Below are 565796 nucleotides of genomic sequence, written 5' to 3'. Positions count from 1 at the left end.
AATAAAATGCTGGTTTTTCCATAACGACAAGGGTAAAAAAAAAAAACCCAACTCATTAGGCTTTCCCTAAGAAGAACCAAAAGTGCTTCTTATAACTTGAGCTCCATTCATGACTTGTCTACTAAGGTCTGGCAGTATCAGACAGACCGCAGCTGAGCAAGGGAGATGCCTCCGTCGGTTCCTTTTTTAATTTCCTCACCAAATTATGGACTCAGAGCATAACCAAAGACCTCATCCATTCAGCCCTGGTGGATTTGGGGAATTGGAGTTCGATGGTAAAACTTAGGTGGGGTGCCCGCAGTAGGGAAAGGGAGAAGGGGAAAGGAAAAAGGCATGACGTGCTATACCTCAGCCAGCAGCTGCCTTCCTTTTCAGCTGAAGTCCAGCCGGCAGATTCTAGTTCCATCTCCCTTGTGCCTCCCCAAGTCATATGGCGTGGGCGGCCCTGGATTACACCCAGCCCGCTGAGATATTAGTCTCAGGCTGCTGATGGGTTGATTTGATGTGTATCCAACCCAGCTAAGCCCAGCGTCCACGGAACGTCAGCTGGGCCTGCCCAATTCCCCGGACAGCAAGATGACGGAGATAGGAGACAGTCAATCTTTACTGGTGGATCAGTGTGTAAAAGACAGGTGTCCCTTTATAAAAAGATTTTCAAGAGGATATATAAGAAACAGTTGCTTGTGAAATATACTTTTGTAAATAATATTTAATTTTTTAAATAATATATTTGGTGCTGTTTTCTCAGATCCCCTGAGAGCACTTTTTATTTTCATTTTTAAATTCTCTAGTTTCCTCTGAATTTCTTGAAGTATATCTTAAGGGAAACAGTGATCACCAATATACTCTTGCAAAAGAAAAGGAAAAAAAAAGATCTCCATCACTTTAGTCTGGACAGAGGCAATAAATGAAGCAATGCCTCTGTATTTCTTCCCAATGGAACAGACTCTGCAGTACATTACCAGGTTGAAAATTGAAATATTTTCTTGCACTGCTGTTGGCCAGAAAAGAAAATAAATAAAATCAAATAAATTTAGTAACAACTTAGAGCGATTCCTCTTGTTGGAAGAATTTCCAACAGATTGGAGTCTTGTTTTTAATTGTTTGTGTAAGTGTGTGTGTGTGTGTGTGCGCGCACGCGCGCTTGTGTGTTTGTAAAGCACTTTGCATTGTGCCTCCAGTTTTCATTTTTTTTGGGGGGACACTATACCTACAGTTTACACCTTGGGCACATTGGGAAGATTTTTCTTCTCTTTCTCTCTGCTGGTTTTGTTTCTGAGCGGACCAACAGCACAACCCTCGAGGAGTTTGTTTTCCCGAGCACGGAGCTGTTGCATGTTTGCGCCTTTGTCTTTGTGTGCTCAGCTTTTACAGACTGTAAAGGAAATCTGTTGTTTGTGAAGACCCAGCAGAGTCACAGCTGTGTTCCTCACTGAGATGTGAGGGTACTCATCATGGACCCAGGGCTCCAGTTCTTGTGGAAGCCACATCATGTTAAACATTAAACTGGTTTGGGTTGAAAAGAATGTCAATAAAATAATACACATATTTTGTAGGTAAATAGCTTTTTTTTTTTTTTTAAAGTCACATGGCCTCAGGTTCAGGAAGAGGCTGGGAAATCAAATATTGAACACAATCAACTTAGATATTTTTTTTTAAAAATGAGTCTGCCTCAAATGAGAATACATGCTAGTGGTCTAGGTCGAGGAAAGAGATATATTAATATTTAATATTTAAAATTAAGATAACGTCATGAAATCAGCCAGCAGTGAAAGATAAAGCCAAGAAGAAACAAGCCGTTCTCATATTATCAAATTCTACCTGCCCGTATGTTTTTGTATAACATTTGGGTGAAAGTGAGAGTCAGTTCCCTTTTCCAACCTGCAGAGACTATCTTTCAGTACAGACTCTGCCTATTTATGCTTGTGTTTACAAACTGTTGGGTTTTATTTTTCTTTTATCTTTTTTTTTTTTTTAGTGGCATTTTCAGGTCACTCTGCTTCAATAACAAAGAAAATTATTTTCAAGTAATTTGTCTTCACCATTTCCTGTATTTGTACATAGTGATTCAGTATTAGAGAAAAGTGCATTGTTTCTGTCATATTTCCAATCTGTGTTGGTGCTCATTTGAGAAAATAAAGTTTTCAAATATGAATTCTTTGCAGGGCTCCTCTGTCTTAATTGACCCAGCATGTTTTATCTCAACATTTAACACTTAAAAGTAACTGAAAGGTCAGAAGGAGGTCGTCTGTCTAAGCCCATTCACAGATCCTGTCAACTGAGGCCCTGGGGGGTTATTTTCCCTAAGGACACTTGTCTGGTTAATGAATAAAAATCAGGTCTCCTGCTTATCTATATAAACACTTTTCCTGGTTTTGGAGATCAGAAATGCAGGAGTGACCTTTATCATTTCTGTCTACTAAGCCCCATGTTAGTCTCTGCAACCTTTTCTGTTTACACCAATTTTCTTTGGAGATAGAATTGCATTAGGCGAAGGGGGAGAAAAAACAGATGAATCAATAAAATAATGTCAAAAAGAGGCAACATTACCTCTGAATGGTTGACTAACAATGGGAAATAAGCATAGTTACAATATATGGAAAATCAAGCCTTCTCACTCATTGAACCAATAGTAACTGCTACTGCTACTGCTAAGTCGCTTCAGTCGTGTCCGACTCTGTGCGACCCCATAGACGGCAGCCCACCAGGCTCCGCCATCCCTGGGATTCTCCAGGCAAGAATACTGGAGTGTAAAAAAAAAAAAAAAAAAAGAATACTGGAGTGGGTTGCCATTTCCTTCTCCAGTGCATGAAAGGGAAAAGTGAAAGTGAAGTCGCTCAGTCATGTCTGACTCCTAGCGACCCCATGGGTCTGCAGCCTACCAGGCTCCTCCACCCATGGAATTTTCCAGGCAAGAGTACTGGAGTGGGGTGCCATTGCCTTCTCTGAACCTATAGTAAACATCTATTCAATTCTAGGGGGCTTCCCTGTTGGGTCAGATGGTAAAGAGTCATATTAATGATTTCTGCCAAGCTGAGATATTAGCAAGGTCAAGTAGAAGGAAAGTTACTTTGGAGTTGGACAGATGGGGATTTGAATTCTGACTGTGTGCTTATAGCTTCCCTGATGGCTGACTCAGTGAAGAATCTGCCTGCAATGCAGGAGGCCCAGGTTCAATCCCTAGGTCCGGAAGATCCCCTGGAGAAGGAAATGGCAACCCATTCCAGTATTCTTGCCTGGAAAATCCCATGGACAGAGGAGCCTTGCAGGCTACAGTCCATGGGATCACAAAGAGTCAGACACGACTGAGCGACTTCACTTTCACATTCAGTTCTAGGGACTGTGTGAGGCAATTCAACCATCCTAATATTGCAGCTGTTTATTTCCCAAATACCTTTCCCTCTAGTCTTGTCTATATGCACACACAGCCTTGCATAGTCAGTCATTATAAGTACAGTTTTAAGAAGGCTATTTTTACCTAAACATCATCAGTTTATGCTATATTTTAAAGCATTTTTTCAGAAGGTTGCATTCAGAAGGAACTTACAGAGTTCCCACCTTGTACAAGCAACCTAAACAGCAAAGAGGATATTAAAGCCATACAAGTATATGTGTTTTATGTTTTCATGTTGGTAATAATATTTTAAAAGCCTATTCCCTGTTAAAATAGGAGATACTTTCTCTACTTTCCTGGAGTTTATACTTACCCATTCTGGCCCCAGCTACAGTTGACTTTTATTTGTCCTTCAATGCATTATCTCCTTCCTGTGACCTCTTTTGCTTCAGTGGCTATGCCTGTTACCATTTCATTTGTGTTTGCCTTTGGCAGCCACAGAGGGAGAGAAAAGATAACATGTGCAGGAGAGGACCAGAGTCAAACCACGGCAGCTGTCCAGGAGATCAGTCTGGAAGAAGGGATTGTTGTTTAGTCGCTAAGTCATGTCCAACTCTTTGCAACCCCATGGACTGTAGCCCACCAGGCTCCTCTGTCCATGGGATTTCCCAGGCAAGAACACTGGAGTGGGTTGCCGTTTCCTTCTCCGGGTGATCCTAACCCAGGGATCTGAACCTGTGTCTCCTGCATTGACAGGATTGTTTACCGCTGAGTCACCAGGGACGCCTCCCGAAGAAATGGAGGGGAAAGCAGGGATATTCATGGAGTGCTTGGTTTGCATGAGAGCCTGTGTTGGACTCTTTGTTTACATGACCTCACATAGGATGTTCACAAGGAAGTGCTTCCTCATATCATCCTAGGGGTTCGTGGGAGAGCAGGGCAGATGATCATTCTCATTTTGTAGATGAAGAAACTGAGCTTTGCTTATGACAGGGTGAGGAATTATAGCCCATCTGACCTCAAGCCTTATGCTCTTGGTTCCCTACACCGTGTCCCAAATGTTATCCTCTGTCTTCTCCAGCCCTCATTCTAGCGTGGTTCACGGGACACTTCCCCAGTCTGCCCACCATGACTGTTTAATAAATAAGGATTGAGGAATGCAAATTAGAAAAGCAGTGCAAACAAAGCCACAAAGCTCAATTCTACCTGAAAGGTATTGTGTATTCCATAGCTGAATATAAGCTGAGCTTTGTTGTTTCTTTAATACTCAGTAGTGAATTACATATGTAATCCTTGGCCCTTTGATTAATAGGAGGTCCTTAATAACTGCTTGGTGAACACTGAATTAATGTGGAGAATTAACAGGGTTTTGTTTTGTTTTGTTTTTTAATCTCTTTAACATGTTAGTTTCCCTAAGAGAAGAATGGAGAAGAGGTTAGCATTAAATGTTCTATAAATTGTTACACCATGAGCAATCAGTTTATTAACTTGCATTTATTTATTCAGCAAGCACTTTGGGGGCATCTGTTATGTACCTAGTCTGGTCAGGAAACTAACCCCAGGGAGGAGAAGAGCAGGAGTACCAATTGTGTTGAGTCAGAACAAAGGATTATGCATGGCTTTCCCTACCTTTGGCCAAATACCTAGCCACAGGGACCACGACCCTCAGGCAGCTGTTTCCTGCAGGAGCAATTGCTCATAAATCCTTTAATCTGAACCCAATAAATGGCTCGTGTCCTAGAGCAGGGCACAGGGCAAGCACTGGAATTAGAGCACCTGGTTTCAAATACTGGTTTCCCTTCATAAAGAAAGGAATCTATGGAAAGTGTTAGGCCAGCGCCAGGGAGGAGTCAATGATACTAAAATGACTTGTCATCACAGACTGCTCAAGTCCGTGTTGAATTCGAAGTGGGAAAAAAGGACTACTGTATTTTGCTCTTTATGTATATTTTTTGTTTAATTTCACAACAATCGCATGAAGCTTCCCCGTTTTACAGAGGGAAAAACTGAGGTCCAGTGAGCATAAATATATACATGGAAGACCTCTGAACTGTTGTTCTGATTCTGAAGTCCACACCATATCTGGTCCAGCCTGCCGTTCAGGAAAAAGGAATAGCTACCATATCGGAAACTCTCTGGCAGATCTGACTAAGCACACACCCAAAATGTCATGCTATTTTGTTCTCTTATATTTTATTCTTTTTTCATGAAATGGAAACCCTGGCTTTTCTGTTAGAAGCCAAGAGCTTAGAACTGAGGAAGCATAATTTGATAAAACTTTATTTTACAGGATTTCATGACTGTTGATTTCAGTACTATGACTTCTTATTTCTTTCGAGGGAAATAAAGTATTACTTTCAGTTCAGACTGAAAGATAGAAACCCCAAAACCTACCCATCTGGACGTGACTAAAGTGTCCTAAGACATGACATTTCTTTGGAGCCATAGGGGGCGATGCTCCAGGCTAGTTTGAACAAGCCAAAGATTAAAAGTTAATGTTGTATGAAGATTCTTTTAATTCCCAAGTGATGTGGGATCATTTTAATGAGAGACAGGATAGCTAGAGAAGCTGAATTTTTCAAGGCATGAGCAAATTATTTGAAAACTATGACCGAACTGTTGAGTTATATTTATTTTGAATTAAAATCATGTTAATGATTTCTCCCAAGCTGAGATATTAGCAAGATCAAGTAGAAAGAAGGTTACTTTGGAGTTGGACAGATAGGGGTTTGAAGCCTGACTGCATGCTTATAGCTTCCCTGATGGCTCACTTGATGAAGAATTTGCCTGCAATGCAGGAGGCCCAGGTTCTATCCCTGGGTCGGGAAGACACCCTGGAGAAGGAAATGGCAACCCACTTCAGTATTCTTATCTGGAAAATTGCATGGACAGAGGAGCCTGGCAGGCTACAGTCCATGGGGTCTCAAGAGTTGGACACGCACTGATCACTTCGAGGAAGTCACTGAAATTCTCAGGACTAGTTTCCATCATTTGTAAATTGGGGCTGCCAGAAGCCCTGCCTAAGTTATTATAGGGATCAGTAACAGCCATAAGGTGCTCAGCACTTTGCCCAGACCAAGTAGGCCTTAGCAGGTGTCACTTGTCCTTTATTTGCTGAGTAATTGAAACTCACTGTGATGGGCACCACTAGCACATAGGATTTTTTTTTTTTTTTGGCCCTGATATTATCTCAGCATTCAAGATCATCATTCCTCAATCAGGGTTTGAACCCATGCACGCTGCATTGCAAGAGTCTTAACCATTGGACTGCATGGGAAGTCCCCGCACATAAGATACTTAAGGTTCAACAGTCATCCTTCCAACCCATCTCTACCAAGGAGGCTGGCACTCAGGGAGGTTAAGTAACCTACACTTGATCACGGGCCTGGTATGTAGCCAGAACTGGAATTGCAACCCAGAACTCCTAGGCAATCAGACTAGGAGTCCCTGCACCACACTACTTTTACTTTGAGAGGAGAGTGTGTTACCTTTAAAAAAGAAAGGGTGTCAGCTAGGAAAGCATCCTTGAATTTTAGGATCCTGTTTGAAATGTACTCAACTTTGGTCATCTTCCATACAGCAAAATTCGCTCGTTATCCTTACACCAGAGACTGATGTGCAGTCAGCTTATCGGGGAAGCAAGATGTTCTCAGACGAGCTCACCTCCCCAGTCTCCCTGGGACTGCCTGCCTCTGATTCTGAGCCACTTTTCCAGAACACAGCCACTGACTGAGCAGTTGAATCAGGAATGTTTTATTTATGACTTTAATAATGGAGTCTCTTGGGAAAACTTTGGTTTCCCATTCCCAGAAGCAAAAAATCATCTACAGAATGTTCTTGAAAGTTTTTGCTGTTTACATTTTCTTTTTCCTACCACAGTCTTTGAGCCACCTTAATAGAGTTTCAAACATCACAAAAGAAGGATAATTTGAGCTGATGTTCATTTGGCTGGTATGTTCTGTACCAAACCAGCACAGTGTCAGGAATGGAGGGTATAGGTTGATAATGTGGCTGCTGATAGAATCCTACGTTGAACATGGTGTTTATTACCAAAACTGCCACTAGTCCAGCAGGGGCTTGTTTTAACTTTGTCTGGTTCCCAGAGCCTTATTTCCACACCCATTGGACGAACAGTACCCACATCTCCTGGAGGCACTCAGGCTTGAAGTTGTTTCCATGGTGATGAGACATGCCTAGGGCTCAGGTTTCATTCTGTTCTTATTTCTCAATGATATTATGAAGAAATAGTACCAGAGAGAATGTTAACCACATGAGGGAGAGAAGTTGCAAAAAGGAAGCATCACTGACCTTCTGGGGCCCTGGCTATAGGAGGGAACTCTGGAAGTTTCTGTTTAACCAGGGCGACTTAGGGAGTCATCTCGGGAAGATCCCCTGGAGTAGGAAACGGCACCCCACTCCAGTAATCTTGCTTAGAAAATTCCATGGACAGAGGAGCCTGGCAGGCTACAGTCCATGTGATCGCAAAGAGTTGGACACTGAGTGAGCACAGGCACACCGCTTGCAAAGAAAAGGTTATAGTTATCACTGAGATAACTGGTTTGGACCTGTTGTGTCCTATACATCAGATATTTCATCTTGCCTTGGATAGAGCTAGATTTAGCCTGAGGGAGACTTAACTGAAAAGGCAGATAAGGCAGGCAGAACTCAACGTGAGAAAGCCTGTAAAGATCTTTTCTGCCTGTGGGCATGAGACTACCAGGCAGTTGGGGATTAAAAAGCAGGCTTTCAGGCTCTGATTAGCTGTGTGACCTTGGATTGGTTACCTTTTGAGGCTCAATTGACTTATCTGTAAAAGAAGGTTGTTGTAAGGACTAAGTGAGATAATGTATCTCAAGTGCCTGGCACCCCTAAAGCTAAAGAAATGTTGGTTGGATAGGTGGTTTAGTCCCTAAGTCATGTCTAACTTTTGCTACCCCTTGGAGTGTAGCCCACCAGGCTCCTCTGTCCATGGAATTTTCCAGGCAAGAATATTGGAGTGGGTTGCCATTTCCTTCTCCAGGGGATCTTCCTGAGCCAGGGATCGAACTCAGGTCTCCTGCAGTGCAGGTGGATTCTTTACCGACTGAGCCACCAGGGAAGCTGGTATAATGTTGGTTATTGTTGCTTGAATAGTAGTAAAGGCAGAGCATGGATGTGTGTTACTCAAAGTGGAAAAATGCGTGTGGACCAATGGCCAAATGACAAGGATTATTGGTAAGCTGGTTTACAATTTTCCTTTTTCTTTGCATGCACCTTCTGAACATATTTTACTTTTCTCCATTTCTGTGTATTTGGCAATTATTAATTTCTGTATATTTGGGCAATTATCCCGAGGACAGTAATTTACCCATTCTTTCAATAAGTCTTTTTGAGCCAGGCTTAAGGATAATTCCCCTGCCCTCGAGGGAGTTTTCTCAATCTCTTTAGGGAGTGCTTGTGTTACAAGGAGGAGAAGGGGTTGCCCAGTGAAAAAAAGGTCAGAGTTACCACAGCAATTACTGGTTTGGACTAAAAAGTAGAGTTCTAGAAAGGCTTCCCAGAGGCCCCCTTGCTGCCTGTCTCCCACTGAGTCCTTGTAGCACTTAACTCAGGCCTCTTCTATGGTTCTTACCAGATTTGTTGTCTGACTCCTTCCGTAGGACTTCCTCCTGGGCAGGGACCCAGGTTCTCTCTCTTTTTTTCTTTTTTGGCCTGCTCAGCATGTGGGATCTTCGTTTCCTGACCAGGGATTGAACCCACGCCCCCTACATTGGAAGTGTGGAGTCTTAACAACTGGACCGCCAGGGAAGTCCCGAACTCTTTATAGCCAACTAGTGAACGTTTGATTAACAAATAATCGTGGGGAGTTCCCTGGTTGTCTAGTGGTTAGAATTCCAGGCTTTCACTGCTGTGGCTTGGGTTCAATCACTGGTTGGGGAACTGAGATACCGCAAGCTGCGTGGCCAAAAAAAAAAATGTGTGGATGTAAGGGATGGTCAGTTAACAAAAGAATTATTCCTTTCAACCCTAACCCAAAAGGAAATGTGGTATTTATTGAATGCATGTGGATAAAGGAAAGATTGCTCTAGCTTTTGCCTTCATTCCATTTGAAACAATAAGGGAAATGAGATAAGTTGGTTTATTTTTTATTTATTTTTGGCCATGCCACATGGCTTGTGGGATCTTAGCTGTCTGACCAGGGACTGAACCCGGGTGCTCGGAAGGGGAATTGCCAAATCCTGACCACTGGACCACCAGAGAAGTCCCCAAGAAAAATTTGATGGGTAAGGTAACTGAAGTGGGCATATTTTATATCTCTTGGTGGGAGTGAAGCCTGTCATATGGTTTCATGCAGTCTAACCGAGTACAAGTGTAACAAGAAGGGAAGGGGGCAGGGCACAACTTTTGAAAGAACCACATAGCCCAAGGACACAACATAAACCAATTAGAATCAAATGGGTCCAAGATGGCAGACAAGTCGATTTTAATTAGACCTTGATCCTGAATCAGCAAGCTAAATGACACACCCAGAGGCGCCATGACAGTTCCAAGTGAAATGAAAGGCGCTCAGTCATGTCTGACTCTTTACGACCACATGGACTGCAGCCTGCCAGGCTCCTCTGTCCATGAAATTCTCCAGGCAAGAATCCTGGAATGGGTTGCCATTTCCTTCTCCAGTGATAGTTCCAAGGCACTGTCAAAAGACCAAGGAGTAGGCAGTGGCCCAATTCATGGAAATCTCTACCCCTTCCCCAAAATGGGTTTCCCTGGTGGCTCAGACAATAAAGAATCCACCTGCAAAGTGGGAGACCTGGTTCGATTCCTGGTTTGGGAAGAGCCCCTGGAGAAGGAACAGCTACCCACTCTAGTATTCTGGCCTGGAGAATTCCATGGACAGAGGAGCCAGACAGGCTACATACAGTCCATGGGGTCACAAAGAGTCGAACATGACTGAATGACTTACACTTTCCCCAAAATGGTTGGACTAATCCTCCCACTCATCAGCATATGAATTTCAGCAGCTCAGTCATTCAGTCGTGTCTGACTCTTTGCGACCCCATGGACTGCAGCACGCCAGGCTTCCCTGTCCATCACCAACTCCTGGAGCTTGCTCAAACTCATGTCCATCGAGTCAGTGATGCCATCCAACCATCTCACCCTCTGTTGTCCCCTTCTCCTCTCGCCTTCAATCTTTCCCAGCATCAGAGTCTTTTCCAATGAGTCAGTTTTTTGCGTTAGGTGGCCAAAGTATTGGAGTTTCAGCTTCAGCATCAATCCTTCCAGTGAATATTTAGGACTGATTTCCTTTAGGATGAACTGGTTGGATCTCCTTGCAGTCCAAGGGACTCTCAAGAGTCTTCTCCAACACCACAGTTCAAAAGCATCAATTCTTTGGCGCTCAGCTTTCTTCACAGTCCAACTCTCACATCCATACGTGACTACTGGAGAAACCATAGCTTTGACTAGACAGAACTTTATTGGTAAAGTAATGTCTCTGTCTTTTAACATGTTGTCTAGGTTGGTCATAGCTTTTCTTCCAAGGAGCAAGCGTCTTTTAATTTCATGGATGCAGTCACCATCTGCAATGACTTTGGAGCCCCCCAAAATAAAGTTTCTCAGTATTTCCATTGTTTCCCCATCTATTTGCCATGAAGTGATGGGACTGGATGCCATGATCTTAGTTTTTTGAATGCTGAGTTTTAAGCCAGCTTTTTCACTCTCCTCTTTCACTTTCATCAAGAGGCTCTTTAGTTCTTCTTTGCTTTCTGCCATAAGGGCAGTGTCATCTGTGTATCTGAGGTTATTTTTTGATATTTGTCCTGCAATCTTGATTCCAACTTGTGTTTCATCCAGCCCAGCATTTCGCATGATGTACTCTGCGTATAAGTTAAATAAGCAGGCTGACAATATACAGCCTTGACGTACTCCTTTCCCAATTTGTAACCAGTCTGTTGTTCCTTGTCCGGTTCTAACTGTTGCTTCTTGGCCTGAATACAGATTTCTCAGGAGGCAGGTCAGGTGGTCTGGTATTCCCATCTCTTGAAGAATTTTCCACAGTTCATTGTGATCCACACAGTCAAAGGCTTTGGCGTAGTCAATTAAGCAGAAGTAGTTGTTTTTCTGGAACTCTCTTCTTTTTCAATGATCCGATGGATGTTGGCAATTTGATCTTTGGTTCCTCTGCCTTTTCTAAATCCAGCTTGAACATCTGGAAGTTCACAATTCACATACTGTTGAAGCCTCGCTTGGATAATTTTGAGCATTACTTTGCTAGCATGTGAGATAAGTGCAATTGTGCAGTAGTTTGAACGTTCTTTGGCATTGCCTTTCTTTGGGATTGGAATAAAAACTGACCTTTTCCAGTCCTTTGGTCACTGCTTATGGCCACATGAAATTCCAGCCTATAAAGACTAACCACGTCCCATTTCATAGCCACACTGGCCCTCAGCGATGTCCCACACTCTGCCTGAATCTGAATCTGCTTCTCTCTGAATCTGAATAAATCCACTTCTTACCTATCTCTGTCTCTCACTGTATTCTTTCTGCAATGAGACATCAAGAAACTGAGCTTCATTAGGTCCATACCGTGTACCGTGGGCTTTGGCTGGGCTCGAGTCCCAGCCACGTAGGTTCAAGTCCAAGCAGGGTTTTGGCTGGGTTTGAGTTCCCACCACATGGGTTCATGTCCCAATCTGAGGTAAACGGTTTCACAAGTGGTAGGAGAATGGGGTGGCTGGCAGTCACTCATGTAATAGCAAGAAGGAGGCTATCTCCACGAGGAGTAAGCTCGACAGAGAACTGGGCAATGTCTTGGGGGAACAGAATCTCTTGGCCCCATTTATCCTTGCCTCTTCCTCTCTCTTCCCTAATCTCTCAGGATCTAGGGAACTCCTTTCAAGTGAAGGATAGAAGTGGGGAAATCTTGCTTTTATTCATAGTGTTTTCTCCCTCATGATTTGTTCTTGCCTAAAGTCCTCTTTTCTTACCCTTGGTGACCTAGGATTTTGAAACTCAAAAGCTGAAGAAAAACAAATATTTTTTCAAATCAGATATAATTTGGGACTTCCCTGGCAGTACAGTGGCTAAGACTCTGTACTTCAGTGCAGGGGCACAGGTTCGATTCCTGGTTGGGGAACTAAGATCCCACATGGCACATAGTATGGCCCCCCCCAAAAAAAAATCAGATATAATTCATTTCTATCATCTCAAAAATTCCTTCACACCCTTCCTTTCTATAATGAACCCACTTCTCCCATCCCTAGCCCCTTGACAACAACTGATCTGATTTCTGTTCATATAGTATTTTCTTTTCCAGAAAGCCATATAATAAATAGCTTTCTGAATCTGGTTTCTTTCATAATGCTTCAATGTGATGCTTTAGAGGTTCATCCACAATGTTGAATGGATCAGTAAGTCTTTTGTTTTTACTGCTTAATAGTATTTCATTGTATGGACATACCACAGTATGTTCACTAGTTGATAAACATTTGTGTTGTTTCCAGTTTCTGGCTATTGTTGGAGAAACTGCTGTTAACATTTGTGGACAGGTTTTGGTATGTATTTTGTATATACTTTCACTTCTCTTGGGTTTCTTAGATATGAGATTGCTAGATCATATGGCAATTGGATGTTTTAAATTTAGAAGAAACTATCAAACTTTTTCCAAAGAGTCTGTGCCATTTTGCATTCCCACCAGCAGTGCATGAGTGTTCTGGTTGCTCCACATCGCCGCCAGCACTCAGAATTGTCTGTTTGTTTTTCAATTTAGTCCTTCTGACAGATGTAGATGCTCACTATTTTTTTCTTTCCGATTTCTACTGACACATTTCTCCTTTGAGATAAATGTCCAGAAAATCCTATCTGACAAATAAAGCCAAGAGGAAATTTAAGAGTAACTTTACATAATACGCAAAAATATATCTTGCTTCATAAGAAAACCTAAAGGTAAGAATGAAAACCTGAAGAAGTGAGGAGCAATGTTGGGAAGTGGGACCTAGGTATGTGGTCTCATAACCTTTCCAGTATAGTTCTTTTTTGTCATCCATTTAGACAGGACACAGTGCTGTTGTTGGTTAGTGGCAAAGTCGTGTCTGACTCTTTGCGACCCCATGAACTGTTCTCCAGGCTTCCCTGTCCTTCACCATCTCCCAGAGCCTGCTCAAACTCATGTCTATTGAGTCAATGATGCCATCCAACTACCTTATCCTCTCTTGCCTCCTCCTCCTGCCCTCAATCTTTCAGAGCATCAGGGTGTTTTCCAATGAGTCTGCTTTTTGCATCAGGTGGCCAAAGTATTGGAGCTTCAGCATCAGTCCTTCCAGTGAATATTCAGGGTTGATTGCCTTTAGGATTGACTGGTTTGATCTCCTTGCTGTCCAAGGGACTCAGATAGGGCACATACTTTGGCCAAATTTTCTGACTAATCCATTTGGAAAAATCTACTTTTGCTCTCAGCATTGGTTATACAACCAACCACTTTTTGTTAACTCCTGTTTTCCAACTTAGTCTCCTTTAAACTGGAAATGTCAGCGCTCACAGAGGCAGGTGAGACAATAGCATTGGTAAAATAGCCACATGTAAAATTATTATAAAAGATTGCCCATTCAAAGGAATACCTCACCCTTGACCCAAAATTATGTTATTTTTCAGTTCTTAAGTAGGTGGTTTGACATAAAGAGTTTTTGAATTCTTTTGAAGACTCATCTTGTACTTTTCCTTGTCACTCCTCATTCACTTCATCGACACAGACATTTGCAGGAAAATCTTGCAATTTATTTCTTGGCCATTTAGTTCCAGGCTCCACTGAGACTATTATGACCTCTAAAAGAGGCTGCTTGAATCAAGATCCAGAAAACTCAGGTGTGAAGTAGAGACTACAACCCCCTCCTTATGCATGAGATTGGAAAGGAAGGCATTTCTTCCAGCTGTATTTGGGACACACACGGGGGCTTTGTTTACCCGGGGTTGCTTCAAACACTTCCATGCAGCCAACTAAAGGAACAAAGCACCCCACATCCTACCCTGACAGTCTATGTCCTGCTTCCTTTCCTCCAAGGAGAAATTGCTGCTTGTAGCCGTACTTCCCTGCACCAGTCACCTCTCTTTTACCAAATGCAAGGGAGAGCAAGCAGGTAGAGGGGTCAGCATTTTGAAGAATTCAGGTAATCTGCTGACTGGTTGACAAGGCTTACTTTTCGTTTCTAGGGAATAAGTTGTGATTTATAAGCAAAAGGCTACTCCTGTCTTCAGCCATCATCTGCACCCATTTTCCCCAAGGCCTTGTATCCAGGGTGACCCAGTAGTTTGGCAAACGAAGAGTGTGCTGAAATTGACTGTTCATATTTGAGAGCCAGACTCCAGACTTTTGGTTCAAAATGTGATGGTGACACAATGGGGTCAAGAGAAGCTGTCAGGAAAATAGCTCCTAAGAATAGCTCATAAGTATTGAGCCCTAGCTCTGCGCCAACCACCAAATGCTCCACATGTTCTTTTTATTTTTGCCATGCTACATGGCTTATGGGATTTTAGTTCCCCAACCAGGGATCAAACCTGAGGCCCAGGTAGTGAGGCGCCGAGTCCTAACCACTGGACAGCCAGGGAATTGCCACGTTTGTTTCCTTACTAGACCTCACATGAACCCTATGATGGATCCTATTATTAACTCAGTTTTACAGTAAAGAAAACTGAAGCTCAGTGAGAGAGTGACTTTTACCTAAGGGCCAATGCTAGCAGATAGTAGTGTGTGTGTGTGTGTGTGTGTGTGTGTGTGTGTTAGTCACTCAGTCATGTGCAACTCTTTGTGACCCCATGGACGGTAACCTGCCAGGCTCCTCTGTCCATGGCATTCTCCAGGCAAGAATACTGGAGTGGGTTGCCATGTCCTTCTCCAGAGCAGATAGTAGAGTTTTAAAAGTATTAATAGATGATGTGAGTCTTCATTCTTAACAACTACTGTATTCCCAGGGGACTTCCCTGGTGGTCCAGTGGCTAAGACTCCATGTTCCCAATTCAGAAGGCCTAGGTTCAATCCCTGTTCAAGGAACAAGATCCCACGTACTGCAACTAAGAGTTTACACACCACAACTAGTAGATCCTGTGTGCCACAACTAAGACCCAGTTCAGCATAAATACATAAATTTTTTTAAAAAAGAACAAAACAAACCAAAAAAAAAAAGCTGCTACATCCTATCTCAGCTAGAGCTCCATTGCAGCAAAAATCCACAGGTAGATAAGTCTGACAATGGGAAAATGTGAAGATCAAAATTGCCCAGATTTTGAAATCTACTTCGAAAATCAATTCACTTCAATAAGTCATTCATTTATTCATATAACAAAAATGTATGAGCATGTACAGATGCTGAGCATACAATAGTTATAACTATGGTTCCTGCCCTCATGTATCTTACATTCTTAAGGAGAAACAGTTTGTAAAGGGAAAATTACAGTAAAAATTTATGTATTTTATTAGACCTATGAAGGTTCAATGCCAAGGAGAAGGAAGAGGTGCCTAGACCTGATTGTGAGTGTGAGAAAAGGCTTCCTGGAGAAGACATTTTAGCAGCTGAGTCTCAAAGAATAGGAGCTTGAAGATCCCCTGGAGGCAAGGGAGGAAGATCCCCTGCATGGCAGCCCACTCAGTATTCATTCTTGCCTAGAGAATCCCCATGGACAGAGGAGCCTGGCGGGCTACAGTCCATGAGGTCACAAAGAGATGGACACAACTGAGCAACTAAACACAGCACAGATGATGCTAGTAGTAAAGAACCTGCCTACCAATGCCAATGCAGGAGACATAAGAGACTCAAGCTTGATCCCTGGGTCAAGCAACTCTCCTGGAGAAGGAAATGGCAACCCACTCCAGTATTCTTGCCTGGAAAATCCCATGGACAGAGGAACCTAGCAGACAATAGTCAATAGAGTCACAAAGAGTTGGACATGACTGAAGCAACTTAGCAGGCAGGCTCAAAGAGTAAAGAGGAATCAGGCAATAAATAGGGTGTGTGTTTGTGTATATGCGCAGCTGCTTGTGTATATGGGGTGGGGTGTTGCACAGAGGAGAAAAGGAAGAAGCATAGTATTCATACTTGAAAGCACATGTTTGGTGTACCTGGAACAGGGGATTCAATGGAAACAGCAGGAGAGGAGGATAAGGAGGTTGGGACCAGGTCTTTGAAAGGCCTTATAAGGGCCTTCAACTCACAGGCAATAAGAAATCATTAAAGGATTTTGAGCAGAAGTGTGACATGGTCAGATGTGTGTCAAGGGAATTCCTTGGCAGTCTAGTGGTTAGGACTCTGAGCTTTCACCATGGTGGGAAAGGTGAGTGGTGCAGTCAAAGGAGAAAAAAAAAAGGTATCAGATTCCAACATGGTCAGTTATGGAAGAAGACATGGAAACAGAAAATCTAGGAGGATGGAACTATTTCAAAGATGAGAAAAGATAAAATGCTTAACCTGGGGCAGTGCCCAAAGAGATAGGGAGGAAAAGACAAACAAGGAGATTAAGAAGGCAGAATCTCTGGGACTGAGGATTGCTTCACCATGAGGTATTGCAGTGGTTAATTGCATGTGGCTCCAGATTGCATTGATTCCATACATTTCATAGCTGTGTGACTCAATCAAGGTACTCAAACCATCCATCTGCCTCGGTCTCCTCATCAATAACATGAGGACACAATAGTACTTACAGCAAAGGATTGTCATAAAAGTCAAATGAGATCCATGCGTCAAAAACAGTAAGTGCTGACTTCACTGGCAGTGCAGTGGTTAAGACTTCACCTGCTAATGCAGGGGACAGGGTTCAGTCCCTGGTCCGTGAAGATTCCATGTGCTTCAGAGCAACTAAGCCCGTGGGTCACAACTACAGAACCTACAAGCCAAGAGCCTGTGCTCCACAATGAGAGAAGACATCACAATGAGAAGCCCGTGCGCCACAACTAGAGAGTAGCCCACGCTCACTGGATCTAGAGAAAGCCTTCACAGCGCAATGAAGACCAGCTCAGCCAAAAATAAATCTTAAAAAAAAGAAGAGTAAGTGCTCAACAAGTTTTCTGTTTACGTAATTTTAGTGTGACAGGGAAGATATCTATGCTAGATTCCAGGTTCCTGACCAGAGTCACTGTGTCAATGTGGACTACGTGCAGGCTACTTTCCCGGAAAAGGTTGTAATCTAATAGAGCACTTGGGCTTCCCTTGTGGCTCAGATGGTAAAGAATCTGCCTGCAATAGCGAGAGACTTGGATTCGATCCCTAGGTTGGGAAGATCCCCTGGAGGAGGGCATGGCAACCCACTCCAATATTCTTGCCTGGAGAATCCCCATGGACACAGTCCCATGGGGTCGCAAAGAGTTGGACACGACTGAGCGACTAAGCAAAGCAAAAGAGCACTTACTGAAAAAACACTGTGAAGCTGATCCTAACGGGCCACAACTAAGATTTGATATACTTGTTGAGCCATGGAAGTAATAAGTGACACTCCTGAGTAGCTCCAGGATCTGGGCTGCCTGATGCAAGCAAGATTTTCTGCCTTTGTTCTTAGAAGATATCTTTCAAGTATCAGAAGTATTTCATGTGATTCTAATGTTCTTAAAGTAATCCCAGATCATAGAAAAAAGTACTAGGAAATACTCCCTGAAAAAGATTATTTCTTCAAATTTCTAGATTTTTTTTTTAGTTTAACAAAGCATTCTAGAACTTTCTGTGCCCCCCCCCCAAATGAATTCTATCTCTGCATTCCTGGGAATGACTTTAGTGGGAATTCATGCTTGGTCCCTCAATTTTTTGGTTTTAGGAATAGATCCTTCCAGTTTGAATTTCTTTTACTTTCAGAGGGACACTTTGGTACAAATGATTTTCAGCATATGGTGTTGTTTTCTACCCATCCATCCATTTATAAATCCTTGGATCCATTCATCCACCAACGAACCCATCCATCTACCCATGCAGAGTCTTTGTGTGGTACACTGGTGGAGAGAGGAGCCAGACCCACCACTATAAAGCTTTACCACTTAGTACCTATGAGACCTTGAGCCTGTCATGTAACCTCTCTGAACCCAACTCCTTGTTTGTAAAATGAGGATTCAAATAAGTATCTCCTCACATTTCTCTTGTAAGGATTAAATTAGAGTGATTATAGAGCATGGAGCACAGCACTGGGCATTGACTACATACTCAATATTGGCATGTGGTTGTATTTGTTGTTGTTGTTCAGTCACTAAGTCATGTCCAACTCTTTGCAACCCCATGAACTGCAGCACACCAGGCTTCCTTGTCCTTCACAATCTCCCTGAGTTTGCTCAAACTCATGTCCATTGAGTCGGTGATGCCATCCAACCATCTCATCCTCTGTCACTCCCTTCTCCTCCTGCCTTCAATCTTTCCCAGCATCAGGGTCTTTCCCATTGAGTCGGCTGGCCAAAGTATTGGAGCATCAGTCCTTCCAATGAATATTCAGGGTTGATTTCCTTTAGGATTGACTGGTTTGATTTTGCAGTCCAAGGGACTCTCAGTTTGAAAGTATCCATTCTTCAGTGCTCAGCCTTCTTTATGGTCCAACTCTCACATCCATACATGACTACTGGAAAAACTATAGCTTTGACTAGACAGACATTTGTCAGCAAAGTGATATCTCTGCTTTTTAATACACTGTCTAGGTTTGTTATAGTTTTTCTTCCAAGGAGTGAGTGTCTTTTAATGTTGTGGCTGCAGTCACCATCTGCATTGATTTTGGAGCCCAAGAATATGAAATATGACACTGTTTCCATTTTTCCCCATCTATTTGCCATGAAGCGACAGTTATTCTACAAACCAGACACTGTGCCAGTCACTGAGCACACAGCTGTGAACAAGACTTTGGGCCCCTGTCTTCACGGAATATATAGTCTGGAAGAGGAGAAAGACATGGAATTAGTAATCTCTCCCAAATAATCCCATCTCATTAAACAGCTACCATTCTCCCAGTTTATCAGGTTCAAAATCAAAGGGTCATTGCTGATTCCTTTCTTACTACTGCCCCCTTTCCCCCTCCCCCCGCACCCAGTCCCCATATCTAATCCACAGGTAAGTCCTATTAGCTCTGCCCTCAAAAGATATTTCAAATCTGGCCAGTTTTCACCATCTTCTCTTGTCTGGACTCCAGCAATGAGCTCTTTAACTGGTCTCCTTACTTTCACTCATGCACCTTATAGCACATTTCCGAGAAGAGCCACAAGGATCTTTTCAAAGTGTAAATCAGGTGTTGCAGGTCCTCTGCTTAAAATCCTGAAGTTAGAATAAAATTCAACCTTCAAAGCCTTACTCGCTCACGCCCCTGCAGTTTCACTAACCACAGCCACACAGACAATCTTTCTGTGCCTTGAACGCATGAAGCTCTTACCCATCCTCCCATATGTGCCTCCTCCTCACCCACTGGGTCTCTGCTCAGATGTCTTCTCTTCAGAGAGGAGGTCTCTGGCCCCCCTACTGCATTGGCCCCACCCCATTACCCACTTCCACCCCCACTCCACCCCCATCACTCTAACCCATTACCTTGTTTTATTTTCTTGATATCACTTTTTTTCTCTATCTCTCTCCCTCCTTTTAAATTTAATTTTAGTTTTTGACGCACACGTGGGATCTTAGTTCCCTGACCACGGAAGGGTTTGAACCCTTCTGTGTCTCCTGCAGTGGAGCACAGAGTCTAAACCACTGAGCCACTAGGGAAGTCCTTCCATCCCACTTTTTAAAATCTCTACATATAACTGGCCTCCACGAGGGGCAAGACTTTGCCTTCTTGCCTCCATATCCATGTGCCTTGAATAAGATGCGGCCATAGTATCTGCTCCAAAAATATTTTTTGAATTAAAGATTGAAGGGCTGAGTGCATAATAAAGTCTGTGTGATCACAAGAACAGTACGGCTAGGGCAGCGGAGTAATGCCTGCTCAACTGTGTATTGGAAAAGACTTCCATCTGTCTGAAATTGAAATTCAGTCCTGCCTGGTAGCAAGAACTTGGATTAGAATTTTCTCAGAATTCCTTCCAATCCAAGATTCTGGGATCCATGCCTTTTACCGTGTCCTGAAGTGTCCTCTTTTCACCTGGGTTTTAGTATACTCAGATTAAAGAGCTGCTGTGGCCGAATGGTTGGTGAAACGGAGACCTGGCCGCCACTCTTAAGAGAGCAATCAGTCACCTTCCTCAAAGAGGCACTGCCAGACTTTCCTGAGGTTATTTTATAGCTGAAATCATAACAAAGGCTCCCATTTGCAGTGTACCTGCTACATTCCATCCACCTTGCCTCCCTCTTGGCTCATTCTTACACCCACTCTGCCGAGTAAGCATTTCCCTCCTCCTCGTCTTACATATAAAGAACCCGAAGCCCAGAGAGGATAATTGCCCAAGGTCACAGAGCCGGTTAAAGTGGAGAGCTGGGTTCAAACACACGTCTGTCTGGCTCTGATGTCTGGGCTGGCTCCCCAGCATTCTAGAGGGCCAACTCCTTAATGTAGGTGATAGATGGCACTGATGTCAACCTAGCTAATGCTAATTTAGGAAAACAACCCTGAGATAAAGAGTTAGAGCAAGAAGAGTCTGTAATGAGCCTGCTGGCCTAGCAGGAATGATGAGTTTTTATCTATTGCAGGTCAGAGCTATTTGGCTTCTGGAACTTCGAGGGCAGGCCTGTGGGGACCTTGGAGAAAACAGTTTTCAAAGACAAAGAGCCCATGATGGGCTCCTCTGCCCTGTGCCTAGGGGGCACAGCATCCTCCCCCTGATGAGCCCCTGCTGGGTGATAGGAACAAGAAGAGTTTGTAAGGAGACAAGTGACGTCAGAAAGGCCCTGGACAGAGGACAGACGGATGCTGGGGATGGGATTCAGGAGAGGGAAGAGAAGTAGACGTGCCCACGGCAGGAGATTGGAAAGGGGAGTTTGGGAGCCCCCTTCCTTCTCCCAGGATGGTCTTCAATGAATCCCTGGCTGAGGTCCCCTTTTGTTCTGCTTAGAGTGTTTCACTGGGAGAGAAGGGAACTTGGCTGAACACTAAGGCAGGGGTGGGTGGTGGGTGGGTGTGACCTTCATAGACAATTTCCAATGAAATCCCATCAAGTTCGTAACTTCCCCAGAATGGCCTCCCCTGACCTTCTCATCTAAGGTCATGAATCAGTCACCCCTCACCCCTACCAGCTCTCTTTCTCTCTTGTCTCTCTTTTGTTTCTTGGGGGGGGGGGGGGTTGTTGTTTGTTTGTTTGTTTTTTTAATGGACCCTGCAAGGATCTTAGTTCCCTGACCAGAGACTGAACCTGGGCTCTTGGCAGTGAAAGCTTGGAGTCCTAACCACCTGGCTGCCAGGAAATTCCCCCTCTATCACTCTCTATTATCGCCACATACTGTTCTCCACTGCACAGCCCACTCGCAGTGCCCACCAGCCCTGCTCTAGGACGTGATTTCTCCTGGTTCTGTTCTTCACTTCATATCCTGTACTTGATGGGAGTATGTGACATGTTGCTCCGATGCTATTCAATTAGCGTTTGTCTTTATACTGGTGCCCTTGCTTACTGCATATGTCCTTACAGCAGCAGTTTAGGGGGCTCTGCAGGGCTGGAGAAACCATGCATTCAAGAGGCCTATGTGCAGTTCATAACAGACCAGTACGTGCCTTATGAAGGTAGTCAGGAGACAGATCTGTAGGTTTGCTTCTCCACAGTCTGATACCATGAGCTAACAGGAACAAGGTTTAGGGGGTCTCGCACAGAGTCGGACACGACTGAAGCGACTTAGCAGCAGCAGCAGCAGTATGATAATGGGTTTCCCAGGTGGCTAAGTGGGTAAAAAAACTGCCTACAATGCAGGAAACGCCAGAGATATGGGTTCGATTCCTGGGTTGGGAAGATCCCCTGGAGGAGGGCATGACAACTCACTCCAGGATTCTTGCCTGGAAAATCCCCACGGACAGAGGAGCCTAGCGGGCTGCAGTCCATGGGGTCTCAAAGAGTCGGACACGACTGAAGCGACTGAGCACAGCGCATCCTTCTCTATTACTGTACCTGAGCACGTCTCTCACCAGCATGTCTTACGATTTGAATGATGTACTTATTAATTTTCACATCCTGTGTCTGATTCACCCCCTAGGGCAGAGACCATCATTGTTTTATTAACCATGTGTGTTCAGAAACCAGAACAGGGCTGGTGGGAAGGCAATGTCCAAAAGTATTTGTTGCATGACCAAAGGTGTTAATGATGTCTGGGTGGCTGATCCTCAAATGGAATGGTTTCGGTGGCATGAAAATAGATTACAGTGTGCTCATCCCCTCAACATCTGTGTATAGATAAAATCATGTTAGGGTTCATACCAAGAATAGGTCCAAAGGAGAAATAAAGACTGCTCCCCAAGAGGTGTCTGGGAAGTCCTGCCCTCTGCCTACTGAGGTGCAGGGAATCCTGGGCTCTTCTATGAAAATGAAAGTCAACTTAGCTCCCATCTCTCCTCCCCACACCAGCCCCCACTCAGTGCCCGGTTGGGGGGGCAGGTCATGCTGGGGCTTGCCCCACTTTGTGCTGTCAGGAGCTCTGGCTGGCTCCCATCAGATATACGCCGGCTGTTGGCAAGCAGGAAGCAAGCAAGCTGCAGTAGGAACAAAGTCTGTCACCCTCCCAGAACTTGAAGTAGTTGCTGAGGGAAGTCAGCTGGTCCTGGGTTAAGGAGACCATTATTTGCCATCTCCTAAGCGGGTGTTTGAGGGTCAGATTATTTCTCAGCAGGTTGAAAACCAAGGCAGGCATGATATTTTATTTCTCCTTTGGCCTTGCCAATAGCAGGGTTCACCCATGAGGTTTGGTTGACCTGGTTCTTTTAAGGGACCCTTGAAATGTAGCTAAGGGTACAGTCAACCCATTCTTCCTGATGTCATCCTTCCCTTATCAACTATGAGACCTCCAATAAATATCCTGAGGGATGATAAATGGAGCTGGGAGACTCCTCACTATGGCCTCATCAAGATGCATCACAGTCCAGATTGGGCCTTTCTTTGGGACTTCTGAATGGTATGAATCTAGAGAAGGGAAAAAAGTTTTACTTGTTCTTAAGAGATTTCATAGCAGAGATGGTCTTGATGCTGGTCATTTTCCCCACTGGTTTGAGGGACTTGGATGACCCTGATTTGCCCTCACATTTCCATTCCTTTTTATTTTCTGGAAAGAAAAGTAAGACCACTGGATAAGACTCCATGCTTCCAATGCAGGGAGCCCAGGTTCAATCCCTAGTTGGGGAACTAGGTAACACACGCCCCAGCTGAAATCCTGCTGCAGCAACTGAGACTTGGTGCAGTCAAAAATAAATAAATAAATAAAAAATAGAATGGAAATGAAACTATTAAAAATATAAAAGAAGAAGAAGGAAAAAAAAAAATTAAGACTGCTTATTGACCACCTACTATATTCCAGGCACTGTACTAGGCAAATTTTCCAAAGTTGTCTCATTTCATTTGTATAAAACCATTTCAGGATAGATTATTTTTTTTTTTATATATAAATGAGAAGATGGAGGCTCAGAAAAAGAGAGTAAAGATAGCCCCTCAGCTGAGGGACTGAGTCAGAATATGAAGTCAGGTTGCCTTGCTCCTAAATTTGTGTGTTCTTCCCCTCCAGGGCCCAAGAAGAACAGGAATGCTGGAATAAATTACACGGTAACCCAAATACATTACTTATCAGCATGAATCTAACACTAAAGATTGTTAAGCATGTCTGCATTTACTGCAGAGAGACAGAGGAGGGGGAGGAACAGGGCATGAAAATATTTTTTTTGCTGGGATTCAATCTGTTCTCAGCACCCTGTCCCATACAGACAACCTGAACCTCTCTGAGTACGCTACCTTGCTTCTGTAGTGTCAGAAGTGATGACTTGGTAGGGACTAATGCTAACTTAGCTTCCCGGGTGGCTCAGTTGGTAAAGAAGCCACCTTTGGATTTGGGAGACCCAGGTTTGATCCCTGGGTAAGAAAGGTCCCCTGGAGAAGGAAATGGCACCCCTCTCCAGTATTCTTGCCTGGGAAATCCCGTGGACAGAGAAGCCGGGTGGGCTTCAGTCCATGGGGTTGCAAGAGTCAGACATGACTGAGCGATTAAAACAAACCACAATGCTAACTTGGTCCAAAGTTAGCTTTCCAGCTACTCTTGATAGAGTAGCTACTGCTACTGCATCATTGAATAAGAACCACACTTTTTCAGTCCCGCCCAGGAATATCTGTGGGAATAAAGACTTCAATAAAATGCAAGGTAGCCTGGATTATTGTCTCTTGCCCTAAACCAGAGGCAGTTCAGCAAGACGGAAACCCCAAAGCAGTGTCTTGTCTCTGGGACCAGTGACTCGGTCACCTGGGCCTCTGTCCTTCTGTAGAAGGCGACGCCTCGCCTCTACCTTCTGGGATGGAACCTGAACCCTCCTGGCCCTCGGCAGTCCAGCTCCAGGACGTCTGCTGCTTCCTTATTCGAGATGTCTTATTAAACTGTAATCACACTGCGAGAGGAGCCAGCCAAAGCAGTGGCTATTAATAGGGAGGCGAGGAAAGCTGACTAAGGAGGAAGCGGACTTAGACTGGAGGGGAGAGCCTGGCCACCTTGGCCCACAGTCCTCGGCCACAGGTCAGCGAGAGCGAGAGAGAGGCCTGAGCTCTTTCATTCCTGGGCCGCAGTGAGAGCTATCTGGCTTTCTCAACTTTGGAAATAGAAAACTGAAGTGGTCCCGATCAAAAGGATATCCAGTCGTCTTTCCCAGGTCCTTGGGGAGCCTTGGAGCCCCGAGAACACATAGCTTAAATAGCTATGTCATCAGTCAGTGCGACTTGGAAAGGTGCTGGGGCTGTATTTCTGTGGTCTCCCTCAACTGACAAGCCGGTGCTGCCCCAGCTGCTTGACCGGCAGAGACGTCTGAGTAGGGAGATTCTATTTCTGGCTGCTTGATAAGGCTTGGGGAAGTGGGTGTTAAACAGAAAGGTGCAAGGGGAGAATGAAGAGAATGAAGGGCAATGGTGCAAAAGGGCCTAATAACGCGGAAGAAAGTTTTCGGTAATTTCTGTCGATGGAATGCCTTTTTCAGGGAGTTAAGATTTTTGACATTTAGTAGAATTTGTCAACCTCTGGATGCTGGAAACAGGATAGATTCCAGAATCTGGCCATGGGCACTTGCTCGGCGGTACAGATTCTAAGCTTCCATAGCAGGGAACACGGGTTCTATCCTTGGTCAGGGAACTAAAACTCCTGCATGCCACATGGCACAGCCAAAGAAACCAAAAAACAAAAAACCAATCTAGCCATGGCATGCCATGGATGCTGGGTTCGGCATATCCCTCTCTCTGAACCAGGCACTCAATGCTCACATGTTCTGTGTATGCTGCTGCATTTAGTCTGCACCAACCCCCATAGGGGGCTATTATCACCCCTCTTCTCAGAGGGAAAAAATGAGATTCAGAAAGGTAAGTGACTTGGTCACACAGTGGACGACAAAGATAGTACTAAAACTTGGGTCTGTCTGAGGCCAGGGGGAGAGCCAGGCTTCCTGACTTTGTGCCCAAAGCATACCCCCATCTTTTCAGCTTCTTCTACCTTGACCCTGCCATCCCCCCTACCCCTGTAGCTACCCAAGTACTGACACTGAGGTCAAGGTGGTAAAGGTCTCTATGTGTGTTGCTGGGAGGTGCTGAGAAGTGGGGGACTAACACGTTATAATCTTATCACCTTTCTTTTAGTTGGTTAGGCATGCCTAGGCATGTTTCAAATAGAAGATTTGTTTTGGTTCCTGGATCTCTGAAGAAGGAGGTTCAGATGGAGATAGGATGTGGGAGATTTCTTTCCCTTCCTTCCTAAACAAATTTATTAAGCACCTATTGAGCTCAGCTCTGGGTACTTTCAAATTATAGGACAATTGAATGACATCATGGATCTGGTGTTTTTCTCTGCTGTTTTTCACGTATCCTAGAAACTACCCATATATGTAAATCTCTTGAGAGTTACAAAGGTGTCATAATCTACACACTTACGTGCATCTACCAAATATCTTTTCACAGAAAAGAGAGAAGTGACTTTCCTTCCACTGATTGTCATATAGACTACTTCCTGAACCTGAAGGAAATTCCAGGATTTCAAACACCAGGCCCTAAGCTCTTGCAAATACATGAGGGAAGAGTTTCAGCCCCCAGCTGTCGGGGGCCCCAAATACAGAGGTGGGACCAGACCAAGCTTGATAATTTCCAAGCTCTCGGGCAGTAGATCATCTGAGCTATTGTTTTGGGGTCTTATATACTCTTTTTTTTTTTTAATTTTTGGCTGTGCTGGGTATTTGTTGCTGCACTGGCTTTTCTCTAGTCGCAGCGCACAGGTTTCTCTTTACGGTGGCTTTTCTTGTCGCAGAGCATGGGCTTTAGGGCACGCGGGCTTCAGAAGCTGCAGCACGTGGGCTCAGCAGTTGTGGCTCCTGGGCTCTAGAGCTCGGGCTCAATAGCTGCGGTGCACGATTTGTTGCTCCTTGGCATGGAGGATTCCTGGATCAGGGATCAAACCCACGTCTCCTGCATTGACAAGCAGATTCTTTCCCACAGAGCCACCAGGGAAGCCTTATAGACTCTTTCCTCTTTTGGAAAGGCAAATAAGTAGCCTACCAGCCATAATAGTCAGCAAGATGTTGTCAGCACCCAGGTTCAGAGAGCCGCCTCCTCTCACTGTAGTCAAAGTTAATTAATTCCCACTGTACCTTGAACTAGGTCACCTGCAGGTCTGTGCTGGGGCCTGACCTGGCTGCTAGGGGAGGAAGAGAATTTCTAATCTGGCTCTTGCTGTCCCCGGCAGGAGGGGTGGAGAAGGGGGTACGTTTCACCTTTGCGTGGGCTCGTCTCTCCTCTTCTTCTCCGGGGAGGTGACCGTTTTCAGATCTGTGGGTGGGGAGGAAAATCTTCTCTTCCAAAAATAATGTCTTTCTGCAGCGGGGTTTAAAGCTGGACCAAGCTGCTAGAGCTATTTTTACCCAGTTTGCAGTTCAGGGTGTAAATAGCAACGGCGGCTGTTTTTTTCCCACAATAGGGTCGACCTCCTGGAGGCGAAGGCATTCTGGTTTGCAGCGAGGAAACAATACAGGTTGTCCTTGGGCCCAGGGGCTGATCCTTGACCACCGGGTCAGGATAGAAACCGGGGTGGCATCTCCATGGTTCTGTAAACACCAGGCCCGGGGATAACTCCTGGGCCAAGGCTGATTTAAAGAAGCTCGAGGTGGAGTCAGGTGGGAGAGTCTTAGACCGAGCGGCTGAGGGTTCCGGGAGCTTGTGCACCTCCGAGCTCCCTCTTGCTCGACGTCTTGCCTTAGCAAACACTTCCTCCCAGGTTACTGCCGTTGGAGGGTTTCTTGCCCCAAGCCCACCAGATCAGGAACTGAGGAGAGATAAAAAAAAAAAAAAAAAAAAATCCACTGGAGGCTGCCCAGATGACGGAATGTCTCTAAAAATATATGCCTCCTAGTTCTCAAGAGATTGGCAGCCCCGCGGTCTTCAGCATTGAAAAGTGTCATTTAGAGGGTTGGCTCCCTCCGAAGCTGAGAAACTCACCAAGGCTTTGAGTTATGTCTCCAGTTGGCTTGGGTGTGATAGGTGGGGAGTTCAGCTTCCCAGAAGACCCTCGTTGGTATTACTGATGAGTGAGATAAATCAACAAAGCTTGAGATGTGTCCATCACAGTTGGCGATTCTCTATTGCTTTCCTTTGAAGGAACAAGTAAACTTCAGTGGCTTTCCTTTGAGGCCAACTTATTTACCCAAATCTTTCCCTGGGGTCTTTCGTCTGAAATTAGACAGGAGTTATGAGCCAGCTCTTCGTTATGAATTACACAGTAGTTCCTTGTGGAACTGCCCATTCCTTTCCTCTAGGTACACACTGATCAGAGAATTTCTCAAATATCTACCACATACTCAGAACTGGGCCTTTAGGCACATGGCTCAAGTCTCAGGTTCTTCCTGGAGATGACGTGTGGGGTAAGAAAAGGATTAAGGAACAGGTAAGCAGCTGAGTAATCCCCAAATGTGCTTTTTTGGCAATGGTTTTTCTGTGCAGCTCCTTGAAATTGATTCTGGTCAGCTGTTAATTGCAAAAACTCACTGCCAATTATTGATAGCTAAAATGACATCGGAGAGCTTTTCATGGTAAAAATAGGGGCAGACAATAGATGAGAAAAGAGCTTTGCATTTGAGGAGAGAGGTTGGGAACATACTGTTTCAATCTGGGTTTCCACTGTCAGCCTGGGTTCTCTCCTAGGACTGGCCAGTGAAGCCTATTTCCTGATCTCCAGCAAGAAGTCTGCCCGGGAGCCTCTCAGGATGAGATCAAAGCTTTGTCTTAGCAGCCAGACCAGAGGACATCCATGCTGGGTTCAGGGCATTCTGGTACTCACTGTGCTCAGAGTCACATTAAAGAGCCAACCCCACAGTTTTTAGTGAAACCTGATGAATTTGACATGTATGATTAGCTAATGTGGGGAGTTATTATTGTCCAGTTGATGTGGTAATTTGTCTACCAAACTTCAAAATTATAAACAATGGTTTTCTGGGGAAAGCCTCTTGAAGTGTGAATGGTAAATGTTTACTGTAAAAAACAAACACAAAAACCCCCAAAAAAACCTGGATCTGGAAGGAGTGCCCTGGTGAATAAAATGAAAACCATGTGCAGACAGTCACATTGCTAAACTGACTAATTATTTCGAAAAATGCTTCCAGCTACAGCCTTGACGTTGGGCAAATTGGAAACACTGTACCAGACTTCCTGTCTAATACTTCCCTAGATTTCCTGGAATCCAATTTGAAGCGCCGTTTCCCCTACACCACCAAGGAGTTAAACCTTGGCTCTGCTCTCCGGTGACTAATAGGCACCGTGTGGCTCTGAGCTCAGCGAGAAAGAGACTGACAGTCGATGTGGGAAGCGTGTGAGATTTCAGTGCTCTTGCGACACCTTTCCTGGGCATGGTGTGCAGGCCCAAGGATGATTGCCATCTAGTGTCCTCAACTGTGTCCTTTTATCATCAATTCTTGGTTCTTCCTCTGAACTTTGCAAGATTTTAAGTGAAGATCTCCAGCTCCTTTGGGGGCCTGATATTGTGGTGGTGTGTGAGTTAATTCCATATTTTAAACAGCAAACAAATTCCATCACTTTGAAAAAGAACCCATTTTGATTGAAAACAAAGCGGAATCAACTGACCTGATCAGATCACACTTGATGTGTGCTGGGGGTGGGGGGACATCGTCTTTCCACGCTTGCTGTTTGCTTCCTGGTGAAAGAAGCCTAATTAACACAACACTCACTCCCTCTTGCTTACCTGGGAAGGAAGAGTGGTTTAATAGGACTGTTGAGTTTCCCAGGAAAGTCTGTGCCTCTCTTCCTTTCCTCTTGAGAGTTCACACTGCTGCACGGTGGGAAAGGCAGGCCCGTTCTGGCCCACCTGTCCATCGCTGAGTGGCCGGATCTGTCAGATTCTGAGTTTGAGTACTGGGTAGCTCATGCTCATTCAGTTCAGTTCAGTTGCTCAGTCATGTCCAACTCTTTGCGACCCCATGGATTGCAACACGCCAGGCCTCCCTGACCATCACCAACTCCCGGAGTTTACTCCAACTCATGTCTATTGAGTCAGTGATGCCCTCCAACCATCTCATCCTCTGTCGTCTCCTTCTCCTTGCACTTTCAATCTTTGCCAGCATCAGGGTCTTTTCAAATGAGTCAGTTCTTCACATCAGGTGGCCGAAGTATTGGAGTTTCAGCTTCAGCATCAGTCCTTCCAACGAATGTTCAGGACTGATTTCCCTTAGGATTGACTGGTTGGATCTCCTTGCAGTCCAAGGGACTCTCAAGAGTCTTCTCCAGCACCACGGTTCAAAAGCATCAATTCTTCAGTGCTCAGCTTTCTATGCTCAACTCAGTTGGACTATAAAGTCCAATTCTCACATCCATACATGACTACTGGAAAAACCATAGCTTTGACTAGACGGACCTTTGTTGGCAAAGTAATGTCTCTGCTTTTTAATATGTCATCTAGGTTGGTCATAACTTTTCTTCCAAGGAGTAAGCATCTTTTTATTTCATGGCTGCAGTCACCATCTGCAATGATTTTGGAGCCCAAAAGGGTAGTCTGTCACTGTTTCCACTGTTCTCCCATCTATTTGCCATGAAATGATGGGACCAGATGCCATGATCTTAAGTTTTCTGAATGTTGAGTTTTAAGTCAACTTTTTCACTCTCCTTTTTCACTTTCATCAAGAGGCTGTTTAGTTCTTCTTTTCTGCCATAAGGGTGGTATCATCTGCGTATCTGAGGTTATTGATATTTCTCCCGGCAATCTTGATTCCAGCTTGTGCTTCATCCAGTCCAGCATTTCTCATGATGTACTCTGCATATAAGTTAAATAAGAAGGGTGACAATATACAGCCTTGACGTACTCCTTTCCTGATTTGTAACTAGTCTGTTGTTCCATGTCCAGTTCTAGCTGTTGCTTCTTGACCTGCATACAGATTTCACAAGAGGCAGGTCAGGTGGTCTGGTATTCCCATCTCTTGAAGAATTTTCCACAGTTTGTTGTGATTCACACAGTCAAAGGCTTTGGCATAGTCGATAAAGCAGAAGTAGATGTTTTTCTGGAACTCTTTTGCTTTTCTGATGCTCGTTGTCCTGACAATATAAGGCTTCCCTGGTGGCTGAGATGGTAAAGAATCTGCCTGCAATGCAGGAGATCTGAGTTGAATCCCTGATTCAGGAAAATTCCTTGGAGAAGGGAATGGCAACCCACTCCAGCATTCTTGCCTGGAGAATTCCATGGACAGAGGAGCCTGGTGGGCTACAGTCCATGGGGTTGCAAAGAGTAGGACAGGACTGAGTGACTAACATTTTTTTCTGAATATCAGCTGTACTAGTGATAAAGGGCATTGTTGGTCCTTGTCTAGCTTCAGTTCGGTTCAGTTACTCAGTTGTGTCCAACTCTTTGTGACCCCACGGACTGCAGCGTGCCAGGCCTCCCTGTCCATCACCTACTCCCGGAGTTTACTCAAACTCATGTCCATTGAGTCAGTAATGCCATCCAAACATCTCATCCTCTGTCATCCCCCTCTTCTCTCGCCTTCAATCTTTCCCAGCATCAGGGTCTTTTCCAAGGAGTCAGCTCTTCGCATCAGGTGGCCAAAGTATTGGAGTTTCAGCTTCACCATCAGTCCTTCCAATGAATATTCAGGACTGATTTCCTTTAGGATTGACTGGTTGGATCTCCTTGCAGTCCCAAGGACTCTCAAGAGTCTTCTCCAACACCACAGTTGAAAAGGATCAATTCTTCGGCGCTCAACTTTCTTTCTTCCTTGTCTAGCTTACTGCTGTCTTATCTCTGATTTAGTTTAAAATTTTCAGAGAAAAGGGGCTGACTGCTACTTGGGAGCCTCCTCAAAGACCTCAACATTGACTGGAGACCTCCTGGTGGTTAGAAAAAGCTTTGTGTTGCGGTGAGATCCTAGATCCACATCACTACTTCCCTACACATCACCGAATTTCTTAGCTGTCAAATGAGTAAAGGAGAGTTTACAGGTGTTCCTTGGAGTTGAAATGTATCCATTCAGAATTTGTTCATCGAATGCCTACTATGTACCAAGGGCAATCAAGATGGACCATCTGTTGTCACACAGTTTATAATCTAGCTAGCGTGTATCGGAAAATTTAATGTTCCAAGTAAAATAAAACAACCTCAAAAAAGCTTAAGCAATAAAGAAAATTTATTGGCTCACTGGGGAGGCAGGCACAATTTGATCCAGGAGTCAAACAACAGGGGTCCATTGCTTGGTTCTGCTTTCCCTGGGTGAGATCCATTCATTTGTGGCCACACGATACAACCCTTCCCCTCTCCTGGCAGCTTCCACAATGGCTGCAGCGGAAATAAGACATACCATTTACCATTTGGGCTAAGAAGAGTCCAAGTCCCCAAATTCCCTACACACTCTGGAGGTCCACTCTGATGAGACCATTCTAGGTCATGTGCATGCATGCTAAGTCATTTCAGTTGTGTCAAACTCTTTACAACCCTGTGGACCATAGCCCACCAGGCTCCTCTGTCCATGGGGTTCTCCAGGAAAGAATACTAGAGTGGGTTGCCATGCCCTCCTCCAGGAGATCTTCCCAACCCAGGGATCAAACCCTGGTCTCTTACATCTCCTGCGTTGGCAGGCGGGTTCTTTACCACTAGTGCCAACTGGGGAGCAGGCCGTTTCTAAAGCAATGACTGGGGCTCAGTGCAACGGATGCTCTGTTGTACCAATGGGCTTAAACTCACTGAAATTCAGGGACCCTCAGCGTGGCCGGGCACCCAGGGTGAAGAACTGTGGGGTGTGGGGCATGGTGGGTGTCCAGGCAGCTAGGAGCAGAGCACCCCCCACAGTCATAGTGAGTGTGGCTTTGGAGGCTCCCGGAGGCAAGGTCTCAGGAGCCCCTTGGGCCACTGGAGGGGTGGGAGGGCCCACCTACAGATGGGATGGACCCAGGACCTTCCTGGAGGCAGTGTGGGAGGGGACGGCCCTAGGAAGAGCTTTAGACTTTGTGCCCTCCCTTCCTACAGCTGTGGGTGTAAAGATAAAAAGAAAACTAAAAAAGAAAAAGAAAGAAAAATTGGGAGACAGACCTCTTAGGAAGAGAGGAGAGGCAGCAACCAATAACTGTCCATAATAGAAGGAAAAGACAATAAATAATCTGCTCCAAGGGAACACTTCAGCTCACAGAAAACACAGATATCCCCTTTTCACCTGGCCAGTTGAGCACAAGCCTCAGAATCAGAGATCTGGATTCCCAGTTCTGTGCAGGGCTCCTTTGCACAGCAGGCTCTCAAGTCACGGAGGTTAGTAAACTGTGCTTCTTGATCTGGCCCCTCAGAAACTGCCCCTCCCATTGGATTCTTCTGCTCTATGATCCCTTTTTTCTTTCTGGAAAGGAGGCTAAGGTGCTTGAGAGGACCAAGGTGAGAGCCACACAGCGCCTGTCACTAAATAAACCCAAGCTAAGTTGGCCTGTGTTTGCTATTGCTTCTGATTTATGGACATTCGGGCACAGCAGTTAGGGGCTAAACATTAACCATACTGGGGCAGACTAGCACCGCGGGAGACATGAGCCCTGTAGACACACGGGCCTTCAGTGTTGTTTGTCAGTGTGCGTGTACGTGCATGCTAAGTCACTTCAGTCGTGCCCGACTCTTTGCGACCCTATGGACTGTAGCTAGCCAGGCTCCTCGGTCCATGGGATTCTCCAGGCAAGAATACTAGAGTGGGTTGCCATACCCTCCTCCAGGGGATCTTCCTGACCCAGGGATCGAACCCGCTTCTCATGTCTTCTGCATCAGCAGGCTTGTTCTTTCTTTACCATTACCACCACCTGGGAAGCACATTTGTCAATGTACAAGGTTCAAAAGATCTGTGTAAAAGAATATGTAACCCAAATGAGGTGAAAACAGACAGAAATGCCGTCAGACATGCAGGGTAGGAAGATTACTAAGTACCCAGCTACTTCTCAGGAGGTCACAGTATTTGCCAAGTAACTCAAGAGTACCAGCAGGGCTGAGCAATCCTTCACCTCTTCATTCAACAAATATTTAATGGGTACTTTCTATACAAGAAGTTACAGTAAGAACACATAATCAAGGCTGCCACTTCAATCTTTTTTTTTGGAAAAAAGAAGGAATCTCCATTTGTACATAGGTAAATTATTATAAGAAACCAGATTACTATGCGCTGCATAAAATGAACTAAAGACCTACTTTTATACCAGAGACAGATCGCAGTAAAACTAATTTCATTTGGGGTCAGATGTTGGAGACGGAGGGGGCCGTCGCCAGATTTAAGTGAATCTTGGTTTAAGATAGAAACAAATAAATAGGGTTACGTTGAAAGATTGTAATCAATGAAAGTCTTTTTTGGTCTCCCAAATGAATGTGAGTCAGTCCTTTGAACACTAAACAGCAACAGTTTATTTGCACCTTTCTTATCGTTCTTATTCTGAATCTGTCACAGTCACTTATTTATTCATTCAGTTATTTGGTCAGTCTCTCACTGAAGATTTATGGAAGGCTTGTTATGCACCAAGAACAGTGTCGAAGACCAGGATACAAAATAGAGTGAGACATGGTCCCTACCTTCTAGGAGCTCAGGGAAGAGGCATATAAAAAAATAATTATAACATGAAAGGTGCCATAACAGAAACATGTACCGAGTGCTTGGAGGTGAAATCTTTACAAAGGAGGTGACATTTGATCTTGAAGATAGCAGGAGTTTTCTAGGTTGAAATTGCAGATTATCTGGAAAGTCCATTAAGGAAGGAGCCAGCATGGTGTGTGAGGAAATGGTGAATAGTTTGGTATGGACAGATCTTGAAGTGTGTAGGGAGAACGTCAGAAGAGGAGGTTAAAAAGGTAGGTGAGGGTAAGAGATAAGTCACCAGAGCGTCATACATAGATCTTGCTGTGGACATTGGTCTTTATTTTTACAGATAAAAGGAATTGTTGAAGGACTTTACGTAAAAGAAGGACAATATTAGGTTTGGGCTTTAAAAAGACGTTCTGTCAGCAGTCTGAAAGAAGAGTTATTGTGGGGAGGGATTGGAGGCAAAGAAATCAACAGAGAGGTATTTCAACACCTAAATCAACAGGCGGTAAATCAACAAGGAGGTGAGAAGGGACAAGGTCTTGATAGCAGAAACAAAGAAAACAGGATGGGTTCAAGGAAGAAGTGAGAGACTGATGCAATCAATGAGACCTAATAATTGATTGATGGGAGATGATGTGGGAAAAGAAGAAGTTAAGGATGACTTAAGAAGTTAAGAGCCAGTAGCCAGGACAGCTGAGGGAATGAGGGTTCCATTAAATACAGTAGGTAAAAGAAGAAGAACAGGTTGGGAAGAAAAATGACACACTGCCTTTAAGATGCCCACATGACATTCAGATGAGCAAGCCCCATGGGCTGTTAGAAATATCTGTCCAGAGTTGAGCCTAGAGATGGATTAAGGTTTAAATGGGTGCTGAGGCTATGGAATTAGATGGCACAGATCAGACCACTGACCAGCAAAATTTTTGACATTAGTAGCTTGACTGTCCCCCAAGCCCCTAACATAGTGCTTTGCATAAAGCAAGCAGTATCTACGTAAAAATCTACAGAAACATACAAAGACATACCAGTTTGGAAATTGCTAGTAATAGCTAGATAGCCCAGAGACCTCAAGTTTGAAGTCACTGCAATTTTGAAGACTTATTTTAGGGTCAAATGGGCAATAAGAAGAGTATAACTAACAAACTATTATGTATAAAGTAAATAAGCGACAAGGATATACTGTACAGCATAGGGAAATAGAGCCATTATTTTGTAATAACTTTAAGTGGAGTATAATCTATAAAAATGTTGAATCACTGTGTTGTACACCTGAAACTAATATAATATTGTAAATCAACTGTATTTCAATTTAAAAAAGAGTACAACTAGCATACTAATATTCAAAGAGATTCTAGCCTTTCCCCAAATTCCATTAAAAGTTCTATTATCACCTTGGGTAGTATATCTTGGCATTTGGTCTTGCAGAGAAGATACAGGGTTAATACTACAAAATGAAGAAGCTGGGGAAGTATAATTTATCAGAATAGGGGAGTTTGGTAGCAGTTGCTGCAACACAGAAATTGGTGTCAATGTATTTGACCTTCAGCAAAGTCATTCTGAGGGCAGCTTCATGGTGTTTGAGGAACTAAGCAATGTCTTCATCAAATGTCACACAATGTTACAGTTCTGCATTTGCTCATTCTTTCAACAAACACTGTTTGAGTACTTTGTATGCTCTAGACACCGTGTTAGGGACAAAAGACAGCTTCCCATCTCTCAAAGAGCTCACAGTCCCGTGGAGTTGGCGGTAGGAGGATGTAGAGAAGGGAATACAATTCAAATATACTGTGAAGTGCTCTGATAGCACTGTATGCAATTAAAGACAGAGAAGGACTACCTCACTCAGAGGGTGGGAAATGAGGGTGGCAACATGGTTAGAGAAATTTTTCCAGAAGAGACAACACCTGGGCTAGGTGATAAGGTTCCAGATCAAGGGGAGATCAACTGTAAAGGCAAGTGAAAGTCGCTCAGTCATGTCTGACTCTTAGTGACCCCATAGACTATACAGTCCATGGAATTCTCCAGGTCAAAATACTGGAGTGGGTAGCCTTTCCCTTCTCCAGGGGATCTTCCCTTCCCAGGAATCGAACCGGGGGCTCCTGCGTTGCAGGCAGATTCTTTACCACCTGAGCTATCAGGGAAATAAAGGCAAGGAAGAACAGAATTCATTATAGTTGGACATAGACTACTACATGGAGGCAATGGTAAGGGATGAGCTAGGAGAGGTGAACAAGGACTTCATTAGGCCACTAGAAGCCCTTCTAAGGAGTCTGAACTTATAGCTTGAAGGCAACAGAGCCACCAAAGGATTCTTACAGAGGACTTTTCTTTTTCCTTGTAGAGGACTTTAAAGCAAGTCTTCTGCTTTGACATTTTTCTTACTTCTCTTTCTGTCCTCACCCCCTTCCTCTCTTCTCTCCTCCTTTCCTCCTCTCTCCCTTGCTTCCTCCCTCCCGCCCTTCTGTCCTTCTTCCTTCCTTCAGTCCTCCCCACAAGCGTGCTTTTGGACATCGTGGCTGATCTGGCCTGTACCTAAAGGATAAGGGCACGATTTATGATCTGTCCATGCTCAGGCTAGAGAAAAAGGAGTTGGAGGTGCCTGAGCCTTTGTTGGCAAACAGACTGAGAGGATTCCAGAAATAATTCTTATCAGAGAGACTGTTACCTCCAAGGTGTAGACAGGAATCTTCACTGAAGAGAGGTCTACACTCTTGCTGCTTAAATGAGACTCCTGGCCTAGCAGAATCAGCATCTCCTGGGAGCTGGTTAGACAAATAGAATTTCAAGCTCCACCCCAAACCTGAGTCAGAATCTGCATTATTAACCAGATGCCCGGGTGATTCCCATGTACATGCAAGTTTGAAAAGCCCTGATTTAAAGATAGAAAAACTGCTTAACTGGTAAAGCCTGTTGCCATGTTGCAATCTTAAGTTTTTTGCATGGCTAATTGATATGTAACCCATTTATCAGCTCCTATGAGTCTGATTTATGTCCAAAAGTAAACTCAGTCAGGGGTTAAACTGTTTGTACTTTACTAAACATTTCCAAGAAATCTTCTTAGAGCCAGTGAGATTGAGATCCGTTGAGATGGAGGGCTCGCTCTCTGGCTGATGGGTGAAAGGTTCATTGTTTTTGTGCCAATGGGACAAAATATACATAATATACATTTACTGTTTTAACAATTTTTAAGTGTACAATTCAGTAGCAGTAAGTCCATTCACATTGTTGCACAACCATCACCCCCATCTATCTCTAGAACATTTTCATCTTTCTAAACTGAAACTCTGTATCCACTAAACAATAACTCCCATGACAAGGCCACTGGGGAAATGAGGGTTCCATTAACCACAGCAGGTAATAGAAGAACAGGTTTGAGAGGAAAGATAAGACATGCTGCCTTCAAGATACGCACATGACCTTCAGATGGGCAAGTCCCATGGGCTGTTAGAAACATCTGTCTGCTGCTGCTACTGCTGCTAAGTCGCTTCAGTCATGTCCGACTCTGTGCGACCCCATAGACGGCAGCCCACTAGGCTCCCCCGTTCCTGGGATTCTCCAGGCAAGAACACTGGAGTGGGTTGCCATTTCCTTCTCCAGTGCATGAAAGTGAAAAGTGAAAGTGAAATCGCTCAGTCGTGTCCGACTCTTAGCGACCCCTTGGACTGCAGCCTACCAGGCTCCTCCATCCATGGGATTTTCCAGGCAAAGGTACTGGAGTGGGGTGCCATTGCCTTCTCCGAACATCTGTCTAGAATTGAGCATAGAGAGGGACTAAGGCTTGGGTAGGTGCTGAGGCCAGGAAATTAGATTCATATGAGTGGAATCATCCAGTATTTTGCTTTTGTGATTGGCTTTTTCGCTTAGCATAGTGTCGTCAAGGTTCATCCATGTTGTAGCTTGTATCAGAATTTCCTTCATTTTGGGAACTTCCCTGGTTAAGAATCCACCTTCCAAAACAGTGGTTGTGGGTTTGATCCCTGGTCAGAGAACTAAGATCCCACATGCCCGTGGGGCAACTTAAGTCTGCAACTAGAGAGCTGCTCACAGAAACTAAGACCTGATGCAGTCAAGTAAAAGAATTTTAAAAAATAATAATAAAAAAAAGAATTCTCTCTTTTTTTAAGGCTAAGTAATATTCCATTCTGTGTATATATCGTATTTTGTTTCCCATTTATCCATCAGTGAACATTTGGGTTTCTTCCATGTTTTAGCTCTGATGAATAATGTGGCTATGAACGTGGGTGTAGAAAGATTCATTCTTGAGACCAGCATTCATGCCAGGCATGCAGCTCCCTATTTTCCCAGCTTATCCACATCATTTCCTAGTAGTGTGCCACAAGGAACATGATAAAATTCACAGCTAATGGATGTGCTAAGTGAATTTTCTTTAATATGTCAAGCCTCGAGTCAACTCCTCATTAAGGAAAGGGAATTTGCTGTTGTTTGGAGCGAAACGTCTATTTCATTTAGCATCTCTGTCTGGGAGCAATGGCCTCCTGGATATAAACGGAGAGCCAGAGCCAAGAAAGATATTAATTCGTAAAGCTCAAGTATTGATTTGGTGACACCATTCTCTTCCCCAATGCTATTCCTATCAACCCAAATTATCTCTGTGAGTATAGGAAGCATTTTTTCCCCAGTGTGCTGGGCAGCTGGTGACAAGTGCTTTGCTGATAGGCTCTGACAGAGATGAACAGTCAGCCGCTCCTGGGCGATCCAGGCCCGCCCTGCCAGAGCATGTCTGGGCAGAGGAGTCTGCAGCCCTGAAGCCAAGAGGCAGACACCCACCCGACAGACTCAGCTCCATTGTGATTTCAGGGAACTGTAACGGGGCTCAGAAAGGTGAAGGGCCCTTGAGCTTATGGTGGAACTATTCTAAAGAATTATTTAAAGGGTCTCAAGAATTATTTAATTATCTAAAGAATTATTTAAAGCTAATCTCCTTATAAGCTTCCCTGGTGGCTCAGTGGTGAAGAATTTACCTGCCAATGCAGGAGACTCGGATTCGATCCCTGGGTTGGGAGAAGGAAATGGTAAACCCATTCCACTATTCTTGCCTAGGAAATCCCATGGACAGAGGAGCCTGACAGACTACATACAGTCCATGGGATTGCAAAAGAGTCAGACACGACTTAGCGACTAAACAATGACAACATTATCTCCTCATACTGATCACATTTCTCTTCTGGAGTCTCCAGTTTACTTGTGCCTCTTCAGAAAGTTGGAGATACGGGCGGGAGAGAGGGCAGGTTCTCCTTACATGGTTTCCTATAGGCATCCAGTGGAGGCACTCTGATACCCTCCATTTCACCCCCATTGTTTAATTCTTGGGCTTCCCTTGTGGCTCAGCTGGTAAAGAATCCACCTGCAATGCAGGAGACCTGGGTTCAATCCTTGGATTGGAAAGATCCCCTGGAGAAGGGAAAGGCTACCCACTCCAGTATTTTGGCCTGGAGAATTCCATGGACTGTGTATACTCCATGGGGTCGCAAAAAGTTGTTTAATTCTTGGAACAATTCTGGTTTATTGGATACTCTGTGTGTGACAAGAAGAGGGTTACAATCATACCAGCTCATTCAGAAAATAAACGCTGAAACTCTGGATTTCATCTTCGGTGCTATCACTTTTGCTTTGCAAAGTAAATCTAGATGTTAAGGCAGGGAAACCACTAAGTTCCCCATTTTCCTGTTAATTCCTGGCCTTCGAGGATGATTAACTTTATCTAGAAACTGTAAACACACTGGGCTAATCGTTTATGAGATCTGATTAAGAGCTTTACAGGGAAGATTTGCACCACATTAGAGGCTCCAGCAATTTGGGAGAGTGTACATGTAAGGAATTTCTTTTTACCCGATTATAAAAGGAGAGTTAGAAATCACAGCCAACAATCCAAGAAAGGGGTGAGGACCTGTTGCCTTTTTGAATCCGAAGGAAAAAATGTTTGCCTGTTGGTGAGAACCCTTGAAGAATTCCCATGAAAACTGTTGATTAAACCAAAATTTGTAACATAAGATAAGATTAGCTGTGTGTGCAGCCACAGCAACATGTGACATGCTGGAAGGATCCAGGGAGTCAGGAGACATGCATAAGATAATACAGTATCTGGAGGCCACTGCCTAAAATTTACAATTTGCCTCTGACCTGTCCTCTAGAAGGTCTTTCCCTGTCCTTTTCCTCTCCATTCATACATACTTATCAAAATTTCACCACTCTGGGGAAGACTGCCCAGGGCGACCGCTCTCACCTGTAATCACTCTTTTTGTTGCTTAGTCTTTAAATCATGTCCGACTCTGTGACTCCATGCACTATAGCCCACCAAGCTCCTCTGTCCATGAGATTTCACAGGCAAGAATACTGGAGTGGGTAGCTATTTCCTTCTCCAGGAGATCCTCCTGACCCAGGGATCGAACCCGAGCTTTGTACATTGCAGGCAGATTATCTACCACTGACCCACCTGGGAAAATAATCATTGTCTTGCACCCTCTCAAAATGTGTCCTGTGTGTCTTAGGGCAGCCCATATGGTGTTAATAACACATTTCTAAATGGTCATTTTCATGACTTTTTCACATGTGTGGTTTGAACTCTTAAACCCATCTATAAGCTCCTTGAGGTAGTGACTATTAGGGTAGAGGGAGGTGTTGGTGGTTTTGGTCTTTCTTCTGCTGATGCTGCTGCTGCTAAGTCGCTTCAGTCATGTCCGGCTCTGTGCGATCCCATAGACGGCAGCCCACCAGGCTCCGCCATCCCTGGGATTCTCCAGGCAAGAATACTGGAGTGGGTTGCCATTTCCTTCTCCAGTGCATGAAAGGGAAAAGTGAAAGTGAAGCTGCTCAGTCGTGTCTGACTCTTGGCGACCCCATGGACTGCAGCCTACCAGGCTCCTCCGTCCATGAGATTTTCCAGGCAAGAGTACTGGAGTGGGTTGCCATTGCCTTCTCCAGTCTTTCTTCTAGAGTGCCCTAAAGCTGCACTTTTCACCCTTGAATGCTCATGGGAATCAACAGGGGATCTTGCTAAAATGGAGATGTTAATTCAGCAGGAATGGATTGGACCTGATATTCTCTACTTTCAAACATTCTTCCAGGTGTTGCTTCTGGTTGGAAGACCACAGTTTGAGTGGCAAGGCCCTATAACATCCAGGAAGGTGTTTCAAAATAAACAAGTTCAACTTTCTATTAGGCGCAGTTCTGGGAAAATTCCTTTTCTGAGGCCTGACCCCTTCAAGCAAAAGTTACCTCCCAATAAGGCCTTATCCTTTGATCACTAGGCTGTTCTCTAAACCAATTAGAGCCTGAGGACATGCTTTTATTAGAGTGCAGTTTGGATTTGTGTTTAAATTCTAGGAATATGGGTAGTTTTACTGAAGTAATTTGAGAGCATTGACGAGCATTGGGTGTGCATGGCCCAGCTCTGCCATGCTAGGTCACTCTTTTTTCCATTTAAGAAAAATCCCTTTTAAAGAAAATATTGACTCAGTTAGTTTGGCTGCACTAGGTCTTATTGCAGCAGACTGACTCTTCGGTTGCCGGATGCAAACTCTTAGTTGTGGCTTGCGGGATCTAGTTCCCTGACCAGGGATTGAACCTGGGCCCCCTTCCCTGGAAGTGTGACATCTTAGCCACTGGACCACCAGGGAAGTCCCTAGGCCACTTTTTTTTTTCCAAGATTTTTTTTTTTTACGTGGATCATGTTTTAATGTCTTTATTAAATTTGTTACAACATTGTTTCTGTTTAATGTTTTGGTTTTTTGGCATGTGGGATCTTAGCTACCCCATCAGGAATCAAACCCGCACTGTCTGCATTGGAAAGTAAAGTGTTAACCACTGGACTGGCAGGGAAGTCTCCCTAGGCCACTCTTGATAAGAGTCACAGTTACACTATCTGGTCCCATGAAAGGGAGCACATGCCAGCCCGCCCAGAGTGCTGAGAGCTGCAACTCCCCTTCTGGAACAGGGGCCCTCACTTTTCTCCCCGATGGCTTAGGTAAGCAGAAGCAGGAACAAAGCTCACTTGTGTTTACCTGTATCCAGTAAGTCTCTGTTTCCTATGTAAAGTCTTGCTCTGTTAAAGGCAAAATGCCCCTTTTCATTTCACCTTTGAAATGGGGAAAATCAGTCTTTATTTCTAAGCAGACCTCAATAAATGCTTTTTAACCAGAGGCACAGATCAGAAGGATAAGCTGACACCACTGAAACTGCAAAGACAGCTAGGACAAGTCAAACCTCTTGAGACCTCGATTTACTTGTCATAAAATCAAGATGTTGGTCTGGAAGATTCTTGCTGCTGCTGCTGCTGCTAAGTTGCTTCAGTGTCCAACTCTTTGCGGCACTATGGACTGTAGCCTGCCAGGCTCCTCTGTCCATGGGATTCTCCAGGCACAAAGACTGGAGTGGGTTGCTGTGCCCTCCTCCAGGGGATCTTCCGGACTTAGGGATCGAACCTGCATTCCTGCATCTCTTATGTCTCCTGCATTGGCAGGCAGGTTCTTTACCACTAGCACCACCTGGGAAGCCAGGAAGAATCTTACCATTCCTTAAAGTGTGTGATTCTAATCAACGTATCAGGGAAAGGCACAGAAGGAGACAAGAATTCCACATCTGGCTCCTTGAGGGCACAGCATGACTGGGCGACTCTTGGCTCTTAACCTCTGCCTGATCTCAGCCCAAAGGCTTGTCCTGATATGGTGCTAAGTTGTCCCAACCTAGACAACTGGGTGTCTCACATCTGCCAGCCTGTTGTGGGAAGACTGGAAAGATATGCCCTGTGCTGCCACCTAACGGTTCCTCTGCTATCAAGGTGATACTTCACCGTTTGTTTCAGTTCAGTTCAGTCGCTCAGTCGTGTCCGACTCTTTGCGACCCCATGGACTGCAGCACATCAGGCCTCTCTGTCCATCACCAACTCCCGGAGCTTACTCAAACTCATGTCCATCGAGCCGGTGATGTCATCCAACCATCTCATCCTCTGTCGTCCCCTTCTCCTCCTGCCTTCAAGTATCAGGAAAGTAAACCATTTGTTTACTGTAGGCTTTAGGCCCTTACAATCCTTCATCTATGAGAATGTAACAAGAAAGAATAAAAATAGAGTACTTCCAGGTGCCACCTCATTAAGGGAATCAAGGAGTATGACTGTAAGAACTGTAAGGGCTTTTTAAGCTTTGTAATTTCCTCCTTATTGTTATTTCCTGTCTGTTTCCCTGTACTGATTAGCAGTAAAACTCTAAAAACAAAAAAGGGCCAAGGTGTTTGTTTTCAAGGGTAGTGAGAAAGCAGGGAACTGGGGAGACTGAGCTCCAGGGTTTGAAGTAAACAGCTCCAGGAGATGGAGGGGGTGGATGGAGCCCAAGAGCTGAACGGAAAGCCGGTTGAGTCTTCAGGCTGGTTTGAAAAAGGAAAAGGAGGGGTGGGAGAATGAAGCTGGAATGAAGGTAATGGTCTTAAGAGCATTGCTGTTCTTTCCTGTTTTGTCTTCAGATGTACAGTCTGTTTTGAAGCCAGGAAAATGAAGTAAATGTATAGCTAGTGTTGTAATTCAGGGAACTTTGTAGCAAATGATACTCCTCTGGAGTAAGGATACTAGACACAAATGTTGCAGAAGGGCCAGGTAGATAAAGTACCTGGATAGGGGCAGCCTGGGGTCAGGCTATAAAGAGTAGTGGGGATTGTGGTAATTGGAGGGCACTTACCCCATCTAAGAAGGTAACAGCTACTCAGCCACAAGTGGTTATGGCCCTAACCAAAATGTGTACCTGTATTGCCTGATCTTTTAAATTTTAAAGAGAAGCTGGAAATTTGAATTATTATGTGAAGTCCACTTATTTTAAATGTTGGCAGCTAATGCCACTTTGAAAAACAAATAGCAGCATTGTATGGGCCAAATAAAATATGTTGGTGAGACATATTTACCCCAAAGACCAACTCGTTGAAAAGTTGGACCCAGAGAAATTTGCATTCTGGAATCTCAAAGCACTAACATGATCCTGGCAAGGCATGTGGTCTTTTGTCAACAATAGCAAACTACCATCAAACAAGCAAATACCAGATAAATTGGGGAAGTGTAAAATGCTTTGTTTTTAGACTTTGTTCATCTGTTAATTTTTAAGATCCAGCTGGAAAGTCTTAAATGTATTCATTCAATAAATCAAGAAGCATTTGTTGAGCACTTAATATGTGCTAAGTAATTATAAATAAAACTTTTTCTGTAAGGGGCCAGAGAATAAATATTTTAGACTTTGAGGGCTATATGGTCTCCCACAAAATTATTCAACTCTGCCAGTTACAGTTGCAAAGCAGCCTTAGATTGTATATAAACAAATGGGTGTGGTTGTTCTTAAAAAAAAAACAAACTTTATTTACAACAGGCAGCAGTTGGCCTATAGTCCATAGTTTGCCAATCCTTGATCTAGAATATCTGAGAACTTGTAGCCGAATGCAACGGTTTTCTTTCTTTTCTTTTCCTTAAAATCTTTTGGTTGCTCCATGTGGCATCTTAGCTCCCTGACCAGGGATCAAACCTGCGTCCCCTGCATTGCAGCGCAAAGTCTTAACCACTGGACCACCAAGGAAGTCTCAACAGTTTTCTTTAAGGAGTCTGACATGCTTATGCTTTACTTTCTAAGACCAGGGTTTAGGGTGTTATCACTATGATTTTAAAGATATTTTTGTGAGATGCCCCACGAAGCTCTCTATTATCATTTAGTAGAATGCAAATGATCATAACTATTCTATAAACATAAACAAAGTGAAGTTGCTCAGACGTGTCTGACTCTTTGCGATCCCATGGACTGTAGCCTACCAGGCTCCCCAGTCCATGGAATTTTCCAGGCAAGAGTACTGGAGTGGGTTGCCATTTCTTTCTCCAGGGATCTTCCCGGTCCAGGGATTGAACCTAAGTCTCCTACGTTGCAGGCAGATGCTTTACCGTCTGAGCCACAAGGGAAACCCAAGAATTCTGGAGTGGGTAGCCTATCCTTTCTCCAGGGGATCTTCCCAACCCAGGAGTCAAACTGGGGTCTCCTGCATGGCAGGCCGATTCTTTACCAACTAAGCTATCAGGGAAGCCCAGTAAACATAAACAAGTTCCTATAAACATTGGAAATAATTCTAGCTACCGAGGTTAGTTTGGCAAGGCTACCTGCATATGAATTTAATGTAGGAAAATTTTTTCACAAAGAGAACTATTTATATAGGAGACCATCAACTGAGGCAGTTATCTCAATAGAGTGATTAAATGGTTTTTTGTTGGCATTTGAATCTGTTGTAAAGAGACAATGTAAAACTGAACACACCTGTTTGTTTCCTGAGTCCTAGGCTTTACTACTTGGAACTTTCATAAGTGTGTTCTAAAGAGGACAAACGAAGCAATATCACTTTCATCTTTTTATTCTCAATGAGAGAATAGTACGTAGAAGATGCTTAAAATTTTTTTGCTTGATGAATAGGAGGCATTATGTCCATGTTAATTTCTTCTGATATATGTTTGAAAGTGATTAGTCACTCAGTTGTGTCTGACTCTTTCATGTTTATGAACTGTCAACTAAAGATGCCTAGCTATTTGTATGGCTGTAGATACTGGGTATTTGTTGTGTGTGTGTGCGTACTAAGTCACTTCAGTCATGTCCAACTCTTTGTGACCCTATGTACTGTAGCCTGTCTGACTTCTTTGTTCATGGGATTCTTCAGGCGAGAATATTGTAGTGGGTTGCCATGCCCTTCTCCAGGGGATCTTCCTGACCCAGGGATCAAACCCATGTCTCTGATGTCTCCTGCATTGGCAGGTGGGTACTTTACCATTAGCGCCACTTGGGAAGCCCGTGTATTGGTTACTTAAGCTCTTTAAAGCCTCTTTCTCCTTTACTTTCTTCTTCTATAGACTCCCTTGCTGGTAAGGGGGCCACATGTCCCAATTCTGACCAACAAGATATAAACCCAAGTACCTGCTGGTGGCTTCAAAGACTATTTCCTAACAGGCACTGATTCAGTCTGACCTCATATCCTTTCTCTTTTCTTCCTAACCCAGAAAATAGACACAATACCTTAGCAGTTCTGCAGCATTTCAAAACCATGAGGATGAAAGCAAGAGACAGAATGCTGGAGTGTAAAGAAAAAGGAAGGTCTGATGGTACCACCGAGCAGCTGGTACTAGCCATTTGTTGCTGCTGTTGTTTTGGCTGCACTGAACAGGGTTTGGGGTCTTAGTTTCCCTGCAATGGAAGCTTGGGGTTCTAAACACTGGACCACCAGGGAAGCCCCAGTTTCACTAGCCCATAACTTACCACCTTTGGGTTTCTTATTACATGAGAAAAGAAAATTCCCTGGGAGGCAAAGCCATTATTACCTGGTTTTCTATTTCTTGCAGTCCAACCCAATCCTATCTATTTGGGGCTATTTAGAGGTTGCTTCTATTCTCACACTTCATCACCATTGCTCAGGAAATGAAATTTCTGGCATCCAATGTAGTCATATCAATTCTCCAACTCCTCCTATGCCGCTTTAAAGAGTTGGGCTAAGGACATTAAAAATTGTGTTACAAACCCAAATAATATGTAAAGATCAAAATTCATTGGTTTTCTTCGGAAGTCCTATTATAATACATCAACATCAACTTCAAAGAAAATGTTCTACAATACGGCTTCTAAGAAAATCAAAGGTACTGTTGACAGATTCTTTTTGAGCTAATTAGGTAGCAAATATTTTATGTTAACAAACTATCCCAAAAGTAGTTAAAAATATATGAGTATATTCTAAACATTTTAAAGTTTCATGGCCCCTAAAGCTATCAGATATTGTGGCATATACATTAGGTTATTATAAAGATATTTCAAATTTTGTTTTTTAAAAGCTCCCAATTGCCCAATTTTGGACAATTTCAGCACCAAAAAAAAAAAAAAAGGTGATATAGATTGTAACACATTAACAGAAGAGTAAAAAGAAAATTGTGAGTCCACAGTGATTCACAAACATGTCAGCTAATAAATGTAGATAAATGATAGAATGAGAGTTGCAATTGCCAGTATTGGCTCAGGGTAGGATCATTAATGAATGCTAAAGCCTTTGAGTGAAGGAATGTTGGGGAACAAGATAATCATATGATTTCAAAGTAGCATCCTCTAGATTAATTAATAATTCCAAAAGGAAAATGTATCTTCACCGTGGAAAGATTGGTCAAACACCACCTTAACCAAGAGCTAAAACTTGACATTACCAATGACAAGACAATAGACAGCCTTCTTATCTTGTGCACTAAGAGATACACAATACCCTCTACGCAGAATTCTTTCTGGAAAGTTTAACCTGAATCTAAATGTAAAGTAGCAATTAGGCAAATCCAGAATTCAGAAAAACCTGCAAGACAACTGGCTAGGATTCTTAAAAACATTCAACTTCATGGAAAACCCAAAAGGTGGAGACTTTTCTAGACTAAGAGAAATTAAGGCGATAAGGACCAGTTGCAGTGTGTAGGGCCTCCCCGGTGGCTCAGTGGTAAAGAATCCACCTGTAATGCAAGAGACGTAGGAGATGTGGGTTCGGTGGAGGAGAGCGTGGCAACCCACTCCACTGTTCTTACCTGGGAAATCCCACGGGCAGAGGAGCCTGGTGGGTTACAGTCCATGGGGTCACAAAGAATCTGACATGACTTAGCAGCTGAGCACGCACAGCAAACTTTGCTTAGATTCTGGATCGAAGGGGTAAATTTTGACTATATAAGAAATTTCAAAGACCATTGGAGAAATCTGAATATAGATAGAATATTAAAGTACATTATTGAATTAATGTTAATTTTTTTATGTGTGATAGTAGGGGTACTATGGTTATTTGGTAGAATGTTCTTTTTCTGAGAGAAACATATTGAGATTTTTTTTTTTTTTTTTTATAAATTTATTTATTTTAGTTGGGGGCTAATTACTTTACAATATTGTAATAGTTTTTGCCATACATTGACATGAATCAGCCATGGGTTTACATGTGTTCCCCTTCCTGGACCCCCCACCCACCTCCCTCCCCATCCCATCCTTCTGGATCATCCCATTGCCCCGGCCCTGAGCCCTTGTCACATGCATCGAACATGGAATGGTGTTCTGTTTCACATATGATAATATACATGTTTCAATAGAAACATATTGAGATTTTTAAGGATGAAGTGTCACAATAGCTGTATCCTACTTTTTAACAAAATATGGTGTGTGTGTGTGTGTTTCTGCGTGCAGAGGCAAATGTGGAAAAATGTTAGTAACTGGTAAATCTATGTAAAGGATTTGGACTTCCCAGGTGGCACTAGTGTTAAAGAACCGTCCTACCAATGCTGGAGACGTAAGAGACGCAGGTTTGATCCCTGAGTCGGGAAGATTCCCCTGGAGTGGGTGTGGCTACCTATCATTCTCTTGCCTAGAGAATCCCATGGACAGAGGAGCTTGACGGGCTACAGTCCATAGAGTTAGACAGAGTTGAACACAACACTACTGAAGTGACTTAGCATGCATGCATGTAAAGAATTTAGGAAGTTTATTGAACCGTTTTTTCTTTCGACTTAATTGGAAACTTAAAACTTTTCCAAAAAAAAAAAGAGAGGGAGGGAGAGAGAGGACTTCCCTGGAAGTCCAGTGGTTAAGACTCTGTGCTCCCAGTGCAGGGGGCCCAGGTTCCGTCCCTGGTCAGGAAACTAGAAAAACCCTACATGCTGCAACGAAGATTGAAGAGCCCTGTGATGCAACTAAGACCTGCCACAGCCAAATAAGTAAGTATCTCTTTTTTAAGAGACTTAAATAAGTGAAAGGAGAATAGAGATTGATTTAATTGATATTGAGATAATGTCCGAGTTTTCTATACTATCTTAGGATATGCTGGTTTCCTTCCACTTGAAGGATACTGGACACCTTTATCACTTAGAGCCATTTCAGTTGTATCACAGGCAAACTAGGCTGAATCCTTCTAGGGTGACCAACTGTTCTAGGTTGCTCAAGACTAAGGTATTTCCCGAGATATGAGATAATCAAGGCTAAAATAGGGACAGTCCTCGGCTAACTGAAATGGTTGGCCACCCCAACCGTTCTGCGACTTGTCACCCACGTGGCCTTGAGCAAATGATTTAGCTTCCCAGAGTCTTGGCTTCCTCATCTGTAAAAAGTAGATTATCCACATGCTACAGCATGGATGCACCTTGAAAACATTATACCGAGTGAGAGAAACTAGAGATAGACGCCACATATTCTATGATTTCATTTATGTGAAATTTCCCAAACAGGCAAATCCATAGAGTCAGACAGCAGATGAATGGTTGCCAGGGTCTGGAGGAGAAGGATATGGGGAATGACTACTAAGGAATATAAGATTTTGGAGGGGGAGGTGATAAAAATGTTCTAGAATTAGATATTAGTGGTGGCACAACTTTGTGAATATACTAAAAACCACTGACTTGTACATTTTAAGAGTGCAAATTTTATGGCATGTTAATTACATCTCAATAAAGCTGCTTTTAAAAAGAAGAATACAGAAACATAGAATTACCATATAACTCAGCAATTCTGCTCCTAAGAATAGGAAAATAGATAAGCAGATTAGGTTGCCTAGGGCTGGGAGAGATGGAGGAAAATGGGGAGTGACCGCTAAAGGATATGGGGTTTCTTTTTGGAGTCATGAAAATGTTCTAAAATTGATTGTGGTGATGGTTGCATATCCCTATCAATATACCAAAGACTACTGAATTGTACTTCCATGGGTGAATCAAATTTATGGTACGTGAATTACATTACAACAGGACTGTTCACAGGTACATTTTTTTTGGCCACGCTCTGCAGTTGGTGAGACCTTGCTTCCCCCCCCGGGTACTTATCCTGGGCTACAGCAATGAAAGCACTGAGTTCTAACCACTGGACTGCCAGGGAATTCCCAAACAGGTGATATATTAAGAATATTTCAGGCTAGGGCTTCCTTGGTGGTCCAGTGGTTAAGAATCTCTCTGCCAATACGAGAGACACAGGTTCGATCCCCGATCCAGGAAGATCCCACACGCCTCGGGGCAACTGAGATCGCAGGCCGCAAGCACTGCAGCCCAAGTGTGCCTGTACTCCACAACAAGAGAAGCCTCTGCATTGAGAAGCCCGAGCCCCGCAACTAGAGAGGCCCACACGCTGCAACAGAGGTACAGTACAGCCAAAAATAAATACTTTCAAAAAACGATTTAGACTAAAAAAAAAGAGAGATTGAAATACGTGTGTGAGATCTAAATGAGTCTTTGCTCTCATAGCATCTCATGCCCTCCTCACCAAACATACAGTGTCAAATCATCACTGAGTATGCCTTTGTCTTGTCCCCTGAACCCACAGTCCCTGTATAATAGCAACTTTCTATTTCACCCGGGGCCAGCTTCCGGAGTGGGCAACTTCTGAGTCACATGAGACCTCCTACTCAGAAGGGCCTTATACTTGATTGAATGCTCTGCTGTCACCATCCTGAAATTCTTAATAAGTTTTGAACAAGGTGCAGGCATCCCTCATTTTCATTTTGCACTAGGCCCTGCACATTTTGTAGCTGTCTTCAATCCGGCTTTGTAAGCCCAGCACTTAGCATGGTGCTCCATGGGGGTTCAATAAAGGTTAATTCTTCTTCCCCCTCCCAGTACCCTGAGACATCCTTTGGAAATTGCATTGACCTTCAGTACAGATTCACCCTGAGCTCTCCCTCTGTGCCAGGAACAGTGTCAGCATCTGAGGATACAGTGAGGAGCCAAAGCAGGTAGCCAAGACCTCCCCTACCCCCTTCGCAGCATGGGAGCTGCTCAGAAGGATGTTCACACAGGCTGAGAAGCCCACCTAACCATAGCTAGTAAAAAAAACATTTAGTAAGCGGAAGCTTGTTACATCAGGAATTCGCTTGCCTACTGCTCTCTGCTGACTCCCCGTGAAGCTATAGCCCATCATAATCTCTGTCCAAGGAGTCTGTATGATGACCTTAAAAAGATCCAGCGACTATCTTTCTATCAGCATTGCTCTCAAACAGCAATGACAGCGTCAGACTCATCTGTACTTTTAGCCAGAGGAAAACACATCACCTTGGAATCTTGATTTTGTGAATTCTGCTTTGTTGCAGGAAACAGAAACGTCTGATAAATTAGGATGGGACTTCAGTTCTTTTCCAGGGTGTGAATAACAAGTCAGTGTTGCCTTTTTCAGTATGTTTGTGGTCTATCACGTTGACACCTCATGTTACAGAAATCTCTCAGCACATTTTAATTCAGTTCCATCTCCATGTACAAAACACTAGGCAAGGCACTGCTGATAGAAAGATAGTCGCTGGATCTTTTTAAGGTCATCATACAGACTCCTTGGACAGAGATTATGGTGGGCTATAGCTTCACGGGGAGTCAGCAGAGAGCAGTAGGCAAGCGAATTCCTGATGTAACAAGCTTCCGCTTACTAAATGTTTTTTTTACTAGCTTTGAGTCCCAGAGACAATTCCTTAGTCTTTCTAAACTTTAGTTTTTTAATCATTTAATATGATCCTGGTGTCAAAGGGCTGTTGTGAAGATTATATGAGATAATGCACGCACAGTGACCGGCTTTTAGGAGGAAAGCCACAATAAAAACAAAACCTAAAACATCTTGTAAAATGCAGCTATTTCGCATCGTAATGGCTAAATGGTACTGTTCCTGGCACATAGCCTTGAGTCATAAAATACCTCTGCCCACACCTTCAATTTTTCCAGTTAGAGGTGAAGGTAAACAACTTCAGCCAACATCACCCAACACTGTGGAGTCAGTGAGTTCTCTTCCTCTCTTTCAGTCTTGGTAGTCACCCCCACATCCTCAGGCACGCAGTATCTTTTGTTGGGGAGGCTGAGCAATGGGGCTGGAATTCCTGCAGCTGCTGGTGGGACCACTGGAGGGAGAAGGGTTTGACCTGTTCTGGAATCTTTAGCTCTTTTGGAACCTGGAGCCCATTCCTCCCTAGCACAATCTGCTCACTGTACACCTAAATAAAGACTTGGGATCCCTCCCCACCCCTCATTACCGCCCCCCATCTGGCCCCCACCTCCCATCATTGGCCAGTCATTAGAAGTGGCTGCCCCCAGGGACAGGGGCACGATCCTGGACAAGACAGGTGGGCAATTCTTGGAGAGACATTCTTCTGAGAGCTGTTAGTCAACTCTCCCAGCAGGTAGGAAATTGAGTGCTCAGTGATGAAAGAAGGAATCTAGGTAGGCAGTGCATGCTAAGTCACTACAGTCATGTCTGACTCTTTGTGACCCCATGGACTGTAGCCCGCCATGCTCCTCTGTCCGTGGGATTCTCCAGGCACGAATACTGGAGTGGGTTGCCAAGCCCTCCTCCATGGGATCTTTCCGACCCAGGGATCAAACCCACATCTCCTGTGTCACCTGCATTAGAAGGCAGGTTCTTTACCACTGAGTCACCAAGTAGGCAGTGTACCAGAGAATCCATTCTAATAACTAAGTGATAGGAATTTCTGTTCAACACTTAAGTCATTGCTACGTGTTCTTAAATGGGGGTTGGTTGGGGGAGGATAGAGAATCGGGAGATAGGCTATCTGCCAAATTTCATAGTTGATTATCTGGGAAGATTCATTGAAAACTGTGCATGTTATGGCTTTATGTATTTTTAACCTTTCTAAATAGATCAAGAAAAAGTAAAATAATAAAATAAAATATCCATTTATAAGACTGCATTCTTTTAAAATCTTTATTCTTGAGTAGACATAATGGTTACATAGTTGAAAAACCCCCAAACACTAGGACTCTGGAAATAGACCAGACTGGGTTTAAATCCCAGCTCCTTGAGGCGACCTCTGTTTAGCGACCTTTGTAATGAAGATAGTATACCTACTTTGCTGGATTCATGAGAGAATACAATTTGTATTTATTTAGCAAGTTGTAAAGCTTTAATGTAGGTTGATATCATAGACAGCATTGGTGGCTACTTAACACAGGGGAGCCAGAGATTTCTTGAGGAGATGACTTTATGCTGAGGTCTGAATGACAAAAAAGCAGCAGGCAAGTGACGATCAGCAGAAAGAGCATTCTAAGAGAGAGAGCGCTCAGCTAGTGCAAAGGCCCTGAAGACCTGAGGCTGGAACAGGGTTGGCTTGTTCAGAGAAGCGAATGGCCAAGTGGCTGGAGCATGACGAGGTGGAGACTGAGGAGCAGACCCTGTAATCCAAGGTTGATTTACCATGAGGTCAATGACATTTTGCAGCATTACAATAAATTAGAGAGAAGTTACAGACCTCTGATGTGGATATGAAAGGCATCTTCTTTTGAAACTTTTACATTTAGTTATCAAAAGACTGAAAAAAAAAATCCAGAGTGAAAATTAGTAGAATATGAAGATAATTCAATAGTAAATACTCTGAGAAGTGAAGTAGAAAGCAACAAAAAGGAGAGATTCTACAGAAAGTACTGTGTATTAGGAGAAAGAGACAAAACTTGAATAGAAGTTATAAATACACTTCTAAATTGTCTGATAATCCAGTTGATGAAAACGAGGGTATCGTAAGAACCAAAGATTTTCAGTTCTTGCTGAGTTGATGTGAAATACTGATGTCAATGCAAGTGACATAATTCTCAGAATTTACCATTAAAATGAGGATTTCAACACCAAACAGGTTAAACAGTTATTGTCAAGTTGAAGAATGTGCGTGCATGCTAGGTTGCTTCAGTCGTGTCTGACTCTTGTGCGACCCTATGGACTGTAGCCTGCCAGGCTCTTCTGTTCATGGGATTCTCCAGGCAATGTTGCCATGCCCTCTTCTAGGGGATCTTCCTGACCCAGGGATTGAACCTGCGTCTCTTATGTCTCCTGCATTTGCAGGTGGGCTCTTTACCACTGGTGCCACCTGGGAAGCCCCAAATCAAAGGATACTTACGATTAATTTTTAAAAAGAAAACGTAAAATGCCCTGAAATCTTACAGTTCATCTGCTAAATTTGACATCAATCCTAAAATTTACATAATAATGAGTGTGAAACTGAAAGAAGGTCTTCTAAACGATGATAAAAAACAAATTTTGAGCAATTATGCTGGAGGAGGAATGAATTATCTTTCTACCTTTTCTTTAGGAAATGAAATATCAGATGATATTAAAATGTGTTGTCTTTTGAAGCGACAAAGAATTAGTAGCCCCAAAATGTAGAAAAAAGTATTATAGTTGTGTTAATCAGTTAATTATAAAAATATTATATTCTGTTATTTTTGTGAACTCAGTGATATTTATAATACTTGTAAGCCTTTGCATTGATTAGTTTGAAATTTATTGTAGCTTCCATTTAGATTCTAAATAACTGTTCATTTCCAATTTAATTTTTTGGAAAAGAAATCCAACTTTTTGGATGGATTAGGTGAAATGGATTAGCAAAGACATTTATGTTTAGATAAGTTGTTTATTATCTGGCAAGAACAATTAGAATATACAATAGTGTTCATTAATTTGTGATAATGAAGCAGAGCTGAAACTAATTTTTATAAGATTCATAATAACATACATATTTTTCAGTAACTGTGAATCAGTGCACATATTGATCATGTGCTTTCAATTTAATATTTTATTTGTGATTTTGTATTTTTTCTTAAAGAGTCTACCCCCCCAAACCCAAATAAATTGTATAAGTTTCTTTTTTTAATTTTAAATTTATTTTTTAATTGAAGGATAATTGCTTTACAGAATTGTGTTGGTTTCTGCTGTAGAAGTTTCAAGCTGCACAAAACCTAGATCTGCCCGTGGGTATAAAATGAGGGCTGGCTTTGCTGGCTGAGGGACGGATCTGGATTTCCTTCTAGGTATGATAGGAAGCTGTTAAAAGAATTCTTGGTTACACACGTGACATGAACTGACTGATATTTTAGAAAGATTGCTCTGGCTGCTGGGTTCTGTGCAATTAACATGGGGTTAGTGGGGACGTGAAGAAGAGGGGCTGTGTGCAAACTAATGGTGATGAGGTGTGGGGAGTGGTCACAGCTGTGCAACAGCCAGAGCCTGGAGAGAAAAAGTCAGGACAGGGCTTTGGGGCATGAGGTGATAAGCCTCAAATGGAAGAAGGTAAAATAGCCCTGGGTTGATTCAGAAATATTGAGGAAGAGATTGGATTTCTTATAGGGTAGGGGCATGAGTTAATGGAATTGTGATCTGAGAAAGCTGGAGGGCTTAGGGACAGGGGAGTAAATGGCTGGTAGGGAGAGAATAACAAGATAAAGAAGGAATGAAACCCAAGACACCAAAGGTGAAGGGAGGAGGGAGAGATTAGTTGGACAGAAACAAAGGATAATAATAATAACAATATTAATAATAGCCAACAGTTCCATAGTGCTGTGTGCCAAGTACGGTGCTTTGCCTGCATTAACCCATTATTTTATTTTTCAATTTTTTGGCCATACCAAAAAATACGGCTTGTGGGATCTCAGTTCCCCAACCAGGGACTGAACCCCAGGTCCCGTCAGTGAAAGCCCCAAGTCCCAACCTCTGGACCGCCAGAAAATTACCTACATTAACCTATTATTTTAGAAAGATGGGCTACAACTGGATCATGATATGTTCTAAGTGCCAGGCCAGGGAATATGGACACATTCTATTTTATTGACAGTTGGGAGTCACTAAAGGTTTTTGAGCAGTTATTATAAGAAAATAAGACAGAAAAATAAAGATTGTTTGAATAGGGGAGCCTAAAGAACTCATGAAAATTTGAGCCTAAAGTACCCTTGAAATTTTGAATTCATAATTGTGGGAATAGCCACAGATTTCTTTTTCTGGAGGAGAATATCCATAACTTCAGTCCAATCTCAAAGATGTCTGAGACTTCAAATAAAGGCTGGGAACCACTGACTTAGCAGCTTTGAGCCCAAATATCCAGCAGGATGGCAGTAGCATTGAGGAAAAAGAGGTCTCAAGAAAAAGAAGTGAAGAGGCAGGGTTGACTGGAAGACAATAGAGATGATCCCTTCCCCCTGAGACCTATTGCGTCCTCGATGCTGTAGGCAAACCTTCCAGAGGGCACCAGGTATGGAGAACACAGGCACCAGAGACTCAGCGAGGCCCCAGACACAGGCAGGGAGCGACCCCCGTCACAAGCTGGAGTTGGAATGACATTGTCAAGGAAAACAGAAAAGGAGACCAAGGACAGATCTTCGACCCTGTTTAATCTGTCTGCTCTGCCTTTCCCTGAGTGCTTTCTGACAGATTATTTTTTTCTATACAGGAAATTCACAGTTTGAACTTTAGTTCCTAAAATACATCAAATCACACTTTGGCTTTGGGTGGGGGGAGGAGGGGATGCACATAATGACTACTTAAGTGGTTCGCTTCTCATCCGAGGAAATTATCTTTTCAAAATGATCACGGTGCTCCTGACCCTGTTCCACACAGTGTGGGTATTTTTGAGCTAAGTTAGGAAGCATGTAGGATAATTGTTAGCACTCAGAGGGCCTAGTTCTAGCCCAGTGTTGAAATCTCTGGAACCCACAGAATTCCTCCTCTCTATGGAGGGAAAGGAAAAATCCCTGTTACTTTTCCCCTGCTCATTACAGAAAAGCTACTTAAAATATTTGCTGCTGCTGCTACTTATTTGCTTAGTCATGTTGGACTCTCTGCAGCCCCAGACTGTAGCCCTGCCAGGCTCCTCTGTCCATGGGATTTTCCAGGCAAGAATACTGGAGCAGGTTGCCATTTCATACTCCAGGGGATCTTCCCAACCCAGGGATCAAACCCGAGTCTCTTGTGTCTACTGAATTTGCGGGTGGATTCTTTACCACTAGCACCATCTGGGAAGCCCACTTAAAATATCTAAGTAGATTTCAAATTGATAGCCCTGTTCTGGGTCAATGGTTATAACTCAGTTATACTACTGTGTAGAAATATCCCAGAGAATACCAGCATTTTCACAAGAGTTTCAGTAATCTTATGCGGGTACTTAATGTCAAGAAAAAATGAGAAGTTCTAATCTGTCATACCCTGAAACTACTTAGTCATCAACATGGAACTTTGTGGAAGCAGTAAAATGTCTGTAAATGGCCATCATGGTACCCATAGTTAACATATTGAATGCTTACATTTTCAGGCTCTGCAGAACTTTTTATGGGCCGTAATCCAGCCTTGTGGGACCAGACTGTCAACACAAGGTTGTTGCTGTTCAGTCACCAAGTCGTGTCCGACTCTTTGTGACCCCATGGTCTGCGGCATGCTAGGCTTCTCTGTCCTCCCACTATTATCTGTAGTTTGCCCAAATTCATGTCCATTGAGTCAGTGATGCTACCTAACCATCTCACCCTCTGCCACCCCCTTCTCCTTTTGCTTTCCGTCTTTCCCAGCATTAAGGTCTTTTCCAGTGAGTCAGCTCTTTGCATCAGGTAGCCACAGTATTAGAGTTTCAGCTTCAGTTTTAGTCCTTCCAATGAATATTCAGGGTTGATTTACTTTGGGATTGACTGGTTTGATCTCCTTGCAGTCCAAGGGGCCCTCAAGAGTCTTCTCCAGCACCACAGTTCAAGAGCTCAGCCTTCTTTATGGTCCAACTCTCACATCCATACATGACTACTGGAAAAACCATAGCTTTGTCTATATGCACCTTTGTTGGCAAACTGATGTCTCTGCTTTTTAATACACTGTCTAGGTTTGACCCTGATGCTGGGAAAGATTGAAGGCAGGAGGAGAAGGGGACGACAGAGGATAAGATGGTTGGATGGCATCACAGACTCGATAGACATGAGTTTGAGCAAGCTCCGGGAGTTGGTGATGGACAGGGAAGCCTGGCATGCTGCAGCCCATGGGGTCACAAAGAGTCAGACACGACTGAGGGACTGAACTGAACTGAACTGACCAGGTTTGTTATAGCTTTTCTTCCAAGGAGCAAGCGTCTTTTAATTCGCGGCTGCAGTCGCCATCCACAGTGATTTTGGATCCATACAAGGGGGCAGTAGTAGACACACGTAGATCTGCCAAGCTGCATGGTAACTCTGTTTACCTGTACATTCTCCCACCTGGCTCTGAATCCTGCCTGTCTGGATCCAAATGTCCTCACTTCCATGAACCTCAAACGTTGCTGGTGGTCCAGTGGTTAAGACTCCATGCTCCCACAGCAGGGGACTCGGGTATGATCCCTGGTCTGGGAACTAAAGTCCTGCATGCTGAGCAGTGCTGCCAAAAAAAAAACAATAACAAAAAAAGATTGCTCGCTTCCCTCAGCATGCAGCTGGATGTGGCCCCAGTAACTGCAGAGGTCAGGGCCCAGCTAAAGAAGTGGGGACCTAGATTAGCACATGCCCTGAGGTGAGGCCTGTTCTAAGAGGAATATGCTCAACTTTGAGGAAGTCTCCTCAGGCAAACACAAAGTGTTAGTCTCTTAGTCATGTCCCACTGTTTGCGACCCCATAGACTGTAGCCCACCAGGCTCTTCTGTTCATGGGATTTCCCAGGCAAGAATACTGTAGTGGATTACCATTTCCATCTCCAAGCAAACAGAAGAAGTGCTGGCAGATAGGACTGCCAGAGATGTCAAGAGTCTGCTCACCGGTGAGAGATGTCTGCTCACCGGTGAGAGCTGGAGATGGAACTAGATTTACTGAAAGGGAGCATGTAGACAGGCAAAGCTAAGTGTTGTAGGGCAAATGGCACACCCCAGAACAGCAAGGGCTTGTTGACAGGTAATCTGTTAGTGAAGAAATTCAAGAAGGGCCATTATTTAAGAACCAGTACAGGTGTCATGGGTCATGGGATGGCCTTCCCCCACCCATCTCCCCTTTTATGGGTTGAGTTGTTTCCTCAAAATTCATATCTCGAAGTCCAAAGCTCCAGTATCTCAGAATGTGATCTTATTTGGAAATAGGGTCCTTGGAGATGGAGTTAGTTAATTGAGGTCATTAAGGTGGGCTTCCTTGATGGCTCAGTGGGTAAAGAATCCACCTACAATTTAGGAGATACAGGAGACACTGGTTCGATCCCTCCCTGGAGGAGGAAAATAGCAACCCACTCCAGTATTCTTGTCTGAAAAAAATCCCATAAACAGAGGAGCCTGGTGGGCTACAGTTCATAGGATCGCAGAGTTGGACATGACTGAGCAGCTATGTATGCACTTGCAAGGTGGGCCCTAATTCAATGTGACTGGCATCCTTTTAAAAAGGGATAGCTTGACACAGAGACACACACACACAAAGAAGTTCATGTGAAGATGAAGACAGATCAGGGTGATGTTCCTACAAGCCAAGGAATGCCAAAGATCACCAGCAAAGCACCAGAAGCTAGCAGGGAACAGAATGTTCCTCTCAGCTCTCCGAAGGGACCGATGCTGCCAGCACCTTGGTCTCAGACTTCTAGCTTCCAGAAGTGTGAGACAATAAATAGATGTTGCTGAAACCACACGGTTTGTGTTACTTTATTACAGCAGCCCTAGGAGATGAATATACTTCCTTTCTCTAAAATTATAAACCGGTTCCATTCTGCTTCCTGGTTTCCTGAACCAAAGCCTCAGAGGAGGTGGAGCTGAAGAGAATGTTTCAAACAAAATGTCTCCCACAGAGCCTGCAAGGTCTGCAGAGCTCATCGCAAGGCAGCGGGCAGAATGGCACAGAGTCCTCCAGCCCTGCCTTGCAGTTTAGAGACACTCTATCTTATGTACGCTGTGGCCTGAGAAACGGGTTCCCCAGTGAAGAGTTGGGTGCTCACTCTCTAGAGGGATTAAAATATTCAACCCCTAAGTCATGGTTTTATTTACCTGGATCCTGAAACTCTTTGTTCTCGGCCTCTCTCTCCCTCATCATCATCAGGCTGTTACCAACCTGTCTTTTAGTATGAAGGCAGCAGGTTTCCATGGTTACCTACAAGCACACAGCAAGGTGTCGTTCCTAGAGGGCTCCAGGATTAGGCAAATAACAAAGGGCCGCTGGCACAATGAAAATAACCTGGATCCAGTGATCCTCCTGGGTTATGGGAAGCGGAGCAACTGGTTCTCAGGAACAAATCAAAAGCCTGATCGTTAGAGCTGGGCATCATAGCACTGCTGTCTGGCAAATTCTGAGTCCCACCTCCTGTGAAGGCAGTGCCACACCAAGCACTTCATGAGCCTTATCTCCTTATGATCCTTGTTTACCAAGGTAAAGAGTCACTGCAATGCAGGACACCCAGATTTGATCCCTGGGTTAGAAAGATCCCCTGGAGAAGGGAATGGCTACCCACTCCAGTATTCTTGCCTGGAGAATTTCATGGAAAGAGGAGCTTGGCAGGCTACAGTCCATGAGGTTGCAAAGAGTCGGGCACGACTGAGCGACTAACACCTTCACCCTCACTTTCTGTTTTATCGAAGGAACTAAACTTATGGGACTTGTTGAAGATCACACAGCTGGTAGTTACAGAGCAAGGATCTGAACCCCAGTGCTGACTATCTCCATCTTTCCCTTCAGACCCACTTTCTGCTCTTCTGCACTCCAGAGGCCGATCTGCATCAGTTGCAGCAACAGCCCCCCCGGCTCTGATTAGGTCTGTTTTAGCTGGGGTCCCCAACCTCTGGGATCTAATGCCTGATGATCTGAGGTGGAGCTGATGTAATAATAATAGAAATTAAGTGCACAATAAATGTAATGGGCTTGAATCATCCTGAAACCATCCCCCCTCCCCCAACTCATGGAAAAATTGTCCTTCATGAAACCAGTTCCTGGTGCCAAAAAGGATGGGGACTGCTATACAGGACAGCCCCACAGATAAGGGGGAAGTAGGGAGAAGTAGTTTCATGTGGCTGTGTTGTCTCTGCAGAATCCTCTCCTCCTATTTTCTCTCCTTGGGACTTTGAGTCTGGGACAGCTATTCCAGGCTACTGCCCAATGCCCTGTGGTTACCCACGCTCACCCTTTTGTAGGGAATCGCTTGTAATACATCCTTCCTTACTGCCGTCTTTTTAGGGAGGCCATGACTGGTCTGCCACATCTGTGTGTTGCTGAAGGCTTTGCCTTTAATTCTGTCCCATTATTCCCCTCATTCCCAGCCAGTGGAGTTGAGTCCTTGAGAGCTGGGTCGGTGCTCTTTGTGCTGTGCTTAGTCGCTCAGTGGTGTCTGACTCTTTGTGACCCCATGGACTGCAACCCTCCCGTCTCCTCTGTTCATGGGGATTCTCCAGGCAAGAATACTCGAGTGGGTTGCCATGTCCTCCTCCAAGGGATCTTCCCACCTCAGGGATCGAACCCAGGTCTCCTGCATTGCAGGTGGATTTTTTTCCATCTGAGCCACAAAGGAAGCCCTTTAAACCCCTGCAGTCTAAGGGCAGAATTGGTCTCTGAGACTCAGGGTTGTGGGAAAGAGGTGCTGAAACTGACATGGGTCCCCTGTGGTTAGAGGTGTGGGGAGAGGGCCACAGCCCAGCCTACAGAGTTAAGCAGGGTCTGATACTCATCTGGAAGGACTTTCAGTTCCCACATGATCCATCCTGTCCTGGCAACTCCCCAGTGTTTAGTTACTGCAATGAGATTAGCTAACAGAACATTTCGAGTGAACAGTCCCCACAAGACTGTCCTCACTTTAGGTGTTAGCTGCAAATACGTGGATTCCCAGGACCTCTCTCCCTTCAGACTAGCTGGCTACAAAATCAGAGGTTCCTTAGATCACGTCAACTTGTATAATTTGCTAGAACAACTCACAGAACTCAGGAAGTGCTGTCCTTATGGTTTTATATAGATATAGATATAGATGATATAGATATAGATATAGATAATGTGCTGAGCCTTCATTGCTGTGTGGGCTTTTCTGTAGTTGTGGAGAGCTGGGACTACTCTAGTTTCAGTGTGTGGGCTTCTCATTGCGGTGGCTTCTCTTGCTGCAGAGCACAGCTCTAGGGCACACGGGCCTCGCTAGTTGCAGCTCCCGGGCTCTAGAGTTCAGGCTCAACAGTTGTGGCTCATGGGCTTAGTTGCTCTGAGGCTTGTGGGATCTTCCTGGATCAGGGATTGAACCTGTGTCTCCTGCATCAGGCAGGGGGAGTCTTTACCACTGAGCCACCTGGTAAACCCAATTACAGTTTTATTGAAATCAGTCAAGGGAAGAGATGGAGGGCAGAGTCAGGAGGGGTCCAAAGGTCACTGGTCATCCTCTCTGCATGGGGGGATGGAGTCCTGAAGTCCTGACCATGATGTGACAATAAGCTAATAGACTTGCCAAAAAGGAAAGCTTACTCAAGCCATTGATGTCCGGAGTTTTTATTAGGGCTTGGTCAGATGTTCCCTACATGGCTGACTTCTAGACTCCAGACTCTTCTGGAGTTCAGAATTGATATGGTGTGACCCAAAGCCCTCATCATAAATCGCAATATTAGACTATCCAATGACCAAAGCCCCAGGCAAACAAAAACACTCCTGTCAGGCAGGACACTCCAGGGGCCTAGAGATTACCTCTCTATTGTTGTTGTTCAGTTGCTCCATCTTTCTAACTCTTTGTGACCCCATGGACTGCAGCACACCAGGCTTCCCACCTCCCTATAGCTAAAGACAAAGGACTGGACCTCTCTTAGGTAAGTTTGGTTTTTTATTACATGGTTACTTTGTTCTTTTAGTATCCATCAGACCCCCTTGACGAGTTAGGTCTATCCTGGCCAGCCCAACCCAGGGTTATCACCATTCACGTGTCTGTTGAAGTTTGGAATGAGTCTAAGGAGCTATTTGATGCAATCTGTAGTGAGCTTAGCAGATCTTACCCAGTGAGAGGTTCATCCACTGCAACCATCACCCCTGCCACTGTGTTAACAGATTCCAGGTCTGAATCCACTTGACAAAAAAGTTTGCCAAAAAATCTACTTTACAAAAAAAGTTCCTTTTTGTGTCACTGGACGTTATACTATTCACAACCTCCTTCTCTATGCTCTTGCAGAAGACAACTGTTGCCAGGTGGAGAATCGGGGTGGCCCCACTCTACCAGTCTTGGTGAACATCTTCCCTGTTCTACCTTTATTCTATCACTTACCACAGGATGCTTTCAAATTGTGGTGCTGGAGAAGACTCTTGAGAGTCCCTTGGACAGCAAGGAGATCAAACCAGTGAATCCTAAAGGAACTCAACCCTGAATATTTACTAGAAGAACTGATGCTGTTCAGCTACCTGATGTGAAGAGTCGACTAGAAAAGCCCCTGATGCAGGAAAAGGTGGAAGACAAAAGTATAAGGGGGCAGCAGAGTATGAGATGGTTGGTTAGCATCAGCTACTCAATGGACATGAATTTGAGCAAACACTGGGAGACAGTGGAGAACACAGGAGCCCGGCGTGCTGCAGTCCACTGGAGAACTGAACTTAGCAACTGAAGACCAACAACCACATTGTATGTCCGCTTTCCCCCCTAGTCTTAGGCCTCTTGAAGGCAGGGTAATGTCTTATTTCTCTTCTGCCTCCAGTGTCTACCACATGCTAGTCTCTCACAGTCACCCTGTAAATGAATCCCAGATCCCCTGCATAGGAACACCATTTAGTGTTTTTAGATAAGAGTTAGGAGAGATGCCTCTGATGGCACGTCTGCCTGCTTTTTAACAATAATAGCTCATATTTACCTGGAAGACTTACCCTATTTATAAATATTATCTCTTTTAACTTTTTTTTTAAAGGCTCAAGCTCCCCAAAGGCAAAGCAGTTTTACTTTTTAAAAAATAATTCTATTTATCTGTTTTTGGCTATGCTGGGTCTTCGTTGCTGCTCAAGCTTTCTCTAGTTGCAATGATTGGGGGCTACTCCTCATTGTGGTGTGTGGGCTTATCTTTGCAGTTGCTTCTCTTGTTGCAAAACAAAGGCTCTAGGACACAGGCTCAATAGTTGTGGCACACAGGCTTAGTTACTCCTTGGCTTGTGGGATCTTCCCCGACCAGGGACTGAACCTGTGTCTCCTGCATCAGCAGGTGGATTCTTTACCACTGAGCCACCAGGGAGCTCTCTTTTAAGTTTTTTGTGTGTGTGTGCTCAGCTGCTCAGTCATGTCTGACTCTTTGCAACACCATGGACTGTAGCCCACCAGGCTCTTTTGTCCATGGGATTCTGCAGGCAAGAATATTGGCTTGCCATGCCCTCCTCCAAGGGATCTTCCTGACCCAGGGATCGAACCCAAGTCTCTGGCATCTCTTGCGTTGGCAGGTGAATTGTTTACCACTGAGCCACCTGGAAAGCCTCTTTTAACCTCTGCACTTGTGGAATAGGTACTAATACTATCCTCGTGAACAGGAGGAATTGAGGCAAACAGAGTAACTTCCCCAAGGTCATCTAATCCCCAAGAGGCCCAGCAGTGATAGAACTGGGTCTGCTGGATTCCAGAGCTCCAAGCCCTTAACCACTACTCCAAGATGGATTGGGGCAGTTCAGAGAGATCAGTTCAATTGGTAGGCCATTTCCAGAAGAGGATTCAGCTTGAAATCAGGTTTAGAATTAGGAATGAGATGATAAGATAAAGTGACTTGAAATAAGCTGTGAAGGACATGGAAGATAGTGATTATGATTGAGAATGTACTGGAAGTAAAGAAAAAATATTGATTTTTTAAAGAAAGCCCCTATAAGTGGATGAAAGAGATCATTGTTAAACCCACAGGCAAAATATAAACTGAAACATTTCCGTGTGTGTTTTTTTCTGACCTTAGAGTAAGCTTTACTTTGCAGCTCTCTTTTTTTCTATATTTTTCATATTGCATGGACAATATATCCTTTTTTAAGGTTAATTTCTATATTTATACATGCAATGTGTTTGTGTGTATTTATGTGTGAGTGTGCGCTCAGTTGTGTCCGACTCTTTTCCACCCCATGAACTGTAGCCCACCAGGCAAAAATACTGAAGTGGGTTGCCATGCCCTTTTCCAGGGGATCTTCCTGACACAGGGATTGAACCTGTGTCTACTGCCTGGCAGGCAGATTCTTTACCACTGAGCCACGTGGGAAACCCAAGCATATCAATCAGTTCAGTTCAGTTCAGTCACTCAGTCGTGTCCGACTCTTTGGACCCCATGGACTGCAGCACTCCAGGCCTCTCTGTCCATCATCAACTCCCAGAATTTACTCAAACTCATGTCCATTGAGTCAGTGATGTCATCCAACCATCTCGTCCTCTGTCGTCCCCTTCTCCTCCCACCTTCAATCTTTCCCAGCATCAGGGTCTTTTCCAATGAGTCAGGTCTTCAAATCAGGTGGCCAAAGTATTGGAGTTTCAGCTTCAGCATCAGTCCTTCAATGAACATTCAGGGCTGATTTCCTTTAGGATGAACTGGTTGGATCTCCTTGCAGTCTCAGGGACTCTCAAGAGTCTTCTCCAACACCACAGTTCAAAAACATCAATTCTTCGGCGCTCAGCTTTCTTTATAGTCCAACTCTCACATCCAAACATGACTACTGGAAAAACCATAATCTTGACTAGATGGACCTTTGTTGGCAAAGTAATTTGCTCTGTTTCTTAATATGCTGTCTAGGTTGGTCATAACTTCTTCCAAGGAATAAGCATCTTTTAATTTCATGGCTGCAGTCACCATCTGCAGTGATTTTGGAGCCCCCAAAAATAAAGTCAGCCACTGTTTCCATTGTTTCCCCATCTATTTGCCATGAAGTGATGGGATTGGATGCTATGATCTTAGTTTTCTGAATGTTGAGCTGTAAGCCAACTTTTTCCACACTCCTCTTTTACTTTCATCAAGAGGCTCTTTAGTTCTTCTTCACTTTCTGCCTTAAGGCTGGTGTCATCTGCATACTTTTTGTTATATCCAAGTCAATGTTTAGGAAGTTCCCTGGTGGTCTAGAATTAGGATTTGGTATTTTCACTGCCATGGCCTGGGTTCAATCTTTGGTGAGGGAACTGAGATTCCATAAAGCTGAGTGGCAAGGCCAATAAAAGAGAAATGAACTAAAAGTCAGTGTTTACATTATTATGACCAAGCAAATGTTGTTGACAGACAAGTCAAGTAGTATAGACAACCATACCTCCTTTTTCATACAATTCCATTTTTTCTTTGTTAAAAACTGTTTTTTTTCATTTGCCTATTTATCTATAAACTCATCCAAATTACCCTAAGCATTTTGATACCCCCATCATCCTCATGAGGCTTCCCAGGTGACCCTAGTGATAAAGAACCTGCCTGCCAATGCAGGTGACATAAGAGACATAGGTTCAATCCCTTGGTCAGGAAGATCCCCTGGAGGAGGGCAAGGCAACCCACTCCAGTATTCTTCCCTGATGAATCCTATGGAGGGAGGAGCCTGGTGGGCTACAGTCCACGAGGTTGCAAAGAGTCGGACATGACTGAAGTGACTGAGCATGCATGCACGCACGCACACACATCATCTATATGTAATCAACTATGTGTCTCAAATATTCATACATGCTGATTCTATAATTTTCCAGATCTCTCCCAAAATCTTCCTTTGTGTGCTTGACTAGGCAGAATGTTCTCTGGGGCTGTACACCGCTGCTGATTTTAAAATTCCTAGATTTTATTTTTATATGTCATTATAATGTAAAAACAAAACAAAAAGCCACTGATGCATATACACTATACCTTCTAAAGGTTTTTTTTGTTACATAATAAATCTCTATTTGAATTTTATAAAGTAATCTACTAACTATTTTAAATCCTGGAAAACATAGGGAGTGAACCAAGCATTGTTCTGCCATTCTGCTTTTCCTATGCTAAATGAATCCTTGGGTAACCGAATGCAGATAAGGAAAAATTCCTCTTTATGGAGCTCTTCCAGATAATAAGTGAAGAAAGAGTCTTTGAAATAAAATACCACGTTTTGTATTTTTAAAATTCATTTTTATTGGAATATAGTTGCTTTACAATGTTGTGTTAGTTTCTACTGTACAACAAAGTGAATCAGCTCTATGTATACATATATCCCTTCCTTTTTGGGTTTTCTTCCCATTTAGGTCATCACAGAGCACTGAGTAGAGTTCCCTGAGCTGTACAGTGGATTCTCGTTAGTTATCTATTTTATGAAGTGAAGTGTTAGTCTCTCAGTCGGGTCCACCTCTTTGTGAACCCTATGGACTGTAGATTGCCAGGCTCCTCTGTCCTTGGAATTCTCCAGGCAAGAATACTGGGGTGGGTAGCCATTCCCTTCTCCAGGGGATCTTCCCAATCCAGGGATCGAACTCTCATCTCCTGCATTGTCAGGTGAATTCTTTACCACTGAGCCATCAGGGAAGCCCCTATGTATTTATACATCGTATCAATAGTGTATGTATGTCAGTCCCAGTCTTCCAGTTCATCCCACTCTCTTCTTCCCTTGGTCTCCATACATTTATTCTCTATTTCTGCTCTTCAAATAGGATCATCTATACCATTTTTCTAGATTACACATAGGTACATCAGTACACAATATTTGTTTTTCTCTTTCTGACTTCACTCTGTATGGCAATCTCTAGGTCCATCCATGTCTTTATAAATGACCTGATTTCATTTCTTTTTATGGCTGAGTAATATTTTATTGTATAAATGGACCCCATCTTCTTTATTCATTCCTCTGTCGATGGACATCTAGATTTCTTCCATGTCTTGGCTGTTGTAAACAGTGCTGCAGTGAACATTGGGGTGCACATATCTTTTTGAGTTATGTTTTTCTCTGGGTGTATGCCCAGTAGTGGGATTTCTGGGTTAAACGGTAGTTCTTCATGGCAAATAAAAGTGGAAAAGGTGGAAGGAGTGACAGATTTCCTCTTCTTAGGCTCTGAATTGTTGAAAATTAAATGTTAAAATCACTGGATTGTTAATGCAACCCTGAAATTAGAAGACGATTGCTTCTTGGCTGGAAAGTTATGACAAACCCTGATAGTGTGCTAAAAAGCAAAGACATTACTTCACTGACAAAGGTCCATGTAGTCAAGGCTATGGTCTTTCCAGTAGTCATGTACAGATGTGAGAGCTGGACCATAAAGAAGACTGAGTGCTGAAGAATTGATGCTTTTGAGCTGTGGTGTTGGAGAAGACTCTTGAGAGTCCCTTGGACTGCAAGGAGATCAAACCAGTCAATCTTAGAGGAAATCAACCCTGAATACTTTTTGGAAGGACTGATGCTGAAGCTCCAATACTTTGACCAGCTGATGCAAAGATCTGACTCATTGGAAAAGACCCTGATGTTTGGAGAGATTGAAAGCAGAAGAAGAGGGCGACAGAGAATGAGATAGTTGGATGGCATCACTGATTCAATGGACATGAGTTTGGGCAAACTCTGGGAGATGGTGAGGCACAGGGAGTCCTGGCATGCTGCAGTCCATGAGGTCGTGAAGAGTCAGACACAACTTGATGACTGAACAACAGCGGCATTTTTCTAGTTGCAGTGAGCAGGAGCTACTCTCTAATTGGGATGTGTAGGCTTCTCATTGCAGTAGCTTCTCTTGTTGTGGAGCACAGGCTCTAGGTGCCCAGGCTCAGGGCACAGGCTTAGCTGCCCTGTGGTGGGTGGAAGCTTCCCAGACCATGGACCTTAACCACTGGACCACCAGAAAAGCTCCTGCTTGCTTTTACATGTTTAAAATTCTCTATAATAAAAAGTGTAAAAAATGTAACCTAGAGATAGTTATGCCCCAAACCAAATGAGAAGTCTCATAAAAGGTAAGCTCAAGTTTACCCTTTTTCTAACGTGGCTGTGGTGATTTTAAAGACATAGCCTCAAAATTCTTTGATACTTTTCCCATTAAGTGGTGGCCTCCATGTCTCTGCCTTTTGAATCTAGATGAATTTATGACTGTTTTGCCCCATAAAATCCAGAGGAAGTGATGATATGCGACTTTTGAGGTTGGGTCATAAAAGGTGCTGCAGCTTCCTCCTGTTTCTCTTGGAACATGGCTCCGCCGGAAGTCAGCCATCAATGAAGTAGTCTGAAAACCCTGAGACCACCTTGCTGGAGAGGTCATGGGTAAATGGTTCAGGAGACAGACCTAACTGAGCTCCCAGACAACTGCCTGCAGCAACTGCCAGCCACGTGAGTAAGCTATCTTTCATGTCCGACCCAATCAGGTCTCCAGATGACTTCAGTCCCAGCCAAAAGCTAACTGCATGCAGGTGAGAGAGCCTAAGATAAAAGTGCCCCATAGAGCTCTTGTCGGCTTCCTGACTCACAGAGTCACAAGCAAAAGCAAATGGTTATTGTTTTACATCACTAAATTTAAGGGGTAATTTGTTTTGTAGCAACTGTAACTGAAACTCTAATCAGGTAGAAGAACCAAAATTCAGGATACATAAAGCAATAAAACTGCCTTTCATTTCTTGAAAACTGAAGTACTGTGTCTGATTTTAATGACTTATGGAAAGTTTTTGCTTATGATTGAGGTATAAGAAGCAACTTAAGTCACTTCTAATAATCCTTCTAGTTCTAATATTTTCTAATCAATAACAAAAAATGAAATTTTTTACATTATACATCCAATTTTTCACTTATATGCAAACTAACTTTCATTTAAACAGCATCATTTATTTAAAATGTCAACAAATATTTGACTCAAGCATTATTGCTAAGTGCTGGGCACTGTTCTTACATCATCTAAGGAAATTTGGCTTTTTTTTAAAATTGAGATAGAGTTGACATATTATTATGTTAGTTTCATGGGTAAAGCAACATGATTTGGTTATACATATATGTGTATATATCTATATTCTTTTCTTTTCCAATTCTTCTGCAATATAGGATATTAAAAGACATTGCAAATAGTTCCTTGTGCTGTACAATAAATCCTTGTTGTTTACCTATTTTATTTTAGATTTATTTTTTGTGCATTCATTTTTTAAAAGATTTTTTGATGTGGAGCATTTTTAAATTCTTTATTAAATTTTTAAAATATTATTTCTGTTTTATGTTTTCCTTTTTGACCATGAGACATGTGGGATCTTAGCTTTCTGACCAGGGATCAAACTCTCATACCCTGCATTGGAAGATGAAGTCTTAACCACACTAAGGAAGTCCCTCTATTTTTATATGATACTGTGTATCTGTTAATCCCATACTCTTAATTTACCCACCCACCCCACTTCCTAAGGGAACTTGTTGATTCAAATTTAGGTATAACTGAATCACTTTGCTGTATACTGGAAACTAACACAACATTGTAAATCAACTATACTTCAGTAAAAAATTTTAAAACACACACACATAGAACAAATTTAGGCATGGCATAAGTAGAGACACTGCCTCACATACCAATTGCCCTTTCCCCCAACTTCCTTCATGTTTTTGCAGGTTTATGAGAGTCAGCACCGAAACACTCTTTTCATGGTTTTTTAATATTTTCTGAAGAAAAGGCCTTTTGATTCAGAAGGTACCATACACAATACTGAACTCTGTTCATTTGGGTATATAAATACCAAGGAAATTGGCTTGGGTACATAAATATCGAGGAAGTTGGCATTAAATTCTAGGTAGCTGCATGGCAAAATTGCTATAAAAATAAATAACATTATTATTTTATGCAACACTGTTTAGTAATCTTAGGGTACATTTCTGGACCAACATTTAGAATTTGGGCTTTTTTCTTAGGCTGGAAATGAGAAGAGCTAAATGAAATGACAAATTAATATCTTCTTTGCTTAGGCAAAATAATGAGAATATGAGAAATTAATTTGAATTTTAAAGAAATGTCCAAGGTGTACCTGGGCTCCAGTTCAAAAATTTTGTTTGCTTACTGTGGTTTCATTATAAAATAACCCACTAATTTCACAATGTTAATTCAGTGTGCATATGTGTGTATGTATATATATGTATGTGTGTGTTTGTATATATCTATCTGTAAATTTTTTTTCATTACAAACACATCTATAATACTTAAGTGAATCCGTATGGTTAATTTGCTCTGTTTTCTGCAAGATAAATTAAAAGTCAAATTAATTCTAAATAAATTAGTGCTGTACTTAGGAGTAGGTTAGGAGTTGGAGATTTAACTTCATCTCCTTCTGGAGTTGATAGTATTGTTGTTATATCCTAAATTTATATCTCCTGCCTAGACTTTCCCTTGACTGAACCCCAGGTTTATATATTCAGCAACCTGCTTGATATTTCAATTTAGTTACAAGCTACATAAACTAATTTTAACTACCTAGGGAAAAGGAAATTTTATGGAAAGCTGTGAGGAGGTAACAGAAGAGATTGAGAAGGCTGAAGAAGACAGGAAGGAGGCTGGCAATTCCAGAATGTCTTGGTAGAAGGAACTGCTCAACTATCTCCCCCTAAGGTTTCTTCCATCTCTGGGTCACTACAGACAAGATTAAAAGTCCTGAAGAGGGTTTGGTTGGCCCCACCTTGAGGCATCTGACAGCTCTTTGGTTGATCCAGTGTGATCAGATTTGCAAAGATGTAAAATTTACCAAGACTCATAGTTGGTAAAGAAGTTCTCATATGCAGGTGTTGCAAGTGAGTTGCCTTGTCTTTTTCTGGAGGCTGATAGTACCCTCAGATATATATATATACACATATATTCTTAAGGACACACTCTTCAATCAAGACAGTTCACAAGGTAGACTTTTTCTAAGAGAAAAAAATTATGATGTTCCGTATTTGTTTACATAGATACATGTCCATTATGTACTGTTATATGAAAAAAAGGAAGTCATAAATAGTATGTACAGTATGACATTATTTTTGTAAAAATAAATACATACATATATGCACGTTAAAAAGTTTTAAATTGAGATATAATTGAAACATAATATTAAGTGTTTCAGGCATACAGCATATATATATATATTTTTTTAATTTAAATAAACATAGAACACACAACCAAGTATGTTTTCACTTCGATATCAGAAAAGACAATAAACTTATTTTAAAACAGGGCATTACTAAGTAAAAGTAGAGACAGTATTACTTAAATGTGCTTGCAGGTGAGTTGGAAAAACACTGTTGTGTTTCTTCTTGATTCTCCCACTATTACCACACAATACACCTGACACCAAATGTGTGGGTTTTCTACACATCAAGCAACTTCCAACACCATTTGAGTGTGCTACAATCCAGTTCAGTTCTGACGTCATCTACCTGGAGTTACCTTAACCCATTTGATCCACAGGTTAAGGGCTCAATCGCACAAGACAGTTTCCACTGCAGATGCTAATCTCAAGTGTCAGATAATCACCTGTACTTCTGACTGACTGGCTATAAATCAGTGTTCCTCTGCTCCCCTCCTTGGGTTCAGTAATTTTCAAGAATAGAACTTCTCAGGTGGTCCAGTGGTGAAGAATCTGCCTGCCAATACAGGGGGCACTGGTTCAATCCTTGGTTGGGGAAGTGAAATCCCACATGTCTTGCAGCAACTAAACCTATGCACCACAACTCCTGAGCCCTCTCTAGAGCCTGTGCCCCACAACAAGAGAAGCCACGGCAATGAAAAGCCCACACACGGCAACTAAAGACTAGCTCCCACTCGCCACAACTAGAGAAAGTCCACGCGCAGCCACAAAGAACCCATGCGCCACAACGAACACCCAGCACAGCCAAAAAAGAGCAAGAATGGTCACAGAACTCAGGAAAACACTTATGTATACAGGTTTATTATAAAGAATACAATAAAAGATATGAAGGAACACCAGCTGTAGAGATACACAGGATGCAGTCTGGAAGTGTCCCAAGTGTAGGAGCTTCTGTTCCTGGTGAACTGGGTAAAGCAAACTCATGTAGATGTGCTTACCAACCCAGAAGCTCTCAGATCCCAGTATGATTGGGATGTTTATGCTTCTTTTCACAGCATGGTCTTTCTGGGGGGCCAACCTCCATCCAGGAGCCCACCAAGAGTCACCTCATTAGAACAAAAAATGTCCCTCTCAACCAGGACATTTTAAAGGATTTGGAAGATTGGTGTCAAATTCTCCTATCACTAAGGAAATTAAAAAGATCTTAGGAGCTCTGTCCCAGGAATCAGGAGCAGAGACCAATATATATATATATATATATATGTTTCTTCTTATTGTTTCACAGTTGATTATTTCTATAAAATGATATCTTGGACATTTCTGGTGGTATTGTGGACAAGAATCCTCCTGCCACTGCAGGAGACATAAGTTCGATCACTGGTCGGGGAAGATTTCACATGTTACGGAGCAATGAAGCTCATCCACCACAACTACTGAGCCCTGAGAACCATGACTACTGAGACTGCATGCTGCAAACACTGAAGCCTGAGTGTCCTAGAGCCCGTGGTCCACATCAAGAGAGGCCACTGCAACAAGAAGCCTGTGCACCTCAATGAAGAGTAGCCCCCACTTGCCACAAGTGGAGAAAGCCTGCATGCAGAAACAAAGAACCAGTGCAACCAAATCAATAAATAATTTTAAAAAGTGATATCTCACATTTCTATTCTTAATACACCCTTCACGGTTTTTTAATTGTCATGATACTACCTTACTGAAAATAGTAGCATCAGTGATAATAATAATGAACATTCATGGAGTGCCAGGCACTATGTTAAAATCTTTCTATGCATTGTCTTCCCCTTCATGGAAAACAACCTTGTCATGATGAAGGGGCTTGCATAACTCAATGAAGCCATGAGCCATGCCATGAAGGGTCACTCAAGATGGACGGGTCATAATCTTTCAAGCTAGGCTTTAGCAGTACCTGAAGAGTTCTAACAAAACATGGTCCACTGGAGAAGCAAATGGCAACCCACTCCAGTATTCTTCTTTGGAGAACCCCATGGACAGTATGAAAAGGCAAAAAGATATGACACCAGAAGATGAGCCCCCCAGATTGGAAGGTGTCCAATAAAATACTCGGGAAGAGTAGAGAGCAATTATTAATAGCTCTAGTATGTCAGCAAATTTGGAAAACTCAACTCAGTGGCCACAGAGTTGAAAAAGGTCAGTATTCATTCCAAATCTCAAAGAACGGCAATGCCAAAGAATGTTCAAACTACTAGAGAATTGCACTCATTTTACATGCTAGCAAGATTATGTTCAAAAATCTTTCAAGCTACGCTTTAGCAGTACCTGAACTGAGAACTTCCAGAGTCCAAGCTGGGTTTAGAAAAGGCAGAGGAACCAGAGATCAAATTGCCAACATTCATTGGATCATGGAGACAGCAAGGGAATTCAGGAAAAACATCTACTTCTGCTTCACTGACTATGCTAAAGCCTTTTTACTGCATGAATCACAACAAACTGTGGAAAATTCTTAAAGAAATAGGAATACCAGACCACCTGACCTGTCCCCTGAGAAACCTTTATGGGGGTCAAGAAGCAACAGTTAGAACCTTACATGGAACAACGGACTAGAAAAGAGTATGATAAGGCTGTATATTGTCATTCTACTTATTTCGCTTATATGCAGAGTACATCATGCGAAATGCCAGGCTGATGAATCACAAACTGCAATCAAGATTCCTGGGAGAAATATTGGTAACCTCAGAAATGCAGGTAATACCACTCTAATGGCAGAAAGTGAAGAACTAAAGAGCCTCTTGATGAGGGTCAAAGAGGAGAATGAAAAAGCTGGGTTAAAACTCAGCATTCCAAAAACTAAAATCATGGCATCCAGTCCCATCATTTTATGGCAAACAGAAGGGGAAAAAGGAAGCAGTGACAGACTGTATTTGCTTGAGCTCCAAAATCACTGCAAATGGTGACTGCAGTCATGAAGTTAAAAGATGCTTGCTCCTTGGAAGGAAAGCTATGACAAACCTAGACAGTGTGTTAAAGAGCAGAGACATCACTTTACCAACAAAGGTCCGTCTAGTCAAAGCTATGGTTTTTCCAGTAGTCATGTATGGATGTCAGAGTTGGTCCATAAAGAAGGCTGAGCACTGAGTTTATGCTTTTGAATTGTGGTGCTGGAGAAGACTCCTGAGAGTCCCTTGGACTGCAAAGAGATCGAACTCATCAATCCTAAAGGAAATCAACCCTGAATATTCATTGAAAGGACTGTTGCTGAAGTTGAGGCTCCAACACTTTGGCCACCTGATGTGTAGAGCGACTTATTGGAAAAGACCCTGATGCGGGGAAAGATTGAAGGCGAAAGGAGAAGAGGGCAGCAGAGGATGAGATGATTAGACAGCATCAGTTACTCAATGGACATGAATTTGAGCAAACTCATGGAGACAGTAGAAGACAGGAGGACCTGGCATGGTATGGTCCATGGGATTGCAAACAGTCAGACAGGACTTAGCGACAGAACAACAACAAATGCATTGCCTTATTCAAAACTCACCACAGCCTTATGAGGTTGATATTATTAGTGGCCCCATTTCACAAATGAGGAAACAAAGACTTTCAATCAAGTCAGTGGAAAGTCCCAGACTGCCACCCAAGTATATTTAAGTCAGCCCCGTGCTTTTAATCTCTAAGCTATGATTAGGAAATTAAGTCTAAGCAAGATCATTTATTTATTTATACCATTGCCTTGTTTCAGAAAGGATTTCAGGCATCTAGTTAAGTAATTTGTCCAAGATTACCCAGACAGTAAGTGGCAGAGCCAGGAATCAAATCTCTTTCTCTCATAAACTGTATAAACTGGGATAACACAGATGTAGACCCACATCATATATTTCCTCATAGCCATGAGAAGGGGAAGTGGGACATTTTCTTTGGCTTTCATTTTCATTCTGGTTGAATCTGTTCTCAACCTTAGAGTTCCTTGCTGTATCTTTTGAGAAAGGATGAACACAAGAAAGGGATTCAGGGATAACAGGTCTGGGCAGTAAGTACATGGGCTGCCCTAGGTGAGCAAATGAAAAGGCCTCAGACGTTGTGAGAAATGTGCCTGGTACATGGCAGGCAACATAGCTTAATAAATAAACAAAGTTCAGGCGGAAGGGGAAGAAAGAGCAAAGAGAGGGTGAAGTGAACAGACAAAGGAAGAACTGGGAAGCCAAGTATTAGAGGAAGTAGAGGGAAGGCAAAGGGGATAGGGAAGGGAACATGTACCTGTTCAAGAGTGAGAATAAAAATAATAATTGAATTTTGTGTACAAGGTTTTGCAGAAAAGTATGAAAGGCAAATACCACCAAAATGGCTGTCAGAAAAAGAAAAAAAAAAAAAACCACCACATATCTTAAAGTATTTCAAATTAAGGACAGTCCCTTCAAGTCTGAGTAACAGTTTCATCAATCCCTCTCAGTCCTTTCTTCTTGAATGTAGCATTGTCCCTTTTTAGCCAAATACTTAATCCATCTATTTGGGCCCCAAAGACCCAATCCAAACCAGATTGTGAGGAAAAAATGGTCTTTTCTTGGGCATTCCCTGGCAGTCCAGTGGTTGGGATTCAGCACTTTCACAGCTGGGGCCTGGGTTTAATCCTGCTCAGGGAACTAAGACCCCACAGGCTTCATGGCAAAAATAAAAAGTCTTTTCTTGGCAATCATTTGAAAAAACAAATAGGATGAAACATGCACTCATATTTTGGTATGTGCCTAAAAAGTGGAATATTAATTTGCTCTCAGTTTGAATTGTTAAAAAAACGTTGCAGAACTTGTTCTTAATCTTTCTTTCTTTTTTTTAAATGGAGCAGCCTGTCTCAATTTAGTATCCTTAACCAAATATGCTTTAGTCTCAGGGCAAGAACTGGCTATAAAGAAAATATAACTCTTTTAAGAACAGCTCTTTAGCCCTGGCTGTCCACTGAAAGCTAACTATGGAGGCAAGATGCATTTGAAATTCTTCTCATTAAGAACCATGATGTTTTACTTAAGTTGGACTTGGTCACTCTGGATAATGTGAAACAGAAGTCACTTATTGAGAGGCAAGGACAGGAAGAGGAAATGGCTGACCGGTAACTAGAGTTCTCCAAAGGTGATAGATACATTTATTAATCTCCTGGGACCTATATTGAGCTAGCAACTTGATCTGACTAGCATGTGTGTTGAGTAATGTTTAAATCATTAGCGTGCATACATACGAACTTAACATCACAGGAATTTATTTCCTCCCCCTGCCCTTCTCTCTAGACATTTCCTTTTCTTCCTAAACTATGCAAACAACATTCAAAAACAGCAACCCAATTCAGACTTGTTGGGTAGACTCTCATGGAATATTGATCATGAGAACTTCTCTTTTTTTTCCACCAGACATGGACAAAGAGTTCTCTGTTGTAAGTAAATTAATCCGGGGCAAAGAAATTTCCACATCCTGTGTTTAGTTTGGAATTATTCCTTCTTTCTTCAATGGTGGCTTAATGTATATATTTTATTTTTAAATATAAGTAATTAAATATATATATTTTTTGAAAGAAGGTTTATTCAGGGAGAACACACATATAGACAGAGGGTGGGCCATCTCAGAAGGTGAGGGAAGCATGCATTATATATTTTTAAATTGGGGTATAGTTGCTTTACAATGTTGTGTTAGTTTCTGCTGTACAACAACATGAATCAGCTGTAAGTATACATATATCTCCTCCCTCTTGAGCCTCCTTCCACTACCCTGTATTATATATTTTTTAATGTAAGCAAGTTATTCTTGTTTTAAGGATTAAAAAAAAAACACCTAAAATAATTGAAGGAGCTGCAAATTTAACAAAGTAAACAGAAAAATCATGAGGTTCTCAAACTGTATGTGATAGAAAATGTTTCATAATAGCCAGTGGCTAAAGCCTGACCTAAATTAAATTTAATCCTTCATTGATTACTTTGTAAAACCTCAGGTCTAATACAAACAATAGCCCTGACACACTAATGCAACAGAGGCACAAATATATTAGAGTTAATGCCCAGTAAAATGATATGGGATGTAAAAGATCTGTGCTCTGATACTATTTTTAAAAATTGTGATGTTCTCAGCTCTGAGAACCCCTGAAAGAAAAATGACTCATTTCGTTAATGCACTTTTGTAAGCGAAGTGGATTTTGAATTTAATGGTGACATTTAGTCATTATAAAGCAGACAATTTCATGAAGAGTAATTTGATATTGATATTTATAACAGCATCATTGTCGATTAAATTTGTAAAGAGTAAAAGTGAATCATAAGTCCTCGATGAGTAAAGAAAGAGAAGTGGAAACTGTAATGGGGTTGTCAGCTGTTAAGAGAGAAGAAAACCAAAGGAAGGTTGTAGTTTTTGTAGTTGTTCATTTTCAATTCCATTGATCTTCAGGTGTGCATCGTGATAGAACCAAAGGCCCCAAGAACTAGGTAAATGTATAAAAATTCAGATTACTTGATGGCCAAATCTTCTTGTGGATTTCATTGTCGCTCTTATTTTTCTCTTTGACTTACTCATCTAACAGACTAGTTTCTCTTCTGCAAAGGTTTTCTCAAGATTTTGTTTTGTAGCAATTTTTGGTTGGTAATCTGTCCTTGAGAGACAGTTGTTTACTACATTCTAAAAAAGCCACAACGAAGGAGTGTTTCCATTGTCCTTTGGTTACACATTCCTGTCTATTCAAATTGTGAACCAACTTGCTTTTCTGTTCCTTGTAGGCTACAGCCTCATATGCTCTGTACTACCTCCTGAGGACAATGCAGGTATTGTAAATGTCAGAAACATATGTAAGTAATCAAACTCCATTGTATTAAATATTGTGCCAAGAATGTATTTTTCACACATGGTGTGTTAGTGAAGAAGTAAAACTTTGAAAATAAAGTGTTTTCTATTATGTAGAAAATGGTAGGTGCCCGAGGGCAAAACTTAATTGATACTTAGGCATAACCTATTGATTTTTAATTGAAAGCTTGTTTATTTTCAAGTGTAAATCTATGAGCTAAACCACATTTTGAGCCTAAGGATACATGACTGGAATAAGCTTAATGCTGAATTAGCTCTTAGAAAATGTTTTTTCTTAGAATAATAGCATTAGCTCCCAAATATATTTGCTTTAGTTTTGCACCCAAAACAAAATTAGTGACATTTGACGATAGCATAAAACATTTACCTTAATTAATAATAGCATGTATTTGAGCATAAAGTATGTTCAATAATTGTTTCCTGAGATCTCAGCATCTGGAAATGCATTCACAATGTTGCCTGACCAGCAAACAAATATTTCATTTTGAGGACAGAAAAGATGAAGCTTTAACCCTTAATTATTAAGCCTATGTTTTACAGAAGCTATAGTATATTGCTGTAAGTCCTTTTTTTTCTTTATTTTCTTTGAGAATGTCTGCTTTGAATTTTAATTTATTCCTTGGAGTTTGTGGTTTGGTAAAGCACAGTGGCAAATACATTTACCTAAAAATTTTTTTTTAAGTTTTTTTTTCTCATGACTCTTTTAACTCCCCAATTGAAATTTTAGAAGATCAAAGGGAAAGTAAGCAATAAATGCTAATTTTTTTTAAGGATAAAAGAACAGACTGCCTAGCTCATTTACTTCTAATTAAGGCCTGCATGAAACAATAAAAATGGAAATGTGTTTATGTAACCCACTTAAAAGCTAACCAATCCACAGAAAACACCCTCACTGGGTGTGTCAACACACAATTATGTAATATAAGAAAAGAAGAAATGATACGAAAAATAAAGATTCAATGGCTGGTCTCTTTTCTTAAAACAATTTTCCTCTACTAAAAACATGAGTACCCAAATGAACTAAGTTAATATCTACAGATGCTGGTTTGCCTCTAGGTATTAAGATAAAACAATAATAAACACTGTGCAAAGAAATTGATTTCTTTTTTCACTCATCGCTATTTAGCAGTCAGTTGTGTGCCAAGCACTGTGTTCATCTTAGCCAAGGCCCAATACCTAATAGAATAAAGTGAATTATCAAGTCTCTCTGCAGTGAAATTATAATATATCTTTAAAATTTTTATTTATTTATTAGGCTGTGCCTAGTCTCTTAGTTGCAGCATGTGGGTCTAGTTCTCTGACCAGGGATTAAACCCAGGCACCCTGCACCGGGAGCTTGGAGTCTTACTGGGCCACCAGGGAAGTCCCTATAAATGTATCTTTAGATAGTCTTTCATTTTTAACCCATTGTTTCATTAAAATTCATATTCTTTGAGACATTTTCCTCTCATGTTGAAGGCTAAGTATAATTTTTATTAAAAAGTTGATTTTGTTTATTTATTTTTCAGCTGCACTGCGTGGCTTATGGGATCTTGGTTCTCCAACCAGGTATGGAACTTGGGCCCCCAGCAGTGAGAGTACAGTCCAAATCACTAGACTGCCAGAGAATGCCGGGAAAAGGTTAATTTTAGATCTTCCACCATACAGACTTAATCTGAAAATGTTCTTTCACATTATTCCAAGTAAATTATCCTGTATTTTCAGGGCTGAGTTCTGAGATTGTCAGTTGTTAAAGCCACTGTTTGCTGAAAGAGTTATTAAGATATCTGTGAATGTAAGACCCTTTGGGTCAGTGTATTACATTTATTTATTTATGGATGCTCTGGGTATTCATTGCAGTGTGTGGGTTTCTTGTTGTGGTAGCTTCTCTAGCTGTGGAACGTGGGGCCTAGAGCACAAGGGCTTCAATAGTTGCAGCACATGGGCTCAGTAGTTGTGGTGCTTGGGCTTAGCTGCTCCCTGGCATGTGGGAGCTTCCCGGACCAGGAATTGAACCCGTGTCCCCTGCATTGGCAGGTGGATTCTTAGCCACTGGGGATCACCAGGGAAGTCCTCAGTGTATTACTTTGATCCAAGATTTTTTGCCCAACCAAGAGGGCTAAATTTGACTTCTATTCAAAACTATAAGTCATTTGATGGTAATATACACTCTTCTTTCTGGGATGTTTGCCTATATCCTTGTCAATGCTAATCCCTCTTTTTGGTATAGAACTTTAGACTTTTTAGCATTTCAATTTTCATAGCTATCCTCCCTCTACCACCTGCAATAGTCTGTTTTTTAGTATTCAGATTGGACTTCCTAGATTTTTTTTTTTTTTAATTTTAGAGTCAGACCCTTGTTTTGGCTCCTTGATTTGAATTCTATAATTCTGGTGAGAGAGGATTCTCCAGTGTTAAACTAAGATGTCTCCAGGGTAACAGAGCAGAGAAGTGGTAGAATATGCTAAACAGGGCTCTGAGCTATTTCAAATATTATGTGGAAAGCACCCAGGAATAGTTAAAGGCACTATAGAATATCAAAGAAAAGCACTCTGAATGAACCTATGTTGAAGAAATGAAATGCATGTAAAAGAGCCAACATGCTATGTTTTGTGTAACAAAAAGGGGGAAATAAAAAATACATCCATATTTGATGATATTTGCATAAGGAAACAATTGAAGAATAAACAAAAAACAATAAAAAAATTTTAGCCACGAAGTAAAAGAGCTGAAGAGGGAAAAGGGAAGGCATAGAATATTTTTGTATATACCTTTTTATTTAGTGTGACTTTTTAAAAACATTTTTATTTATTTGGCAATTCCGGGTGTTGGTTGCGGCATGTTGGGATCTTTTTTAATTGCAGCATGCCGGATCTTTAGCTGCAGCATGTTTACTCTTAGTTGCAGCACGTGGGAGCTAGTTTCCCAACCAAAGATCGAAACTGCCTCCCCTGTGTTGGCAGCACGGAGTCTTAGCCACTGGACCACCAGGGAAGTCCCTATTTAGCTTGACTTTTGAAACTAAATACATGAAATGCAAAATTAAAAATTATTTGGAAGACAGGTAGATTGGGATCAGTAGATTGGGATCTATAAAGTTATCTTTAAGCTATCGGGATAGAGCCTCATGCCAACTGCTTCTACCAGCCCCATGAATCCTCAGCCTTTTGCTCAAGTACTAAATTCTTGGCACCTATATTTGATGTAGGTGTCAGAAAACCCAACTCAAATTGATCTCAACAAAAAAGAAATTTATTGACTGCAATAAGCTAGAAAGTCTAGGCATAGATCTTAAGGCACACTTTAACTCAGGCATTAAACTAGAGAACACTGGGATCCAGTCCTCAGCTCCTCAACAGAATTAGTTCTGTTCTGTAGTTGCCAATGAAACGGTCCCTGGCCACTACAGGCTATCAACATCACAACAACCAATTACACTTTTCCTCTAATAGCTCCAATGAAAGTCCCAGAATTGAGTCTTGTGGGTTTTGATTGGCCTGTTTTGAATCATGTCTCCATATCCCAACCAATCACGGTAAGGTAAGAGATAGCATGCCATCATTGGCTGCGTCTCAGTCACATACTCCTCCGTGGAAGCAGGAACAAGTGAGCTTCATGGGAAGTTCATAGAGAGAAAGAGAGAATTCCCCAAACTTAAACCAAGGTATATTGTCAGCAAGGATTTTTAAAATTTTTCTTTATTTACTTTTGACTGTGCTGGGTCTTCATTGCTGTGCGTGGGCTTTCTCTAGTTGAGGCGAGCAGGGGCCGCTCTCTGGTTGTGGTGCGCAGGCTTCTCACAGCGGTGGCCCCGCAGCAGGTGGAATCTTTCCGGACTCGAGATTGAACCCGTGTCCCCTGCACTGATGGGCAGGTCCCCAACCACTGGACCACCAGGGAAGTCCGTCACGAAGGATGTCAAATGCTGGGCTCAAAACGTTGCCCACAGCACCACATCAGGAAGACCCCCCTCCCATCCCTTAGGGACCCTCAGTGCTCACTCCCACCAGACGGCTCCAGTTGTGGTGCTGGTGGCGTAGTCTCTCAGTCGTGTCCTACTCTTGCGACCCCATGGACTGTATCCCACCAGGCTCCTCCGTCCATGGGATTTTCCAGGCAAGAATACTGGAGTGGGTTGCCATTTCCTTCTCCAGGGGAATCTTCTGGACCCAAGAATGGAACCCGGGTCTCCTGCGTTGCAGGTGGACTCCTGCATTGCAGGAGGATTCTTTACCAACTGAGCTACGGAGGGAAGCCTTCAGTTGTGGCGAGATGACCAAAAGTAGTTTTTAAAAAAGGAGATTTGAGACTCTAGAATTAAAGGGAGTTTCTCAGCCTGAAATAGGTGAGGCAGAGAACATTTTACTTTTCAAAGCAGGTCAGAAAAGTTGCTGTGTTAATCAAGGAAGAGCAAAAGTTAAAATAAAAATTGTTTATATCCCAAAGACTGCAACAGTTTACAGTGGGCAGTTTCATGGAACTGTCTTTCTTGAGTTAATCAACGAACTCTCTTTGTGTGATTCTTTTCTTATAAAAGTTGGGTCATTGTTTGGCCTTTAAGCCTTCTTCTAATGTGTATTAATTCTGAACAGTGACCGTAGCCAGTTTATAAATAAATCAATCAGTACTCCACAAGGAAAAGACTGAAAGGAGGCATTTTTTCCAGGGGAGGCTCTGCCCTGTTATTCCATGACAGATCTCAATTAGCTTTCTGCTGCCGCCACGCATTAGCGAAGTCGGCAATGGGCACAAAGAACATGCCCGTAAGTCTGGGGAAGATTTCCATTTTCTCTTCATTTTTGAGGCTGCTGGAACATTTCAGTCCAGGACACATAATCAGTTGGAGTGCATGAATAAAACTCTACTATATATAGTATGAGTGAATTCCAGGATGCAAACTATATATAGTTGAGCTGAAAAAACAAGTTCAGTGTCATGTTACTCAGCTTGGCAATGTTTAAAACATTAAACAGTCCTTTCCAGTCATTCTTTGTTGGACGCTGGTCCTCATGGGTGCCTCCATTGTGCACCCTGACTCTCAGCTGGCCTGTTTTCATAAATCTCTTTTTGGACTTGTGTCAAGTGGGAGCTGCTTCTGTCTGACTTCCATGTACCCAGATGGCTCTAGGTTTTCTAAGCAGGAAGAGCTCAGGACAGCAATCTGGTTGGGGAATTGCCTGGAATCTTTTGAGGGGTTACTTGGAGGGTGTGATGGAGACTACAGAGGAGACAGGGCTGCAGCGCTCACCCTAGGCTAGCTTTTGGTGCTGCCGCTACCTGTTTACATGCCTGTTTTCTTATCTTGCAGACACTGCTTATTCTGGCAGGCACTTGTCCAGCCAGTGAAGCCAAGATCACCCAACAGAAAGTCTCTGATTTTTGTCTGAATTGCCTGTTTCCATCAGCAGGGCCATAAGGGGTCCTGTGAGCATTTATTTGGATACTGGAAGTGTCAGAATGAACCAGATGGTCCTTGTCCCAAGTTATTCACAGTCTAGAGGGGAGTGGGGGAAAAGAAATATACAAAAACAAACAAAAATAAGACATATGACTATATCTTATTGGTGCTTTATAAAAGTAACAGTGTGGGCCCAGGGGAAGTCCATATACCTCAGATCGCTCTATTTGTATCTCTCTAGTCTAGGACTTACCAGGTGGCACAGTGGTAAAGAATCTGCCTACCAATGCAGGAGACACGGTTTCAATCCCTGGGTCAGAAAGATCCCCTAGGGTAGGAAATGGCAACCCACTCCAGTATTCTTGCCTGGAAAATCCCATGGACAGAGGAGCCTGGCGGGTTATAGTCCATGGGGGTTGCAAAGAGTCGGACACGATTGGGCATGCATGCATGCTCAAGTCTAGAGCAACTCATACTTCATTTTTTCCCCACATTCAGCTCATTTCACAGATATTTATTGAGTGTTGACTGCTCATTGCTGAGGCTGGAGCTGTGTTGCACTTTCATTCTAGTTTAAGAATCAGATAATAAACAAGTCAACAAATAAGATACATAGTAATAAATAAAACAGGCTAAGTGTAGCTAGTGACTGGTGCTGGGAGGAAATGGACATCAAAGGAGAAAGGTTGCAACCACAGGCACCAAGATCAGGAAAGGTCTTTTAGGAGTGGGCACTTGTGAGCTGAGACCTGATTGGTAAGAAATGCCCAGCCATGGGGAGATCTCAGAGGAGAGCTCTGCTGGCAGGTAAAACTGGAAGGTGGGAGAAAGGTTGGAGTGTTTCAGGAGTGGAAAGACGTCCACATGACTGGAATGTAGAGCGAAGACGGAGCATGACAGGAGTCAAGGTCAGAGAAATCAGCAGGGCCCCGATCATGAAGGCTGGAGACCTTGTTTGAATGCTATTCTAACTGCAATTTAGAGAGGAGGATATACTTTTCCAGTTATCAAATATGCCCTTTTCTCATCTAGGGTACTCTCTTCAGCATCTAAAGAAAACAGAATTAGTAAATAAAATATTAGCTGCTTGGTGAGAACAGAATTAGAGCAAAAGTAGGGACTTCCTTGGTGGTCCAGTGGTTAAGAATCCACCTTCCAATGCAGGAGACTCAGGTTCGATCCCTGGTCAAGGAATTAAGATCCTACATATCGTGGGATCAACTAAACCCGTAGACCCCAACCAGTGAGCCTGAGTGTTCTAGAGCTTGTGTTCCACAACAAAAGGAACCCTTCCGCCACAGTTGGAGAAAGCCAGCATGCCGCAGTGAACATAATGCAGCCAAAAAAAAAAAAAATTAGAGCAAAGTTAAATGAAAGGTCTTGAGGGATATTTTACATAGTTGCCAAAGCGTCCACACTATTGGTGATTTTTCCTTCTGAGTGTCTGCATGTCTGTACCAGATAGACTACTGTGCCTTGAACAAATGTTCATTCCTCAGGTTTCCTTCCCTTTTAGGGTTGATTGTCCATCTGTCTGTATTCTTTATCACACCACCACCTTTCCTCATTGCTTTCAACACAATGAGGATTCTCAGTTTGTAGATAAAATTTAATCACTTCAAGAATCTAATCAAAGCCTGTTCTACTATGGACCTTCATTGGGAAGTACGTAGCTAGATGGCATCCCATCCATAGTAAGTGAATGATCGCCAAAATCAACCCAGAGAGGGAGACCTCCTGACTTCGTCTTTTGGTCTGGAGGTGAGCCTTCCTTCCAGATGCGTCACCTTAGAATTGCTAACCATAATATGAAGATGGTTTTGATGTAAAAATAGAATCTTTCCCCAAAGAATCTGTTCACCTAGCAACTTTAGAACCTATACAAAACAAGGAGAATATAGATTTTGCTTTGGGGACCTCGTTTGCTCATTCAAAGTGCATGGAAACCCAGGCAGTACAGTGGTCACAGGGGTAAAACAGGTGCGTGATGTGCTTCTAGCCCCCGAGTCTATACAGCTTTCATATGTATCTCTGGTCCTTAAAATTAACAAACTGTCTCCTTACAACTTGTGTACTTCTACCCGCCCTGGATTTACAGGGTGCACCCTCCATGCAACTTAGAAATATCTGCCTTCAATTATCTCCCAAGGACTAACAGCCACCACAGCTTCTGATTTCTCCTCTCTCCTCCCTGTTCCTTCTTCCTGCCTCCAGAGCCCGCCTTGCTGTTGCCATGACAACCGAAATGAATAAGCCTCGGAATCTTATCTCTTACTTATGGGTATGTGCCTTCCCACAAGGACATTATTGTACATTAGCCAAACTGGATTCCAGGGGCTGTCCTTTAAATTTACCATTAAATGATGTTGAAACTGGAACTTTGGAGGCAAGATTCTGATGGAATTTGGTCAAGGACCTAAGAATTCTCAAGTCTTTCTTTCTTTGAAATCTTCAAAGGAACTATGTGCACTCATGACAAGGCAAGGTATAGGAATGTTTTTTTACTAACTGGGGCTTCACATCTAAACCCCAGCTTTAGTAACTATATCCAGGGCTGGTGGAGATTCCTTTAGGCCTAAGCCAGGTTGGCTTGAGAAACCTGCTTGACCACTAAGAGACTGGAAAGAAAAGATCCTCCAACTCAAATCTGTCTTCTGGGCCCCAGGCTCTGACAGCCATCTGCCTGCCATCCTACCCATCTTCATCTTATCAGTCTTTCCATCCTGCTTCTCTCTCTCCATAAACAGTTCCAACACCCAGCTGGTGGCCCCAGCCAGGAAACTGGGAGTCATCCTGGATCCTCCCTTGCCTCCCTCCGTACCTGCCCATGTGCCTGCTAAGTCGCTTCAGTTGTGTCCGGCTCTTTGTGATCCTGTGGACTGTAGCCCGCCAGGCTCCTCGGTCCATGGGATTCTCCAGGCAAGAATACTGGAGTGGGTTGCCATGCCCTCCTCCATGGGATCATCCGGACCCAGGGATCAAATTCTATGAACTCTGCCTCTACAAAAACTCAAATGGGTCTGCTTCTCTGTATCCCCACTCCCATCTCCTTAGAACAAAATGCAGTTATATCTTCTGCCTAGGTCATTTTAATAGCATTTTGACTTTTCTGCTTGATTCTACCTGTTTTTCCCTGGAGCCCTTCTCCCTAGAGCAGCTAGAGTAAGCTTTGGAAAAGAGAAATCAGACCATATCGCTTTACTCTTTCTGTCCATCACCAACTCCCGGAGTTTACTCAAACTCATGTCCATCGAGTTGGTGATGCCATCCAACCATCTCATCCTCTGTCGTCCCCTTCTCCTCCTGCCTTCAATCTTTGCCAGCATCAGGGTCTTTTCAAATGAGTCAGGTCTTTGCATCAGGTGGCCAAAGTATTGGAGTTTCAGCTTCAACATCAGTCCTTCCAATGAATATTTGGGACTGATCTCCTTTAGGATGGACTGGTTGGATCTCCTTGCAGTCCAAGGGACTCTCAAGAGTCTTCTCCAACACCACAGTTCAAAAGCATCAATTCTTCAGTGCTCAGCTTTCCTTATAGTCCAACTCTCACGTCCATACATGACTACTGGAAAACAACTCTTACTGCCTCCCATATAGTTGTAATAAAATCCACATTCTTTATCCTGGCCTTCAGGACCCTGCCTTGAGTTGCCTGAGCAGCTGTCTAGCCTCATTCTGTACCACTCTCCACCTGCCCCCCATCCCTAGTCACACTTTCCTTCCTTCAGTGCCCCGTATGCCTTGTAAATATGTCTTTAATTTCCTCCAAGGTCAAACAGCTGCCATCATCCTGGTTTTCCCACCACGCTCTCAACTCTCAGCCTTTACCCCCTCAGTTCCTTTTGCCTGAAACACATTTTCCCCTGCCTTTGCCAGCTCTTTACACAATGCTGTTTCCTTCTCAACTATTAGATCTCAGTTAAATGTCACCTTCTGTGGAGAAGGAAACGGCTACCCACTCCAGTATTCTTGCCTGGAGAAGTCCATGGACTGGGGAGCCTGGTGGGCTACAGTCCATGGGGTTGCAAAGAGTCAGAGGTGAATGAGCAGACACAACCATGCTATGTGAGTAGAGAAAGGACTTTGCTAATGCAGATGAGGCTGGCACTTCCTTATATATCTTTAGAATGTTAACTCTTAATAAGTTGAAGTTATCTTGAAAGGAGGAGAAGGAAATGGCAACCCACTCCAGTACTCTTGCCTGGAAAATTCCATGGATGGAGGAGCCTGGTAGGCTGCAGTCTATGGGGTCACTAGGACTCGGACATGACTGAGCAACTTCACTTTCACTTTTCACTTTCATGCATTGGAGAAGGAAATGGCAACCCACTCCAGTATTCTTGCCTGGAGAATTCCAGAGATAGGGGAGCCTGGTGGGCTGCCATCTATGGGGTCACACAGAGTTGGACACGACTGAAGCGATTTAGCAGCAGTAGCAGCAGCAGCTACTCTATAAAAAGATTTTGATTTAGTAGTTTGTTTTTAATCCCCTTTTGTATTTACATTTGGTAAGGCCTAAGTGTGACAAAAACTCTTCTGCAAATATAAAGCAGTACTGTGTTCTGTTGGAATCTGAGTTCATTCATTTGAAGATTTATTTTCAGGGTTACCAGTTGTTTATGTCCACTAACGTTTGAGCGTATTACTTTATATATGACGGGATTCCAGGGTGGGAATGGAGTGCTTTTTCTCTTTTAATTTTTATTTTAAAAAATTAGCTAAACTCCACTTCAGTGTTGTGGTTTAGTAAACTTGTTTTGCTTTATGGAGGAAAGTGTTAAATTTGATATTTTAAAATATTTTTCTCTATGGTTAAACATGATTTCTGAATGTTGTTTTTACTTGTATTTTGCTTTTGATATGGCCAGATTCAGCTCATTTTTCATAGCTCCTAATGTTTTCAGAAAAATTGAAAAAAAAATTAGTTTCCTAAAAAAAGAGTCACCTTTCTCAGCAAGGCCTCCCCTGACCACCCTATCCAAAATTGCCATGATCCTCTATCAATGTACCCTGTTTATTTCCTACCTAATATTTCCCAGAACATATAGCTCTTTTGTTTATTCATTTGTGTATTTACCAAGTTTGCCTTCCCAACTGGGAACATACATTCCTTGAAGGCAGGGACTAAATCTGTTTTATTCATGATTGTTTGCATGTAGGAGGAACATGAATTGAGGAGCCTGGAGGGCGGGGGTCCAGAGGGTCACAAGGAGTCAGACATGACTGAAGCAACTTAGAACACATGCATGCAGGAGGAACATGAATGAATATCTGTTAGATACATGATTGGTCCTGCCTGAAATTGTGAACCCAAGAAAGGAATAAGAAACTCTTTTTCCTCTTCATTCTCTCAGTTGAGGTCTTGATGGTTGGAATTCCACTCGGATGGTACAAATGAAGAAATGTTAACGAAGCGATTTTTACCTGAGGCACGGTTGGGGTTAAGAGAACGAGGATGGGGACTTTCGTGGTACTCCAGTGGCTGAGACTCCGTGCCCCCAGTGCAGGGGGCCTGGGTTCGATCCCTGATCAGGGAACTAGATCCCGCATGTTGCAACTAAAGATTCCTCGTGCTGCAACTAAGACCCAGTGCAGCCAAATAAATAAATATTAATCTAAAAAGAGAGAGAACTAGGATGTTGAGATACCAAAGGCTAGGAAGATCAGGGAGAGGTTTATAGCCCCAAGACAAGCGGAGGGAACGGGGTGGGGGTGGGGCAGACACGGGAGGGGAATGAATGAATGATGTTCCCAGAATCCAGTGAGAACTAAACCTGTGGAGGAGGGGCTGCCCAGCTAGATACCTCATCTTGGAGGGACACAGACACTGCCAGATTGACGGCAGCTAAAGGGACAGGAACAGATGAAGAAATATCCCATCCTCTCTCTCCTCCTCTTTTATCTCTGAGCCACGCCACTCCTTGGCCGAAGTCAAGCCAGGGAACCAGTGGAATGAATCAATTTGTAGCCCAGTCTTCCAGAGCACAGAGCAGGTGATACATGGAGAATAATTAGCACAGACTTTGTCTCCTAGCAGCCGGAACCCAGGCTGGTCTTGCTTCTATGACTTAGAGGTCAATCAGATTTGAAGTTTATGCTTGGAATTTAATTACCACTTATACTATTAGGCCTGAGGAAAAAAAAAACCATTTGGATTTCTAAACAACCAACTAAGTAATAAACTTAGGAACACGATTCACTAGGGCATTGAAGCCTGCTTTTAGAGTGGACGAGTGGGTGAGATGTTTTTATTATTAATAAGCAGAGCACAGCCTACTCAGTAAAAGAAAACTCTTATAATCTTATCTGGCCAGCCATAAATCAAATTATGGAGCATTTCAATGCTATACATAGTATCCTCATAAAATATATGAGACCGGTATTTGGCAAATTTGATTTCTAGGTTCTTTCAAACCAATTACAGAGAAAATAGAGCTAGAACTTTTCCTGAGGCAAAAGCTTTAAGTCTTTGAGTTCTAGTTTCCATCCTGCTATGAACAGTTGTTGTGTGAGAATGTCCATTCTTGACTCATTTTTCTCTACAAATACAGAATTGCAACCAGCTGATTTTTTAAAATTTTTATTGAAGTATAATTGATTTACAATGTTAACTTCTGCAGAAAAGTGGCTCAGATATATATATATATATATATATATATATTCTTTTTCATTATGGTCTATCACAGGATATTAAATTTAGTTCCTTGTGCTGTATAGTGGGACCTTGTTCTTTACCCATCCCATATACAATAGTTTGTATCTGCTAATCCCAGATTCCCAATCCTTCCCTCCCTGTCCCTCCCTTGGCAACCACAAGTCTGTTCTCTGTGTCTGGGAGTGTGTTTCTGTTTCATAGATGTGTTCATTTGTGCCATATTTTAGATTCCGTATACAAGTGATATCCTATGGTATTTGTCTTTCTCTGTCTGACTTACTTCACCTTTACTTCTCTAGGTCCATCCATGTTGCTGCAAATGGCATGATTTCATTTTTTTTTTTATGGCTGACTAATACTTGTACCCGGAGAAGGCAATGGCACCCCACTCCAGTACTCTCGCCTTGAAACTCCCATGGACGGAGGAGCCTGGTAGGCTGCAGTCCATGGGGTTGCTAAGGGCCAGACACAACTGAGCGACTTCACTTTCACTTTTCACTTTCATGCATTGGAGAAGGAAATGGCAACCCACTCCAGTGTTCTTGCCTAGAGAATCCCAGGGACGGGGGAGCCTGATGGGCTGCCGTCTGTGGGGTCTCACAGAGTTGGACATGACTGAAGCGACTTAGCAGCAGCAGCAGCAATACTTGTACCCAGCCGATTTCAAGGATATGGGCCATCTTGGAGTTTTGGTAAGGTTTTACAGATGTATGCTGGAGGAAAAATAAGAAGTGAGATGTAAGTCTTCCTGAAAGATGACAGCACTGCATGGGGGAAAAAAGTCATTTCATCTTTATAACTCTAGCAGTCAGACCTAGAGCTGAGTTGTGTGACTGGGGGGACTCACAATATTAATATACAACTCCTCTCTAGAAATCTTCATTTTAGAGTGTGACAAACACTGAGACAGTTGAATTGAATGTCTCAATAGGAGCACAGGGCCCTTAGGACAGAGAAGCGGCTGCCCGATTTACTGTAATTAAGTGCTAGATTTGTGAATGGAGCACCATAATGGCAAACAGCAACCTCATTTTCAATTCATTTTTCTCTTTGCTTAAAATGTCCTAAATATTGGAAACAAAAACTACCAGTATTTAATTGGAATGTCCCCCTTTTGTCTGCTCTGCTTTGTGTAACAAGAAAGCATACAATATACTTATTATGTTTATTTATTTGTGCTTAGAAAATAAAAGAGTGCTAGTTTAAGAGAGGCTGGATTTTATCTCTCCGCTGTGTAGGAAAGACTCAAATTGTTCTAAGCCTTCCAATGTTTGAAACACAGAAGCTTGTAAGAAAAATTAAAATCTGCCTCTGATTTCCTTGTGTTCTGAGTTTCCATAGACAAAAAAAAAATTCTCTCCTAAAAGAACGGCATACCACCTCGCACATATCCTGAGAGAAGCAAAGCAGGGTGGATGGTAGAGTGAATATAAGCTCAGTGGAAAAATAACAATAAAGATCTTAATTAAATCACCCAGGACCTTATTCCATAATGATACGCACCAGGTGTTTCTGCTTCTATTTAATCAGCTCAGCATTAGCTCCCTTTTAGAAACGGCACATACTGTTGTGGTGTATCCAGCTGAAACACACATCGACATGTACAATGCTTTTATTTTTTAAATTAATTTTTATTGGACAATAGTTGCTTTACAATGTTGTGTTGGTGTCTACTATACAGCAAAGTGAATCAGCTATACCTATATCTCCTCTTTTTTTGGGTTCCCTCCCCATTTAGGTCACCACAGATCACTGAGGACGCTTCCCTGGTTATATAGTGGTGGTGGTGGTTTAGTTGCTAAGTTGTGTTCGACTCTTGCGACCCCATGGACTGTAGCCCGCCTGGCTCCGCTGTCCATGGGATTCTCCAGGCAGGGATACCAGAGTGGGTTGCCGTTTCCTTTTCCACGGGATCTTCCCGACCCAGGAATCGAACCCTTGTCTCCAGCATTGCGGGCAGACTCTTTACCGACTGAGCCACAAGGGAATAGTAGGTTCTCATCAGTTATCTACTGTAGGTGAAAGTGAAAGTGTGAGTCACTCAGTCGTGTCCCACTCTTTGCGACCCCATGGACTGTAGCTCACCAGGCTCCTCTCTCCATGGAATTCTCCAGGCAAGAATACTGGAATGGGGAGCAACTCCCTTCTCCAGGGCATCTTCCCAATCCAGGGATCTAATCCCTGTCTCCTGCACTGCAGGCAGATTCTTTACCGTCTGAGCCACCAGCAAAGCCCATATGTATAGTATCAATAGTGTGTATGTGTCAATCCCAATCTCCCAATTCATCCCACTCCCAAATACAGTGCTTTTAAAATGTGTGTGTATCTATATCTCCCCAGTTCTTTCACTATATGTGGACTGACCTCATGGATCACCCAAAATGAAGGATGAAGTAGAAATAAAGCAGTTCTATGTTTATAGACACAAAAACACAGTAACTGTAGTTTTATGGAAACTAAGCTTAAGAAATGCAAGGCATTTACTGATTTCTCTCAGAAACCTCTCATATATAGGAGAAATATGTGTGAGCTTTGGGCTTTCATTTACCCAAATATGAGGAATTTATGTGCTAGAGTCAACCGACTGATAGTGGATGGAAAAGATTAGTGCAGGTCCTATTTGGCAGGCAGCTGGGTAGAAACCCATATGTTCTATGACATTGATTATAATTATTTTTCCATCATTCCAGGTTACATTCTTAGCAGGAATGTGAGCCAACTCTTTCCCTAGGAAGGCTCCTGCTGTGAAACCATCTTTGGCAATGAATCTTTAACAAAAGATCAGGAACTTGACATTTATTTTTAAGGCTGAGAAGAAAATGTGTGCAGTGCTGGAAGCAAATATAGGGATAGGAAAAGCTTCTCAACGGTTGTAGGGAGTTGCAGTGGAACAAGAAGAAATGTTATATGCCATGCCAGTGGCTTTACTTTTGCGAAATAGCAACTAATGACTAGGTATGGAATCAGTCAACTATGTATATAATGTTAAGCTTTAATGTCTTTTTAAAGTAGATGTGGAGGGCAATGTGTTTAACTGTTCTTTTGGATCAGTTGTGTCTTTATGATTTTATATTCAACTGATCATCAAGGAGATTGTTAGGATACTGGTTGTAACAGAAGTTTAGGATGATATATTAAGAAATCCCATGGACAGAGGAGCCTGGTGGGCTATATAGTCCATGGGGTCACAAAGAATTGGACACAACTGAGCGTCTGAGCAACTATTAAGAAACAGGAAGAGCAATCATTTTCATTCCAATTGACGAAATTGGAGAGTTTTTTTTTTTTTAATTTTTTTTCAGAAAAAGCATATGCATTCCAATTCATTCATCTGAGTTAGGGGGGTGAGTTCTTGGTAGAAAGGCCAAATAAAGTACTCTGGATGTTCCCATGAGGTGAGAAGTTTTCATCCTCACGTTGTCCACCAATAGTAAAGAAATTTCTTCAAAATTAATTGAAAAAGCAACAGAGGCAGAAAATGGCATGGCTGTCAGAAAGTTACCAAGTTAAACATAAAAGGGTGCCAGCTTTCCTCTAAAGGATGGTTATTTCTATCTCATGGCTTACTGCACTGTAATGACTGGTTTCTCCATTAAAATCAAACACAGAATATAATTAAGTAAATCCTTCAGGTTACATGTCTTTTAAAATTCCACTAGCTGAAAGACTCACCAGAGGAAGTAATAAGCACTTTAATAGATGCCCTGTACCATAAATTTAGTTCAGCTGTGACAAAGTCAGAATAAACCTCAATCATAGACAAGTTATAGGCACTGGACTGGTAAATTTTTTTTTCTGAGTTAGAATTTTCTAACCTTTTGGATGTAGTTTCTAATAGTATTCTTCTTCCTACCTTTGTGAAAACTTTAGCCCAAATAGATGTACACGTTTATACATGAGAATGAGGTCAGATGAAAAGTTTTGATTTAAAAAGGAAACCACATGTTATTGAAAACTGAAATATATCACAGTAATGGACCTGTGAATGCTACGTCCAAACTCATTGCAAGAGGATAAATTACCCACCCTTGTAATAGAGTTTTTAGATATGGAAAATGTATCATGTTCCTCATGTTCTAACACGTAGATTTACATTTGGTTACATAATCACAATTCAGTTTCTGTCTCACTTTTGATGGTCATGATCGTATCAATACAAAATCTCATTTCTAGAAACCATTACCATTACTTGTATGTGGGCCCTATTTTTTTTTTTTTTGTCTCCATCAGCTTTATTTTGTTTTACTTATTTTTAGCTGAACTGGGTCATCTTTTCTATGCGCAGGCTTTCTAGTTGCTGCGAGCGGGCTACTCTCCAGTTGGTGCACAGGTCTCTCATTGCTGTGGTTTCTGTTGTTGCCAAGCCCAGGCTCTAGGGCATGCAGTCTTCAGTAGTTGCAGCTTATGGTCTAGAGCACAAGCTCAGTAGTTGTGGCACGTGGGTTTAGCTGTTTTGCCGCATGTAGGGTCTTCCCAGACTAGGGATCGAACTCGTGCCTGCTGCATTGGCAGGTGGACTCCTAACCACTGGGTCACTAGGGAAGCCCTGGGCTCTATTTTTTTAAAAACCTTCTTGGGTTAGCATAGGTGAAGATGTTAATGGTATGGGAAATAACAGTAACAGTCCTCTCTACTCCTAGGCAAATGAATATATTCCCCCAGGATGGAGGAAAACTAAAGCGTTCCCATTCATGGTCTGCCTTAGCTCTTCATTAGCATAAGAGCTAACATTTACCAAATGTGCAAGGTTGTCTGCTAAACATTTTACATGCATTCTCTCATTTAATTCTCATAAAACTCTTAAATATTTTACATATTTAAGCCCCCCCACAACAATGCAATGAGAGAGATAATAATAGCCCCATTTTATACTGAGAAAACTGAAGCTTAGAGAGTTTAAGTTATTTGCCCAAAATCACACAGGGAGGAAGTCATCTCTCACAACCATCTGTGTCAGCTGTGTCTTCTAAGAAGCTAAGAGTGCAAGGAGTTGATTTGGGGAAAATGCCTGTGAAATTAAAAAATGGGGAGGAAGCAGGATAAGATAAGCAAAGCCCCTTGGACCATGATTTAAACCTGAAGCTTGTCAAAGACAAGTGAGGAGAAAACAGGATGAAACAAGGAGTGACTCAGAGCATAATGCAGGTCTGACAAAGTTTTCACCCACTCAGCGGGAGGCTCTGGAGCAAAGATTGCCAACTAGAGGAGATTCAGGTTGGGGACCAAGAGTTCAGGCCCTAGTCAAACAACCGTTTTCAGTTATTGTCTAAGGGGCTGTTCAGCAAGAGTGTGGCCTCAGCTCAAAAACCGAGGCTGCAGCTGGATGGAAGTGCTTTCTTGATGAGCGATCCAAGTGGTTCATCTTCCTGACTGCCAGAGCCCACCCCCTTGGACCGTGCAGACCTACTTCTTTCACATCTGGGGAACGACTCCTCCAGGGTTCTGGTGCACCTTTCTTCTTGTAGAGAAACTTAGGAGAGGGATGTTAGTGGGATAAACTATAGCCCTCAGCACTGCAGTTGGTCTTGGGGCCACAACTGGCACTCAGGCTCTCCCCTCTTCACCATCAATTCTAATTTTCCTCACCCCCAGCCATCATCTCTATTTGTCTCATTGTCTTCTTTGGCAGTGGAACACAACCCTCACTTCTGGGGGGTCTGTTTCTCAGGCTGAGGGTGCTCTACTTGTCCATATACATTCTTAGTTGGGCAAAGGCGTACCATAAAGCACCCAAGTGGGTCACCTGAGCTCCATATATATTCTTCCTTGCCCCTATTTTGTAGTAACAAACAGCTCTTCTCCTCCTCCTACTAATCAGAGCGTTTTTGTGTTTTTTTTTTTTAATTTTGACTACGCTGGGTCTTCATTGCTGCTCGTGGGCTTTCTCTAGTTTTGGCAAGCAGGCTAGTCTCTAGTTGTGGTGCTTGGACTTCTCATTGGGGTGGCTTCTTTTGTTGTGGTGCATGGGCTTAGTTGCCCCATGGCATGTGGAATCTTCCCGGACTAGGGGTCGAACCCGTGTCCTTTCTCTGCATTGGCAAGTGGATTCTTAACCACCGGACCACCAGCAAAGTCCCAAATGGAGCTCTTGTTAGTTCTCCATTCATGACTTTTTGTTAGGTTGACTGATCTCAGCCTCCTGCTTCTCCATTCTTGCTTTCTTTTGATTATATATATTAAGTAATATCCACTTTAGCTATCCAACTATTTCGCCCCATGGGATGTCATATTTTCTTTTGTGGGGCGAGGGGCATCCCTGAGTGGGCTGGAGGAGGATTTTCATATCCTATTCACCAAGATCTACACAACTCTCTTTGGGTCAAGGCCCCTGGCCTGCCATTCCACTTTGCTGGTCATTATAGTAATTTTTGACACCGTCGATTCTGGTGGTTAAGTGCTGCCCCCAACCTCTAGTGCTTCAGAGCCCCGTGCGACCCATTTCTGTCAGTAAGCCAAACTTGTGACAATCTTGCCTACTGGCAGCCTTTGCCGCCCTTGGATATCTCACTGATGCTGGTGTGCCTCTCTCTAACATAATCCTGACAGCTTTGGCAAATGCAGTGTACTCTGGGCCTATGTGTAGAACATAATCCCTTGGTGGGTCTTTCGGAGTCACTTAAAATATCTATTCCAACGTGCCCGTCTCCCTCAGCTTCTGTATTCCTTCTTCTACCATCTGGCAGGGCAACACAGACACTTGGACTTCACTGACAGTAGACATGCCTTGAAGAGCCACCCCAGCAGAGAGTTTTCCCCTTCCCCTAGGGCCCTTGTGTGTGTGTTAGTCTCAGTCTTGTCTGACTCTTTGCAACCCCATGGACTGTAGTTCACCAGGCTTCTCTGTCTATGGAATTCTTCCGGCAAGAATATTGGAGTGGGTTGCCATTCATTCCCTTCTCCAGGGGGTCTTCCCATGCCAGGGATCAAACCTGGGTCTCCTGTACTGCAAGCAGATTCTTTACTGTCTGAGCCACCAGGAAAGCCCCCTAGTCAGGGGTATAAATCCCATATGCTGGGAGAGTAGGCATATAGGATTTCAAGAAATTTTTTTCTTTAGTGTATCCTGTCCCAGGAATACTCTGGCTCCTACTGGAACATGCTGGCTTTTTCTTGCAGCTCCATTGTGGGGAGAGTTCTCTCTTCTCAGATCCAGCAGAATTATGCTGAACTCAACATAGTTGTGGACTTTGCAGCCAGGAGAGGAGGTGAGGCAGATGCTGAACAAGATCCCTGTTTTCTTGTGAGACTGAGGCTTCTACAGTATCTTTTTACCCCCAGGAGTGCTCGCTCTAAGTGGAGAGGGGAACCCCTCTGTCATCTCTGAGGGTTCAGGGAGGTTGAGGCGGTCAGAATAGTCAAGGGGGTGTGCCAGATCCTCTCATCCCACTAGTCAGGGTCCCAGGGGTCATATCCCGGGGTCCTGGCCATGGCATAACTGACTCAGCTGAGCATTCAGTCATGTTTGAGGCGCTTCAACTAGGGAATTCCCTGACAGTTCATTGTTGAGGACTGAGGTTCAATCCCTGGTCAGGGAACTAAGATCCTGCAAGTTGCATGGTGCAGCCAGAAAAAAAAGAAAGAAAACCTCTTCATCTCAGGAAGAGGACACAGTTCAAAGGCCCCGAGGAGGGCATTTGCTTGCAGAGCAGTGAGGCCAGTGCTGGGAGTGTGGTGAGCCAGGAGGTGGTCAGAGAAGTAGCTTTGTGGTTCTCCATCATGTGCGATGGGAATCTGTTGGAGGGTTTTGAGAAAAGGAATGACATGGGCCGACATATGTCCAAAGAATTTGGAGGCTTCCCTGGTGGTCTGGTGGCTATGACTCTGCACTGCCAAGGCAGGGGTCCCGGGTTCCATCCTTGGTCGGCAAACTAGATCCCACATGCTTCAACTAAGGGTGTCCATGCTGCAGCAATGATCGAAGATCCCATGTGCTGTGCCGCAACTAAGACTTGGTGCAGCCAAATAAATAAATAAAAATAAATAGTTTAAAATATCGTTATTAAAAAATAATTAATTTGGTTGTTGAACGGAGGGGGCAAAGGCAGAAGGAGGTAATCCAGTTAGGAGACTGCAGTAATCTAGATTAGAGATGCTGGTGATTGAGGGAGAGGTAGCCCAGGGGAAATGGAGACGTGGGCAGACATGGGGTGTATTTTGAATGTAGAGCAGACAGGGTTTGTTCATGAATTAGACGTGGGGAGGGAAAAAGAGACAAGTCAAGGATGACTCTAACGTTTATACCTGAGCAGCTGGAAGTTTGGAATAAGATTGCAGTCCATTTTTATTAAGTCTGAGATGCTTGAGTTATCTAAGGTTTGCCACCAAAGGTGTTCAGGATAGAGACCTAGGAGAGAGATAAACAAGTCATCAGTTCATGGATGGTAATTAAAGCTGTGAAACTTAATGAAATGCGAGTATAAACAGGGAAGATTTATGAGGGCTGAGTTGTGGGACACTCCCATGTTCAGAGCTCAGGGACGTGAGAAGGAGCCAGTAATGAAAATTGAGGACGAATAGCTATTGTGGCAGCTGCTTTTGTGCATAGGGAAGAAAATGCTCTAAGGAGGATCAGTTGTGATCAGTTAAAGTGATCAGTTGTGTTAAAGGTACAAAAGGTGCTGATTTCCTCAAGGAAAATGAGGGCAGGAAATTTATGACTGGATTGAGCAATGTGGAGCTGTTAGCACTTAACTGCTACTTGCATACTATCAACTGACCTTTGTTTATTTTCCATCTCCTCCCATTTAGATGTAACCTCTGCAACATTTTGTTTTGTTCACTACTACGTTCCTAGTTGCCTAATAGTGCCCAGTATATGGTAAGTGCTCGACAAATATTTCTCAATAAGTATTTCCTGAATGGAAATTTGTGAAAAACAAGAAAAACTTGCATTTTATTTCTCTATTCCTCTTTGTACAAAAATAGCTTGCATTTAAATTTCAGTAGAGGAAGTAACGGTGTAGCATTAGATTTTGAATTATGTTGAAAATTTGGCAAAGAATTTGACCTCACTAAGCTTTTGTTTGCTTATTCATAAAAGGAGACAGATGATAATATGTTTGAGAATGTACCCCAAACCATGTCCACTATATAGTTAGTACTGTTAATGTTTTGTAAATCTGAAGGGGTCACATGGACCAGAACACAGTGACATGTAAATTTATTTTAGATATATAACTCGTTTGACATGGGAAGTTTCATTTATTTGAGGAACCCAGAAAACAGGAAATGTTGCTGGTAGGTTGCATTTCCAACAAAAAGCATTTCCATATGTCTCAGGATGGAATAGGGCTTCCCAGGTGGCTCAGTGAGTAAAGAATCTGCCTGCCATACAGGATACTCAGGAGGCATGGGTTCGATCCTTGGGTTGGGAAGATCCCCTAGAGGAGGGCATGGCAACCCATTCTAATAATCTTGCCTGGGAAATCCCATGGACAGAGGAGCCTGGCAGGCTATGGTTCACAGGGGTGCAAAGAGTCATGATTGAAGCAATGGAGCACACAGGCACAGGATGGAATAAGGGTCATAATACACTAAGATTAGTCTTTTTTTTAATATAGCTCCTTTTATCCTTTTACTTTCGAATTTATCATGTCCTTACATTTTAAATTTTCCACTCATCTTCAACTATTTACCTAGCACTTACATTATATTTGGGCTTCCCTGGTAGCTCAGAGAGTAAAGAATCTGCCTTCAATGCAGGAGACACATGTTCAAACCCTGGGTTGGGACGATCCCCTGGAGAGGGAAATGTCCCCTCACTTTAGTACTCTTGCCTGGAGAATTCCATGGACAGAGTAGCCTGGCGGGCTACAGTCCACAGGGTTGCGAAGAGTCGGACAAATACTGGTGGCTCAGTAGCTGTGGCTCGTGGGCTCTAGAGCACAGGTCTCAGTAGTTGTGGGGCACAGGCTGAGTGGCCCTGTGGCATGTGGAATCTTCCCGGGCCAGGGAGCGAACCGGTGTCCCCTGCATTGCAATCTGCACTGCAAGGCGAATTCTTAACCACTGAACCACTAGGGAAGCCCTGAGATGAGTCTTATTATTATGCTTGTTTAACATTAAAATGTAATAGCTTTGAGGCTTTTTAAATTTTTTGTCTTACTGTAGATTCTATAGTTCAAGTACATTGTAGACCCAAGATGGGTAGGTTTTGGTGAGGCTACTTCCTCTAGACCTACCTTTCCCTAGATTGACCCGATCTGAATCTTACAGAAGGCACAGAATTGGCTAGGGCAGATGCCAAAGCTTAGAAAAACTGCAAATTCATTGTGATCCAAGCATTCACATTAAAAGGTTAACTAGGAAGCTCTTAAAGGATCTTGTAGGTTTAAAGTAGGTAAAGATTATATTTTAAACAAGATTGGCCTTTAGCAGGGGAAAAAAATGTGCTGAGTGAGGAGGTGGGATAACCAGTTGCAGTGGAGTTATTCTGGCTTATTGCTTAAGCGACCTGGGCTAGAAGCCAACTATCGAGGGTTAATATTTGTTTTTCCCCTGTTGATCTGGATTGGGCAACAACATAGCCTCCTGCCATTTTGCATTTCTTTGCACGTTAAACAAAGTCAACTGGTGATAACCTGAAGTCCCTTTGGGCCCAGAATATTTGGCCGTCACCTTAGTAGATGCCCAGAATGGTATTGGTATTGATGTATTGATATTGGACATCTTGGGGTGGTGATGACTGAAGTTCTGGTTCTTTGAAAATCAGTGCTCATGGGTGGGTACTAGACTTCACAAGGTGCTAATAACTAAAAAAAAATTTTGGCTGCTCTGGGTCTTTGGTGTAGTGCCTGGGCTCAGTTGCCCCATGGCATGTGGGATCTTAGTTCCCTGACCAGGCATCAAACCCACCTCCCCTGCATTGGAAGATGGATATTTTTTTTAAACCACTGGACCACCGGGGAAGTCCCAGAGACTGCTATGTTTCAGCCTTGAAACCATATCGTTATCAAGACTTTTGACTACTCTGAACTGAACTGAAGAATAAATGCTTTGTTTCAACAACTTAGAAGGCAGTGTCTGATGTGGTTTAAAAGAACGGATAACAACTCTGTTAGTGTGACATCAGTGCAGTAATTTCAGATCTAGGGTTGGTAAATAGCACATTGAAGTTATGCAGCTCACCGATCACTTATAACGTCACGTGTTTTAAAGAAGACACTTCAAGTCAGAAGTTCTAAATGAAAGAAAAGCAAACAAAATAATGATTGCCGAAAAGAATTTTAACTCACACTTGTGGTTTTGCTGAGAACAATTTTCAGTCAAAACTCATTAGATGATTTTTACATAACATATATAAAAACTCCAGAACAAAAAAGTGTTATTTTGTATTTCACATGCATCAGTTCTCTCATTTTAGATGGGAAACATTTAAAAATAGTTTCCATTTCAATTTTTGTTTAGGCCTAATTCTTTTGGCTGGCTCAACATCCTGTGGTTACTGTACCAAGACAATGAAATACTTCAAAACAAACTTTCTTTTATAAAACAATTAGATCCCTAGAAAAAGAACCCATGCTGTTTTCTTTTGTTGGGTCACTTCAAATATTCATTATTGAAAATTTTCCATTTACTTTTAATGGTTACAAATCTATTATTTTAAAATAAATTTTTCTAGGAAAAAACCCCACAATTATTCTATAAATACTATTTTTAAAAAGACCTTGAGTTTAAAACTTCTTTGGATATCTGTGACCACTGAAACATAAAACATGTGACATGAAAATGTCAGGCTTCGGAAAAGATTGGCTTTGGCGAAGAGATAGTGTGCTGAATGTAGACATACGCGTTCTTTGTAAGAACAATTTATATTAGAATCTACTGTTATCTATACAAATCTTAATTGAGTGGAGACTTGCACAGCTGTCCAATGAAGTTTTGTGAAAATGTTAATTCGTTTTAAGAAAAGAACTAAAATTACTAAACAGAAAAAAAAATATTTAGGGGAAAAAAACTGTAAGTCCATTAGCGATTTGGATTCAAGAGAAGTGAAAAGCAGAGAAAAGGAAAGATATTCCCATTTGAACGCAGAGTTCCAAAGAAGAGCAAGGAGAGATAAGAAAGCCTTCCTCAGCAATCATTGTAAAGAAATAGAGGAAAACAATAGAATAGGAAAGAGCCTCGTAGGCTGCAGTCCATGGGGTCGCTAAGAGTCGGACACGACTGAGCGACTTCACTTTCATGCATTGGAGAAGGAAATGGCAATCCACTCCAGTGTTCTTGCCTGGAGAATCCCAGGGACCGTGGAGCCTGCTGGGCTGCCACCTATGGGGTCGCACCGAGTCGGACACGACTGAGGTGACTTAGCAGTAGCAGTAGCAGCAGTAGAGATCTCTTCAAGAAAGTTGGAGTTACCAAGGGAACATTTCATGCAAAGATGGCCTCAATAAAGGACAGAAATGGTATGGACCTAACAGAAGCAGAAGATATTAAGAAGAGGTGGCAAGAATACACAGAAGAACTGTACAAAAAAGATCTTCACGACCCAGATAATCATGATGGTGTGATCACTCACCTAGAGCCAGGTATCCTGGAATGTGAAGTCAAGTGGGCTTTAGGAAGTATCACTACGAACAAAGCTAGTGGAGGTGATGGAATTCCAGTTGAGCTATTTCAAATCCTAAAAGATGATGCTGTGAAAGTGCTGCACTCAATATGCCAGCAAATTTGGAAAACTCAGCAGTGGCCACAGGACTGGAAAAGGTCAGTTTTCATTCCAATCCCAAGGAAAGGCAATGCCAAAGAATGCTCAAACTACTGCACAATTGCACTCATCTGACACGCTAGTAAAACAATGCTCAAAATTCTCCAAGCCAGGCTTCAGCAATACGTGAACCGTGAACTTCCAGATGTTCAAGCTGGCTTTAGAAAAGGCAGAACCAGAGATCAAATTGCCAGCATCCGCTGGATCACTGAAAAAGCAAGAGAGTTCCAGAAAAACATCTATTTCAGCTTTATTGACTACTCAAAAGCCTTTGACTGTGTGGATCACAGTAAACTGTGGAAAATTCTGAAAGAGATGGGAATACCAGACCACCTGACCTGCCTCTTGAGAAACCTGTATGCAGGTCAGGAAGCAACAGTTAGAACTGGATATGGAACAACAGACTGGTTCCAAATAGGAAAAGGAGTACATCAAGGCTGTATATTGTCACCCTGCTTATTTAACTCATATGCAGAGTACATCATGAGAAACGCTGGGCTGGAGGAAGCACAAGCTGGAATCAAGATTGCCGGGAGAAATATCAATAACCTCAGATATGCAGATGACACCACCCTTATGGCAGAAAGTGAAGAAGAACTAAAGAGCCTCTTGATGAAAGTGAAAGAGGAGAGTGAAAAAGTTGGCTTAAAGCTCAACATTCAGAAAACTAAGATTATGGCATCTGGTCCCATCACTTCGTGGCAAATAGATGGGGAAACAGTGGAAACAGTGTCAGACTTTATTTTTGGGGGCTCCAAAATCACTGAAGATGATGATTGCAGCCATGAAATTAAAAGACGCTTGCTCCTTGGAAGGAAAGTTATGACCAACCTAGACAGCATACTAAAAAGCATAGATATTACTTTGTCAACAAAGGTCCGTCTAGTCATGGTTTTTCCAGTGGTCATGTATGGATGAGAGAGTTGGACTATAAAGAAAGCTGAGCGCTGAAGAATTGATGCTTTTGAACTGTGGTGTTGGAGAAGACTCTTGAGAGTCCCTTGGACTGCAAGGAGATCCAACCAGTCCACCCTAAAGGAAATCAGTCCTGGGTGTTCATTGGAAGGACTGATGTTGAAGCTGAAACTCCAATACTTTGGCCACCTGATGCAAAGACCTGACTCATTTGAAAAGACACTGTTGTTGGGAAAGAGTGAAGGCAGGAGGAGAAGGGGACAACAGAGGATGAGATGGTTGGATGGTATCACCGACTCAGTGGACATGAGTTTGAGCAAGCTCCAGGAGTTGGTGATGGACAGGGAGGCCTGGCGTGCTGCAGTTCATGGGGTCGCAAAGACACGACTGAGTGACTGAACTGAACTGAACTGAATTCATCCAAGGAAGTTGTTATTGCACTTATAAAATTGGGCCCAAATATTGACAGTTTTCATTTTCTCTTGTTGGACCATCTAATTTAGAATCATGGATGACTGAAGTAAAACAGAATCTTAGACATTATCTGGGTCCACGGTTCTCAACTCTCACTGTGCATCAGAATTACCTGAGAAGGAATTCCCTGGTGGTCCAGTGGTTAGGACACTGCGTTTCCATTGCCTGGGACCCCGATTCAGTCCCTTGTCTGGGAACTAAGATCTCACAAGCCACAGGGCAGCCAAAAGAAAAAAAAATTGCCTGAGGAGTTTAGAAAAAATACCCATAGGCAGACCCCAACAGTTTGCCCCCGCATCTCTCACCCATCTAACTCAACTGGTCTGACGTGGGGCACAGCATCAATATGAGTGTGTCTGTGTGTGTGTTAAATTATACAAAATATGAAATTCACCATTTTAACAATTTTTAAGAGTACAGTTCAGCATCATTAGGATATTCACATTGTTATGCAACTAACACCACCATCCACCGCCAGAACTTTTTCATCTTCCCAAACAGAAATTCTGTACCCATTAAAAAATAACTCCCCGTCCCCTGTTCTTCCCAGTTCCTGATAATCACCATCCTACTTGCAGTTTTTATGAATTTGACTATGATAGGTATCTCACACAGGTAGCATCATGCAAGATTTGTCCTTTTGTATCTGGCTTAGTTCACTTAGCATAATGTCTTCAAGGTTCATCCCCACAGTAGCATGTACCAGAATGCATTCCTTTTCAAGCTGGTAGCATCCGTAGTTTTAAAAACTCCCCAAGTTATTCTAATGACGTGCCACCAGAGCTGAGACCCACTCAATTTCATCCAACTCCTTTCTTATTTGAGGCTTCCCGGGTGGTGCAGTGGTAAAGAATCCACCTGCCAGTGCAAGAGACTCAAGAAACTCAAGAGACGAGGGTTTGATGCCTGAGTCAGGAAGATCCCCTGGAGTAGGACATGGCAACCCACTCCAGTATTTGTGCTTGGAAAATTCCATGGACAGAGGAGCCTGTGGGCTGCAGTCCGTGGGGCTGCAAAGAGTCAGACACAACTGAATACACGCACACTTTCTTATGCAGATGAGAAAACTGAGGTTCAGAGAGAGGAAGTGACCTTCACTTACCATCTTCTCATTCAGCACGTACTTACTGCTCACCTACCATGTTCCGAGTAAGTTGGGACTCTGATCTTCCGATCTGAACTCTAAAGCTTCACAGGTTGCCCTATACGCCCCTTTCCTTGTGTTTGAAAAACTTCAGACTTCAATAGCAGTAAAATAGTACTTTAGACTCTGGGGCTATTTTGGGAACCAATTTTTAATATGTTTTTATTTAGAGTTCTATTTAGAATCATTTTGCTTTCTCTAATTATAATCAAAGTTGAATATAGTAATCACGAATCAAGCCAAACTATTAATTTAGTTGAGAATAGCTGATTTACAGTAACTTTAAGTTTACCCTCTAAACCAAGAGCTACCTGGTAAATAAAAAAATAAAAGAAAAGCCTTAAGATGCTATTTCTCTAAAAGATGGGTAGGAAAACGCCAGCCTTCAATTTGATTTCATCTGGCCATAGGAAAAATCCAAAGAATTTATGCCTTAGGCCATGAAATTATAACCTTACTTTAAAGTATATAATAGCAATGCCCTTAAAATATATTTTTGTGTAATGAAAATAATTCAAGAAAGTCCAAAAAAAGATGACTTAAAATGCAAACAAAAGGAATGTTTCATATTTCTTTAAAGATAAAATGATGAATTCATTTTACTTATATAAGTTTTATATTGTGGTAAAATATGCTTGACATAAAAGTTACCATTTTATCTGTTTTTAAGTGTTCATTTCAGTGGCAATAAGGGACTTCCCTGATGGTGCAGTGGTTAAGACTCTGTACTCTCAGTGCAGGGGGCATGGGTTTAATTCTTGGTTGGGGAACTAAGATCCCACATGCTGCACACTGTGGCCTAAAAAAAAAAATCATTGGCAATAAGTACATTCACAGTGTTGCATAACCATCACCAGTATCTATTTTCAGAACTTTTCATCACCATAGATAGAAACTCTATACCCATTGTACAATAACTCCTCATTCTTCTCTCCTCCAGTCGCTTGTAACATCTTTTATATTTTCTGTCTCTATGAATTTGTCTATTCTAGGTATCTCTTATAAATGGAACCATATATTTTTCCTTTGTGTCTGTTTTCCACTTAACATAATGCCCTCAAAATTCACCCATGTTGTAGCTTGTCTCAGAATTTCATTCCTTTTTAAGGTTGAATAATATTCCATTGCTTGTATATACATTTTGTTTATTCATTTATTTGTTGATAGACATTTGGCTTGTTTCTACTTTTTGGCTATTGTGAATAACACTGCCGTGAATGTGGGTATACAAGTATCTGTTCGAGTCCCTGCTTTCAATTCTTTTGGGTTTGTACCTACAAGTGAAATTGCTGGATCATATGGTAATTTTATGTTTAAGTTTTTGAGGAACTGCCTTTCTATTTTCCACAGTAACTGCACCATTTTACATTCCCACCAGCAATGCACCAGGGTTAAAGTTTCTCAAATACTCTTCAACTTAAGTAAAATTTTAATCTTTATTTATATAACCCTAGATATTAAAAAGTTTTCTAATCCCCTTGTCTTTAAATAATTATTCTGCATTTCTAGGTGGCGTGGTTGTTTTTCAGTCCAATATAAATGTTCAAATTCTTATTATTCTATTCTACATCTACCTTCTTTGATTATAAAAGCAATATTTACTCATTGAAAACCTACAATTCATATAATCCATGTTTTTCCAGGTTTCACCAAGCTTAGAGTACTGATGTGGTCACATTAACAATAGTATCTGAAATTTTACTGCCTCTTGCTCCCAGGGAGATCTTCCTTCCTCCAGTTCTGCCCTACCTGAGGTCGGTCCTGAAAGTCCTCAGGAAACCTCTGCATGAACTGCGGTAGGGGTGGGGGGCGGTGGCGGAAGTGTTATAGTCACTGATGTAATTCCTGGGGAAGCCACTGGAGGGCAGCAGCTCCCTCCCACTCTTTACCCTCGCTCTGGTGAGGACACTGCCACGAGGCCAATTCCTTTTTTGAAGCAGCAACTCTAAGATCATGGCATCCGGTCCCATCACTTTATGGCAAATAGATGGGGAAACAGTGGAAACAGTGACAGACTTTCTTTTGGGGGGCTGCAAAATCACTGCAGATGGTGAGTGCAGCCATGAAATTAAAAGATGCTTACTCCTTGGAAGAAAAGCTATGACCAACCTAGACAGCATATTAAAAAGCAGAGACATTACTTTGCCAACAAAGGTCCATCTAGTCAAAGCTATGGTTTTTCCAGTAGTCATGTATGGATGTGAGGGTTGGACCATAAAGAAAGCTGAGCACCAAAGAATTGATGCTTTTGAACTGTGGTGTTGGAGAAGACTCTTGAGAGTCCCTTGGACTGCAAGGAGATCCAGCCAGTCCATCCTAAAGGAAATCAGCCCTGAATATTCATTGGAAGGACTGATGCTGAAGCTGAAACTCCATTACTTTGGCCACCTGATGCGAAGAACTGACTCATTTGAAAAGACCCTGATGCTGGGGAAGATTGAAGGCGGGAGGAGAAGGAGACGACAGAAGATGAGATGAATGGCATTACCGATTCAGTGGACATGACTTTGAGTAAACTCTGGGAGTTGGTGATGGACAGGGAGGCCTGGCGTGCTGCAGTCCATGGGGTTGCAAAGAGTCGGACACACTAAGTGACTGAACTGAGCTGAACTGAACTCTCAAAGTGCTGCGTGGCAATTACTGTACAGAAACAGGGATGTGTCTGTCATATAGTTTCTGATCACACTTTGTCACTTGGGTTTCTAGAGCCCCATGAGGAAACTCAAGCACAAGTCTGAATCCAAAATTAACAATTGATGGAGAAAGTGAAAAAAAAAAAAAGCTCTAACAACTGATAGCTGGACGCTCATAGCTGGCCGTAGTGTTCCCACATTGAAAATGAACAATTTTACAAGAGTTTACAATTATCAAAGTCACTCTGATGATGGAACAAGGCAATAACTAGACTATGCCGTAATCATATCTAAACACAGGTAGAAATAAAGGCATCCAAGCACCACAGAAATGTCCAAACACCTCCCTTTTCTAGTTGCATGAGTGACTATACCTTCTTAGGTAAAAATTAAAATCCCCAATCATTGAATTGCCCTTTCTTCAGGACAGACCTCAATCTAGAACAAGCCTTTGTCTCCCCGTCAGTCAACCAGCCCAAGTCCAGATGCTAATGAGACCCTCCTAACTCGTTCTTAACCTTGACACTCCCAGGTTCTGGAGTGTGCATTCCCCCTCTCTGCAAGATTATAAACCTAACTGTATCTGACAACAGTTGTATTTCTAGTGGCTTTATTATTAGTATTATTGCATTGGGTCTTAGTTGCTGCTTGCAGGCTCTTCTCTACTTGCAGTGCACAGGCTTCTAATGGCGGTGGCTTCTCTTGTTGCAGACACACGGGGTTCAGTAGTTGCAACTGGTGGGCTCTAGAGGGCGGAATCAATAGTTGTGGCACATGGGCTTGGTTCCTCTGCGGCATGTGGGATCTTCCAGGACCTGAGATTGAACCTGTTCACCTTGAATTGGCAGGCAGATTCTCAACCACTGAACCACCGAGGGAGTCCATCCGGTGGCCTTTGACTGACAAGCTGTAGCTGGAGACGTTTAAGAGATTCAGGCTGTTGCCACCACTCTGCTTCCTCACGGCCTCACCCCTCTTCCAAACTGATGCTTGCCGAATGGCTGGAGCTTTAGGTGAAAAAATTTTTGTGTATTTTCTGAAAACTGACAGTGAACATGGAATACTTTTATAATTTAAAATATATATATACCTTTAAAATAGTTGTACCTAAGAGTGTATATACTCTTCAGCCCACTACACCACTGGTAAAAACGCTTTGAACATCTCTATGATTTTCTCCTTGCTTTACACATCAAAATCATGACTCTACCCTTTCTGTCTCTCTTTTTTTAATTGGAGTATAATTAATTCCTTTGCAATGTTGTATTAGTCTTTGCTGTACAATGAAGTGAAGCTGCTGTATGTATACATACAGCCCCTTCCTCTCGGACCTCCCTCCCCATCCCACACCTCTAGGTCATCACAAAGCAAAGAGTTGAGCTTCCTGTGCTTTATAGCAGGTTTCCACTAACTATCTTTGTGTAAAATAGATAGTTTGTGTGTATGCGTGCCAAGTCACTTCAGTTGTGTCCAACTCTGTGGACTGTAGCCCACCAGGCTCCTCTGTCCATGAGATTCTCCAGGCAGGAACACTGGAGTGGGTTGCCATGCCCTCTTCCAGGGGATCTTCCCTCTTCCAGGGGATCTTCCCTCTTCCAGGGGATCTTCCTGGCCTAGGGATCTAATCTGCTGTCTCTTATATCTCCTGCAATGGCAGGCGGATTCTTTACCACTAGTGCCACTTGGGAAGCTCCGTAGTGTATATGAAAGTGAAAGTCGCTCAGTCATGTCCGACTTTTTGCGACCCCATGGACTGTACAGTCCATGGAATTCTCCAGGCTAGAATACTGGAGTGGGAAGCCCATTCGATTCTCAACCCAGGGATCGAACCCAGGTCTCCCGCATTGCAGGCAGATTCTTTGCCAGCTGAGCCACAAGGGAAGCCCAAGAATACTGGAGTGGGTAGCCTATCCCTTCTCCAGCAGATCTTCCAGACCCAGGAATCAAACCAGGGTCTCCCACATTGCAGGCAGATTCTTTCTCAGCGGAGCTAGCATACATCAATCCTAATCTTCCGATTCGTCCCACCCTCCTCTTCCCTCTGCTTTTTGTTGGTTTTTCTACCCCTTCATTGCTCCTCTTTTTTACTTTTTCCTCTCTAAGAGCTTCTTTTCTTAGCTTATACATATATATTCACTTTTATTCCATTCTTCCCTGTGTGAGTTCTACGGGAGGGCCTGTGAGCTCTCCAGTGAGTAATAGCTTCTGGCAGAAGTGGGACCACCTCTTTCTGCCCAGCTTGGGAAATATCATGACTTGATCGTGGCTCTCCTTCCTGTTGACCCTGAGTGGGGATTCAAAATGCTGTTCAATGCACTCCTGGTCACTACAGCTGACATACTGGGGCTGACCTTCTAGATGAAAATGGTTTGTCATCTCCCAACACAGGTAACGATCTTGACAATTAAACTCCCCCTCTTCATAATTTGTGATCTCGTTGCTGTCACCTAGGGGCTTCCCAAGTGGCGTTAGTGGTAAAGAACCTGCCTTCCAATGCAGGTGACATCAGAGATGTGAGTTTGATCCCTGGGTCAGGAGGATCCCCTGGAGGAGGGCATGTCAACCCACTCCAGGATTCTTGCCTGGAAAATCCCATGGACAGAGGAGCCTGGCAGGCTACAGTCCACAGAGTCACAAAGAGTAGGACACGGCTGAAGCAACTTGGCACACACACACACCATCACCTAGACTGAGATAAACACTCTTGAACAGCCTTTAAAGAAAATGATATTGGAAGAGTGATATTTAAATTACTTAGATTGGAAGAAAAAATGCTCATTTTTCTTGCTCTCTAAATTACTCATTGATATGAGGAACATATAAGAAATGGTGTTATTTATTAATAATTAGAAATAGGTCTATCTTACCTAATATGGCAACTTTATGTAATAATAAACTATTTTCCTTTATTAAATCTTTTACTTCCTAAATCTTTACTAAATAAATTTTTTACTTATTGAGTACCTGCATTCATTCATCTCCATCAATGAGATTTTTAGAGTTCCTGCAGCTGCATTTACTATTTCAGAGTCATGCATATCCTTTTCTGTGTTTTTCTAAATAAATCAAAATTGAAGCTTTTATGACTTATCAGAACTTTTTTCTGAGAAATACATGTCCCAGAACAGCCCAAAGGAACACAGAGGAGCCACTGTCATTTTTAGTACAGAGCTCCAGACAATATGACCATCAGAGACAGTTGTACTCTTTATATTTTCACGTTCCTACTGGCATTGTAAATTTTTTAATCACTGAAAAATTTACCAAATCTCAGTGTGGGGACCCAGATGAAAATCTTCACAAGTTCAGAGGAAGCAAAATTATTGTAAATAAAAGACTGCAGACACAAATGGAAAAATATTAAGATCAGTGTTATTGTTGTTTGTATTGTTGCATTCCTGAGGCATATTTTTATTTTGATCCAAAGGCCTAACGGTTTTTTGAGAGGTGGAGGAAGGTGGAGAAAAAAACCCAGCTTTGTCTTTTATTTAGTTGCTAAATAACATATCTGTCAGCACTTAAGTTCATATATAATCAAAGTAAACATTTATCTTAGGCTTTCTGTGTGTCATGCCCTCTCTTGAGTTTCATATGTATTAACTTGTTTACTCCTTAAACAACTCTTAAGATAGCAATACTATTCTTATGCTTATTTTACAAATATCCAAACTGAGCCATAGAGAGATTAATATTAAGAAATTACCAATGTTGTCCATTAATTAAGCGGTAAGGCTAATTTTAAACTTCAGAAGTCTGGGTCTCATAGTTGTAACTTCTTCTCTATTGGATAGAACCTCCTGAGACAGTGATCAGACCCCCACCCTCCTCCCTGATCCAAGCTGGGCCACCCTAGGCCAGCTGAACACTCTCCCTGTAATTTCTGTCCCAAGTCACAGGGGGATGGCTGCAAATGTTTGGAGTCAGTACATCCCAGTTGAGGGGCTATCCTAACAGGCCATCCGTCCCACCAACTTTTCTTGAATTCTTGTCCCTGACTCTTCAGATCTGCCCTGTTTCCAACTTGTATCCAAGCCTGCTTTGCCACCCTTCCTATGGATTCTGTAAGCTTGTCACCTAACTTCCAGTAAATTTCCTTCTCCTTGAGTTGCCAAAGTTACTTTCTGTTTCTCACAACCAAACAACACTGGATGTGAGGGAAGATGCCTGTTTCTTTAAATGCTCTCTGCTGTACTCACGATGTACACAAAGGAGGTACCCGGTCATTCAGAAGGGCTAGCCCTGCAGGTCAGCGGCCTAAATGCTATGCTAGATCTTCCACTTACTAGTCTCTTATCTATAAATGGAGCCAATAGTAGTACCTATCTCAAAGAGTTGCTGTGAAGATTAAATGTGAGAAACATATAAAGTGCTTGGAAGGGTATTTGGCATATACATGCGTGTGTTAGTCACTCAGTTGTGTCTGACTCTTTTCAAACCTGTGGACTGTAGTCCACCAGGATCCTCTGTCCACGGGATTCTTTAGGCAAGAATACTGGAGTGGGATGCCATTCCCTTCTCCAGGGGATCTTTCCAACCCAGGGATCAAAACCAGGTCTCCTGCCTTGCAGGCAGATTCTTTACCATCTAAGCCACCAGAGAAGTCCACTTGGCATATACTTAGCATCCAATAAATATTACCTTTTCTATTATCAAATGAAAATCATTCCAGTTGCAAATGCAATATATAGCAGTAATTTAAATTCAACATTAAAATTTAATCCTTCATCTGTAAGTCCTCACATATCTAAGCAAGGTATTAGTTTAATTTAAAAATCTCCAGAGAGAAACTTTCTGAAAAAATCTATATGTATGAAAAGATGTTCTTTAGGTTCTGTATCACTCTTGTTTTAATATATATTTTATCTAGTGAAATATTTCTTCTTATTTTAACTATTCCCTGAGATACAGTGCTGTGAATATATTAATTTTTCATACAAGTAGGTGAAGGTGTATAATAAAACACTGTGGTGGCAGTTTAGTCACCAAGTCACGTCCAACTCTTCGACCCCTTGGACCGTAGCCTGCCAGGCTCCTCTGTCCATGGGATTCCCTAGGCAAGGATACTGGAGTGGGTTGTCATTTCATCCTCCACTGAAACATTGCAATAAATATTCTCTCTGAGAAGATCATCTTGAAATGTGTATAGATAAAGCCACTTCAGTTTACTTTGTAAGTTTCAAAATATGAGTTCTGAGTAAAATTTCTAGCATCTTTTTCTCCAAGGAGGTTGCATTTACTCTGGACTTTTTGGAGGCAGCTATAGTAGGTGAGTGATTGTCAACCTTGTGAAATAGCTAAGTGAGAAACATATATTAGGTTGTTTTTTTCCTACTGACCTGAATTATCTTAATTGGCTCCACTGAATTCATTAGATAAATATTCAACCCTCAAATTGTCTTTCCTGTTTAAAAGATCAAAGTATGCACTGAGAATGGTTTCTGATTAAAGATGCAATTCATCTAAAATAGAGGCAGCTAGCTATTAAATACCATACCATCAAAGTTAAGCTTTTAAAATGAAAATTAAAGTTTCAAATGCAGAACTAAATATGAATAAGTGAGAAAGAAAGTTCTCTTCAGGAAAAACAGAGACAAAAAACACATAAACAAGACAAAGACATTTATAGGCATAGAGATAATTCAAGCAAGTGACAACATAAAAATATAAAGCTATTAAAAACATCTTCAGAGAGATAAATAAGGATATGAACTCACGAAATAATAAAGAACCCTTGGAAATTGAAAATATTGTAGCAGAAGCAAAAACTTTAATAAATGATTTGGAAGATACAGTTGAGGAGTCTTCCAGAAGGAAGAAAAAAAAACCCTCAAAAAGATGGAAATTGGAGAGAAAAAAAGTATAGGCTCACTGCAAAACATCCAATTTCTATCTAAAACGTGACTACCTCTAAGATAGAACTTTTTTTGTTTTGTTTTGTATATTGCCTAGAACAAAACCAGACACATAGCATGTCCTCAATATGTACTTTTTTTTTTTAATGAAATGAGTTGAAGACATAAGAACAGGGAAAATCAGTTCAGTCGCTCAGTCGTGTCCGACTCTTTGCAACCCCATGAATTGCAGCACGCCAGGCCTCTCTGTCCATCACCAACTCCCGGAGTCCACCCAAACCCATGTCCATCGAGTCGGTGATGCCATCCAACCATCTCATCCTCTATCGTCCCCTTCTCCTTCTGCCCCCAATCCTAACCAGCATTAGGGTCTTTTCCAATGAGTCAACCCTTATGCAGGTCAGGAAGCAACAGTTAGAACTGGACATGGAACAACAGACTGGTTCCAAATAGGAAAAGGAGTACGTCAAGGCTGTATATTGTCACCCTGCTTATTTAACTTATATGCAGAGTACATCATAAGAAACGCTGGGCTGGAAGAAACACAAGCTGGAATCAAGATTGCCGGGAGAAATATCAATACCTCAGATATGCGGATGACACCACCCTTATGGCAGAAAGTGAAGAAGAACTAAGGAGCCTCTTGATGAAGGTGAAAGAGGAGAGTGAAAAAGTTGGCTTAAAGCTCAACGTTCAGAAAACTAAGATCATGGCATCTGGTCCCATCACTTCATGGGAAATAGATGGGGAAACAGTGGAAACAGTGTCAGACTTTATTTTTTTGGGCTCCAAAATCACTGCAGATGATGATTGCAGCCATGAAATTAAAAGACGCTTACTCCTTGGAAGGAAGGTTATGGCCAACCTAGATAGCATATTTAAAAGCAGAGACATTACTTTGCCAACAAAAGTCCGTCTAGACAGGGAAAATAGAAAGGAGCAAATTATCAGATATATTTCCAGAGTGAAAAGATCTTAACATTCAAAAGATTCCTTAGCATAAGGAATGGGGAAAGACCATATCAAGATACATGATTGCAAAACTTTAGGAGATCAGAGACAAAGCTTCCAAAGAGGAGGAGAAAATTCATGCATAAAATCAAGAATCAGAGCTGCTTTGAACTTCCCAAGAGCAAAGCAGGAACTATGTCAGATAGCAGTTAGGAGTTGTCAGCATGTGATTTTATACATTCTTTTTTATGTCTTATGATACAGAGAAACCTATTTCATTCATGCACAATGACAGAGAACAATCTACTTTAATATCATGTAAAATTAGTACTTATGTGCCACATGTGTGTGCGTGCTAAGTCGCTTCAGTCGTGTCTGACTCTTTGCAAACCTACGGACTGTAGCCCACCAGGCTCCTCTGTTCATGGGCTTCTCCAGGCAAGAATACTGGAGTGGGATGCCATGCCCTCCTCCAGGGGATCTTCCCACCCAGGGATCGAACCCAGCTCTCTTATGTCTCCTGCATTGGCAGGCGGGTTCTTTACCGCTAGTGCTGGGAAGCTCCCCAGCGCCACTAAATTCTTTGTAAATATTGTCATCAGATATGAAAAGCAGGTTCATGTCTTAAGTTTTGTAGCTTGATATAGTTCCATGGTGCCAAATTAAAATTAAAACCATTAACTATTCAATTTGTTGAAGGTGCCCTCATTGCATGCAATTCTAACAGATAGAAAATGGAGGCAAAAAGTGGACATTACAGGACTTCCTGGTGGTACAGTGGATAGGAATCCATCTGCCAATGCAGGGGACAGGAGTTCGATCCCTAGTCTAGAAAGATTCCACATGCCTTGGGCAACTAAAACCTGTGTGCCACAACTCCTGAGCCTGTGCCCTAGAGCCCACGAGCTGTACACGAAGCCCACATTCCTGGAGCCAATGCTCTGCGACAATGGAAGCCCCCGAAATAAGAAGCCCGAGCACCATAACCAGAGAGTAGCCCTTGCTCTCTGCAGCCACAGAAAGCCCGGTGCAGCAACGAAGACGCAGCACAGCCAAAAAACAATCATCACAACAACAAATAAACACATTTTTTAAAAAGTAGAAATTATATAACACAAAATTGATCCTCAGATGTCCACTAATAGAGACTTCCCAGGTGGTCTAGTGGCTAAGACTCTGCATTCGCACTGCAGGGGGCCTGGATTCAATTCCTTATTAGGGAACTAGATTCCATGTACTACAGCTAAGACCTGGGGAAGACAAATAAATAAATAACTTTTTTAAAATGTCCACTAATAAAGTAAAAAAAACAACCAAAAAACTAAAAATGCTTACCTCTGGCGAGTATTCATGTGGTGACCAGGGTAGTGATACTGCCACAAGGCTCTGTGTATCTGGATTGTTGATCTTTGAATGTCCAGGTACGTTCAATTGTAAATGGTGGAAACTGAACTCAATCTAATTTTAACAAGAAGAGAATGAAAAGGCTCCAGGAAATGGGAAGTCTGAGGAGTGGGTCCTGCTTCTAGCGTAAGTGGATCGAAGGGTGTAAATCACATTATTAGCTCTCTCCTTCTACCTTTCTCTTTGCATTTCTCCCTCTTGCTTCTATTTTTCTCTGTGTGGCTTTATTTTCAGACAGGCTTTCTCCATATAGGAACAAAAATAGCAACCAAACAGCCCAGGCTTACATTATTCTCACAAGTAGCAATTCCAAAAATAAGAGTGCAACTTTTACTGCCCTAACATTTGCATCAATTTTTGAAAACAACTAAGATGATGTCACTTGCTTCCTCCTCAACTGAGTGTATGTCTAAGGGCAGTAAGTGCTCTGATTGGGCAGCCTGGTTCATCAACCCATGTAACTGACAGGTCCACCAGAATCCCATGAATTGGGAGGGAGAGCGCTTTCAAAAGGAATGGATGGAAGAAGACTCCTCCATATCCAGTACCCCAAAAGTAACAGATGGCCACTCACATGAAATTTTCCCCTAGGAGTCAAAAGTCTTCATGCTATTGGAGACAAAATAAAACTCAGCGGTTCTGTGTTTTTTTAATTGATTTTTATTGAAGTATAATTGCTTTAAAACTCAGTAGTTTAATGAAGAGCATACTTGAGAAAATTATCACCTTGACGTGATGGATGGCTTAATTAGAATTTAAAAAAGAAAACACGTACAACATTATCCAAATCACTGGAGGTATAACATCCTTGGTTTCTAGGAGACATGTAAATGATTCTATTGTATTTTTAAGTTGTAAATGAATGTTGCCAGGTTGCTTGAAATTGGAGTGTTAGTAGCTCGGTCGTGTCCGAGACTCTTGGTGACCCCATGGACTGTAGCCCGCCAGGCTCCTCTCTCCATGGAATTCTCCAGGCAACAATACTGAGGTGGGTAGCCATTCCCTACTCCAGGGTCTCCCTCACTGCAAGCAGATTCTTTACCCTCTGAGCTGCCAGGACAGCCCAACTTGAAACTGAAGTCACAACTTTATCCATAGGACTTTACACAGAGAGACACATCTTGGAAGATAAATGCAAATCTCAAATTATTTCTATCCACATGTGCCCCCAGAGTTGTACTAATATTTGGTGGCCATGATATTCTCACAGTGTCTGATTCCTGAAATCAAGTGTGGCCTCTTCCTAAAAAAGTATCTCTCTGCTACCATTTCAGTTTATAATTATTTTTGGCTGCGCTGGGTCTGTGTTGCTGTGCGCGGGTTTTCTCTGCTTGCAGCAAGCAGGGCCTGTACTCTTCACCGCCGCGTGCAGGCTTCTCATTGCAGTGGCTTCTTCCGTTGCTGAGCACAGGCACTAGGCACAAGGGCTTAGTTGCCCCACAGCCTGTGGAATCTTCCTGGACCAGGGATCAAACCCATGTCAGAGTCTTATCTTATTCTTAACCACCAGGGAAAGTCCTCTACGCCTCTAATACAGCTCTGGGGCTTGATCTGACCAAAACACATTCTATTACTTTTGCTTACTAAATCATCTTGCCTTGAATCTGTCAGAACCTGCCTGACTTCCAGCTTCTCTATCCTCCCTCTCCTCACAGACCCCAACCATCTGGCCCCTAAAATAAACCTCAGTGTCTGAAAGGCATCCTAACAATGGTCCAGGGACTTGGCACACAAAGTCATACTAACTGTTAGACCAGCTCTGACTTCATGCTTCAGTAACTGGGCTTCTGACTTGTCCAAGGCCATCTTTTCTGGCTATCAGTTCTAGATTGGTTATCAGTTCTACATCTCTGTCTGTTTCCTGGGCCTGAATCCCTGACTTAGAAACTTGTTGAGAACCTCTCTCTAGCCCTGGAGACTTTGCTTTGATCTTAATCACTCCCTCCCCATTCTTCTCATCCCAGGGACTGGGTACTCACTGTTGATCTGAAACAGATTGCCAGATATTTCTTCAGCGAAGATGTGTGTATGTGGGGTCAGCAGAGAATTACAGTTCAGGGTCTACAACCATGGTGAGCCATGTACCAGTTCCCACAGAGCCAGGGAAGGAGAACATTTTTATAGAGGGAAGAACGGACAGTGAGAGTCAGTTTTCCACAGCCCACAACTTTTCATCAGCTGAGTCCTTGCCAGGACTCCTTTTCCTTCCTGTTGGACTCTGCTATCTGCACAGGATGTGAAAGCTTCCCCATTCTGGTCTCTCAATTTGGTTGAGGTTTCTGTTTATTATTTTTTTTCAGCACCATGACCTCACCATGAATACCTGACAGGTGACTCTCGGTATTTGGAGAGCTACGTAGAGAAGCATTAAACATCTATCATCTGAGACCTTCCAACTTCTTTGTGTTGAGCCCATGCTTTCCTGGACTGTAGCCTGCTGTCTCTTACTGAGGCTTCCAGAAAGTTCCAGCCTCTTCTGCTCATTTATTGTTTTTCAGTTGCTCAGTCGTGTCCCACTCTGCAACCCCATGGACTGCAGCACACCAGGCTTCCCTGTCCTTCACTGTCTCCTGGAGTTTGCTCAAACCCAAGTTCGTTGAGTCAATGATGCATCCAACCATCCCATCCTCTGTCGCTCTGTCTGCTGCTCTATTGGTCCCTTTCTATGCCTATTTTACGTAAGCGGCAGGAACCCACTTACAGCCCTTCTCTACATCTCTGAGGAGAGCAAGGTGATTTCCTGTCCTGCTGCATTTTTTCAATATCTTAAGTGTCACTTCATGAAAAAGTTACTCTTTAAGAAGAGTAATTTAATTGGGTGCTTGGAGAAGACATCCAAGCTGGATTGTAGGAATTTTTATACTTCTTTTGTGCTATGTTCATAAAAAGAATTTATCCTTAACTTCCCTTACCATTCTAGATTTTGTTGTTTTTTGTCTCTCCATCACCTTTAGTGTTGGGGAACAGACTCTTCCCATTTTATAGGACTTGGAGTCACGAAATTCTGACAGCCTTTGTCTCAAAGGTTAACCCAGGACCAGGACCTGGCTGTGATCTAACCAGGATCACTTTCTCCCTTGATTGGCCAACCAGAGAGGTTGGCCATACCAGAAAGGTTGGCCAGCCCTTCCCTAGGATTTGATGTGTACAGATTTTTCATATTATTTATTTGTTTGCTTATGGCTCTGCTAGGTCTTCGTTGCTGTGTGGGCTTTTCTCTAGCTGCGGTGCACGCTTCTCATCGTGGTGGCTTCTCTTGTTTCAGAGCACAGGCTCTAGGAGGGCAGGCTTCAGTATTTGTGGCACGTGGACTCAGTAGCTGTGGTGCACAGGGAATGTGTGTGTACAGGTGTGGAGAGAAAAGTGGCGGAGTTGTGCTGTGATGTAGCCTAGGGCTGCTGGAGCTGTCTTCCCCACCGTGTAAAGAAAGGCATCCAGAATGAAGACATGAAACCAAGATATGAAGATACAAAGTTAGGGAATGGGGCCGAGCCAAGTAGAGATGAGAAACGAAAGACAGAAACTTTTAATTAACACACTTGCTTGTTCTTCCCAAGATGTGAACCAGTTAGCGGCTTTTTATTTTTGTTTTAGCTAGTTTGAGTTGAGTTTTTGTCCTTATAATTAAGAGCCCCCACTAATAGAAGTTTATTTGAAGATATTCACATATCTAACCAAAATCCATCTGCTGGAGTCCTGGGGGCTAATCTGTCCCCTATCTTCCCCTTCAAGTTCTAACCCAATGGATAGGAGATGTAGGGAGAGTCCTTCCTTATAAACTGTGTTGGGTGTTCCCTGGCAGTCCAGTCGTTAGGACTCGGCGCTTTCTCTGCCACAGGCTTGGGTTTGATCCTTGGCTAGTGAACTAAGATCCCACAAGCTTCGAGGCACAGCTAATAATAATAGTAATATTAATAAACTGTGTGGATATAAGTGGCTTCAGTCTGAGGCTAAATTTGGGCTAATCTCAATTCCCCGAGTTCCTCTAGGCCCATCAACCCATCTTTAGAGAGAGTGGGTTTGCAAGGAAGACACTCCCTCAACTGGCTTTGGGTCGACCTGCTTCAAAAATCCTGTCACCTGTAGAGCAGACAGTGAAAGTCACTCAGTCGTGTCCAACTCTTTGCGACTCCATGGACTATAGAGTCCATGGAATTCTCCAGGCCAGAATACTGGAGCGGGTAGCCTTTCCCTTCTCCAGGGGATCTTCCCAACCCAGGAATCGAACCGGGGTCTCCTGCATTGCAGGCAGATTCTTTACCAACTGAGCTATGTAGAATAGAGAGCATAACAAACACAGCTGATGGTGAAGCCTCTGGACTCCCTTTTCAGTGCAGCGCTCCTGTCTCCAATGGCTTGTCTTGATGTCACTAATGACATCAGTCACTCTTACTTCATGGTGCAGAAAAGGATGGTGCCCTCAGGGAACCAACCTCTACAGAAATCTTTCTTCCTCTGGAATGTGAAGGAGAGTCATTCCCCTTCTTGGCTCCTTCTGTCCCTTCCTTAGCACCTCACCCTAGCTCCTCCCACATCATTAGTGCTATAGCTTAGTCGCTCAGTCATATCCAACTTTCTGTAGCCCCGTGGATTGTAGCCTGCCAGTCTACTCTGTCCCTGGAGTTTTCCAGACAAGAATACTGGAGAATGACAGAAAACCACAAAATTATGTAAAGCAATTATCTTTCAATTATAAAAAAAAAATTAAAAAAAAAAAAAAAGGGAATACTGGAGTCTGTTGCCATTTCCTACTCCAGGGGATCTTCCTGACCCAGGGACTGAACCTTGGTCTCTTGCATCTCCTGCACTGGCAGGCAGATTCTTTACCACTAGTGCCAACTGGGAAGCCCATATCATTCAAAGTACTTTTGTTTAAAACAATATATTTATTTATTTGGTAGCACTGGGTCTTAGTTGTGGCTTGTGGGCTCCAAGGCTCCAGGCTCAGTAGCTGCAGTGTGAGGGCTTAGTGGCCTCTCAGCATGTGAGATCTTAGCTCCTTGACCAGACCATGGATCGAACCCGTGTCCCCTGCATTGGAAGGTGGATTCTTAACCACAGGACCACCAGGGAAGTACTTCATTCACAGTACTTTACCCTCAGGGGTTGGCATAAAGCTCAGGATGGAACCATCAGAGTTGGTGTCTGGACTTTCTGAACTGAATGGAACCTTCTATGCCCCCTTCCTCAGATAACACCACCTTCAAAGTCACTCTCCTTTCTCAGGGTCTTCATACAAGCTCTCCCTTCAAATGGAATGCTTTTCACTGTCATCTCACTTAAATAGCCTTTTGTCTTTTTTTTAGGCCTCTGATGAAATAAAAGTCACGTTTTATGGCAAGAAAAGAAAAAATTTAAACATAAGATTTTTCTTTGTTTGGGCCTCCTCCCTCCCCTTTAGTGTGTGCTGTGCGTCTGCACTTACCAAATCTCCTGAGGAGATAACATTCCTTCTTCATCTTGTAAAGGGTAGTGATGACGCATGACTTGCTTTGTACCTGCTGATCCAGATTGTGTAAACTGGCAATATGTCTTCTGATGTTTAATTTTTTGTCTCACAAATGTATAACTGGGTTTTGACCTCCAGTGGGTAAAACAGTCCTCAGAGCTTTCTGAAAGATTGTCTGTCTCCCAGATTGGCTCGAATAAAATTTTCCATTCTTTTCTTAGATTGACTGTTGATTTATTTTTTTTCTCAACACATCAAATATGACTTCCTCAGCCTAAAGATGAGATCCTCAAAGAGGTTTTCCCTGACAGGTCTGTTGAAACTAGCTCTCCCTCAGGAATTCCCTGGCTGTCCAGTGGCTGGGACTCTGCGCTCCCCTTGCCAGGAGCTCAGGTTTGATCCTCAGTCAAGGAACTAAGATCCCACAAGCTGCAAAAAAAGAAGCTAGGACTCCCACTGTGATCTCCATCAGCCCCTTATTCTACAACAACAGCAAAATGGTCACTGTGTTTACATATAGGCTGATGTCAGAAAATAGAATATATTTACAACTAAAAAATGAGATAAAGATGTATGTTGAAATATCTTTTAAAAATACACTATAAGACAAAAATTGAGGAGGGAGTTTCAAGAGGGAGGGCACATATGTATACCTATGGCTGATTCATGTTGATATATGGCAGAAACTAACATGATATTGTAAACAATTAGCCTTTAATTTAAAATAAATAATTTTTTTAAAAAAGAGAGAAAAATTATCCCAAACCTGGATTGGGAAGGTGTTGTATTCCTGTTAAAATGCTTAAGGAGTTTTCTGAAATGTAACTGGTTAGGACTTATTCTGGAAAAACCAATCACCTGTCCATTTAACTGAGTAGAGTGGCCTAAATGAACATTCTTTTATACTCAATCTATGGGCTCCCTGGGCTTCCCTTGTGGCTCAGCTGGCAAAGAATCCACCTGCAATGTGGGAGACCTGGGTTCGATCCCTGGGTTGGGAAGATCCCCTGAAGACAGGAAAGGCTACCTACTCCAGTATTCTGGCCTGGAGAATTCCATGGCTGTGGTTCGTGGGGTTGCAAAGAGTCGGACACGACTGAGCGACTGAACTGAACTGAGATGCAACTTTATTCCAAAAAAAAAATGTGTTGCTAAAGGCTTCATTAGATCTAGTAAGTGTTTGAGATGCAATAGGCCTCCTGCATGTCTTTCTTCTTTTTGCCAGTGAGGGTTTCCAATTACACAAACGTAGGTCTAAGGACCCTGGAGAAGAGATCTTCAGCCTCGCACCATTCAGGCAAATGTTTAATGTCCAACCAAAGAGCTAATTCTACACAGGACAAAAATAGATGGAAATGGGTTATTTGTGGTTCAGTGTGGCTTGCTTTTTTGACAGCACAGAACTGATTTCATTTTTATATCCTGCTCTCTTCTGTACAATGACTTAGAAACGTAGAAATTTTTAAGAGTATCTGTTATTCTCAGTGGCACAGAATGGATATTTAAAAGAGTCAAATGGAAATAGAATGCAATTCATTGTACTGCTGCTTTCAGTATAATTTGAATTTTTTTTTTAAAGATACATACTGTTTTTTCACTGATTATGAAAGAAATATATATCTATTGTGAATAAATATCTATCTATCTATAAAATATATGAAATAAAAATCATGAGTAATCCCAAACCTCAAAAGTAATGACTATTGACATTTTGGGATATTTTTTTTCAGTCTTCTTTCTGCAGATAAGATCAATGTCAAGGGCATAAGACCTATGCAGTCATATAGTACTTGTGTTCAGAAGAACCCTACCTTTGGCTTAAGACTTGTTGCTCTCTTGGAATTACTAATGACTTTTGAACAAGGGTTTCTGCCTTTTCATTTTGTACTGGGCCCTGCAAATGATGTAGCCTGTCTAGTCTATAGATGTTCATGCACAAACACACATACTGATTATATACACATGTATTACATGCATATAGGGCTTCCCTGGTGGCTCAGAAGGTAAAGAATCCACCTACAATGCAGGAGACTTGGGTTTGATCCCTCAGTTGGGAAGATCCCCAAGAGAAGGGAATGGCGACCCACTCCAGTATTCTTGCCTGGAGAAACCCATGGTCAGAGGGGCTGGGAGGGCTACAGTCCATGAGGTCACAAAGGTCACATGACTGAGCAACTAAGTACGCAACAGGCATATATACAATATATTTATTAACCTGTCATTAAAATTCTTTGTAAACATTTTTAAATATTTGCATAATATTTCAGAATATGGAAACATAATTTCTCATTTAATTATGTTCCTATTTTTGGTACCTAGATTGTATAAAATTTTATACTGTTTTAAATAATGATGAGGAACATCTTTTTATATTATTATAAAATATATTTCTAATTATTTACTTGAAATAACATTCCAGAAGTAAAACTGAAGATTTGAATATTTTTTGGAACTTTGTATTTAAATTGCCAAATAGCTTTCTAGAAAGATTATTATTACTAGCCAAGTATAAGAAACTCTCCTTCATACCCTCAGCAGCAAAAAATATTATTATTAAGAAATATTTGGTAATTGAATAAGCTAAAATACTATCCAGTTACCTTAATTTCTATTTCTTTGACTACTAGAAAAGGAAGTTCTAAACAGTATATATAGTAGTCATTTTTATTTATTTTTTTGGAATTGTCCCAGAATGCAAACTTCTCAATGGTTTTTTTAAGGTCTTCATGTCCTCCCACTTCTGTTTTATCTTCCACCTCTCCCTTCCTTCTCATCCCCCCTGTACACTCTCAGCTCCAACTACACTGAATTTTATTCATTTCAGAGAAGTTGTCATGCTTTCTCTTCCTTCTGCCCCTCTAAACATTCTGGATACAATTTCTGGACATCTTTTCCTGTATTTCTCTTTATGGTTAGCTTCTATTTGTCTTCAGCTCTCAACTTAAACATAATTTCCCTTGAAAACCTTCCTTGAATCTCTAATTAGGTTGGGTACCCCAACTAGAGACCAAACCTGCACTTCTTTCTTTCTTTTAATTTTGGCCAGACAGCTCAGCTTTCGGGATCTTAGTTCCCCAACCAGAGGTTGAACCCATGCCCTCTGCAGTGGAAGTGTGGAGTCTTAATCACTGAACCACCAGGAAAGTCCTTTCTTCTCAACTTCTTGAAAGAAAGAAAATGAAGTTGCTTAGTCGTGTCCGACTCTTTGCGACCCCATGGACTGTAGCTTACCAGGCTCCTCCATCCATGGGATTTTCCAGGCAATAGTCCTGGAGTGGGATGCCATTTCCTTCTCCAAGGGATCTTCCTGACCCAGGGATTGAACCTGGGTCTCCTGCATTGTAGACAGATGCTTTACCGTCTGAGCCACCAGGAAAGTCCAAGCAGTGCTCCAGGTGAGGATCGAACTCACAACCTCGGCATATTGGAATAATTTTAAATTTATAGAAGAACTTGCAAAGCTAGTATAGAGTTCCCATACACTCTTCACCCAGCTTCTCTTAATAACATCTTGCATATAGTGGTATATCTGGCAAAACTAAAACATGAAAACAGATAAGATACTATTAATTAAACTACAGACTAATTTTTTTACTAATATTCTTTTTCTGTTCCAGGGTCCAATCTAGGAGACCATACTGCATTTAGTCATCACTTCTTTTTTAGTCTGCTGTACTTCTTACATTATAGTACTTGTTATACTTTATTCCAATTGCTTCCCTTCTAGAATTTACGTTCTATGAGAACAGGGACTATGTATCTTTCACCATTGTACCCTCATTTCTTACGGTATTCATAGTAAGTAGAATATGACTAAGTATATGACTGAGTATAAAGCAAGACTTTTCTTAGAGAATCTCTCAAAAATGGGAAAGCACCATCCACTTATGTTCTTACAAAATCTCTTATATTGTGGGATATTTTCTCAATTATTTTACTCAGAACCATAAAACAAGGTTCAAGGAACACACATTAGCCCGAAACGACTTCATTAAATGCTGGAGGCTTAGAAATCTTACGTTGGGATCAGGAAAAATGTAGGTAAAGACATTTTAAAACATTTAGTTATCTGCATTTTGGAGGTTGTGACCTCACTGTTGCAAGGCTGCATGTCCTTATCAGCAAGGAAAAGGAGGTGGAGTGGGGAGACAAGGAGATGGAGACTGAGGGACAAAGACTTATCATAAAGTTCACTGTCCAAAGCTCTGCAGCTATTCAAAGGAGGGAGTGGAGCACTTCTCTGATCAGAACTGCTGTCTCAAAAAAAAAAAAAAAACCTGTTATCTCCAAGGCTTCCCTGGTGGTCCAGTGGCTAAGACTCCAAGGCAGGAGGCTTGGGTTCAGTCCCTGGCCAGGGAACTAGATCCCACATGCTACAAGTAAGAGTTCGGATGCTGCAACTAAAGATCACATGTGCTGCAATGAAAACTGAAGTTTCTGTATGCCCCAACTAAGACCCAGTGCAGCCAAATAAGTAAATAATTAATTAATTAAAGAACCAAAAAATACTGTCTCCTGCCTGGAACTGCTACAATAGCCTCCTAAATGATGTCTCCTAAACTCTCTTTGTGCAACTACAGTTGGCTCTCCATCAACATCCAGAGTGATTTTTTAAAAATTCAAGTCCTGCAATAGTTTTCCAATTGATCTTTGAATAAAGATCAAAATCCTTAATGATCTACAAATCCTTGAGCACTCACTTTCCTGCCTCCTCCCTTTAGCCTGCAAATCTCAACTTCAAGCCTCACTTCCCGGATCTTGTCTGTCCTCCAGTATATGCTCTCGGCCTTCAACTGAGCTTTTCTTAATAGCCCTTGTGGCAGTTATACTTGTAAGTATAAACTCTGTGAGAGCAAGACTTAGGTCAATTTTTTCTCACTTTTATATTTCCAACATCTAGCAAAGTACATGGCATAGGTAATCTGATGCACTTGAAATTAGTTAAAAAAGTGAATGAGCTCCTTCTGTAACAGTGAGTTATCTATACAGAAGTCTAAAAGAGTAACCTTTAATGTTTGTACTTTTCAGTTTCTGGGCATCCAGACGTTACTCTGAGTTTTGACATCCTAAGAAATGACCATTTAACCTGGCGACGACCTTTCAATTCTATGATTCTGGGATCAAACACCTGTCCAGTTTAAGTAAAATCTTATTCATAGATCCTCATTTTTAGATGTCTTATCAATCAAGATAATAATCAGTAACTGATATATGCCGCCTAATTATTTGAGAAATCTTTCATCTCTACCTAATTTCAATCTGATATTTACCACATGAGAATTCCCCCCCGAGCCCTCCCAGCCAAGATTGTTTTTCAGATATTCCAAATTCTTCCCCTGTAGGGGAAGGACACCTGTAGGACATTTCAGGTGTCCTACAAATCAGGGCTCACTTTCCAACATTTGTAGCTGACACAGAGAGGAACGTAACTGTGCAGCATGCATTTCATGAAATCTCCTTGGAAAGTATAGTTTTGCTTCTCTGACTCTGATTCAGTTCCGTAACTTGTGTACCTCTTGTAAGTTTGAGGAGTCGTCACCAGGCAGTTGTGTAGAAGGAACTGTCAACTCTTTGTACTTCATATAACCTATCTGGGAGGTAAAACTGAGTTAACAAAAACTGTATCTCCCAAGGGTACAGTACTCTGTGCAATGTGCTTGGAGAAAGTTGTTATCAGAAGTTGTGTCTCGCTCAGAGAAGCCACAATGCTCTACATCCCTCAGGCTATTTCTTTACTCACTGGCCACAGCTTGACCTGGAGCTCCAGTCCTAAAGAACTCTTTTACATTCCCTAAATGCCCCAGGCACACCTTCTTTCTCCTTCTTTCTGAAGGTCATCATAGTTGTCTATTCAAAAGATCACAGAGATTTTTAAAAAGTCTCCCTTCCAGGGGAATTTAGGGGAGAATGGATAGATGTTTATGTATGGCTGAGTCTCTTTGCTGTCCACCTGAAACTATCCTAACATTGTTAACTGGCTATACTCCAATATAAAAAAAAAAGTTTAAAAAGTAAAGAAATAATTAAAAAACCTTCTCTTCTTTTTTTCCATAATGATTATCATCCTGCAATGGAATAAATATTTTATTTATTCCCAGAATTTGTCTACTTACTCGCACTAAAACACATTCTCCTTAATGCAGGGATTTTTGTTTGCTTTGTTCACTGTCGTAGTCCTAGTGCTTAGAAAAGTGTTTAACACATAGTAGGTGCTTAATAAATATCTGTTCATAAAATTGATGATGCCCAGTCAATATAATAAAGAACATTCAAGATTAACTATATCGTGCGTAGGGTTTAATGCAGTTGTTCATTTCAAATTGTCAGACAAAATTCTCCAAGTTAAAATACACACACAACAACAACAGCCCATTACTTTGGGAGAGTATATATACAAGTGGAAGAAACGAGGTGCAGAATTAGGGAATTCAGACTAGAAGCACCACTGAGGAGTGAGAACTTGAGGCCAGTCTAGGTATAGTTATATATCACACATGTAGGTGGGGCCTTGGTTGCTAGAAATAATTGCCCTGAATAATTTCTGGAAGTTTCTGCCACCCCTGATCTGCTTATCTCTACTGTCCCCAGGGCTCGGCCACCTAGCTTGCTTCCTTGCCAGAGAGGGTAGAAGATGATAGTAGAATCATTGTTTTATAACCATGGAAATGGGGCAAAGTAGCTTCCTGGGGATGAGGACCGGGTTGCAACAGCGATTTCAGGAAGCTGGTTCCACCTAGCTGGACCTGTGCAGGATCTCTGGCTTCCCCAGGGTTTCCTTGGAGAAGCACGTAACTCAGAAAATGCACGGGATTGTCTGCCCCTCTTTCTTGCCTTCCCACAGATAGTTCTGAGGCCCATGCATCCTCTCCAGTGAGGTCCCATGTGACCAAGCAACTAGTTGTGTCTCTATGAGAAGCTACGGTCCTCTCCTCCCTACTCTTCCTTCCCTGGAATTGCATTCATCTTCCCTGTCCACTCATACCCTATGTGCAATAAAAATGAGCTCGCTAAAGAGCCTCTTGATGAAGGTCAAAGAAGAGAGTGAAAAGGCTGGCTTAAAACTCAACATTCAGAAAACTAAGATCATGGCATCCGGTCCCTATACTTCATGGCAAATAGATGGGGAAACAATGGAAACAGTAAGAGACTATTTTCTTGGGCTCCAAAATCACTGCAGATAGTGAGTGCAACCACAAAATTAAAAGACTCTTGTTCCTTGGAAGAAAAGCTATGACAAACCTAGACAGCATATTAAAAAGCAGAGATATCACTTTGTCGACAAAGGTCTGTCTAGTCAAAGCTATGGTTTTTGCAGTAGTCAAGTACAAATGTGAGAACTGGACCATAAAGAAGGCTGAGGGCCGAAGAATTGATGCTTTCGAACAGTGGTGCTGGAGAAGACCCTTGAGAGTCCCTTGGGCTGCAAGGGGATCAAACTAGTCAATCCTAAAGGAAATCAGCCCTGAATATTCATTGGAAGGACTGATGCTGAAGCTAAAGCTCCAATACTTTGGCTACCTGATGCGAAGGACTGACTCATTGGAAAAGACCATGATGCTGGGAAAGATTGAAGCAGGAGGAGAAAGGGATAACAGAGGATGAGATGGTTGGATGGCATCACTGACTCAATGGACATGAGTTTGAGCAAACTCCAGGAGATAGTGAAGGACAGAGAAGCCTGGTGTGCTGCAGTCCATGGGGTTGCAGAGTTGGGCATGACTGAGTAACTGAACAACAACAACAAAGCTTTGTCTCAGGCTAGAAAACCCAGGCTGGGCATAAAGAAGAGGTGATAAAGAAGAGGGGGGATTTGTCACAATTCAGTTTCAAAAACATTACACTAAATCAAGACATATCTTAGCCTTCAAATTCTTCTCTCATGTGTCTTATGGCAAAGAAAGTATGTTTTTACTTCAAAATATTGATAGTTAAAATATTACTATCTAGGGGCTTCAGTGGTTAAGACTCCAAAATTCCACTGCAGAAACATGGGTTCGATCCCAATTTGGGGAAGTTCTGCATGCCACAAGGTACAGTCAAGAAAAAAAAAACTATATATATATATATATATATACATACATACACACACACATATATATGTATATGGAGAGAGAGAGAAAGTGAGATACATCAGAGAATATATTTTTAAAAATTCAGTTCAGTCTCTCAGTTGTGTCTGACTCTTTGCAACCCCATGGACTGCAGCACACCAGGCTTCCCTGTCCATCACTGACTCCCGGAGCCTACTCAAACTCATGTTCATCGAATCGGTGATGCCATCCAACCATCTCATCCTCTGTCATCCCCTTTTCCTCCCACCTTCAATCTTTGCCAGCATCAAGGTCTACAAATAAGATGATACTAAGTTTCCAAATGTATTATGCCTATTAAAAAGGACTAGGAGGAAAAAATATTGCAAACAATTCCATTTTTAAAAAGAACACTGAATGAGAACAGGTAAATTCATGAATGCCACTAATTATAATTTCTTTTAAAAAGGCACACATTCATGATTGTATGGTGACCTAGATTATTATTTAAAAGTAAGCAGTTTTTTCAAATTAAATAACATGTATTTTGGAAAAAAGTAGAAAAATACTAAGTGCATAGCTTGATCTTTCCAGATTATTTAATGTCAGCCTAGACCAGCTCTCTGACCAACACAGTAAAAAGGCAACATCCTAAAGCCTTTCGGTTTAGGTAGAATTATTACATCATTGAAAAAAAAGAGAAAGAGATAAGAGAATAATGCTCTGCAAAGGCTCACAAAGAATTGTGGGGATAAGTAGTGGGAAAATGGATGGCCTATTAAAATTCATGAGGAAATGCCAGTTAAATTCCATGAATAATAAAGTGATTATTATGCAGGATCAGGTTTTCCTTTCATCATTACAGAAAGACACAAAATCATTATTGTGATCTGCCATGTGGTTTTCCTTTGTTGTTAGATGCTGGGACCGGCCTCTTAAATGTCTCGTGTTACCCAGGGGAACGGGTCACAGTGGTGACGAACGGTGGTCGCAGTGCACATGGCTTTCTGTGGCTCTAATTGTCTGTGCATTTAAACCAAAGGAAAGGAACAAATTAAAAAGAAGAGCAGAATGGCTGGGTGGGCATTTTCTTGTGATCACAAAGAACTGAGTCTGTCCTCAAACTTAGTGCCCTTTGCTTCACGCGTTACACCTGTCAGTTGCAGAATAGGTGAAGCTGGTATTTGCGTTTGGAACCTCCTTAGCCAATACAATGGGGACTGCAGTTAATTTCAGACGTGCTAATACAAGCAAATTGAGGAAGGGTATTAACATCAGGAGAAAAAACAATCTGAAAAATAATCCTTTAAAATGTTTATCAGTTCAGTTCAGTTCAGTTCAGTGCCTCAGTCGTGTCTAACTCTTTGCGAAAGATGTGTATAGTGGGGCTAAAAATGTATCCACACTGTAATTCCAATATGCAAAAAAAATGTTGCTCTTTATTTCCTTTGATGGACCACATTTTCCTTGTAAACTTCTATACTGGGAGGGGGAAATGAAAAAAAAAAAAGACCCAACCTTTAAGTTTGTCAATTCAAAGTACCTTCCTCTTTTTTTTTTTTTCAGTTTAAAAAAATAGTCACTTTTTTTTTGGCCCCACCATTAGACATGCTGGATCTTAGTTCTCCAACTGTGCACCCTGCAGTGGAAGCTCTTAACCACTGAACTGCCAGGGAATTCCTATAAATAGTTACTTTTGAATAATACATTTTCTTTTGGGTAGGTGCAAAAATCTTTCACATTTCTTTCCCCTTAACCTTGCTTCTCTTCCAAATAGTGTGTCTGGATGTACAGAAGGATTTGTGACCTTGTGGTGGGGAGGAGAGGAGAGGCCTCAGATCTCTGTGTGGTCTCGGGATGCAAATTTGTCCCTGGGGCAGAATGGCACCTCTGTGGACTGGTGGCCATCGAGGGCCCCTTTGAGATGTGGCCAGTATTACATGGTCTTTGGGCAGTGTGCTGGTATCATCACTGGGTCTGTGGTTTAGGCCATTTGCTCTACATACTACAGCCTCTTAATTGTCCTAGACTCATCCTTATTTCTGTGCTCTCTCACCAGGATCCACTGCAGGTCACACCGGAGCCAGGACCACTGCTTCAGGCTGATCCATCCACCACTTCTCTGTGTCATTGCTGAACAATCCACTGTATCAGCTCATGTGCGTTGTGTTAAGTTGCTTCAGTCGTGCCGGACTATGCACTCTAGCGTGCCAGGCAACTCTATCCAGGTAAGAATACTGAATAAGGTATTATTCAGTATTCCAGGTAAGAATCCAGTAATTCTTACCTGGAATACTGATCCAGTATCCTCTTATCCAGTAATCCAGGTAAGAATACTTATTCTCCAGGTAAGAATACTGGAGTGGGTTGCCATACCCTCCTCCAGGTTATCTTCCCAACCCAGGGATCGAACCTAGGTCTCCTGCATTGCAGGTGAATTCTTTAGCGTCTGAGCCACCAAGGAAGCCCATATCAGCTCTTAAGCTGAGCCAAACAGAAGCAGGGCATGAGCCCTTTCACAAGGCCCTTTCAGCTTTCTCCTCATGCTGTCTAACATATCATCCTCCTCTAGAAAGTTGCCCAGCAGAAAGGCACTGAAACACAGGGGCCTAACTCTCCTTTCCACTTTCAGAGCCACCACTCACTGTCCACTCCCTCTCTGTTTCTAAACAGACTTTCTCTATATCCTTCTGCTTCACTAGAAGGAGGTGGGCACTGAATGTCTCCATCTTAAAGGCAGACAGGGGTGATCCTAACAGTGTAAGCTGTCTTCCTCTGCAAGATAACCGGGAACTGGGGATTTACAAGATGTTTCTTTTTCCCCAATATTATTACAATTTCTTTTTGAAGGAAGATGGCAAATGCTCTGTAATTATATAAGCTATCAGTTCAGTTCAGTTCAGTCGCTCAGTCATGTCCGACTCTTTGCGACCCCATGGAGAGCAGCACGCCAAGCCTCCTTGTTCATCACCAACTCTGGGAGCCCACTCAAATTCATGTCCATCATATTGGTGATGCCATCCAACCATCTCATCCTCTGTCATCCCCTTCTCCTCCCGCCTTCAATCTTTCCCGCCATCAGGGTCCTTTCCCATGAGTCAGTTCTTCACATCATGTGGCCAAAGTATTGGAGTTTCAGCTTCAGCATTAGTCCTTCCAATGAATATTCAGGACTGATTTCCTTTAGGATAGAATGATTGGATCTCCTTGCAGTCCAAGGGACTTTCAAGAGTCTTCTCCAACACCACAGTTCAAAAGCATCAATTCTTTGGTGCTCAGCTTTCTTTATGGTCCAACTTTCACATCCATACATGATTACTGGAAAAACCATAGCCTTGACTAGATGGACCCTTGTTGGTAAAGTAATGTCTTTGCTTTTAATATGCTGTCTAGGTTGGTCATAACTTTTCTTCCAAAGAGCAAGTGTCTTTTAATTTCATGGCTGCAGTCACCATCTGCTGTGATTTTGGAGCCCCCCAAAATTAAGTTTGCCACTGTTTCCATTGTTTCTCCATCTATTTCCCATGAAGTGATGGGACCAGATGCCATGATCTTTGTTTTCTGAATGTTGAGTTTTAGGCCAACTTTTTCACTCTCCTCTTTCACTTTCATCAAGAGGCTGTTTAGTTCTTCTTCACTTTCTGCCATAAGGGTGGTGTCATCTGCATATCTGAGGTTATTGATATTTCTCTCGGCAATCTTGATTCCAGCTTGTGCTTCATCCATCCCAGCGTTTCTCATGATGTACTCTGCATATAAGTTAAATAAGCAGGGTGACAATATTCAGCCTTGATGTACTCCTTTTCCAATTTGGAACCAGTCTGTTGTTCCATGTCCAGTTCTAACTATTTCTTCTTGACCTGCATACAGATTTCTCAGGAGGCAGGTAAGGTGGTCTGGTATTCCCATCTCTTTAAGAATTATCCAGTTTGTTGTGATCCACACAGTCAAAGGCTTTGGAGTAGTCAATAAAGCAAAAGTAGATGTTTTTCTGGAACTCTCTTGCTTTTTCGATGATCCAGCGGATATTGGCAATTTGATCTCGGGTTCCTCTGCCTTTTCTAAACCCAGTTTGAACATCTGGAAGTTCATGGTTCATGTACTGTTGAAGCCTGACTTGGAGAATTTTGAGCACTACTTTGCTAGCATGTGAGATGAGTGCAATTGTGTGGCAGTTTGAACATTCTTTGGCATTGCCTTTCTTTGGGATTGGAATGAAAACTGACCTTTTCCAGTCCTGTGGCCATTGCTGAGTTTTCCAGATTTGCTGGCATATTGAGTGCAGCACTTTCATAGCATCATCTTTTAGGATTTGAAAGAGCTCAATTGGAATTCCATCACCTCCTCTAGCTTTGTTCGTTAGTGTTAAAAAAATTTATGACCATGGAGGAGAGAAAAAAGAAATTCGTGGTTTCATATTTTAGGCTGTTTATTATTTATGCCTTTGAGGAAAACAGAATTTCAAAATGACTCAAAATTTTTCCAATTTGAAGCTTGAGATAGGGAGAGTGCATTCTGGTTCTTATTTGGGGAACTTTAACTCCATTTTTTTTTCATGTGGTCCTTTCCTCTCTTCTCTTTCTTTTCCAGATTCATTTAATTCTTCCAACAACAAAAGACTCACAGTTGCCTTGAATCTTTGGATAGTTAGAAAAACAAAAACATGGACACACCAAAGCTCCCATAGAAAGTGTGTACCTTACCTTTTTTATGCTTCCATTTCTTTTCTTCCTTTGAAAACTACTGAACATTGGTGAAAGGAGTGTTTTGGATGCTTTGTAATATGTACAGAAATACAGTCTTGGATCTCAGTGATCTTTTACCTTCAACTTCTTTGCAGTAGAGGGTCAAAGAGATAGCCAGGAACGTGATATGGTACAATCTTTCCTATAAGCTGTGTTTACAAATGACATGGAAAAGACACTTTTGCAGCCTCCCTCCATGTCCTCATAACCAGTAAGATGTTTATAAATAATTATTTATTTGCACAAATAGGCTTGTTTATTGAGATATTCCTGAGATGCTTTGAGAGTTTTTAATGTAAATAGTTCAGATATATAGAAAAGCAAAGAAAATAATGTCTATGTTGTTGTTGTTTAGCTGCTAAGTCGTGTCTGACTCTTTTGAGACTCCATGGAGCCCACTAGGCTCCTTCTGTCCATGAGATTTCACAGGTAAGAATACTGGAGTGGGTGGCCATTTCCTTCTCCAGGGGATCTTCCTGACCCAGGGATCGAACTATGTACTTAACAGCAAATCTTAACATGTCGCCGTATTAGTTTCAGATTCTTTTAAGAAAAATAAAAATTACTAATATAGTTAAAGCAACCGTTTCATTATCTAATTTCCTTCCCTACTTTACCACAGGTAACCAGTGTCCAGAAGTCAGTATGTATCTCTTGTTTTTTGTTTAATATTTTACTACACAGGTGTGGGTCCATAAGCAATGTTATTATTTTTTTGTGTTTAAAATGCTATTGAGATGGTATCATGCTGTATTTAAACCTTTTTTTGTATCATGCTATAAGTTTACTTTTGTAGCTTTACTGATACAGAATTTATTTCTACTATCTTATTTAGCATGTTCTATTCATGTTTTTACTTTCTTTTCCATACTTTCTCGCCTTCTATTAAGTTTTTATTTTTCCTCCACTTCTACTGGCTTGGACATTGCATATTAAAAAAACATTAACCTTTATTTGTTATGAAATAAAAAGAACTTTCTCTGGTAAACAGATAGGATTTCAGATTTATTTACATAATCATTTATGTGATATAGAAAAAGTATCAGAAAACAAACTGTGCTATTTTCTTAAAGGCTTACACATTTTGAGATCCATCTTTTTTTCACTGTAAATATACAAAAGCTTTAAACTTTTGTTTAATTTATTTTTTCCTTGGATTCTTTCTCTTTTGGTTAGAAGTTTATGGTTGTCAAGTATATTTTCTTCATAATAGTAAAACTAACAAGAACTTAACTTTGCTTTTCTTTCGTATTTATATAACAACATACGCTTTCTTTTTATTAATTCAGTGATTACCCTTAAACTTTTAACATGCACACTCAACCAGTCTAAGATATTGTCAGCCTCTTTCTAACAATATACAATCTTAGAAGCATCAATTCTCCCATCATTCATGTTATTATAGTAATTTGATTTCACCTTTTCAAAAACCCTCTCAACTTAGAAATAAGTATCTATATTCCTTTTAAATACTCAATTTAATTTAGATTTACCAGTATGTTTCACTAACTTTTCTGTCCACAGTTAGTACTTATAGCCAATGTTTCTCCCTGGTTTCATTTTCCTTCATACTGAAGTATAGACTTGAGCATATTTTAAGCAGCAATTTATTACTATTAAACTATTTTAATATTTGTCTGAATATACATTAACTTCAGTCTCACTTTCAAATGATACTTTGAGTATAGACTTCTTGACTATTTTTCCTTAACCATGTGGTGATCCCTGACATTCTATTGTTTTTTCTCTGTTTTATTGATGAGAAATCTGTTGATAACGTATTATTGGTCCCTTGCATGAAATGTTTTTTATCTTGTTGCTTTTAAGATTCTCTGTCTTTAAGTTTTGTTCTATGTTTCACTTTGTTTAAGTGAAACATGTGAAATATGTTTCATATGAAAATACATGATTTTTTTTTTTGTCTTGCTTGGGCCTCAGTGATTACCTACTCATATACTGCTTCTTTCTTGTATTGTGTTTATTCTATCACTCTGGAGCTCCTTTTCAACAGCTACTGAGTCTTCTTTGGGATTTTCCTGGTGGTCCAGTGGTTAAGAATCTGCCTCCCAAGGCAGGGGATGCAGGTTCCCTCCCTGGTTGGGTTGGGGAACTGAGCCTGTGCGTCACAATGAAGAGCTCACATAGACAAAATTTTAAAAAGCAAAATAAAAAAAATATATATATATAAAAAATGCATAGGGTCTTTGCATTCTAGCCTCATATCTCTTAATTTCTTTTTAATATTTTCTATCTCTTCATAATTATGTGATTTCCTAAGCTCTGTCTTCTACTTTATAATTTTCTCTTGATTTGTTTAAACTGTCCATGGGCTTTTTAATGTCAAAGAAATATATTTTTAATTTTTTAATATTTTCTATTTTTGCAAATCTACCTGTTTGTTTTTATCATGTTCTCTTCTTTCATTATGGTTCTATTTTTTAAATCGTTTAAATAATTTAAAATATTTATTTTATACTTTCAGGTTTTTCTGTTATTTCTAGTTCTTGAAATAGTTTTCCTGTTTGTTGGGTTTCCTAATCTGTCTCCTGATGGTGTGTTTCTTCATGTGATGTGTAATTTTTTGCTGTGAGCTCCTCATTAGTAGGGGGTGTTTACTTTATGGAAATTCCTTGCACTCTGAAAGGGTCCTCACAGAACACCATCCCCACAGAACAGTTTTTAATTTTCTAGTAGATTTGCATTCCCCATTGGTTTTTGGCATCTAGGGATTTTTCTCTTTCTAATATTTTATCAAGCATCTGTAAGCTTTTTTTCCAAAAGGTAAGACTGGATCATTCAGATTTAATGCACTAGGTTGCTGGAAATTCCATGTAGTCAAAAAGATGGATTTTCTCTCTAATTTACAATTATGAAAAAAGAGACATGGCTAATTTAATGTAAAGTAAAAATTATGCATATGTGCAAAGTCTTATAACTACCAACTAAAATCTCATCATTTAGTAATCCCTAGATTATTAAATTAGATTTATTTCCTTTGTCTAGATTTTATTTCCTTTGTGTATATTTACTTTGTGATGAGATTTGTAAAGTCAGTGGTATTGGATAAAGCTTAGAAGTATTATGTAAGAATTTGGTTTAATTCTGCTTAGTCAAATTTCTTGTTCAGTTCAGTTCAGTCACTCAGTTGTGTCCGACTCTCTATGACCCCATGGACTGCAGCACACCAGGCCTCCCTGTCCATCACCAACTCTCGGAGCTTGCTCAAACTCACGTCCATTGAGTCGGTGATACCATTCCAACTATCTCATCTCATCCTCTGTCAGCCCCTTCTCCTCCCACCTTCAATCTTTCCCAGCATCAGGGTCTTTTCAAATGAGTCAGTTCTTCACATCAGGTGGCCAAAGTGTTGGAGCTTCAGCTTCAGCATCAGTCCTTCCAATGAATATTCAGGATTGATTTCCTTTAGGATTGGCTAGTTTGATCTCCTTGTAGTCCAAGGGACTCTGAAGAGTCTTCTCCAACACCACAGTTCAAAAGCATCCATTCTTCGGTGTTCAGCTTTCTTCACCGTCCAACTCTCACATCCATACATGACTACTGGAAAAACCAAAGCTTTAACTAGACGGACTTTTGTTGGTAAAGTAATGTCCCTGCTTTTTAATATGCTGTTTAGGTTGGTCATAGCTTTTCTTTCAAGGAGCAAGCGTCTTTTAATTTCATGGCTGCAATCACCATCTGCAGTGATTTTGGAGCCTAAGAAAAGAAAGTATGTCACTGTTTCCATTGTTTCCCCATCTATTTGCCATGAAGTGATGGGATCAGATGCCATGATCTTAGCTTTCTGAATGTTGAGTTTTAAGCCAACTTTTTCACTCTTCTCTTTCACTTTCATCAAGAGGCTCTTTACTTCCTCTTAGCTTTCTGCCATAAGGGTGGTGTCATCTGCATATCTGAAGTTACTGATATTTCTCCCGGCAACCTTGATTCCAGCTTGCGCTTCATCCAGTCCAGCGTTTCTCATGATGTACTCCGCATACAAGTTAAATAAGCAGTGTGACAATATACAACCTTGATGTACTCCTTTCCCTATTTGGAACCAGTCCATTGTTCCATGTCCAGTTCTAACTGTTGCTTCTTGACCTGCATGCAGATTTCTCAGGAGGTAGATAAGGTTGTCTAGTATTCCCATCTCTTTAAGAATTTTCCACAGTTTGTTGTGATCTACAGTCAAAGGCTTTGGCGTAGTCAATAAAGCAGAAGTAGATGTTTTTCTGGAAATCTCTTGCTTTTTCTATGATCCAATGGATGTTGGCAAAGCAAAAGTAGGAAGTCAAGAGTTACCTGGAGTAACAGGGAAGTTTGGCCTTGGAGTACAAAATGAGGCAGGGCAAAGGCTAACAGAGTTTTGCCAAGAGAATGCACTGATCATAGCAAACACCCTCTTCCAACAACACGAGAGACTCTACAAATGAACACCACCAGATGGTCAATACCGAAATCAGATTGATTATATTCTTTGCAACCAAAGATGGAGAAGCACTATATATGGTCAGCAAAAACAAGACCAGGATCTGACTATGGCTCAGATCATGAATTCCTTATTGCAGAATTCAGACTTCAATTGAAGAAAGTAGGGAAAACCACTAGACCATTCAGGTATGATCTAAATCAAATCCCTTAAGATTATACAGTAGAAATGACAAATAGATTCAAGGGGTTAGATCTGATAGAGTGCCTGAAGAACTATGGATGGAGATTTGTGACATTTAATGGGAGGCAGTGATCAAGACCATCCCCAAGAAAAAGAAATGCAAAAAGGCAAATTTCATGTAGTAGGTAGTAAAGCACTGAAAATGAAGCCTATTGTTAACAGCAAATATGTAAATTTGATTAATAGAAATAAAGTTAGTAACACATTCAATAAGGAGGGCAAAAACAGTTGTCCGTAAGAGCAGTAGTATGAGATAGGCAAAGCTGTGCCCTGGACTTTGCACCGCCTCTGTCTAGCTGTATGACTGAGGGGCAAGTCACTGGAGCTCCTAAGGTCTTGGTTTCCTCATCTCTAAAGGGAGGTTGAGTGGGGCTGGTACCCTTTACATTTAAAAGTCCATAAATCTAGATAGTGCACAGATAAAATTCTGACACTGCTAAATAGAATGAACTGAGACAGAAAATCCGAGACAGAAACTGCTCTTTTCATTTATTTATTTTTTCCAGTTTTTCCTTTTTTCATTCATTTAGATTTCACATATAAGGGATACCATATAGTATTTTTCATCCTCTACTTGACTTACCTTATTTAGTCTAATGTTCTCAAGGTCCATCCATGCTGTCAAACATCTTATTTTTTTTGATTGAAGTATAGTATACAAACTCGGCGCAGAAGCGAGGCGGCTGCGACGGCTCGGCGCAGAAATGTGGCCGAGAGGGGCTAGGCCGGGCAGGGGGCAGGGGGCGGCGGCCGACAGGGCCTAGGCCGGGCCGGGGCCCAGGGGCCGGGGGCGGCGGCCGACAGGGGCTAGGCCGGGCCGGGGGCCGGGGGCTGGGGGCCGGCGGCGGCGGTGGCGGCGGCGGCGGCGAGAGGAATTACCCAAAGCCCAAGGTAAGAGAAACCCAAGTAAGACGGTAAGTGTTGCGAGAGGGCATCAGAGGGCAGACACACTTAAACTAAAATTACAGAAAACTAGCTAATCTGATTACACGGACCATAGCCTTATCTATCTCAATGAAACTAAGCCATGCCGTGTGGGGCCACCCAAGACGGATGGGTCATGGTGGAGAGGTCTGACAGAATGTGGTCCACTGGAGAAGGGCATGGCAAACCACTTCAGTATTCTTGCCTTGAGAACCCCATGAACATTATGAAAAGGCAAAAAGATAGGACACTGAACGATGAACTCCCCAGGTCAGTAGGTGCCCAAAATGCTAATGGAGATCAGTGGAGAAATAACTCCAGAAAGAATGATGGGATGGAGCCAAAGCAAAAACGATACCCAACTGTGGATGTGACTGGTGATAGACGCAAAGTCTGATGCTGTAAAGAGCAATATTGCTTAGGAACCTGGAATGTTAGGTCCATGAATCAAGGCAAATTGGAAGTGGTCAAACAGGAGATGGCAAGAGTGAACGTTGACATTCTAGGAATCAGCGAACTAAGATGGACTGGAATGGGTGAATTTAACTCAGATGACCATTATATCTCCTACTGTGGGCAAGAATCCCTTAGAAGAAATGGAGTAGCCATCATGGTCAACAAAAGAGTCCAAAATGTAGTACCTGGATGCAAACTCAAAAATGAGAGCATGATCTCTGTTCGTTTCCAAGGCAAACCATTCAATATCACAGTAATCCAAGTCTATGCCCTGACCAGTAACGCCGAAGAAGCTGAAGTTGAATGGTTCTATGAAGACCTACAAGACCTTCTAGAACTAACACCCAAAACAGATGTCCTTTTCATTATAGGGGACTGGAATGCAAAAGTAGGAAGTCAAGAAACACCTGGCGTAACAGGCAAGTTTGGCCTTGGAGTACAGAATGAAGCAGGGCAAAGGCTAATAGAGTTTTGCCACGAGAACGCACTGGTAATAGTAAACACCCTATTCCAACAACACAAGAGAAGACTCTACACGTGGACATCACCAGATGGTCAACACTGAAATCAGATTGATTATATTCTTTGCAGCCAAAGATGGAGAGGCTCTATACAGTCAGCAAAAACAAGACCAGGAGCAGACTGTGGCCCAGATCATGAACTGCTTATTGCCAAATTCAGACTTAAATTGAAGAAAGTAGGGAAAACCACTAGTCCATTCAGGTATGACCTAGATCAAATCCCTTATGAGTATACAGTGGAAGTGACAAATAGATTTAAGGGACTAGACCTGATAGACAGAGTGCCTGATGAACTATGGACAGAGGTTCGTGACATTGTACAGGAGACAGGGATCAAGAAAATCCCCATGGAAAAGAAATGCAAAAAAGCAAAATGGCTGTCTGAGGAGGCCTTACAGATAGCTGGGAAGAGAAGAGAAGCGAAAAGCAAAGGAGAAAAGGAAAGATATTCCCATCTGAATGCTGAGTTCCAAAGAATAGCAAGGAGAGATAAGAAAGCCTTCCTCAGTGGTCAGTGCAAAGAAATAGAGGAAAACAACAGATTGGGAAAGACTAGAGATCTCTTCAAGAAAATTAGAGATACCAAAGGAACATTTCATGCAAAGATGGGCTCGATAAAGGACAGAAATGGTATGGACCTAACAGAAGCAGAAGATATTAAGAAGAGATGGCAAGAATACACAGAAGAACTGTACAAAAAAGATCTTCACGACCCAGATAATCACGATGGTGTGATCACTCACCTAGAGCCAGACATCCTGGAATGTGAAGTCAAGTGGGCGTTAGAAAGCATCACTACGAACAAAGCTAGTGGAGGTGATGGAATTCCAGTGGAGCTATTTCAAATCCTCAAAGGTGATGCTGTGAAAGTGCTGCACTGGATATGCCAGCAAATTTGGAAAACTCAGCAGTGGCCACAGGACTGGAAAAGGTCAGTTTTCATTCCAATCCCAAAGAAAGGCAATGCCAAAGAATGCTCAAACTACTGCACAATTGCACTCATCTCACATGCTAGTAAAGTAATGCTCAAAATTCTCCAAGCCAGGCTTCAGCAATACGTGAACCGTGAATTTCCAGATGTTCAAGCTGGTTTTAGAAAAGGCAGAGGAACCCGAGATCAAATTGCCAATATCCGCTGGATCATCAAAAGAGCAAGAGAGTTCCAGAAAAACATCTATTTCTGCTTTATTGACTATGCCAAAGCCTTTGACTGTGTGGATCACAATAAACTGTGGAAAATTCTGAAAGAGATGGGAGTACCAGACCACCTGACCTGCCTCTTGAGAAACCTGTATGCAGAATAGGAAGCAACAGTTAGAACTGGACATGGAACAACAGACTGGTTCCAAATAGGAAAAGGAGTACGTCAAGGCTGTATATTGTCACCCTGCTTATTTAACTCATATGCAGAGTACATCATGAGAAACTCTGGGCTGGAAGAAACACAAGCTGGAATCAAGATTGCCGGGAGAAATATCAATAACCTCAGATATGTGGATGACACCACCCTTATGGCAGAAAGTGAAGAAGAACTAAAGAGCCTCTTGATGAAGGTGAAAGAGGAGAGTGAAAAAGTTGGCTTAAAGCTCAACGTTCAGAAAACTAAGATCATGGCATCTGGTCCCATCACTTCATGGGAAATAGATGGGGAAACAGTGGAAACAGTGGCTGACTTTATTTTTTTGGGCTCCAGAATCACTGCTGATGGTGACTGCAGCCATGAAATTAAAAGATGCTTACTCCTTGGAAGGAAGGTTATGGCCAACCTAGATAGCATATTTAAAAGCAGAGACATTACTTTGCCAACAAAAGTCCGTCTAGTCAAGGCTATGGTTTTTCCAGTGGTCATGTATGGTTGTGAGAGTTGGACGGTGAAGAAAGCTGAGCGCTGAAGAATTGATGCTTTTGAACTGTGGTGTTGGAGAAGACTCTTGAGAGTCCCTTGGACTGCAAGGAGATCCAATCAATCCATCCTAAAAGAGTTCAATCCTGAGTGTTCATTGGAAGGTCTGATGTTGAAGCTGAAACTCCAATACTTTGGCCACCTCATGCGAGGGGTTGACTCATTGGAAAAGACCCTAATGCTGGGTAGGATTGGGGGCGGGAGGAGAAGGGGACGACAGAGGATGAGATGGCTGGATGGCATCACCAACTCGACGGACATGGGTTTGGGTAGACTCCGGGAGTTGGTGATGGACAGAGAGGCCTGGCGTGCTGCAATTCATGGGGTCGCAAAGAGTCGGACACGACTGAGCGACTGAACTGAACTGATACAAAGTATAGTATACCACAAGTATACAATGTTGTGTTAATTACGTTGTACAGCAAAGTGACTCAGTTATGTGCTCAGTCGTGTCTGACCCTTTGCAACCCCATGGATTGCAGCCCTCCTGGCTCCTCTGTCCATGGGGATTCTCCAGGCAAAAATACTGGAGTGGGTTGCCATGTCCTCCTCCAGGGGCTCTTCCCAACCCAGGGATCAAACCCAGGTCTCCGGCATGGCAGATGGATTCTTTACCATCTGAGCCACCAGGGAAGCCCCTTCAGTTATACATACATATATATATATATATTCTTTTTCACATTCTTTTCCATTGTGATTTAACACAGGATATAGAATACAGTTCCCTGTGCCATACAATAGGTCCGTGTTGTTTGTCTACATTGCTCTTTTTAGATAGGGTGTAATAATTGGAAAATAAAGTGAAAAAATTGAAAAACAAAAAGTTGAAAAAAATTTTCAAACAGAAACTATCACGGATTTTAACTGTATAATTTAAAAGCGTAAGTCTCTACTTCTGCTACATTTTTCTCCCATGAGGAAAGGATGCTTGAATAATCGGACATCTATATGAAAAAATAGAACCTTGACTTCCCTGGTGTTCCAGTGGTTAAGAATCCACTGGACAAGGGACACGGGTTTCATCTCTGGTCTAGAACGATCCCACATGCCACAGCAACTAAGCCCACGTGCCTGCCACAACTACTGAAGCCCGCACACTCTAGGGCCCATGTGCCACCACTTCTAAGACCAAGTATCTAGAGCCCGTGCTCTGCAACAAGAGAAGCCCCTGCTCACCACAACTAGAGAAAGCCCACCCACAGCAATGAAGACCCAGTGCAACAAAAATTCAAATAATTAATTAATTAAAATTTTAAAAAGAACCTGACCCATATCTTATGCAAAGATCAATTCAACATGGATTATAAACCAAACTATATAACCTACAACTATAAAAACTCTAGAAGAAAACACATGAGAAAATCTTTGTGACCTTGGATGAAGCAAAGATTTCTTAGATACCACACCAACAGAACACACACACAAAATTTGGTAAATTGAACTCCATCGAAATTAAACACTTCTCTCTGAAAGATACAATTAACAAAATTTAAGGCAAGCCAAAGACTAGGTAAAAATGTTTGCAAAGCATATATCTGATAAAGGACTTGAATCCAGAATCCACAAGGAATTCTCAAAACTTAATAATAAAAGAAGTAACCTGTCCCTCCCATACACCAGTGGGCAAAAGATTTGAACAGATATTTCACCAAAGAAGATACACAGACTATAAATAAATATATAAAATATTGTCAACATCATTTCATAGAGATATGCAAGTTACAATCACAATGACATCTGACTACTACCTATTAGAATAGTAAAACAAACAAACAATCAAATTGACAATATCAAGTCCTAGCAAGAATGGAAAGCAACTGGAATTCTCATATATGGCTGGTAGAAGTGCAAAATGGGTCAGTCACTTTGGAAAAACGGTTTGGCAATTTCTGGTAAACATACATTTATCGTTTGACCTAGTAATTCCACTCCTATATATTCACTCAGGAAAAATGAAAATATAAGGTCACTCAAAAATCTGTATGCCAATGTTTATGGTGACTTTGTGCATAGTCACCAAAAACTGGAAACAACATAAATTTCCTGAATTGATGAACTGATAAATTGTGATACATCCATAGATTGAAATACTACTCAACAATAGAAAGGATTACATTATTAATACACACTACAACTGTATTCAACTATAGCTGAATCTTAAGGTAATTATGCTGAATGAAAGAAGCCAGACTAGAAAAGAGTACATACTGTATGATTCCATTCATATAATATTTTGGAACAGGCAAAACTATAGAGACAGAAAACAAGTGGTTGCCAGCATCCAGAGGTGAAGGAAGTGACTGACCCACAGAGGAGCACAAGGGAATTTGTTAGAATAATGTAACTATCTTATATCTTTACTATAGTGGTGGTTATATACCATATGCACTCATCAAAAAATGCATACAACTGGAGAATCCCATGGACAGAGGAGCTTGCCGGGCTACAGTTCACAGGGTTGCAAACAGTCAGACACGACTAAAGTGACTGAGCCTGCATGCATGTATACACTAAAAATAATACTTTTTACCATTCAGAAATTAGGGCTCAATAAAATTTACCACATCCCCAAAGTCTTATACACAGGCTCTATCACAGATTTTAATGGTCATATTTAAAAAGTACAGTTCCTCCCTTTCTCCTATGAAAAAATTGTATCATAACTGAGAAATCAATAAGGACAATAAAACTTTAAAAGTTAGAATGTAAAATACTTGTGATACAAAATCTTTGTGCTTTGAAATAAGTAACATTAAATATGTACAGTATTTAAATGTTTACTTATGTTAGTAATTTCAATCTTTTTTAATTTTTGATTTTGTGAGTTAAATGTGAATAAACGGTTTTGTTTTTGTTTTCTTCCTAGAGATATAGTACTGTTTCATTTTTTTCTTCAAATAATGTTGATGCTGGAGTTTCTCAAATAAACCCAGCTTGCCACCTTCAGGCAAGTGAAAGATTTACAGAGACGGCCACCAGAGATAAAATTTTAATTTTGCAGATTTCTCAATCATCCATAATTAATAATATCTTGGTCACTCTATTAGTGTCTTTGTGAGATTTCCTCTATCCAAAATCTTTCCCTGGCATTTACTGAAATCTTTCCAACTTTCAAAGCTCAGTTCAAATAGCATTAACTCCAAATAATCTCTGATCACTCTAGCTAGTTTTTCCTCCTGTAATTATTAGTGCCTTGACTACTTGAAGGTAGTGATAATCTCTTATGTGTATTTTTATGCCTCTGTATGGCTATTAAGAAGGGTGAATAAAATAGTTGTGCTTTCTAATACTTACTGAATGAACACACGAATGAATGAACAGGAAGTTAGAGTACTCTTCGAGCTTTTTTAAAAAATATATTTATTTATTCATTTTTGGCTGTGTTGGGTCTTAGTGGTGGCACGCAGGATCTTCACTGTGGTGTGTGGACTCTCGCTGTGGCCTACGAACATGTGGGATCTTAGTTCCCCAACCAGGGATTGAACCTCTGTCTCCTGCATCAGAAGGCGGATTCTGAACCACTGGACTACCAGGGAAGTCCCTCACTGAGCTTTTATTTGAAAGAGTTCCTGTTGTATTGATAGAATAATGGGAATGCCACACACTCATGCATGATTATTACACATATGTGTAAAGTATCCATTTTCATTGACAATGACTAAAAGTGTCACAAGTTTTATTAGCTTCTCTATGAAATAAAATTTAAAACAAATTTCTTTGGCCACACCACATGGCATGTGGGAACTTAGTTCCCCAACCAGAGATCAAACTCTCAATCCTTGCATTGGAAGCACAGGGTCTTAAAGACTACCAGGGAAGTCCTTTAATTAAATATTATTACTGATGAATAATTAATGACTGCTTGGTAAGTGGCCTCGTGATACTTACCAAATCTTAATATATGCACAGCGAAAAAGGCAAAAAGAAAGAGAAGAAAGTAGGATGATGTTGTTCTTTTACTTTTGAACTGAAGGGTTCAGTTCAGTTCAGTTCAGTCGCTCAGTGTTGTCCGACTCTTTGTGACCCATGGGCTGCAGCACGCCAGGCTTCCCTGTCCATCACCAACTCCTGGAGCTTGCTCAAACTCATGTCCATCGAGTCTGTGATGTCATCCAACCATCTCATCCTCTGTCGTCCCCTTCTCCCACCTTCAATCTTTCCCAGCATCAGGGTCTGTAAGTTCAATGGTATGGCCATCTAACTGTTTTCCTCCAAATGCCTAAATCACTAACATCTACAGGAATGTTAATAGAATATATAACAGTGGCATAGGGTCCACCACCTCACTCATAGGAAAATTCTCTATTGTTTCTGTCTAACTCTTCCTGGTTTAGGGAGTGAGGTTCTTCTTCATGTCTCCATTCCCTGCAAAACATACAAGCTTCCCTCTCACTTTCCAGGCCTACATGCATCCAGGACTGCTAAGTGACTAACTGGTCATAGTTTTGGCTTTTAACTTATTTTTAAAGGAGGAATGGTCCATACTTCAGGTGGCTCATCTTGAATGCCTGCCACTAGGACTTTCTAGTAAAAGATCCTCTTTCTCTTGGTTACTTTGAGGGCTCCTTATTCCTTCAATCAGTTCTTCCTTTCTCTTTACATTCTCTCTTCTCTCTGCCCTCTCAAGGCTCAGTCTTACCTGCCTGAGAGAAGCAATAACCAGTTCTTCAAGCATGCACAGAAAGCTCTGATCTAGGCCTCTAGGTCAGCCGTGTACTTATATCTTTGTTTCTTCTCTGGTGAGGACTGGAGCAGAAGAAAAGTCTTTGGTTTACAAGAAAGACAGAAATAAAGGAGAGAGACAGAGAGGAACAATCAGATTCATATTTGGGGATACAAATTTGTCACAAATGCAGATGTATTACTCCTACTTTGATTAAAAGTTTGTTCTCCCTCTTCTAGTCCTGCCTTCATTCTCAAGATGTGAACATACTTTTTCTCCCTCATCACTACCTCTGTGTTTCAAGTCTCCTAAAAACACCTTGTTATTACACCCCCAACAATTTCACTGACCATGAATCATCAGACATACACCGTATCAGCACCATCTTTTTCTGGCTATTCTCTTCTCTCCTTTCATTTACCTTACTTGATTCTAATCAAACATCTCCAAGTGCATTAAGTACATTTTTCAGTGTGCTAATTCTTTTCCTACCCACTTACAGTCTGGCTCTTATCTACTCCTCTTAACCAAAACAACTATTGGTTTGGTCAAATTCATGGATTAAAAAAAAAAAATCCATGGACTTTGACACTATCACTCACTCTCTTTCTTGACTTTCTGTTATGATTAACATTCAACATATTGCCATTTGTCTGGTGTTTTTTACTTTCTGGATTTTACTGTATTAATATCTGTGATAATTTTTCTTTCTGTACCACTTGTTTCTTTTAAATTATAACCATGGTTCTCTACTCACCTTTCTTTCTGAAAAGGATTTAAAAATTGTGTGTGTGTGTGTGTGTGTTAGTTGCTCAATCATGTCTGACTCTTTGCGACCCCATGGAGTGTAGCCCGCCAGGCTCTCCTGTCCATGGGATTCTCCAGGCAAGAATACTGGAGTGGGCTGCCATTTCCTTCTCCAATTTAAAAATTAGATTCCATTTTTGTAAGTCTTTTTTCCCCCTGTACTAAGGATTGAACCTGAGCCCTCTGCAGTGGAAGTGTGGGGTCTTAACCACTGACCACCAGGGAAATCCCTGTAAATATTGAATACTGAGACTCCTTCCTGTCTTTTGAATGCTCAGAAGTACATTGTATGGATTCAGGAACATTTTGAAAGACTGCTTATGAATCAATAGCAGCAAGGTGCAAGTCACACTTCTCACACTTTTTTGAGTATTATTTCCTTCAAGTTTTCCTTGTGAGCCAAAGATAACAGGAAGTAGTCAATGTCTTTGGAAACGCTGACTTTTCTTTGCAGATTCAACCCATGTATTTTCTATTTTCAATCTGTACTTGTATCTTACTTGCCATTATAATTTGTAAACTCACTGAGCAGGAAATAACTGTTGGTCTTTCAATATGAAATAACCCTGAGCACATGGTTATTAATGGTAACATGTTTTAAATGGACGTGGCTTTAAAGTCAATAGTGTTAAACGACATTTGAGCTTTTCACTTTTACTTTTTCTTATTCTAGGCTTGCAGGTTTTATTTTGGATCCTCTCATTAGGTGATTCTCATGTGAGAATGAAATAATTTTGTAATAATTGATTTACAAACATTGGAAGAAAATATATTAGCCACCAAGATTTAGGTAAGTCCATCTCCCATCATAGTATAGTGGTTATTAGTGTGGCTTTGAAACCTAGTTCTATTACCTCTTTGTTTTGTTATCTTGGGCAAATATGTGAGCCTTGATTCCCATATATGAAAATTAGTGATAATTACTTTTATGGGTTTTTGTGAAGAATAAATGAAAAAATTTATATTATATGTTTGACTGCTAAGTGCTCAATAAATGGTTATTGTCATTGGTCTGAAATGATTCTGCTCGTTTTCTTAGAAAGTGACTATTTTCTTAAAAAGATTTATTTCCTTATGGTTCACTGGGCCTTTGTTGCTGCAAGAGGGCTTTCTCTAGCTGCGGTGAGTGAGGGCTACTCTCTAGGTGCCGTGTGTGGGCTTCCCATGGCAATGGTTTCTCTTGTTGCAGAGCATGGGCTCCAGGCTCTTGGGCTTCAGTGGTTGCAGCTCACAGGTTCTAGAACACAGGCTCAGTAGTTGTGGCACATGGGCCTAGTTGTCCCGAGGCATGTGGGATCCTCCCGGATCGGTGATGGGACCCGTGTCCCCTGCACTGGCAGGCAGATTCTTTACCGCTGAGTCATCAGGGAAACAAACTGCGATCATTCTGTCCTTTTTGAGATTGCACCCACGTACTGCCTTTCATACTCTTTTGTTGACTATGAGTACTACTCCATTTCTTCTAAGGGATTCTTGCCCGCAGTAGTAGACATAATGGTCATCTGAATTAAATTCGTCCAACCCAGGCGAGTCACCATAAAGAAGGTGGAGCACCGAAGAACTGATGCTTTAGAACTATGGTTCTAGAGAAGACTCCTGAGAGTCCCTTGGACTGCAAGGAGATCAAACCAGTCAATCCTAAAGGAAATCAATCCTGAATATTCATTAGAAGGACTGATGCTGAAGCTGAAGTTCTAATACTTTGGCCATCTGATGTGAAGAGCCGACTCATTAGAAAAGACCCTGATGCTGGGAAAGATTGGAAGGCAGGAGGAGAAAGGGACAACAGAGGATGAGATGGTTGGATGGCATCACCGACTCGACAGACATGAGTTTGAGCAAGTACTGGGAGATGGTGAAGGACAGGGAAGCCTGGACTGCTGCAGTCCATGGGGTCTCAAAGAGTCAGACATAACTGAGCGACTGAACAACAACACCATCACCAGGGAAGCCCCAAAAGTGACTTATCATGCCCTGTACTCACCAATACCTTGCCTATACTACAAATGTATTTTTGCTTTTTTTGTGGTTTCTCTGATTTGTGATAGTTTAAATTTCTAGCAGAATACAGGATGTTAGGAGATTCCTTTAATGGATGAGAGAAACCTGGGATGTCCTTCTACAGATTTATTCTTTCAGAACTCAGGTTTGGAGATACAAAGCTATTAGAAAGTCGCTCTCACTCAAAATCTGATAAATTTGCAATTTAGGAGATGTTTATCAGTCCCATTTAGAAGGAGTTGGTATACATATATTTTTAATGAGTACAGCAAAATCTTAAGGTCCAATGACATCTTTTGAACCCTTGTCAGATAGGAGAGTAGGGACCTCTAGTTAATGTAAAGCGATAATTTGACTTGTCTTTGGCAGTAAGTACTAGTTAAGTCTAACAGCAGAAAGAGTTGGAAAGTCCAAAAAATAATCTTCTTGCACAGCTTTTGTTACAATTGACACTACTTACAAAATTGCAAGTTTCTATAACAGAAAGACATGCTTCACAAAGTACCTATGCTGAAAAAGTCACCCTACCTCAATCGTTGTACGTGTGTTTAACTTTTCAATTCTTGTGGTTTCCAAGGAATCAACAGCCATTAAAATGAGCTTAGGGGACTTCCCTGACAGTCCAGTGGTTAAGACCCCTTGATTCCAGGGCAGGGGGCACCGGTTTCATCCCTGGTTGCTGAACTAAGATCACACAAGATACCCGTGGTGCAGCAAAATAAATAAATAAATACTATTAACTTCTCTGGAAATCTAATCATTCATCCAACCATCCAGCAAATTCAAAAGATATTGACAGCCCACTTTGAAACACTTTGCTGGGTAGAGTGTATCACAGTTTTCTACAGTTGCTGCCCTGCGTCTAGCTGCGGGGAAGGAGAAGGAAATACACATGTAAATAATTTAACATGCAGGGTCCTATGCATGTTCACAGGGTTCCCTATGAAAGCGTGGGGAGCCTAATTTTTGACGCTACAGAACAAGAAGTTCAGGTCTGCCACTCAGTGCCTTTGCAGGACATTTCAGGATGAGCAATCATGGCTCAGCTGGTAAAGAATCTGCCTGCAATGCGGAAGACCTGGGTTCGATCCCTGGGTTGGGAAGATCCCCTGGAGAAGGGAAAGGCTACCCCACTCCAGTATTCTGGCCTGGAGAATTCCGTGGACTGCACAGTCCATGCGGTCGCAAAGAGTCGGACACCACTGAGCGACTTTCACTGAAGGTGAGAAGGTTGTGGAACGCTGAACGCTAGGAAAGAGTCTAGCTGCTGACAAAGGGTCACATCACGTTAGATGTGTGAAGGTTGGATACGTCTGCAGCGACCCTGATTAAAAAAAGGCGTCACAAGCGGAGACCCTGGACCGGGCCCTCCCGGACGTCGGGGCTGGCTTCGCGCGCGGAGCCGCAGCGCACGCGGGCGGCGGGCGGCGGGCGGCGGGCGGCGGGCGGGAAACACTCGGGGGCAGTCACTCAGCTCGGCGCCCGGGCGGGCGGGCTCCTCGCGCCACGTCATCGGGCGGTTCCCCCGCCCCTCGCCCGAGTCGCACGCGCGGAAGTAAACACCACTACGTCATCAGGGCGCGTCTTCGCCTCTCCCCGCCCATCTCCCCAGGACCGGTGGACGTGCTCACCTCTGCTCGGGGCCAGGTCTATGTCCCGGTTTCCCGCCGTCGCGGGCAGGGCGCCAAGGCGGCAGGAGGAAGGTGAGCGATCGAGAGACCTCCAGGAAGAGCGGCCTTCGGCAGGTTCCGTCGCGGATAGAGGTGCGGTCCGCGGGACCCCGCTGAGGCCAGCGGGAGTGGTAGCACGGGGCTTTGGGGCGGTGAATGAAAGTCCGCCTGAGACAGGCGGAGAAGAGGAGGCTGCAGGCTGCAGCCTTCCTGTCGCCCTCCAAGCCGGAGGCGAACTTTGCGTCCAGTGAGCCACTTTGGACTGGAGAGGGGCGGTCCCAGACCTAAGTTGGGCGAAAACCCTGCTGGGGGGCAAAAAAGTGCACCCCAACGCCGGGACGCGTCCTGCTCTTAAATAGGCTCAGAAAGCCTTTGTTCTCTACCCACCCGTTCCCCCCCACCCCTCCGCCGGGCCGCCAGCCTGCCTTTGGGTACGGTATGAAGGGAGCCAGTTTCCAGGAGCCAGTTTCCATGGTTACCCACCACTTGGCCTTCTGGGATATCAGTCACTCTGAACGGGGACCTAACTTGAACCGTGAATCAGAAGCAAATACAGGTGGCTTTTAATTCAGCTGAGAGTTTTTCTGCCCTATTCCAATTTTGGGGTCTGTTATTTAATAAAATTGGGTTTTGTGCTTATGGATAGGTATACCTGCAAATACATTGCCTTGTGCTAGGCTTACTTTGTCAGATACTTTGAGTCATGCATTAAGACATGCTCAAGTTGATCTCACTAAAAAGTTGCTCTGAGCTTAGAAACACTCGCTCGCAAATGGGATGTAAGGGATTTCACCGAGAAGTCATGGGTTGATTCTTTCCAGCCCTAAAATTCTATTGTCACTCTTTCAGTTTTGGGAAATTGAGATATCTTTACAGGCCTTTTAATTCCACATCCCCCCCACCCCCCTGTCATTACAGAAGAGAAAGGATGCACATCACAGGAGGGAGGAACTACTCCAACTTTTCCCATTCAGAAACAAAGAAAAAAGCTTATTCAAGCTGTGAGGGACAATTCATTCCTTATTGTTACTGGAAATACAGGAAGTGGTAAAACAACTCAACTCCCAAAATATCTATATGAAGCAGGTAATTTTATTCTGGGATAATATTCGGAGCATTTAAAAAATATCCTCTTAACAGCTAATAGGACTTCTGTATTACATAAATGCCTATCATTTGTTTTACAGTCCAATTCTTCTCTTGGCACACTGTCCTAGTATATTCCGCTCTTTTTTACAGTCTTATTTCAGATTCAGGAATTAGTTGAAATGGCATTTTCAGTTACCATAATAATTCCAAATAGAATTATAGGTAGATATTGATTCTCTGCTGTAGAGTAGGTTGTCTTGCAGTAGACTGTTGAACGTTGGGTATTGAAATGATTTTCAGGGGAAGGGATATATTGGTATCTGTTGCTGACATTACTATTTCTGGGTTCTTTTTCCAGAGTGATATCAGGTATCTGTTTATTCCTTGATTTTCCTAACACCGAGCCAGCTAACAAATTACCCATACAGTGTCTTTCCTTTCAATACAGTAAAACTTTATATCATAAGGTTGATATACAGCAAAATTGTGTTGGATATTATAAAAATTTCTTAGCTTATATATTAATTTACTCTGATAAATCAGGTCTTTTAAGATGCTACCTGTTGGGCTTCCCTGGTGGCTCAGTGGTAAAGAATCTGCCTGCCAATGCAAGAGACATGGGTTGGATCCCTGGTCTGGAAAGATCCCACATGCAGTGGAGCAACTAAGCCCATGTGCCACAACTAGTGAACCCTTGCTCTAGAGCCCAAGAGCTGCAACTCCTGAAGCCCTCACACCCTAGAGCTTAAGACGAGAAGCCACTGCAATGAAAAGCCCATATACCACAACTGGAGAGGAGTCCCTGTCACAGAAACTAGAGAAAAGCCCACGCAGCAATGAAGACTCAGCACAACCAAAAATAAATAAACAAATAAATAAATTTTTTTTTTAAAAAGATGCTGTTAAGACATACCACTATTTTATGTACTATTAGTAAAGAAAAAAATACCATCAGTTATAAGATGCATTTCCCTTTCAGAGATGCTAAAATGTAGAACCTATGAAAAGTGGTATATTTAAACTTCTGTGGAAAAAGTAAATCTATTTTAGGAAGTGTGTGGAATTTTATGTCTTCCTAGGGGTTAAAAATTCATGGCTTACTCTTTAGAGTAAATCTTAAGACTGAAATTGGAAAAAAATCTAATTAAAATATGTACATTTAAATGGTTGTTAATATGTATTATGTATGTGAGAATGGTTATTAATTATGTGTATGTTTATGGTTATTCATGTATGCTCTTCTTTTCAATTAATATTTAAATTTCCATGGTGCAAATGTAAAACAATATGTTGTTAATTTTGCAGAGTTTTCTTTTAGAAACTCTTGAACAGTTTGTATCGATTGACCAGAAACAGTTTAACTCTAATAGGAAGCAATGGTTAACATTTTTGTGTTTTTTGCCTCTGGATCTGGTAGGGTTTTCACAACATGGTATGATTGGTGTGACCCAGCCACGAAAAGTAGCTGCCATATCTGTTGCTCAGAGGGTTGCTGAAGAAATGAAATGTACATTGGGATCCAAAGTAGGATACCAAGTTCGTTTTGATGATTGCAGCTCCAAGGTACCAAAGTTTTGTTTGTATTTAGTTAAGTAGTGTAAAGTTATAGAAAGAGTGGGAAAAGTTATGGAAGATTTTGACTTCAAAATTCCGTTTGCATTTTAAAGAAACAAAGCCTCTGATTAGAATTAATTTGTATTGCCTGTTATTAATGTCTTGTCCTAGGTGCCTAATTTATCCCCTTTTCTCCCTTCTCAGTTAGTTTTGTGACAGTTGATTTTTTCATAGGATTCCCTTGTGTATTTTAGCTGTAACCGTTCTTGACATGTAACTTACATTTGTGTTCTTTGAAAAGAAATTTTATTGTAGTAAAATATACATAAAATAAGGGTTACTATTTTTAGTATTTTCAGATCACATTTAGGTAAACAGTGCAGTGGCATTAAGTACATTCATACCTTCTATTCTGCGTTACATCTCTATGCATTTCTATATACCTAAACTGTGGAATCATGCAATATTGTGTCCTTTGTGTGGCTTATTTCATTTAGCTAATGTTTTCAAGGTTCGTCCATATTGTATGGTTGAATTCCTGAAGTCAGTGGAAAACTGACAGTTAACAAACTTATTGAGCAAATATTTGTTGAGCATCTTCTGTATTCATGGTAATAGTTCATAGCCACAATTTATATCCCCTCAGGATTTCTGAATCCTCAACCAGATGCAAAATAATCCCTGATTTGCTTATGGTCCCTAATAGGAATGGCTAGCAATAGTGGCACAGAATAACTCCCCAGAATACTGTCTTTGCGTTCCTGGTGGTCACTGCTGGATTTTTCTTTTCTCCTTGCCTTGTTTTATGGATAGCTCTGTTGTTAACTCCTCCCATTCTCACCTTCTTTTAATGCTAGTCGGCTGATTCTATTTTTGCAATAGGAAAATGGTCAGGGAAGAACAGCTTGAGAAGAATGGTGCCACCTTCCTTTGTTTCCTAAGTTCTCTAAAATAGCAGCTGAGATGGGGGACGAATCCCATTTCATTATTGTTTCCCACAGCTTGCTCACCAGAGGTCACTGCGTTGTCTTAACCACTTTCCACTGACTTCATTGTATTTCCTTATTGTTGCTTTATCCCAGAACATTCCCCTTAGTTTTCCTGCCTGTGTAAATCACAAGTTTCATAATTTACCATCCATGTTATTAAAATATATTATTAGACTATTTTATGTACTCTCTTATTTAGTCAGATTAGTTTGGTCACCTGATGTCTGTACATTTGAGGGGAAAAATTTAATTTGCAAAACAGGAGTGCGTTTCTGTGATTTTTATGTGTATGCTAATATACTCTGCTGTTTGAACATTAGGAAACAGCAATCAAATACATGACTGATGGATGTTTACTGAAACATATTCTGGGAGATCCAAATCTTACCAAGTTCAGTGTCATTATTTTGGATGAAGCCCATGAGAGAACTCTAACTACAGTGAGTGTTTTACTTTATTGCTTATTTATTAGACAGTTTACTTCTTTGAGGGTAGCTTTGTACTGTACAGTGAATTGCCTTCCCTTCCTTACATTTTAATAGATTAAAATAAGAATCCTTTGGTTAAGGAGAGCAAAATATTTAAAATAAGTTGGTTGTTATATACACTTGTGACTTATTAGAAATTTATTTTTCTTTCAGGACATCTTATTTGGTTTATTGAAGAAGCTATTTCAGGAGAAGTCTCCTAACAGGAAGGAGCATTTAAAGGTCGTAGTGATGTCAGCAACAATGGAATTAGCCAAGCTCTCTGCATTCTTTGGAAATTGTCCAATATTTGATATACCTGGAAGGCTTTATCCAGTTAGAGAAAAATTCTGCAATTTGATTGGTCCACGAGATAGAGAAAATACTGCATACATTCAAGCGGTATTACTTGGCATCCTTTTTATGTCTTTTCTGTGTCTATGATTCTAGTTGACTGAGTAGTTTGATAATTCATTTTTTTTCTAGTACTTTAATGGCAGCCTTCATAGGTCCTAGGACTTTTGAGAAGCAAATTTAATTTTTCTGTGGAACTGAGGAAGTGGTGGTGGGGGGGACTTTATCTCCACTAGCATTTTATGCTTGTTGTTTCTTGCTTTAGATTGTGAAAGTGACCATGGATATCCACTTGAATGAAATGGCTGGAGACATCTTGGTTTTTCTGACTGGTGAGCATTCAGTACCAGGTTTAAAAATTCTGCCCTTTGTACGAGGGGAATGTGGCACCACACTACTGTGTACCTTTGTGGAAAATCTAGGCTCTACTCATTTTATCCTTTTATGGTTCTCTGAGTAGTTTTAGATGTTGTATCTATTATGAGATATGTAAGATAATTCTACACTGCCCTAAAAGCCACAAGTCTCCTTACTAAACATAGGTAAAATACACTGACCTTTTAGTAGGAAGATACTGAATGATAAAATATTAATATTTTTATTACTGTATGTAGAGCTGTTAACCACTCCTGGATCTGAACGACTAATTTCATTATTTCAAAAGACATCCTACTGGCTGCTTTCTTCTTTGAGTGGCGGGGTGGTGCTGTGTGGTAGCAGTCCATAAGGTGTGGAACCCGTGTCTCATAGGCGTGCTTTTTTGGATCAAAAATAGAATAGTTAAATCTCAGACTAGTGTGATTCTTCAAGTGGCAGCATTCTGCTAACAGATCTGAGTCATTTCATGGCTCACCTCCTACACTGCCTGTGCTAATGTCAGAAGTGAGGCATTGTAACAATCTCTTAGCCTTTTTAAGGAACTTAAGTATTTTGAAGTACATCGAATGCAGTATCCCCTATGCTAACGATTAACTTCATTGAATCTTCCTCAAATACCATGTTAGCAAGATGAAAGACTTGATGACTGTAAATGTTTTTATTCCTTTAGAGATTTAAATTCCTTGGAAACTGGTATTTCTTGTATTTTTAATTTTATGTTGGGATTGGGTACAACTTGTGTTCATCTACTTTAGATCAAATGAGATATTTAAAATATGCGAAACTGACTTAAATCTAGAAGGGTTTTTCTTTTTCATTTTTAAATTAATTTTGCTGTTCAGTTGCTGACATTATTTTCTCCCCTCATTTCAGGTCAGTTTGAAATTGAAAAAAGTTGTGAGTTACTTTTTCAGATGGCAGAATCTGTTGATTATGATTATGATGTCCAAGATACCACTCTAGATGGCTTGTTAATATTGCCCTGTTATGGATCTATGACAACAGGTAATTCCTCACTAGAACAGAAAATTTGATTTTTAAAGAACTTTATATTGAATAATCTATTGGATAATCACATGTATACAGATACAGTGTGCAGCTAGTAAGTGTTTAGGTCAATGAATTTCACAAAGTGAATTCACCTTTGTAACCAGCAACTCAGATCAAGAAATAGTGTTTGGAGAACCATCCTGCATCCCTTGAGACGTGACTTTTTTTTTTAATTGAAGCCTTTTCACATTCACTTTTTCAAGACTTTGGTCATCTATCCCCCTTACAGTTGTTAAGAGAGGGCTGTGTCCTCTTCCAGCAAAACAAAAATATTGTTATTAATTTTTTGAAATGAGGGCTATAATTCCTTACTAGTAGTACCATAAATCAAATCTAATTTGCCACTGCCACAGAATTTCTAGGAATCTTATGTATCCAGATGCATCTGAGAGAGTGGATTGTTTTCTTTTTATGTAGCCACACATACTAGTCTACTTTTCAGGTATGATGTAGTTCGTTTTTAAGTTCAGAGAGCAAATTCTAACTCTGATCATTCTATTTGTTCATAATAAATGTTACTGAATGAGGTTTAGAATTTGTTTTGTATAGTTATTGTATTGTGGAATTTGACTTGTAATACGAAAGGGGAGTTAACCTGTAGCCTCCTATTTGGACTTTGACTGGAATTAGCATTTATATAATGCAGAAAAGCATTTGAATGTTTTTATATTTTATGTGTTGTTTTGTTTTCATTGAGTAGGTGGTTCTTATCCATATATTAACGAAAACAGTTCAGAAATGTATGTGTTGGTAAATAACCATAGACATGCCATTTTAGAAATTCCTTTTGTGATGGTCTTGGGCCCTCACACTTAACATTGACATCTATTTTAGATTATTACATCTTCAAGGGAATTCGTAGGGTCATGGTTAGGTATTTAAGATTCTCATTTACTTTGTAGATTTTATCTACTAATTCTTTGTAATTTACTTTGTAACTGATAAGATAATTCAAAACCTGGTATAGTTGCTTTGTGTTAGTTGTTAATAATACATACATACTTCTTCTGTATTGGAGAAGGAAATGGCAACCCACTCCAGTATTCTTGCCTGGAAAATCCCATGGATAGAGAAGGCTGGTAGGCTACAGTCCGTGGGGTCGCAAAGAGTCGGACACGACTGAGCGACTTCACTTCTTCTTCTGTATAAAATAAAGAAGTTCATTCTTTCTATCTTACTGCCACATTGAAAATAATTGTTCTTTATCTGCCATTGCTTCTTGTTTATCTTCCTGAAATTCAGTTTTTATACTTGTTAAAGCTTGCTAATGACCTGTTCCTCAAATCTCATGGCATTTTTCTATTAGTTTGTATTTTGATTTTGGGTTAATAATAAGTCTCCTTAAATGTGGTTGTCTAGGATAGTTATTTGGTTCTTTTAACCACTATTTCCATAAGGCTGTTGCCTTACCACCCTCCCTGACCTTTGTTCCCCTCTGAATATGACTATTTCTAAGGTTTCTTCCTTAGCTTGCGATTTTCTTAGAATTCTCTGTTTTGGAGAGGTTGTCTTCTAGGATTCACCTGTCACTTCTTTGTGATGACTCCTGAAAGCTGTCTGTAGTTGTCTCCTGCACTCGAGGTCTCCTGGGTGTCACAGGGCTTTCTGGTGTGTTCATCATCTCCTAGATCATACAGTCCAAGCACGTGGCAACTCCTACAGGTTTTCTTTTACCTTTATCTTCTCCAGAGCCTTCGTTTTTCTTCTTTTTTCCCTCATTGTCCTTAGAATTGGAATCCTCGGTTTGCATTCCTGGGTTGTTAACATATCCAGCTAACTGATTTTCCCTGATTTAATTTGGCATCCTACCTGCTGTGGTAAATATAATCTTCCAAAAGCACAGCTCTGATTGTGTTAATCTCCTATTCAGTACCTCCAGTCATTTCCTATTGCCAAATGAATTAAAATGCCAACTTAATAACTTGGCGTTCATTTTCCTTCCAATATGACTTTAGCCAGCTTTCAGCCTTAAATCCCAGTGTATGTGATTTTCTTTGTTGGTGTATATCAGTTCACTTCAGTTGCTCAGTCGTGTCCGACTCTTTGCGACCCCATGGCCTGCAGCACGCCAGGCTTCCCTGGCTTCATCACCAACTCCCAGAGTTTACTCGAAACTCATGTCCATCGCATCGGTGATGTCATCCAACCATCTCATCCTCTGTCGTTCCCTTCTCCTCCCACCTTCAGTCTTTCCCAGTATCAGGGTCTTTTCCAATGAGTCAGTTCTTCCCATCAGGTGGCCAAAGTATTGGAGCTTCAGCTTCAGCATCAGTCCTTCCAATGACCATTCAAGACTGATCTCCTTTAGGATGGACTGGTTGGATCTCCTTGCAGTCCAAGGGACTCTCAAGAGTCTTCTTCAAAACCGCAGTTCAAAACATCAATTCTTCAGCACTCAGCTTTCTTTATAGTCCAACTCTCACATCCATACATGACTACTGATAAAACCATAGCTTTGACTAGACAGACCTTTGTTGGTAAAGTAATGTCTCTGCTTTTCAATATGCTGTCTAGTTTGGTCATAGCCTTTTTTCCAAGGAGCAAGCGTATTTTAATTTCATGGCTTCAGTCACCATCTGCAGTGATTTTGGAGCCCAAAAACATCAAGTCTCTGTTTCCATTGTTTCCCCATCTACTTGCCATGAAATGATGGGACCGGATGCCATGATCTTAGTTTTCTGAATGTTGGAGTTTTAAGCCAACTTTTTCACTCTCCTCTTTCACTTTCATCAAGAGGCTCTTTAGTTCTTCTTCGCTTTCTGCCATAAGGGTGTGTCATCTGTGAATCTGAGGTTATTGGTATTTCTCCTGGCAATCTTGATTCCAGTTGGTGTACATAGGTAAATGGTAAAGATGTGAAATTGGGTTTGAGTAGAGCCATTACTGAAGGGTTTTGTTTATTAATTTTAGTTCCTTATTTTAGTTCCCCTTCTGCTTCCAAGGGCACTGTAAGGTGAGCTACTGGTGATCCACTATGATCATAACCATATTTATTGTAGCAGTTTATGACAGTGCAAAGAGGCATTCAGATGGAGCCGATGAGGTACTGAGTAATGGGTGAGATGGAATTTGATTAAGTAGAGAGACAGTAGCAGGTTCCTGGGATCTAAGGCTTTCTTTATAAGCCTGGTAAATACAATATAGCACTTAGTTTCTTTGTTATTGCTACTTTGGGTGTGGGGAGAGACCTTAATAAGATGTTATTTCTTTTATTTCCTATTAGCTTCAGGAACAGACAGCTTGCATTTGGGAGTGAGGAGAGGGAAGAAGGGTTTCCTGCCTATAGCCTGGAGTGAGGGGGTTTGATAGGTTTAGTGACTAGGTAGAAATTATGAGGTGGATATTTTATATTTGCTCTTAACTTCTGAACTAGCTGTGAGTGTGGCTGTTTTAAAGAGACATCTTTAAACATGTCCCTGCTTAACATAAAAAATTCTCATCTGTCAAATGTGAAGAGGTGCTGAGGTATTCCTACAACTACCAGGTCATAGGACCCTGCTCCCTGGGCTGAACTCCTCCAGACCCCTACCCCTTGTGATGTTCACTCAGGCTCAAAATGTAAGAGCTATTTTTGATTTCTTTTCCTCGGGCAACATTTTTGTGATTCTGTCTTGCTCCTTTCTGAACTTGAACTCCTCCTTTCCCTTTTATTCTCCCCCCTCACTGTTGGAAATTCTGCTATTTTGTTTCACAAGTGCAACCAACTCCATAAACCCTTCCTGCTTTCCCTCCTCACAACTGGCTTTTATCTCTTCTTCGTTTGAACCCCCTTGTGCTTTACTGGACCTCTTGTGGCATTTAACACATTTAACTTGAGTTACGATTGTTTCATCCCCTCTATGAGATTGTGAACTTCCTGAGGACAAGTACTGTGTGTTGAAAAAGTCCTAACTAAATGTTTGTTAATTGAGTTCCAAGTTTTTCACTTTCTGCTTGGTATTCTGTTATATTAATGTCTTGTACCAAACTCAAGAATAAGAACCTTATTCTTGTTTCTCTCAAACCTTTTCTCTCTTCTTACTTCCTCCTTTTTGTTCAGGTCTTACACTCCTTCATGTTTGTTGTGCATTTAGGGAAAGCTGAACCCCTACAAAAATTTATGAACTGAAATATACTTGTTGCTTCATAAGTGACAATTATTTGCATTGCATCCAGTACTCTTGCCTGAAAAATCCCGTGGACGGAGGAGCCTGGTAGGCTGCGGTCCATGAGGTCGCTAAGAGTCGGACACGACTGAGCGACTTCATTTTCACTTTTCACTTTCATGCATTGGAGAAGGAAATGGCAACCCACTCCAGTGTTCTTGCCTAGAGAATCCCAGGGACGGGGGAGCCTGTTGGGCTGCCGTCTGTGGGGTCACACAGAGTCAGACACGACTGAAGCGACTTAGCAGCAGCAGCAGCAGGCATTTTTACCACTGAACTAATTCTCTAATTCAGTGCAGAAGCCTTTTGTGGAGGGTGGGAATCGTAGATTTTTTTTTAAGTAATGAAAGCCATGGCTGTTTTTCTAGAAAAATGCACATATACCTGTATATATATGCATAATCAGATTTCTTTATTTTACAGATAGAGGCTAAGTGATGTTCCTGAGGTCACATGGTGAATCTACATTTGATTACTGGTTATTTATTCAGTAGTGGAGGATCTAACAGTACATGTGTTTCCACAATAGATGAAGAAAAGGAGAGGAGCTTTACCTTGGGGTGGTGTGCAACATTTTAAAAGAGGAGAAACTGCTCATTTAGATTATTGCATACATGCAAAAATAGTTTTTTCTCTTCTGCTTACAAAATAAAGATACCACTTTCAATATGTTGAGTACCAAGTGTCTAGGATAGTTTCCTTAAATGTTAAGATTAAAGATGTGGGGGAATAAGGCTAGTGAGTTTCACATAAAAGCTTTTAGTCTATGTGTTTTCTCCCCAAATGAAAAATTTTATCTTATCTTATAAAGAAATACATACTTTTTTAAGACAATAAAATCATCAAAGTAAGAAAAATAATTAAACTTAGATGCCACTAACATGATTAAGTGATAATCACTATTAATATTTTGAGGTATATTGTTATGACCTTTTTATTTATACATTTAGATATGTTTTACTGTTTAGATTTTTCTTTGAGAAAAATGGGTTGATTTTACATATATGATCCTTTGTTTTTCTTTTCTGCCCTTTGTAGAAGTTTTAAAAGTACAGAAAAGTACCCCAAAAATGCATTTTCCACTATGCAGAATTAACCTAGATGGTGTCTCTTTAAAGAAAAATTACTCAATTGAGGGAAAATGATACAATTTCATTATAACGAATTCAAGCAGTGTACAAAATTACAAAGGTAAACTTAAAGAAATCACCTCAAACTCCATCCAGAAATAACCATCTTTAACATTAGAAAAAACATTATTCAGATCTCTGTGTATGTGTGTGTGTACATGTGTACATATAGAAGGATAAGTAGGTAGGCTGAAAGAAATACTTTTTCAAGAGTGAGATTATGCTATTAGTTGCTTTTTTAAAAAGTAATTTTACTTGAATTTACTTGAAGGAATTGTTAACTTTTAACTTCAAGTAAATCTTTACCATGAGGTAATATTTTATAAAAGATTGCTCTAAGTTTAAAAAAATGAAAAATACTAAGCTGAAGTTACTATCTTCTTTTTAGACTATATTTGGTGCTTACTTTGGCAGCACATATGCTAAAATTAGACAATATTTGATTGGAGATCTTATCTATTGCCTGATTTGAAAGATGAGGACTTAAGTACTTATATTCTTCTATATCCTCCCTTCTGATTTTTGTCAGTTATTTTTACATTGTTCAGATGTATTCAGTGTTTATCATCAATCCTTTTACCATGATTTTTCCATTCCTAAATTACTTTCGATTAATTTTAGATTGGGTAGATTTTAACCTTTTTTTTTTTTTTTTTAATAGAAGGGATCCTGGGTGTTTTTGTTTTTGTTTTTTTTGTACTTCTTTTGTTTAAGAATGTCAGGCTTTTGCCTTTATACTTGAGCTACATCTTGGCTGGGTTTTATGTTCTTGGGTTACACTTTCTTTTCCTTAGAACTTGGTAGACGTTGTCCAGTTGTCTTCTGGCATTGAGTGTTGCTGCGGAGAAGTCTGAGGCCAGCCTGATTTTTTTTCCCCTCCTTGTAAGTGATTTGTTTTATCTGTCTGATTGCTTAAAATTTCCTATTTTTATCCTTAAAGTTCAATAGTTTCATTTAGAATATTTTTTGGTGTTGAGTGTTTTATAGTAAAATTTTCCTGGAATTTTATGTGCTTTTTTAAAAAATCAACTTTATTGAGGTATACTTTTCATACAATAAACTATGCCTGTTTTAAGTATATAGTTTCATGAGTTTTGAGAAATGTACATATCTGTGTAGGGGCTTCCTAGGTGGCTCAGTGGTAAAGAATCCACCTGCCAATGCAAAACATGCAGGAGACGTGGGTTCAATCCCTGGGTCAGGTAGATCCCCGGAGGAGAAAATGGCAACCCACTCCAGTACTTCTGCCTGGAAAATCCCATGGACAGAGGAGTCTGGTGTCTGCAGCTGAGGGGGTTGCAAAGAGTCAGACATGACTTAGAAATTGAGTACACACGCACATGTATCTGTGTAACTACCACCACAAACACAATAAATTGGTTGCTCTTTGGATCTGCAGTTTTAATTATTATGTTGATTGCCTCTCTTCCATATACTTTAGCTTCCTTCCAGTTACTTTTTCTTTTCAACTGCATTTACTGATTATCTCAAGCTTTTTTTCTGTGTCAGAAGTTTGATTTTCAGCTGTGTTAGTGAGGATTCTCAAGATATTTTTGATGCACCCAAAAATGACTTTCAGTGGGGGTAGAGTTTGAGCTGAACCATGTTGTACTACTTTTATTTTGTTCCAGAATCATTTTTTTCCCCCTTTGATTATCAGTTTCTGTTTATAGCTCTGTGTTCCTTTTATACACATTTTCTCTCTTTCTCTTATCTCTTACACACACACACACACACTCGCTCTCTTTCAAACATGTTTCTGCTTTAGGAACAATTTGAAACAAATTTTATGAGGACGTTTCAGTTGGCCCTAACATATAATATGGAACATACATGTATCTTAGGAACGTTAAGAGTGTTAAGTGGTCTAGCCTCAGTATCTTTATTTCTTGGTAGATTTTAGAACATCTTTTTGCCAATCCTCCCTCCTCGCCTGTTAATTTACATCCCGGTACCTTATTAGGGGGTCCTACCTGCTGGCTCAGTGGTAAATAGCCTGGTGGAGGAGACATGGTAAAGAGCCAGTGCAAGAGATGCAAGAAATGCAGGTTTGATCCCTGGGTCAGGAAGATCCCCTGGAGGAGAGCATGGCAACCCACTCCAGTATTCTTGCCTGGAAAATTCCATGGACAGAGGAGTCTGGTGGGCAACAGTCCTTGAGGTAGCAAAGAGTCAGACGCTACTGAGGAACTAAGCTCACACGCAGTGAAAGGATTGTTGCCCCTTTTCTTTGTGGAAAGTGAGAGTGTGCTTTAGGATATAGGTATTTAACTTTCCCCCTGAACCTGTACAAAGAGACATAAAATTGGCATATGTTTATACTTGTGGAATATGGTGTTAAAGTATATGGGTGAAATGTAAATGTGAAACAAACGTGAGTCTTGTCAAAATAGCAGTTGAAGGACTTTTTAATTGACTAGTAAACAGTGATAAACTGAAATCTTGCTTGAATTGAAGACTAAAATTAGGTACTTTTAGAAATGAGTTAATTGAAAAACAGTTGATCATAAATATGTTCAGAATGGACATTTCTAATTTATGTAAACTTTTACGGTAATGTGGAATTTTAAAAGTAGAAGGATCTCTATTATTTATACCATGCATCTTAAAATTTATCAATTCGTTGAACTTTATTGAGCACTTTCTATGGTCCAGGCATTTTAGGTACTGGGGTGGGAGGGGAGTGGTATGTCTTGAATAAGAGAAAGTCCTTGTTCGAAAGTCCTTGTTCTTACAGAGCTACATTGTAGTAGAATAGATAGACAACAGATAAATGTGTAGACATATAATGTGAAATACTGGGTAGTGTATGACTCATTTGAACTATCTGGAAGAAATGAGCTAGCTAAATCTAAGAAACACCTAAAAAATAAATTTTTATCACCGATGTGTAAGTTACCTTTCTAGCACTTTTTTTACTTAAGAAATTAATTTCAGAATGATATAGAAGAAGAGCAGTAATACTTGACTTGATTTTAAACTTGCCTGTCTATGTGTGAATCTTGGGCAAGCCACTTGACCTCTCTGGCCTTTAGTTTTCTCATCTATAAAATGAGACGGTTGGCCCAGTACATGATTTTAAAACTGTGCTTGTCTGTGTCATTCCTTTTCTCCTTTGTGAGAGTTCAACTTTGGTCTGTTTTGTATATTGGGAATATCTGGATCTTTGTAAGATTTTATTTGGAAACAGGTTTTGTACTTTATTTAAAAACAGGTTTGGTTAAGATTTCCTTGGCTGCTGAGGAGAGAACAACTTGAGGTTGCTCAAGTAGAAAAAATTTTCAAAACAAATGTGGGTATATCTTGTGGAAATCAAATGCAACCATGCATTAAAATTTTTTTCTTTTTACAGTATATGTATATACTTACTGTTCAATATAAATATATATGTTGAAATATATATATATACAGATACAAATACAAATTTATATATACAAATATAAATACATATGCTGGTAATTTCTTTTCATATGCCAGTAGATTGACTTGTGTACTCCCTGGAATGACCACTCCTGATTTTTGGAGGTCGCTGAAATAGACAATCTACCCAAATTTCTTGCTTGACCCCTCGAGCTTTAGTGACCTTTTCCTTCATCCCACCATGACCACTCATTTGAAAACTTAGCATTGTAGACATTGTCAGTATCATCATTTCTGACCTCAGTTTTAAACATCTTTCTGATGATTACTTCCTGTGTCTGCCAATTCGCTATTTTAATTTAACAATTTTCAGAATGCATCAAGACTTATAACAGTTTTCACTTATCTCCTTTTACCTATGCTGTTATCATTTCCTTGCAAACAGTAACTCTCCTGTTCTGTTCTCTGCTTAACCAGGCAGGAGGGCAAGTCTGGCCAAATCCATCTTTCTGCTTGTTTTATACCATGTCTCTTAAGGCTTGGAGATTGCTGGGCACCCAGAAATACTCTCTGAACTGTTACAGATGATTCATTCTTTCCTCTCTTTAGACTAGCTTTCCTCCATATATGTTAGTCACTTCCTTATGTTTCACAAGTTAATTTTTCCTCTTTGCAAGAGACTGGCCTAATCAAATTGAGCATCTCTTGGACCTTATCCCAAGAGATTCAAAGGAGAATGAGAACTGGCCCAGCTGGAGAGAGGTTTATCCTTGGCACCATAAACTATGGCCAGAGGAGCAAAGTTACTCTAAGCATTGCTGCTGGGGCCCACCCTTCAGAATGTGTGGGTAGTGAAAATCAGGATGGTGTTGCTTGTTTAGAGATGGAGTCATCTGAAAAAGTAAAAACTGCCTTAGTTAATCAATCTTTAAAGCATAGAAAGGTTCTTAATCTGTAGTGCGTGGATGGGCTTTAGAGAGCCCCCGAACATCCTGGTATTGTTGGAAAATTTTTGTGTATGTGTACATATGTGACTTTTAATGGAGATGAGGCCCACAGTTTTTAAAGTCTCGAAGGAAGCTATGACCTACATAAAGGACTGCTGTAGGATTTATTTTAGCAATAATAGTCTGGTTCCATGGATCCAGATATCTTAATAGTAAAAGATGAGTAAAAAAGTAGTTCTTGCTATTGTATTTTTAATTCAAGATAATTAAAGAGGTGAAGAAAACAACTTCTAATGGAAAGAAATGAGTTTTTCACAACTTGAGTTTGACACAAGCATGTTGTGAATTATTCTTTTCTTTTCATATATATTTTAGATCAACAGAGAAGAATATTTTTGCCGCCTCCACCTGGAATTAGAAAATGTGTCATATCCACCAATATTTCCGCAACATCTTTGACAATAGATGGAATCAGGTATAACTTTTAAAATTCCTTTTAAAGCCAAGGAAGCCACTTAGCTAATCATAAAATATTAAGTTTGTGTCTCTATGCCCTCCACCAGTTCCCTCTCACCTACTTAACTTGTAATCACCCATCATTTTTTGTAGTTATTGTTTGCTCTGAATAGGAAATGGAGTAGGAGGTGCATATAGTATGTCTTTTGATACTTTTAAATACTTGTACTTGGCAACTTGTAGCTTTCTCTTTCCAAATTAAAGATGATGTGTAATGTTTCAAGGGTTTCTTTAAATGGGAGGCCAAATGTGTTTTTCTACGTTCCCATTACCAGTGGATACCTAAGATGATCTGATATTCCCTTCTGACCTGTCAGTTCCACTTCATATAGTTAGCTTTGTAAATCCAAGTATTTATCTGGAGGTACTGCTTCTTGCTTTTCACCTTTTTGTGAAATGGACTTTATATTTCAGTGTAATCAATGATGCCATCAAATTTTTGAGAAATTTTGTAGAGAAACACTTGGAAATTTGAAGTCTAGACTGATAGCTAAATGAGAAGTTCTTTTAGCCCTTTGAGCAACATTCTTTCTGGATGCTTATCTTTTACCCAGTATATTTTCTGTCCTTAACTAAGTCTGTCTCTGCCACAGGATGACTGGACCTGCCCCAAAGGTTCTGTATGTTGCTTTTGGGTAAAATGATAGTCCAGATCTAAGAGGAAGTTTAATTTCCTCTACTTCTCTCCTTAACTTTAAAAATAATGGTTTCACTAAGCAATTCTCTTGAGTAAATTAAGCTTTGTAATTTTTTGTTTGCAGCCAAGGCAGTAGTCATGAAATAGCGTCTTTCAGAATGTTTCCTTAGTGAATGATAGACTTAGTACTGTTCCTGACTTAGTTTTTTACCTGACTTGTTCTCCATTTAATTGGCTTAAAGTGGTGTTGTTAAAGGCTAAATGGAGCTAATTCTGAACCTGTTAGAATGGTTTAGAGCTGATTTTCAAGTTTTTCATTTGTTTTTGTTGTTTAGTCACTAAATGCATGTCTGACTCTTGGAACCCCATGGACTGTAGTTTGTCCGGCTCCTCTGTCCATGGGATTTTCCAGGTAAGAATACTGGAGTGAGTTGCCATTTCCTTCTCTGGGGGATCTTCCCCACCCAGGGCTGAACCTGCATCTCCTGCATTGGCTGATGGATTCTTTACCCCTGAGCCACTAGGGAAGCCCTTGTTCTCCATGGGACAACATAAGATTTACATTGAAAAGTGGATAATAAAGTAATATTTATTCCATATTCAGTGTTGTGCAACCACCATCTCTGCTGCTGCTAAGTCGCTTTAGTCGTGTCCAACTCTGCGACGCCATAGACAGCAGCCCACCAGGCTCCCCCGTCCCTGGGATTCTCCAGGCAAGAACACTGGAGTGGGTTGCCATTTCCTTCTCCGATGCATGAAAGTGAAAAGTGAAAGTGAAGTCGCTCAGTCGTGTCCGACTCTTAGCGACCCCATGGACTGCTGCCTACCAGGCTCCTCCGTCCATGGGATTTTCCAGGCAAGAGTACCGGAGTGGGGTGCCATTGCCTTCTCCGCTATCTAGTCCTAAAACTTTTCATCACCCCCAAATAAAACTATTTACTTTAAGGAGTTGTTGCCCATTTATGCCTCCATCCTAGCCCTTGGCAGCCACCACTTAATGAATATCCTGTGTTGGGTATTTCATATAAATGGAGTCATACAGCATGTGATCTTTTGTGCCTGGCTTCTTCCACTCAGCATGTTTTTTGAGGTTCATCTGTGATGTAGCATGTATCAGTATTTCATGCTTTTTTATAGCTGAATAGCATTCTGGTATATGCGTAGACCATAATTTTTTTACCCTTTCATCTCTTAATGGTTAATGAACATTTATGCTGTTTCTACCTTTTGGCTCTTATAGTGCCCCTATAGTGCACTATGAATATATGTCTGCAAGTATTTGTTGAATGGGCTTCACAGGTGGCTCAGTGGTAAAGAATTTGCCTGCCAGTGCAGGAGACGTGGGTTTGATTGCAGAGTGGGGAAGATCTGGAGGAGGAAATGGCAACCCACTCCAGTGTTCTTACTTGGGAAATCCCATGGACAGAGGAGCCTGTGGGCTACAATCCACAGGGTCGCAAAGAGTGGGACATGACTGAGCACACACACACACAATTTGTTGAGTACTTGTTTTCAGTTCTTCTGAGTGTATACCTATGCTAGGAATGAAACGTTTGAGTTATATTGTAATTCTATTTTTAATGTTCTGAGGACCCACCAAACCATTTTCCACATTGGCTGAACCATTTTACATTTCTAATAGCAGTGTACTGGAGTTCCAGTTTCTTCACTTTCAGATTTTACCCTAAACTGAGAAGTTGTTGTGTAGTTGTTAGTTTGATAGAAAAGAAGTACCCAAAGTGGTTAAAAATTAGCAAGTCTTTCCGTATTTTCTAGAAACTTAACTTTTTTCCTTGCTCCTTAGATACGTGGTGGATGGTGGCTTTGTGAAGCAGTTAAATCACAACCCCAGGTTAGGATTGGACATCCTAGAGGTGGTTCCAATTTCAAAGTAAGTCTCTGTGTTAAACCTTTTTGTTCAAAGAGCAGTTAATTAGATAATTTCTAATTGTTTTAAGAAAGAAAATGAATTACTTAGAAAAACAATCACAGAATATTTTGGGACTTTGTTGTTGTTTTTTTCCTAAAGGAGTGAGGCCTTACAGCGAAGTGGCCGAGCTGGCAGGACTTCCTCAGGAAAATGCTTCCGGATCTATAGTAAAGACTTTTGGAACCAGTGTATGCCTGACCATGTGATCCCTGAGATTAAGAGAACTAGTTTGACATCTGTAGTTCTGACCTTAAAGTGCCTTGCCATACATGATGTAATAAGGTATGTAGACAACTTGAAAAAAAAAGAAAAATTTGTTAGGGAGTCAGGTTTTTCCTCTGAAATTTTTTTGAAGTATTTGACACATATGGCCCTCCATTTCAAGGTTTAATTAAACCCGAACAGAAGGTTTCTTTCCCTTGCTTTACCAGGATTTAATCCCTTGCTCATATTTTAACCTTGGCTTAATGGAGTGTTTCATGCTGATGTTTATTTGGATCATTTAGTGACCACTGTTTATCTGTAATGAAAGGTATACAATGACTGTAATTCCACTTAGAAAGTGTTGTGTTTTATTTTTGGGGGGATTAGCATTTTTTATATAGCCAGCATGGTACCAAGTACCATGAGAGGGGAATACTCTTTAGTAGGTTTTGCTTTCGCTAAGGTTAAATTCTAATGGGGAAATGAGATTCAGACATGAAGCAAAGAAGAACAACTGTTAAATTTTAGTTAAATGTTGAACTATATAATTAGTATAGGACAGAATATTGTAGGGCCTTGAAATTTTACCATTATAAAATTTATGGTAGAAGAAATAGTGAAAGAGAGTATTGTTTTTGTCTTAATTTTGTTTTTAATTGCCTGGGAATGTTGAAGTGTCAGGAACCTTGGGAGAAGATGACCATAAATGCTTTTCTTTTTTTCATGCATTCTTTAAATTCATAATAAGGGAACTAGTTACTAGATGCATCCAGATATGTTTTATATACTCTTGGAAAGCCATCTAAGATTTTTTTTTTTTGATAGTTATTATAACACCAGAGATTTTCTAGATGGGAATAAAAAAAGAAGTCTAATTGGCCAAACAGATGAACTCAGATTGAAAATATTTATAAAGGCTAACAGAGCAGCATATAACCAAGAATAAATATATATTAGAGAAATAGAAACAATGATTACTTAGTATCATCTGCACCGAATTATTTTTCCATCTTAAGTTTTAAGACTTAGAAAGTACTGAAAATTCTTACAATGCTAGAGACAAAAAAAAAAAAGACTCCTTTCCTCATCCCTCTTTCTTTTTACTTCTAGTTTTATTGAGATATAATTGACACACAGCACTGTGTAAGTTTAAGGTATACAGCATAATGACTTACATACATTGTGAAATGATTGCTACAGTGAGTTTAGTGAACATCCATCATCTCATACAGATAAAATATTAAAGAAATAGAAAAAAAAAATTTTTTTCCCCATGATGAGAATTCTTTCATATATAACATACAGCAGTGTTAATTATATTTACCATGATTTATCTCCCTGCAACAGAGAACCAGAATTTGAAATAGATGGTATAGTATTCATAGGTAACAAAAGAAAATGGAGCTTTTCAGTTGTTACTGTGCTTCCCCATTCTCCACCATCAAGGATGATTTTAGGGACTTTCCTGGTGGGTAGCACAGTGGTTAAGAGTCTGCCTGCCAGAGCAGGGGACACAGGTTCAATCCCTGGTCTGGGAAGATTGCACATGCCATGGAGCAACTAAGCCAATGCGCCACAGCTACTGAGCCCACCTGCCTCAGCTGCTGAAGCTGGCACACTCTAGGACCTGCGAGCCGCAAATACTGAGCCTGTGAGCTGAACTACTGAAGCTTGCACGCCTAGAGCCTGTGCTGTACAGCAAGAGAAGCCCCTGCAATGAGAAGCCCAAGCACGACAGCAAAGAGGAGCCCCTGCTTGCGGCAACTGAAAAAGCCCAAGTGCAGCAACGAAGACCCAGGACAGCCAAAATAATAAATAAATAAAATTTTTTAATAAAGAATGATTTTAAAACTGAAAAGATAAGAACAAGTCTAGATAAGAAGGGATGATTAGTATGGATTAGAAAATACTGAGAGAAACCCTAACAACCCTAAATGAGGTTGTCTTGAGGCTCTAGACGTTATTTCCACAATACTCAACTTGCAGATTTACTGTCAGAGGTACTGTAGGTCATCTCTGAGAAACTATGCAGAACAGGTTACCAGAAAATTGTGAGAAACTAAAAAAAATAAATTTTCCATTTAAGAAAAGGGCAGGTTATAGAAATAGCTGCCTAGTAAGCTTTACATTGATTTTTAGCACAATCTACCATTGTTTATTGGAAAACGGTTGAACAGAATATAATGTTGATATGTAATCATCAGTGTGAATCAAAATGGATCACAAAGAATATGTCCTCAAACCGTTCCCTTTTCATTTTGAAGATAGGACCATTCACATAATTGATACACCACAAGAAGTGATCAAATGATAACTTGATGTCTCTTGTTTTCAACACAGTATTTAACAAGATTACATTTGACATCTTTGTGGGTAAGAATATGACAGTACTGCTGAATTAGGGTATAGTTCAAATAGACAAACCCAGAAGGTATTGACTAATTGTTCACCAAGCCTTGATGGGGGTTTTACTGGTAGTATGCTGAACTTCACTTTTTCCTGATAAGCATTTTTAATGAAGATATTAAATAAACATATTAAAATCATGATTTCTAGATTTCTAGTAAAAATTTGCATACCTAATAGGTAGATGATTAAAAGCAAGATTTAGAATGGTCTCATAGGCCAGAACCTTGGGCAAAAATCACCAAGATAAAAGTCTGAAAGGATATATTTTAAATCCTATGTTTTGATTGCATATTAAAGAAATTCAGTATGGAAAAGATCTGAAGTTATCTGATCACCACAAACTTAATATGAGTTTGCAGTTATTCTGTTTAAAAATTTTAAAAAACCCTACTGCATAAACTATGATTATTAATAGACTGCAGTGTCCAGATGATTGGGAATTATAACATTCCTGTTCAGTGTCAGTCACTCTACATTTGGAATTCAGTTCTGCATGTCATCGTGTTTTATGAGGAGACTGACAAACTAGATTGTTTCTTAAAAAAAAAACGCTAATTATGTATGCTGGGTCTCTTAGAAACCAGGTAATACAAGGAGAGTTTGACAGAATTGGTACTTGATATAATCAAGGGGAGAAATAATTGTACTTTTAGCAAATCTAAAATGGCTCTTAGGTAGATGAGGAAGCTGACTAGTTTGGTATTGCTCTAGCATTTGGGTCACAAAATCTGGTCCAGGCTCACTGATTGTTTTTGTAAATAAAATTTTATTGGAACACAGCCATGCCTTTTCATTTATGTATGGCTGCCTTTGCTTTAGCAGTAGAGTTGAGTGGTTGTGACAGAGACCGTATGGCCTGTAAAACCTAAAATATTTACTGTCTTGCCTTTAAAAAGTGGCTTCCCTTATAGCTTAGTTGGCCTTTAGAAAGTGCTTGCTAATTCTTGCTCTAGCAGATGACAGAACTTGTTAGTACAAGTTGTAGTAAAGCTGACCATAGAACGGTCGACCAGATTTTTGTTTTTTGTATTGAAATAGAGCTGTCAATCCTGGAATGGACTTTTTTGCGTGTAAGATATTGGACCTTTTGTGCCCTTTTGGACCTTTTCCAAAGTGAGAAATAGGAGTGGATAATTTATCATATCAAAACTAATGATGGAAAAAATAATCCAGTGCAGATAATATTAAGTAATTATTGTCCCGGTGGGTAGGTATATATTCACCTTGGTCATATGTCTCTGCTGTCTTTTATGAATATTACTTTTTCCATATTTAAAGAAATAATTATATTCAAGTGTGAAATAGATCCCATGCTCTAGACGCATCTCTCAATAGTCATACTGACCTTTGTGAATACTGTTAATTGCCATATGTTGCTTAATGATAGTGTGGTATGTAAGAGAATGTCCTTACTTTCAGGGGACGTACTCTGAAATATTTGGGGGTAAATTGGCATTGTATTTGCAATCTGTTTGCAGGCAGTTCAAGAGAAAATAAGTCCGTACATATCCATACAGAAAATAAAGCAAATTGGTAAAGTTAATTGAAAATATTTATCATTGTATCAAAAACCATTTTGAGGTACTATTAAATAATTTGTCATTTTTTAGCCATTTCAGTTAATTCTTCACTGTTTTTTAAAATTGTAATAAAAATTATAGACTGCAGAACAGAATAGACGATACTGGCTATGAAGAACCTGTGTTAAGATAAGTAGAGAGGAATCGTGAGAGTATTGCAGCTAAGGGGGAATCAAAAAAAAGGGCTTCTTGAATTAAATAGAAGAGTGTGATTCAGAAAAAATTTCCTCCTTTGTCGAATGCTGATTACCATCATAGAATGCTAAAAAAAAAAAAAAAAAAAAGACTTGAAAAACAGGAAAGAACAAGGAAAACCTTTTAAAGAAATTTTCAAATCCATATAAAATCTTGCCGTGTTCAAGAAATGAAGTCTCATTTTATGTATCACTTAAACACACAGGTTTCCCTATTTGGATCCACCTAATGAAAGACTTATTTTGGAAGCTCTTAAACAACTTTACCAGTGTGATGCTATTGACAGGTAAAGAAGAAAAACCCTCAAAATCAACCACAATACATGTTAATCTATTTTTTTTTAAAGGGTTCTTAATACTTTCCTTTATCATTAGAAAGTGATCTGTTTGAACTGAATGGATTGTTTTCCCTGAAATTAGAATTTGTTCTCAGTCTTCCCTCACCACAATTCTGAAATTATACCATAAAACTGTTTTTGGTTAGTATTGGTAGTATTTAACAAGTAATTTCTGAGTACCATTTCCATTGCTAGGCATTGTACTGGGTACATCAAAATAATAAGCAAGCCACAGTCCTTGTTCTCATGACTGTGATGGGAAAAGATTTGGTAATTATCATTGTCTCATTTCCTTAAGGACAATTTCCATGCTTCTGTAGCATTGTGTGTCTGTTATTTTATTACTTGATTCTGCCTTATTGTTTAGTTTGTTGGCTATATAGGCCCTTGAGAGCAAGGAATTTTATCATCTTTATGTTTCTCTTATCAGCGTCCACAGTGTATCATATTCCTTATATTGAATTGAATTTCTAGAGGTAATTTAAAGTAATCTAAATTATATCTGACTTATTCTGAGTGATAAACATTTCACTTGTACTCTTTGAAGGCAGAAAGACTTAAGAACTTTTTCTTTCCATCAAGGAGTGGCCATGTGACCAGATTGGGTTTGTCTATGGTAGAATTTCCTCTCCCTCCACATCTGACATGTGCAGTAATAAAGGCTGCTTCTCTCGACTGTGAAGATCTACTGCTTCCGATAGCAGCAATGTTGTCTGTGGAAAATGTCTTCATTAGACCTGGTAAGAAATTTATTGATGAAATTTTTTTTAATTAATAGATTTTATTTTTTAGAGAAATTTTAGGTTTATAGAAAAATTGAGGGACAGTACAAACACAGAGTTTTCCCTATTATTAACATTTTTCACTAGCATGGTACCTTTGTTATAATTAAAGAACCAATATTGATACATTATTATTACTGAAGAGTTCACTGTGTTGTAAATTCTATAGGTTTTGACAGATCTGTAATGACACATATTCACCGTCAGAATATTGTGCAGAATAGTTGCACTGCCTTAAACATTTCCTATGTTCCACCTAGTCATTCCTGCATCCCTTCCCCCAAACCCTTAGCAACCACTAGTCTTTTTTTTTTTGCCTTTTCCAATATAGTCGACTGTATATTCCGACTATACAGATTCCTGTATTCCTATACTGGAAGGTATTCCTTCCAATACCTTTTCAGTTTGATTTCCTTAACAGTGTGCTTTTATGGCTCCTCCATGTCTTTTGGTGGCATGATAGCTCATTTCTGTTTTTTGGCGGGAGCACATAGACTTTCTCCAGTCATAGCACATGGGGCTTCTCTAGTTGCAGTGATGGACTTAGTTGCCCCGTGGCATGTGGAATCTTAGTTCCCCTACCTGGTATTGAAGCCATGTCCACAGTATTGGTAGGTGGGCTCTTAACCGCTGGACCTCCAGGGACGTCCCAGCTCATTTCCTTTAGTTGCTGAATAACATTCCATTGTGTGGAGTTTGTTTATCCATTTTCCTATGGAAAAACATCTTGGTTGCTTCAAGTTTTGGCAGTTACAGATAAAGCTGCTATAAACATTTGTGTGCAGGTTTTTGTGTGAACATCGATTTTCAACTTATTGCCAAATTGTGAGATAAGAATATGTTTATATTTGTAAGAAAGTGCCAACTGTCTTCCAAAGTGTTTGCCGTATTGCATTCCCACCAGCAGTGAGCCTGAGATTCCTGTTGCTTTACATTCTGAACAGCTTTTTGTGTTGGCATTGTTTTGGGATTTTGGCCATTCTGATAGGTGTGTAGTGGTATTTCATTGTGGTTTTAATTTGTAGATTCCTGGTGACATATGATGTTAATCATCTTTTCACGTGCTCATTTGCCTTTTGTGATCTTCTTCGGTGAGATATCTGTTCTGGTCTTTTTAAATCGGATTGTTTTCTTGTGTGTGTGCTCAGTTGCTCAATCATGTCCCACTCTTTGCGACCCCATGGACTGTAGCCCATCAGGCTCCTCTGTCCATGGAATTTTCCAGGCAAAATTACTGGAGCAGGTTGCCATTTCCTACTCTAGGGGATCTTCCTGACCCAGGGATCGAACCTTTGTCTCTTGCATCTCCTGCATTGGCAGGCAGATTCTTTACCACTGCCCCACCTGGGAAGCCCTTTGTTTTCTTATTGTTGGGTTTTAAGAGTTCATTGTATGTTTTGGATAACAGTTCTTTATCAGATGTGTCTTTTACAAGTATTTTTTTCCCAGTCTATGACTTGTTTTCCTATTCTGTTGACTTTGTCTTTCACAGAGCAAAAGTTTTTATTTATTTATTTTTCTTTGTTTTTATTTTATTTATTTATTTATTTATTTGTATTTGTTTTGCCATACATTGACATGAATCCACCATGGGTGTACATGTTTTCCCCTTCCAGAACCCCCCTCTCACCTCCCTCCCCATCCCATCCCTCTGGGTCATCCTGGTGCACCAGCCCCGAGCACCCTGTATCATGCATCAAACCTGGACTGGCGATTTGTTTCACATATGATAATTTACATGCTTCAGTGCCATTCTCCCATATCCTCCCGCCCTCGCCCTCTCCCATAGAGTCCATAGTACTGTTCTATTTATCTGTGTCTCTTTTGATGTCTCGCATACAGGGTTATCTTTACCGATTAACTAAATACCATATATATGTGTTAGTATACTGTGTTGGTGTTTTTCTTTCTGGCTTACTTCACTCTGTATAATAGGCTCCAGTTTCATCCACCACCTCATTAGAACTGATTCGAATGTATTCTTTTTAAGGGCTGAGTAACATTCCATTGTGTATATGTATCACAGCTTCCTTATCCATTTGTCTGCTGATGGGCATCTAGGCTGCTTCCATGTCCTGGCTATTATAAACAGTGCTGTGATGAACATTGGGGTACACGTGTCTCTTTCAAGTCTGGTTTCCTCAGTGTGTATGCCCAGCAGTGGGAATGCTGGGTCATATGGCAGTTCTATTTCCAGTTTTTTGAGTAATCTCCACACTGTTCTCCATAGTGGCTGTACTAGTTTGCATTCCCACCAACAGTGTAAGAGGGTTCCCTTTTCTCCACACCCTCTCCAGCATTTATTGCTTGTAGACTTGGATAGCAGCCATTCTGACGGGCATGAAATGGTACCTCATTGTGGTTTTGATTTGCAAAAGTTTTTAATTTTAATGAAGTCCAATTTATCAGTGGTTTCTTTGATGAGTCATGCCTTTGTATGGCACCCCACTCCAGTACTCTTGCCTGGAAAATCCCATGGACAGAGGAGCCTGGTGGGCTACAGTCCATGGGGTCGCTAAGAGTAGGAGGACTGAGTGACTTCACTTTCACTTTTCCCTTTCATGCACTGGAGAAGGAAATGGCAACCCACTCCAGTATTCTTGCCTGGAGAATCCCAGGGACGGCGGAGCCTGGTGGGCTGCTGTCTATGGGGTTGCACAGAGTCGGACACGACTGAAGCGACTTAGCAGCAGCAGCAGCAGCAGCCTTTGTGTTATATCTGAAAAATCATCACTGTACCTAAGTTCACCTAGATTTTCTCCTGTGTTATCTTCTGGAAACTGATGTTCTTCTGTTCCAGCCCCATTTGTTTGAAAGACTCCTTTCTCTCTTGTAATGCCTTTGCTCCTTTGTTAGAGGTCATTTGAGTGAATTTGTGTGCGTCTGTTTCTGGTCCATGTATTCTCTTCCACTGATTTGTTTTTCTGTACTTGCTCACTGTCTTGATTATTGAAGCATTATAGTAACTCTTGAACCTATATAGGGTTATTTCTCCAGCTTTCCCTTCAACATTGTTTTAACTATTCTGGGTCTTTTCCCTTTTCACATAAACTTTAGAACTGGCTTGTTGATTTCCACAAAATAACTTTCTGAGACTTTAATTGAGATTATATTGAATCTATAGATCAAATTGGAAAGAAGTGACATCTTGACAGTATTGTCTTCCTACCCGTGTATGTGGAATATCTATTTATTTAGATCTCCGGTAATTCACTGAACATTTTTTTGAAATTACTGAACATGTTTTCATTACCATATATCTAGCCCTACAGGACATGAAACTGAAGATAAATGATTTTTTTATTTTGTTATTCTTTAACTTAGTTTTTTGAAGTATAGGGGGTATATAACGATCCTGGCTGAGAGTTAATTTCCTTTAACTGGTACAGGAAGATAGTATGGTGAACCTTTGCCTTGTTATAGTACATTAGTAATATATTAACTTTTTTTTCTCTATGATCAAAAGAAATGGTAGTTCAGCCCTTGTACCCTTAGAGAAAGGATTATTTTGAGGTTTTCATGTCTTTAGACTTCTGCTTCTTTCCTTTGCTAGCGTGTCAATATGGGACACAACTTGGTTCATCATATGTAAGCTTCGCTCTCTTCTACTGTGTGTGTGGGGAGGGAAGGCACAACTTTCTTTTCTTTTCAAGGAGCTTCTGAATTGATAGTGTATGTTGCCTGCAACCAAGACTAACAGTAGTGTGCTATCTCACTGGCCATATCCCTTTATGGCTATGAGTGTTGGTTCCAGATTGGTTTATTATTGTGATGATTATAATGGAGGATAAATTTTTGTATAAAAATACTCTATAGTCCAATCAATGTTCTACCTATCCCAAATAGATTGCAGTGTAGTATTGGTTTTTTTAGGGTGAGTTTGTGTGTGTGTGTGTGTGTGTGTGAAGGATAGGGAAACCTGGTATGCTGCAGTCCATGGACTGCAAAGAGTCAGACATGACTTAGCAACTGAACAGTATATATATATATGTATTTATATGTGTATATATTATTTATACTATTTACATTTATATTTTATTGTGTATACATATATACACACATGTATATATATATTATACTATTAACATTTATTTTATATGTTATTTGTGTATACATATATGTACACACGTTTATATGTGTATTATTTATGCGATTTACATTTATTTTATATGTATTTATTTGCATTACATATATGTACACATCTATATTTTATATGTATTTATTTGTGTATACATACATGCACAGAGACACACACAACTATATTTATTTTATATGTGTTATTTATTTGTGTATACATATGTGCACACATCTATATTTATTTTATATCTGTATTATTTTTGTATACGTATATGCACACACACACACATATTGTTTATTTGGCTGTCCTGAATCTTAGTTGTGGCACATGGGATCTTTTAGTTGCAGCGTGTGGAATCTATTTCTCTGAGCAGGGATCAAACCTGGGTCCCCTGCATTGGGAGTGTGGAGTCTTAGCCACTGGACCACCAGGAAAGTCCCTGCAGTGTAGTTTTTTTAAGTATCAGAATTTTGATTCTAGTAGTATCCTAATTGCAGTTTGTTTTTTTTCCCTAGTAAAATACTATATGCACTAAATAAGGTTGGCTGGCTTTCGTTAGGTAGTATCAAAGCTAATAATACTCTTTTTAAAAACTATTACAGAGTATTGAAGTGGGAGTCAAGAGATCAGGATTCTAGACTGTTGGTCTGGTTTTTCTGGATTTCATTTTTCATTTGGAAAACCAGGGAGTTGGATTGAGGTGATCCAACTCTAACAGAAATGTTGAAAGAGTCGTACCTTTTATACCTTTTATCTAGTTTCAGCAAGTTTTTAACATTCTGCTGCATTTGCTTTATTATTCTCTTTCTTTCTCTGTGCATGTGTGAAGTGAAAGTCTGTCAGTCATGTCCAACTCTTTGCGACCCCATGGACTATGCCTATGGAATTCTCCAGGCCAGAATACTGGAGTGGGTAGCCTATCCCCTCTCCAGCGGATCTTCCCAACCCAGGAATTGAACCGAGGTTTTCTGCATTGCAGGCAGATTCTTTTAACAACTGAGCTATCAGGGAAGCCCTTAAAAGTGAAAGTTACTCAGTCGCAACTCTTTGCCACCCCATGAACTACACAGTCGTGGAATTCTCCAGGCCAAGAACACTAGAGTGGGTAGCTGTTCCCTTCTCCAGGGCATCTTCCCAACCCAGGGATCGAACCCAGGTCTCCTGCACTGCAGGTGGATTCTTTACCAGCTGAGCCACCAGGGAAGCCCTGCATGTGTACATATATATATTTATAAGTATTTATAAATATGCATTTTATTTCTTTAACTGAATCATTTGAGAGTAAATTGGAAACATTGTGCTCCTTACCACAAAATATTTACATGTAATTTACTAAGAACACAGGCAATCTCTTATTTAACCACAGCACATTTATCAAAATTAGGAAATTAACATTGATACTGATGCAATACTATTATCTAGTCCAGAGTTCATATTCAAATTGTTCATTGCCCCTAGAGTATACAGAAATGGTTTTAGAATTACTAAGCTATACCACTGTGAAAGGCAGTCCTATATAACTAGAGTTCAATATTTGCTTATAGTTTTTCTCTTCTTTTTTTATTTTTTATTGTTTTTCTTTTTTTTTGGTTTTATTTCTCTCTTTGTTCTTCTTTCTTTTTTTTATTTTGAGGTAAAATTTGTATGTAGTGATAAGTATAAGTGCCATGTCTGTAATTCAGTGAATTTTGTGAAATATATTTACTAGTGTGACCTACACTCCTGTCAAGATCCGGAAGTTTTATCACTCCAGAAAACTCGCTCAGTGCCCCTTCTCAGATTCCATCCCACCTTCTTGCAACCAGCCACTTTTCTGATTTTTCTTCAGGATAGTTTTGCCTCTTCTGAAACTTCATGTAAATAAAATTATATAATACGTGCTTTTTTGTGTTTGACTTTTTTGGTCAACATATTATGTGGGAGATTCATCCATATTTTTGTATGTATCAATGCTTTGTTTTTTTTTATTGTTGACTAGTACCCTGTTGCATACTACAGTTGGTTTATCCATTATCCTGTTGATAGATGTTTGAGTTGTTTCTTGTTTGGTGCTATTTATGAATATAGCTATTTTGAAAATTCTTATGCAAGCATTTTGTAGATACATATTTTTATTTATCTTAGGTAAATACCTAAGAAATTGCCAACTCTTTTCCTGGAGTGGCTATATCATTTAAAAATCATATCAGTAGTGTTTGAGAGTCCAGCTTTCACTACATGTCCCCTTAACATTTTGTTTCCCAGTCATTTCATTTTTTGCATATTCTGTTATATACTAGTGATACCTCTTTGTGGTTTTAGTTTGTCTTTTCCTGATGACTAATACTTTGAGCACTTTTCCATGTGAGTATTGGTCATTTATCTGTCTTTTGAATTATCTATTACAGTCTTTTGCCCACTTTTTAAACTTTTTAAAATTGAATATGGGAGTTCACTCAATAACCCACTCAAGTTATTTGTTAGGTATGAGTTTGTACATATTTTTTTCCCAGTCTGTGGGTTTTCTGTTTCATTTTTCTTTTTTTTTTTTTAAACTTTTTATTTTGTATTGGGGTATAGCTGATTAACAAATGTTGTGATAGCTTCAGGTCAACAGTGAAGGGACTCAGTCATCCATATATATGTATCCATTCTCCCCCAATCTGTTTGCTTTCTTAACAATGTCTTTTGATGAGAGGTTTTGAATTTTGATAAAGTCTTAGTACATCAATTTTTTATGTGTGGTTATTGCTTTCTGCATGGTAAGAAATGTTTTCCTATCCTAAGATAGTAAAAGTATGCTTCTCTCTTGTATCTCTATTGATTTTTTGATCTAGAAGCTTTTTAGTGTCTAGCCATTAAGTTTAGAACAGTGATCCATGTGAAATTAAGTTTTGTATATGGTATGAGGTAGGAGTCTAGATTACTTTTTTTCCCGTGACTGTCCACTTTTTCTAGCACATTTGTTGAAAAGATTTACTTTCCCCCATTGAATTGCTTTAGCAACTTTGTTAAAAAAATCTGTGGAAGGTATATGTGTAGTAGTCTATTTCTGGACTTCATTTTATTCCATTGATCTATTTGTCAATCCTTATGTCATTTTTCAACTTTGTATAATGACATAGCTTGTGGTAAATTTTGAAATCAGTATTGTTTTAGTCATTCTGTATTTTTTGCATTTCTGTATAAGTTTTTAAAATCAGCATATTAGTTTCTTCAACATAAGCCTGCTAAGAATTCTGATAGGGATTTTGTTGAGCCTGTTGCTGGCTTTTTGCCATTTCTTAATGTTTCCTTGCTCTAGGGATTATAATACACATCTTTAATTAAAAGTTACTATAAGTTAATATTTTATTGCTTCATATGAAATATAAGAAACCTTGGAATTGTTTAGTTCCACTTATTCCTCCATCATTTGTGCTATTATTGTCATATACATTATATTTACATACATTATAAACCTCACAATACAGTAGTATAATTTTTCTCTTAAAGCTTCATAATTCTTTGAAAGAAGTCAAGAGAAGAGAAAAATTAAGTTGTTTCCATAGCTAAAAGTAAAATTCCGGGTTTTTAAATTCTTATTTAGAACCTCTATCTGTGGTAGACTGTTGATTCTCAGTTTTGTAGCCCTTCAAGTTGCTCAGGTCTTAGGTTTTGATTATATGTTCTTTGTTTTTTCTTTTTTATTAAGTCCTTGAGGTGGTTTTTGGTATCTTGAAGGCCTTTAGTTGGGTTTAGCAACAACTTTATTACAGTTTAGCAACTTCAGGAAAGGAGGGACTTCCCTTTTCTTGCCTAATATTTGGCCTTAGATATCTATGAACATAGGACAGGCTAATTCTTTAGAATATTGAGATAATAGCCAGTAGGAATGTCTTGTATTCTGTGCTTTGATGGGAAATTCTTGAGTAAGTTTTGCCTTTATGAAGCACTTGATGTTGGTGATGTTAATGGATATAGAGGATGAATTACCTTGAAAGCACTCAAATAACACAGAGATTTATCAGTGTTTTTAAATTCCAAACGATGAAAATATCACTATAAAGCAGTGGCCTTGTGTATGGTCTTGTCAGACTCAGGATTAGGTTTCATTAGGTTTACTTGGGCATCTGCACAGTCTTCCAGAACATCAGGACAAAAGGTTTTTTGGTGGGTTTCTCTGATCTTTCTGTTAAATTTGGGTGGTCTCATATATGACACGGAGAAGGCAATGGCAACCCACTCCAGTACTCTTGCCTGGAAAATCCCATGGACGGAGGAGCCTGGTGGGCTGCAGTCCATGGGGTCACTAAGAGTCGGACACGACTGAGCGACTTCACTTTCACTGTTCACTTTCATGCATTGGAGAAGGAAATGGCAACCCACTCCAGTGTTCTTGCCTGTAGAATCCCAGGGACGGTGGCCTGCTGTCTATGGGGTCGCACAGAGTCGGACACAACTGAAGCGACTTAGCAGCAGCAGCAGCATATATAACAATTCCATAGGTAATACCATATTCAGTGGTGAAAAGCTGAAAGCCTATCCTCTAAAACAGGAGCAAAACAAGGATGCTCACTCTAGCCACTTCTGTTTAACATAGTATTGAAAGTCTGAGCCACAGCAGTCAGACACAAAAAAGAAATCAAAGGTATCCAAATTGGAAAGAAAAAGTAAAACTTAATCACTGTTTGCAGATGACATGATACTATACATAGAAAACTCTAAAATCTCTGCCAAAAAATTATTAGAACTAATAGTGAATTCAGTCAAGTTGCAGGATATATGATTAATATTCAGAAATCTGTTGATTTTCTATGTACTAATATATGAACTATCAGAGAAAGCAAGAAAGTAATCTATTTTGAATTACATCAAAAAGAATAAAATATCTGTTAATAAATTTAATCAAAGAAATGAAAGACTTATACTCTGAAGACTAAACTATTGAGGAAGGAAATTAAAGATGATATTAAAGAAAGGGGATGATATCTCACGTTCCTGGGTTAGAAGAATTAGTATTGTTAAAAAGTCCACACTACTCAAAGCAATCTATGGATTTAATGTAATTCCTTTTAAAATACCTGTGACACTTCACAGAACTAGAACAAATAATCCTAAAATTCATATGGAACCATGAAAGACCCTGTATTGCCAAAGCAGTCTTAAGGAAAAAGAACAGAGCTAAAGGTGTCACACTCCTTGACTTCAGAGTGTACTACAAAGCTACAGTAATCAAACAGCATGGTATTGGCACAAAAAAAACAGACACTTAGATCAATGAAACAGAGTAGAGAGCCCAGAAATAAACCTATATACTTAGGGTTCATTAATCTACGACAAAGGAGGCAAGAATATGCAATGGAAAAAAGACAGTCTCTTCAGTAAATTGTGCTTGGAAAACTAGACAGCTACATACATACATGTAGGATGTATGAAAAAGAATGTATAAAAGAATGAAATTAGAATGTTTTCTCACTCCATGTATAAAAATAAACCCCAAATGGATTAAAGACCTGAAAGGAAGACCTGAAACCAAGCGGAGCACTCTTTAACATATATTGTAGCAATATTTTTTTGGATCTGTCTCCTACGGCAAAGAAAAAAGCTATATACACACATACACATACACACCCATACAGTAGAATATATTTATCTTGGGCATAAAAAAGAATGAAATTCTGCCATTTGCAACAATGTGGATGAAGTCAGACAGAGAAAGACAGTTGTTATTACTTATATGTGGAACCTAAAAAAAGAAAATAGTGTGTTATTTGCTCAGCTGTGTCTGACTCTTTGTAACTCTGTAGCCTGCCAGGCTCCTCTGTCCATGGGATTCTCCAGGCAAGAATCCTGGGGTGGGTTGCCATTGCTTCTCCTGGGGGATCTTTATGACTCAGGGATGGAACACAGGTCTCCGACATTGTAGGCAGATTCTTTACCATCTGAGTTACCACATATACATTTATATAAGTAACAGAAACAGACTTACAGATGTGGAGAAAGAAATAATGATTACCGGTGAGGAGAGGGAAGCAGGGACAGGTAAGCTTGGGGTATAGGATTAAGAGATACAGACTACTATGTTTAAAATAAATAAGCAAAAAAGATATATTTTATTGCACAGGGAAGTATAGTCATTATTTTGTAATAGTTTTAAATGAAGTATTTGTTGTTCAGTTACTCAGTCATGTCCAACTCTGCAACCCCACGGACTGGAGCACACCAGGCTTCCCTGTCCTTCACCATCTCCTGGAGCTTACTCAAACTCATGTCCATCAAGTTGGTGATGCCATCCAACCATCTCATCTTCTGTCGTCCCCTTCTCCTCTTATCTTCTATTTTTCTCAGCATCAAGGTCTTTTCCAGTGACCCAGCTCTTCATATCAGGTGGCCACACTATTGGAGCTTCAGTTTCAGCATCAGTCCTTCCAATGAATAGTCAGGATTGATTTCGTTGAGGACTGACTGGTTTGATCTCCTTGCAGTCCAAGGGACTCTCAATAGTCTTCTCCAACATTATATTATTAATATAAAGTATAATAGTAAAATTATACTTAAATGAAGTATAATCTATAAAAATATTGAATCATTATATTATTGTTCATCTGAAACTTATATAATATTGTAAGTCAACTATACTTCAATAAAAGCCATTTTTAAAGTCTGGCTGCTCTGCTTCAATTTTTGCTGGCCTGCCTCTATTGATAACTACACCAAGCTGTTAGTCTCCCTGGATTGCTAGCTGATTGATCTGTTGTTTTTGACAGTGCCCTGGAGCATAAATTGCTACATAGTCTGTGATCTAAATAAAGTTAGACACCTTGGCAAGGGCATTCCTTGGCATGGTCCACATCTAATTCCTTGAGGCGACAATTGCTGTCAGTTTCTCATTCATACTTAGACACTCTTCTTATATGCACATATGTGACTTAGGCTTAATTTTTAAACTTAGATCATCAAAAAGTTCAGCTGCTACAAAATGCAGCTTCAGTTTTTGAGCATGCGACTTGCTGAGATCTTGTTACATCCCAAAATATATATTTGTTATCCAGCTGCTTTCAAGTGCATCTATAGTCTTTATAGGTTAAGCAGTTCTTTCTGGCTTGGGTCTTAGTCTTTGTAGATCACCTAATTTAGTTTATTATATCTGCTCTACTTAGATGCTCATTTGGTCCGACTCTTTGCGACCCCATGACTGTACCCCACCAGGCTCCTCTGTCCATGGGATTCTTCTGGCAAGAATACTGGAGTAGAGTGCCATTTCCTCCTCCTGACACAGGGATCAAACCCACGTTTCTTCCATCTCCTGCACTGGCAGGCAGATTCTTTACCACTATTACCACCTGGGAAGTCCAGTTTATTACACTTATTGGTAAAACTGGCTAGTATTTTCAGATCTAACATTGAATAAAGATTTTGAAACATTAAAATGATGATGCCGTCAACATTTTTAGTAATCTTTCTCTTGCTATAGTAAGCTGTGTACACAATGTCTGCTAGTATAGATATTGCTTTAGAAGTCAAACAATGGAGTGAGGGCTCTTAAATGTTTTTAAGATGGTAAACAGCATTGCCTTAAAATAGGACAAATTTAAAATAATGTGTTTGTTTTAAATTTTTTAAAAATATTTCAACTGTGACATATTTAGAGATAAGTGGTACTTTATTACAGCCTTACTCCCCTGCTTCTGCTCTGAGGATTGTTGTTATTGAAACTCTTTCTATGTAATAGTTTTGTTTTCTGATTGATTGTATATAGAAAAGTATTGAATTATCTTCCCAAAGGAAGCAGTTAAGCTGATACAGTCTACAGTCTTGTTTTGCTGCTTCAGTTCCTTGTTTATGGTTTTTGCCTCGGAGCATTATTTGTCTGAGGTAAAACTGATAATGGAATTTCATCTGGGGAAAGATAATAAATTAAAGAAAATGACAAGTCTACTGGGAAAGGAATTAAAGATAGATCGTCAAACTATTGTTCAGTCAGAGGATAAACTTGCTGAGATTGTTGGAACTGTGTGTTGATATGTTTTTTTTTTTACTTTTCTACATTTCCTGAATTTACTTTGGGACTTCTGTCAGTTTTAATTTTAATTAATTAGGTTATTTCTGAGGGAAGAGTTAAGGAAAAGAAACAAAAATATGCTCTATATTTTCTCTTGACTTTGAGAATAACAGGGGGGAGAGACAGAGAAAAGGTAATAGCTGTGTGGGAAGGACAGCCAGAAAAGCAGTGGGCTCTGTACATTTTTTAAAGGGTGAGCAGGCAGCTACCATGAACAACAGAGATCCAACACTGACCCCGCAGAGTTAATCATCACAAAATATAAACTGAGTTTAGAATTGTAATCACTAAAATTTATTGTCCAACCCTTTTTGACCCCAAGGACCGTAACCTCCTCTGTCCATGGGATTCTTCAGGCAAGACTACTAGGGTGGGTAGCCATTCCCTTCTCCAGGGGATCTTCCTGACCCAGGGATCAGACCCAGGTCTACTGCATTGCAGGCAGAATCTTTATCATCTGAGCCATTAGGGAAGCCGTTACTGTAGTTACTCTGACATTTTAATAAGAAATGGTAAGCCGTTTGTGTGAACAGTCGTGGTAGGTGTTGCAGCCAAACTGAACGTTTCTAGGGTCAGGTGAAGGCAGAGAAGGGAAGAATTGAACCATAAAAAGGCTTCATAGCCCAGAAGTCCGAGGCAGCAGGGACTCTACATTTATATAGCAGGGGATACCACCATTCAAGGATGTTGGAGCCGCTGGTTGATAGGTGCTTGTCTCTTAGTGCTAGAAGCCAACAAAGGGTTAATGCTTTATTTTAGTGCATTTTGTCTTTTGGCATAGTACCTCTAGATACTATTAGATAAAATAGATACTATTAGTTAATTAGACAAAATTAGGTATTTCAGCTTAAAAAATCAATACTCATGACTGATTCAAGAGATGAGCATTGTATCTTTACCTTGACAGGACCATTTGTGTGGTCTGTGATACATCATATTTGTTCTCCTTTTGTCTCTAGCTGCTTCCTTCAGTTGTTACCCAGGTCACTTAGGTGGAAACTACTTAAAACCTGGGATGGAAGACTTTATATCTTTGTGAGTTGTTTAATCAGATTGCATTCTTCCTAATACCAGGAACTGATGCTTTGCAGATTCACAGTGTAGTCTCTGTAAGTGCTGCTCCCTGGAATTAGGCAACGTGGGGCCTCTGCTCAATCTAGCTGTGATGGGTATAATAGAAGCTGTGGCTTGATGTTGTGCAATGGAGGAAGAAGCCCTAGGAAATTTTGAGGGAAAAAAATGTGGCCAGGGGCCTCTGAAAGATAAGCCTGGGTAAAGTGCTATATAGGGAGCTTGGGCAATCAGAGAACATATAATTCCTGAGTGGGATTGAGTCAAAGTCACTAACAGATAAATCTCAGAAACATAAGGGTGAGCAAAAGAAACTAGATGCATAAAAGACATTTATATAAAGTTTAAAAACAAATAAAGCCCTTTCATTGGGTTAAAAGTCTGAATATGGTTATCCTTGTGGAGGGGGCTGAATAGTTATTGAAAGGAGAGTGAAGAAGGGGCTCTGGGATGCTGGTAATATTCTGCTTGTTGATCTGGCTTTTGAGTACATTGGTATGTTGGATTTGTGAATATTCATTGAGCAGTACATTTAGAACCTGTGTAGTTTTCTGTATGCATGATATTCTTCAGTATAAAATTAGAAAAGTTTATAGTATTTCAGTCTTACATATGTGATGGTTCTGTCTAATTGTCTGTAATTAGGAATTGGTTAAATAGGAGCGGGTTAAATTTTGTTAAATCCTTATACCCCTGAGAAATACAATGTAGGTATGTTTGAGAATGAATAGTTCTGTACATACTTAGGTTAAGCTGTTATTAAATAAATAAAAGAAGTATCAGAAGAAACTTATGAAGAAAATAAACCATCATACACAATGCTTGTATGTATATATATATAGACAATATCTTAAAGGACACACACTAAACAGTTAACAGTGGTTAGCCCTGAGGATTGACTTATGGGTAATGTGACAAAGTGGGGAACATTGAACTTTTACTTTTTTTTCTTTAATGTGAACATGGGTTACTCTTATGGTAAAAACAAATAGTAAATTCCAAATACTCTTTTAAAGGTAAATCAATTAGGAGAAGTAATATTGCTATTCTAGCAAAAATCTCCGAAGTGTGATTAAAGAGGAAAAGGAATTGTGGGAGTAGTTAGAGGTCCACACTCCCCCATCGAAGAGTTAATGTCATTCTCCTTTATTCCACCTCAGAGAGTGAGGCAGATTTCAGTAAGCTTAAACAAACAAAGTGAAGAAAGAGGCTTGATGTAAAGTGGAACTAAACTGCCTTTCCAACTATCGTTTTAGTTGATCCAGAGTACCAGAAGGAAGCAGAGCAGAGACACCGAGAGTTGGCAGCTAAAGCTGGAGGATTTAATGACTTTGCAACTTTAGCTGTCATCTTTGAACAGTGCAAATCAAGGTATGTGAGAGAGTTTTTGTACTGGAGAGCGTTAGTTTGAAATATAGCTTCAGTAAGAATATGACTTCAGACAGTAAGTTTCAGTGGGGATTCTCCTGACCTCAAGGTATTTTTGTGAACATTAGTGAGATTTCGCTGTGAGGTGACTGTGACCATCATTTATTGTATAATATTAGCTCTTCTCTTTCTTCTCTCCTTAACCTTTCCTGAAAACTAACCTCATAGAATTTTGGTTCTGTGTAACTAGCTTAGATGAGAAAATGATTGGATATTTGTTAAAGCATATATGTATAAAAAGAAATCTATTTACAAGTTACTTTAATTCACTTAGAGGTGTATTAATTTGTTTTTTCATATTCCTTAAAGTGCTTTCTTATTAATTGGACAGGTCTCATAAAAGAGCTGACAGTTGCTTATCTATTTCTAGTTGTATAATAGAAATGAGAATGTTAGAGTGTCTTTTGCTTATGAAAGATACTTTTGAGACACCAGTATTTTTGTGTTGCAGTGGAGCTCCAGCTTCTTGGTGCCAGAAACATTGGATTCATTGGAGGTGCTTATTTTCTGCATTTCGTGTTGAAGCTCAACTTAGAGAACTGATCAGGAAGCTTAAACAGGTGATTGCTGTGATTTTTTTTTCCCTTGAGTTGCATTTTGGCAAGGCCTTCTGAGTTCTCTCCCCAAAACCATGTGTATTATAAGGTATTGAAGAATGACTTGTAGGAAGAGACGTCGTTCCTGACCCTGTGCACACAACTCTGTTGTCCCTTATCCTTTTGGGAGGCTCTTTTCCTGGCCTTGGGTAATTTCCTCACATTCATGTGCTTATCAGTTCTCAGTTGAACTCTTGAAGCCCTCCTGTAGATCTCTGGGGTCCTCTGCAGATCACTTCTCTCCTGAACTTTAACTAGGAATTCTAGCCATCCTGGTCTCTCTGGATTCTCAGCTCTGTCTCTTTAACTCAGGGAGTTCTCCAGGTTTCACTCCAGTTTTTCCTTTCCTGCACTTTGGTCCCGAATCTCTCTCAAGGTTGACTGTAAGCTGGAACAGTTATTGGAGTTAATTCATTTTTTTCCCTTCATTTATTTCTCAGACATCATTGTCCTTCATATAGTGCTTTGGAAATCATTATTTCATATGTTTTGTCCATTTTTTTGGTTGTTTCAAGCAGAAGGGTAAATCTGGTCCCTCATATTCCATATTGGCCAGAAACAGAAGTCTTTAGAAATTTGGAGTTTTCAGACCAAAAGATTGTTTCGAATTGTTCTGTGAGACTTACCACTATACATGTATTCTGTCTATAGCAAAGTGATTTCCCAAGAGAGACCTTTGAAGGCCCTAAACATGAAGTCCTGCGAAGATGTCTTTGTGCGGGTTACTTCAAAAATGTTGCTCGAAGGTAAGCACTAAGAGCTTGAGAGATGGATAGAGAAATGTAACTGTGTTTGATGATCATATTGAACTATTTAATATTAAAGACAATTTAAGCTCTTTGTTTATGATGACATCAATTATAGTGAGCCTTCTTATAATTGTGACTTGTGCTGGGGGAACTGCAGTGGCTGAAAGTGGGATATTGAAACCCATGTGGGAAGGAGGGGAGTCTGTAGGACAGCTGTCCAGCATGGGATATTAATGCCCAAGTTAAGGGACAGTGGTTTTCTTGCAGAGGGGTGGCTCTTTGTGGAATGTGAAAGCCAAATAGGTTTAGGATGGCATCCCTGATGAAGGATGGTTTGGTGTGGACTGTCAGGGCTTGAGCAGGATTGAGGAAGGTACTTACATGGGAGTTATTTGGTTGTTTGAATGTCAGAGTCTGAGTGGAGGGAGGGCATCTTTGTGGGGAAAGGGGTAAAAGTGGTGGTGATGGGAAATTCGCTATAGACAGAGGAGTCGATCACATAATTGAATACATTAAAGTAAATGATGAAGGGAGTTAGAGATCCTAAAAGAAAACAGGAATGAGCACTGTGGTGTTGATTGAAATTTCAGATATTACAGTTTTTAATATAGTTAAATGGATGGATAGATAGATACTGTAATAAAAAATAGGTGTTACTCTGTGTGTGAGTGTGTATGATATGTATTTGTGTGTCTGTAAATATTTATGTAACCTAACTATGAGATGGACTGGGAACAATAACTATAATAGCAATGAAGATAGTTTGTGCCCAAATCTTTTTTTTTATTTTTGGCTGTGTCAGGTCTTAGTTTCGTCACTTGTGATCTTTGTTGGATCATGCGGAATCTTTCATTGTGGCACACGGATGGACTCTCTAGTTGTGGCATTCAGGCTCAGTAATTGCAGCGCATGGGCTTAGTTGCTCCACAGGAATATAAGTAAAGTTTTATAGGAAATCAGTTGTAACGATTAAGCTAAGGTTTTATTCTGATAAGTTTTTGGAATAACGTTTATGTAGGGAAGTACAGAAGAGGATAAGAATTTAACGTTAACAGGAATTAGGAAGATTATAGATGAACTGTTCTAATGATCATATATTAGAATAGTGAATATATATACCTTTGAAAGGAGATGTAGTATAATAAATGTAAAGAATGCTGTATTTAAGTCCAAAGACCTATGTTTGGGACTTGCTTTCACCATATATTAGCTCTTTGATCTTGAGAAAGCTACCTCGAGAAATGTGGTATCCTAGTTCCCCAGCCAGGGATCAAACCCATGTCCCCTTCATTGCAAGGCTGATCCTTAACCACTGGACTGCCAGAGAAGTCCCTCTGCCCAGATTTTGACTTGGAACAACCATCTGCCACATAAAGGACCTTTGGAGAAATAGGTCTGGGAAAGTACACAGTGAGCCCAAAACATCTTTTTTTACCTGTAAGCAAAGTGGTCATCAGTGAAGGTGGAGGCCATGTGACCAAGTACAAAGGAGCCAGTTTGAATAGGCCCAGGCTCACCGAAGATGGGATATTTTGACATTCATAATACTGATAGTAATGGATTGAATAAATGTGAAATCCTGGGTCTATAATCATATAAATTAATGAATGAGTAAATTAAAAGTTTAATGACAAATGGAATTATTTACAGAGTTGAGCACCTCTTCAAAATTCTTGTTAATTACAAAGGGAAAAAGTAACTTCTCAGTGAAGAAGCCTGGCAGATGTTACCTAAATCAGACAATCAAAGTGAATATCATCAGAAATGAAGTAAATCAAAATCTTGTTCCTTCTGATAGGATGTAGTGAAAACAGAGCATCTCTTCTGTGATATTCCTGCCAAAGATCTGTAACCTGAGTCTAATTGTCTTAAAACAGACAAAATCAAATTGAGGGACATTCTGCAAAATAACTAGCCTATAATCCTTAAAGGTGTCAAGATCATGAAAGTCAAAGATAGACTGAAGGGTGTTTTCCAAAATGAAGGAGACTAAAAGACCATAAAAAGTAAAGGCAATACATGATTTCTGAACTGGGTCCTTTTGCTATAAAGGATATTGTTAGGACATTTGATAAAACTTCAGTGGATTCTGAGAATTAGATGCTAGTAATGTATCAGTGTTAATTCCCTGGTTTTGATGGTTTTATGATGGTTATATAGGAGAATATTCTTGATTATAGGAAATGCACACTCAGGTATTTGGGGATGATGAAGCATAAGATTGGTGGCTAACTTTCAAATGATTCAAGTAAAAAAGATTTTTGTACTGTCCAAATATGGGCTGTGTAGGTATATATACAAATAACTATAATGCAATCTGACTTGGGTTATAATAGGAATATATGTAAAGTTTTATAGGAAATCAGTTGTGTGATTAAGCTAAGGTTTTATTCTGATAAGTTTTTGGAATAACCTTTATGTAGGGAAGTATAGAAGAGGCTAAGAATTTGTAAAGTTAATAGGAATTAGAAAAATTATAGATGAACTGTTCTAATTGTCTATTTTAGAATGATGAAAATTATTTACACCTTTGAAAGGAGATGTAGTATAATACAATGTAAAGAATACTGTATTTATGTCCCAAGACCCATGTTTGGGACTTGCTTTCACCATACATTAGCTCTTTAACCTTGAGAAAGCTATCTAATTTATTTGAATCTCAGTTTTGATCTTTTAATAAAGTACCTGGCTGTCAAAACTAGTGAGTTTATTTGATGCTTCATTATGAAAGCATTTTGGAAATTCTAAAGCACAAATACAATATTATTGTTAATGTTACTACTTACTAATCAGAAAGTTTTGTACTTAAATAAAATGACTATATAAGTTGTCTCATTAGTTTTTTTTTTTTTTTGGCTGCACTGCATTGCTCCTGGGATTTTAGTTCCCTGACCAGGGATCAAATGCAGGCCCTCAGCAGTGAGATCACAGAGTCTTTACCACTGGACCACCAGGGAATTCCCTGAATCATTAGTTTTAAGATGAATTGGTAGAGAAGTTATAGTGACAGTTAAATAAATATAAACCTCTCCATATAGTACTCCTTGTAGTAGGACATATAATTTTTCATTGTTAGTGCTCTACTTATTTCATTGTTTTTACTGTTCTTGTCTTTGATCCTTTGGTTTTTCGGTTCTTAGATCTGTTGGGAGAACATTTTGCACAATGGATGGGCGTGGAAGCCCAGTTCATATTCATCCTTCCTCAGCAGTAAGTACCTTAATTTTTACTAACAGGAAGAAATTTCTTCCTTTTGTAAAAGAAGCTGTAGAAATTTCTTCCTTTTGTAAAGATGTAGGAATAAGTAATATACAGTTGTCTTCTACTTTTCTCTGAAAAAAGAGATGTGAGGATATGTTTAGCATATATCCATATTACATGAAGGTATTGGTCGGTGTGTGCCTCCTATTTGATTGAAGAATATAGAAATTAATTCAGAAAACTTTAGGCTGTTAATGTTTGGTTGTTCTAATCTGAAATAAGGCAGGTTATTGAGTAGTCATCCTTAAACGAATTCTTTGTGTAGCTTCATGAACAGGAAACCAAACTTGAATGGATCATTTTTCATGAGGTATTAGTTACCACCAAAGTCTATGCAAGAATTGTGTGTCCAATCCGTTACGAATGGGTGAGAGACTTGCTACCCAAGTTGCATGAATTTAATGCACATGATTTGAGCAGTGTGGCCCGACGTGAAGTGAGAGAAGATGCACGAAGGAGGTGGACCAATAAGGAAAATGTAAAGCACCGAAAGGGTGAGTGAATCACTTGTTCTAGAGCATAGGTGTCCAAATTCTCATATAATTGCAGGAATGCTATTACAGAGCTTAGGTTCTGGCTCTGTCTCCTCAGAAAAGCAAACAGTTGTCATGAGCCTCATACCTGCTTTGACCTCCTTCTTTCCTTCCAGTTAATCATGTTTTCCTTAACCTCTTTGTCCAGCAGCATTATTAATAATATCTATTGAACTTTTGCCATGTGCTAACAACTTATATAAACCCATTAAATTTCCACAATAACTGTATGAAGTAACTACGTATCCCTACTGTATGGATGAGGAAATACTTAGCAGTGTACAATAATTTGGTGAAAATCTCAAAGCTAATATTTGGTGAATCTGGATTTTGAATCCAAGAAATTTGATTCTGTGGCCTCTACTCAACCATTACACCATACTGCTTCCCAGTAGCGCTTTACTATTTTTATTTCGTTTATAAAACTTTGTGAAATATTACATCAGAACATTTTTCTTTTCCAAGAGATTTTTTTTTCTTGAAATGTTAGGCCCCTAATTGCAGTAGTTAATATTACTACTTATCAACCAGAAAGTTTTGTACTTAATTATAAAATGACTGAGTTGTCTCATTAGTTTTTGCTTTTTTGGACCATTTCCTTCAGGAGGCATAAAGAGTTGTGGTAGTGAGCTAGGACAGAAAGCTTAATTCTCAGCTCACATGTAGAAAAAAGCTTTTCAGAAAAACTTTTTGAGGCTGATTGATGGAACAAATTGCATTATCCTTATTTAACATCACTGAGAAATAAAATGGAGGGGGAGGGGAATTTTGCCCAAGATTATAGAAGTGTCATTGGCAATGTTAGCTGCTAGGTGTTTTGTTGCGGTGTATAACTGCACTATGGGCTTCTCTCATGGCTCAGTGGTAAAGAACCTGCCTGCCAATGCAGGAGACGGGGGTTCAATCCCTGGGTCAGGAAGATCCTCCTGGAAAAGGAAATGGCAACCCACTCCAGTATTCTTGCCTGGGAAATCCCATGAACAGAGGAGCCTAGTGGGGTTGCAAAAGAGTCAGACACGACTTAGCAACTAAACAACAGCAACAATAATAACTGCACTGCTTGCTTGAGTTAGGGTCAATTTTTCTGACTTCTCAGGCCTCTATACTCTTATTTTTAACCAGAGACTTTATATCAGTTTTTTTTAAAGGGCAAAATTTAATTTCCTTTGTTCCCCCACTAAACATTGAAAAACCAGAGTGTCTCTTTCTCTTAACATTTCTAATACTGAACTCAAAACTAAAATTTTACTGGATTAATTTGTAATGTTTTCAGATGGAATATCCAAAGAAGTCCTAAAGAAAATGCAAAGAAGAAATGATGATAAATCCATATCAGACGCACGTGCTCGTTTCCTCGAGCGGAAGCAGCAGAGGTCCCAGGATCACAGTGACACACTGAAGGAAACAGGCTAAGCAGCGAACCCTCCAATTCAGGAAGTAGGAAAAACAGCCAGAAAATGTGTTGCTACTTTGCCATTTATGTCAGACAGCACTACCAAGAGGAAGTGGTCAGCAGCTGTTTTTAAGCATACTAGTTAAAAGCAAATCAGAGCTCATCGGTACCAATAAATGGAATTTTCAAAGAAAAAATTGAGTTGCCATAGTCATAGGCAATGATATATGAAACCAATGAAAGACAATATATGTGGTATTTTCCTCACTTCAGTTTTGCTGGCCTTAACTGGTATCAAATGCTATCAATGAGATATTTTCAAAGAACATTGAATTGTATTTAATCAGTGTGTATTCCATTTGCATTGAAGCATTAAAAATTATTTTCCTTAAATCTCTTTAAGGCCTTCTTGTTGCTAATAGAGTAGTAGTATATCAAGTTATCAGGTTTATGACCATTTCCTTCAGAAGGCTAAACATAAGAGGTTTTTACTCAGCAATACTTAGATGTCTAACAGTTTAATTGCTACAGAACTTTATAGATATTTAGAGAAAATACTTAATCAATTAGTAAATAAGAAAATTGCCTATGGCAAGATTCTTTGTTGAATTAATATTAATCCTTAAGTTGACTTTTCTGGAATTATACAAATTCCTTTTTATATAAAAGTATATTGTTTAAAACAGTAGCTATAGCCATTAACCAAAGGACAGATGATATATATATGGTCTTTTTTTAGCTGTCCCTACATACTTACATCAGCACCACATATGTAAATGTGACAGTGTTTCAAACAGCCCTTCCACCTGGCCTATTGTCTTGCCTCCAGCTGCTTGGATAGGACCATTTAAACGTTTATTATGCTGATCTTGAAATGAGATTTTCAAAGCAGCCAACTCTACATCACCAGTGTTTCAAATTGGAACCTTGAGGCTAGTTAGTATCACACTCAGGCCACACTCAGCACTTGTCCACTCTGTTGTTTACTGCCTTGTATTCTAGTTATTTGTGTATTTGTCTGTCTCCCCCACTAGATTATACGCTCCTTGTGGGCAGGGACTATGTCTTTTTCATTTTTGTATCTTTCATAGTACCTAACACAGTGCTTTGCACATAGTAGTCATTCAGTGTCTGTTAAATAAAGCTATTAGTGTTGTTCAAATTCAAAAGGCATCATAATGTGTGGTTTTAGTTATTTTTCGGTAAAATTTAAGAATCTAAAATTTTTATAGATAACAGTCTTTTGCAATTCTTTCCTTTGGCATCTAAAACATTCTTCTGTTCAGTATTAGAAACTTAAAGCTTTTATTGAAAAATCACATGAGGACCCAAATCCATGTTTGTTCTTGAAGTAAGGTGAGTGGTAATGGTTCCTGGTAACATTCTCAGCACTGTTAATTGGTTGTTTTGAATCTTCAGTGCTCAAGACACTGTTTCAGCATATTAGCCCTATCATTTTCTCTTCCCAGGCATACATATCAGTGTATTTCCTTTGATGTGGTGGGGGTGTGTGTGGATTCTTGGAATGAAACCTCTGTTACTTCAGTAAATTATTATTAAGTACACCTTCTAAATCTATAGTCTATATCTATAATTTCATCAGTTTTCCCAGTAATGTTCTTTATAGCATTTTCCCCTAGTTCAGGATCCAGTCAAGAATCATGTATTGTATTTAATATTCTTTAATATGGAAAAGGTGTCTTCTGTTTTTCTTTGTCTTTCACATTTAACCTTTTTAAAAATTGAAGTGTAGAGAACTTGGGATTAACAGATATACACTACTGTATATAAAAGAGATAAACAATAAGGATGTGCTGTATAGCACAGGGAACTATATTCAGTACCTTACAATAACCTATAATAACTGTACTCAACATCTTATAATAACCTATAATGGAAAAGAATCTTAAAAAATTCATATATGTGTATGTATATATAACTTAGTTACACCTGAAACATTATAAATCAACTACAGTTTAAAAAATAATTGAGAAAATAAACTGAAGTACAGTTAACCTATAACCTTGTTATTTCCAGGTGTATAACATAGTGATTTGATATTTCTGTACATTACAAAATGATCATCACAGTAAGTCTAGTTACCATCTGTCACTGTACATAGATATAACAATATTATTGACTGTATTCCCCATGCTGTACATTTCATCTCCAAGACGCATTTATTTTTTACCTGTGAAGGTAACAAACCTGAAGATGGTATCTCTTTATCTCTGTCACCTATTTCACTCATCCCCCTGCTCCTCCTTCTCCTCTGCCAACCACCTGTTTATTCTCTGTATCTATGACTGTTTCTGTTTTGTTATGTTTGTTTTATTTTTTCAGATTCCACATAGAAGTAAAATCATAATATTTGTCGATCTCTGACTTATTTAGCTTAATACCCTGTAGATCCATTCATGTTATTGCAAATGGCAAGGTTTCATTTTTTTTATGACTAATACTCCATTGTAAATATTTGTATAACATCTTCTTTATCCATTCATCCATCAATGGATACTTAGGTTGCTTCCATATCTTGGCTGTTGTAAACTATGCTGTGGTGAACATAGGGATGCATATATCTTTTAGAATTAGTGTCTTTGTTTTCTTCAAAAATACCCAGAAGTGGAATTGCTAGGTCTTACGGCAGTTCTATTTTTAATTTTTGAGGAACCTCTATACTGTTTTCCATAATGGCTGTGCCAAGTTACATTCCCACCAACATTGGAAGAGGGTTCCCTTTTCTCCATGTCCTTTCCCACATGTATTTGTCGTCTTTCACATTTAACATATTTGAATCACATTTTTGACATTTTTAATAATACATACATTTTGTATAATGTATGTATAATGTAAATGTATAAATGTATAAAATAAAATATATAAAATGTATAAAATAATATATTTTAAAATAATATTTTATATGATAGAATGTCCTGAGTTTGGATTTCACTAATGTTTCCTCATGGTTTTGCATTTGTTACTGGAATACTACATAGGCAATACATTATCTTTCCCAAGGCATCAAATCTGGAGGTATATGGTATTTGCTCCTTATTGGTGATACTAATTTTGATTAATTGGTTAGGGTGGGTTTTTTATTTTTTCAGTCTAGTTACTCTTATAATTAATAAGTAGTTTGTGGGAAGAATATTTTAAAGTTATATGAAATAGCCTGTTCCTCATAAATTATTAGCCCTATGAATTTATCAGCTGATGATTCTTGCCTGGATCAGTTGTATTCTTATGGTTGCAAAATGGTGCTTTTTTTCCTAACTGCTTCATATACAAGTGATCCTTAAACAACATGGGTTTGAAATGCGTGGGTTCTGTTATACACTGTGCTTAGTCGCTCAGTCATGTCCAACTCTTTGTGACCCCATGGACTGGAGCCTGCCAGACTCCTCTGTCCATGGGATTCTCCAGGCAAGAATATTGGAGTGGGTTGCCATGCCCTCCTCCAGGGAATCTTTGCAACCCAGGAATCGAACTGGGGTCTCCTGCGTTGCAGGTGGCTTCTTTACCAGCTGAACTACCAGGGAACCTGTTAAACACAAGGTTTTTTTCTTTTTCAATTAATACCTAGTAGAGTATTGAATATTACATGTGTTCATTGAATCTGAGGATGCGGAACCACTGATATGGAGGGCTGACTGTAAAGTTATATGAGGATTTTCAACTGCAGGGAGGGTGGGCACCCCAGATCACAGAGGTCTTGAAGGGTCAAGTGTATTTATTTAATGACATTACTTTGTAAGGAAGAACTTTCCTTGAGGTAAGAATTTCCAATAAACACTTGGACGCCAAAAACAGCATAAATCAAGGCAGAATTAGAAAACTCAGGAGATATCTGAGAGAGGTGGCAAACAGGCTTACCTTATTTGGTACACTGAGTGTGTGTGTGTGTATAAATATATATATATATATATATATATATGAGTAATAGGCTGAAAATATTGGTTGAAGACAGATTATGGAAGGCTTTGGAAGCCAAATTATGGAATTTGGGCTTACTTGGTACTATATGGGCTTCCCTGGTGGCTCAGCTGGTAAAGAATCCACCTGCAGTGTGGGAGACCTGGGTTCAGTCCCTGGGTTGGGAAGATCCCCTGGAGAAGGGAACAGCTACCCACTCCAGTTCTGGCCTGGAGTATTCCATGGAGTACAGTCCATGGGGTCGCAAAGAGTCAGACATGATTGAGCAGCTTTCACTTTGGTACTATATATGAATTTATTGGCAGGGAATGACATTATATCTTTGAGGTAATTGTGACAATGGTATTGATAAGAAAAATAGATTTCTACTGAGAGGGCTGTGAGAGAAGCATGAGAGGAATTTTGAATCTAGTTAAGGTGGAAAGAGTCTTGGAGGAAAGGTTGTGGTTACAGAAAAATTTGTTCTTAAAAGAAAAAGGAACAGATGTTTCTCTAAAGAACACATACAGATGGCTAACAAACACATGAAAAGATGTTCAACATTGATCATTATTAGAGAAATGAAATCAAAACTACAATGAGATATCACCTCACACCAGTCAGAATGGCCATCATCAAAAAGTCTGCAAACAAATGCTGGAAAGAGTGTGGAGAAAAGGGAATGCTCTTGCACTGTTGGTGGGAATATAAATTGATACAGCCACTATGGAAGACAGTATGGAGATTCCTTAAAAAACTAGGAATAAAACCACCATATGACCCAGCAATCCCACTCCTATGAGGAAACCAAAATTGAAACAGACACATGTATTCAATTGTTCATTGCAGCACTATTTACAATAGCTAGAACATGGACGCAATCTAGATGTCCATCAACAGATGAATAGGTAAAGAAGTTGTGGTACATACACACAGTGGAATATTACTCAGCCGTAAAAAGGAACTCATTTGAGTCAGTTCTAATGAGGTGGATGAACCTAGAGCCTATTATACAGAGTGAAATAAGTCAGAAAGAGAAGGATGAATATCATATACTAACACTTATATATGGAATCTAGAAAGATGGTACCAAAGAATTTATTTGCAGAGGCCTCAAACAGAGGCTCTGTATCAACCTAGAGGGGTGGGATTGGGAGGGAAGTTCAAGAGGGAGGGCATATATGTATACCTATGGCTGACTCATGTTGAAGTTTGACAGAAAACAAAATTCTGTAAAGCAATTATCTTTCCATTAAAAAATAAAAAGAATGAGGATTCACCTTTAAATTACTGAATAAAATAAATGAAGATGAATGTTATCATAGAAATATGGCCAAAGACAATGGTCAGTCAGTTTGTAAAAGGAAACATGGTCAATAAATAAAACACTGAGTCTTACTAGAAATTCGGGAAATGCAGTTGAAAGTGAGATCCCATTCTTTTCCATCATATTGGCAACAATTAATATGCCTGAAAAGTGTTGGCATAGGATAAATTGCTCTTAATTTAGAGGACATACTAGCAATATTTAGTAAAATTGAAGATGTGCACAACTTGTGACGCAGCAAGCCCAACTTTATATCCTAAGAACTCTTTGAGAGTATATAAAATCATTCCGTTTCTAGTAAAATTTGACTCCTATAGATTTAGAATCAGTTTGATGAATTTATGTTACATACAGTAGTTATTAAAATATTTCTAGTAGTAAAAAGTTGAAAATTACATACATAGCTATTAATAGGGAAATGTTTAAGTAAACTGATATGTTCTTATTAAGGTCGAATTCTTTACATCAGTGGAAGTGATTTTTGAGACTCCTGTTGCCTAACAGGTGAAACACTTTACATTCCTAATAGCAATGTAGTGAAGTACCTTTCTTACTGTACTGTATGAATGTGGTCCCTCAAAAATATCCTTGTAAATATAGACAAGTGCCCCATTATTATGTTAATTTACATATTTAGATATTCTGCTTTTTTCCTTAGTTTTAAATTGTCTACAAGAAATGAAACTAATAAAATTAACTGATATGAATTTGATAGGGCCAGATAGGATAGTAAGTATTTAACTTCCAAGGCACACAGTCTGTTGCAGCTACTATGCTGTTGTAATATACAAGCAGCCATGGACAGTACATAAACAGATACAGCTGTGTGCCAATAAAGCTTTATGGACAATGAAATTTGAATTTCATGTAATTTTTGCATGTCAGGAAATATTCTTTTGATCTCATTTTTTACCACTTTATTCCAGAAAAGCTGCTTTTCACAAGCTCATTCTGATTCAAATTATTTTAATTGAAAGAAAAGAACTTAATTTCATGAAATACTAGGGGTTTTTTGGTTTTCACTTTTTTTTAAATTTATTTTTGGCCATGCCATGTAGCTTGTGGGATCTTAGTTTCCTGACTAGGGATCAAACCCGGGCCATAGCAGTGAAAGTGCCGCGTTCTAACCACTGGACCACCAAGGAATTCCCAACTTTTCTTTATAGCAGACCTGACAGGATTGAACACAGAAGGAATTTAATTTGTTACAAAAACTTTAATTTGTTATCTTTGTTCTCCCAAAGATTTTCAAAGTAACCTGTATTACTTTAAAGGAAACCTGAAAATATAAATAATACAGAACTCTAATGAAGCTTTGAAGATTTTTCAAATAATTATTTTACTTGTCCAGATAAATTCTAACATATGTTTCTTAACCTAATATTCCTTGGTGCTCAGCTAAATCATAATAAGATGGGATAACCCAGAATATAACCTAACACCCAATGTGGTGCTTTTTGTATGTGGTTGATATTTATAAATGATGTGCTAACTCCAGGTGTGATTATTCACAAGGTAAGTTGGCCTGGGCTTCGAATTAAATAGGTATTACAGTCGATAAATGCTATAGTAGCTTAAGAATTAAGGCAAACAGATTTTAAGGTGCATTTTTAAGTAAGGGTTGGACTTGGACTAGAACAAAAAAGGAGACAGAATTTGTGTGGTTGGAGAGAGGACTAAGGGATAAACAATGGGAAGATTATCAGTGTCACCTTGAGAAGGGCTCTTTTGAAGGGTTTTGAGGTTTCCAGTTCTGTAACTTGGGTGAAGATTAGATAGGTCATATGGATGATAATTTGAGTGCTACTCGTTCTTACAGATAGGAAAATTTGAAAGTCAGCTTGGACTGGAGTTTTCTTTTTACAGCGTGCAGCACTTATAGCCTGCTGTTTGTGCTAGTTTGCTACTCCATCTAGTTCCCATTCAAGAAATGGAATTTTTAAGGCCTCTGCAGTAATGAGTATAATCTCATCTCTACATCTGATCTGATGGCTTAGCTTGATAGTCCCCAAATATGGAGACATAAAGGACTGATCATCCAGTTAGTTTTTATTCTCACCCTGTGGAAAGCTTTATTTGAGTGACCAACTTTATATATTGATTGGCCTAACCCAAAGAGAACTTTTTCTTGCCTTTTGGTGCTAATAGGACTGGCTTAGAAAAGAAAAATAAAATTTAAACCAGTAAATATGATGTAGGAAAAAAATTGAAGTTGGCATAGTTTTCATTACTGGAGTGTTACACAGTGAATAATAATTATATGATTGTATACTGTACAACATTAAACTCAGTTATTTGGAATATGAGCAACAAAGAAAAGGAAGTAAACAGGTTTTGGGTTTATTTTACCTAATGTACTTTTATTACTATGACACATCGAGGTTTAAGGCATTTGAAAAAAGCAGTTATTTCTAGTGTGTTCTGCATTTGGTACATAGTCAGATCAGGCAACATTTGCAAGAGTACTATATGTATCACTTCACAGTGATGAACCTGAGCTCTTTAAGATTCAGAATTGATTTCCCCATATAAAAAGTGTTTTTAAAAACCTTTTCAGGGACTTCCCTGGTGGTCCAGTGGCTAAGACTCTGTGCTCCCAATGCAGGGGGCTCAGGTTTGATCCCTGGTCAGGGAACAAGATATCACATGCTACAACTAAAGATCCTGTATGCCTCAACTAAAATAAGATCCCATGTGCTGCAACTAAAACCCAGTGCAGCCAAATAAATAAAGCTTTTTCAAAAGATTTTAACATTTTTTTTTAAAAACTATTTTTGACTGTGCTGGGTCTTCATTGCTATGTGGGCTTTTTCCTAGTTGCAGCAAGCAGGGGCTACTCTAGTTGTGATGTGCAGGGTTCTCATTGCGGTGGCTTTTCTTGTGGTGCATGGGCTCCGTAAGTAGTTGCAGTTCCCTAGTTCTAGAGCACAGGCTCAGTAGTTGTGGCATATGGGCTTAGTTTCTCCATGGCATGTGGGATCCTCCATGTCTTCTGCATTAGCAGGTGGATTCTCTTATCACTGAGCCACCAGGGAAGCCCCTTAACGTTATTTTTCATTGTTAGATACTGAAGTGTTTGGTAACCAAGTAAATCCTGTTTTCTTGACTTTGAGTTAGCCAAAAGTTTACCAAATGTCAGTCCTTAATATTCTCTTCTGAGAATGAGTTTATTATAATACCATATCCTCTCTTCTGAGGATGAGTTTATTATACCATAACCTTTTCCATGCAAGGCTGGAAAAGGTCAGTTTTCATGCCAATCCCAAAGAAGGGCAATGTCAAAGAATGTTCAAACTACAATACAATTGCACTCATTTCACATGCTAGCAAGGTAATGCTCAAAATCCTTCAAGCTCGGCTTCAACAGTACATGAACCAAGAACTTCCAGATGTACAAACTGGATTTAGAAAAGGCACGGGAACCAGTTGTCAAATTGCCAACATCCGTCAGATCATAGAGAAAGCAGAGAATTCCAGAAAAACATCTGCTTCATTGACTAAAGCCTTTGACTCTGCTTTAGTGTTTTAGTCACTCAGTTGTGTCCAACTCTTTGTGACCCCACGGACTATAGCCTGCCAGGCTCCTTTATCCATAGAATTCTCCAGGCAAGAATACTACAGTGGGTAACCATTCCTTTCTCCAGCGGGTCTTCTCAACCCAGGGATCAAACCCAGGTCTCCTGCATTTGGAGGCAGATTCTTTACCATCTGAGCCTGTGTGGATCACAACAAACTGTGGAAAATTCTTATAGAGATGAGAATACCAGATTACTTATGTCCTGAGAAACCTGTATGCAGGTCAAGAAGCAACAGTTAGAACTGGACATGGAACAACGGACTGGTTCAAAATTGTGAAAGGAGTACTTCAAAGCTGTATATTGTCACCCTGCTTATTTAACTTCTATGCAGAATACATCATGCGAAATGCCAGGCTGGATGAATCACATTGCCACGAGAAATATCAACAACCTCAGATATGCAGATGATACCAGTCTAATGGCAGAAAGCAAAGAAGAACTAAAGAGCCTCTTGATGAAAGAAGAGAGTGGATAAGCTGGCTTAAAACTCAACATTCTGGCATCGGGTCCCATCACTTCATGGCAAACAGATGGGAAAAAAGTGGAAACAGTGACAGATTTTATTTTCTTGGGCTCCAAAATCACTGCAGATGGTGACTGCAGCCATGAAATTTTTAAAGACATGGCTCCTTGGAAGAAAAGCTATGACAAACCTAGATAGCATATTAAAAAGCAGAGACATCACTTTGCCTACAAAGGTTTGTATAGTCAAAGCTATGTGTTTTCAGTAGTCAGGTATGGTTGTGACAATTAGACCATAAAGAAGGCTGAGTCCTGAAGTATTGATGCTTTCGAATTGTGCTGGAGAAGATTCTTGAGAGCCCCTTGGACAGCAAGGAGTTTAAGCCAGTCAATCCTAAAGGAAATCAACCCTGAATATTCATTAGAAGGACTGCTGCTGAAGCTCCAATACTTTGGCGACCTGATGCAAAAAGCCGATTCACTGGAATCGGCTCTGATGCTGGGAAAGATTGAGGGCAGGAGAAGGTGACAGAGGATGAGATGGTTGGATGACATCACCAATGCAATGGGCATAAGTTTGAACAAACTCTTGGAGATCGTGAAGGACAGGGAATCCTGGCATGCTGCAGTCCATTGGGTTGCAGAGTCAGACACGACTTAGTGACTGAGCAGCAACAGCAGGGCTGCATAGTGCACTGCTACTTGTAGAACTATCCCTGGAGTGTAACAGAATTTTAAAATTGGTAGAACATGTTTGTGGGTCATGCCCTGCTTTGGAAACAGTGACTCCAGGAGGTGAAAGGAGACAGTTGTACATATTTAGAACGGCGGGAGGGGGAGCCCATAACAATCATTCCCACCCCTTCATTCTGTAGATCTTCTCAAGCTTCTTTTTAATTTTTGTTTTTCCATGTGAAAGGGAGGTTGTGACACAGTATCTGACTTTGTTGATCAGTAGTGTTGGTACTATTCTGGGTTTTTCTGTCCCCAAAGCTCTGTGTATCACTATATTTGAACCAACTTTTTCTGACTTTTTAAGGTAATGTTCTGAGCTACTTCATTCCTCTGCTGGAATCTGATTTAACCTTTAGAAAACTTGGAAGGACCTAAAATACACTAGATTCCAGATTGTATTCCCAGAGGGCTAGACTTGACTGTTTACTTGGAACATGGTTGATCCTGATGCAGAATAGATTCACTTCATATCTTATTGTCATCCATGATACATTATAAAACTTGTCTATATAAATCAGGTTTAGGACAGGCCTGGGTAGTGAGTGATAACTGAGTATATGTTAAGGTCCATTTTATACTAAAATAATACCAAGAAAAATTTTGTCTTGCTTTATAAATGTCATTTTGGGTGATCTTTACCTATAATCGGTGACTTGTTCAGGATCAAAATAAAGGGGGCACTCATACCCGAGTCACTTATTGGCCTTTGATACGCTCTTTAATCCTCCTGGGATTCATGGCAGTAGTCCTAGGGGGCTGAGATGTTTCTTAAAGCTGCTGTTTAAATGGCAAAACCACTTACCTTACTTAGGTAATGCTAAAGTATATCCTTCTTGATTTCATTAAAATCTGAATTTAAAATACTTGGTACAGTGGGTTAAGTTTAAACTTCTGCTTCCAAATTAACCTCTTAATGTCTGAGAAATGCCTTTGTTTTGTAGCTTTTGCAATGCAGTTAGTTCATGCTATTTTTAAAAGGTCAAGTGAAAAGGTATGGGCCTTAAATCCACCATTGCTTGAAGATGAAAAACTACAGAGGAATCCTACAATGGAGTTTTTCTGATGTGTCATTCTCACTGATACGTGTGTGTGTGTGTGTGTGTGTGTATAACACAGGTCTTGGCATAATATTCAGAGGATAATAAAGTTTTCTTGTGTCGGTTTTGAGAAACTGGCACTCCTCAAAATAGCTGACGAGCAATGCAGTTTTTGCTCCTGGCACTTGGTATAATTCAAAGCAAGTACCTACTATTGAATATTCTGCTAAAAATACCCTCAAACTCAAAAGAATGACTATTTTATTAACATTGCTACCTTACTAAAACATTGAATTTCTGAAACCAAAAGCCATAATGACAATAACATTTATAGTCTTATTAAAAGTTCAATAACCTTATAAACCAGATAACAAATGCTGACTGTTTTTTCCCCCATCTTCTCTAACTTAAGGTAGTGCCTGAAAACAAAGCCATTTAGTTACTGTTCAGGTAACCGTTAACAGTGACTCAGCCTCTAGGGCTTATAAACAAAGTACTGATAACCTTTTGTCCTGCTTCTACACATTAACAAGAACAGTGTACTACCATAAAAAGCTCTCTCATTACCTCAGGCAAAAATCATTAGTCTTTAAAAGGCAGAGATTTGCGTTTTGGTGTTTTGTGTTTTTTTTAAGTTTATCATCTAGTACATTTTTTTTCTCTTGAAAAATTCTAGATTTACTGAAGGATACAGTGTTCAAAATGAGTTGGTATACTGTAAATGATTGTGAAAACAAAGCATTCATTTCTGTGCGTGATGACACAGCAGTCACTTTAACAATCTCACTGCACTTTTGGTTACATATTCCACACCAAATATCCAAGCTAAAATCCATTGCTTTGTGGATTCTAACCGTATATTTAAAATCAGAGGTCTGAAAATGCAAGACTGTTATTAATAAAATTTTGGTCGCCGGTTCATATTATAGCTCATTTGTACCCCGGATTCTGAGACTGGAAATATAAGTTGATTAAAGCTACTGCTTTAACTGTATAATAGAGCAGCAACACCTTTAGATCTTTAATTTAGAATTTGCATACTTCCAAAAAAGATTCAAAGCAGCTCGCGTTTAAACTGATTAGAAAGGTCATTTCAAATGCCGCAGAATACAGAACATCTTCAAGTATTTAGGTTAACAAAACATAATGAAATTTTGCCAAGCATCAATATTCACTCTGATGACATGGTGGTGAGGCTTTTCTTTGCAGAACAGTCTCTGTCTTCTATTTTAACTGCCAAAGATCCTTCTCTCATCCTCAGTATGTGAGATATACTTTGGGGAAAACATTAAAAGCAATTTAAATGATTAAGCAAATTTCTCTAAGTAAAACTGCTGGACACACAAAATTACTGTCTACCTAATAAGGGTTTTATGTTTAACTGAAAAGGGCACTAAAAATAATTAATGTGTACTTGAACAGTTCCTCAAGATCCTTCTGGAAAAACAATTACATCTCTTTTAAAATGAAAGGCACAGAACGAAAATTCTTTTATCCTTTATTGTATTTGTGCTGTTATGAAATATCATTATAGCTTATACTTTAGCAATAAAGTACTGGGAAGGTTATTAACCGATACTGAAAACCGTAGACACCTTAACGCAGTGAGAAGACACGATGCTTCAGCTTTGAGGTACTTGCATTCCCAAACACTGCTAACTTACACTGCTGAGGTGGTCCCACTGAAACACACCGCTAATAGTTAATCTTTCTCCAAGAGCGTATCTTAGCCACACTGAGGAAAAACTCAACTTTAACCTAAATCTTTGAGGCTCATTATTCGACATGGCTGAAAAAAAGTCCTCCTGCTACAATTTCAGTCCTATTCTTGAGCGTATTTAGGACACTCAGAATCTCCAGCAAATTACTTGGCTACACTCATAAACACGTCTGCCAAAATGTCCGCAGAAACGTTAAGAAAGGCCATCACAAGGCCTATTTGAGATACCTCATCAATGACCGTCACCGCCCTTTGAGTCAATTGTTTAACATCCGAAGAGACTATTAGCTCTGCTAGAATCCAAGCATCAGCTTCTCCAACCGTCAGACGGGCAGAGAGGATTTTAAACCCCATTTCAATGCCCCCTCCTCAGGATGTAACCACCACCCACCCACCTACCCACCCACCACACGGAACCAGGCGGGGGAGGAGGGCAGCAGCCTACTGCCAAGAGGGCTCTGCAGGGAGGCCGTTTCCCTGAGTCACGGAGAGGGCGGGAGGCTGGGCCCATCTGCCCATGCCACGTCCTCTTCGTAAGGGACTCGATTTAAACAGACAGGGCGCACAGGGGAAGGCAGCAGCACCGCCATTCCTCAAGGCGGCCCAATAGCCACCTCATTCCCAGGAGACGCCGCACTTCCCCAGAACTCGCTCTGCATTCTGGCAGCGACCAGCCGACCTTTCCCGACCAGCGTCACGTGCGCCCGGAAGTACGTGGGTGGGACCTAAAGCGCCCACGGAAATGACGTTGGTCGCCCCTAGTCGCATGATGTGGCAAAATGCAAAAAAAGGTGGTGGAGGGGGAGGGAAAAGCAGGCGGCTGGGGAAAGTGATGAGGCAAAAAAAGTAGTCCCTTCGATGCCTCTATTTATTGTCGTATCGCAGCCGTCAGCGAGTCTCCCGGCGCACTGCGCCCCGAATTCCTGCGCTCCGCGGCACCGCGGCACTCCGTGGAGGGGTACATAAGGCGGAGGGGGGGGTGAAGTGACTGGGGCGGAGTTCTGTTGCTGGGATCCCTCCGCAGGGCTCAGCCGTTTCCGGAGTCTGCGCTGCGCCCGGTTCCGCCATTGCGGCTCTCCCGGACCCTGGAGCCTCCGCCCCCGACCTGAGCTCTTTCGTCCGCCTGCCAGTTTCCTGCGTCCCCGGAGACTCTCCTGCTGAGCCCAGCCTCCCCCCTCCCCCTTCTCCTCCCCTCCTTGGAGAGCCCGGGCAGCCACTGCCCCGCAGCCCCAGTGACAGGAGGAGACCATACCCCCCGACAGCGCCATGGCCCAGATTCTGCCAATTCGTTTTCAGGAGCATCTTCAGGTGCGGTGGGCCGGGGCTCGTGAGGGCTGTGGAGAAGAGGGAGGTCGGAAGGAAGAAGCGGGAGTCTGAGTCCAAGCCAAAAAGTAGAATCGGAGGGGGTGGGTATCGGTTCCTGAGGTAGACGGAGGACGGGGCACCATCTCGGAAAGCTTAAAGGGTTAAATGATTGATGTGGGGCTTGGGTGGCAAGGAGGCGAGTCGAGATCTATAGGGGAGCGAGGCCACGCTGGGGTTTGAAGGCCTCTCTGTCTTCGCTTCCTGGATGGCAAGGACTGCGCAAGATAAACCCTTCCACCCCCCAGTTTTATTCAGTTCATTCATTTGGGTTCGTGGAGCCGGGGACGGGGGTAGTTGTGCGGTAGTGGTGATCTCCCGCGTTTCTTCTGGAGCAGGGATTCTCTTCTCCCAATCCAGCGCAGGGCTGTCACTTCTCATTGCTCTCTCTCTCTCTCCCCTTTCCCCCCGTGGTGCCTGCACCTAGGAGTTGTGGCGCGGGTGGGTTGGGGAGGAGCAAGCTTTTTTTCTTCCTCCCTCTGCGCCTCTCTGAGGGAAAGGCACCTTCCCCGGGGGTGGGGGAACGACAGCAGCTCCTCTCTTGCCTTGCCCGGGGTAGTAGGAACAGGGAAGGTCACTGAAGGAAGAGGAGGAGGATAGAATGGGGGAATGTATTTGTCAGGGTGGTGTCAATTTCAGAGTGCATTGGGGGGAGGTCAGGGTTCCTAGGGGGACTCGCCTTTTTTCACTTTCTTGATTTCTCTGCGAATGGTGCAGCTTTTATCCCCTCTTTGGTTCTAGAAAAGAGAAAGGAGGTGTCCAGAGGTTATCGTGAGGTCTGCCGGAGGTTAGCAGGTAGTTGGCTTGGCGTGAGTACCTCCCTCAGGATTGCAAGGAATTGAATGAACCCTGGGGATACAGCACACTTGCCCTGAGATATGCAGGGTTATTTGGTCTGTAATTGGCTGCCTTTAGTAGGTTCTAGAGTTCTTCCCCATGGTGCAGTATCCTGTAGGCAACAGACTGTCTTATCTGGCAGCTTGCCCATGGCGGGCCCAGGCAGGTGATCATTGGAGGACTTGACTGAATTAAGGAGTCTTTTGAGCTGATTTTCCTGGTTCACCAGTTCTTGTTTTACTTTGGCTGAAATAAATTTATTCATAAAGTATGTTTTCTTTCCAGTCACCTCCTTAAAGAGTCCTGCCTCCCCTCAATCATTTGAAGGACTAGTTCGTAATGATAAGAGATGGCAGTGGTTTGACATGACACTAATACTAGTGACCTACTAGACACTTTACCATGGAATGCTATTTACTTTCTGCCATTGTTATAACGTATATAAAGGCTTCTTGCTATTAGGTTTAATATTCTGGCTGTCAACATAATTTCGTTTTTTACAGGTTCTCACCTTTGCTTGCATCAGCAAGACTTTTCCTTTGTCTTAAAATATAATGAGTAATCTTTACTCAAAAAATGAGTTAAGTAATGTACTTTTATTCAGTTATTTTTGGTTTTCAGATAACTCATCCGATGCAATAGAACACTATTTGACAAAAGGTTAAAAAAAAAACATTGACAGAATGGACCCAGAAATTTTTGTTCATGTTCATCCAAATTTTTATTGCTGTGATTACTACTGTTGAATGTGAAGGGTTAGGAAAATAATGTTTTTGAGTATGAAGGGAAAACACAGCCTTGTCCTCACACTGAACTGCTTCTGGAATATAATCTTCCTGCAGACAAAAGTATGTAAAATCATACACAAGAAAAGCAGTTAACAGTTGCTGTTTGCTTTACAAAACAGAGGCATATCCCACTAGTAAATCTTGTTTCTTGACTAGTGGTAGTTTGAGCATTTCTATTAATGAAGAAACAAGATTATTGAATAATTCCAAAGGTTGGACTCCAACCTTGTCACTAATGAAGACACATTTAATATGGGTCTCCTTTCTAAGTGGTTCATAGTTTTTGCAAATACTTGAGTGAAGCCATCTCCTTCTCAAATACTTTGAAGAGTTGATTGTAAAGTAGCTATGCAAATATACTTAAAGAATTCAGTCTTTCAATTTCTGGAGTAGTATATACATCCCATGCCTAAGTTTAAGCTTGCTATGGTGACTGTATACTCTAGCTGAAAATGATTAATTGTTCAGAGCCCCAATCACCAGCTTCTTTTAGAATAATATAATTCCTGAATTTTCATTTTTATTCCTTCCCTTTATAACAATTAATAAGGATTATTTTAATTGGCGTGTTAGGTCTTTGACCTCTGAGCCCCTGCCAGTTTGCTAAGTAGCAAAAACTTTCTGAAACACTTGATAATAATTGGGAACGAGAATTGAGGAACTTGAGTGTAGCATTAACCTTTGAAAGCTTCAAAGGATGAACTTGAAATGAATTTATTTTTATACCATCTAACTACTTGGACCAACCAAAGGGTCTGTCATCAAGGGTTTAGAACTACATTAAATGAACATTAATATTTTAAGTTATGAAGTTTTTTTTTTTTCTTTTCTAAGATGTTTAGGCCGATAGCAGTGAACAGATGAGTGCCTATTTGAACAAGATTTTGTTAGAATTGCAGGTTCTGAAAAAAATCCTAGGCTGTGTATAGAATTGCCTGCAGTTATCATTTCTTAGCTCATTTAGTATCTTTATGCTGATTGACACATTCTGCTGTATTCCCAGTTCTTTGGGTCTGAATTAAAAATCTCCCAGCCCTGTTCTTTTCCCTTTGATCCATAAATGCAGGCATGGAATGTGTTGTGAATTCAGTGGTGGGGGTTCTTGATAATGGTTATTTTGATTTGCAAAGAGAAAGCAGTGCTGAGTATTACTGGAATATGTTATATGCTTAACTCTACCACCTGGAACAGTCATACTACCTGGAATTATGTAGCAGTCTATTCTAGGAATAGCTTCCAAGTTTAAGATGTATCAGGTTTTTCAGTATTTTCCTAATGGTCAATTTACTCAGCCTTTAAAGGGGTGTGGCTAATTCTAGGGAATGTGCTTTTCACTCTGTTTAGGAAATAAGTTAAGACATAAAATGCTGTGTGTGTGTGTGTGTGTAGAATCACAGTCATTTTCATTTTGGTGTGGAGTGAAGTACATGATTTCAAGAACCTTAACTTATAATATTTGAATTATATTTAACAAGATGTTTTCCTGTCACTGTTATTATGTGGCTTTAACTTTTTGAGAGCTACTTTCCAATAGAACTTTCTTCCATAATGAAAGTTTATACTAGCTACAAAGGCATATTGAGCACTTGAAATGTTACTATTATGACTGAGGGACTAAATTTTTACTTTTACTTCTTTTCAGTTAGTGTAAATGTCATTAGCTACATGAAGCTATTAACGAGGACATTGTACTGCACAATTGCAGGCAATACTGGTATGCTTTGTAAGAGTGAAGATTTATTTGGTCACCCATATTTATATGTGTAGAACATTTAAAAATATTTATTTACTTGACTGTGTCAGGTCTTTGTTGTAGAATGTGGGATTAGTTGCCCTGCAGCATGTGGGATCTTGGTTCCTGGGCCAGGGATTGAACCCATGTCCCCTGCATTGGAAGGCGAAGTCTTAACTACTAGACTCCCAGGGAAGTCCCTAGGACACTGTGTTGCTGCTGCTGCTAAGTTGCTTCAGTCGTGTCCGACTCTGTGCGACCCCATAGACGGCAGCCCACCAGGCTCCTCTATCTATGGGATTTTCCAGGCAAGAGTACTGGAGTGGGTCACCAGTGCCTTCTCCAGGACACTGTGTTAGCTAACGCTTTTAATACAGAGTGTTGGTTGGATACTGTCTCTTTTGAAAAGTGGTGATGATGGACAATGACTAGTGAATGGAAGGAGCAGTACTTGGGAGAGTCTGTTGTGTCCTATGAATGTAGCGGGTGCTTCCAAGTCTTCACTTAATATCTTAAGTGAAAATATTAACAGCTGTTTAATATTAATATTAAACAGCTGGAGAAAGTGAGACTCAAACTAGTGCCCAAAGGAACACTGCAGAGTGCAATTTAAATCTAGGTCTTCTGACACTAAATATTTCAAAGAAAAACAATGATTGGCCTTAAGATGAGAAGTTATGCAGTATCCTGATGTGCTTTTTTTTTTTTTTTCTGTTGGACTTTGCTCTAAGAAGTGACTTCTCAACTGGTTTAACGTGTGGTTAATGATGTGGTATAGTAGACAGAGCAGGGATTTGGAGGGTGTTGAGATTAGTGCCATCCAATAGAAAAATACAAGCCATATCTGATTTTCCAGTGGCCTATTAAAAGTAAAAAACAGGTAAAATTAATTTTAATGTTTTAACTCAGTGGACCCCAAATGTTATTATATCAATGTGTAATCAGTATAAATCTTTCAGGTGAGATATTTTATATTCCTTTTTTGGGGGTACTGAATTTTCAAAATCTGATAGGTGTTTTATACTTAGAGCATATCTCAGCATTCATAAAGTTATAGTTGGAAAATCAGGTTTGCATATATAGGTTGTTCCAAACATAAGTTTGCCATAATTGACTTGATTACCTGTTACTGTTTAATTTTAATTAACTTAATATTGAAAATAAATTCAGTCACAATGACCACATTTTCAGGTGCTCAGAACTGCATGTGGCTTGTGGAATATGGCTGGAGTATTAGAGAAGGCAGGTTAAGACTCGCCTCTTGCTCCTTTTTCTCTGTAAAATAGGTGTACTACCTCACAGAGTTATTGTGAAGATCTGTCTATCATGTATGTGAAAGTACTTGGTATATCACTTGAAGGGTATTAATTGTTAGCTATATAATTTTTGTTCAGTATATTTTATTCAGATACCTCTCAGCCAGTGACACATATTTGTAGATTTAAGACCTAGATTTTTATGGTTTATTAATATTTGGTACTCAACCTGAAATGTGAATATTTACTGTATATCAACAATTATGTTACACTAAGAACAAAGTGGTGAACAAAACTGACTGCAGCTTGCATTGACGAGTCCTCAGAGGCATCCACATGTAATTGTAACCAAGGTTGTTACTGAATGTTTGATACGGTACAGGATTTAATTGATTTTGCTCTGAAACTACCCAAAAGAAAGAAATTTGTACATTAATCATTTGTTATATCCCATGAGTGCTCACATGTGCCATTGGTACATCTTTAATTAGTGTCCCTTGGTCAGATAGATGAGACTCCTAATAAACTACATCTGATAAAATGCCCACCTGGAATGCCAGTTAGGCCTTTGTCAGTGTTGTTTATTTGTCCTTATATAAAATGATAGTGCAGAAATGTGTGTTCACTTAGATAGGAAATGAGATCTTAGTCCTTCATATTAGAAAGAGGCTATTTTTAAAAATTTATTTACGTAGCTGTGCTTAAGCTACTTCATAAAATCAAATTGTAAGCCATAGCAACGTTTACAGCTCTAGATGTCATTTTTTTTTTCCCACCCTTCTTGGCCAAGTGCCTGAGGCTAATGCTCTTAACTCAAGGGGGTGGCAGGAGGCCTGGATCTGAATGTATTATGCAAAACCCATCTGTCAGACTTAGATTTTTGTCCCTTCTTTTGTGTTATAAAAGACATAATTTAAGTTGGTTTATCCTGTTTTAGAGGGAGTAACTATTCATCAAATCTTAATTGTCCTGAAATCTCCCAGATCAAAAATTGACCATTATAGTTATTTGAACACCTACTGTGTGTCAAGAACTCTGCTAAATATTTTACATTCATGATCTCATTTGATTAGCAAGAACATCCCTTCAGGTAGGTAGGGTTAGCCTTATTTTGCAGATGGGGAAAATAGAAGTTCATAGCAATTAACCTATAGAGTCGCACACAGCTAGTGAGTGGGAGGTTAGACTTTAATATTTGCTCTTTGATTGTGGCATGTTGCCTCACTTGGTGACTGATCTGTATACTTTGTATATGTGCTCTGGTGGTCTTTGTATACATTCTACTAGTAGGTTTTTAGGTCAGTAGTTTTTATATTATGAGAAAAGTAGGGGCCAGGTGAACCAACATCTGATTTTCTGTGCCTTTAAACAGTTATTTAGCTGAGGTTTTTAAAGGGCTTTATCCAGGTTCCTGGTAAAAAGTTGTGCAGAATGATTGGGATCAGGTTAACTTGTAATATCCAAGAATTATCTATATCCCTTTCATAAGACTGAACTTCTCAAATTTCTCTTTCTTTCCTTAATGACTGGAGAGTGAATATGTTCCAGTCTGAAGCCACTTGTGAAAGCAGAAAACTTCTGCTTTACTACATTATTCATGTTTTTGTGTTTATTCTAGTGTAAAACTAGAATGGAACTCAAGGAAGACTGTTGTGCTTGGGGTGGAGGGAGGGGGAAAGTGGGAGTAGAACATGTTTGTTCAGTTTGAATAGCATAACCATAGATGGGAAAGGGGTTAGAGATTTGTAGGATTGGGCTTTGGAGGCAGAACTGCCAGTAATATTAATACTTCCTGTTCTGAATCATTGGGTAAATACGGTCTTTTCTTTAAGTTCTGAAGTACAGCAGATTTTATTATTTATTTACTTATGGCCGTGCCTTGAAGCATGTGGGATCTTTAGTTCCCCTACCCATAAAGAAAGCTGAGCCCCGAAGAATTGATACTTTTAAATTGTGGTGTTGGAGAAGACTCTTGAGAGTCCCTGGGACTGCAAGGAGATCCAACCAGTCCATCTTAAAGAAAATCAGTCCTGAATATTCATTGGAAGGACTGATGCTGAAGCTGAAACTCCAATACTTTGGCCACCTGATGTGAAGAACTGACTCATTGAAAAAGACCCTGATGCTGGCAAAGATTGAAGGCATAAGAGAAGGAGACGACAGAGGATGAGATGGTTGGATGGCATCACCGACTTAATGGACGTGAATTTGAGTAAACTCTGAGAGTTGGTGATAGACAGGGAAGCCTGGCATGCTGCAGTCCACGGGGTCGCCACACAGGAAGTCGGACACGACTGAGCGACTGAACAGAACCAGGGATCAAACCTGTGCCTCCTGCAGTGGAAGCTTGGGTCTTAACCACTGGACTGCCAGGGAACTCCCCTGAAGCATCAGATTTTAAGGCCTACTTTTGAAAGAGTAGGAACTGGGTCCATTGAAACCATTTTGTCATGTTAAAATTTTTTAATTATGCAATATACTGTTGTGGAAAATGTCTCAGATGTTTAATCCAAGCTCTATCTTCTTAGCTTACCTCAACTTCCTCATTTATTAAATAAATAAAACAATACTTTTTGGCAGTTGTAAAGTTAGACTATAGTATGTGTTTGTATTTATATCATGATACTTAGCCCATACAGATACTCAAATATTCGTCCTTAGCCCTTATGCTGGAGGGGCTCTTTATCCAGTAGAATTGAACATATGTGCTATGCGAGAGGGAAAAAAAATGCCCATTTAGTGAGTTATTGAAGCCAAGCTCTTAGAGTTACACCAGACTCTCCCCCTGTTCCTTGTTTTCCTCATCCAGTCCATTTCTGAAATAAGGAAGGAAGACTTGGAAGTCCTGGGAGTTGCAGTTTTTAATGACCCTTGGAATCATGGGAAATGAAAAATGAGAATTGGATTGAGAGTTGCTTTCATCTATTTCTCACCAGCTGCTCAACTGAGAAAGAGGGCTTTAAAACCACTATAGTGGACAGAGGAAAGCAAAAGACTATCCACATATGCTCAGCTTGACAAACTGACTCATTATTTGAAAGATTAATAATTAGGGAAGACAACTTGTAGGCAGAAGATGGTTTACAAAATCCATCTCTTTCCCACTTCTCTATAATACTTTACATTCTCTCCTACTGAGTTGTGCAAATCTATGGCAGGTTTCTTTTTTAAACCATAAAATATTCCTCTGGAGTTTCCTTATGTAAACAGTCTTGCCAAGTACCCATATTACTGAGTCTTTTCACAGTTGCTTCTGTTTGAATTGAATACTACAACACCATTCAGTGAAGGCTACCATGGACTTGAAATCAGCTGCATTGGTAAGAGGTAACACCTAATAATTATTCTTCTGTGTATTGCCTCACAAAACTGATGTTGTAAGCAAACATTTTAAATACTGCTTGAAAACCAGTCCATTAGGGAGATGTTTCTGGAGATTATAATCCAAAAACAAGTGTAAAACAACTCCTAATACATAAAAAGAAATTAGAGGCATGTTATAAATTTCCCATGATTGCAGCATAATGAATTTTTTAAAAGCACTGTGATGGAATGGAGATGACTTTCCACTGCTAATGAAGACTCTGATGTGAAACATGCATTTGAAGAGTTTAAAATGGTTTCTGAAATGTGAAGAGTACAAAGTCATTTCCAAGTTACTTTATACTTTTAAATGTCTATAAATTTAGGTCAAATGACTAGTTGAATTATATATTAAGCACATCTAAAATTAAAGTTAACCATTTTAAAATGAACAATATAGTGGTATTTAGTACGTTCACAATATTTTGCAGCTATCACCTATATCTAGTTCCAAAGCATTTCATTAAACCGAAAGGAAACTCATATCCATTAAGCTGTCTCCTTCCTCCCATCTCCCAAAACCACTAATATGCTTTGTCTCTGAATTTATCTATAAATGGAATCATACAGATCTTTTGTGTCTAACCTCCTTCGCTCAGCATAAGGTTTGAGGTTTAGCCATGTGGTCTGTATTAATATAAGTACTTCATTCTTTTATGGCTGAATAATACTCCTTTGAATGGACATACCACATTTTATTTTTCCTTTCATCAACTGTTGAACATGTGTTCTTTCTACCTGTTGACTGTTGTGAAGAGTGCTGCTGTGAACATTAATGTACAAGTTTTTGTTTGAATACCTATATTTAGTTCTTTTGAATATATACTGAGGAGTGGAATTGTTGGGTCATATAATAACTCTGCACTCTGCAGTGTGGGAGACCCGGGTTTGATCCCTGAGTCAGAAAGATCCCCTGGAGAAGGAAATGGTAATCCACTGCAGTATTCCTGCCTGAAGAATTCCATGGACAGAGGAGCCTGGCGGGCTACAGTCCATGGGGTCAGAAAGAGTCAGGCATGACTGAGTGACTAACACTGTAACACTGTGATAACTCTGTATTTTAACTTTTTGAGGGACCACCCAACTTTTTCACAGTGGCTACACCATTTTACATCCCCATCAGCTATGTATGAGAGTTCTAGTATTTCCACATTCTCTCCAACAGTTATCAAAAGCTTTTTTGGATGACCAGGGAATAGTCTGCTTGGGAAAATGAATACCCTATTTGGTGTTTTTATTTCTGTGTGTTCCCTCCCATTCTTTGTAGTTCTGCCCTTCATTAAACTGTGTCCTGCTTTAGATTGCATTTCCATTTCTTCTGAGATACTACCTGTAACCACCACCTAGAACCAGTCATAGCTGTGGTAGCATTCGGTTGTTTTGTGCCAGCTAAATGGCATTTATACAGGAAAGGGCAAAACCTTAGGGAGTCACATCTATCTGCAAGATGTGGAGTATAAAAACTTCCCTGTATTTCCCTGCAGCTTGGTTAGAATTAATATGTGATATTTCATCAAATTATTAGATTACTAGTTTAAACAATGAGTCACATATAAGGTTTGAAATTTTCCAACTAGCTGGCTACAAGTAGGAAAAATTCTTTGAATCTCCTGATAGTTTACCAAAGCTAGTAGTCTTACTGTTCCTGTCTGTGACGACGGTTCCTTCCTGAAAGTATCACTTAAACAGTTTGGAGTGAGTGACCAGAGTTAAAAAAAAAAAATTCTCCTGAGAATGATTGCTTCAGAGATTTACATGGAGTAGAAACAAATGTATATGTTAAGTATGGAGTCCAGAAAGGCATTTTTATTTGTTGCTTAAAATGTGTGAAGTACATAGAAAACAGTGGGTGCTGTACTGTTGATGAAAGAACTAGAGGAATGCTGCATTTTCAGCATTTTTAAGATTTCCTATAGAAAACAGCAATTGCAGTTTTTGACGTTGTGCTAGTTTCCTGGAAAAGCTCAGCAGTTACTACTGTCAGCATTTTCTTCACTGTGATTAATGCTGGTGAAGGTAGAGGATGTTTGGAACTTTTCAAGGAAGTCATGCTGAGTGAAATCCTTGGGTAGGAAGTTAACCAGATCTTCAAGTACTTAAAAATATCAGTATTGGGTGACATCCAAGTATCAACAGGACTAAAATTGTTGACTTCTTTACTCTGTAGCAGTAAAGTAAATAAAGACTTACTAAGTCTTTATCAAGATACAAGATTCAGGGACTTCCTTCTCTGTCCAGTGGTTAAGACTGCACTTCCACTGCAGGGCGTGAGGGTTCCATCCTTGGTGGGGGAACTAGGATCCTGCAAGCCACATGGTGCACCTCCCCCTCCCCCAAAAGATGCATGATTCATTTACAGAAAATGTAACTGAAGTAGAACTATACAGAGAGCAGGCGCAAAAACTGCCTTGTCGGAAATACAGTATCTACATGCTTCCTTTACACTTTAACTATTAGGACGAAACAATGAGGAAGGAACCGGAAAGTAGAAAGCCAAGCACTAATTGTGAAACATAATCCATAATAATGCTGTCATAAACACAAAATTTAATATATTTTGATCTTCAGCTGACTCAGCTAGTAAATGAGTTGTGTTCTGAGCTTACAGTCATTCATTAGGAAGCAGACTCCCCGGGTGTGCTTACAAAGAAGCCTGTTTGCAGTGAATGTTCCGATCTGATCAGATGTAGGAAGTGCTGGTTGAAATTAGTAGACTCAAAGCAAATTTGTTATTCTTTAAATTGTATGATACTTGTAGGCACAGACACAATTGTGATTGGTTGCTTAGACAGACGTTGTGCTGATGGAGAGTGTCATTTTTAGCTAGTCAAAGAATTGGACATTGAAAAAGTAGTCTGGTTTTAGTTGGTTGAATTGTCTTATGGCAGAATTTTCTACCCTTTTTAATACACGTATACTAGTGGATTAAATATAGACATAGTCCATTTGGTTCCTTTAACAACGTTTTCATAGTTTGATCACTAATGTATTCTAATAGATGCTGACTCACCACCAATGGGTTTCCTGATTTCCTTGATACGTGAAGGTTTTCCAAGCTTTCTTTAGTAACAAGAATTTTGAAAAAAAGCAATTCCCACATTGGCCCTCGCTATGTAATGTTAGTAGCATGACATCAGAGCCAGTCTGTTGTAGAATAGTTTGTCATGATACCATGGTCCCAGAGTTAAATAACTGTAAAAGGATAGAAATCTCTAAAACAAATTCTTACGTGCCCCCATGCTATTCTAAGAGCTTGTGTGCTTAGTCTCTCAGTTGTGTCTAACTTTTTGTGACCCCATAGACTGTAGCCCACCAGGCTCCTCTGTCCATGGGGATTCTCCAGGCAAGAATACTGGATGGGTTGCCATGACTCACTTCAGGAGATCTTCCCAACCCAGGGATCAAACCCAGGTCTCCCATGTTGCAGGTGGATTCTTTACCGTCTGAGCCACCAGAGAAGCTCTAAGAGCTTGCCATTTGTTAAATTGCTTAAACCTTTTATGCAGCACCTAATCATACCTTGCTCCCCCCTCATACAGAGATAGACACTTTCTCTTCTTTTTGCCACATGGACAGTTAAATCAAGTATAGTTTCAAAACCAAGACCGGAAAATCAAAGCTTAAAATGTTAAAAACTGATGAGCATTTAACTTAGATTTCTGAATCTAATATTGCTGAAGTTAAAAAAAAAAAATTTGACCACATTTCTTTGATTTTAATACAGTCTCTTTCAGAGTCAACATTTTTAAAATTGAAGATTCATCTTACAGTTGTACTCTTTCCCCAGAAGCTTCATGACATTGATGAGCATCCTAGAAATTGAGGCAGTGGTAGTTTATCAGGCACAAAGATGGGCTTTTCTTTTCCCCTGTTCTCTGAAGAAATTACATCTTATTATATCTGCACTTTCTCAGTCCCTTTTAAGCTGGGCCTTAGCTATTTGAATGTTTAGTGCTTTCTTGAAAGAAGCACCCAGAGTGAGGGGGGGTCTTCCTTGGACTTGTAGTAGCATTGAACTTTGTAGACTTTTTTCCCTTAAGCCTCCTGCAGCTACCTGGGCTCTGAAACCTGAAAGTTGTCATTTTTTTCTGCTTTTCCTTGTCTTGTCTGAAATCCTTATCTAAGGTGAGTGTGTCTTTTTGCCAGCTGTCCTTTATATTTTGCCAGAGTTTAATTTAAAAGAAGATCTCCCTTTTTCCATGTTGGACTCGTGAGAAAAACTTCGGAAAACAGTGCTCTCCAGTAGAACTGTGCAGTAATAGAAATATTCTACATTCTGTGCTTTCCACTAACGTAGTCACGTGTGGCTGTTGAGTACTTGAAATGAGATCAGTGTGACTTAGAAACTGAATTTTAAATTTTATTTACTAAGCACAAGTAAAGGCTGCATGTGACAATATTGGACAGTGTAGCAAACCTCTCAGTTCTGATTGGGCAGATGTTATTCAGCTCCTTTACAGAGCAAAATCAAACCAGATGAATGGTTCGATTTTCATCTCTGCCTTTTGAAGTTGTATTCTTCCTTCCTGCCCTACAGGTAAACTGTCCAATAAAGTCTAATCCTTATAGTTTCAATTTAATTTTCAAGTTCTGTAACCTATAAGAACAGAGATTCATCCCTTTTTTAAAACATCAAAAAATAATAAGTTTGCACATTTTCATAATACTGGTAAGAGCATATACCCAGTCATCTAGATTTTTAATGCTATTTTGCTGTATTTGTTTCAATTAAGCATTTTTAAAAAGTTAGACTATTATAATGTTTCATAAATATTCCAGTATGCATGCATCTTTAGAAAATAAGCTTTTTATAATCACAGTATCATTATAACATTCTAATAGTTAACAATTCCTCGATGTTCTGTAAACCAGTCCATATTCAGATTTCCCTGATTGTCCCTAAATGTTAATTTGGTTCGTTCAAAGCAGGATCCAGGCAAGATCTATATGTTGCCTTCAGTTATGACTCTAGTAAGAAACATTCTAATTCTTACAGAGTTTGAGATTTACAGAAAAGTTGAAGAAGGGTACAAAGATTCTTTGCACGCTTTACCCAGATTTGTCAGTTCTTAATTTTCTTTTTTGCTACGTTTGATTTATCCTCTCTCAGTATATTTTTTTACTGAACTATTTGAAAGTGGTTTGCTGATATGATGCCTCTGCCATTACATACACTGCTGCTGCTGCTGCTAAGTTGCTTTAGTCGCATCCGACTCTGTGGGACCCCATAGACGGCAGCCCACCAGGCTCCGCCGTCCCTGGGATTCTCCAGGCAAGAATACTGGAGTGGGTTGCCATTTCCTTCTTCAGTGCATGAATGGGAAAAGTGAAAGTGAAGTCGGTCAGTCGTGTCCGACTCTTAGTGACCCCACGGACTGTAGCCTACCAGGCGTCTCCATCCATGGGATTTTCCAGGCAAGAGTACTGGAGTGGGGTGCCATTGCCTTCTCCGTTACATACACTAGTATGTGTTTAATAAGAAAAACAAAATGGTCTTATACAGCCATAGTGCAGTGATTGAGGTGAAGAATTGGACAGATTACTGTTGTCTCAGGCTCAATTCAGATTTCATCAGTTGTTCCAGTTATGTTCTTTGTAAGAAAATTCAGGATCATGAATTGCATTGAGTTGTCCTGTTTCTTTTTAAAATAATGTAGGTCATTTTTTGTGTGTGGCGTGTTCCTCAGTTTGCATTTATCTGATGTGTCTTCATGATTGAATTCAGGTTGTATACTTTTGGCAAGAATACTACAGGAGTGATGTGTTCTTTGTAATGCTTCACATTGGGAAGCATGTGCTATCATTTTGACTCATTGCTAGTTACGTTAACTTTTATCACAACCCTTTGATGAGGGTTGGGTCTATAGTTTTCTTCACTATAAATCTCCTTTTCCCTTTGTAATAAGTGTTGTATAGGGAGGTATTTTGAGACATTGCAAATACTTGTTGTTCCTCAAAATTTCATCTGTTTTTGTATGCGTTGGTGATTTTTGTCTGAATCAATTATTGTGTTGATCGCAAAATATTACCTTTTAAAGAATTCCATCAGTCTTTTACCAATTTTAAGTTAGCTTTCTTCTGCAAGGATCAACTTCTCCTTTTTTATTTATATTAGTGCAGAATCCTGGGTTTCATTAATCGTTTAATCTGTAATTATCCTGAAAAGTAATTAGCCATATACTATTAGTAAAGGACTGTTGTCCTTTTGTTTAAGAATATTTCAGCCTTTAGAACTATTGAGAGGCAGAAATGGCAGAGACTTTCATTCTTTAAGAATGTTTTTTTATGTGAGGAGCTATGGTTTAGTTGGGTAAATGGATCTGAAATTGTGGGACATGGGCCAATGAGAGAAAATTGGGAACTTTTGGTTTTGGGAATGTATCGGGGGCTGGGGGCAGTGTGTGCGTGTCTCTCTGAAGCAGACAGCTTCGACTCTTTGGCGCACTAAGGGAGACTGTTCCTGCTTCCACTCCACCACCCGTTTCTTAGCCTCGAGCTCTAGGGTAAAGAGAATTATTGCTCCTGACCTTATGCCTTCTGTTTGCATTAGCTTTCCTGGCTTGCTCCTTAAACAAAGGTTTAGGAGACATATTTGCTAAGTTTGCTAGAAAGCCTCAGCAGTACTGTTGTTCCATGGTGCCCCTAAAAATAAGAATTGAAATAAAATGGGGTTACTTGGCATGGATATGTTACATGATTCCATGTTATGTGATTTTGTGAAGATTCTGGTCTCTACCTGACTTTTAGTTGGGTAAATTAAAGAATTGGAAATTTTGAAGAGTAATTTCCTTTTCTCAAAAGAAAAAACAAACATGCAGTGTCTACTAAGTTAAGCATAGAGAGACTGGTAATCTTTTTCATCAATAGTTCAGAGAAATTCACACCCAGAGTTTTGGCCAGCTTCTAGCACAGCTGAACTAAGCAGATAAAAGGCAAATTCAAAAAAAGCTAATCTTGAGCTAGCCAGAGTACTCATGTGTTATATGTAGTAGTAGTAGTATCTATTGAGGCTTTACTATGTTCTGAAAGCACTTCAATTAAATCCTCACAATTGTGGATGTTTCACGTGAAGAAATGGTAGATATGCAGAGATAACCGATTTACCTTTGGTCATGTATGTGGCAAAACTAGGGCTAAACCCAGACATTTTGGCTCTTATGATGAATCCACAGAACTGATTCAGGATGACATTTGTAGTTTATAATCAGAGTTATACATTTGTACAGTAATTGTCTATTTGAATGAAGAACCTTCTGTGTTCTCTGGATTGTGGGGAATCTGAAATACTGTTTCTCACTACAAAACTAAGAATGCGGTGTCTTTTTTTTCCCTTGGCGTGTTAATCCAAATTGAGGGGAGAGGGGAAAAGGAAACAATTCTTTGTCATTTGTAAAATATAATTCCAGGGCACTCCAGAGTTTTGGGTGTGCTGATTAACAGTGAATCTATTTACAGTCAACCCTCCTCTCCGTGTCTGTGGTTTCCCATACATATAAAGGGCTTAACCAGCATCTGTGGATTTTTGATATCTGCCAGGGCACCTGGAACCAATCCCCAGTGGGTAACCAGGGATGGATGACTACTTATTTTTTAGAATCTGAACTAGATTTAAGTATCAAGTCTTACAGTAGTGCCACTCACAGACTAGTATGCAGAATCTAGCCTGGAAACTAAACAAATTGCAAAGTTTGGGTGACTTTCTTTAAAAGGGAGCAATTGATAGTTGTGTGCTTTTGTGCATGTGCCTTTAGTTTTTTTGTTTTTTTTTTAAGGGAGACTAGTGTTGTTTCTTTTTAAGGGAAACTGGAAATATATATGTTTTTTCATCTGTGCATAGGATGTTTAAGATGGAAAAGTATCCCTAATTGCTGGCGGGAGATAGGTATTACTGGAAACATGGAGTGAATGACTTTTAATAGTAGTTATACCCTTTTGTGTAGAATGAATTCTTTGTCATATGCATGTCACAACTATTCAAAAAGAAAGCAATCCATTTTCTTGGACTGAAGGGTATTGACTCCATATTCTTATTTTATAAATAATAGTTATAATTTGAAGTTTAAAAAAGATACTTTATTATAGAAACTTGCAAGTATATCTCAAAATAGAATATTCCCAACTTCAACAGTTGAGAGTCCCTTGGACACCAAGGGGACCAAACCAGTCAGTCCTAAAGGAAATCAACCCTGAATGTGCACTGGAAGGACTGAAGCTGAGGCTCCAATAGAGTTAAGCCACCTGCTGGGAAGAGCTGACTCATTGGAAAAGACCCTGATGCTGGGAAAGATTCAGGGCAGAAGGAGAAGGGGCTGACAGATGACATGATGGTTGGATGGCATCACTGACTCAATGGGTAGGGGTTTGAGCAAACTCCAGGAGATAGTGAAGGACAGAAGGGAAGCCTGGCATGGGGTCACAAAGAGTCCAACACAGCTTAGCGACTGAACAACAAACAACTTCAAAAGTAGCAGTATTTTGCCAATTGAGAGGATAAAAAATGTGGACAGAGTTTGAGTATTACTGTGAAACAGCTGCAGCTGAAAACAGCTGCAAGTATGGAGATGCCTAATATGTTCTCTGAATTTATTAATGGTTTGTTCCACAATCTGTGATTCAGTTTCTGTGGTATATAGCTCATATACCATTAGACCTTTATAACTGACTAGAATATTTTATGGCTAGTATTTGCTGTTTTGAAAATGAAACCTGTTTAAAAACACTGTAGAGTTTTGGGTTTTGTTTTTTTGTCTGCACTGTACAGCTTGAAGGACCCTAGTTCCCTGACTAGGGATCAAACCTGGGCTTGCACTAGTGGAAGTGTGGAGCCCTAGCCACTGGACCGCCAGGAATTCCCTTCGTTGTATTTTAAAGTTTTAATCTATACAAATATTATTAGACACAGATATCTAGTATGATAACCCTTTTATGTGACCCCATTTTGAGAGGGCATCTAAGCCAGAATTGTTTTGGGATGTTTTCCTTTTTAATATACCCTTGGAAAATATGGGAAGAATTGGTGGGTGTTCTGGGCATTCTCACTGAGAAGTATCAGCAGTAAGGAAAAATTCTTACTGACCTTATTTGAAGAGGAGGGAGAAAAAGTTACCTTTCTGTTAACTGTTTGGAATAGGTCACTTATCCTAACAACTGGGAGAGGCTTTTTAGGAAGGAGCAGTTCTCTATTGTGTAAATGGGCGTTACTTAAGTATGCTTCTTAAAATGTTTAAATGTGTAGATTGGTGAGGATTTGCCACCTACTTCTTATTTAATTTCTTTTTTTTAATAAAGTGTAAATCTTTCATATAGAGTACATTCTTGATAGAGAAGGTTAAAAAATATATATACACAGCTTCTTGGTAGAATGTGTTTAATGAGAAAAAAAAAAGTAAAAGTACTACATAGATAGAGGAGAAGTATCAGGAACTGCCCCCACTTTGCACCAAATCTTTGCTTTTTGTGCAAATAAAACAGCTCTGAGGCTGAAGATCTCTGCTGGCTTTTGAAGACATTTCTTGCTGCATTTATCTGGAGATCTGGTAAAGAATAAAAAACACATGTTTATTGACTTACCATTTTCCCTCTCCTTTATTATCTCATAGTGTTTTCTTCTCTTACAGTTGTCTTCTACCTACCTCTTATATGGAGGGATAAAAAGGAATCTCTTAGAATCATTTAGTTTAGTGAGTTTGTGGTTTGCATCCTTGTTTTAATTTTACTATTTGACTAGCACTGTTTATTTTTACTTTCTCAAACACTGTAGGATTTAAGCCGTGACAGCTGAGACTCAAAATTGCCTTTGGTGAATGCTTGGTAGTAACTTAGAAGCCTGTAATTCTTTTAAAGAGTAGTTTGGAAGATAACTTGTTGCTTTTATGTATACGGTTCTGGGAGCTCTGGGATCTACTGAAATATTCTTTTAATTATTGGAAAGGTAACTCTCAATTAAACTTGAGCCTGAGGACTGGTCTACTCAGAAATACAGATGTATCCACCTCTTATGAAATTAGACAGCCTGGTTTGCACAAGGCTTCCCTTAACCCCCCACAAGTTCCCTTCATGGGTTGTTGAGGACCACTTCTTTATCTTCCTCCATTAGTTCTGAAACTGAATGTCACTAAAAGTTAAAGTTAGGAAGAAATGAAAATTGACAATTCATAAAGTTTTGTTGTAACTAAACTCACTTATAAGTTACATATCTCACAGCTTGTATACTTGCCTTGCACTACAGCATATACTTGAGCTTGTACAACTAGTTAATCTTCCACTTTACTACCATGTTTGTGTTAATAGTTAGACAATTGCTTGGTTACTTACCCTGGTATTCAGTGACAAAGTTACTGTAACTATATCATTGTACCTGCAGTCATTGAGGTGTAAGAGGGAAGTGAAAGTACAATGTAGTCTCCTAATCTTACGTTGTATTCTTTTGAGATCCTGGACTGGTTATAGTTAAGCTCTATTAGCAGAAGAGTTTGACAAAATAATTTATGTACAATGCAGTTACCTTTAGGGCTTCCCAGGTGGCTCAGCAGTAAAGAATCCACCTGCCAATGAAAGAGACATGGGTTCAATCCCTGGGTCAGGAAGATCCCCTGGAATAGGAAATGGCACCCCACTCCAGTATCTTGCCTAGAAAATTCCATGGACAGAGGAGGATCCTGGTGGGCTGCAGTCCATAGGGTCACACAGAGTTGGACAGGACTGAGTGACTGAGCATGCATGCGCAGTTACCTTGGCTCAGCCGGTCCAGAAGAGAGTAGTGACAGTGATTTTTCCTTTCCCGTGCTTTTAAATTTTTGTTTGTATTTTGTTCCATGTGAATTTGTTACCTGTTGGAGGAAAAAAATAAAACCCTCAGGCTGGTCAAAGCTAAGCAAGCCTTCAGATAGCCTTTGAGTGGTGGTCTATTATACTACATTTAGTCACCTAGAGAAATGACCCATTCTGGTAGAAATCTCCTTCTCTTGTTCTCACTTATATATTTAACTAGTTTTCAAAGACGTGTCATCTTTTGATCTTGTATATTTGCTTAGCAAGTTAATAGCTTCTGCGTACACAAAGCAAATCTGATTCCATTATTTTCCTTGTTAAAATCCTTAAGTAGCTTCCTTTAGGATCAATTCAGGATTCTTACTGGGGTACATTTAGCTTACCCATCTAGACCATACTTATGTTTGTAATCTTAATTCTCCAAAAGCCTTTCATACATAGCTTCTATTCCCAGTGTTACAAGAGCACTTAGAATTCCCTTAGCAGACCACACTTTTTTAAAAAAATTATTTATTTAGCTATTTTGGGTCTTCGTAGCAGCACATGGGCTTAGTTGCCCCACAGCATGTGGGATCTTAGTTCTCCAACCAGCGTCCCCTACATTGAAAGGCAGATTCTTAACCAGTGGGCCACCAGGGAAGCCGCAGCAGACCACACTTTTCTCTCTCTAGGCCTTAATATGTGCTCATCCTTCTGTGGTGTGTTCTCTAGTCTACTTCTGTTGAACACATTCACTCCCTTGCCTATAGGCTTCCTTTGACTGGATCTCTCTTACATATCTTTGTTTTGGCACTTTTTGCAAAGTATTGTAACTTACTTGTCTGCTCTGGCTAATCCAAGTTCCTTTAGACCAAGAACCCTGTGAAATTTTTAAATCTCTCATTTTATGCTATAATATATCAATAAGTACTGAAGTCCAGTACATATGATCAAGTAACTACTAAATGCTAAAGGGGATTAGAGAGGACAGATCCAATAGTTCAGAGATCCCAAACCAAGAAACATTGATTACCTCAGGTTCCTTAACCCATAAAGGTCACCTCTCAGATGTAGCTCTTCCCTTTATATCTGTCTGTTCTGCCTGTTAGTTGTAACTGGATGGTTATACCTCTCAAGTTACAGCTGCAGGATTATAACAAAACAATTGAATGCCATACTTGTTGGAAGAGAGAAGGTACATTATATTAATTGCCTCATTTGAATCGGTGTAATGGAGTTGTCAGTGTTGACCTTGAAGTAGTAATGGTTAAGTGAGGATTTGTAATGATGACAACACATGAATATCAAATCTTTCTAATTCACTTTGTAGCATGATTTATTAATATTTTTTGTTTTTTCTTCCTTCAGCTCCAGAACCTGGGTATAAACCCAGCAAACATTGGCTTCAGTACCTTGACTATGGAGTCAGACAAATTCATCTGCATTAGAGAGAAAGTAGGAGAGCAGGCCCAGGTGGTAATTATTGATATGAATGACCCAAGTAATCCAATTCGAAGACCAATTTCAGCAGACAGCGCCATCATGAATCCAGCCAGCAAAGTAATTGCACTAAAAGGTATAAAAAGATTGTGCTTTTTCTTAAAACTTCTCCTATAGGAATTTATTCAGATACAGTAATTAGAATCTTTTTTTGATATATTAAGTTTGGTTAAATAGATCTGCAAAGTTAAACCTGTTACTGTGTTTGATTTTTTAACTATTTTCATGACTTTTACTTGGCATAATTCTGTGAGCTGTCTTACTTTTTACTCATAAATATACTTGGAAAATTTTAAGATTTAGATTAAATGTATTTAAGCTTTATGCCTATGGTGTGGTAAGATTATATTGAAAACATAACCCCATTTACAGAAGACACGAGAAATTAGTGATTTGTTTTCTGGAGTAAAATATACTTTACTAATATTAGCACCTAAACATTGCAGAATTTTGTTATGGTGATAAACTTGCTCTTCATGCTGTGTCTTTTTTATACGTCAGGTTTGTGTTACATTTAAATTATCAAATTCTGAAACTGGCTTGAACTTATACTAATTTTTTAAAAGTGTGTGTGTATATAGGTGGGTATTAACTTTTTGGAATCAATGGTGTTGGTTTATTCAGACTAACTTTTTAATTGTCATAGTAGGGAACTAACTCTACAACCTGTCAGTCCAAACAGTTCAGAGACCCTCATACTTTCTGGGAGTCTTATGTTAATTTTTTTCCTTTGAACTTTAGACTCAGAGTAGAATTGACTGTTTAAAGCAGACTCTTCAGAGGGCTAGGTGACAAACTATCTGAACCTGAAAGAGACATTTAATTGTCTGTTTCTTGGTTTGTTGCTTTTCTTCTTGGAGGTAGGAGGAAGTGTTCAGATTCTTAGTAATTTCTTAGTAAATTTGTGGGTGACTTGTTCCAGGTGCTGAAGTATTTGAATAGACTTGTTTTTTCCACATGATTTATATTTTGTGTTTAGTAGTAACACTGTTTGGAAGTTAAATTGGTTGGGTGAGGGGTGGAGTGGAAAGCATATTCAAATAAGTCACTGTTACATCTCCAAGATAGAAGCTGATCTCATCTCTGGGAAAGATGGTCCAGATTTTACCTGGAATACTTGTTTTGTGGCAGTGGTCTGTTATTTGCAGTATGTATTTAAGGTAGTAACCTCCCTTCAGCCTCCATAAAGAATTTAAATTCAACTTCTTAACAGCTCTCATCCCTCTATTAAAAGGCCATCATTTTAATTTTCTCCTAATTCTTTTCTATTTTTAATGTTATTGTTATTTTATCACATTTCTTAATGCTTTCTTATGTGTGCAGATGGTGAGTTTTCTTAAATTAGATTGTATTAGTTATTGTCCTGTTCTATAAAAAGAATAAATTGAAAAAGTTTTCAGAGCCCCATACAATACAATACACTACACAGTTAAGCTATCAACCCTTGCCCTCCTCCCCAAAACACCCCATGTACATATGCTCTGACCTCTTTCACATAAAGAATAACACATGTAATTAACAAGAGGTTGGGGAAGAAACAAAGGAAAGTTAAGTCATTCCCAAATACGGCTTCCTGCTGAATCCAGTTTCAAATCCCTTGGTTTCTTTTTATAAACAGGACCATAACTCTCACAATTGTTCAAGTCTGGTTGTGGTTTATGTATTGTGTGGGATGGGGATAACATTCTTCATTTTATGGAAGAAGTTTTTACCCATGTAGTAATTAAGGAGGGTTGTGGTACAAAGCTGTATGTTTTGTGTCCTGTCCCATCCCTCTCTCCACCCCCACTCCCTTACTAGCTTATAATTTTTGTTCTTCAGGAGGCAGATTCTCTGAGCCTCAGGAATGGAGTTTTCCTTAGTCTCTAAGGACTACTATGAATTAGACAGCCTAGTGTTAGCTGTGGGCTTTGATCTCTATTAACTTAAACTATATCACTTTTTGGATTGTGATGGGTCTCAAATTATAAGTATAAACCTTTGCATCTGACTCGGTGAACTCTTAACATTCAGAGAAAATTTCATCCTCTTTTACTAAATGTTTGCTGTTTTAACTGGTTGAAGCTTGAATTTTGTTTTTACCTCTAGTATATTAACATCTAAAACCATCCTCCTTTGTCTCCCTCTCCTTTCCTGTAGCACCTCTACCTTCCCTTTGTATCTTAAACCAATACAGTGTAGCATGCACTTCTCTCATGTGTTAGTGGTACAAGGTAGAGTTGAAGTAGATCCTCTTCCAAAGAAGTTTCCACAAGATATATTTGAATGGGGGATGGCTGCCTTTTAAAAAGTAGACGTTTTCCCCATATGCTTGAATCAGATTTGTTTTTTTCTGTGTACCAACCAGTAAGTTTATGGGTAAGCATTCTTAATTAAGTATGAAGGTTACAACTTGTTTTTCATCATTAAGGGAGCTGTTCATTTTTAGTTGGGATTTAGAACTCTTTGGAAGTCATACTATCTGTGTAAAATGTGTTTATTAGAGGTGATAGTTTTTGCTTCACACTGAGGTGTAGATTGTTCAGTCTCAGCTCTCTTCAGTGGTTGCAGCTCTGTCAGTGTGACTTCTGTAGATGTTATTAGTCTCACGCTAGAACCATTTTGTTTGGAAGTTACTGATTTTGCTGCAGAGATAGTCTGATCTAGCTAGATACTAATTTATCCTGAGCTTTGCTTTCTTAGTGATTCATAATTCTTACTTTTGTTTTTAGCTGGGAAAACTCTCCAGATATTTAACATTGAAATGAAAAGTAAAATGAAGGCCCATACCATGACTGATGATGTCACCTTCTGGAAATGGATCTCTTTGAATACGGTTGCTCTTGTTACGGATAATGCAGTTTATCATTGGAGTATGGAAGGAGAGTCGCAGCCGGTGAAAATGTTTGATCGCCACTCTAGCCTCGCAGGGTGCCAGATTATCAATTATCGAACCGATGCAAAGCAAAAGTGGTTGCTTCTGACTGGCATATCTGCACAGGTAACATTTTTCTAGTTTTTAATAAAGGTCTAGAGAATTTATGTGCCTGAAATGTAGTTTATTTTGAAATTTAATCTTCTTTGCCAGTCTGACCCCCCCATTTTTTTTAAAAGAGATAAAAGTTGCTGGTTTAATGCCCTTATACTGTCATACAGTTTGGAGTACTCTTAGCGTGATGTTTTTAGGTCTTCTCAGTGGGTTGAGGGAATGAGTTTGAGTGATTTGGAATTTATCGTAGATATTTACTGCAGAATGAGTACTCCTCTATCTTTCTTTTTTAAAAAAAGTGTAAAGAGATGGTTGTATGTGAGGCACATTTTAAACATGCATGTTAAGCTTTAATAAGAGAATGTGTGCAACTAAATTTTAAATTAAGTACCAAATCTACATTGAGAGAAAAGAAATTGTAAATCCTTCTAAAGATGATAAAGTGTTCTAATTATTTCACTAATTATTGTATCTGGAAGTTACTGGTCGTTGGGACCCCAAACTTTATTCTGCTTGATCTTTTGTAGCAAAATCGTGTGGTAGGAGCTATGCAGTTATATTCCGTAGATAGGAAAGTGTCTCAGCCCATTGAAGGACACGCGGCTAGCTTTGCACAGTTTAAGATGGAAGGCAATGCAGAAGAGTCAACGTTGTTTTGTTTTGCAGTACGGGGTCAAGCGGGAGGGAAGGTAAGTGTGCCTTTGGAAATTGTTTTAATGAGAATTTGCCTTTTGTGTTTCTGTTACTAATTAATTTGTTATCTGATTTTAAAATAGTCTTCTCTCTTTCATGTTAATTTGTTTTTAACATTCAGATTTGTGGTGACTTAATTTGTTTAAATTCTGTTTCTGGTGATACTTGTCTAAAGTGAATGCTTCTTAAGCAACTTGTTTGTATCAGCTGTTTATAGATTTTATTTCATTGCCTTTACCAAAGGCTTTCCTATGCATTAAGAATAACTAGGGTGGCTAAAATATACATTTGTGTGTTTTCCATCTAGAGAGTCTGATTCAGTAAGTGGAGCTCATAATGTGCATTTTAAAGCTGTAGATGACTACATAGAGTGGACCACAATTTCAGTACTGTTGCATTAAATCAGAGCTTCTCAACCCTGACAATACATTGAAATCACTTGGACAAGTTGAAGTGCTTTGTAGGGTTCTTAGTTGCAGAAATAGGGTATGGTTGATTAGAGCATAAAGGTTTAATAATGAAAGTACAGTGGGTAGTTTGCATTAGCTAAGGAGGTTTAGAACCAAGCTGGGAGAATGAGGAGGAACAAGGGAGAGTGGGCAGCAGCCAGAAGCCCTGGCGCAGAGCTCTGAGGCCCTGCTGCTCCTGAGGTTGCACTGCTGGATGCCCGCTTGGCACGACTGCCCTGGAAACGCGGTCTGACTGCTCTTCTCATCGCCATAGGAGATTCTCTGAAGTCTTAATATATTTTCCATGCTAAGTAGTTTTAAAAACCAAGATAGAGATTGCTTAAACTACAGTAATCGATAACCTCTAATCTGGGCAGGAACATGTGTACAGAGGTAGAGTTCTCCCTAAAATTTCAGAGTAATAATCCCTGAACCGAGGAATGTTCCTACCAGCCTCACAATAGACCAAGGATAGAAAATACAATTCAGATATTTAGATCTGAATTGATGAATTTTAAACAAAAAACCCATAGGCATTAGAAATTAGATGCACTAATTAAGGCATAAGGCTGTGACATTTTTTGAAAAGTCCTCTTAAGAAAAAACCTTGTATATAATTTTTGTAGTATCAGAAAGCCGGTTTATAGGTTCTTGAGCCTACTTGATATATTGTGCTATATATTTTATAGTTGGCCATGGTTTTTTTAAGGGCAGACAATTTTTTCAGTATGGCTAGTCATCCTAATTAAGGATGAGACCCTGTAACTTTCATATGGTTGTATATCTTGGAAACTGAGTTATTTTTTAAGTCCATTCGTCACATGACTAAGCAAAATATATAGTACTCTTCCATTGACGTTATTTGTTCTCTCTTTGCCATTGCTCACTGATGTACAGCATCAGACATTTTAAACCAGAATGTTCTCATCCACATTTCTGAGGTGTATGTGATTAGAGTGACTGCTCATGTTGGGTGTATACTTATCTGTATGTAGAGTGGTTGTGGGCAGAGAAGAATTTAATAGCTTCAGTTAGATTTCTATTTGGAAAATTTAATTATAATTGAAAGCCATGAGAACGCCTTTTTGTGGGTATTGTTTTACCATTCTTAATTTAAGGTAGATTGAGATGTGGTTGAATTATTCAACTGACTTTTTAAAATTTTTATGTTGAAGTAATACATATTATTCATGGGAAACTGCAAAGACAGCACAGAGAGATCCCGTGTTCTTTTCCTAGTTTACCTTAATGGTTACGTCTTACATAGCTATTTAGTACATTTGACAAACCAGAAATTGACATTGGTACAATTATATAATTGTGTCATTTTGTCACGTATAGATTCAAGATACATACTATTCCATTACCACAAAGATTGCTTTCTTGCTACCCCTTTATAGTCACAACCACTTACTGCTCACTCGCCATCTCTAACACCTGAAAATCACTAATTTACTCTTCATTTCTGGAATTTTGTCTCTTATAAAGAATGCTTTTTAAGTAGAATCATATAGTATGTGATCTTACGAAGAGTAGCCATTTTTTATGTGTTCCACAGGGCATTGTGTCTGAAAGTTCATTTTATTACCGAGGAGTGTTTCATGGTATGGTTGTACCATATAGTTTAATGTTCACCTATTGTAGGACATATGGTTGTTTTCACAAATAAAGCTGCTATGGCCCTTTTTAGCAGTTGATTGTAAGTTTTACTTTTCTTTTGAATAGTTACATATCATTGAAGTTGGCACACCACCGACAGGGAACCAACCATTTCCAAAGAAGGCAGTGGATGTTTTCTTTCCTCCAGAAGCACAAAATGACTTTCCTGTTGCAATGCAGGTATTTTAAGCAAAACGAACTTAAAATTTGTCCTCTAAACACAAGTAATTAAAAAAATACTACTGACAGTATAATTTAAATGGTGCCTTTACTCAGAAATGGAGAAGGCAATGGCACCCCACTCCAGTACTCTTGCCTGGAAAATCCCATGGACGGAGGAGCCTGGTAGGCTACAGTCCATGGGGTCGCTAAGAGTCGGACACGATTGCGCGTCTTCACTTTCACTTTTCCCTTTCATGCACTGGAGAAGGAAATGGCAACCCCCTCCAGTATTCTTTCCTGGAGAATCCCAGGGACGGTGGAGCCTGGTGGGCTGCCGTCTATGGGGTTGCACAGAGTCGGACACGACTGAGGCGACTTGGCAGTTTACTCAGAAATAGTGAAACTTTGTAACGTAATACTCTTTTATGTAATATGTAAATTGGATTATCCTAGGTTCTTCAAAATTATGTGTTTTTTTTATACAATTTATTAATATCCTTGTGTTTTATATAAGAGCTTGGGACATTGCATATTTGAATTTGCAATAAAAATGAAGAAACCATAAATACTAGTTTTTAATTTTTCATAAAAGCCCCTTGTCAAATCCTAGAATTTTACCATCTCTAAAATGGAATGGGACTAAATTTTCTGATTACAGGTTCATTGTTTTACTGAAGTATTTATTTTCTTTATATAGATCAGTGAAAAGCATGATGTAGTATTCTTGATTACGAAGTATGGTTACATCCACCTCTATGACCTTGAGACTGGTACCTGCATCTACATGAATAGAATCAGTGGAGAAACGATCTTTGTCACTGCACCTCATGAAGCCACAGCTGGAATAATTGGAGTAAACAGAAAGGGACAGGTAAGGACACCTTGAAAATCAAATTAAGTGATAAAAGAAAATAGCACTTACTATGGTTAACCTTTTTCCAAAAAGTAAATGGTAATTTTGGGTGTCAGAAAATAATGTATATCTAAAAATACAGATGCATATATATATAATATATATATATATATATATTATATATATTATATACTACTGTATACTCTACAGTCTCTCCTTAACACTATCTCAGAGAGAAAAACTATTTGGCATATAGTATAGCCACCTAAGGATTGTGTTTGTGTATCTGTTATCAAGAGAAGTGTTTGCATGAAGTTATCTTCATGCAAAGAAATTGATAGGGTGACATCTGACAGATTGTGTACTCTTTTTTTGGCTGCACTCCAGGGCTTGTGGAGAGCAAGCCCTTGCTTAACCAGAGATTGAACCCAGGCCCTAGTAGTGGTGAGTCCTAGGGCAGGACCACCAGGAAATTCCCAGACTATACTTCTTAATAGGGGTTTTCTTCCTGTAATCTGTAAGACTCATTATCAACTACAAGGAAAAGAATTCTTCCTGTGTCTTTTTTCTCACCTCTTTAATTATTGCTGAATGTTTAATGTGGGAAGGTGATATGTTACGGTAGCTATGATAGGTTCAGTGGGGTACTTGAAAAGTTACTCAATTAGCTGTTCTGACTTTGTCACATTTGACAAACTTCCTCACACCACCTAACCCAAGTGATCTTTTTTCTGTGTTTTAGTGTTTTATTGTAATTTAAAATATTATACCTGGAGGTATCTTTTTCCCTAAAAAAAAAAAAGGTTAAATGTTACTGACCTTGCCTTTTGTTCGTTTTCCTCCAAATTGGTGTTTTTCCTAGATGGTAAATGAAAGCAGATAGGTTTTCTTTTTTTTCTCCTTTATTCTATTAGTTTTCAGAACATAGTATGTTTCTGAAGAAAGAAATACTGTAGAGAAAGGGAGTCTCTCCCTGCTTCTCCCTCCTCTCCATCAGTCCCACACCTGGTTAGGTGCTTCTGCTTTATGTCCCTAGATCTTAGGGAGCCCTCCCCATGGCACTTACCACAGTGAGTTACAATTGCTTGCTTAACTGCTTCATCACTGTTCTTCCTTAGGAAAGGGGCTTTTCTTTGTTTAATTGTATTTCTGCACTAGTCAGTGTCTGGCACAAAAGCCACTTTAAAAATTCAGTAGCATTCATTTATTGAGTTGCATGTGCCTCTCGGAAAAATCAGGAATGAATGTGTCTTTTGGTGAACTAGATTACTAATAATTTTATAATCATCAAGTTGTTAAGCCAGAGATAACTGTTTTAGCTAAAATATCCTGAAAATTTTACCATTATATATTTAATATTCATAACTTTGATTATTGATTGTTTCCCTTCCCTTCTCTCCACAAGTTTTCTTTGCCAACTGCTTTGAATAAGATGAATGTTCACAGTAACCTATAGGGCTCAGGGCTTTACTCTTTTGATCAGATCAGAGTTGATTGCAAAATTAAAAGTGATAAGGTGACAGTCTGAACTTGGTAGAACTGAATACTTTAGAAGATACAAGAACCTTCTTTTCCCCCTGTATGTCTTAAGTACTGGTTTCTAGAAATCGGCTAATACAATCTAAAACTAGGATAAAGATGAAACTATGGATTTGGTATTTGGGGAAGGCTACAGAAAGTGGGTTTGTTCATCTTCCTTATTTTTCCTAGGAAGTAGTATTAAAGATGAAAATGTAAATAATTATAAAGAAAGTAATTCTTCCTTTTAAAAAAAGATGTCTTAATATGGGGTAGAGTGACACATTGCAGATATAGAATGACCTAAGCTTTGGAAGATGGGGGTCAGATCTGTAGAAATGAAAGACTTTTGGAGGTTAAAATTTCATTTTCCTCAAAGGGAATAATAGAACAGGCAAATAGATATTACTTGTTTGGTTATGGAGTTCTCATTTATTTAACAAATATTAAATATTTACTTTGAGTTCAACACAGCTTGGTGCTAAAATTATAATTTAAGACAAAGATAAGTTCTTTTTTTATTTGGAATAGTGACTGAGAAACACTTAGATGAGAAATAATGGTATGAGAACTGTCATTACGGGGAATAGAAGTAGTTTATAAGCTGGGGTGTATACCCAGATCTGGTGTTGGGGAGAAGAATGGATGCATAATGAAGGACTCCTTTTCTCTATGGCAATTGACAGGAATTCAGCTTTTAAGCAAATAGGTCGCCATTCTGTGACAGTGACTTACTAGGGGGACTGAGGGTAGGTAATTAATTGTTCTTCAAAAAGAAGCAATTAGAAGTTGCTCTTTACTGGTGCCACATTTATTAAGCATCTACTGTATACCTTGCAATATATAAGGTGTGTGAGGATTCAGTGGTCCCTTCCCTCCTTGAATATATAATCTGAACTCGGGGAATGTAAATATAATTAAAATTACTGAAAAATCAGAGTTAAAAGGAATGTATCTTAAACTTCTTCCAGGTGAGCCCATGCCATGTTAAGAATGGATGGTAGCAAAGCAATTAGAGTTTGGACTATATGAGATAGGGAGTTATGTATATTATCAGACAGCTCTATTTTAGCAACCCCCAATTGGCTTAGCACCCCCTTAGTCTTCTCTTTTCTGCCCTCTTTTTTTTTTTTTTTTTTAGTGGCAGCAAGAAAGCAGCCATCACAGTTTTATTACTTTGTCACTCAGTAGTCATCAGCATTAAACACATTCAGTATCTGATGCTCACGTGAATGTGTTGCAGCTGTTCATTAGATCTTAAATTGCAGGTTCTCTCAGTATGTGTGGAAGAAGAAAACATAATCCCTTATATCACCAATGTCCTACAAAATCCTGATTTGGCTTTGAGAATGGCTGTACGTAACAACTTAGCTGGTGCTGAAGAACTCTTTGCCCGGAAATTTAATGCTCTTTTTGCCCAGGGAAATTACTCAGAGGCAGCAAAGGTGGCTGCTAATGCACCAAAGGTAAGTAGTTATGAAAATGAAAATTGCCATGTTTGGATTGATGCCAGTGTGCTATAATACTGTTACAAGTGGAACCAGCTTCCCACAGAGAAATAAGTCTTTTTTTAGGATATGTTTTCCAGTAGAATGAGGTACTTCTAGATTTAGTTAGTTACTTTTCTATGTTCTAGATTTGGTTAACTTTTTAAAACTCTGACTGTTAGAATGATGTGTAGATCTAACAGGCTCTGATTTACATAGATGTAATAATGTTTAATTAGTTGGCTCTTATGATAGCTACTCATTTTATATCTTAAAGATTAAACAGATCTTGTTCACTTCATGGTACGAAGAGTTGTCTGAACTTGATCTGCATTTATCCTCATCATTTCGGTATTATGTTGGACTGAATTTATACCTTACTCCCTGACCTGGAATGAAATTTTTACTTAGCCTAATGTGAACCTGGAATAATAGTTAGTTGTAACTATCCTCTTACACATTAGCATTATGATTAGGTTGGTATGTTTCTGATTCAGGATAATCTCATAACATTGAACCAGAAGTGTGACAGACATTGCCTGAATCTTTACCATTCAACATGTTGAAAAGTTGAGATTTGGTTTCAGTAGATGGAATCATGCCTTTAAAATTGACTTAAAAGATCCATGGAGTTATTAGTGTGATATTGAATCATCTTTAAAAGAGTCCTTAACATTTCTGTTTCTTAAAGGGAATTCTTCGTACCCCAGACACCATCCGTCGGTTCCAGAGTGTTCCAGCTCAGCCAGGTCAAACTTCACCCCTACTTCAGTACTTTGGAATCCTTTTGGACCAGGGCCAGCTAAACAAATATGAATCCTTAGAACTGTGTAGGCCTGTACTTCAGCAGGGACGGAAACAGCTTTTGGAGAAATGGTTAAAAGAAGATAAGGTATATTAACTTACGTTAACATATTTTCACTTTGATTAAATACCACGTTAGCAAGTTAAAAACATGGGCTGTGACAGAACATCTGCATCCATGATTCATTGTTTGTAGGAATGGTGAAAGAATCGACACTGCATGAGATTCATAGACGTGTCTTCTTTTGAAAATGGGTTATTTTTCTGGCATGTTGAGGGTAGCATATCTTTATTTTAAAAGGGAATACAGGATTACTGGCTTGATGGTTAAGCTTAGCGTAAGACACTTTGCATGTTCATATTTGTCAACATGTATAAACTCATGGGGGCCTAAGAATGTATTCCTGTCTTCCACATCCCACACTTGGGATGCCCAGTAGTTTCAGCCATACAACATTGTATCTTTTCTTTTAGAACTTACCAAGTATCAAAATTGTGGTATCTGATGCTAGTAACCGGTTTAGGTGTGCAAGGGAAATATGTTATATACAACGTTGAATTGGTTAACAAGACAACAGGACTGTCTGATTAGCAGTGATATATAGATTCCCAAAGCCATTTCACAGAATGTAAACTGGCGTTACATGAAAAAATATTTAACTTATTAGTTTCTTAAATAAATATGAATATTTGAAAACTGTTTTTAACTAGCTTTCTTTACTGTGCGATTTCTCTCATTTTATATTTGCTCAGTACTTACGAGTTTCTTTTCACATAGAGAGAGTGTCTAATAGTATTATGTTTTCTAGTGTATATTATGGAAAATGTCACCTATTTGTAAGGCAACTAATGAGTTTAAACAACCCATTAGTGATGTTATTACTTTCATACCACTGTAGAAAGCCTTTCTCCACAAAGCGGCAATATTGAATTGTCAGGTCAATGTCAAGAACTGAGGTGGTACTATTTTATAGCACTCTGGGTTGTGAATAACTTTTAATGTTAGACCTTTCAGCTTTAGTGTATGTTGGTAGTATTTCTACATTACTAATGCTAAGTCCTTGTTTCTTGACCCATCTTGTGACAGTCTTAGAGGATACTGGGGGATAGAACTTCAGAGTTGGGATGCTTGGACAGGAGTCTGCTGTAGAATAGTTACTATCCACATAGTACTTGAGGTCCATCCTAATTGTTTAAGATAAGGGAGGATGAGAACAGCCAAGGTAACTGGGTTGACCAATATAATAGTGTAACAACTTTTTGGGTATCATTACGTTTTTTTGGTGAATGGTCATGTAGGATTCATTTGTGGTAAAAAGGACACTGGTCAACTCTTCATTAGTTAGTGTGTTCAGTTGAGAGGTATAGACTCTGATAGAACGTCTCATTATTGAAGATCAGTGATAAGCGCTATTCTTTTGACATACTCATAAAATAGAAAGTCAACTCGAGTGTGTAAAGCAAAGCTCCTTTAGAGAAGCGGTTTTCCAGATTGAGCAGCTTAGGCAGATTGAATGGCACAGAGGAGCGTGTCTGCATGTATACCGCCTTAAAATGCTAAAATTTATATCTGCTTGACCTTGTGAAATTAGTGTCCTGCTTTACAACTTTAAATCCAAAAGTCAAGAAGATAATGAAGCTTAGATCCTACAGATTATTCCCTAATTTTAAAAGTGGTCTTTATGGTAAACCTCAGCTGGCTTTTTGGATATCAGATTTTCATTTGATAGCATTACATTAGGAGCTGGATTATTCTTGTAAAATTGAGACCATCTGGGACTCATACCTGAATATTCTTAATAGTGAGAAGTACAAGATTCTGCTTCTTAAATATTTATATGCCTAACAAGATAGTTGGTAGAATCTGCACATGTGAAGTCTTGGTGGGTTTTTATCCTTAAGTAGAAGGTAGAATGTGTGGAGAATTCTGCTGAGACTCTGCTCTGAATACAAAATCAGGAGTCTTTATAACCACAACTCCTGCATATTTATAATACATTTTGGGACAACTGGCTAACTAAATGCCTGTCATATTAGTTATCGTTTATAGTGGAAGTATAACAACTGCTTATTTATAAAATAGCTCGTGGATTACTAAACAGACTCTTTTCCCTTTGGACAGCTGGAATGCTCTGAAGAACTAGGAGACCTTGTGAAATCTGTGGACCCTACGTTGGCACTTAGTGTGTACTTAAGGGCTAACGTTCCAAATAAAGTCATTCAGTGCTTTGCAGAAACAGGTCAAGTCCAGAAGATTGTTTTATATGCAAAAAAAGTGAGTTCAATGAAACAAATTCTGAACATAAATTCATTAAAACGTTGAGAGAGAAATTATCCTGTAGTCACTCTCAGTTTTAATAGTAAACTTTCTTAAATTTTTATGATTACTTGGGAAAGTATAAAGTACTAGTATGGTTCTCATTTACAGAATAACTTTTCAAAAATGGAGACAGTACTCTTGCATGGCATATAGAATTTAAACTGCTCGGGCATGTTTAACCTATTAGAACAAATTTTTTCATGTTCAATGAGACTGAATAAGCTGATTATAAAAATTTATAGCTATTTATTCAAACATATTATCACAAAGATTAAATTGTCTTATATAAACCAAGATCAAATTGAGCATCTGTTAAAACTGAATTTGTACTTTCTCCAGTAGTTCTGTAGTAAGAAGATTCTATTTTAGAAGAAGCATTTATTTCCCGCAGGGGTGGGGTGGGGGGGCCCACTGCTTTTGATGTGTTTTTGTTCTGTGATTTCTTCTGTCTTTTAAAATTCATTATTGGAGTGTAGTTGCAAAAAAGCCTTTAAATAATATAAAAATGGAACTTTGCAGCAGGGCTTACATTTTTGTCTGTTTTTAGGTTGGATATACTCCAGACTGGATCTTTCTGCTGAGAAATGTTATGCGTATCAGTCCAGATCAGGGGCAGCAGTTTGCTCAAATGTTAGTTCAGGATGAAGAACCTCTTGCTGATATCACCCAGGTAAATGATTTAAAACGTATCTTGTAGAAGTTAATTTATGTAGAGAGTGAGGCGGATCTGAGTTTTAACAACCTGGAGAAGAACAGATTAACTTTTTTATTTGTAGGAATTAGAGCTGTGTTTATTTATTTACATGGATAAATTTCAAGTATGTTACCCAAGAAAAGCAAGTTGTGTAAGAATGGACAGTAAGATACCATCTATATATACAGCTTTAAAACATGCAAAACAAATCCCACCTCATTTAGAGTGATATATGTATTAAAAATATGAAAAATATAGGTATAGTAAAACACAAAGGCTAGTCTCTGCCGCTTGGTGAAGGGAGAGAGAAAATGCCTATATGAAGTGGGAATCAAGGACTGTTTCATTTTTATGCTTTTGTGTATTTTAAACAGTTCATCAGGGACTTCCCTGGTGGTCCAGTGATGAGGAGTCATGCTTCCACTGTGCAGGGTACAGATTCAGTCCCTGGTCAGGGAACTAAAGTCTGGCATGCCGTGTGGTGTGGCATGCACGTGTGCATCAATCAAATCAATCATCAAAATTTTAAATCTTGCTGTTTATATTCTGCTATTACATAGTATCTTGAAATATTTTATGGTTGTTTTTACTAGAACTGAAGTAACTGTGGAAGATAAAACTTCCTCTTAAATTATGAGGTTATGTTATCTAAATAATCTTTAAATCTGGGATTTGATCTGGTAGTGTTTTATATATGAAAAAAGAGATAATGGTTAATTTCCTCTCACTTACATATATTATCAACAGTATCATAAAGTAGTTTTTAAATATCTTTAAACAATTTCCCTTACATCTTTTTTTGCAGATTGTCGATGTGTTTATGGAATACAATCTAATTCAGCAGTGTACTGCATTCTTGCTTGATGCCCTGAAGAATAATCGCCCATCTGAAGGTCCTTTACAGACGAGGTTGCTTGAGATGAACCTTATGCATGCACCTCAGGTATGTGTTTTCATGCATTTTATAGCATGTTTCTGTCACTGTTTTCCTATAGCTGTTGTTCAGAGCTTCTTAGATTAAGTTATTTGAAGCTACTGAGATGCCCATTCCTCATTTTAGAAAATTTGACTAAAATTCTCTTTATACTTTCTCTCCTTTATCAGTCCAGTATTGGATCTTAAGGTGTTATCTGGATATGGAGTTACTGATAAAGGTGGAATGGTAAAATAAACTCATCCTTTTATGGTTTTCTAGGTCGCAGATGCTATTCTAGGCAATCAGATGTTCACACATTATGACCGGGCTCATATCGCTCAGTTGTGTGAAAAGGCTGGCCTCCTGCAGCGTGCATTAGAACACTTCACTGACTTATATGATATAAAGCGGGCGGTCGTTCACACCCATCTTCTTAACCCTGAGGTATTTCAGTGTCTTACCTATTAGTTACCATTAATTGGTATACCGAAAATGTGTTTGTGTAACCGAATGATAGTAATATGATACCACCATTAGATTTAATATTATTTCATTTACTTATTTATTTTGTCCTCTAGTGGTTAGTGAATTACTTTGGGTCCTTATCAGTGGAAGACTCCCTAGAATGCCTCAGGGCCATGCTGTCTGCCAATATTCGTCAGAATCTACAGATCTGTGTACAAGTGGCTTCTAAGTATCATGAACAACTGTCCACTCAGTCTCTGATTGAACTTTTTGAATCTTTCAAGAGTTTTGAAGGTAATTAAAAGTTCGAGTCGTTTTAAATGACTTAAGATAGCCAACAGGGGTATAGGTCATAGGTTATTAATGGTCATAGGCTATTGGAAATTGTTTCTACAAGCTTATTTTGATGGAATATTTTAAGTTTTATTGTCAATAAATATAGTCAGGCATTGTCTGTGTCAGGTTCTAGGGACATGAAGTGAATAAGACTGTCTGCATGGATATATTATAGGTCAATTAAAGGCAGAATCTTAGCATACGAATATGTAGTAGCTTTGTCATATTTGAATAAGATGAAAATACTAATGATCGGGTATATAATGATCATGTTTATATTGTCTGACTCTTGTAATGGCAAATGATTCTAGCTGAGGAAATTTTGTGACTTGTCCCAGTAGCAGGTTTTCTCAGTCTCAATGCTGTAGACATTTTGGGCTGGATAATTTGTTGAGTACATTGTTGTATGCCTGCAGGATATTTGGCAGCATTGCTGGCTTTAGTTCAGTAAATGCCAGAAGCATCAGCTCCACCAGTTGTGACCACTGAAAATGTCTCCTGGGAGGAAAACCATTTTGTCCACAGTTGAGAACCACTGTTGTACTGAGTACTAATGTGATCGCTGTCAGTGGCTCATTAGCTAAACATCTGGTCTCTGCTTAACTTTTCCTCGCTCTCTTTGTAGGACTACTCTAGACAGAAGGAATAAGAGATTTCTACATAATTTTCTTAATTTTTTTCAGTTCTTATATGTTAACTATGTACTACATTTATACTGTTCATTCAGTACATAGCCACCAGCCGCATGTAGCTGTGTAAATAAAAGTATTAAAATTGAATGCAGTTAAAACTTTAGTTCTTCAGTCACACTAGCAATGTTTCAGGTGCTCAGTAGCCACATCTGGTTAGTGGCTACTATGTTAGATAGTGCTGATTTTAATAGAGTATTTGCATCACTGCAGAAAATCCTGTTGGACAGCACTGCATTAAATTCTTTTTAAGCTACTTCTGTGTGTTTCTATTAACTGCATATATAAAAGCACCTGCTATAGTGGACTTCATTCAAAATGTCTCATCTGGAATATGCTGTGATAATTAGTGTTGATATTAAGGAACTATCTGCTATTTCTCAACTATCATTAGTAGAAAACATTGAATTTTCTGTTCTGTAGGGATTACAGTATAAATACATTTATTAAACTGATTAGTGGATTATTTAATATTGAGCTTTTTGAGCAACTAGTTTTATTTGGGAGTGGAATGTTCAGTATAACAGTTTTGTTTGCTTGTTTTTTAAATTTTGGTATAATTGACATAGTGTTTTTTAATTGCTTAAGTATTTTTTTAGGTCTGTTGTTCTCAAAGGTACACCTGTGCTTAATTTCAATTATTTCTTTCTTTAAGGTCTGTTTTATTTTCTGGGATCCATTGTTAACTTTAGTCAAGACCCAGATGTGCACTTTAAATATATTCAGGCAGCTTGCAAGACTGGGCAGATCAAAGAAGTAGAAAGAATCTGCAGAGAAAGCAACTGCTATGATCCTGAGCGAGTCAAGAATTTTCTCAAGGTAGGTGGTTTTGAGTAGTGCATTTTCTGGTTGGGTTGAAGATCACCAGTCCTGCAAGGGTTTGCTCATAGTTTAAAAAAATTTTTTCCCTTAAAAGTGAAATTCTTAGAATCTCAAAATGTGTACTGAATGATTTCTTCCAAATTTCATACTCTGTGGTTTCCTTTGAAATAAGGAAGGAAATTGGTAAGTAATATTTAAGAATGACCATCTGTTTAAGTGAAGAGAAAAGAATCACTATCTTTAAGGAATTTCCTTTCTTTCACTTTAATTTTAGAAGAAAATTTTTGTTAAGTGATTGTAGACACTCAGTGTTATTTTAGAATATCATTTAGGCACTTTTTGAATATTAAGGTCAGATTGCCCTCAGTATTCTTTTAAGGGGCCTGTGTATGCAGAGGGTTCCACTGTGTAAAGGAAATAGGTTTTTCTCTGTCATCAATTAGCTCGATTCTATAGATTAAATATTAATCATGCACAATTTATAAATTGAAGGCACAGTCAAGCAGAAAAACTTCAGCTTTATGACATGCAAATTTGGTTATGGAGAAGTAGAACTGCCTGTGTTGGAGTGGAGAATAATAGTTTAAAGATTCTTAGCTCTTTAAGGCATGCCTAAGGGCAGTTTATTTTATTTAATGTTTAGCTTTGTCATATCTACTAATTACTTTGTGGGAAAAATAAGACTTTAACGTTGGCAGTCATTTATAAAAATTAGGAAATTACAGAACATTCAGATCCCCCCAATATATATATTTATATACTTTCAGTTCAGTTCAGTTGCTCAGTTGTATCCGACTCTTTGCGACTCTATGGACTGCAGCACACCAGGCTTCCCTGTGCATCACCAACTCCCGGAGCTTGCTCAAACTCACATCCATCAAGTTGGTGATGCCATCCAGCCATCTCATCCTCTGTGGTCCCCTTCTCTTGCCTTCAGTCTTTCCCAGCATCAGGGTCTTTTCCAGTGAGTCGGCTCTTTGCATCAGGTGGCCAAAGTATTGGTGCTTCAGCATCAGTCCTTCCAATGAATATTCAGGACTGATTTCCTTTAGGATGGACTGGTTTGACCTCCTTGCAGTCCAAGGGACTCTCCAGAGCCTTCTCCAACACCGCAGTTCAAAAGCATCAACTTGACACTTAATATTAAAAATATGTTAAATGATTTCAAAGATTGTGTATAAAGTTTTTAAGTATTTTTTCTTTTGGAAGAATTTTAGATTGAAACTAAAACCAAAATATTCATTGTGTAAGTTAGTAGGAAAAAATAGGCTTTTCTTACTTCTACATTGATAATTTTTATATAATCTATAGTTGTATTAACTGATTTTTCTTTTGAAGAACTTAATACCTACATTAAATAGCTAAACCCTTAGAAGTTTTAGTGTAATGATGTAAAATGCTGAAGTTGCCTTATATTTTAGATTAAAAGATAAACATTCCCCCAAAAGTATAATGTCTTGGCCATCGTGAATATTTTGAAGAGCCTGGCTAGTATGATATCTGTGAACCCATGACTTCCTGGTGTCAGAAAAAAATCATCCAAATGAGAAAGATTTGATACTCTGTGCTTGACCTAGTGTACCTATACCACCAGTCAGTTCCTCCTTTGAGTATCAGTACTGTATCCTTTTTTTAAAAAATACTACCGAATCTTACTGATTTTGTTTTCATTAAGCTCTCAGCTTTTATGCTTCAATTGTAATTTCTTTAGCATTGAGTTGTAATATTTGAGTTACCATACATATGTAAAGCAGGACTAAGTTAACTATTTTCACCTAATTATGATCTTGACCTTCAAAAAAACAACTCTTGAAACTAGGATGTGGCTGTCTTACCTTGCTTAGCCCACGAGATCTAATTACATGAGGAACCATCCCTCCATGCTTGTGAATTGTGTGCAGATCTAATAGAGGAGAGTGGGTGTGAATTATGGGCTTTTGAACCAGTCAGACCTGGTTCAAATTCCTTTTCTTTCTATAATGAGCTATTTATTCCTTCAGTAAATGTCTAGCTCTTACCTCAGGCAAATTAATGAATGTGTCTCAGCCTTGGTGTCCCCAGCCAGAAGCTGTGTTTGTCAGGTACCTGGTATGCCATAGGTGTTCAAGTGATAACCGTGGTTAATAAGCTGTGTTGGTGGCCTTGAAAATAAGGTATATCAACCTTTCTAGCAGACAAGTTTTGTTTCTTTTTGGTTTTAAGTTATTCCTGACTTGAAGGAATTTTAATTCCCACTCCAGTTAGGGGAAAAACCTAATCTCTTGTTTAATAATTGGAGATGGGAGCTCAGTGCTAAGATGCTGCTGTTGGATATTCAGCCTTTCGCCCCAGTAATGAGAGTGAACATACTGGACCATTTACTCACTTTCCTTATTGATCTGCCGTTTGTAGCTATATGCTACATTTCATCATCACTGGTATTCAACTTCATTTTGGAGGTACTAGTTGTATTATAATTGACTGGTGTTGTATGTAAACTGTGATACTAAAAATACTTCTCTGAATCTAATCTTGAATATTAGACAAGTGCCAGTTATATGCTAGCCACCCGGAGAACAAAGAGTGATAGAATATGAACTCTCCTTTAAAGTAGCCTGTAAGCAGGATGAAATTCTGTCATTAGCGTTATTTGGCTCATGCTCTAAACTTGTGGAACTCTCATGTCGCATAGAAAACAAAACTGTTCTTCAGACCCATGCCTCTTGCTACTTTTGATCTTATTTTCCATCTTTTTTCTTTTCCTGGTTTTGTTTCAACCTCACTGGCCTGCTTGCTATTCCTGTAACTCCCCCAAACCTCTCCTGTCCCAGGGCCTTTGCTTGCCCTTTCCCATTTTCCTCGCAGACCTTCCTAACCTGCTTCTGTACCTTCTTAGAGATTTCTAACCAAATGTCACGAGGAAGGATGTCTCAGATTACCCTCCATCTAAAATAAAACCTATCCATCTTCACTACCCCCTTATGTTGTTTTTTTTTTCTTTATAACACTTAACATTGTCTCTTCCCACCAGAATGTAAGTCTCTTTGGGGAATGCTTACTTTGTCCTCTGATATAGCTCCAAACTTTATGTTTAAGAAAACCTGAATTTGTTTACATAGTTGCCATTTTGATCCTAACATCTCTAATCATAGTATCTAAGGAGCAACCTTTAAGTAAAATTTTAAAGTGTTAATAGCATTATTTTTATATATGAAATCATATGCAGATTTAGGCAATTGAGAATATATCCCAATTTTTCTACTTTTTTCAAATTTGAATTTTCTTTGCCAATACAAATAAGTTATCTTTTGCAGCAGAAATCTTAAACATTCATGCATGAGACTAGAATACCTAAGTAATCTTGGATTACTTGCCAAGTATGTTTTCTCCCTAAGTGGTAAAATACAGTAGGTAATACTTTATATGTATAGTAAACAAGATAATGATTAGTGTGTTGATGTTTGTTTTGTAGGAGAAACCTGCCCTATTAAAAAATCTTCTGCATAGGTAGATCAAATACTCTTTTTAGAAATGATTGTAGCAGCTATTAGTACAGCGTTTCCATGGTGCTAAAGGACTTTCCTTGATGTAAAAAATCTGCAGCTGGACTTCCACTTCAGATTTACAGCCATTTTGATTTTTTTTATTACTATTTTACAGGATTTCTTAAAACTCCAAGGGTTAGTGTTCCCTGAACACTTCATAGACCAATCTTCAAGTTATTTACAATTGGGTGGCTTATACGTGCTAGATTTAGGAATTTTATTCTAACCTTGCAAATAATGTTCTTAGTGGCTGTCATTGAGGAAGGTCCTGTCCTGCTTAGTTCTCCTTTAGTAGACTGTCATAGAGGAATCATTTATTGAGAAATGTTTCACTGTGTGTAAATGAATTCCTGATGGAAACTGTTGTTTTTTGTGCTGTACCTAATGTCTGTGGAATGTAACAGGACATGTATCAGGTAAATGCCCAGTACAGGTGTTACCTACCTGTCTATAACATCTGTGTCAGTCTATAAGTAGGATTATAGCTTGGTATTTGTAATGGTAAAAGCAGTTGGCAATTTAAAGATGATTTAAATGCTTTTTATTTTGTAAACCTTTTTTTTTAATAGCAACATGTGGTGTATTTAAATTCAGGGCTGTCACCATCATGCTGCTCCTTGTAGGATTTATTATAACAGTATTAGAAGCTGGCCATATAGAGTGGAATGGGGAGGGGTTTTCTAAAAAGTCATCAGTCTGAAACAAATGTGAGCCATATATGCCTAATTTTGACAATGTGAGTCTAGCTCTTAAAGCAACTACAAATTTAGTTGTTACTATTAATGAAAGTCCCGGTGTGATGATTTTATATCCTGAGTACCACTGGAGGCTTATAAATCTTGTTACTCTTTTGTTATAAAGAGTATATGTGGGAAGGACCTGGTATTTTGCTATGACTCTGGATATTACTTCATAAAAATTTATGGAAACTGAGTTGGACGCTCTCCAACTATTGGGACATTTCTTTCTTTAAAAGAAGAACTAAGTTTATGTGAGCCTTTCCCACAAGTGTGGAACCGATTCACATTTTACACTGATAACCTCACAGAAGAAGAAAATTAAGGTTTCTTTTTTCCCCCCCCAGGAAGCGAAGCTAACAGATCAGTTACCACTTATCATTGTATGTGATCGATTTGACTTTGTCCATGATTTGGTGCTCTATTTATATAGAAATAATCTTCAGAAGTATATAGAGATATATGTACAGAAGGTAAGTAAAACTTGGATAACTTGAAAATATAATCTTACAGATTTTACTTCTCACACTGGACATCTTCATCCTTTTGAAACCCCGTGTGTAGTAAGAGTGGTGTGCTACAATGGCTTTCAATTTTTTTTTTTTCCCAACAGAATCCTTTCTTGGATTAAAATTTTACATGCATTTCAAGTATGTAAAACAAAACAGAACTGCAGTAGTTGAAAAATTGAGTGGCCTACGCCCTACTAATCTGATAGTCCCTGAGGTATCCATATAGAGGCCATAGGCTCCAAAGCACAGTATTAAAACCATCTTAAATAAAGATATTAGGAACTTTGCATTCTAACTCCAGAAATAGAAGGGCAGTTTTGCTATGATGGAGACCTTTTTACCAGATAATATTTTCAATCATTCTGTTCCTTTTGCTTCTTTGGACTTCTTCTCCTAAGGAGTAACCAAGGCAGACTTCCTACTAAATTCCTTTGTCTAGTTTCAAATTTAGAATCCATTTATTACTGAATTTTAAAACTGAGGTTGAAGAGAAAAATGCGTTTTTTTTGCTTTTTTTTTTTTAAGAACTCTTTTCAGTTTTGTTTCTTAGTAACATAATGACATTCTTCTCTTTTTTTTTTAAACCACAGGTGAATCCAAGTCGACTTCCTGTGGTTATTGGGGGATTACTTGATGTTGATTGCTCTGAAGATGTCATTAAAAACTTGATTCTTGTTGTAAGAGGTCAATTCTCTACTGATGAACTTGTTGCTGAGGTTGAAAAAAGAAACAGGTGTAGTACTGTTTTAATCTTCACAAGTAGGATAAATTATTAGTCTCTCCTAGCATGTTATTAAATAGAAGTATAACCTGTCAGTTGCCTGAAACTACTCAGTACTCATGGATCTTAATTCCCTAGAGATACCTAATTTAGAAGTGATTAGCTAGCTGTAACTTGCTCTATATGACTGTCATATAGAATATCTGTTAATCTAGTTGTTCACCTTTTTTTTAAATTAATTAATTTTAATTGGAGGATAATTTCTTTACAGTATTGTGCTCGTTTTTGCCATACATCGACGTGAATCACCCATGGGTGCACATGTGTCTCCTTTTCCTAAACCCTCCTCCCAACTCCCTCCCCACCTTATCCCCTGGGTTGTCCCAGAGCACCAGCTTTGAGTGCCCTGCTTCATGCATTGAATTTGCACTGGTCATCTGTTTTACATATGATCATATACATGCTTCAGTGCTGTTCTCTCAAATCATCCCACCCTTGCATTTTCCCACAGAGTCCAAAAGTCTGTTCTTTACATCTTGTGTCTCTTTTGCTGCCTTGCATATAGCATCTTTACCATCTTTCTAAATTCCATATATATGCGTTAATACACTGTATTGGTGTTTCTCTTTCTGACTTACTTCACTCTGTATAATAGGCTCCAGTTTCATCTACCTCATTAGAACTGACTCAAATGAATTATTTTTTAGAGCTGAGTAATATATTCCATTGTGCATATGTACCACAACTTCCTTATCCATTCGTCTGCCCATGGACATCTAGGTTGCTTCCACGTCCTGGCTGTTGTAAACAGTGCTGCGATGAACATTGGAGTACATGTGTCTCTTTCGATTCTGGTTCCTCAGTGTGTATGCCCAGCAGTGGGATTGCTGGGTCATATGGCAGTTCTATTTCCAGTTTTTTAAGGAATCTCCACACTGTTCTCCATAGTGGCTGTACTAGCTTGCATTCCTACCAGCAGTGCAAGAGAGTTCCCTTTTCTCCACACCCTTTCCAGCATTTATTGTTTGTAGACTTTTTGACGGCAGCCATTCTGACCAGTGTGAGATGATGCCTCACTATGGTTTTGATTTGCATTTCTCTAGTAGTGTGTGTTCACCTTCTTTTTGCATATTTATAATTACAGTAAGTCAAACCACACAGCTGTGTTTTTAATGTAGACTATGTAAAAAGCCTCCTGTTAGGTATGATACTTAGTAACTAATTCTTCTCTGGTAAATTATCAAGTATGATAAGAGAAAAGCATTCCCTGTGTAACTCTGGGTTAAAACTTGTTTTTAAGTTGAACCTTGATATGATAATATGAGTTAGGAATTTCCAATAGAAGAGAACGTAGTATGAGTGCTTCTGATACTTATATCATGAAGTCTTTTTTTAACCAGGACATTTTGTGTTCACAAAGTGCTGATGTAGTAAATAAGGTTAGTGGGAAGTAATGAGGTTAAGTAGGAAGTTCCTCTAGCAATGAAACCATCTCAAGAATAGGGTTTAATTTTAACCTGACTTAGTACAAGTGTTCTACTAATGGTAATCACAGAATTTATATCTAAATGTTTCAAGCTAAATGTTTCAGAAAATGTTTGAGAAATTTTGCATATAAGGACAATGGAAATGTAGAATATAATACTGGTTTTTATTTTTTTAAAGCTTGAGACTGATTTAAAGTGATTATTGTTGTATAGTTGCTAAGTCGTATCCAACTCTTTTGTGACACCATGGATTATAGCCTACCAGGCACCTCTTTCCATGGATTTCTTGTAACTATTTAACATGTTATTTAAACCGTGGTAAGAGTGTTGGTCATCTGGACCATTGGAACATAAGCTATAACTTAGCAAAACCATGGCCCTTGGTGGAGTGATTGATTTTATGACTGCTAGAATTTTAAAGCTAGAGCTTCTAAAGTTACCAGATTTTGTTCCCAGTATGTGTTTAGGGTACTGCTTCTTTTGGTTGTATGTAATGTTGCATGTTAATTATGGGAAAATTAAAAGGAACCTCAGATAATCTGGCTTGTTTTCTCATACCACATCTCTGTCCTACTCTTAAACAACATTACTCAAAAGTCCAGCCATTTGCCCCATATAAAAAAGAATAATCTGTGAATCTGTAGTTTCTTCTCTCTATATCCTGTCCAGATAATGTAGCAGATAGGTCTGGGAGAGTATGAAAGACAGTCTTATATACCTTCTGTGTAACATTGGACAAATCCTTTAACCATCTCTGAGTCTTAATTTCCCAGTTTCTGATAGGAATGTTGAGAATTCAAAACAGGGTATTGAAAAGCACTTTATAGACCATAAGGTACTTATATAGCATGTCAAGAGTGTGCTATTTATAATATAGTATGTGTATATGTGGGTTTTTTGTGTGTTTCTTTTCCTGTTTTATTTTTTTACTAGATTGAAACTGCTTCTGCCTTGGCTGGAGGCCAGAATTCATGAGGGCTGTGAAGAGCCCGCTACTCACAATGCGTTAGCCAAAATCTACATAGACAGTAATAACAATCCAGAGAGGTTTCTTCGGGAAAATCCTTACTATGACAGTCGTGTTGTTGGAAAGTATTGTGAGAAGAGAGATCCGCATCTGGCCTGTGTTGCTTACGAGCGTGGCCAGTGTGATCTGGAGCTTATCAATGTGAGTACTGCCAGCTGAACGCATATAGAGAAGACAGCATTTTTAAAACCTGTTATATAATGTTAGATTAGTGAATTTTGAGAGTTTCAGAGTGGTTTTAGGTAATAAGGAGCATTTTTGGAAGATACATGCTTTTTTTAAAAAAAACTTTGCTGATAATTATGAATTTAAATTGGCCAAAGTAGTTGATTAAGTTTATATTCACCCATTGACATTTACCCCCCCTGGTTTTATCACTTATGTTCTCATACATTCATATGTACACACACGTATATATTTTTTACATATATGTGTATATGTATAGGCACATCTAAATTTTTAACCTTAGAATAGGTTGCATACCTCATGGCCTTATAACCCTTCAGTGTGTATTTCCTAGGAATAAGGGTATTCTCTTTCATGACCACATTATGGATAGCAATCTCAGTCAATCTGATACCAGTAGAATACTGTTAAAAACCTGTTTCATTCTGGTTTTGTCAACTGACCTGAGAATGTCTTTTAAAAGAAAATTTTCCCTTTAGTCTAGGATTACATACTGCTTGTACGTGTCATATCTTTCATGTCTCTTCTAACCTGAAACAGTTCTTCAGCCTTTCTTTGTCTTTATTGACAGACATAATTGTAAAAATAGTCTTTTTCTCTTTTCTTAATTGAAGGTAAAATTCACATAACATTAGCCATTTGAAAGTGAATAATTCAGTGGCAGTTAGTACATTTACAGTGTGGTGTATTCACTATATCTCTCTTGTTCAGAGTTCTTGTTCCGAGTTTCCATCACCACACGAGGAAAGCCAATACTCATTAAGCAGTTGCTCCACATTCCCTGCCTCCTTCCAGCCCCTGACAACCTCCAAACTGCCTTCTGTCTCTGTGGATTCACCTATTCTGTATATTTCTTATAAGTGAAAAATCTCTTAGAAAAATAGAATGTTCTTCACTTTGAATTTCTCTTATTGTTCCTCCTGATTAGATTTAGATTGTATGTTTCCATCCAAAATGCATTACTTAAGTGATGTTTTTCTTATGCTGTAACATGCAAAAGCACCTGATGTCCTTTAGTCTTTCATTTTGGGGGTCACTTTTTATCAAGTTGTCAGCTTCTCCATTGTAGAAATAAATTTCCCCTTATAGATGTGTTTCCCCTTGCAGGTATTAAGTAGTCTGTGAAGAGACAGTTAAGACCATGCGAGTATCCTATTGTGTGTGTGTGTGTCCCCGCCCCCAATTTTGAATCTGTTGAGTCTTACTAAGCTATTCTTAATGTGTTGGTTGCAAAATGACAATTTTCCAACTTCATCACTTTCTCCACATTTATCAGTCACCATGCGTATTTTCATGTACTTACGAGTTCTGTGGGTTAATAATCCATGGTTTTGATTTTCAAATTATCCCCGTTTTGGCTGATAGAAATCCCATCAGTCTGCCTCTCATGGCTTTGTGTCATGATCTCATTGGTCTTGAGCACATCTTGTTTCCTGGCCCAGCAAGTTGTACCATGCTCATTTTATACCCTCCTCTGCCATGGGTCATTCATTTTTTTGAAGAACTTTGATTTTGTTTAGTGGGGAGTGCCATTAGAAACCCAGATCTAGACTCTAGGGTGTATTTCCTTCAAGGGTCTTTGAGTGATCAGAGCTGGGAAAGAATGCATCTATGAACATAACAAATTCATATATGTATGAACATATGTATGCATATACACATGGGAAAATAAACACTGAAAGAAAACTGAAGGTGGACTAGCCTTACCAGATGTTAAAGCACATTACAAAACCTCTATAATTAAAAATTGCATCCTGGTGCATGAATAAACAGGCCAGTAGAGTAAAATATAAAGTCCAAATATAGATCCAACATCAGGGTGCTTTTTAAAAGCCTTCAAAAATTAATAGCTATTTTTTTTTCTGTTAATTGAATTTTAATAAGAAAAATATGGTTGTGACTTATTAAAGATTACATGTAGAAGTAATGGATTTTTTTTTTTGCTATAAAACAAATAGAGTATAATGATAGGATATAACCTTTTAAAATTAAAGTCAGTCTCTAGGAAGCTTTTATTGTTTACCTTGAAATTAATCTTTAATTTCTCATTTAGGTCTGCAATGAGAATTCCCTCTTCAAAAGCCTTTCTCGCTATCTGGTACGGCGGAAGGACCCCGAATTGTGGGGTAGTGTGCTGCTGGAAAGCAATCCTTACAGGAGACCCCTTATTGATCAGGTAAAATTTGCAAATGCATTCAGGGCTCATCTATTTAACTATAAATAAAACTTTTCCCTCATCTTATACCAAATATACTCAAATGGATCATATTTAACTGTGAGAGATGGCAGTAAAAAATAGAAGAAAATAAAGATTATACTAAAATATATATATCAAAATGTTAACGAAAATGAAGTATATCTTCTCCAAGAAAATACGTCCCCAAGGAGAGGATTTAATTACATAAGACTCCCTCAATTCATCATAGCTAAAAGGATAACAGTAAATTAAACATTTAAAAAAATTAGTAAGAATTACTGTTACAAATACCCAAGGAGTAACTAAATTGATTGGAAACATTCAAGACAAGGGTAAATCAGCAAAAGATAAAGACTGGTGAATGATCTAGTGGATAAATGTTAAGTAAGTCTCAATAGTAAGCAAAGAAGATGTGAGTTTATAGCTATATAAAAATTGAAAACATTTTTTAAAACCTTAAAAATTGAAGGTTGTTAATAATGGTTCTCGGAGAAGGCAATGGCACCCCACTCCAGTACTCTTGCCTAGAAAATCCCATGGATGGAAGAGCCTGGTAGGCTACAGTCCATGGGGTCGCTACGAGTCGGACACGACTGAGCAACTTCACTTTCACTTTTCCCTTTCATGCACTGGAGAAGGAAATGGCAACCCACTCCAGTATTCTTGCCTGGAGAATCCTAGGGATGGCGGAGCCTGGTGAGCTGCCGTCCATGGGGTCGCACAGAGTCGGACACGACTGAAGCGACTTAGCAGCAGCAATAATGGTTCTTAAATTTTTAATAGAAGTATAAATATGAAAGTGAAAGTGAAGTCACTCAGTCTTGTGTGACTCTTTGTGACCCCATGGACTGTAGCCTACCAGGCTCCTGTGTCCATAGGATTTTCTAGGCAAAAATACTGGAGTGGGTTGCCATTTCCATCTCCAGGAGATCTTCCCGACCCAGGGATCGAACCCAGGTCTCCATTGTAGGCAGATGCTGTATCATCTGAGCCACCAGGGAAGTCCTATAAATATGAAAGAGAGTAAATTGAAGAATATTAATTTTTCATTCCTTTCCTAGGAAGCATTTCTAAGGAAAATTCCCAAATTGATACAAAGCTTCCTAGAGAAAATACTGATTGCTGCATCTGGGAGCCATGCAAATAGCCATAAATAGAGGAATTACTGAGTATATAATGCCACATGTATATGGTTGAACTTTATGTGACCATTAAAGTGATAATGAGGAGTGGTTATTAGGGATAATTTTTAATCAGGGAAGAGATAGAAATTATACAAGTAGGGTGATTCCCCCCCCCAAAAAAAAAAATTGGAAGTACACGTTACGGATATATGTGGACTTACGTAGAGAGATCTTTGGGTGGTAAATTAAAGCTCTTTTATCTCATTCCTTCTTCTCAACCTGTTTCATATTCTACTGAGAGGCCAGCTTATTCTTATTAGATAATATCATCAAAACCACCTGGACTCTCAGTACTTATTCTTTGTATATCCTCTGCAGGTTGTACAGACAGCCTTGTCTGAAACTCAGGACCCTGAGGAAGTGTCAGTAACTGTCAAGGCCTTTATGACTGCAGACCTTCCTAATGAACTCATTGAACTGCTGGAAAAAATTGTCCTTGATAACTCTGTATTCAGTGAACACAGGTATGCTATGAGAGGGGTTTCCTGGCTCTTTATGCTATGCTATGCTAAGTCGCTTCAGTCTTTATAGTCAGTCTTTAATTATGGCCTGTCAGTTTGGGAAAGGAAAAAAGAGACAAATGTTAGAGAATGTTGTCTAAATTCTCACTCTTCTAATACCCTCTTGTGACCCTCCCTCCCGAGACGAAATACTTAATAGCTACAGTGTTTATTCGTTGTGACTAATGAGCTTTTCAAATACTGCATTCAAATCTTTCTTTCTTAAAGGAACCTGCAAAACCTCCTCATCCTCACTGCAATCAAGGCTGACCGTACCCGTGTTATGGAGTACATTAACCGCCTGGATAATTATGATGCCCCAGATATTGCCAACATTGCCATCAGCAATGAGCTCTTTGAAGAAGCATTTGCCATTTTCCGGAAATTTGATGTCAATACCTCAGCAGTGCAGGTAAACCTTCACATTACACGAGCTGATTTCCTAAGTGTAACGCCTTCTCTTGGTTCACTGTATGCATTGTCCTCTGAGAAAGGGCATAATTTATTGCTGTGGTAATAGAAGAGCAATAAAATCCTAACCGTTTAAATGTAATTGCTACATGGTAAGAGTCATTGTTCTATAACTGATGAAGAATTGGTTGCCTAGGTCTTGATCGAACATATTGGAAACTTGGATCGGGCATATGAGTTTGCTGAACGCTGCAATGAACCGGCAGTCTGGAGTCAGCTCGCAAAAGCCCAGTTGCAGAAAGGAATGGTGAAAGAAGCTATTGATTCTTATATCAAAGCAGATGATCCTTCATCCTACATGGAAGTTGTTCAGGCCGCCAATGCTAGTGGTATGACTTCTCTCCTTTATGTGTTTGCCAGAAAATGTGCCTAAGCTAAGCATTAAGTTTTGTGTCTCTTCTGCATTGTGTTGGATTAGAGACTGGTGGTTTGCCCTCTTTCTTAGTGCAGATAAAGAGAGGCTGTGTTTTATGAACTTAAAAGGCTCTATGGGGAAGTTTAATTTTCTGTTTTGAAGTCTCATTAAATTCTGATATAGTTCCAATCTGATAACTTTAAGGAGAAGGGGATTCAGCTCTTCATTTGGTCAGTAATAATACAGAGGCATTAATAGAAGTTTCGCTATTTTGATACCTTTCACAGTTTACATTTGTTATTCTCTATATGGTTTCTTGGAAAAGGAAATTAATAGCAGTTCTCATTTACTTCAACGAGAAGACAGATGTTGGTATGTTAGTGTTTGGATTTATTCATTTGTTTTTCTGTACCTAGGAAACTGGGAAGAGCTGGTGAAGTACTTGCAGATGGCCCGCAAGAAGGCTCGTGAGTCCTATGTGGAGACAGAATTGATCTTTGCACTGGCTAAAACAAACCGCCTGGCAGAGTTGGAAGAGTTCATCAATGGGCCAAATAATGCTCATATCCAGCAAGTGAGTTTCTTGTTCAGATTTTTTTTTTAAGGAGTGTAAAAATAGTTGGGCAACTTTACTAGCTTATTAGGATCAACACATGACAACTGAAAGTTTCTAAGGAAAAATCTCACTGGGAAAATGTTGTTTCTTCATATTAAATTGTGTCCTAACTTTGGAAAGAAGACTGAGTTTCGGCTTAACTGAAAATGGTTTGTGTTTTTTTTAGGTTGGTGACCGTTGTTATGATGAAAAAATGTATGATGCTGCTAAGTTGTTGTACAATAATGTTTCCAATTTTGGACGCTTGGCATCTACTCTGGTTCACCTGGGTGAATATCAGGCAGCTGTTGATGGAGCTAGGAAAGCTAACAGTACTCGAACATGGAAAGAGGTAATCTAAATGACAATTTTATTGATGAATTAAGATGCTATTTAGGAATATTCTTTAAACTGATTAATTGAATTAACCAGCCATGTTACACTTGAGATCACATAATTGAAATTTTTTAAATTGTAGGTCTGCTTTGCCTGTGTAGATGGGAAGGAGTTCCGTCTCGCTCAGATGTGTGGGCTTCATATTGTAGTACATGCAGACGAGTTGGAGGAACTTATCAACTACTATCAGGTAATGCATTGAAGTCTTTTATGTTAACTTTTATGCCAACTGAGATCTCTTGCCACTGATATTCTCGTCTTTAATTGCATTTTTCTCTTATCTAGGATCGTGGGTATTTTGAAGAGCTGATAACCATGTTGGAAGCAGCACTGGGACTTGAGCGAGCTCACATGGGGATGTTCACCGAATTAGCTATTCTGTATTCTAAGTTTAAGCCACAGAAAATGAGGGAGCACCTGGAGCTGTTCTGGTCCAGAGTGAATATTCCTAAGGTAATTAACCTTTCATTGTAAGGCAACTCTATAGCTGAAACTAATACTTCAATTTTCATTAAAAAAAATAATAATTTTTTTTTTTTTTTTGTATTAACTAGAATTGGAGACCCATATCTAAAGCAATTAAATCTTCCTTGTGCAGGTGCTAAGAGCTGCAGAACAAGCCCATCTTTGGGCAGAATTGGTGTTTTTGTATGACAAATATGAAGAATATGATAATGCCATAATTACCATGATGAATCATCCGACTGATGCGTGGAAAGAAGGGCAGTTCAAAGACATCATTACCAAGGTGTGTACCTTCTTTAAAAGATAGTCTTTAGAAGGAGGAAGCTCATGAGGAAATAACTCTACCTCATATATGGATTTTTGCTGTCTTAGGTTGCCAATGTGGAACTATACTACAGAGCAATACAATTCTACTTAGAATTCAAGCCACTGTTGTTAAATGATTTGCTGATGGTGCTGTCTCCACGGTTGGATCATACTCGTGCAGTCAATTATTTCAGCAAGGTAGTAATTTTTAAAACCTCAAAAATTCATAGCAAGAAACTAAGACGTTCTTGGATAACTTTGTCTGTTAGCAATGTACTACATTTGTAACATCCTTATTTTAAAGGTTAAACAGCTGCCACTGGTGAAACCCTATTTGCGATCAGTTCAGAACCACAACAACAAATCTGTGAATGAATCACTGAACAACCTCTTTATTACAGAAGAAGATTATCAGGTAAAACATTTTGGTTCTTGCACATATTCTCAAAATTCACAAAATTAAGTTTTTTCTCAAAAATCTCAAAATTTACAATTCTCAAAATTGTAAAATTGGTATGTCTTGCAGTTAAAAAAGCCTGTCATCCCTTAGAACTGTAAACAGTAGGTACTTGTATGCCTTGGATCTAAATTTAGTGAGGTTTTCAGGATTGATAAATCTGATGTCTCCTAATTAAATGCCAAGTTTGCAGAGTCCAAGTTAATGCTTTAGAAAAATACTACAGTCACTTCATCTGTAAACATCTAGATGTTAGATTGAGTTGAAAAAGTTTTTGATCTCTTAAACTAGTTCATAAACCTTATATGGTATTAATTGTTTTATTTACTGTTTTTCTTGCTCAATAGCTTATCAGTACCTGTCTTTTAGTAAACTTTCCTTTGTGAAGAATTTTGCAAAAACGTAAAAGTTAAGGTTAAGCTGAATTGCCTTTTTCTTTGTCTTCTTGTCACCATGGTTTTCTTTCAGGTGCAGATCCCATGCTGATCTCCATGACTGAATACCATGTTGAATTGTATCAGGAGTTTCCCTAGGGCATAAAATCTTACCCTCCAAATTACAAATCTTTCCAGTTTCATAACCATTCAAGTTAGTCCTTGATACTGAAAACCTTGGAGAAAATTGTTCCCTTAGAAATTTTATAGTGCCTTCAAGGACCTTACTGTTAAACAATTAGATTAAGGAATATTGATACTTGTTCATAGTACAACTTTATGGTTTGATTCTTGAATCTAGGCTGTCTTATTTACAATAATGGCTGATTAATCAAGTCGTATCAAACATTTATCATGCGAGATACTGATCACATTACATGCAATGCAGTCAGTCATATACAGTAATGGCTCATTGATCAAGAATGATGGGACATAAAATTTAAACTAAAATGAAATACTGGTTTGGCATTTCAATGGCTTTGTTTTATTTTTTAAGGCTCTGAGAACATCAATAGATGCCTATGACAACTTTGACAATATCTCACTTGCTCAGCGTTTGGAAAAGCACGAACTCATTGAGTTCAGAAGAATTGCTGCTTACCTCTTCAAAGGCAATAATCGCTGGAAACAGAGTGTAGAGCTGTGCAAGAAAGATAGCCTGTACAAGGTGAAGAAAGATGATGGGGTGGGCTTATTAAGCCAAGTACTAGATGATCTGTGTGAGTCCTAAGATGGCATATTAGAAGTGATTATGGTCTATAAAGGTATTAGTTTCTGCAAATACAGGAATTGCCTTTAAGCTCCCAGTTGAGGAGATGATAATTATGTCAGTTTCTTAATGTTGGAGGCTGTTGTATGCTTATGTCAGACCTCTCTGTTAAAAAAAGAATGCTTTACTCTGTCTTTTCCTTTTCTTTCAGGAAATCCTTAATTTAAGTGATATAACTGGGAGTTTTTTTCCCCCTGTTGTTTAGTTTACCAGTTCATCATATTTGAATTTAATGTTTGACTTTCTTCCTTTCCTTTAAATAGGATGCAATGCAGTATGCCTCTGAATCTAAAGATACTGAATTGGCTGAAGAGCTCCTACAGTGGTTTTTGCAGGAAGAAAAAAGAGAGTGCTTTGGAGCGTGTCTCTTTACTTGTTACGATCTTTTACGGCCAGATGTTGTCCTGGAAACTGCATGGAGACACAATATCATGGATTTTGCCATGCCCTATTTCATCCAAGTCATGAAGGAATACTTGACAAAGGTAATGGCACCTCTGAGAACTAATTATCTTGAGGATATGTAAAATTCCATGTATAGACTTTGTGTTTTCAAATGTTTTCTCTAGTAGATTTAATTTAGTTGATCATAAAATATTCCTATTCTCCAGTAACTTTTAATACTTGAAAAATGACATTGAATGGAAAGGTAACTCAGACATATCTAGGCAGAATGTTTACACCCAGAATACCACAGAATGTATTTCTGAAGGGCAGATAGTATTATGTCCATATTGTATGGGTTTTTGTTTTTGTTTTTTTAACGTTTGATAGCAACATTTTTTGTCAAAATGATGTCCTCCTCAAATCGATTCTTATAACTCAGATGACCATTACTTAGTAGTGTAGATTCCCTTCTCTTTGGTTGGTTCTTGACTTTAATACGTATGCCTGTTTCCCATGGGAAAGCTACATCTTAATGTCCTGTTAATCTTCTCAATATTGTGATAGTTTAACCCCTTATTAAAAAATATTATAGGAGGTTAACAATTAATGACACATTTCCTAAAAGTGCATTAAACAAGCTGGGGGTATAATCGTCTTATAAAATTAACTTATTCTTCTTAGTATCTGTTTTTGATGTTAGGATGTTTTTACCCTGTCCTGCTGTGGAGCATTTTAAAATGGTCCTAAAGGATCCATCTTGTCAGAGCAAAACATGCTTATTAAAGTCAGCTTCGCATCTGGTCTTTTCAGCATGTCTGCGTTCAAGGCGGGTGTCGGGTGGGGCGTGCACTGCTAACACCCCCAGTGTAACTGAGTACTCCCTTGGGCTACCATCTAATTAGATATCATTGTGTTAAGTTACAGGGTTTTTTTGAGAATTAACATTTTTCTGTGTAGAAACTGCTTAAATCCAGTGTAAGAGGAAAAAGAAAGTTGCCTTATCTTAGCCACAGATGAGAATAGCTTCTTTTCTTATGCATAATGCCAACTTGTGAGACCTGGCTCTAAGCTGCTGTTAACTGAAGTGCTATAAATTTTACTAGCGATGAAGCTGCTTTCTTTCACACTTGACTCTAGCATAAGTTCTTCTGCAATAAGCTCTGAAGTTAAAAAAATTCTGAGTTTTGCTTCCAGTATGCCCTTTATTTTCACTTCTCTCATACCTTTTTTTAGTGGTTAGATGTTTCTCCCCTAAACCTTTGTTGCTGATTCTACCTTTTTATGCTCAATATGGAATTTGATTTTTTTCTAAGCTGCACCTTCTGAATTCCTTTGCAGGTTGATGCAATAAAGGAAAAGGTGAAAGTTGACTCTTTTCCATCTTTAAGTCTGGAGGACTAAGTCTAAGGAATTTGCATGATTTTTTTTCCTTCCTTTTCTACACTGCTGCTGCTGCTTTTTCCCCCCAATAAATTTTCACTAAAGCCTCTGCAAGTCCCTTAAAATATAACTATAATAGAGCTCTAGGACATTAGTAGATGTTTGCTACTAATCGGCTAATAGGCTTTAGGAAGGGCAGGAGGCTAATCAGTAGTTGGTTCACAGTCTCTCTTAAATGTATTATCAAAAACTGAGCATGTTGAGTTTCCATATTAATTCCAAAGTTTCAGGAAATTTCTCTTCCCTGTCAGGGTATCTGGACCATAATAGGATTTTCTCAATACTCTAAGTAAATTTAAACAGCCTCTGGTATTATTTTGTGAGCGTGCCTGACAGTTGTTGAATTTAAATATGTATATACATGCCCTAAAAGGCTTTTTGGGGTTTTTTTTTTTTTTTTTGGTATTGAAGGACTGTGATCCAGTTTCTGATCTCTTGATTCTTACTAATTTTTTGCTGAAAGTAGATACAAGAGATACTAGCTGCTTCCGAAGAGACTTTCCTCATGTTTCTCCAGGTGTCCAGTTCTTATGGTGCTAGTTCATTTTCAAGAGGAATCAAAACTTTTTAAATCATCAGATTAGCTTGCTATAATTGTTGCTAAGCAACATGGATTATTTCTGTAAAATATGAAACCATATTAACTTCTGCTTTCTGTAATAAGGTACATCTCTGAAGCTACAAATTTGTTGTTACTCATCCCTTTGGCTTGTCCAAAGTCAAATTTAGGCACCTTTTGGTTGCTGCTTTCATTGGCTTGTCTCCATCCCAGTATAAATGAAACAAACTTTTAAGCTTATGTCTGGTATCAAATTGTGGTGAGAAAAGGGTGGGAAGGTAAAAGACAGTTAAAGCAATTTAAAATGATTTGTCGGGGGGACAGTGCCTTGGAATTATGTTAAACCAAACCGGAGTCACCATTGGAACTTAGGGCAAACCTGAGTAAAATGCATTGTGTGTGAGGCCCTTCAGCAGCTAGTAAGCAAGGCAGTTAGAAAGCGTGTGTGTGAAAAATAGGTAATTGAACTGCAGTGTTATGCGTTGTTTTAAATCAAGCATGTACAGCAGTCATTGCAATTACATCATACTACTTCCGAAACTCTTAAAGCATTGCTGTGGGCTGTGTGTGTTTCTTGAGAGCCTGTATAGCAAAAGTCATCTTCAGATCTCACTTCTTGCTTCAGTACTTTTGCCTTTTTTTCATGCACACATACACCAGAGTAACTGACTGCATGTTAACTTCTCCTCTGCAGCATATTGCAGTCTTTGTGGAAAAGCCTTTTACATTATCATGAATTTTCAGTAGTACAGATGGAACTGAACTCAGTGACATATTTACCTGTAATTTTTCTTTTTTAATCCAAGGATCAGAAACTTTTGTTACAGCTCTTAACAAAAGCTTGTATTCATAAAAGCCTTCTCTGCTTTTCTGTTTGGAGGAGTCCAAATTGGGTCACTGGAAACAATAATTGGATATTGCTGTGCCAGAGGCTGTCCCACTAAACAGAAAAATCAATTTTTGCTTAGCTCGATGCTCCTCCTTCACAGTTGTTACTTTTTGTTTTGTCTCTATGCCCAACCTGCCTATGTCTGTGCCTGGGCATTATGACATTGCTAGCTCTTCTAAATCTTTAACATACTTCTGTCTTCAACATCTGACTCAGACATTAACTTTTAAACACATGTTCACTTTAGAATCTTTTCCTTGAAAGTCTGGCAATGTATTATGCAGTAGGTTTTTTTGTTGTTTGATTTTTCTTCTTAGAAGTTATTAATGTACACTCATCCATGTACTTTTTTAAATAACTTCTTTAGCTCACTCGTGGATACTTAGCAAAACCCCATCTGACTATCCTTGGTGGCACAGATTGTACTTTAATTTAGAGAGCTGCAGTGATTTTTGTTTTTTAAGTTTGGGTGCCAAACAGTGTTTCTTGTGGTACTTATACTCCATAGTAGGCTTTAATTTGATAGTGGGATAATTCTAACACATGAGCCCTTAGGTTATAAAATTTTAAAAATGAAATACAGAAGCAAACTAATAACCCATCTTCCTAGGGTAGAAAAACCACATTTTATTTGAAGGTGTCTAGAGTCTGACTCATATTACTTTTCTCACATTTTGCTCCCTGACAAATTAGGGTAGGTTAGACCCACATTTAAGATACTCACTATAAAACAATTAAAATACATGTAAAATACTGTCCTAACCTTAATGGCCTGTGTAAGGATTGAAACACTATATTTTAAATAGTTGCAGATAGAAGCTAGGTGCTGCTTTAACCTTTTTGGGACCAAGTCTTTTAAAGCCTTTTCACTGAAGTCTGCATGTCTCTTTTTGTGAGTGATTTTTCACTATTTGCCTTTTTGAAGGACATGCAGTGAACACTCATAAAAAAGTTCTATCCTGCACTCTGCCTCCCCATCTCAGCACCCTTAGGACTTTGAAACCCTCTAGTAATAGATAACATTGAGATTTGAAATTTAGTTTTATATCAAGTGTAATGATACACCAACAACAAGACTATATAGTCCAAAAGACAGGTATAGCACAGTATAAAAGGCAAATGGAAGTGGTATGGTGGAGATTTCCTAGGCTGTGTCCTGCTGCCATCCTTCTTAGTCCTTCGCAGAATTCCAGATTCAAATCGTGCTAATCCTACAAAGAGCTTTGTAGATTTTCTCATTCAGCTGACTATATAGACAAGGAAATTTGAGGGTCAGTGCAGTGGTTTGCCAAGGTGACGCAACTAGTTAGGGAAGGATCTATGTATTCCAGCTCTTTTCTTTCACTAATATGTTTGGACTCTTCTAGAGTATTATTTCTGTCTGATACTATCCACTTTTATTTAGAATAGCTAGTATATAATAGTCATTTACTTCTTGGGCTTAATTAAAAGCTAAACATTTCTTTCTCAAGGAAGTTGGGGAAAAATCAGGCATTCCTTGGTTGCTTAGAAAACAGAGCATTAACACATGCAGCCTGTCTTTATATAAAAAAGATTAAATATGGAGCCACTTGAATCTTAAACTTCAGCCCACACATAATCAATATTGACAGAAGCTGTGCACAGTTGGCAAAAAAGATAGTTGGTTCTGCAAACGTACTTATCCAGTCACAAGACTCATTTCACTTTTTTGAATACCATTTCCTTTGGGGAAGGAAGTCTTGCCCAGTCATGAGTTCATCATTGTTATCTTTAATAGGGCTAAAACTTCATCAGAGAAAGTGGTTCCTTCTGGTTATCTCCCTCCCTCAGGCTGGCTGCATCCTAGCATGCCCAGTTTTAGCCTGGCGTGAGCTTTTATGGCATTTATAAATCCCTCCTTCCTGAGGGTTTATAATGACAGTGCTAAAAATCACCTTGACTGAAGTATGAACATTGCCATTGAATTTGAAGGGGCCTGAGAATGTTCTTTCTACTCTAGTCTGTTTTATTTTGACAAAATTTAACATACTAAGGCTTTTCCACTTTCTGCCATAAACCTAGGTTTATAATACTTTTGAGGTTCTAATTACCATTACCTGTTTTTCTCCAGGTGGATAAATTAGATGCTTCAGAATCACTGAGAAAAGAGGAAGAACAAGCTACGGAGACACAACCTATTGTTTATGGTAATCTCTTTCTCTGCTTAACCTCAGAAAAATAGTAGATAAACAGTTCATTCTAAAGTGCAAAAGGCTCAGTAAGTTAAGGAATAAGTCTCTACTGTCATTTTTTTCTGAAAACAACCTTAGAGCAGGCATTGACCTTATTCACTAAGATAATTTTAAATGCAAAGATAATCTCAAAAAGACAGTTACTTGGGATCAGAACCTGGTTTATCTATTGCCTGATCACTGATTGCTTATTCATGAGTTACTGACAAAGAATTACTGGTGAACTCAATTTTCAAAAGTGGAGAAGATGAGAGAACATGCCATAGTCAACTTAAGTATGCTTTACAGAAGTAGTACATCTCTTTAAATTCTGACTGAGACAGATAACTGAATAGTTTCCATTTGAAGATTTTCCAGTGAGGATCTTCAGACTCTCTGAATATTTAAGGCAATTTAATGTTTTCTTACATGTGCCTTTCTGAAATCCTTCCCCTTTCCTTTCCTCTCTTGGTGAACAGAGTGATTTGAGTAGAGAATTTGAAGGGTATAGGTTATAGCACTTTAACCAGGTGGTGTTGGGAGGAAGGTATACAGTTACAACTATTGTATCTCAACCTGCTAAAGGAAATGATAGTAAACAAATCAATTGTGGCATTATCTCCATTTTTTACTTTACATAAAAAGGACTTTGGGAATTTAGAGGACAGGGTAGTTTTGATAAAGTTGGAGAACATAAAGTAGATTCTTAGAGATGGGAACAAGATGTTTGACATATTTGTGATAAGAAACAAAGGAGAAACAGAAACAGGGTGAGTGTAATAATTGGGGGAACTACTGAAATTGGCTTATCTTCAGGGTGTTTACATGGATAGTCCTTGTAAGCAATTGACAATGGGATTGAGCCAAAGACATCTGTTGACAGTGCCACCTTCTCACCATTCCACCCCCTGTACAACACACCCATGTACCTGCACACACCCCGGTCCTGGGCAGCTGGCTATGGAGAAGCGTGATGTTAGAACTACTCTGGCGCTTTGTCAGGCAGCCCCCTCCTGCCCCCCATGGCCTGGAAGTTCTCTGCTCTGCTCTCAAATCTTAGAGATTTGCACACTCATGGGGTTTTTCTTTATTGTTCTTGTTTTCTCATTATTCCATTGTGATACGAAGAAACTGAGAAGCTTAATGAAAAAATAACATGCTTATGTTGTTGAGAAAAAAAAAAGAAAGTGGGGTTGAAATTTCAAGGTAGATGTCAATATCAAAGTTAGAAGTGGTTTTTTAACAAACTGCTGGTTCCTAAAGAGTTCATTCACTGAAGACAGTTTGGGTTTTTATTCACCAAAGGAGAGACATTAGGTCACTTGTGGGAGAAATACTACTCTGGATTTACATTAGAGAGGGAGATTAAGAGGACTTGTTTTGCAGGAGGTGGGGAGAGGTGTAAGGTATGCTCTTCTATTTAGCCAGTTTCTCCGCAGGTCGGTCCCTCTATACAGTAACAGTTTAAACTTCATGAGCATGTTAGCTTAGTATTTGAAAGAGGTTGTATTCTCTGATGTATTTGACACCTAATGCATATTTGAATGTCTTTGTTTTTTTGGTACTGGATACTTGGTTTTGTTACCATTGAGACACGTCTAAATCAAGAATTTAAATCTTAACTTTTAAAGTTCAGTTGTGTTAAAAGTGTATCTTAAAAAATTGTTTTCCTGTGCTAATTATATTGTCACCAGATAAAATGTGCAAACACCATGTGGTGGTGATAGGCTTATTGCTGAACGTCTTGCCTAAGCATGTCGAGCATGCATGTGCATATTGCTTTAAATGACATATGAAGTAACATAATTACTTTTACAGTTCTGGCCCTTGGTCCTGCATGGTTTTCGTTGGCTTTTTAGGCAGGACCCTTCCTAGGGTGACTGCCATGCTGAAATTGAGACAGTCAGTCAGAAGTGTCCCCCCCGTCCCCCCAAAATTCATCCTAAGTGGTGGTTATGCTGCTGGAGTAGGGGAGTCGGGGGTGTGATCGTCCTATAATGCTAACGGTCTCTCCCGCCTCCTCGCCCCGACCCCTGCTCCTTTCTGTTCTCTTCTGTAGGTCAGCCCCAGCTGATGCTGACAGCAGGACCCAGTGTTGCAGTCCCTCCCCAGGCACCTTTTGGTTATGGTTACACTGCACCACCCTATGGGCAGCCACAGCCTGGCTTTGGGTACAGCATGTGAGACGGAAAGCTGATCCTGTAGTCGCCTATTTTCGTACCGAAACAGCGTCTCTACCCGCTTCTCAGTTTATAACAGGGGAAAACAGGCACATGTTCTTGTAACCTTTATTTCATGAAGGACTACTTTTTGTTTCTAACTATAAACTCGGATCACCTATGTTAAAAGCTTATTTCACATTCCGCATCATTTTAGAATTTATTTTCAAAGGGGAATAGTTTCAATGTTTTATTCACTTGGGCTTTTCTTCTTCCCCCCTCATTCTTTGAAGAACTGCTTAATACTCAAATCTATTGTGAAGAACCTGATTTGCACTCTGTAGTGTTTAAAGAAAAAAAAAAACTCTAATATTGAATCTCTTACATTTAGTGTATGTAAACAGCTTACAGTATGTATTGTCTAAATGCATTTAAATCTCTTTTATTCAAAGAAAAGCTAAAGCAAAAATACTGGTATATGACCATGCAAGACTGTCAATGCCAACAAAGACAACACTAACGAGCATATCCTCCATGGGATCGCAGTGCTCTCCAAATTGTTTGAAAAATTCATTACAGACAACTTGCCTGACTTTTAAATGAGCATAAAAGGCCCTCTAACCTATGCAGGTTTCCTCATTACGCATATAGAAAATGCTAGTGTGTTTTTGCTCACTTCATATGTAACAGGTGCCCTTACGTTATGCTGTATCCTGTGCTTTTTCTGTGGGACCATTCCATTCAGGAACAAAGAGCACCATGATTCCAATCTGTGTGTATTTACTAACCCTTCCCTGAGGTTTGTGTATGTTGGATATTGTGGTGTTTTAGATCACTGAGTGTACAGAAGAAAGAATTCAAACAAAATATTGCTGTTCTTCAGTTTTGTTTGTGGAATTTGAAATTACTCAAATTTAAAATAAATTACTGGACTGTGGAAATAACATGGAGAATGGCAGTTTTACTTAAATCTCGCTTAAACCACAAGAACCATTTCATACTGGATCCTAAGGTAGTATAGGGAGAAGGGGGGTAAGGGTTGGGACATGTGAAAACACTGCTTCACACTGTGTGCCTTCCAGTCGTTCGTGAGGTCCATGCAGAGGTCAGAAAAACCCATCGGTGTTGACGTGGGCTACCTCCATCATTTTAACCAGGCAGCACTTCAGCTGTTATCTAAGCATTTCATTCAGATGAAGAGATCATGGATGTTAAATTATATTAACTTGAAATAAGAATGTATAAGCACATGGTCAACATGCTGTTCTTCACCATGAATTGCAAAGGGCTTCAAATTATGAATATTTTAAGTTGATTTTTTTTAAACCAGTTTGAATTCAAGTTTTTTTGCATATGACTGAGAATGTTACCCTAAGTTCATTTCACAGTTAACTCTCAGTAGAGCTAGAGAGCCCCCACCTAGCTTTGTATTGCTCTAAAGTCAAGTCATTGACCATAAACTCCACAGAAGTGTTTTTATAAAACTTAGAACTCCTGTCTTCCTCCCCCCACCACCTATATTCCTATAGGGAATTACAGTTATTAGTTGGAAAAATCCCTTTTTGTTTTTTGGTTCCTATTAGGGACCATCTTGCTGCTCAGGTCCTGGGCATACTGGTGTTTCTTCTGGGTCTCTGCCCTCTTTCTTCATGTTTATCAACATCAAGAGGGAGAATAGTAATGGTCCCTGGGAGCTCCTTTTCAGAATCAAGATTTGTTCTCCTAGACATACTTTGAATCAACTGGTTTTTATCAAAGGAATGATTTTTCTCTTTTCCCTTCCCTAATAGAAACAATTTAAAATTCTTCAGTAAAGGTTTTCTTACAGCCTAGTTAAGAATTTTTTTTAAAAAACTTAATTTTAACCTGGTGCTATGTATGATACTGAGTTGCCACTTAAACCATCCATAATAATGGGCTATAGTAGAAAGAGAAACTGCAGCAGTGTATTACTTAGGCTTAAATTGAGAGCAAGCTGAACTTCTGAGCTTGTTCCCTCACATGTATGTTAACACCATCAGTACTTTTCAGGATTATTTGGAGACATGTTTAAATCACAAGAGGTAGCTCAATACTGTGCAGTAGTATTGAGTGCTGTACAAGAAGAGACAGAATGAATTAGTAATAAACTATAAGGGATCTTCGGTAACTTTCCTCTGAATAGGATGATGGTCCATGGTATAATAAAGAGTTGTTGCCACTCTAAAAGTAACTAATACAGAAGGGAAGAATGGGAAAAAGATTAATAGGAAACTTTAGAGGTAAACATGTTTTCAATGATCCTCCCTCCCTAGTAACCAAATGTAGACATTATACAAAAAAAAAAAAAGGTGGTAATTGTTGACAGTCATTTCAACACAGACATTGGTAAGATAGCAAGAGGTTGGTCTCCACTTAAGGGTGCTTTAAATTTCTGTAAGTTGATTTAATCATGCAGATATCTCACTGTAGTGGTTCTCAAACTTTTTCTTAGGATCTGTCTATACTCAAAATTACACAGTTTTTTTTTGAAGATGTAAAGCTATTTTTATTCATAGATGACCTAATCTTGTATGAAGAAGATCCTAAGCAATGTTTTAATAAAACTAACTCTTTAAAAAGCTTGTTTAGCAAGATCTCAAAATTAAAAGAGCAAGAAAAGCAATATGAAATTTTGCAAAACAAGAATCGAAGAGAATTAACTAGTGATAAATTTAACAAAAGGTAACTACAAAATCATGCTGAAAGAAACTGAAGATTAAAACAAATGGAGAGAGAAAATACATTCATGATTCAGAACTTGTAAGATGCCAGTTTTCACCAAAAATACCTATCAAGTTGATGTAATTTCTGTCAGTACCATAGAAGGCTCCCCCGCTATAAATTCACATAAATATGAAAGTGAAAACACCTAGAATAACCAGCTCAATTTTGAAAAAGAATAAAAGATTTTAAACTCCCTGATTTAAAAGTTTACTATAAAGTAACCATATTCAAATTATTGACGATCCCAAAGAGCACTAGTTTATGTGGGATTGTATATATTCCTACTTACTTAACTATTATTAATAGTTAAAACTTTTTAAAACTTAACCCATTTAAATGACAGTAATAAGCATTGCATGTTAACGTAAGCAATAATAACGTGAGCATATTTCCCCAAACAAAAGTCAAGCAAGAATGAATGGCATTGTACTATTTTTTACAAGTGTCTTTAAAGTTTGTCTGAACAGAGACTTCTGTATTCAAAAACTTGGCCTCATTCAGCTATTTAGTTAGGAAAGGAAAAGAGTTATTTTTTTGGCCACATAGCATGTGGGATCTTAGTGCCTTGACCAGGGATTGAACCTGTATCTCCTGCACTGGAAGGCGGATTTAATAACCTTTCCAGACACTTGTGATTAGTTGAAATGTAGACTCTGAAACCATGAAAATGAATCTTGTAGTTTATATCTGCTGAAAATCTAGATCTGGATAACTAGATTGTGTCAGTTCTTGCAAGTAAAAATGTTTGATGACAAAAGCAGCTAGTTCAGCTCAGGACTCAGCCACACAAGTCTTTTTTTTCCTTAAGATGACAGTTATACTTCAGTGTGCACCAGAAGTGTTTGATGTTACACAAAATATTAAGACAGTCAAGGGTCAAATTTAATAATTTTTTTACTGCTTCATCAAGGACATTAAACTTTTTTTTTTAATTAAATGTAGCATATTGAAAACTACAATGACTCCTTGTACAGATAGGTGCCCCTGTCTTGATTTGTGAAAGGTGCCAGCAGTATTACCCACTGTTGCTTTTTTATCATCACTGCAAATGTCAAAACAATGGAAAAGAATGAGTATCAGGAAAACTGTTGACCCCTTGCAGGTGTCTTTAGAGACCTCAGGGTTCTCTGCTTTGTGAACTATGAAATAAAATTATGAACCTTAGAAAATAAATAGCAAAGCACAGGTGAGCTAGAAAACATGTTTCTGTAACTACCAGTGAAGTAGATATGCCATGATTTACCTCAGTTACGTTGTCAGCCAGGGCAGATGGTCCTGTTGGGAATGCACTGTCTTTGAGCTTGGAACCGTCAATCTCTGAGGCAAACCTCAGAAATTATCTGAAGTGGAATCATACATTGAGGATTGAGTTCTCTTCAAGTCAGTTACATGCTGTTGCATCACTTTGGAAACCAGTATAAACATTCTATTTAGAAACAGTTGCTACTGTGGCATCATTCACAGTTGCAACTTCTTCTGTGCTGTCAGATACCAGTGTAAAAGAAGACTGACCAACTAGAACCTCTAAGCCTGGCTGAAGTAGTCTTTAGTGTCCTGCCCAGACGCGGCTGACCTAGACTTTGCAGTTGTGCTACATCGCTGCTTATGTTGAAGTTAACAACTAACTAATGCTAACTGTTGAAGTTAACCATGGTGAGTTGCAATCAATATATGCCTGTTACCAAAATTCTCCCTGACATCGAAGTTCTTAGGAATATACTGAATTTAGAAATACTGTCAGAATCCCCACAAAGAAAGCTTTCAAGACAAATGGCTTTTTGCAAAAAAAGGAGATCAGGAAGCTATGTGGCTCTTGGGAGCCGGGAACCTTCATATTCTGGGCAGCTGGTAATTGTTTGGATTATGTCATGCTGAATGTATAAAGATCAAAAGGGAGATAAGGTGCCCTTAAATAGGTGAATTGTCCAGTTCCTTAAGTTTTAGGTAAAGAAATACTGGGATGTTACGATGATAAGTAACAGTCACTTCACAATTACTATAAATTCCTATGTGGGCCCATAACCACCTTCAAGGTCCATGCAAGTCACCACACGTTTCAGTGCCTTCATTGTTAGGGAAGGGGTGAACTGAAGAGATGTAGGACCACTGCTGAGAAATTTTAGCTAGCGTGGGTGAGGGAATGAACTAAAACATGGCACAGGTGGGTTAGATCAGTGCTATAAAAACCTCAACTTTGAGAAAAATCCACAAAGTTAGATTTTAAATTCATTGTGGGTGGCTATACCATTATCTAGCGATAAAATATTCAAAAACTGAGGTAAGGAAAAACTGCAGTTTACATCTAAATTGGGAATACCCTAGAACCCCCTGATCCTCCAAGGAGGACAGCAACATAGTCTTGGAAGAAAAGCTAGTAACACACAAAGGGGCCTAATCACTCGTAGGAAATGCTGTTTCCCACCTCTAGTCCAATTTTATTGTGATCTGTGCCTCTCTTAACATTTCTTGTTTCAGCACTCATCATCTGAATCACCAGGACTATTAACCAAACTTTGTTTTTTTTTTAGCCCAAGATAACTCTGTAACCAGGCCAAGTACATGACAGAAGAACATGTGAATGGAATTTCATCTCAAGAATACTTAGCTGGGGGAAGCAATTCAGCTTTTATTGTTAGAATTTTACAATTTCAAACACTGGTGGTGGTGGGACCACCATCATCATACAAAATTCCACCTAGTAAAGTTTTAGGTGACCAGTGACCTTGTCAATTAGGTCTGCTGGTCCTGGTCCAATTCCTAAAACAGTTCGAGAGCCTGGTGCAATCTGAGTACGTCCTGCATCTTGGATTAAACTTACAGTCAGTCCCAGCACTTTTGCATGGGTCAATAATTCAACCAGAGTTTCTTCATCAGGAGCTTTGACCACCACTTTGGGCTGGCCACAGTATTCCCACTCTCTGAGTAACTCGGGGTTTCTCCTTTGAATTTGCTTGTAGGCAGAAACAGCAGCATGAGAGCACTGGGCAGCCACCTTCCCTTTTCCCATCTTTAAGTCGTTTCGAACCACAAGTATCATCTTGTACTCCCCACTCTCCCCGAGGATGCTTGCTTCCGTCTCAGTGTCCGCATCTGTCTCCCTCCCTAAGCTCTTGGGGAGCACCCCAAAGCGCACTCGGAGGCCCCAGCCCAGCCACATGCCACAGGCAACTCCGGCAGCCAAGCCAAGTGCCCCAGGATTAGTCAAATACTCCATAACCAAGGATCTGGAGATCATCTGAAAGGAAAAGAAAGCAGTCATTATCAAGGGAGGAAAAGTTATACGTTCATCAGATACAACACCCTGACAGTATATAAGCAGCAGTACTTTAATTCATCCAGAAAAAAAAGGAAAAAATATGTTTTGGATCTTGGGCAGGTACTGTTCTTTCTCCTCTGGGTACTATAAAAAATTCAAGAATACAGGCAAAGCAGTTTAGGTCATTTTGAATCTGAATGTGAGGAGTACATCTCTCTCAGATATAACAGCTCTGCTCCTCAATCGTCACTAAGTCTTGTGGAGAAAGGAAATGCTCTGTTTTACCAAAATGCCTAAAGTATCTAAAAGAACCAAGAGTAACTCACTCTTCTGGAATATAGTGCTTATTCACCTGTGTCTTCAATAATGCAGTAGTTCTCGATGTACCAAGCCCTCAGGGAAGTTCCTGGTTGTCATAGCAATGGGCCTGGAGTAAGGTGAGCTGCTGACATCTACCAGACCCTGGCACGGAAAGCTGAAAGCCTCACAGGTGAATACTGGTGCCCCTGGACATTACTGTAGGTGAAAACCTTAATGTCTGAGCCTAGACCCCAGTGTCACCTTGCATATGAATGCAAAGTACTTTTTGCATAGTTTCAGTACACACTGAATTTACCAGTAGTACAACCATCATAAAAAACAAAGGAAGATGATCCTTCATCCTTTATTACTTTAGAAATTCCTATTCCCCAGCAAAGCTGTTCATGGTATCTGAGTTGTCAATAAAGCATTTACATTAAGTCTACATTTGAGGCTGTTGGATTCAATATACTTCAATGTATAGGTATACACAGTCATCAGTTTCTTCCACTGGAATACACGGTATCCAAGCATTTATGAAGTACGTTATGTTTGTAGAACTTAAAAGTGGTGCCCTTGGAATTCTACAGTGTGTAATCTGCGTGGCACAGATGGCAATCCTGGAAATTCATACTTTATCAAACTTTTTAAAAAATTTTCATTTAAGTTAAAATTAGGACATTAAAATTGAAATTATATTGTAGGCAAAGTGTGCAATGTTATCAAATATTTTAAAGTGAAGATAGTATAGGGGATGTTAAACTTTATTTGTTTGGCTGCTTTGGGTTTTAAGTGCATCATGTGGGATCCTGGGTTGCTGCACATGGGTTCAGTTGCCCCACGGCATGTGGGGTCTTAGTTCCTTGACCAGGGATCGAACCTGCGTCCCCTGCACTACAAGGTTGATTCTTAACCACTGGACCACCAGGGAAATCCTCATTTTTGAGATGTAATTCACATACTATAAAATTCACCTTTTTAAAGTGTACAATTCAGTGTTTTTAACATATCTATAATGTTGTGCAACCATTACTACTAATTTCAGAACACTTTCATTGCCCCCCAAAGAAACCCCTGTAACCGTTAGCAGTCACTTCCCATTTCTCCTTCCCCTAGTCTCTGGTAACCACTAATTTCTTTGTCTTTATGGATTTACTTATTCTGGACACTCGTATAACTCAAACCATACAAAAGGTGGCCTTTTGTTTCAGGGTTCTATCATCCAGCATAATATTTTCAAGGTTCATCCATGTTGTACCATGTATCAATACTTCATTCCTTTTTTACTGATGAATAATATTCCATTGAATGGGTATACCACATTATTTAATCTATTTATCAGTTGATGGACATTTGAGCTGTTTCCACCTTTTGGCTATTATGAATGCTGCTGCTATATATACAAATTTTTGTGTGGACATTTGTTTTCATTTGTTTTGGGGTTTTACCTAGAAGTCTAATTGGTGGGTCTAATATGGCAACTCTGTAACTTTGAGGAACTGCCAAACTATTTTCTAAAATGGCTATACCATTTTACATTTGTTACAAATTTTATTTTTTTTCAAGTGTGTGTTGGGCCCGCAGTAGGGTTGAGAACCACTTCTCTAGTGCCTTATGACTCAAGTCTCTAATTCAGAAACAAAAATTCAATGCCTTTGCAAATAGAGCTTCATATAAGTCATGGCTGCCTCCAGATCTCAAAGGAGTGGACTTGGAAACAGGAAATTGTTCCTTGGAGGAAGACAGTTTGTACAAAAGTCAAACTGGAGTTGAGAAGAGGGAGACTGAAGATATAAGTTGCAGCAAAACACAGTAGAATTGCAGTTGTGACAATTGCGCTCATTTCAATTGTAGGACTGCAGAGCAATGTTGAAAACATGGTTAGGATTAATAATGATGTCATAACGGTACTGTACCTACCAGCTGATTTTCTCCAGCAGTACTCAGTAGCCTGAGTTTCGGTAAAAACACAGAAGGGATAACTTTACATTTCACAGAGAAAGTAGAAGCCGAAAGACTAAAACCACCTAACCACTGCCTCCAAACATAACTAAATCTGCCACATTCATATTCTTCCTTCATCTTCCCCTTCTATAACAGATGGCTGGATTTATCCAGGTTTGGATTTTACTAAGAGTAAGCACTGAGACACGAGGGTCATGTCCGACTCTTTGCGACCCCATGAATCGCAGCACGCCAGGCCTCCCTGTCCATCACCAACTCCCGGAGTTTACACAAACCCACGTCCATCGAGTCGGTGATGCCATCCAACCATCTCATCCTCTGTCGTCCCCTTCTCCTCCTGCCCCCAATCCTTCCCAGCATTAGGGTCTTTTCCAATGAGTCAACTCTTCGCATGAGGTGGCCAAAGTATCGGAGTTTCAGCTTCAACATCAGTCCTTCCAATAAACACCCAGGACTGATCTCCTTTAGGATGGACTGATTGGATCTTCTTGCAGTCCAAGGGACTCTCAAGAGTCTTCTCCAACACCACAGTTCAAAAGCATCAATTCTTCGGTGCTCAGCTTTCTTCACCGTCCAACTCTCACATCCATACATGACCACTGGAAAAACCATAGCCTTGACTAGATGGACCTTTGTTGGCAAAGTAATGTCTCTGCTTTTCAATATGCTATCTAGGTTGGTCATAACCTTCCTTCCAAGGAGTAAGCGTCTTTTAATTTCATGGCTGCAACCACCATCAGCAGTGATTTTGGAGCCCAAGAAAATAAAGTCTGACACTGTTTCTACTGTTTCCCCATCTATTTCCCATGAAGTGATGGGACCAGATGCCATGATCTTAGTTTTCTGAACGTTGAGCTTTAAGCCAACTTTTTCCCTCTCCTCTTTCACTTTCATCAAGAGGCTCTTTAGTTCTTCTTCGCTTTCTGCCATAAGGGTGGTGTCATCTGCATATCTGAGGTTACTGGGAGTATAGTGATGAACAATACTGGCCACTGACAGTTCATAGATAAGCGGAGAAGACAATTACATGTCTGGCAAATGTTATGAAAAGATGTTAGGGGAGTATATAAAGTGCTTTATAGCTCAGTTTAGGAGGTCAGGGAAGGCCACCTTGAGGAAATATTTAAAATGCAACAAAGGATCAGTAAGAAGACAGATGAGGAAAGACCAACTCAGGCAGAATGAACACCAAGTAGGAAAACCAGAGGAGAGACCTATGGTGTGCAAGAGACCTGAAAGTAGTCCAGACAGCCCAAAGACGGAAGAGCGGCAGAGAAAAAAGTGAGAAAGAAGGGCAGGAGGCAGATCGCAGAAGGCCTCGTAAGACATGTTTAGCAGCTTGGAATTCTAAGGACGATGAGACACTGTTGCAGGGAAATGATTTTTGTTTTCTAAAAGATCACCTGGGACTTTGGTATAAAGAAGGAATTAGAAGCAGGCAAGAATAGTTACAGGGGATTGATTAGGAGGCTGCTATAATGTAATAATATTAACAGTTAATAGGTATTGCCACTCTACATCAATTGTCTCTTTCAGTGTTCCCAACACTGAAGTCCTTTAAGTAAATATGTAATTATTATCCCCATTTTGCAGATGTGAAAATTGGCAGACAGAGAATATGTCACTCACCCAAGTTCAAAAAGCTAGTAAGTGGTAGCCTGATCCAGAGCCTGTGTTCTTAACACGGCTCTATGCTGCCCTTCCCAGGAGTCTAGGTAAGATGACAGTCAGACAGGAGTGGTGACATGAGAAAGGAAAGAAGTGGCTGAAGCACGCCTGTATAAACTGGTGATTCACTGGAAGTCCGGTGATAAAGGGAGAAGTTTAGAACGACACCTAGATTTAAACAAATGGAGACTGGGGGTATACTCTTTACTGATGAAAAGAGCAGGTTTGAAAGTAAAAGACACTGAAATGTTTTAATACATCAGATTTGACCAAAAGACATTCTGGTTGAGATGTCCAGAAAAAAGAAAATAATATGTCATTTTAGAGGTCAGAAGATAAGCGTAGGCTGGAAACACGTTTAAGAGAACTTAACATTGACTGAAGACTGAGGTTACTAGTGGATAAGGTCACTGGGTCAAGTATAAAGAGGGAAGAAAGGAACCCTGAGGAAACAAATATTCAGGGATAAAAGGAGAATGACAAAGAGGGTCATAAATGGTTAGGTCTTCAGCACCTAGTTTCAGTCCTTTCACAACTGTGCCTAAAATGTTGACAGGGCTCTACTGACATAGTACTTTATGGCTCTAGATGCCTTGGCAGACACACACACACAAAAGAATTAAAAAAAAATTATCAGAACCCACATTATCTCATAATGCATCTATCATTTAGTTACTATATGATTCTTACAGATCAGAACTTTATGATAATCTAACCGCCAGACTACAAATAGAACAAATATTCAATTATATAAAAATATATATATATACAAACTTCTATGTCAAAGAATTAGAAAGATTTTCTGCACCAATTGTTAGGTTGCGAAATAACCAAATATTCTACATACCAGACTCAGGTACTATCTAGAGAAAGGCACTACATACAGAGGACCTATTGTGTGTTGAATAGCAAGCTAAAAACCCTTTACTTCCATTATTGTTGCTATGAAAATAAGACGATAATACCAGCCTCTCTTTAAAGATGAGAAAAATAATCCACAGCAAAAAAACTAGTAAGAACAGTATAAAATATACTCACCTAAAAGGTCATGATGGAAAGTTTCTCATTCTCTCGCCTTTATTTAAAAACAGATATACCAATAAGAGTCACCATAAATAGAAGGCAGAAAAAGTTCCAGAAAGAACCAAGTTTGTTTATTGCTTCTGTCCCTAATCTTATGAAGTCCCTAATTCCAAATGCTGAGATTAATGCTAACATCTCTGTTCTTTTCATCTCCTATCAGCCTGATCAGAGCATCATCTAACCCTTGTAAAAGGTGTTTCAGGATGTCCCCCTTTCTTCATAACTATTATAAACATTTATCAATAAACCCAGTGCTTGAAACTAAGGTAAACGTAACTATTTTTAGCCTCACCTCTATTGTCCCAGGCAATGATGGCATTGCAAAAGGAACATGTCCTGTAAGACCCTCCTCTTGGTGCCTTCCAATGGCCAGATTAAACCCCTCTCACTGGCTACTGCCCCTTGGCCTTTTCCAACCTAAAAATCCATCCTCTTGGACCCTTAAACCACTGCCTCACTTTTCCTCTTCCCTTCATCTTTAAATTTCTTCAGTTAACTGCCCGCCTTCCATTCGACTGAAACTGCTAAAGAATCAAGACATTATCTAGTTGCTGCTTTTTAGGCCTCATCTTGAGTTTTCTGCACCACTCACTGATAACTTTTCTTTAAACCCTCTTCCCTTGAATTCTTTAACACAACGTTCACCCTATTATCATCCTACCTTTCTGACACCTTTTCCCCACTATCTATAGTCTCTTTCTGTTTGCCGCTGATGTATGTATTAGCCAAGCTTACACATTTTGCCCTCTTTTCAGTCTCAACCTATGTTGTCCTATATAGTAACTATTAGCCAAATGCAGTTATTTAAACTTAAATTAATTAAAACTAAATAAAAATTCAATTTTTAAGTTACATATGGCCACATTTCAAATGCTCAATAGCTCAACAACTTAGAAGTGGCTAGGGAGCTTCCCTGATGGTCCAGTGGACCACAAGCATGTAGACCCCAGACCAGTTGGACCTGAAGATTGATGATGCTGACTCCCACTTACCTCACCACCAACCCATCAGAAGAATGTCCATGAGCTGATCATGCCCTCTTTGAACAATTACTATAAAACTTCTCTATCTTCCCCAAGTGGGGACACATGGTTTTGAGGGCCTGCTGTGGCCCCCTCTGTCTGGCAAAGCAATAAAGCTATTCTTTTCTACTTAAAAAAAAAAGAGTCCACCTTTCAATCTAGGGGACATGGGTTTGAACGAAGATCCCACATACAGCTAAATAATTTTTTAAGTGGCTAGGCTCCACTCTGAGTTAGCGAGAGATTGAACATTTCCATGACTGCAGAAAGTTCTATTTGACAGGGCTGGTTTATATATCCTCTTTCCATTCAATCAATCAATATTTTCTGAGAGCCTATTGTGCACAGTTTTGGACCCTGGAGCCTGAACAAAACAAAATCCTGCTCTTCATGGAGCTAACATTCTAGTAGGAGGAGATAGACAATAAATAAATAGTTTGTCAAATGAACAATCTCACTTATTTCTGAAACAATAGATGCTGAGGATTCCTACAGCCTCTCTTGGGCTCCACACTTAACTTTCAGTTTCTGCTAGATTTTACCACTTAGATGTCTATGAAGTGGTCTAGACTGTGCCCTGAACTCAGTATTTTTCCTTCTCTCTCAAACTTCCTGTAATCTTTCCATATTCTTCATTTCGTCCTAGTACATCTGCCATTATAATTAATTATACTTATAAAGCACAAATCTGATTTGTAAGTTCTCTGTAATCTGTAATTTCTCTGCTCAAAAATCACTGGATAAGCATCTAAGGAATAAGGAAACCGAGTCCTCCTAAAACTGAGTCCCCTTATCAAGTTTATGATTAATCTCTTTATCCAAAACTTTATTTCCTCTCTTGTCCACTGTGACCTCAATCCTGCATAACTGACATTAATCAACCAGAGCTGATGACTAAAATTGCTGTTGTAAATACACTGTCAATATAGTAAAATTGTAGTTATCACCTACAACTCAGGTTGTTTCTCCGGGGTAAGACAAGTTAACAGACTATCATGTCATGGACCACCTGGCCAGAGAAGAATTATAAACCAGAGACATCCTGACTCCTGAAACTACAATTATGAAAAAAATCACAGAGTTCAGTAGAAACCAACAAAACACTGTAAAGCAATTATCCCCCAATTAAAAAAAAAGTCACAGAAATGTCATAAAATGATTAATTCCAGTCTCTTTGTTCTTCCCCTTAAAAACAAAACAAAAACAAAACCCTAACTAAACACCCAAATGAAGTGGATTTGAGGCTTGTCTCCCAGTCCTTTGCTTAGAGCCCTGCTATAAACGCTGCGCTTTTCTTCACCACAACCCAGTGTCAACAGACTGGTTTTCCTTACGTGTTGCACAAGTGGACTCAAGTTCGGTGGGTAACAATAAAATATAAATCCCTTAGCAGAAATTCAAAGAATACACAATTTGGTTTCAACCTACTTTATCCCTCTAACCTAATCTCCTGCTACATAGTCTACTATTCAGTCACACCAAATTACCAGGTGTTTTCAAGTAGCAATCTCTCCCTGAAATAATTCCCTCCACTTAAAACACAAAAACGTCCCGGAGCAACTACACATAACCACTGTAGCGCATATTCGCGACGTTTAGTACAGTGCCTGGGGTAAAATGTTCAAGGATTATATACTTCTTTATGTTCGTGTGACACAGCGGGGCAACTTTTCCATGATATTCTTATAAGTCTTTTCTTTCCTCGTAGCACCGGACAACTCGATACGCTGTGGGTGTTCAACACCCAGGAGAGTGTGAGGCCTGCTCGGTATTTTCTCACATTCGGAGCGAGGGCATAGATGTTGCCCGATTCGGAGCCCTTGACGGGGAACTAAAATTATGGGTCCTTCCCCTCCCCAGCAGCTAGGTCCTTTCTTTCAAAAGACAACTGGCCAAACCGGAAGAGTGGCTTCAGGGTCCACTTGGGTGGAAGACAGTTTAGAAAGGAGATGAGAGTGAGGGGGTGATTTTTTATAGAATGAAATAGTAAGAAACACTCCAACTGGAGAGTCAAAAAGAACATCCCTCTCCATGGGAGAGGCCCACCTACCTAGCGCACCGCTCCTCCGCCTCACTGGCGCCTTCGCGTTCTTCAGTTCTGGGTACCGAACACGCCGCTCTCACGCGAGTTACCTCTTCCGGGGTATCTCGACAACAAGTTCCGGATCAAGAACGGCGACGAGAACAGTCATTCTTCCTCTGGCCCCGCCCACAGGTCCCTAACCCAGACGCGAACTGAAATTCCGCGACGACCCGCTGAAGTGGCCCAACGGAGAGGGGAACGTTTTTCTTTTGGAGGCGGTCTCCCGCTAGGGGAAACGGACCGGAAGTGACGCGAGCGAGTTCCGGTTGGCCGGAGCCCAGCGGCGGGTGTGAGAGTCGGTCGGGAGTCGCTTCCAGGATCCAGAGATCCGAGAAGCCGGAGTCAGAGCCGGTAGGTAAGCTGGCGCGGGGAACTGGGGACGGACGCTTGAGACGATCCTCAGAGCTCGACCTCTTCTGCGCCCAGACGGTGCAGATCTAGGGCACCGTGATTCGACTGCCAGCAGTGTTGTAGAGCGCTGCTGACTCTGTCTCAGTCTGATAATATTTAAATTATCTGGGACACCTCCCGGTGGTTGGCCACTGGTAAGCTGAACCCATGCACTGAGCTCCCGACCATTCCCTTCATCGCGGTGGGCTTGGAAGCTGTCCTGAGCTTCTGTAGAGTACCCAGCCCCTCTTCGTCTCTGGGAGTCGAGAACCTTAGAGTAAATGAAGAAGATCTCCCCTGCTGATGACCAAGCTGTTTCTCAGGATTTGTCAGTGGGGTTCTCGTCCTCCCAACCACTAGCCCCTGATTCTATCATCTATCCATTTCTAAACAAAATTCAGACGTGTGAGTGCCTTCTAAAGCGATGGTGGCCAAGGGAATGGGGCCTCCCTCCGTAGATCTCTGGCAGAGGACCTTCACGTTATTTCCCACTTCCATGAGGGATAGCGTTTTCTGCCTTTTCCAAATCCCTGACCGCCTGTATTTCTTTACAGTGGGGGTATCTGCAGTAAAACATGAAGGTTAGCTACATCTTTAATAAACTTCCAGGAAGCCATATGTGACCCTGTGTCACACTGCTTGAGAGTTATTTGTGACCTCCAGTAGGTTTTGCACTGTTATTTTTTGTTTTCCTGAAAATTCATACCAGAAAATCTCGTAATATATAGGCTGTGGCACTGATACCTGTCTGGACAACATAGCTCCTTTTCCTAACTTGAATGTCTCACCTCTCCTTTTAGAGCTTGTCAAAAATTTTTAGACAGATTGCACTGATCCTTTGGAAGAGTTTGTACAAGTATTTCTAACGTTATAGAGAATTTAATGTTCTGACTGCTTACTACCTATTAATTGTCTTGTCATCAGCCCTGATTTTGGTTGTGTATTCTTAGCATAAATGATAATAGTAAGAAACTGTTATTTACTAGGCAACATTCTATGCATTATGGATTATGTTTTTATTGACCTTTGGAAGAGGTGGTGGGTCCCAGACATATGAGGCCAATTTATATAGGTGTGAAATGAGTCGACAGTGGAGATTTTTATATTATACTTCTTTGCCCATATTATTTTAAAACGTTGGAACATTTTTTTTCTTTGAGGATTATATCCTGCCTGATTAGCATAATTTAATTCCTGTGATTCACATTCCAGAATAACCAAATTTCTGAAATACTTCAATAAGTGATTTAATGTGCCTTTTAGCAATTTAATATCTTATAGCTAGTTTAATCAGTTTGTTTTTATTTACATATTTTTCTCCTTTTTGAGTTAGAAAATTTTTTCACAGTTGTCTGAAATCAGGCGACAAGATTTTTGAGATGTGGAATTATATAAATTAGATGCTACCATTTTTAACAGCTGGTAAATTTGCTTTTTGACTTGAAACTGCTAAACTTGGTCTTATATTCTTTTTGTTCAGTCCTGTTATTCAGGGACTGATTATCCAGATTTTCTCACTTTCCAACTTCTTCCTGAGTTTGGCTTGAATTACCACTTTTTAGGATTGCAAAGATCATTAAACTTTAAATCAGAAGACCTACAGTGGCGTCTGGGCGCCAACACTTATTGAGCGTAGGTTCGCAAGTTACCAAACTTTCTAAACTGACCTGAATTGTGTTGATTAAAATGCTGCTTACTTCATAGGATTGTCCCAATGATTAAGTGAGATAGTAAATGTGAAATCACTATATAAATGACAATATAGTGATACTGTTATTTTACTCTGAAAGCAGGAAATAAATCAGTGGAGAATACTGTTAACTTTGATCATTTCAAAATTTGATGTTTTGTATCATTAAGTATGTTTCTTCTCTGAAAATTTTATAACATACTTTTCTGAGATGATCTTTGCCCTCCTTTTGAACGCAATAAAAGCTAGCCAGGAGTAGTTGAAACTGTAATCTACTGTATTAGTCACCTTGGTTAATAAGTAGGTGACTTGAAAATGAGTTTAGTTTTGCATTTGGGAGTTTAAATTTGAATTTTTTTGGCCATCAGGTACTGTCACTTAAGAATTTACAAGTGTAGAGGAAGTTGAACTTTTGGGTGCTTACATGTAGTTAACTAAAGCCTTACGTTATTTCACTGAAACTTATTGAAAGCAGTATTTAGAATGAGATGCGACCTCTGTAAACACATAGTTGGATTCTTCTCGTTTAACAGAGGAGAAAATTAGGGCCCAGAAACACAGTCAGTAATTGGCTTGCCTGAGGTCATATGGCTTAGGTAGTGCCAGAACCTGAACTGGAAATGAGGTCCCAAGTGTTCTTTCTTTCTGCTGAGGTTGTCTCCAGGCATCTTTATTTGGTTTGGCAATATTTCCTGGCGTGCATGAAAATGGTTTCTTATGTACTAAAGGGATCTATATGTGTGAATACATTTTTTTTCCCTTTTTAGCTGATTTAGTCTTGTAAATTCTAGGAAAACAAAAACTATGCTTGGCAAGATTTGCAGTGGAGTGGCATAAAAAAAGGAAAAATTTAGTTCTGTTCTTCAGAATAGTTACTCTTGAGTTCATGCTTCACTACTATCGGATATCAAGGTGTCTTCTTTCTGGCAAGTGGAAAAGACAGAAGATCTTTGTAACACATGTCTCTACTTGAGTAAGTGTTCTTGCTAATGAGTAGGAGGAAGCTGTATTAATTTCTTTGCTCCTGATAACAAAATTTTCCCAAGCTGTTTATAATTTCAGTGTAATTATTTCATTCTGGGTAAATAGCCACAGTAGAAGAGTTAATTTTTTGTCCTGTTAAGAATCTTTTTGCTCCCATTGATTTCACAAAACTTATTTAGTCTCTTAAGTATAATTTAAAGAGTTTGTCAGTATTCCAGAAATGAAAAAATCTTTTCATTAGGTCATTGTGGTGTTTTCTCTTATTCTTGAGGTTCATTAATAAAACCTTGGTCTTTATAGATTTTCCTGGAAGGACTACGTAAATAGTGTTAAGAGCCTAGGCTATGAATTTAGATGGCCTTTGTTCAAATTCCACGTCTACTACTGGGTAACCCTTGGGCTAGTTACTTAACCTCTTATTATCTCAATTTTCTCCTAGATATTGAAGTTAATACATACCTTTATTGTTAGGGTTAAGTGAGTAAGGTTTAAGTAAAGCATTTAGCAAAGTGCTGCCATATAGTTAACCACAGTTGTTATGTCATTGTGTGGTCTACTGAGCAGTTGCTAAGAACGTTTTTCCAACCCTCTTTGGAAAGCATATCTTTGTGTTGCTGCTTACTTGATTATTGTTAGTTCATTATTAATGAACTTTCAGTAAGTATATACATGTATATATTCACATTTCATGAATAGTTTACAACATATGTGGGATTCTTAACCAGATGAGTTGTTCTTGTAGGGCATTACCTCAACTTTTTTGTATTATTAACAGTTTACATTATATGTGTAAGCCATAACACAGAATTTGAGAATTGAAATTTGGGGGTTTGATGCTTAACGACGTCTTCTGGCAATTACTTTCTTTGCATGAGAAGATCATTTTGCAGTATCTCTTGTCATAGCTGTTCATTCATCCAATCAATGAACAAACACCTTATGTCTTAAGCCTGTTGCCAAATTCTGGGGGAAACAGTGGGAAACAAAATCTAATAGATATTTTAGTTAGGAACCCTATAGAGAAAATATACAAAAATGAAAGAATAAGTACAGTGTAATAAATGTTATGAAGGAAACAAACAAGGGTTTGAGAGAGAGTTAAGGTGGATATTTGCTTGTTTAATACTCTAGCACAGTACACCAAGAATATAGTGACGTGAGATGAGGTAGGAAACATTCAGAGTCCAGATTATATAGAGGTTTGTAGGCTATGGAAATGAGTTTGGATTTGATTTTTAGTGTAATTAGCAAGTCTTTCTACAGTTTCAAGTAGGAGAGGAGTATGATTTATAAGCAGTTTACTCTTGCTCATATGTGAAGGATGAATTGAAGGGGGCAAGAGTAGAAATGGAGAGAGACATTGAGTCCATTGCAGTAGTCCAAGTGAGAGAAGAAAATGGCCTGGATCAGAGTGGAGGCAAAAAAGTGGAGAGCACAGTGGGTGGACACTAAATATATATGAAATAGGACTTGGTCTTGGATGTGAGGGGTAAGGAATTGAGAAGAGTCAGGGGTGATTGTTCTTCTGGGTTTAGTAACTGGGTGGATGGTTATGCCAAGTACTGGGAGAGGAAAGGTTTGGGGGGGACCAGGTTTGTTACAAGAAGGGGGATGAGGAGGGAGAAGAAAGTACATGTTAAATTTGAGGTGATTAGGACTGATCCAAGTACTGCCATTAGGTATACAAATCTAGAGGTCAGAATGAGAAATACAAATTTCAATACAAAGGAATGCATGTAAAGAGTGATATAGTGGGTTATGGAATTGATTGTTGAATTACAGAATGGTCACATTCTTTTCATCATTGTGTGCATACCCCTCAGCAACAGGATTTTTACTTGTAGAGTCTGCTATTCCACCCCTTGTCTCTGTACTTGCCTGTGTGATTTACTCTGGGCAAAGGGACATCAGGAAGTATGAGCACAAGGAGAGACTTGAAAAGCAGTTGCGCATAGGGACCGGTCTTCTCGTGATGTTCCGTTGAACCCGGAGCCCACTGTGTGAAAAAAGGCCCAGGCTAACCTGCTGGGGTGTGGACGACCCATCGGAGCATACAGCTTAGACCAGCCCAGCTCAAGAGCCAAGCTAGCCCAGACCAGAACTGCCCAACCTAACTCACAGAACCGTGAGAAATGGTAAATGATTTTTTTTAAGTTGCTAAATTTTGGAGCTCAGTTGTTTAAACACTTGCAAAAGTCAGTGGATACACAACATTGTAAATCAACTATACACCAATAAAACATTTTATAAGAAGATAACGGGATGCAAATGATACCTCACTATGATCTTGGTGTTTGTGTGTGTGTATTTAAGTTTATTTATTTACTTATTTTGGCTATGCTGATCCTTGTTGCTGCGCATGGGCCTTCCCTAGCTGCAGGGAGCGGAGGCTTCTCTTGTTGTGGAGCACGGGCTCTTGAGTGGGCTTCAGTAGTTGTGGCATGGGGACTTAGTTGCTCTGCAGCATGTGGGGTCTTTCCAGACCATGCATCAAACCCTGCATTGGCAGGCAGATTCTTAACCACTGGACCACCAGAGAAGTCCCTTGGTTTATATTTTTTGATTATCAATAAGGTCAAGTAGATCCTCTGTTATGAAATACCTCTTCATGCCTTTTGCCTGTTTCAGTTTTGTAGCATTGTCTTTTTCTTAATAATTTAAAATTCTGTGTATACTCTGGCTACTAGTTCTTTTCAGTTATATGTTCCTCTGGCTTGTTGTCTCATTAAGATACCTTGTGATGAATTTTAAGTTTAATTTCAAGTTGTCCAATTTATCAGTCTTTTTCTTTATGGTTAGCTCTTTTGTGTGTCTCAGGAAATCCTTCCCTACCCCAAGGCAGAAAGGAATTTATGTTTTCTTCTACAAGTTTTGATTCTTGACTTTTAAATCTTCAGTCCATTTGGAATTGAATTTTGTGCATGGTTCAAAGTAGAGATCCAGATTTTCTTTTCTTTTATGGATAATCAGTTTGAATAGTCACTCCTTTTCCCACTAATCTGTCTTGCCATTTCTGTCATGTAGAGTTCCAAATATACAAGAATCTTTTTTAAAAATTTTATTTGTTTATTCATTTATTTTTGGTTGTGCTGGGTCTTGGTTGCTTCATGGGTTTTCTCTAGTTGAGGCGATTGGGGGCTACTCTTCATTGTGGTGCATGGGCTTCTCATTGCAGTGGCTTCCCTTGTTGTGGAGCACGGGCTCTAGGCTCATGGGCTTCAGTAGTTGTGGCTTCTGGGCCCTGAATGTAGGCCTGGTAGTTGTGGCGCATGGGCTTAGCTGCTCCTCTGCATGTGAAATCTTCCCAGACCAGGGATTGAACCCATGTCCCCTGCATTGGCAGGCAGATTCTCATCCGCTGTACCACCAGGAAAGTCCAATAAGAATCTTTTGAGAAGCCATCTTTTCTGTTTCTTGGTCAGTTTGTCTCTCTCTATGCCTGTAAAACACATCTTCATTATTTATTACTCTAATGTATGTATAGAAAGATAGATATACTCTGGATATAAGAACTTTGTCAGATATATATATTGCAAGTATTTTCTCTCATTCTGTGGCTGACCTTTTTTTTTTTCTTTTAACAGTGTGTTTCAGAGAGATCCTCTGGAGAAGGAAATGGCAACCCACTCCAGTCCTCTTGCCTGGAAAATCCCATGGATGGGGGAGCGTGGTAGCTTACAGTCCATGGGGTTGCAAAGAGTCGGACACGACTGAGCTACTTCACTTTCACTTTCAGAGAGCAAAAGTTTTTAAACTTGATGAAGTCCAGTTTATACATTTTTTTCCTTATAGTTCATGCTTTTTAAATCCTAAGAAATATTTGTCTACCCCAAGACTGCCAAGTTTTTTCCTGTTTTTTTTTTTTTTCTTTTTAGAAGCTTTATAGTTTTAGTTCCTATGTTTAGATCTGTGATCCATTTCAAATCAGTTGATCATATGAGAATAAGGGTCAATGTTCATTTTTTTTATAAGGATATTGAGTTGAGTAGATATTCCTTTCACCATTACATTGCCTTGTACTTTTGTTGAAAATGAATTGACCCTATGTGTATGGGTCTGTTTCTGTATTCTCTACTCTGTTCCAGTAATTTATGTCTATCCTTTTGCCAAAGCCACACTGTCATGAATACTGTAGCTTTATAGTAAAGCAAGTCTTCAAATCAATTAGTGCAAGTCTTCCACTTCTGTTGTTTATCCAAATTGTTTTAGCTAGTCTAAATTCTGTGCACTTCTATATAATTTTGAATCCATTTGTCACTTTGGAATTTTTTAAAAGCCTGCTTAAGTTTTTGTTTGAGATTGCATTAAAGCTATACATCAGTTTGAGGGAAATTGACGCAGTAACAATATTGAGTCTTCCTGATGATGAGCATGATACATATTTTCCCATTTATGTAGATCCTCCATGATTTCTTTTTAAAACCTTTTTAGAATAGGTCTTGTGCATATTTTGTCAAACTTAGCTCTAAGTCTTTCAGATGCTATTGTATATGAACTTTTTAAAAATTTAACTTTCTGTTTATTCTAAGTATATAATATTGATTTTGACCTTTTCTCCTGTGACTTCATGTTGCTTTGGATCTTCCCTGTAGCTCAGATGGTAAATAATCTGCCTGCAATGCAAGAGACCTGGGTTCGATCCCTGGGTCAGGAAGATCTTCTGGAGAAGGGAATGGCAATCCACTCCAGTATTCTTGCCTGGAGAATCCCACGGACAGAGGAGGAGCCTGGTGTGCCACAGTCCACGGGGTCGCAAAGAGTCGGACACGACTGAGCGATTAACACTACCTGTGACTCTGCTAAATTCACCTATTAATTCCAGTTTTGAGCATTTTTCAGTTTTCTCTTATTTTGACCAAAGTTATTTAGAATTGTGTGCATTAGCTGCTAAATATGTGCAAATCTTATATTTTTGTTGCTGAAGTTTGACATAATTTCTGGGTTGAGAATGTGGCCTATGATGCCCATTGTTTAGAATTTTTTGTGACTTATTTCTTAGCTTAATAATCATAAATGGTTTATGAAAAAAATATATATTTTCTAATTGTCATATGCTGAATCTTGTGCATATCCCCCCCCCATATTTTAGTTCTTAATTTTGTGGTTAAAATCTTCTATCTTATTGAATGTTTTGTTCTTGTTTTTTTGTTTGCTTGAAATATCAGTAATTAATAGTTGCTTTGAAACCTCCCAATATAGTGTTGAATTTATTCATATCTGTGTCTCTTTAACCTATTTTTAAGTTATAAATTTTGGTGCTATAATTTTTTAGGTGAATTCAAATTTAGAATTATTACATCTTCTTGATGAGTTGAACCTATTATCATTATGTTCTCTTCCCCTAATAATTACTTTTGCCGTTTGTCTTATTTTCAACCTTTCTTTATCCTACTTTTAAAACCATGGAATTTTTAAAAATGTAATTTGCAGGGACTTCCCTGATGGTCCTGTTTCCACTGCAGAGGGTGAGGGTTTGATCCCCGGTTGGGGAACTAAGATCCCACATGCCTCAGAGCGTGGCCAAAAATTTTTAAAAAGAAGAAAAGAAAAATTGCAATATGTTTTTCAAGTGATGAGTTTAATCTGTTCATGTTTATTTTGATTATTTACATATTGGACTGTTTGGACTTGTTACTATCAAGTATTGTCTTGATGCTCCTCAACTTTAGAACACTTTAATCTTTTCTCTTTCTGATTTATATACCATTGCCCAAATTTTACAATCTGTTTATAAATCACAGATTTTAGAATTATCTGGATTAAAGCCTTCATTTTGATATAAATAATCTGAAGGGTGTACCCTTGTCATTTGAAAATATTCTGTGACTTAACTTTTCATATTAATGACTTGTATAAAAAAAAATAATGACTTGTATAGAGCAGCTTATGTTCCTCAGGTATTTAGGGGCAATAAAATAGTGAGGTCTATTAAGCAATCTGAATGTAAAGTTTTGTCAGAGAAATATACAAACAGTGATAACCTACAAATGAGTCAGTTTGAATAATGAGAAGCAATAGAGCTTAGTGTTCTCTTAATTCTAATAATGGGGAACATTTATAAATGCTAGGACAAGCTAAACCTTTGAGACTTTTTTTTTTGGTCTTTTTTTTTCCCCCTGTGACTCCAGAATTCATTGGTGAGAATTGAAAATACTGTCATTTGACTGTAGTAGAAGAAACATTGAATTTGGGCTTGAGAAAGTGAGGCCAAACTCTTACCTTGTCATTTATATGCTGCTGAGTTGCTCTTTGGGGCCCTTGGAGCCCTCAATTTCTGATTTGTAGAAGGCAAGTGTAAAAATGACTGTTCCCTACAAAATGTTGTTAGTATCATATTAGCTACTCATTATGCAACCTATATATCACTGTACAGAAGTAGTTATTATTATAGAAATCCAAAACCCTGGCTTTGGTCTGAGTAGGATTCATAGACTACTAGAATAGGAAGAAAATGATGGCAGTCTCTTACTCTGTTTGCCTAATAATTGGATGAGGAAAGGGAGAGTCAGAGTGGGAAATGACATTCTGAAGGTCTCTCAGTTAGTGGAGTCTCCCAAATCTAAACTGTTAACTCCTTTTATTATCTTAATTCTTGACCGTACTCTTACTCTCCATCTTTTTGGTGAAAATGTTTTGCTAAGATTGCATTGGTTATAAAAAACTGAATAAACATGTAGAAATAGATTGAGAGAAAGTGAAAAATAGGATTTTTAGGTTGTAATTTTACAAGTAATGCATTTTGCCTGTGAAGATAAAATCATGTTTTTATACCCCAAACCTATCAGACTTGCAAAAAGAGAGTTCCTAAAGTGTCTTTCAGGTTGTATTTTTTTTTTTAATTTGGATTTTTACTTAAAATTTAGTTAAAAATTAGACCTGGAGCAGTGGCCTTTTTCAACAATTAGATTTTGATGAGTTCGCTTCATTAAGTTGAGGGATATTTTAGGCCAGAAAAATATACTTATAACCTGTTAACCCATTATTAGGAGATTTATTGAAATTCTGAATGCTTTTAATTGTTAACTAACTTGGGATTTTAATTTTTTTAATTTCCCCAAACTTTAGAAAGTTCAAAAAGATTCAAGGAATATTTTTCATATATTCTCATTCAAATTATGAATTTTCAGAGAACGGATTGTTGAAATGTCACTACCGTGTGATGGATACTCTCTGGCTCAGCCAGATGATCTGATAATCACTCTGATACTGTGCATGGTGTTGGAAGTATCTTTGCCTTTCTGCTCCTGTACAAACAGAAAACTGTGTCAGAATCTCACTGGTCAAGATGTGTTACTCTTCACTTACAGTATCTATTTATTACGTTTCCAAGAAGAAATTGCAGTTTCTTAATCTTTTTTTAGGGAAGTCTACAACTATTTTGGAATGGTCTGTGACTGAATATACTAAATAATCCAACCAAGGACACACACTCTAAAAGCAAAAAGTTTACCAAAAGATGTAATATTCTCAGGTTGGCTGTCTTTGTGTGCCTTGTATGAAAAACACTGTAGTTTTATTGAGAAAGCTGACTTAATATTTTTGTGAGAAAGTAGAATCATGTGGATAGATGGTTTTCACTTAAGTATGTTCATTTTATTTTGGAATTCAGTGATGAAGAAAATTCACTACTCTGTTTTCTTTTTATTTTCATCTTGGTAAATTCTCCAGTAAGTCTTGTGTCATTCAGTAAGTTGTATTTTCATGTCATCCTCCAGTGTTTTTTGTGTCACTTTAGGGAACTCACAGTAATTTAGTTTTACATTGTTTTTGCATTACAAGTGTAGCTAATGTTTAAAATGAATGGAGCATTATAGTCTTAGTACACTGGAGGTACAGCCTACAAAGAACCTTTGTGAGCTGATTTTAGCAGTTTTCTGAGCACTTCTGCCAGAAACAAAAAACCCCACATATTTTAATATCGACCTTAGGTTTTAAGTGTGCTTCAGCTGTATTTAAAATCTGCTAGTTACAGCCTTTTAAAGTATTTCTTGTATCTAGATATATTTTCACAGTGAAAATTATTTGATGTTTGAGTTAATCTGCTTTTGTATTTTTGTCTTCTCATCCCATCCATAGACCTGTAGAGTTTATTTCAACAATTTTATTCTTAGAAACAAAACTAACTTCGATGCATGCTATTCAAATTCATATTATAACAGTCTCTGTGTAAGGCTGCATTGAATGTCAGGAATGCGTCTATGTGCTAGGTTCCTTTTTGAGGAGATTTCAGTCTTTTAAACAGGCTAGTAATACTTTGGGTTTATTCCTACATCCAGGGATCTGACTGACACTATTTAGTAACAGATTTTCAGAATTTGTGCTAATTCATTAAACTGAAAAGTGGCTCGCCTTAAAAATATTTATTTCATCTTTCCCTCGGTACATTGGCTAGAGCTTTTTTGTTGTTCAGCCACCCAGTTGTGTCCTACTCTTTGCGACCCCATGGACTGCAGCACGTCAGGCCTCTCTGTCCCTCACCATCTCCCAAAGTTTGCCCAAGTTCATGTCCATTGCATCAGTGGTGCCATACAGCTGTCTCATCCTCTGATGCCCTCTTCTTTTGCCCTCAAGCTTTCCCAGCATCAGGGACTTTTCCAGTGAGTCAACTGTTTGCATCAGATGACCAAAATACAGGAGTTTCAACTTCAGCATCAGTCCTTCCAGCAAGTATTCAGGGTTTATTGCCCTGAAAATTGACTGGGTTGGTCTCCTTGCTGTCCAAGGGACTCTCAGGAGTCTTCTCCAGCACCATAGTTCAAAGGCATCAATTCTTCGGCACTCAGCCTTCTTCACCGTCCAGCTCTCACAACTGTATGTGACAACTGGGAAGACTATAGCCTTGACTATACATACGGACCTTTGTTGGCAGAGTATTGTCTCTGCTTTTCAGCTCACTGTCTAGGTTTGTCATAGTTTTGTTGCCAAGAAGCAAACATCTTCTTTTTTATCCTATAATGATTTTTAACAGATTGTCCTTTTGGTACTTTTCAAAGTGGTTGCATTGATGAAAAATAATTCATTTTTGTTATCTAGCATAACCAAGATCTTTCTGTTGATGCTTCTGTAAAAATCAGTTGTGCAGGCTCTTGAATAGTATAGAAACGTGGAAAACAAGTGCCTGCAAGTGAAAACTCAGGCAGTATTGACTTTGGTTGTTTTGGAAAATTGAGACATTCGTGGAAAGAGTGTAGAGACGCTAACATTAGGTGCCTGCTATGTGCCACCCAGACTCTGTGAAGGACAATTATATATAATTTTTCTTAAAGTAGAGAAAATAAATGAGAATCCCCAGAGCAACATGAAGAACGTTTAAGGATGACGTGAAAATAGGAATGGGGATATTTTACAAATAAACTCAAATGCAAAAGCTTAACTTACTTACCCAAGGTTATGTAACTAGTAAGTGATGTTGGTAGGATTTTTTTTTTTAGCTCCAAGGAAATAAAACTACTTTCAGGTGGGAAGGAGAACAGAATTAGAATAGCGTTGATGCATTCAGTCTTGGAGTGTGGAGGACAGGTGAAATGCTGCTTGCCCTGATTTTGCCTCAGATCAGTTGAGACATTGGCAGCTTTGGGGCACCGAGTTAATGTTCTCAGCTCTGGAGGCTGGAAGTCCAAAATTAAGGTGTTAGCTCTCTTCTTGGCTGGTACATGGCTGTCTTCTTTCTGTGTCCTCACATGGCATTTCCTTTGTATGCATACAGAGAGAGGTCTCTGGCGTCTCTTTTCTCCTCTTCTAAGGACACCAGATCTATCTGATTAGGGTCCCACCCTTAGGACCTCATTTAACCTTAATTACCCGCTTAAAAGCCCCAACTATAATATAAATACAGTTACTTTGGGGATTAGAACTTCAGCATATAAGGGGGGCGGGGAGGTACAATTCAGCCCATAACTAGCATATTCTCCTCTTCTTTAAGTGTGTAATTCTGTCCTTATGTAATTAAGTAATTATGGCATAAAAAAATATATATTTGGTCTATGTCCCAATTCCAGGCACAAAGCTCCCAAATCCCTTGTAGTTTTCCTGAGTGATGTAAGTGAAAGGAACACCTTTTATTCTAATGAGGCAACTTTTGTTGGGCCCATTGTTACCTCCAGGGTGGGGACTAGTCACCAAAAAAACCTAGACATGATTAGAGGGTTAGAACTTTCAGCCTCATCTCCCAAACTCTAGTAGGGGAGTGTGGCTAGAGGTTGGCAAAAGTTTTTCAAAAACTGTTTTTTAAACTGAATTTATTTTGTTTGTAAAGAAGTAGACAAATTAAAGTAACTTAGTCTCTTACGTTATTTCTTACAAAACAAAATTCCAGACTTTTTTCTAGAGAATTTTTTGAGTAGGAAATGTCAGTGGACTGTTTTCTTTTTTAGCATATTGTGTAAGAACACATTATTTGCTCAAGTAAAAGTTCCTCTTGAAATATCTTGTAAAACATCTTTGAGTGGTTGCATAATACCATTGTTATTAAGTAAGAACTTAAACAGACCCAAGTTGTTTTGAGTCAGACTTTGTCTCTTAAAGATGATACCATGGGAAGGAATAAGACTGGGGAAATGAGTTATTGACATTTTGTAGGGGGAAAGGTTTTAGAATGTTTCCTTCATAACACATAAAGCTCTTTTGTACCTTCTTACATCTTTGCATCACAAATTAATTAAATGTTCTTTATTGTGATGTAGGTGAATGGCTGTTCGCCTCAAAAATGAATTGCCTATAGAATTTGGCTGAATATGAGTTTGCAGTTTTAAGTAATTACAGAACTTATATATGAATGATTAGAAGATGGAAAATCTTTAACTTCATGTTGAATGATTGGAAGATGGAAAATCTTTAACTTCTTTATCATATGGTTCATTTAGTTGATTTTATTAATAAAACCAGGAAGCATGATTTGTGGAATAGATTTGTGTTTTGTAAACCTATTGTGATGCTTTGATCATACAGATTTTCACAAATTATCTTCATCTTTTTTTGTAATTGTTGTTGAAGGTGAGGGTGGGACGTTCTGGGAGAATAGCATTGAAACATGTATATTATCATATGTGAAACAGAACACCATTCCATGTTCGATGCATGAGGCAAAGGCTCAGGGCCGGGGCAATGGGATGACCCAGAGGGATGGGATGGGGAGGGAGGTGGGTGAGGGGTCCAGGAAGGGGAACACATGTAAACTCATGGCTGATTCATGTCAATGTATGGCAAAAACTATTACAATATTGTAAAGTAATTAGCCCCCAACTAAAATCAATAAATTTATTAAAAAAAAAAAAAGAAAACATCATCACAGAAGTATGACTTAAGTTTACAGAATCAAGTTTCAGCTTCTATGACTACTATGAATGTGTTGCCTTCTGAGCTCCCATACTTTATCCTGTACTCTCTATTGTTGGGGGGGGGTTGTAGTTTCCTCAGTTCTGTCTTGTCGCAACAAAAATTTGAAGTGACTGGACGGACCAGCGGAGAAGGCAATGGCACCCCACTCCAGTACTCTTGCCTGGGAAATCCCATGGACAGAGGAGCCTGGTAGGCTATAGTCCATGGGGTCGCTAAGAGTCGGACATGACTGAGCGACTTCACTTTCACTTTTCCCTTTCATGCACTGGAGAAGGAAATGGCAACCCACTCCAGTATTCTTGCCTGGAGAATCCCAGGGATGGTGGAGCCTGGTGGGCTGCCGTCTATGGGGTCGCACAGAGTCGGACACGACTGAAGCGACTTAGCAGCAGCAGCAGCAGCAGCAGGATGGACCAGCATTACAGCCCTTGGACGGACCAGTGTTACAGCTCTGTGTTACAGTTCAGTTTTATTTACAAAGCAAAGGAAAATACATCCTTGAGGCATGAGGGCATGCTGACCCAAAAGACATGAAGAGAAGAGAGGCCCCGGCCCAATTTTGGCTCCTCTCTTTATGTTTTCTTCTCCTCCTCCCGGGCCTGCCAGATGTAAATTGGGCTAGCCTGGAGTGTTGTTTGTTTTACCTGAGGTCCTTACTCCAGTTTTCTGACCTTCCTTTGTTCTGTTTTCACAAGCTTTTTCCTTCTTTGTCTTTTAGCCACCACCATTTTGAACTCCTTTTTCGTATTCTAAGTACCTAACATTATCATCATTGTAACTGGCATATATTGAGTGCCTATAAAAGATGAGACAATATTAGTATTTTATGTACATTATTTTATTTAATCCTCAGAGTACCCTTTGTGTTATTTCTGTTTTACAAATTAAAGAAACTGATATATAGAGAGATGTAAAAACTTGCCAAAGCTTAAAGTAGATATTGGGAAGTTTGGATTTGAATCCAGTTCTGTTAGATTCCAAAACCTGTTTTCTTTCTGCTAAGTTATTTACTGTATATCTGTTTCATTGTTTTATGTTATAGTTGAAGTCTTGTGTTCATCTGGTTTCCCTACCAGACTATGACCTGCTGGAGGATAAGGATCTTGTGTTATTCACATTTGTGTCTTCAGTGGCCATTACTGACCCCAGAACTTTTATACTGAGTGTTGAATGAAAGACACTGATGTAACTTATGTGGTAGCCATGAGGCCTGTGCTATGGAGTACTTTCTCTCATATTAGACAGTTGCTAGGTTTACTACTTCATATACCTACCGTTTTGGTGTATTGCCATTTATGGTTATACGCACACTAGCACACCCAAACATACACTCCTTCATCGTCATCAATCCTGTGGACATGAGAATTTTTGTTCTCCTTTTGTAGATCCAGAGAATCAAGATCTAGAAAACATGAGACTTACTTAAAATCACACAACTAGTTATTAGCAAATCTAGTGTGCAAATCCGGATTTTAGACTCACAGTCCTCTGCTCCAGGCTCTCCATCTGTGCTGAGGGAAACCTATGCTTTATTTCCTGATATGTTAATTTGTTTATTGAAAAATGAAGGCAACAAAAAAAGGTGTCCAGAAATGGATTGTGTCTAAAACAAGACACCTTCTGTTGGAGTAATGAATGTAGGCTTTTTCTTCAGCCTTTATAGTCTTACATTTGTTTTCCTTTATGAAGCCTAAAGTATGATTGGAATTTTAGTCAAGGGATAAAATAGTTCTAACTAACAAACTATAGGAAGATTGAACCCATGATCACATCATATTCTGATCAGCTGAGTCTAAATCTAGCAGGACTCACAGCACATGAAGAGGACTCAGCACTGAGACTTTGAAGTGATACACATTTTGAGTAGCAAGATTTGCTTTACTGGCACCTGAAAGAGTGATACAGGCACAGGTAATCTGATGTTTTTGTGTAGAATAAGTACATCAGCACAGTTTATATGTTGTAATGTAGAGATTTTAAGTAAAAAATTTACATCTGTACTTGTAATAGGAAGTGTGATATAAAGAGTACACTTAAATATTTACTCCTTCTTGGCTGCCTCAGGTCTCAGTTGAGACGCACAGGCGCAGTAGTTAGGCAGGGTGTGTGGGATCTTAGTCCCTGACCAGGGATCGGAACCACGTCCCCTGCATTGGAAGGCGGATTCTTAACCACTGCATCATCAGGCAAGTCCCTAAAGAGTACATTTAACTTATCTTAAACATATAAAATTTGCACCTTTTATGCCTGTACATTTTTTTTCTTTCAGTAGAATTACTTGCTAAATATAATTAATCTTGGATCTGTTGTCAACATTTTTAACATGTTTGATAATGTAATCCTTTTGTTTTTTTTTAAGTAATGCCAGAAAGACTGAAAGATTGGTAAAATTTGAGTAGATAGTGTGTATGGTATTAATGAATTAGAAAGATTTTAGGCTTTATAAGTTATCTGTTTGAAGGTGCTAGTATTTTATAACCTTCTGTGGACAAATTGCCTCCAGATTTTAATTTGGAAAAGCACTGGGATAGCTGTTTGGAAAAGGATTTGCAACAACATGGCTTTTATATTTTTAATACTTCTACTAGACTTTTATACAGATTATTAAATCTTGATTATAACAGAGAAGATTAAGGTGTCAACACACTGAGATAGCATGTGGGGATTCCTACCATGTTGTTTCTGTGTTCAGTTTCATTCAGCCACAGATGCAAAGCAGGAGCATCTAACATAGCACTGGATTTTATTTTGTTTTATTAGCTCCTCAAGAGTTATTGATCTATGAAATGGCAGAGAATGGAAAAAACTGTGACCAGAGACGTGTAGCAATGAACAAGGAACAATATAATGGAAACTTCACAGGTAAAGGATGGTGGTTTGGAGGGAGAAGATCTATGGGTTTAAATGATATCCTTTTCATTGGAGTAAAATAGAAGTATATTATATCTAATATGTATTATCTTTTGTTAAAATAATATATAGTAATATAAAATACATAAAATTCTTATAAATCTTGCAAAAGATTATCTTTTGTTTCATCTTCATAGTAAATTAAATTATGGACACATAAGGGGCCTATAAAGTGATTTTTCACAGTGATAGCAGAAGCATCTTGGCCATAGTCACATCAGCAGTGTTCTAGATACAAAATTATTGCTTTTTAATCTTGTGGTGTGGTAAATATTTGGTTTTGTTTGCCGCTCATTTGTATCATGCTATTTTGTAACCTTAGAAATAGATTATAAATTTATTTATTATGCTAATCGTAATTTTTATAATTATCCAAAAAGTCAGAATGTGATTATCGTGGATTTCTTTTTAAATTTTAGTTTGAGACAAATAAATTTGTATTTTAATTGAATTAGAAATTTGTGGTAAATTTCAGTATATTTGACTCTTATTTATACATCTACCCTAAAAATTACAATTATCATTTATATAGATGATTTAAGTAAGAAGTTTCCTTTATGTGTTTAAAAGAAAGTGAAAGGTTATCCTTTTCTGTTAATTGTAATGATTTCCTTTTTAACTTCTTGATCATTTGACATCTCAAACACACTGCAAATAATATCAGTCCTTCAGCAGGATAATAATTATATCATAGAAATCTTCTACTGGAAGGACTGCAAGCTTTCTGAAGTAGTAGTTCCCATCTGTTCATTTTGATCACTACATTGCTTTGCAGAACGTGTTTGCAGCACTTAACTGACGTTTGGGTTACTTTGGTTGTCAATTTTGTATCATTTCACCAGGAGTCTCAGGATTCAGAGATAGGCATTGCATGTATCATATCTCATCCCATTTGGAGCTTTCACATGTTATTTTTTCATTCCTTTCAGCAAGCACATAGATTTGTATATTCTTCTACTATTGCCTACACCTTTGGAATTTAAAATTAATGTGAGAATGACACACTGTTCTGTACCATGGTGTGCATTTGTTTGGGATTTTTACTTAACTATTTTCTAGAGACTGTACATGAAGGACTTACTCTTTTTTATTATTTGTTTATTTTTGGCTGCGCTAGGACTTCATTGCTGCATGCGGACTTACTTTTCATGGCAGTGCACAGGCTCCTTATTGCTGTGGTTTCTCTTGTTGCGGAGCACAGGCTCTAAAGCACAGGCTCAGTAGTTGTGGCCCACGTGCTTCATTGCTCCACAGCATGTGGGATCTTCCCAGACCAGGGCTTGAACCAGAGTCCCCTGCTTTGGCAGGTGGATTCTTATCCACTGAACCACCAGGGAAGTCCCAAGAACTTATTCTTTATTATGACTGCTTAGTGTTCCATTGTTCAGGTATAACATATTTTAATCACTCCTCTCTCTTATTAAAGCAAATAACACTGCACTGAATAAACTTGTACAAAAGTCATTTCTCCTTACACCTAATCACTCTCCTAAGTAGAATTATTGAGTGACAGTTCAGTTCAGTTCATTCGCTCAGTTGTGTCCGACTCTTTGCAACCCATGGACTGCAGCACGCCAGGCCTCCCTGTCCATCACCAACTCCCGGAGTTTACCCAAACTCATCTCCATTGAGTCGGTGATGCCATCCAACCATCTCATCCTCTGTTGTCCATTCTCCTCCTGCCTTCAATCTTTCCCAGCATCAGGATCTTTTCCAATGAGTCAGCTCTTCTCATCAGGTGGCCAAAGTATTGGAGTTTCAGCTTCAGCATCAGTCCTTCCAATGAACATTCAGGACTGATCTCCTTTAGGATGGACTGGTTGGATCTGCTTGCAGTCCAAGGGACTCTCAAGAGTCTTCTCCAACACCATAGTTCAAAAGCATCAATTCTTCAGTGCTCAGCTTTCTTTATAGTCCAACTCTCAAATCCATACGTGACTACTGGAAAAACCATAGCCTTGACTTGACAGACCTTTGTTGGCAAAGTAATGTCTAGGTTGCTCATAACTTGCTTTTTAATATGCTGTCTAGATTGATCATAACTTTGCTTCCAAGGAGCAACCATCTTTTAATTTCATGGCTGCAGTCACCATCTGCAATGTTGCTTCCTGAGCTGCATACAGATTTCTCAAGAGGCAGGTCAGGTGGTCTGGTATTCCCATCTCTTTCAGAATTTTCCACAGTTTGTTGTGATCCACACAGTCAAAGACTTTGGCATAGTCAATAAAGCAGAAATAGATGTTTTTCTGGAACTCTCTTGCTTTTTCTGTGATCCAGTGGATGTTGGCAATTTGGTCTCTGGTTCCTCTGCCTTTTCTAAAACCAGCTTGAACATCTGGAAGTTTACAGTTCAGGTACTGTTGAAACCTGGCTTGGAGAATTTTGAGCATTACTTTGCTAGCATGTGAGATGAGTGCAATTGTGCGGTAGTTTGAGCATTCTTTGGCATTGCCTTTCTTAGGGATTGGAATGAAAACTGACCTTTTCCAGTCCTGTGGCCACTGCTGAGTTTTCCAAATTTGCTGACATATTGAGTGCAGCACTTTCACAGCATCATCTTTTAGAATTTGAAATAGCTCAACTGGAGAGTATATGCATTTATGATTTCGAGAGGTAATGCCAAGAGATTTACTATTATTAACAATAATCAGTTCAGTTCAGTCGCTCAGTCGTGTCCGACTATTTGCGACCCCATGGACCACAGCACGCCAGGCCTCTCTGTCCATCACCAACTCCTGGAGTTTACCCAAACTCATGTCCATCGAGTCGGTTATGCCATCCAGCCATCTCATCCTCTGTCGTCCCCTTCTCCAATTGCACTTATATATACATGTATTAACTCATTTAATCTTTAACAAGACCCTAAAAAGTAAGTACTATTTTTATCTTTAGTTTAGAGAAGAGAAAACTGAGGCACAGAAAGGTTAACTAGCTTTGACCAGTTGGTGGCAGAGCCAGGGTTTGGTGTCCCTTCAGAGGGCTTTTTAGAGCAGAACCGGCTGGACTTCCCTGATGGCTCAGATGGTAAAGAATCTGCCTGCAGTGCAGGAGACCCGGATTCAGTCCCTGAGTTGGGAAGATCCCCTGGAGAAGGCAAGGGCAACCCATTCCAATATTCTTGCCTGGAGTATTCCGGGGACATAAGAGCTTAGCAGGCTATAGTCCATGGGATCGCAGAGAGTCGGATACGACTAAGCAACTAACACTACTACTACTAGTTTGCCTTCACATTTTGAGCTCTGAATCACTTTGTTCTATGATATGATGCTAAATTGCCCTTCATAGAAAGTGGACTAATATAGTAATCCAGTAATGTATAAAAGAAACTTGTGTCCTGACTCTAATTCCAAAAATAATGTTAAGAATAGAACAGCAAGACATAGCCTAGACTTGGCACAGTGTGAACCAGGTGGTTTGCTTTTGAGGTTTCTATGCAGTCCTTCAAATGTGGGATGAGAAGATAGGTGAGTTTTGAGAGTGACGGGGAAAAGTAGCATCCTGTTTTAACTTCTGCACTAATTTTTTCAGACCCCTCTTCAGTGAATGAAAAGAAGAGGAGGGATCGAGAAGAAAGACAGAATATTGTCCTGTGGAGACAGCCACTCATTACCTTGCAGTATTTTTCTCTGGAAACCCTAGTAATCTTGAAGGAATGGACCTCAAAGTAAAGAGTCTTCCATTAACTTTTATGTAAACTGTATTTACTAATTCTAGAAGTCTTCAGCAATCTCCTATTCCTGCCTCCTGCTCTATCAAAATGGATTAATTAAATTTAGAATGTTATAGGAACATATTTATTTTCCTTTTTATATGTAGTTTGAAGAAAAATAGATTAGGGAAACTTACTGCTATTTGTTCACTGGATTATTACAGTTGACCATTGTCTTCTATTGAATCCTTTATGCAAAGGAGAACCCTAAAAACGAAAAATTTTTTCTTCTGGCTTTACCTTCAGGAGAAATCAGGCCTGTGTATGTTAGATACACTGATTCTTTAGCAGGTCAAGGTTCAGGATACGTGGCACTACTGATAGTTTGAGCCAATGAAAAGGGCTCTGCCATGGAAATTGTGTTCTATCTTTAAATTCAGTACTTGTAAGCCCTATTTCTGATATCATAAAGAGCAAGTTGAACTTTTAATTGCCTTAATCATTTTCTGGTTTACCTTTCCAAGTTATCTATAATAATATCTTATATTTGTATTGTACTTCCGGTTTCTAAAGTATTTTGTAACACTTTTTAGTTTATTTGATCCTTCTAGCAATTCTGTGAAGAAGGTAAAATAAGTATATGATTATGATTTTAAAGACAAGGAACAGAATCAGATTGGTTGAGTGTCTTACTCCATGTGCAATACTTAAGAGACTCTAATCTAAGTCCTCTGACTAAAGGCTAATGCTCTATCCAGTATATACTTTTTCAAATTTATTTCTAGTTGGAGGATAATAGCTTTACAGTGTTGTGTTGGTTTCTGCCATACAACAGCATGAATCAGCCAGAAGTATACATATATCCTCTTCGTCCTGTCCCAATTAGAAGTTGGAGCACATACAAGTAATTTGGGGGTATGGAAAGGGCTGCAATGGGGTTTCTAGTAAGAAATTAGATTCTTTACTCATGTGTCTTGTTTATCCTCTTCTGTACATCAAGAGACTATAGTCTTTAAGAACAAAAGAGCTCAGTCCAGCAAGAACCACTTCTAAACCTGAGCTAAAAAACTTCATTGTTTAAGTGAGAAATGTCTTGAGAGTGATGAATCCTAAAAATGAGACTGTGATGTATCTCTTTGTTTTGTTTTTAAGATTATGGCATCGTCAAAGCATTGTGGTGTCTTTTTTACTGCTGCTTGCTGTGCTTACAGCTATGTATTATGTTGAAGGAGCACATCAACAGGTAAGAGGTTTAGCGCTTCTGTTTCTATTCTTGCTCCTCCCCTAATCCCAGGCAGTTTCAGAATGAAACTGTTTTGGGTTTTGTTGTGGGTTTTGTTGATTTTTTAAAAAATTTATCTCATAAGTCGTATCTTAATGTCTTATTTTTAAGGCCAAGTATTAAAAATATTCTTGTGGTAGTTCATGGCTGCTCAGTATTTATATTTGGTATATATCACTCCTTTTTACCTTTAAGGATTTAAATGTAACTTTCCAGGCAATGTTTAGTCAAAGCAGCATGAATTCTTTAATCACTACCAAAGTCTTCATATTTCCTATACTGTGACCTATCAAAACTCATATACTCATCCTAGATTGAAAGTTAGCTTTTATATGTATAAAGTGGGGGGAAGTTCGCTTGCCTGTTGTCTGTAAGTACGGCATAAGTGAAGGGAAAATAGGACATTTTGTTAATAACTTTTGTTAAAATAGCAAAATGTTCATGTATTCTGATAGGAAATGGTTTTAAAATGGTATCATTTCACATGTTAGAGCAGTTTACCTCTAAATTCATCAAAATGCCAATGGTGATTATCTTTGGTAGGGTAGAGATTATGGGCAATTGTTTTTTACCTTATGTATTTCTACGTGTTTGTAATAAACATATATTGCTTGTAAAATTAGGAAACAATAAATGGCATTAAAAGGAGGGGGGGTGAAGCAGTTTGCTTCTAATCAGAGAAGTTTTTATGCATATAAATGCAGGTTTTAAATATATTTTAAAGAAACCTGTGTGTGCTATTAAGAGTTTCCAGGGAACTTAATGGATTTACTGTCCGGTATGAGCATCTGAACTCTGGAAATCTTCCAAATCTGTATCCCAGTGGACTGCAGTTTGCTCTTGCTTGTAAAGCATCTTGGTCTTGAATATATAAAAATAATTTTATGTATATTTTTTACTAGAATCAACAAGAATACGTTCTGGTTCCAAATATTATATAAATAACCACCTGTCTCTTACCACTGTATATTATCATGCTTTTTCAAACAAAATTTGTGAAACTTTCAAGTGTCTTTAAAATTTTTATTCTCATAGTTATCAGTAATTTGCATATTTCCTACAAATGTCATTGTAATAGGACTTTTAAAACGTAGAAATGAGCTTTATTCTAATCACATGTTTTGGTTTTTTTTGGTCACCTCTGCTACCACATGTTAGAGGAATTAGGTGTCTTTAAAGAGCCTTGAATCTTAATACTTTCTTCCTATTGGAAACTTAGTTGTTTTTTTTTTGTAGTTGATAAATACATTTCTGCTTAAGAATTCTGATTTTGTTTTTTTTCACCTTTTCCCTTTTGTTTTTCAGTATGTGCAACGTATAGAGAAACAGTTTCTTTTGTATGCCTACTGGATAGGCTTAGGAATTTTGTCTTCTGTTGGGCTTGGAACAGGGCTGCACACCTTTCTGCTTTATCTGGTAAGATTAACTTTTAATAATCAAGGTTGAAAGAGATTATGTTTTAATTTGTGCTTATACTTCAGAAGTTAAAATTCTAAGGTTTTTATTTGAATATCTTTGTGTTTTATATGTATTCTAATCCTCCAATCAGTGCTTTAGGTTTGAGTCGGAACTCTGTTTTGGTTTTCCTTTGGAGTTGAGGATTTAAAAAGAGAAGGGAGGGGAAAAGCCTTAGGCAAATGAGATTGTTTACTTATATTAATTCAGCCAGGAAATGTTTTTTCTGTTGAGATTTCAAAATAGTGGTTCTCTTGCTTATGCAGTTACATTGTAATAGTTGAAGTTATTTAGTTGTACGAAATTCCATGTAAGGGTTAGAATTGACTTGGACAGTGACTTTCTCTGTTAATAGCAAATGAGAAATGGTGTCTTCCCTCACATCCTCAGATACCATGTACACAACTGGGTAGTTATTTTGGTATTCTTATTGAATGCAGTTAATGAAGTATTGCGTGTATAGAACTGATGCTTTCTTAAACTCTTTTAAATCAAAATATAAAATGTACCCTTCCTAAAAAATATATATATTTTTTACTTAGTTGCAATTAGAGAAATGAAAGAGACGTTTTTGCTTTGGACACCGACCAATATAATGAAATAATGGCAGAGCTAGGAGTAGGGGGTGACAAGCATGACATTGAGGGCACAGAATTTATCTAGTTACTTTTAGGGTCATAGAAATGTGGGGCTTATGAGTGAAGGCCTCATTAAATTTGTACCCTGGATGTCTCTCTTGTTTCACTCTATTCCTGTCTCTGAATAATATATTGAAAACAATTTCATATTTGAAAACAGCTTGCTCTTGATGGAGAAAACAGGTGAAAAGTTGTCATAGCAGTACTGATTGCTGCATAGAGTTCAACAGTGCAAACACTTCCAATCTCTGTGCTTCAATGAATTCATTTCTGAAGCAGGTATGATAAATATTAGGAAATGAGTATCAGACGGCTACTTAATTAATGGTCTGAAGAATAAGAATTAATCTATAATACATAAGTTCTGTGAGTTTGTGAGAGTTTTAAAACATGGAATTTTAGAATTCTGTTCATGACTGCTGGTTTTAATCCCAGATAGAAACATAAATCCTAGATAATTGACCATATCAGTGTCTCTTTAATTATTCTAGAAATACAATGGTATACTAGAGGTTGAGGCAGAGAAGGAAAGAGGAAAATACCAGTTACCTTTCTGTTCTTTTCTAGACCTGTCCTCTTAGATTCCTTGGGAAGACCAGATTAAGGAACTCATTAGTTGCATTTGATTAATTTGGAAGTATTTAAAAAGCAACCCAGCTAGCAGATTCTACTGAGTCTTAAAAGGGATTCTAATGAACCTTATAAATCCCATAATAAGTAAGAATAAGAAAAATTTGAAACTTAGAAGTTTCATGTTTTCTGTTTCTTTTCATATCCTTGAGAAACTTTTATAAAATGGCATTTATAAAATGTCTTGTTGTGAAAACATTATTATTTTAGTTCCATTGATTCATGTAACCAGTAGAGGATTTAAAACATGCAGATAAGCATTTATTACAAAATGTATTTGAGTGAAAAGTCAAGTCTTTGTTTTTGTAAACTAAGTAGTTATTTCTGCCCTTGATCAGAGTGCAGGGTTAAGGGAATGCAGTGAGATTTTTCACAAGTTTAGAAGGAATTCTTCAAAAACTATTTGAAGGAAAGTATCACTCTCTCATTACTCTCAATGCCATGTATATTATTACTAGTTAAACAAATGTGGAGGTAAAGTCAAGGAACATCTGAAAATGTGTTGCGTTATACATAAAAACCATATAAAAACATTGTGGCATTACCATTGTTGGTAATAAACTGGCATCCAGATCAATCAGACCATGTTTTTCAGCATTAGATTAATTTGATTTTTGTTATTTGTCAGTAGCATTTAGAGTTATTTTTAAGTGCCCTAAAAGTGAAAAAAAAAGATCTGCATTTTTGTTGTTGTTCAGTCACTCAGTCGTATCTGACTCTTTGCAATTCCATGAGCGGCAGCACACAAGGCCTCCCTTTCTTCATTATCTCCTGGAGTTTGCTCAGACTCATGTCCATTAAGTTGGTGATGCCATCCAACTATCTCATCCTCTGTCGCCCCCTTCTCCTCCTGCCCTCAATCTTTCACAGCATCAGGGTCTTTTCCAATGAGAAAGCTCTTCACATCATGTGGCTGAAGTATTGAAACTTCAGCTTTAGTATTAGTCGTTCCAATGAATATTCAGGGTTTATTTCCCTTAGGATTGACTGGTTGGATCTCTTTGCAGTCCAAGGGACTCTCAAGAGTCTTCTCCAACACCACAGTCCAAAAGCATCAATTCTTCAGCACTCAGCCTTCTTTATGGTCCAACTCATATCCGTACATGACTACTGGAAAAACCATAGCTTTGACAATACGGAGTTTTGTTGGCAAAGTGATGTCTCTGCTTTTTAATACACTGTCTACGTTTGTCATAGCTTTTCTGCCAAGGAGCCAGCGTCTTTTAATTTCATGGCTGTAGTCACTGTCCACAGTGATTTTGGAGCCCAAGAAAAGAAAGTCTGTCACTGTTTCCATTGTTTCCCCGTCTGTTTGCCATGAAGTGTTGGGACTGGATGCCATTGATCTTCATTTTTTGAATGCTGAGTTTTAAGCCAGAGTTTTCACTCTCCTCTTTCACTTTCATCAAGGGCTCTTTAGTTCTTCTTCGCTTTCTGCCATTAGGGTGGTGTCGTATGCATATATGAGGTTGTTGATACTTCTCCCAGCAATCTTGATTCCAGCTTGTGCTTCATCTAGCCTGGAATTTCTCATGATGTACTCTGCATAGAAGTAAAATTAAGTAGGGTGACAATATACAGCCTTGTCCCAGTTTTGAACCAGTCCATTGTTCCATGTACAGTTCTGTTACTTCTTGACCTGCATACAGGTTTCTCAAGAGGCAGGTAAGGTGGACTGGTATTCCCATCTCTAAGAATTTTCCACAGTTTGTTATGGTTGACACAGTTAAGGCTTTGGCTGTGATCCACACAGTCAAAGGCTTTAGTGTAGTCAATGAAGCAGATGTTTTTCTGTGGTCCAGCGGATATTGGCAATTGGATCTCTGGCCTCTCTGCCTTTCCTAAATCCAGCTTGTACATCTGGAAGTTCTTGGTTCGTGTACTGTTGAAGCCTAGCTTGAAAAATTTTGAGCATTACCTTGGAATGAAAACTGACCTTTTCCATTCCTGTGGCCACTGTTGAGTTTTCCCAATTTGCTGGCATGTTGAGTGCAACACTTTAACAGCATTATCTTTTAGGATTTTGAATAGCTCAGCTGGAATTCCATCATTTCCACTAGCTTTGTTCATAGTAAAGCTTCCTAAGTCCCACTTCACTTCACACTCCAGGATATCTGGAGTGACCACATCATCATGGTTAGTCTTGGTCATTAAGACCATTTTTGTACAATTGAGGAACCAATATTGGTGCATTACTAACTAAAGCCAGTTGTTTATATTAGAGTTCACTCTGTGTTTTATATAGTTTTATAGATTTTGGCAAGAGCTTAATGTTATATATTCGTCATTATAGTATCACAGAGTAGTTTTACTCTCTTAAAAATACCCTGTGCTTTACCTATTTATTCCTACCCTTCTCCTTCTCCCTACTCACAGACCCTAAGAAAACACTAATCTTTTACTCTGTAAGTTTTGATTTTGTTCAGAATGTCAAATAGTTGGGATTATACAGTATGAGTCTTTTTCTGCCTGACTTCTTTCACTTAGCAATATGGATGTAAAGTTCCTCCATTGTCTTCATGGCTTGATACCTCAGTTCTTTATTTTTTGGGGGGCCATTTCCACTTCATGTGGGATCTTAATTCCCCAACCAAGGATCAACCCACACCCCCTGCATTGGAAGCACAAAGTCTTAACCCCTGGATCACCGGGAAGTGCCAATATCCCATTTTTTTAATTCCCATATAATATTCCATTTCCTGGTTGTACCACCACAATTTGTTTATCCATTCATGTATTGAAGATCATCATGGTTATTTCCAGGTTATGGCAATTATGAATAAAGCTGCTATAAATATTGATGTGCAGGGTTTTGAATATTGCAGCCATGAAATTAAAAGATGCTTACTCCTTGGAAGGAAGGTTATGGCCAACCTAGATAGCATATTGAAAAGCAGAGACATTACTTTGCCAACAAAGGTCTGTCTAGTCAAGGCTATGGTTTTTCCAGTGGTCATGTATGGATGTGAGAGTTGGATGGTGAAGAAAGCTGAGTGCTGAAGAATTGATGCTTTTGAACTGTGGTGTTGGAGAAAACTCTTAAGAGTCCCTTGGACTCCAAGGAGATCCAACCAGTCCATCCTAAAGGAGATCAGTCCTGGGTGTTTATTGGAAGGACTGATGTTGAAGCTGAAACTCCAGTACTTTGGCCACCTCATGCGAAGAGTTGACTCATTGGAAAAGACCCTAATGCTGGGAAGGATTGGGGTCAGGAGGAGAAGGGGACGACAGGATGAGATGGCTGGATGGCATCACCGACTCAATGGACATGGGTTTGGGTAAACTCTGGGAGTTGGTGATGGACAGGGAGGCCTGGCGTGCTGTGATTCATGGGGTTGCAAAAGTCGGACACGACTGAGTGACTGAACTGAACTGATATATATATATATATATATATATATATATATATATATATATATATGTATGTATATGAGAATTCGGCTCATTTGGGTAAATGCCTAGGGACATGATCTGTAGATCACGTATATTAATTGGTGATACATAGGAAAGTAATTAACTTGTATTCTCCAATGTAAATAGTTTCAGGACTTTGTTGTTGATTCTTTAGGATTTTCTGTGTAAGATAATCATGTCATCTGCAGATAGTTTTGTTTTTCCCTCCTCAATCTGTGTGCCCTGTCATTTTTTCCCCTTGTCTTTTATTGCATCGGCTCCGTCTGATGTTGAGTTGGGGTGGTGACAGGGAAATCCCCTTGTTCCCAGCGTTAGTGAGGAAGCCTCTAGTTTCTCACCATGAAGCTAAATTCATGTCGGCTACAGGTTTTTGTAGGTGTTCTTTATCAAGTTGATGACACTCACTTCTGTTCCTAGTTTGTTGGGAGTTGTGTGTGTGTTTGAGAGTTTTTTTTTTTATCATGAATCGGTGAGGATTTGGTTAGAAGAACACCTTTTTAGATAGTAGTGATCAAAAATGGATGAAAGGTCAATATATTAAACAAATTCAGAATGAGAAGTCTTGAGCAATATATTAATGTTAAAAAGAAATACAAAGAGATACCCAGAATATGCCATTTCCATTTGACCAGATTATCTTCAGTTCTTAAATTTGTTAGTTCTTAAACACAGAATTCCTTCAAGAATTCCTTCGGTATCATAGGGAAAATGAAGAAAAACAAGTATTTGGAAAAAATGATTTTCTGAGAAGTCAAGCAAAAGGAAGACAAAAGATGTCACTGGTTTTTGTTTATTTTTAATTACCTGATTGGAATGAAAGTCAGATTCCAAGAAGTTAACTACAGCTGTTTCTACTACTACTACCAAAAATGGCAAACATTGTCATCATTATTGTCATCAGAGTAATACTAACTGAAGTCAATTCTGTTGTTTTTTATCCATATTTGGTATTCATTTTTGTGAGGAGATGTTGCATCCTCATCCTGTTGAACTCCAGGATTTGCTTTCATCAATGAAATGTGAGCATAATTGATAGATCTTGCTTCCTGATGGAAGCTTTAAGGTTTGTCATGCTGTCTTTCACCTGGAGCCCAAGTCTCTGACTACGATGAGCAGATTCACTTTGCTAGCCTCTGATGGATATGTAGAGTAAGGGAGATAGAAACTTAGTTGTCGTAAGCTACTGAGATTTGGGGGCTATTTGTTATTTTTACCTCTCCTGACCAATAGACTAACATTTATTGAATGTTTACCACATGCTAGACTCTGTGCTCAGCACTTTACCTGAATTATTTCACGTAGTCCCTCCAAGAGCCAAGGTAGTCAGTAAACAATAGTGTAGCAAATGTGTAGTAAAAAAATGTTATCAGTAAGTACAGACTATGCATTTGTGAACTTTGGCAGTTATGGAGAAAAATAGCCAGGAAACGAGAGGCAAAACGGTATCAAATAAAAGTTTAAGAATTTCATCTCTTATTATTTAAAAAGCTGTTCTAAATTATCTCTGGTTAGATTTTTAACGTTTTCTTGGTGGTAATGGTTGACACAGTTTTTTCCTTATAGATCATCATTCCTTTTGTTTTATATCTGCGAAATGTGATTGTATCTGGAAAGTCCTAATTACATCTTTCATTTATGAGCCTTCACATAATCCTCACTTAAGGAGATGTGATGTTAACATTCTTATGCCATACATTTTTGTGCTAATGAAATAGGCACCCTTTCCATGTACCCATATAACTCTTCAGTCAAGAAAACAATTGACTATATTAGGAGAGAAGTTTGGTCAGAAGTATGACCCTTCTTTTGACAACAGTTTACAGCAAGGGACTTCCCTGGCAGTCTGGTGGTTAAGGCTCTGTTCTCCCAGGGCAGGGGGTATGGATTCAGACCCCGGTTAGGGACCTAAGATCCCACATGCTTCTTAGCCAAAAATGAAAACATAAAACAGAACCAATATGGTAACAAATTCAACAGAGATTTTAAAAACGGTCCGCATGAGATTTTAAAAACGGTCCGCATGAAAAACTTAAGATAATAATTTGTAGTAAAATAGGTGAAAAACTGAGTTTAACAAAGAGAAAAAATTTAGTTCATTCTTGATCATGGCTCTCTTTACTGGAAATTATGATTTTAAAGTGAAATAGGAAAAATTTGCCTGTATAGACAAAATTCCTCAAATTAGGTTCTTCCCAGTATGGAAGTTACCTCTTTTGGAAGTAATCATTTAGTTAATTATAACTCACTGTTCAACTAAATGGTGATCTAAAAATGTTACTCTATTTCCTAAAATATTATTTACCTACATATCTGCCTTTAAAATGGAAAAGTTGTCTTGATTTTTAACTTTATCATTTAGCAATTTCATTTATAATTTTTAGTTACAATTGAAAGTTATACCTTAATTCATATGTTCTAGAAATTCTCATCATTTCTTTAAACATTAGAAGTAAGACTAGTTGCTTGATTAAATTTAAATGTTAAAATTAATGAAAATCAACCAGGGAAAATGACTTGTTTGGTCTACTGTCAAATTTTGTAAGTTGATTTGGGAGCAGTAGAAATCTTGAGGTTTGCCGAGAACAAGTATGTAACAACAAAGGAAAAGTTAGATACTGTTTATGCAGAAATAGTGATTGTTAAACAGAGAGAAAGAGATTGAAGGGAAAAATGGATAGATTCCTTCTCAAGGCTCATGGGAAGTTGGTTGGGCCTCTAGGTTAGTTGAGAGGCTTCCCAGGTGACACTCACATTAAAGAATCCACCTGCCTATGCAGGAGACGTAAGAGACATGAGTTCGATTTCTGGGTCGGGAAGATCCCCTGGAGGAAGGCGTGGAAACCTACTCCAGTAATCTTGCCTGGAAAATCCTGTGGACAGTGGAGCCTTGTGGGCTACAGTCCACAGGGTTGCAAAGAGTCGGACACAACTGAAACAGCTTAGCATGGCACAGTTCAGCTAGGTTAGTTGGTTCGTTCCATTAATTCTAATAGTCAACAAATGGGCTTCAGGGGTCTTTTTAATTTCCTGAACACTGTACTTGTTATATATCTTCACAACTGTGCATCTTTCTGGGAGAAAGGACCTATAGTGTTAGGTTCTCCAGACTGTAACCTATGCAAGGTGAAGAACCACTCTTCTAGGACTTTTTTTCTATCTGTGGCTATATTAGTTTGCCACTAGGTGGCATTGCTAGTACAACCAATATACTATCCTGTATTTACAGGTTCTTTTCTGGGTAAATATGAAACCCTCAAATAGATTAGAGGCATATTCTATTTTTTTCTGTATTTATGGCTGCATAATACCATTTAATGCATGTGAATGAAAATAAGTTTTCTTAATAATTTTACACATTCATTAATTAGTTAAGCAGTTATTAGTTAGACTTTCTTTTCATTGTCATATATATTTACATGCAGAACATACTCCCATGGTGTGCCCAGTTTCAGGTACAATGCCTTAATTCTTTTTCTTTATTATTTAAAAATATGCAAGTCATGGAGGGTGATTTTGTTGTAGGACTAACATATTCCTATCATGGAGGGTACATAATAGGGCATAGTCAGAGCTGGGTTTCAATGCATGGTCAAATATTACTAACTCTGTGATATTTGGCAAATATCTTAACTTCTTAAGCCTCAGTTTATTCAACTGTAAATGGGAATGATAATAATAGTCCCTACCTCATAAGGCTGTTTGGAGGAGTAAATGAAATAAGACACGTATACTTTTCAGTTCAGTGGTTAGTATATATAAGGTGCTCAGTGAATGTTAAGTGACCATCATTATTATTATTATCATTAGTCATACTCTGTTTTTATTTTTAAAACACTCCTTTTCAGACATGCTTTGGAACTGGTCAAGTATATGCCCTGATAAACCTGCAGGCTTTGCTCTGGAGCCCTGAGAGGCCACACTTTAAATGTAAGGATGAACTTGATACAAATCAGCCCATACAGAGGGTGAAGCTCAGGTGTAAATTTTAAGTCTGGAGGAAAATAAAGTCATACTAGGCATCACATTATATTAAAAAAAATAATAAGTCCAACACTCAATCCAAAGTAATCAGATATCTGAGGAAACAATATAATATGGCCAAAACAAGAAATAATAGAAATAGGTCCACAGGATATGTGTTTAATAAGGTTAGTAGGCATGTACCTTAATCCAAAATCAGTGTGTTTCAAAGAAGTAAAAAACAAGTTAGAATATTTTACCGGAGGTTGGAAACTTTAAATGAGAGCAAGTGGAAATTTTGAATTAAAAGAATAGTGTCTGAAATTAAGAACTCAGTTAATGGACTTCAACAGACTGCAGCTAAGACAGGATTAATTGACCAGAGAAAAATATCTAGAACAAAAAAGGAGAGATGGAGAAAAAAAACATACTGTCTTCACAGGAACTTTAGTAAGACTGGATTTGTCATAGCTTTTGTTGAAAAAATTAGCTGACAGTGGCCTATCTTTAGATGGCTAAAAGAAAATAACTGCCAACAGATGATACTCAAAAGTGACCCGTGAACAGTATTAAATAAAGATATTTTCAGAAAAACAGAAAAAGTTTGCTACTAGCAAACATGCTGTAAAGGAAATAGTAAAAAGTGTTCTTTGAATGAATGAAGGAAAGTAATTCTACATTCAAGCACAGATTCAGGAATGAATAAAGATTAAGAAAGCGATATATATATATACAAGTAGGTGCTCATGCTCAGTCACTAAGTTGTGTCCAACTCTTTGCAACCCCATGGACTGTAGCCCACCAGGTCTCCCTGTCCATGGGATTTCCCAGGCAAGAATACTGGAGTAGGTTGCTATTTCCTTCTCCAGGGGATCTTCCTGACCCAGTGATTGAACCCACTACCTGTGCCTGAAGTAATTCATTAAGATGCTTGCATTATGCACTTTTTTCATCTGCTCTTTTGTTTTAGAATTTTATAGTCATTTTGCATAAGTACACCTGTAGTAGATGACTATTTCATGAACTCGATGTCTATTTCATGAGCTAGTTTTGCCTGGCAAATAGCACGAGTTTACTGATTTCATTCATTTACTTTCCTCATATTTTTAATAAGTAATATGTGTGTGTGTGTGCACGTGCGTGCGCGTGTGTGTGTGCACGCGAATGTGCGTGTGCATGTGTGCACGCGCACAGCTCAGACACTCAGTCATGCCCAACTCTTTGCGACCCCATGGGCTGTAGCTCGCCAGGCTCCTTTGTCTATGACATTTTCCAGGCAAGAATACTGGAGTGGGTTGCCATTTCCTGCTCCAGGGAATCTTCCTGACCCAGGAACTGAACCTGCATATCTTGCGTGTGCTTCATAGGCAGGTGGATTCTTTACAACTAGCACCACCTGGGAAGCCCCTTTTATAAGTAGATCGGAAGTCAGAAGAGCTTCTGTGGCTGGTAGATTTTTCTAAGATCACACCTTCTAAGCCCTCTTCACTTAGATACTAATTTCCAGAAATCCATTAACAAATTTATTTTAGTCTTAGCATTTATGTAGCAGGTTTCCTTTCAGGTAATTCAGAACATGAGTGCTTATTTACTAGTGGAAATAATGCCCAGAGTAAAAACAGCTTAATAAAGAGAATGTGACTGCTGTTAACTTCTTTGATGTATCTCTGTGTTTGAATGTGTCAGAATTTTCACCTTAATAATGATTTGGCCCAAGGGACAACGACAGCCCAGGGGCAGCACTTTGCTGTCAAGGGGCCAAATAGTAAATGTGTTAGGCTTTGCGGGCTGTGCAATCCCTTTGTAACTCCTCAGATCTGTCATGGTAATAAGAAAGCACCCAGGGACAGTATATAGGAATGTGACTGTTTTCCAGTCAATCTTTGTTCAAAAAACAGATAGCAGACTGGATTTAATCCACAGACTTTAGTTTGCTAACCCTGGCTCTAATTCATGGGATGACGATAATACACCAGAAGAAGCATATTGAACCTTGGGAGCCTTAGTGAACTAACCACTCTCTAAGGATTTTTACATGACATGTTATGCATTTGATTTCTCCATTTGCCAAAAAGGATTTCTTCTCTCTTCCAGGTCATAACAGTAGACTTAACATGATGTTTTAGAAGAGAATATAATTGTGCAAGTGCTTGAGTGGTCTGGAAGACCATCAAGGGGTTTAAAAAAAAAAAAGCAACTTTTCATGAAGAGAAAAGTAAAAGAATTTCTTCCAGTTGAGCTGCCTGATGACAACAAAATTTAGTTCTAATCTCATGTTTGAAACCATTCATGTGTGCAGAACCAGTCTGTTGTAAAAATACAACCTTTACAACACTGCAATCATTTTGAGAAATAAATAATTTTTGAGTTACATTTAGATTGTTTCAAATAATTGGGAGAAGTGATAAGGTAATTTGAGTAGCCACATTAGAATTATTTCCCATTACTAGAATATATAATTCGTAATTTTGTAAACAACCAGGTTAAAAGCAGGAACATTGAAACTTGATAATGAGAAATATATCTCAGACATTCTCCTTATATGCATGTACATTATTATTCCTAAAGTTGTAAGATAAGGTGATTTAAGAACCGCCAGGTGGCTCAGTGGTAAAGAATCTGCCTGCCAGTGTAGGAGACCCAGGTTCAATCCCTGGGTTGGGAAGATTTCCTGGAGTAGGAAACAGCAACCTACTTCAGTATTCTTGCCTGGGAACTGCCATGGACAGAGGAGTCTGGCAGGCTACAGTCCATGGAGTCGCAAAAGCGTTGGACACGAGTTAGCGACAAATAGCAACAACCAACTGCAACAACCAACTGCGTATGCTATTAATGATTATAAAGTCTGTTCTGTTTAACAATAACAAAGAGAATGAGTGCTTCAGCAAGAATTTACAAATAATGTGTACACAGACAGTTTTGACGCTAGGTGGAGCAGTTTCCTGGAGAAAGGTTTACCATGTTCGTTTCAAAACAAGCCCAGCTCTTAGACAAAGAACTCTGAGAACAAAAACTACCAACAATCACCTTAAAATTTTTAAAGACTCTCAAATATTGAGCTGTAAATAGAAGGCTGAATATATTATACAAAATGCCTTTTCTCTTTGGCATTTATTTTAACCGTTGAATTCCCTCACCTTTGGGAATCAAAATGGGAAGGATTTTCGCCTTAGAACTGTCTTATTTAGATGGCAATTGGTACACAGAAAAGTTTGGAAGCTATTTAGTTACATTGTAAAGTAGATCAGATTTTATAAAAAGATATACCATCAGGGCATTATCATCTGAATGGTATTTATGAGTCAGTTGTATTAAAAGACCATTTTAGATTAAGAATATCATTTTATAGATTGGCAGTTTGCAACTAAAAATCAGTGGATGTCAAGAGTGTTTTAAGTACCATGAGAAACCATGGCCATAAAACTGTAAGTTTAGGATGTGGTTATCAGATATGATAATAAAATATAAATGAATAAAGAATTCTACTTAAAAACATAAAGACCATTTTAATAAAAAAAAATTGGGTCTTTTTGTTATATAGTAAATACAAGGAAAGTAAGTAGTGAGATATTTGCCCCTGTATAAAATTCAAAAGTCTAATTTTGCCTTAAAGTTTAGTGTTATTTCATTGCTAAAATGTGGTAAAAATTGTACATTTTAAAAAATCCAACATCTCGATTACTATCAAATGTTTATAGAACATCTCTGTCTGTAGTACCCTGTTTTCTTTAGTGAATAAGTACTTCATAGTTTTTATATAGTACTTTATAGTACTCTTTTATATGTATACATATAAAGCCTTATACTTTTTGACTCTTGGCTATTTATTGCCTAAAGAAAGTGTTATTTGAAAAACTGCATGGATGCGGGTTGAAGTGAAATAGTGAAGCAGTTTCAGGAAAAGAACTATTGTAGTAATTGTTTAATGCCATGAGCTGGAGTAATTCTTTTAAAAATTGTTACCCAACCTCTTCACATTTTTTTCCTGCTTGACTTCTGATGATTGCTCCATAGCTTACCTGTCCATCCCTCTGTAAGACAAAAAAGGGAAGAAATTGCCAAAAGGAAGGTTCTAGTGTGACCTAATATTGCTCTGTATAGGTATAATGACTCTGGATATAAGTATGCAGTGACTCAGGGCTCTGGCGGGAAGACTATCAGGCCCTTCTTAGAAAAGATCTGTTTGCCCTTTTTTTGATGAGGGCATGATCAGCTCTTCTCCCCGTCTTTCCCCAAGGAATGACTCATGTATTAACTCTTAAGAGTATCACCACATCAAAAGTAGAAACCAAGGTCTCCAGGACAGGGCTGGGTTTTCACCAAACCCAGAAGGATATGCACAGACTGACTGACTTCCTGCCCTGAAGTCACTATCTATTAATGTGCGCTTAAATGAAAGCTAGTAAGATTCAGTTTACCTGAAATCTGTTCTTTTGGATATATATTTTAGACAATTTATAACCTTTTTAAAAGTTCTCTTTATAAATACGTGGTCCGTTCCTCCTGAATATTGAATCAACTTTATGATCAAAATTGTTTAGGTTTAGAGAAGAAAAGTGAAACATATCTTTACTTATGGATTGATTTAATATAATAAAAATGACTTTGAAGACAGGTCCTTATAAACTAGAGCCTGAACTATAGAGTTTACACATTTTCATTTTGGTTGTTTTATACTTACCATAACACTTTTACTACATAACCTCATTACATTACCCTGTTACTTAGGTTGAGCAGGCATTATTATCATTATTATTCAGGCTTTTCATCAAATGAGGAATGTGAGATAGATTACATCTAGTTAAGTTACTAACAGATTTTTAGAAAACTAAAATCCACATTAACTAATGCCCAAATTACTGCTTCTTTACACACTGTACCACCTTTTATAGGGAGAGAATAGGGGCTTAATTTATAAACTCTTCTTCATAGAAAAAAAAAAAAAAAACCCCACAAACACTAGTTAAACTTCTCAGTGTCCATTTGGAATCAACAGTTTTATGCTCCAGCCTTCTAGAGTTATTTGTTGTACACCATAACCTTAGGTAAGCTATTTTCTGACTATGATGAGAAAAGCAATGATTAAAAGAATTTGAAGAGTAGAATTCCTGTTTGTAAAAGCATTTCTAAACTCCCCTAAAAGTTGGACTTAAAGAAAACAAAGATTTTGCAAGTCATACAGACAGCCATTTGTCGTCTCTTTTCATTTATTTATCACCCAGATACTCCTAATGAATCACATTCCAGACTAACCACTGACTCCTTTTGTTCCTCAGTGAAGGAGTGTGGCAAACAAATGTTTTCCCAGTGAATCAGCACAGAATTCTTGATTTTATTACCTTTGCCCTAAACTTTCCAGACAAAACTAATTGGAAATTTTGCCTTTGGGATCACACTTGACTTCTGTGTATGGATGATGGATTAGGCTATGAATTGACATTACAGATGTTATACAAACAACTCCAGTCTTTAGGAATGTTTTATCAGTTCTGAGGGAGCTGCCTGGAGTGGAAGAATGTCTGTCTGTCTGCTCATCTTCCTTAAAAAAACTCATACATACACATACTACACTCTTCTTTGGCGGGGGCAGCCCCCCAGCTGTGCAGCATGTGGGAACTTGGTTCTCCAACCAGGATCAAATCCAGACCTCCTACACTGGAATCTCTGAGTCTTAACTACTGGCCCTCCAGGGAAGTCCCCGTACTACACTATTATTGTGATACCGTATTTGTCATTTTGGTTGATAAAAAAGCTTGGCTAAATTAGGCTTACAGTTAACTAATACGATCATTTTAGGTTTTCACTTTTTCAGAAACGTCTCTGGAAAAAAGGGCCCCCAAAGGAACCAAAAAAAGTTAAAAATCCAGAAAACACTTGTCTTTAAATGAAGCAACAATACATAGACTAGTTTGTCATTTACTAATTTGTGTTTGTGGCACCAGGACTGCTTTCTCAGGACTTATACAGGTACTGCTTTATCAGGGCACTGCCTAGAACTCCTCACTACCAGCTTAGAATGTTTTTGTGTGTTATAATTTCAGGAATGATCATTTTATCTATAGAATAATTTTTTTTAATTCTTAATTTCTATTAATTTGATAGAGCTAATAGTATATTTACTATTCCTGAAAGAATGTAAATTATAGAAGTGTAACTTTTAAAACATTTGTGTTTTAAGTTAAAATACTTTTCCTACAAATACCTATATCTGCTCTTGTTAGAAATCCTATCTCCTCCCCAACCCCCCATCCACCCCCAAGCTAACTGTGGTCTTACTCTCACCCAGACATCCTCTCGCCTGGCCAAGCACTACATCTTTTTATCCTGGACAGAGCAAAATTATTCCACTATCAAAACTTTGGAAAATGTAGTGTAATACAGCTCATGAGACTAAGATATATGAGGCTTTGAACTGAAGCAAAACCAGATGTTCGATATGTCACAAAGAGCTGAACTGTCTTCTTGAGTTGACTTCACTTAGAATGACTATAGTAAAGTAACCACCCACGCCAAAAAAGGACCCTAAAAACCTGTCACTCTGATGAGAGTGTAACTTTTCATCCCAGTCATAAAATATGACCTTCGGATCATTAAAGGGAGCTTCTATTGGCAGTAATTAGGAACTCTCAGGGGCAGTTGGTGAATGTTACTAGTGACCTGGTTGCTAGCTAGGAAATTTATAGAGCTTCCTGTGCTGGGGAATAACAGCCTGTGCTGTATATAGCTATTTAACTTCCGTTGATTACCACTACATAGATTTAGGGACACTGTCCTTAAAATAGAAAAATTAACTTTTGAGGACTATCATTTGCTACTTTTCCTTAAGAAGTGCTGCTTGTGTTATCTTGTCACATGGTACATTCTTTTAAATGTGCTGAGACTCACTTTATACCACAGTATATGATCTCTCTTGGTGACTCTTTCATGTATACTTGAAAAGAATATGTATTTGGCTATTTTGGGGTATACTGGTCAATGTTGTTCAAGTTTTCTGTATTCATTCTGGTTTTCAGTTTGTTTATTCTATCAACTGAGAAGAGAAGGGTGTTGAATTTTCAACTCTAATCGTAGATTTGTTTTTATTTCTCATTTTAGTTCTGTTTTTGCTTTATGTATTTTGACATGCTGTTATTAGGTACCTACACATTTAGGATTTTTCTATCTTCCTGAGAATTAGCCTTTTTATCATTATGAAATGTCTTTATTCATCTCTAGTAAAATAATATACCCTCTCCTGAAATCTACTTAATCTCTTGCTAATGTAGAATACTCCATCTTTTGTATGGTTATTTTTACACAGTTTATCTTTTTTCATCCCTTTACTTTTGGATCTGAATATTTTAAATGGGCTTTTTGTAGAGAGCATGTACTGAGGTCTTGCGTTTTAATTCAGTCTGACACTCTCTGCCTTTTCATTTGTATATTTGGCACGTTTGCAATTAATCTAGTTGTCAGTATGGTTGGATTTAAGTCTACCCTTAAACTGCTGGTCCCCACCTGTTTTTTATTCTTTTCTTACCTTCTTTTGAAATGAGTATTATTTTTAGGGTATATAATATAACCACATTATAATATTATACTCCCTTTTCTCCCTCCCATACTTTATGCTGTTGTTGTCTTATATTTGCTGTCTTACGTATGCTGCAGTCCATGGGGTTGCAAGGAGTTGGAGATGACTGAGTGACTGAACTGTCTTATATTTTACTTCTACATATGTCATATGTGTGTGTGCTTGTCTGCTCAGTCATGTCTGACTCCGTGTGACCCTGTAGACTGTAGCCCACCAGGCTCCTCTCTCCATGGGATTTTCCAGGCAAGAATACTGAAGTGAGTTGCCATTTCCTCCTCCAGGGATCTTCCCCACCCAGGGATTGAACTCACGTCTCCTCATCTCTTGCATTGGCAGGCAGATTCTTTACGGCTCAGCCACCTGGGAAGTCCTACATATGTCATGGTTTTTGCTTTAAACAACTAGTTATGTTTTTAAAAGATTTTAAAATGAGGGAAAATGGTATTCTCTCTTTCCAATGCTTTTCACTTCTTTGTGTACATTAAAGTTTACATCTGCTATTACTTTTCTTCTGAGAACTTCCTTTAACATTTATTGTAGTGCAGATCTCCTGGAACAAATTCTTTTGGCTTTTGTCTATCTGAAAATGTTATTATTTCATCTTTATTTTTGAAATATATTTTCCCTTAATTCTAGATTCACAGGTTTTTTTTTTTTTTCCCTTTCAGCACTTTAGAGAAGTAATTCTATTGGTTTTTGGTTTGTTTCTGATGAGAAACCCTGTCTGTATTTCCCTGTAGATGACTCAGTCATACCTTGGAGATATTGTAGATTTGGTTCCAGAGCACAAGGGAATACGGTGATAAAGCAAGTCATGAATTTTTTGGTTTCTCAGTGCATCTAAAAGTTATGTTTACTATAGATTGTACTCTATTACATGTCTAAAAAATATATACATACCTTGATTAAATAATAATGCTGTGGGAAAAATGGAGCCAATAAATTTGCTTGACACAAGATTCTCACAAACCTTTAATTTGTAAAGATCACAATATCTGCAAAGTGCAGTGAAGCAAGATATGCCTATATAATGTGTTATTTTTATCCCTTCTACTTTTAAGATTTTCTTGATATTGCTGAATTATAGAATTTGATTATGATGTGATTATGATGATTTTCAGCAATTTGATTGTGTTATATTTTATGTTGATCCTGACTGAGGTTTGTTGAATTTCTTAAATCTATGAGTTGATGGATTGATATTTTTCATCAGACCTTGAAAATATTTGGCCACCCCTTCACCAACATGCACGCATGCACGCATACACACACACTTTCCCCTCTCCCCTCTCTTTCTGGAATTCCAGTTACATATATATTAGACTGTTTGGTATTATTCCACAGGTTACTGAGGTTCACTTCTCCATAGCCTTTACTCTCTGTGTCCTTTGGTTCACATACTTTCTATTGCCTTGTCTTCAAGTTCTCTAATATTTGTCCTGTGGTATCTAATCTGTTGACTATCCAGTGAATTTTTCTATTCAGATAATACATTTTCAGCTCTAGAAGTTCCATTTTATTATTCTTATACTTGTATTTCTTCCCGCATTGTGTTTATGTTTTCCTTTAAGTCAGGGATCAGCAAACTATTTCTGTAAATGTCCAAATAATAAATGTTTTAGACTTCATAGACCACAGTGTCTCGGTCAGAGCTGCTCAGTGTTACCATTGTAGCAGAGAATTAGTCAGAGATGATATGTATAGCCATGTATACATGGTTACCTTCTTTGAAACTCTGTAAAACTGGTGGTAGGCTGAATTTGGCTCCTGGGCTAAAATTTGCCCATTATTGCTTTAAATCTTTGAACATACTGGATTGGCCAAAAAGTTCATTTGAATATTTCCATAACATAACAGAGAAACCCAGACAAACTTTTTGGAAAAGCAGTACATCAAGGCTGTATATCGTCACCCTGCTTATTTAACTTATATGCAGAGTACATCATGAGAAATGCTAGGCTGGAGGAAGCACAAGCTGGAATCAAGATTGCTGGGAGAAATATCAATAACCTCAGATATGCAGATGACACCACCCTTATGGCAGAAAGATAAGAGGAAGTAAAGAGCCTCTTGATGAAAGTGAAAGAGGAGAGTGAAAAAGTTGGCTTAAAGCTCAACATTCAGAAAACTAAGATCATGGCATCCGATCCCATCACTTCATGGCAAATAGATGGGGAAACAGTGGCTGACTTTATTTTTCTGGGTTCCAAAATCACTGCAGATGGTGATTGCAGCCATGAAATTAAAAGATGCTTACTCCTTGGAAGGAAAGTTATGACCAACCTAGACAGCATATTAAAAAGCAGAGACATTACTTTGCCAACAAAGGTCCGTCTGGTCAAGGTTATGGTTTTTCCAGTAGTCGTGTATGGATATGAGAGCTGGACTATAAAGAAAGCTGAGCGCCAAAGAATTGATGCTTTTGAACTGTGGTGTTGGAGAAGACTCTTGAGAGTCCCTTGGACTGCAAAGAGATCCAACCAGTCCATCCTAAAGGAGATCAGTCCTGGATGTTCATTGGAACGACTGATGTTGAAGCTGGAACTCCAGTACTTTGGCCACCTGATGCGAAGAGCTGACTCATTTGAAAAGACGCTGATGCTGGGAAAGATTGGGGGCAGGATGAGAAGGGAATGACAGAGGATGAGATGGTTAGATGGCATCACTGACTCAATGGACATGGGTTTGGGTGGACTCCGGGAGTTGGTGATGGACAGGGAGGCCTGCTGCTGCTGCTGCTGCTAAGTCGCTTCAGTTGTGTCCGACTCTGTGCGACCCCATAGATGGCAGCCTACCAGGCCCCTCCATCACTGGGATTCTCCAGGCAAGAACGCTGGAGTGGGTTGCCATTTCCTTCTCCAGTGCATGAAAGTGAAAAGTGAAAGTTAAGTTGCTCAGTCCTGTCTGACTCTTCGCGACCCCATGGACTGCAGCCCACCAGGCTACTCCGTCCATGGGATTTTCCAGGCAAGAGTACTGGAGTGGGGTGCCATTGCCTGGCGTTCTGCAATTCATGGGGTCGCAAAGAGTCGGACACAACTGAGCGACTGAACTGAACTGAACTGAATATTTTTAAGGCCTTGTCTGCTAATTCCATTATATCTAACATTTCTGGGTCTGTTTCTATTGACTAGTGTTTCTTCAGGTTATGGGTAATATTTTCCAAACTGTTTAACATATCTAGCTATTTCTTATTAGATGATGAAATGTGGTATTAAGTTGTTGATTATTTGGATTTTGTCATCATCCTTTACATAGTATCAGTTTTTTTGTTTTGCAGGGCACTAAGTTACTAGTGGGCTGGCTTGGTCCATTTAAGTCTTTTTAAAATCTCTATTATGATCTATTTAGCTTTTACTAGGCTCTTTCCAAGGTCATCCCTGAATGCTAAGTCTTTCCACTCTAGCTCATTGAAGTTCAGTTGTTTCCCAGCCCTGAGTGAAGTCTTAGAATTGTTCAGCTTCTTTTCTCACTAATTGTACTTTGCCTTTCCTTATAGAATCTCATCATAGCATGCAATGCAGCTTTGTATGCTAGAGTCTCAGGGGAACCCCCATACACAAATGGAGAGTCCTTTCTCTGCATTAAGTATTCTGCCCCACAGATTTTAACCACTTAGCCCCACCAAACTCAAATTTTCTTCTCAATGCAGCAGTACTACCATGCTTTTCTTAGGGTCTTCCTCTTTGGACAACAGATTTTATTATTTTTATTCTTTATTTTACTTTTTGGCTGCACTGGGTGTTCGTTTCTTTGTGCAGGGTTTCTCTAGTTTTGGTGAGCAGGGGCTACTCTCTAGTTGTGTTGCGCAGCTTCTCATTGCAGTAGCTTCTCTTGCTGTGCAGCAAAGGCTCTGGGCACACAGGCTTCAGTAGTTGCAGCACTCAGGCTCAGTAGTTGGGATACAGGCTTAGCTGCTCTGTGTCATATGGAATATTCCTGGACCAGGGATCAAACCTGTGTCCCCTGCATTGGCAGGCCAGTTCCTATCCCCTGCACCACCAGGGAAATCCTATGGACTATGGATTTTAAAAAAATGTTTTTTTTTTATTTGGCTGCCTCAGGTCTTAGTTGCGGCATACAGGATCTTTTTGTTGTGGCGGGGGGACTCCAGAGCATACCGGCTCAGTAGTTGCAGCACCTATGTTTAGTTGCTCTGCAGCATGTGGCATCTTAGTTCCTTGATCAGGGATCGAACCGAGGAGCCTGGCATTGGAAGCTCAGAGTCCTGGACCGCCAGGAAAGTCCCCTGGACTGTGGATTTTGCTGCAGACACAGTGTGTCTACATGTGGAAAGCCAGAGTCATCACAGGGCTTCTGCATCTGTATCCCTTTTCTCAGCAGTCAAGAAATACCATACTGCCTGTGGTACAATGTCTGAAAAGAATTGTTCCATGTATTTTGTAAGGTTTCCAGTTGTTTCGTGTAGGAGTGAGCATCTCTGTTCCAGTCACTTCATGGTATAAGGCAGAAAACCCTCAGCCACAGGCCAGAATCTCTAGCCCATGCATATCAATACTTGCCTACCCGCATGAGAGCTGGAACCTCCTGCTCAGTACATAGTATTACTTTTATGTTTTGCGGTGAATCTTTCCAGGTAGCCTTTGCTGCTTATACTGCAGCTCTTTGTCTTTATCCCTCGTTTCTTCATTTAGTATGGCTTAAATGTGATTCTTTTATGTTTGATAACATTGTAGTAAATTGTAGGTTTTAGAAAATCGACTTAAAAGGTAATTTAATACGTGTTACTGTTAAAATTCTCTTAAAGGATCGTCTTTTGGTTTTTGTGTTTGGATTCTTCATGTAAACTAATATTTATTTCAATCAAGTCCATTATATTTAGGAACTATTAACCTATAATGTTAATAAGAACTTTTGAGGCTTCCTATCTATCACTTAAGATAGCTTGAACTAAAATGTTGAGGTACAGGCTCAATGGGCTCTTGAGAATGAGCAACCGACCAGAAGCTGAGTTATTCATGTTCATTTTGTCTGGGAGCCACCACATCTGCCACTAAGGCTGAGTAATCATGACTTCTTAGTGTGGTTATGGAAAGAATATATCAGTTTAATTGTGTGAACCGTCCTTTCTTTAGGGAAAACATTCTCATCAGATTGCTGAAAATTTTCCCTTTTTAGAATCACTAAAAATTAAAACTGTGAATAAGTCTTTTACCTTGTTGAATGACCTGTTTAATCGGTTGGGGTGCATATTTTATTTATATTTCTGGAATAGAAATGTAGTTTTTTCTTCCTCTGTATCCCAGAAATCTCATTATTTTAGTGTCTAAGTTCAAGTTTTGTTCTCCTTGAGTTCATTTCTAGAGGACAGTTGTGTAGGGATATCATGAACAAACTCTTGAATTTCTTTTGTTTTGCCTTAAGTAGTATCACATTTCTCTTTTGTGTTTTCAAACAGTAAATGTGGAAGTTAACAAGTTTTTTTTTAATTGCATCTGATGCTTATCTGTAAGTGTACAACAAGAAATTTTTCACTAATGATTCAGTTCCTCTGAATTCTACAAACTAGACTTGCATTTGTGTGTATGTGTGTGTGTGTGTAGGATCACAAAATAATTCTTTTTTCTCTGTGAAATATCTTTTATGCACATAATAATATTCAGAGAAACAGCTGTAGATTTAATGATTAATCACAGCTTCTAAAAAAAATCATTCCTTTTTAAAAGATTCTATGATTATTTTTAAACTTATTATTACTATTTATAGTTCTCTGTGAATTAAAACTCAAGAAAAAGAGGAACAGACTAAAAATTCACACAGGTTTCTTTTTGGCTCAGTCAGAAAAAAACTTGATAGTTAATTGATTCAGTGCCAAGTGTAGGCCTTCTTTTTATAGATTTTTATTTAAATGTGAAGTGCCTCTGCATTTAGGGGGAAATGGAGCTTAGATTTATGAATATCTTTCTTTTTCATACTACATGCAACAAAAAAATTTGCTTTATATCACCTTTTATTTTGATAGCAATAGGAGTTCTTTAATGTTTTATTTTCATTGCTGCATCTTATTCAGTTTGTCTTTGAACCACAAATTCTTTTACCATGTGGTTTAAAAAGACTTTCCTAAATCCAAAGATCACTTACTATATGTGTGTCTATATACACATCCATATGTGTGTGTATAATTTTTTCTACAAGTACAATATTTTTCCTTATAACAGTGAATGGCTAATACTTTCTGAGGGCTTACTGTACCCCCAGCACTAAGTCAAGTATATTTATATAAATTGACTAATTGAAACCTCACAGTATCCCCAGAATGTAGGTCCTGAAGGTGTTTTATCATTACCATTTTATAGAAGAGGAAAGCAAGACTCTGTAAGAGGCAGAGGCCAGAACCTCTGGTTCTAGAAGTTATGCTTATAGCAACTGTACTATAAACTTTGTCTACAGTATGTTTTAAAGTGAATACTGGCATCATGTATGTTAGAGCAACATGTTAAGAACGTCCAACTTCTAGAGCTTACACTTCATGAGAACCTTGGAAATTAACAATAGATTTTATTGACAGCTTGATTGTATTTAGGGTTTTTTAATTTTGGAACTAGATAAAGTCATCAAATGAATCTAATTCTTTTGCCTTGCTAAAGAGTAGGTCCAGAAAGATTAAGTGATTTTTCTGAGGTTGCTTGTTTTCTGACCCTTAATAGACTATAAGAACCTACTTGAAACCCTAAAGGAGCTTGTTTAAAATATACACATTCCCATGTCCACTTATTGAATCAATTTATGCTTAGGGGACCCAGGAATTTATATTTTTAACAAAGCCTCTTGTTGATTATTATGCAGATACCTCATATTGGCATACATGTTCATTTGAGATCCATTGTATTTAAACCTTTATCACATGTCTAAATATTAATTCATTTTAATCTAATGTGATTATTATTAATTTATAATGTTTCAAAATAAAGGTACAAAGCAGCACAAAAGCTTCCATAGAAAAAATTACTTTAAAAGAAAAACCCATTGGTACTGGTTCCACAATTTTATTTTTGTTTTACAGCCTCAGTGAGAAAGATAAGTGAGGCAGTTACTTCATCAACTATTGTTTTTTGAAATATAGTTAGTTTATAATGCTATGTTAGTTTCAAGTGTACAGCAAAGTGATTCAGTTATATATGTGTATGTATATACTTTTTCAGAGTCTCTTCCATTGTAGTGATTGCAAGATACTGAATATAGTTCCCTGGGCTATACAGCATGTCCTTGTTTATGTGTTTTATATATAGTAGTGTATATGTGTTAATCTCAAACTCCTAATTTCCCTCCCCCCCAACTATTCCCTTTGGTAAACATAAGTTTATTTTTCTGTGTCTGCATCAACTTTTTTAAGTAAGGAAAAAAGTTGTATTCTCAAAGTATACCTAAAAGAATAGGGGCACAGGAGGTTTTTTACAGGGGATAGCATTCTTACAAATGAGATGTATGGATAAATAAAATAAGAATCAAGCGAGAAATAATGGTTTCCAGAAACTCGTGTTAGGGAAAGTAGGTTGACTATAAAAGGACACAAGGGAACTTTTTGCATTGATGGAAATGCTGTGTATCTATATCTTGATTAGTTATGGTTATATGACTAAATATAATTGTCAAAACTTATTGAACTACAGATCTAAAACAATGACTCTTACTATATGTAAATTATACCCACATAAATTTGAAATTGGTCTTTAAAAAAGTAAACCTTGAAGATTCTGGGAGTGATTGTTTTTTCAAATTATCTGTTGCATCTTGAAATACTTGGGTGAATTCTTGTTCTTTAAAAGCTAACATTTTTCTATTAATGTGTAGTGATTAAGGTAACATTAAAATAACATCATGATAATTCCATTTTCTTTAATATTTCTCATCAAAGATTTCTCATATTTTTTTTGTAGGGTCCACATATAGCTTCAGTTACATTAGCTGCTTATGAGTGCAATTCAGTTAATTTCCCTGAACCACCTTATCCTGATCAGATTATTTGCCCAGATGAAGAGGGCACTGAAGGAGCCATTTCTTTATGGAGCATCATCTCAAAAGTTAGGATTGAGGCCTGCATGTGGGTAAGATGTCCATTTTCATGCTTACCTAAAATTACCCTCACTGTCTTGATTCTTTGTACCTTGTTGAAAGTGAATCCAAATATATACCAAGTCAGTAAATAATTAATTCATAAAGTCACCAACTACCTAACTTCTGTGGAAAAAAAATCTCTAGAACTTCTCTTTGTGAATAACATGCAGAAGGAAGGCAGGAAACTGTAGGTACCACCAAGTATTGATGCCAAGGAGACAATAGCAGGGAAAAGGAATAATGCAAATATATTACTTTGTAAAGTTTTACTGATGTTTATAAAATTTGATAAACACGTAGCAAATGGTTATATATCAATCCAAATTTGGTAAGTATTATATTTCATTTCATTTTCTGAGTTGTCGTAATACTAAAGTAAGGTCAGACATTTCTTAATAAACTAAGCCTTACTGTATTTGAGGTGAGATCAAACTATATGATGATTTTACTTTCAGTAGTATCAATTATTCTTTTTATGGCTTGGTTAATATATTTTGGGAAATTTTGAACTGCGTGATCAGTGGTAAATGTATTTTAATCTGTATATCCACACAAAGCATTTTTTATATGCCTAAATTCATTCAGGTGTCTGTCATTGAGGAATAGTTCAGTTGCTAAAGACTTCCTATTACCATTTGAATTATTTTTTAATTTATTATTTGGAATTATTAAGTTTTATGTTCCCTTTAACTTTTTTTCCCTTCACAATTTCTTACAAAAAAGAAAATGTGAAACCCATCTCTTAAAAGTCTTAGTTAAAGTGAACATGAATACAATGCCCACAGAAGAGGCAGTTTTCAAACACATTCAAATGTCAGAGGTTACGTTGTACTTTAAAAGAATTAAAAAGGAAATGCCATATATTGAATTTGTTGAATATGAAAAACAGGAAAAATTGTCATATTTCCTGTTACTGTCTTAAAAATACTGGAAACAAATTCATTGTACTAGTTGCGTATGTTTTATAAATTTCATCACATTAGTCCTTCGATGAAAAGCTGTTAGTAATATAACTAGTTACTTGGAACATGCTAGAGAGGGTGTATGTATATAAACTTCAGTTTTCTGTTTTTCTTTTGTTCTTTCAAAATGATTTATGTGGCTCAATTAACACTAATGCCAACAAAGAAATTTTCGTCCCAGCTGGCAGTGATAACTGCCTCTTCCAAATTCCCATGGTGCGTATTATCTGAAGCTCTCATTTGGCCTGGCTCCATGCATGCCTCAAATTATTTAAATTGGCTGGTGTAGTGGCTTACTTCCCCAAATAAATTTTTAGCTTCTCAAAAAAATTCAGACTGTACCTTAAATTAAGTGTATTACCCTCAGAGCAGTCAGCATTAGGCTTTGCTTATAGTATTACAAGAATCTCAAAAAACGCTGATTAATTGTCTGAGTATTTGTTTGTTCTTCATATTCCCTTCTTTGAAGCTGTCTTTTGTGACAAAAAATGTAGCACATATCAAGTTATGTTTAAATTGGTTCCTATTGTTTCACCGTTTATAAGGACAGTCCTTGTAAGAAAAGGTGCTAGGAAAACTGAATATGGTTATTGTTTAGTCCCTTACTTCGTGTTCAACACTTTGTAACCTCTGCACTGAATACAGAGGTTATATATATGGACATAGGCTCCTCTGTCCATGGGATTTCCCAGCAAGAAGACTGGAATGGGTTGCCATTTCCTTCTCCAGGGGATCTTCCTGACCCAGGGATTAAACCCATATCTTCTACATCAGCAGGTGGATTCTTTACCACTGAGGCACCTTGGAAGCTCAGGGAAAACTGAATATCCACATGCAAAAGAGAGAGATTGGATCCTTACCTTATACCATATGTAAAAATTAACTCAAAATTCACCAAAGACCTAAACTTGAGTTCAAACTCTAAGACACTTAGAAGAAAATACAGAGACAAATCTGCATAATGATTGGGCACTGGTTTTTTAAATAAGACACTGAAAGTAGAGGCCACAAAAGAAAGAAAATAGATAAATTGAACTTTGCTAAAATTAAAACCTCTCGTACATCAAAGGATACAGTATCAAGAGAGTGAAAAGAGAACCCACAAAAAGGGAGAAAATGTTTATAAGTCATATATCAGATAAGGATTTAATATTCAGGATGTTTAAAGAACTACGCAACTCAACAATAAAAAGACTAACAACCCAATTAAAAAATAGGCAAAGGACTTGAATAAACACTTCTCCAAGGAAAAGATACAAATGGCCAATAAGTGCACAAATTCTCAACATCATTAGTTGTTGGGGAAATGCAAATGCAACCATAAGGGAATACCTCTTCACATGTATTAGGATAGCTATTATTCTTTTAAAAAGAGTAATGAGTATTGGTGGAAATGTGGAGAAATTGGAACACTCCTAGGTTGCTGGTGGGAATGTAAAGTGATTCAGCTGCTATGAAAAAGAGTTTGGTGGTTTCTCAAAAATGTAAACATAGAATTACTCTGTGACCCTCCTCTAATGTAAATACCCAAAAGAACTGAAAACCAGGGCTCAAATGTAAGTACAGAAACTTGTAGTTCACTGTTAAGCAACGTTATCCATATTATCAGAAAGGTAGAAATAACCCCAAGTACCCTCGATAGATGAATGGATAAACAAAGTGTAGTATATACACAGAATATTACTCAGCCATAAAAATAAATGAGGTTTTTATACATGTTACAATGTAGATGAACCTTGAAAACATGGTAAATAAAATAATCTAGACATAGAAAGATATTGTATGATTCCACATAAATCAACTATCAACAGAATTCAGATTTGTTATAAAGACAAAAAATAGATTTGGAGGGACTTTACTTGTGGTCCAGTGGTTAAGAATCCTCCTGCCAATACAAGGGATGTGGGTTTGATCCCTGATCTAGGAAGGTCCCACATGCCATGGAGCAACCTAAGCCGACATGCTGCAACAGCTGAGCGCACATGCTACAACTGCTGAAGCCCCACGCCTAGAATCCGTGCTCTTAAATAAAGAGAAACCACCTCAGTGAGAAGCCCATGTGCTGCAACAAAGAGTAACCTCTGCTTGCCACAGCTAGAGAAGGCTCACGCACAGCAATGAAGACCCAGCTCAGCGAAAAATTAAATAAATATTAATAAGTAGTTAATTTAAAAATAAGCTCAGTGAAGGGGTAGATTTTTTTTTTAAAGTAGATTTGAGTTTACCAGCATTGTGGGGAATGAGAAGTTAATGCTTAATGGGTAACAGTTTCCATTTGGGTGAAGAAAAATACTGGAAATATTTTTTATATTTTATCCTTTCATAAAATTGTTCTCATTTGTGTTCACATCCATATTTTTTATTTCATTATAAATATAGTAAATCAGTAAAATCCTGGAAATACGTACTTGAAATATGTACTTCCAGTTATAAAAATCAGCGTCAACCTCAGTTTCAATCTGTTCATATAAGTCTTTGGAGCCCATTAAAATGAATTGTTTGGTGTTGCTGATCAGTGAGTTACCTTTTTTCAGTTTGTATCTTTTTGATTTTTCACAGTTTGTCTGTATCAGTAGTGTTCAGTTCAGTCGCTCAGTTGTGTCCGATCTTTATAACCCCATGGACCGCAACACGCCAGGCCTCCCTGTCCATCACCAACTCCCAGAGCTTGCTCAAACTCATGTGTGTTGAGTTGATGATGCCATCCAACCATCTCATTCTCTGTCGTCCCCTTCTCCTCCCACCTTCAATCCTTCCCAGCATCAGGGTCTTTTCCAGTGAGTCAGTTCTTCGAATAAGGTGGCCAAAGGGTTGGAGTTTCAGCTTCAGCATCAGTCCTTCAAATGAATATGCAGGACTGATTTTCTTTAGGATGGACTTGTTGGATCTCCTTGCAGTCCAAGGGACTCTCAAGAGTCTTCTCCAACACCACAGTTCAAAAGCATCAATTCTTTGGCACTCCGCTTTCTCTATAGTCCAGTTCTCACATCCATACATGACTACTGGAAAAGCCATAGCTTTGACTAGAGGACCTTTGTTGGCAAAGTAATATCTCTGCTTTTTAATATGCTGTCTAGGTTGGTCATAACTTTTCTTCCAAGGAGCAAGCGTCTTTTAATTTCATGGCTGCAGTCACCATCTGTGGTGATTTTGGAACCCTCCAAAAATAAAGTCTGTCGTGGTTTCCATTGTTTCCCCATCTATTTCCCATGAAGTGATGGGACTAGATGCCATGATCTTAGTTATCTGAATGTTGAGCTTTAAGCCAACTTTTTCACTCTCTTCTTTCACTTTCATCAAGAGGCTGTTTAGTTCTTCTTCACTTTCTGCCATAAGGGTGGTGTCATCTGCATATCTGAGGTTATTGATGTTTCTCCCAGAAATCTTGATTCCAGCTTGTGCTTCCTCCAGCCCAGCGTTTCTCATGATGTACTCTGCATATAAGTTAAATAAGCAGGGTGACAGTATGTATACAGCCTTGACATACTCCTTTCCTGATTTGGAACCAGTCTGTTGTTCCATGTCCAGTTCTAACTGTTGCTTCTTGACCTGCCTACTGATTTCTCAGGAGGCAGGTCAGGTGGTCCGGTATTCCTATCTCTTTAAGAATTTTCCAGTTTATTGTGATCCACACAGTCAAAGGCTTTGGCATAGTCAATAAAGGAGAAGTAGACGTTTTTCTGGAACTCGCTTGCTTTTCTGATGATCAAACGGATGTTGGCAATTTGATTTCTTGTTCCTCTGCCTTTTCTTAATCCAGCTTGAACATTTGGAAGTTCACGGTTCACGTACTGTTGAAGCCTGGCTTGGAGAATTTTGAGCATTATTTTACTAGCATGTGAGATGAGTGCAATTGTGCAGTAGTTTGAGCATTCTTTGGCATTGCCTTTCTTAAGGATTGGAATGAAAACTGACCTTTTCCAGTCCTTTGGCCACTGCTGAGTTTTCCAGATTTGCTGGCATATTGAGTGCAGCACTTTCATAGCATCAACCTTTAGGATTTGAAATAGCTCAACTGGAATTCCATTACCTCCACTAGCTTTGTTCTTGGTGATGCTTCCTAGGACCCACTTGACTTCACATTCCAGGATGTCTGATTCTACGTCAGTGATCACACCATTGTGATTATCTGGGTTGTGAAGATCTTTTTTGTACAGTTCTTCTGTGTATTCTTGCCACCTCTTCTTAATATCTTCTGCTTCTGTTAGGTCCATGCCATTTCTGTCCTTTATTGTGCCCATTTTTGCATTAAATGTTCCCTTGGTATCTCTAATTTTCTTGAAGAGATCTCTAGTCTTTCCCATTCTATTGTTTTCCTCTGTTTTTTTGCATTGATCACTGAGGAAGGCTTTCTTATCTCTCCTTGCTATTCTTTGGAACTCTGCATTCGAATGGGTATATCTTTCCTTTTCTCCTTTGCTTTTCGCTTCTCTTCTTTTTACAGCTATTTGTGAGGCCTCCTCAGACAACCATTTTGCCTTTTTGCGTTTCTTTTTCTTGGGAATGGTCTTGATCACTGCCTTCTGTTCCGTGTCATGAACCTCTCTCCATAGTTCTTCAGGCACTAGGTCTATCAGATCTAATCCCTTGAATCTATTTGTCACTTCCCCTGTATAATTGTAAAGGATTTGATTTAGGTCATACCTGAATGGTCTAGCGGTTTTCCCTACTTTCTTCAATTTAAGTCTGCATTTGGCAATAAGGAGTTCATGATCTGAGCCACAGTCAGCTCCCAGTCTTGTTTTTGCTGACTGTATAGAATATCTCCATCTTTGGCTGCAAAGAATATAATCAGTCAAACTGATTGCAGTATTGACTCTGGTGATGTCCATGTGTAGAGTCTTCTCTTGTGTTGTTGGAAGAGTGTGTTTGCTATGACCAGTGCGTTCTCTTGGCAAAACTCTATTAGGCTTTGCCCTGCTTCATTCTGTACTCCAAGGCCAAATTTGCCTGTTTCTCCAGGTGTTTCTTGACTTCCTCCTTTTGCATTCCAGTCCCCTAATATGAAAAGGACATCTTTTTTGGGTGTTAGTTCTAGAAGGTCTTATAGGTCTTCATAGAACCATTCAACTTCAGCTTTTTCAGCGTTACTGGTTGGGGCATAGACTTGGATTACTGTGATATTGAATGGTTTGCCTTGGAAACGAACAGAGATCATTCTGTTGTCTTTGAGATTGCATCCAAGTACTGCATTTTGGACTCGTTTATTGACTATGATGGCTATTCCATTTCTTCTAAGGGATTCTTGCCCCTAGTAGTAGATACAATGGTCATCTGAGTTAAATTCACCCATTCTGTGTAATGCTCCATAAATTTTCTTTTCAGTTATCATTTCAAATTCCATTAATAGTTATTAAGCTTCCAAGTATGGAAATTCACAGTGAGTGAAACTTAACATGGAGCTTTATATTCTAATAAGGGAAATAGTTATGGTAAAATATATATATATGTATTGTGGGAAAATTATATAAGTATTTCAACTAATTGTGATAAGTGCTATGAAGGAGAAATCTGTTGCATAATATAAAGATTTTTCCTGGTCTGTGATTCAGGGAAAATTTCCATGAAGCAGCAATGTTTCAATGAATATCTAAAGATATGCTCAGTCTCTCAGTCCTACCACTGGCCTGTTACCTCACTTTACTCCTTAAAGATAATAAGTATAAAGTGAGGAGGTGTAAATTAATTTATTATTTAATTCATGGTTTTGTTTTTGGGAGTTTTTTTCCTATTGTAGTAAAATATACATAACAGGTTATGTACACAATTTACTGGCATTAAGTACACTCACAGTGTTGTGTAACCACCATCGATATCTACTTCCAGAACTTTTTTGTCATCCCCAAACAGAAACTCTGTACCCATTAAACAATAACTCCTCATTCCCTACTCTCCCCTGCCCCTGGTAATTTTGAACTTTCTGCCTCTATGAAACTGCCTATTCTTGATACCCCATATAAATGGAATCACACAGTATCTGTCCATGTCTGCTTACATCACTTAGTGTAATGTTTTCAAGTTTCATCTATGTTGGAGCATATATCAGAACTTCATTCCTTCCTGAAGCCATTTTAAAACTAACCTCAATGGAAACTGGAAGCACATTTTCTCTCTCTTTTTGTTTGTAAAACAATCTAATAATTTTACTAAAATTGGTATAATTTTTTTAAACATTGCTGTAAAAACCTTAAATTTCTCAGTGGTTCCAAGTTACCCTCCAAACTTTGGCTTTTAACCTCTGTTTCATGTTTGTAGTAGTTAGGATATTTAACAGAAAAATGTCTTTGTGTTTAAAGATTATTAACATACTGATAATACCAAACTACCATAACTTCTGCGTAGTCAGCATATATAAAATTTTCTACTCCCAGATTTTTAGCATTAAACTTATAATTCCTAACACAGAAAAGCAAGATGCTCATAATTTACTTGTGATTCCACTTGAGAAAACTTTTTGAAAGTACAAAAATTCAGGATTTTCTCCTCCTAAAAATCTTTTCATAAAATTGACACTCCAGGAAGTTACTGTGTTTCTCTACTGGTTTTGCATATTATGTGCATATTAAACTCTTCTCCAATTCAAGAAACAGGAACTTCAGGATAATAAATTGATATACAGTCAACAATTTTTAGAAGATTTCCTGAATTATTGCTTGACTAAATACCATTTGTCTTTCTTTTGCAATAAGGAAGCCAGTCATTTCTTCCCCTTAATTAAACTTAGGCTGACAGTTTATAGTGTTCCACAGTTAAGTTTTGTTTTTTTCATGTTGATTTTGCAAGAATTATAAAATTATTTTGTAAGAATCATGAAATTTTGGAACTTCGGTATCCAACTTCTGTGTTTAGAATATAATGTGTCTTGAGGGGACCTGTCTGTAAGACTATGTTTCCTTTTTACTTATATGCATGAAAAATAGAATACTAGCTCCTGATCACCATCTCCTTGCTAATATGGGAAAACATGAACAGAATTAAAATATAACAATGAAAATGATCAACTAAGTGTAAAATAGTTTGTAGATCTTGATTTCACTTCAGTTCATTTTTACTTCCTTTTAACTTTAAGAAAATTTGTCCTGAGTTTGAATCATATGTTTGTTGTCAGAACTATCGAACATTTGAGAAGAAGAGAAGTTCATGTTTTGAATAAAATGTTGCAAATAACTTTTCTTCTTTTTGTCATGAAAAAATTTAAGTACAGGAAGTTATATAATTAATTCAATATACTGTTACCCAGCTTTCACTAATGGCTGCCCAGCTTTCACTAGCCAGCTTTCACTTGTGGCTAATACTGTTTTATCTAGACCCTTCCTCATTCAACTCACAATTATCTTGAAGCATATTCCAGGTAACATAGCATATTTTATCTGTAAATATCAACCTTAGGACTTAAAAAACATTGTCACACCTAAGAGGATTTAGGAGTAGCCTCTTTAAAATCTGTTACCCAATTAGAGTTCAAATTTTTTTGATTGTTGCTTTTTCTTTTCAATATCTTTGTATTGGTTGATGAAACTGGATTGTTTGTCAAGTATAGTTTTCCGTGGTCTGAATTTTGCTGTTTGTATTCTAGTTGGTGTTATTTAAATATATTTCTCTATTTCCTGTGAATTGATAGCTGGATTGACAGGCTTGAGGGAAAATTATTTTTTCACAAGGATATACTTTATGGTCTAGTATATTCTGTCACATAGTCCAATAATGTCTGGCTGTCTATCTGTTTATATTAACACCATTATTATATAAGTCCATTATTTTACTGGGGTTTATAAAATGAGGGCATTCCAATTGCATCATTTTTTCTTTGGTTAATGACTGGAATACTTTTGTAAAGAGAAACTTCTCCTTATCATCAGTTTGGTTACCCTGAGTTATCTTCCATATAGATAAGACAGGATAAATAATTAACTGTTTCTCTTTATTTACCAGTTTTTAAATAATTAGTTCTCTAACGTCCTTCAGAGGAGGTGAAATTAACTTTTCTTGTTTCAGAAAATATGACTTATGCTTTCTTCCAGTACCCTTCTCTGTGTGTGTCTCGCCCCTTTCTCTGTTCTTTAACTAGATATTTAACTAGTCTTATTCTTTTAGCACTTAAGTATATTCTTTTGCTAACTCTTGGCTCACATGTAGATAATGCAGTTACACTTGGAGATGGTTGATTTTACACACTGGAGTATAACACTGTGACCACGGGATGCTTGAGTTTGGTAATGTTGTTTGAGGATTCTTATCAAGGCATTAACAGGCAGAGCCATAGGACAGAGCAAACAAAAAGACTTAAAGTTGCTTCTGAAAACTACTGAAGCTTTTTCATTCACTATGATCCAGGGCAAAGAAGGGTGACTCAAAGTGAAAGAATTTTCCTGGGTACTATAGGTCTCTTGCATTATTATCTATCCTGTATTTAAGACATTTTAAGTTCAAACCAAGTTCCTGATTCTTTTACCTTTGTTTTCATCCTTATATCCTAAGATGATTGAAAAAAAAAAAAAATTCTCTTCAAAAACAAGAATCCACAAAGTGACTGAAACATGAGTCACTCAATGTCCTGAGGAAATCAACATTTTTCCTGTGGTGAAAATTTATCCATCCTAATGTTGAGATTTCAGGAGGCTTCCTGACCACAGTTTGTTAACTCTGTACAAAAAAAAGTTGTATTGGGATTAAAGCAACATCCTAAATACAAGAAGATTTCCTAGAAAATATATATCTAAGAGCTATGCTAGCAAGTGCTCATTAGCAAATCATTTGAAAAGGGGAGGAAGAGTGACAAAAATAACAGTGTATGAATATATATGTATAAATTTTTTAAAATGAGGGTTTATAACAAAACAATTTCAGATAAAACTAGTGGTTGCCAGTGAGGAGAGGGAAGAGAGGAAGGAGGGAGCAAGATAGCCATAGAGATTGAGAGGTACAAACTATTGTGTATAGAATAAATAAGCTACAAGAAAAATAGGCCAATACTTTATAGTAACTTTAAATAGAATATAATCTATAAAAATTTTGAATCACTGTGTTTTACACTTGAAACTAAATTTATAAATCAGCTATACTTCAATAAAAAAAATTTCAAAAGTCTAGAAAGCTGTGAGCTATTTCTAAAATTAATAAAATGAAAAGAGATATAAAAATAAGAACAGAGGATATAAGTAGAGATGCTAGAGAACTAACTAACATTAATATAGTATCTGCAGTGTACCCGGGATTGCCTGAGAATTTTATGTATGCTATCTGGTCAGGCATTGCATAGATCTGTATTAAGGTCAGGATTCAAACTCATGCCCTCCTGATCATGTAGCATGTCTTTTCCTTCCTAATATATACATCTTAACATGCTTTTGGTGATATTGAAAATTAAAAATTTAATCTGCTTCTCATCCCTGTGTTGAGAAAATCTCATGTAAGTGTTTTGTTCTTTTTACATAGGGTATCGGTACAGCAATTGGAGAGCTACCTCCATATTTCATGGCCAGGGCAGCTCGCCTCTCAGGTGCTGAACCAGATGATGAAGAGTATCAGGAATTTGAAGAAATGCTGGAACATGCAGAGACTGCACAAGTAAGATCAGTGGGGAAAAAATAGCTAATCAAAACAGGTTATTATTAAGGTAAAATTTTTAATAGTTTCTCTGAAGAAGAAAACTGCCAGTGTGAAAAAAAAAATCATACATGGTTTAATGTAAAATATTTAGAAAAGCTGAATCATAAAAAATAATTACAGAAACTTCCCTGGTAGTCCAGTGATTAAGACTCTGCCTTAAAATGCAAGGGATGCGGGTTCAATCCCTGGTAGCAGAGCTAAGCTCTCACATGCTGAGGAGGGCAACTAAGCCTGTGCACTACAACTAGAAAAAGCCCAGTGCTGCAGTGAAGACCCACCACAGCCAAAAAAAAAAATGATTATAATCATGATCTTAGAATAGAGAAATAGAGAAAGAGTCAACAAGACAACTCAGACTAAACCAGGATAAATTCATGTAGCCAGTGAGATTAAAGAACTGAAACGTTATTTGTCCATTATGTGTTTATAAATCTTACTGAGCAGACCACTGAATAAATAAGGGGGATAAATAGGTGGACCACTTGTGAGCCCAAAATAGTAGAACTGCCTAATTAATTTTTTGAAAAATAATAGTTTACCATGTTTAGAGGAAACTTAATTCCCCAATCAAGAAGGGAGAATTAAGATAAACTTACCCACTGTTGTGGGGAAAAAAGGCTGAGGCCTTCAACACCTGAGCAAAAACTATATATCAACCTGTATCTTAGTGTTACTAGATTGATGCGGATGTAATCGTGATATTGGACCGTGAATTTTGAATCATTATAACTAGGCTCAGACACATCATTATTATTCAAAATAGGAACTGTTACAATCAACACTTTTGCTAATGAGAAATAAGTTTGTTTATTCCTGTAGCATAAAAATCCGTGCTTCAGGATTCAGCGAACTCTTGGAAAGCATTTTCTGTCTCCTGCTCGTTGTGGAAGCATTTCCCTGCAGACGTTGTTGAAATGCTTGAAGAAGCGGTGGTCAGTTGCTGAGAGGTCAGGTGAATATGGCTGATGAGGCAAAACTTCATAGCTGATTTTGTAGAAAACTGCAGATCTAGAAATTGTTGTTGTTGTTGTTCAGTCACTAAATCGTGTCCAACTCTTTGTGATGTCATGAGTTGCAGCATGCCAGGCTTCCCTGTCCTTCACTGTCTCCCTGAGTTTGCTCAGACTCGTGTCCATTGAGTCAGTGATGCCACCCAACCATCTCATCCTCTGTCACCCCCTTCTCCAGTTGTGGCTATGTCTGGTGGTGAAAGTAAAGTCTGGTGATTTAAAGAACAGTATTGCATAGGAAGCTGGAATGTTAGGTCAATGAATCAAAGTAAATTGGATGTGGTCAAGCAGGAGATGATAAAAGTGAACATTGACATTTTAGGAATCAGTGAACTAAAATGGATGGGAATGGGAAAATTTAATTCAGATGACCATTTTATCTACTGCTGTGGGCAAGAATCCCATAGAAGAAATGGAGCCCTCAGAGTCAACAAGAGTCCAAAATGCAGTAGTTGGATGCAGTCTCAAAAACAACAGAATGATTCAGTTCATTTCTAAGGCAAACCATTAAACATCACAGTAATCCAAGTCTATGTCCCAACTGCTAATGCTGAAGAAACCAAACAGTTCTATGAAGACCTACAAGACCTTCTAGAACTAACACCAAAAAAAGATGTCCTTTTCATCATAGGGGACTGGAATGCAAAAGTAGAAAGTCAAGAGATCCTGGAGTAACAGGCAAGTTTGGCCTTGGAGTACAAAATGAAGCAGGGCAAAGGCTAACAGAAGTTTTCCAAGAGAACACACTGGTCGTAGAAATGGTTAACTTCCCTAATTTTACATGCTTAGAAGTAAAGCTGGAACCAGAACTCAGAATGGTAGCATTGCTAGTAAATTCTGTTTACTGAAGCAATGTCCATAGATGGTTGAGTATCCCCATTTGTGGTAACTGATACCTCTGCCCTTTGTGACACTGGTTATTATATGTCATTTGACATATCAAAACCTTTTATCTGTATAAAATCAGCAAGTTGAAGTCAAATCATTTTTTCGCTTGTATAGTTTCTTCAGTCTCCTCTTTCTACCAGTTTTGTGAAACACTTCTCAGCATCACTTTCCACTTGGTAACACAAAATCATTTATCAACTTTTTTTTTTTCTTGGGGTCATCACTCTGGATTCCTGAATGCTCCTACTCCAGTCTATATTTGGTGGGGGTTTTTTAATTTAAAAAACCCTCTGCACTATTGTTTTTCTCCTGATTTGAATCCCTTATCTTCCCCTTTCTTGATTTTGTTGTTTAGTTGCTAAGTCTTGTCCAACTCTTTTGGAACCTCATGGTCTGTACCAGGTTCCACTGTCCGTGGGATTTCCCAGGCAAGAATACTGGAGTGGGTTACCATTTCCTTCTCCAGGGGATCTTCCCGACTCAGGGATCAAACCTGGGTCTCCTACATTGCAGGAGAATTCTTTACCACCTGATCTACCAGGGAAGCCCAATGCCATGCTGAGCCCTCTCTGTAGTTAGTCTTTTTGGTTGTTTTGTTTTTTTCTCTAGAAGCTTTTAGATTCATTATCTGAGATAGGGGTCTTTTTTTTTTTTAATCAGAACTCGAGCTTTATTCTTTTATTTTTTGGCTGTGCTGGGTGCTCATTGCTGTATATGGGTTTTCTCTAGTTGCAGTGAGCAGGGACTACTCTCTAGTTTTGCACAAGCTTCTCATTGCAGTGGCTTCTCGTTGCAGAGCACAGGCCGTAGGGCATGCAGGCTTCAGTAGTTGTAGCTCAGGGGCTCAGTTGCTGTGGTCCATGGGCTTTAGTTGCCCCAAGGCATGTGGAATCTTCCCAGACCAGGGATCAAACCCGTGTCCCCTGCATTGGCCTGCATACTCCCAACCACCGGGCCTCTAGAGAAGTCTGAGGTATGGTCTTTTTAAAATTTATTCTGCTAGGCACTCAGGAAATTTGTCAACCTACTGTCCTCTAGTTTTGGGAAACTTTCTTGTACTTTTTGTGTGTCAATTTACCATCTTTGGTCTCTACTCTTACTTTCTGGAATATTTTGTTATTGGGATCTGTATCCTATCTTTTTAATTTTTCTTTATAATTTTCCTCCTAATATTTATCTCATTTGACTTTGTATCCAATTTCTTCAACTTTTCTTCTATAATCTAATATTAAAATGTTTTTCCACTGTCATATATTTATTTTCAAAAAGCAGTTTGTATTATACTTCCCCCAAAATGGCTTATCTTTTTGAAGATATTTAGTTTCTTCAAGTTTTCAGTACTTTGGGCATTTTTTTTCCCCCTTTGTCTGTTCTGTTTCCTGTTGGAAGCTTTCCCCAAAGCCTGGTGATCCTTCTTTTTCTATTTATATTATATATAAAAATAAAGCACATAAAGCTGAATGGGAACTTTGTATATTGAGGCAAGGTACAGGAGTGGCAGGCCACCTGATTTATTGGAACCTCTGTGTATCAGTTCCTATCCATCTTTCCTTTGGGATTGTTCAGTTTTTCTAGTGATGGGCCTTCTATTTTCTTGCCTAGGGATTATAAACCTTGCTGCTGACATTCTAAAGCTAAGCTGTGGAAGGCAGGTTAGAGATCTTCATTTACTGAGTAAACTTTCACTTAACCTACTTTGTGGTAAGTCTGACAGTGCCTGCACAAACAGGTCCTGAGTCCAGAACCTTTGGTTTTCTTTGTTTAGAGACTATAGTTGATGTGTTCTTTAGGACTAGGGCAGGAAGTTGTCTCACAGTGCTTAGTACTATTTATACAGTCTCCTTGTTTTCAGCCCTATCCTCATTTCTTCTGCAGTTCTGATGATGATCCATTGTGGAGTTCTGTAGTACTGATACAAATCACTTTGCTTCTTTTCTGTGTCTTTCACTGCAGGTTCTCAGATACAATATTTTCTTCCCATCTGCCCCTGTCTTAATTAATCAATGCTAGTTTCATCAAAGACAGAGTGCAGTATTTCTGTTTGGGGTTATTATTGAGATAAAAGGTGTTCCAGTTATCTACTGCTGAGTATATAAACCACCCCAGTACTTAGTGATTTGAAACAAGAATAGCTTATATTGCTCACAGCTGTGCAATTTGGGCAAATTAGCTCGACTATCAGTTAAAGTATCTACTTCCAATATGGTTTACTTATATAACTGGTAAGTTGACTCAGGCTGTTGGTTTGGAGTTCAGTTGGACTTTTGGTTTAGGACCTCAAGTTATTCTTCATGGGGCTTCTTGGATTTCCTCATGTCAAGGCACCTGAGTTCTGACAAGTGTTCTGAAAGATGCAAATTTTCTTGTGACATAACCTTGGGGATCCTACTCACTTTGCCATATTGTGTCAGCACAAAGTAAGTCACTGAAGCCAGCGCAGATTCAGAAAGGGAAATTAGACCCACCTCTCAATTCGAGGAGTAAGCAAAGAATTTGCAGTTGTCTTTAATCTCCCACAGGGGCAAAGGTCTTATTTGGTCATCTCGACATAGAAAACTTACTGTACAAACTAGAATTTCTCTAGGAGGGAGAAGGAGGTGATAATTGATCTTGACATCATATAACATGAGCAATTGCAGAAAAGGAATTTAGACATGTTTCCTAGAAAGAGTGAAGTGATGTGCCTGTCGATAACAAAAAGTTGTCTCTCCTGTGGCAGGAGGATATACTCATGTGAGAAACTGTAAAGCTTTGTCTTGCAATTAGCCAGTGAAAGCTTACTGAGGCCCACATTGGCTCAATTCTTTTTTCACATTGGCTCAACTTTAAAAATTCCTGTGAGTTTTAATTGTGTACAAATGGAATTGCTATTACCAAAAAGAATGAGTTCCTTGTCTCGCTCTGTGTGATACCTTTCATGGATCCCTGCATAGCAGCTCCCTGCATTGAGTAGAACATTAGCTGGATGAATCATTTCATTCTTCACATTTTTTTGATACTTGGGTTGTAAATAATGCATTCTGTAAATTTGTTACCATCTAAGAGCTCAACTTCCAAAAACTCAGGTCTTCTCGAATTTGATAAAGTAAATCATGCTTCATCTTATTCATATAATTTGAGATCTTAAAGACTTTTGCATCTTGACGACTCCAAATCTTTATCTACTATTAGCCTAGTAATCTTTTTCCTTCATTCCTTACGACCATAATTATTTTGATTACTTTTAGAATAGATCTTCTCTGATTCTACTTTGTTTTGAGTTGTACACAATGCTTCTGATGGTCATGAGGTTTAACTGTTTTTGTCCTATAAAGCCAATAATTACCATCACTATTTTAGGGTAGACTATATATTTCTTATTCCCTAATTTCATACTTGCTTGTATTAAAAAATCAAGTAAACAAAATATATACTTCTATTTCATGTTCTTTAGTGAGAAATTTGAGCAAGCTCCCAGAGATAATGGAGGACAGAGGAGCCTGGCATCATGCAGTCCACGGGGTCACCAAGAGTCAGACACAACTTAGCGACTGAACAGCATCAGAAATTTTATACTCTTTATGAACATTTTATTTAAAATTTATATCCCAAATTATAGTTAACATGTATAAACTAGAAATAATAAGTAAAATAGTATAATAAAAGTAACTCATCCCTAACAATTTTGTCATCGTCCCTATCAGTTTTCTTTCCATTAATTTCATAAGAATCTATCTGTAAGGAGCTTGAATGAAGTGCCTCAAGACAACCATGATGCAGAAGATTTTTTGCCCAATTTGAATAGGAAACACTCAGGAATCTCAGACCCAATACTCAAACCAATTTTCTGACTTTGAGATTAGCGCTTTGTTTACTGTAAGCCAACATAGCAACATTTTCATCCAGGTTAATGCAACAAAAAATGAAGAACTGATTAAAAATTTTTTCTTCCTGCTACATTTGATTTTTCTTTTCTTTACTGCCTTTAATGCCTTTTTTACCAGTATCCATCCGTTTTGTGACTTTTAGTATAGATTTCAGTATATAGGTATATCTATCCCTACATACTTCTCCCCAGGTTTAGATAAGGGGTTTTATGAGGTTTTTAACATTTTTTTTAATGCTTAATTTGTTTATTTATTTGTGGCTGTGCTGGGTCTACGTTGCTGCGCAGGTTTTTCTCTTGTTGTGTAAAGTGAGGTCTGCTCTCCAGTTGTGGTAAAAAGCTTCTCATCCCCGTGACCTCTCTTGTTGCTGCGCACAGGCTCTAGGGTGCGAGGGCTTCAGTAGTTGCGGCTCCTGGGCTCTTGAACACATGCTCAGTACTTGTAGTGCATGGGCTTAGCTGCCCCGAGACGTGTTTGATCTTCCCAGATCGGGGATCACACTTGCGTCTCCTACATTGGCAGGCGGATTCTGTACCACTGAGCCAGGAGGGAATCCCAACTTTTATTTATTTTGTGGGTGAAGGAATAGTTGGGACAGGGGTTGCTGCCAGTTTTCCACATTTTAAATTGGCTGAGAGTACTAATGTTTTAATTCATGAGTCACAGAAGAGTTTTGTAAAATAAGTTTGTCAGATATAAGATTTTTGTTTTTGTTTGTTCTTACTTAGCACTGTGGAATATTACTATATCCAAGTAAGATACTTCAGTTGTTTTGATACACTTTTGGAATACATCCTTGTGTTTGTTTTTTATTTTCACTATGCAAAGAAATTTACAACAATTTCATCGCTTTATTTCTTAATCAGTGATGTTGCAAACATTTTTTATGTTTTTAGTAACAAAGTTGTCTTAGGCTCATTACTTCTGTTATTATTTCCAGGTTTGCATATTTTCAGATTGTGTTAAGGCTTATAGATTGACACATTCCAGAAGTATTAAAAATAAAAAGTGAAAACCCACACACACCTGCTCCCCAAAGTAGGTTAATAACCACCATATTCTATTTTCTTTGTATGGATAACTTTTTTTTAATAAAAACTAAAATCATACCATATGTATTAGTCTTAGGTTCCTTTTCAACATATATATTGTAACACATTTGATACTGATTTTTAAAATTGTGTTATTACAAAGTGATTATATACAACTTACTGTAGAAAATTGATATTTGTATACTTTCAAAAAATCTTTTCATCCTTCATTCTTTTTCCTGTAAATATTTGTAAGTGAATCATATTCTATCTATTATTTTGACTTGTTTTGAATATAAAAACATATTGTGAACATTTTTCAGTGTCATCAACTATTTTCCACATCTTTGTGTTTTTTTTTTAATTTTCTGACTGCAAAGTATGTTTATTGTATAAAATTTAGAAACTAGAGAAAGACAAAAAAAGAAAAAAAAAAAACCTTCATCTAACTGATTAGTTTACCCTTTTTTTTTGTATTGAGTGTATTTTTCATTTTCCTATTGATTGACATTTTTAAGGTGATTCTTTTTGTCATATGCTGCCAGTAATTTTTCCATATTGTTTATTGTGTGTTTTATCATGTTTTGCTTTTTAGATAAAGAAGTTTACATTTTTATCTTTATTCCAGTATCGTAGATGTTTCCTTTTGGAGTTATGCCTAAAATTACCTTCCTGAACCCTTATGATTATGGTATTCCAGTGCATTTCCTTTTAGTCCTTTTATGATTTTACTCTTTTACTTTTAAGTCTTTTATGTATTAAAATATTTTTACCTATCATATAACACAGGAATCTAAATTTCATTTTTTCAAGTCATTACCTATTTGTGCATTATTCTGACACTGTTTTCCCAGTGATTTTAACATGATAGTTTTCTCTTAGGTTTTGTTGTTATAAATTGAATATTATATTTTTGTAGATAGTTATTAATAGTATATAAAAAGATACTAGATTTTTATTTGGTAATCTATAATCCTGACATCTTTTAGCTATAGTTTATCAATTGGGATTTGAAAGTTTTTATAGTAATTAGTTTCATAAAGATCCAAAAGTTTATCTGACTTTGGTGCTGGAATTTCCTCATAGATGGTATTCTGTAAAACCCCCAACTTGACAAGGTCAATAAAATATTAAAAAAGTTAGATCAACTATAGCTAGAACAGCAAATTAGGTAAAATAGCAAGTTAAGTAAAATGAAATGAGGTGGGAAATGTGTTTTTTATTTTTGAAGGTAAAGCCCTTTGGTAGAATTAAGTTTATCAGCAGGAAGGGTGAAAAAAAAAACTTGGCTGTCATTGCTTTACCGTGTGCTCTCCAACTCTGTTAAAGGATGTATATGCTTTTACTAGGAAATTGTTTCTAGGTGACAATTTTAAAGCTAAGTATTTACTTAAATTGCTGTTTTGACTGATGGTTGGATTTTGTTCTATAGGTATTTGGGGGAGGAAAAAAAAGATTATTGATGCATTTATTTAAATTCTGATTCTTTATGGTACCTACTTTATTTTTGTGACACAAGAGTGAGATTAGGCAGTGTTTTTCCACTAAGCTGACTTCCTTTTGCCCTTGGCTTCCTATCATGTTTTTACTAGATGTCTGTGGGAGGTAGACATGAATGAATGTAGCTTCCTATGACCTTGAACAATTCTAGCATCATTTATGAAAGTTAGGTCTAGAGAGCTGTTTATATGCCTTCTGAACTATTTCATGCAAGGTTTAATTATTCTCTTTATGATTTTTTCTCCTTTGTTCCTGATTTCTGTTAATGATATCACCATCCTCATAATCACTTGGAGTCAAAATCTAAGTCTTCTGATGCCATCCTCACCTCCTATATCCAGTATCGTTCAAGGCCTGTTGATTCTACTTATTGCCATAGATCTTCAAATCTATCCTCTCTTTTCCCTTACTACTGCTGGTTCATGCCTTTATCACCTTTCCCCTGAACATTTCTAGTGACTCTCTAATAGATCTCCTCTTCCAGCCTTGTTTCCCCCAATCTATTTCCAAATAAAGCAGCAAAAATAATTTTCTGAAAAATACCTCTGGTTGTGAAACTTGGCTGCTCAAAAATCTTCCCATCCAGGTTGTAGTCTGACCCGACTAGTAAGAAGGCCTCAGGATTCTGAGAAAGGGGGTGATCCTTAACTCAGTCACATACTGCTGCATAGTTATCCAGGCCAGCTTTTCCTGGATCAGCCCAAAGTTGTGAATTTTCTCCCTAAATGGTACAATTAGCAGCATTATCCACCGGGAAAGGGGCTGCTGCTGCTGCTAAGTTGCTCAACTCTGTGCGACCCCATAGACGGCAGCTCACCAGGCTCTGCCGTCCCTGGGATTCTCCAGGCAAGAACACTGGAGTGGGTTGCCATTTCCTTCTCCAATGCATGAAAGTGAAAAGTGAAAGTGAAGTTGCTCATTCGTGTCCGATTCTTAGCGACCCCATGGACTGTAGCCCACCAGGCTCCTCTGTCCATGGGATTTTCCAGGCAAGAGTACTGGAGTGGGAAAGGGGCAGTTGTTTAAAAGAAAAAAAAATCTTCCCATTCCCTGGAAACCATCTCTTGCTATATCTTTCTTATGTCACTTTCTGCCTTCTTTTAGAACTACTTTTAGACTTTTCTCTTCTTACCCAGGAGCTTATAAGCTCCATGAGAGGAGACCACAAAAGAAGTATTTTTGGCAGCACCTGCATGGTCTTGCATATACTACTCAAGTGGTAGATTCTTTGAATGAACTAGAAATATCAGTTAAGAGAGAAAATGTACAATTACATGAAACATGTTCATTTAATATTTATACTTTTTTATTAGCATCACAAATAAGATTTTTTATTGTCACTCTTACAAGTCTGAGTTTTATACAGATTTCTAGACTGGTAACTGATATCCATCAGCTTGTTCAACTTTAGCCCCTGTCTCTTTCCCAGTCGCTTTTCCAAAATTACTACCTTCATCATGAAACATGAGTTTTCAAAAAAAAAAAAGAAAAGAAACATGAGTTTTCTCAATTCAAACTTGGGAAAAAAGCACTTTTACTTTTCTAACAAAAACATCATAGAGCAGATAAATAGATTCACAAGTGTTTTCCATGTCTTTTCCAGTGCTGTCTGGAATCAGTTTATTGACAAGTTCTTTCAAGTCATCCTCTGGTTTTGGCAGATCCGTTGGTGCTGAGTGTGAGGTTTTCCAAATCTGGTTGTTGTGCTTTTCAGTAAAACCAGCAGAACATAGATGAAGCTCGTCACCATCGGTAATCTTGACATCAACGTGAACTTTATTCATGGGCTGCCGTTTTTTGACCATGGAACACATTTTGTCACAAGCAGGACCCGTGCCATGAAAATTAGCTAATTTTTGCCCTAAACATCCTCAGTAATTAGCTTGAATTTTCTAAATGCAACTTCATCATTCTGCAGATTAGCTAAGCTCACTTCAGAAACATGACCCTTGCTGTCTAATGCGATTTTGGTTCCTTGAGTTCTCATGACCAGTTTTTCCAATATTTTTATGTTGGACATAGTTGGTGCTTTCACATTATTCCAGTTTTTCTTAGAACATGGATCAACCACTTTTCCTCTAGTCTCCCTTTTTGCTACCTTTTGTAAGGTGCTTATTCTGGCAGACTGCCATGTTGCTGCTCAGTCAAAAGGGAGCATTTAATCTTGTTCCACCACAAAATAAAATATAAAATATTTTTCAACACAAAAATCCTCTTAGATAAAAAAGATTTAATTGTTTTCCACCTTTGAGTTTAATAATCAACTGATTACAAAACATTATAGAATTTAAAGAATCTTTCATTTAAAAAAAAAGTTTATCTGAGGACTTCCCTGGTGGTCCAGTTAAGACTCCACACTTCCACCACAGTGGGGCATGAAGTTGATTCCTGGTCACGGAAGTTTCACTTGCCACGTGGTGCAGCCAAAAAAAAAAGTCATCTGAAGGCAAGAGTTGAAGATGATATAGTAGACATCATTAAGTTAAATGACATAATTTTTAATTCACATTTAGTAAAACAAAGCTTGTAAAGTTCTATGCTTTAGGGAAAAAAAATAAAGGTTATCATGGTGACTTGTTTATTCTATAAGCTGCATAACCAAAGGAAATAAAAATTAAAGACATTTGAAATAAAGAGTTTTCGAAAAAAATAAAGTAACTTATTTGCTTCATGTACCCTAAAAGGTTAGGTCAGCCAGGGTTATCGAAGTAATGGGGAATGGGAACATGGGGGTGATTGTGGTATTTCTGTTTAAAACTTACACAATAGGGTAGGAATGTTGTACATATTTGCTTAGAAGAATATGGTTTGAATAAATTTGCTCTCCTAAACGACATCTGTCCAAGTGACCTAGCTGCTTGGATTCTTTTTCGCAAGCTATTAGGTTGCTGACTGTGAAAGTTGCCATTTCTTATTCCTGTCACTATAGAAAATTGAGAATTGAATTAGAAATAAGAAATTTAAATTTCTTAGAACTTCATCTTTTAAAAGAATACAGTATTCCCCTCCATATTTATCGTGGTTAGCTTGTCTTTTTATTGGGTATAATTCGTGAGTCTGTACATCACCTTAGATGAAGTAGTTCCTCAAAAGCTGTTTTGTAGTTTCTGGATTTGATTTTATTTTAAGGGAGCTTTTCTTAGCTTCTGTTTAAGACAGCAGTATTTAAATTAATTGATACTTGCCACTTACACTTAGTCTGATTTATTAAAACTAAGTCCCCAAGTTAAGTTTAAATACTGATATCTTTTAATAGTATGTATTAAACATATTTGAGGCTAAAAATACCCTTTTTTGACTTAATAAGATCTATATCCTATTCAGAAATTTCAGGTTATTTACACTATTTTATTTAGTGAAAACACATAACTTAAGAACCAAAAAAGTTCATAAGTTGTAATGTTCTCTCTGTTTTTGAATACTGAGTAATATAGTTTTTTAATATTGAAGTATAGTTGATTTACAGTGTTTCATTGTACAGCAGAGTGATTTAGTTTTATGTGTGTGTGTATACACACTTTTTTAGATTCTTTTCCATTGTAGGTCATTACAAGATACTGAGTATAATGCAGTCAGTTAACATCCCCTCAAAGTACAAGGTGATAATTAAAGGGTTTTTTAATTTTACTTTTTTTTGCTAATGATAGAATATATGTTTGATCATTTGAGGTTAGAGACAATGGGAAAGCATTTAATAATGATTATTTACACACTCACTGAAGTGCTTTAACATTCCTTTGTTAAGCACATTTTCCTGTGAAATGTTTGTAGTTGCACAGACCATGTCAATGCCTGCTGGTTTTTCCCTCTGTGAAGTATCTGTTCTTTTATAATATATACAGAGATTTATGAGAGACTTCATGGTGTGGATGATCAGAAACCCAACAGGACTCATTTTCATATAATTTAGTGCCAGTTGAACACTCTGGGTGTCGGTTGTTGCTGGGACCTGTTTTTGACTCTGTTGAACCTTTACTGGCTGTGGTTTGTCTGGCCATCACATGACTTCTCTGAAAATTCCCCCTCCCCTTCATTTCCAGTAAACTGTTTGAGTAGGAGTGAGTCAGAGTGAAACCAGCTTCCCTGTAACCACAGGGCTTGTTAAAGAATTTGTCAACGTGGACTCTAGAGGGTTTGCATTAAGCTTTGCAGTAACTGCTATGGTTTGTGTTGCGTCAGGAGTTCCACAGAAAAGCTTCCTGCTTTCAAGATACCTTGCTTGTTTGCAAAGGGTTAAACTGATCAACTTTACCATAATAAACATTAGAGACACATGTTAAATCCATTTATTTTATCATTTAAAGGCTGTGTCAAAGCTACCAAGGCTTATTGTAGTTTCTCTTTTCAGAATCAACCAACCACACCCAACAACGTTAAGTTTATGAAAAGGCAGGCCTGCTAGATCTTTTTTCAGAGCTGGCTCATGATTTTACCACTAAGTACCATCAAGATTAAGCAATTCCAAGTGGTCTCTTTTGAAGGATTCTGTTGCAGGATATTGCGACTACTAGCACAGTTAGCTTTTGGTACATAAAGGTCACTTACATTTGGTTGAACAAGAAAAAGTAGCACTTAAAATAGTTATGTAGTTGTAGTTTTTAAGCACATGTAGCATAGTTATGGTGGAATTCTTAATGCCTCATTTTATTTGCTTTCTTGGGAAGGTTTCACTTTATTTTGAATTCTTCTCTCTCCATTCCACTCCCAGACTTTTGATCTTTCTTCCTTTTCTGACTCTTCTGTTTCTTTAACCCATTCTTAGAGTGGTATTAACAGGAAAGAGAGTTGCAGTTTGACACAAACTGCTGAATGAATGGCCACTGGGAAACTTGTCTGCTCATTGTGCATTCCTAAATCCGTTTGTTTTTATCTGTTCATTTCTGTATTTAATCACTTCATCTTGGGCAGACTTTTATTTTAAATATAAATTTAATAAATACATTTAAATTAAACCTCCTAAAAATCATTTTTATTCTGCTTACCCTTTTTTGTAACAAACTACATTTAGGGAAAAGAACAGATGGAAAATTTTGGGCTAATTATTTCTCACAAGAAAGACTACTACAGAATAATGGAAGTTTAACATTGTTTACATTCTAGAAATGAAACATTTGTTTTGAAGAACAGGCAATTCTAGTTGAAATTAGATGATTTAAAATGAAAATAGAGGTTAACACAGTCATTTTCAAAGCGCAATGAGTAATGTTTAAGATTTTTCTTGTTAGTTTGCTTTATTTTAAACACTGGAGAAAAATACAATTTTGTTATATGTCTGCTTTGTTCTACTCATTTGCACACCTGTTTACAGATATGGGGTGGGGGGACAAGCAGTGAACAGGCATTAGGTTACCTTTGTTAAACTAATTTAAAGATTTTATTCAGGTTTGTATTTCAAAGACCTTTTGTAAAGTGCCTTTAGAAAGGCCCCTTTCATTGAAACTTGGACTGACAGACTTCATGTATACTGTGCTTTTGCTCATGGGTTTGCAAATCAGTAATACACTAAATACAAACCCACCCTCTGTTGTATCTGCTCAATGCTCCTAGGGATTCTGGCCTAAGATCAGAATTAATTCAAGACATGGACTGCTCATTTCCTATTTCAAAAGGTGTTTTTGTTTCTAATTAGTCAAGGTTCTTGGTTTATCATAATAGATCTGTAGTTCTCTCTTGATGAGTATCTAAGGAAATTTTTCTTGGTAGAGTGTTCTTCCCATTTTCCTGCCTTGGGCCTTACAATGTAACAACATGACTATCCTGCTCTTAAACTAAAGAGTTATGTGGAAGTGGGCATGGTCATTAATTCATTTCTCCCCTCAAAAGTAGGCATGTACTCTATAGACTTGCTTCTCCACATTCCCTGATAAGGGTCTTCATCCAATAATTTATCAAAACTTACAAAATCTTGTATTTTTACTACTTCTTGAGGTAAAGACTTAAGAAAGTTATTTAAATCTGTGCTTCCATTAATTTGTTTTAAATTTCCCTGTTTCATGTTATGAAGGATGCCACCCTAATTCTAGTATTGTTAAGTTTTTTTTTAACACTTCCCTTTTCCTCTTTTCATAAATTTTCATCCTCTTTTTTTTTCTCTTTTCTTAACTTAGAAATGTCAGTTACCTTTTCAGCCTTTCTAGAGAAATCAATTGTTTACTTTTTGTATCTAATATCCCCAAAACTCTTTGATCATTTTAATTCCCCCATATATCTTTATCTAATTCTTTTATATCTTTTCTAACATGAAGTTGTCAGAACTGCACATGATTTTTTACTATTAATATATTTGTGTATTTTCAGATTACAACTGCAGACCTGTTTGGCAATGCATTTTGCTAATTTTTAAAATAAATTGTTTACTTTAATACACTGTTTACTTGGGAGACCACTCCAAGGTCCCTTTCCTTTGTTCATAACTTAAAACTTTCGTAATCCGTCATTTTATATTTAAATAATCCCTAAATGTGTTATCCTACTGTTGTCCACTTTGAAACCTACCTGCCATGTTTCCTCCTCAAGTTTATATGATCCTTAAATTTATTGCCATGATTTTGGCACTTTCTACCTTAAAATTCTAATTTCAACTATAGATTTGGAACTTAAGCTCTGTTCCTTTTTCCAGGACCATTTATAAACTTGTTTAGTGGGGTGATTGATTCTGTCTTAGGAAAGAATCCTCCTATTTGCATTTTCATCATAGAGATGATCCCATTTCTCTTTATCCTTTGTTTTCAGTCTTTAAATTTCCTGTCCCTGAAAGCTTTGTAAATTCTGTACTGACCTGGTTTTCATAGCTTTGCATGTTTAAGTTCATCTCAACCATTTTTACTTTTTTCTTCTTCATTCACAGACTCATTTTCTTGTTCTTACATACACAGCAGATTGTCATATGATTTTTGTTTTTTAAATTCCAGTTTGAATCTGGAAATAAAAGTTATTTATTAGTTACTTGTAACCAAAATACAATCAATTATAAATGCTAAAAATAGAGGGTGATTTTTTTTTTTTCCCCCCTCTAGCATCAAATAAGATTTGGTAAATACCCTTTCTGGTGAGACATGAGGAGATCACATGAGGAGATACTGGCTTCAGACAGGAAAAAGAGAAGAAAAGAAAAATGCATTACTTGTGTAATGTGTCATTTCTAATAAATCTTGCATACTCAGACGTTTTCCCTGAACGTCTAGGGCACTGTTGTTCTTCTTGGGCGACAGTGTTCATTGTTATTTCAAGTAGAGACCTGCAGGCGCTGATAGGAGTGGATGCCTGCCTGCCTTCCTAAAAATCACCATATGGTTTCTTTTCAACAGAAATCTCAGCAGGGATAGAGAGAGGAAAAGAAAGCAGCAGATACTGGCCAGTTTTACTGCTGATAACTTGGACTACGTTGTTGCTGTTCAGTATCTAAGTCAGGTCTGATTCTTTGCGACGCCATGGACTACAGCATGTCAGTCTCCTCTGTTCTTCACTATCTCACAGAGTTTACTCAAATTCATATCCATTGAGTCCACTGATGCCATCCAACCATCTCATCCTCTGCCACCCCCTTTTCCTTTTGCCTTCAGTCTTTCCCAGCATCAGGATCTTTTCCAATGAGTCACCTCTTCACACAAAGTATTGGAGCTTCAGCTTCAGCATCAGTCCTTCCAGTGAATATTCAGGGTTGATTTCCTTTAGGATTGACTGGCTTGATTTTGCATTCCAAGGGACTCTGAAGAGTCTTCTCCAGCACCACAATTCGAAAGCATTCGGCCTTCTTTATGGTACAACTCTCACATCCGTACATGGCTACTGGGAAACCATAGCTTTGACTATACAGACCTTTGTTGGCAAAGTGATGTCTTTGCTTTTTAATACACTAGCTAGGTTTGTCATAGCTTTCCTTCCAAGGAGCAAGCATCTTTTAATTTCATGGCTAGAGTCACCATCTACAGTGATTTTGGAGCCCAGGATAATAAAATCTGTCACTGCTTCTACTTTTTCCCCTTCTATTTGCCGTGAAGTGAACAGTTAGAACTGGACATGGAACAACAGACTGGTTCCAAATAGGAAAAGGAGTACGTCAAGGCTGTATACATACTGTCACCCTGCTTATTTAACTTATATACAGAGTACATCATGAGATCACTCACCTAGAGCCAGACATCCTGGAATGTGAAGTCAAGTGGGCCTTAGAAAGCATAACTATGAACAAAGCTAGTGGAGGTGATGGAATTCCAGTTGAGCTATTTCAAATCCTCAAAGGTGATACTGTGAAAGTGCTTCACTCGATATGCCAGCAAATTTGGAAAACTCAGCAGTGGCCACAGGACTGGAAAAGGTCAGTTTTCGTTCCAATGCCAAAGAATGCTCAAACTACTGCACAATTGCACTCATCTCACATGCTAGTAAAGTAATGCTCAAAATTCTCCAAGCCAGGCTTCAGCAATACGTGAACCGTAAACTTCCAGATGTTCAAGCATCTGGTTTTAGATAAGGCAGAGGAACCAGAGATTAAATTGCCAATATCCTCTGGATCATCGAAAAAGCAAGAGAGTTCCAGAAAAACATCTATTTCTGCTTTATTGACTATGCCAAAGCCTTTGACTGTGTGGATCACAATAAACTGTGCAAAATTCTGAAAGAGATGGGAGTACTAGACCATCTGACCTGTCTCTTGAGAAACCTGTATGCAGGTCAGGAAGCAACAGTTAGAACTGGACATGGAACAACAGACTGGTTCCAAATAGGAAAAGGAGTACGTCAAGGCTGTATATTGTCACCCTGCTTATTTAACTTATATGCAGAGTACATCATGAGAAACGCTGGGCTGCAAGAAACACAAGCTGGAATCAAGATTGCCGGGAGAAATGTCAATAACCTCAGATATGCGGATGACACCACCCTTATGGCAGAAAGTGAAGAAGAACTAAAGAGCCTCTTGATGAAGGTGAAGGAGGAGAGTGAAAAAATTGGCTTAAAGCTCAGCGTTCAGAAAACTAAGATCATGGCATCTGGTCCCATCCCTCCATGGGAAATAGATGGGGAAACAGTGGAAACAAGTGTCAGACTTTATTTTTTTGGGCTCCAAAATCACTGCTGATGGTGATTGCAGCCATGAAATTAAAAGACGCTTACTCCTTGGAAGGAAGGTTATGGCCAACCTAGATAGCATATTGAAAAGCAGAGACATTACTTTGCCAACAAAAGTGCGTCTAGTCAAGGCTATGGTTTTTCCACTGGTCATGTATGGATGTGAGAGTTGGACGGTGAAGAAAGCTGAGCACTGCAGAATTGATGCTTTTGAACTGTGGTGTTGGAGAAGACTCTTGAGAGTCCCTTGGACTGCAAGGAGATCCAATCAATCCATCCTAAAAGAGATCAATCCTGGGTGTTCATTGGAAGGTCTGATGTTGAAGCTGAAACTCCAATACTTTGGCCACCTCATGCAAAGAGTTGACTAATTGGAAAAGACCCTAATGCTGGGTAGGATTGGGGGCGAGAGGAGAAGGGGATGACAGAGGATGAGATGGTTGGATGGCATCACCGACTCGATGAACATGGGTTTGGGTAGACTCCGGGAGTTGGTGATGGACAGGGAGGCCTGGCGTGCTGCAATTCATGGGGTCGCAAAGAGTTGGACACGACTGAGCGACTGAACTGAACTGAACATCATGAGAAACTCTGGGCTGGAAGAAACACAAGCTGGAATTAAGATTGCTGGGAGAAATATCAATAACCTCAGATATGCAGATGACACCACCCTCATGGCAGAAAGCGAAGAAGAACTGAAGAGCCTCTTGATGAAAGTGAAAGAAGAGAGTGAAAAAGTTGGCTTAAAGCTCAACGTTCAGAAAACTAAGATCATGGCATCTGGTCCTATCACTTCATGGGAAATAGATGGGGAAACAGTGCAAACAGTGTCAGACTTTATTTTTTGGGCTCCAAAATCACCGCTGATGGTGATTGCAGCCATGAAATTAAAAGACGCTTACTCCTTGGAAGGAAGGTTGTGACCAACCTAGATAGCATATTGAAAAGCAGAGACATTACTTTGCCAACAAAGATCCGACTAGTCAAGGCTATGGTTTTTCCACTGGTCATGTATGGATGTGAGAGTTGGACGGTGAAGAAAGCTGAGTGCCGAAGAATTGATGCTTTTGAACTGTGGTGTTGGAGAAGACTCTTGAGAGTCCCTTGGACTGCAAGGAGTTCCAATCAATCCATCCTAAAAGAGATCAATCGTGGGTGTTCATTGGAAGGTCTGATGTTGAAGCTGAAACTCCAATACTTTGGCCACCTCATGCGAAGAGTTGACTCATTGGAAAAGACCCTAATGCTGGGTAGGATTGGGGGCGGGAGGAGAAGGGGACGACAGAGGATGAGATGGTTGGATGGCATCACTGACTCGATGGACATGGGTTTGGGTAGACTCCGGGAGTTAGTGATGGACAGAGAGGCCTGGCGTGCTGCAATTCATGGGGTCGCAGAGAGTCAGAAACGACTGAGCGACTGAACTGAACTGATATATAAAATGTACGTTTATATATCTATATATAAATGATAGAACAAAACAACACAGTCGGTGTTCTATCATTTGATGTTGCATATATTTCATATATATTTGATATATATATTTAGTTACCAACACTAATGGGTTTAATTTAATTGCTTTTAAATAAGAATTTTGGTTTTTTAAAAAGATTCTAATGTTGTCTTCTAAAATTCTGTGTGAGTAGTAAAAGCTACATGTGTTTTTCCCAAAATTCAGCATTTAAAGCTTTTCTTCTCTTTTCGTGCTTGAATTTATTCAACCTTAATATGTTTGTGTTATCAAAGCTCCTAACTACCACAGATTCATTAGGGTCATCTGTTCAGTTCAGTTCAGTTCAGTTGCTCCGTCGTGTCTGACTCTTTGCAACCCCATGGACTGCAGCACACCAGGCCTTCCTGTCCATCACCAACTCCCAGAGTTTACCCAAACTCATGTTCAGCGAGTCGGTGATGCCATCCTACCATCTAATTCTCTGTCATCCCCTTCTCCTCCCACCTTCAATCTTTCCCAGCATCAGAGTCTTTTCCAGTGAGTCAGCTCTTCGCATCAGGTGGCCAAAGGATTGGAGTTTCAGCTTCAACATCCATCCTTCCAGTGAATACTCAGGACTGATCTCCTTTACGATTGACTGGTTGGATCTCCTTGCAGTCCAAGGGACTCTCAAGAGTCTTCTCCAACACCACAGTTCAAAAGCATCAATTCTTCAGCACTCAGCTTTCTTTATAGTCCAACTCTGACATCCATATCTGACTACTGGAAAAACCATAGCCTTGACCAGATGGACCTTTGTTGGCAAAGTAATGTCTCTGCTTTTTAATATGCTGTCTAGGTTGGTCACAACTTTCCTTCCAAGGAGTAAGCATCTTTTAATTTCATGGCTGCAGTTACAATCTGCAGTGATTTTGAAATCAAAAAATAAAGTCTACCACTGTTTCCCCATCTATTTGCCATGAAGTGATGAGAGTGGATCCCATGATCTTCGTTTTCTGAATGTTGAGCTTTAAGCCAACTTTTTCACTCTTTTCTTTCACTTTAATCAAAAGGCTCTTTAGTTCTTCTTCACTTTCTTCCATAAGGGTGGTGTCATATCTGAGGTTATTGATATTTCTCCCGTCAATCTTGATTCCAGCTTGTGCTTCTTCCAGCCCAGGGTTTCTCATGAAGTACTCTGCATATAAGTTAAATAAGCAGGGTGACATTATACAGCCTTGATGTACTTCTTTCCCTATTTGGAACCAGTCTGTTGTTCCATGTCCAGTTCTAACTGTTGCTTCCTGACCTGCATACAGATTTCTCAAGAGGCAGGTCAGGTGGTCTGTTATTCCCATCTCTTGAAGAATTTTCCACAGTTTATTGTGATCCACACAGTCAAAGGCTTTGCAGTAATCAATATTGCAGAAATAGATGTTTTTCTGGAACTCTCTTGCTTTTTTGATGATCCAACGGATGTTGGCAATTTGATCTCTGGTTCCTTTGCCTTTTCTAAATCCAGCTTGAACATCTGGAAGTTCACGGTTCACTTATTGTTGAAGCCTGGCTTGGAGAATTTTGAGCATTACTTGACTAGCATGTGAGATGAGTGTAATTGTGCGGTAGTTTGAGCATTCTTTGGCGTTGCCTTTCTTAGGGATTGGAATGAAAACTGACCTTTTCCAGTCCTGTGGCCACTGCTGAGTTTTCCAAATTTGTCGGCATGTTGAGTACAGCAGTTAGGATCATCTGTAGGAGAGCAAAAAAGTTTAGAATTTTTTTTTTCAGTTGAGATTTATTGTGAATTGGCAACATGGAAGCAATATTGAGAGTAATTTATGGTATGTTACAAACCCCTTTCTAAAAGTGTTTGACACTATCTACATAAGCATACACTACAGTACAGCAGTTCCATTTTGTATATTTATACCTAGCAGAAAGATGCTCCAAAAGACTTGTACAAGAATAGTCATAGCAGTATTATTTAACCCCATACTAGAAGCAACTCTAATGTCCACCAATAGTAGAATAAATAGATTACTACAAAGGCAACAAATTGATTACTGCCACATTCAACAGCAGGTGTGAATCATGTGGATAGTAATGTTCACCTATAGAAGCCAGAAATAACAGAAGACCTACTTTGTAATTCCATTTATATGAAGTTCAAAATAGGCAAGCTACATCTATTGTAGTAGAAGTCAATAGTAGTGGTTGTTTGGGGGTAAGAAGTAATTACTAGGAGAGCCAGCAGTGGGGTGTCTGGAGTTCTGGTAATGTTCTATGTCTGGATCTTGCTTGTAGTTACATGGGTGTGTTCATTGTAAAATTCCACCAAGATGTATATTTTAGATTTATATATGCTGCTGCTGCTGCTGCTGCTAAGTCACTTCAGTCGTGTCCGACTCTGTGCGACCCCAGAGACGGCCGGCCACCAGGCTCCCCCGTCCCTGGGATTCTCCAGGCAAGAGTACTGGAGTGGGTTGCCATTTCCTTCTCCAAGGCATGAAAGTGAAAAGTGAAAGTGAAGTCACTCAGTCTTGTCCGTCTCCTATTGACCCCATGGACTGCAGCCTACCAGGCTCCTCCATCCATGGAATTTTCCAGGCAAGAGGACTGGAGTGGGTTGCCATTGCCTTCTCCACATTTATGTATATTACTGTATATCTACTGTACATTAAAATGTTTTTACTGCCCTCCCCCCAAAGTAAATGTGGTAATAAATATATAAGTGCATGTAGAAATTCATTTAATTATGACTTTGACCCAGACGTGACTGGTAGCTTCCTGTTTTATACACAGCACTCTGAAATGTGTGTCATTCACAGATTATATGTTCCACATGTATCCTTTTATGTGAAAAAACTTAACTGATCATTCACATGTAATTTTTGAAAGGTACAATGTGGACAAAGTGCCATAGAACCTGCGACAGACATTACTGTCACTGTATCAATGACTTTTGGACCTTTCTTCTTTACCATATTCCATATTACAAATGATATTGATTGTACTTAGAGCCTATGCACGTGTAATTGAAATAATGAAACAGACTTAGTGACTAAACAGCAGTTTACTTATACCACATGTATTAATCTCACTTTTTTTTTTTTTTGGTTTTATTTATTTATTTTTTTATTTTATAAATGTATTTATTTTAGTTGGGGGCTAATTACTTTACAATATTGTAATAGTTTTTGCCATACATTGACATGAATCAGCCATGGGTTTACATGTGTTCCCCTTCCTGGACCCCCCACCCACCCACCTCCCTCCCTATCCCATCCCTCTGGGTCATCCCATTGCCCCGGCCCTCTGTTCATTAAAAGACGATGCTGTTTGTGACCCACTAAGTTTTCACAGTATCCAATCTCATGAAACCTCATTAAATAATAGAAACATACGAATATGAAGAGTAAAAATATCTGAATTTTCAGATTTCTATGTGGATCAGGTTTTTAGTACTTACTAAATTTAGCTCGTTGCCAAAATAAATATTTCTTGCTGTTTCAGAAAATACACAGATCTTTGTGTTCATTTTTAGACATGACTTCATAGATTTTGATTAAAAAAAACAAAATTTTTCTGTTTATATTTTTATATGTAATACCCCCATTTTTGAAGGGGAAAAGATGGCCTTTATGTTCAGTTTTGTTTTTAACATGTCAAAGAGAAGAAAACCATATCACATTTTTAGATAGTGACAGAAGCAGGCAATAGATAATTCTAGCTAGAAAATCCAATACTGCTTTATAACCATTATTTTTAACTTCCTAAAAATTTCATCTACTGGCTGGGATATGAAGAAGATAAATGTTTATTCATTACATATGGAATACACAGATTTCTCGTATTTGTTATTTACAGATTTTTGCCCCACTTGAGAATCATCTAAGGAACCATTAGTTCCTTTTTGCTTTTTCCTTCTTTTTAACTGCTGAATTCTTATGTTTTTTAATTGAGATGTAATTAATGTATAACACTGTGTTAGTTTTAGGTGTACAGCATAATGACTTGATATATGTATATGCTGCAAAATGATTGCCACAGTAAGTTTTATTAACATCCACTACCACATATTGTTACAGAAAGTTTTTTCTTTTGAAAAACTTTAAAGATCTACTCTCTTAATAACTTTCAAATATACAATACAGTCCTATTAATGAGACTCACCATGCTATACATTACATCCTCAGAACTTAATTTATCTTTTAACTGGAAGTTTGTACCTTTTGACCACCTATGCCTGTTTCACCCACCCTCCATTCTTCTGCCTCTGGCAATCACCAGCCTGGTTTTCTGTATGTGATGTCAGGATCTTTATTTAGATTGCACATATAAGTGAGATAATTTAGTACTGTCTTTTTTTTATGGGGATTCCCTAGTGGCTCAGACAGTAAAGCGTCTGCCCACAATGCGGGAGACCCGGGTTCGATCCCCGGATCAGAAAGATCCCCTGGAGAAGGAAATGGCAACCCATTCCAGTACTCGTGCCTAGAAAATTCCATGGATGGAGGAGCCTGGTGGGCTACAGTCCATGGGGTCGCAGAGTTGGACATGACTGAGCGACTTTACTTTCACTTTTTATGACTAATATTAATGTATGTGTCTGTCTGTCTATCATATCCCACATTTTCTTTATCCATTCATCCATCAGTAAGACATCTAGATTGTTTCCATGTCTTGGCTATTGTAATAATGCTGCCATAAACTGGGGGCAGTGCAGGGGGTTACAGATATTTTTTTCAAGATAGTGATTTCATTTCTTTTGGATCAAAACCCAGAAATGAAATTGTTGGATCATATGGTAGTTTTAATTTTATTTTTTTTGTAACCTCCATACTGGTTGGTGGCTCAGACGGTAAAGCATCTGCCTACAATGTGGGAGACCGGCTTCAGTCCCTGGGTCGGGAAGATCTCCTGGAGAAGGAAATGGCAACCCTCTCCAGTATCCTTGCCTGGAAAATCCCATGGACGGAGGAGCCTGGTAGGCTACAATGCATGGGGTCACGAAGAGTTGGACATGACTGAGCGACTTCACTTTCACTTTCACTTTTCATACTGGTTGTACCAATTTATATTTCCACCAACAGTCACCATCTTTTTCTCTACATCTTTGCCAACACATTATCTCTTGTCTCTTTTATGATAGCCATTCTAACAGTTATGAGATGTTTTCTCATTGTGTTTTTGATTTCCCTGGTGATCAGTGATGTGGAACAACTTTTCCTGTACCTATTAGCCATATGTGTCTCTTTTTGGAAAAATATGTTTGTATCCTCTGCCTTGTTTTTTTAAATTAGATTTTCTTTTCTGTTGAATTGTATGAGTTCCCTATATGTTTTGGATATTAACCCCTTGTTAGGTACATAGTTTGCAGATATTTTCTCTCAGTCAGTAGGTTGACTTTTCTTGTTGCTGATGAAAGAAGAAAAAAATCTTTGCTAAGACCAAAATCAGGGGGCTTACCTACTATGTTTACTTCTAAGAAGAGTTTTATGGTTTCAGATCATCTGGTCTTGTGTTTAATCCATTTTGAATTGATTTTTGTGTGTGGTGTAAGATAGGGGTCCAGTTTGATTCTTTTGTCTGTGGCTATCTTTTTTTTTTTAATACCATTTATTGAAGAAACTGTTCTTTCCGCATTATATATGCTTGGCTCCTTTGTCATAAATTAATTGATAGTATACGTGAGGGTTTATTTCTGGGCTCTCTATTCTTTTCTGTTGATCTGTGTGTCAGTTTTTAAGCCAATATCATACACTTTGTAATACAGTTTGGAATCAGAAAACATGATGGCTCCAGCTTTGTTCATCTTTGCCAAGATTGCTTTGGCTATTCTGGGTCTTCTGTCATTCCATTCACATTTGAAGATTGTTCTGTTTCTGTGAAAAAATGCTTTTGGATTATTTGGGATTGCATTGATTCTGTCGATTGCTTTGAGTGGTTATGGACATTTTAACAATATTTTTCCAATCCATGAGCATATCATGTCTTTCTAATTTCTTTCCTCGGTATGCAAGTTTTCCATTTCCTTGATTAAATATAGTCCTAGGTTTTTTATTCTTTTTTGGTATAACTGTAAATGCATGTATTTTCTTAATTTCTTTTTCTGATAGTTCATTATTAGTGTATAGAAGCTCAATAGATTTATTTATTTATCTACTTTTGGCTGTGCTGAGTCTTTGTTGCTGCCCAGGCTTTTCTCTAGTGGTCATGAGTGGGACCTGTTCTCTAGTTGCAGTGCTCAGGCTTCTCATTGCAGGGGCTTCCCTTGTTGCAGAAAGAGGCGGTAGTTGCAGCACCGTGGGCCCAGCAGTTGCGGCTCCCAAAGTCTAGAGCACAGGCTCAGTATTTGTGGCACATGCACTTAGTTGCTCCACGGCAGGTGGGATCTTCCCAGATCAGGAATCGAACCTGTGTCTCCTGCATTGGCAGGCAGATTCTTTACCGCTGAGCCACCACGGAAGTCCCCACAATAGATGTTTGTATATTGATTTTTTTCTCCTCCAACTTGATTGAATTAGTTGATTAGTTCTAACAGTTTTTTGCTGAAGTATTTAGGATTTTCTGTATATAATATGTCATCTGCAAAAAGATACAGCTTAACTTTTTCATTTTCCATTTGAATAAAAATGGTAAGCGTGAACATCCTGTCTTGTTCCTGAATTTAGAGGAAAAGCTTTCAGTTTTTCACAAGACTATGATATTAGCTATGGCCTTGCCATACTAGATTCCTTCTGACCCCCTTTTTAAGAATTTGTATGATGAATGGATGTTGGATTTAGTCAAATGCTTTTCTGCAGCTGTGAGATGATCATGTGGTGCATCACAATTTGCAGATGTTGTTTAGTCACTAAGTCGTGTCCTACTCTTTTGCGACCCCATGAACTGTGGCCCGCCAGGCTCCTCTGTCCCTGGAATTTCTCAGGCAAGAATACTGGAGTGGGTTGCCATTTCCTTCTCTAAGGGATCTTCTGACCTAAGGATCGAACCCGTGTCTCCTGCATTGGCAGGCAGATTCTTTGCCACTGAGCCACCAGGGAAGACGTCTAAATCCCATTTGATCGTGGTGAATAACCCTTCTAATGTGTTGTTGAATTCAGTTTGCTAACTTTTTTTTTAAAGGATTTTTGCATCTATGTTCATCAGGTATATTGGCCAATAATTTTCTATATTTATAGTGTCCTTGTCTGGTTTTGATTTGGGGTAATGCTGGTCTCTTAAAGTGGAGTTGGAAGTGATTCCTCCTTTTCAGTTTTTTGGAAGCATTTGAGAAGATTGGTGTTAGTTCTTTAAATATTTGATAGAATTCACCAGTGAAACCATCTGGTGCTGGACTTTGTTGGGAGGTTTTTTATTACTAATTCAGTCTCCTTACTAGTAATTAGTCTGTTCACATTTTCTATTTCCTCATGATTCAGTGTTGGTCAGTTATAGGTTTCTAGAAATTTATCCATTTCTCCAGATTGTTCAGTTTTTCAGCATGTCATTGTTCATAGTAGTCTCGTGATCCTTAGTATTTATGTGGTATCAGTTGTTCTGTCTCCTCTTTTATTTTTTCTTTAATTTCTATAAGTCCTCTCTTTTTTTTCTTGGTGAATCTAATGAAAATTTTGCCTAATTGATTATCTTTTCAAAATTCTTCTGGTTTCGTTGACTTGTCTGCTGTTTTTCTAGTGTATTTTATTTACTTCCACTATGACTTTATTTCCTCCCTTCTCCCATCCAAGTACTAACCAGGCCCGACCCTGCTTAGCTTCCGAGATCAGACGAGATCAGGCGTGTTCAGGGTGGTATGGCCGTAGATTATTTCCTCCCTTCTGACTTTGGACTTGGTTTGTTCTATGTGCTCTCATTCCTTCAGGTATGAAGGTAGGTGTTGGAGATCTTATTTCTTGATGTATTCATGTATCACTATGAATTTTTATCTTGGAATTGCTTTTGCTGCATCCCATAAATTTTGTGTTTCCAATTTTTTGTGTCAAGACAATATTTTTATTTCACTTTTAAGTACCTTGACCCATTGATTGTTCAGTAGCATGTGGTTAAATCTTCACATATTTGTGAATTTTCCAATTTTCTTCTTGAAATTGATTTTTTGTTTCATACCATTGATTCCAGAAGAGAAGACTGATATGATTTCAGTCTTCTTAAATTTATTAATACTTATCTTATGTTCTAATATGTGATCTATCCTGGATAATGTTCCATGTGTGCTGAAGAAGAATGTATATTCAGCTGCTTTGGAATGGACTATTCTGTAAATGTGTCCATTAAGTCCAGCTCGTCTTACATGTCATTTAATTCCAGTGTTGCCTTATTGATTTTCAGTTTGGATGCTGTATCCATTGGTAAAAGTGGAGTATTAGAGTCACCTTCAATTATTGTATTGGTATCTATTTCTCCATTTAGGTATATAAATACTGCTTTTTTACTTTGGTATCTCTTAGTTCACTATAGCCTTGTAGTGGACACAAGCCCTGTTGACTTTCAAAGCTAGATGTTTGCGGAGCCTGTCTATCAGGTGAAGTCTTAAAACTTAGAGCATCAGAAGTGGGTTTGTGGCGAGCCAACCCTTTCCCTCTACAGGAAAAAGATGGGAGTTATGAGTTCAGTTCAGTGTGTTCATGGGAGGAGATGAGTTCAGGAGCCTCCTTTGTTGGCATCCTGAAGGAGAACTCTCTAATCTCCTGTTAAAACTTCTAAGTCTCCATAAATTATTTTTAGAATGAAGTTTCTTTGCATTTTTGAAATGTGCTTATGTGATATATTTTGTTTGCATGATTATAGAATTTTACCCTAATTTCCAATTTAAATAGAAATTCTAGTTGTCATATCTGGCTTAATAATGTAAAATCTATAAATTGGATATTGAGACTTTCATTTTTGAAAGTAGTTGAACCATTCTTTTCTGACCACTTTTTTGGGGAAAATGTGTGTGTGTATTTTATAATCCAGTCTCCTATAGGTACTGAATTTAAAATTTATTAATTAGTTTCCATTATTGCAATCACTTTATTTCATCAAGTTAACTCCCCTACTTCTTGTATTCTAGAGTTTATTTCCTAACAATCTTCATATTGCTAGTTTGTGTGAGTCCATTATAATTCAAAAAAAAAAATAGGTGATATGTGACTCCTTTGAAATTATACTCCATTTAAAGGAGACCTGTTCAAATATGCAATATTAAATCATATCAGTTACATTAATAATATTGTTGAGGATGTCAACACTAAAATGAAATATTTTGTTCACTTTGCATTTAATAAATTAATGATGCATATCTGTATGTGAAAGAGCTCATAAGGAGTCCTGATAACAGGTAGGAAATTGCAGTTAACAAACATTTTATTCTGTTTTTAAGAGGAGAAAGATTTTTAAATTATGAGTTGTGTTTCAGTCTAATTTCTGTGAAGATGATAATTAATTTTACCCATTATGTTGTTTACCACATGTAATATTATTTCATTGTAGAAAATAATTACATGGTATTAGTACCTTAACAAGTTAATATTTCAGAATGATTGTCCATGATGCTGAAACAACTTAGAATATTAAGTCATCATTACTGTCTTAACTCCATTTCTGGTTAATACAGAATAATAACATGATACAATATATCTGAGTAGAACACAGAAATTAGCAAGTCATTTTTAGATGCCAAAAGGAACTTCACAAATGCAGTGTAACACAAATTCCTCTTATAAACAAGAAATTATTATTGAAGCAGTTGCTCTGTGGATTTTAATATGGACTGTGGAGCCAATTCAGTGTCAAATCCATGAAAGGATTAACTCAGCAGAAGTTTTAACATATAATATATTAAAAAGCAGTTGATTTATAAAACTGCTGACCAGTTACCTCACATTGATGGTGATAGATCAGCTGAAACTAACATAAGCTGTTAACCAAAGACATATTTATCTCTAATAATATTGCATTTATTTAACATGTTTAGGGATTTTCTGTTGCTTTTAAGGAAATCTTAGAATTTAATGTGATCCCTTATCATGAGAGTGAAAAGGTTTACTGTTACCACGTGAAGATAAATATTATTGCAAATATTTAAATCTAAGTCGACCTCTTCAAAAGTTAGTATTTTGCAATCTAATTATAATTAGCTATATAGTTTCTCTTATCTTTATCATAAATATTTCTTAGGAAAAAGAAATACGAAGCAAAAGTAGTGCAGAAATATTCATACTCGAAAGCATTGTTTGCTTTTCTTTATTAATCCTTGAAATCTCAGTAGTTAAGTACTTATTGTAACTTCTCTTCGTCTTGTCTTCTGTAATCATTGGAAAAATGTTCCTAGTGTCTCTGGTTCTTACTTTCAGAAGCATGATAATCACTGTCAGTGGGAGTGAGAAAGATAATTTTATTTACTTGTATTTTGTTTGTTTACTTCTAAAAAGTAGAAAGTGATCTATGATTACTAACTGTGAATGCATACTACTCATATAGATAGAGCTAGAGGATGAAACTCTGAGCTCTTGGGCATTAAAATTGTGAAATACATAAATGTTGTGAAATGTGAGTCCAGAGAAATGAAACTACTAAAAGGAATTTGGTTTTAGTTGTACAGATTTTTTTTATGAAGAATGACAATTGAGGAAGTAATCAAATTGAACTTGCTACACTGTTCCCACAAACACAAGAAAAAAGATTAAAATTAAGTCTTAATTTCCTTTGATATTTAACTTTAATGTTGAAAACCTAACATATTGATTTGTTAAACTTTTCCTTTAAATGATTGTTGTTTATTATGGTACACATTTTTTCTTGGCTGGTTTATTTTATCTGATGGCCTAAACCGAATAGCAAATTTTGTTTGAAATTGTTCTTTTAAACGTTAGTAAAAGAGGGTTTTTTTGTTGAGTGTGTGTATGTAAGTTGGGTTTATATTCTAATATTTTATCTACAGTACATTTCTCTCTCTTTAAAAGGGAACACAAATAGAAATATTTTAATGCATAGAAAATGTTACTTTTACATCATTAGAAAGCTATCAGATTATGCAAATAATAAAGTATTGAAGTTGTTTAAAAATAAAAACTTTAAAAACTACAGAGCAGCAAACAAAAACGTATAACTACATTTAATGTGTAGAACATTTTAGACAATTTAAAAATGATGTTTTCAATAAATATGTTAACAAAGCCTTTAAAGCCATACCAGTAAGTTTTGAATATGACTTTAAAAGTGAAATAAACATAAAATAAAAGCAACAAAATATAGTTATGTTTATGAAATCTAAACATGAGTTAAGTTACCCTTGTAAATATTCCAGATTTGGTACAGATACTAGTATAATGCTTCCTTGAGTTTGTTTTCATTACTATGGCAAGGAAAAACAAAATTCTGCCTCGAGCTGTATACTCCTGCTGTTGGTTTCTTGTAATGAAAGTAACTGTGAAGACTTATTATTTTAATTTAAATAAATTTTTATGGATTATTTAACAAATAAATGTAATTTTAATTCTGAGAATATTGTGAAAGACGTGGAAAATAAATTAATAGGAACTGAAAGTAGCATGGTCATTCTGTGTGTGTGTGTGTGTGTAACACATAATAAGATTTGTGAAATCTGTTTTCAGTAGATGACTTTCCGACTTTTTAAAAAGTAAAGCTCCCTATTAAAAAGGCACTTAACGTATTTTCTTTGTGAGACATGCCAGCAAAAAGTTAGTTTGAAAAAGAAGAAAGAGTAAAGGGAGCTTTCTATTTCACTGATTTGGGTAGAGTGACTCTTTTCCTTCAAATAAAGATTCTTGAAGTGTTCTTAAGGATAATTGATGATGAGCACCCAGGTATCCAAAAGAACAGGGAGTCTGTTTTCCTTTGTTTTTGCCTAATTTCTGATGAGTAAAGAGATTCTGTTAAGGGATAAAATAGCTCCTTACTTTCAGGATGTTTTTTAAAACATGATTTATTGAACTTATGAAGGCTTAAATACTTGTATTATTTTATGTGTTAGCTGATCTGCATAATGTTAAATATTTTCTCCTCTATGTAACCAACTAATATAATCATACCTGTTTTCTAATTTAAATGTATGTATGTGTATCTCTATAGTAGAAAAATAACATAAGTTTAAAATAATGGCACTATCATAGTCACTTGCTTTAAATAAATGCAAAATTCTAAAGCCTTGAAATGAAGATAAAGGGAAACAAACAGGACAGCAAACTTTTCAAATTCAATGCTTTGTTGATCTTGTCTACACCATTTTATGCAAAAAATGAATTTTTTGTAACTTTTTATATTGAGGATTACATAAATTCTGTGGTAGAAAAATGTTCCTATATTAATCTGACTTGGAAGATAGGTTTATAAAAACTTTTGTTGTTTTTAAAATAAAATTTGTATAGTTTTTGTTTTCTTTGTTTTACTTTTTCTTCACAGGTGAATACCATCTTTCACTAAAGTAGATTTGCTATGAAGATATCAAGAGCTATAAAGAAAGACATTTTCCTGAATTTATATGTTTAACACTTGGGCTATAGTAATTAAAATTTTATAACTAATTTATAATCTAATAGTATTTGGTATATTTAAAACTCAAAACATTTCTATTCATTATGGCCAGTTTTTATTTAGTGCTTTTATGAATTACAAATTTAGTAATTTGTGAATTGTGTAAGTTATTCAAAACAAATGGAAGTGTAATTTGTTTTTAATGTTAATAGGAAAACTGATTTCATTATATATCTCTAAACAGTTTTTAAATCAATAAAATCAATATTTCACATTTAATGCAATAAATCTTAATTTAAGAAAAAATTAAATCTTCAGTTAGAAATTTTTTTAAAAAATGCAAAGAACTCTTTGCTGTGGTAATTCAGTTGTTTAAAAATATTACATCTGAAACAATTTATTTACTGAAATAATAAGCCTAATCTGAAAAGAAAAATTCTGTCTTTGAAAATAAGTTGTAAAATTACAAAATTGCATTGTAGAATTTAATGATTAACTTTGAGAGCCTGTATGTTTGAACTTGAAAGTATTTGTATTAACTGCTAACGTCTTTAAAAATATATATTATTGCTGTAATTGCTTTGACTTTCTCACCATCCTCAACAAGTAAGTAGGAGGAAGGTCTTCCTTTTTTTTTTTTAATTTCAGTATTCACTGTTGTGGTAATTTGATAGAACTGTTCAACATAATATTTTGGGTTAAAGTGGTTTTGGCGTGTTTGTTTTTTTAAGTCGGAATCCACAAATGCTTTAAACCCTATTCCTATTCTATGAAAGAACCTTCTATCGTTTATATTATGAATATTCTATAAGGTTGAGAAAAAATAAATAGATATAATTTTAGCATGCACATGCTAGAAGAAGAGTGTGGAATAAACTAGCCACCCAAATGTATGTTTCAGTCTGGGAGATGCCATGGTGAAATAAAAAGAGCACTGATTTTAGAGTCTGAAGAATCTGCTCTACTTGCATGCACCCCAGGATTACTGAAAGGCTTGAGCCTTTTCAGTAAAATGTTTGTGAAAACCATTTTTACTTCTAGCACAAACTTTGCAGTGTAGGACGTTATTTGTTTTGGGGGTAATGAATGCTAAGTTACTGCCACATAACTGTTTTTTTTCCATCTTCTGGCTAGTGATCAGTAGAGGTGTCTTCATTTTCTGTCTTGGAAAATTCTTTGATTTACTACCCTGATATTAATCAGGGAGTAAGTCTTGTGAATTATTAAAGGAACGAGAAAGAGATGAGTGGTAAACTAGCATTTCCAAAAAAATGGGTTGGTTTATGATTGTTTTATAACATTTTGTTCATCTCTAGATAATCCAAAGAGAACCAAAAAAATGCAGTAAGTGTTTTGGCTTATTCTTGAAATGTATTATAAGTTTATCTTTAAGGTTGTGTAGTTAATGTTTTATCAAGATTTTATTCACATGTTTTTCAGTGCAACCTGCTGTGATTTTTTTTAATATCATCTTATTAAATGAATCACTGCTTTCAGATTATTAGACATTTAATATTATAAACTGTAAAGAGACATCTTTCCTTCTACTTTTCATTAATTTTTTTTTTAGTTAATTTTTATTGGAGTAAATTACACAGTTGTGTTAGGTTCTACTGCTCAGGAGAATGAATCAGCCATATGTATGCATATATCCTCTTCTTTTGGAGGAAAAAAAACCCAAATGAACTTTGGGGCCAACCTTACAATAAATATGGAGAAGGAAATGGCACCCCACTCCAGTATTCTTGCCTGGAGAATCCTGTGGACGGAGGAACCTGGTGGGCTGCTGTCCATGGAGCCGCACAGAGTCAGACACGACTGAAGTGACTTATCATTTGGAGGAATTGGGAGTTTGGGATTGACACATATACACTATTGATACTATGTATAAAATAGACAGTTGAGGGGATCATTAATGTTTTGATATCCTCCTTTTATACAGGATTTCGCCTCCCGGGCTAAACTGGCAGTTCAAAATCTAGTACAGAAGGTTGGATTTTTTGGAATTTTGGCCTGTGCTTCAGTAAGTGAATTGTATTTAAATGGTAGATTTATAGTTTGATTCAATTTGTTTTTAAAGACATATGAATAAAAAAAATGTTATCACTTTTAATGAGTATGTAATTTTATTAATCATTCATCTTACTCATCAAATGAGCTGTTTTCTGTTGGTTAGGTGTCTATCTTATTTACTGACTTGTAAGCATTTCATCCTGCCATGATGACTTCAGAATCAAATGGCTTGATTCAATAAGAAAAAAGAGACAGAATCCATCCTTCCCATAAAGAATATTTAATGAAGTGCATTTAAGCAAATAACAATGACTTCATTCTTTCAGAGTTATAGATAGGTACTCCTTTTCCAAAGCCTCAGGCATATAGTTATAAGGAGAATTCATATAAAACCTCCTTAAGTGACTGTAACACCTAGCTTGGTAGTTGAAACATCTGTGGCAAGATTAAGGGCATCTATGGCTACAGTGAACTAAGAAACTATTTATGTCAAACTATTTGTTTCTCACACAAGAAACTTGAAAACAAAAAACTTAATGTCTCAAATTGCAAATTTGTGAAATTGACAATCCTTGTTGAGTTGATGTTTATCCTGGTCCTTTTCTAATATAATAGAAAAAATTATATTTGAAATGAAGCATTTTGATCTAAGTTTTCTTTGGTAGTTTGTACAAAATTCTTGATAGTTCAGTGGTAGATTTGGCCAGAGTAACTAGATGCACCTAGTTAATATGATAAAAGTTGCAATTATAAATAAAATTCAGAAGATTATTATCTGCTGGCACATAGTTTCTTTATCCATTATGTATGAGAATATGAATATATCTGAGTACCCTCTTTCCCACCATACCAAAGTAAATACCCCAAAAAGGAAGACATTTGGTGCCAAAATTTAAAGGAAATCAACCCTTAATATTCATCAGAAGGGCTGTTGCTGAAGCTCCAATACTTTGGCCACCTGATGCGAAAAGCCGAGTCACTGGAAAAGACCCTGATGCTGGGAAAACTTGAAGGCAAAAGGAGAAGGGAGCGGCAGAGGATTAGATGGTTAGATAACATCATTAACTCAATGGACATGAATGTGAGCAAACTCCAGGAGATAGTGGAGGACAACACAAAGGAGCTTGGCCCACTGCATCTATGGGGTCGCAGAGAGTCAGGCATAATAGCGACTGAAGAACAGCAACAACCAATCAACATTCTAGAGATATTCTAAAATATACATGTGCCTCTATTACTGTCTTTTAACCCTGGCAGTACTTGAAATTTTCATCATCTAACTTTTCTTTTTGTTGGAGACATCTTTATCATAATATTGACAAATATTTGAGCAATGTATAGGTATGTTGTAGTGTGATGTAGTGAGATGAGAACTGGTTTTGGAGTCAGGTTTATTTAGGTTCCTAAACCAGATTTTCTTCTTAGCTATGTAATTTCAGTCAGTTTACTCTCTTTGAGCCCTAGTTTTCTAATTTTGGGACTTCCTTGATAGCTCAGTTGGTAAAGAATCCGCCTGCAATGCAGGCGACCCCAGTTTGATTCCTGGGTTGGGAAGATCCACTGGAGAAGGGATAGGCTACCCACTCCAGTATTCTTGGGCTTCCCTTGTGGCTCAGCTAGTAAAGAATCCGCCTGCAATGAGGGAGACCTGGGCTCAATCCCTGGATTGGGAAGATCTCTCGGAGAAGGGAAAGGCTACCCACTCCAGTGTTCTGGCCTGGAGAATTCCATGGGCTGTATAGTCCATGGGGTCGCAAAGAGTCAGACATGACTGACTGACTTTCACATTTCTAATTTTTAAAATAGGGCATCAAGACACTCATTACTGATACGAGGATTTAGTCAGTTCAGTCGCTCAGTCGTGTCCGACTCTTTGCGACCCCGTGAGGATTTAAGATTATTAATATATGTCACAGTGCCCATCCATTTTTTACTGTTATTCATCAGCTTTGTATCAACCCCTGAGTGCTTGGACAAAGAAGTGAAAGCTGTATTTCCTTTTCTCAAGGATCCTGAAATCGAGTGAGGGTGACGGTGCTAAGTGAAAGGTACTGTGGAAGCCCAGCAGTATAGGATTAAGCTGAGAGGCCTAAAGGGTGATCATGTCCTTAGTTTAGAAGCAAGAGAATAGTGTGGGAGCCGTGGTGCTTGGGTTGAAAGCCTGCTCTGCCACCACTGATACTGAATAAATTGCTTGACCTGTCTCACTTTTCTCATCTATAAAATGGATGTCATATCATATAACATTGTTTTGGAAATTGAGTTGATGTAGAAATCCTAGAAAAGCACATAACAATTCATTAAGAGTTAGCTTTCATCATTCCTGGGGAAAATACAAGTACTTTCAATTTATTGAAGCAAAAAATATTTATTCTTTGGCATTCATCTATACCTGTGTCCTCCTTGCTAAAATTCCACTTCTGTGCTAGCCAATCTTTATTTTTGACTAGGAATAGTCAATTTTTAACATAAATTAATAGATCAGTTTGACCCTCTAGGAACTTTTTACTAGGAAATTAATATATATATATTAAAGTATTAAAAGTATATATACTTGATGTAAGGTAAGTAAAGGGTAAGGTAAGGAGAAGTTTATTAATTAGTAATTTTGTTGTTAACATTTAAACTAAGATAAACAAAACTAGCTGAGGGAAAATCTCAAAGCTACATGATAGTTCTTTTTATTCAAATCTTCCTTTCTGTGTATTAGGTTAACAATTGAAAAAAGTAAATAACATGCCTTTGTAACAACAAATTCATTGATTATTCTCTTCTGAGAGTATCGAACATACAACTTCTAATTTTTATCCACTCTGATTTGTATATCTGTATACTTTAATTTACATTTCAGTATGAGGTAAAGCCTGATAATAAAAGGAATCTATTAAAATTTTAATTCATAGAGTTGTGAGAGTCATATGAGGAAATATAAGAAATGACAGTTGTAAGGATGTGGAAGTGATACAATTATTAAATGGTTGTAAGACATGAAATTACAGAAAGCATTTGAATTTGGATAAGAAAAATTATTGAATTTGAGCATTATTAACAAAAGAATACTTGAATTCTGATTTAGTTATGGCATTGTTTTTAAAAGAACATACGTGACAAATATCTTTTAAACAACTGGGCTTTTCTTTGGAAGTACAAACATGGAACTGTATAAATTAATTAGCTTATAAATGGTTCCACCAACAGACACAAGGACAAGAGTACTTCTTTGGGAGAAGAATGGATGAAGTGCTCAAAAACAGCTTGTGGTTTCTTTGCATTTTTGCATAAAATTGTCTTTTAGCATTCTTGAAATGTGGGAATGTTCAGGAAAGGTATTTGTTGTGAATCACTTCTTTGTCTGGGACTGAGTATTCACAACATCTGTATCTGTGCTCTTGTGTTTCCACACTTGATTTTTTTCCTAGAATAAATCACATGGCCCTGTGGCCTTGGGCTGTCATAAAGTAAAATACAAATAATTAATTTTTTTTATGTTGAAGAGTGAAAGCACATCTACCTGTAAATGTATTTGTGAATTTACAAGAATGTTTTCTTTAGAGCACTTTCCAGATAATCTTATTTCAAGCCAAAGATTTTAGGACCCTAATAACTACTGAAATAATCTTGAAGCTTTTTCTTCATTTATACCTTACTGCTGTCAAATGGTCAAGTATCTACCAAATGGGATTAAATTCCAGACAGTCTAGCACTGATCAGTGAATCCATATCTCTCTCTGCAGTGGTAGACAAGGATTAATGCATAATTCCACACACCTATAGGTAGTAAAATTAAACTGTTTTTTGTATTATATATGGACGTTTCATTTTATTTTTTTCTTTTTTGAATAGATTCCAAATCCTTTGTTTGATCTGGCTGGAATAACATGTGGACACTTTCTTGTACCTTTTTGGACTTTCTTTGGTGCAACCCTGATTGGAAAAGCAATAATTAAAATGCATATCCAGGTAATTATACCCTTTGACTCCCTCCCTGCTCAATGATGATGAACCCGTTAAAAGGCACTGAAAACATATTCCCCTTGCTCTTTCCAAGACAAATTGTTAGGATTTTGAGTTCTGCTTCTTGGTGGGTTGGTATTCAGACATAGAACATCACTGAAGATTACTGAACTGGGGGCAGTTTTTCCCTTCTTCTGTTGGAAAAGTATGCCCCTCTTTCCTCCTTGTTTTATTTCTTTCCTTCTTTCTTCTTTTGTCCCTTCCTTTCTCTCTCTTTATTTCACTTTTGCCTTCTGAAACTTTTAATCCAAGACTTTTACCAAACAAAAACTGATCATGAGCTGAGGAAGTATTCTTTTCATTAATTCTACTTTTCTTTCACATATTCTATATATACACTTCCTCTCAAGGCACCAATATCCTTTACAAAATACCAGCCAGGTGTTAGTGTGGAGAATGGAGAAGAAAGGGGGCCCTGAGGAGGCGAAGAGATGTGGGTTATGGTTAGAGAAGTGAGAATCTGCTAGTCTCAAAGCCAGTCTTAGCATAATCTTTAGGATAAGGGTGTGGGTGTGTGTGTGTACAAGAGCAGAGAAAAGAGACCAAGGACTTAAATGAGAGGAAATGAATATATGCTTCTAAGACTTTGATATGAGTTGATAGGAGTAGCATAAAAGGCAAATCCTACTGGAATAAAATAGAGTTAACGTTGAAAAGAATGTCTTAATTAATGAGGCTTGCAAGGACGCATTCACCAGAGGAAAGGCAAGAACAGTGAGTAATGTCTTCAACCCTGGTCTGATTCCATAATAATTGAAAGGACGTCTATCCCCCAAGTTTCTACGCACCGCCTCTCTACCTCCAGTTCTTAGAAGAGAAGAATGAAAAAGGAAGACTTGAGGGACTTCACTAGTGGTCCATTGGTTAAGAATCCGCCTGGCCACGCAGGGAGAGCATGTTCAATCCCTGGTCGGGGGGCAAGTAAGCCTACACACTGCAACTAGAGAGTTTGTGCACCACGAGGAAGATCCCATGTGCCACAACTAAGACCCGAGGCAGGCAAATAGATAAATTATTATTATTATTTTAAAAACAGGAAAACTTGAGCTGCTTCTGCCTGCCCAGTTTCTAACACTAGATTTTGGTGTTTAGTGTGAGTTTTTTGAGCTTGTCTTCTAATCCTGCCATGGTAATCACTTAAAATTTCAAGACTTTATTTTTCCTCCTTCAAGGAATATAGTTTCTCCTACTTATATTAAGTAAGTGTGTTGTTCAAGACGATGGGTTTTTTAATGCTGGAATGCTAGTTATTTGGTAAAGATTTAAAATACTATAATAGGATTTTTCTAATAATGAAATCATTTAGCTTTTTGAAGTCCTTTGAGAGTGTTAATACTTAAGGAACAATAGCAAATTCTTTTCATTCCCTTTATAATAGCAACTTCTCTAGGAATCCATAAACTTTATATATTCTGCTTTATGAATTATACTGTCTATAAAATACAGTAAAATATATTATGCTAAAAGTACCCTATAGTTACAGAGTTTTTAACATTCTCAGTTTTTTTCAAGTTATGATAATAATGCTTAATTTTTTAATATAGTGCTTCACACTTTAAAGTACTTAATGTATGCCATCTGATTGAATTCTTATAATCCTGGGATAGAGATATTACTACTCCCATTTTGTAATTATCAAACTTAGAGAAGGAAGTAGGTAATAGTTGCCTAAAAGAGTAACAACTGGAATTTGAACCTGAGTCTTTCAGCTTCAACTTCATTGTTCTTTCCACTCTTTTGCATTGCCTTAACTGTAATTTATTTATATGATCACAAAAACTGAAATGTTTAAGGCCTGTTATTTATCAGGACCTATGCCAAGCAGTTTGCATTGGTTATCTCAGAACAATCCTGTGATGTGGTTATTATCCACATTTCATAGATGAGAGGGCCTAGAATTCAAACCAAACTCTAAAGTCAAAGCTCATTCATTCTCTGTATCTATGTGGATGCAAAGAAAGAATGCTAAAATCCATCTGTGTTTCTGAAAGGAAAAAAATCTGAGTTCCTTCACTAAACTGAGACCACGGGATATGTTTGTTGTGTTCCGTTGTATCAGAGAGACATACTTTCTAAAGGCATGTCACTTGATGTACATCCAGATGTAGCTCAGGGCCACAAACATTTCTCATTCCTTGGGTAAGCAGTATTAGTGAGTAATATAAACATTACAAGTATTTCTAAAACAATAGGGCAGACACATTACACACAGACTTTCCTGTAATCTGATTGTAAACTCTTGTGGTCCTCTTCTCTTTTTTCCTCAGTTTAAACTAGACAACTTCCCTTGATATATATTGTTACTTTTATTTATATCTTGCTATCTGTTAAACATCTCCTAAAAGAAATCAACCCACCTAATAATGTTAATTAAGGATTTCTCTTTCTACTGCTGCTGCTGCTAAGTCGCTTCAGTCGTGTCCGACTCTGTGCGACCCCATAGATGGCAGCCCACCAGGCTCTGCCGTCCCGGGATTCTCCAGGCAAGAATACTGGAGTGGGTTGCCATTTCCTTCTCCAGTGCATGAAAGGGAAAAGTGAAAATGAAGTCGCTCAGTCATGTCCGACTCTTAGCGACCCCATAGACTGTAGCCTATCAGGCTCCTCCGTCCATGGGATTTTCCAGGCAAGAGTACTGGAGTGAGTGCCATTGCCTTCTCCGCTCTTTCTACTGGACAAGTTCAATTCCTGTGCCTGTATACAGTCCCTTAGAAATATTTCTGTTCTCCTAAATAATGAAGAAAGGAAGAAGTGAACATGCTTATATAATATTTCATGTACCATATAATTTACTTACCATGTGTATTATTTATTGCCTCTCAACTTTCTCCCTACCACCAAACACACACATACTGAAATATAAGCTCCGTGAGGACAGTTTTTTGTTTCTTGGCTCTCCAAGGTATTCTAGTGCCTAGAATAGCATCTGGCATGTAGTTAGCACTTAGTAAATATTTAATATATGATTCAGCCTATGATTCTTCTTTCCAGAATCTGGAGGAATCTTCTTTTGCAGATGTATAGTTTCTTCTTTGTTCTGTTGGCGCCATTAGTTCCCTACACTCATATCTTTTTTTAATTTTTCTACTCTACCCTTATTTTCTTTGTACACATGGTTGAGTGGGCTCTTTGGGGATCTGTGCCTTTTTTTTTTTTTATTTGGTAGATTCCCCATTCAGACCTCAAGCATGAATGATTCTGAGACATATGTTCTTAAATGTTCTGAGACATATGTTTTTGAGTGTCTTGCCCAGCACAGTGAATTTTCAAACTGTTATATATAAAAAGAAAGTCTTGTTTTCAAGAAATGAAATTGTGCAATTATCCTGGCATTGGCTGATTTTGACTGTTAGGAAATGATGGTAGGGAAAACACGTGGTGCAATCACTGAGAGGCAAATCATGAGCTCTGTTTTTTAGTAAAAGATCTATAGCTCCAAGTAACTGGCTTTTAGCATGGATACTTAGAAGAGTCCCATATATTAATGCTTTTCTCACTAAATAATCTACAGTAATTGTCTTATTAGCGTCATAATCTTCATACACCCTTTGTATAGGATTGTTTATAAATCATCATCCATCTTGTAACTGTTTGATATCTATATGTGCTTACTGTTTTCATAAGATAAGAAATATCTTTTTCACATTAATAGAAGTGAAGTGAAAGTTGCTCAGTTGTGTCCGACTGTTTGCAACCCCTGGACTATACAGTCCATGGAATTCTCCAGGCCAGAATACTGGAGTGGGTAGCTGTTCCCTTCTCCAGAGGATCTTCCTAACCCAGGGATCAAACCCAGGTCTCCTACATTGCAGGAGGATTCTTTACCAGCTGAGCCACCAGGGAAGCCCAATAGATATCTAAACAAATACCAAAAAGGACTATGAACTTATTTTTCTAGTCTTATTTCTTTCTCACATATCCAGCTGTGCAGCTGTCAGTGTCTTTGTTAACCCTAGGACATTGATTAAGAAACTATCATTGCCTGATTAATCTTTTACCTGAAATAATAAGCTCTAGTCTGAATTAACCACTTTCCTGTGATGCACAGTGGATGGCTAACATGTTATTTATTTTTATTTCACTTCCGTCCCATTTAGTTATATAGGCTATAGTTATTATTTTAAAGCACAGTAACAAAGCACTGGAGAGTTTGTTTTTAGGAATTAAAAGAATTTATAATTACTCATATTTATTCAGAGAATTGGACTTCCCAGGTGACTCAGTGGTAGAGAATCCACCTGCCAATGCAGGAGATGCAGGTTTGATCTCTGGCTCAGGAAGATCCCCTGGAGAAGGAAATGGCAACCTACTCTAGTAGTCCCACCTGGGAAATCCCAAGGACAGAGGAGCCTGGTGGGCTATAGTTCATGGGGTAGCAAAAGAGTCAGACATCACTTAGTGACTAAACCTCAACAACAACAATTCAGAGAATTAGTATCAGTCCTTTAAAGCTAAATTTTAATATCATTTTCTAGAATCTCAAATTAGTTGTACTTATGTGACCTTTTCTTCCTTTCTGTGAACTTCTGTAATACGTTGTTTTTACTGCTGAGGCCTTTACAGTTTATCTTTATATGTTTTATTTTTTGTACTTAATCATCTTTCTACTATATATTGGAAAATTTGTAAATTTTTCAGCATATTAAAGAAGTATTCTTCCCATCTTTGTGTTCCATGAAAGTCTTATTAATGCTTACGTTATCCATGGTAAGTACTTTTTGTAATATTTGCTGAGTTGAAAATATTTGCTACCTGTAAGCCTAAAGGCATCTTTCTTTATGAGTTAAGTAAGGTATCAGTATCTTAATTAATGCAGATACCTCAGTAACACCAAACAGAAAGTTACCCAGATCTAATAAAGATTCCCCAAAACTTGTTAATATCTTTGCTTGTACCCTCAGCCTGAAAATCCAAGCTTATTCAGGATTTGAGAATGAAACTTTCAATGATACTTTTTTTTAAATTGGCGTATAATTGCTTTACAATGTTGTGTTTCTGCTGTACAGCAGCATGAATCAGCCATAAGTATACATATATCCCCTCCCTCTTGAGCCTCCTTCCCACCTACCTCCCTGTCCCACTCCTCTAGGTCATCGCAGAGCATGGAGCTTAGCTCCCTGTGCTGTGTAGCAGCTTCCCCCTAGCTATCTGTGTAACACACGGTAGTGTATACATGTCAGTGCTACTCTCAGTTCATCCCACCCTTTCCTGCTCCTTGGTGTGTCCACAAGTCTCTTCTCTACATCTGTGTCTCTATTCCTGCCCTGCAGATAGGTCATCAGTACCATTTTTCTAGATACCATAGATGTGCATTAATATACTGTATTTGTTGGCTGAGTAATAATCCATTGTATATATGTACCACATCCTCTTTATCCATTCATCTGTTGATGGACATTTAGGTTGATTCCGTTTCCTGGCTATTGTAAATAGTGCTTCAGTGAGCATTGGGATACATGTGTCTCTTTGAATTACGGTTTTCTCAGTTTATATGCTCTGTAGTGGGATTACTAGGTCATTTGGTAGTTTTATTTTATTTTTTTAAGAAACCTCTATACTGTTTATACTCCATAGTGATTGTATTAATTTACATTTCCACCAATAGTGCAAGAGGGTTCCCTTTTCTCTACATCCTCTCCAGCATTTATTGTTTGTAGATTTTTTTTGACTGGTGGCCATTCTGACAAGTGTGAAGTGATACCTCATTGTAGTTCGATTTGCACTTCTCTAATAATGAGCAGTGTTGAGCATCTTTTCAGGTTATTTGTTGGTCATCTGTGTGTCTTCTTTGGAGAAATGTTTGTTTAGGTCTTCCACCCATTTTTTTTATTGGGTTGTTTGTGTTTTTGATATTGAGCTGCATGAGCTTGTATATTTTGGAGATTAATCCTTTGTCAGTTGCTTCCTTTGCAAATATTTTTCTCCCATTCTGAGAGCTGTCTTTTCGTCTTGTTTATGGTTTCCTTTGCTGTGCAAGAGCTTTTTAAGTTTAATTAGGTCCCATTTGTTTAATTTTGTTTTCATTACTCTAGGAGGTCAAGAAGGATCTTGCCATTTATGTCAGAGTGTTCTGCCTGTTTTCCTCTAAGAGTTTTAGTATCTGGCCTTACATTTAGGTCTTTAATCCACTTTTAGTTTATTTTTTGTATGGTGTTAGGAAGTGTTCTGATTTCATCCTTTTACCTGTAGCTGCCCAGTCTTCCCAGCACCGTTTATTGAAGAAACTCTGTTCTGCATTGTATATTCTTGCTTCTTTGTTAAGGACAAGGTGACCTAGGTGTGTGAGGTTTATCTCTGGTCTTTCTGTCGTCTTCCATTGATCTGTATTTCTGTTTTTGTCGCAGTACCATACCATCTTGATTACTGTATCTTTGCAGTGTAGTCTGAAGTCAGGGAGCTTGATTTCTCTAGCTCTGTATTCTTTTTCAAGATTGCTTTGACTATTCAAGTTCTTTTGTAAAAACTTTCCATAAAGGATATGGAAGATCCTCTGGATTAGATATAGCCCAGACACCTGTCATCAAACTGATCAGCTTTAATTTCAGTGATGGAGGCCATATGGGAACCCATGACTTCAGTTGTATACACCATTCCAAAACACATAGAACATGTGGATCATGCACCCAGCCTTGGGTTTCATGACTCATATTTTTCCCTCAGACATGATCATGTATCCTGGCAAGATGAGAACTATGCTTAAGGAAAAACATCTTTAAAATACAAAGTAGGTAGCATTTGTCAAATGGTGTTTGATTTTGTTTTTTAACAGCTTTTTAAATTGCAGTTAGCAGCAGCATGGTAATCTTTTTAGACTGTTATCAGAATTGTGAGTTTATATTGGTTTTTTTGATGATAAGAGAAATATTTATTTTAACTGGCATTTTCTTTTCAGAAAATCTTCGTTATCGTAACATTCAGCAAACACATAGTGGAGCAGATGGTGGCTTTCATTGGGTGAGTAATTCTTTAAGGACTAATAATATCATCATGGTTTGAATGAGAGGAGAGGTATAAAAAAGAATTACTGGTATAGAATTTTTGTGATAGCTCTTTATTTTTTGAGTAGGAAAAATCTTTTGCCCCATTATTAGTTAAATTGAAGATAAACTTATTACAGTAGGGAATGATGAAGCTCAGGTTATCCTTGTTTAATTCTGAGCCAAACATGTATCAAGTCATATAATTTTTGATTTAAAAGAAGCTTTGCAGTTTGAGACTTGCCTCTCCAAAGAAATATGAAATTCTCTTTAGTACAAGACATGTGTATATTGTTAAGAGTTTAATGGTGCTTTGGTACAATGCTATGACTTTCAGCCAAAATTGGATGCCAGATACACAGGTATATTTCATTTGTATATAATCTTACATAAAATATTAATATTTCACTAAGTAAGGCTTGATAAGATATCAAAATATGTGTTATGAATCTATTACTTCATTAGAGAAAAATTAGGCCGTTTTAAAAGGCTTCTGAAGCTTTTATTTGTATGTCTAAATGAGTAACAACGGTTTTAACATATGCTTTAAATGACAGTGTCACAAATTTTTGGACTTTACTTTGATAAAACAGTATGGAAAGGACTGTTTGGTTAATCAAATTAATGTCAACTTGAATGTGAATCCTGCCAGATAGTAAATGAGCCCTTTTTTTTCAATATATGATTTTTTTTTTTTATTCAGTGTTTGTGAGTAAGAGGTTTTCTTTTCCTTTAATAGCATAAATGTCCTATGGTGGGTTAGTAGGTAAATGTTAAATTGTGTTTAAAAAGTGTTAAATTGAAGTGCCCTTTATGTAGTTTAATACTAATCTTTATCCTCATACCTTTTATTAAAAAGAAACTTTTATGAAAAATTTTGCTATTGAAAAATTGCCACTTGATAGTGAGTTCATGAATATTAGTTTTATTATTCTTTGGATCATTCATTGTATATTATTTACTCTTTTCTGTGTATGGTATGTTCTATGATAAAACAGTTCTTAAAATTTTCTACTTAGGTATTAATATAGCAATTGAGGAAAAACATATTCTTGAGAATATACTCAGTGGAGTCAACCATTGATTTTATTACTTCCCACACTTCTGATTAGAAATATAGATTATGTTTTGTAAATTAAATTTTAATTACTCCAGTTTTTTGTTGCCTAAATTCTTCCTTATAAAGTGGTTTTTAAGTCACAATATGTCACATTCAAAAAGAAAGAAGGAATATTCTTGTCCCTTTTTTGAAATATGAAGATGACATTTCATCCTTTCCTAGAGATGATTGTGCCACCTTGAGAGAATTCTGAAGAACATACAGGACTACCCCACAAACCCACACATTGTAGGAATGACTGTGCATGTAGCACAGGACATTCTCTCTTTCTCCTCTTTTCATACTGAACATTTATAGCAGGAAGTTTTCCAACTACTTCTACATCCTCACCACTAGTACCTTCTGTTGCCCCAGCCTTTAGAGTTTCTAAGAAGTTAGATTAGTTAGCTACCTATCTCCAACACGCACAGCCGGTTTCATTTCCTTCCAGTCTGTTTGCCATACTGCAGTTAGTAACCTTTTAAAAATCATGTCTGACCTTGTCACCACCACTGTCTTCACTCCCTGGTGCTTCCTTTTCTTGAAAGCCTTCATTTGTTTTCCCTTCCATTTTTTTCAATAAAAAATTTTAATTGAAGTATAGTTGATTTACATTGTGCTCATGTCTTCTGTACAGCAGAGTGACTCAGTTATACACATATATACATTCTTTTTTAATATTTTCCATTTTGGTTTATCACAGGATATTCAATATAGTTCCTCTGTGCTAGGCAGTAGGATCTTGTTGTTTTTCCCCTTCATTCTTAAGGTAAAGCTAAAACTCCTTACCATGGTCTCTGTAGCCCTGAATGATCTATCCCCTGTAGTTTTCTCTGCTTGAGTCTCCCACATCTGGTCTTTGCTCGTGTTTGCCCTGTTCAGGGTTTCTCAACCTTGACACAATTGACATGTTAGGCCAGATAATTTTTTGTTCTTGGGGATTGCCCTGTGCATTTGTTAAGATATTTAGCTGCATCCTTGTCCTCTACTCACTAGATGCCACTAGTATCTCCCAGTTGTGACAATCAAAAAACTCCCCAGACATTGTCACATGTTCCCTGACAAGTAGTTTACTGCCACTGTCACCACCAATCCCACTGAGAACTACTCGCCTAGATAATATCCTCAAATTTCAGCTATTATGTTCACAGAAGCATCTTCCTTGACTGGGTCACAATTACCCTTTTTCCTAGGGACCTCTTTTCTTATCAGCATGTAGTGCATGCACTGACAGTTGCATTTTTACACTCATGTTTGAAGGGTGTATGATTACTGTCCTGTTGCAACTAACCTGTAAGCTTCTTAATGGCAGAGGCCATGCTTATTTTTGTCCACTGTTGTGTCCACAGCACCTGGCATCTTGATTGACACATAACAGGTTCTTGATAAATATCTGGTGAATAAATGAACACATGGTGTCCAAATAAAGATCTGGCCAATAGGAATTAGCAAATGATTTGTATAGCCCAGATTCTTCTGTTTCCCCAGCCTGTGGAGTTTCTAAGAAGTTACCTTACTTGTCTATAATAAATAGCAATACGAGACTTCCCTGGGGATCCAGTGGTTAAGACTGCACTTCCAATGCAGGGGGCACAGATTTGATCCCTGGTCAGGGAACTAAGATCCCATTAAGTGTGGTCAAAAAATAAAATTACAGTAAATAGCCATAAAAGTGTTTTTAAGCTTAGACCAATATACTAAAATTAGAATTTCTTATTCCTTATATTTTTCAAAATCAGTAGTCCCCTCCCTTGACTGTGTCCTCTAGCACAGCCCCTAAAAACATAATAATAATATAATTCCAGTGATTCCTCTTAAAGATGATTTTGCATAAAGTTATTCTGAGATATTCAAGGCCTGCTGGAATGGGTGATAGTTTGGTTTCTTTTTGCATGTATCATATTTTAAAAGCTATTTACAGGACACATGTTGGAATGTCCTGATATCATCATTTCCCCCCAGCACTGTCTACAGGGATTACCCATCAGGTAAAATATTAAGATATTTTAAATAAAATACTTTTCCAGGTAAAATATTAAGATATTTTAAATAAAATACTTTTCCAGATAAAATATTAAGCAGTATAAACAACTAGACCTAGCAGTATAATAATTCTTTATTACCAGATGCTAACGGGTATCTTTATCATCTTTGTAATAACTTTTATCTTTTAATCGAATCCTCCAGTTAAGCTTGACATGGTTTGTTTTCCTTCATTTTAAAGTAGGAAATGCTATAAAATGGTTCAGGTGATGATTAATAAATAATATCCCCAAGCCTAGACTGAAAATTAACTTAAAATTCATTCAGGAGAATGAATTTTTAGTAGACCTAAATCTCATATTTTATATCATAATAAATAGCGTAGCAGTTAATTTCAGAAAAGGAAAGGAGACAATTAAATAAATTAATTTTTTTTTAAAAAAAGGAAAGGAGAACAGCCAAATTGATTCCATAGACTCGTTGAACTGAACTGAAAATACCGCATGTAATTTGCCATAGAAAGATTCTCCTTTGTTAGCTCTCCCTCTTCACACTGTTACTACTATAAATGTGTGTGTGTGTATGTGTGTATGGAAAATCACCAAACTAAACTAGTAAAGTTTGGAATATAGCACTTTGAAGGATATTTAAAACTTCAATCGCTCAGTTGTGTACGACTCTTTGCAACCCCATGAACTGCAGCACTCCAGGCCTCCTATTCCATCACCAACTCCCAGATTTACTCAAATTTATGTCCATTGAATCGGTGATGGCATCCAACCATCTCGTCCTCTGTCGACCCATTCTCCCACCTTCAGTCTTTCCTAGCATCAGGGTCTTTTCCAAGGAGTCAGTTCTTCATATCAGGTGGCCAAAGTATTGGAGTTTCAGCTTCTGCATCAGTCCTTCAAATGAATATGCAGGACTGATTTCCTTTAGGATGGACTGGTTGGACCTTCTTACAGTCCCAGGGACTCTCAAGAGTCTTCTCCAACATCACAGTTCAAAGCATCAATTCTTTGACACTAAGCTTTCTTTATAGTCCAACTCTCACATCCATACATGACCACTGGAAAATAGCTTTGACTAGACGGATCTTTGTTGGCAAAGTAATGTCTCTGCTTTTTAATATGCTGTCTAGGTTGGTAATAACTTTCCTTCCAAGGAGCAAGCGTCTTTTAATTTCATGCTATAGTCACTATTTGCAGTGATTTTGGAGCCCAAAAAATAAAGTCTGCCACTGTTTCCACTGTTTGCCCATCTATCTGCCATGAAGTGATGGGACCGGATGCCATGATCTTTGTTTCCTGAATGTTGAGTTTTAAGCCAACTTTTTCACTCTCTTCTTTCACTTTCATCAAGAGGTGCTTTAGTTCTTCACTTTCTGCCATAAGGGTGGTAGCATCTGCATATCTGAGGTTATTGATGTTTCTCCTGGCAGTCTTGATTCCAGCTTGCGTTTCTTCCAGCCCAGCGTTTCTTATGATGTACTCTGCATATAAGTTAAATAAGCAGGGTGACAATATACAGGCTTGACGTACTCCTTTCCCAATTTGGAACCAGTGTGTTGTTCCTCTGCTTTTTCTAAATCCACCTTGAACATCTGGAAGTTCATGGTTCATGTACTGTTGAAGCCTGGCTTGAAGAATTTTGAGCATTACTTTGCTAGGCGTGTGAGATGAGTGCAATTGTGCAGTAATTTAAGCATTCTTTGGCATTGCCTTTCTTTGGGATTGAGATGAAAACTGACCTTTTCCAGTCCTGTGGCCACTGCTGAGTTTTCAAAATTTGCTGGCATATTGAGTGCAGCACTTTGACAGCATCATCTTTTAGGATTTGAAATAGCTCAACTGGAATTCCATCACCTCCACTTGCTTTGTTCATAGTGATGCTTCCTAAGGCCCACTTGACTTCACATTCCAGGATGTCTGGCTCTAGGTGAGTGATCACACCATTGTGATTATATGGGTCATGAAGATCTTTTTTGTATAGTTCTTCTGTATATTCTTGCCATCTCTTCTTAATATCTTCTGCTTCTGTTAGGGCCATACCATTTCTGTCCTTTAATGTGCCCATCTTTGCATGAAATGTTCCTTTGGTATCTCTGATTTGCTTGAAGAGATCTCTAGTCTTTCCCATTCTATTGTTTTCCTCTGTTTCTTTGCATTGTTCACTGAGGAAGGCTTTCTTATCTCTCCTTGCTATTTGGAACTCTGCATTCAAATGGGTATATCTTTTCTTTTCTCCTTTGCCTTTCACTTCTCTTCTTTTCACAGCTATTTGTAAGGCCTCCTCAGACAACCATTTCGCCTTTTTGCATTTCTTTTTCTTGGGGATGGTCTTGATCACTGCCTCCTGTACAGTGTCACGACGTCTGTCCATAGCTCTTCAAACACTCTATCAGATCTAATCCCTTGAATCTATTTGTCACTTCCATGGTGTAATCATAAGGGATTTGATTTAGGTCATACCTGAATGATCTAGTGGTTTTCCCTACTTTCTTCAGTTTAAGTCTGAATTTGGCAATGAGGAGTTCATGATCTGAGCCACAGTCAGCTCCCAGTCTTGTTTTGCTTCCCCATCATTGGCTGCAAAGAATGTAATCAATCTGATTTCGGTATTGACTGTCTGGTGATGTCCATGTGTAGAGTCTTCTCTTGTGTTGTTGGAAGAGGGTGTTTGCTATGACCAGTGTGTTCTCTTGGCAAAACTCTATTAGCCTTTGCCCTGCTTCATTCTGTACTCCAAGGCCGAATTTGCCTGTTCCTCCAATGACTTCCCTCGTGGCTCAGATGGTAAAGCGTCCGCCTACAATGCGGGAGACCTGGGTTCGATCCCTGAGTCAGGAAGAACTCCTGGAGGAGGAAGTGGCAACCCACTCCAGTACTCTTGCCTGGAAAATCCCATGGACAGAGGAGCCTGGTAGGCTATAGTCCATGGACATGACTGAGCCACTTCACTTCACTTCACTTCCAGTTATTTCTTGACTTTTTGCATTCCAGTCCCCTAAAATGAAAAGGACGTCTTTTTTGGGTGTGAGCTCTAGAAGGTCTTATAGGTCTTCATAGAACCATTCAACTTCAGCTTCTTCAGCATTACTGGTCAGGGCATAGACTTGGATTACTGTGAAATTGAATGCTTTGCCTTGGAAACGAACAGAGATTATTCTGTTGTTTTTGAGATTGCATCCAAGAACTGCATTTCAGACTCTTTTGTTGAGTATGATGGCCACTCCTTTTATTCTAAAGTATTCTTGCCCACAGTGAGTGAGTGAAGTCGCTCAGTCGTGTCCGACTCTTTGCGACCCCATGGACTGTAGCCTACCAGGCTCCTCTGTCCATGGGATTCTCCAGGCAAGAATACTGGAGTGGGTTGCCAGTTCCTTCTCCAGGGGATCTTCCCGCCCCAGGGATCGAACCCGGGTCTCCTGCATTGGAGGCAGACGCTTTAAGCTCTGAGCCACCAGGGGAAGTCCCACAGTAGTAGATATAATGGTCATCTGAGTTAAATTCACCCATTCCAGTCCATTTTAGTTTGCTGACTCCTAAAATGTCAATATTCACTCTTGCCATCTCCTGTTTGATCACTTCCAATTTGCCTTGATTCAGAGACCTATGCAGTATTGCTCTTTACAGCATCGAACTTTACCTCTATTACCAGTCACATTCACAACTGGGTGTTGTTGTGGCTTTGGCTCCTTCTCTTCATTCTTTCTGGAATTATTTCTCCACTGATCTCCAGTAGCATATTAGGCACCTACCGACGTGGGAAGTTCATCTTTCAGTGTCCTATCTTTTTGCCTTTTCATGGGTTTCTCAAGGCAAGAATACTGAAGTGGTTTGCCATTCCCTTCTCCAGTGGACCATGTTTTGAAACATATTTAAAACTATGTACCTACAATTAAGGGAGTGATGAATTGTCATGGTAGAGTAAAAAGAAAAAGAAAAAGTCAAGACAAAGTCAGCAACAGTTCAAATTTAAAATTATGAGATACTAAGCCAAGGAAGCGTGAAAAATGAATCCTAAGAGTAAGGACAACTATGAATAAAATATAAAAAGAGCACATAGGCTTTGGACAAAACAAATTGAAAGTTGAATATAAACCCTGACACAGGCTGCTTATTTAGTTCCTCTCTGTATCCACTTGTGGTTGCTGTTCTTTCAAACAGTGTTTCTTTGAGTAGCATTTCTTCCCCAGTTTCAGGAGACCACTGGTAATCTTTCCAACTTGCAGACAATATGTGAAATGTCCTATCTCAAAATACCCTACATGTAGTTGAAATGCACTCATTTCAGTAATTTAAAATTCTAAGGCATGTGGATTTTTAAAATGCCTTTCCTCTCCATTTTTATGTTGCCTGTTTTCGCCTATTGTTTTCCAAAGTTTCTGCTGACTGTGAACAGAAAGGTCGAGTGCTAGGTGACTATTTTGTGTGCTCTCAGGGAAGATTGAGGAAGGCCTACTTCTCCTAAAGAAAGTACCCATTTCTTTACTCTCTGATTAGTAAAACACCTATTACCAGGACAAAGTTTTTCATCAAAGAGTTTACAAGTAATTCTTGAGAGTACTATTTATTAAACACCGTGAACACTTCACACACAACTGTGGTTATTGTTTAGTTCTAATTGCAGTCCTATATGATCAGTATTTTCCTTTCTTTTATTGATAAGGAAGTGGACTCAGTTCACGTCAGTTCAGTCGCTCAGTCGTGTCCGACTCTTTTGTGGCCCCATGAACCGCGGCACGCTAGGCCTCCCTGTCCATCACCAACTCCCGGAGTCCACCCAAACCCATGTCCATCGAGTCGATGATGCCATCCAACCATCTCATCCTCTGTCATCCCCTTCTCCTCCTGCCCTGAATCTTTCCCAGCATCAGGGTCTTTTCAAATGAGTCAGCTCTTCACATCAGGCGGCCAAAGTACTGGAGTTTCAGCTTCAACATCATTCCTTCCAGTGAACACCCAGGACCAATCTCCTTTAGGATGGACTGGTTGGATCTCCTTGCAGTCCAAGGGACTCTCAACAGTCTTCTCCAACACCACAGTTCAAAAACATCAGTTCTTCGGTGCTCAGGTTTCTTTATAGTCCAACTGTCACATCCATATATGACCACTGGAAAAACCATAGCCTTGACTAGACAGACCTTTGTAGGCAAAGTAATGTCTCTGCTTTTTAATATGCTGTTTAGGTTGGTCATAACTTTCCTTCCAAGGAGTAAGCGTCTTTTAATTTCATTGCTGCAGTCACCATCTGCAGTGATTTTGGAGCCCCAAAACATAAAGTCAGCCACTGTTTCCACTGTTTGCCCATCTATCTGCCAGGAAGTGATGGGACCAGATGCCATGATGTTAGTTTTCCAAATGTTGAGCTTTAAGCGAACTTTTTCACTCTCCTCTTTCACTTTCATCAAGAGGCTCTTTAGTTCTTCTTCACTTTCTACCATAAGGGTGGTGTCATCTGCATATCTGAGGTTATTGATACGTCTCTCAGCAATCTTGATTCCAGCTTGTGCTTTATCCAGCCCAGTGTTTCTCATGATGTACTCGGCATATAAGTTGAATAAGCAGTGTGACAATATACAGCCTTGACGTACTCCTTTTCCTATTTGGAAATAGGAAATAAATAACTCATAATTTTTTATTTTAGTCTTTTTAACTTAATAAAATGTGTATCAGACTATATGTAATCTTTTGAGACTTTTTGCCTGTTGTTATGGTGCTAATGTTATTGTGTGCTGCTGAAGTCGTTCATTTTGGGTTCCTCCTCACTAAGGGGCCGCCCGCCCCCTCGCTCCCAGGGTATGTGTCTCTGCCCTGCTTCTAATTAAACAGTTTCTCTGTGTGCTTTCCCACGTGTCGTGCTACGTCTCTGGTAATAAACTTTGTACCTGGATAAAAGAAAGAAATTGTTCATTTTGACCATTATATATTATCCCATTAGGTAATTAATTATTCATCCACTCTCCCATTGATAGACATTTGGAATGTTTCCTTTTTTTTTTTTTTTTTTTGCTGATTTGAACAAAAGCATTTGAGAAATGCTTCTGTGAGCATTTTTCAGTGCAAGATAGGTGAGCAAGTAGTAGAGCCTAGAGTATGATTAAAGGGATGACACGGAAGCAGGAGAAGGTGGATAAAAAAGAGATTGGACATAAGCAAGATAACTCTTAGTTTTGATAAGTTAGTTTTGCCTGGGGTCAAGTTTTGTCTAGGCAGGTGGACCTGTGGTCTGCCATGTCAAGCGACTCCCCTCCCCAGGTGGCAAGGAAATAATCATTTAGAGTTGACCGTTACATCTCTGGTGGTGAGATTTCTTATCAGTTTTATACAGTTTTGAATGCTCTACTGATGGCTGAAAGAAATATCCCTTCCCCAAATGGCTTCCAGTCTTAATGTAACTATGAAATGGCCCAGCTACATAATAAGTATCCCTTGACTGGTGGTATTTTTAGTATAGTATGTCAGGGTATGACAGTCCTAAGGTCCCAGAGAGAATATAAGCCCTACCTCCAAAAATTTATTGTAATTTTAAGGGTAAATAATTCCTCTCCCTTGACCATAAATAATAATTTGTAGATTTATTTCTTGCACAGTTCTGGAAAGTAACCATTAGTATCAGTAGGCTTAGGGAACGATATCCCTGTTATCTACTCCTAAATCAAAGGGTTTATCTAGTTATATATGAAAATCTGAACAGATATAATGTCAGTAGCATATTCTGAAAGGTTAGAAAAAAGTTATAGCCTTGAAAAAGCCTTTTGGTTTATGATATTTTTGTCAAGAGGACAGAAAAAGTTTCTGAAGAAATATTATGCATGTAATGGATTTTTTTTTCACTCTGTTGTATCCTAAGTTGAAGTAAGTCAGAGCCAAAAAACCAGGGAACTTTGGAGCTTCAAAGGCATTACATTTGTTACAGTCTTTTTTTTGTTTAATTAAGATTTTAAACTTAATTTCTATTTAATTTTAGATTTTCTCCAATGAGAGAGACCTGGACCTATTTCTTAAAGAGCATGACCAAAGTCTAACTTTAAAATCATGATTAAGATGACATGTTCTGGTAGTCTCACGAAATAGAGGATGAGAATTCCCAGAAAATAACATCAAGCATGTGACTCGTAACAAACCATATGCAGATCATTGGCTCATTGTTCGGTTGCCAGGCTCTTATTGGAAGACAAAGTCCCCAGTTTCACCACACAAGAAAGTTTCCATAATTCAGTCATTGAACTCGGGGGATGGGGTTGACTGGAGCAGGGACTTTTTACCAGATACAGAATGTTCCATGCTCTGCTGTCTCCTATTTCTGAGTTAACTTGACGTTTGACCTCCGAGTCAGACTTGCCTGTGGCAAGAGAGATCATTTTAACCAGAGTAATTAAGTGTTTGAATCTTAATGTTGTTTCTTGTGCCTCACTCTGTGACAGGTGGTCAGAATGAGCTGTGTTGGCCTGGACTTTTTCTTCTACAGAGAAAAAATATGTCCTTTCATTTTAAAATATAATGGTTTGCATACTCAATTCTCTCTGACTTTTTTTGATCATTGTAAAATAATAAGAAAAAGTTATGGAAGTGTGGAACACAAATAATTGTATTAACTGGAAGAGGATACAGAGATTTTTAAGACCCCAGCTGCTGAGACTCAGTTGTACATGCTGACTTTAATATAATCTTCTGTACTTCAAGTAGAAAGCTCCTTCCTCTTCATGTCCTCTTCCTGTAGTTTATCTTCTCTTTTGACTGTTAACTTCTTTGTATTTTTGTTATAGATACAGGGAGGCAGGATAGTGAAAGCAAGATCTCTGGAGTTAGACTGTAAAGTGAGAAATGGACATTGTATTAGGAAGTTAATATTAACCATAATTAGAGCATTTCAGTAGAATGAGGAAAACTGAAACCCAATTATATCAGACTACACTGTGGGTAAAGAAAAAGTCAGCCAAGGTCACACCTGACACATTTTTAAGTGTTCTATAAATATTTGTTGACTAATTGAATTCATTTATTCATTATTAGGGGAGACCTCTATATATTTTAGGTTGAGGGAAATACTCTAGTAAAAAGCTAGAGATGGAAAATACAAATGAAAAAAAAAGGACATGGGTTGGATATTAGCATTTAGTAAGAACTCTGTGCCAGATGCTTTACATATTTTTATGAAAATGCATAATAAAATCTATAGGGTATTATCACTGGCTTCATGGGAAATTGAAACGTATTCAAATTCATGTTAAATAGTAAGAAATGTAAGGAGGAGATAGGATCAAAAGCCTGAGTGGAGTGATTTATCCTTCCTTAACCACTTCTTCCTTCAAGGCTGGAATGAAGATTTCCAAATCTTTTGAGGTAGAGAAGAGGGACATTGAGATAGCTCTGTAAAAGGCAGTGAGGAAATCTGCTTGAAGTTGGAGATTTGGACACGAGAGCTGGTTTCAAAAGGCTGCCTCATGTGACAAGAAGTCAGCATGAATTCTTTCTGTCCAGTCTCCTTGTATCAATCTGGCACTGCTGAAACTTGGTACTACTGGTGTTATTTTGAGAAACCTACTGGGGTTTGTACTGTAGGTTTAAATGCATTTTTCCCCCCTTCTTCCTCTAATCACCCTTCTGGATGAAGTTCATTGAGGTCAGAGATCCTGGCTTTTCTTTTTGAGGTTACCTACTGCATTTAGTGATTTTCTGCCTAATGGTTGGAGTAACTAGATTTTTCTTGATGAGATTAAATTCCTGTCAATATTGTCACTTTTTTTTTAATCTATTTACCATCATGATGTAAAGGCCAGTGAGGTTCCATGCTATTTTACCTTAAGTTTAAAATTCCACAAACTATTCTTTATTCTTGACCTTTGGATCTGTGGGTCCCTGTTACTGATTTCTTTTCTTTCTTAGAACTCAGTGGGTCATTCAGCCAGCCACAGATGAATTTGTCACCATATAAAGCTACCATCAGTCTGTCATTTTCTGTAACTAAAATCAGTTGATTTTTAACAGGGTTTTGTTTGGCAGCCAATCACTTTACTTGGTTCTCATAGACCACTTCTTTAGCGCTGGCCTCATTCATTAACATAAATGCCTGTTTGGCTTCTGTTGCTCAAGTCTACATTCTGAAATGAGGTTTGTTTTCAAAAGCTTCCCTTTAATGATAATGTATTTCAAAGAGTAGCTGCTAATTGTAAGGAGGTATTACTTTCATTCTGATTCTCACATAAAACAATTCCAAATGTTCAAAAGCAAGTGCAATTGCCAATTACTTTTTTTGAAAGACGCTGGTGATAGAAATATGCTGTGAGGCAGTAGAAACCATACACCTGATGTTTCTGGATAAAGCAGTGGTCTTCCTTCTACACAGCAGCTAAGAAACTGATGGTGTCATGTGTTTATAATTCTTCTCACCACACAATAGGCTAACTTGAGTACAAAAGAGGTTTTAATGATTTGAAAGGGGCACAGCTGTGAATGAAACTCAAGATGTTTTAATCCCAAATCCTGAGGTTGAATCACAACGAATTTTAGATGGTGCCAGAGACTATCAACTCAAACTTGTGTATATGAGAAAGCCCCAGATTTTAACACTTTCATTTCAGTCACCTAGGATTACTGGATCTCAGTTTTACTAGGTTAGATAAATATAAGTTGATTTGCAGCTGACACCAGTTCATTTACTTGTCATATTCCTGGGTTAATGGGTTAATTAGAGATCAATTTGTTTCTCTTTTTCTTTCTCTAATCTCTGAGGACTAGAAGGCTATAAATATTAATGAATGTTAACATGATGGCTTTTGGCTTCTTCAGAAAGATTGTTTGATGAACTACCTCTCCTCTGCCTTGCCTGCTTCATCTCCTGAGCAGTCTACGTTAGGAAGAAAGACAGAGTTTTTGGTGTTGGGTGTTTTTTTTTTGGTGTTTCTTTTTTTCATTTGTAGGGCGATCTATCATTGTTGAATCAGGCTAGGAGTCTGAGATCCATTCTGAGTCACAATGAATAGAGTTCTAGTACTGGTCGGGCCCCAGGGAAACTGGTGGTTAAATACTGTGAGAATCTTTATCAGACAGGAAATGACAACTCATTAAAATACTAACCGTTAAGCCTGTTTAGATCCTGGTCTCACTGCCCAGCGGGGGCGGGGGTGAAGGGGGATGGTTATGGAGGAGTGGTGTTCAATTCTACTTCGTTTGACTAAAATGTGCACATTTCTGAAAACAAAGAATTATTTATAAGACTGTTATCAAGAAAGGGACTTGCTAGTCCACCTTGTCACTGAACTTCTGCTTTACTGTCTTTGCCTCTTTTGTTCAGAAGACAGATCAGCATGTAATGGAAGTGGGGTACAGATGGGCTTTTATTTCATCCCTGAAAATATATCCTACTAGTACCTTAATTGGGCTTTCCTGGTGGTTCAGACAGTAAAGAATCCACCTGCAAAGCAGGAGACCTGGGTTCAATTCTGGGTTGGGAAGATCCCCTGGAGGAGGGCATGGCAACCCACTCCAGTATTATTGCCTGGAGAATCCCCATGGACAGAGGAGCCTGATGGGCTACAGTCTAGGGGGCTGCAAAGAGTTGGACACCACTGAGTGACTAAGCACAGCACAGTACCTTAATTATAAAATTTAATCTCTTTAGCAGAAGAGTCTGTAGGTTCAGTCTAGAAGAGTCTGTTTAGGACTCCTCAGCTCCCAGGCCAAATCTCAACTGATAGAGGAATTCTCTGGAGTCAGAGGATAAATTTGATTTATTGATTTACATACAGTGATCCTCACTCAATCAAGAAAATTCTAAAAACTCTAATATTCAAGTTTAACTGTGGGCACAAATCTCAGTTTCTTGAGGTCTGGCTATCCAGGTTCTTAAAAGCCCTCTTTACAGTGGTCTATAAGAGCCACTATAAATCATGGAAGGACAAGCAAAAAAGAGACCCTTAGTCTGGATCTTTGTAGAAATAGCTTTCATTTTTTCTCTAATATGTTACCTAACAATTTTACATTGAGTTGATCTGCTAACTAAACCTTAAGATATTTTGGGAACAGGTATAGTTTTTTATATATATATTTGTATATGTATATATATAGTATTTGTACCCCTTGCAGTTTAGTTCCCCAGTCTAAACCAGTGGTCTCCACCATTGGAGTGGGACTAGAATAGAACTTTTATTTATATTTATTTTCATCTTTTGTCATTTCCTTTTTTTGTGTATTTTTGTAATGTAAATAGCATTCTTATGGTTATACAAATAGATGTAATTATGGCTGCACATCCGTGGAGGGTATAGCTTACCATCAGTCTCATTGGCACTCCCTCAATCCCTACATCAGAAGATCACAAATTAGGTACTACAAGTACAGGGTAGGAGTGTTGTTGTTTAGTTGCTAAGTTGTGTTTTACTCTTTGCAACCCCACGGACTGTAGCCCACCAGGCTCCTCTGTCTGGGATTTCCCAGGCAAGAATACTGGAGTGAGTTGCTATTATTCTCCTCCAGGGGATCTTCCTGACCTAGGGATCGAGCGTGCGTCTCCTGTATCAGCAGATGGATTCTTCACCGCTGAGCCACCAGGGAAGACCAGGATAAGAGTAGGAGTTCTCAGTACAAAAGGGGCTTACAGGAGGCATGCTGTAATTATTGTTTTTTCTATGCCCCAATAATCAGAAATATTTGCTAAAGATAGCATGAAAGTCATCATAATGAGGCATTTAAAATAACAATTTTAAATTGTTTAATGTTTCATCTATATTTTATCCATTTAAATTTGTATTTATACCTTTTACTCTTTGCATGAATAATATCCATATATCAAAAATGTTCATAGACCATTGGTCTAGGCTTCTCTGCCTTTAAAAGCTGCTTTTGGTGCTATCAAAAAACAAGCTATTTCAAAAGACTATTATACTCTCTGAATTGTAGCAGCAGTAGACTTGATTAAACTCTTCTTTTCCCTTTCTTTTAATACCACCCTGAGCTGTATCTTCTAAAAACATTTTCTCACATTCATAAGCTTTCAGTGGTTTAACTAATCACACCCTGAGAATGTTATTTAGATGTTCTAATTAATCATCAGAGGAATGTTAAATAAATCAGCCTCAAAGTACTGCACAAATAGTGAAATAAAGGTTTAAAGAAATGGTTTTTAATTTTAAAAAATTTAAAAACTTTTTTTTTTCTAAGAACAACAAAGATTTATTGCCCTTTAGCCTTACTTGGAATCCATGTCAGACAGTTTCCAGTATATTGGAAAGCCAATGATATGACATACACAATCACATCAATGCTAAGGTCTTCAAAAAAAGTGGTTAAGAAAGCAGAGCCTATATTAGAACTTTACTTTATTAATACCTGTTTAATTCTTATAAGCATTTCAACTGCTTAACCTTCACATAGGCACTGTGTAGAGACAAATCGATTTTTTAAAAGTTTATGTTACTCCTGTGTTATTAAGCACTGTGCCCCAGTTTTATGGTGGCACTTAATAATAATTATAGTAAAACAAACAAAACACATCTGGCTGAAAAAATCCAAGAAGAACCATGAACAGGAAGATTTCAGGTCTTTTAATAGTAAGTGCTAGTTTGATGACTATGTCCGTGATGGAAAAGAGATTCAAAGTAAATCAAATGGTATGTTTTTTATACCTAGTGAACCAGTTTGTTTGAAAGTAACACAGTTTGAAGGGAGTTCCTTGAAAACCGAATAACAATGACCTATGAGTTTTTGAAATGGGTGTATATGCTCATGACTAACCAACAAATAAAAATGTAAGCATTGTGAAAAACCGGAGTAATCGCATCACCCACTCTATGCAGCCTCTGCCGATTGTGGTGCTTCCTCTGGAAGATTTTTCTGGCTTTTTGTGGGAACACAGTGCAGACTTTTATTTATAATGAGTCGATATGGGGAGAGTTTAAGATACAGATTTCTTATCAGATAAGTGATTCCAAAAACGGAGTTACATACACTTTAAAAACTAGAAAAAAATAATAGATTTTGTTTGTATATTGGTCAGGGCCGTTGACAGAATTTTGCAGAGAAGTTTCTCTTGTTTCTGTTTTAACATATACTTAGGTATATAAGCATGCAGAATATCGTTCCCATGAAACTGCTTTTGAGCTCTGGGTGGGTTTAGACTTCTGTGGATTTCTTTTCTCCTCCTCTTTTGTTTGCATTTTCTGAAGATTTCTTTCTTTATTAAGTTCAAAAATTGCAATTTAAATAATTTGTTGGAAATTTGTTTCTTTATGATTGTATTATCTGAAAAGTGTTTTTGTATGTCAAGAAGTAAATATCAATGTATTACTATCGACACATTTTTTTTACCCACCATGCTGAAGGTCTACAGCAAGGAAAAGTGGATGAGATTAATTTTATTCTTGCTTTTGTTTTCCCTTCTTTTTTCTTTAAGGCTTTGTCACCTAGAGAAAATGGCTGTTTACAAGGCTAGTTTAAGTATATTTAAAGACAACCACTGACTGGAAAATAGTATTGAATAACTCTAATACTTTGAACTTAATCAGCACCTAATTGCAGCATCTTACCCACCCACTATGGGTTGAGATGAGAGTCCTTAGCCAGGTGCACATGGTACTCTGAATTTAATGGCTTTCAGAAAAGGCATTTAAGTTATTTCCTGCTGCTGCTGCTAAGTCACTTCCGTCGTGTCCGACTGTGTGCAACCCCATACACGGCAGCCCACCAGGCTCCCCCGTCCCTGGGATTTTCCAGGCAAGAGTACTGAAGTGGGTTACCATTGCCTTCTCCGAAGTTATTTCCTAAGCCAACTATAAAAAGACACTCAACTGTGTTGCAAGTTATTCCTCCCTCCTTTCTTCATGCATGTACCTTAAATTAATCCTGAATGTCAGAATGGACTCTTTTCTTTTTTTTTTTCCCTAGAATGGGCTCTTACTTCTGCTGCTTGAAAATAACTTGAGGGATGAGGTCATGGGGATGGCATTCTTGTTTTCCTTAAAGGCATGTTAAGAGTAAAAGCTATAATTTCAGTTTTTATCTAGTCCAGTACTTAAAGAGCTTTAGTGTTAATTTAGAAAACTCTAGTATAAGAGTGCTTTGGGTAAGCTGAGGCATGTGTGACCTAAGCCATTGTTTATAGACATAAAAAAAATTAAAATAAAACTAAGATTTTGAGGCATATATTTAAAAACTTGAGGACTTGACTAATAATTCATTATGTAACATTTATTACCTAGATTTCAAATATGTTAACTTTTTAGATTTATTCGGATCATGTGGCACTTATTCATAATAGTTTTGGTCAGTATGTTGCTATAAAAGACTTTTAACTTCTTTCTATTTTCAAGTGTTTCTAGTCTCTTATGAAAAACTGAATCTCCCATCCCACTACCCAAAACTCTAAAGCATGTAATAAATAGCACCTTGAAAAATTAACCTCTTTGTTAGCCCAGGATAATTCTTTGAAAGTTACACATCATCTAAACATGTGTTCTCTACCAGCTAAAAGAGTAGCCCTTAATGGACTTACAGTGGCAAATCACTTATGCTTTTCAGTTATTTTGAAAGAAGTTAGAATGATTGTTGCTAGTCCCTTCCTCATTTCCCTCAACAACAGCAAAGTACAGCCTTTCTAACACTGGGTCTTGATTCTTAGTTTTCTCTTTAAATAATGACTTGACCCTGGAGCCCGAGAATGAGGAGAACTGTAAGCCATAGTTTTGCTTAACTTTGTTCTGAAGATAGAAGTCTGAAGAAACAAGACACACATAATGGAACCCAGCTCTTGGAGGACATCAAAAAAGGAATTTTCAAGTCATTTCTTGTACATCCTAGCTGTTCAAATAAGCCTACAATCATTTCAATCTCTCTAAATAAGTTTTTTTCTTAACTAGCCACCCTTGGGAGTTTAAAATGATGATACAAGGTATTGTTATTAAGGGTGAAAGAATAAATTTCTGGTTAAGACTTGGCACTTTCACTGCAGTGGAGCCAGGTTCAGTCCTTGATCAGGGAACTAAGATCCTGCAAGCTGTTCACCTGCCAAAAAAAACCCAAAAAAAATCAATTTCTGAAGGAAAGTTCTTAAAAATCTGTAATCTTCAAAGCCAGTCTTCTTATGCATTTATTTTATTGGATTTTTAAAATATTTCTGTGGTTTATTTCAAGTGTAAGTGGATGAGCTATTTGCATTCTTTTATGCATTATATAAAGAACTACCCAAGGAAAATCTTTCTTTTAAAGAGAAAGTTTGTACTGTTGTTGCTCCTTTGTAGAAAAATCGTTACCAAAAAACAGCAACAGAGCTCAGAGACAGCTCTTCTGGTTTACTGTACTCATGTGAGGCCACATAGAAGTCTGTGAGAGGAAAGGAGACTTCTCCATGTTTGAGGTCTGTCTTATGGGTCTTCTGGAATCATCCATGCAAGTCACTGCCTCTACTACATGTATCTATTCAGGCCTTTTTACATATCTTTCAGTATTCCTTAAAGAACTTTTTAAACAACTTCACCCCACACTGGTCTCTCTTTTCTCCCTTCAGTTTCTTTGGAATGTGTCTTCTGTACCAAAAAATTGAGAAATTTATTACTGATTTGTAAATTCTGTTGTTCACAAATGAGTTCATGTGTGTGTGTGCGCGCGTGCACGTTTTGAATCCATATAATAATGATTTGAGTTCTTGGACATAGACCACTCCTTGCAGTTTTTTCTCTCCCCATAGCACCAATTACAGTTTGGATATAAAATAAGGACTCTATTAAGGGCTTGTTGGTTGATCATTAACAGGATCAAAGAAAAGTGTCAGCCAGGAGTATGTATTTGTTACCTTCTGGTAAATATAGTAGCAAGAAATTTCTCTTCTGTACTCCTGCTTTTTGTTAGAGAAAGCAGCAACTGAAATTGTTCTAGAAAAAAGGTGGTGACATTAATACTTCCTTAAAGAGGAGAACTTTAGGCACTGTTGCAAATACATAAAATACCCTTTGCTGGCCCCAGGAAAATGACTGGGCTCATTTAGCTTTTAGTCCTGTTATGACAGTTTAGAAAGTAAAGGGTATAGAAAGTAGAGATGTTTGATTTTCTAAGTCGCCCCAAGTTACCGTTTTTTAAAATGCCTGCAAGCATTTCTAAATCGGGAGCCTGGTGGCTACAGTTGCCAAACCGGTTTAACAGCACTGCCTGCACACATTCTAGGTGAGAGGGAGCTGAGTCCATAAACTTATCAGAGATCACTATCCCAGTCATCTCAGAACAAGTTGTTTAGTAATGTTGTGTAGTTTCTGTGCAAGCCATCCACCATAAACCACGACGTGATTCAAGGTTCATAGTTCCCTTCTTTGTTCCTTTGTTAATCACTGACTTCTGACTAGTGGGAGGTGCCTCCCAAATTTGCTAATGCATTCTTTTTGGATAAGGATGACGCACAGATTGTCCTAATAAGGACTTGGATAGAGAAAGGACCGCCTCCTCTGAGAAGATGGGACAAGTCAGTGAGAGGGCGGGCAGTTTCTTTTTCAACCAGAGATGACACAAGCATAAGTCATTTCCTTATTAATCGGTTCAAACCAGTTCTTACAGGAACTGGTGGTGATAAATGTGAGACTTCTCAGAAGTCATTCATTTTACTCTTTGTACCACAGCAGTTTGCAGCATCGGCTGAGCTCGCCTCACTCTGAGAGCTAACTCTTCTCCTGGAAGGGACTCTCAGCTCCTGTTTCCCTCTTAAACATGTTGGTGGGAGAGAGTTGTCTCCTGTAAGGGGTTGTGAAAGGATGAATTTTTATCTATTGAGAAGAGTTCACAGGATTTCGCCAGCTCTGCTGACTGTTGTTGGGTTTTTTCCTCTTTCTGTCTAATCTCTGCTTTTTTGAGTCAAGGCGGTAAGTGGATTTTCCTTTAACGTTCTTTCCTGCTTTTCTTCCCAAACGTGTCTTTTTTCCTGGGGTTGTTGCACCATGCCTCCAGTGCTGTCCCCGGCATAGGTCCATCTCTGCAGAAGCCATTCCAGGAATACCTGGAGGCCCAGCGGCAGAAGCTGCACCACAGAAGTGAAATGGGCACACCGCAGGTGAGACTTTTCCCTGGTTTTCTTCTCTTTCCCACCCCCACGGTTTCAGGCTGCAGTTACATTGATGGCACTCACTGGCGTTTTTAGGCAGATGGAGTGAGGTTTGTCAGGCTTAATAGAAGTTTGAAGCTCTGTGTACTCTCTACTGGCAAATGTGTCTTTGTCTGACGCAGAAAAATGTAACTTCTGTTTTGTACTTCTCCCTAAAACAAGCATTGGGCTAATGGAAAATAATGGATATGTTATGTAGAATGAGTTATTACCTTGATCTTCAATGATTATTATAAGTAGCAAGTATACTTTCCAAGTGGATTAGAAAGTTAAGATTTATAGCATAACAAAGTATTGGATTTAATGAGTTCATTTGAATATCTTTATTTTTGCTCTCTTTTTCTTTTCATTGATGGGAAAATAGTCTTTTTAAAATACATATATATAAACCAAAGCTGTTAACATAACTGAACTTAAAAACTTTGAGCCTGCCTTTTGTATAAACAGTTCTGTAGCAAAGAAAGGAAATGACTAGAAGAGGATGAGTAAGCAGTAACCTGAAATGGGGGACTTGAAGGAAGCATAGTGTTATTTTTGTTGTTGTTGTTTGGTTGGTTTTTTTTTTTTAATGGCCTTACAACTTTCTATGTGGCCCTTTGCTGCCCTCAGTTGACCAAACGTAACTCCACAAATAGTATATTTTAAAAGCTGCTCCTAATACTGGAACAAGAATATATATAAAACTATCTTGACACTACTCTCTACAGGTATCCCCATGGTAACTTCAGATAGTAGAATTTAATCAAAGACTTTATGTAGTGAAAGACAAGAAATGACCTCACACCCCATTCTAAACTATAGTCAACATTGACTTTAACAAAGCGAAACCTTAATAACTGGGGATAGGAGGGCCTGAATGTGGATTTCAGGGTGGCTGAAGAGATAAGACTTTTCATTTTTAAGTTGTTTATTAGGTTATAAACTCCAAGTTCTCATTACTTTAGTTAAAACATGGTAGATGACTCCCTTTTTACTGCCGAACTAATGGAGCATTTTCTCGTGGGTTGTTCGCCTTTCTTCCTGCAGGGAGAAAACTGGTTGTCCTGGATGTTTGAGAAGTTGGTTGCTGTGATGGTGTGTTACTTCATCCTGTCCATCATTAACTCCATGGCACAAAGTTACGCCAAACGAATTCAGCAGCGGTTGGACCCAAAGGAGAAAACCAAATAAGCAGGAAAAGTTTTTAACTGCAGAAATTAAAATGGAAGGGTTCTGCCTTAAAGTGGGAGGACTCCAGATCAGGAAGGAAAATTCCCTTTTCCAACCTGTATCAGTTTTAATTTTTTCCCCCCCTGAAAGCAGTTTGTTCCACATCTTGCACTGACATACTTTTCCTTTGTTAAGGTAAGGTTATCCACCCTTAGTTCAATCCAAGTTGTATTTAATTAAGGTGGAATGTGATGTTCAGCAGCAAAGTTAACAGAAACTGGCCTTCTATTTGTTACTTTCAAAGGCCCAAGTGGTACAATTAAAGAATTCCGAACACCACCCCGCCCCCCCAAAAGTTCCTAAGTATGTTAAATATTTCAAGCTTTTTAGGCTTGTCAAATATGACTTCTTTGTTTTTCTAAGTCATCAAAAGTGTATATAAATTATACTAGATTGGAGAACAGTCTTGCATGTCTATCATGGTAAAATTTAATATGCCATCCTGCCCAACCCTTCCTCTCCCACCTTCGAAAAAAGGCCATTTTATGATGCATTGCACACCCTCTTGGGAAACTGATCTTTCAATTTTGAGACAGTATAAGGAAAATCTTGTTGGTGTCTCACAAATGAGCTGACACCATTTTTTATTCTGTATATTTAGAATGAAGTCATGAAAAAACTTTATAAATACATCTTTGATCATTCCAAAATTGTGTCCATTTTCTTGAGCGTTTTTTTTTTTTTTAACTTCCTTTTAGCTTCTACCAACTAAATTCAGCCTTGCCATATCCACCACAGCCGCAGTCTCTTAAGCCTTCATTTATTTGCATGAAAGGGCCAACACCAAGGCATTTTTTGATTGGGTTGGAATTGGGCAGCTGGCTACACACTGCTGAAAGAGCACCTTAGGTACTGATGTATGGAGGGAACTTACTGGTTTGTGAAAACAGGAGAGATGATAGTATATAAATCAAAGGACATGGAGAGAAAAATAACCTGTTTTAAAAGAAAAACAAGCTTTCTCATAGCTATTAATTTTTAGCCCAGCACATATTCTGATTTTAGCAGACAGAAATTTACTTTTATATATAACCTAATTTTCTTTCTTTTCTTTCGTGTTTGTTCTTATGTGATTTTTCCTTTCAGATGTTTCTGGTTGAACTTGGTCATTTTATTTTGCTTGGGGCGGGGTGGGGGGGTGGTGATAAACAGTCTCACTTTTCTTCTTTAGGAAAATTGGTACTGATACTATGTTGAGTGTAGAATTGAGTTTAAATCTCAACAGGCCAGAAATGCCTGTTTTGTTTGATCAAATCCTGCCTGAATGTCTGCTTGTTTTGCCTACCGTCGTGACATCTCCATGGCTGTACCACCTTGTCGGGTAGCTTATCAGACTGATGTTGACTGTTGAATCTCATGGCAACAGCAGTCGATGGGCTGTCTGACATTTTGGTATCTTTCATCTGACCATCCATATCAAATGTTCCCATTCAGACATTACCCAGCACCATGGTTTATGGTTAAAAGAATTGGACCTTAGGTCTAGTGGCATTTTTAATCTTTTATGCCATAGTACTGTATCAGTATCAAGAGGATTTTATGCAAAATTGGGATAGTCTCTGTAGTCAAAACTAAATAAAGGACAAGCAACCTGCCTTGTGAGTTTTGGAAAGGTTACTTCTTAACCATCTTTTACCCCCTACCTAGAAACTTTCTAGCAATAGTTACTTACTTGAAAAGCAGTACCCAGATGCTTTAAGTAAACTCACATTAACTATTACAATTTTTTAGATTCTTTAGGGTTCATGTATGTCTCTAAATCAGCTTCCAGTTGTCTTTCATCGCCTTCACCTGCATTTTATTTGGTGTTTGTCTGAAGAAAGGAAAGAGGAAAGCAAATCTGATTTGTACTGTTTGTACTAGATTTGGGGATTTGTTGATAAATTTATTTTGGGGTAAAGTATTAGAAAGCCTTGTTCCTTAGGCTGAAGGTCTAAGTGATTATAATACATTTGACTTGTGATGGCGGCTTGTTCACTCTTTCAAATGAATTTGCTCGGAAAACAAATGAAGAGCAGCTCTCCTCCTTCCCTCCACTGCGTGTCCAGGTGTGGCATGCTCAGGCGATCCTGCTGAATTCCAGCTGGAGCCGTGTGCTACCCTTCTGTTCCTGCGGTTGGTTGGTTCCTTTCTTTAATCCACCAAAGCGGACGCAGACAACACGATCCCAAAGACATGCCTAGTTAATTCCAGCTGATTGGAGACCAGAAAATTTGTAAATGGATGGTTTGATGTTCCTGCAAATAAAAGAAAAAGGGCCTGGGGATTCTTTTGATTCCATCTCTGTTTTGTTTGTCTCTTCTGTGCCTTAAATATCTGCAGCATCTTATCTGTCTCAACTCAGTGAATGTCAAGCAATGACAATACAAGGCAACACATTAAGGTGTATATACAAGTACTGAGGAGCACCTCCCTTCAAACAACGCCATGTAGGAGCATGCAGTGTTTTCTGTATTCTCTGTATAACCATAACTCAGTATAGAGCTTAGAGGAAAGAATTTTATTTTCATTTGGATAATAGCCTCTGTATCTGTTCTCTAAAAATCGAGAAAAAGACAAGGCTGGAAGTGATATTTCTGTACTGCACTAGTTTATTAGGTCTGTAGAGTAACGTGTGCTCCTTATAGACAAGCTCAGCCTGAGTTCCCAGCTCTGTGCGGTCTGTAGCTTTAGGAGGACAACTTGAGGCTTGTTATTCAAAGCGATCCCGTAAGTACAAATTATGCAAGAAGCTAAATAAAACAACTAACTGCCCTCTTATAAACTGGAGTGAACTCTGTTTTGACTGACCCACATGTGAAGAACTCATAATCTTTTTAGCATCAAAAAGTCTTTCCATAGGTTTTGAAACCCGTTTGCCTCCATGTGCTTAGTCTGTTAACAATGGTGTAGATTTCTGCCTCTAACATAATGTGACCTGGAGAAAGTTTTTAACTCAGCCTTGATTTCATCTTTAAAAATAGAGATTATATGGAGAAGGAAATGGCAACCCACTCCAGTATTCTTGCCTGGAAAAGTCCATGGACAGAGGAGCCTGGTGGGCTGCAGTCCATGGGGTTACATGACTGAGCACGCGTAACATGAGGGTGGAGGGAGATGGGTTGGTAGCAATAAACTGGTAGAACTAAAAAATAAATAAAAATAGAAATTATATATAGCCAGGTTGCCCTAAGGATTACATCAGATAAAATGTAAAGAAGCTGTAAACGTTAGTATGTTAGCAATTTTTTAATTCATCAAAGACAGCATTTGCTACACATGAGAATTTTACAACACTGCATTTGCTCACTTCAAAAATAGGATTTTAAATGCTGTCTGCATATGTTCCCTTGTTTGGGAGTAAATATGCTCTGTCTAAAGAACTTATTAACTAAATCTAATATACAAATTAATAGAGAAAAGCAGAAATTAATGAACTAATGACGGTTAGTAATACCAAAACCTTCTCAAATCTAGAAATAGGCCTCCAGGCCTCTTGTCTTCTGAGATGGCCCACACTTTGGCTTAGAGTGTGTTTCTCCCATGGCGGCTCTCTCCTTTTGAGACTGACTGCATTGTCTGTGATGTGCATCTCTTAAGTAAATCCACTTCTTACCTATCAAAAGGGGAGGGGGCAGCTAGTCTAATCAAGGTACAAAGCACAGATACACAAAATTTACTATGAATAACTGAAAAGTCTTGTCTAACCTTGGAAAAAGAAGTGTCACTTAGTCAAGTCTGACTCTTTGCGAACCTGTGGACTGTAGCATGCCAGGCTCCTCTATTCATGGAATTCCCCAAGCAGGAATACCGGAGTGGGTTGCCATTTCCTTCTCCAGGGGATCTTCCTGACTCAGGGATTGAACCCAGGTCTCCTGCATTGCAGGCACATTCTTTACCATGTAAGCCACCAGGGTCTAACCTTACCAGCTTTAAATGTTGACATTTTCTAATTTGTTATAAAGATAGTTAATGCTAAAAAGTCTAGAAGGTAGATAAAGGAAAAGGGAATGGTCAGCTTTTAATAACTTTATTGGTAACACTCCATCTATGATACCCAGTGAGATTTGCTAAGTGTCAAGAGGTTTTAAACAGTAAAAGGAAAATCTGATTTGGTGACCCGCCAGGTCTTCCCCAATAGACCCGAAAGCCCCGTTCCTGTTAGAAGAACACACGGGGGGACTTCACTGCCAGTCCATCGGTTGAGACTCCACGCTCCCACCGCAGGAGGTGTGGGTTCAGTCCCTGGGTGGGAACTAGGATCTCACAGGACACACGACACAACTAAAAAGGAGAAAAAAGGAGAACACAAGATTGGTTTATTCTATTGATAAATAGTTATTAACATGCTCCCAAAAAGTTAAGACAACCTAAGCAGGAGTTTTACTGGCCATTTTTGAAAGCCAAGTAACATTCCACTCTAACTGGCATGATCAAAGCTTCTCTGGTAGTCCCAAAACACAGTAAATGAAATGCTACACAGAACTGCTGCCTGTGAAGTGTTTTGTTCCTTTATTCTCAAAGACAGCAAGAAAAGAAAGCACATGATGTTCTTTAAAATTCGAGAAGCAATGGAGTCATTTGTGTCTGGTAGTCAGGGGCTGGGGTTCCTGGCCCCTCCCTTTCCAGCAAGGCCAAGAGGTCACTTGAGGTAATGTCTTTGCCTTGAGAATGAGGGTTTGAATTGCAGCAAATAACCTACATGTATTTGCATACTGAACCAGAACTCACAAGAGGGATTATAACAAAAACCTGTTCTGGACAGCTGCTTACTCATTGCCTTTAGAGTTGTGCGGCACTGGGACAGGCAGGTGCCAACTGTTTACTCATTCTCTTTGACCTACTAGCCTTCCACAGTTTGCTCTGTGGGTGCTGATGCTACCCCCGCTCTCCCCATACACCCTGGATTCATTTGAGATCTGAGATACTAGACTCTGTAGTTGGGATCCCGGCCCAAACTGTGGCCCAGAGAGAGTGAGTCAGTTCTAAGTGGCTGGCTGAGTCTCGGAACAGAAATGAAACGCAACTTAGAGGCTTTGTCAGCCAAATCCACAAATGTGTGGCTTTTTGAAACATCGGACATCTGTTCTTCTTAATTTAAAATAAACCTTTTTAAAAAGCACAGCGTTACTTGGCGCCTTGTTCCTTTGTGTCAGCAGCAGTTGCTGCTGTAACTCAGTAAACCCTCAAACCAGAGTTAGAAAATTTGGCATCTTTCAGGGCACACCTCAGAGACTAAGTGGAGCTGAGTTGCTTGGGGAAGGGAAGAGATGATTTTACAGCACACGGTCTGTTTGGAAATCCCCTTCTGGGGTAATCAGCCCAGGTGTTCAACCCGTTTGTTAACCATTTCCAAATGACTCAAAGGACATAAAGGGAAAGCTTGGATACACTCCAGCACTATTTCTACAGTGTTAGTATCTGTTTGCGTTGGAAACCACATTCCTGAATTCTTGAGGGGAAGGCTCTGGCTTTTTCTGGGTATCCTTGGCTGAGAGGGACCCCTGGGCCACCTATCTAAGCTAACAGTCCCAGCCTTCTCAGTTTCCAGGGAGGAGTGTGGACAGCTTGCTTTGATGGCCTTCCACCCAGAGCCCTTTGGGGAAAAGCCTTGTTTATTCAAGGAGGCCTCTGCCGGCCACTTTTCTCTCCCCCTACCCCACCTAATTCCGAACGTCATTTCCCTTTGTTGCCATTTATCCCCCTTTAGGGAACAGCATGAGCAGCTTTTTCCTCCAGGCCACTTGTGACTGACCCAGCCCGACAGCATTGCTTAATTGTGTCCCCGTCTGTTTCTGACGGAGGGAAAAATTGTTTTTGTGGAGTGAGGCAGTTTGGGATTTGCAAAGAGGGATGGGTTCCGCCTTTCCCCAAAGGTGGGGAAGAATGCCTGTCCAGATTACTCTTGTCTTCCTCTGGCTCCTCACCAGGCAGCAAAGAACAGCTCGGGTTCACTTCTCCCAGCAGGAAGTGCTGAAGCCCGATGCTCCATGTCACCAGAGAATCCTGTTGTCCTCGACCTCCTTTTACAACTTAAAAAGATGAAAGCCAAAAATAACGAGAGAAAGCTTTTTTCTGCCTTTCGTTTCTGAGGGCGCTTCCTAGTGTCTTGAGAATCGCTTTCACTTGAAAGACAGTCCTAAGCCTCTTACAGCTGCCGAACTTTCTCTACTGAACCTCACGTAGTTTGGCCACACACTTGAGACTCTTCAGATGTCTCTTCTCCATTCTGCCCTTTGCACCAACCTCCCTTCCACTCCCATGTCCCCTCCCGAGTGTTCCTTGTACACAGCCCACACCACCAGCAATCAAGATTGGCTCCCAAGGACCTCCTCTGCTGTGCCCTGTACCAGGAAGCACAGTGGATTTATGGTAACTTTGATAATGATTGCTTGCTTGCTTTGTACCAGGCAGGGTTTTCAGTGTCGTTTTACATTATTGTATTTAATCATTAAATCCTTCCAACAGCCCCATGAGAAATGAAGGCAGAGAAGTTCAGTGATTTGCTGAAGGAAGCGAGGAAGTAGAGCAAGAATGCAAACCTAGGTGTTCTGGCTCTTAGCCACTCAGTTCCGTGGAAAAGTCCAGTGCAAAAGTCCAAGTGTCTGCTTGCTTGTTTCATCTCGTGATCACAAGGTAGGTGATGGGAAAAGCAAGATAGCAGTAAATCAAGGCCATGGCCCAAAAGAGTTTGGTATTTAACCAGATGAGCAGCCTTTGCGTTGTGCGTCCCTGTACCAGCTCCACTCTTAGCCATCCTTTGTGGGCAGGTTTCCAGAACGATGTTTGCGATGATTATGATTACAAAGCAGTCTGTATAAAGGTACACACCTTTTTTCTTTTTTGAAGCACTGTCACATCTTGAGTTTCATTTGATATTCATAACAACCCTATGAAATAGGGCCAATAGTAGTAGTAGCCACATTGAGGGGAAAAGATTTTTTTTTTTTTTATTCACTTTTTAAATCTCTACTAGTTTAAGATACAGTAGGGAGGAGACAAAGTGTTGAAGGGATCTCCCTTCAAGAGCTTACTGTCTTCTTGGGGGTTATGCAAATATGCAGGTAACTACAAATGTAGGGTAAGATGGAGGCCATAAGAAAAAAAAAACTGGGAAGAGGAAGAGAATTACTGACCAGGAAGGATCAGAAAAGGTTTCATGACCATGCGTGTGGCATTTGAATTTCCAAGTAGGGGTGGGGTGAGGGGAAAGCCCTGTGAGAGACACCAGGAAGCACCAGTGAGGGGGTTGTGTTGAGGGTGGGTAGAATAAACAAGACCCAAGACCAAGAAGGCTTGCTTCAACCTCTGTTATTCTCTGCCTAGCTTCGTTTTGTTTCCTTTAAAGTCCGTACGTAAAATACACATCTATTGACTCGGCCCAAAAAAAGTTCGTTTGGGTTTTCCCATATTTTTTTTAATGTACTATTTGATCCATTGTTTAAAAAAGCTGTTATTTAATTTTGGCCGTGCTGGGTCTTTGTTGCTGGGTGTGGACTTTTTTCAGTGCGGCAAGCGGCGGCTACTTGCTTTGCACTGCGGTGGCTTCTTTTGTTGCAGAGCACAGGCTCAGTCATCGCAGCTCATGCGCTTAGTTGCCCTGTGGCATGTGCAATCTTTCCTGATCAGGGATTGAACCTGTGCCTCCTGCACTGGCAGGCAGATTCCCAACCACCAGACCACCAGGGAAGTCGGGGTTTTCCCATAATACTGTACAAAAAAACCCAAAGGAACTTTCTGGCCAACCCGACAGTTTGTCTGTTTCCTCATCTTCACTGACTCCTCCAACTAGACCCTAAGCACCAGAAGGGCAGATACTGTTACATTCTCCTTTGTATGCTCAGAACCAAGCAGAGGGTGGGGTCATACTGAGTATTTGCTGAATAGATATCACAATAACCTGGGTGAAGCATTAGCAGAGATCCAAAGCAGGCAAGAGATACTACCTAAGTAGAATCCAGGTAAAGAAGAAGTAAAAGATGGAGTAAACATGAAGAAGGAACCAGGGAGCCCTGAGCAGACAGCAATAATCATTGATCACTGAGCCAGGAATATATTAATAGGAGGAGGATCAAGTTGGAGCGAGAGAATCTATTCAAAACTATTCTGTTTTGAACATATGAAGGGAAGACACCAATAGAATAGTGGGACCTTGTATAGGAATATATAGTTTTCCCAACTCCCCAATTCCTAGTGAATGTGCCATCCACAGACCACTCCCTGTCAGAGAATAAACTTGACTTTTTCAGAAGTCAAGTCAATTCTCTAGAACAGGGGTCCCCAACCTCTGGGATCTGATGCCTGATGACCTGATGAGGAGCTGATGTAATAATAATAGAAATAAAGTGCACAAGAAATGTAAATGCATTTGAATCATCCCCAGACTATCCCCACCCCTCAGCCCCACCCCATCAATCTGCGGAAAAATTGTCTTCCATGAGAACCTGTCCCTGGTGCCAAAATGTTGGGGACCGCGGTTGTAGAGTGGTATGTCCACTGTACTTTGCCGTAGGTGAGCATCGAAGCCTCGCCATTTTATGTGGCACCGTTGTGAAAGAATGGCCCTGTGACTGGATCTTGGAGCCACAGGAAACTGCTTTAAAATCCTCCCCACAGTTGTATCCTGCTGGCTTCCCCAGTGGCTCCTCCCTCCTAGATCGAGGAGGATGGTAATTCCTGGAGAGATCGTCTGTCTTTATAAGGAGAAAAGTTTGGCAATGTGATTTCCTGTATATTTCTACCAGAGTCCAAGATTCCAGCAGTGCTCGCCTAGACAGCAAGTGGCAGCCACCTAGAACCCAGAGGCCATTAGTATTCCCAAGTAAGCGGGAGGGCATCCTCCCAGCCACCTTTGCCAAGCCAAAAAGAATCATGGCCTTATTACACCTTCTAGAGCGTGTGGTGAAGGCAGCTTTCCATTTGGCTGCTTCAGTGCCGGGGTTGTTTACACGTTTCATTAAATGAGTTATGCTTATTGAAGTTGGCTTGGGTAGGAGTTCAGAATCAATGACATATGACCACAGTCATCACTCACCGGGAGCACCAGAGTTCAGAAGGAGAGATTTACTTGTGTCATAATCCTTGGGTAGAGAAGAGGGGCACAGAACTTGAGTATTGCCCTCTCAGGAGGGTGCACAGTTTTTGAAGCCTGGGAGAATTGGGGTGTGACCGTTCTTGGCTTTTGGAGGGAATCAGATGAAATGAGATACCTATCTGGTAAAAGCATGGATGTGCAAGTACTTTGCACAATTTTAGAAGGCAAAAAAAGGAAGCTGCAAAACAGGGCTTGTAGAAAAATGTAAGATCAAAGAAATTTGCAGATGTTCTGCATTTTCTTCTTCAAACATAAAGAGTCTGTCTGAGCATAAAAGACATCCCTGGTCTCTGCAAGGAGGAGATAAAAGATTCTTTCATACATAAATGGTTTCCGACTTTATACAGCTTTTTTTTCAGGCTGCTCCCAGACTCTGTTTGATATATTTACTAGCCTCCCGTCCAGTGGGCAGTGTTCGTTAGAAGGTCATGGTGAGACAATAGGACCCCAGAGTCTTTCATTTCTCCCTTCCTCCTCTGCCCCTGACTCAACCTGGGGCATCCTGTCATTCCCACACCCTATTTCTGTGACAGTTCACAGAATGATGAGGCCCATTACTACTTCACCCCATGTTGCTGCCTTCCGATTCGTTTGACTTATTCCTCTACTCTTCAAACTATCTCCAGGTCTTAACATCCTTTTAAAAATAATTTGAGTTATTTTATGTTTTATGTTTATGTTGGATTTTTATAACTTTGTTAAAAAAAAAAATGCAAGGGAGACTTCCCTGGTGGTCCAGTGATTTAAGAATTCTCCTGCCAATGCAGGAGACCCCGATTCGATTCCTGCCTTGGGAAGATCCCCTGGAGAATGGATAGACCACCCACTTCAGTATTCTTGGGCTTTCCTGGTGGCTCAGATGGTAAACAATTCACCTGTAATGCAGGAGACCTGGGTTCAATCCCTCGGTTGGGAAGATCCCCAGAGGAGGGCGTGGCAACTCACTCCAGCATTCTTGCCTGTAGAATCCCATGGACAGACGAGCCTGTGTGAGCTACAGTCCATAGGGTTGCAAAGAGTTGGACATGACTGAAGTGAGCAGGTACATACAGGAGTTCAGAGATGAAATTTAGATTTTAGACCAGGACTTGCAAGCCAAGTTGAATTTATATTGCCTTAAGTGGCTTCTACTGATATAAGATGACTTCAGAAACAAAATATTTTCAATTCTATTTCCAGGTCCTTAGTTGCATCTAATAGCTGTGAGATCTGTTGCTAATACAGGACCTTTAACGGGTTTTATTGTATGTCTGTAGTTTTGCAGCTTTACGTCTCTTCCAGAATTTGTTAGACATTTGTATTAATCTGTTCGGTAAACAGAGAGTATCTACATGAGCCAGGCATAGGCTGTGCAGCAAGAAATACACCCAATGGTGAACTCCGTAAGGGCAAGAGGCAGATTTACCTCATTTTTAAAATTTCCCCATCTTTGCACAGTCTTTCCTTGCAGGTGTTCGATGGATGTTTGTTGAATTAAGCTCACATCCTGCCTCTTTCATACTGGTCACATGAGCCGAGCTTAAGCAAAGGCCTCTTTTTTAGAAAAGGAAATTCCCACCTTTCTGCCTCCTGTCATGTTTCTCTTACTATCTTGTTCCCATGAACTCTCACCTAGTAAGGACAAGCTTTGTTCAACTCCAGTTTCTACAATTCCCAGGATTTTGCTCCTGAGATGTCTAAAATAGCCCTGCCCAACAGAAATATTATGCAAGCCATGTATCTAATTTTTAAAATTTTAGTACCTGTACTTTAAAATATGAAAAGAATAAAATATAAAATGAAACAGGTATTATACCAATTTGGATACTTTATTTAACCTGTTGTATCCAAAGTATCATTTCCACAGTTTAAAATATTAATCCTTTACATGATTTTATTAATATTATCTTCAAAATCCAGTATGTATTTTATACTTACTAACCACATGTGTCTAATGGCTACCTTGTTGGACAGCAAAAATTAGACAAAAAGATCGTGCGAAAACCTTTAAGTTTTTGTGTACTTACCATGTAAATAATTAAACCCAAATAGGACAAGAGAAACCATGAAAGTGTCCATTGTATTGGCTCCATCATTGGCAAAGGAAATAAATTTAAGTAAGACAGAATTATTTGCTAAGTGACACGTAGTTTAGCTGCTTGTTTCTTTTTATACCGTTCTTGTTTTCTTTTGGCTGCACCACTGCGGCTTCCAGGTCCTTAATTCCTTGACCAGGGACTGAACCCAGGCCCTTTGCCTGTAAAGGTGCAGAGTCCTAACCACTGGACCATCAGGGAATTCTCTATGCTATTTGTGTGAAAGTTATTCTTAGATTCTTTTTTTTATCATTAGGCAAAAATCCATAATTCAAAAACCACTGAGTCTTTTTTGTTAATACTTGTAAACTATTAGCAGTTCTTTGGGATCATCATCGTCAGTTCTCTGACCTTCCTTTTCATCTCTTTTTTGCTTTACTTGCTCCCGAGAGCCTAAATGATTAGGCTTTTCTAGCTTTTCCCTCTTCTCCCTTGAAGCCATATCTTCTCCAACACTGACATGACACTGTGTTCTCTAGAAACTTAAAATATTTACATTGTTTTTCTTAACATTCCTGCTAGTGGGAAATGGGATTTCATTTACTAATAAGGCTGACATTGCATCATCTGAGACATTTCAGAGTGTAGGAATAAGAAGTTATCTAGTTAAAAATATAAAGCCAGATTTGTTATGCTCACATTCCTAAAACCCATAGGAAACAATGTGATTGATATAGATGAGCAAGTATCTCTTAAATAACGGTTATTATTTGCCAAAAATGACAAGTTGGTGGACAAAACCATATTTGGAAGGTAGGAGGAAGTACAAGAAAGGGTTGGCTGCCAAACCCTGGGCTCACGGGGGCGAGAATAGCAGGATGGGAACATACAGAGCATGTTTTAAGACAAAACTTGGACAGGAATGCAAGTGTGATAAACATGGTGGTCAGGAGGAGAATCACTGGTATGTACACTGCAGAGCAGAGTCTACAGCGCCAGTGAGGAGATGTTCCAGATAAACCAAAAGCCTAGACTAGAGGTCCCAGTTCATTGTTCTTTACCTTGTACCACATCTTCCCTGTTAAAAAAAGAAAAGAAAAATTGAATGTGGACATGGGAAAGATTGTGTGCTGTGTTCTCAGTTGCTCAGTCATGTCCGACTCTTTGTGACCCCGTGGACTGTAGCCCACCAGATTCCTCTGTCCATGCGATTTCCCATGCAAGAATACTGCAGTGGGTTGCCATTTCCTCCTCCAGGGGATTTTCCCGACCCAGGGATCAAACCCATGTCTCCTGCGTGTCCTGCACTGGTGGATTCTTTACCACTGAGCCACCTGGGAAGCCCTGGGCAAAATAGTAAGCAATAATTAGGAAGCTAGAATTGTAGCTCCAGATTTGGAAAGAAACTTAACTACATTGTAAACTTCTTCATTTAGACTTTGTGGTATTGGTCCACATACCCTTAACATTTGTTCCGTGCCTGGCACTGAATGGATACGGGTTGGATGAATGAATGGACTGAGAGCAGTGAACTGTGGACACACTTCCTGAGTTCTGAGGGACAGGTTACAGAGAAGAGAACGGTGTTGCTGGCTGACTGAGTAATATTGGTGAGGGTTTGTGGGGGAGTCCTCAAAGCTAGAAGCAAGAGAGAATGAATGGGAAGAAACAGGTTCTACTGCTTAGAGAGTTCTTAAGAAAAGCACAAATGGAGAAGAGTGAAAAGGCTTGATTAAAATAAGAAGTAGGTTTGACTTTATACTGTACTCACTGCCTACAGGGGTACATCTTGGCTCTGTGGGATAATGTCTGAGTGACACACAGTATATCAGTTACTCAGTAATCTAAGAAATTACATGTTCAGGGACTTCCCTGGTGGTCCGATGGCTAAAACTCGTCACTCCCCAATGCAGGGGGCGCAGGTTCTATTCCTGGTCAGGGAACTAGATCCTGCATGCCTCGACTAAAATTCTGCAAGCCACAACAAAGATCAAAGATCTCGAGCAGCAGAGCTAAGATCCAGTTCAGCCAAATGAATAAATAAATATTTCTTTAAAAAAGAAATTACATATTTGAAGCTTTTGGATGTCTCTGCCCAGGAAGTTATGATTCTATCGTTGTCTTAGCTGGTTGGTCATTTTGTTGTTGTTTAGTCGCTAAGCGGTGTCTGACTCTTTTGCGACTCCATGGACTGTAGCCCACCAGGCTCCTCTGTCCATGGGATTCGCCAGGCAAGAATACTGGAGTGGGTTGCCATGCCCTGCTCCAGACCTTTCTAATACCAGCCCTTATTTTGAAGCTCTGGCATCAACTCTTTGGTGTTCATTTGTAAGTTATCACAACTCTAATAGCAAAAACTTTACATTATTCAAACTAGATAAGAAACAAAATTTTTCATGTAAACATTTAAAACAACTTCACACATATTTAGGTATCCACACCTACCAAATAATGCAGTTGTGCATTAAAAAATAATGTACATAAAAAAGGTTCAACTCACATAAATGAATGAACCCAGGGCTCTAATTAGATTTACTTCCAATAGTCACCTGTCATTGATTCCATAAGTTGGCAAATTAGAAATATATTTGTTCCCACTGGTACTTTATGCATTCTTTTCTCAAATATAAAATGATTTCAACTTATGACTTTCTTTAAGCCTAACTTGGCAAAGTTCCTCAGAACCAGCTTACCCCTAGTGAGGTTATTCAGTTACAGATCTTCATTAAGGCTGGTTTGGTTTGGGAAACTGTTTCAGTGTTTAGGATCTCTGCAATGCTCAATTATTACTTTTAACTTTATCTTGTAAAAATTATGATCTAATTATTTTAAGTACTCTTTGTTAACAAAATACAGCAGTGGGTGTGCCTTTTAGCAGATGAAGAGACCACTTTTTACATTCCTTAGAAATAAGATACGGTTCAATATTTTAAATCATAGCAACAGTTGATAAGAAAAACAGCAAAAAGGTAATCATTTCCATATGGAAAGAGAAGGAAGAAACCAGTGAATCTGTGAACTGTCATTTTTCCATACAAAAATAAGTCACCACTGGTAGACTTGGCAGAAAGGGCAAGTGTTCCTATTTGTTTCCCATTTTACATTTGTTAACACATTGCATGTGATGTGTTTTATTGAAATACGCCATTCCCCTCAAACTCAGCTGCCAATTTCCAAATGTGTTTTGCCCTAAATGAGACCAACATCTATATGTGTCAAGTTCATCTAGCACAGTATTTCCTTGTAGCTCAGATGGTTAAGAATCTGCCTGCAATCAGGAAACCCGGGTTTGATCCCTGGGTTGGGAAGATCCCCTGGAGAAGGAAATGGCAACCCACTCCAGTATTCTTGCCTGGAGAATCCCATGGACAGAGGAGCCTGGAGGGCCACAGTCTGTGGGGTCGCAAAGAGTCGGACACGACTGAGCAATTAGCAATCGTAATATATTAGTATTTCGTTGGTGATAATTTTATCAACTTAGTGACATTTTGGTGAAAGCTCTCACCCCTTTTACTGAAAAGAATATACCTTGAAGTATATTACCTTATAATTACCTTCTTCCACACCAGCTAAATACCTATCAATAATTTTAAAACACTATTTGAGCAAAATCAATTTCTGCTCTGACATTCTAAGATGTAAAAGAAAAACTCAATTTTCTGATGCCCAATTTAAGAAAAGCAAACAAAGCAAACACTTACTTTTTGTACTTAAGCATGATATACATTTATTAACAAAATCCTGACATTTATTTTTAAATAGCTGCTTAAAGTGGAAAATCTTACCATGTTATCGAATAAAATATTCAGAGATGTTCACATAATAGCATTTGACAACAGCTCCCTCTTGTGGTCCAAAACATTCACTTCAAAGATGAATATATTTAAATACAGAATTGCAATTTCTTAACTTAAAATTGTGCTATGGAAGCTTAAGCTCATATTTACTGAATGCTTTTTGGAATAAAGAGGGAAGTTTCCTTTTCTGATAGTTTCAAAGTTGTAACATCTCAGCAAAGTGTTCCCAAAGTTCTTTAAAGAAGCACCAATTTTTTTTTCTTACAAAGGAAAATACCAAGTAGATGTTTTCATTGAAAACATGAAAGGTTTTCCTCCTTTTCTGTGGCTATAGTATGAAGAAGGAATCAGCATTCAACTTTGTAGCATTAGCAGACTGGTATTTTAAAACCTTACAGAGAAAGTAATATTGCAAGTATTTTAGTCCAAAATTGACTTAAGGTAATTTTTCCTCTTGGTTCAAAATCAGAGATTGCAGTAACTAGCAATAACCTGTTCTAACAATGTGAAACTGTCCAAAAAATCTTCTTCTTCAATTCCAAATTTTGTGTACTGATGAAGGTAGGCTCTGGTGAAAGAAACAGAAAATATGAAATAAAAATCTCAGGCAACTGAATAATTCAAAATCAAATAATAGACCTTTTGTAGCTCATGAACATCTGAACATGGCAAACTCTTAAAAAAGTCTTATCTTTGCTTCAATGTTTACTCCAAAAGTTAGCAAACTTTCAAAGTTTATGCCAAGCTTCGTCTATTCAAGAGAGTGACAATAAAAGGCACATAGGAGGGGAATTCCCTGGTGGTCCAGTGGTTAGGGGAGCTTCCCAAGTGACTCAATGGTAAAGAGTCCACCTGTCAATGCAGGAGACATGAGTTAGATCCCTGGGTTGGGAATATCCCCTGGAGGAGGAAATAGCAACCTGCTCCAGTATTCTTGTCAGGAAAATCCCATGGACAGAGGAGCTTGGTAGGCTCCAGTCCCTGGGGTCACGAAGAATTGGACAGGACTGAGCACGGATGTGCCCATGCCAGTGGTTAGGACTCAGAGCTTTCACAGCCAGGGCCTGGGTTTAATCCCTGGCTGGGGAACTATTATTAATAAACCTGCAAGCTGCCAGGCGTGGCCAAAAAAAAAAGCAGCACATAGGGAAAAAAAAGCATGTTCAGATTTGGCTGTCTACCCAGCACATATTCAACACTAGAGGAGATGACTGGGTGCAGTACAAACTCTTAAGAAGCGCCTGGAAAGTCTCATCTAAGGTGTGAAACTGTAGAAACACACGGGTCCAGTACTAGGAATGAAATGAAGCCTCCCGAGTATTTTTCAGACAACAACTTAATTTGCACTTAGGCCAGGTGATCCTGTTAATAGCCCCAGCCCCTCAAAATGTTCTGCAGAAGGAGAAACCATATTAAAAAGAATATCAAGGGCAGACATGAATTCAATTAGTGAAAACAGCTGCTACCATTTAATGGAAGTGGGACAGGAACTAGACCAGAACTATACTGAGAGTGCACAGTCCTGAGGAGCTGGGGTTCAAGGAATGGCCATGTGCAGGAGGGGAGACCCTTGGGAATCCTGGCTAATCAAAGTAGAGGCTTATCCAGTCATCTGAGGAGTTCTCTCACGTTAAGTAACTGTGGCAGAGGCCAGGGAACCTGCTAACACATTCTTCACATCAAGCAGACATTTCATAGTATCAGGTGGAGCTGAACTTGCTATCTTTCTTACTGAGCAAGATCAGGATCTCTTCCATTCTCAAGGATCTTATTTTGGAAAAATACTATTGAACAATTCTTGAGCATTTACTAGTCAGGCACTGGACTAAGTGTATTTTTACATTATTATCTCATTTTAACCTTCACCGCATATATCCTCTCTTTTGGATCCATTGTACAGGAAAGGAAATGAAGCCAGAAGGAACGTGTTCAAAGTTTCATACCTACAAAGTGCTTACTCCATGGCACAGACTGAATGTGTTCCCCACAAATTTACACGTTGAAATCCTAACTCTCAAGGTACTGATACTAGGAGGTAAGGCCTTTGGGACTGAGATTCGGTCACCACAGTCGAGCCCTCCTGAATGCAGTGAGAGGCCCATGAGAGCTCCTTTGCCTCTGCTCCCAGCTGAGGACACAGCAAAAAGACACCATCTATAAACCACGAAGTGGGTCTTCACTGGACATCGCATCTGCCGGGACCTTAATCTTGGACTTCCCAGCCTTCAGAAATAGACTTCTGTGGTTTATAAGCCACCCACTTTATGCTATTTTTGTTATAGCAGCCCAAACAGGCTAAGACACTCCAGAACCTGCCTAGCAGTTATCTGCCTAAGGTTACGAACGGTTTGTAGATTTCTTTTGTACTTACTTGGAAGCAAACATATTCCATGCTTTACCCACAATCATATCAAGTGGTTTTACTAAGGACTGGCTATTGCTGACCAAGGCTGCAGACTTCTCATATTTCCTAAAGGCTCGCTGGGTTTTCCACACATTGAAAGCGTGAACAGGCTCTAACCAGGAAGTATAGAGAGCTGGATCTTTAAATGCTCCTAGAGTAAAACAACAAGCCATTGTTTATATCACAAATCATTAATTTTGGCAAGAAATTAATAAACAGATACTTTCTTTTCCATTTCACGAGAAGTCTTTTGTATTGCCTTTTAAAACTAGCTTTATATTGCTTTTGGATAAATGATCCATGTTCATCATCATTAAAAAAAATTCACACTGTTCAGAAAAGTATTAAGAAGAAAATTTAAGTCAACTCAACAGCTGAAATGTTACCACCCAGAAACAATGACTATGAACAGTCTGCTGACCCTCTCTTATATTGGAATTTTACATGCATGCTCTTACGTGATTTGCATTTTTCATCCACCAATACGTTGTGAACCTCTTTTCCATGTCAATAAATATCACTCATATTTTTAAAAGCTTCTATGAACATATCATCATTTACTTAACACATTTCCTACTGCTGCGCATTTAGTTCCCACATTTCTGTCAGTGTGAAAATACTGCAATGAATATCTTTGAAAGAACACCTCTATGTACTTGCATCATTTCCTATGGGCAGATTTGTAACTTTACATGTCCTTTTATTAATTCTCTTATTTTAAAATCGAAAATGAAGAATATGAAGAAAGTACCACATCTGATTGACTTGATATTATCTCTTCTTAATTATTACTAGTTTTTTATTTAAGGGTATTACAGGGGCTTCCCTCGTGGCTCAGTGGTAAAGAATCTGCCTCCCAGTGGAGGAGACATAGGAGACACCAGTTTGATCCCTGGGTTGGGAAGATCCCCTGGAGAAGGGAATGGCAACCCACTCCAGCAATCTTGCCTGGGAAATCCAGGGACAGAGGAGCCTGGTGGGCTACAGTCTATGGGTTCGCAAACAGTCGGACACAACTAGGGGACTAAACGACAACCCAGGGATGAGACTGACTTTCTTTACATCACAGCTCCCACCGCACCTTACCAAGCCGTACTCAGTCGTGTCCGACTCAGTCGAAGGGATATAAACACAAGTGTGGGGTGTGACCCTTGCAGGACCGGGCCTGCCCTTCTTTGCTTATGCCTACGTGATGTGATAGCTGAAGCTCTAACAGAATCTCAGACTAAGCTTGAACCCACAAGGGGAGGATGACAGAGCAACCAGATTCAGGAAGAAAGAATTAAACTTGTCTCTTATTTACACCACTTCCATTTTGGTGTCTGGTCACACACTGGTACAGGGGTTACATTTTGCTACTAAAACAGAGTTTTTATTTTTCCTTTCTTTAAAAGAATGAATTTGTGGGATTGGCATTGACATAACTGGTGAGAACATACTGTATAGCAAAGAGAACTCTCTTCAATGCTCTGTGGTGACCTACATGGGAAGGAAATCCAAAAAAAGAGGGTATGTATGTATAGCTGATTCACTTTTCTGCACAACTGAAACTAACACAACAGTGTAAAGAAACTATACTCCAATAAAAATTAATTAAAAAAAAATTCCAAGAGATACAGGAAAAAAAAAAAAGAGAATAAATCCGAGGGGAAGTCCCTGGTGGTTCAGTGGTTAGGCCTGTGAGCTCTCACTGCCAAGGGTGTGGGTTCAATCCGTGGCCAGGGAACTAAAGATCCCACAAGCCACGTGGTGAGGCCAAAAGAATAAGTTCAGGGACTTCTTTTTTTAAAAAAACACAACGCATGTGTACCATGAACATCTGCAAAATGTGCGTCTTAATTTCCACCTTAACTTTGCTCACCCACATCCGCACTGTGCACATCTTTCCCACGAAGGATGACCAAGTTAGCAATGGAAGTGTTAAAATGAGTCTCTTTGTTGACAGACATTTTACCAAGAGGAGGAAGTCCTGATAAAGGTGGCCGAACCTGCCAATCAATACCTACCAAAAGAAAAAAAAAGAGAGAGATTTTACAAATGGCCTTGAACAAGAACAGAAATATGTAAGATGATATATGTATTTTATAGAAATTCCCATTTGATAAGTACAAGTGGGGGGGTGGCATTCTGCTAAAAATTTAAACATTCTTATCTGGTTGACCTAAAGTGATTCAAACTATTCAATTCTGAGACAGGCATGAAATAATTCTTCACTGAATATTAAAGGATGGCAAGTAGGTACAAAGGATGGAATTCTACACTGCAATAAAAAGAAACTGACTACGGATATGTGCAAAGACATGGATAAATCTCAGAGGCGTGATGCTAAGTGAAGCAAGTTTGACTCAAAAGGTTATATCCTGTTTGAGATCATTTATAGGACTTTCCTGGGATTCAAAATCACTGCAGATGCTGCCTGCAACCATGAAATTAAAAGACGCTTGCTCCTTGGAAGAAAAGCTATGACCAACCTAGCATATTAAAAAGCAGGGACATTACTTTGCCAACAAAGGTCCATATTCTTAAGCTATGGTTTTTCCAGTAGTCATGTATGGATGTGAGAGCTGGACTAGAAAGAAAGCTGAGCGCCAAAGAATTGATGCTTTTGAACTGTGGTGTTGGAGAAGACTCTCGAGAGTCCCTTGGACTGCAAGGAGATCCAACCAGTCTATCCTAAAGGAAATCAGTCCTGAATATCCATTGGAAGGACTGATGCTGACGCTGAAACTCCAATACTTTGGTCACCTGATGCGAAGAACTGACTCAATGGAAAAGACCCTGATGCTGGGAAAGATTGAAGGCAGGAGAAGGGGACAGCAGAGGATGAGATGGTTAGATGGCATCACCGAGTAGATGGACATGAGTTTGAGTAAGCTCCGGGAGTTGGTGATGGACAGGGAAGCTGGGTATGCTGCAGTCCAAGGGGTCGCAAAGAGTCGGACATGACTAAGAGATTGAACTAAACTAATAGGACCGTCTAGAAAAGGCAAAACCATAGGAATACAATTCAGATCAATAGTTGCTAGGGGCTTGGGGTAGAGAAAAGAGACTGTCTACAAAGGGGTGTGAGGAGACTTTTTGGAGCATGGAAATACTCTGTCTCAATTGTGGTGGTGGTTACACGGTATTAAGTGTGTCAAAACTCATGGAACTATCCACCTAGAAAGAGTGAACTTCATTCTACATGTCTCTATGAATAAACAAACAAAATACATACAAAAATGTTAAGGCATATAGAAACACAAAGCAAAAATAGGATTGAAAATTGACTAGTCAAAAGGAAATATTAAGGAGATACTCTTAGATTATACATAAGATAGGGAAAATTTTCAGTGTGCAATAACAGTTTGATTTTCAGCAAAAGAAATTTCAGAACAAATAAAAAAATACTGGCATACTGAAATCATTGATAATAATAAGACAGACAGGCCAGCTTAAAAATCTGGAAAGATGTTTGAACAAACATTTCACCAAAGAAGATAAACAAATAGCTAATAACCACATGAAAAGATGCTCAACATCACTGTCATTAGGAAAATGCAAACTGAAACCACAAGAAGACACAACTTCACAGCATCTAGTATGGCTAAGTCATTGGCTCTTAACTGCACAACTAAGAATAGCTAAGTCATTGGCTCTTAAACTGGCTTTGCAACCATGTGAAGTACATCTCCCTTTGACTCCTGCTCAAGGAATGTTGCTAAACTTGTCTGTTTATCATGACGACTGCCTCTTTCCTATCCTACCAGGAAACTAAAGGTTTGCTTTCTGGAGAGAACATGATTGAGTGTCTCTAGTCTGAAGAACACCAGGCAGAGGTAAGGGCACGGTACATACCAAAACTAGAGTGATCATGTGAAACCCAGGATAACCACGCTCCCTCCCTCCTCTCAAGATCACTAGGGTTTTGTCTAAATCTTCTGAGCAGAATATCGAACGCAGCAGACAGGCAAATAGAATATCCAGTATGACAGACATACACGGGCTAGAGAGGGCAAAAAATACTAGACTGAAGCAGGTCAGAAGGCTCTGGCGAAGATTTCTCTAAGAAGATGAAACTGATAGAATACTTGAATACAGGCAGACCTTGGAGATTTTGCATGCTTGGTTCCAACCACCACAATAAAGTCAATTATCCCAAATTAAAAGACACTTGCTCCTTGGAAGAAAAACTATGGCAAACCTAGACAGCATATTAAAAAGCAGAGATATTACTTTGCTGACAAAGGTCCATATAGTCTTAGCTATCGTTTGTCCAGTAGTCATGTATGAATGTGACAGTTGGACCATAAAGAAGGCTGAGCACCAAAGAACTGATGCTTTTGAACTGTGGTGTCGGAGAAGACTCTTGAGAATCCCTTGGAGACTTCTCCCCTGCAAGGAGATCAAGCCGGTCAATCCTAAAGGAAATCAGTCCTGAATATTCATTGGAAGGACTGATGCTGAAGCTGAAGCTCCAATACTTTGGCCACCTGATGCAAAGAACTGACTCATTGGAAAAGGCCCTGATGCTGGGAAAGACTGAAGCCGAGAGGAGAAGGGGACAACAGAGGATTAGATGGTTGGATGGCATCACCGACTCAATGGACATGAGTTTGAGCAAGTTCCGGGAGATGGTGAAGGAAGGACAGGAGAGCCTGGTGTGCTGCAGTCCATGGGGTCAAAAGTGTCAGACACGACTGAGAGACTGAACAACAATCCCAACAAAGCATGTCACACAAATATATTTTCATTTCCCAGAGCATATAAAAGTTATGTTTACACTATACTGTAATCTGTCAATTGTGCAATAGCACTGTGTCTAAAAAAGACAGCATACAGACCTTAATTTAAAAATACCTTATTAGTGCTAAAAAATACTAACCGTCATCTGAACTTTCAAGTTATAATCTTTTTTTTAACTTGAAAGTTTTTTTGCAATAGTAACGTCAAAGGGACTGTCCTGGTGGTCCCATGGTTGAGAGTCCACCTGCTGATCCCTGTTCTGGAAGGATCCCACATGCTGCAAGGAAGCTAAGCCTGTGAGCTGCAACTCCTGAGCCCACACGGTAGAGCCCATGCTCTGCAACAAGAGGAGACACTGCGATGAGAAGCCCGGGCATTGCAACTAGAGAGTAGCCTCTGTCGCCACAACTAGAGAAAGCCTGTACACAGCAACAAAGGTCCAACCCAGCCAAGATAAATAAATAGTTGTTTTTTAAAAAAAACAAAAAACACGATGACATTAAAAAAATAGTAACATCAAAGATTACAAATCACCATAACAAATATAATAATAAGAAAAAGGTGTGAAATCCTGTGAGAATTGCCAAAATGTGCCACAGAGACGTGAAGTGAGTGAACGCCGCTAGAAAAATGGTACCAACAGATTTGCTAGATGAAGGGTTGCTACAAACCTTCAGTCTGTCAAAGAACAGTCTCTGCAAAGTGCAACAAAACAAGGCATGCCGGATATCAAGAAAAAAAAATTTAGACAAGTAGTGAAACAGGGCTGAATAACTGACAGGTACATAGAAAAACTAAGGAAACAAGAAAACAAGGCAATCATTAACTCCAAAGAAAACAAAAAAAATTATACAGGAAGGAAAAAGTAATCATAGGATGCTCTGTTGCTCAGCTGTGAATAGCATTTACTTGATCATGATAGTATAAACCTGAGTATCGCTTTAACCCAATGATGACACTTACTACTGTATCAGAAGGATGAGGAGACAGAGCGTACTTCAGAGCTTTGGGTCCAGTGTTAGAAAAAAGCTAAATCCTAACCCTCCATGGTGGGAATTAAATAGGTAATAAAGAAATGAAAAATCTATAAATGGCAATAAATAGACAAAAACAATAACAGAAACAACAAAAGAGTTGTTACAGTTACCTTTAACAAGGAGACAACAGAGGAAGGTTATGGAATTTTTAGAATTTTAACAACCAGCTTCATAGAATTAACTCACTCTTTAGGTACATATAATAAGTTATGGCTCGTATATGGTAGAAAACTATGCAGCTACTAAAAAGAACAAGGCATGTCTAAATGAATGAGTTGGAATAAAGGCTACAAAATACTACATTGAAAAAAGCAGAACAAAAAAATACATATAATGTGATGTAAGGTTTTTTAAAAGTGTGTCTATATATATATGCCCTTAGAACTTCGACTCTCATGTGAATACACTAAAGCAAACTAGCAAAAGTAAATCAACTAATAAAATTTTAAAATACTGTAAGTAAAACTTAAAAGTAAGTAAAATTGTAATTTAGCTTGGTTCAGAGGGCCAAGCCAAAAGCTGTGGAAAATTCTTCCCAGGCCTCAACAGTTTAATCAAGAAACTGCCAGCATGTACCCTGCTGAATCCTTATGGCCCGATGACTCCAGTGTTCCTTCCACGTCCCCTTTTTTGAAAAGCAGTGTCTACCAGTTACCCTCCACCTGTTCCAGCAGGGTCTGTTGGGGGTGGGGTGTACTTAAAGAGCTATACTCAGGAAATCTCGCCTGAGAAACATAAATCCACACCTGGACCTGCTTTTAGATGACAAGATTCTGAATTTTAGGCTGATGGGCTAATGGAATGTGCTAACAGGCTGATGTGCTAACTTTGGAGGACCTGGGACAGGTTAAGTACGTTCTGCAAATAGGAGGACATGACTCATTAGGTGACAGGGCAAAGGGTGGAAGCCAGTTTCCAACATCAACTCCTGTGCTCCTTGCCTTTGGTATTCAGGCTCTTGCATGGTCTTCTCCCCATGGGATAGGGTTGACCTTAATAACCAAAAGGATGGTGCAAAATGATGGTATGTGACTTCCAAAGCTAGGTCATAAGAGACACTAACTTCTGCCTTGCTCCTTCCTGGGTCACTCATTCTTCCTGTTCTGAGGACATGGAAAAAGATACGTTGCGGAAGGTGATACTGATGGGGTCATCTTCACACAGAGCATTCTGATAACGTATGAGGAGTTTTAAAACTATATCCTTCAACCTAGTTAGTGACATAAAAACATTTATTCATACATTTACTTTGGTCACCTGATGTGAAGAGCTGACTCATTGGAAAAGACCCTGATGCTGGGAAAGACTGAGGCGAGGAGGAGAAGGGGACGACAGAGGATGAAATGGTTGGATGGCATCACCGACTCAATGGACATGAGTTTGACTAAACTCCAGGAGATGCTCAAAGATCTGGCGTGCTGCAGTCCACGGGGTCACAAAGTGTCAGACAAAACTGAGTGGCTGAACAACAAAAATTTATAGGAAACATTTAAATGTTCAAAATTCATATCTATAAATGAAAAAACATTGACAGTCTAAATTCCCATATGGGAAAATGACTAAACAAATGGTGGTTTATTGACCTGAGAGGGCCCAGAGTCCCACGTAATAAGCTGCCCTGAGGTACACTGTGTTCCTTGATAACAGGTATTGCCAGAAAAACAGGTCTTGTGGCCAAAAAGTTTCCGAAGCATTACTTAAGATGTGAACTTTCTACTTATATCCAAACCTCAAGCACTATGACCTAACATCCATAAGGTATTACAAGTAAATGTAGAGGAAATCCATTCTCATAGCACTGAAACCTAACTGATTGTAATCTGTGGTAAAATATACGCTCCCAAAATTGTACACAGTAGTGATTTCCAGTTAAACATGACAGACTGAACATACCAGTTTACTCCTCAAATCTCACTAACAACACAGGAATTTTTTTAAAAGGCACGAAAAAAAATGGAAAGAACGGAGAAGGCAGTGGCAACCCACTCCAGTACTCTTGCCTGGAAAATCCCATGGATGGAGGAGCCTGGTGGGCTGCAGTCCATGGGGTGGTGCACAGTCAGACACGACTGAAGCGAGTTAGCAGCAGCAGCATACATTTTCATGTTTTTATGCATTTAGACATTTAAGAAATAAAAGCTTCTGTTGTAAAAAAAAAAAAAAAAAAGGAAAGAAGATAGTGGAGACAGAATTTTCGAACCTGGAAAGCAAATGAACCAGTGGTTACTGATGTAGCAAAAACTGAAACTTCTGCCCACACTGAAGGTTCTAGAAGCTGACCAAGCACTTCTAGAAAAGGAAGAGATGGGAGGATTAGTTAAAAATCTGTATGAGAAGCAGTGAGAGCTCCAGACCCTTCCCCAGCCCCTGCAGTAGGCGGGGTGCCCCCCTCCATCTTCTCAGTAAAGGCTAAACCTATGAAAAGACAGCAATAAACACCCCAGATAATGATCTCTGCACGCATAAAGTTTACACTGTCATGAGATAAAAGATCCACACTAAGGAATTCCAGAATGTCAGAAACAAAGAGAAAATCCTAAAAGATACACAAGCGAATGAAACAGGATTAGAAATCAGACTGAAGTGGGACTGCTCAGCTGCAACACTGGAAGCTGGAAGATTATAGAGCAATGCTTTCAAGACACTGAGTAAAAATGATTCCCAGCCTCAAATCCTATACCTGGCTGAATTATCAATCAAATAGAAAAGCAGGATAGTGACATCTGCAGCCTTAAAATGTTCACCTTCCCTGTACTCTTTCTCACGAAGCTCCCGGAGGGCACTGTCCACATGAGGGAATAAGCCCAGAAAAAGGAAGATTCGGAATCTAGGAACCGGGCTAGAATACACAAGCAGGCAGGGATGCCAGTGCTGGCTGCTTCTCAAGCCTGCAGAGTAACCAGGGCAGACTGAAGGGTGAAGGCCTCTGGAAGGGACATCTCTAAGAACATAATGGAAGTAATAAGATTACCTGATGGGTTGGCTGAGAAGGGTTTCATTTTTATGGAAAAGTTTAGGGGTAGATTCATAATAGGTCAAAGAGTATCGACCAAATAATTATTAACTCTAGGAGGAAAAAATAAACGGGACATGAAATAAAATGTAATCTGTGTATGTAGTACATGGCTCAACTGTGAATAAAATTTACATAGCAAAAATAATACAAACACTGAAAACTTATTTTAACTAGACTGGGAGGCGAGAGGGAAGGTGTGTGTATGTGTGTGTAGAGGGTATAAGAAGATTTAATTCTCAATTTTATGCTAGGAAGGCAGAGGATATCTAAACCTGGAAAATAAAACAAATAACAGAATAAGGAAGATGTTTAGAAATGGAGGCCAATTCCAGAAAGAACATCTCAAATCAATGAAAGCAGTGCCCACTGGGCTGTGGAGAAGTGGAGAATTGACTGTTCTCTTCCCCATTATAAATTCATACTGGGCAATTACCTGACTTTTTAAAAAAATTTAAGATGTACTTTACATACAATGTGATGTACAGATTTAAATACACACTTAAATGAGTTCTGACAACTTAAAAAAAAAACTACATTCCTATATTACTTTGATAAAAATAAAATAATTGTCACACTCATCTGAATTTTTTATTTTGAGAAATGAAACTGTGAAGTGATTAAGAAATCCTCCCGGGATATTCTGGTGAGTTTCTGTAGGAGCCTCCCAGATCAGAAGAAGGCACTATTATTTCAACTGGCCCAAGCCAGTTTATATTGGGAACTTCAGTACAGGCATTTTTCCCAGCTTGTGGGCTGCATATTTTTAAAATACCCTTTACCTTCTTCCATTTTCGCATTAGAAATGAGCATCTGTCTCAAATGCTTGAGGAGGCCAGCCCAAGTAAACGTGCTGTATGCCAGTGAATTCTCAGACATTTGAGGAATGTTACGAACACCCAGCATCTTGAATTCTGGATGGGGAACTAAATTCTCCATTAAGTCTCCTGCAAATAAAAAAAAATCTGAACTCAATTCTTAAATTCCATGTTATTTCCACTGACTCACATACAACCATGATTGGACAGCTTGGGGGGACCAAATGTGTTTTCTCCTCCAAGGCTAAAATTGCTTAAATTTCAAAATGTAAATACAACTTCAGAGACAATATGTATGAATGCTTGACTAATGCTAATGTTTAATCAACTAATGCTTGGTTTTGGCACCTATTTTAGCATGAATGAAAAAAAACACACTTTGCCAAAAGGAAACAATAATTTTTTTTAGTTAAGAACCTGGAAATGTGAATGAAATATTTAGCTAAACCTCAGGAAAACAAAGTAAGCATTAAAGATAATATACTTTTATTGTCATTCTGTGTTCACTAAATGTCCCCTTAGAAATTATCTTAGATAATTATCTAAGATAATTATCTTAGATCTCTTATTTATATTATTTGGTTAAATGATAAGCAGAACCTCTTAACATTAAACTCTACTTGGAAGGAAGACAGGATTAGTAATTCTTAAACACAGGAATATGTCTATCTTTAGAACCTTATACTTGTAATGAAAGAGAGCAAAGGAGAAAGACTACTTTGTTTTTCATTCAGAGCTTACTTAGTTTAAAAATATTTTTATCTTTTTAATATATCTTATATATATTTTATATATTTATAGATAATACTCCTTTCTAGATGAAAAAGAAAAATCTTTTACCATAACATGAAATTTAAATCTTACAGGGACTTCCCTGGTGGTCCAGGGGCTAAGACTCCATGCTCCCAATGCAGGGGGCCTGGGTTTAATCCCTGGTCAGTAAACTTGATCCCACATGCTGCAAATAAAGATCCCACATGCCACAACTAAAGATCCCACATGCCACAATGAAGATCGAAGATTCTGCATGCTACAACTAAGTGCCTGCACAGCCACACAAAGAAATAAGTAATAAATACTAAAAAATGAATAAATTTTATGATAACGTTGACTGCAAACTCATAGCCTATGTCCTAATGTTAAGAACAAATTCTGACGCAAACATCTACAAAGTGTTGCACAAATTGATCTTATAGCTAGTGGCGTTTCCTCTAAACGTAAGAAGCCTTTTCTGTAAAGTACCTAGAGCTGAATTCTGCCACATAGCACGTACAACAAAAAACAATCAGCAAATAATTCCTAAACTCTAAGATTGTTAAAATCTGCGTTTCCCTCCAGCTTTCTTGTTCACCTAGTCTCATCTTAACCATTCTTGGCCTTGTCAAACTCTGAGTTTGTGTCCCCACAAATTCCCAAATTGAAATCCTTACCTCCAAGGTGATGGCTTTAAGGAGGCGAGGGGGCCTTTGGGAGGTGAAGCCTCTTCATGAAAGAGGCCCCAGAGAGGCCTCTTGTCCCTGGGGCCATGTGAGGACACAGTGAGAAGATGGCCATCTGTGAAGACGGCTTCCAATCAGCTCTCCACAGGCAGTCCCGTGGAATTTTCACAAGGGGATTATGCCAACAACCTCCTTAAAATCCTTCAGAGGCTTTCCCCTGCTCTTAGAGTAATGAGGAGGCCTTTACGTGGCTTACAGGGACCTACAAGGTCGGCCCCTGCTCACTGCTCTAGCCTCAGGTGTCAGTCATCCTCTACACCATTCTCTGTGCTCTAGTGACACTGGATTTCTCTCTGTTCCTAAAGGGCCATGCATCCTTCTGCCACAGGGCCTTTGCACATGCTATTCCTGTCTCCCTCCCTTTGCTTAGCTAACTCCAAGTCTTCATTCAGCTTTTTGCTCAAGTGTTAACTTCCTCAAGAGCTGACTTCTTTGCCTCATCAGCCTAAGTCTGGTTCCTTCATGGCACATTCTCTTGGATCTGTACTCCTTTCCTTCAGAGCATTTAACTCAGTTTTTAATTACACCTGCTTGGTGTAATTGTTTAGTATGAACACAATGTCTACATTGGTTCCTCACTGGATCCCCAACATTTAGCATAGTTTCTGGCACACAACAGGAAGTCAATAAATACTGGTTGAATGAACAGATGTGCAATATGTAAGTATTGTGGAATGCACAGAAATTAACAAGACACATGTCGCCAAGGAAGTTGCAAATTAGTGAGGACTAGAAGACATGCACATGACAGACTCCTCCAAGGAAACACATGACGCTAATTACAGGGGTGGCATCTGGGAGGGGTCAGAGGGTGGCTTACTTTTGACTGCATATTCTTTTGTACTCCTTGAATAAATATGTGTGTTTGTGTGTGTAACTCTTAAAGATAAGCAAACACACTTAAAGGAATAAAGGCAAAAAACATTAAATAACATAAAAGATACAGAATGCCACAGGAGTACAGGGGCTTCCCAGGTGGCGCTAGTGGTAAAGAACTCGCCTGCCAATGCAGGAGATGTAAGAGACATGGGTTCGATCCCTGGGTTGGGAAGATCTCCTAGAGGAGGGCTTGGCAACCCACTCCAGTATTCTTGCCTGGAGAATCCCATGGACAGAGGAGCCTAGCAGGCTACAGTCCACAGGGTCGCAAAGAGTTGGACATGACTGACGTGAGCATGCACACACAGGAGTTCAGAGTTGGAGGGTTACTTTAGGTAAAGGTCTCAGTAGAAAAGCTTTATGAAAAATTATCACTTGGGACTTCCCTGGTGGTCTAGTGGCGAAGACTCCACGCTCCCAGTGCAGGCAGCCTGGGTTCAGTCCCTGGCCAGGGAACTGCACTAAAGATCCTGCATGCCTCAACTAAGACCCGGGGCAGCCAAATAAACATTAGAAAATAAAAACAAAAATTATCACTTGAATTGGATCCTAAAGGATGAGTAAGGTTTCAGTAGAGGTGAAGAAGGGAAGCAGGAAGTGATTTTTAAAAAGAGGAAACACCGAGCAAAAGGAGCAAAGCAGGAAAGTTCCAGCCTGAAGAAAGAAGTGGAGACAGGATGAAAAGCAAGTGGGGAATCTATGCAGAGGCAGAAGGTGACGAAAGTGGAAAGTTAAGACTCAGGGCAGGATGTGGAGGCCAGGCTAAGGAGTTATGACAGATCTGGTGGGTAATGAATGAGCCACAGAATGAGGGTTGAGCAGAATACAAGGATTAGATCCGTGCCTTGGGGAGGCTCATTGGGGTCAGTGTGTCAGGTGGACTGATGCCAGGGGAAGAGTCAGGCAACAAGGAGGGAAGTAGGGTTAGGACCACCTTAAGCCAGGGATGTCCATGTAGCTGTGAGCTTCTGTTTTTATGAAAGAGAGACAGAGAGAAAGAGAGAGAGGCAGAGATTGAGAATAAAAAGAACTTTGTATTCAGGGGGAGCATGCAATATCAGTTGAGAGATCCTGACCAACTGAACCAATGTCAGAGGGACAGGGAAGCAGGAAAGAATGCAGACAGCTGGGAGAGATGGCACCAACAGGTCTGAGCATACTGATGAGATAAGAGGACAGTGGGAGAAATTCAGGCGACAGGAATGGAGGAAGTGGGGGAGGGGAGACAAGCTGGGGGGGAAAATGATTAATCCATTCAGAGCGTGCTAAATTTGAAGAAGCAGATGCAACTAAGAAAACTGGGATAGGCAACTATTTGGGAAAGAGGGTGGGACTGAGAGGTATAGATTCCCGGGTCCTTTGCATCTGGATTGTTTGAATGGATAAAGCACTTGACAAATAAGCTGAGAAAAGAGTGGTAGGTTTTATTACAGAGTGATGAAAATGATGGTTGTGCAATTTTGTGAATATGTTAGAAAACACTGACGTGTGTTATTTTAAATGGGTGAGTTGTATGGTATGTGAATTATATCTCAAAATTATTTTAAAAAATAGAGAAGAAAAGAAAAAAGAAGAAGAGAAAGGGTCCTGAAGAATGGAATCAGTGGAAGGCTCTGAAATGAGGGAGATGTGAGTATATCTTTAGGTAGAGGGAAAGAGCCAGAGAAGAACAGCTGTGAGGCTTTCACAACATCAGACTTCTCTACAAATAACCCACAGGGGCACAAATACCTAGTGGATTTCTTCTGTAGTGAAATGAGCCTTCCCCGGAGTAAGTAGGCTGGAACACACTTCCCAGCTGATGTGCGAGGACTTGATTTATATCACAGAAGGAGATCTGCTTGATATTCATCAGCTTCGCACAGATCTTATGAACAGCATCGTTCTCATGAACAAGGAGGGCATCCGAAGATCGGTACAAGTGAGAAAGTGTCAAAATGGAGTTGTAGTTCTGAACAATAACCTGGAGAGGAAAAGGCCACAGATAAGAAAGGTAGGAGAAGGACTTCCCTGGTGGTCCACTGGCTAAGACTCCACATTCTCATTGCGGGTGGCCAGGGTTTGAGCCCTGGTCAGGGAACTAGATCCCACATGCTGAAACTAAAGATCCCGTGAGCCACAGTTAAGACCTGGAGCAGCCAAATAAATAAATAGTTAAAAAAAAAAAAAAGGAGAGAATAGCAGTTAAGAGGGCATCCTACCTAGGTTCAAATCCTGGCTCTTCCACTTTCTAGCTATATGATCTTAGATAAGTTACATAATCTCTCTATGTCTCAGTTTCCTCATTTGTAAAATGGAGATAATAATTATACCAGCCTCTTAAGAGTTGTAAGAATTAATGACAGAATAACAGTAAAGCACTTAGAATAGTGCCCTGTGTATAGTAAAGGTTCAGTAAATGATGACTATACTATCACTATCACACTTTCTACATCATTTCCTCCTGTGACTTATTTCATCTCCATTTTATTATTTCCCCTACTAGGCTGATCAACAGCAAATTGGCCTACATAGAAATGTCCCTTCAATGGAAAGAAATGAAAATTCTTTGAAGGTTGGCAATGGCAGGATGAGGTCAAGGTCCCTGCTTTATAGGTGGTAGCCAGAGGGACTGACCCAGGAATGGGTTTCTGAGAGAAGACGCACACTTTTCTTCTTTGGAATTTTTATAAATAAGAACACCTCATTTGCTTGGGAAAGTTTAAACAAAGTTAAATGAATTGTTCATGAAAGTACCATACCATATACTCACTCCTGACACAATAACTTAACATTTCCAAAGAAAGGATGAGATAGATCTTTTACGTACATTTGTTTTAACTGCAAAGAATACAAAACAGACATTTTTAAATCGACATGTTCATACCTCACCAGTTCCATAGGGCCATATAATCTGATTCATTTTCAAAGAGCTTGAGTACAGATCTTGTAAGTTCTGTGTAACGAAGGCTCCTAGCCCCGATCCGGTGCCTCCAGCCATACTCATTATGATGAAAAAGCCACTCAAAGAATCGCATTTCTCCACTTCCTTCTGGATTAGGTTCATTATAGATTCTTTATGCCTGGGTCCATGAACAGAGTACCTATGCAATGCAAAACAAACATCTTTCAATTGAACCAGAGAGATGGATTGCAGAGACAGGTACAGGAGAGAGAAGGCTTTCTAAACCTATGGAAGTAAACTACCTCTCATGAGACATACAGGTACCCTGATTGACCAAATTTTATATACACAAGTTAAGGGGACTTCCTTGGTAGTCCAATGGTTAAGATTCTGTGCTCCCAAAGTAGGGGGCACAGGTTGGATCCCTAGTTGGAGAACTAAGATCTTGCATGTGACGCAGAATGGCCTAAAGATAACAATAATAATAATACACACCAAAAACAAAATGAAAAAATAGAAGAAGAAAATAATAAGATACGCAAGTCAAACAGTTTTTAAAAGTGAATAGGACTGTAAGGAGAGTAAATTTACTGGGAATAGAAAATTCTCTTTAATAGGCCATTCCTTTGGCTAGGTGGTTCTAAAGATTCGTTCAGTTCAGTTCAGTCACTCAGTCGTGTCCGACTCTTTGCGACCCCATGGACTGCAGCACGCCAGGCTTCCCTGTCCATCACCAACTCCTGGAGTTAACTCAAACTCATGTCCATCCAGTCGGTGATGCCATCCAATCATCTGTCATCCCCTTCTCCTCCTACCTTCAATCTTTCCCAGCATCAGGGTCTTTTCCAATGAGTCAGTTCTTCACATCAGGTGGCCAAAGTATTGGAGTTTCAGCTTCTGCTTCAGTCCTTCCAATTAATATTTAGGACTGATTTCCTTTAGGATGGAGTGGTTGGATCTCCTTGTAGTCCAAGGGACTCTCAAGAATCTTCTCCAACACCACAGTTCAAAAGCATCAATTCTTCGGTGCTCAGCTTTCTTTATGGTCCAACTCTCACATCCATACATGACTACTGGAAAAACCACAGCTTTGACTAGATAGACCTTTGTTGGCAAAGTAATGTCTCTCCTTTTTTAATATGCTGTCTAGGTTGGTCATAACTTTTCTTCCGAGGAGCAAGTGTCTCTTAATTTCATGGCTGCAGTCACCATCTGCAGTGATTTTGGAGCCCAAGAAAATAAAGCCTCTCACTATTTCCATTGTTTCCCCATCTATTTGCCATGAAGTGATGGGACTGGATGCCATGATCTTAGTTTTCTGAAGGTTGCATTTTAAGCCAACTTTTTCACACTCCTCTTTCACTTTCATCAAGAGGCTCTTTAGTTCTTCTTTGCTTTCTGCCATAAGGGTGGTGTCATCTGCATATCTGAAGTTACTGATATTTCTCCCAGCAATCTTGATTCCAGCTTGTGCTTCATCCAGCCCAGCATTTCACATGATGTACTCTGCATATAAGTTAAATAAGCAGAGTGACAATATACAGCCTTGATGTACTCCTTTTCCTATTTGGAACCAGTCTGTTGTTCCATGTCCAGTTCTAACTGTTGTTTCTTGACCTGCACATAGATTTCTCAGGAGGCAGGTCAGGTGGTTTGGTATTCCCATCTCTTTAAGAATTTTCCACAGTTTGTGGTGATCCACACAGTCAAAGGCTTTGGCATAGTCAATAAAGCAGAAGCAAATGTTTCTCTGGAACTCTCTTGCTTTTTCGATGATCCCATGGATGTTGACAATTTGATCTCTGGTTCCTCTGCCTTTTCTAAATCCAGCTTGAACATCTGAAAGTTCACGGTTCAGGTACTATTGAAGCCTGGCTTGGAGAATTTTGAGCACTGCTTTGCTAGCATGTGAGATGAGTGTGAATCTACAAGATTATGGTACAACATAATCTTCAATATTCATAACAATACTCCTAAAGCAGGAGTTCTAACTTTGCCGCACATTAAAATCACCTTGGGAAGCTTTGAAAAATTCCAACATTCAGACTTCATCCCAAACCAATTGAATCAGAATTTCTGGACGTGAGCCCTAGGCACTGGAATTTTCTAAAGAATTCAGGCAATATTACTGCGTAGTCATATTCCCTATCAACTGGAATACTTGCCAGATAAAGACACTGTATTGATAATAAGTTAGCTGGCAGAATAACAGTGAAGAAGTGGAAAACCCTTCTGCAAAAGATCCTTGGTTTCAGCAATACTAGACCTGAAGCATACAGATAGGTGAGACAGAATGAGTGACTTCTCGGTGAAGTCATACTCTAAATGTTCAAACAGAAATTCAAAGTTTGGTATGGGCTTCTCAGGTGGCTCAGTGGTAAAGAACCCACCTGCCAGTGCAGGAGACATGGGTTTGATCCCTGGTCAGGAAGATCTCCTGGAGAAGGAAATGGCAACCCACTCCAGTGTTTTTGCCTGGGAAATCCCATAGACAGAGGAACCTGGTGGGCTACCGTCCACGGGGTTGCAAAAGGGTCAGACACAACTAAGTGGCTAAAGAACAATGTTTAGTATATAAACTGTGCAGTTACAACTACACTATTAATCAACTGTGCAGCTGTATCTAAACTGAAAAGCATGAGGAATTATTCTTACCCATAGGCCCAGTTGTTTCCAGAACCTTGTTTTTGACAGAAGCATGAATGCTGGCCATATTTCCATCGGCCAGAATGGGCAGCCTTCGACAGTGTTTGGTTAATAACTTTAGGTTCCATGTCAACAAGGACAGCACGAGCAACTGGAACTAGCGAGGGAAAAAAAGATCAAAAGAAAAATAATGCATATAATCTTATTTGGGGTAACTCAGAGCATAAACTTCTCTAAATAAAAAAAAAAAATTCGAAGATTGAGAATAGAAAGATCTGTCATTCTGCTTAGAAACTGAGGTGGGCAGCAGCAGGTATATGCAGATGGTTCACAATGCCCAGCACTCTGCTAGGCAGGTTGAATAAATATGGGCTAAAATGATGACGGGCCAAGTCTACAAACGTCTGTTGAGTGCTTATAATGTGCTATGTACTGTGCTGTAAACACACAGATGAAGATAGTATCAATCCAGCCCAAGGAGAACCAGGGAGGGAAGTAAAACACATCAACATTTAATCATGAAGTGACGTGATAGGACCCAGAACAAATCCACAGTAACAGAGGAACATATTCAGAAGTACAAAATACCAAGGGCACCAAAAGCATCTCAGGATTATTGAAGCAGAAGATGGAGAAAGGGGGTGTAAGAAATGATGGACAAGGCTTCCCTGATAGCTCAGTTGGTAAAGAAGCCTCCTGCAATGCAGGAGACCTGGGTTCGAGATCCCTGGATTGGGAAGATCCCCTGGAGAAATGATGGACAGGATGGAAAGCAGGCAGGGCTCAGATATTAGAAGTCCTAATATACAATGCTAAAAACCTTGAAACTTGTTTTTCAGGCAATGAGAAACCACTGAAAACGTTCAAGTAGGAAAGGAATAGTCACATGTCTTTTTTTTTTAATGTCAGATGTCTTTATTATTTTTTTAAACAGCTTTTTACTACATTTATTTCTTTACTTATTGTTAAGTAAGTTTAAGTTAAATGCTTATTGTTAAGTAAGTAAGCAAGGCATGTGGGATTGTAGTTTCCCAACCAAGGATAGAACTGGCACTCCCTGCAGTAGAAGTGTAAAGTTTTAACCACTGGACCACCAGGGAAGTCCCTCAGATGTCTTTTTTAATACAGCAGTGTGGAGGATAGATGTGATAGACACAAGAGACCAGGCAGAGAAACTCAGAAGGAGTGTCTTGAAACAATCCAGATGAGGAAGGACAAGAGCCAGAACTAAGGCAAAGATAGCGAAGATGGAAAGGGGAGAGGAGTTTCAAGGGACATGTAGGAGATAAAACTAAGCAGATCTGAATGTGGGCAGTAAAAGCAAAGTTTCAAGGAAAAACAATGCATGCCGTTGGGTATGGAGATGCTGAGTATGAGGTACACATGAGAGACACAGGTGATGTTCACTAATCAGTCTGCAGCTTGGAAGAGATGCTAGGCTACAGATTTGAGAGTAACCAGTATGAAAGATGGAGCAACATTTGAGAGTCACTGAACTTGCCCAGAGAGAACTACACAAGTGAGGAAGATGCTGAGATGCAACCACTAGAAAAGAAAAGTTCAGTGACTAAGAAGAAGGAGTCTCAAGAAGGGAGTTTTATAGTTAATGTTATCAAATCTGGTAGAGAAGTTAAGTGAATTAAGAAAAAGAAAAACAGTTAGTGGCTCTAGTAATTAGGAGATCACTGGGAATTTTTCATGGGACAGCTTCAGTGGTATTGTAAAGCAGAAGCAGGATTATAATTGATAAAGAGGGTTCTCCTTTGAGACTCTTAGATGAGAAGGAAGGGAAAAAGCTATAGTCAAGAGCTAAGTTTTATTTGGTTGGTTGGTTTTAGATTGGCAAGATCTGAGCAAGCTCACGGCCTGAGGACAAGATGTCACTGGAGAGGGAAAGCTTAACACAAAAACAAAAGGCTGAGAACAAAATCATTCTGCTGCAAGATGGAGGGGGTTCAGATACCATGTGCAGGGCCTGGCCTTGAAGAGATCAGTTATGTGGACCACACATACCTCCATTTTCCTCCTCATTGAAGAACCTTTCTTTGCAAGATGCTTGATATGCCTCATTCTCCCTTTTAGAGCAGAGTCCTCGGGGACAGTGGGAGTCATTAAATAAAGCATCAAACACTTCAAAACCAATCTGATTGCCACACTGACCAAGCTGCACTGTTACTATTGACATGCTGAGAAACAAACCAAAACAAACTCCTTTGAAAAAGTGAGCAACCTGTGATAGAAAAAATATGGTCTTTGAGAACCACTACATTACTAACAAAGAACAAACAAAATATGTTAACACACATCAATAAAAATATATAATTTGTAAATACTACATATAGATAAAATAGCTATGTTGTCTTAAGGAGCCAATCATTCAAGGAAGTTGTTCTTTTTCTCTATGTGGTTTTGAGACTTGGGACTGCTGTACCCAAATCCATTCATACACAGCTCAATAGTTTCCAAAATCTCACGTGTAATCGAAATTTTCTAAGCATGCGTTTAAAACAAACAAAACAAAGTGAATTCTGGTTGAAGTAATTTGTAGTATCCACTTCACACCAAAGGGACATAGAAAATACAAAAGTGAGCTCAACGGTAGCACATTTAATTAACATTAATTTTCTCGCTTCTAAATAATGACTTTCTCTCTCCACCAATCTGTACTGGTAACTACATAACACTTACAAGAAAGTCTTTGTATTTAGCTCAGATAAGACAGCAAGGAAGACGAGGCTTGAAGGAAAAAAAAGGAGAAATAATAGAGCAAGTATCCACTACTTTTAACAATGAAAAGAGACAGTTTTTGGTAAAGACTTTACCACGGGGTCTATGCAGCACTGGAAGGAGCCGTGGCTTGTAAGCCAGACTCTGTACTTCCATTCATCAAACAACTCGGCAAAATTGGTATCATTATTTTTATTTTACAGATAAGGAAACCGAGGCTCTGAAAGGTCAGTGACTTTCGCAAGGCCACTGAACTGGTAAAGAGCAAAGCCAAGTTCTGCCTTTCTACACCTCCCCAGGAGCTCCCCATTAACCCCACTCACTGGCAAGCCCAGGACCAGCCGTTTCTGCCCGGTTCAAACTTCACGGGGGCAACATTTTCCTAATGCGCAGGCTCACTTTCGATACCGAAAAAACTACAGAGAACGAATGCGCATGTTCCACAAACGAGCAGATTTGTTGTGTGTTGTTTTTTTTTTGTCCCCACCCCCCGCCTATTCAGAAAGGTTAATTACTCATGTTCAATTTATCAACTTCAGACACGGCACGCATGCTCACGGTCCATCGGGCTTTCGCTGACTCTGCGCATGATCTAGCTTCCAAGCGAGGCTTCGGAAGCGCTTCTGCGCATGCTTCCGCCAGTACCTGGCCCAGGCGGCGGCACTGCGCATGTCCGTTGCCCATAGCTCGGCTTCACGGAGTCCTGTGCGCATGCCTCGGTGCCGAACTTGAGGAGCCAGTCTGGGGCCTAGGCGCAGACGCACTGAGCCCCAGCGGCCGGTGATGGCGGCAGCGGCGGCGGTGGCTGCGGCGGGTCCGGGCCCATGAGGCGACGACGGAGGCGGGACGGTTTCTACCCAGCGCCGGACTTCCGAGACAGGGACGCTGAGGACATGGCAGGGGTGTTTGACATAGACCTGGACCAGCCGGAGGACGCGGGCTCTGAGGATGAGCTGGAGGAGGGGGTGAGGCCCGGGGTCCCCGGAGGTGGGGTGGGGGGGGCGCCCGAGGTGACAGGGCCGGGGCGGCGGCGCGGGCTCGGGAAAGCCCGGCGCGTCGGAGGGCGCGGAGACCCGGGAGGGGCGCGAGTCGTTCCCGGAGACCCAGGAGGAGCCGAGGCGCCGCGCGGCCCGGAGCGGGGGAGCGGGCGGGGAGGACCTGGCCCTCAGGTGTGAGGCTGCTGCTGGGCTTGCAGGTGCCGGTCGCGCCCCTCCGCAGCCGGGAGCAGCCCGTGGAGGGGACGGGGAAGGGCGCGCGCGGCAGACTTGCCCGGAGCCCCGGGACCTCAGTGTGCGGGGCGCGCGTGCTGCAAGCGTGTGCGTGTGCGTGTGCGGGGGGAGGGGGACTGCGTTTGCTGGGTGTCCCGTAAGTGCAGGTGAAGCGCGGAAGGGTGTCCCTTCGACTGTGAGATCTCAAGTGTTGCATCTTCAGACGTCCCACAACCACCTCTTTTCTCGGCCTGTCGCTTCTCTCCTAGGAAGCGCTCAGCTGTTAGAAGTGACAGCTGAAAACTTCTGTCGGGAGTAGCGCTGCCGCTGCAGTTACAGCCACCAGGAGTTTTATTTCGGGAGCAAGGGGGCTCTGCTGCATCTTCCAGGGTTTGTTTGTTTGCTTTTTTTTTTTTTAATTTTAAAAACCCCTTCCGTGTGACTTAAAAATAATTTATAACGACACACGGCATTTGTAACTTACTTTTCCCTTAGTTGCAGATGTCTATATTTTTTTCGAAATACTTGATGTAATTTTGGGGTTGAAAAAAACCAACGTTGACAGCTGTGATTTGGCTTGCCAAAAATAAATTGCTTGAACTGAGACTTGTGAATGGTGGTGTGAGGGCTTTCCTTGCTGTAATTTAGGGTGCTCAATTTAGAATTGTTTATAGCTCGGTTTTACCTTTACTGTCTTATTCTTTATTCAAGATAAATTTATTGCAAAATCACAAGTTGTACCTGACGTTCACAAATAGTGTTGTCATGCTAAATCACTGATTCTGGGGCAAATGACCATCAATGATAACCTCATGGTAATTTAGATTGTAAATTCCATTGTCTAGATCAGTACCTGGGTTTATGAGTGAAGTCAGATGTTTGCTCTAACTACAGAAGGGGCCTCCCTTTTTTTTCCCACCCTATCTCCTCCCTCTGGCAAGTAAGTTGTTTCCTGCTTGTTGACAAAAGATGCTATATACCTTAAATACTTTAGGAAAATAGGTTTTATAGAACAGAAATGCTCTTCTAATCAATTGAGTCTAAATCAAAATCAGGCAGTGTGGAAGGTAGGTATTGAGAAATATACTGGTTTTGGGGTTTTGGTGGCTGCACAGCACAGCTAGTAGAATCTTAGTTCCCCAGCCAAGGATTGAACCCAAGCCCTGGCAGTGAAAGTGCCAAATCCTAACCACTGGACTGCTCGGGAATTCCCCTGATGTATACTTTTCAGTATGCTTGCGTATGGAATTTCAGTTAGCCTCTTAATGGAACAAATACAGGATTACTTTCATTACATATAACATACTCTCATCAGTTATATTGGCTCCATATGGCAGTGGCTTGGGAATTAAGAAGGGGAGGAAATGATAAGAAGGGTGCTTTATACCAATAAAATCTTCACCAGTTGAACTGATAGAATTTCCAGACCTTGGGTTTATTATGAGCTGAAAGTAAAATACTGTATTAAGATTCTTGCTATGAACTAGGACCCCTCTTGGATGTTTGTTCTGCTGGGCACAGGCAAATAGGATTTTGAGCAGGTGTGGAAGGGGAGGTCAGAAATTGGTGGAAATAGGAAAGAGGAGGAAATATGACTACTACCCTAGGGAGAGGAGCTTTAATTAAAAGGTAATTAAAGAGGATTTTGAGGAAGAGGCTTCAGCAAAATGTATCTAACTTAGCAATGCTTTTGAAGTTGAAAATGTTTCTTTCGAGTGTGTTATTCTAAGAGATGCAAGGTGGACAAGGAAAGAGTTGGAGTGGAATTGGGTTGGCCACCCAAGGAGATTCAGTGACATCCAGTTTTCTCTATAGATTTTAAAATTCTGAAAAATGAGAGAAACTTAGATTCTTAGAAAATCTGACTACTGTGAATTTATAATAATATAATTAGAATCCTGTCTGTTTGTGATTTTTATACCCCTTAGTGTGTCCATCCGTCAGGTGCTCAGTCGTGTCCAACTCTTTGTGACACTGTGGACTGTAACCCACCAGGCTCCTCTGTCCACGGGATTCCCAGGCAAGAAATCCTGCCAATTTCCTCCTTCGGGGTATCTTCCCAACCCAGGGATCTAACCCAAGTCTCCTGCATATCCTGTATTGCAGCAAGATTCTTTACCCCTGAGCCACTGGGGAAGCCCCCATCTTTTAGTACACAAGCTTTTAAAACATTGGCGCATATCAGAGTAGCCTCACATCCTCATTTTATAGAAAGGAAACTGAGGCATCACGCAGGGATATGATTGCCCAAGACCACGGAGATAACTAGTGGTAGTATCTTCTGACACGGTTCAGTAAGCTTCATTGCACAGCTTCTTCACTGAATTTACTATTCTTGTTTGTAATGTACCTGTTTGTGGTGTGTCAGAGTGAATTCAGATCCTTCCAGCCATGCTCACTGACTGCATGATCTCAAATAAATTGCTTGATCTCTCAGACTAAAGACTCAGAAAAAAGAAGACTCTTTTCTTCTCCATAAAATGAAGATTATATGAGATAGAGTATATCAAGTACTCTCAAAATATCCTGGCACATTATGTAGTTAGCTGGTTTATGGAAATAGAGCTTGTCGGTGTTAACTGATTGCCAAGGAACCAATCATTCAAGTTTACCCTCATCTACACATAAAAACATAATAATAAATGCAGTTATACTAGAGGTGCTGCATTTTTAGAACAGTAGTTTGCTGCTTTCCTTCCTTGCTTTCTTTCTCTTTGTCGTTGGTCCTACTTAGAAATACATCCCCCCCTTTTTAATTTTTTTATTTTTGGCCGTGCTGGGTCTTTGTTGCTGTGTGCGGGCTTTCTCTAGTTGCAGAAAGCAGGGGCTCCTCTTTAGTTTCAGTGCACTGGCTCTTCTCTGCAGTGGCTCCTTTTGCTGTGGAGCATGGGCTCTAGGCACAAGGGCTTCAGTGGTTGTGGCATGTGAGCTTAGTTGCCTTGTAGCATGTGGAATCGTCCCAGACTAGGGATTGAACTTGTGTTCCCTGCATTGGCAGGCAGATTCTTAACCACTGTGCCACGGGAAGTCCTAGAGATACCTACTTTTTAGATATGTTACACTGAGTGAATTTGTATTAGTAAATATATGTATTTATGTAGCATAGTTAATTTTTCAGTGACTAAGAGATGAGAATTAGTGAGTTTTAAATACTACATTAAAACCAGTGGTTGAAAGGGTTTTTGTTTTTCTGTTTCATTGGTGATGATATTATTTGGGAACAGAGTTGAAACTAGAAAAATTTTCCTTTAGAAATTTTCATTAGATTATGAAAATGTTGGAAACCTCTGCTTTCTGTGAAGACACAGGTTAAAAGAGTAAAAGAAAATTGTTAATACAACTTAAAAAAAATCATGAATTTTTACTCTGCTAGTTCAAAATTTGAAATAGAGACTTACTGCCAAATTTCAGATTGGGTTAGTAGATTTTTATAGAGCAAAAAGTTTTTAAAATTTTCAGTGTTTTGAAAAATAGTGCTATATAGATAGTATGTATTCAGGTGTTCATGATTATTAATATCTATATCTTGCATTTTATTAGATACTTACTGTAATGTACTTTTAAATAGCCCAGTATTTGAGGCCAGATTTACTTCTTTCCCCCAGATTACTGAACCTTATTTTATAAGGAAATATCTGTGAACAGCCAGGCAAGTGGATAAATGATTTAATTAATATTTAGATTAAGGATATTTTTCACCCATTCTGTAACAATTTATTTAAAATTTTTTACAGTTTATTTAAATTTTTATAAAATTGGGACTTAAGGCATATTAACTTGAATTTATATATAATTTTAATTTAAAACTTTGCAAATAGTCATTCTGATGGGCTAGTTTGAAACAGTTATCTTGTACAGTACCTTGTTGTTCAGTCACTAAATCCTGTGTCCAGCTCTTTTGTGACCCCATGGACTTGCAGCCTGCCTGGCTCCTGCATCCATGGAATTCTCCAGATAAGAATGCTAGAGTGGGTTGCCGTTTTCTCCTCCAGGGGATCTTCCCAATCCAGGGATTGAACATACATCTCCTGCATTGGCAGGAGGATTCTTCACCCCTGAGCCACAATGAGGAGAATTCTACTTTGTTAATCGTAGTGGCACATACACAAAAAAACATTAGATGGGTCATAAAGCTTAAGGCAGAAAAAAAAATCTGAATAAAGTTTCCTGTGAAGGATAACCGTCAGTATGTCCTATAGAATAGCTTGGTGTTTCTGGTGTTAGACTTCTAGAAACCATTGAGTAGCAGAAAAGAATTGTGCCTCAAAATGCTTGTGCTCCAGAGGTAACGGTAGGAAGTTCTAAGCCCAGATGCAGGTGGTAAGACAGGCCTGGCTGACACCGGAAATGAAACATAGCCACAGGGCATGTGACTTCTTTCTAGGTGGCTTCAAAGTCATAGTTCAGTGTTAATTACTCTCTAGTCTTTAATTTAGAATTAAATAAAGTGAATATTAAAGACAAAACAATTATATACCAATTTTATAGAAGTTAGCCTTTTGTCTTTAAAGTGAAGTCATCATAGGTGATTGTATGAAGCACCAGAGACACCCCCCCAAAAAATCCTTTAACTATAACGACCCCTGCCTGCCCCTCCCACACAAAAGAAGCTGTATCAAGTTGAAACTGCAAGTAATTTTTTTCCCTTGATACCGCACCCCCCCCACCCCATTTGCCTAGCTCTTATCATGAGAGATACATCCTTGGTGTTAGACTTCATTCTGAGTTGTTCACACTGTGAGCAAGTTCTGACTAAAACACTTGTTTTGAGAGGGCATTTGACCACCCATTATGTAAGAATACTGTCCATTTTCTTTGTGTATCATGACTACTGGTATCTTTGAAGAAAGATGAGTTCACCTAAGTGTCTATTGAATTATTCTAAAATTCTTAATAAAAACTTTAAAACTTCTAATTTTGTAGTGCCTATGATAGAAATTGAGAGTTCATAATCAGAATGTATTTAAGAAGACTCGTTTTAAAGCTATATTTTATAATACTAATAACAGTTTCTGCTGCCAGGTTATATTTTAGAGTTCAGTGACTTTCAGTATATTTATAGAGTTATACAGCCATCACCATTGTTTAGTTTTAGCACATTTCTTTCGCCCTCAACAGAAACTCTGGGCCCATTCACAGTCTCTCCTCACTGCCATCCCCAGCCCTCAGCAGCCACTAGTCTACTTTCCATACCTGTAAATTTGCCTTTTCTGGAGCATCCATGTAAGTGGACTTATATAATATGTGGCCTTTTGTGTTTGGCTTCTTTCACGTAAGTTAATGATTTAAGGATCATCTTTGTTGTAGTATATATCAGTATTTCATTCCTTTTTGTAGCCGGATAGTATTCCATTGTTGGAGTTGACAACATTTATCATTTCACTAGTTGATGTTCATTTGAGTTGTTTCCATTCTGGGGCTATTGTAAATAATGCTGCTATGAACATTTATACCTGAGTCTTTGTGGAACATGTTATTTTCATTTCTCTTGGGTAGATACCAAGGAATAGATTTGCTGGATCATATGGTAAGTCTATGTTTAATTTTTGAAGAAACTGCCTAACTTTTCCGAAGTGGTTATACCATTTTACATTGCTGCCAGCAGTGTATGAGGGTTACAATTTCTCTGCATCCTTGCCAAACTTGTTTTTTTTGTTGTTGTTTTTTTAATTGTAGCTATCCCAGTTGATACGAAGTGATATCTCAGTAGAGTTTTGGCTTGCACTTCCCTAAGAGCTAATAATGTTGAACATACTTCCATGTGACTGTTGCCCACTTACCTTCTTTGTGGAAATGCCTGTTCAGGTCCTAACCTACTTTTTTTTAAGTGGGTTACTTATTTTTTTTATTATTGAGTTATAGAAGTTCTTTATGTGTTCTTATTTTATGGATTGTGAAGATTTACTCTCTCCTAGTTCTTCTAAGAATTTTATGGTTTATAGTTTTAGTCCTTACATTTAGGTCTGTGACCCATTTTTACGCATGGTGTGAAGGTAAGGATCCAAAGTAAATCTTCCCATGTGGATATGCAATTGTCCCTAACTGTCATTTATTGAAACAAGTCTCTTTCCCATTGAATTTTCGTAACATCTTTGTCAAAAATCAGTTGACCATAAATGGAAGGGTTTATTCTGGGTTCTCGATTCTATTTCATTGATTTATATTTCTGTCCTTATGCTAGTACAACACTGCATTAATTGCTGCTGTTGCTTGATAGTACATTTTGAAATCAGGACATGTAAGTCCCCCAACTTTGTTCTCCTTTTTGAAGACTGTTTTGCACCCCCTCCCACCCCCCGCCCTTGGTTTTTCTGAGTGAACTTTAGGATAAGCTTGGCTCTTTCTGCAAGAAAGGGACCAGGAGTTTTTAAAAGATTGAGTTGAATCTGTAAACCAATTTGTTTAGTATTGCCATCTTAACAATGTTAAGTCGTCTGATCCATGAACATGGAATGTCTTTTGATTTATTTAGGTCTTTTAAAATTTCTTTCAGCAATGTTTTTGGAGTTATCAAATATAGAAACCTTACACTTCTTTTGCTAAATTTATTTCTAAGTATTTTATTCTATTGATGCCACTGTGAATGGAGTTATCTTAATTTCATTTTTGAATTGTTCATTTTGCTAGCGTACAGAGGGTTAGATTAAGTTTTGCACTCATTTATACTATGGTCAGAATAAATGTTTGGCCAGTATGACTCCACACAATTTGAGAGTGTTGCTTAACTGTTTTGCTTTGATCAGCCATATCATTCATGGCAATATCTTGGAATGGTTGTGGTTACCTTATGCTTAGTTAGGTTGCAGCTACATTATGTTAGTCTTATTATCAAAAGCATGTCAGAATAACTTGTTATAAGTCATTTGATTAACTCAGAATGCGGTACCTTTAGTTTCATAAAATACAGAATACGTATTTTGAATACATGTAATTTTTGAAGGAGAAATCACCTGGTTTTGTTTGTAGATCATGGATGAGTAGCATCTATAGCTTAATTGTCACATAAAATTAAAAGTGAAATCCCCTTAATATTGTTTGTGTGCTTTGCTTTGTTCATCACCACATTTACCTGTTAATAAAGTGTAGAGAATTTGTAAGCTGATTTCTTTCATTCATTCTCCTTCAGTAATGGGGTGAAGCATTAAATTTTTAAATTTCTTGTTTATGGGATTATTTATTTTTAAAACTTTAACATATTTTTCAGGGTCAGTTAAATGAAAGCATGGACCATGGGGGAGTTGGACCATATGAACTGTAAGTATATTTGAAAAGGTTTCACTGTGCTGTCTTTTTTTAGTTTAGGTTATATCAGCTCCAGTTTACAGCCATCATGTGATTTTAATAACCTGTTCTTAAATATATAGTCATATACAGAGACTTGGTTTATTGAGCTTGGCACCAATATGAAAACATATCTGGGGTTTTAAGTTCATGTATAGATTTTGAGAAGAAGATTATTAAAATTCGGAGTATTCTGAATATGAGTCTGAGTGTGTAAAAGATATTTATTAGTTTAATATGGAGAACTACCTTTTCCTACTGAACAATAAAAATTTTAGAAATGCCCCCCAAATCAAACGCTTCTTCTTGTTTTGCTTGTAATGTGTCATCTAAACAGATTTGTACATTCTTGTGTCATTCTGGGAAGGCTTCATTAGTTGAATAAGGTGTTTAATCTGCTCTGTATCCCACCTTAAAGTAAAAAGCCTTGGATTGTGGGGAAACTGAGAAGATCACTCATAGAAAGCATTTAAATGACAGATAAATTGCCACCCTTTTTGGAACCTTTAAATTAAGCATATATGGAAAGATGCATGGTTATAATTTATTAACAAGAATTTTTAGCTGAAAATTTGAACTAATTGGGTACTTTTAGAAAGTACTCAGATTTTCTGCTGAAGTTGCCAAATACAGTTGGATAATATCTAACCTCAGACATTTTGAATAAACTAAATTTGAATAACTAGAAGACTTTTTTCCTTTGTCAGCTTAATAAACTTGTTCTAATTCATCTTAATTTGGGAGCACTTATTGCTTATGAAAGTCAATAATCAGTAGCACATCCTGTAAACAAGCAGATCAGCAGACAGTTCTCAAGCCACCCTAATCTTGACCTACCGTGTCATCGAAGCATTAGTTAACTTAGAGCACAGATACTAAATTTGCTATCATGTACTTTTTTCCTTTTACTTAATTGGAGAATAATTCTCATTCTAACAATACACTGAAGGTAATTTAACCTCTTGCAAATTTACTTTTGGTTTTGCTTTTCTCCCCAGTGGCATGGAGCATTGTGAGAAATTTGAAATCTCAGAAACTAGTGTGAACAGAGGGCCAGAAAAAATCAGACCAGAATGTTTTGAGCTACTTCGAGTGCTTGGTAAAGGGGGCTATGGAAAGGTAGGAAGTATTTTGAAATGAGAGCTGTTTTTGTCTGTCTTGGGTAGATTAATGTTTATACTCTTGTTTCCAGCTCTCTTCTTAGGTCTTTGCAAGCTCTCAGTAAAGAACATGATCATTTAACCTGGTACTATTTGAGCAATGTATGGAAGCTCTCCTCCTCTTACCACTATTCACATAAAAGCCTGGCACTTTGTGGGTACTCAGTCAATATTTGTAGAATAAATAAATAGGCAGCTGGGCTGGGCAATATCTGTTATTAGAGGATTCATTCCTTCCTTTTGCTAAATGGAACCGACTATAGGTATTCTTTTAAAAAAACAAACTACTCCTTACTTTCAAGAGGCATGGCACATTAGATTGGTATCTGTTACTGAGACCTTAATCTAAATTGATTTTCTTTGACTTGGAGTATTCGGAGCAATAGAGTTCGGGAAGCTGAAGAATTTAAGAGAGGAGAAGAAAAATGAAGAACATCTCTTGGTTTCATAGTTTTGCCAGAAGCTTTCTAATTTAAGACCTCACCTTTGAGTGTTCTGTTCAAGAAAATACGGACATTCTCTTTGCCATTCTTTTTCAAAAGACAGAGTTTGGATTAAGCTTGAGAACTGTTTATGCTATTGCATAGTGTTCATTTTTGTAAAACATGGCATTTGTAGTTTATTCTTAGGCTTCAGGACACATTCTCATATGTTTTAATCATCATGAATGTATAACACATGCACTGTGAATCTCATATTTTAGCTGTTGCATGAAAGGATATTATGGCAAATCATTTTAAGGCATAAGTAATTCCTGTCAAATATTATTAAATAGTTATATTTGAAGCATCTCTGAAAATTTATGAGCTATTTTGTTATAATTTCTGTCTGTCTCAGAAACATGATTATAGTTTTTTCTATGCAAACTTGGATTTTATTAAATAACATGGAGTGCTTGTTGTAGCAGAATGCTTGTTATTAGATGGTCATTGCCCAACTTTGCCACCAGATGTCAGCAGACTAAACAGGAAGGTTCTGTGTTGGATGACAGTTTTCACTACTAAGGACTTCCTGGGTTGCTTAGCTGGTCAAGAAAACTCCCACAATGCAGGAGAACCCAGTTCAATCCCTGGGAAGTGAAGATCCCCTAAAGGGACACACTACCCACTCGGGTTTTCTTGGGCTTCTCTGGTGGCTCAGACAGTAAAGAATTTGCCTGCAATGTGGGATACCTGGGTTCGGAAGATCCCCTGGAGGAGGGCATGGCAACCCACCCCAGTATTCTTGCCTGGAGAATCCCCAAGGACGGAGAAGCCAGGTGGGTTACAGTCCATGGGGTCGCAAAGAGTTGGACACAACTGAGTGAGTAAGCACACTACTAAATCTTGAATGTAATCTGGCTCTTTTAGCTCATCATTTTTGTAGCTCATCATTTTGTCCTTCATGGTGCTAATTTCTGTAAGAATATAGACTGCTGTATCATTTGCTTCATATAAGTAGGAATTAAGGGATTGTGACTTAACATAGTTTAGCTTTTAATAACACACACTTCTATTTTTCATCCAGGTGTTTCAAGTACGAAAAGTAACAGGAGCAAATACCGGGAAAATATTTGCCATGAAGGTGCTTAAAAAGGTGATTTCTCTCCTCCCCCTCAACTGTATTCTTAATTGCTATAAAATCCATATTTTAGTCTAAAATTCTCAGTTAAAAATTGTATTTCTGCCACAATTATAAGTCCTCTTGGAATGTGGGGTACATTTTATTATTCTTACTCCTGTTTTATTCTGCTTGGTTACTTGGTGAGGGTGCAGAGGAGATTGTTTCAGTTCTCCTCCGAGGTTAACTCTTTTAGCCCTTTGTTCTGGTCTCTGTATTTCTGAGTAATAAGCCTGTTCTGCTGTGACTTAATTCAGTAGTTTTAGAATTACGGATTGACTTCCTATTTTATTCTTTTCTATTCCTTTCTTCCTTTTTCCCATCCTCATCTGGCATCATTTTCTTTCGATCTACTGTTGTCTTCTCAAACCTTCCATCAACTCTGTAAAACACCTTTCTGGCCAGTGTTCCATGATCACACTTATTAGAAAATAAACTAGTTCTCTGTTTATTTTCCTAGAGACATCCCAGAAGAACCTTCTGTCCCCTAGTCTCCCCTGTACTGATCTTTCTCTTGGCATAGCTGTCATTACTGGACTTCCCCTTCACTACAATCCTTCAAATCCTCCTGACTCCTTCAGTGTTGGATCCTTTGTTTCTTGGATCCCAGATGTTCCTTTTTCTTAGTTTGTGTCCTGTTCCCTTGCTTTGGTGACCATTTACTGGTGGGTTTCCTGAGAAACTGAATGAAGGTGAATTTGATATTCCAGATTTTTGCAGTGATGTGTCTTGCTTTGATTCTTATTATTTATTTTTACTGTTTCCATCTTAAAAGTGTTCAGTCTTTTAGCTCTAGGGAATTTTCTTTTATGATCTCTTTGATAATTTTCCCCTTGTTGTTTTCTTCTCTTAGAATTATGTTTACTTGGATGTTGGACCTCCTAGACTGATCATTTATTTTTCTTTCCTCTCCACTTGTCCATTTCTTTATACCTTTGTCTGCTTTCTGAGGTTTTTCTAGAAATTTATTTTCTAACCATTTTTTAAATTTAACAAGTGTCTTCAGCCATGCTGGGTGGCTTGTGGGGTTTCATTAATAGCTGCCCGACCGGGGGTCCAGTCCAGGCCCCTGGCAGTGCAAGCGCACTACCAAGGGACTCCCTTACTGATTTTTTAAAAACTATCATATTTGTAGTTCCCCAAAGCTCTTTTTGTTGTTTTTTCTTTTTATACCTATCTATTTTGTGAGTACAGTATCTTCTTTTATTCCTGTGAGACATTTTAATTATAAATTCTTTGAAATATTCTTTTGTTTCATGGACGTGTCTCTTTTCTAAGTTTCTAGTTTCCTTGACTTTGATGTAGTGTTTTGTTGCCATGTTAGGGGCCTTCTTTAGATGTCTGGTGTCCTTGAAGAGTGGAACTCTGAGAAGCTGATCAGAAACTGTATATGTGTAGCCTTCTCCATTGTGCAGTCATGAGATTAGCTGGCAATTGACTAAGAACTTCTAAATGTCAATGTCTAAAGGTCTTTTTTCTGGTATGGATCAATCCATGCTGGGAAAGATCCTCTATTCTTTTGCCTAGAAAAAGCATTCTGGGGCTGGATGACAGACAGGAGATGGAGATCTCACCTTTCAACATCAGATTTTTACTGAAATCACATTTGTTTTGTTTTTAATTTTATTGATGTATAGTTGCTTTACAATGTTGTGTTAATTTCTGCTGCACAGCAAAGTGATTCACTTACACACATATACATATTTTTCATTCATTATGGTTTATCACATGACGTTTATTATAGTTCCCTATGCCATACAGTAGGTCTTTGCTGTTTATCCAACCTCTATGTACTAGTTTGCATCTGCTAATCCGAAACTCCCAAACCTTTCCTCTACCCTCCCCAACCCCAGCTGCAAGTGTATTTGCTTTGTGCACCTGTTTCTATTTTGTAGATAGGTTTATTTGTTATATTTTGGTTTATGTAAGTGATATCGTATGGTATTTTGTCTTTCTCTTTCTGACTTACTTTGCTTAATATGGTAGTATCTTGGTCCATCCATGTTGCTGCAGATAGTGTTATTTTCGTCTTTTTTATGGCTGAGTAACGAAGCCAAGTTTTTACTTCAGCACTCTACTCTGTATCTGATCCTTCACTTTTTTTTTTCTGGAGACTACATCTCTCCAACTGGTAGTTCCTGGCTGGTTACTGTAGGTATGGAAATCTTGCTGATCTGTTCCTTACAGAGACTTTCAGATAATCCTCCTGTTTTCAGCCCTCCACCTTCTGCCTTCTATAGTCCTTAATGATTCCATATATTTTTCCCTTTCTTTCCTTTTATTTTTACTTATAATTTTTGAGCACTGCTAGGGCTTTATCTGGTGGCTCAGACGTTAAAGAATCTGCCTGCAGTGCAGGAGACCCAGGTTTGATCCCTGGGTCCGGAAAATCCTCTGAAGAAGGGAATGGCTACCCACTCCCAGTATTCTTGCCTAGAAAATTACATGGATAGAGGAGACTGGTGGGGTCACAAAGAGTTGGACAGGACTGAGACTAACACTAACTGTTCAGGGCTTTATAGATGGAGTCAACTTTTTTTGAGTTACGCCTCTTTCCAGGCATTTAGATTTGCTTATACCATAGTATACTAAGTTATTCACAACTGCTTTATCCCCACTCTGTTTTCACCTTTTGAGATGCAGAGTTACATGTGTTTCTTTGTTTCATTAACCTTGGATTGTGTATGTTTGGTTTCTTGTTCTTTTGGTTTGGGATTGATTTCTGAAAAGATGTCACTGTCTTAAAATCTTAGTAGAAAACTATATTAAGAGAATCAAAATGACTTTTTAAAAAAAAATACAGTGTTTATGTATCATCCTATTTTCTTCCCTGATTTTTACTTAAGCAGTACAAATGAAATCTTAATTTAAAAACTGAGGAACAAATACTGTGACCACAACTTTATTGGTGATTGTCTTAAAGAAGCAGTTTAGGTATTTTCAACTTCAGTTTCTGCATCAGTAAGCCAGAATTAATCTGCTCTCTGGCTTTCCCGTTGGAATCATTTGAGATTATGGATTTTTTATCTATAAAGTGTTTTAAGTCTAAAATTGGAGACAATATTAAGTTCTTGCAGTGTTGAAAGAAGTACTGGTCAAGTTTCTTAGAATAATCCATTCTTTTTGATACGTTGTTTATGAACACCTGATAATCAGGGCTGAGCAAAATTAGTCATAATTATATCTTAAGTGTCTGGCATGGGTATCTTTAATGGAAAGAAGAGGGTGTTCTTTTGTTTTTTCTCCCCTACTGATGGTAAGTGGGTGTGGATGAGTATACTGGGAAGTCCATAGACTTAACTGCTGCTATTTGTCAGGCTTCCTTTTTGTGCCCAGGCATCGAAGACCTAACTTGCTTTGCCTCTTCTTTTGCTTAGTTACCATTCATTCTCACTGTTTGGTTTTTCTTTCCCTAAGCCTGCCTTGAGAATCACACACTGTCTCATTCTTTCCTTGCTGTTCCTGAAAACAAGCTAGGGTTAGGGCCAAGGTTTTAATTCCTAAATCCCTAGGTAAAGATAACTGTGTTCTCCCTTTGAGTTTCTTTTGATTTTATTATCTCTGGAAGCAGAGAGTACTAACCCTCTTGGCCTGAGTATGTGGTAAAAATTTACCTTTTTCTAACCTTAAAGATAAAATCATAAACCAGATGTTCCCTTGTCTTAAATGAGTTGCTTACATCTAAATAATCCATCTGGATTTATCAGTTCTCCTGGGCTTGTTTACTCATTATGAGAAGGGTAGAATGTTGAGGAATAGACTGTTTCCAACAACTACCTCTCTGTCCTACCAGTCGCATCAAAAATGTCTACTCTGGAAGCAAAATATCATTGCCCATGTCATTAGTTCAGCTCACATTGTAAATTTTAGAACCTTTGGCCAAAGGCTTGTAGCTCACAGATTGGTCATGTTTCTTTCATTCCTTCTTTTATTGAACCAGCTGAGAATCTGTAGTGTGCCAGGCATTTTGCTAGACACTAGGATTTAGCACTTGAGACAAATGTAATCTCTGCTCTCACGTTGCTTACTGTGTAATTCAAGGGAAGAACTGATAAGCTTATCCTTATAATTTCTACTCTAGTCAAAACCTTCGCACTTTGAGGATTAAGCTTATATTAATTTCTTAGTGTTTTTCAGTCTTTTTTCCCCACTCTCAAGTCTTCTTGTTCTAGGTGGCTTCTCTGTCCTTGTATTAAATAAGTAATCAATTGCCTAGCTTTCTAATTCCTCATTGATCCCAAATCCATCAGTGTTCACCTCCATTTCACATCGCCAGGACCCATAGTTGTATCGTCCTCTTCTGAAACACTGGACTATAATAGAACAACAGCATTCTCACTTCTTTATTCCTATAGTGCCCGGTCTTTGGTCCTTTTAGTGCTTTGACCTTTCTGGTTTTTTTCTTCAAGTTCTTAGTTCCTTTTTAGTTTCACCTTATACCTAATCTAGCCTAATCAACATGCTCTGCCACGTCAGCCACCTGCTATCCCTGGTTGACCTTATCCTCCATAACACTCTAATCAGTTTATGTGTGAATACTCCTTTATTCCTGTATCTCAGTTATTGAACATCACTGGCAGAAATCACACAAACTTTAAATTGCTGCTGGGAAAAATTCATAGTCCCCAACTCATGTAGACAATCAGTACCCACCAGAGGTTCCTAGCCAACCCCTTCCATTCTCGACAACTAGTAGAGCCTTTACTGTCAGTCCAGCTATTCTTTTTTAGCAAATGCCTCTCTTCCTGAGGCTGTCAGATACAATTCCCTTCAACTTTCTTACCCTAATACCACATTGTCTGCATTTTCACCTGTCTTTACTTCACTCTCTCCAGGCTTAGTGAGAGATATGTTCTTCCTCCTTTCCAAGGCTAAACCCTCTCTTTCTGTTTGGATCCCATCTCTTTCTGCCTGTTTAGGGTCTTTTCTCTGTCACTTCTCACTCTTTCTTCATCCTCTATCCTGACTTCATTCTCTGTTTAAATATATTCATGTCTTTTCCATGTTTAGAAAACAAATCCTTTCTTCACTCGAAGTCTATCATAGCTTCCAGTCTCTCCCTTCCATAGACTAATTTCTTAAGTCATGTTTTATTATTTTTTTTACTCACTATATTTTGAATTCACAACTGTACTATTTTGATGAAACTCTTTTTCCATTTGTCACCAGGGATCTCCTAATGGCTGAATCTAGTAGTCTTTCCTTAACTCATCCTTAATTTACCTCTCTGTTGCACTGAAGCTATTGACCACAGCATTTTGAAACTACACTCCCTTGACTTCTGTGATTCTTCTGTGATTTTTCTTTCCTAATTCTTTATCTTATCTTCTTGATGTCTTGCTTCTCAGACTTTCTCAAAATTACTTATTTAAAAAATTCAAATCTACTGAGCAGTTAAAAAATAACACATCTTTGAAGTTTTTCAAACTTTGCAAAGAGTTGCAAGAATAGTACAGTGATCACCAATTGTTAACTTTGCCATATTTTCTTTGTCTGCCACTCCCTTTATCTCTCCTCTCTCTGTATGTACACGTATGTATATTCAAAGTTTTTATTTTTTTGCAATACAAATTGAAAGTTATTTGCAGATATGGCACTTTGCCTTTAAAATCTCTAGTATGTATCTCTTAAGAATAGGGCATTTTCATACATAACCATAATGTGTAATTATCACATTTGGGAAGTTTAATATTGGTATACAATTCTGTTTTCCTGATACGTTGTCTACCCAGTTATATCAATAATATCCTTTACAGCTATTTTTTGTTTTTAATATCCAGGATTTAATGAAGAATCACACATGACATTGAGTAGTCTTGTGTCTTCAGTTTCTTTTACTCTAGAGTCCTGTGTCTTTAATTTCTTTTGCTTTAGTTTCCTTTACTTTTTTGTCTTTCATGACACTAACATTTTTTGAAGACTCTGGGCCAATCATTTTGCAGAGTGATCCTGATTTGGATATGTTTCATTATTTCCTTATGAAAACGCTTAAGTTTTAAATTAAATGCTTTCTGCAGGAATATTTTACATGAGTATTGTGTCCTTAGGAAGCTCATAACGTTAGTCTGTCTCATTATTTGGTGAGTTTGATCATTTGGTTAGTGTGGTATCCACAGAACTTCCCATTCTACAGATACCTTTTTCCCTCTGTAATTAAGAAGTATCCATGGAATGAAAGAGACTGTGCTAATATTCCATCCTAATAATCTACACCCAATGGTTTTATTATCCATTGTTTCTTGGCCAAATCAGATAATACTCTGGTGATTATAAAGTGGAGACTTTTTTGTTTTTATCATTTTTTTCTATATTAGTTGTCATTTTTCTGTAAAGAAGAGCTTTTCATATTTTTTTTTAATTTTTAAAAACATTTTTATTTATTTATTTTTTGGTTGCACTGGGCTTTCTCTAGTTGCGGCGAGCAGGGGCTCCTCTCCAGTTGCACAGCACGGGCTTCTTATTGCCGTGGCTTCTCTTGCTGTGGAGCACGGGCTTTCGGCACAAGGACTTCAGTAGCTGGAGCTTGTGGGCTCTAGAGCATACACGCTTCAGTAGTTGTGGTAACAGGTTTAGCTGTGCTCTGGCATATGGTATCTTCCTGGAAATCCGTGTCCAAATCAGTGTCCCCTGCATTGGCAGGTGGATTCTCAACCATGAACGATTAGCAAAGTCCTAAAGTTTAGTTTTTTAAAACAGTATGGACTACTTTTTTCATAGTGTTATCCATTTCTTTCATTATTCAAATTTTGGTCTGAAAATTTTCCCAAATTTTGCTGGAGAGAGCTCTTTTAAGAAGCTTCTGTGTCCTTTTAACATATCCCTGTTAGTTTTGGAGTACTTCCTTTCTGTCCATGTAGTGTGCTCCAGGTTTACCTCGCATGTTCCCTCACCCTGGCCTGGCACCATCTATTTTTCCATGGAGCCCTGGTTTCTTTGGTAGAGAAACCAAGCTCTGAGTTCCAAGCTATGGTCTTTGCTACTGAAGTGTTGTTCTTCTGGCTCTTTCAGAACAGAGCTAGGAACTTTTGTCTTTGTTTTAAATCATGGCTTCACATTGATATTCCTAATTTCAGTCCAGTTCTTTAGGGTTCTTTTTTCTTCAGTCAACATTTGCATCTCTTTTTTCCACATTGAGAAAAGCCTGATAACAGCATCAATACATTTACTTATTTACTTAGTGGTACAACATATGCTAATAGTTTGAGGATTATAATACCAATAGTGCTAGTAGTAGCTACAAGCCTACTAAGTGTGGCTTAAGATTTCCTTGCAATTTTTGTTATGCTTACATACATGTTACTTAAGAATGTGCAGTGTAAAGTTATTTAAATATCTTTTTTCTCTTTTTGTGGGAAATTATTAAAAAATTGGATTGGCCAAAAAGTTCACTTGGATTTTTGTACTATTATATGGAAAAACCCAAATGAACTTTTTGGCCAACCTAATAAAAGTCAATTAAATTTACGTATTTCTCCTGTATTCAGTTTTATTTGCCTCCCCTATCCTTGTTGATTTAATTTTTTTTGGAATGTATAAAACATTATCATGGTTCCGAATTCAGGATCTCCATTTTATATTCACCATATGATATTTGATTCAGGTAAAAAGAAATAAATGATAAAACTATTAAGGTTTTACTTAAAAATTCCCATTCCTTTTCCTGCCTTCCCACTGTTGTTAGCTTTTTTCTTTTTTTTTGATAGGTTTCTTGTTGGGATTTTATTTTATTTTCTTGACTACACCACACAGCATGTAGGATCTTAGTTCCCTGACCAGGGATTGAACCCAGGACCTTGGCGGTGAAAACTAGACTGTCAGGGAATTCCCTTTCGTTAACTTTTGACTTATCTTAGTTGCGCTCATTATTGCATTTATAAGGATGTACATATTATATTTTTATTTCCTCTTTTATGCAAAAGGTAGCATACTGTGTGTACTGCTGTGCCATATATGTTCTTTTGCACCTTGCTTTCATAGAGATATTCCTCGTTCTTTTTTGAAAAATATTTATTATTTTTCTTTCTTTATTTGGCTGTGCTCTTAGGCGCAGCGTGCAGGGCTTACAGTTGTGGCATGTGGGATCTAGTTCCCTGACCAGGGATTGAACCCACACCCCCTGCATTGGGAGTGCAGAGTCTTAGCCACTGGACCACCAGGGAAGTCCCCCTCATTCTTTTTATAGCTTTATAGGGTTTTCATTCACTATCCTATGCTTAGGCATTTAGGTTGTTTCTAATGTTTCACTTTTACAAATATTGACACTATTCCAACCAATAACCTTGTGTAGGTGCTTTTTCATGTCCAGAACAATGTATCATTTCCCCAAAACTTTCTTCTTTGTTTCCATTTTCTCAGTGACACTGTTAGTTACACAGAAACCATGGTATCATTCTTCTAATATCTCATTAGTCAGGAAGTACTAACATGGGCACTTTTACCGTCCCCCCCACACACCTTCATTTTCTTAGTTACAGATTTTACTTCTTGCTTACTTCACTAGCCTCCTAACAGATGTTGTTTCTTCCCTAAAACTTCACACTGCTGCTTGAGCTGTCTTTCTTAAAGACAAGGATTATTCATTTACCTTACTTCAAGATTTCTTTTCAGCCTCTAAAAATATAACCCAGATGCCTTTGCCTCAATGTCCAGGCTTTCCATTTCCTGGCCTCCACCTGTATCTCCAGCCTAATACATCTCCTAACCGCTTCTAACCATACCGAGCTACTTAATAGATCCTCTCAACATGCCCTGTCCTGTCAGGTCTCTTTTGCATTGGGAATGTCTTTTTTTTTTTTCCTACCTTCTACATTTTATCTTAATAACTTTTTATGATACAGCTTAGGTATACCACCTACAGGAAGACTTCTGGCTATCATATCTAGTTCTGCTGTTCACCCATAGCACCTGGTGCTTAGCTCCGTTGATTCATCTCTCTTCCCTGGGACTTTGGGCACCTATAGGCTGGAGACTCCTGTTAATTCTGCTTTCTTGTTAAAAGCCTAGAAAAGAGTAGACATTCAAAAAAGTTAGTGAATATCTGTATAAACTTGATCTGTTTACATTAAAACAAATTATTTAGGTTTTCATTTACATGTTTACTGCAGAAGAATCCAAACAGTGCAGATGTATATAAGAGGCGAATGTCTTCCATTTCCCCCGTCTCAGTCTCTAGTGAGAACTAAGATTAATAGTTTAATGTTGGCGAGAAAAGCACAAAATAGATTTTCCCAATCCTATAGGATAAAAATGTCTACTATTTTGTTCTTATAGATCATCTCTTTTCCTTTAGGCAATGATAGTAAGAAATGCTAAAGATACAGCTCATACAAAAGCAGAACGGAATATTCTGGAGGAAGTAAAGCATCCTTTCATTGTGGATTTAATTTATGCCTTTCAGACCGGTGGAAAACTCTACCTCATCCTTGAGTATCTCAGCGGTCAGTACACAGTTTGGTGTAATTATTTGCATTAGCTCCAGAAACTTGTTCAAAACATTATTTTTCAATAGAACAATGCTTTTTCCCAGTGTGACCAAATAGTTCTTAAAATCGACAAGTACATTAACATAAGGAATTCATATGGGACCAAATGTTTCTTTCTATAGACAAATATGAAGGAAGCTTTAAAGGTTGTCTTTTTTTCTTCATCTGTAATGTTTTATCTTAATTCTCTTGTAATCAGTTAACAAAATAACAAACACCTAATGGATAGCCATCAAATTGACTACACCTGGGTAAGATAGTAAAATTCAAATAAACCACTAACTGAAATGGAAAACTTAAGAGTATTGTTTAAGGTAATGAGTATTTTTGGTATTGCATCTTTAAACAGAAGCATTTTTTGTTTAATGTAATTCTACAGATAGATTTTGCAGTTTTACATTGGAAATCCCCCACTCATTCCAGGACTTACCCCTTCCTAGGAATTTGTGGCACCCCATAGCATTTTTAGATCACAGGCATCTATTTCCAGCAAACACACTTGTGTTTTCTGAAAAACAGATTTCACAGTAGCCTATAACATGGAATAGAAAGCTGCATAATTTAATAACTTTTTGTGACTATTACCATTTTTTCTCGTAACTTTAACATAGTTTCACATTTACACAAAAAAGGTGCAGCAATAGGACAAAGAATTCCCACCTACTACTCACCTAGACTCCCCAAGTGTTATCATTTTACCACAATTGTTTTGTTTCATCATTCTTTTTTCTCCCTCTCTGTATATGTATATATGCAGTTGTGTATATAGATACGTATACATAAATATGTTTATAGCTATATATATATATACACACACATGTGTATATATATTCATAATTTTTTCTGAACTGTTTAAGAAAGTGTTGCAGACTTGATTTCCCTTTATCCCTAAATATTTCAGTGTATATTTTTCTGAAATTAATCACAGTATCTTACATAACTAGGCTAAAATTATCAAAATCGGAAATTAACATTGATAGCAGTAATCTCTTTCCTTAGTTTCTTTTAATCTCTAACAGTTCCTAAATCTTTCTTTGTCTTTCATGACCTTGACAGTTTTGAAGGGTATAGTCTAGTTTGTAGAATGCATCACTTTGGGCTTATCTGGTGTTTCCTCAGGATTAGACTCAGGTTATGCATTTTTGGGAGGACCATTGAAGTGACGTCCTGTTCTTCTCTGTGTATCAGAGCAAGAAGTCCATAAGATTTGTATCTTTGTTCCATTACTGTTGATGTTAACTTTGATCATAAGTATAAGGTGGTGAAGTTTTTTGTGGTTTTTTTGGTGAAGTTTTTCCTTTTTTAATTAACAAGTATCTTGAGATACTTTGAAATAATTTAAATATCTCATCTCAAGCGTTCACATACAGTTTTAGCATCCATTGATTCTTGCCTGAAACAATTAACTATGATTGCCAAGTGATTTTCCTTATTCCATCATGCCTCCTTCATTTATTATTTGGCATTCTACTGTAACAAAGAGCTTTCTGTTCTCCCCCATTATAAAAAAGAAATTTATCTATTCTTTTATTTAAATCATTGTGGACTCATGGATTCTAAGATTATTTAGTAGGCTATAACACTTTGTTAACATTGTAACATTGTTTATTTTGATACTCAAATCATGCCATACTATTTACCTAAGACATTGACAAAATCATTCCCTTTTAGAGTTCTAAAAATGTGGAATGTGGGCATTCACTAATTTGCAAGGATGGTTTAATTACATATTAACATTTTTCTACTTACCGGTAAAATGCTAGAGAAGCTTTAATCAAGATTTTTTTTTAACCTCAAGTCTGAAATCTGTTGTAAATATTTTGAAGTTTATAGATGTAAAACCTAGAATTCCCAAGCTTGTGTATTTCACATAAGAAGAACACTGCTAAAAATGGAATCCTGAGGACTTAGTTTTAAACCTATAATTTTTAGGATCTGTTTTTTATTTTTAAAGGGTTGATGTCTTTTAATTATGGTTAAGAGGAAAGCACAAACCCTCTCATTAGAAGTGGATTGTTGGAAATAAAGATTGTTGTATTTCTAATGTCTTTTTCTTTTCTTTACAGGAGGAGAATTATTTATGCAGTTAGAAAGAGAAGGAATATTTATGGAAGACACAGCCTGGTAAGTGAAATTTTTGTGGTTGCATGAATTCAGGTAATAATCCCTATAATTAAAAGCAAAGTCCTGTTCCCACTGTGGGCAGCCAGTAAATTATTCTGGAGCCAGTCAGTCACTCAGGACTCAATGGGGAGAAGCAGCTTTGGGTCTTGGCAGCTATTAGAGATCACATCATTCCTTTGCCCCCAGGCCTTGGGTGGAACGTTCTTCACACCAGTTCCTAACAGAACCATTCTCACTGGGGCTTTATTTCCTTGAATTGGTAAGCTGCCTGCCTTGGCTCTGGGTGAGTGTGGTTTTCCAGTGAAACTTTTATGTGTAGACCCATGGAAAGTATCAGAAACCGTCTCCTTTTTTTTGTAGACTTTCCAGTTCCCAAGGTGCAGTCTTAGGGAGGTGATAAGTCTGCACATTTCATCTGTGGATTGATTCAGTGGCCAGGATGGGATCTACCCTTCTATTTCTTAAGATGGCATCTGCTTCAAATTAAAAATATACATACCCTTTTGTGAGATGACAGTACTGGGTAACAATAAATCAGTTTATCCTACACATTAATTGAATAGAAAACACTTAAATGTTTTTTTCTACCTTAATTACCAAACTGCATTCCATTGTTTAATTTCAGGCTTTTTCTAACACAGAAGCTGCATTTAAGAGCCTTAGGGATGAAGTGCCCTTTTTTGGAGGAGGCTCTCTGAGCCGTGTTGGAGGCTGTGTTTGTGGTCCTGCTGGCTGTGAAACTGCCTCAGTTCTCTAGGACACACCCTCTCCATCCTGGAGTAATCTGCAGGATTGCAACATTGTTATGCAGCCAGTATTGCAGTGCCTTGTGCTTTTCGAATCCAGACAGGGTTGACTCAGCCCTTTATTCTTTTGAGGTAGATAAATTTGAGTGTCACACAATTTATAGTTGTGGGCTGGCTGGCAAGTGGGAGGGCAGATACTGTGGGCATGAGCTGTATATAAATATGCAGCTGTATTAAGTAAGGGATGAGTGGGCTTTTAAGGGTCAGGTTATAAGATATTTTTGAAACTAAGGCTTGATCTCAGAGAATAACAAAGTTCCTATTTCCTATGGAATTTAAAAATTGGGGGTGGGTGGGAGAAATTTACTTTGATCTGAATGACTATTGGCCCAGTTCCCACATAGACAGAACAAAACATGACCAGTGACAGTTTGGCATAATCTGGACTTCTTTGCAGTTTTAGCAAGATGTTTTATTGATGAAATAAAACATTTTATAGTTTCACTAAACAAGTGAAACATAAATGTCTCCATGCATTTTGGCAGCAGCCTATGCCATCTCTTTTCCCCATACCCACCCCCACTAATTTGGTCTTTGGTGCATGTCTATTTCTTTCAAGGAATTTTGCTCCAAACATAAACTGCTTTGAATGGATTATTCTTTTTAATTTTATTAAATCACTTTTGTTTCCAGCTTTTACTTGGCAGAAATCTCCATGGCTTTGGGGCATTTACATCAAAAGGGGATCATCTACAGAGACCTGAAGCCGGAGAATATCATGCTTAATCACCAAGGTGGAGATATACTGTAAACAGTTTTATAGTAAATAATCATCTTAAAATCTTCCCACACAGGTTCATGGTCATTTTCAAAGCCCCATATTCATGTGTCTGTTACTATACATTCCTCCCTCAGAATTTATAGCATCATGATGCTTGTACTTAGGGTTAATGAGATTAAAAAGAGTTGAGGATAACTGGCCACTCAACTCCCTTTTCTAGTTTAACCTTTACTCTTTGTAGCTTGTCATTCTTTTGAAATCCTTACATAAAGTATGGTGAGCCAAAAGCCAGTCCAAATACTAATTTTGGTTTGTTTCTTAAGTTGGAAAGTGAATTTTAACTTTATAAATTGAGTTTTCTTTAATGATGACAGTACAGAAATATTAGAAACAGTTTTTATGATAAATTTTATTAATGCTGTATAAAAGAGAAGGAGATTAGAACTAAACCAAACTATTTGATTATACTTTGGAAATAAAATGTTTAGTAGGCATCAGTTAATTCTTGCTGTTTGTTTGTAACAAATGTAAGAATCAGACAAACTAATATTCTATACAGCTGTGGGCACAGCAGAGTGAACCTTGATTGTAACTGCATGTTGCTATGGACAATTCAGCTTACGTGAGAGTAACCTGGGCTGGGGAGACTTGGCAGTTCACTCACATCCCAAAGGAGCAGCCAGCCAATCTGGGTATCTGGGGGCTAGTGGCAGCTGCTGATCCTTAGGTGTCTATCAAATGATGCAAGAGGTAGTTAACCCTTGTACAGAAAATGGCTTAGGGACAACCGATGCCAGAATAAATGTTTCAGATTGTGGGGGTTTTTCTCTTTTCTTCTCCCCCTCTCCTTTTTTTTTTTTTTTTGAGAAATGCTGTATTTAACCACGTGTGTCATGGATATCTATGTATCTTCCTTTCCCCCAGTTCTGTCCTCATTGCCCCAAATTTAGATTCTGAATTCTAAGACAAGGGATAGAATAGGAATGTGATTAGCTAACTTCTTTGATCCATAACCTAAGTGTATCAGGTAGTTCTGTGAAAATGTCATATTTCTTCTTCTGTGGCAAAGTACACATTTACATGTGAGTTAATAGTCCATTGACTTTTCTCGAAATAAACTTGGAATAGTAGGGTCCCTGGGGTTGCTGAACCACTGGATAGCTAAAGACAGGTCAGTAGGACTAAACTTGAACTGAAGTGTTCTTTGTATAAGGTGATGAGTTTTTTACTTTCTGGATCAGAAATGATGGTCCCACGCTATGTAGCAATTTCATTTCTTTTTCCAAACTGCATTGGCAGAATAAGCTAACTTGTTATAGTGACTAAGACTGTTTTAAGAACTGTTAGGTCACAGTTCCTGGTGATAAAAGCAATATATTTGAAGTACAGTGTCACACCTTTATTTAAAACATGCAGAAGATCTTTTTTTTAGGGTCTGTGTACTTAACCCAGACTTCATCAAGTTTTCCCAGGACTTACTTGCTCAGGATGGTAAAGGATTTTTAGTATAAAGTAAAGCTGGAGCCTTAGACAAGCTGTTTTGCCTTTTCTCATATTTATTTTCCCACAAGATAGATTATATCACTGGCAAAGGTACTTTTGCCTTACCCTTCACAAATTAGCATCCTTCTTTATGGATGGAACATTGCTAGTTCTTGATCTCATAAAATAAATTTAAGGCAGAAAAATTAAAATGGAAAGATAGATTATTGTCTTGTATGAAAACATTTAAACACTGCACGTACTCAGAATTCTCAGAATAACCACCTTTAATCTTTGATTCTAGGTCACGTCAAACTAACAGATTTTGGACTATGCAAAGAATCTATTCATGACGGAACAGTCACACACACATTTTGTGGAACAATAGAATACATGTGAGCTGCATGTTGAAAGAAATATTACTGGTTTGGGGGTAATAGCTAACTTTTACCTGGTTTAAGTAATAAGTGTGCTAAATTTTCTGTTGCACTGTTTGATTCTGTATCTTGTAGAAATTTTAATTCAGATGATATGCACCTAGTGGATTTTTTAGGTGTATTATTTTTCTCTTTGTAGGGCCCCTGAGATCTTGATGAGAAGTGGCCACAATCGTGCTGTGGATTGGTGGAGTTTGGGAGCATTAATGTATGACATGCTGACTGGAGCAGTAGGTGCACAGTTAAAAGCTGCATGTATTATGGTCTGTGCTGAGTAGTTACAAAGTCATTACAGGAAGAGATGTTGCCTATGCTTTTGGAAAATGTTACTGATGAAATTATTTATTTTTCAATGAAGTTATTTTTAAAAATCTAACACTAGCAATGCTTTATTAGTGGTATTATGGGCCTCTGTACTTTTAGAAGTATTTTCATTTAGATGATCTATGTCATGGCCTGTGGTCCTGTGAATCAGAGGCAAAACAAGTATTGCCCTTATTTTATAGATGGACAAAGAGAAGCATAAAATCAAAAGGCTCACCCATTATCACACCAGGCTAATGGTGGAAAACAAGTTCCTTCCAGGACATTGCTTTTTCTCTGTGCCATTGCTTAAAAACTACAGCTCTTTAGTGGTCAATCATCCCACATCACAGCATACATTTCTGATCGCTGTGTAACTGACTAATTCAGGAAATGGATAATTCTGTTATTTAAAATTTGATATTCTTTCTATACTAATTTTTCTTACTCTCTTCTATTCTTAGCCCCCGTTCACTGGGGAGAATAGAAAGAAAACAATTGACAAAATCCTCAAATGTAAACTCAATTTGCCTCCCTACCTCACGCAAGAAGCCAGAGATCTGCTTAAAAAGGTAGGATTCTAAAATTAGCACTCAACCCATAAGTCTCAACTATTAGGATTTAAATAGACAGAACTGAATATACATTTTGAATATAGAATCATACACAGATGTTGACAAAAAAGCCTACAGTTTTTGCCTCCAAAGTACAAATGTGTTTATTTAAAGACCTTCTTTTCTTTTTATTCCCAGACAATGTTTGGAAGTAATTAATAAAGCATATGTTCTCAAGGCAAAATAGACCTGCAAATTCTATAAAGAAAAAATAATCAATTTGATTAAATTCATCAGTGTTTTTGTTTTCCTTCCTAAAAGCTGCTGAAAAGAAATGCTGCTTCTCGTCTTGGAGCTGGTCCTGGGGATGCTGGAGAAGTTCAAGTAGGGACTGGCATGTTTGGTGGTTTGAGGGGAAGAGAATGCCAATTTTATATATTTGTGAAGGTTATATGTAGTTGCTCATAAGTATATCTTATTCTGTGATTGGTAACTTCAAATAGTCTGTTAATTTGTCAATCCAGTGAAGTCTGTTCCCCTTAATCTTTCTTCCTGCTTTTTTGTTTCATTTTTTCCCAGGCTCATCCATTCTTCAGACATATTAACTGGGAAGAACTGCTGGCTCGGAAGGTGGAGCCCCCCTTCAAACCTCTTTTGGTGTGTATTCGTGAAAGCATGTAATTTGAGAGACCTGGTACTTTTTTAGAATAAGAAAATCTCAGACCAGTTAGTAATAGTTATTAATGATACAAAAACGTTTGGCCTTCCTCTCTTCTCTTCACAATCTTTATTTTGCGTGGTCTTTTAAGGAACTACAGCAGCAATTGATGACTATATTAACTGGTTTTAAGTTGGTTGCCTAAGATAATTAAATAGCTTAAGTAATTGGGACTGGGTCAGGGTTGGTTCTTGCTACAAGCTGTGAGAGACTGTTTCATGCTTATCTGCTAGCCTTTGGTGGTTTGCTGGCAATCCTTGGCATTTCTTGGCTTGTAGGCACATCATCCTATCTTTTCCTTCATGTTCATGTGGCATTCCCCTTGTGTGTAGATCTGCATCCAAATTTTCCGTTTTTTATAAGGACACCAGTCATGGTGGATTAGGATCCCTCCCTACTCCAGTATGACCTTATCTTAACTAGTTACATCTGTAACAGCCCTCATTCCAAACAAGGTTACATTCTGAGGTCCTGGGGTTAGAACTTCATCATATGAATGTTGGAGGGACACCATTCAAACCATAACAATATGTTTATAAGTGAATGAGTTAGTGTATTAGTTCTTTCTTTTTCCCACCTCAAGAATTTGAGAAAAGATAGTTTCTTTTTCTGTTTCTTGAAGTGGAGGAAAAAGAATAGGATAACGATGATGGTTGTTTGGTCCTAGGAGCACAGGGGTTGCTTGCTTTAAAATTTCAACATATTTTAAAATTTGAACATAACTGTCAGGGTAAAACCCTCATGTACCAACTGCCCAGCTTCAAAATTTATCAAGTCATCTTGTTTAAACATAAACATAACCACCATGCTATCATCATAACTAAAAAGCTAACAATTTCCCCAGTTGTTTCTTTCTTTTTTTTTCCCTGTTGTTTTGATTCAATAAGGATTCAGTCAAGACCTGTATAGGTTGATTACTGTGTTTCTTAAGTCTCTCCATCCATAGATCAGTTCGGTTCAGTCCCTCAGTCGTGTCCGACTCTTTGCAACCCCATGGACTGCAGCACGCCAGGACTCCCTGTCCATCACCAACTCCCAGAGCTTGCTCAAACTCATGTCCATTGAGTCAGTGATGCCATCCAACCATCTCATCCTCTGTCTTCTTTTCCTCCTACCTTCAATCCTTCCCAGCATCAGGGTCTTTTCCAATGAGTCAGTTCTTCGCATCAGGTGGCCAAAGTATTGGAATTTCAGCTTCAGCAATCAGTCCTTCCAGTGAACACCCAGGACTGATTTTCTTTAGGATGGACTGGTTGGATCTCCTTGCAGTCCAAGGGACTCTCAAGAGTCTTCTCCAACACCACAGTTCAAAAGCATCAATTCTTCGGCACTCAGCTTTCTTTATAGTCCAACTCTCACATCCATACATGACTACTGGAAAAACCATAGCTTTGACTAGACAGACCTGATATTCCCTCTCAATTCCTCCTTTGAGGACTCACTAAGGATACTTGACCACTTGTCCTCTGCAGTTCCTCATATTTTGATTTTGCTGATTTTAACTCTGTGGTGTGTCCTCAGCCATGTTCACCTGTTCCTCATATTTCTGAAAACTAATAGTACAGATTTCGTTTAGATCTGATTCAGGTTAAATTTTTGGTGCTATATATTTTGATCAGAAGATATAATGTGTACTTAAACATTTCTTTTAGTGATGTTAGTGGTCATTAATCATTGCCTGTATCAGTGGTTCTCAGCCAAGGTTGATTTGACAATGTCAGAGACAAGCTGTCACAACTTAGGGAGGGGTGCTACGGTACTTATGGGTAGAGTCCAGAGATGCTATTAAATATCCTATAATGCACCAGACAGCCTCCTGCAACAAGAGTCATCAGGTCCAAAATGTCAACAGTGCTAAGGCTGAGAATCTAGAGCCTAGTTAGTTCCAAGATTTTGTTAAGGGTTTGCAGAATTGTCCTAATAATCGTTATTCATTCTTTATTAGGTGGAATTGTCCTGTGAAAAGATACTCTTACATCAGTTGTTTGGTTACCTGAGGCACAGTTTATATAGAAAAGGCAGGATAAATGTTTTCTTTCCCAGTTGTTGAAATAATGAACTAGTTCCCTAGCATCTTCCAAAATTGACCAATAAATTATGTGATTTTTTTACTAAAATTATGAATTCATCCTGTTTAACATATTTGACTTTTAATTCATTGCAGTTATTTTTATTGATGTGCAGCTTTTCCCATCTTTAGACATCTTTTCCATCCTGTTGGTTTCCAAGTTCTTTTTTTTTTTTTTGCTACGCTGTGCAGCATATGGAATCTTACTTCCCCAACCAGGGATTGAACCTGTACTGCTGGCAGTGGAAGCGCAGAGTCTTAACCACTGGACCACCAGGAAAGTCCTGGTTCCTGAGTTCTTTTGACACAACCACGAGTCTGATGTTGCACCAGAGAGAAGAAACAGATCGGGTAGTCAGATTTAGGTGATAGTATTCCTTCACGAGAAAATATACTCAGGCGGAGCAGAATATCATTCTTGCTCCTAGAGAAATTTAAAGGAATGAAACAAGCTATGGGAAGAATCTTTTAACTAGAGCATGTTATAAATGTACTTTGTATTTAAACTCTGCTTCAGGTTTTTTACAGCTTTGCCAATTGTGCAAATTGTCTCTAAAAAGGGATTTAGCCACTCGGCTGGGCACACTGAAACTTTGTGAGAGGGGATGACTGATACTCAGATTTTTAGTAGAAATGATAACTAAAGGTGTCATTTGACCTTTGATACTTTCTAGTTGTATTTATTTTTCAATCTGTGCTTGCTCAGACTGTTCTACTCTTTTATTACAGTCAAACCCTGAGAAAAGAGCTTTATCTGGAGCCTTCTCTAATGCATGTAATGCATTTGATTGTTAAGTATAATACAGTCTGTTCACCATTTTCTAATCTTTTTTTTATAAAGCAATCGGAAGAGGATGTGAGTCAGTTTGATTCCAAGTTTACACGTCAGACACCTGTTGACAGCCCAGATGACTCAGCTCTCAGTGAAAGTGCCAACCAGGTCTTTCTGGTAAGTGACTTTCCAGTGTAGCCATGGGAAATTTAAATATGAGGATGTGCCCTTTTCTATAAGAAAATTAGAATGTAGGTAACCTGAGGTGCCTTTTTTAAGTTATCCCCTTATGACTTATTGATAAGTAATTGATGTTGCATAACTCAGCATTCCATCTTAGTGATTAGAGTCAGAGTATATGATTCATTTTTTGAATAGGCCACTGACTTAAAATGTTGCATCTTAACTGAAAGCCACACAGCCATTGCAGTAGGAGAAGAAGGGCTCATAGTAACTATTTTATTCCTGAAACAGCTAAAGATTTTTATTTGTAGGGGATTTTTAACCTGTTGATTTTAAATATTTGACATCAAAATACATTGCTTCATGTGTGATTGGAAGCAAATTAACCCTAAGGAGGAAGTATCTGTATTGATTTATACTTTGTCTCCTCAGGTAGAAAACCAAAACTTCTAGATTTTGATCAACAGAAATGATAGATTTATATATGATGACCATCATTGCATATTATTTGCCTAGTACTTATTTTATTACTATAAGTATATATCATTTGTTTCCTTTGTCATTTGTCATTATCCTTTGTCATTTCTTTTTGGACTATCTCTAGGGAGAATAGAATATGGGGAAAGTAATCATTTGGAAATTTTTTCTCCCTTGTTTATGAGTTCACAGGATTTGTCATTAACTTAATTCTCAAATCACAATGTAACACAGTATTGTATCTTTTGGGGCGGAGGGTCAATTCTAAAGTTAGCATGGAACACAGAAATCATGTAAAATAACACTTAAATCACCATAGTACAGTATGCTTCTGAGTAAATAACATTGAATAGTATAATAATTCTATAAATGTATGATTATATAGTAGTATAAGAATATAAATGAAAAATATAATTTTATAGCATTTTAATTACTTAAGAAGGAAGATGAATGTGTTACGTCTACATGATTTGCAAAATTACTGTATTCCCCCTTAGTAAAATCTCTCATTTAGGGGAGTAGGCATGATTCATTTTCATGCTGTTGTTGCTTTCTCTTTTTTCTCTCATGATGTGGAGTTTTCTTTTCTACTGATGTGGAATTTATACCTTTGATTCAACATACAGACCTTTTCTTCATTTGGGCGTTATGGAGTTTAGCTAGTTTGACAATTTTTTCCCCAATTAAAAAGTCTAGAAACATCTTACCTTGCTACAAAGAAATCCAGAGTTGTGGTGGCAGAAGTTACGGAGCTAAGCTTTCATTCCGATTTGTTGAGCTTCTCTTAATTATTTAAATTGAACAACTAATGAACACAAGAACAATTCATTTTTAGGTGGTAGCCAGAATTCTGTACACAAAGATCTCTTTTAAAATTAATTTAAAATAGTAACATCCCACTTATCTGGGGATTGTGACTGTAGTAACTGCAGTTCAGTTAATGTTTTTTTAATTGAAAGATAATTGCTTTACAGTATTGTGTTGGTTTGTGCCATACAGCAATGCAAATCAGCCATAATTATATATATAATCCCCTCTCTCTTAGCTTCCCTTCCCTCTCCCATCCACCCCTCTCTGTTGTCACAGAGGGCCAGTCTGGGCTCCCTGTGTTACACAGCAGCTTCCCACTAGCTATCTGTTTTACACATGATAGTGTATATATGTCAGTGCTACTTTCTCAATTCAGCCTACCTTCCCCTTCCCCTGCTGTATGCACATGTCCATTCTCTACATCTGAGTCTCCATTCCTTCCCTACAAATAGGTTCATCTGTACTATTTTTCTAGATTCCATAGGATAATTGCCTTACAATACTGTGTTGGTTTCTGCCATACAATGCAAATCAGCCTAAGTGTGTGTGTATGTACGTGTGTATATATATATACCTTCTCTCTCGAGCCTCCCTCCCATCCACCCTCTAGTAGTTTAAATCCTAATAGAATTAAAGGATATTCAAAGATGATTAAGGCAGAGTCTGGTCCTCTTGGTAGTTAAGCTTCAGCCCACTAGAACATATGTGGAAATGGCCTTAGTGGTCCACATGCAGCTGTCACAAAGTATATGCTCTGTAGAATTGCACCTCACTCTTCAGGACTTCACCCAAAGCCTTATTGAGTCTTTTTATAATAAGTTAAACTGCCTACTTGTAGGTCACAAGGATAATAGGAAGTTAGGTATAGGGTTAACTGTTAAAGGGATGAACATTAACAGCAAGATAAATGATAGCTGGTAACCTAATAGCCAGGTCCAAGAAAGAACTAAAGCTAACAAACTGCATTATTGCCTGTTACAGTTAATAGTTTTCACAATGTTGGCTCTTATTTGTCAGGAAAATCCAAATCTATTCAATCATTGGCATCAAACCAGAAAGACCGTATATGCCAAGTTAGAGAATTCTATTTTTATTTTGGCCTAATAATGAGAAACTGTTTGGGGGATGAGAATATTAGTTGCTTATATGTATGTGGCTAGAAACAGTAGAATTTCTCTGCATTTATCTTTGTATTTAACATCTTAATGTAGAGCCTGTATTTTTCCTGTTTTGTTCTACTTCTTTTAATACAGTGAAATTTTGTTTGCTGGCCTTTGGGGTTCAATAGAATTCTGCTGTCTTGGGGTCTATGCCTCTAGAAATGGCTGGAAGGAAGGTAATGGATGTGAAATGAGATTGAGGAGGTTGGAGAGTAATCACATTGGTGATTTTAGGTGTACATCATTATCTTGGTATGTCAGAGACCGAGCAACCACATTTTCTCGACATTCTGTAGTCCACTGTTACTATCTTTCAGGGTTTTACATATGTGGCTCCATCTGTACTTGAAAGCGTGAAAGAAAAGTTTTCCTTTGAACCAAAAATCCGATCCCCTCGAAGATTTATTGGCAGCCCACGAACACCTGTCAGGTATTCAGACTTTGTTATTATTTTTTAATCTAGAAGAAAGCGCATTGCTTAAGAAATTTATGCCAAGTTACATAACATAAATGCAAAATCTGTCATCCTGTTTGGTTGGTGTAAGCGCAGCATCTCTGCCTTCTTATATTGCAAGTGATCCATCTGTGACTTATCAATGAGAAAATGCTGTATAGTTTACTTTCCCTCCTGAAAATAAGCTGCTGCACTGGAAAGTGTCCTCTTTAACCACTCGTTAACCATTTATTGTGCACCAGGGGTTGTGCTATGTGCTGGGGACACATGATTATGACAGAAATCGTCCTTGTCCTGATGAAGCTTACAATTTAGTGAGAGAGTCAAAGCAAAGAAGGAAATACAAAAAATATGTAATTACTAGTAGTGCCAAATGCTATGTGAAAAAAAAAAAAAGAATGTGTTAGTAGAATGCAAAAAAATAACACAGGGGCTCCTATTCATGAAAGAGCTAGCCATACAAAACAGAGAGGTACAGGGGTGTTACAGGTAGAAGAAAGCTCATGCAGAAGTCCTCAAGGAGGAAAAACTTGGCTGCCTTCTTGGAAGTGAAAGGGAGGTCAACATTCCTGAAGTGTGGTGAGTTTAGGAAGAAAATGGCAAAGGTTTGGAGAAATATTTTATTTTAAATGCAATGAGAAGCTGTTTTAAGTGGGAGAGTAAAATGATTTTTTTTTTTTTAAAGTAAGTATCATCGATGGTTTTATGAGGGCAAGTGTGGAGGTTAAGAGACCAGTTAGGAAAGTAAAAATTAATCTAGGAGAGAGATGGCTCAACTTCAGCCTCTGTGCCAATCCATACAAAAAGGAAATTAATTGAAAAAAATCACATTACCCCACTCGCTTTAAATGTAAGGGAAATGTTTCTTGTTGAGATAGTACTTGAGACAAATGATAGCTCTTCCTTGTCTTAAAGCCCAGTCAAATTTTCTCCTGGGGATTTCTGGGGAAGAGGTGCTTCAGCCAGCACAGCAAATCCGCAGACGCCTGTGGAATACCCCATGGAGACAAGTGGGATAGAGCAGATGGACGTGACGATGAGCGGGGAGGCTTCAGCACCGCTTCCAATACGACAGCCAAACTCCGGACCGTACAAAAAGCAAGCTTTTCCCATGATCTCCAAACGACCAGAGCACCTGCGTATGAATCTATGACAGAACAATGCTTTTAATGAATTGAAGGCAAAAAAGATGGGGAGGGGATGTGTGAGCATCCTGCAGGGTGAAACAAGAAGACTCAAAATGACAGTCTCGAAGAGTCAGTGTCATGACATAGAACACTTTGGACAGAGGAAAATTAAACATGGATTTTAAAAAATCAATCAATGGTGCAAAAAAACTTAAGTGAAAATAGTATTGCGGAACTCTTAGGCACATCAATTAATTGATTCCTAGCGACATCGTCTCAACCTATCAAGGATTTTCATGTTGATGGCTCAAAACTGACAGTATTAAGGGTAGGATGTTGCTTCTGAATCACTGTTGAGTTCTGATCGTGTTGAAGAAGGGTTATCCTTCCATTAGGCAAAGTATGAATTTGCCTATAATACTTGCAACTAAGGACAAATTAGCATGCAAGCTTGGTTAAACTTTCCAGCAACATGGAATCAAAGATGAAAAAACTTATCAATTGATGTTTTACGTGCAAACAACCTGAATCTTTTTTTTATATAAATATATATTTTTCAAATAGATTTTTGATTCAGCTCATTATGGAAAACATCCCAGACTTTAAAAATGCGAAATTATTGGTTGGTGTGAAGAAAGCCGGACAACTTCTGTTTCTTCTCTTGGTGAAATAAAAATGCAAATGAATCATTGTTAACCACAGCTGTGGCTCGTTTGAGGGATTGGGGTGGACTTAGGGTTTATTTTCAGTAACCCAGCTGCAATACCTGTCTGTAATACTAGGGGAAAAAAAATCTACTTAATCATTTCTATTTGCAGTACTGTTATGTGCTAAGCTTAACTGGAAGCCTTGGAATGGGCATAAGTTCTATGTCCTACATTTCATCCTTATCCTGGGCCTGCATTGCACTGGAAAAATATCGCCACCGTATATCAGTATTTAGTTCAAGACGTCAAACATGTTCAGCCCATGGCTGAAGGACAGAAGCGAGTCAGGATAAAATGCATATCGTGGGGCGGCAGAGAGAGAGGAGGGAGATCCAGGGGAAGAGGGTGTTGCCATGGTCCACTCTCTTGTGTCTAATGTCTTTACAGCAATTTGGTAAGGTTTTAAGTTTTACTTCTTTTATGTTTTTGCTGTCTACCTTCCTTATATTTCTTCCTCAACGGTTTTAAAAGGAAAAAAGATATTTTTTTTCTCCTTTATAGGGGCTACATTTTTTGATTGTAAAAATATGTGATGGCCTTTTGAAGAATGTCTTCCACAGTGAATAAAACTTAGTGGCTTAATTTAGGAAACATGTTAACAAGACACTATGTTTTTGCAGTTGTAACAAAGTCTACATAAGTGATTCACAGTTACAAAGAATAAAAATAAAGGTAACTTTACCTTTCTTAAATATTTCCTGCCTTAAAGAGAGCATTTCCGTGACTGTAGATGGTGAAAGGGTTTAATATCTGCAGAGCTTTATAAAAATATATTTCAGTGCATACTGGTATAATAGATGATCATGCAGTTGCAGTTGAGTCTTATCACCTCTTTTTGTCTTTTATAATGTCTTCAGTCTGAGTGTGCAAAGTCAATTTGTAATATTTTGCAACCCTACAATTTTTTTAAATAGATGCTGCTTGCTATGTTCTCCAGACCTTTTTGAGCCATAGGATCCAAGCCATAAAATTATTTATGCATGTTGAATTCATCCAGAAAAGAGACAAGCTTTGCTTAAATGGCAATTCAAGTGATAAGATGAAATCCTATGACATTAAGCAAAAATAGAACCATGAGAAATGATTGGAAATACACCTTTTCAATTGTGGCAATAAACAGTTGATAACAGCTCATCTTTGGACAGAAAGCTTTTTTTTTTTTTAAATCCCTCCCTCTAGACCCCCTCTACCCTATTGCAGCCGTCTACTGAACTTTATAACTGTAGCTAGTAAATTAGAAGCTACAATAATGATAAGGGCAGAAATTGTACTTAAAAGTGCAGGTCTTTATTATGTCTAAAAAAAAAAAAACAGAACTCAAAAAGCTATGGTGATAGATACAGGCTTCATTTCAGACTGTAAATGACTTGTCCTACTCTGATACTTGTTTCAAATATGTTTACTAACTATTAATATTGTGTTGACTGCCTGACCAAATTCCAGTTAAAGTTTTACACCAAAATATTCCTCCTCAGTCCTGTTTGCTAGTAACATTTGCATTGTGATTGCCTGGCTATAACCACCCCACAGTCAAACCATTTTCATAATTAGTACTGCCAGCAGTAGTGGCAAACACTGTAACTTCCTGCATAAAAAGCATTAATTTCATACCTACTATCCAAATAACAGTTTTTCAAACTTTAAACATTAAGTGAAATTAATTTTCTATACTGTGGCAAGTTTATTGAGAAATTGTTTCATAAATGGATATCCCTACTATGACTGTGAAAACTTGTCAAGTGCCACTTTAGTGTCACAGACAGAAAGCACACACCTATGCAATATGGCTTACCTTATATTTATTTGTAAAAAACCCAAGCATAGTTTAAAATATATGTCAATAATACTAGTCTTGAGTTTCTGAAAGGGTTCTTTATTATTCCAGGTAAGTGTATAAAAAGAGATTTAAGTGTTTTTCTTTCATCACTTATTTTCTTTAAAATCAGCTATTTACAGGATATTTTTTTATTTTATACATGCTGTTTTTTAATTAAAATATAATCACTGAGAACTGAAGTTTACTAATTTTGATTTTATAAGGTTTGTAGCATTATAGAATAAACTGGGATTTATAAACCAGCTGTGATTAACAATGTAAAGTATTAATTATTGAACTTGAACCAGATTTTTAGGAAAATTATGTTATTTCTTTTTCTCCTTTATGGTCTTAACTAATTTGAATCCTTCAAGAATTTTTCCATACTATTTTTTGAGATAGAAGGTAATGGGGGTGGGGGGGAAGAATGCATGTATGGTACTCCATAAATTCAACATTCTTTAAGAAATACATGATTATAAATAAACCGCATCCAAGCCTTGGATTTTATATTTAAAATAGCACCTATTTTGGTTATTCAGTCATGTGGTTCCTAGCTTAGAAGAGCTAGATCTAAGATTATTCTCATGAGAAATGTTGAATTTATGAAGAATGGATTTTGAGGCTCTGAAAATGGTTAATTCCTCAAATATAAACATCAGTGTCCAAACATCTACCTTTTTTCCATAGGAGTAGACGCTAGCAAGCTGGACAAAATAATCATAAAGTATTTGTCCCACCATGACCTGTGGTCTGTGGCTGACTGATACAAAATTCTTCGTGTGTGATTCTTAATTTACCACTACAGCACAAGTATTATCTCAGTGGATTATCTGAAGTAACATTTGAAAGATGGGTTCATCTGTGTTTGCTCTTTTAAAACTCTTTTTTTCCCTACCCCAAGTTGGCTTTGCATCTACCAGAGTAAATAAATTCTTCAGCTGCCTTATTAGGAGTGCTTTGAGGGTAACACCTTTTCTGCTTTTCATCTTGTGTTTACTGTATTAAAGTATTTGATTTCAGATTGAATGAATGTAAATAGAAATTAAATGCAAATTTGAATGAACATAAAGTAGAAGTGATTTTTTTATTATTATTATCATTATTACCCTAAGATAGGAAGAAATAACTATCAGATACACAAATGGTTTCAGTAATTTTTCTCATTTATATGCTAGATGTGTTCAGGTTCTCATATTTAATAAACTATATATGTGAAGAATAACAGTTGTAAAAATTGCTTTTGTGGAGAAACTGAAGGAACAAATTTGTAACAAGTTTTAGTACTGATTTTATTAGGTGTTAAACATCTGTGATTTCCAAGTTCTGTCAAAATAGTAGAATGTAATTGGTTGCTTAAAAAAAAGTTCATGTGAAAAATTATGTGAAAGCCAGCTTCACATAAAAACACTTTCTTGTGCTAACATTCAACAGTTTTTTCAGCCACATTTGTCAACTTCATTATTTGATGTGTATGCACAAGATAACTTAGTGGACAAATCTGTTTTTAACTAATATCTCAATATATCTACTGTAAGATGGGTTTTTTGTGTAAACCCATTTCTTATTTATGAGGTAATTCAGTCACATTTGCCAGTATAGTTTCTCTGTAGAAGTTCTCAAATGGACTTTTTTTTATAAAACAGTAGTGACTCTTGATGTTGATAAAAGTCTTTTAGAGGGTATGATCTGAATTCACAGAATAAATGGGTTCTAATTCCTGTTTTTGAGCTGAAGGAATAAAAGTACAGAAATGCCTCTAGTTCATCAGTGCTATTAGTGAACAACACAGTTCTCCCGCTACATTTCCCTCCTTTTCAGTTCATACGCGAAGTGCTTTCTTGTTTGTTAAAACAAAAAATCCCCCACTGGCCACCACAGACTTCTTTTGTTATTCAATCATATTAAGAAACAAAGCTGGCCATATGGCCATAGGGTAAGTAGGTATTGCTTTAGGGCTGAAGTAACCCATGTGGGGTAAGATGTTATTCTTATGTTTTTACCAAGAAGTCAGCATATTTTTTACACCCAAATTCTAATCTCAAATTGTCTTTCTTAACTCATCTCTTGATGTATACCCAAATAACAACTATTGGCTTCATCACAAAATCAGGAAGGTGATTTAAAGCCAAGTAAGCTTGTTTTTTTTAATATTTGCAGTGGCTCTCAGAGTAGGTAGCATAGTTAAGTACATCATCCTGAATGAACAGAAATAGCTGTACTTATAACCTAGCAAGGGAAAAGTCACTGGCTTTCTAATGTTCTTTTGTCAGTTTGGGTAGCCATGAGGCATGAAAGTGATTTAACCTGTATATGGTTGGTCACTATCCTTATTAATCCATGTTGGTGGTCTTTGTCTTACCAACGTTGTAAATCTGTTGAAAATTTCTGCCTCTACCCCCTAACTTCTCCTTTTCACCACTGTCTTTTTTCTTGTGTGCAAACTGGTAGATGGTAAACGAGAAAATAAGCAGAGGTCTCACGCCAACATGTAGATAATAACCAGTCCTTCAGACTTGTTACAGATCTTGATTCCCTCATGAGGTTTCAAGGGAAGAGAGGAAGTGCCTCTTTCCCTTTGCACCACCCTGCACAAATAATACCTGCAGGCAAATAAACCACTCTCCAAAGTTTTCTTAGCCTGTGTACAAGCTTTACTCTCCCAAGTAATGATGATTCAAGCATGAGGTTCCAAAACTCTTCTCGAAGAAGCTAGTTATAAGGGGAGTTCTTAACAAAACTTTTTGGGCCAGGTGGCATGCAGGACCTTAGTTCCCTGACCAGGACTTGAACCGACACCACCTGCATTGGAAATGCAGAGTCTTAACCACTGGACCATCAGGGAAGACCTGGGGAATTCTAAGAGTCTGAGTTGGTCTTGTTTATCACACTATTCAAATCATCACTGAAGCCAGGTGTATGTAATCCATGTGAATTATTTTAATAGTTAATTCTAGAAAGTCCATGGCACTATACAAAAAGCAAAATCATGAACATTAAAGCTGAGGGCAGGATTGTATGTATTTTATGTCCACAAAGAAAAGGAATTTATCCTTCATTCTCAGTGACTGCTAATCATACTACAGAGAATAACACAATACTAAAATATTGCATCCTCAGTAAATTAGTCTCCCTTAGAAAATTCTGATTGTACAGGCAAAATATAGCATTTATAGCTTTCATTTAAAAATACAAATTTTAGGGAAAAATTTAGGACTTTTAGAATGGGAATTATAAAAGTCAAGGCTAAAGAAAATTTTACTTTCAGGTAATGTGTATCTTAAAATATTATGAAAATACTCTTTATTCTGAAAACAGTGTCTGGAAAGAATACCTGAATTCCTCTAAAACCACTAGTTGTATTACCCAATTGTCATTTTGGTAACATTAACAAGAAAACACATTTACAATTTAACACTGCCATCATAGGTCAAATAAGGATAGAATACATGTTGCATATGCATTAGGTTGAACATTACTTATATAATATAGGATCTTTCATTTAATATTTTGATAAACTGGACTACACACTTAAGTCTTAACTATAATACTCAAACCATTTGGGAACATTTTCCTTAACTTCCAGCCCTGAAAATCCATTCTAATGTCTTTACCAGTAGTCACTGTAGCCAAATAAAATTAGTGTTTTGTGGCCTTAATATTAAGTTGAAAACTTAATATATTTGAAGGTGTGACGAAGTGGCTCCATCTTTCCATTTGTTTATATGGTCTGAAATCACAGTTCTGCACAGCGGACATGTTTTCTCTCTGTTAAACCATAAGGTAATGCACTCTTCACAAAATATATGCTGTAAGGGAATTAAGAACTAGATTTTATAGTTGGTAACATTTTAACTTGAAATTCATCACATTGCAGAAAAACAGTCTTCATTTTACAAGTGAGACAATAAAGTATAACATTCAAGAACACAAAGAGCAGTGTTAGTGGCAGAGACAAGTATTCTGACTTGTCCTATCCACTTAACCACTTTTAATAAAATACAAAGTTATGTTTAAGTGATGACTTTAAAAGGGGCTTCCCTGGTAAAGAATCTGCCTGCCAACGCAGGAGATGAGGGCTCAATCCCTCACTGGGAAGATCCTCTGGAGAAGAAAGAGCAGCTCACACCTGTCTTGCCTGGGAAATCCCACAGGCAGAGGAGCCTGGCTGGCTACAGTCCATGGGGTTGCAAAAGACTCAGACACAACTTTGCAACAAAATGACAACAACATAATGACTAACAGCTTAATACAGTCTTTGAGAGTTACAGGAATAAAATAATAGGAAATCGCCTTATACAACCCAATAACATGCTGGTATTCTTAACGACTAGTATTCCATTATTAAAAATAATCTGTTTTCCAGTCACTTTGGTATCCTGTCTGCGATACCTTCATATACTCTTCTACATAAAAATCATGAGAACATAAGGGACAAAACTTAGCTAACCTGCCAAACCCCCAATCACAAATAAGAAATTCATAGTATGTGCCCTGAATGCTGCTGCTGCTAAGTCGCTTCAGTCGTGTCCGACTCTGTGTGACCCCATAGACGGCAGCCCACCAGGCTCCGCTGTCCCTGGGATTCTCCAGGCAAGAATACTGGAGTGGGTTGCCATTTCCTTCTCCAGTGCATGAAAGGGAAAAGTGAAAGTGAAGTCGCTCAGTCGTGTCCGACTCTTAGCGACCCCATGGACTGTATGTAGCCCACCAGGCTCCTCCATCCACGGGATTTTCCAGGCAAGAGTACTGGAGTGGGGTGCCATTGCCTTCTCCGGCCCTGAATGCTACTTTCTGCTAAACAATATACATATTTTTTTTCCTGAAAATTAACATAAATGTGACTTTTGTAAGTGCAGAGAAGTGCTGTATTAAGGTTGCTTAAAAATAGTTACCTGACAGATGAGAAGAATTGGCTTTTGAAATTCAGCTTGACATACTGAACAAATATCATCCACGTCTGAACACTGTCTCTTGCTGGCAGGGACTCCGTAACTCTATATAAAGATAAGAAGGTTCTGGTCCTTAAATACATAGGTGATACTGTATTTCTCAAATCTCCAAGGAACCAGGCATTTGAAAACTTTCCCAAAGGATATAAACATTTCAAAGCTGATCTATGTATGCAGAATCATGTCTGCATCAAGGTGAACTCATTACATTATACATAACAATCTTGGAAGATTGTTAGATTCATCAGATTCCCAAATAATGATAGTGCTTCAAATTCAAATGGTTTCACTAAGCATTATGCAATCTATATTTATGTACTATTTGACCCAGTATTGCCAAATTGAGTCCACTTACTATGACACTGGTTTCAAGTCAATTCAGAGCTTGGTTGGCTGAATGTAACTCATGTAGACTGCTTTAGATTTCTGTGCTCCACACTGGAGATTGATTCAATAGGTGCAGAAATACCAGAAGGTAACCCAGAAATCTAATTTTTGAAAGCTTTCCATGAGTTCAATATGAAGAAGGTTTGGGGACCACTGAACAGTGTCCTGCCACTAAATCTAAAAATAATTTTAATTATCATCTTTATCACAAAAACCAGCATTTAGTACTAGCAAAGAATGGTAAAATTTCACAAAAAGAACTATAATTGCAAAACGTCACTTGGGTAGCGCTCTACTGTCAAAATGCAACACAAATCTTTGAATTTCCTTTTCTAAAGTCCTAAAAAAAAGTTTCTGATCTTGTTAAGATCTTATAACTTCCCTACAAATTCAGTAGAATTTAGTCATTAACTGGGTATGACAAAATGTTATAAATGAGATATCTTTCTGTAGAAATGATGTGGAAAAGGTAGCTGAGGAACACCCACGTTTCAGTCATAGTCATGAGACCAAAAGCATGACATGACTTAGCAACCTGAGGCTATGATCTAAACTTACTTTCGAAGGTTAACAAAATCAAAACTCAAAGGATACAAATTGAAAACTAAAATTTTTTGAGATCAGTGATGTTAAAGATTCTAGAAATAAGATACTGATGGATGATCTTGATGCCAATTTCCCTTCAGTAAATGTCATTTAGCAGAGTACACTGCACATGTGTATGCTGTAAGCTTTTAAAATAGCACTCTTGTCTGGCACAATGCAGACTCCCTTAGGTGAAAACATCCTGATGATGATTGCCATTTCCAGGGCAACATTAAGGAACATGAGAATCTCAAGAATAAAACAGTGTTGATGACTGTGATAGTCTCTTTATGCTTCATGGAGAAAGAATACCAAAGGCATTTCAGCTCAAGCTCTATTACATTAACTGCTACAGCAGAAGCCTAGTACAAACATAATCAATTGATTATATACTCAATAGCTAAATTAAAAAGCTAAAGTCTGGATTTTATTGTATCTTTTTAAGGAAAGAAGTCGGACTAGGATGCAGTGAAACTTGTCACTATCTTAGGGAAAGGGTGCCCTGGCCAGTTAGTTTAGTCCACTTTGTTGGTAAAATCCTGTTGTTGTTTTTTTAAACACACATTATTAGATTGGCCTTCTTGTAAGTCAGAGTCTCCTGAGTCCTGACCACTTAATTGTTGAAGTACCTAATGGACTGTATAACTGAGAATCAAACCCTGAAATATGGTGATCACACTTATATATTGAGAACCTCTGAGGCTAATAAATAGCAAATGAGCCATTATCATTTGAGCTATGACAGACACCCTTTCTCTGCAGTTTGTTACAACAGTAGAATCACTGATGTATAATAAAGTTATAACTGACAATGGAATCTCTATTTAAAATTTTATTACTGTTAAGTTTATTGATACTGTCAAGAACTTATTTGTGCATATGGAATTCAGTATTGGGGAAATTTTTCCAGTAAGAAAATTCCAAGGGACATGATTTTTGGTAGTAAGCTTTCTTCATATACACAATAAATTATAAGCACTTTCACAGAAGCTGAATAGGAGTTAATGAAAACACACAAAGCCACTAATTGTGGATTAAAAGAGGAACAAAAGTTTATATGATTTTTGAGGGAATGTTTATAAACGCGTTAAAAATGTCAGGCGATTTGAAAGGGCAAGAGGCACACTCAAATACATAATTACTTCATCAACCATCTGGTGTTGTCAATGCACAAGTTAAGAAATGGGTCACAGAAATAAAACCTCTTTATCATCATAACACCAAGTGCCAAAGTACTAGAAGTATTTCTAAACAATCATGTAATGTAAGTCTGCATTTGTAAAAGTGCCAAACTAAAACAATTTTATAATGAAGAAAGGTAAAAAGTTTCCTATGATAAAAAATACTTACTGGTCGTGTAACAAATATTCGCAAAACTCGTCTGAAAGTTCTAAGGTGTCCAAAAAAGTCCAGAAGCTGAAAGGGAAAATAAATCCTAATTCGTTAATTCAAAGAGCCATCTCTGTTAAACTTAGAGATCAATGCTAATATCAAATACCGCTATTAACAATGCTCATTGCATATCACAACTAATCATTTCATTCTAAATATACTTAAAGTCCAATTATGGGATATTTTACTCAACTTATCAATTTCAGCCAACTCATAACCAAAATGAAGTACATCTGAATGCCTAGAGTTACAATCTGGTCAAGACAAATATATACGTAACTAAATCAAAGGCAAGGCAATTTTACCTGGTTCACATGTCCTTAACATATTTAAAGTTTCATAAAGTGACTAAGTTGAGGGGACAGGCACAGAGGGGACAGGACAAGATACTGCACTAGTTTGAGAATTATGTACCTGATAGATGCTACTGATAAGGGTGGGTATGTTCTCTTCTAACTCGTTCTCTCCCTTAGATACTCCATGCTACATGGAGGTCCACTCCCCCAATAAAATCTGAGAACCACTGGATTAAGATAAAGATACCTATTTTCTTTTCCATTTCTAAGTATAGAATCTGCCATTTATTTCAAACTAGTGATATGAAGATAAACTATAAAACAGTTAAAGACAAAATCAGTTATAGCTAAAACCTATAAACATTATTACATGAATCACTATAAATGACAAAATTTATTATGTTACCTACTTTTAGTATGAGGTAGAGTAAAGCCAGCAATATCCCAAGACTCCATCTAGTTACATTACCAAACTCCCCATAGCTTATAAGGTAACGAAACCAAACTGGTATGGGAACAAAAGTTCGGTAATACTGACATAATTCTTCTAAAAGCATATACCAATAACCCTAAAAAGGAAGAAAAAAGAAAACAGAGCCAACAAAGCTACTTATATACACAGCACAAATACTCCATATTGGACTGAGAACATCATGAGTATATGGCACAATAACACAACTATAAAATTAGTATTCATAATGATAATGGTTATGACTGACAACCTCAACTTGGTTCCTGGATGTTACAGTCACTGGTTTGTTTTCAGAAATTTCTAGAGAGTGACAGTGAAAATGTTTTACATACAATAAAATATCTTGCTGACTACAAAAATTTAAAGTTTTAACTGAATATGAAAAAACACCAAATAAGTGCATGTAGTCAGTTATCAATTATCAATTAATAATGCCCTGGAGGAAAACAGAAGTATAAATGTAAATATTTTCCCATATATGATGTGGGGACTGATTTTTAGATCATTCCAAAGCAAGTATAATCGATTTTATTGGAATAGATATTTTGTTTCAACAGGTCTGAGATAATATAATAATTATGTTATTAAGCAAACTGGAAAATTATAAAAGGAATCATTTAAGACTAAATAGCACTGATATGGTTTGCTAACATCTTTCCAATAAAACATATTAGATTCTTACCTTGGATTTAAAAGGCATGATGAAAGAAGGCACCAATAAAATAAGGCATTTTAAGCCCATGAAGAGGAATTTCAGAATGAAGTCTGTAATTCCAACAACCCAAAGTACTTCCCAGAAGCTTGAATAGTCCAAAGTAGGATTTAAAAAAATTAAGCTACCAAGAGAAGAAAAACACAAAACTTACTAAAAGCAACATAAAAAGATAAAAACATCAAAACTTACTAAAAGCAACATAAAAAGATAAAAGTGCTGACAGGGGTTCTAAATTTGCTACCAAATAATGTGTAAAAAATATGAGTTTGACAAGATGCTAGAGTTTATGTAAACAGATTATGAGTTATTTTAAAGAGACTTTTTAAATGTTTCAATTTCAAACCTTTCCTCCTTAAAGAAAACGAAGAGTCTCCTTAACTTGTCAGATTGGCATCCTCTAGCCTGTAATCTAAAAAATTCACAAATAGATATCTGCCATTCTCTCCTTAACCAACTCCAGTCAGGATTCTCATCCCTCCTTTCCAGTGAACTGCTTCTGTCAAGATCATCAACTCCCTCCCTCTTGCTATATTTGAAGGTCACTTTTTCCCCCTTCCCTCCTTGAAATATTTTCTGCCTAGACTTCTGACACCACTCTCTTCTAGTTGCCTTCATATGTCCTAGTTGTTCTTAATGATTGCTTCTTAAGTCTCCTTTGCTGCTACTCCTCTGGCTAACTGTGGACATTGTCCAGTCCTAGGCCCTCTTCTCTGTCTATACTTTCTTTCCCTGGTTCATTTTGTCAAGTTCCATGTTTTTAAAATATCCACCATGTGCTGATAACACCAAAATTTACAGCTCTAACCTCTACTCTGAGCTTATGACAAATAACTATAATCATTTTAACAGTTCTACGTGGCCTCTCAAACTTAACATGTTCAAAACAAAATTACTGATTTTCCTTCAAAACCACTTCCTTCCCCAGTCTTTCCTAGCCCAGTAAATGGCACCACCATCCAGCCAGTTGCTTAGACTAAAAAACCCAGGCATCACCCTTGATTCTTCCCCTCACCCACGCACCCAATCAAATCTGAGTGGTATCAGCTACACCTACAAACTATATCCCAGACTTGTCCACATCTCTCCAACACCACTGAAACCCAGATTTCTAGTTTATCTGATTAAAGCTGAAAATTCAGAACACTTCCATCTGACATGGAAACTTATCAACTACTGTTCTTTAGCAAGTTTTCAAGTGTTCTCATCACATATACACACAAGTAGGTAACTAAGGGAGGTGATGCATATATTAACTTGATTGCGGTAATCATTTCGCAATGTATACATATATCAAAACGTTGTATATTTTAAATAAATACAATTTTTATTTGTCAAAAATAAAAAAGGTCACCAACCACAATCTAATGGTATTTAGTAACTATTGATTATATAAGTAAAAATTTTAGTATCAAAAATTATTTATTGAGCACTTGCTATGAGGCAAGGCACTGGGTATAAAACATGAAACACTTTAAGCTCACTACCCTGGAACTAGACAAATACATAAATATTGAACTCCAACAGTAAGTATGTGCAAGTAAAATATATGTAAAGTGCTATGGAATATATGATTATATTAAAAAAAATGTGATTGTGCACTCGGGCCTCGAATTACCTGTAATAAAGTGACTGAGAATGAAAGGTGTAATATAAAAGAACAGAAGATCCTGCTAAGAATACCAGTAACCAAGCACACTGAATCTTTGAGCACCTTTCCTGAAAAATAAATAATTTTATAATTCATTACTTTGAATTATGCCAGAATTTTAAATATCATTTAACTATTTTACTTTAATGACTAATTTATTAACTTAAAATGTTTTAATAGATTAATTTATCTTAATAAAACTAGAGTATTTGTTAAATTGTACGTATCATCATTCTATTTTATATAGCTTTAATGAACAAAACAACACAAATTTAAACAGATTTTTAAAATACAAGTTTCCTCATCGTGTAACAACATTACCTATGTTTCAAAGCCAAATCTTCTACAAACTGACATAAAGAACCCACCTAAATGAAAACTTTACTTCTGCAGCTCCCTATATTTGTCTTCATAACACAACAGGAGTTTAGAAAATGCATTAAGTTATCAGGGTTTATAATTTTAAAAATTCACATTCAATTCAGTAAGAATAATTTATTTTTAATCTATTTTATAATTAAGTTTTAATTACTAATTAAAAGTTTTACTAATTTTAAACCCTAAATTAAACTTTTATGGTTTGATAGGTTGTAACTACAAATTTTCAGGTCAAAATAAATGATTCTTTACACAGATAAAACCCTTTAAAGCTGCTTGAAGGTGAAATTTTATAAACTAATCCTGTTTTCCCAATAATTTACATGAATAGGACTTTGACAATTATTAAGAAAAAATTTCCCGGGTTTAGTTTTCTTTAAATAAGAAATAATTCAATACCCATTTGTTCAACGTACACTTTAAGTATTTTAAATCTTAGAGTACAACAGCTGAAGTTTTAAATAATGGTCATATTACTTAGTATAGTCAAATTAACTTAAAAACATGAAGGCACTTGACAAATCAGACCATATGGTGATCTGTCTAGGTTTTAATTCTTCTGTCTAGTTTTTATTTATCAGGAACCCAACATACAAAGAAAATACAGTGAGACAATTCAGTATTAGGACAAATCATTTATCCCAGGTCATTTACATAACAACATTTAATATATTATCGATGTTACATTATACCTATTTAAATTTATCAAATAAACTATCTTAATTCCTATTTCTCTAAAAAATGAGCATATAATTCTACAGGGAAAAACATTTAATGATTTTTTAGTTGCTGATTATACTTACTCTTAGAAAAACCTGATTTACAATGCTTTTGTTTGCATATATAAAAGTTGTAAGCAGCCCAATTCCAAGAGAAATTCCTGTTAGAAAATAAGGTCCAGTTAATTGAAATTAAAAAAAAAGAGCTAACACAATGATTTTAAAGGAAGCATATACAATTTTAAAAGCTAACAGAAAATAAGAAACTGAAATAAATGAAGTAGATTACCAATAGATGGAGAGTTAGCTGAATATAGCAATGAAACAACTCAGTGCTTTATCATACCCTACCTGTTATATGCTGCATAACAAGTTTGACACCCAGAATCAAAATATATGGAAGACTCTTCTGCAACCACTTGAAGAGATACCGGAATTCTGAGAAGGAGCTGCTACCATGATCTCCATACTCCATGTCGCTATCAGGTTGCCTGGCTTCACTGTGGGAGTGACTCCGTAAGCGACTATGTACACATCCATGGGTACAGCTGTGGACACCTGACCTTGTATTTCTGGAGCTTGGATTTTCAGCACATTCTTTAGGTAGGGAGCTTATCTGGATATGAACATCTCCAGAATAAAGACAGGAAGCTTCTCCTGTCAGTCTTGTTTGAACACACTGGGAGGCTGAGGCATCCTCACTGCCTGCAGCTCCTGAAGGGCTGTGCAGTTGGCTACAGTTGGCTTGCATGGCCCTTGAATACTTGTTCTGCGATACAGATTTCTTTGCTTCAGGGCTTTGTCTCCTAAAAATCAAAAAGCAGAAACTATTCTAAGTGAACAGTTAAGTACAGGCAATATGTGGCTCACTAGGAATTGTTTATTCGCTAAAGGAGAGGCTGGTAATCACAGCAGATGAGTTATTTTCAGGTTATCTAGCACTCGTCACTAGACTCCTCCTTCCTCCCCACTGACACGAAGGCTCTACTGCCCTGTGCAAACTATCTTTCAGAGAACGAACATCTGCTGCAAAAAAGTTGCGCTTCCAATGCCTCGAGCTTTCTGACAGAAGGAATTGGCAAAATACTCCAAGTATGGGTGCCCAGCAGATGTTAATAGTACTAATTGTACTCATTCTAACTAGAACACGCAGTAGATTTACTCCGGTCAACTAGAAGAGTGAATCTTTTTATGCCTACAAAGGCTAGGAAGAAAACATCAAATCTTAACTCCTTATTAAGCAATATCATGCGTAACTAATAATAAATATTTCATTTCGGTGACCTACACATTTCTTTTTATGCTGAAACAGCTTTCCCGAAGTTAATATGAAAAGTTTCCAATAATAATTAACACCAAGAAATAGTACCCTTCCCTGCCCCCCTCAAAAATATCTTTAAAATAAGACGACTTTGGGAATCACTGTGTAACTGCTAAATGACTGTCCTGAATAGGTATAATTACGTAGTCTGCACATTAAAATGCGACTCTGGAGGGGCGTGAAGTCCGGAAAGAGAACACCGGGATCCAAAGATCCCTAAACGACGAGTGTGGGTGGCCGTCAGAATCCAGCTGACGAAAAGCAGAGCCTTTCTGCCGTTTCCGTAGAAGCTGGGGTTAGCGTCAGGGCAAGTTCCATGTCATTCTATTTCATTTCTAGGTCTGAAATTTTTTTTTTTTCACTGACTGTTGCGCGGTTTGGTTTTTAGTGCTCTCCACCAAAGGCTTTCACCGATGCTCCAACGCCACGACTTGCACTTATCTCCTCCAATCTCTGGAGACACCGACGCCGGATGGCTCAGTTTCAGCGTCTTTTTCCATAAATAAAACCCGAGAACCCTCCCACTTCCCTTCAAGCACGAAGAGAGAAAGGAAAGAAAAGTCAAAAGCAAACGGCTCTTCCGGAATCTCCAGGACAGATTTTTCCACCCACATTCGAGCTTCGAGTGCCTCTGTTATTCTCCCCAGAGCCCATTTCGCCGCGGCCCCTCGCCTCCTTCGCCCGCTTCCCCCAGGCCTGACCTCTCATGACGATGAGCGGACCGAGGCCCGGGCAGCGACGGCAGGAACAGCGGGGAACGCCGTCTCGAGGCCTTCAGTCACAGCCATCACCTTCAGACCCCGTCGCCAGCAACCCGGGGCCAGCTCGGCGGCGGCGGCGCGCGCGCTCCCGGACGTCCTCACGTGCGCGCGCCCCGCCCCCGCGCGACGCCCCGAGGGCCGGGCTGCGACGGCGGGGCGGGGCGGAGGCCGCCGGTGGGTGTGGGCTGTGAAGAGGGGCGTGCGGCGGAGAACCGACCGCCGGCGTCGGCGTTAAACAATAAGCGTACGTGCGTCTGTTTGGGGCCTCCAGAACCTGCCCTTAGAGGGAGGAGCCCGCAGTTGGGGGCGGACCTGCTCCCGCCCCGGCTCGCCCTGCGTCTGGAGGCTGCTCTGCCCTTTGGTCACGCTTGGCTCGCGTCCGGCGACGTGTGAGGTGGAAGAGCCACGTCGGCGAGGGTCGGCGCGCCTCTGAGAGGGCGGGACGGGGCGGGAGCGTTCTGGTGTCGGCCACCTCAGCTGACCCACTTGTGGCCGGGCGGTGAAGTTGTAACTGAACTGGGTATGTGTTACATTCGTAAAGTTGCTCTGTGAGAACGAGGCCCTGGCAAAACCTGAGGAGATCAGGAGCAGAGAGAAGTGGGGGATGGTTTGGGAGAGAAGGGGTGGTGTAAGCATCAATAGAAGTTAAGAGTTTAAAAACCCTGTGGGGTGTAGGGAACGCTGTACTATCTTCGCGGTAATTGTTAACCTAAAACTGTTATAAAATAAAAGATTTATTAAGGAAAACTAAACGAAAGAAACAAAAAAACCTTGCCTCTTATTCCCGAGCCAAAATATATTCTAAATGATATTTAATTGTATTGCATGAATCTGCCCCATTCGCGACAACTACCAATAGCCTTTCTACTTTGAACCTTAAGTTTTTTACCTTTAATTTCTAGAAGTTGACATCAATTAAATCGTGGTGGTCTTTCTATAGATCTTGAAATTAAATATTACATGCCACTGGTGAGCTGTTCAGTCTTTCCTCTGCTGCTGCTGCTGCTACTGCTATGTCGTTTCAGTCGTGTCCTACTCTGTGCGACCCCATAGACGGCAGCCCACCGGGCTCCCCCGTCCCTGGGATTTTCCAGGCAAGAATACTGGAGTGGGTTGCCATTGCCTTCTCCGAGTCTTTCCTCACTAGAGGGTAAATTTCATACATACACGCACGTGTCATGAATTGAAAATATAGTGAAAAAAGTGATACTTTTTAAAAAAATTTGGCCTCGATTTAAGTGGGGTCTCTGATTTAAAACCATTCACAGCATGGCTCAAAGGATAAAGAATCTGCTTGCAGTGGAAGAGACCGAGGTTGGATTCCTGGGTGGGGAAAGATTCCCTGGAGAAGGGAATGGCCACCCACTCCAGAATTCTTGCCTGGGAAATCCCATGGACAGAGGAGCCTGGTGGGCTACAGTCCATGGGGTGGCGGAGAGTCTGACACGACTGAACCACTAACACACACACCCTTACACAACGACTTTGCCCAAGTTAGTTTGATGGTGTGTGAATTTTGAGGCTCCTTGATCATGAAATTGTGTGCACCTTATTTTCTCGTGTATCAGAGTACAGCTGAACTCACTATTTAACCTGAATTAACCACTTTGAGGATGTACTTAAATCAGATTATTTTTATTACCAAACCATTTCTTTTGGTTAAAAAGGCATTCCCCCTCCTCCCACAACAAGTGTCAGATCTGCTTCCCATTGTCAATTAAGATATTGCAAGATATTTTTGTTTGTTTGTTTTGGTTTTTGTTTTCTGTTTGTTTTTTGATATATGGCTCCATGAACGTCACAAAGTCTTCATAACAAATTAGGTTCCTTTGTCAGAAAGTCTTAGTCTGTTTGGGCTGCAGTAAGAATATAGCCTGGATGGCTTATAAACAACAAATTTATTTCTCACAGCTCAAGAGGCTGGGAAATTCAAGATCAAGGTGTCAGCAGATTTGGTGTCTGGTGAGTTCCTGCTTCCTGGATTATAGATAGTTTTGTCTCTGGCTGTGTCCTCACATGGTAGGAAGGTGGTGGAGCTTTGGAAACTCCTTTATAAGGTCACTAATCACCTTTATGAGGGCCCTTTCTTAATGCCCTAATTATCTACTGCCACCTCTTTATACTATCACATTGTGGATAAGGTTTCAACATAGGAATTTTGTGGGGGACACAAGAATTAGATCTGTAGCAAAGGCTGAAGCCAAGTTCTGGGTTATAATGAATTTTTTAAGGAAACTTATTTATGTGTATATTATATCATTCCTACCCCTGGAGAAGGAAATGGCAACCCACTCCAGTACTCTTACCTGGAAAATCCCATGGATGGAGGATCCTGGTAAGCTATGGTCCATGGGGTCGCGAAGAGTTGGACACGACTGAGCGACTTCACTTCACTTCACTTCACTTCACTTCACTTCAAGAATTATAGTAGATTGTTGGAGATCTAGACATTAAAAAAGACATAATCCCCATCCCACAATGAAATATGTGGTTAGACAGGTCTCCAAGCAAGTAATTATAGTGTATTGGAATAAACACTATAATTGAAGGTTGTGTGAGGTACAGTGGATGCAAGAAGTGGGAGCATTTAACTTTGCCCAGCAAGAAATGCCTTATTAAAGCTGTGATATTTAAGATGAACATTGGACTTTCCCGGCAATATAGTGTTTAAGACTCTGTGCTTCCATCGCAGGGGCCATGGATTCATCCCCTGGTCAGGGAACTAAGATCCCATATGCCGCATTGTGTGGCCAAAGACAAAAAAGTTGCATATTGAAGATTAAATTGAAGTTTACCAGGACATAAGTAGTAATAGGACATTTCAGATGAAAGCAATATGTGTAAAGTCATGGTATTGTAATTGCACAGGAATTAAGGGACTTAGTTTTTTGTTTCTGAAAGAGTAGGGTGCATTTAAGGGAAGAGTAAGAGTAACTGCTGCTGCTGCTGCTGCTGCTAAGTCGCTTCAGTCGTGTCCGACTCTGTGCGACCCCATAGACGGCAGCCACCAGGCTCCGCCGTCCCTGGGATTCTCCAGGCAAGAATACTGGAGTGGGTTGCCATTTCCTTCTCCAGTGCATGAAAGGGAAAAGTGAAAGTGAAGTCGCTCAGTCATGTCCGACTCTTAGCGACCCCATGGACTGCAGCCTACCAGGCTCCTCCATCCATGGGATTTTCCAGGCAAGAGTACTGGAGGTAAGAGTAACTAGGGGCTAGAAAATGAAAGATTTTGTGGGTCTCATTTAGGAATTTATTTTATAGTTTATTCACATGGCCAAAGAGAAGCTATTAAGTTTCAAGCAGCAGAGTTATGTGGCCAGATTTGTATTTTTCCAGGAAATTCCCATGCCAATAACTTACAGAAATGCAAGCTCAACTCGGAGACTGTTACAAGTAGTAGAGTAGGACATGAACAGGTCTTGAACTTCTCAGTGAAGTGGGATTCTAGAGGAAGAATGAGTATGGAGAGATAAGGAGATAGAATCAATTGGATTAAGGGTGGTAGAGAGTTACACTTACCTTCTCGAGCTAGTTTTCCATACCTACCAGCACCCATATCCTTGGGTATTCTTTTTCCAGGCTAACTCATGCAACTTACTCTGGCTACTGGGATACTGGGATGAAAACAATTGTAATTTAGCAGAGGCTTGCAAAACATTTGCATGTTGGGACTTGCCCTCTTATTGCTGGCAACTTTTCTACCACCATGTAATCAAATTAGGGTTAGCCTCCTAGAAGATGAAGGACCACTTGAAGAGAGTCCACAGGTGTCTCAACCATCTTGGCCTCCTCAGTTGTGGCCCCAGACACATGTGTGAGACCATCCTAGACCATCTAACTCCAACTAAGATGATTCAGAACAGAATAATCAGCCAATCAACCTACGGAATCACAGGAAATAATGAACATTTTGCTTCAAGCCTCCAGATTCAGAGTAGTTTGTTTCATAATAAAAGTTAACTGACACCCTAAGTGACCAAGTAGATGTGAAGTGGGAAAGAAGTGTAAGATGAATCCCCATTTTGTAGTTTGGGTGGATGGATAAATCAATTGGAATGCTACAAATATGAGAACAAGTATAAATATTAGAGTGAGTCATAGATCATATTACTAAAAAGAATAGGAAATGCATTTTTTATTATAAAAGACCCAAGTTTGGACAGTATAACAATACCTTCAGCTTTGGAAATACTCAATCTTAGGAGTCCATAGGGCATACAGGTGAAGATATCCAGTTGGCAGTTGAATATAAAGATCTGGAGATAGAAAATTTGGAGTAAAAGCTGTAGCTATGAATAACATTACTCATTCTCATTTATTAGTTTTTGGAGCTCTTTTCCTTGGTATTTTAGACAGTATTGTCTACAAATAGAGACAACCTCTTTCTTTTCAGTCTGTGTCTTTATCATTTTTGCTGTAACTTCCATCACATATTGAATAGGAAGGGTTCATGAATATTCATTGCAATATTCATTGGAAGGACTGATGCTGAAGCTGGAACTCCAATACTTTGGCCACCTGATGCAAAGAACTGACTCATTGGAAAAGACCTTGATGCTGGGAAAGATTGAAGGCAGTAGGAGAATGGGACAACAGAGGATAAGATGGTTGGATGGCATCACCGACTCGATGGACGTGAGTTTGAGTAAACTGTGGGAATTGGCAATGGACAGGGAGGCCTGGCATGCTGCAGTCCATGGGGTCACAAAGGATTGGACACTACTGAGTGACTGAACTGAACTGAGGAAGGGTTAGAGTAGACATCCTTACTTTGTTCTTGATTTTAGGAGGAAGACATTCAATCTTTCACTATTGTGTTATCTATGGTTTTTCTTTTGTACATATTAATACCATTTTTTCAGGTTCGATGAGTTCTTATTTTCCTAGTTTAGTAAGAATTTTTATCCTGAATAGATACTGAATTTTGTCAAATGCTTTCACGCCTTTATTGAGAAATCATCTGGTTTTTCTTCGTTAGTCTGTTAATATGGTAGATTATGTCAACTAATTTTTTTCTCTTTGGCTCTGTTGCGTGGCTTGCAGGCTCTTAGTTCCCTGACCAGGGCTTAAACCCGGCCATGGCAACGAAAATGTCAAGTTCTAACCACTGGACCACCAGGAAATTCCCTTAACTAATTTTTAAATGTTGAACCAGACCCTTCATTTTCAGGATAAACCCCACTAGGTTGAAGTGTATTATTATTCTTCTTTACATGTTGCATTCCATTTGCTAATATTTTGTGGTGTATTTTTGCATGTATGTTTATAGGAGATACTGCTTTTCTGATGTTTTTATCTGGCTTTGGTAATGAGGTCATGCTGGCCTGATTTGGAGATGTCTCCTGTTCTATTCTCAGAAAAGATTGTATAGAATTAGTATTATTTCTTAGTCAATGATTTGGTACAATTTTCCAGTGAAGTCAGCCAGCCTAAAATTTTCTTTATAGAAGGATTTTTAAACCACAAATTTAATTTCTTTAATAGATATAGGATTGTTCACGTTATATGTTGCTTCTTTTTTTTTTTTCCTTCATTGTGCATTTATTTATTTATTTATTTTTTATTTTAGTTGGGGGCTAACTACTTTACAATATTGTAATAGTTTCTGCCATACATTGACATGAATCAGCCATGGGTTTACATGTGTTCCCCTTCCTGGACCCCCCACCCACCTCCCTCCCCATCCCATCCCTCTGGGTCATCCCATTGCCCCGGCCCTGAGCCCTTGTCTCATGCATCGAACAAGGAATGGTGTTCTGTTTCACATATGATAATATACATGTTTCAATGCTATTCTCCCAGAACGTCCCACCCTCACCTTCTCCCTCAGAGTCCATAAAATTGTTCTATGCATCTGTGTCTCTTATTCTGTCTCGCATATAGGGTTATCGTTACCATCTTTCAAATTCCATATATATGCATTAGTATACTGTATTGTTGTTTTTCTTTCTGGCTTACTTCACTCTGTATAATGGGCTCCAGTTTCATCCATCTCAGTAGAACCGATTCAAATGTATTTTTTTAATGGCTGAGTAATATTCCAATGTGTATATGTACCACAGCTTCCTTATCCATTCGTCTGCTGATGGACATCTAGGTTGCTTCCATGTCCTGGCTATTGTAAACAGTGCTGCGATGAACATTGGGGTACACGCGTCTCTTTCAGTTCTGGTTTCCTTGGTGTATATGCCCAGCAGTGGGATTGCTGGGTCATATGGCAGTTCTATTCCCAGTTTTTTAAGGAATCTCCACACTGTTCTCCATAGTGGCTGTACTAGTTTGCATTCCCACCAACAGTGTAAGAGGGTTCCCTTTTCTGCACACCCTCTCCAGCATTTATTGCTTGTAGACTTTTGGATAGCAGCCATTCTGACTGGTGTGAAATGATACCTCATTGTGGTTTTGATTTGCATTTCTCTAATAATGAGTGATGTTGAGCATCTTTTCATGTGTTTGTTAGCCATCTGTATGTCTTCTTTGGAGAAATGTCTGTTTAGTTCTTTGGCCCATTTTTTGATTGGGTCGTTTATTTTTCTGGAATTCAGCTGCAGGAGTTGCTTGTATATTTTTGAGATTAATTGTCTGTTGCTTCATTTGCTATTATTTTCTCCCATTCTGAAGGCTGTCTTTTCACCTTGCTTATAGTTTCCTTTGTTGTGCAAAAGCTTTTAATTTTAATTAGGTCCCATTTGTTTATTTTTGCTTTTATTTCCAATATTCTGGGAGGTGGGTCGTGGAGGATCCTGCTGTGATTTATGTCGGAGAGTGTTTTGCCTATGTTTTCCTCTAGGAGTTTTATAGTTTCTGGTCTTACGTTTAGATCTTTAATCCATTTTGAGTTTATTTTTGTGTATAGTGTTAGGAAGTGTTCTAGTTTCATTCTTTTACAAGTGGTTGACCAGTTTTCCCAGCACCACTTGTTAAAGAGATTGTCTTTTCTCCATTGTATATTCTTGCCTCCTTTGTCAAAGATAAGGTGTCCATATGTGCGTGGGTTTATCTCTGGGCTTTCTATTTTGTTCCATTGATCTATATTTCTATCTTTGTGCCAGTACCATACTGTCTTGATGACTGTGGCTTTGTAGTAGAGCCTGAAGTTATATGTTGCTTCTTGAGTGAGCTTTCCTAGTTTGTACCTATGAATGAATTGGTGTAAAATTGTTTGTATATTATCTTTTAAATATTTGTAGTGTCTGTGATTATATTAGCTTTCATTCCTGAGTTTGGTAATGTGTCTTCTTTGTTTTTTTAGGGGGGAGGCAGTATAGGTAGAAGTTTATAGATTTTATTGATAAATTCAACAAATTCATTTATTTTGGTTTTATTTACTTTTCTCTGTTTTCCTGTTTTAATGTTATTGATTTATGGTCTTTATTATTTTCATCCTTCTGTTTTAGATTTAATTTGCTCTCTTTTATCTGGATTATAAAGGTGAAAGTTTAGATCATTCATTTGAGATCTTTATTTTTTTCCAATTTAAGTGTATGATTTTATACATTTCCCTCCAAGCACTAGTTTGGCTGAATCACCTGAATTTTGATTTGTTATATTTTTATTTTAACTCAGTTCAAAATATTTTCTTATTTCCTTATGACTTCTTTGACCCATGGTTTCTCTAGAAGGGTGTTGTTTAATTTCCAAATATTTGTGACTTTTCCAGATATGTATTATTGGTTTCTAATTTAATTCTGATATAGTCAGAGAGCATGCCCTTCATGATTTCAATTCTTTGAAATTTGTATTATGACCTAGCATATCATATGTCTGGATGAATACTCCAGGTGCACTTGAAAAGAATTAGTATTTTGCTATTCTTGGGTAGACTGTTCTGTAAATGCTTTATTAGGTCAAAGTTGGTGATAGTGTTGTTCAGGTCTTCTCAATTTTTGCTGATTTTCTGTTCTAACCATTGCTAAGAGAAGTATTGAAGTCTCCAAGAATAATTAGGAATTTATAATAGCTGTGTGAATAAGAAATATATATTTGGTCTCTGCCCCTGCTTTCTAACACAAAGCTTCTAAAACCCTTGTAATTTCCTAAGCAGTGGAGGTGATAGGAACATCTTACATAGAGGTCCTAAACCCCCTGGAATATTCTGAGTGACAGGAGCTGCTTTATTTCTAATGAGTTGACTCTTGGGCTTCTGGAGAGCTTCAGGATGGGAGCTGGTCACCAGAAATACCAAACCATGATATAATGCTTGGAATTTTCATTCCTGCCCTCCATCTTCAGGAGAAGGGAGAGGGGATGGAGACTGAGGTAATGATTGATCCTGCCTACATAATGAAGCTTCCATAAAAATCCCTAAACTATGGAGTTTACAGAGCTTCTAACTGGTGACATTTGCATGCTCGGAGAAGGCAATGGCACCCCACTCCAGTACTCTTGCCTGGAGAATCCCATGGATGGAGGAGCCGGGTAGGCTGCAGTCCATGGGGTCGCTAGGAGTCGGACACGACTGAGCGGCTTCGCTTTCACTTTTCCCTTTCATGCACTGGAGAAGGAAATGGCAACCCACTCCAGTGTTCTTGCCTGGAGAATCCTGGGGACAGAGGAGCCTGATGGGCTGCCGTCTATGGGGTTGCACAGAGTCGGACACGACTGAAGTGACTTAGCAGCAGCATGCTAGGGGATGGGTATGTTCCAACTTCATGGGGGCAGATGCTTCTACACATGGAACCCTGGTAGACTTTACACTGTGTAACTCTTGATCTGTATCCAATACCTTTTATAAAAAACAGGTCACCATAAGTAAATATTTTCATGAGTTTTATGAGCCATTCTAGCAAATTGTTAAGCCTGAGGGAGTGGTTATGGAAAGCTGTGACTTTGTAGCCAAGTTATAAAAATGGGGGTACCCTAGGGACCCATTACTTGCGAGTGCCATCTAAATTAAGGACAGTCTTGTGGGACTGAGCCCTTAAGTCTGTGGAGTCTGACCCTACCCAGAGTAGAACTGAATTAAATTATAGAGCATCCACTTGCTATCCAGAGAGTTGAAAAATTAGTTGATTTGGTGAAAAAAAAAACCCAAAACCTACATGCTTTGTTTCAGAAGCATTCTGTAGGTAGAGGAATAGTTTTCCTTTAGTTGGTATCAAAGAAACGGGATTTGCAAGAATGGCTCTTGTCTCAAGGAAACATAGGAAACATGTAGTTTGTGAAAAGAAGGGATGAAAGGATGAGGAATGGGGAGCCTCTGACCCCTGTATTGCTACCTAGCCACCTGTAGTATGAAACTTAAGCTGCACTGCTATCAGTTACCAAAGGTAAAAATTACCAATGGAATTTAGCAGTGGTGGTAGATTCCAACTCCTGAAGAATTGGCTTATTGGATCTGTAAGGAAATGCAAAATAATAAGAAGCGTGCCAACTATATAATCCCTTGGTTATTGGTATCTGTAATAGCCAAAATGGAATAAAGTTCTGGGTCAGGCCTTGTTGCTGGACCTAATTCTGATTTTGGTTGGTCTGAACTTTAGTCACTAGTCTCAAAGCTTCCCTCAAAGAGAAAAATTATGCCAGAGCAACAGAAATTACCTCTAATATCTCTCGTTGCTAAGAAGGTAGTCAACACAGGGGTTTCAGAAACTCCGGAAACCAAGGGGTTTAATGCGAAGGAGCTATCTCATTTTGTAGATCAGTATCATAGCTTTCTGAAAAACCTTTACTAAAATGGATAGTGAGAATAGTTAAACTAGGAGCAGTATCTTTGGTTTTAAGTGTTACAGCATAGAATAGTTTGTTTGGATTGATATAAGACCAGAAGCTCACTATTGGCTCACAGATGGTTGTACATGATCCAGACACACAGGACATTATTCTGGAAGCAACAGCCAGCATCACAGACTGGACAAAAGCCACCATAAACTGTGTTTATTCTGAGAAGGAGGACCACCCGGCTCCCCCTATAATCACCAAGTAGAACACCACAGATGAAGCTGCTGGTATGCTTTGTATACAAGCCACGTGCAATTGGCTTTATATTAACTGGGTTATTCACTCACTGAATATGCCCATTACTCAGGTTATGGTAGGTGCTGTGATTAAAGGGGCCCCTGTCATATTGGCACCCCATATCACTTTTACTGCTGCAGAATCAAACAACAGTTTGAGAAGTCCTATCAGATTAGCCATCTCAGCTTCCCAGGACAGGTCTTACTGAAACCTAGATCATTAGAGCAGTTAACAAGAAAATGGGGGAGAGACAGAGGGAGAATCAAAGGACTTGTCTTAGCAGAGTGGAAGTCTATGTGTTGTTGAGAAATAGGATGACTGTGGTGGGCATTGATGATACTGACATAAGAGGGTTGATGCAGCACTATCAAAGTTGGGTGAACCAGTGAACCAAGGGGACCCACTGCTAGTCCGCCAACATTAAAAGGCCCCAAACAAGTCTGCTCTATTTATCTTCATTTAGAAGGATATAAAAACCAAAGGCATAAATTACACAGAGAAACCTTAGCCAGAATTGCCTAGGGTGATGGTTGGATAGGTTAACCAAGGTAAAGATTTACCAAGGGGCCAATGTCTTCTGGCCAGACCCCCCAAAGCTATATGCACTTGTGTGGGTAATGTCAGGTCTAGAGATATTTTTGAGACTTCCTTACAACAGAGCCCCATGCACTGTGGTATGGAAACCCATTTATAAAATGCTAATTTGGACTTTAATCAGATTGAGAAATTATAGAAATAGAAGAGTTGATAAGATTATAAAATTAGAAGTTTTTGTGTAAAGAAATTGTGTCTCCTTTATTTGAATGTTTTACAGGAAAGAATATAATGTCTGACTAGGGAATGTCTCCCCTTGCTGTTGTTTTAAAACCAGAATCTGTTGATGAAGTCATAATACAGGCTACAGCTAGGAATGTCAGCATTGGTGGGGTTAAGGTGAAAGTTTGAAGGAGAACTAGTATGTTTGAATAGGCTTTATATGAAGTGGTTGGGTTTCTTACTTTGCTTACTTATATCATGGCGATGAACATTGAATTTGGGGACTATTTTGCCTACTAAGTATTGTAAAACTGGAACAAATGTAAATCTGCCTTTGAAGCAATATTATTTGGTTAAATGGAAACCAATTAGATCGCCTGAGTTCAAACAACATAGAGTACAAACTGGAGTGCTGACATGGACAAATTCTCCGTGCAATAGCTGTGTATGGAGCATAGACTGGGCTTATTGGAAAACCCCATGTGCACTTCCCAGCTCTGAGTACTAGGACTTTAGTTTAGAGAATTGCTGTCTGAGGGGCAATTACTAGCTTGCTATCAGACATTAGTCAAAAGAGCCCATATGACTGAAGTATAGAAAATAATCTTGAAACCTGAACTAACTGTGATGTTTTTGGATGGCATCAGAAAAGCACTCTGTCAGGAAAGGCAATACCCAGAAGAGTTCCTTAATAACATGGAAATGGTTTATACAGCATCATGCTACTTGTGGAATGCAAGGATCATGTACTCATGAACAGGGAGCCTCTTTTCCCCTAGGACTGACTTTGAAACTGTATGAAGAGCTGCCAGATTGTATTATCACTTGAACAGTGCCCTATAAACAGCTCTCAACTGATTATCATATGTGAAACAGATCACCAGTCCAGGTTCGATGCATGAAACAGGGTGCTCAGGGCTGGTGCACTGGGATGACCCTGAGGGATGGGATGGGGAGGGAGGAGGGAGGGGGAGTTCAGGATAGGGGATACATGTACACCCATGGCTGATTCATGTGAATGTATGGCAAAAACCACTACAATATTGTAAAGTAATTAGCCTCCAATTAAAATAAATAAATTAATTAAAAAAAGACATATTACTAATTACAATGTGCAGGACTTATATCAAGAGTCAAACTGAAAAAAATGAGATGAAAATTTGTGACATTTGAAACATTAAAACAAATTTGAACACTGGCTGGAAAAAAAAAAAAGAGCTGCTTGGTTTATAAATGGCAGTTGTAATATAAACAGATAACCACCCTGATCAAAAGCCACTACTCTGATCAAAGAGAATAAAAACAAATCAGCAAGATGGGCTGAATTGCATGCTGTTTTCCTAGCAGTGGTGGGAATTGAACAATCATAAAAAGCCCCTATTTTTTGGTCTTTACCAACTTATGAATGATGGCCAATGAAGGGCAGTGGAAACCTGATCTATTAAAGGGATGCCTGTATGGGGCACCTCTGTGGGAATCACTATGGACAATTGAGGGGTACACTGAACCCAGGTCTCCTGCATTGCAGGTAGATTCTTTACCATCTGAGCCACCAGGGAATCCAGTAGGATATGTCAATACCTATCAGAAGAACCCCCTTCCTGGACATTTTGTGTGCGTGTGTGATACTCCAGGTCCTATTAAAATCATCTGAAGCATGTTAACTTCTGTTGTTTTTTCAGCACCCAGTCATCCATTGGATTGACATTGTAAGGTCTATCTTGTCTTTTCCTCCCCCCACCCCTCCACCATGGGTTGCAGTGTCAGGACAGTTCTGTCCTTCCTATATGCTACTCAGGGATTAATCTCAGACTTGTGCTTTGCGTCATATGGTTCAGTTCTCAGGGGCTTTGCTACTTGTGCTACTCTGGAGTGTACCTCCAAAATGAGTCCTAGACATATGCTGTTCATACACAGAAATAGAACCCTTTTTCAAGTTCTCTTCTCTCTTGGATACTCCTCAACTTCCTGCCCTGTGCTATAGCTAGAATGATGGGGTTTCTTTAAGGAACTGTAGTTGCCAGTGCCATAGCAAGGGGAAACCAGAGAGAAAAAATGGGGATTTCTCTCCCACAACTCTTTGAACCCCAGGGACCTGTTTTCTCAGTCCTCTGTCTACAGAGACAGGATTTTTCTAGGAGTTTTAGTTGCCCGTGCTGCCACTGTGACAGCATCACTTGGGCACCCATCCTCAAGTAAAACACACACACACATATGCATATACACACAAAAGGAGAAACTCCTATATGGGCCCCTTCTCCAGTTTTGACTCTTTTCCTGAATATTGCTTATGTTGATTTTTTGTTCGGGTAGTTGCTTTTTGTATTTTATCCAGAGTATTTAGTTATAATTAGCAGTTAGGACAAGCTTTATTGGACTATGCCTTCTTGGCTAGCACTGAAATCTCTAAATATGTATTTCTTAAATTAGGTATTTAATGTCTGTCTCTTCTATTACATGCAATGTCAGCCGGGATGGCTTTGGCTTCATATATTACTGTATCCCCATGCCTAATATAGTTCTTGGCATATACTAAATAGCCAATAAGTATTTATTTAATAAGTGAGTGAATGGACCATTTTCAGACCAAATCTTATTTGATGTTTTTTGCAGCATTCTACACTAAGGATTATTCTCACCTGGATTCTTTCTTGCCTAGGCTTCCATATTACTATATTCTACTGGTTTCCCCCCTTCTCTAGTATTTTTTTATAGGCAAGTTGCTATGTCTTTATGATTCTTACAGGTTCAAAAAATGCTTGTAAAAGGGGGACACCTACATAGTCAGCCCACAGAAGCATAAGTACAACCTTAGTAATAAATGCTCAATCATCATTTCACCATCCTAGAACAGAGTAGGTATCTGTTAATTACGTGGTGGCATACTTTTGCTCAACAGATTCTCCAACTTGGGGATCTGGCAAAGGGACTGAGAACTCCCAGGGAATTTGACTTCAAGGCTACTGGGTTTTCATTACAGAACTTGCACAGAACTGTGGAAACAGACTCTTGGAGGGCACAAACAAAACTTTATATGCATAGGACCCAGGAGAAAGGAACAGTGATCCCACAAGAGACTGAACCAGACTTGCCTGAGTGTTCAGGAGTCTCAGGTGGAGGTGTGGGTCGATAGTGGCCTGCCGTGGGGTTAGGGACACTGAATACAACAGTCCTGGGAGCCACAGGGTGTGCTGGCATTAAGTCTTTTTGAAGGAGGTCACCATTACCACCACTTCCCCTCCATAGTTTGGCCTCAGGCCAAACTGCAGAGAGGGCACACAGCCCCATCCATCAAGAGAAAATTGGATTAAAGATTTACTGAGCTTGGCCCTGCCCATCAGAGCAAGACAGATTCCCTCACAGCCAGTCCTTCCCATCAGGAAGCTTCCACAAGCCTCTTATCCTTATCCATCAGAGGGCAGACAGAATGAAAACCACAATCACAGAAAACTAACCAAACTGGTCATGTGGTTCACAGCCTTGCATAACTCAGTGAAACTATGAGCCAGGCCATGTAGGGGCATCCAAGATGGACCATGGTGCAGAGTTCTAACATAACGTGGTCCACTGGAGAAGGGAATGACAAACAACTTCAGAATTCTTTTCCAGTCCTGTGGCCACTGCTGAGTTTTCCAAATTTGCTGGCTTATTAACAGCATCATCTTTAGGATTTGAAATAGCTCAGCTGGAATTCCTTTACCTCCACTAGCTTTGTTCATAGTGATGCTTCCTAAGGCCCACTTGGCTTCGCATTCCAGAAAATCTTATCAATATGCTTGCCTTGAGAACCTCATGAACAGTATGAAAAGGCAAAAATAATGACACTGAAGATGAAGTCCCCAGGTCAGTAGGTACCCAATATGCTACTGGAGAAATAACTCCAGGGAGCATGAAGAGGCAGAGCCAAAGCAAAAACAACACTCAATTGTGGATGTGACTGGTGATGGAAGTAAAGTCCGTGGCTGTAAAGAACAATATTGCATAGGAACCTGGAATTTTAGGTCCATGACTCAAGGTAAATTGGAAATGGTCAAACAGGAGATAGCAAGAGTGAAGACTGACATTTTAGGAACTAAAATGGACCAGAATGGGTGAATTTAATTCAGATGACCATTATACCTATGACTGTGTGCAAGAATCCTTTAGAAGAAATGGAGTAGCCCTCATAGTCAACAAAAGAGTCTGAAATGCAGTACTTGGGTGCATTTCAAAAATGATAGAATGATCTCTGTTCGTTTCCAAGGCAAACAATTCAATATCACAGTAATCCAAGTCTATGCCCCAACCACTAATGCTGAAGAAGCTGAAGGTGAATGGTTCTATAGAGACCTACAAGACCTTCTAGAACTAACACCAAAACAAGATGTCCTTTTCATCATAAGGAACTGGAATGCAAAAGTAGAAAGTCAAGAGATACCTGGAGTAACAGGCAAGTTTGGCCTTGGAGTACATAATGAAGCAGGGCAAAGGTTAACAGAGTTTTACCAAGAGAATGCCCTGGTTGTAGCAAACACCCTCTTCCAACAACATGAGACAACTCTGCACATGGACATCACTAAATGCTCAATACTGAAATCAGATTGATTATATTCTTTGCAGACAAAGATGGAGACACTCTATACAGTCAGCAAAAACAAGACTGGGATATGACTGTGGCTAAGATCATGAACTCCTTATTGTCAAATTCAGATTTAAATTGAAGAAAGTAGGGAAAACCATTTTGCTCACTAAACCATTCAGGTATGACATAAATCAAATCCCTTATGATTATGCAGTGGAAGTGACAGATAGATTCAAAGGATTAGATCTGATAGATAGAGTGGAGGTTCATAATGTTGTACAGGAGGTGGTAATCAAAATCATCCCCAAGAAAAAGAAATGCAAAAAGGCAAAATGGTTGTCTCAGGAGGCCTTACAGATAGCTGAGAAAAGAAGTGAAAGACAAAGAAGAGGAAATATATATCCATCTGAATGCAGAGTTCCAAAGAATAGCAAGGAGAGATAAAAAAGCCTTCCTCAGTGATCAATGTGAAGAAATAGAGGAAAACAATAGAATGGGAAAGACTAGAGATCTCTTCAAGCAAATTAGAGATATCAAGGGAACATTTCATCCAAAGATGGGCACAATAAAGGACAGAAATGCTATGGCCCTAACAGAAGCAGAAGATATTAAGAGGAGGTGGCAAGAATACACAGAAGAGCGATACAAAAAAGATCTTAATGACCCATATAACCACCATGGTGTGATCACTCACCTAGAGCCAGACATCCTGGAGTGTGAAGTCAAGTGGGTCTTAGGAAGCATCACTATGAACAAAGCTAGTGGAGGTGATGGAATTCCAGCTGAGCTATTCCAAATTCTAAAATATGATGCTGTGAAAATGCTGCACTCAATATGCCAGCAAATTTGGAAAACTCAGCAGTGGCCACAGGACTGGAAAAGGTCAGTTTCCATCCCAATCCCAAAGAAAGGCAATGCCAAGGAATGTTCAAACTACCGCAGAATTGCACTCATCTAATACGCTAGTAAAGTAATGCTCAAAATTCTCCAAGGCAGGCTTCAGCGATACGTGAACTGTCAACTTCCAGATGTTCAAGCTGGTTTTAGAAAAGGCAGAGGAACTAGAGATCAAATTGCAAACATCCATTGGTTCATATAAAAAGCAAGAGAATTCCAGAAAAACAACTGCTTCAGGTTTATTGACTATGCCAAAGCCTTTGACTCTGTGGATCACAACAAACTGGAAAATTCTTCAAGCAATGGGAATACCAGACCACCTTACCTGCCTCTCAGAAATCTGTATGTTGGTCAAGAAGCAATAGTTAGAACCAGACATGGGGAAACAGACTGGTTCCAAATTGGGAAAAGAGTATGTCAAGGCTGAATATTGTCACCCTGCTTATTTAACTTATATGCAGAGTACATCACGTGAGATGCCAGGCTGGATGAAGCACAAGCTGCAATCAAGATTTCCAGGAGAAATATCAATAACCTCAAATATGCTGATAACAAAAACACCTTTATGGCAGAAAGCGGAGAGGAACTAAAGAGACTCTTGATGAAAATGAAAGAGGAGAGTGAAGAAGCTGACTTAAAACTCAACATTCAAAAAACAAAGATCGTGCCATCCACTCCCATCACTTCAAGGCAAATCAGTTCAGTTCAGTCGCTCAGTCGTGTCCAACTCTTTGCGACCCCATGAATTGCAGCACGCCAGGCCTCTCTGTCCACCACCAACTCCCGGAGTCTACCCAAACCCATGTCCATCGAGTCGTGATGCCACCCAACCATCTCATCCTCTGTCGTCCCCTTCTCCTCCTGCCCCCAATCCTACCCAGCATTAGGGTCTTTTCCAATGAGTCAACCCTTCGCATAAGGTGCCCAAAGTATTGGAGTTTCAGCTTCAACATCAGACCTTCCAATGAACACCCAGGATTGATCTCTTTTAGGATGGATTGATTGGATCTCCTTGCAGTCCAAAGGACTCTCAAGAGTCTTCTCCAACACCACAGTTCAAAAGCATCAATTCTTCGGTGCTCAGCTTTCTTCACCGTCCAACTCTCACATCCATACATGACCACTGGAAAAACCATAGCCTTGACTAGACGGACTTTTGTTGGCAAAGTAATGTCTCTGCTTTTAAATATGCTATCTAGGTTGGCCATAACCTTCCTTCCAAGGAGTAAGCGTCTTTTAATTTCATGGCTGCAATCACCATCAGCAGTGATTTTGGAGCCCCAAAAAATAAAGTCTGACACTGTTTGCACTGTTTCCCCATCTATTTCCCATGAAGTGATGGGACCAGATGCCATGATCTTAGGTTTCTGAATGTTGAGCTTTAAGCCAACTTTTTCACTCTCCTCTTTCACCTTCATCAAAAGGCTCTTTAGTTCTTCACTTTCTGCCATAAGGGTGGTGTCATCTGCATATCTGAGGTTATTGATATTTCTCCCGGCAATCTTGATTCCAGCTTGTGTTTCTTCCAGCCCAGCGTTTCTCATGATGTACTCTGCATATAAGTTAAATAAGCAGGGTGACAATATACAGCCTTGATGTACTCCTTTTCCTATTTGGAACCAGTCTGTTGTTCCATGTCCAGTTCTAACTGTTGCTTCCTGACCTGCATACAGGTTTCTCAAGAGACAGGTCAGATGGTCTGGTATTCCCATCTCCTTCAGAATTTTCCACAGTTTACTGTGATCCACACAGTCAAAGGCTTTGGCATAGTCAATAAAGCAGAAATAGATGTTTTTCTGGAACTCTCTGGCTTTTTCGATGATCCAGCGGATATTGGCAATTTGATCTCTGGTATCTCTGCCTTTTCTAAAGCCAGCTTGAACATCTGGAAGTTCACGGTTCACGTATTGCTGAAGCCTGGCTTGGAGAATTTTGAGCATTACTTTACTAGCATGTGAAATGAGTGCAATTGTGCAGTAGTTTGAGCATTCTTTGGCATTGCCTTTCTTTGGGATTGGAATGAAGACTGACCTTTTCCAGTCCTGTGGCCACTGCTGAGTTTTCCAAATTTGCTGGCATATCGAGTGCAGCACTTTCACAGCATCACCTTTGAGGATGTGAAATAGCTCAACTGGAATTCCATCACCTCCACTAGCTTTGTTCGTAGTGATGCTTTCTAACGCCCACTTGACTTCACATTCCAGGATGTCTGGCTCTAGGTGAGTGATCACACCATCGTGATTATCTGGGTTGTGAAGATCTTTTTTGTACAGTTCTTCTGTGTATTCTTGCCACCTCTTCTTAATATCTTCTGCTTCTGTTAGATCCATACCATTTCTGTCCTTTATCGAGCCCATCTTTGCATGAAATGTTCCTTTGGTATCTCTAATTTTCTTGAAGAGCTCTCTAGTCTTTCCCAATCTGTTGTTTTCCTCTATTTCTTTGCACTGATTGCTGAGGAAGGCTTTCTTATCTCTCCTTGCTATTATCTGGAACTCTGCATTCAGATGGGAATATCTTTCCTTTTCTCCTTTGCTTTTTGCTTCTCTTCTCTTCCAAGCTATGTGTAAGGCCTCCTCAGACAGCCATTTTGCTTTTTTGCATTTCTTTTCCATGGGGATTTTCTTGATCCCTGTCTCCTGTACAATGTCACGAACCTCTGTCCACAGTTCATCAGGCACTCTGTCTATCAGGTCTAGACCCTTAAATCTATTTGTCACTTCCACTGTATACTCATAAGGGATTTGATCTAGGTCACACCTGAATGGTCTAGTGGTTTTCCCTACTTTCTTCAATATAAGTCTGAATTTGGCAATAAGCAGTTCATGATCCGAGCCACAGTCTGCTCCCGGTCTTGTTTTTGCTGACTGTATAGAGCTTCTCCATCTTTGGCTGCAAAGAATATAATCAATCTGATTTCGGTGTTGATCATCTGGTGATGTCCACGTGTAGAATCTTCTCTTGTGTTGTTGGAATAGGGTGTTTGCTATTACCAGTGCGTTCTCTTGGCAAAACTGTATTAGCCTTTGCCCTGCTTCATTCTGTACTCCAAGGCCAAACTTGCCTGTTATGCCAGGTGTTTCTTGACTTCCTACTTTTGCATTCCAGTCCCCTATAATGAAAAGGACATCTTTTTTGGGTGTTAGTTCTAAAAGGTCTTGTAGGTCTTCATAGAATCGTTCAACTTCAGCTTCTTTGGCATTTCTGGTCGGGGCATAGACTTGGATTACCGTGATATTGAATGGTTTGCCTTGGACACGAACAGATATCATTCTATCGTTTTTGTGATTGCATCCAAGTACTGCATTTTGGACTCTTTTGTTGACCATGATGGCTACTCCATTTCTTCTAAGGGATTCTTGCCCACAATAGTAGATATAATGGTCATCTGAGTTAAATTCACCCATTCCAGTCCATCTTAGTTCACTGATTCCTAGAATGTCGATGTTCACTCTTGCCATCTCCTGTTTGACCACTTCCAATTTGCCTTGATTCATGGACCTAACATTCCAGGTTCCTATGCAATATTGCTCTTTACAGCATCGGACTTTGCGTCTGTCACCAGTCACATCCACAGTTGGGTATCGTTTTTGCTTTGGCTCCATCCCATCATTCTTTCTGGAGTTATTTCTCCACTGATCTCCATTAGTATATTGGGCACCTACTGACCTGGGGAGTTCATGTTTCAGTGTCCTATCTTTTTGCCTTTTCATACTGTTCATGGGGTTCTCAAGGCAAGAATACTGAAGTGGTTTGCATGCCCTTCTCCAGTGGACCACAATCTGTCAGACCTCTCCGCCATGACCCATCCGTCTTGGGTGGCCCCACACGGCATGGCTTAGTTTCATTGAGATAGACAAGGCTGTGGTCCTTGTGATCAGATTAGCTGGTTTTCCCTGTCGGCCCCCGGCCCGGCCTAGGCCCTGTCGGTCGCCACCCGCGGCCCCCGGCCCCCGGCCCTGCCTAGCCCCTGTCGGCCGCCGCCCCCGGCCCCCTGGCCCGGCCTAGGCCCTGTCGGTCGTCAAGGCAAATAGATGAGGAAAATATGGAAACAGTGAGAGACTTTATTTTCTTGGGCTCCAAAATCACTGCAGATGGTGACTGCAGCCATGAGATTAAAAGATGCTTGCTCCTTGGAAGAAAAACTATGACTGACCTAGACAGTGTATTAAAAAGCAGAGACATTACTTTGCCAACAAAGGTCCATCTAGTCAAAGCTGTGGTTTTTCCAGTAGTCATGTATGGATGTGAGAGCTGGACCATGAAGAAAGCTGAGCGCTGAAGAACTGATGCTTTGAACTGTGGTGTTGGAGAAGACTCTCGAGAGTCCCTTGGACTGCAAGGAGATCCAACCAGTCCATCCTAAAGTAAATCAGTCCAGAATATTCATTGGAAGAACTGATGCTGAAGCTGAAATGCCAGTTCTTTGGCCATCTGATGTGAAAAACTGGCTCACTGGAAAAGATCCTGATGCTGGGAAAGATTGAAGGCAGGAGGAGAAGGGGACAATGGAGGTTGAGATGGTTGGATGGCATCACTGACTCAGTGAGTTTGAGCAAGCTCTTGGAGTTGGTGATGGACAGGGAAGCCTGGCGTGCTGCAGTCCATGTGGTCACAAAGAGTCAGACACGACTGAGCGACTGAACTGAACTGATACTTTTGCTGTCCTCTTGTCACCTGTTATTAGGTCCTCTATGACTCTTTCCCCCTACTTGTCTAGCTTGTTCTTTCTTTCCTATACATATTCTTCATGCATTCCGAGTCACTTCAGTCATGTTTGACTCTGTGATCCCATGGACTGTAGCCCCTCAGGCTTTCCTATCCATGGGATTCTCCAGACAAGAATACTGGAGTGGGTTTCCATACCCTCCTCCAAGGGATCTTCCTGACACAGGAATCAAACCTGCATCTCCTGGATCTAATGCATCATTGAAAGTGGATTCTTCAAAACACTAACCACCAGGGAATCCCTAGAGTAATTATCAAAAACATGGTCTGTAGTGCCAAACTCCCTGAATTCAGGGACAAATTCAGGACAAATTGCTTAACCTTGCTCTTTTTTCATTTTCACATCAAAATGGGCTATTGTAAGGAATTTTTACCTATTTATTTACATATTTGTGAGCGTTATACACATACATAGACATTTATATACATAAATGCATGTATGTCTACATACATATATACACACTCTATGTGTAGCACTTTAGTCTAAAAACATGGTAAGCGCTGTACATCTTAGTTATCTTTACAAATTAAACTTAATACCCTTCCTTAAATGTTTACCAGTTCTGATATTTTTCTCATAAAAGAGAATTAAAATTTATTTAAATGTTTATGTATCATAATTATATATATTTTCATTTTGTAAATAGATTTCTTGAAAGAGCTGTTTGTTCAAGAAAAGAAACTCTCAATTTGTTCACATCCAGAATGAATAGATCAATTTGAAATATTCTTCATAAAATGGCTATAGGAAGCAGCAGTGCTAAAAAACATGAGTTTATGAACATAGCTACCTGGTTTTTTCCTTTCAGTTTGATTTAAATTTAATATCCCCCAACAATGGAAAATGATTTGCAGTAAAGCAATGAACTGGAAGAAATAGGAAAATGGAAGCAAGATGTCATTTCTTTTTACTATCCAACAGATTTACCATCTGTTTTAAAATGATGTTGACCATTTACAGTAAATGAAACAAAATGCTTTTTAAAATAATGTAACACTTTAAACTATTTTTATTACCAAACTTTCCCTCCCCAGTGAACACATTCATCTTACTGAGCAAAGGTTTATTTAAGCTACTTACATCTATGTTGTTTTTAGCTCATTTCCTTTTTAAAAAAGCAATTGGTGAATTTATTTCTCAGCTTAGCTGTTATAATAAAATATAAAAGGCATTTCTGTTTTGGCCTCAAGTATAACATTATCAAAAGCTATGAGAGTTATAGCAGAATATAGGACAGCATAAAATTAGAAACTGCTGGTGTTTCCTTAGCAGCAGTTACTGCACTTGCAATTTTCCCCCTCTTGCCACCAGCAGAAATCTGAAAGTCATCTCTGTGTACCAGACAACAAACCCAAAGTATGTTTCTTGAATAGTAGATTTATTGAGATATTATTCACATAACATGCAATTTACCCTTTTGAAGTATACAATTCAGTAGGTTTTAGTGTAGTCACAGAGTGACCATCATCATTATAAATTTAGAATATATGCTCTACTGCAAAACAATACCCAATGCCCATTAATAGTCACTCCTCATTCCCCCATCTGCCCTTCCACTAGCAACTACTAATCTACCTTCTGTCTCTGTAGATTTGACTATTATCAGTTCAGTTCAGTTCAATTCAGTCGCTCAGTCATGTCTGACTCTTTGTGACCCCATGGACTGCAGCACAGCAGGCTTCCCTGTCCATCACCAACTCCTGGAGTTTACTGAAACTCATGTCCATCGAGTCAGTGATGTCATCCAACCATCTCATCCTCTATGGTCCCCTTCTCCTGCCTTCAATCTTTCCCAGCATCCGGGTCCTTTCAAATGAGTCAGTTCTTTGCATCAGGTGGCCAAAGTATTGGAGTTTCAGCTTCTGCTTCAGTCCTTCCAATGAATATTCAGGACTGATTTCCTTTAGGATTGACTGGTTGAATCTCCTTGCAGTCCGAGAGACTCTCAAGAATCTTCTGCAACACCACAGTTCAAAAGCATCAACTCTTCGGTGCTCAGCTTTCTTTATGGTCCAACTCTCACATCCATACATGACTACTGGAAAAACAATAGGTTTGACTAGATGAACTTCTGTTGTCAAAGTAATGTCTCTGCTTTTTAATATGCTGTCTAGGTTGGTCATAACTTTTCTTCCAAGGAGCAAGTGTCTCTTAATTTCATGGCTGCAGTCACAATCTGCAGTGATTTTGGGGCCCCCCAAAATAAAGTCTTTTACTGTTTCCATTATTTCCCTATCTATTTGCCGTGAAATAATGGGACTGGATCCCATGATCTTAGTTTTCTGAATGTTGAGTTTTAAGCCACCTTTTTGCCTGTTATAGACTTTTCATATAAATGGAATCACAGAGTATGTATCTTTTGTGACAGCTTCTTTCACTTGGTACAATGTTTTCAAGGTTTATCCATGTCGAAACCTGTATCAGTACTTCGTTCCTATTTATTGCCCAGTAATATTCCATCATATGGATATACCAACATGTTTATTCATTCACCATCCAATGGACATTTGAGTTGTTTCCCACTTGTTGACAATTAGGAATAACGATGCTATTAACATTCACACAGAAGTTTTTATATTGCACATACATTTTCATTTTTCTTGAGTACATATATAGGAATGGAATTTGTCACATGGTAATTCTGTTTAACTTTTCGAGGAACTACCAGACTATTTTACAAAGTGGATGTACTGTTTCACATTCTCACCAGCAGTGTATGAGTGTTCCGATTTCTTCACATTCTTTCCAACACTTGTTATTATCTCTTTGATTGTAACCATCCTAATGGAAGTGAAGTGAAATCTTACTATGGTTTTGATTTGCATTACTCTGATGGCTAATGATGTTGAACATTTTTTCATATCCATTATCATCCATTTGTATGTCTCTTTTGCAGAAACGTCTTTTCAGACACTCTTTAAAAATTGGTTTTTTTGTCTTGTTATTGAATTTAAAAATTTTTAATTGTTATTGAATTTAGTATATTCTGGATACAAGTTCCATATCATATATATGACTTGCAAATATTTTCTCCCATTCTGTAGGTTGTCTTTCACTTTCTTAATGGTTTATTTATTTTTTTTGGCTGAACCACGTGCAGCATGTGGGATGTGGGATCTTAATTCTATGACTAGGGATAGAACCCATGCCCCTTGCAGTGGGTGTACAGAGTCTTAACCACTGTATCACCAAGGAAGTCCCTTCTTGATGATATTTTTGAAGCATTAACATTTTAATTTTATTGTAAAGCAATTATCCTCCAATTAAAAATAAATTTAATTTTTTTTCTAATTTTGATAAAGCCCAATTAATTTTTTTCCTTTGGTTGCTTGTATTTAATGTCATATCTTAGAAACCGTTACCTACTCCCAAGGTTCATGAAAATTTACTTCTATTTTTTTCCTAAGAGTTTTATAGTTTTAGCTCTTGCATGAGGTCTGTGATCCTTTTTGAGTTAATTTTTATATATGGTATTAAAGGTGTTCACATTAATTTTTTACACGTGGATATCCATTTTATTGAAAGACTGTCTCTTTCCCATTGAATTTTCTTGACATCTTTGTTGAAAATCAGTTGTCCATAAGTGTAAGAATTTATTTCTGAGCTCTAATTCTATTCTATTTTCTGTATGTCTGTTCTTATACCAGTAACACACTGTTATGATTCCTGTAGCTGGCTGGTATGTTTTAAAATAAGAAAATGTTGGTCCTCCAACTTTCGTCTTCTTTTTCAAGACTGTTTTGGCTATTTTGTGTCCTTTCATTTCTATGTGAATTTTAAGATCAGCTTGACAATTCCTGCAATTGTGTGTAGCTTTCATATCTCTATCTATGTACTTAAATTGAAAACATATTTTATGTTTTTAAACAAAATTACAATGATGTATTTTTCGGCAACTTTTTTCTTTCCCCCAACATTTTATTATGAAAAATTTTAAGTGTAGTTGAAAGAATAGTACAGTAAGTACTCATATACCCTCCTACCTCCCAGTTTATATTCTATAGGTAACATTTTGGTATATTCATGTTATCATATAACTAACCATTCCTGGCCATAATCAACTAGTCCATCTTCTATCAAATCATCTTATTATTTTGTGCATTTCAAAGCAAATTGCATGTATTCTCAGTATGCTTCACCTTTAAAGACTTCAGCTTATGTGTTGTTAACTAGGGTTCAATTTTTCTACAGTTTTTAAATGTAAAGTTAAATGCACAGATCTTAAGTATACATTCTGGTGAGTATGACATATATATATTTACCTGTGTAATCTTAACCTTTATCAAGATATAGAATGTTTTCATAACTCCAACACATAGCTCCCTCTCTTAGCCAATTTCTGTCCTTAACCAATGTTGAAAGCAATCACTGTTTTTTTCACCATAGATTTAGTTGTTATAGAACCTTATACTCTTGTACAAGGCTTCTTTCACTCAGCATAATGTTTTTGAGATTCATTTACTTTTCAATTATTCATACTCTTTGAGATTCATTCATTCTATTGTATGAATCAATAGTTTGTTTCTGTTTTGTTTTTTGCTAAATATAACACCCATTGTATGGATGCCCCACAGTTTATTTCTCCTTTTTTCTGTGAATGAACAAATTTCCACTTATCTGTTTCACTAAAAAGTTATGATAACTGGCTTTTGTTTACATTGAAGTTATAATTATTATAATAATAATATAGTAATAATCATCTGAAAGCTTTGTAAATGTGGAAGTACTTTTTAAATTAAATAAATGCTTTTTTCAGAGTCTTTAAGTAACATATACTAGAGATTACTTGTTCAGTTGCCAAGTTATGTCCGACTCTTTGTGGCCCCATGGACTGCAGCACGCCAGGCCTCCCTATCCCTCACCATCTCCTGAAGTTTGCCCAAGTTCATGTCCATTGAATCGGTGATGCCATCCAACCATCTCATCTTCTGTTGCCCTCTTCTCCTTCTGCCTTCAATCTTTCACAGTATCAGGATCTTTTCCAATGAGTTGGTTCTTCACATCAGGTAGCCAAAGTACTGAAGCGTAAACTTTAGCATCAATCCTTCCAATGAATATTCAGGGTTGATTTCCTTTAGGATTGACTGGTTTGATATCCTTGCTGTCCAAGAGACTCTCAAGAGTCTTTTCCAGAACCACAGTTTGAAGGCATCAATTCTTCAGCACTCTGCCTTCTTTATGGTCTAGTTCTCACATCCGTACGTGACTACTGGAAAGACCATAGCCTTGACTATACTGACCTTTGTTGGCAAAGTGATGTCTCTGCTTTTTAATGCACTGTCTAGGTTTGTCATAGCTTTCCTTCTAAGAAACAGTCATCTAATTTCATGGCTGCAGTCACCATCCGCAGTGAGTTTAGAGCTCAAGAAGAGGAGTCTGTCACGCTTGCTCCTTTCCCCTTTCTATTTGCCATGAAGTGATGGGCAGGATGCCATGATCTTAGTTTTTTTAATATTGAGTTTTTAGCCTGCTTTTCCACTCTCCTCTTTCACCCTCATCAAGAAGCTCTTTTGTTCTTCACTTTCTGCCACTAGAGTGATACCATCTGCATATTTGAAGTTGTTGATATTTCTCCCAGCATTCTTGATTCCAGCTTGTAACTCATCCAGCCCTGCATTTCGCATGATATGCTCTGCATACAAGTTAAATAGCAGGGTGATAATATACAACCTTATCATACTCCTTTCTCAATTTTGAACCAGCCAGTTATTCCATGTAAGGTTCTGACTGTTGCTTCTTGACCCTCATACAGGTTTCTCAGGAGACAGATAAGATGGTCTGGAATTCTCATCTCTTTAAGAGTTTCCCACAGTCTTTTATGATCTACATAGTCAAAGTCTTTAGCGTAGTCATTGTAGTTGTATTCATTTTCCACAAAGGACTAAAATTTAAATCTGAAATAGCAGAGGAGTCTTATTGACCTCCCTAACTATATTGCTTTCTCTTTACAGCAGCAGAGCTTCTCAAACTTTCACATTTATATGAATAACCCCAGTCACCAGGGGATCTTGTTAAAAATGCATCTTCTGATTTGGTAAGTTTGGGGTAGAGCCCAAAATTCAGCATTTCGAATAAGCTCCCAGTTTATGACAATAATTCTCATCCATGGAATAGCAAATATCTGTAGCCAAACTCTACTGCTTACCTTTCTATCTATGAATCCATCATAAATTCCCATTTCCATTCCTATATATGTGTGTGTGCTAAGTCACGTCAGTCATCGTGTCTGACTCTTTGCAACCCTGTGAATTGCAGCCTGCCAGCCTCCTCTGTCCATGGGATTCTCCAGGCAAGAATATTGAAATGGGTTGCAATGCCCTCCTCCAGAGGATCTCCCTGACCCAGGGATCGATTTGGGATGGCACTAGTGGTAAAGTAAAATATAAGTATGTTTATATTGTGTTACTCAAAATATGAGTGTCTTTAAAATATTCAAAGTCTGAAAGGAAAAGAATCCTAAAAGCAAGAATGGGACATTATGAAAAAAGAACAAGCAGATTTTTAAAGGAATTAGGTATTCTATAAATGAAAAACATTTTCATTAAAGTTAAAAAATAAAACTTTAATAGAAGGGATTAAATCTTCTCCAGTTACTTTCTTCATAGTAGGAAGATGGCTTCTAGCAACAGCTAAAACTGCAATTTCCTTGTTTATGTCCCATAGGACATAAAAACTTCTCTAACCATAGAATAAAAATCTTTCTCAGGACTTCCCTGGTGGTTCCGTTGTTGGGAGTCCACTTGCCAGTGTGGGGGACATGGATTTGATCCCTGGTCCAGGAGGATCCCACATGCCACGGGGCAACTGGGCCAGGGCCCCACAGCTACTGAGCCTGTACTCTAGAGCCCATGAGGGGCAACTACTGAGCCTGCAAGCTGCAACTACTGAAGCCTGTGTGCCTAGGGCTCCTGCTTCGCAACAAGAGAAACCACCGCAATGAGAAGTCCTTGCACCACAACAAAGTGTAGCCCTAGCTTGCTGCAACTAGGGAAAGCCTGCGTACAACAGCGAAGACCCAGTGCAGCCCAAAATAAATAAATAATTAATTAATTAAAAAAATCTTTCCTTGTAGTGTAATTGGTTTAATACACAGTTGATAGGGAAATGCCATGCATGGCAATAGGATGGATCATCTTTCCCTCAATTAGTGTGCTCCTTGGGAGAAAGGAGTGAATACTTGAACGAGTAAGTTTTCTTTTAGGAGGAAGAGTGGAGGAATGAATGCTTGGTGTGTGACTAATAATGCCTCTATCGTGAATAGGCAAATTTCAGATTCAATGAAATATTTTTTTCAATAAAAATTTTGAAAGTTGTTTAGCATCATGCTAGAATACAAATGGAAAATAGGAAAAAAAAAAACCCAACTGCAATCATTCTATGTACGTTTGTCTTCCTTTGTATTGGCTAGGATTATTTTGTTGCATGTTAAAGAATACCCAACTTAAACTGGCTTTAGTTGTAAAAGAAGATTTTATTGAAAGCTAATGGAGTCATGGAGAAAAATAATGCTGAAGGCAGAGTAAAAATATAGATTAACCTCTGAAAAAACTGGCACCGAGAGTGTAAAAGTCATGAGCGCTCACTTTCTATCTCTCCTCTGCTCCTTTCTGAGTAATTTTCTTTCTGTCTCTACAGATTGACTGCCTTTGCTTCCCTATTCCATCCAAAGGGAAGCAAGGCTGCTGATAGCTCCAGAATTTTTTACTTATAGCTTCAGCAGCTGCTGGATAGAGACTAACTCAACTCCTTGGATTCAAAGCCCATATAATCTTGGATGTTCTCTGATACACCCAGATGCCCACTTCTAGAATTAATTATGGCCAGGGGTAGAAAGTTACATTTTTCAAGATGGTTGCTCCCACAGAAACAATGTGGAAGCTAGTCAAATAATACTATAGATGTCCTATAAACTGATGACACAAGATTTAGGATATTCAGTATCTTCATATTATGTCCCCCATAAAAAAATGACACTGAATAAGTAGGGAAGAAAATTAGGAAATAGCACTTTTTGTCACCGAGTAACGTTAGGTTTCTAAGTGGCAAGCTAATCCCATATATTTCATTCCTCAGTAGAATAGTAATTGGAAGTAAGAGATTGACCTTACTTGGAATAAGAAGGAAGGAGCACCAAAGGTTTCCCATGCTCAAAAATATTTCCCACACATTCTGTAAGTTAAAAGTTGTTATGGCTTCAAGTTAAAAAATGAGTCTGTGCCTATCAGAGCTGATACTTAATAAATATTTAGTATGAGGAATTAAGTATTTCAAATCAATATTTACATAAAAATGTAACTTAAAATTGTAAAAAAAAAAAGTAATATGTGGTAAAAGTTTAAGAAATACAAATAGTGCAAAAAGACCTCTATTAAAAAATAAAATTCTTTCTTCATCTTGAAAGTAATCTTGGTTAGGAGCCATTGATGTGTTCCTTTTTATCTCATTGTTTTTAGTTTATTTTATGCTTTGTGATTAACTTTTAAAATAATTTTAAAATTAACATACCTTTATTATTTTTTAAATTAACATACCTTTATGATGAAGCTAAACAATATAAGAATACATAAAGAGATATAATCTGCTTTTCCTTCCAACCTCAATTGGCTGGCAAAGCAATTTTAACAATTTGAGTCCTTCCATCCCATTCTGCATACTGATGTACACTTATATGGCTTTTCTGTTAAAAAGGAATTGAGGAGGTAGCTGTGGAGAGACTCAAACATTTGAGTCTGTGGTAATCACTAGCAACACGTAGCTATTGAGCACTCAAAATGTAGCTAGTCAGAATTAAATTGTGCTGAAGTATGAAATATATGCCAGATTTCTATGAGTTAGTTTAAAAAAAGAATGTGAAATACCTAATAAATAATTTTTATTGATTACACATACAGTGATAATATTTGGGATATATTGAGTTAAATGAAACAGATTATTAAAATTTTGTCTATCCCTTTTTAATGTAGCAATAAAAGCTTAAAATTACACATATGGCTCACATTACCTTTCTGTTGGGCAGGGTTGCTCTGAACTAATAGATGAAGATTCTAACACTTTAATAATTGCATTATAGTCGGTAACAGGGATGTGAAACAATTGATTCATCTTTTCGCATTGATTACATCCAAAGTTTTGTAGCTCATTTTGTTTGTGTTTCACTACTCTATCAGATATTTTTTTTTCTGTGAAGCAAGTCATCTAAATTAGTGACTTAAAACAACAAATATTTATTATTTCTTAGAATTCTGAGAGTTGGCTGGTCAGTTCTCATCTGGGCCAGCTTAGTTGGAAATGGAGGGTTTAGAGTGGCCTCACTCACATATCTATGGCCTCAGCTAGGATGGTTTCCAAGGTCTTCTCCACATGATCTCTCATCTTCCAGGAGGCTGGTCCTATCTGCAAGAAAGAGCAAGCTCCAATGTGTAATTACTTTTTAAAACATTTTAAAAATTTTTTAAATAATTTTATTTATTTATTTATGGCTGTGCTGGGTGTTCTTTGCTGCTCAGCCTTTTTCTGTAGTTGCAGTGAGTGGGGGCTACTCTCTAGCTGCGGTGGGCAGGCTTCTCATTGCGGTGGCTTCTCTTGTTGGAGAGCATAGTCTTCAGGGTGCTCCAGCTTCAGAAGTTGCAGCACATGGGCTCAGTAGTTGCAGCTCCCAGGCTCTGGAGCACAGGCTCAATAGTTGCTGGGCTTAGTTGGGCTTAGTTGCTCCATGGCATATGGGATCCTCCTGGACCAAGGATCAAACTCCCATCTCTGCATTAGCAGGTGGATTCTTCACCACAAAGCCATGAGGGAAATCCTGCACAAATTTCTGTTTGTGCCACAGTTGTACCATCCCATTGGTGGAAGAAAGTCACCAAGTCCAGGATTCAAGAAGTAGAGAAGTAGACTTTAACTCTCAGTGGAAGGAACAGCAAATCACACTGCAAAAAGACAAGCAGGCCAGGAATTGTGAATAAATTAACGGCAGTTACTATGATATGATAACCATGATAAGAAATACCCAGTGTCATCAGTGTATTCATCTTGCATTTTGAGGCCTTTACTTCTGTAGGATAGATTCCTTAAAACTGAGACTGTTAGCCAAATATTTTCCAAGTTTGTTGAAGCAGTTTATATTCCTACCAGCATGTATGAGTTTCCTTTACTCAGTACCAGATATTATCACACTTTATGGTTTTTGGAAATCAGTGATAAATGACAACTTATTCTTGTTTTTATTTGCATTTCCTGACTAGTGAGGCTGAGCATTTTTTCATATTTTTATTGAATGTTTGAATTTCCTCTTTTGGACCTTGCCTATTGTATTCCTTTTCCATTTTTTCTACTGGTCATTTGTCTCTAATTAGTCTGTAGAAACTTTTTGAATGCCAGGGACTGTAACTCATAGTTATTAATATAAACATAATATTAATATAATTAATATAAATAATAAATTAATATAAATATAATAACTAATAGGTTATTAATATAAATATTTCCCCAGTCTGTTGTTTGTTTTTATTTTATTTATGCTTTCATGATAGAAAAAACTTAATATGCAAATAGTGATGCTCTCCTTTTGATTCTTCTCCCCTGCCCCTGGTAATCTCTCTATTTTAATGTCTTAAGTTTTTTTTAATTGATGTATAGTTGATTTACAGTGTTGTGTTAATTTTTGCTATACAGCAGAGTGATTCAATTATACATATATATGCATTTAAAAATATCCTTTTCCATTATGATTTATCTCAGAATATTTAATATAGTTTCCTATGCTATAGAGTGGAACCTTGTTGCTTATCCATTCTTTATATAATAGTTTGCATCTGCTAACCCCAAACTCTCACTCCATCCCTCTCCTGCCCCCACCTTGGCTACCACAAGTCTGTTCTCTATGTCTGTGAGTCTGTTTCTGCTTCATAGATAGGTTTATTTGTGTCATATTTTTAGATTCCACATGTAAATGATATCATATGGTATTTTTTCTCTCTCTCTGTGACTTACTTCACTTAGTGTGATAATATCCAATTCCATCTAGATTGCTGCAAATGGCATTGTTTCATTCTTTTCATGGTTGAGTAATATTCCAGTGTGTGTGTGTGTGTGTGTGTGTGTGTGTGAGTGTATACATGTATGAATATGTATATATATCACATCTTCTTTATCCATTCCTCTGTCGATGGACATTTAGGTAGTAGCCATGTCCTGGCTGTTATGAAAAGTGCTGTCATAAACGTAAGGGTGCATGTATCTTTTTGAATTATAGTTTTGGATATATGCCTGGGAGTGGGATTGTGGGATCATATGGTAATTCTATTTTTAGTTTTTTGAGGAGCCTCCATACTGTTTTCCATGAGGCTGCACCAGTGATTCTTCTTAATTAAAGTCTCCCCCATACACCTCCATATTTTTATCACTTTTTGTGTAGATACCTAAGTCATTTGAAGTTCATCTTTGTACATGATATGATATAGACGCTGAGTTAACAGAATTTTCATTCAACTATGCATAATATGATCCTTGCTAAAATGTCTTCATCAGATAGGTTTTTTTTTAATGTGACATAAAGAATGGAAGTAAAAAGTCAGTACTGTTGTGTGGCTCTACCATGCCATCAGAGATCTAGGCTGCTTCTCACTTTCTGTCTGATAATCATTAGATTATGGTTTTCTTTCTCATGCAATATGGTTTCTATACTCTAAGCATCACATTTCTTTGCACTGATCGCTGAGGAAGGCTTTCTTATCTCTCCTTGCTATGCTTTGGAGCTCTGCATTCAGATGGCAATATCTTTCCTTTTCTCCTTTGCTTTTCACTTCTCTTCTCTTCCCAGCTATCTGAAAGGCCTCCTCAGACAGCCATTTTGCTTTTTTGCATTTCTTTTCCATGGGGATTTTCTTGATCCCTGTCTCCTGTACAATGTCACGAACCTCTGTCCATAGTTCATCAGGCACTCTGTCTATCAGGTCTAGTCCCTTAAATCTATTTGTCACTTCCACTGTATACTCATAAGGGATTTGATCTAGGTCATACCTGAATGGACTAGTGGTTTTCCCTACTTTCTTCAAGTTAAGTCTGAATTTTGCAATAAGCAATTCATGATCTGAGCCACAGTCTGCTCCCGGTCTTGTTTTTGCTGACTGTATAGAGCTTCTCCATCTTTGGATGCAAAGAATATAATCAATCTGATTTCGATGTTGACCATCTGGTGATGTCCACGTGTAGAGTCTTCTCTTGTGTTGTTGGAAGAGGGTGTTTACTATTACCAGTGCATTCTCGTGGCAAAACTGTATTAGCCTTTGCCCTGCTTCATTCTGTACTCCAAGGCCAAACTTGCCTGTTACGCCAGGTGTTTCTTGACTTCCTACTTTTGCATTCCAGTCCCCTATAATGAAAAGGACATCTTTTTTGGGTGTTAGTTCTAGAAGGTCTTGTAGGTCTTCATAGAACCGTTTAACTTCAGCTTCTTCAGTGTTACTGGTCGGGGCATAGACTTGGATTACCGTGATATTGAATGGTTTGCCTTGGAAATGAGCAGAGATCATTCTGTCATTTTTGAGATTGCACCCAAGTACTGCATTTTGGACTCTTTTGTTGACCATGATGGCTACTCCATTTCTTCTAAGGGATTCTTGCCCACAGTAGTACATATAATGGTCATCTGAGTTAAATTCACCCATTCCAGTCCATCTTAGTTCACTGATTCCTAGAATGTCGATGTTCACTCTTGCCATCTCCTGTTTGACCACTTCCAATTTGCCTTGATTCATGGACCTAACATTCCAGGTTCCTATGCAGTATTGCTCTTTACAGCATTGGACTTTGCATCTATCACCAGTCACATCCACAGTTGGGTATCGTTTTTGCTTGGGCTCCATCCCATCATTCTTTCTGGAGTTATTTCTCCACTGAACTCCATTAGCATATTGGGCACCTACTGACCTGGGGAGTTCATCTTTCAGTGTCCTATCTTTTTGCCTTTTCATACTGTTCTTGGGGTTCTCAAGGCAAGAATACTGAAGTGGTTTGCATGCCCTTCTCCAGTGGACCACATTCTGCCCAAAGAAATATTTCTGTGCAAAAAAATAGAGGAAAACAACAGATTGGGAAAGACTAGAGATCTCTTCAAGAAAATTAGAGATACCAAAGGAACATTTCATGCAAAGATAGGCTCGATAAAGGACAGAAATGGTATGGACCTAACAGAAGCAGAAGATATTAAGAAGAGGTGGCAAGAATACACAGAAGAACTGTACAAAAAAGATCTTCACGACCCAGATAATCACAATGGTGTGATCACTCACCTAGAGCCAGACATCCTGGAATGTGAAGTCAAGTGGGCCTTAGAAAGCATCACTATGAACAAAGCTAGTGGAGGTGATGGAATTCCAGTTGAGCTATTTCAAATCCTGAAAGATGATGCTGTGAAAGTGCTGCACTCAATATGCCAGCAAATTTGGAAAACTCAGCAGTGGCCACAGGACTGGAAAAGGTCAGTTTTTGTTCCAATCCCAAAGAAAGGCAATGCCAAAGAATGCTCAAACTACCGCACAATTGCACTCATCTCACACGCTAGTAAAGTAATGCTCAAAATTCTCTAAGCCAGGCTTCAGCAATACGTGAACCGTGAACTTCCAGATGTTCAAGCTGGTTTTAGAAAAGGCAGAGGAACCAGAGATCAAATTGCCAATATCCGCTGGATCATCGAAAAAGCCAGAGAGTTCCAGAAAAACATCTATTTCTGCTTTATTGACTATGCCAAAGCCTTTGACTGTGTGGATCACAATAAACTGTGGAAAATTCTGAAAGAGATGGGAATACCAGACCATCTGACCTGTCTCTTGAGAAACCTGTATGCAGGTGAGGAAGCAACAGTTAGAACTGGACATGGAACAGACTGGTTCCAAATAGGAAAAGGAGTACGTCAAGGCTGTATATTGTCACCCTGCTTATTTAACTTATATGCAGAGTACATCATGAGAAATGCTGGGCTGGAAGAAACACAAGCTGGAATCAAGATTGCCGGGAGAAATATCAATAACCTCAGATATGCGGATGACACCACCCTTATGGCAGAAAGTGAAGAAGAACTAAAGAGCCTCTTGATGAAGGTGAAAGAGGAGAGTGAAAAAGTTGGCTTAAAGCTCAACGTTCAGAAAATTAAGATCATGGCGTCTGGTCCCATCACTTCATGGGAAATAGATGGGGAAACAGAGGAAACAGTGTCAGACTTTATTTTTTTGGGCTCCAAAATCACTGCTGATGGTGATTGCAGCCATGAAATTAAAAGACGCTTACTCCTTGGAAGGAAGGTTATGGCCAACCTAGATAGCATATTTAAAAGCAGAGACATTACTTTGCCAACAAAAGTCCGTCTAGTCAAGGCTATGGTTTTTCCAGTGGTCATGTATGGATGTGAGAGTTGGGCGGTGAAGAAAGCTGAGCACCGAAAAATTGATGCTTTTGAACTGTGGTGTTGGAGAAGACTCTTGAGAGTCCTTTGGACTGCAAGGAGATCCAATCAATCCATCCTAAAAGAGATCAATCCTGGGTGTTCATTGGAAGGTCTGATGTTGAAGCTGAAACTCCAATACTTTGGCCACCTCATGCAAAGGATTGACTCATTGGAAAAGACCCTAATGCTGGATAGGATTGGGAGTGGGAGGAGAAGGGGATGACAGAGGATGAGATGGTTGGATGGCATCACCGACTCAATGAACATGGGTTTGGGTAGACTCCGGGAGTTGGTGATGGAGAGAGAGGCCTGGCGTGTTGCAATTCATGGGGTCGCAAAGAGTCAGACACGACTGAGCGACTGAACTGAACTGAAGCATCACATTTATGTAATAGACAGGAAGAATTTTTCAGGGAAAAGGATAAGAGACAAGTTCTTTTTTTCTTTTTCAAATCAAAAAAACAATAGCTTTCCTGGAAATTCTACCCATTAGATTTCTAATTATGTCTCAGTGATTTAGGTCATACCTGAATGGTCTAGTGGTTTTCCCTACTTTCTTCAATTTAAGTCTGGATTTTGCAATAAGGAGTTCATGGTCGGAGCCACAGTCAGATCCCAGTCTTGTTTTTACCGACTGTGTAGAGCATCTCCCTCTTTGGCTGCAAAGAATATAATCAATCTGATTTCAGTATTGAGCATCTGGTGATGTCCATGTGTAGAGCCATCTCTTGTGTTGTTGGAAGAGGGTATTTTGTATGACCGGTGCATTCTCTTGGCAAAACTCCGTTAACCTTTGCCCTGCTTCATTCTGTACTCCAAGGCCAAACTTGCCTGTTACTCCAGGTATCTCTTGACTTTCTACTTTTGCATTCCAGACCCCTGTGATGAAAAGGACATCTTTTTTTGGTGTTAGTTCTAGAAGTATTGCAGGTCATCATAAAACTATTCAACTTCAGCTTCTTCGGCATTAGTGGTTCGATCATAGCCTCAGATTACTGTGATATTGAATGGTTTCCCTAAAAATGAACAGAGATCGTTCTGTCATTTTTGAGATTGCACCCAAGTACTGTATTTTGGGCTCTTTTTTTTTTTACTATGATGGCTAATCCATTTCTTTTAAGGGATTTGTGCCCACAGTAGTAGATATAATGGTCACCTGAATTAAATTCACCCATTCTGTGAATTTAATTCTGTGAATTAGAACAATTCTGTGAATTAGTTCACTGATTCCTAAAATGTCAATGTTCACTCTTGCCATCTCCTGTTTGACCACTTCCAATTTACCTTGATTCATGAACCTAACATTCCAGGTTCCTATGCAATATTTTCTTTACAGCATCGGACTTTACTTCCATCACCAGTCACATCCACAACTGGGTGTTGCTTTTGCTTTAGCTCCACCTCTTCATTCTTTCTGGAGCTATTTCTCCACTCTTCTCCGGTAGCATATTGGGCACCTACTGACCTGGGGAGTTCATCTTTCAGTGTCATATCTTTTTGCCTTTTCACACTGTTGATGGGGTTCTCAAGGCAAGCTTGCTGATAAGACAAAGTACCTGAAGAACTATGGACAGAGGTTCGTGACACTGTACAGGAAAGTGAAAGCGAAAGCTTCTCAGTTGTGTCTGACTCTTTGCAACCCCATGGACTATACAGTCCATGGAATTCTCCAGGCCAGAATACTGGAGTGAGTAGCCTTTCCCTTTCTCCAGGCGATCTTCCCAACACAGGTATTGAACACAGGTCTCTCTCATTGCAAGAGTATTCCTTACCAGCTGAGCCACAAGGGAAGCCCAAGAATACTGGAGTGGGTAGCCTATCCCTTCTCCAGTGGGTCTTCCCAGCCCAGGAACTGAACTGGGGTCTCCTGCATCGCAGGCGGATTCTTTACCAACTGAGTCATGAGGGAAACCCATGTACAGGAGGTGGTAATAGAAACCATCACCAAGAGAAAGAAATGCAAAAAGGCAAAATGATTGTCTGAGAAGGCCTTACATATAGCTGAGAAAAGAAGAGAAGCAAAAGGCAAAGGAGAAAGGGAAAGATATATCCATCTGAATGCAGAGTTCCAAAGAACAGCAAGGACCGATAAGAAAGCCTTCCTAAGTGATCAGAAATAGAGCAAAACAATAGAATGGGAAAGACTAAAGATCTCATCAAGCAAATTAGAGATACTAAGGGAATATTTCATGCAAAGATGGGCACAATAAAAGATAGAAATTCTATGGACCTAACAGAAGCAGAAGATACTAAGAAGAGGTACCAAGAATACACAGAAGAGCTATACAAAAAAGATCTTAATGACCCATATAACCACCATGGTGTGATCACTCACCTAGAGCCAGACATCCTGGAATGTGAAGTCAAGTGGGCCTTAGGAAACATAACTGAATAAAGCTAGTGGAAGTGATGGAATTCCAGTTGAGCTATTTCAAATCCTGAAAGATGATGCTGTGAAAGTGCTGCACTCAATATGCCAGCAAATTTGGAAAACTCAGCAGTGGCCACAGGACTGGAAAAGGTCAGTTTTTGTTCCAATCCCAAAGAAAGGCAATGCCAAAGAATGTTCAAACTACTGCACAATTGTACTCTCCTCACATGCTAGCAAAGTAATGATCAAAATTCTCCAAGGTAGGTTTCAACAGTACATGAACCAAGAACTTCCAGATGTTCAAGCTAGATTTAGAAAAGGCAGAGGAACCAGAGATCAAATTGCCAAAATCCGTTGGATCATAGAAAAAGCAAGGGAATTCTTAAAAAAAATCTACTTCTGCTTTATTGACTATGCCAAAGCCTTTGACTGTGTGGATCACAACAAACTGTGGAAAATTGTGCAAGAGATGGGAACCAGACCACTTTACCTGCCTCCTGAGAAATCTATATGCAGGACAAGAAGCACCAGCTAGAACTGGACATGGAACAATGGACTGGTTCCAAATTGGGAAAGGAGTATGTCAAGGCTGTATATTCTCACCCTGCTTATTTAACCTATATGCAGAGTACATCACGTGAAATGCCGGGCTGGATGAAGCACAAGCTGAAATCAAGATTGCCCAGAGAAATATAAATAACATCAGATATGCAGATGACACCAAACTTATGGCAGAAAGCAGAGAGGAACTCACGAGCCTCTTAATGAAAGTCAAAGAAGAGAGTGAAAAAATGGCTTAAAACTCAGCATTCAAAAAATGAAGATCATGGCCTTCAGTCCCATCACCTCGTGGCAATAGATGGGAAAACAATGGAAACAGTGGCAGACTTTATTTTGGGGGGCTCCAAAATCACTGCAGATGGTGACTGCAGCCATGAAATTAAAAGACGCTTCTTCTGAGAAAAGCTATGACCAACCTAGGCAGCATATTAAAAAGCAGACACATTACTTTGTCAACAAAGGTCTGTCTAGTCAAAACTATGGTTTTTCCAGTAGTCTTGTATGGATGTGAGAGTTGGACTATAAAGAAAGCTGAGCGTCAAAGAATTGGTGCTTTTGAACTGTGGTGTTGGAGAAGACTCTTGAGAGTCCCTTAGACAGCAAGGAGACCCAACTAGTCCATCCTAAAGGAAATCAGTCCTGAATATTCATTGGAAAAACTGATGCTGAAGCTGAAACTCCAATCCTTTGGCCACCTGATGCGAAGAACTGACTAGATGCTGGGCAAGATTGAAGGTGGAAGGAGAAGGGGATGACAGAGGATGGTTGGATGACATCACCAACTCAATGGACATGAGTTTGAGTAAGTTCTGGGAGTTGGTGACGGACAGGGAAGTCTGGTGTGTACATGGGGTCGCAAAGAATCGGACATGACTGAGCGACTGAACTGAACTTAACTGAGGGAGGTGAATAGTTGACTGAACACACTGCTAGCCTAAACAAAGTCAGGATTCTGAATGGAATTTGTATCACAGCTATCAGTTTCTGCCGTAAGAAATAGGTTTATTTTCCTCCAAATATATACCCAATGATTCCAGCACCGTGTCATATATAAAGCCATCTTGATTCTTTCATAGATTCTCCTGTATAGTTTAATCAATTTTGGGCTTTCCATACTTTCTACTGATCTATTTTTCTATTCCTGTGCCAATAATGTACTGTTTTGTTTACTATAGCTTCATTTTAAGTTGAATTGTGATAAGACGTATCTCCCTTCACTGGTGTTCTTTACCAAATACTCTTGATTAGTCTCATGTATTCTTCCATATGAATGTTAATGTTATTGTCCAGTAAAATCAATGTATCAATCAGTACATTATTGATGTAAAATCAGTATATTCTGACTGGATTTGTATGCATATGTTAGTTAAAAAAATAAATGTATTCTGGTTGGATTGCTAATTTGGGAATAATTGACATTTTTGTAATTTTAATCCTTCTTATTCAAGAACATGATGCATCTTTTTTTAAGTAGCATTTTCATGTCATTTTGAAAGGTCTAAGTTTTTATTTTTATGCAGCCAAAATGTATAAAATTTTTTTCTTTATATAATCTGTATTTGGTAACACATGCTTGAAAAGGCCTTTTCCACTCCAAGATTATAAAAATATTCATCCATGTTCCCCTTAGTATTTTTATGCTTTCATATTTTATCTTTAAATTTTGATACATATGGACTTTATTTTGGCATAAAGTAATGATTCAGCTTTAAAAAAGTCTAACCAGTTGTCTCATTACATTTATTGAATAAGTCGTCTTTCTCCCACTGATCTGGAATGCTAACTTTTATCATATATTGAATTCAGTGTGTATTTGGGTCCAGATTTCTTTTTGCAATTTGTCCTGTTTCTATTCTAATACAGTAAATAGTCAGCCTCTTTAGAGAGCTGGGTGATTTCACCAAGATGATTAACCTTTAATTCCCTGTGAAATCAGTATTTTTCTCTCATTTTGGATAAGGAAAATGAACCTAGCAAAGATTTATTTCTCCTGTGTTTGAATTTGGCAGAGATGCCGCTTGTCCTTTCCCCAGGGACAGCAGCTAGTCTTCGTTACCTTAGAGTAGGCATGAGCATCTGTATTAGAGGACACACATGAGTTCTGAGGTATTTTAATGTTATTAATTCAGAAACCAGAATGCCTGGGTTCCCTTGTCCCTTTGGTGTCTCAGACTGAGGAACTTTAGGGAGCTACATGCAAGGGTGAGAATATAATAACTTTCTCTATGGAGATATTATGTCAGCTATTTCTTCTTTCTCCAAAACTAGTTGTTTTGGAGGAGATCCAATGAAACCTCAGTAAGAGGCAGAAAAGAACAGAGACCTGAGTCAGGAAGAAGATGCAGATAAGGCCCAGTAAGTGCCCTGAATTTTGACCAGTCATATTAACCACTTCTCCTAAGAGCTTATGGGCCCAGGAAGGCCTTTTGGGGTCAGTAGCATGAGGAGATGGAGCAGAAGTGTTTCTTTCCCCTGAAATCTGCAAAAGTAAACCATATACCTCCAGTGTAACCAAAATGTCCCAGAATTGAAATGTTAAGATGAGGTTGGTAGTAGTTGTGGTGGGAGCCAGTGTCCCCTTAGTATTTTTGTGTTCTCAATCTATGCATTTTCACAACTTCTACAAAGCCCAGTGCCTTAGAATTTCTCACTAAAAACTTCAAGAATTACCTTTAGGGTAATTGACCTCCTAGTTGACCTTCCACAATCTCTCTGAAAATATTATTACTTCAGGATCTTTTTTGAGGTAGTTTTTTGATGACATAATTCTATGTTGACAGTTATTTTCTTCTCAGACTTTAAAGATATTATTCCACTGTCTTCTGGCTTCTATTATTGCCATTGAGAAATGTCCTGTTATTTTCATTTGTTTCTTTGTAGGTAAGCTATATTTTTCTCTAGCTGTTTTGGGATCTTTTTCTTACATTTGTTTTTTTTCTTACCTTTGATTTTACAATGATGTGTCTCAGCATGAATTTCTTTTTATCTAGAGTGGGATTCATTTAGTTTCTTCAAACTCAGGATTTGAATTTCATCAATTCTAGAAGATTCTCAGTCATAATTTTTTGAATATGACCTCTCCTCTGTTCTGTCCATTTTCTCCTTCTGGTGCCAGATGCACATTGGACCCTTGCACTTTATCATCTGTGACCCATAATTTCTCTTTCATCTTTCCATTTCTTTGTCTCTATGGTATATTTGGGGCTTCCCTGGTGGCTCAGTTGGTAAAGAATCTCCTTGCAATGCAGGAGACCTATGTTCGGCCCCTGGGTTGGGAATATCCCCTGAAGAAGGAAATGGCAACCCACTCCAGTATTCTTGCATGGGAAATCCCATGGACAAAGGAGCCTAGTGAGTTACAGCCCATGGGGGTTGCAAGAGTCAGACATAACTTGGCGACTAAACCACAACCACCACCACAATGGTATATTCTAGGTAACTTCTTTGGAACTGTCTTCTAGATCACTAACTATTCAGCTGTTTAATCTTTCCATTGATTTCGTACTTTTAAATAATATAGTTTTGTTTCAAAAATTCTGTTTGGTTTTCTAATCACCACCCACTCTTGTGCTGGGTTTTTTTTGTTGTTTTTTTTTACTATGCAGCAGGATCTCAATTTCTTAATCAGAGACTGAACCCAGGCCTTGGCAGTGAAAACACTAAATCCTAACCAGTAGATTACCAGGGAACTCCCATTGTCAGGCTATTCTAACCTTGAAGTTCCCCAAATGTTGACAATAGTTAAAGTTGGTTGATGGGTATGCGGAGGATTCACTATGCTTTTTAAAATCTACTTTTGATATGTTAAATAATTTCCATGATGTTTAAAAATTGGAGAGGAAGTGTATGTCATCAAACTTGAAAAGGTTGGAAATAACTGAATAATAGGCCACATGAAACCATGGAAATTTACATTGGGACATGGAGAAGACCGATTTGTGGGGCATGAAACTTTTCTTGGAATACCGTGACAGATTCTGAGTGGATAGAGGACAGCAGAAAGGGAGGCTATGATATGTTGTTCATTGTTGTTCAGTTGCCAAGTCATGTCCAACTCTTTGCAACCCCAAGGACGGCAGCACGCCAGACTGCCCTGTCCCTCACCATCTCCTGGAGTTTGCTCAAGTTCATGTCCATTGAATCAGTGATGCCATCCAACTATCTCATCCTCTGTTGCCCTCTTCTCCTTCTGCCTTCAATCTTTCCTAGCATCAGGGTCTTTTCTGATGAGTCAGCTCTTCTCATCAAGTGGCCAAAGTATTGGAGCTTCAGCTTTAGCATCAGTCCTTCCAATGAATATTCAGGGTTAACTTCCTTTAGGATTGATTGGTTTGATCTCCTTGCTGTCCAAGGGACTCTCAAGAGTCTTCTCTACACCACAGTTTGAACACATCAATTCTTTGGGAGTCTGCCTTCTTTATGGTCCAGCTCTCACATCCATACATGACTAGTGGAAAGACCATAGCCTTGACTATACAGACCTTTGTTGGCAAAGTGATGTCTCTGCTTTTTAATGCACTGTCTAGGTTTGTCATAGTTTTCCTTCCAAGAAGCAATCGTCTTCTAATTTTATGACTGCAGTCACCATCTGCAGTGATTTTAGAGCCCAAGAAGAGGAAATCTGTCCCTGATACGTGGGATATGTGATTTGTGGGTCTATTCAGTTTTCAACAGGGCCTGCTGCTGGTGCTGCTGTTGCTAAGTCACTTCAGTCGTGTCCGACTCTGTGCAACCCCATAGATGGCAGCCCACCAGGCTCCCCCGTCCCTGGGATTCTCCAGGCAAGAACACTGGAGTGGGTTGCCATATCCTTCTCCAATGCATGAGAGTGATAAGTGAAAATGAAGTCGCTCAGTTGTGTCCAACTCTTCGCGAGCCCATGAACTGCAGCCTACCAGGCTCCTCCATCCATGATAGTTTCCAGGCAAGAGTACTAGAGTGGGGTGCCATTGCCTTCTCCTCTACAGGGCCTAGAATCAGATAATCACTAAGAATCACCTCAGATACTATAATATGTACCTTTGAACATCATGGGTTTGCTGGTGTTTTTAGTTTCAGGGATTTTGGAAAGGTGAAACACTGGCTTCTGCCGGGTTAGTATAATTGCTCCATTCTGGCTAATCTAGTATAGTCAATCTGACCTCTTGACTTAACTGGTATCTGCAGCCAATCTGTGCCCTGCCTGAGATTGACTAAGATAAAGAAGGTAAGAGGAAATGAGGAAAATAATAGTTCAGACTTCTTTTCTTAGGTAACATAATTCTCTCTTCCCACCTTCTCTCCTGTCATGAAACTTTGAAGAAAATTTTTAATTATAAAATGTTAGAGTAGTAGTAGAGCCTCACATTCAAAGATCTTCCATACACAAGGCAACACCTAAAATATGTCCTTGGAATCACCAAGATTTCTCTTGCAACCATTTTAACATTTCTCTGTTTTAAAAGATGTGGTTACGTATGTCATGTTATTAGATCTTTACAGCAATCCTCTTGGATGAGGCATTTATTACTAAGTCATTTTATAAAAGGAGAAAAAAACAGTACCTTTTGCTTTACTATAGTAAATTCAGGTTCCTCAGTTTGACATCTCGTTCCTGGCACATAGTGGGGGCCCTCAATAAATACTTGTTGGATAAGTGCCATATAAAATATTGTTTGATTTATGAGATTTTTGATTTTATATACAGTTCCAAAAAATGAAATTCTCTTTTGGTGTTGGTGTCCTCAAATATAGTCTTTTTGAGTAGGAAGAAGTCTCTTTGCAATGATTTAGACAAGTAAATTTTTATTTGGAAAAACTGAGTTAGAACTGGATCCTTGAGCTGTTATCCACCCTCCAAAAATGTATAGTCGGGCTATCATATATAATTGACAACTTAATTGGCTACAGCTTTTCATTATGGTATGATAATAAGATCATAGTATAGTGAAAAACTTATCTTAGAAGTTTTAAGGAAAAAAACTCCAGTTATTAACATTTGAACTGGGACAAATAATAACTTCATTACTTTAGAGTAAAGTTTGGCATATGAAAAATTTGATAATGAACTGTAGTAAGATTAATCACACTCTTTAGCATTTGCTGAGTGATACTTGAAGTTATTATAAACGGGAAATAAATTATAATTGTATTGCTGCTGAGATTACTATCTTTCTCAGAAATCTAAAACATTACAGCAAAGACACACATGAGGGCACTCTAATCAGTCAGAAACTGGAAGTGCATAAGTATTTGTTACCAGGAATGAGAATTTAAAGAAGTCAAAACCACTACTACACTTTTCAGATGGAAAAACTAATGCACAAAGAAATTGTGAGTCTATGTGCTCTATTCTTTAGAGTAAATAAATTGAGTACTAAAATTTTTTAAAAAGATTGTACAGCAGTCCTTTGTCAGTGAATTTATGCTAGAGAATTTTGACTCTTACCTTTATTTATTTAGGTAAGGCAATACTTTATTTAAAATCTTTACCCATGGCATAATATAATTTATCTATGAGATGTAACAGTTAAAATATTTATTTTTATGAATTATTCCTCCACAAAATGTTAATTATGCTTTTTTTATGAGTTAAAGCTCAACTGATTTCTTTGGTTATGATCCTTAGTCTTTTCCCCATCTCTGATATGTTCCTAGATTGTACTTTGGCTTTCATATAAATATAAAAGCTAGAGGAATTGCTGTAGTAGTTAATAGAACATAAAAGAGACAGCATAGAAAGTTGCCTCTCTTGGAAGATCAGTGACTTTCACTGTAGAGACAGAGCAGGCACAAGGTGCCCTCTCAGTGAGAGAGCTTAAAGAATAAATATTATGATCCCACCTTCCTTCCCACTCTGATCTCCTGCCTGGGTTCGCTGTTGGCCAAACTCAACCAAAGCCTGAGAACCCTTTTGATGTGGTCTGTTAGATCAGCCTCTATGGGCAGAGCACATAATGGAGAGGGATGGAGAGTGAATCTGGAAGGATAAATGGAAGACATATGTCAGCTTTAACAGTATCATCATTTAGAATTTGAAATAGCTCAACTAGAATTCCACCGCCTCCACCAGCTTTGTTCGTAGTGATGCTTTCTAAGGCCCACTTGACTTCGCACTCCAGGATGTCTGGCTCTAGTTCAGTGATCACACCATCATGGTTATCTGGGTCATGAAGATCTTTTTTGTACTTCTGTGTGTTCTTGCCACCTCTTCTTAAAATCTTCTGCTTCTGTTAGGTCCATAGCGTTTCTGTTCTTTATTGTGCCCATCTTTGCGTTAAATGTTCCCTTGGTAGCTCTAATTTGCTTGAAGAGATCTCTAGTCTTTCCCATTCTATTTTTTCCCTCTATTTCTTTGCATTGATCACTTATGAAGGTTTTCTTATCTCTCCTTGCTATTCTTTGGAATTCAGATAGGTATATCTTTCCTTTTCTCCTTTGCCTTTAGTTTCCCTTCTTTTCTCAGCTATTTGTAAGGCCTCCTCAGACAATCATTTTGCCTTTTTGCATTTCTTTTCCTTTGGGATGGTCTTGATCACTGCCTCCTGTACAATGTCACAAATCTCTGTCCATAGTTCTTCAGACACTCTATCAGATCTAATCCCTTGAATCTATTTCTCACTTCCACTGTATAATTATTAAGGGATTTGATTTAGGTCTTACCTGAATGGTCTAGTGGCTTTCACTACTTTCTTCAATTTAAGTCTGAGTTTGGCGTTATAAGGAGTTCATGATCTGAGCCACAGTCAGTTCCTGGTCTTGTTTTTGCTGACTGTATAGAGCTTCTCCATCGTTGGCTGCAAAGAATATAATAAATCTAATTTCGGTATTGACCATCTGGTGATGTCCATGTGTAGAGTCTCCTCTTGTGTTGTTGGAAGAGGGTGTTTGCTATAACCAGTGCTTTCTCTTGGCAAAACTCTTTGCCCTGCTTCATTTTGTACTCCAAGGCCAAACTTGCCTGTTACTCCAGGTATCTCTTGACTTTCTACTTTTGCATTCCAGTTCCTTATGATGAAAAGGACATCTTTTTTTGGTATTAGTTCTAGAAGGTCTTGTAGGTCTTCATACAACCGTTCAACTTCAGCTTCTTCAGCATTACTGGTCGAGGCATAGACTTGGATTGCTGTGATATTGAATGGTTTGCCTTGGAAACGAGCAGAGATCATTCTGTCATTTTTGAGATTGCACCCAAGTACTGCATTTTGGACTCTTTTATTGACTCTGAGGGCTATTCCATTTCTTTTAAGAAATTCTTGCCCACAATAGTGGATATAATGGTCATCTGAGTTAAATTCGCCCATTCCAGTTCATCTTAGTTCACTGATTCCTAAAATGTCAGTGTTCACTCTTGCCATCTCCTGTTTGACCATTTCCAATTTACCTTGATTCGTGGACCTAACATTCCAGGTTCCTATGCAATATTGTTCTTTAAAACATTAGACTTTACTTCCATCACCAGTCACATCCACAACTGGGCGTAGTTTTTTCTTTGGCTCCACCTCTTCATGTTTTCTGGTTATTTCTCCACTCTTCTCCAGTGACATGTTGGGCATCTACCAACCTGGGGAGTTCATCTTTCAGTGTCATATCTTTTTGCCTTTTCACACTGTTCATGGGGTTCTCAAGGCAAGAATACTGAAGTGGTTTGCCTGTCCATCTTGGGTGGCCCTACCCGGCATGGCTCTTCATTTCATTGAGTTAAACAAGGCTGTGGTCCATATGATCAGTTTGATTAGTAGTCATATATGGCTGTGAGAGTTGGATGTGTGGAGAGTTGGATGTGTGGAGAGTAGGCATGTATGGATGTGAGAGTCATGTATGGATGTTTCCAGTAGTCATGTATTGATATGAGAGTTGAAATATAAAGAAAGTTGAGCACTGAAGAATTGATGCTTTTGAACTGTGGTGTTGGAGAAGACTCTTGAGAGTCCCTTGGACTGCAAGGAGATCAAACCAGTCTATCCTAAAGGAAATTGGTCCTGAATACTCATTGGAAGAAGTGATGCTGAAGCTGAAACTCTAATACTTTGGCTACCTGATGTGAAGAGCTGACTCATTAGAAAAAACCCTGATGCTGGGCAAGATTGAAGGTAGGAGGAGAAGGGGACGACAGAGGATGAGATGGTTGGATGGCATCACTGATTAGATGGACATGAGTTTGAGCAAGCTCCAGGAGTTGGTGATGGACAGGGAAGCCTGGTATGCTGCAGTCCATGGGGTTGCAAAGAGTCAGACATGACTGAGCAACTGAACTGAACTGATGTCAACTGCTGTATTTGTAGCACCTAGAACATTGTGAGATATAATTTTTTTAACATATATAATCAAGGTTTTTAAAAAAAATTATTGGAGTATAGCTGATTTACAATGTTGTGTTAGTTTCAGGTGCATAGCAAAGCGAATCAGTTATACATATACATATATCCATATACATCCATTCTTTTTTTTATTCTTTTCCCATGTAGACCATTAAAGAGTATTGAATAGAGTTCCATATGCCATATGTATGTTCTTCTTAGTTATCTATTTTATATATAGCAGTGTATATATGTCAATACCAATCTCCCAATTTATCCCTCCCCACTTAATGTAGCAGCTTTATTGAAGTATAAATCATGTACTTAAATGGGTCCAACAATTCAATGGATTTTAGTATACTCACATTATTAAGAGCTGTGCAATCATTATCATAATTAATTTTAGAACATCTCCTCACCCTCAGGAGGAAACCCCATGTCCATTACTTGTCACTCCCATTTTGTCCATACTCTAGCCCTGGGAAACCACTAATCTACTTTCTGTCTCTATAGGATTTGCCTATTCTGGACATTTTGTATAAATAGAATCTTAAAATGGATAATCTTTTTTTGTAGGGGAAATAAAATCTTTTTTAAAAAATTATTTTGATTGGAGGATAATTACTTTACAGTATTGTGATGGTTTTAATCTTTTATGACTGGTTTCTTTGGCTTGGCATGTTTTCAGGGCTCATCCATGTTGTAGCATGTATCAATATTTCATCCCTTTTTATTGCTTAATAATATTACATTATGTGAATATACTGCATTTTATGTATTCAGTCATCAGATGATGGGTATTTGAATTGTTTCTGCTTTTTGGATACTATGAATAATGCTGCTATGAACATTTGTTTTTAAGTTTTTGTGTGGACATGTTTTCATTTCTCTTGGAAATATGCCTAGAAGTGGAATTGGTGGATCATATGGTGACTACTGGGGCTTCCCATGTGGTGCTAGAGGTAAAGAACCTGCTTGCCAGTGCTGGAGAAGTATGAGACGCGAGTTTGATCCCTGGGTTCGGAAGATCCCCTGGGAAGGGCATGGCAGCTCACTCCACTATTGTTGCCTGGAGAATCCCATGGACAGAGGAGCCTGGCGGGCTGCAGTCCATGGGATTGCAAAGAGTCAGACATGACTGAAGCGACTTAGTACGCATGGTAACTATACATTTAACATTTTGAGGAACCACCAGACTGTTTTCAAAGCAGATGTACCATTTTACATTCCCACCAGCAATGTATTAGGGTTCCAGTTTCCCCACACTTCTCCAACACTTATTATTATCTTTTCTGTTATAGCCGTCCTACTGAATGTGAAGTGGTATCTTATGGTGGTTTTGATTTATATTTGCCTGATAGCCAATGATATTGAGTATCTTTTCATGTGCTTTAGGCCATTTGTATATCTTCTTTGAAGAAATGTCTGTTCAGATCTTTTGCTTATTCTTATACAGGGTTATTTTTCTTTTAAAAATCAACTTTTAGGTGTTCTTTATATATTCTAGGTACAAATCCATTATAAATATATGATTTAAAAATATTTTCCCCATATTTTTTTGAGTTGTTACAAAAGTTTTTAGTTTTTATAAAGTCCAATTTATCTGTTTTGCATTTGTCTCTTGTGTTTTGATATCATATCTAAGAAGACTTTGCCTAACCTAAGAGCACAAAGATTTACTCCTATATTTTTTACTTTATCTGTTTGGGCTGCTATAACAAAAATACCATGAAAACAAGAGAAACTTCTGCATGACTGATAAACAACAGAAATTTATTTCTCATTCTTCTATAGTCTGGGAAGGCCAAGATCAAGATGCTGGAAAATTTGTTATCTGGTGGGGACCTATTTCCTGGTTCACAGACTGCTGTCTCTCGCTGTATCCTCAGATGGCAGAAGGGGCAAGGGAGCTCTCTGGGGTCTCATTGTAAGGGCACTAATCCCATTTATGAGGGCTTCACCTTCATTACCTGGTCACTTCCCAAAAGTTCACTTCTAAATACCATCACTTTGGTTGTTGAGATTTGGCATATGAATTTCTAGGGATACAAACATTCAGTATATTGCAGTTTTCTTTTGTGAATTTTGCGGTTTCAATTCTCACATCTAGGTCTATGATCCATTTTGAGTAAATTTTGCACATAGAAATTTTAATAAATATTGCTGAATAAATAGCATTGTTGCATTTAAACTACTCTTTATATCTACTGTTGGTGAGGATATCTGAGAAATGAAAACTCTAACAGTATTTTTGAGAATATAAGTTATGATAACCTTTTTGGAGAACTATTTGACAGTAAGTATAAGTTTCTAGTGCATATACCCGCTGATCCAGTAATTTCACTTCTAAGAATTCATCTTACAAATATATGGTAGAGGTGATCTTAATCCATCTCCACTTCAACAACTCACCAGAATAATCAACATTGTAGTTTTCTCTTGAAAGTACACACTAACACTAACTAAAGTACACATTAATTCCCATCCTAAAGCCCACAGTCCACTGAACTCTACACTGAAAAAGAGCTGAAATGGGTAATTGTAAACCTTATGTTTTGGCAATGGTTTATGCAAGACACATGATATAAAAATTTTATATATATATATGATCAGTGAAACCCATTCTCCAAATAAAAGACCCTGACTATTTGTCAAAATATTGGAGAAGAACATATTTACTATGTGTCTTAAGTTAATATAAAGCATTTAAAACATGTTGTATCAATTTTTACAGTTTCCTTGAATTTATTAACCAACCACTGGTCCCGATAGGGTTAGATGAGATGGCTTCTAATCTACTCATTCAAGAATATTCATTATAGCATTACATAAAACAGCAAAAATTTGGAAACAACCAAATGTCCCACCACAGGCGGTTGGCTAAATAAATTATGAAACACTTATGTAATGAAATGCTAAATGACTATAAAACATGATGTAGATCTATTTATACTGACATCAACAGATGCTTAACATATATTAAGTGAAAAAAAGAAATTATAAAGCAGAATGTATAATAATCTTATTTTTATTAAAATAACTAACAAAAACCGTTCCTATATTAAAGCCATACACATATGATAAGGAAAGAATGTTAAATTAAGTATACGTTCCATTGCTACTCCTGCCCTTCTTATCTTTCTAAGAAAGAAAGGTCCTTGATTTACTTGACTAATTACCTAATAATGGGATCAGTGTGACTGAAAACTGGAAAAGCCTGCAGACTACTTTACTTGAGAAAAGAAAAGGGAAACATAAAAGACAGGGAAGAGCAAGGAGGTTTATGAAAAAGTGACTATGAATTTGGAGGAAGAGACCACGTGAGAGAGAGAAAGCAGTTTTGTGAAGTGGAGGAAAAATAAAGTGAACACTTCGGAAATTTTATAATGATGTAATTTTCATGTTATTCCTTTTCTCAGAGATGCAGTAAAGCTCTCTGTTGCTCACCAAGGCTTTTGGAGTTGGTGTTGTGTTTTTTAAACCTAGATAGACACCGATTTCATATATGGACAGAAAAAATACCAGAAAAAATTATACCATATCATTGGTAGTGATAATCTCTGGGGAGATAATTTTATGGGGGAACTTTCATTTTCTTTATTGGATGTTTCTTTAAGTGTGAATGTTCTGTAATGAGCTTGCATTCCCTTAGTTAATAGGAGGCAAAATATAAAACTGTGGGATTTGTTCCCTTATTTCAGGGCAAAAGGTGAAAGTAGTGAAATAAAAATGACTTAATTCTATCCAGGGTTTTTAGATCAAAGCTTTCCCACTGATAATATTAAAACAACCAGCTGCCTTTATTTTTTATTTATTAATTGAGGTATAGTTGATTTACAATATTATATGTATCAAGTATACAGCATAGTGATACATAATTTTAAAGGTTATACTCCATGTATAGTTATTATAAAATATTGGATATATTCCCTTTGTTATTAAATATATCCTTGTCCACTGTCTTTATTTTTGAAGGTATTGACTAAACTTAATTTTCATTACAGATATTTGCTCAACTGCTATAGCACTTGAAATTGTCAGCTATATAAAGGATGAGCATGTGTGTGTGTGTGCGCATGCACACACATAACCACATATTGTTAAATAATTTAAAAAATAATTTATTTATTTGTTTATTTTTGATTGCTCTGAGTTTCCTTTGCTACACTTGGGCTTTTCTCCAGTTGTGGTGAGTGGAGGAGTCTCTTCATTGCAGTGCATGGGCTTCTCGTTGTGGTGGCTTCTCTTATTGCAGAGCACAAGCTGTCAGCACGAGTTTCCGTAGTTGTGGCTTGCGGGCCCTAGAGAGTGTTGGCTTCAGTATTTATGGCACATGGGCTTAATTGCTCTGCAGCATGTGAGATCTTCCCAGACCAGCAATTGAACCCATGTCCCCTGAATTGGCAGGCAGATTCTTTTCCACTGTACCACCAAGAAAGTCCTGTTGAACAATTTTCATCAACTTTAGTTCATAAATCTTGTCAAACAGTTTCAATGCCTGCTTGCTCATGTATGATTTTTTTTCTTCTTTTTAAAATAAACTATCTTTAGAGAAGTTTTAGGGTCACAGCAAAATTGAGAGGAAGGTACAGAGATTTCCTCTGCACTCACTCCCCCACATCTGCATAGCCATCCCCATTATCAATATCACCCACCAGAGTAGTACGTTTGTTATAACTGATGAACCTACACTGACACATCATTATCATCCACGCTTCATAATTTGCATTAGGATGCACTCTTGGTATTGCACATTCTATGGGTTTGGACAAATGTGTAATGACATGTGTCCACCATGCTTGTTTGTGTGCCCTGTCCCTGTCATGTCTGACTATTTGCAACCCTATGGTCTGTATGTAACCCACCAGGCTCTTCTGTCATAGTTTTTCCCAGGCAAGAATACTGGGTAGCCATTTCCTCCTCAAGGGGATCTTCCTAACACAAGGACTGAACCTGTGTCTCCTGATTGGCAGGCGGATTCTTTACCACTGAGCCACATGAGAAGCCCACTATATCCACCATATGGTATCATATAATGTAGTTTTACTGCCCTTAAAATCCTCTGTGCTCCTACTAGTCATCCTTCTCTCCAGGCTGCCTACTCAATTCTGGACTAATGGAGTATTTATGGGTCCAACAGGATATGGAAACAAAGGAGTGTTATTCATGAGTGTGAACATGAATTATCAGGCATACGCCTGAGAGAGAGCACCTAATGTCAGCAAAAAGAGCCAGCAGACCCAAAGAAGTCTGAAGCAGGAAGACATCTCAATACCTAGCAGGGCCCAGGTAGGAATGAACACGTCAGCTTGAATAGATGGCAACTAGAAGCCCCAACATCATGTCCATCACTGGAATTTAGGGATTCCAGAAAAGGCAGGAGAGGGACACTCTACATTCACTGAAGTTAAGTTCCTGCCCATTAGGCAGTTCAGTTCAGTTCAGTCGCTCAGTCGTGTCCAACTCCCTGCGACCCCATGAACTGCAGCACGCCAGGCCTCCCTGTCCATCACCAACTCCCAGAGTCTACCCAAACCCATGTCCATCGAGTCAGTGATGCCATCCAACCATCTCATCCTCTGTCGTCCCCTTCTCCTCCTGCCCCCAATCCTACCCAGCATTAGGGTCTTTTCCAATGAGTCAACCCTTCGCATGAGGTGCCCAAAGTATTGGAGTTTCAGCTTCAACATCAGACCTTCCAATGAACACCCAGGATTGATCTCTTTTAGGATGGATTGATTGGATCTCCTTGCAGTCCAAGGGACTCTCAAGAGTCTTCTCCAACACCACAGTTCAAAAGCATCAATTCTTCGGTGCTCAGCTTTCTTCACCGTCCAACTCTCACATCCATACATGACCACTGGAAAAACCATAGCCTTGACTAGACGGACTTTTGTTGGCAAAGTAATGTCTCTGCTTTTAAATATGCTATCTAGGTTGGCCATAACCTTCCTTCCAAGGAGTAAGCGTCTTTTAATTTCATGGCTGCAATCACCATCAGCAGTGATTTTGGAGCCCAAAAAATAAAGTCTGACACTGTTTGCACTGTTTCCCCATCTATTTCCCATGAAGGGATGGGACCAGATGCCATGATCTTGGTTTTCTGAACGTTGAGCTTTAAGCCAACTTTTTCACTCTCCTCTTTCACCTTCATCAAGAGGCTCTTTAGTTCTTCTTCACTTTCTGCCATAAGGGTGGTGTCATCCGCATATCTGAGGTTATTGATATTTCTCCCGGCAATCTTGATTCCAGCTTGTGTTTCTTCCAGCCCAGCATTTCTCATGATGTACTCTGCATATAAGTTAAATAAGCAGGGTGACAATATACAGCCTTGACATACTCCTTTTCCTATTTGGAACCAGTCTGTTGTTCCATGTCCAGTTCTAACTGTTGCTTCCTGAACGGCATACAGGTTTCTCAAGAGGCAGGTCAGATGATCTGGTATTCCCATCTCTTTCAGAATTTTCCAGTTTATTGTGATCCACACAGTCAAAAGCTTTGGCATAGTCAATAAAGCAGAAATGGATGTTTTTCTGGAACTCTCTTGCTTTTTCGATGATCCAGCAGATGATGGCAATTTGATCTCTGGTTCCTCTGCCTTTTCTAAAACCAGCTTGAACATCTGTAAGTTCATGGTTCACATATTGCTGAAGCCTGTCTTGGAGAATTTTGAGCATTACTTTACTAGCATGTGAGATGAGTGCAATTGTGCGGTAGTTTGAGCATTCTTTGGCATTGCCTTTCTTTGGGATTGGAACGAAGACTGACCTCTTCCAGTCCTGTGGCCACTGCTGAGTTTTCCAAATTTGCTGGCATATTGAGTGCAGCACTTTCACAGCATCATCTTTCAGGATTTGAAATAGCTCAACTGGAATTCCACCACCTCCACTAGCTTTGTTCGTAGTGATGCTTTCTAACGCCCACTTGACTTCACATTCCAGGATGTCTGGCTCTAGGTGAGTGATCACACCGTCGTGATTATCTGGATTGGGAAGATCTTTTTTGTACAGTTCTTCTGTGTATTCTTGCCACCTCTTCTTAATATCTTCTGCTTCTGTTAGGTCCATACCATTTCTGTCCTTTATCGAGCCTATCTTTGCATGAAATGTTCCTTTGGTATCTCTAATTTTCTTGAAGAGATCTCTAGTCAATTAAATGTAGTGATATAAAAATCAAGTTAACTTCATGTACTTTTAGAAGTTAAAGTCTGAAATGTATAAAAATCTAAATATGCTGCCAAATATGCTCTTACTAGAATGTTTTGAAATGTAGTTTCTTGCATCTGAAAAGCTTTAGGCTACCTTCCAAACATCATGACTAGAAAAAAGGTGCCATTGTCCTTGATTCTGAGGATGTATTACATAAGAAATAGATGTATTAACCATACCTGCGTAGAATTAAAATAGTACCTTGACATATACTCAACAAAAATGTGTACTTATATTCACTAAAAGATATGCTCCAGAATATTCATAGCAGCATTATTTGTAATAGCTCAAATCTAGAACCTTACCAAATGCCCACTGATAGTATAATGGAGAAATAAGCCATGGTATGTTTAAAAAATGAAACAGTTTGTAACAGTGAGAAGGAGCAAGTTATTTATGACAGCATGACTACATTTCACAAATCTAAACCGGGTGGAAGAAGCCATTCACAAAAGTATGAATGTATTATCTCATTTATATCAAGTATAAATGCAGGAAAAACTATCAGTTAACTGTCAGGATAGTACTTACCTTAGGGGGAGCAGTGGCTGGTGAGTAGAAGTGAGACTGAATGGTGCTTCTGGGGTGTTAGTGGCATTCTACTTCTTGATCTGGTTGTGTATATATGGAGGTGTTTGTTTTGTGAAAATTCATTCAGCTGTACTTATATGTGCCTTTAAAAAGTACTATGGCTCTTATGTACTTGTTCTTCCTTTTGTCACTCAACTGTGCAGTTTCCAGTTTATGATTTGTCAAAAAAGCAGAGAGTCAGGTAAAGAAAAGTTAAGCCCTGAAAAATGGGATGAGCAAAATTTTAAATTTTTTTCTTTTTTACACTGATAGATGTTTTCTTCTACTTAAAAGATGATTGCTTGAAGTAGTAGAGTAATTTTGGAAGGACTCCTGAATTTGAAAGAAAACTACATTTTGGAATACCTAGTACTTAAGATGATTTCCATGTGAGGATGCTAAGGAGTCTAAACTTGCTTTATGAAGATGGACTTTCTTGAACAGCACCACTTAGATAATTCAGCATTCAGAGCATCAATGAAAACTTAGCACTTTAAATCTGGCTGGATTGTAGATAGAGACTGTCATGTTAGATTTAGTACAACTGTAGAATTAATACTCAAAAACCCCATGCTGCACAGTTTTCCCATATGTTACATAAAAATGCTATATAGTTTCTCACTCACAAGCTGCTATATTAGAGTGCTAGCTGATTTTATGCCTTCAACTTGCTTAATGTTTTCATTTATAAACAACCAAATTTTAAACCACATTGGTCAAACAACCTATTGCAAAATAATTTAGAGTAAAACTATGATAAATTTATACAAAGTATTGATTTAACATTTATTTGCAAACTATGAAAGTCAATGAACCATAAATCTGTAAATAAATTGGTGAAGCCAAAGACATAAATGACAAAAAATTGGTCACTGTGTTGTGTATGTTCTTTTTAGATGGCTACATAGGGAAAATATATGGGAGAAAGCTTCATAAAATTTAAAATTAGTAACATAAAAATAACATAATGCACAAAGAAGTAGACTGTCTCAACAAAATTGTGAAGAAAACCACCCAGGAATCTGGTCCATAATCTTGACATACTGGCTTCACCATTCTATTGAATGATACCCTGCAAAGGAAAGCATCTTCACACTGTTCTGCTTCCAAAGATTTTTGGAGGCAGATAGATAGAGTCTATTTGATTCTTAGAATATCATGTTTCTGTTTGTGTGCGTATGTTTGAATATCTTTACTATTTAAAAGACCGCATTGAAGACATCACCTTGGCCCCCAGTGGATGTTTGAATCCCCTCTACTATGTGCTTTAAACAGTCACTCAGCCTGGATTTGATCACCTGCAGTGATGGAAACTCACTACCTTCAATACATTTTGGTCCATTTGTTCTAGCCTTGACTGTTAAGGGATTATGGCAATGCCAGTTTAGTCTCATTTTGTCAGATGAAACCTTTTTTTCTAAAAAACCCTTTGAAATCCAGTTTTAGTGGTGTCATCTGGGTACAAGAGAGACCAAACAAGAGAGTCACTATGTTAATGAAGATACCATCATCATTGCTTAGGAAAAAAAGGAAGTCCTTCATTTTGACACATTTAATTGATAGTTGCTGTCTTCATTAAATATTATTAGTGTGAAAAAAAGACGGGGTTTTCATTTGGAAAATTATGTCATAACGAAGTACATTCCCATTAAAAATTTCTGAGATCCACCCTGATTGGACTAGTTTAGGTTTAGTTCATGTGCCTACCATTGACCCAGGGGCCAGGTGAACGGGATTATTAGGCCTGGTCATGTGCTCTAACTCTAGGGTGGTATTCTGACAGATCACGTTGACTGTGACAGGGTAAGCAGTGAATCACAAAGGAAAATGAGGGGTGTGGTCAGGTCTACTGTGAATGTTGTGCAGGTTGTGCACTGCGCAACTCCAAGGATTACCTCTCACACAGTCTGCAGTGTGATTGGCACCACCTTGGAGTTCTGTGATGCATAACCTATGCAGCTGTATGCAGTACCCTGGCTGTGATTTGGAAAAGGAATTATTATTATGCTGGAGAAGCAAATTACAAATGTCCACTGTTCTAATTAACTATATTTGAATATCTGTTTGTTCCCAAAAGGCTTAAGAGGATACTTATTTTTTTAAATAAAGGTAAAAATTATTTTTTAAAGTTGACAATGCAGTCTAAATAATAGAACAATGAATTTATAAGCAGGATAATTTTGTACTTCTATTTACTCTGCCTCATATGTATTCAAACAAATGTTTAAATAAACATCTTGTCCAGCAAGTGGTTATTTTGTGAGAGTCATGATTTTTCCTGAAAGTTAAGAGGGTACTTAATGATCCTCAATCTTATCTGGTCTATTTATATATTCTGTCTCTGAAACAGTGGTTTTCAGTTCTTTTTTTCTCCTGTTACAATATGAACCAAGAATGGTTTTCATGTAAGTGCACACCTAGGTTACATAAATTCTGAAGTGTGTGTTCTTGAACTCTATTTGTTCTAACTCCTTTGTTGCTCACTCAAGAAAGCACACCTGTGGTCTCTTGAGCACCATAGGAAAAGAGAGGCATGGACCTGATTGTGTGTGCTCTGTTCACGGCAATGTGACTTCCTCCCCTACTCATAGCAAGCCAGGTAAATGGGAAGTGCTTAGAGGATCTCTTGTAAACTGTGTTTTGAGGGATACCTGCAAGAAGGAGTGACAGGCATTTTGGTATCCTGGATGTCCATATATCTGCTTAGGCAGCGCCCCTGATCTATCACCTGTGCCTCTCTGAGCGAGTGATTTCCCTCGTGGCTCAGATGGCAAAGAATCTTCCTGCAATGCAGGAGACTCGGGTTTGATTTCTGGGTCAAGAAGGTCCCCTGGGGAAGGAAATGGCAACCCACTCCAGTATTCTTGTCTGGGAAATCCCATGGACAGAGGAGCCTGGCGAGCTACAGGCCATGGGGTTGCCAAGAGTCAGAAGTGACTGAATGACTAACACTTTCACTTCATACCAGACATACAGAATCAGAAATTGCAGGAATGGGGCCCAGCAAGCTGTGGTTTAACAAGCCTTCTAGGTGAACTTAATACACACAGAAGTTTGAGAACTTAAAGCAATGCTTCTTGAACTTTATCTTTTGGCTGTGCCCTGGGGCATGTGGGATCTTAGTTCCGCGACCAGAGATCTGGTGAACCCGCGCTCCCTGCATTAGAAGCAGGGAGTCTTAACCACTGGATCGCCAGGGAAGTTCTAGTGCTTCTTGAATTTTAATATGCATAAATATCACCTGGAGATCTTATTAAATGCAGATTCTGGTTAATAGGCATGCTGATGCAATGGTTACATTCAGATCCCCCCTTCAGGACTGAACCTCCCAGGAACCTCTCTGGGAATTGCCTTCAGTCAAAGAGAGCCACCTCATGCAAAGTCATGCCCCCTTCCAAGGAGTAGCCTGCATCAAATGACTGGTTGACATGCAGAAATAAAAGTCCTACCCCTTTTCCTCAAGGCAGAGAGCCCTCATGGGAATCTCTGATCTCTAGACATCCCTGTAGAGTCAGCTGAAGTCTCTCTTGCTTCATAGTTCAACTTCTCCCCCTTTACAAGCCTGCTTTCCTCGTGGCTCTCTCATAGGTGTTGTTCCCTACATACAGTTGCCAGATATAGCAAATATAAATGCAGAACACCTAAGTAAATTTAAATTTCAGATAAACAAAAATAATATTTAATATAGTGAAGTGAAAGTGAAAGTTGCTCAGTCGTGTCTGACCCTGTGATCCCATGGACTGTAGCCCGCCAGGCTCCTCTGCCCATGGAATTCTCTAGGCAAGATTACTGGAGTGTGTTGCCATTCTCTTCTTCCCAACCCAGGGATCAAACCCAAGTCTTCTGCACTGCAGGTGGATTCTTTACCCCCTGAGCCACCAGGGAAGCCCAATATTTAAAATAAGCATGTCCCCAATATTGCATTGTTTATTGTTTATCTGAAATTCAAACTTAACTGGGCACCCTATATTTTATCTGGCAATACTATCCCTGTAGCACTACCAAATAAACTTTCTGTACGTAAATCTCAGAGTCTCAGAGTCTGTTTCCCAGGGATCCTAATTGACAAAATGACAGTTAATCAAGTAACAGCTGGTTCCCGGATATACTCAGAAAAGCAGACTGAAATGGGATTTTGGAGCTGTTTCACCCAACAACTGGCTTACAATGAAGACCTGATCACTGGTGTAGATGTTGACCCTTGCCAAGTGGTTGTGGTATAATTGTGAAAACTCTGCCTATGGCTAACTAGGATGGAAGACCAGTGGAAGGGGATGCTCTGGAGGGTTCTTTGAGAGTTCCAAGGGATGTAATTGACTTTGGAATTGGATGACTATTTCTCCAGTCTATTAATGCATCTTTATAGAAAGATGATGAAAGGCTGAGGGTCATTAATCACCTATATATGGTGAAGTGTGAAACCAGAGACCCTCCTTGCCAACATTTAAAGAGACACTAATCATTTGGAGGCCAGAAAAGACTGAGGAAAAGAACTAGGACTTATAAGTAGCAGAATCCAAAGAAAATTGGTTTTCTATGTCAGTTCTGTTATACCAAGGTCAGGAGCCTGACTGGGAAGAAGTAGTACCCTGAGATTTTGGATGAGAGTTTATATCAATGAGTCTACATATGAATTCAAGATCCTCTGGGTCAAAACACTAAAAATTCCTCTGAATCCTCTGAGCTTCCAGAAGTAGCCTACTTCTCCCTGTTAAAGACTAGCATTCCCCTGCCCTCCCTTTCTTTCTTTCTTTTTTTTTTTTAAGATTTGTATTTATTTTAAACTGAAAGCTGCTCAGAAAACCCTGGCAGTCATAGGAGGGGCAAGGAAGGCAACTAGTTCAGGAGGGTGGGCTGGTTTTTTGCCAAAAGCCTGGGTAGAGCGGTCTGGATCACATGGCACCCTCCCGAGTGGGACCCCAAAGTATCTCCCGTGTGCAAGGGTGCCTGGATTTGCCCCAGCCCCACCCTCTCCTTCAACCACATGGATGGCAGAAGAGAGAAGATCAGAACGTATAGCCCACTTATGACTGGAGAGGATAACTTGTCATCTGGCTTTGCGGAGAAGGTTCCACCTTATGCTCATAGTACGTTATCTTTACCATGTGCTAGGGTATCACATTTACAAGGGAAAAAACGTAAAATACTTGAATGAGATTGTGTTATAACATTAATATTATTGACAGTATCTACTTTCCAGGCTGGAGTGATTCATTCATTATTCTAGGCCTGCTTCAGTCATTTATAATTTGTGGTAATTACGCTTTTCTTTCTAATATAAAAATGTATAAAAATAAAAACTTGTAAAGGCAAAAAAAAAAAAAAGAATACTGGAGTGGGTTGCCACAGCCTTCTACAGAGGATCTTCCTGATTCAGGGACTGGAATCCATGTCTCCTGTGGCTCCTGCATTGCAGGTGGATTCTTTACCACTAAGCCACAGGGAAGCCCCCTAGATTCCATATGCATTAATATACAGTACTTATTTTTCTCTTTCTGACTTACTTCACTCTGTATAAGAGGCTCTAAGTTCATCCACCTCACTTAAACTGACTCAAATTCATTTATTTTTTTGGCTAAGTAATATTCCATTGTATACAAGTACCACAACTTCATCCATTCATCTGTTGATGGACAACTAGGTTGCTTCCATGTCCTGGCTATTGTAAATAGTGAACATTGAGGTACACATGTCTTTTAGAATTGTGGTTTTCTCAGGGTATATACAGGCTTTCCAGGTGGTGCTAGTGGTAAAGAACCCACCTGCCAGTGCAGGAGACACAAGAGATTCAGGTTCAGTCCGTGGGTCGGGAAGATCCCCTGGAGGAGGACATGGCAATCCACTCCAGTAATCTTGCCCGGAGAATCCCATGGACAGAGGAGCCTGGTGGGCTACAGTCTATGGATGGCAAAGAGTTACATGACTGAAGCAACCTAGCACATACGCACATACAGGGCATGTACCTAGGAATGGAATTGCTGGGTCATATGGTAGTTTTATTCCTAGTTTTTAAAGATTTCTCCATAGCAGCTGTATCAGTTTACATTCCCACCAACAGTGCAAGAGGGTTCCCTTTTCTCCACATCCTCTCCAGCATTTATTGTTTGTAGATTTTTTGATGATAGCCATTCTGACTGATATGAGGTGATACATCATTGCAGTATTGATTTGCATTTCTCTAATAGTCAGTGATGTTGAACATTTTTTCATGTGTTTATTAGCCATCAGTATGTCTTCTTTGGAGAAATGTCTGTTTAGGTCTTCTGCCCATTTTTTGATTGGGTTGTTTATTTTTCTGATATTGAGCTGCCTGAGCTGCTTATATATTTTGGAGATTAATATTAATACTTTGTCAGTTGCTTCATTCCCCTCCCTTTCTTGAAGATGATTCTGGGGGTTCTGCTTTGCAGGACAATTCATGCTTTTCATTGGATTTATTCCCATTTCGTCTCCTGACCATGAAGCCAATAACTAGGTCACAACATAATCTAGCAGGGAAAGTGGTAGACGTGCTGAGGGAGAAAAGGACTATGCACCAAAGTTGCTGTAGGAGTTAGCTGACAGGTAACCTTGGGAACCAGGAGAGCATATGGGCCATAGATTGAGTTTCCTGGGAAACAGACTCTGAGGTTGCTAAATCAAAGGGCACTGAATAAAGTTGGATAATAGAGTTTATTGATAGTGGGCCAATATCCCATGATACAAGATTTAATACCTGTTAAGGATCCAGGGAAATGGTGGATTTTCCATTGTAGTTTAATCCTATATTGAATATAGTTCCTTGTGCTATACAGTAAATCCCTGTTGCTTATATCTTTTACATATAGTAGTGTGTACCTGTTAATGCCATACTCCTAATTTATCCCTCTTCCCCCTTTCCTTTTTGGTAACCATACTGTGCTCAGGCACTCAGTCATGTCCGACTCTTAGCGACCCCATGGACTGTAGCCCACGAGGCTCCTCTGCCCATGGAATTCTTTAGGCAAGAATACTGGAGTGGGTTGCCATTTACTACTCCAGGGTAACCATAAGTTTGTTTTCTATGTCTGTGAGTCTGTTTCTGCTTTGTATGTAGATTCATTTGGATTATTTTTTAGACTTCACATTTAAGTGATATCATGGTATTTGTCTTTGTCTGACTTATTTCACTAAATATAATATTCTCCATGTCCATTCATGTTGCTGCAAATGGCAGTATTTTATTTTTTTTTATTTTTATTTTTTTATAAATACATGCAGAAAAGCTTTTGACAAAATCCAGTGTGCACTCATGATAAAAACTCTCAATAATCTAGGAATAAAGGAGAATTTTCTTTTTTTTTTTTTTTTGACATTTGAAAACATCTAGCAGTTTATTATAATGTTTACTTTTCCCTTAGATTTTTTTTTTTAATAAATTTATTTATTTTAGTTGGGGGCTAATTACTTTACAATATTGTAATAGTTTTTGCCATACATTGACATGAATCAGCCATGGGTTTACATGTGTTCCCCTTCCTGGACCCCCCACCCACCTCCCTCCCCATCCCATCCTTCTGGATCATCCCATTGCCCCGGCCCTGAGCCCTTGTCACATGCATCGAACATGGAATGGTGTTCTGTTTCACATATGATAATATACATGCTTCAATGCTATTCTCCAAGACCGTCCCACCCTCACCTTCTCCCTCAGAGTCCATAAAATTGTTCCATGCATCTGTGTCTCTTATTCTGTCTCGCATATAGGGTTATCGTTACCATCTTTCAAATTCCATATATATGCATTAGTATACTGTATTGTTTTTCTTTCTGGCTTACTTCACTCTGTATAATGGGCTCCAGTTTCATCCATCTCAGTAGAACCGATTCAAATGTATTTTTTTTAATGGCTGAGTAATATTCCATTGTGTATATGTACCACAGCTTCCTTATCCATTCGTCTGCTGATGGACATCTAGGTTGCTTCCATGTCCTGGCTATTGTAAACAGTGCTGCGATGAACATTGGGGTACACGTGTCTCTTTCAATTCTGGTTTCCTCGGTGTATATGCCCAGCAGTGGGATTGGCTGACTAATATTCTGTGTATACACATCCTTAAGTCAGATATCTGTTGATGGGCGCTTGGGTTGCCTCCATACCGTGGCTGTTACAAATAGCATTGCTATCAACATGGGGTGCATGTATCTTTTCAAAGTTGTGTTTTCATTTTTTCTGGACATGTGCCCAGGAATGGGGTTGCTGGATCATATGGTAGTTCTATTTTTAGATTTTTGAGGAACCTCCATACTATTTTCCATAGTGGCTGCACCAATTTACATTCCCAAAAACAGAATACAAGGGTTCCCTTTTCTCCACATTCTCTCCAACATTTGTTATCTGTACATTTTTTGATGATAACCATTCTGACAAGCGTGAGGTGATATCTCATTGTTATTTTTATTTCATTTTCATTTCTCTGATAATTAGCAATGTTGAGTATCTTTTCTTGTGCTTGTTAGCCATCTGTATATCTTCTCTGAAAAAAATGTGTATTTAGATTTTCTGTCCATTTTTTATTGGATTGTTTGTTTCTTTGATATCAAGTTGTATGAGCTGTTTATGTATTTTTGGATATCAACCAAAATGACGTGGCCAAAATTTGTTGGCTGTGTCATTTGCAAATATTTTCTCTCTTAGAGCTGCTTTTACTGTATCCCATAAATTTTGTAAAGTTGTATTTTCATTTTTATTTGTCTCAAGTTATTTGCTGATTTTCCCTTTGATATCATCACTGACTCATTGGTTTTTTAGTAGCATACTGTTTAGTCTCCATGTGTTTGTCCTATTCCCATTTTTCTTATTATAGTTGACTTCTAGTTTCATACTATTGTGGTTGGAAAAGATGCTTTGTATAGTTTCTATCCTCTTAAATTTGTTGAGACTTGTTTTGTGACCTAATATGTGGTCTATCCTGGAAAACATTCCAGGTGGGCTTGAAAAAACATGTGTATTCTGGTTTTTTTTTTTGGATATACTGTGCTGTACATATAAATTGTGGTCTGTTGTGTTGTTTAAGATCTCTGTTGCCTTATTAATTTTCTGTCTGGATGATTTGTCCATTAATGTCAATGGAGTATAAATGTCTCCTACTATTATTGTATTATTTTCAATTTCTCCCTTTATCTGTTAGTATATGCTTTATATATTTAGTTGTTCCTGTATTGAGTACATATATATTAATGAATATAATCTCCTCAATTTGCATTGATCCTTTATTATTACATAATTCTCTTTGTCTTTTGCTATAGCCACTGTTTTAAAGTCCATTTTGTCTGACATGAAGGTTTGTTTTTTTTAATCCAACCAGCCACCCTGTGTCTTTTGATCTGAACATTTAGTTCATTGACATTTAAAGTAATTACTTATAGGTATGTAATTATTGCCATTTTATTACTTGTTTTCTGCTTGTTTTTGTAGTTCTTATCTGTTTACTTCTTTTGTTCCCTTGTGTTTTTTTTGTCAATTTTATTTGTTTTCTCAGAGAATCAGCATTTAGTTTTATTGATTATTGCCATTGCTTCCTTCATTTCTTTTCCATTTTTTCCTCCTTTGATTTTGTTTGTTTTTTTTTTCTTTCTTAACTTTACAATATTGTATTTGTTTTGCCATACATTGACATGAATCCACCATGGGTGTACATGTTTTCCCCTTCCAGAACCCCCCTCCCACCTCCCTCCCCATTCCATCCCTCTGGGTCATCCCGGTGCACCAGCCCTGAGCACCCTGTATCATGCATCGAACTCTCTTGTGGTTTGATGATTTTCTTTAGTAGTATTTGTTTGTGTGTTTGTTTTTGTATATATATTGTAGGTTTTTGTTTCATGGTTACCATGAGGTTCATATATGTTGACCCATTATTATATATACTTGTTTTAAACTGGTAGTCATTTAAGATCAAACACATTCTAAAAATCCTACATTTTGTGTTTTTGATATCATGTTTTACATCTTCATATATATCCCTTAACTGTTTATTGTAGTTAAAGTTGTTTTTAAACGTTTTGTCTTTTAATCCACATACTGGCTTATTTAAATTGTCTTCAATCCTTAGTATGTATTTGCCTTTCTTAGTGGAATTTTCTTTTTTATAGATTCCTACTTCTTTTCCATTTAGAGAAGACCCTTCAACATTTCTTTTAGAGTAGGCTTGATATTGATGAATTCTTTTAATTTTTGCTTGTCCCAGTTCTTTATCTCTCCGTCTATTCTAAAAGATAATCTTGCTGGGTAGAGTATCCTAGGTTGCAAGTTTTTTCCTTTCAGTAGGGAATATATCACACCACTCCCTTCTGCTTGAGTTGGCACTGGGCATGAAGTTGGACTTCCTCTCTGCTCACTGGTCATCACTGCCCTCTCAGGGACAGGATCTGAGC

At 38.9% G+C, this 565796-nt stretch overlaps 8 protein-coding genes, 3 long non-coding RNA genes, 1 other non-coding gene and 1 pseudogene across 53 annotated transcripts; 5 read left to right on the top strand and 8 right to left on the bottom strand.

Moving 5' to 3' along the window:
* Positions 1-15611: 15611 nt before the first annotated feature.
* LOC145543478 (uncharacterized) lies at positions 15612-27739 on the bottom strand. Its single transcript, XR_014080729.1, has 2 exons — positions 27158-27739; positions 15612-19194 (listed from the first exon to the last, which is right to left on the bottom strand). It is a non-coding gene; the product is annotated as an uncharacterized LOC145543478 (long non-coding RNA).
* A 51028-nt stretch (positions 27740-78767) lies between these two features.
* LOC145543477 (uncharacterized) lies at positions 78768-149942 on the top strand. Of its 2 annotated transcripts, none has more exons than XM_081585092.1 (5): positions 78768-78831; positions 80380-80419; positions 99652-99721; positions 132521-132689; positions 149826-149942. In XM_081585092.1, the coding sequence occupies exons 1-5, from the start codon at positions 78826-78828 to the stop codon at positions 149856-149858; spliced, it is 318 nt and encodes a 105-aa protein (XP_081441218.1). In that variant the 5' UTR covers positions 78768-78825; the 3' UTR covers positions 149859-149942. The 2 variants fall into 2 exon arrangements, with proteins under 2 accessions (XP_081441218.1, XP_081441216.1); XM_081585090.1 differs by having other exon boundaries at positions 78768-78855.
* On the bottom strand, positions 125735-125807 carry TRNAC-ACA (transfer RNA cysteine (anticodon ACA)). Its single transcript has one exon. It is a non-coding gene; the product is annotated as a tRNA-Cys (tRNA).
* A 2799-nt stretch (positions 149943-152741) lies between the features above and the next one.
* On the top strand, positions 152742-199177 carry DHX40 (DEAH-box helicase 40). Of its 3 annotated transcripts, none has more exons than XM_081585077.1 (18): positions 152742-152856; positions 153742-153909; positions 155330-155475; positions 156776-156895; positions 157097-157324; positions 157542-157608; positions 158528-158659; positions 168662-168761; positions 171244-171330; positions 171469-171651; positions 175963-176043; positions 176677-176834; positions 191305-191419; positions 191928-192036; positions 192724-192818; positions 195962-196031; positions 196348-196576; positions 197889-199177. In XM_081585077.1, the coding sequence occupies exons 1-18, from the start codon at positions 152805-152807 to the stop codon at positions 198026-198028; spliced, it is 2280 nt and encodes a 759-aa protein (XP_081441203.1). In that variant the 5' UTR covers positions 152742-152804; the 3' UTR covers positions 198029-199177. The 3 variants fall into 3 exon arrangements, with proteins under 3 accessions (XP_081441203.1, XP_081441202.1, XP_081441204.1); XM_081585076.1 differs by having other exon boundaries at positions 152742-152916; XM_081585078.1 differs by lacking the exon at positions 155330-155475 and having other exon boundaries at positions 152742-152916; positions 153742-153824.
* Positions 199178-211842: 12665 nt separating this feature from the next.
* On the top strand, positions 211843-279899 carry CLTC (clathrin heavy chain). Of its 8 annotated transcripts, none has more exons than XM_081585031.1 (33): positions 211843-212090; positions 232238-232445; positions 235081-235349; positions 235865-236026; positions 238205-238318; positions 238998-239171; positions 241940-242137; positions 242850-243050; positions 245085-245237; positions 245830-245952; positions 246782-246919; positions 247172-247336; positions 247471-247651; positions 249038-249201; positions 253813-253938; positions 254568-254710; positions 257119-257353; positions 259452-259574; positions 261098-261243; positions 261508-261691; positions 261887-262079; positions 262522-262679; positions 262888-263052; positions 263179-263286; positions 263382-263549; positions 263695-263844; positions 263934-264065; positions 264172-264282; positions 265255-265425; positions 265791-266012; positions 267253-267273; positions 270895-270970; positions 278427-279899. In XM_081585031.1, the coding sequence occupies exons 1-33, from the start codon at positions 212049-212051 to the stop codon at positions 278459-278461; spliced, it is 4959 nt and encodes a 1652-aa protein (XP_081441157.1). In that variant the 5' UTR covers positions 211843-212048; the 3' UTR covers positions 278462-279899. The 8 variants fall into 8 exon arrangements, with proteins under 8 accessions (XP_081441157.1, XP_081441156.1, XP_081441153.1 ...); XM_081585030.1 differs by having other exon boundaries at positions 263934-264068; XM_081585027.1 differs by lacking the exon at positions 278427-279899 and adding an exon at positions 273054-274097.
* Positions 220381-223814, bottom strand: LOC145543472 (uncharacterized). Its single transcript, XR_014080727.1, has 2 exons — positions 223434-223814; positions 220381-221067 (listed from the first exon to the last, which is right to left on the bottom strand). It is a non-coding gene; the product is annotated as an uncharacterized LOC145543472 (long non-coding RNA).
* Positions 245507-277300, bottom strand: LOC145543471 (uncharacterized). Its single transcript, XR_014080726.1, has 2 exons — positions 277142-277300; positions 245507-246024 (listed from the first exon to the last, which is right to left on the bottom strand). It is a non-coding gene; the product is annotated as an uncharacterized LOC145543471 (long non-coding RNA).
* Positions 278505-287314, bottom strand: PTRH2 (peptidyl-tRNA hydrolase 2). 2 transcript variants are annotated; one of them, XM_081585072.1, is made up of 2 exons: positions 287243-287314; positions 278505-279133 (listed from the first exon to the last, which is right to left on the bottom strand). In XM_081585072.1, exon 2 carries the CDS (start codon positions 279131-279133, stop codon positions 278594-278596), a length of 540 nt encoding a protein of 179 aa, XP_081441198.1. In that variant the 5' UTR covers positions 287243-287314; the 3' UTR covers positions 278505-278593. The 2 variants fall into 2 exon arrangements, with proteins under 2 accessions (XP_081441198.1, XP_081441199.1); XM_081585073.1 differs by lacking the exon at positions 287243-287314 and adding an exon at positions 283049-283103.
* A 218-nt stretch (positions 287315-287532) lies between these two features.
* Positions 287533-412134, top strand: VMP1 (vacuole membrane protein 1). Of its 3 annotated transcripts, none has more exons than XM_081585068.1 (12): positions 287533-287626; positions 304437-304538; positions 308115-308250; positions 309388-309478; positions 310823-310933; positions 335083-335250; positions 345658-345789; positions 379050-379130; positions 382964-383080; positions 390027-390088; positions 410122-410224; positions 411302-412134. In XM_081585068.1, the coding sequence occupies exons 2-12, from the start codon at positions 304463-304465 to the stop codon at positions 411443-411445; spliced, it is 1221 nt and encodes a 406-aa protein (XP_081441194.1). In that variant the 5' UTR covers positions 287533-287626; positions 304437-304462; the 3' UTR covers positions 411446-412134. The 3 variants fall into 3 exon arrangements, with proteins under 3 accessions (XP_081441194.1, XP_081441195.1, XP_081441196.1); XM_081585069.1 differs by having other exon boundaries at positions 287533-287630; XM_081585070.1 differs by lacking the exon at positions 335083-335250.
* On the bottom strand, positions 355497-356258 carry LOC145543468 (small ribosomal subunit protein eS1 pseudogene; annotated as a pseudogene).
* Positions 412135-426273: 14139 nt separating the features above from the next.
* TUBD1 (tubulin delta 1) lies at positions 426274-449590 on the bottom strand. 10 transcript variants are annotated; one of them, XM_081585057.1, is made up of 9 exons: positions 449325-449590; positions 448288-448504; positions 446284-446431; positions 443611-443827; positions 442476-442707; positions 438331-438495; positions 430635-430775; positions 428741-428924; positions 426274-426937 (listed from the first exon to the last, which is right to left on the bottom strand). In XM_081585057.1, exons 2-9 carry the CDS (start codon positions 448457-448459, stop codon positions 426835-426837), a joined length of 1362 nt encoding a protein of 453 aa, XP_081441183.1. In that variant the 5' UTR covers positions 448460-448504; positions 449325-449590; the 3' UTR covers positions 426274-426834. The 10 variants fall into 10 exon arrangements, with proteins under 10 accessions (XP_081441183.1, XP_081441185.1, XP_081441184.1 ...); XM_081585059.1 differs by having other exon boundaries at positions 448288-448460; XM_081585058.1 differs by having other exon boundaries at positions 449517-449590.
* Positions 449591-449761: 171 nt separating this feature from the next.
* On the top strand, positions 449762-487522 carry RPS6KB1 (ribosomal protein S6 kinase B1). Of its 20 annotated transcripts, none has more exons than XM_081585053.1 (17): positions 449762-449966; positions 457414-457463; positions 458489-458609; positions 460157-460225; positions 469539-469686; positions 471798-471855; positions 472481-472733; positions 473295-473395; positions 475169-475259; positions 475441-475535; positions 476069-476176; positions 476480-476542; positions 476738-476815; positions 479786-479893; positions 482664-482776; positions 485255-485306; positions 487141-487522. In XM_081585053.1, exons 1-7 carry the CDS (start codon positions 449826-449828, stop codon positions 472551-472553), a joined length of 660 nt encoding a protein of 219 aa, XP_081441179.1. In that variant the 5' UTR covers positions 449762-449825; the 3' UTR covers positions 472554-472733; positions 473295-473395; positions 475169-475259; positions 475441-475535; positions 476069-476176; positions 476480-476542; positions 476738-476815; positions 479786-479893; positions 482664-482776; positions 485255-485306; positions 487141-487522. The 20 variants fall into 20 exon arrangements, with proteins under 20 accessions (XP_081441179.1, XP_081441175.1, XP_081441177.1 ...); XM_081585049.1 differs by lacking the exon at positions 472481-472733 and adding an exon at positions 450479-450599 and having other exon boundaries at positions 475441-475531; XM_081585051.1 differs by lacking the exon at positions 472481-472733 and adding an exon at positions 450479-450599 and having other exon boundaries at positions 475441-475531; positions 485136-485306.
* A 1846-nt stretch (positions 487523-489368) lies between these two features.
* Positions 489369-500142, bottom strand: RNFT1 (ring finger protein, transmembrane 1). Its single transcript, XM_081585071.1, has 9 exons — positions 500017-500142; positions 498346-498800; positions 498079-498155; positions 496865-496965; positions 495217-495370; positions 494473-494631; positions 493725-493790; positions 491346-491447; positions 489369-490259 (listed from the first exon to the last, which is right to left on the bottom strand). Exons 2-9 carry the CDS (start codon positions 498743-498745, stop codon positions 490125-490127), a joined length of 1194 nt encoding a protein of 397 aa, XP_081441197.1. The 5' UTR covers positions 498746-498800; positions 500017-500142; the 3' UTR covers positions 489369-490124.
* Positions 500143-565796: the final 65654 nt, after the last annotated feature.

Source organism: Giraffa tippelskirchi, chromosome 3 (assembly GCF_054371585.1).
Source record: "Giraffa tippelskirchi isolate mGirTip1 chromosome 3, T2T-mGirTip1v1.2.pri, whole genome shotgun sequence".
In the NCBI taxonomy this organism is placed as follows: domain Eukaryota; kingdom Metazoa; phylum Chordata; class Mammalia; order Artiodactyla; family Giraffidae; genus Giraffa; species Giraffa tippelskirchi.
The sequence above is the reverse complement of the archived record's forward strand: the minus strand, read 5'-3'. Positions and strand labels throughout refer to the sequence as shown.

Bases quoted from the DNA above. Each gene is read 5' to 3' on its own strand.
- LOC145543477 (XM_081585090.1), top strand. The intron at 80,420-99,651 runs GTATGGAACTTG...CCTCCCATTTAG, and splicing joins GATCTTGGTTCTCCAACCAG to ATGTAACCTCTGCAACATTT. The intron at 132,690-149,825 runs GTAAGAATACTG...TTCTTATTCTAG, and splicing joins TGCCAGGCAACTCTATCCAG to GCTTGCAGGTTTTATTTTGG.
- DHX40 (XM_081585076.1), top strand. From the start codon at position 152,805: ATGTCCCGGTTTCCCGCCGTCGCGGGCAGGGCGCCAAGGCGGCAGGAG. The intron at 156,896-157,096 runs GTGAGTGTTTTA...TTTTTCTTTCAG, and splicing joins ATGAGAGAACTCTAACTACA to GACATCTTATTTGGTTTATT. The intron at 196,032-196,347 runs GTAAGTACCTTA...TTCTTTGTGTAG, and splicing joins ATATTCATCCTTCCTCAGCA to CTTCATGAACAGGAAACCAA.
- CLTC (XM_081585026.1), top strand. From the start codon at position 212,049: ATGGCCCAGATTCTGCCAATTCGTTTTCAGGAGCATCTTCAG. The intron at 232,446-235,080 runs GTATAAAAAGAT...TTTTGTTTTTAG, and splicing joins CAAAGTAATTGCACTAAAAG to CTGGGAAAACTCTCCAGATA. The intron at 261,692-261,886 runs GTAAACCTTCAC...TTGGTTGCCTAG, and splicing joins TCAATACCTCAGCAGTGCAG to GTCTTGATCGAACATATTGG.
- PTRH2 (XM_081585072.1), bottom strand. From the start codon at position 279,133: ATGATCTCCAGATCCTTGGTTATGGAGTATTTGACTAATCCTGGGGCA.
- VMP1 (XM_081585068.1), top strand. From the start codon at position 304,463: ATGGCAGAGAATGGAAAAAACTGTGACCAGAGACGTGTAGCAATGAAC. The intron at 308,251-309,387 runs GTAAAGAGTCTT...TTTGTTTTTAAG, and splicing joins TTGAAGGAATGGACCTCAAA to ATTATGGCATCGTCAAAGCA. The intron at 309,479-310,822 runs GTAAGAGGTTTA...TTTGTTTTTCAG, and splicing joins TTGAAGGAGCACATCAACAG to TATGTGCAACGTATAGAGAA.
- TUBD1 (XM_081585057.1), bottom strand. From the start codon at position 448,459: ATGTCAATAGTAACAGTGCAGCTTGGTCAGTGTGGCAATCAGATTGGT. The intron at 430,776-438,330 runs GTAAAGGGTATT...TTCTTTTGGTAG, and splicing joins TAATGCGAAAATGGAAGAAG to GTATTGATTGGCAGGTTCGG. The intron at 426,938-428,740 runs GTAAGTACAAAA...TTCTTTCACCAG, and splicing joins TGGAATATGTTTGCTTCCAA to AGCCTACCTTCATCAGTACA.
- RPS6KB1 (XM_081585034.1), top strand. From the start codon at position 449,826: ATGAGGCGACGACGGAGGCGGGACGGTTTCTACCCAGCGCCGGACTTC. The intron at 475,260-475,440 runs GTGAGCTGCATG...TTCTCTTTGTAG, and splicing joins TGTGGAACAATAGAATACAT to GGCCCCTGAGATCTTGATGA. The intron at 482,777-483,715 runs GTATTCAGACTT...CTTGTCTTAAAG, and splicing joins AGCCCACGAACACCTGTCAG to CCCAGTCAAATTTTCTCCTG.
- RNFT1 (XM_081585071.1), bottom strand. From the start codon at position 498,745: ATGCAAGCCAACTGTAGCCAACTGCACAGCCCTTCAGGAGCTGCAGGC. The intron at 493,791-494,472 runs GTAGGTAACATA...TTTCCCTTTCAG, and splicing joins TACTCTACCTCATACTAAAA to CTTCTGGACTTTTTTGGACA. The intron at 490,260-491,345 runs GTAACTATTTTT...ATTCCCTTACAG, and splicing joins CAATTCTTCTCATCTGTCAG to CATATATTTTGTGAAGAGTG.